Source organism: Tetrao urogallus, assembly GCF_951394365.1.
Source record: "Tetrao urogallus genome assembly, chromosome: 3".
Lineage (NCBI taxonomy): Eukaryota > Metazoa > Chordata > Aves > Galliformes > Phasianidae > Tetrao > Tetrao urogallus.
The window spans coordinates 4,067,037-4,597,076 of NC_136815.1; the positions used below are offsets into that span (position 1 = coordinate 4,067,037).

Consider the following 530,040-nt stretch of genomic DNA (forward strand, 5'->3'; position numbering starts at 1 on the left):
CTTGTCCTACCACTATCTGCCCGAGTAAACAGTTGATTCCCTTCCTGTTTGTAATCCCCTTTTAAATATTGGAAGGCTGCAATGAGGTCATCCCACAGGCTTCTCTTCTCCAGGCTGAACAAGTTTAGTTCCCTCTGCCTATCTCTGTAGGAGAGCCCAGCCCTCTGATCATCTTTGATGCCCTCCTCTGGACCTTCTCCAACAGCTCCACATGTTTCCTGTACTGGGAGCCCCAGACCTGGACACAGTACTCCAGATGGGGCTTCACGAGAACAGAGCAGAGAGGACAATCACCTCCCTGTCCCTGCTGGCCACCTCTCTTCTGATGGAGCCCAGGATACGATTGGTCTTCTAAGCTGCAAGATCACACTGCTGGCTCATATTCAGTTTTTCATCCACCAGGACCCCCAAGTCCTTCTCTGCAAGGATGACTGTAGGCTGGATTGATCAGGTGAGGCCAGCGATGTGAGCTTTAACAAGAGTAAGTGCCTGGTCCTGCACATTGGTCACAACTACCCCATGCAATGCTTCTCCCAGATAGCTAGTGATAGGATGAACAATAATGGCTTTAAGTCGTGCTGGATAGGTTCAAGTTAGATATTAGGAGGAATTTCTTCTCTGATATCAGTCAAGCAATGGAACAGACTGCCCAGGAAAGTGGTGAAGTCATTGTCCATGAGGGTGCTCAAGAAACATGGAGACGTGGCACTGAGGGCTGTGGGCAGTGATGTTACACACGAGGAAGTCTTTCACACAGAGGGTGGAGACACATTGTAACAGGTTGACCAAGGAGGTTGTGGATGCTTCATCCCTGGAAGCATTCAAGGCCAGGCTGGATGTGGCTCTGGGCAGCCTGGTCTGGTGGCTGGTGACCCTGCATATGACAAAGGGGTTGAAACTGGATGATCACTGGGGTCCTTTTCAACCCAGGGCATTCTATGAATCTATGATTCTATGACTTGATCTTAGTGGTCCTTTCTGACCTTAATGATTCTATGAGTCTATGATTTGATTCCAGAACCATTAGAGCCAGGAAGTGGTGTGTGCCTGTCTGCTAAGAGCTGCTGTACTCCCACCAGGAGTTGTTTAACACTCACTAATGGCTTTAATCAGGACTTTGCTGTGTGCTTTACAAACAGTATGTTTTTCATTTGTATTGGAGAAATCTACCAATACTGCTAATTTGATAACTATTTAGCATTAGAGGGGAGAATGGAAGCTTTTGCAATAATGTGCAATAATAATCAGTCGGAATTCAGGGCAGAACGGGATGTTCCTGGAACAGAAAATACAAGGAATTTGTTAACATGATATTACAAGCTGATGCAGAATTTGCAAGTATATATGGATAAGGCTTTAACACAGATGATATTGATTTTTAAGGGAAGCTGGCACCTTCAACAGTTGTCAGCACCTTAGTACAGGGATAGTACAGCAATATATGTTCATTGGCTTTGGGTCCAGCATTACCGTTTTTGAAGACAACTTTTATAGTTAAATAACAACAATCAAAACATCTTGGACTGCTTAATTCATTCGAGATTACAGCACTGGTGAAATCACTCTGTAGATTATATCCAAACTGAAGTGTTATGTACGATGATGCTGTATACATATCTATCAGGCTCGGTTTGTTTGATCCTTGTCGTCTTGTGACACCTTGTGGAAACAGTTGACATTACTCCGACAGTGAGATACACACATGTAAGCAACTTCTCCTCAGTTTCTCCACCACTTGGAATTAACTCATCCTGGAGGATCTCAGGAGACCGAGTAGCTTAATGGTAATGTCAAAACTCTACACTGTTATGTTTACAGAGCCACAATCCAATTATCTCCCAGAGACAATAAAATATTAACTACTCCAATTTACATTTAGCAATAACTATCTTATTTAATTGATACAAGCTGTCATCACTTTGTGTGTGTGTGTGTGTGTGTCTCATAAGGAAGAAGTGAAACAACAAAACACTGCTGAGCTGAACTAGAACAATAGAATATTTTGAGTTGGAAGGGACCCAGAAGGATATTGAATCCAACAATGTCAAAAAGTGTTTCCAAAACCCCCTCTGGCCAGTGCTACAGGGAAGAGTCGTAACTGTATTAATGAGTCGTGGCTGTATTAATGAGACCAAATCTTTAGTGTGCTTTTGTACCATTGATATCATAACCAAATGCAATATAGGTATTTTCCACCCAATTCGTATTCACATCAGTATGGGAGAAATGAATGTAACTATCATTTCTCTGTGAGAAATGCTTCTAGTGACATTCTTGTCAAAACTCTGTGAATGAAAAGTGATTTTCTTTATTTGAAAATGCCCCTTGTACATCCCTCATACCTAAATTTGGCCAGTTTGAATGCACCTGTCTTGCCTCCCCAAAGATATGTGCAGCTTCCTAGCTTCACATTTTGCCTGAAATCCAGAAAATCTGTACTATCTCTAAATTCACGTTGAATTTACTTATACCAGTTATAGGAAGACATCTAAATGAACCTGCTTGTCCACAACCTTCAAATAACTGCTAATCCTATTGAAATTACTGTGTTGAGAGTGCCAATGTCTTTAAGTTATATGTCTCTTTCTATTCCAATAAGCATCTGCACTGGAAGATCACAGACAGAGGCTGAAAACCCTCCCATGTCCAAGGATTTGGAAACTGAGGCTGAGGGCTTCTTTCACGTGCTCTGTTTTGGCTGAGTAACAGAGGTGGTAGGGGAGTCCTGCAAGAACAGACCACAGAATTTTCCTTTCTGAGGAATCCAGATAAAGAAATACAGAACAAATAAATAAATAAATATGTATTGTTTGATGATCTGTCTTGATAAATAGATAAATACTTGGGACAAACTGCTCCATGGGGAATGGAGTGGCAGCAGGTTTGTCTTTTATGGGGAAAAATAGTAGCGTGTTGAACAAGCTGGTGGCAGCTACAACAAACTACTGAAGTGAGGAAAAGATTATAGGAGATGTTTATTCCCAGTGCACAGTAAGACATATATCTATATATTTATATCTATATACACTAGGTGAAACTTACAGAAGCAGATGTGGTTGCTGAGTGTTGACTTCTGTCTCTCCTTATAGCCAGTAGATCACTGGTGTGCAAATAAGTTTGTAGTATGTCCCTTGTGTTTTCATCTGCAGTGCATCTGTCATCTGTAAAGCTAATAAATACCGTGCATCATACATAGAGACATCTAGCTGACAGCTCCATTCCTCCTTCACTGACACTTGTGTCCCATCAGGGAGAAATATATCTGTATCAAGATGATAAAATAATTGATCTCCTAAAAGGGGTTAAGAACATTCATTTATCTACATTTGTACTTAATGTTTGGGTGTTGGAGGTAAGTCTGTGATCCAAGTGACCCTTCTCAGATTCTGTATCTTTCCCCAGCAACGCACTTACAACAAAGTAAGTATCCTTATGGAATCATAGAACTGCTCAGGTTGAAAAAGACCTTAAAGATCAACAAGTGCAACCACAGCCTCACCACACTACCCTAACTCTAACAACCCTCTGCTAAATCATGCCCCTGAGCACCACATCCAAATGGTTTTTAAACACATCCAGGGTTGGTGACTCAACCACCTCCCTGGGGAGCCTATTCCAGTGCTTAACAACCCTTTCTGTGAATAAGTTTTTCCTGATATTGAACCTAAACTTACCCTTTATCTTCTTTACTATGAGAGTGGTGAGGTGCTGGAACAGGCTGCCCAGAGAGGCTGTGGATGCCCCGTCCCTGGAGGTGTTCAAGGCCAGGTTGGATGGGGCCCTGGGCAGCCTGGTCTGGTATTAAATGGGGAGGTTGGTGGCCCTGCATGTAGCAGAGGGGTTGGAGATTCATGATCCTTGAGGATCCTTCCAACCCAGGCCATTCTGTGATTCTGTGGCACAACTTGAGGCCATTTCCCCTCGTCCTGTCACCTGTCACCAGTGAGAACAGACCAGCCCCGCTCTTGCTGTAAGCACCTTTCAGATATTGGCAGAGAGCAACAAGGTCTCCCCTCAGCCTCCTTTCCCCCAGACTGAACAGCCCCAGTTCCTTCAGTCTCTCCTCATAGGCCATATTCTCCAAGCCCCTCACAAGCCTTGCTGCCCTCCTTTGGACCTGCTCCAGCACCTCCATGTCCTTTCTGTGCTGAGGTGCCCAAAACTAATTGTGAACTTCGAGGAATCTCACTATTAATTATCATGTCAAAGCCCTTAATTTTTATATCCCTGAAATGTTCGTGCAGAAACTAATTTTAAAATTGTACGTTATAGGAAATTTGAAGACTTATACTTTCTAAACGAACAGGTAATGCAAGTCATTTTCTCCAGTCTTCTTCTTGCGGAGTCTGCCCTACTCCTACTAATTGTCTGTCAATAAATAAGACTGCAATCTTCTGCATAATAGTACATTCAGAAACTTAGACCCTCTCGTAATTGAGAACCATCACAGGAGGCGCAAAGTGCGGCCACCCCAGCGCTCCCACTCCGCGCATGCGCCGCCCCGCGGGCGCCCATTGCCGTCAGTTCCGCCGCCGCCCGTCCCTCGCGTCCGGCGGCAGCAGGAGGGGGCGGCTCCTGTCCCGGCTGTGAGTGCGCCCCTCCGCTCCCCTCAGCGCGGGACCCTGAGGCGGCTGCGCCTCTCTCCTCTCCCCCCTCTCCAACCCCTTGGACGCCCCCCTTCACCTCACTCTGCCCCTCAGCTCCCTTTCCTTACGGGGATGCGGGGTGGGAAGCGGCGGATCGCCCAGCAAAACGCCTTCTTTCTGATGTTAGAAAGGGTTCGAGCCTCTTTCCTTGTTCGTGTGGTGTCAGCTGACAGCTGTGCTGCTTGTTCCTGGTGGTGGGTGCAGCTCTGTAGCCGGCAGATCCCCGTGACTGGGACGCACGGAGCAATACAGGGCTCGGGCGCAGCCACAGAAATGCGGTTTGTGATAACTCGGGGGGGAAGGAATCCCAGATATTGAAATCCAAACTATTCTTATGGCCCTTCTGCTGAACTTTGAGGAAATAACCCCTTTATTCTCAGTAATGAATACTTCGGACCTAATTTTCCTGATCCTTACGAAAGCACGGATGTGTGAGGTTTGGCTGTTCTCGTTGTTTGGTAGTCGACATCCTACCGCACGCAGGGCTGCGTACCTCCTCACGGTGCCTCCTGGAGGCTGACTGCAGAGCGTGAGGCTCAGGGAAGTAAGTCTATGCTGAGGAGTTCGGCATTTCCTCCATGGCCCCGCGGGCAGAGTGTTGTCCCGTGTGCTGCTTTGGCTTTTGTCTTGCACTTGTGCGGAATGATCTGGCTAAAAAAAAAACACAAAAAAACAAAACAAAAAAACAAAAGCACAGGTGTTTTTTGGCGGCGGTTTAAAGCAGCGCATAATATACAGTGCTTGGGATTGGGCTGGATGGAGCTCTGAGCACCCTGATATAGCTGTAGATGTCCTTGTTCACTGCAGGGGAGTTGGACGAGGTGACCTTTAAGGATCCCCTTCCAGTTCTCAAACAATTATATGATCTTTGTGACAAAGCCCCGCCTTTATTCGGCGGCTGTGTATGCTTCTGAGTGTTAAATAATACTCATTTATCTCTTGCTAGCCTGCAGTTGGTGTAAAATGAGTGTTCCTGACTACATGCAGTGCGCTGAGGATCATCAGACTCTCCTGGTTGTGGTCCAGCCCATCGGCATTGTACCAGAAGAGAGCTTTTTTAGGATCTACAAGCGGATTTCAGCCGTGAGCCAAGTCAATGTGCGCGACTCCCAGCGCGTGCTGTACATCCGCTACAGGCACCATTATCCCCCCGAGAACAACGAATGGGGGGATTTTCAGACGCACCGCAAAGTTGTGGGGCTGATAACTATCACAGACTGTTCTTCTGCCAAGGACTGGCCTCAGACGTTTGAAAAGTTCCATCTTCAGAAGGAAATGTATGGCTCTACGCTCTATGATTCCCGGCTGTTTGTCTTCGGACTTCAAGGAGAGATTGCAGAGCAGCCCCGCACAGATGTGGCATTTTACCCCAGTTACGATGAATGTGAAACCGTGGAGAAGAGAATAGAAGATTTCATCGAATCCCTCTTCATTGTGTTGGAGTCTAAGCGGCTTGACAGAGCCACTGATAAGTCTGGAGACAAGATCCCGCTGCTCTGCGTTCCTTTTGAGAAGAAGGATTTTGTAGGGCTGGACACAGACAGTAGGTAAGCAGCTAGAACAAGCCTGCTAGAAAAGACAAAGTGGTGCAGTAAATGTTGTGCTCGTATCTTCTTGTATGAAAGAATAGATACTGCTGCTGTTTAATATAATTTAATTTTCGTGGTCTGACTTCATTTGATGTTTTCAGTATGTATATGCATTTAAATAATTTATGAGGCTAAGTAGGAGGAAGATGTCACAGGAGATGTTTGACAGATTCTTTTACAGTGAGAGGTTTTGAGGAAGGATTCAAAGGGTTTGCAGATATGCAGTGTAATTAGCAACACTCAATTTACATCAATTAAAGTAATTGTATATCTTTTTATCTTGGTTTCTTAAGTTCAACATTTTTCCTTGTCTTTCATTTTTACTTTATTATTTGATAGTTTTGACCCGCCATATTTTGCTATTGTTCTTTTCACAGCTGTGAGAAGAACTTCGGTTTTCCCTGTTACAGTTTTTTTTCCTCCTCCCATCACGTCTTCCCTTAATCATGTGCTCACTCAACTTTCAGATCTGTGTGTTACATAGTTGTGGTGTTAGGAATTAATATTTGTGGCATTCTGCATGTAGGTAGGTGCAAAGTTTGTTTGGCTCCATTACTTGAAGTAAAATCCAAAGGGTGGACTCAACCATCTTTGTTCCTTTGATATCAGAGAAGAGAGAGGAGTGCACATCCTATCAGGATACATAATGTGCATGAAAATAATACCTTTCACGTGTTGAAGGGCCAGCAGCACCCTTCTCCTCTGCTCCAGGGCTTCTGGATTCATTAGCCCACGTTGTTCCCTACATTAGCTGCTCTGTGGGTATTCTGATTAGTTAGAATCATAGAATGGTTTGGGTTGGAAGGGACCTTTAGGATCACCTAATTCCAACCCCCCTGCTAAAGGCAGGGACACCTCCTTCTAGACCAGGTTGCTCAGAGCCCCATCCAGCCTGGCCTTCAATGCTTCCAGGGAGGTGACATGCACTACTTCTCTGGGCAGCCCATTCCAGTGTCTCACCTTCACAGTAAAGAATTTCCTCCTAATTATGCTATACCCAACATTCATTGGTAGTGTTAGTTGTTGTTACTGTTTTTTGTACTCTGTATGGGCAGCAACATTTTGTAGACTAGGTGACCCCTTTCAGAATCTTGGCTTTCATTAGGATGTGTTCTGAGTGAACATGATAACTTAATCACCAAGATTTTGTGTTCCAGTTTGCCAAGTCTTTGCTAGAGTCTCAGAATTTGTTGTGTCGTTTGATTATATCTTTGAAATAGTTTTTCATTAAGTCTCGATCAGTGGATATACTTTAATAAGTGCTTGATGTACTTCACTGTTTAGCAAAAATAAGTATTCTAAACTTCTTCTTTGGTTTGAAAGGGTATTTTTTAGCTTTTGTTTTAGTGTGGAGTTGCTACGTCTGTTCTAAGCTGAAAAAGAGTTGTCCTTCACTGACAGAGAAATAAATGTGCGTAGCAAACGTGAGCTTCTCTGTGCAGGCACCTTTCAGCAGCACAATGTATTCTGGCTTCTGTGTTCTACCTAGTGGAAATTCAGGCCTGTGAAAGCAGGTTGAACTATGGTCGGGTTTACTAAACCAAATTAAACCTTCCAGCTGAAGTCTTTAGATGGAAAATGCTAGGATATTTATTACTTTATTTCTTGGCTTGAAATGAAGTATTGCATCACATCACAGGTTCCCTAATTAAGGGGGATGTACTGCAGTAAGTGGAAATACGGAGACGCAGGGTTAAAGAGGACCTTCTTCAGTCCAGGTTGTGTCTTTGCAAGATGCTACATTGTGTAAGTGTGTCCAGTGAGGAATGAAGGTTGTCTAAATGCGTGGGCTGCATATGAAAATAATAGACAAGCAAATGAAACGGCTTCTTTTGGGAAGGCAGTTATGTATACTGAGAGAAAACGTGTTAAGAAGTTACATATGTATGATCACATGAAGACTAATTAAAACTACCCAATCTCTTAAAATAGGCTTTTCTTCTGCAATTTACTGTGAACTATTAAGGTTAATATTTATGGTCCAAACTCAATAGATAGGATCAATGTTCAGATGGTGAGACTAACATCAATACCAAGCGTTAATATTTGCCACTGAATTTCATAATCAATGTAACATGATCAGTGTCTTTTAGATGCAGTTCATACATCAGGAACATGTTTTTTACATCAGTATCTGTTCTTGGATCTTTCTTTTTTAATGCTGATAAGGGATTCCTTTAATACTACTGAGTGGTGAGAAGGGAGGGCTCTGTTACTGGATGTCTGCTTGTGTATACTGTGTAGATGGGATTTGTTTACTGACTTCTCAGACTTTGTGATATCTCAGGATGTGTATGTGGCTGTTTATTTTATTTCTGTTCTGTCTTTCTAATTTTTGTTTTGTTCCTTTCTTTTCCTCCTTCTCTCATACTGCCCTGTGAGTTTGTTGTTGGGTCTGAAAAGGTAGGCTGTGACTGCGTACGTTGCAAAGTAGTTAGCTTTCTTCCATACACTGCCTCTCCACTCTGCCTTCATTGCATAGTTTAGTGTCGCTTTTTCTCGTTGTTTTTCAGTACACACACAAACAATTGCTGCCTGGAGCCTGACGGCTGTCCTCGACCCTTTTTTGGCGCATTTGGCAATTATATTTGGTAGCAGTGCTGATTTTGTTTTGTAGGGCACACACAGTGCGCTTAGGCGGCTGCTAGCCTCTGGAATTTGCTTTGTCTTTTAAACTCCAAAACCATGAAGCTGTTGCTGCCTGTGTTTGGTTTCCAAATTCAGACCTTCTGGCAGTTGATGAAACGCTGCTGTGTTTGAAGTCAGATTAATGTTATGATTGGTGATGTCTGTAGTTCTGCATGCTAATTGGAATTGGTGGGATTGGATGGAAGTTTTCGTTGAAGCATTCTGCATGAATTTTGCAAATTCATTTTGCATGTTTCTTGTTTTTAAATTTAGCCATTCTGAAATATTCAGGATTCAGAAAATCCTTCAAACTCATTACTGGATGGTTTGTAGTGAAAATAAATTCTGTCTTGAAATGTAATACTCTTAAATAAAAATTATCCTGGCATTCTAGAATGGGAATGAAGGGGGAAAACATACATCCTATATAGCAAATGCAGTAGATTTGGAAATGAGTAGTGCTGTCTGGTTCTCAGGCCAGGTTAATTGTCCTCTGCTTTCAGGCAGTAATTGTGGGCACTGCTAGTGATGGTCAGTTATTTTGAAGAATGAAATGTATGTTGACTACCAGATGAACACAAGCAAACTACTTCAGGGAATAAAACTGAAAATTCCTTTTGTAGTCAGCTGCATTTACAGGTGCTGGAGGCGGGTTTGGATTGCTGCACTTGGGTCAGGGCAATCCCAGGTATTTATACAAACTGGGGGAAGGTTTCCTTGAGAGCAGCCCTGTAGAGAAGGACTTGGGGGTCCTGGTAGATGAGAAGCTGGACATGAGCCATCAGTGTGCGCTTACAGCCCGGAAGGCCAACTGTGTTCTGGGCTGCATTAAAAAGGAGTGGCCAGCAGGGAGAGGGAGGTGATTGTCCCCCTCTGCTCAGCTCTTGTGAGGCCCCATCTGCAGCACTGTGTCCAGGCCTGGGGCATCCAGTACAGGAAGGATGTGGAGATGTGCAGCTCTTGGAGCGGGTCCAGAGGAAGGCACTGAGATGATCAGAGGGCTGGAGCACCTCTCCTATGAGGTGTTTTCCTCCTATGAGGAAAGGTTGAGGCAACTGGGCTTGTTTAGCTTGGAGAGGAGAAGGCATGGGGGAGACCTCATTGTGGCCTTCCAGTACTTGAAGGGAGCATATCAACAGGAGGGGGAACGGCTGTTTAATAGGGTGGATAGTGAGGACAAGGGAAAATGGTCATGCACTGACATGGGGGAGGTTTAGGTCAGATATTAGGAGGGAGTTTTTCACTCAGAAGGTGGTGACACACTGCCCAAGGAGTTGCCCAAGGAGGCTGTGGATGCCCCATCCCTGGAGGCATTCAAGGCCAGGCTGGATGTGGCTCTGGGCAGCCTGGTCTGGTGGTTGGTGAGCCTGCACATAGCAGGGGGGTTGAAATCAGATGATCATTGTGGTCCTTTTCAACCCAAGGCCATTCTATGATTCTGTGATTCTATGATTTTTCCATGTGGGTCCTATATCATAGGGCATGACTTTCTTAGAGGATAGTTCAGGAAAGGCTTTTTATGGTGTTGTTGTGTGAGACACGGGAGTGGCTTTGCTAAGACTTTGTCTTAGCAGGACAAAAGAGAAACAGCTCTGATCAGTGGGGTATGGGAAGGACCTAATGGACAGAAAGTAGCCATTACTGTGTGTGAACTTCCTGTCATCAAACAGAACTAAGCTGTAAAGAACCAAAATAATTAATCAATGTTTTAATCAAAATGAAACTAGAGAAAGAAGATATCTACATGCTGCTTGCTTTCAGCTTTGTGGCCTGATCCTTCATGTAAAGCTGTGAAGCAGAGCCAGCTGAATGTTACCATTTTGGAATTTCATGCTGAGATAAATATGCCTGCTTATTTTTTCCCATTAAACTTGCAACCCATATGGATTGAAGAAACTCCATTGCTTCGTCGTGCCTTTAATCATAGAATCACAGAATGGCCTGGGTTGAAAAGGACCACAGTGATCATCTAGTTTCAACCCCCTGCTATGTGCAGGGTCGCCAACCAGCAGACCAGGCTGCCCAGAGCCACATCCAGCCTGGCCTTGAATGCCTCCAGGGATGGGGCATCCACAGCCTCCTTGGGCAACTCCTTGGGCAGTGTGTCACCACCTTCTGAGTGAAAAACTTCCTCCTAATATATCTGACCTAAACCTCCCCTGTATCAGTTTAAAACCATTCCCCCTTGTCCTATCACTGTCCACCCTCATAGACAGCCGTTCCCCCTCCTGTTGATATGCGCCCTTCAAACATTGGAAGTCCACAGTGAGGTCTCCCCGGAGCCTTCTCTCCTCCAAGCTAAACAAGCCCAGTTCCCTCAACCTTTCCTCATAGGAGAGATGCTGCAGCACTCTGGTCATCTTAATCCTGATCACCTGATGTTGTAGACATGAGATTTTTTCTGAAACAAGCATCACAAATACCAAATGAATTGAGTTTTTCTGTCCATGAAAAGTGGGTTTACCTTTATTGAAATCTTCCCCTTTTATATTTTTTGGACACACTTGCACTAACTGATAAATAGTGTCCTTGTGTGACATCGTGAGAGCTACATTAAGACACAGTTTCTGCATCTCTACAATGCAGACTTCCTCTATAATTCACAAGAAGTTGTTTTCCAGGAGCATAATGAAGGGATTGTAAGAAGTAAATCCTTTCTTGGCATAATATTTATGTTGAGTGAATTTGGTCTTTGAATAACTAGAGGTAAATTTCTTCATCATCGGGAATAAATTGATCTTTTTGTTTATAAACAGGGATAATTCCTAGACGAGAAATAGTTTGAATGAGCAGTGTTTGTTGATGTCCAAGTTATACTGTAATGCATGGATAAAGTTTTGGTAAAATGAGGTATTGGTTCGGGAGAGCTGCTGGTGGGGCAGTGTTGTAGAAATGGTTTGGGTGTTAAATTCTGGCTCAGCTGCCTGGCACTGTCCCTTTTGCTTTCGTTGAATGACTCATATTTATAAGCTTAACATATAATCTGGAAAATCTGGAGGAAAAAGCTTTAAAATCGCAGTTTTGAGGGAATAAGAAATAATTTGTCCATAAATCTACAGATTACTTGAAAATGTCGGGTGAAAAGCATTGAGGTTTTCACATATTTAAAAGGAATTAGGACGGAACTATTTCCTTCTCAGTTCTGGAAGGGAAATTAAGAAAAGCACCACCTCAGGTCCCTTTTAATTACATAATCATGACAGTTCCCCATATACTCAAGTCTTATTTTGGGGTATAAAAGTGCAGTGTCTCATAAAATGCACATTACCTGTTTTTTGAATTGCTGAACTGGGTAATGATAAAAGTATAGCCAGAGCTGATGCAAACTACAAGCATAAAACCATGACAGTCAGTCTGATGTGGTCCTCTGTGTTTTTGGAAGCCCATGTTATCCAGGTTGTTTGCAGAGACTCCTGTCATATAACAAAGAGCAACATCTGCAGCAATTCCTTCAATTAAAGCTTCATTCTCACGTGGCTTCCTTGTGTTTCAGTCTACTGTCTAAACATAAAAAGACTTCTTTTCCTTGATGTGCATTTTGGAACGTGAAATTGTATGTTGTATGTGTACGTGTATTTTTATATTCATAGACTTGGAAGACATTATTAGATCGTGAAGATACACTATTGGAGAGATGTAAATCAACAAGTACAGTAACTGGGCTGAAGTTTAATTCTAAGCCATGTAAGTTATCACAGAATCACAGAATGGCCAGGGCTGGAAGGGACCAACCCTCTGCCACATGCAGGGCCACCAACCTCCCCATTTAATACCAGACCAGGCTGCCCAGGGCCCCATCCAGTCTGGCCTTGAACACCTCCCAGGATGGGGCATCCACAGTATCTCTAGAGCAGGTAGAGCAAGGATATTCTTGCTAGGGAATATGTCTGCTGAAGGGGAGATTTGAAGGATTGATAGACTCAAGAAAGAGTAGCGTTTCTCTGAATGTACTGCTCCCAGTACAAGAAAGACAGGGAGCTGTTGTAGAGGGTCCAGAGGAGAACTGCAAAGGTGATCGGTGGACTGGAGCACCTCCCCTACAAAGATAGGCTGAGGGAGCTGGGCTTGTTCAGCCTGGAGAAAAGAAGGCTGCGGGGTGACCTCATGGCAGCCTTTCAGTACCTAAAGGGAGCCTACAAACAGGAGGGGAATCAACTCTTTGAAAGGGTTGATAACTGCAGGACAGGGGGAAATGGTTTTAAGTTGAGGGAGGGGAGATTTAAGTTGGATGTGGGGGGGAAGTTCTTTACAGATTGAGAGTGGTGAGGTGCTGGAACAGGCTGCCCAGAGAGGTTGCAGATGCCCCGTCCCTGAGGTGTTCAAGGCCAGGTTGGATGGGGCCCTGGGCAGCCTGGTCTGGTATTAAATGGGGAGGTTGGTGGCCCTGCGTGTGGCAGGGGGTTGGAGCTTCATGATCCTTGAGGTCCCTTCCAACCCTGGCCATTCTGTGATTCTGTGAATGATTACTGATCTCTCCTGTCCTAAATCATGAGATACTTTGGAAGCACAGTATGTTCCACATCACGTCTGTTTACATTTGTTTGGCTGCAATGTATTAAATAATAAAGTAGCGAGCTTTGTGCCTTTGTTGCATTGATTTGTGTCCCAATTGCCTCTCTAGTTCTACAAAGCCTAAAACTCTTTTCAATAAGGGTGCATTGGTGTTGTGTGGCAATTTTGTTTGGAAAAGGAAGGAAATGGTATTGCTGATGCTGGGTCAGATTTTGTTTGAGCAAATGAAAAAGGAGTGGCAGGTGAAACCCTGACAGTCCTTGCCTGAAGTGGCAGTGGTTATACTGAGCCTGTTAAATGTGGAATAGGATGAAAATGGAAGGGAACTTTCCAGGAGATCATTTTGCTTTAACGCGTACTTTGTTCATGAAGCATAGCAGTTCTAAAAAGATGGTGTTTCTTTAATGGAGGTGAGGCTGTTCAAGTGCTCTGAAGAGCAGTCATTTATATCCAACTACACGTGTATAAATGCTATATAGCTAGAACATGCAACGCATTTTTCTTTTTAGCATCTCCTCCAAATGCTGGTCATTTACTTTTGCATATTGTGTTGCTTAGAATTCACACTGGTTGCTTGCTCAGAGAAGCAGAATACAGTAATGTCAATCTATTGTGAAAGAGGAAAGAAAATTGACTTTAAGTGTTCATTACCTCATGTGATTGTTCTTGGAAATAACTTCATAATTGCATCCTTTGCTTTGCAGACACTATAAGAAACGCTGTCAGGGCCGGATGCGGAAGCACGTTGGTGACCTGTGTTTGCAGGCTGGGATGTTACAGGATTCCCTGGTGCATTATCACATGGCTGTGGAACTTCTGCGCTCCGTGAACGACTTCCTGTGGCTCGGAGGTGTGTTTCATTGATTAAATAACTTTTTAGGAAAATGTTTCTTTTTTTCAGTGAAGTATACAGATGATTTCAGAATCTTTCCTGTAGGTATCGACGTTCAACTGTTAGATTTTTTTTTTTTTGCTTTTACATCTACAAAAGCCGTGTGTGTTTAACTTAACATTTTCCTTCTATTCTTAGCTTTACGGTTGCCACCTTTCAGTACCTAAAGGGAGCCTGTAAACAGGAGGGGAGTCAGCACTTTGGAAGAGTAGATAACAGCAGGACAAGGGGAAATGATTTTAAGTTAAAGGAGGGAAGATTTAGGTTGGATGTCAGGGGGAAGTTCTTTACTATGAGAGTGGTGAGGTGCTGGAACAGGTTGCCCAAAGAGGCTGTGGATGCCCCATCCCTGGAGGTGTTCAAGGCCAGACTGGATGGGGCCCTGGGCAGTCAGGTCTGGTATTAAATTGGTGGCCCTGCCTGCGGCAGGAGGTTGGAGATTCATGATCCCTGAGGTCTCTTCTAACACAGGCTATTCTTTGAATTCTGTGAAAGTCCATTTGGCTTCTTAAGTGCTTTTGTTACAGAATATTGTCCCCAGTACTGATTCCAGAAGGAGGACACCATTAGTAACTGGCAACTATTTGGACTTTGCACTGCTGGTCAGTCCTGTGAACCTAGCATTTTCTACCTGCTTTATAGTCCACCTATCCAAATCAGTCTTACTGTTTTGGCTATGAAGATTGCTTTGTCTCATGACATTGTAAACCTGAGGATATACAACATCTACTTCCTTTCCTGTGCCCACAGAGCTAATCATCACATCATAGGAGGCAGAGAGGTTGCTGAAATCTTACTTATCCTTGATAAATTGATGTTTGCTGTTCGAAGTCACCTTCTTGTTCTTCATATGCTTGGAAATGGCTTCCAGAAGGATTTTTTTACAGCCTTGCTGGACAGCTGAGTCCATTGGGCTTCCTAATTGCTTTGTAGACCCCTGGTACCTTCTTCCTGGTGTTGGGTGTGATGTTTCCCTTTGTCCAGTTATTCTAAAGCTCAAGGTGTAAGAAAGTGGTCTCACAATGACATTGGCCAGCTGCCTGCATCCTCAGGAGCATCCTCACTGGTTTTGTGGATTTGTTTCTAATTGGTGAAGTACTTTGGATGCTTTTACTCCTCTGCTGTGGATAGCACTTGTTCCTACAGATGATGCTAATAGTTGTGGGGACTTGAGGAGCCTGAGGGTAAATGTTATCAGCGAGAACAGAGATAAAAAGGGCATTGACTATCTCAGCCTTTTCCACTGCCTACTCTCCAACTGAAGTGTACCTCATATTCATGTAAATAGATGCTTCTACATGATACTTCACTTCTTGAAAGTGTCTTCACTAATCTGCTGGTTTTTGTTTTTGTTTTAGCTGCTCTTGAGGGTTTATGTTCAGCATCAGTCATCTATCATTACCCTGGTGGGACTGGAGGTAAAGTTGGATCTCGTAGAGCACAAGGAGGCTCTCTTTCTGCTGAAGCAGGCAACAGGCACAGACCAGGTAAGCAAGGAATTTGACTTCTATTCCAAGCACTGGGACTGAGAGCCCCATTCCAGTTGTTTGTACTCTGACCTCCACGCACGGATACACACTCCCCTTACCTATTCATCTTTTCCATATTTGTTCCTCCCTAATCTGCCTTCATTCCTCCTTTTCCCTGCTGTTGGTTAATCTCCTGTGTATCCCGTAAGAAAGTCTTGCACAATCCCAGAGTGCTCTTTCCCTGCATCCTAGAATCCATAAGATGGTAGACAGTAACATCCCTCAGTCTGTTAAGGTGATTTGGAGAGCAGCCTGTGAAACCCTTCGAGAGAGAGTTAACACTCCTGGACTGCTCTGTCTACTCTGATTAAACTGCTGGGCTCAACTCTCATTGTTTCTCAGTGCTCTATTGTGATTGTGCAGATGAGCTTCTAATTGCATAACCTAACACTTGCTACATGGTATTGAGGCTTCTGAAAGCTTCTGTGGCTTCCTGGAGAGGATGGCTAGGATAATAAAAGAGAAAAAATGTATTAATTATTGTGAAATCTGTGCATTTGGAATGTCTGAACTACAAGTTACTGAAGGCAAGGTGAAACGTGATAATAAATAGCTTTGTTTTTACATGCTTAGTGGGAGAGAGGATGGTGAGACAGGCTTTGGTCTCACCCAGCAGAGCTGTTTGTATATTTTTTATATCTTTGTATGTATTTACAGTCTTCCACAATACTGAAACAAACAGACTCTGGGTTTAAGTGCCTGTCTAAGTATCCGTGAGAGTGTGCAGTCAGAATGAATTCCTTTTAAACAGCAGCTCCACCCATCTTCATTCATCTGTTATCTGTAGTACCTACTGTATGTACTGACACCAGATGATGAGCTAGGTAATAAAAATTACTGCATTTAGGGAGAAAATGCCACTGAAGAGATAATGTCTAGGGGTTAAAATCTGTCCATTTGGTCCCATAGTGCATTTTATATTGCCCATCAGGATAAAACTTCAACAGTTCTTAATCTTTCTCCATCTTTCAACAAGTCTTTAACAGTATTCTAACTATCTGTCGTTTCTAACCGGTCCTCCTTGTTAACTCAAGAAAGAAACAAATCAGATGTGAAATCCTGAACTCTGCCTGGTCATACAGCATTTGTTCTTTGGTCTTTTCCCTTTACAGTTTTCTATAAGTTTCTTTTCAATACTTTAAAATCTCTGAACTGCACCCTTGTTTATAGTTTACATTGTTAGAGGGACCAGGCTGGATACAAAAGGCATTTCCAAATTTTAGGCAAATCAAAAAATGACCTATGTGGAATAAGCATTCAACTTATGCCTACTTGTAAGGAATATAGATGTGTTAATTACCTTTATTGCTTACTGATGTGCCTGGAATTGCAACTCTTCTTGTGCCTGTACTTCAGCCTTGCCAGCACAGGGTTTCTTGGCACTATCTTGTGCCCAGACTTGGTCAAGAGAAGTGTTTTGTTGTGAATCTCTTCAACAGTTTGGCACTTTTCCATGAAAAAAAAAAAAAACAACTTTGGGCCTGGCTGCTCAAACAAATCGTTGTGTTTATCTGCTTTAAAACGTGTCAAAAACATCTCTGGAGAGAGAAGCATTATATAATGCTTCTATAATACAGACTAAACCCTCAGGAGGAGGTGTTAGTGTTTTTTTTTCCCTACTAAGGAGAATTGAAATACTTTTAATACATACCTGGGAAGTGTTGTAGCCATCAGAATGTTGTCTAGTTGGGGTTGATTGACCCTTCAGCTTTTTTGAAGCTCTTTTGATAGGATTAGTTGATTCAAAAGAGAATGAATAGCATAGAGTTTGAAGTACTTGCCTGAGAGAGGGAGGGAACCATGCAGTGTTGGCCATTAAGTTTCCTTGGTCATTATTTGAACCTGTGCACTGCAGTACCCTGCTGGCCATGGAAAAGGAGTTTTGGCATTTTAAGGAAGTGTGACTTTACGTAAAGCATTGCTTTAGACTGCTTAACCCTCAATCTTAACTTTATTGGTGAATCAGAGCTTAAGTTAGCAAGGAGTTACACGTCTGTTAATCCAGGTTTTGTGCACATCTTGTCAACTTTGAGAATAGCGTGGCTTGTTGGCTTTACTCCAGTAAATTTGATGGTGTGAAATTAATGACAGTCATAGAATCATAGAATGGGCTGAAAAGGACCACAATGATCATCTGGTTTCAACCCCCTGCTATGTGCAGGATCGCCAACCAGCAGACCAGGCTGCCCAGAGCCACATCCAGCCTGGTCTTGAATGCCTGAATTGAATTGCCTTGAACAGCAACCTGTTCCAGTGTGTCACCACCCTCTGCGGTAGTAATCAGAGGGGGATGTATTGGATACAGCTCTTCAAAAATGTTCTTCTAGAGTACAGTGTGGATTTAATGCAGGTTTAAGCACTGTAGGACCTGAATCACAGAATCACAGAATCACAAGGTTGGAAACGACCTGCAAGATCATCCAGTCCAACCACCCTCCCATTCCTATCAGTACCACAAGCACTAAACCATCTCTCGTAGCTCCTCATCCAGGCGCCTCTTGAACACTGCCAGGGACGGCGACTCCACCACCTCCCTGGGCAGCCATTCCAGTGCCTGACCACCCTTTGAGAGAAAAAGTTTCTCCTAATATCCAACCTACACCTCCTCTGGTATAACTTCTGGCCATAAGTTCTGGCCACCTGAAATCAGAATAGAAGTGCACTGCGACAAAAAATTGCCATCTAAAGCAAGACGTGAGAAAAGGAAGTTGGCTTTAAAGTGTGCAGTGAAAATGATTCAGTTTTTCTTGACCTGTTTTGGAGTTTATTGCAAGTTGATGGTATTTCTACATTTGTTTTTTTCTTAAAAAAAAAAAAAAAAAAAGAGAATTACCATGTGGTGACTACTTGATATGTAATCGGTAGTCCTTCAAAATAGCAGTGATGATTCTAATAGGCTTTATGATTTCATTCAAGCCTGCTGATTGTTATGAAACAGTGTAAGAGCTTATTTTGTTGGCTATATTTAAGGCTGAAAAAGAATCATTTTTGTTCCTCCTTTTAGGGGCACAAGAAGTTCTCATTGATCCAGGTACATTATTTTCATGCATGTTTCCAAATTATTTTCTTGTTATTATTTGCATTTGTTTTGCATTTATGTACTTAATGCCACTTGCCAAAACCAGTACAGATTCCTGATGCTTCAGGTTTTAGCTATAAATCTTAAATCATCATGAAGAAAGATTTTGCTGTTAGCTCCTGGAAAACACCTGAAAGTGTTCAATCTACAGATGCCTGTGGTGTAATTCTTCTAATGTTGACAGGCACAGGAGAAAGTTCTGTAGTGTTTGAGCACAAGTAACATGTATCTGAATTTACAGAGTGAGTGGAAGGTCTCCTCGTGGTGCTTTTCTCTGCAGTTATCCACCTGGAGAAATCAATTCCTGTATAAATTGAGGCATGTGATCCTGCAGATTAAGTCCTGTGTAAAGAGATACAGAGCGTTTCTAAACCTTCTAAACCTTTGATGTATGTTTTCAATGTTATTAACTCTGCAGTAAAATTGAGTTATAGAAATAAAATTTTCATACGCTTCATAATACCCAGATTTCCTTGGCCTCTATTTCAGATTCTGATCCCCTGTAAATATGAAGACTCTCTCTGTCTCCTTTCTTTCCTATATAAGAAGAGCAAATCCTTTCTATTTTGCTTGAGCCCCAAGAAATTGTTGTTATTAATGTGGAAGGCTCAGACCTGGAGGCCTTCACCTATGCTGTAACGCTGCATAGGTTGTCTGAGATTGGACATGGGGTTGGATTTGTTTTAAATGATTGGAGGAGGTCATCTTCAGATAATTACGTTAGAAAAAAGCTTGCACTTTTTTTTTTTTTTTGGGTGTGCTTTAGAAGTAGTTTGTAATTAAAGCAAAGAAAAGCTCAGTGGTTAAAATTTGCATGAACAGATGTGGCCATAATGTAATTCTCGCAATCCAATATTTTACTCGTAGTCTGAATACTCAAGTAACTATAAAAGATGGTGGGTTTTTTTCCTTGTTTTGTTTTTGTTATGTCCTGTTTACTGATGTATGATTGATTTTTTTTTTTTATTTTTATTTTTATTTTTTTTGCACTGTAACGTGGTGTGGGAAGACAGTGAAACAGAGCCAGTATTTGCTAGGTAGGGCAGATGCTTTGTGTATGCTCTGCTTAAACCTGCAGCACGGCCCAGGTTTTCTTCTTCTTTTTCTGAGATATTTAATACTTACACAAAGTCCTTCTGCTCATTTCTTATCCTGTTCTGTTCTAGGTGCACTGACTTCAAATGGGATAAATGCAGATACCAGTGCTGAGATAGGACGTGCCAAGAATTGCCTTAGTCCTGAAGACATCATCGATAAATATAAGGAAGCCATTTCTTACTATGGCAAGGTATTCCTGCTCAGCTTTGAAATGTCACTGCAATTCTTGTAAATAACAAAGTGCTGTGCTTATGGTTTCAGAGGATCTTCTAAAGCGCGTGCATTATAATTTTTAAAACACAATAATGGAACAAACAGGAATAATTTATGCTGCTGCACTGAGTGCAGTTGGGACATCTGTGGCCCTTCGTCCTTTGTTTGGACCTGAAACAGCAACATGACGAGGGTGGCATTTACAATGCCTGCTTATACCTGGAGCTTTTGGATTAATTGTCTTAAATTTTTAAAGCAAGTACTTAACAACAAGTATTACACACTTAGAAGGTTTGTTAGTTACTACTTGCAGCCTTTATTACACACAGCAGCAAACTGATGCTTTCATGCACTGTGTGAGCTGGATGCTTGTTTGCTGTGCCTGCTGGAGAGATCTCTGGGGAATTCAGAGATTTCTGAAGGGGGTGCTGAGGCTGGATATGGTTTTATAAGAGGGTTCAGGGAGGGTGGCTTTTAGTGCAGGTGGAGAGGAGGGGTCATGGAGGAAATGCAAAAGACGAACAGAAATGAAGATTTACAAGGATTAAATTGTTTTCATCTTTACAGGATTTTTTTTGTAGATTTTTATGCAGATGTTCAGAGCGTAAGATAGTAAGGTAGCTTTGTGTTTGCTTTGATAATGTGGAGGAAAAATAATCTCTTGCTGTGACAAGAGTGGCTTAATATCCTTGTCAAAAGTAAAGCTAAATTTTATTGTGTTACCATGCAGTTATTTATCCTTTAATCCCTTTTTTTCCTTCCAATTATTCTTTGATATCTGAAAGTATCTCTAAATGAAGCCACGTGAATGTGAGATGTCATTTCCACGCTTGTACTGAAGGGAAATTATCTAAATGAAAGAATGTGATTTGTGTCTGTGAGTTAATTTGAGCATAGAAGCTCTGGAGTGTGCCAGTTTTTGGGGGTAGTTTCAGGTAAATTTGAATCTGTCAGTATAACAATTCTCAAGCATACGTTAGGCTTTTCGTGTTGTCATAAGGGTAAGTTGCTCATATAGAGAGGATGTGGTTTCTTCAGAAGGATAACTTGATCAGGGTGTAGGTATTTTGATTATAATAATATCTGTTATGCACTTAGCAAGTAATAACTTTGCCTCTCTACAACTTCACTTGCAAATAACAAATAATTTGGTCCTGTGGCTGTTCAACACAAGTGTATTTAGCTTTTGTCTGTCTGAGAGCTACGCATAGAATAACTCACTGTAGTGCTGAGGGAGCAGCACTTTCTGCACATTTTTCACATTATCACTGAGCATAAGAAGCCTTCACAGCATCTTCTGAAATGGATTCACTCTCCAATGCTTTGTTTTTGCTGATATCTCAAATACACGAGGAAGTAATGTATAACTGTGCTTTGGTGGTGACTCTTGCATTTCATTTTGAGCTGTATTTCCCCCACTGAATTCCAAACATGATAAACATGTAAGAAAACCCAGAATGGTTTGTGACTGATGGTACTGTTATAACTAAAGATAAAATTGGAGCAGTAAAACTACAGTTCTGTTGGTACAGTTTCCTGTGCCATGTAATATATTTTGTGTTTAGTGGAGAAGGCAAAATAAATTTCCATTTACCTTGATAGAAGAATTTTAGGTGGTGAAGAAGAACTTAAAACTGAGCTGTCAAACAGCAGCTTTCAGCTTACATGGGTATTGTATCGTGCAGGTAAAAATCATCACTTTGTTACAAACCTGCACGTGAATTCCCCACATATCCGAGGTTATCCAAAATGATACCAATATTCCCAATTTTTCTGCTCATCTGAACTCTAAGATGTGAAACTGTGCAGTGTCTCAAAATAAATGTGAGTGAAGAGGCTGAAAATGGTTGTATTGCACAGTAACGTTTAGATGACACCTTAATTTTCACTTGGCCATATGTTGATAATGTAACGGTGTAGTCGCTAGCATTAGGGGATGGCAGGCTTTGGTAAGATGTGACAGCTGATCTGTGTGTTGAGGAATACTTATCAAATCTAGTAGGTACCATACTTTCAGCCTTTCTCTCTTCAAGTACAAGAATGCAGGTGTCATCGAACTGGAAGCCTGCGTGAAGGCAGTGAGAGTCCTTGCAATACAGAAAAGGAGCATGGAAGCCTCTGAGTTCCTTCAGAATGCAGTTTATATCAATCTTCGCCAGGTAAGTGCAGAAAGTCCAGTTAATTTTCTGTTCCTGCTTGAGATTACCCTCAAATGTGAAACTCACTCACTTTTAGAAGACTCCAGTTTCTTTTCTGTATCACAGAAGTGAGAACTGTCTACTACTTGCTTCTCATTCCCTTGCTTCTCACCAGGGCTTGACTTCCTATGGTTTTCACATCTGTGAGTCTGGTTAAAGTAGGTGTTCAGAACTCATTAACAAACATGAGGACTTTGAGATTAGAGATTCTACTGATTCTCTCTCATGAAGACAGAATGTTCCACTGCTATTCCATTGAGTTGGGCTAGGGAAAAACAGCTGCTTAGGACAGCTCTCCTGTGATGGGTTTTTATTGCTTGATTGTATCTTGTTCAGTGAAACAGAAAATCAGGAATGGTCTGTTGCAGTCAGTTCAGAGTATAATAGTATCACTATTCAACTGCATTTTTGTTATGCAGTGTCAGAGTGCCAAATTAGAAAGGAATTTAGAGGCAAAAAAATATTTGGAACTGTGAGACCAGGAGGCAGCATGTGAAGGAGCAATGTGCATGTAGACCTTTCTGTTTCAGGGAAGAGTTGAACATTGCCATGTGTAATCAAAAGCAGTGTTTGGGTAGTTTCTGTACTTTGTAAGTACTTGCTTTAGAGGACTGGTTCAGCTTTTTAACACTTGATAATATTCAAATAATAGATTTTCATAATGAAAAATGAATAGTGTGTTCTTGCAGCTACGAGTTTGGCTCTGTGTGCAGTTCCTGCAGGGATTATCACAGAATCACTGAATCACCAAGGTTGGAAAAGACCTTCAAGATCAGCAGTCCAACCGTATTATCTTGAGCCTCTCTAGTTAGAGCTGAGTTCTGGTGATCTCGTTCATATCCAGCTAAGCAGATGTCTGTACCACCACAAAACAAGCTGGTATCAATGTCTTGTGCCAGTGTCACTGCTTACCAAAAATGGCTGTGCTTGAAACAACTTGTTATAAGCTGTTAGGTGTCTCACTGTTTTTCCTTTTTTGCTCATTCTGGCTTGGTGAAACTAGCATTTAAAGTCCTCAGCATTGAGCTAAAGCCCAGATCAGGATGGCAAATTAATGAGAGAAGCAGAATAATTGATGTAATTTGAAGATGATCCTTTTGGTGGAATACGGACTGCATCTTTCAGAAACTCACCAGGAGATAATTTCCTTTGATCATTAAACCTAAAAATGCTCTCATTTTTTTCTAACCCAAAGAGAGGAGAATTTCATTAGTTAATAAACTCATATAAATCATGGGTTTTGTTACAGAGTGCCTAAACTGCTAAATTTTTTCAGTGCTAAGGACCTTCTTAATTATGCAGTCTCTTTCCCTGGCAGCTCTTTAGCCAGTAGCCTTTAGCAAAGGCCAGTATTTTTGTGAAGCCACTGTGCCTGTATTTTTCCCTGGTTGCTCTTGCATTGTCATTCTCTTGGCCTGCAAGCTTAGGTGTTGCTGTAATTGTGTTTATTGTTTAATTGTGTTTATTGTTGTGTTTATTATGGAAGTAATTACCATCATTGGGAGGATCCCTTGTTCTCCTCCCCCATCCCATTATGTTGTAAATTTCAGAGCAAAAAAAAAAAAAAAAAAAAAAAAAAAGCAGAATTTAGTAAATGACAAAGTATGTAATGCATTCAAATAGCTGCTGAGTTATACAGAAGCACAAAGTTTGGCAGCCAGTCAGAATGCAGCACCTGTCCTGATCAAAGCGTGCTCCAGTGTCACAAATAGGAACAACTGTGAGTTGAAGTAGGTCCTTGGGAAAAGCATGTAGAGAAGAAACGTGATGAGAAGGCATCCTTGTTTCTGCCATGTGCTGCATAGGAGACAACAAATAAATCTGGGCAGTCTGGAAGCCCCACTGCTTCTCTTACCGGCCAGCTGCTCTGTTTCCTTCTTCTTTATTTCTTCCATAAAGTTACTTTGATGTATGGCATCAGCTGTTCACCCTGCAGATGCATCTTTGTATATGTAAAGCAGAAAAACAAATAGGGAACTGTTTTCCTCTTGCAGGTAGGTAGAACATCAGCACAACCGATATCAGATAGCAGAAAAACACAGAATAAAGTGTGTGTCTCTGATGGAGAGGAAAACTGATTTCTTTCCACATGTATTTGATCTCCTCAGTCTTGTAAAATTATGCAATGAGTCTTCTGATTTTAAGAGGGCTCCAGGGTAATGAGACTTATCTTTGCATCCAATTACAAAGAATGAATTGTAACTGCCAGTTACAAAGGAAGTGAGATTATAAAAGTTTACTTTAATGTAGTTAGGAATAATCAAAAATCATGTAACAAGCTTCTCTTGTGAAAGCTTACAGAATCACACAGAATCACAGAAAGGCCCGGGTTGGAAGGGATCTCAAGGATCATGAAGCTCCAACCCCCTGCAACACGCAGGGCAGCCAACCTCCCCATTTAATACCAGACCAGGCTGCCCAGGGCCCCATCCAACCTGGCCTTGAACACCTCCAGGGACGGGGCATCCACAACCTCTTTGGGCAGCCTGTTCCAGCACCTCACCACTCTCAATCTGTAAAGAACTTCCCCCTGAATCCAACCTAAATCTTCCCTCTTTCAACTTAGAACCATTTCCCCTTGTCCTGCAGTTATAGAATCATAGAATCATAGAATCACTAAGGTTGGAAAAGACCTAAAAGATCACCCAGTCCAACCGTTCACCTATTCCCAATAGCTCCTACTAAACCATGTCCCTCAACGCAACATCCAGTCTTTCCTTGAACACCCCCAGGGTCGGTGATTCCACCACCTCCCTGGGCAGTCCATTCCAGTGCCTGACCACCCTTTCTGAAAAGTAATACTTCCTCATGTCCAGCCTGAATTTCCCCTGGCGTAGCTTGAAACCATTCCCCCTGGTCCTATCACTAATGACACGAGAGAAGAGGCCGACCCCCAGCTCACTACAACCTCCCTTCAGGAAGTTATAGAGAGCAATCAGGTCTCCCCTGAGCCTCCTCTTCTCCAGGCTGAACATTCCCAGCTCCTTCAGCCTCTCCTCATATGGCCTGTGCTCCAGACCCCTCACCAGCTTCGTTGCCCTTCTTTGAACACGCTCCAGGGCCTCAATATCTTTCTTGCAGTGAGGGGCCCAAAACTGGACACAGTACTCGAGGTGCGGCCTGACGAGTGCTGAATATAGGGGAACAATCACCTCTCTGCTCCTGCTTGCAACACTGTTTCTGATGCAAGCCAGGATGCCATTGGCCTTCTTGGCCACCTGGGCACACTGTCGGCTCATGTTCAGCCGAGCATCAATCAATACTCCCAGGTCCATTTCCTCTACGCAGTCCTCCAGCCACACCGCCCCAAGCCTGTAGCGTCGCCTGGGGTTGTTGTGGCCGAAGTGCAGGACCCGGCATTTGGCCTTGTTGAAACTCATCCCATTGGCTCCAGCCCAGCTCTCCAGCCTGTCCAGATCCCTCTGTAGGGCGTCGCTACCCCCAGGCAGATCCACGCTTCCAGCCAATTTGGTGTCATCTGCGAATTTACTGAGGGTGCACTCGATGCCCTCATCGAGGTCATCTATAAAGATATTGAAGAGGACAGGCCCCAGCACCGACCCCTGCGGAACACCACTCACGACCGGTCGCCAGCTGGATTTGACTCCATTCACCACCACTCTCTGCGCCCGGCCCTCCAGCCAGCTCCTTACCCAGCCAAGAGTGTACCCATCCAAGCCTCTGACTGCCAGCTTCTGCAGGAGAATGCTGTGGGAGACAGTGTCAAAGGCTTTGCTGAAGTCTAGGTAGACCACATCAACAGCCTTTCCTTCATCCACCAGATGGGTCACTAGATCATAGAAGGAGATCAGGTTGGTCAAACAGGACCTGCCCTTCATGAACCCATGCTGGCTAGGCCTGATCCCCCGGTCACCCTGCACATGCCGCATGATCTCCCTCAAGACGATCTGCTCCATAACCTTCCCTGGCACCGAGGTCAGGCTGACAGGCCTGTAGTTCCCCGGATCCTCCTTACGACCTTTCTTATAAATGGGAGTCACATTGGCAAGCCTCCAGTCATCTGGGACCTCACCAGTCAACAAGGAGCGCTGACAGATGATGGAAAGCGGCTCGGCTATCACCTCCGCCAGTTCCCTCAGCACTCTTGGGTGGATCTCATCTGGCCCCATCGACTTGTGACAGTCCAGCTGGAGCAGTAGGTCTCTGACTGTTTCTTTCAGAATCACAGGGGGGTTAGTGTGCTCCCCGGCCGAGATTACCAGGTCAGAGAGAGGGGTATCCTGAGGATAACTGGTCTGACTTTTAAAGACAGACGTAAAGAAGGCATTCAGAACCTCCGCCTTTTCCTTATCCTCAGTGGTCACATTCCCAGCCTCATCCAGCAAAGAGTGGATATTCTCCTTTGTCCTCCTCTTACTTACCCATAGGGATTCAACATTATCATCCCCAGTCATAATCTCAGTAGCGTAAAAGCATTCCCTAACATAGAGAGCTACACCTCCACCCCGCCTTCCTTGCCTATCTTTCCTGAAGAGTTTATAGCCATCCATTGCAGCACTCCAATCGTGGGAGCAATCCCACCACGTTTCCGTTATGGCTACTAGGTCATAGTTTGCCTGCTGCACAACCCTTATCAACCCTTTCAAAGAGTTAAGAGCTTACCTTAGAACAAGCCTGATAAAAAGCTTTCTCGTTTGTTTGGATAGTAAATTACGGCCTTTACGGTTGTGGTTGCTGACTTGGTTTGTTGTAACAATCAAATGAAAATTAATTAGCTAGAAAAGATGCTCTGCTTTAGGTGTTGGCCATTTTGCATCTGTGTGTTAAACTTGTACAAAATTACGAAGCTAGGAAAGGTATTTGTGATGCTGCACTGATAGTGTGCTGAATGCACACAGCCCTCCCTGAAATAATTAGTTGGTGTATCAGTGTGCGATTGTTTTCTTGTTTCTTTTAAGCTCTTGAGTGGTGACACTGACCTATTTGTGCAGAGGGAAAACACAGTTTTGGTGTCTCTGTTGACAGTGAGGCACAGCTTTCTGCAACTGCAAAAAATAACGTGAGTAGCTTTGAGTGACGAGTGGTGCCAGTGTTGAAAACTTACTCAAATAAGGTAAAAATAAAAACTTTTAAGATAATCTGTTGCCTCTCAGCTATTTCCAATTAGTGTGTGCTCACATCTGTAACGCTGTCATGGCCTTCTGTCAGGGAGTGTACAGACATGACAAGGAACAATGGCTTTTAAGCTAGAAACCAGTAGGTTTAGCTTTGATATCAGTAATTCTTCACTGTGAGGGTGGTGAGGTGCTGCCCAGCTGTGCATGCCCCAACCCTGCAAATGCTCAGGGCACTGGATAGGGCTTTTGGATACCTGATCTAGTGGAAGATGTCCATGCCCATAGCATGGGGCTGGAGCTGGGTGGTCTTTAAGGTCATTTCTAGCCTGAGCTATTCTACGATTCTGTGATTCTCTTCCCATCTTAGCAATTTAGTTTTCCAGACGTGTGTGAATACTGACAGTACTTTGTATTTGAGAAATAGATTTGATAACTTATTTAAGCTTTTCTGACTCTAATACTTGATCAAAATGGCCTTTTCAATTCTGCTGTCATTTGTTGTATTTCACTAGGTTTTTAAAAATGACATAAATAGGGGGGAAAAGAAGTTGGAGCAGCTTCTCTGCCTGAATGGGTGAAATAATGTAACACCTCATGTTCTTCCTGAATGCTGGCTTTTCAAGATTCTGATAAACTGTTCTTAAACTGATCTGTATTTCATTTTTGTGCCTTCTTTTCTTTCCAGCTGCATTTTCAGCTCAGTACAATTGCCTTTTTACAGCTCCTGTTACAGGATTGGTCTGTTGTATGGTTGTGCTGTGGTTTTGCATTGTGCAGTCTTATGTTGTAGGGAAGTAGCAAATTCAGCTTCAGAAGCTGTCTGAAGCTTGCCAGAATGATTTGCTAGTCGGTCTGTGTCTCTGGATCTTTTGAACTACTAGGATTTGAGCTGTCAGATAGGGTCATGGTGCTCTCTGAAAACTCCCAAGCTCCCAAGACACAGCCCGAAATTAGTAGTGACTTACAGAAACAGTTTTCTCACGATTTTGTAATGATGTCAGCATTTATGTGATTTAAAAAATGTTTTGAAGCTTTATGAGTATTTCTGTAAAAGTCATTAGTGTACCTATAATCTTCTGACATTCAGAGTCTGAAAATGCCTGCAATTATTGGAACAGGCTGCCCAGGAAGGTGGTGGAGTCACTGTCTGTGGAGGTTTTATAGAAGCATGTGGCAGTGATGGGCATGGCTGAGTGAGCATGGTGATGATTGATTGACTGATGGCTGGACTGGGTGAACCTTGTGGTCTTTTGCAACCTGTATGATTCTATGTTATTAAACAAAAAATTGAGATTGATGCTTTCCGTTTTGAAGAATTATGTGCAGAAATTCCGATTTGTGTCCATCAGTGTTATTTTTCTATGAACTTTGTCATCATAAATGCCTGTAAAGCTGTTAACATACAGAGTAACTGTTAGTAATATTTGATATTGCTTTTGTTTGTGCATGTTCAGTATCGTGCACTAGGTGTCATCATTGATCCATTTTGAGAACTCTACTTGTTACTGGATCACAGAATCACAGAATGGCCTGGGTTGAAAAGGACCACAATGATCATCTGGTTTCAACCCCCTGCTATGTGCAGGGTCGCCACCCACCAGACCAGGCTGCCCAGAGCCACATCCAGCCTGGCCTTGAATGCCTCCAGGAATGGGGCATCCACAACCTCCCTGGGCAACCTAACTCTTATTCACTATGAGAAAGGAGCAATTGCACGGGCCCTGTGCATATATATTGGCAAGCTACAGTAGCATATATTGGTGGCTTACCAAGTTTGTTTGTACTTGAAACCTAATGGGGCTTGACCTTTCACTGAATTCTACCCCATTTGTTGACAGTTTGCACAGATATGATATCATGGTAGCAATATTTTGTGATTTACGAGATCAGAGACTCATAAAAACTGAGAGTTTAGGTTTGCTGTTGAAGTGGTTCAAACATTTAACCTGATAAATCAGTAGTTTTTGGAAGCAGTGTATTTTTATGTTCTTATCGTGCACCTGAATATCATGCTAAGTATCACCCATAAGATATGAAACTCTAGCTATTTTTAGCTGTTTTGACTAACTTACACTTCATAGTACTGATAACTAACTAAGTTGTTCAGAAAATGCATCCTTGCTGTTCTTGTTAGCAGATGAACTTCTGAAGCAAGCTGAAGATTTCCTGGCAGTAGGGGTTGGCATGACTGGCTGTGTGCAAACATGCTGGCCTTCTGTGGTGGAGATGCCTATTACATTTTTTCTTCTTTTTTATTGTGTTACTCAGTAACATCCTTGAAAACTGTGTTGAATTAAAAACAGTTCCATTTTCTCTTCAATTTCAGCTCTCAGAAGAAGAAAAAATCCAGCGTTACAGCATTCTTTCGGAGCTGTACGAACGAATTGGTTTTCACCGCAAGTCTGCTTTTTTCAAGCGTATCGCAGCAATGCAGTGTGCTGCACCCAGCATCCCAGAGCCTGGATGGAGGGCCTGCTACAAATTGCTTTTGGAAACTCTCCCTGGCTATAGTTTATCATTGGATCCTAAAGATTTCAGCAAAGGTAAATGTCTCTGGGGGAGCATGCGTTTGCTTACGATGTCACTCAGGTGGCTTTATATTACTGATTTCCTTGAGAAACATCAAATAAAACCCAAATCCTTTACCTATCCAAAAAGAATTGTGGCAAACAGAGTAGCTCTTCAAAACAGCACCTTTGCTTTTTGCTGGTGTTGCTTTTGATAGTTTGGAATTTCTGAGAGCTGCTGCTGAGTGTATTGCTGCGTTCCTCTGTTTGTAGCAAATGTGTTTTATTAATGAGAGCTTCTCTTTACTGTTTCAAAATGTCTTTGTGATTTTATGCTTGTCAGTACAAGAAAGGTCATTTTATTTCAGTGTATTTTTTAATTATGTGCTTTCAGCTTTGTGTTTGAGAAATTGTATTAATTTCAGTATGGCTTATAATCAAAGAATGAAAGATTCTTTCATACTTGTATACAGAGACACACTCAAACAAATACAGATGTAATTACGTGCGTGTGTGTAAGCTTGCATTTGTATCTGTAAGGTCAAATATGTCATGTTTCTCCACAGATTAAATCTATGTGATATTATCTATAAGACTAGCTTTTAAATATTTAAACAATTTTAAACAATTTTATCTTTTGAATTGCTATTTTTTTGCATCTATTAAAAATAAAGAAAAACCACAATAACAATCCAACAAAGCAAAACCAGCTCATAATAACAAGTGGCTATTCCTATAGTTGCTAAGTACTGTCTTTGCTTTCTGCAAGTTTTTTCATGCTGTCTGCCACCATTCTTCAGGTAAGCTATATTTGAACATGCGTTAGCTGCTCCAAAAGTAGTGCCTCCTATTTATTTCCATGGAAACTGGAGGAAGTTTTTCACACAGAAGGTGGTGAGGCACTGGAACAGGTTGCCCAAGGAGGTTGTGGATGCTCCATTCCTGGAGGCATTCAAGGCCAGGCTGGATGTGGCTCTGGCAGCCGGGTCTGGTGGTTGGCGACCCTGCACATGGCAGGGGGTTGAAACCAGATGATCATTGTGGTCCTTTTCAACCCAGGCGATTCTGTGATTCTATGATTATTTGATAGAGTAAATTCTCATGGACAAAATACTGTTTTTCAGCTTAGTCACTACCATTTGCTGATTTGTGTGGATGAGTTGGTTGACACTCTTCATTTTACAGTGTGACAGCTTCATCTGGTGGCTATCAGGAACGTGGCTTGTCTTTCAGGTCACTTCCTGAAGCCACTGCTGAAATGTACCACCCACCATTCAGCACTGAATGCATTGGGTGCCATTTTTTTCACAAGGAGGAATTCAGTTCCACACCTTTGTTTCATATGCACTTCTGTGTCAGATGGCATTTTGTCAGACTTCCCCTCTGCCGCCATCAGCTGCATGGTAACAGAATGTAAAAAAATACAGGCATGGCTTGGTCTTTAGACTTGGGATTAGTCCTTCCTTAGATTTAGGAAGTGCTAAGTTTGGATGAAAAGGAAGTTTGTTGCATGAAATCTCATGAATTTTTGGTTCTGAAAGTTCAGAAATTGTGCACTGTGTTTTTTCTTTACGGGAAGCATTAACTTTCTGAATTCCAATGATAAATATAGACAGTAGACAAGAATATATAAAAAAAATTGCTTTACATTTAAAAACAGAAGTAAATCCAAATACCTTGTTTTTCCTATCATTTTGAGTTCAAGCTTTGGGTTTTGTAATTATTGGTTCTGTTGGGTGATTTTTATGTATCGTTAAGTTACTGCTTAATACATACAGGAAACCAAATAAAATTGTTTATTTTATGACTTCTGCCTTAAGAATAAATAAATTAAATGACTGTTCACTTTGTAGGAACTCACAGAGGATGGGCTGCAGTGCAGATGCGTTTGCTTCATGAGCTAGTATATGCTTCAAGAAGAATGGGCAATCCTGCCCTATCCGTCAGGCATCTGTCTTTCCTTCTCCAGACCATGCTGGATTTTCTTTCTGATCAAGGTATGATTTTTAAAAAAGTTATCTGTGCTTTATTCTGTAGTGTTTTTGAAGTGTACTTCATTTGAGAAGTAATGGAAAGGACAGAAATTAGAGGATTGCTTGCATTGTGTAGCTGTTTGCTGGCAATCAAGTATCCAGTGTTAATAATTTCAAATATTGCAATATTCTGGCCTTAATATATAGCATCTAACTAAAACTTTCTTGAATGTTTTCCATCTGCAAATTGACTGCTTCAGTGCTTGATTTCCTCTGTAAATATTAGGTGTGTGATTGGAGAGCATAATTTGTGTTGTGGATTAAAAAAATAAAAAGCATTAGAAAATGCTAGCAGCAGTGAAGAGATTGAGAATAATTGGGAAAGGAAAGAAGAGTCTGCTGTAGTTCTGCTGTAGGTTTTCTGAATAAACTGATGGAGTGGATGAGCAGCTGTAAGAGACTCTGGAACACAGGTGATCTTCTCTTTATCAGTCAAAGGAAAATGCTTTAAAAGTACCACTTGGACCTGGTGGATCAATGCATTGTTGCAGGACTGGGGTCATAGCCAGTGATACTGGGCTTCGTAGAGAAACCTGTCTGCTGGGAACTGATTGGATCTATCTGTAAGAGGACCTTCACTGTTTGACGGGAGGAGAATCTTAGTTCACCCAACTCTTAAGAAGAGCAGGAAGGAAGATCCGGAGAACTTTAAGACTGTCAGTCTGACCTTGGTACCTGGGAAGTTTATAGGGCAGATGTCACATTTGGAAGAATCAAGTGAATATGCACAGCCAGCATGGGTTTGTGAAAGGTAGATCCTACCTAACTTGATCTCCGTTACAAGATTACTCACTCAGTAGATGGGGAAGAGCTGTGGGTATTATTTACCTCAAGTTTGGTAAAGTACTTGACGCAGTTTTCCACAGTATATCCTGGAAAAAGTGTCTGCTCATGGCTTGGACAGGTGTACGGTTTGCTGGGTAAAAAATCTGCCTGGCTGGCATTGCTCAGGAAGTCCTGGTGAGCAGAAATAATTAATTTGTTGGCTGCTCACTAGTGGTGTCCTGGGGGTGCTGTTTGACAGCTGGCTGAGCGTGAGCCAGCAGTGTGCCCAGGTGGCCAAGAAGGCATGGCACTGTTCAGTACTGTTCAGTTTTTGGTCCCTTACTACAAGAAAGATTCTGAGTAGCTTGAGCATATGCAGAGCAGTGATGCTGCTCAAGTGACTGGACAGCAAGACTTGTGAGGAGAGACTGAGGGAACTGGGTTTGTTTAGTTTAGAGGAGGCTAAAGGGAGACCTCGTGGCTCTCCACAACTACCTGCAGAGTTTCTAAAGAAGAAGGTGTTGGTCTCCTCAGATCTAAAGCTGAAGGTCTGAAGTTGTGTCAGGGGAGGTTCAGGCTGGACATTAGGAAGAATTTCTTCTTGGAGAGTGTGGTCATGCATTTGACAGGGACTGTTCAGGGGAACAGTGCTGTCCCCGTGTTTGGAGGCATTTAAGAGATGTGTGTCTGTGGTGTCTGTAGTGATGGGACTTGGTATCATTAGATGGATGGTTAGACTTCAAGGAAAGGTCTCTTCCAATCTAGATGATTCTGTTGGAAAGCATGCTGGAAAGATGTTTCTGATGGAAATTGAATTCAGCATGTTTTTCTCTCTTTATTGCTTTCAATAATGAGCAAATGTCACTCCTTGGTGACTTCTGCAGCAAGCATTTTGCTGGGAGCCTACTAATAAATTCCCTTGTCTGTTTAGTGGATCAAATCAGTAACGGAGGAAGGAGAACTGATAAACTGAAATAAATTATCTGTCTGTAAATGTTACTTGCTGTTAAAAGGTCCTTTGATTTTTCTAGGCTCATAAGGGAAGTTTCACTGTTGTTTTTTTCTTAAGGATGGAAAATTCCATTGCAGACAAGACTTTGAGCTGTTCCATATATTTCCACCTATAATATTGCTAGTCCCAAATCTTAAAAAGTCCAAAGAACTTTTTTTGTATTTGCCACTGAGTTTTGAATCTCCTGAATGTTGGCTGGATGTCAGGCTGCCTCTCTTTAAAATGATGTGTTTTTTTCTTAAATAGAACACACTTCCTATTTTATAGCTTGTAATTGGTGATGTATGTTAAATACTACACTTAAATTTCAGGTAGTTAGCAGCTCATCTTTAAAAATGAAACTAATGGAAGTGAAAACTCCAAATGAAAGGAAGTTGCCAGCTAAACATTTAGCACTGGAACATAATCCAGCCCTTTTCTGTCTTGGGATTTGCTTTGTATGGGAAGAAAAGGAATATTCCCTTACTCTAGCTTGTTAATCTGATTCTATTCATTTGTTAGATCAGCTGAAATTGAGAAAGTGGGACTTCAGGAGACAGAAAAACTTGATTTCATCTTTACTACAAGGAGAATTTAAAGGATGAGGATGAAATTTAGTGGTTACAATGAAAGATCTAATAATTAGAAGGTCTTGCTTCTACTCACAGAACACAAATACATTGTCAAAACTGGTTTGTGTTTAAAACACAATTTTCCTGTATTTGAATTAATTGAATGACACTGATAATTATTTTAAAAACAGAACTTTTGTATATAATCACTGGGATTAGAATTTCCAGCCATGGAGCCTGGCAAATCTGAATAAAAGTATCATCAAGTAAATGGGAGATGTCAGTCATTATTTTAACAGCATGGAATTTGAGAGTCTGATTTAAAACTAAGCTATTTCAGTACGTAAATCTGTAAAATGCAGTCTTGTGGTTAGCAAAAAGAGAAATCAAATTGTGCATTAAAGCTCTGTGATCTCAAGCCATTATGTTTTAGCAAGCCCTTAAGAATCACTCTTTCTTTAAATAAGAATTAAAATAGGCAATTGCAAAATTGCTCAGAGTTCATTCTGTCTCTTTGTTATAATACTTTTTGAAGCATAATACTGTACAGTTCACATTGAATTTAATTTGGATAAGGTCAGATGCTTGAAAAACTAGGGTTTTTTTTGTTTGTTTGTTTTGTTTTTAGTTATGGATAGTATCAATAGTACTTAAGGATTGTAATTCTATTGCCAACAAATGATTCTGAGGTGACCTATCGAATGATGGCTTGCCTAAACACAAGGTTACTTTGCAACAGCTGTTATTGCTGTGTGAGCTACCCATGCAGAATCCACTTACAGATAACATGTCTCTCTCATGCAGGTTTGGATTCTTTCAGGTTTTCATGGTTTTTCAACTCCATTACACCTGCTTCTTTGCTAACTTTTCTGGTGGCAAGGATGTAAGTGCACAGAAGTGATCTCTTCTCTCTGTTCATGGTGTGGGATGAAATGCTTCATTCCTTTCTTGGTGGATTTCCCTTCTTTAAACGTCATCAAAGTTACTTATTTGGGAAATAATGTACACCTCTTGGTACCTCTTGTTACACCTCTGCCATTAAAATCTACCGATTCTCTAATTATTTTTGTGCTTTTTAGACTTCTAATGAGATGACAGACTTCACATTTGAGATCTCTGCTGATCTATCTCTTGTGTACTTCCTTTATCAAGTGCAGTAGTTCGGTTATTCTGCCTTTTGAACCTGACCTCAGCCCTCTTCATACCCTTTCAGTATTCTTCCAGCCAACTGCATTGTCAGCACAGATAGTACTGCAGTATTAGCATGGCCTTCAGCGTCTCAACGTTTCTATTCTTCCCGTTTTATCCTTCTCTGGATTAGGATGATAACTTTTTTTAGTAACAGAAGCACATTGGCTAACTACTTAAGGAACGACAGCATGGCCTCTCACGTATGTATGTTGACTTTTCAACACCAGAAGCAGAACAGTGGGCATCACGTAGTGCAGAGTTCTCAGCTGTGGGCATCAGAGTCTTTCTGTGATGACCTTTGTTTTTAGTCTTCTCAGATGCAACAGTGACCAAAAATTAAAAGGCTGAGTTCCACAGCTATGACTACAGAATGTCTTTTGGTCTGGAAGATAAGGCACACTGGTTGGTTCAGTTTTGTTGATCTAGTTAGCAAAACTTTCTTTGCTCCCTGAGTGTAAGATTTAGAACAATTTTAGCTTATTTATCTTTCCACACATACCGTGATGAAACTTGTTTTAGCCCTATCAAACTGCAAAAGATGTCATTGCAAAAACCATTTAGATACAGACACTCTGCAGAGCTGTTACTCTAGCCACTGTCATGGATTCACTGAAGTGTAGGAAATCTTTAGTGAAAATCTTAAGACGCTTCTCTTCAACCCAAGGACAGATAAGTCCTGCATGTGATGAAGTGCTGAGGGGATCACTTTGCCTTGACTGAATATTTTCTCTTCAGAAGCAAACCTTATTAACAGAGTTCATCAGTGTCCATTAAGAAGAGTTTGTGTGTGGATTTTCAGTTACAGTGTGTATGACTTCTGTCTTCATAGAAGCACTGCAGAAGAAATACCATGGATTGGTGTTTTATTTCTTGATTAGGGACTGTTTTTATGGTTTATGTCAGATAGTGCCTGCATGCCGTGAGTGCCCATAGTCTGTAGAGTGATAGGAACGTAGTTCTATCTAAGAAAAAAAGGCCTTGTTACTTCGAGAGGTCTTGTATTGATTTTTCAAAAATATCACTAGTTGTCTAGATTTCATAGACATGATTCTGAGTCCCATGGTGCCAAGATTCTTTCCCTGTTGCAGTACTGGCTGTTGCTTGGCAATTCAGAAGCACATGACGTGTTAATCTATGACATGCAAACCTTCAGGGTTTGTAAGTTTGGCTGTTTTCTCCTGAAAATAATTTCTCACTGTCCAGAAAATGCTTATTGTCACACTGTGCTAAGATAATCTTCTGTGATAAGAATTTCTGCCAAAGCTTAAGCTGAATTCTCTTTCAGTTCCTTGAGTTGTGATGGACTTATTAGTGTTGGCTGGGCACCATCTAACTTTGATGGGCACCAGCACTTCATGCTTTGACAGCTTTGGGGTTGTTGTAGTTGGAAGACCATGGACTGCATGATATCATCTACCTGGACTTGTGCAAAACATTTCACACTGTCTTGTATGATATCCTTGTTGCCAAGTTGGAGAAAAATCAATTTGATGAGTGGACCACTCTCTGGATAAGAATGGGCTGAATGGTTGCACCCAGAGAGTTGCAGTCAGTGATGTCCAAGTGGAGACTGGTGATGAGTGGTGTTCCTCAGCGATTGGTGTTGGGACTGGTGTTATTTAACATCTTTGCAGGCAACATGGACAGTGGGATCGAGTGCACTCTCATCAAGGTTGCAGACAATACCAAGCTCAGTGGTGCAGTTGACACACTAGAGTAGATCCACTAGATGCCATCCAGAGGGACAGGCTTGAGAGTTGGGCCCATGCCAACCTCATGGAGTTCAACAAGGTCCTGCACCTGAGCTGGGACAATCCCAAGCAGAGATGCAGGCTGGGCAGAGAATGGCTTGAGAACAGCCCTGAGAGGAGAAGGATTTGGGGATGCTGGTTGATGAAAGATTCAACGTGAGCCAGCAATATGCAGTTGCAGCCCAGAAGGCCAACAGTATCCAAAGTTGCAGTGCTGTTCCCTTTCTTACCTGCTTAGAGACTGCAGTAGCAGGAGTTCTGGAGAGCTAAAGTTCAAATTTTCTTTCTTTTTCAGTTTGAACTACTCACTTGCCTTTGCTCCCCTGCTTGCTATTTTGCTTGTCTATTCCTGTAGTTCTCTCCCTTCCTCTCCACTTTTCCTCCTGTCCTTCATATATAGGACACAAGCAGCAAGATAAGTGTTAGAAATAAAAATTTAGATAAACAAATAAGAATGCTTGGTTTTAACATATGCAACTCTTTCAAGTTTAATTCTGCTATCAAAGAGCAAGTTCCATGGAAGTGAAGAAGCTAAATGGAAGAAATTTTACAGTGGCATATTTGCTGGTAGCACAGAGACCACTTCAGAAAGTCGTAGATTCTCAGTAATGGCATTCTCCTACTTCTCCATTTAAGTAATTCCAAAATGATGAAAAATGTGTGGCTGGTTAGACAAAATAAACAGCACAGTTGAGGAAAATGGGATTTACTCTTTAAAAGTGGAAGTTATGTTCAAACGTATACAAAGAAGAACACCAACCCTGACAAGATATGGACAGAAGGGGAGCCTTAAGTACAAGAACCATTTTGAAGAGCAACTTGCTGTTGTTCTGCTGAAACATAGTAATTTTATTTTAATTTGCAAGTAATGGATTTTTAATTAAAACTACGCTTATTCTCTATTTAAAACTGCAAATGGCAAATGAATCTCTGCTTTTTTTTTTTTTTTTTTTTTTTTTTTTTTTTTTTTTTTAAGACTTTTATGTAGGATGGAAGTTCTGACTAAATGAGGTGGCTGTCTTCAGTGTAGGTAACTGCATCCAGGTCATCCAAGCCATCCCACTGGCTTCTGTGACAAGATGCATCATTCCCTTTAGACAGTTAGCTAGCTCAGCACTGACTGCCTGTCTGCCTCTCACCCCATCACTGAGGCTTCTTTGAAGCAATTCTGGAAACAGAATTTCAATCTTTGAACTCATCTGGAATTCAGTAAGGTTATAAGAACCTGTAGTAAATAATAGTAGGCATATGTAATAGGATGGAGGTGGAACATCTTTGAAGTGTGACTTCTTTCTTTTCAAGTGGTGGAACATTTACATGACTATGATTCAGCTAATATGGCATTCCTGAATGCCAACAAGAACCCCTTTATGGGCATTGATGGTTTAGTGGTTGTAAAAGAGAGGAAAGAAACAAGTGATTGAGGTTATGGTGTGGAGGAAAGAATGGAATCAAGAGGTGTAGGCTTCTGCTTTTTGACACAGTTGTAAGCTGTTAGGAAACTGGCAGAAATGGTAATAGTGGTTTTCTGCTGAGCCAGTGTTATTTAGAAGAGTTTCTAGGGTAGTTCTGATTGGGATATTGTGTTTCTTGAGAGTGGAAAATAAGAGGCACTGTATTGGAAACCTCTGAGAAGGTCTGCTTATGCTGTGAATAGTTTCAAGAAATCAATTCCCTGAAGTGTGTGTAATGTAGGCACCAACTGTTTTGCTCTACAGCTTCTCTCTTGTGCTGCAGCAGTCATTCATATAGACATAGCCTGTCAGCAATTCACAATCTTTTATAGTTGTAAAGAATGTTGTTCCTTAATACTATATTTAATTTAGGACAGCACTTCCCCTAGGATCCTTTACAGTACATAAATTAATTTTTAGAAGGATAAAAGTTATTGATTTCAAGGGCTGAAAAGCATGAAACCTTAATCAGACTAAACAGAAATTATGATGGAAATGAAATTGATGCATGCTTCTGAGTTGAGGTGAGGTTTACTTAACTGACATTACTGAACTGGTTTTAATGTGCTGCATTGTATTTTCGTTGACAAAGTGCCTGCAAGATGTAATTGTGTAACCAGTAAATCTTTTAAATGCTTGGTCTTAGAAAGTTAAAATTAACTGATTTCAGAATGGAGACTGAAATGTGCAGTATAATTTCCGAGGGATTATTAACCGCAGCATGGTAGATTCTTAGCCAGTAGATGGAAATATTTTTACAGTTTCAGTGTAATTCCATGCCTTATCTGTACGTATTTGTGTGTATATATAAATGTAACTGAACAGACCTAGCACCTCGTGTTTGATAGCCGTGACACCCGGTAACAAGCAGCGTCCCCCAGGGGTCTGCCTTGAGACCGGTGCTCTTTGACATCTTTATCAACGACATCGATGACAGAATCGAGTGCACCCACAGCAAGTTTGCTGATGACACAAAGCTGAGTGGTGCGGTTGACGCAGTGGAAGGAAAGGATGCCATTCAGAGGGACCTCAACAGGCTTGAAAGGTGGGCCTGGGTGAACCTGATGGGGTTCAACAGAGCAAAGTGCAAGGTTTGCACTTGAGCCGGAGGAATCCTAGGGATCCATACAGACTGGAAGGAGGGGTCCTAAAGAGCAGCCCTATGGAGAAGGACCTGGGGGTCCTGATGGATAAAAAGCTCAACATGAGCCAGCAGGGTGCTCTTGCAGCTCAGAAGGCAAATGGTGTCCATCCAAAAAGGGCTCCATCAGAAGAGGGGTGACCAGCAGGAACAGGGAGGTGATTGTCCCCCTCTACTCTGCTCTTGTGAGGCCCCATCTGCAGTACTGTGTCCAGGTCTGGAGCCTCCAGTACAAGAAAGACAGGGAGCTGTTGGAGAGGGTCCATAGAAGAGCCACAAAGATGATCAGGGGACTGGAGCATCTCCCCTACAAAGACAGGCGAAGGGAGCTGGGCTTGTTCAGCATGGAGAAAAGAAGGCTGCAGGGTGACCTCATTGCAGCCTTTCAGTACCTAAAGGGAGCCTACAAACAGGAGGGGAATCAACTCTTTGAAAGGGTTGATAACTGCAGGACAGGGGGAAATGGTTTTAAGTTGAGGGAGGGAGATTTAGGTTGGATGTCAGGGGGAAGTTCTTTACAGAGAGAGTGGTGAGGTGCTGGAACAGGCTGCCCAGAGAGGTTGTGGATGCCCCGTCCCTGGAGGTGTTCAAGGCCAGGTTGGATGAGGGCCTGGGCAGCCTGGTCTGGTATTAAATGGGGAGGTTGGTGGCCCTGCCTGTGGCAGGGTGTTGGAGATTCATGATCCCTGAGGTCCCTTCCAACCCTGGCCTTTCTGTGATTCTGTGACACAATATGTTTGAATGAAGATGTATGTTTATAAAAAAAGAAAAGCTTGAATGTAAATGCTTTCTGACTTATTATAATAGGAGTTCTGTGAAGTAGGAGGAAACTTCCTAGAAGCCACTTATCTTACAAATCAGGGTTCTTTGCATAATCAGATAAATAGGACATGGATATGCACCATACATAAGCCAGGTGGCCATGTTGTTTTTTTTTTCCTTGTGACTCTTCCATCTCTCTTGCAATACTGCAAAGAGTAATAATGCATGCTGCTGTTTAAGTTTTCCTGCCTGTACGAGGTAAGCATAAAAGTGAATTAGGTGAATGATATTCAGCATTTGTTTGAATTTTGTTGGTTTTGGTCTAGTTCTCTTTTTTTCAGTTCTGTGCTGTAAATCTTCAGCACTATTACATGCTCCTGGTGCTGGGAGTTTATCTGGAACACTGCATATTTTAAAATCTCTTTTTTATTCAATACAGAATAGAAACAGGAGGCTAAAACTCTCTGGGCTTATTTTACTCATTTAAAAGCTCACTCTGTAATTGATGTTTTGTAAAGGAGCTGGCTTATTAAATAACTAAACTCTAGAACAGCTTTTTCAAAAAGGTGTAATTTTCATGACACCATAGTCTTTTGGGCTATTCTGAAACTTGAGATTGCTGTGAGGAAAAGCAAAATGCCAATAGAACGTAATTTCAAATAATAATCTGCATGTCCTTTTGTGATTGAATACGCTGATTCAGGTGGCAATTCAGTGAATTTATCAATTACGAAGTGGAACAAATACATGAGATTAAGTAAACTAGTAACAAAGTCACCAAGAGGAATAAAATTATTTTCCGTAGCACAAAATATGAAGACTGACACTTGAAGTCAATGTTATATGAAGGCCTATTATAAGGTAGATAAGATTAACAGTGGTTCAAAATGTGTAGTATTACAAAAAAAAGACAAAACAAAACAAAACACAAAAATCTTTTGTAGTTTACTCACTTTAGTCTTCAGTTCAGAGCTGTGTGTTACACTTTTTGATAAAGCACAGAAAAAATCTCTAGGCTTTACCTTATCAAAAGTCTTAAGAGAAACAGGAAATCGGTCATTAAAACTTGCAAACTTGTTTAAAGTCATTAATAAATATAACGAAGTTTTCAAGGTGTACCACAGAATTCACATCTTTGTGGGCAGTTTACTTGGCCTGATGGCTGCACGTCTGTCTCATGTGTCTCAAAGCGGGAAGTGAATCCTAACCCAGGAGCTGGCAGGTCTCAGTAAGGGGGCTTTAAACCAAATCTGAAGGGATGAGGGGTTAAAACATGGCTTGCTAGAGATGAGCCTGAGGGAACCTCCTGTGGAAGAAAGGTTTGGCAACCTGTGGAGAATACAAAGAAGCTGTTAAGACATGCAGGGAGAAAATTGGAAATGCAAAAGCTCAGTTTGAACTCAACTTGGCCACTGTAGTAAAAGAGAACAAAAAGCTTTTTAATAAATATTTTAACGGTAAGAAGAGAGCTAAAGAGAATCTTCATCCTTTAGTGGATGTAGTGGAGAACGTGACCACTGAGGATAAGGAAAAGGCTGAGGTTCTGAAAGCCTTCTGTACATTTGTCTTTAAAAGTCAGACTAGTTATCCTCAGGGTAGTCTACCTCCTGATCTGGAAGTCTGAGATGGGGAGCAGAGTAAATTCATGATTCAGGTGGAGACAGTTTGAGAATTAACAGATCACCTGGACTGTCACAAGTCTGTGGGGCTGGATGGGATCCATGTGGAGATGCTGAGGGAGCTAGAAGAGGTGATTGCCGAGGTGCTTTCCACCATCTATCAGTGCTCCTGGTTAACCAGAGAGGTCCCAAAGGATTGGAGGCTTGCCAGCGTGTTCCCCAACTACAAGAAAGGTCATAAGGAGGATTCAGGAAACCACAGGCTTATGATTTGCCTGGTGGATGAGAGAAAGGCTGTTGATGTAGTCTACCTAGACTTCAGCAAAGCATTTGATGCTGTCTCCCACAGTATTCTCATTGAGAAGCTGGCAGCCCGTGACTTGGATGGATGCAGTCTTTGCTGGGTAAAGAACTGGCTGGGCGGCTGGGCCTAGAGAGTGATGGTGAATAGAGTTAAATCCAGCTGGAGACTGCTGAGGAGTAGTGTTCCCCAGGGGTCGGTAGTGAGACCTGTCCTGATTAATATCTTTACTGATGATCTGGAAGAGGGGATTGGGTGCACCCTCAGAAAGTTTGCAGATGAGACTAAGTTGAGACAAAATGTTGATCTGCCTGTTGGTAGATAGGCCCTTCAGAGGGATCCTGGATCAAGGGGCTGAAGCCATTGGGATGAAGTTCAACAAGACTGAGTGCTGCGTCCTGCACTTTGGCCACAATAACCTTAGGCAGCGCTACAGGCTTGGGGCAGAGTGGCTGGAAGACTGTGTAGAGGAAAAGAACCCGGGGGTGTTGGTCAGTGTTTGGTAGAACGTGAGCCAGCAGTATGCCCAGGTGGCAAAGAATACCAATGGCATTCTGGATGGTATCAGAAATAGTGTTGCCAGCTGGAGCAGGGAGGTGATCATCCCACCGTACTCAGCACTGGTGAGGTATTATGTTCAGTTTTGGGCCCCTCAGTACAAGGAAGACATTGAGGCCCTGGAGCATGTTCAGAGAAGGGTAACAAAGCCATGAGGGGTCTGGGGCACAATTCTTATGAGGAGCAGCTGAGGGAACTGGGATTGTTCAGTCTGGAGGATTCCCAGGGAAGACCTTATTGCTTCCTACAGTTCTCTGAAAGGAAGTTGTGGCAAGGTGGGGGTTTGTCTCTTCTCCCAGGTAACTAGCAAAAGGATGAGAGAGAATGGCCACAAGTTGCACCAGGGGAGGTTCAGCTTTGATATTAGAAAAAAACTCTGAAAGAGTGGTCAGGTGCTGGAATGGGCTGCCCAGGGAGGTGGTTCAGTCACCATCCCTGGAGGTGCTCATGAAACTTGGAGATCTGGTACTAAGGAACACTGTTTAGTGGGTACCACTGGCAGCAGGTAGGTGGTTGGACTAGATGGTCTTACAGGTCTTTTCCAAACTTAATGATTCTGTGATTCTTTAAACAATTAAAGTGTTCTTTTCTCAGGAAAGATAGGAAAGAAAGTGATATCTCTTGATATCACTAATGGAGATATTGAAACTTGGAGTTGTGTTGACTCTGTCTTTGCAGGACAGTATAGTAGGGAAAAAAGGACCTACAGAAATTGGTGTGTTGTTACCTTCTGTCTTTCTATGTTTCTTCTACCTAAAACACAAATTGAGAAGTAAGAGTGTATAAGAATTACGTCGTTGTATCTGTTAATATTTACAAAACCTGCTTTGTACAGAGGCAGCTTGGTAGCAATTGTCCTTAATTTTTACATTGCTATGCAAGTTACCTTTTCTTAATTTGCTACACTTCATGTTAAGGTGGATCTTCTGGTATTTCTTAACATAGAATATAATCAATATTTCTCAGTGAACGACACACTGGTTTTGTACGTGCAAAGTATATTTTGATATGTTGTTCAAACTGCAGACATCTGAAGTTACCTCAGTGACAGCAGAGAACTAAATACTGAAATTTTAATGTCATTTGTGAACTCTGACTTCAGTTGTGTCAATTTTTCATGAGATTTTATCTAAAGGCATTTTTATGCTAGGTGTGAATTTCAAGCTCACTGTGGCATAATATTATACATTTTATATAAATGTTAGGGATCCTGTAATTAAAGACCATTGTATGTTTAGACTATTTCCATTCTTTTTTCCTGGTGCTGTTCAAAAGCAGGCAATGTTATTCTTACACAGACAACTTCTATATTTTGTCTGTATTGAACATGTTTTCCTCGTTTCCTCCACTCCTCCAAACTTAGGAGTAAAGGCAATCATTTCTCTTTCACAGGTGAACTCTTACACAGCACATAACTGAATCCCTTTGCACTCACTGTTGTATAGATGGAGCCACTTTGCTGCTGCCTGTGATAATCTATTCATGAAAGCGGGTCTTAGTCACCAAGATCTCTGACTGGCATAGATTAATTTTATTTTCCTGCTGTATTTGCTCTTTTTCATGTCAGACTGTGAAGTTTACTAGTTTCTACTGTATTTAGAGATTTATTTTGCTTGATTTCTCAAAGAAATAGAATTCGTATTATATGCTGTCTACCAGCGCCTTTCTGTTTTTTTTCTTTAAGAGTAGCCATTCAGTGTGTGGACAAAACATAGTGTGGACAACAGGTCAGAGATGTCAAGTTTGTTCCAGTTTCATAACTCTTGTTTGTACACATAAAAGCTAAATGCTAACAATGCCTCAAGAGACAAAGGCAAAAAGGCCATTAGATCTAACTTTCGTTTGGTACGTTGACATCCAGTTGGCCAGTTAACTTGCATGTGATTCCTGTATATCTCATGTCCTATTGAATGGAGGTAGGAGACTGAAGTGTAGCTGTTCAGGGCAGTGTGAAACCATAGGTGTGTGCTGAAACACATTGCAGTAGAGAATATTGGAATGAAAGCATAGGATTCATTGGATTGCTCGGAAGGCAGTTTGCATTGCACTTGGAACATTACCTTTTTGGGATAGCACGGTGGTGTGCTGAATATGCAGCTAAGTGATTACTGTCCACCTGCCTCTATCCTAACTAGAATTTGAGGGAGTGCTTGAAAGATCATGAAGACCTTTGCATATGACCTCGTGATTAACTTCAAGGTAAAAGCAGTTTGTAGTGGCTACACTCTGAGTATTCACTTTCTTCTCCACGTTTGTGAGACTCTTGAAGTATTTTGTGCACTTTCAGAAGTTCTTTTTTTCTTTGAAGGATCAGCAGTGCCTTGGCAGCAGGGTGGTGCAGAATATCTCCCCAGCAGCAGACACTCACTTTGTCTTCTCTAGTTGGAAGATGGCTCATCAAGCAATTTTCAGTTTTGTGAAGGGAAAAATCTATCTTCATGGGTGCAGAAATTACCATTTCTCTTTCATTTTCTACTGTCAGACTGTCTGTCTTCTGCCTTGTTACTAGCAATTTGTCAGGGAGATGTCTGACACTTCGTTCCTAAGAGAACTGGGTAGCAGCTGGCTGCCACCTTGTGGGGCTGACTGCTGCATGAGGTCTCCTCTGACTTCTCCTTCCTGAAATGCCATGTGCTGTTTTCAGTGGGAAAGGGAAAGCTCAGCCAGCACAAAGAATCCTGGGTATGAGTTTTTTTGTTAAACCTTCCATTCGGAGTTTACCACCAGGGGTTATTTTGGAGTCAGAAGGTTTTTAGCTATTTGTTTCTCTACTTTCTTCTGTAATATTTTAGTGAGTTGCATAAGGAACCAGAAAATCATTTGTCTTCCAGTTGGCAGATCATACATAAACTGTTCTCTTTCTTTGTTCTGCCTTGCTGTAGGTTATTTTGCAGGGGACAGATTAACTTCATCAATACAAGATCAGCCAAGGATCCAACATTACGTTTTTAATATTTGATTCAATTTTAGAGGGTAATGACTGTGACTAAGTACAGATGTTCTACATTTCTTCAAGTGTAACAGCATTAAGGCATACAATAAAAACAATTATATTCTACAGTTTTTCTGTTATCTGCCAAGGCATGAAATGCTGTTTGTATGATATGGTTAAATTGTGATTACCAAAGTGCTTAAAAATGTTCATATATAACTGACCTCCTTTCCTGCCCTGTTGAGATTTTTTTTTTTTGTGACATACTGTGAAATGTTGCTTCACATTACTGTGACACAAGCAGAAAGACTTCCTTCACATTCAGTGGCTTTCAGTCACAAATGGTATCTAACTGTGCAACTGAAGCTTCCAGTTTTTTGTGTTCTCATATTAGAAGAAGACTCAGAGCAGGTTTGGGACAAAGCCAATGTTGCTTTTGTTGACATTAAATGATTAAATAAAAAATTACCAAGAATGTTGGTGGACTTACAAAATCTTTAGTTATCAGAAACAACAAGAAAACGGTAATGGAAATAATTGTGCAGGAGACAGGGCGATTGTAGTGTGAGGTTACAATAAGCAAACTCAAAGTATGTGCTCAGTAGTGACTGTGGCATTCACAGACTCAGAGAATGGCTTGGGCTGGAAGGGACTTCTAGGATCATCAGGTTCCAGCCCCCCTGCCACGTGCAGGTTTGCCAACTGCTAGACTAAGTACTAGTTCAGGTGGCCCAAGGCCCCCTCCAGCCTGGCCTTAAACGTCTGCAGTGGCAGGACATCCACAACCTCTCTGGGCAACCTGTTCCAGCATCTCGCCATTCTCTCAGTGAAAAACTTTCCCCTCACATCCAATCTAAATCCTCTCTCCTTTAGTTTAAGACCACTCCCACTTGTCCTATCACTGTCTCCTTGTGTAAAAAGTTGATTTTCCTCCTCTTTAGATTTTCTCTTTAAATATTAGGAGGTCCTAATGAGATCTATCTGGAACATTTTCTTCTTCAAGCTAAACAAGCTTGACTCCTCCAGCCTTTGTTCATAGAAGAGATGTTCCAGCATAATCTTTGTGGCCCTCCTCTGGACCTTCTCCAAAAGATCCACATCTTTCCTTTGTCCCAGACCTGGATGCAGTACTCTGCGTGGGGCCTCATGAGGTTAGAGTGGAGGGACAGTCACCTCCGTTGCCCTGCTGGCCACCCCTCTTTTGATGCAGCCCAGAATACTGTTGGTTTTCCAGCCTGCAAGCACACGCTGATGTCTCAGTTCTTCATCAACCATCATCCCATCATCTTTGTCACTGATGAAGATCTTAAAGAGTACCAATCTTAAGGCAGACCTCTGTGGGACACCACTTGCCACCAGCCTCCACCTGGATATAGAGCCATTGACTACAGCCCTCTGGCTATGACCTTCCAACCAACTCTCTGAAAAGTCCACCCTTCAAATCCATTCAGTGAAGTCTCAAATTCAATGAAGTCTCCAATTCAATGATAAGGGTGTGGTGGGGGACCATGACTTCTGCAAGGCCTCTGACCAGGTAGATGACATCAGTTTCCTTCCCTTTGTTCTCAGACGCTGTCACTCCACCACAGAAGGCTACTAGATTGGTCAGGCACAATCTTCCCTTGGTGAAGCTGTGCTGTGCAGCTTTATTTCAATGCAGCTATTTTATGATACTGATCATAAATGAATCTGGAGAGAAAATGGAGAAAAAAATTAATGACAAATGAGAAAAGTCCAGATGAGAAAATAAAGGTGTTCAGAGGATAATTCACAGGTGAATGGGCCAAATGTCATTTGCTTTCCTGCTGGCAAGGATGAAAATATTAGATGGCAAAAAATTCCGAAGAGTAACCATTTTCCATCCCTTCCTTCCAAAGAGAAAGGTAGCTACCAATGATATCTGTCTCTTTAAGCCACAGATAGTCATCTAAAATATGGATCAGGAGACAGTAGTTGAAAAAAAGTCTTTCCAAAAAGTTGGTGTAGTTTCTGGTTGTGTCAAAATACAGTGACAGTGAGGCAGATGCTTGAAAAAAAAATCAGAGCTGTTTCAAAAATAGCAGTCTGTGGTGGGTTATGACAACTACAAGGCTTTGATGCAAATTGGGTTAAAAGAGAAGTTTTTATCATTCATTCAAACCTCTGAGGTCAGGTGGCAGAAGCATCAAACGGGGGAGAGAGGCTCCAACATCTGCTTTCAGAAGTGGCTGTCAGGAAAGACTGTGTAGCTCTTGTTCCTTTACATCGTGGATGCGTCTTGGTATGTCCTGTTGATGTAGGTTGTTTTTGCATCTCCGCTGAGATGCAGTGCAAAGTGAAAAGTAATAATACTGTTGGCTTGTCAACAGCTTGTTATAAACTGTACTTCCTACAGCATCAGCTTAGGAAAATGTCTTGTTTTAGCCTTGCCTGTGCAGAAAGCATGCTGAGTTTCTACGGTGAAATAAAAAACGTGACTCTGAAATCTATAAACAAATTCCTTTTGCAAGTGTTGCTTTGAATGCAACAATTGACAGTGTTTCATACTAGGAAATAAAAGCCAGTTCTTCAGAGTGGCAGACCTCTGGTCTCATGAAGAATTAAGTGCATGCTGTAGCGATGTCTTTGGTTGCTGTGATGCTTTCCATCCCCGTAGGCTCTACAGGCGTTATGTGCTCTTCCTCTTATAAAAATCATAGAATCATCATAGAATCATAGAATGGCCTGGGTTGAAAAGGACCACAATGATTATCCAGTTCCAACCCCCTGCTATGTGCAGGGTCACCAACCACCAGACCAGGCTGCCCAGAGCCACAGCCAGCCTGGCCTTGAATGCCTCCAGGGATGGGGCATCCACAGCCTCCTTGGGCAACCTGTTCCAGTGCGTCACCACCCTCTGAGTGAAAAACTGCCTCCTAATATCTAACCTAAACCTCTCCTGTCTCAGTTTAAGACAAAAGGCAAATAACATCCTGACCATCAGAGCCTGAAATTTTTATGCAAGTACTCTCTCTTGAACTGCTGCAAATCTTGGCTCTGCGATGCTGGTTGGAGTCTAGATATGCCTGAGATGTATTTTCTGGAATATTTCCTATACCTGCTTAAAATATGCTGAGTGGCTCAAGACAGTTCAGTGGAAGCAGTGCAATTTATCCGTTGTGTGGCATTAGTTTCATAATAAAGGCAATTGCAATCAATATTTATGTGCTTAGAAAGTGTGTATTCCTGGCCTTAGAAGCCTATGAATGCCAGATTGATTTGGCAGCACAGGCTTCAGTGAAAGACTTATGTTGTGTACCAGAAAATACCTGTAGCCATCAGTGTGCTACAATGATAGATTGGTGTTTCATCGGAGGAATCATTCAAGATGCATCCTGAAGAACTGAGTTTATGAAAAAGAAAACACATGTATGTGGTGTTAGCGGTAGCATTTCAAATGCAGCATTGCATTACCTGGTTTGACAGACATTAAAATAAAATTAAGTAGTACAGGAAATAGAAAAATAAATGCCTTGAAGGTGTGAAAGGGGATGCTACTGCTTACTTCTCACCAAGCTTTATGAGTCTGCATTAAAAATCCTTGGATGAAGTAATATCCTGAATCTTTAAATTGCTGGCTGTGTGCTAGAGATCAACTCTTTCACAGTAGCGCCTATTCTACAAACAGATAAACCTACCTGGACCAGGAGTAGTTTACATGAAAGAAGAAAATAACGTGTTTCTCCCATTCATATTTTCACAGGTGGTAAAAATGGTCTGTTGTCCCATCAGCTTGTGTTGTTTCATTTTTGAAGGTGCTGTTTCTAGTTATGGCAATCTGTTGTGATTATAGGTCATGAGAAATAGCAGGCAGGCAAAACAAAGCAAGTTAAGTGTTTTTCTTCCCAGCTGTATACTGCTAAGGAACTGTCCCCAGGTTTATATTGTGAAAGATGGTAATTTTGTAGCTTCTGACAATTCATGTTGGATAGAAACAGCCTAGTAGTCATATTCGGCTCTGACTTAAATCAGCACACTGTTTTTATTCCAGTGTTATAACTGGATTTTCATCCTTATACAGGAACAAATGAATAGCTTATAGATGTTGCATTATTATTAAATGTTTGTAAATTGGTCAGCTCGCATGTGGAAATGAATAGTTAGGTCTTGCCGCGGTATGTAGACTCAGGATGTCAGTTGTTGTCTGAAATGTTCATGCTCTTTAAATGCAGTCCTCTTTTATCTTTTAGAGGAAAATAATAAGAATCCTTCCTACGATGCCAGTGGTTTATCTGGCTCCTCCTGGAAGAAGTTGCTCTGATTTTTGCTATAAACAAGGAGAGAAGTGTTAATAACTTGGGAGGAAAATGAGGCCAGGAGGCAGCAACAACTGTCTGAAATAACGGACTAGTGAAAATACTCCTTTTACAGTGCTTCTGATGGTCATGTAGACCATCTTAAGTCAAAGCTTTTACTAGCTGTGCTTTTATTCCACTGTGTTTTGAAAACTTTCAGAGACAGATTCCACAGGCCTCTTCTGGACAGCCCCTCTGGTGATTAGATTCCTCCAGATCCTTCTTTTCATCAGACAACTCTACCTGTCCACATAGGCTGTGCCTCAGAGCCCTAACTGCGCTGACCTTTCTGTGCTGCTCCATCAGTTTTTCCACAGTTGCCTTGAACTGGGAAGCACAAAACTAGACTCCATATTGTAGGCGTGGCCTGATCTGTCCTGCAGAGAAGGCTGTAATAGCTTGCTTGGCTTTCCTGACTAACCCCTTGCTCGTGTAGCCCAGTGTATTTTTATAAAGCAGAAAAAAAAAACCAAAGAGAAGAGCAGAAGAGAAGGCAAAGTGACTCTGAGGAGATAGCTGCACTGACCTCTGATCTGAAAGTCCAGGGATTCATGGAATTATCCATTATCCAGTCACTCATTCCTCCCTACTGATACTCCATATTTTCCTTTGAAAGGATTGTAGAGTGGAGAGCACACAGTAACCCAGTTGAACCTTTTATGTAGTAAGTATTACTGGTGATAACATTCAAACTATGCTTAATTGCCTCTAAATGTGCTTCTGCATCTTGGAATCTTCAGGAAGTCTTTCAGTTTGTTCATATGGGCACAATGTACTTGTAGTGTTACAGAGAAAATGATGTTCTGTTTGAAAGAAGCTTGCTGATAATTTCACACTATCCATTTTTAATTTGTATTGAGCTCATCAATTGAAATTTTAAACTTTAAAGCAGATTCTTACTAGATCAAATGTAGTTTCTGAATGAATCTGTTTTGGGTCATTCCATGAAGACTGCTACAGCTGGCAAACAGCTAATCACCTGGAAACGATTAAGAGACAATGTTTTAATGGAGCTAATTATAATAATTTGATAATAGCACAGGAGAAAACAGCAGGTAGTTCTAGAGAAATCATGTTACTTTATCACTGAAATTTAATATCTAAATTATCTAATTATACGTAAGCCTTGCAAACCTTTTTTTTTCCCACAGTTTTATATGAAATTCATTGCTGGTTTTTCACATCAGTGTAAACAAACAGTATCTTTTTTTTTTATAGCCTTTCTAAGGAATTTTTTTGGAAAACAGCATTTGCTATCACTCTTTTGTGTTTTGATTATCTTTGTGTATTTAGATCTCGGAAACAATTTCTTGAAGCTATTTAGTTACTGTATAGTTATTTTTATTGATAGCACATGTACAGAAGAATGTTCATTGTACTTTAAACCCTTACAGGTGTAAGAGTATTCACATACCCTCCCATCTAAACATAAGCTTTGAGGTTTATTTCTGTTTGGTGAGACTCATCAGAGAACAACAATTTGGTATTCAGGCCATAAATAACCCATTTTTTTTTCTGGAGATACAATTGTGTGAATTGTTGGAACTGACAATTGGAGAAAATTCAGAGCCATGAAGATGAAATTAATAATGTATGTTTGCTTGAATGTTCTTGTATTTTAAGCAAAACCGAAGAAAAAAATTCATACTGGCAGTTAACATTTAGCAGCATAGCATAATAATTTTAAGAAGTAGGTAGTTTCAATGCATGATAACCTCAAAATTCATTGGTTTCTTTTTTGGCATTGACACCGTTCTATGTGTTGTTTAGGACAAGGCTTGTTCACATAACGGTGATGTTGTAAATAACCTTCATGTGCCTGATGCAGTTTGCTCTGGATATTTAGATTTGCAAGTTCAGTTTTAGAAATTGTTATCTTGCCAATGGAAGAAAAAACTAATCAAAAATAGGTATACAATGACAGTTCTAAAAATTATAAAAAAGTACATGAAACTGTCTTGGCTACTGAAGAGCACTTAATTAGTTTTGTTTCATGCACTTAAGGATTTTGGTGTGTCATGTTAAGTATTCTCATGCAGTAGTTGGTTTTCCATTACAGTGACCATGTTAAAGTCCACAAAGGCAAGTAAAGCTTCAGATCATAATTTCATCTTAAACTTTAGTTGCATAAATGTTGCAAGTATTTCTTACTCTTATTTTCAACTAACTTATTTCTAGAAAAGAAAGATGTAACACAGAGCTTGGAAAACTACACAGCAAAATGCCCTGGCACAATGGAATTCATCACTCTTCCAGATGGTTTGAAGTTACCTCCTGTTCCATTCACCAAATTGCCTATTGTGAGGTAGGACTCTGAATGCAATCTTTAACTTTTCCACAGTACCTGTCAAATTTTAAAGGATACTGGAAGGATGTAGCCTTCTCAGTTTATGTAAGCTGTTCACAATAACATGAAAAAATGTCAAAATGTCAAATTGTTTTGAGAAGTTCTTGGGCAAAAATAGAGCCCTTGAGCAGAAAATACTTTTTGTGGTCTTCAGAGTCAGAAAGAGAGGATTTTTTAAAATAAAACTGTCATTCAGGAGTTTCTGATACAATCTAAGAAAAGTGTTTTATAATTGCAGTTGAGATTTAAGTTAGATTATCAGGTCACTCCAATGACTAATATATTTTTTAGATTAAAACCTAGTATAAAGTCTTTGAGAGAGACACAGAGATGGAATAACTGCAGTTTGGCATGAAATTAAAAGGCTAAAAGAAAATCTGTGTCATGAGTGGTGTTTGGTAATTGCCATTCAGAAAAAAAATGCACTGGAAGTTATTGAAAAGAGTACTCACAGATGTTTCATTTCTCTTTGGGATGTCATCAGACATAAATAAAATAAAATGAAATGTTCTGGTATCACAAGAAGATAATAATACAAGTGTAACAAAAAGCAAAAATGATATTTACTTTCAGATTACCTTCAGTCTCTAAAATGACATAAATGTTTTATTCTATGAGCATTTTTTGATTCTGTGGCTACTTCTACTGTTCTAACTTCTCTGATTTTTCACTGAAGACAAAGACCTTGTTTAACTATATGTAGTACATTAAATACAATGGTTTTGTTCTCACGAGCAATTTGTTGTGCAGAACGCCCCCTCTTAAGGTACAGATTAGACTGGAGCATAGACCTGAGATTGAACATACGTAGCAGACAAACCAGCAGTGTCCTGAACTGTGTTTTGTCCCATGCTGGGGCCAAGTGCACTGGTTAGCCACCTGGGTCGCCCCACATCTCGTGTATTCCTGCGGGAAAGATGCAGATCTTGGAGATCTTCCAGCATTGTTTTATTTACAATTGGCATTTCATTGTCTGCTAGTTATTGATCCATTTCATGTGTCATACTAATTTTGGATACAGATGTCTTAATTACAATACTGTTGAACATTGAACTACCTTAATGAGGCCAGAATGCAATGGCATTATTACGTTTTTCTCCCCTGTACCCGTGAAGCAATTGAGGAGATTTGGCTTGGCAAAGTTGTAGTTGATTATTCATGGTATGTGGTATTTAATGCCTGTAGCTGCCCTTTAAGTGTTTACTCCTGATACTTCATATGATGTGTTTCATTTTTTTTTTTCCTGCTATATTTTTAAACTTGGTCTATTATTGACAATTATTAAGTATTGTTTTTATGTGTTTTCTAGCCTTTGGAACTTTTGGCATGTCAAATACTTTAGTGTAATCTGAAAGGCTCTTTGAGCTTTTAATTGTTTGTCTGAAGCTCTAGAAATTGAAAGCACATGAGATTGGAAAGTATACTATGAAAAGCCCTAGTATTTTATCAAATACAAAATGGAAGATTAATTGTCTTCCTATTCTAATAGAAGCAGCGTTTATTAGACTTAAGCAGAATTTAGAAGTATTTTGGTTTCCCTTCTAAGCAAGTTTGTTTTTAATCAATACAGCTTTTTTATTTCCCTAATAAAAGATTTTATTCTTCCACATTGGGAATTACAGAACAACTGCAATACCATAATTGCCACTCTGGTGAACTCAGTAGTGCTGGGACCAGGCCTAGTAAATATTCTTAATCAAGCTTTTCACACAAAGGAATTTTAAAAGATAATGTTTCCTAGCAAGTAGTTGAAGATCTTTCCTTTCACTGCTATGCATTAAGATTTAGAAAAAAAAAAAAAAAAAAAGTGTATCCAGCTCTGTTTATTAAATAGTGATGGCTGAGCCAAAGTACTTGCTATTGAGGACATAAAATCCCTTTTATTAGCACTTCCTCAATTTTTAGTGTTAATTTCCTCAAATACGTATCACTCACATGTGTTGCTTAAATTTGCATTCTAATTTGTACTCAGATCCAATCAGAAGAGGTATTGTACTTCGTTCAGAGTATTCTGGAGTCTGTCATAGACTCTCTTTTTGCATTTGACTGATGCTGTCACATTTATCAACAGATAATGAATGGATGTGAGATATTTCTTGTTCCAAAACACTTTTCATAGTCTCTTGTAACTTCTTATCAAATGTTCTGTATCACAGAGGTAACTTGTCTTTATAATATTCCTGTTACAGCATCGTTATTTTTCAGTAATAGCACATTATCTTGAATGGTTTGGGTGATTCTTAAAACAAATGGCTTTCTTGTATGTACGCACTTTTTGTTAGTGGGAATATTGGTTTCTTTGGTTGATAAAACTGTTCTTCATTGTGCTGAGCTTCTAAATATGGAGGACTTGATTTTCATGTTCTCTGTGATAGTTTCTTATTTTGAAATTTAGTATAATTCTGTAACTGTGGTGAGTGAGTGACTCAATTTCTTTCATATAAACGTTGCAAAACTGTTCTATCATTTAAGGGAACACCTTTTTGAGGTGAAGATGCTTGATTTTAAGTTAAAGAAGGCAGGCTTCTTACTTCTCCAGTCATGATATTTGATGAACTATATAAAAACATGAGAATTTAATCATGTACTGTAACATCCACAGCCTCTTTGTAGAATTCCTAAAGAATTTCAGTGAAATAAGTTTTATAAACCAGTAACAGGGAAAGAGGAGAAGTCGTTATTCATCTTTGAACAGGTTGGGTTTTCTGGTATTCTTGCACTTGGCTCCTCAGCTGCCTTTTGAAGTCTTTGAGGGTTTTGGTTGGGTCATCATCATCATCATATCTAGGTGCATACATAATCGATCTTATAGAAATGTATTTTTTAAAGTTTAGTACTGGCAAGGCTTTTGAACATTTTAATTCATGGTTGTCCACGTCACTGTGGTGGAATGCATGTGGCAATTAGCAAAAAATGAAGGTTTTTTTCTCCATCAGCAGTGGAAGACCAATGGTTTCCCTGCTTTGTATCACAGGAATTTTGGTCAGCAAGATGGTTTAATGAATCAGTCCTTTCCTGTCTGTTAGTAATCGCTTTACGATCTTTAAACGAGACCTCCCCAATTCCTGTGACATTTCCTTCCTTCCAGATGCAGTTTTATGTACTTAAACTGTCTTATTCACTTTGAAGAAGTTCTTTATTTGTATTACATTGTCCAGTGAAATTTTGCCTGGCTTTGACTTAGCTTTGTTAAATTTTTGCTTGCTTTCTGTAATTTCTGTGTTCTTATAATTCAGTTCTCACTTGGAAACTAACAGCTGGATTTTAAATCCCTTGCTAGTTTTTCATTTGATGCTTTCTCTAGAAGATGTTTTTCCTTTGCTGTTTGTTTTTAACATGACCTTCTATAAAAGTTATTTTTGCTTAACAGATCTGTGAAACTCTTGAACCTTCCCACCAGCCTCCGACCTCACAAAATTAAAAGTCTACTTGGTCAGAACGTGTCAACCAAAAGCCCCTTCATATACTCTCCAATTATTGCTCATAGTCGTGGGGAAGAGCGAACTAAGAAAATAGGTAAGAATATTTTCCAGTATTTCATATTATTTTGTTAAATTGGAAATTCTATCTTCATCAGGGATAGCAAGCCTGAATTTCTTTTGAATTAATCAGTTTTTTAGCCTGAGATTCCAAAGAGTAAAAGTTTGTTCTCCCCAATGACTTTTGAACCTGTGGGACAGTTCAGTCAGGTGAGAAGTGGGAAGAAAGTCACACAGCCGATCAGATTCATTTTCAGAGGAGCAGGTGCTCCTCAGTACCCAAACTTTGTATCATCTCAAGTTTGGATGGACGTGGTAGCAAAGTGTGACCCTGCTGCAGTAGTAATTTGATTTCAAAAGATGGTTAAGAAAGGTTAAGGAATTAAAAAGATGTAGAGCTGATGGTATCTCCTAGAATATTTGTTTGCAAAATATTTCTTTACATCTTATAACATTTCTTTGTGTCTCTTAATTTGATGATGTTTGTTATATTTTTTTCATTGAAATAAAATCTTACTGCCGGTCTTAACGTGCGATTGTTTTATGCAGTATTCTTGTTCCTTGAGGGATTCAAAGGGGAACCTCCATTTTTTGGTGGCAGTGCAAGTTGGTACCACAGGAGTTTTAAATTATACAGTTTCTCCTTTTAGCTATTTAGTTTGTTTAGTATAAGAAGATGTCTGAGCTACTTGTGATGCTCTTTAAGGCTTTTATCTTTTGAAGCACATAGCCAGCACATTTACTTTTAAAACCTCTAATGTTTGGTTGAAAAATTTTGCAAAGAAAAGAATGCATAAAACAAAACCATAGCTCCATTATAACAAGGAAGAATCTTTGAAGATAACATGGTTATTTTTTTTAACATGTATTTGATTTACTTTAATTAGAAATAACAATAATAAATGGTCTGTGTTTTTATTATGGAAACCAAAGGGGAAACAGAGCTCTTCAGAAAAGTCTTACATTTTCAGCTTTTAAGCTTTCAACTTGATAAGCTTTTCTAATTGAAAACAATAAATTGGATTATTTTATTCTGTTTAAATTGATTTAATGTGTGCAAGTCATGAGGAATAAACCTCATGGTTTATGACATAAAGGGATTTTTGTTATAAAGTCCTGATAGTGTAAGCAGTGCTGCTGGTAGCGTAATACAGCTCTATTAGAAAGTCTTGCAAGTAATCTCTCATATCTACATGCAGATGATGTAAGTATAGATCTTAACCTTGCACCATTTATCTGGATTTTACCTTTCCTTTCAAAAGCTTTTCCTCCAGGGCAGCAATTCTATAGCACTGTCCTGCTCTGTTTTATGTAGATCTTGTGGGAAGCAAACTGTAGGTAGCTAGTGAGGACTCTTGGTGCTGCTGGCTATGGTTTCTGAGTGAATAAGTTGACACAACATGTATTATTTGTTTTCCTGAAAATAAATATCAATAGTTTTGTTGGGGAGGTAGCTTAGGGAGTATTTGACAGTGAGAAATTGGTCAAAGCTGCAAAAATATAAGAAATGAGCTTAGGATCTTGTTCTCTTTGGGAGAAAATAGATTAAAGCATAAGAGTTCTAACAATTTTGTTTGTTTTGAGTAAAACTTAGCAGCAAGTAATTACTTTCAATGTGTTGGTTTTTTTCCCCAGTGATTTACATTTTCGGAATTCCTTTATGTGGTTGCATTGCATGCATTTTTCAAAAAAGGAATTATGATCCTCTGGTAGTTCTTCTAATCTGGAAATTACTGTAATTTGCAAGGGCTAAAATGCCCACTTCAGTTCACTGGTACCCATAATGGGGGCTCAGTGCTTAAATAGCTTTGAAACTGTGTGACAGCTCTCAAGAGAAGCTACCAGTTCTTTTGGGGACTGCAAAGTGCAGAAGACTTTGGACACTAATGAATTAATTAAAAACAAAACAGCACAAACAACTACAAAACATCCCATGCAAATGTGCATTTGAACATGTAGTTTTAATCTACTGTTTTACTTCCCTGGTTCCACAGTAATATAAGCTGTTAATATCTCAGAATGTATGCTGTTAATTTCTAGTAGTGTTAATTGGACTTAAAGATTTGCATTAAGCACATCTCCCTTGAGCTCTCTAACACTGCTTGCAAAATGTAATCAGATAGTGATTGTGAATGTGCTGTTAGAGTGCAGATGGTTTTAATTGTGAGTTACAGCATTAATAATCTTAGGGTTTTTTTTACAAAACATTTTCTAATATCCCAGAGAAAAGAGCATGAACAATGTGTTAAAATCATTGTGTAAACTAGTTAAAAGTTAATCTGCGTTCGTTATAGATTAGATTATGGTCATGATTTATTTAATCTATTTAATGACTATTTTAAAACCACCTTTTGTTTATTTGGACTGTTGGACCTCACCTTGTATGGCAAACGTCACATTCAGTATAAAATCTGAATGTAGAGTGCACGTGGTTATGAGGAGAAATGCAGGAGGCAGAAAGGAGCACCACATGGCTGAAAAGATTATGGAGCTGTGGTGCCAAATAACCTTTGTGCATGGAGCAGCCCACCAGAAACGGTTTATGTGCCACAGGCCTCCTTTTCTTAAATTCCTTACCTTCTTAAATGCAACCAAAAATCTTATACTTAGTGTGGTGCATTGTCCTTAAAGCATGAACTCTGTCACTTGTGGCAGGGTAGGTCAAGAAATAAGCTGCCCTTGCAGTTTCTATTTAGAGGTCATGGGTCTTTCCTAAATATATCCAGAAATTACTATCTTCTGTTATTGCTTAAGTCTACCTTTTGTAACCATTAATCAATAATCAGCATCAATATTTTTTTCATGTCATCTTCCCCTCCCACAGCATTTCCCAAACTTCTTATTGTGTTCTGTGGGAAATAGTAGGAGGAGAATGGAGGTGGCATCTTGCTGGTGAGCAGATGCTTTCTTCTTAATTTAGAACAATTTTTATTTCACTCTATATTGTCATATGTGTGTAGATGAAGATTTTTTTTTTCCCCATGATTTTTCATATCCTTTTTTCCTTTGGTGTTTATTCCCTATCTGGCTGCTTTTTGACTGAGCCTTGATACGAGGTAATGCGTACTTTGGGCCCACCACCCAGTATGGAAGTCCTGAAGCTTTCAAATGGTTACCATTAAGGAAGTGTTTAAGTACTCTTTTGAAATGGTGCCGGAGTTAATTTTGCCAAAGTAATGTTGGCACAATGTGATGTTGGGCTCTGGAGCACTACTAGCATTAATATAATAAACCTATTAACGAACGCTTCCAGTCCTTTAACACATTGCTTTGCCTCTGATTTGAAGCTTCTGTCCATTGGTGCTTGAACAGGACTTGGGCTGTGCAGATCATAGAGAAGTGTTAATTTCAAAAATAAAGCTAATGTAACACTCTGACAGCTCAGCTGCTGCTCATTTTTATAACACTACCATTAGGCAATTCCTGCATTAATTCTGTACTTGTTTTGTGTAGACTTCCAGTGGGTCCAGGGAGATGTGTGTGAAGTTCAGTTGATGGTGTACAACCCTATGCCTTTTGAGCTCCGAGTAGAAAACATGGTATGTATCTTCAAAAACATTTTCTAACTTCTTCACTAGGTTAGAATTTTAATACCATTTTATACAAATCAAATAGTTTAAAATCTGTTTAAGTCAGTACAGCGTCGGTGTAACAGTGCAGCAGTGTAAGTTCTCTCACATTTTTGCAGTGGTGATGAGGTACTGAATTGAAATGTCTGCTCTTCGGAGAGTTAAAATGCTTTACTGCTGCTGACCTGTGAATCAATTCTGTATCTTTCTGCATTGATTCAAACTCATGCTAAATAATTTATTTATGCTGGTTTTCAAGTAATAATCATATCCTGAAGCCTAATAATTACTGTATTCTTCCTCCTGTTACTTGTTTTTATCCTAGCTTTACAAATTCCCATGTTGACCACATTTTTTCAAAAAATGAGGAATGAAAATAACTAGTTTTGAGAAGCTTTGATTTATAATAGATGCTTCAGCGTATGATATGCTATTCCCAAGCATATGTGTTATTTGCAACCACTGGATGCTAAATTGATGAGATGGAATTGGGGAGAAAAAGGCTAAAACACCAGAGAAGCGTCTCAGGTTAGAAGGTTCAAGCCCAAGCTCTCTACTGAAACACAGTGGATTTTTTTTTCCTCATTGCAATTAACAGGACTTTTTAAGGTTATTATATCTCTTAAAAGGTTGAACATCCTTTAATTGCAAAACCACCTTAGTCTCCAGTCACTCCTAATCCAGTGTTATCGTTAGTTGAATACTTTCACCTTTTCCCCAGTATTTAATATTGCTTTACAAAAGGAGTCCCAACTCACACAACCCACAAAGTAAATAAAACTACGCCAGTAAATTAGGGTGTATTTATGTGCTCAGGATTTTTTTTTTTTTAAATTGATAGTTGTACTGCAGTGGCTAATCAAACAATTAGACCTAAATTACAGGTAATATGCCACATATGATATTTTTTCCACAGGAAATGAACACGCTCAAGAAAACAGTTTTAAACTGGAAGGGGGTAGATTGGACTAGGTAACAAGAGGAAAGGTTGTTGTTAGAGTACTGTGAAATTCTTTCTAGGAAGCTAACATACTCAGTTCCTTCAGCAACATTTTGTCTTATGCTTACAGAGGTATACCGAAATGTTAGGAATGAATAGAAAAAGTAATGGTAAATGTGTGCATCAGAAAGGACTCCACGTAAAACTTAAGAACGCTTTGATTTATTGTTTAATCTGTCTTGTGTAAGTAATGATGAAATTATATATTCAAAATGTTTTTGGATAAATTCTTAATGAGGAAATTTCTTGTAAGTGGCTGCATATGCTACGGAGTTTGGAATACAGTTATTTATACGAGTGTGCACTCCATCCATTCACTGTGAAAATTAATTGTAATAGCATGAATACTACAAGCTAGATAGTTATCTTCTGAATTAATACTGCATTTCAGTTTCATTGGTAAGCGCCGGAGGATGTAGAAAGGCAGACTAGATACAAATAATTGAAGTGATTAACATAGTTCTTTAGTGTTCTAAAAATAGAGTGCTTTGAGAAAATCTGCTGTGCACTAATGTTGTCTAATTGGTAGAAATGAGTTGATTTTGCTTCATTTGTGTGGAATCAGGAATGTAGGCAGCAAATGGGGACAGCAATTACTCCTCTCAACTCAGTGTTTGAGAGACAATGTCTTCAGCACCAAATGTTGAGCACCCTGCTTAGCAGCAATACATACGGACTGGTGTCAGTGCAGCAGCATAGGACAGGTAAGGAGAACTGCATCTGTTCAGTCAGAAGAAGAGAGGACTAGTGGGTAATTCCTCTTGCTGTCATTCCCAGTTGGGAAGCTGCGATGAAAACAGAGCGGGACTCTTCCCAGAGGTGCACAGCAAAAATTTCCCACGTTGCAGCAATGGGAAACTTTCCTAATAGAAAAATTCTATTTTGCCAATGTCTCAGTGGCCATACAGTAGGAAGAGGTTTCTGAGAGGGAATAAGGGATCACCATCTTCTGAAATCTTCAAAATCTGAGTGGATAGGACAGTGAAAAAACCTGTACTGATGCGAAAGCCGTTCCTGTTTGGAGCCATGGATTGGGCAAGAGGACCTCTAACATTTCCATCCAGCCTGACTTGTTTTGATTCTTTGGTGTTGTTTGTGGGTTTACTAGTGTGTGGAAATAGGTATTATTTGATCACAAGAACAAAATCCTTGTGGTTTTATTTTAATAATTCAGAACGTTTAGTATTTTAAAAAGTTTTATTTTATTATTGAAGTGTACTCATGTCTGCAGTCCCTGTGCCTTCCTGTTGTCTGATTTCTTGTAATTTTTATGTTCTTCAACATTATTTAGCCTCAGAATCATTTGTACAGTGAGCATATCCCTTTCATTTAATGGCAGTTTTAGATTGTCTGGCCCACAATCTTTTCCTTCTTTCTGACTCAGCACCTTACCTATGCAGTATGACTACTCATTCAACCTTGTTTCCAATGACTGACAGTCCTTCGAATTCTCCATTGCATGATGTCCCTTGTTCCCCTTTGTCATGGTTCATTCTTCATCACTGTGCAACTGTCTTAAAATTTATAGTCACTCTATTTTTTTTTCCTTATTTTCCCTTCCTATTAACTTTAAGTTTCTTTTGTTGTTGTTTGAGCTTACTTTTTGCATGTTAAACTCTAGAAGTGTTGGTCCAAACTTTTATAAGTGCTCTTGTCTTTACATGTCATCCTGCTTGTTATGGCTGAACGTTTGGAAGGTAGTCAACATAGCACTGACATAAAGCACTGAGATAAAGCACAAGTTATTTAGGAGAATTGTTTCCCACTGAAAGGCTTCTCTGTTGTTTTTTTTCTTTTTATTATTTGAAATAGTATTCATAGAATCACAGAAGTGACCTTTAAGATCATCTGGTTCCAACCCCCTGCTATGGGCAGGAGCACCTCCCACTAGACCAGGTTGCTCACAGCCCCATCCAGCCTGGCCTTCAACGCTTCCAGGGAGGGAGGATCCACAACCTTTCTGGGCAATGTGTTCCAGTGTATCACCACCCTCACAGTAAAGAATTTCCTCCTAATATCTTGACTACATCTACCCTCTTAGCGTTTAAAGCCATTTTCCCTTGTCATGTTGCTAGATGCCCTTATAAAAAGTCCCTCCTGTAGGCCCCCTTCAGGTGCTGGAAGGCCGCTAAAAGTTCCCCCCAGAGCTTTCTCTTCTCCAAGCTGAAAAGCCCCAGCTGTCTCAGCCTGTCCTTGTAGGGGAGGTGCTCCAGCCCTCTGATCATCTTCATGGCCCTCCTCTGGGGGCCCCAAAACGGGATGCAGTACTCCAGATGGAGTCTCACAAGAGCAGAGCAGAGAGGCAGAATCAGCTCCCTCAACCTGCTGGTTGTGCTTCTTTTGATGCCACCCAGGATTACTGCTAAGTATGTTCAGTTTATATAGGAGTGGAGAGGCATGACTGATCAATATTATTCAGGTGAAGAAGCCCTGTGAAGTCAAAATGTTGACTTTTTGTTGTGTTTTTTTTTTTTTTTTCCTTTTAGTTTCCTCATCTTTTGTCCCATAGTCCCACGTATTCCTGAGTTGGAAATCTCTTTAGATACCTGTTCTTCGTATGTGTCTCATTTCTTTGTAACTTACCTCTTTTCTGTATCCTGATTTTCTTTCATCCATATAGTGGGAAGACTCATCCGATGACAGTGATATAATGCTTATAAAATGGCAAATAAGAGCATTTAATCATGGAATACAGTGGCAATTAGGTCCAAAAACTGCATATTTTGGTCAGTAAGGTAAAATAGGGGTGGTCAGAGGCAGCGCTTTCATAAACTTTAGCAGATGGCTTGAATAAACATAGAGGTAAATATGATCCTAACTTGCTTTATCTGCAGTGCATTAGATTGAATATTTTTTTGCTGTGCTGGTGGTGGGATCCAAGTCAAGAGTAGATGTGATGTTCAGCTGTAAATAAGTATACATACAGCTTTACATATTTCCAGGAATGTTGATACCTGTTTAGAATTGTTCAGACACGTGAATGAATGTTGGCCTCTGTCATATGGAACCTTTTTTCTATCTGGGAAAAAATGACCTTTGGATTTGAAACCGTCAGAAAATAAAAAAATCCTGTGAAATCTCTGACAGATTTATTTCATGTCTTGGAAATAATGTCGAGGCTTTAAATCCTGGCTAAATCTGGTGACATCTGCTATTAAAATAGAGCACATATGAAGATACAGCACAAAGTCTGTTAAGTCTGCAAGATTTTAACTACTTTTTTTCTGTTTCTCAAGCTTCGTATTAAAGGCAAATATGCTGTCTTGAAAACCTCTATGAGAAATTTTGAGGGAATGTTATTTATTGAACTAAATCATTTATTTTCTGCACTTACTGTAGAAAAGGTGGCTTTCTTAGAATCACCGTGATGGTTGCTACAGAGCACTATAAGTGGTATTCAATAAATTAATATTGGGGAACTGAAAAATACTGCCACAACACACAACGTTTCTGGAGTTCGTAGTTTTAAAATCTCATAACTCAAAAAGAAAATTTTTCTTCTATGATTCTCATTGTGCTTGGAGCCGTGATTGTTTCAAGACAATTGAAGTGTAATGTTTTGATTAATGATGATGTAAAAATAGAAGCTGTTTTTTGTTTTTTTTTTGTAAACTGCAAAACTATGTTATAAGCCATGAGCCCTTTCTGTGTTTAAAAATGACACCTAAAATATTGAAAAATCTTTATGTATAAGCACTCCCATAATTTCGCTTATGCTCATTCAAATTTATGGAGTTCACATCTTCTGTTTCTGCCCTCTAGGAGAATATTTACTTACTGACAGGGTGCGTGTCGCTGAAGCTATATTGGGCAAGAAAATACACAAAAAATGTGGAAGGAAGAAGGTGAAAATGGTCATGTTTGATATATTCTAGGTCTGCTTAAAATAATAGTGCTGGAAATAGTGGGAGAAACGCTCTTTTAAAAACCTATTTGACAACGTGTAAAGTATACTTAATGAGGAAACTAACTTGGGCAGTGCTACTTGGGAAGAAAAGTGTGAGTAAAAAAGAACGTAAAGCTTAAAAAGGCAGCTAAATGCCCATGTTATTTTAACTGCATCCCCAAAAGCTACCATTTACAGGCAAGTTGTTTTGTTTCTGTGCAACTAAATGGAGATTTGAAGTTATTGAAAGGTGGGCTGTAGCAATAGCTTGAATATACCCACTCTCAGGCAATTTAGGTTGTTATACGAATATAAGGAAATAAAAATCTTTTTTCTCCTGATTTATACATTACGTGGAGGGAAACTTGCATACAGATGATAGTATTTTTCTACTTGGCCAGAAAGCAGTTATTAAATATTATTGCTGAAATATGGTGTAGTATTCTAGGGGAAAGAAAGACACTTTTGCTTTTATTTTCTTTCCCTCCTTTTTCCATTTTTCTCCTCTCTCCCCTTTTCCCTTTTTCTGCATCAGGTATGTTTAGTTAAAGGGAATAGCAGCAGTTCAGTTTTTCATTTCATTTATCTAAGCAGTTTTAGGCACCAGAGGGCAATGTTTGGCAAAGAATTGCTGTATTCTGCTTTCTGGGTGATAGCAATATTGGAAGTGTCTTTCAGACACTCTAGATTACATCACTGTCTTTTCAAACTTACTTGTGTGGTTCAAGTTTGAAGAGTAAGTACATTGATTTCACTTTATGTCTGTTAAACCAAGGCTTTGTTGAGGTTTACATTGTTTTGTTTGCTTGCTTGTTTTTCATTTTGATGACCTTTTATGCTTCCTTGATACCTTACATAAATATTGTAAGTTTTACTGGATGGTAAAACTCTCATAATGAGGGAAATAAATGCTGCATTCCACTTCATGTGGTAAAGCACTTGGGGCTGTTTAATTTTTTAGACCAGGAATAATCTGTCCTTACAGAAGATACTTGACATTTCCATTGCATTCTCTTAAAACATTTTTTGGAGGTTTTTTTTTTTTTGGTTGTTGTTGCTAAAGAATAGACTGAGGATGCATTTGTAATACACTGCAAGCAAAATACACTCTGGTGAGGACTTACTTTGCTTCATCAGTTATCTTGAGGTCAGCATGCTGTGTTTGTGATCATGATGATCCAGGGGTGTCATTTTGATGCAGTTTCAGGGAGTAGACAACAATGTACCTATATGAGATCTTCTTTTGCTCCTCTGTTGTTAAAACATTTTATTACTAGTAATTGCTGGAGTGTAGAAACTCATCCTTCTTGTCCATAAGCACGTTCATGTTTTGGTTGAGGCATTTTTGTTTCCTTAGGTGTGTACTCTATGAATAGTGATTAAGGTATTTTCCAGTTGAGAATTAGAAACGGAAAGTTGCTAGTCTGCCTTTTACAGCAGATGAGAGCTTTAGAGGTGCACCATTTGGAATCCTACTGAATTAGAATTGAAGTAATCATAGGTGTTTTTGAAGGTAAGCAATACCAGTGTGGCTAGCATTGCTGCTGCTTAAACTCTGTTCAATCGTCAAGTCTCTGTGTGTTTTTTTCTGCCTCAAACCATAAGTTTTTTTTTCATGTCATTACAAAAATGGCATCTTTATGTACTCTTGAATTCCTGTGAAGCGTCTTGACACACTTAGGTTTTAATCTAATTGTGCTTCCTGCATTAATTGCTAGAGAGACTAATATTGGATATCAATATTCTCCCTCTCTCTCTCTGTATATAAGCAGCTAGTAACTTAGGCTCTTGTATTTTACATTTCTTACTTTTAACAGCATGCACTGTGTTCAAGCATCTTAAATTCATTAACTGAACTTAAAAAAAGTGATTAATTTACTGAGGAAATAATGCCATGTTCTGTAGACCATGAAATAAATGTATTTATGGTTGCATTTCTTATTTTGTGTCCTGTTTTTATGTCAGGGTGCTAAGAGATTTCTTTGTCATACAGTAAGAGAATAAATGCCAATCGTATCCTGGGCTCCATCAGAAGAGGGGTGGCCAGCAGGGACAGGGAGGTGATTGTCCTCTCTGCTCTGTTCTCGTGAGGCCCCATCTGGAGTACTGTGTCCAGGTCTGGTGCTCCCAATACAGGAAAGATGTGGAGCTGTTGGAGAGGGTCCAGAGGAGGGCATCAAGGATGATCAGAGGGCTGGAGCACCTCTCCTATGAAGATAGGCTGAGGGAACTAAACTTGTTCATCCTGGAGAAGAGAAGCCCATGACTTTTAGCTTAGTTAGAAAAACTAGGCGTACTTTATTATCTGTAAACATTCAGTTTGTTCCTTCCCCATAAATAAATCTTTTCTGGCCTGGAACCTTAATTAAAGCTAAGGAGGAATTGCTATTGATGTTTGATTTTCATTGTCCAAAATTTAAGCAAATATATGTTGTGTCACAAGTCCAATTAAATGTGGTTATAAAAAAACGCCTTGCAGATTATATCATTTGCGTTTTTTTGCTGTGTTTTGGGTATAAATTATTTGTATTTCATATATCATTCTCAGCTCAGACACATCCTGAAGCACACACTTCTCTACTGAATACAAATCTTGCAGTAATTCTAGAAGGCTGCTTAAGTCACTGGAACTTTAAACCAAAGCAACTGCTATGTGCAAATTCGAATAAACCATAAAAGTTTGGATGATATATTGCAAGGGATTAAATCTTAAGTGTATATCATAAATGGATTTATCCATATTGTACAACTTTTTTTCAGGGTCTCTTGACAACAGGAGTGGAATTCGAATCTCTTCCTGCAGCCCTTTCTCTACCTGCAGAATCTGGTTTGTATCCAGTAACTCTTGTTGGTGTTCCTCAAACCACTGGACAGATCACTATCAATGGTAAGGGATCTTTTTCATCATTCTGTCCTGTATTTTGTGTGCCTGTGAGTGATGTTGTAGCACAATTCAAATGGATGTGCTTTACACATTTGCCACTCCAAATTCTCCTCAATATGTGAAACAAAACAAAAAATCAAGCAGAACCACAAATATCACTATTTGATATGCTAGACTTCATTAAAACCATAGTATGATGCTGAAAAATCATTTGTTTGTAATGGTAACAACATATATTTACAATATCTTCAGTATGAAAGGAAAAGGATAATGAGCTCCATCTTAGCAATGTTTTAATTTGGACAGCTTTCGAGAAAAATGGCTTAAACTTTTTCATGAGAAGGCAGAAGATCTTTCAGCTCCTTTTTCTTAATTAACCATTTTCATGTAACGTTACAGACATTTTTGCCAGTTGCTTGTGTAGAAACAATTTAGCTGGTGTGTGTAGAGTAATGAAGTCAGGGTGTCACTGCATTCATAAGGCTATGTGGAATTGTCTTCCTAGTAAGTGAAGAGAATTAAAGAACTTTTTTTAGAAACCTGGCAGATGAGACTCCTTGAAAATGCAGTGTATGTGAACATGGTAGATGCAGCATGTAGTAGTACTGAGCCATATTAACAACGTGAAATTTTAGGTACATACTCTCATAATTTATAACAGGAAAAGAACTGTTTTAATACAATTCAACACCAAAAGAAGATGGATTTGAACTCGAAGATTTGTTCTCATTGTGTTTTTCCTAAATGCTTTTTTGCCTGCTAAAAAAATGATTTTGCTTTCTTTTTAGGTGTTTTTTTTTTGTTTGTTTTGTTTTTTTTTTTTTTTTCCTTCAGAAACTATTTCAGTAAATACAGAATAGCATCAAAGCATTCAGGAACATTTGTTCTGTAGTTGTCCGCTTTTAGTTTCATATACTAAAAATGTATTGCAAGCAGAGGAGTTGATTTCTGTATTTGGTTGTTACTTGTATGTCAATGGATTATATTTTCCTTCAGATACAGGTTGGTATATATTGCTTGGCAAGGAATTGGTGTTGAGATATTTGACTGCTAAACCGAGCTTTTAGAGTATAAGCTGTGATATCTCATGGCAAGTGTACGCATATATCCATATTCAATTTTCTAAAAAGAATCATTTGCCTTGGGGATGCATTATCTTCAAGACACTCTAGAGACTGCTGTCAGGTTTTTTTGGAAAAGTAGGGGAGTCTCAACATTAATTGAAAGGTAACAAGTTATGTGCACTGGTGGATAATGTGATAAGGTATTGTGAAATGTTGGTCTGTATGACATAATTTATTATGTTGAACTTGTAACGGTTTACAGAATTTGCCATAATGCATGGTAAAAATTATGGACTATATATATATATTTTATTAGTTATAGATACAGAGACAGAAATGTGTGTTTTTTGTATATTATTTATTTTAAAATATTATCTTGGCCACTCGGAAACTTTTTTTGTTTTAAATATTTTATGTCCTGAGAAGATTCTCTTGTAGAGAAGGTAGTGTTCTAGGTAGCAGAAACACTGACAAGTTCTGGCAGGTAACATTAGTGTATTAGATCTTTTAGAAAACAAAAGCAATGTGCAACTTTTTTTTTTTTTTTTTTTTTTTTAAACAAAAAATCAGGTTACCATACCTCAGTGTTTGGAGTATTCAGTGATTGCCTTCTGGACAACCTACCAGGAGTCAAGACCAATGGCTGTACTGTTGAAGTCATTCCAGCCTTGCCGAGGCTACAGATCAGTACCTCCCTTCCAAGGTGAGAAGCTGAATAAAATGAGGATTTTATTTGGTAATATTGAAGTGTTAACATTCATAAATGTTCGTAAAATCTGTAGTAAAGGAATAACCTATGAAATACTGTGGGTTAGAAGGGGATCTTCTAGATATCATCTGGTGTAGGACGTTGCTCAAAGCGGGATGAGCTCTGACTGGCAATGTGCTTTTGATGTTAGATGTGTTTGCTCAGGACATTGTCTCATTGTCTCTGACCACACTTGGAGAAGTCTGCCTCTAGCCTCCTGTTTTTCAGAGTGAAACAAACAGCTCTTTGAATCTGTCCTTGTATGTGATGTGCTCTGTCATCCTGTTTGTCCTGATGCTCCTGTTCTGGATTTTCTTCAGCATATCTATGTTTCTGTTTGATGGGTATATGGGAACTGCTGAATCACGGCCTGAACCTCTGATTGACCACCTGAGGCGAGCAATGAGTCAGCTCTGGGAGTACAGGTGAAGGCAGTTCTCCTGTGCTACTGGAACGGGTGGAGCCTGGCTCCCCCTCTCCTAGACCCCATTTAAGAGCTGGCTACTAGGGGGAAGGATCTCTTTTGGAGATCACTCCTCTTGGAGTCTTCTCAGAGAGCCCAGGATAAGGGTAAGCTTTCCATCTATTCTTCTTTAGTGTGATAACCTGTTTAGCCTAACTTTCCTGTATATTTCTTATTTATAACATCCATATATTTGGTGATTATGCAATAGGGAAGCTCCAAGTTAGACAGTGTACTGCAGAAACAGTGTGTGTAAGAGTTACAAGAAGAATTAGCTAAGACAATCTCTTCATATACTCACCAGGCGTGTCAATCACATCACAATTGTCTGTAAGCTAAAAGTGGTTGATTTTTTTCTTTTTCTTTTTCTTTTTTTTTTTTTTTCTTTTTTCTTAAGCTTTATTTTCAGGTAAAGAATGTGACTAACTCCACAACTTTAGAGAGAACTGGTAGGACATGGATTTGATTCAGTTTTTGATGAGAGCGCTCACGTACTAAGTAGCACGTTGATCAATGTACAAGTCTTGCCATCCATCTACCATTTTACAAATTGTGAAGGATTTTTTTTTTAATTTTAAGGTCTCTTTAAGTTGTAGATCAGCAAACAACATTTTGTTGCTTATTGATTTCTATTCTTGTTCTGTTCTTCAGTGTAGTTTACTTAATAACTCAAAGTATTCAATTTGGCTCTGATTTTTCCATAAATAATTTTACTTATGTGGAATGAGTTGCATTGGTAACATTTTATTGCAAAGACATGAAAGTAATACTCTGAAGACAGCAAAGTAGTAAAACAGTGTAGTTGCATTGCATGCTGGTGAGCTGGTTATATAATATTTGCTAGGTATGCAGTCTATATGGTTTAGCTGTTGTAGGGAACTGGTAGCTCATGGCTTGAAAGGATAATTGAGCACATGGTGAAGGGATGTGGCTGGCCTAGGGAGCACAGGCAAATTGTTTGCACCTGTGTCCCTTATGCAACCAGAAGGGGTGGCCCTGGGCTCATGTAAGGGCCAGCCACTGAAGGGAGAGCATCTTCTGGACCTAGGCTGCTTCCTGTGGAGGAATGTTGTGTAGCCACTGAGCTCTTTTATTAAAGAATGTGGTTTGAAATACAGGGGGAATTGCAAATATTCTTAAAGGAGCACAATATCTACTCTTTTTGGATATGTGCTCTACTGAGAATATGGAACATTAATAAGACTTTCTTTGTATGTTGGAGTATATTTCCCTTTTCACTGGTGCTAAGATTGCTCTTAGCTTCTTCAGATGCTTTGGTTTCTGTGTTCAGTCTCAGCTCTTGTGACATCCTAGATATTCAGATGTGCTCCTGGTTATCTTGCATTATGCCAGAGGTCTTTCTCTGCCACCACTTTGTCCTTCTCTCAGACTTTGTGACAGTAAATTGTGTTATGTAGCTCTTGTAAGCTCTACTTTATCCTCTGGAGAAAGACACTGTAAAGAAATAACAGAATTTACAGTCAGCTGTAGAAGATCTGAGTAATTTTTCTTCTCCTGTATTGCTGGTGTGTTTTATGTTTACATTTGCTTTGAGACCCAGCCTACCAACATCTGAGCTGTATTCCGGAAAGGAAGTCTTTTTCTGACTGATCACATCAGCCTTTGTTGAAGGTAACTTTTCTGAGTTTATGCCCAGTTCATTTATTTTTGAAGTGTTTGAGATAACCTTGATAGTGAACTTTGTGAATGACTTCAAGGTTTGTTTGAAGGGTCAGTTAAAGACGTGAGCTCTCTTTCTATCTATTCCAGTGTTGGTTGAACTAAGAGAGATTTTGAGTTGATAATCATATTGGCAACAATAATTCCAGGCCTTTCTATGTGTACCTAACAGTTGTTTTGGAACAGTTGTCTTGAAAGATCAGTTTATTAAGCTCAGCTTAGCAGGAGCTTTAATGAATCTTCCTGTGCTTGAGAATGACTTAATAGCTATTTTTTTATTATAGGTATATAAACACACATTTATGAATAAATTTATATGATATATGATACTACACTACTGAGTGAAACATTAATGATGGCAAAGGTTTTAAAAAGAGAACTGATGGGGAGGAAGACAAATTCGTAAATAAAATAATCCAAGATCTATTGTGTGGATGAACTTAAGTAAGTGACAGTCAGTTCCACAAGAACTAGAAACTTTGGAAGCTTCAGGCCAGTGTGCCGGGCATCATGACTACTTCCTAATGTACTGAAACACTAACATGGTGTTCTTATGCTCAAAATTTTGTTCGTGGGCAAAAAAGCCAAGAACTTAACAGTTCACATCTTAGCAGACTACTAAAGGAATCATTGTTAGTATGTATTATTGACGAAGGAAGAAAAAAACCACTGTGTACAGAATCATGCATTTAAAATTGTTATATATGTTCTTCCTACCTGTTTTCCTGTTGTTATTCTCACCCACCCACTGCTTCTATGGGTACTAAGAATGGCACTTTCAGCCTGCAGCTGCTGTTACAGTGAGTTGTCTGCATCTGAAAACCTTCACCATGAGGAACACATGCTGAGTCATTTTTACTCTTCATTTTTTTCCACTTGGAGATGCATGAGACTATTTTTGTGGTTGCTAATACACTTTTTCCACCATGCTCTGCCTTCACATGCTGGTCTGGTCATTGAAGATATATCTACCTTATGTAGGACATTGACAGTGTGTTGGTGGAGTTTGGGAATGCTTAACAATGTAAAGTAATTTATCCTCTTCTGTAAGTATAAAGGTTTCATCTCACCTGAGGCTTCTTCTGCTGATTGAATTTATTCTAATTTTTTCAATGTCGATGGGCTGATCAGAAAGCAGTACAGACTTCAGGATCCTGCAGGTGGCTCTCGCTGGTATCAGCCATGGCGTTCAATAGCTTCCCTTGATTTCCTTTTCTCTTTAGTACTCAGACCTGGTGTTCAAATACTTCGTAGATGAGATGTCACTTCTTTCAAGTTTGGTCATTCTGATAACCTGCAATTGTTTTTTTTGTTCTCTTTCCTTTACTTAATTTTTTTCAAGTGTTTTTTAACAGGCTTTCAGTCAGGAAAACATTTTTATGTTGTTTTGCACAGCACTAACATTTGTCTTGGTATAAAAAAAAGAAAATGACATCATTTTCCATTCTAATTTTAGCCACATTCAAGTATCTTCAAGATTTCAGAGCCATAGTTTTTGAATCTTTGAAGAATGGCTAAGAGAACGTAGTCAGTTGGACGCACTTTTAATGCGCTTATTGTAATACTCTTTGCATGTTTGTCATATCTTTGTAGGTCCGCTCATACACTTCAGCCTTCTTCAGGAGATGAAGTCTCCACTAGTGTATCTGTCCAGCTTTACAATGGAGAGACTCAACAGCTGATCATTAAGTTGGAAAACATTGGAACAGAACCATTGGAGACGTTAGAGGTCACGGCGAAAACAGTCAATACAAAGGGTGTGTATGCTGTTTCAAAATTAGGAAGAATAATCCTTTTCATAAATACAAGCAGGACTAGTTATGTTTGTAGGATGTTTTTTTTAGGTCAGATTAATGCAAATATAATACCTGTTAAAAACTTTAATTTTTTTTTTTTGTATAAACTTGAAAATGAATGTAAGAATATGCAGGAAGAAAATGAAGGAAAATGTGGAACCATCTGTATGTAAAGGGGTCATATGATTTTTTTCATATACTTCCTAAAATGAAGTCCAAACTTCATTTTAATGTTGCTTGGAAAGCAAAAGGAAAAAACAAAAACAAAAAAAACAACCAACAAACAGCTACCTACAACTTCCTGAAGGGGGGAAAAAAAAGTGGTGAAAAGTAAGATCTAGTCTAAATTCCTTCTTATATTTACATACTGTGATTAGCTAATTAAATGAATTACCATTAGAACTAATGTTCTCCTGTTGAAGAAAAGGAAATAAGCCTACTTGTAGCTTGCTCAGTAATAGGAAAATGTGGGATGGAACACTTAAAAAAAAAAAAAAAAAAAAAAAAAAAAAAAAAAGACACAGCACAGATAAAACAAGATAAAACGCTTTGAATTAAAAGATTGAAGATGCAGAAGAAATATGCAGTACATTTCCTGCTTTCTCTTCTCCCAAAGTACATACTTACATTTATCAAATAGTCTGAGAGGCAAATATCACCTCCTTGTGATGGTCTGTCAGCTCTATTGTCCTGTGAGGCATCATTAAGAAAATGATATTAACAGAAGAATTGCAGATGACGAGCAATAGAATCTATACATACAGTAGAAAGATCTCATTTGATTGTAGATTTTATTCTGTCAGTGCCAGATGATTTAAATGCGATGTGATACCTGGTGTTTTTTGCTCTTTTCAGCATTCAGGCTTGTCTTTTTTTCAAGAACATATCCTCTTCTCTGCAGCCTGAGAGACAAGGAGTTGCCAATCATCCAAGAATAGATAATCTGTCAGGGAGTTGTTACCAAGAATAACTTCAGAAGTTGAAGTAAAATAGTTTACTGTTCTCTGTTTCAGTAATTTTAAGGTGTTCATACTGTGCAAAGTTCTTGCTATATGTTTGTAAAGGAAAGACTAAATACTGTGAGTGAAGGTTTGTCAGCAGCATAATCTAGTCAGTGATGCTGTATGAATGGAAATAAGTGAGTAGTACATGAAACTGCATTTAATAGAAACGCAAACTCCTAAATTATTATACATTAAGATATTATGTAGATTGTTAAGAACACTAGGAATTATCTGTAGTTAAGAGAAGTTAGGAACTATCTATAGTATGTATTAATAAGTGGTCTCTTTGGATGTTCTTTACTATTTCTTACTTGAAATATGGCTGTAATGCAAGCTGCTCAGGGTTTCCTTGAGAGCTGGTTGGCATCTTCATCTGCCATTATGGCTGTTTGCCTGTCATCTTGGGAGCCTGTAAGAAGTGGTTGCCTAACTTTGGCCAGAGACACAGAGCCTCTAATCTTTCTTGATTTCACCTGATTTTTCTTTTGTTCTTTCACTTATGACACTTCTTATAAATCTTGCACAGCTGCTGCATGTGTGCCTGTCTAGCCTGTTCACAGATTTATAAGAATCATTTAGCTTGGCAGAGACCCTTAGGATCATCAACTCAAGCTATCAATATAAGACCAGAAAGTCCCATCAGTAAGCCATGTCCCTAAGTAACAAGGCCACAAATCTCTTGAACGCCTCCCGAGTTGGGGTTACCTGTCTCTCTGGGCAGCCTGTCCCAGTGACTAGCCACCCCTTCTGTGGAAAAACTCTTCCTCATATCCAGTCTTAACCTTCCCTGGCACAACTTGGGGCTACTTCCTTGTGTCTTGTCACCTGGAAAATAAGACTGATGCCCAGCTGGTAGTTTTTGAGAGTGATGAGGTTTCTCCTCAGCCTTCTCCAGACTGCAAGACCCCAGTTCCCACAACTGCTCCTTTTAAGTCTTGTTTTCCTGTTCGTTCAACAGTTTTGTCGCTCTTTTCTGCATGCTTGAGCAGCTCAGTGTACCTCATGCATTGAGGGGCCCAAAACTGAACACAGTATTTGGAGTGCTGTCTCACCAGTGCCATCTACAAAGGGACAGTCACAGCCCTGTGTTCTGAAACAGATCCTGAAGCAAATCAGAAAAAGGGAGTTGTCATATTGTCACAATAAATTCCATCAATATCTTTTAATGTCTCGTTATACCAGTCTTGTCTAGCAGGCTGTGGTATCTGTAAGTCAGACATCACATGTATGCTGTGAAGGCCAGCTGTGTCACTTCATGTTGTCACTTGCTGTGTCAGATGCTCTTACGCTTTTTTAGAATGATGATGTGCAAAGGATGACTTTCTATCCTCTGTCTCCAGTCAGCTCTTGCCAGAGGATTGTTATGTCAAAGTTAAGGGGTTCACACTAAAGGCTTTTGTAACTCAGCTGTTCAGTCCATTCTGGAGAAAAGGTGACCCTGATGTGTTTTTGAATCTTGAAGCATTGAGAGAAGAATGCCAGGCATTCTTACCAGACTTGCAGGCTGTAGTGAGCACCAGCTGCACATGCTGAATGAGCTTAAATGATAGAAGCAACCAGTCCTCATTGATCTTTCCTAAAGTGATTGCTCTCTGGAACTTAAACATATGGAAATAAATTCACCTGTCTAACTCTGTTCTTTTCATGGCCTTTGAAAGCATCTGCTTGTGGTCTCAGCTGTTTAACCATGCTTCATCTCAAGTGAGAAAAATCTACTCTGAGGACCAGGTAGCTATTTTTAAGAGTTGCAGATATGTATCTGCTTATCTTTTTTTCCAACCAAAACTACGAGCATTGGTAGTCCTGCTGTGGTTTTCGCTGTAGGATTTCTCAGCTCAGGTCTTTTCCTTTCTACCCGCGCTGGCTGACGCAGTTATTCAGGACATTTTAAGATATTTACTCTTTTTTTTTTTTTCTACTCCTGGGATGAATGTTAAATGGTTCATGGTATTAGAGCAAGTTCTTGTCATCTTATAAGGGTGTTTGTTAGCTGTGTGGAAGCAGCTCTTCAAGATACATTTACATTGTAAAGAGTATAGCAAGGTCTGCGAGTCTATTTCTGTCTTGCTAGGTTTGAGTCCAAAATACTCTGTAATTATCTCCTTGGTTTGAAAGATGCTGTTTTCCTTCAATCTGGAAGAAGATATAATAGTAATATTGGTTAGTTGCCGATGAGCACACAAGCTATTAATGTTTTTAACCTTGTAATTCTAACATGCGCAGTCTGCAGCTCCAGATTTTCACAAAACCTTGTGGTTACTCTACATTGGTAAATTTACAACTTCTGTTTTCACTAGAATTACGTGCACTTGACATTAATGTGAATGAATGTCTATGCGCTCAGAGCTGATTGTTGCTTTGGGGTCCTGTGTATTCTGCTGGGGATATATAGATCAGCTGGTGTGGCAGCAAGAAGCAGAGATGCAGATTACTGTGGAAGTCTGTAGAGTTCTGTTGCCTTGAAACATATCGCATTTTTATTTTCAGTTGTTTATCCTCCATGTATGCAGTGTGCTTTTGTTTCTTGAATTCAGAGATATGGACCATTCTGGTGTCATCTGTTTGTGCTCTTGCATTACTATTTCCTCTCAGAAGCTCAGCTTGAGAAGCAGCAGTTGTTTTGGCTGTGATCTTCCTAGAACTTAACTGTCAGTCATAGTCTGCTATTTTTTTCTTTGTATTTTGTTTCTTTTTGTCCTTACCTTTAAACCTTTTCCTTCTCTGTTCCAAGTGTTTTAATTAAATTGTTTGCAATGTTGTTAGAGACTCAGTGGTCCTCCAGGCTGAACTGCAGCTTTTTATCCTGCTGTGCCTATTTCTATTTGTCAGGAATTTACAACTCAGAGCACTATTCCACATACATGCATTTTCTGTGATGCTTTAAGTTACGTTTGCAATCTCAAGGCTGATTACAGTTACAGTTAGTGTAGGGTTCTGTGCCCAGAACCCCCACCTTCCCAGTTCTGCAGCAGAAAGTGAGACAGGTGTAAGATTCTCTATTATGGCTGATGGTTCAAGAATTCATAGAACCTTAGGAGAATGTACTTTGGGAGATCTCTCAAGACTGGCCATGGTTGTGTTTGTAGTGTACTTAGTATCCTTAGTTGATGCATATCCCCGCGCAGTCCTCTTTAGGTAGCTCATTAATTAAATTTGCTTAATCCCATTTTGAAGCTGCCTGCCTCTGTGTGTTGGCATTTTATGGTTTTTGTGAAGTGGTTACAGGCAAATGATTTTGATAGGCATGGTAGCGATCACAGTGTGTGTTGTTCTATACAACAGTATGGCCTTGTGATGGTGAGAAAGTAAAAACTCTCCTAATGGTTACTTGTAATTGGTATGCAGAGTGCCAATATGGAATTGTTTTTATGGATCTTAAAACCTGAAGATGTTGGAGTTGAACCTGAAATTATGTTATGAGTAAGATACCCTATGATATTTGTTGTGATTTAAGTGATTTAGTCTCTATAAAAAGGATATAATAAGTTTCTCATTTACACTCCTGACTGGAAGTGGCTTGAAACTTCAACTGTTGAATGCAGATTTTAGACTCTGGAACCAACTGAATGCAAAATAAGAATATTTTCCATACAACTGATAGGTTTGAATCCCAGTGTGGTGATATCATTCAGTGTAATACTGACTGCTAAACCAGGTAAAGAAAATAATAATGAACTATAAACCAATAATACTTAATATTGAACTTGATTTTTCAACTTGAGCATTCAGACTTTGTCTTGTAATTACAAGTGTTAAATTAGAGTGTATTTCTTGGGTACCTTAATACCTGCAGGGGTTGTTTTCACTCTAAAGGTCTTTTCACCCTTAATATCTTCAAATGCATTTTTTGCTTAGTGGAAATACAGTTTGGAAACAACTTGTTCTTTAAGCTGGAAATACAGTCAAGTACTTGGGATATGTTATTTTGATTTGAGGAAAAATATCCCTGTAGCATACTATGTTTTTACTTATCAGAAACAGAAAACAGAGATTGCTCTGCTTTTAAAATGTATTTCCTTGAAAATGAATGGAAATTGGAACAATGAATTTGTTAGAGCTCAATCATTGGATGAGATGGAAGTGACTTTATGGAAACAACTATTAGTGGGATTTCTTATTTTTACCATATTTTTGGTCTTATAGAGAAGTCTGTAATACTGATTTGATGAGGGAAGAATGAAGACAATTATTCTAGAAAAAGCATTTATCATTTAGGTAGAAGCAAGGGAAAAATATTCACTTGTTTTTCTGGATGCAGCTGTTTCTGGGTAAATTAATGAACTTTTGACTAGAATTCTAATTATTCTTGTTAGATCATTAATTCTAGATTGTAGCTGAAACAGTCTTCCCACTGTTTTCTTAAAGATGATGACTGGAAAGGCCCTGAAGTGCCAATACACACACTTGCTTGTAAACGTAGGCTGGTACAGAGCAGAAATGAGCTCTGTGACTTTCTCTGCTCCTTATGCAAAACATTGCTTGAATTGTTTTTCAGTGAGCCTTTAGAATAATTTGTCAGTATTTTTTGCTGATGTTTGTGATGTGTTGCTGTGAATCAGTAAATATCTCTGAAATGCTCCCAGTCTAACTATCAAGTTTATGTTACATACGTAGACATTCGTGCCAGTGCTCACCTTTTTATGATCTTGCAAATATTAGTGGATATTAATATTTATATAAATACTTATGGATGTGGTGGTTTCACTCCCACTGAGTTGCACACCTGCTCTTCCCTGCTGCCATGGATGTGGGAGAGAACTGCAGGGGCAAAGGTGAGAAAAATCACGGATTGTAATAAGAAGAAAAGAGAAACAGGTGAACAAGTGATGCAAAGACAGTCACCACCTGCTACATCTAGAGCAGCTGTTTTAGACTGTTCCAGTACTCAGAAACCTTGTCTAATTAAAAAAAAAAAAAAAAAAAAAATCCCTTATGTAAACTTCATAAACTTCATAGAATACCAAAGCTTTTTTTGCTTTTATTGAAAGCACTTAATCAGAAAATCATAGAATGGCTTGGGTTGGAAGGGACCTCAAGGATCATCAAACTGCAACCCCCTGTTGCAGGCAGGGCCACCAACCTCCACGTTTAATAGTTCACCAGGCTGCCCAAGGCCCCATCCAACCTGACCTTGAACACCTCTGGGGAAGGGGCACTGAGTTCAGTTTTTGGCACATCTTGGAACTTGAAATAATGCAACTCACCCTTCTTCCTGAAGTGGCATTGACCTCTGCTGCTCTTTACTTCATAGTGGATTATTTGTTGTTCTTGGAATGCTAAGGAGGCTGCATAAATGGTAAAAGGATCTCAATCTATTGCAGATGAGCGATAAGTGATGTTCTTTGTTTTTGTTCTTTTCCTCCTATTACTTTCTGGTGTTTCAGGCGTAGGAAAGAAGAACCAATAATGACTTGTTGCATGTCATGAGAATCGATGATAAGTCATTTATTAACCCATATCTTTTAAGTAAACTACTCCTACCTGGTGCAATTCTTAATGTTTGAATGTTGCGTACTTTGTGCTTCCCAGTTTAGAGAAAGGACTTTGTTTTCTTTACAAATAATTGAATGCTGATGGCCTTCATTGTCTTCTCTGTTGCTTGTTAACTAACTGTGTAGTGATGCCACAAGTGTTTCAGAATTGTAGCTTACTTATTTTGGTGTAATATCTTAATGCTTTTTTTTTTTTTTTTTTTTTTTTTTTTTTTTTTTTTTTTGCACTAATGTGCCATTTCTTAAGTGGGAGCCTAGAAGATTCAGAGCTACGTGAACTTTTCAGGCTATGTTTCTGAGTATTCAGAAATTATATTTAATGCTACCTATGGCATAATATATGTTGGTTTTTTTTTTCTGTTTTTATTCACCTAAATTTATATTTTCAATTTTGTGATCCTTTCAGTCGCTGTAATATCTCTGCCTTCTAGTGTTACGATCATTTCTGATGCCTTATGTCTAAATATCTTAGAATTTAAACAGAAAATGAGAAATCAGTTAATGCTCTGCACAACAGTTACAAAATTAAATGTTCTTAATGATGGTGATCATAGTCTTAAAATATTTGCTTATTTTAATACAGAGAAGCTGTATGGAGACTTCCTGAGTTGGAAGCTAGAAGATACACTCTCCCAGTTTCCTCTGAGACCTGGGAAGATCGCAACATTTGTTGTAAACATTAAAGTGAAGCTGGACTTCTCGTGCCAAGAAAATCTTCTGCAAGATCTCAGTGATGGTGAGTTCTTCATTTCCTCTTCCTCAGCAGCGTTTTGTGAACCGCTGAGAAGCAGTTGTCCAGTCCTTGTGCCCTTCTTCTTTGAAATACGGCGTGTGATGTTTTAATATTTATAACTTGTAATGCAGAAGCAGCTCTTCAGTGAAGATTATGGATTGAAGACTGAATTTTTGTGACAGCTTGACCAAACTTTGACATGAGATACCATCTTGCTCTTTTAAAATTTTTCTTGATAGAGATTGTCTCTGATGTGTATTCGTATCCTTAAGAAGATGGAGAAAAATAGTTTGTAAATATCTTTTAGATGTTTAGATGTAGCAATTAATATCAAGTTGGTTATTTCATTGTACAGGATTGTAGAATTGTTAATAGTGGCTGATAGTTTTGACAGAAGAGTCATACTGGTTTGTAGGGTGTAATCCCTCAAATATTTCTGTTTTCTTATGCTTAAACTCATAGCTTTTTGAAGAGGAAAGAACAATGTTTGCGTGTATTAGAATGATGCCATATTACAAGCACCAGATACTTGTAGTGAGGATTTCCTCTTTATCATGAACACGGTCTTACTGGAGTAATTGCTATACTCTGTATTTCTTCAATTGTCTGATAAATTTACAGTAATTGAATTACTTGATAAAACATAATATTTGTGTATCTTAAAGAGAACCATGTAATAATTACCTCAACTTTTCCCTGAATTCACTTCTAGGTGTACAGTTTGTGTAATCAATAATTACAATACAAATATTTTTCAATATAGAAAAACTGCAGTGAAATGGCATGCATAGCCTAATCAAAGCCAAAAGGACTGAGTTCTGTGAGTCACCTTGCATATGTTTTTAAACAAAAGTTTAAATTATTTCGTTATTTTTTAAACATTCTGAGTGTAAAATAGATTAAAAAAAAAAAAAAGCACAGAAAAGCCCCCACAAAATGTAATGTTTCTATGCTAAGACTTACTTTGCAGGACTCCATTTCTTAATTATTACTGTGCAAAGGCTTGAAAAAAATTTTTGATGGAAGGAAGAAGGAAAGCACCCTGAAATTCTGACGAAAATGCAGATACGTAGGAACTGAGGTTTAGAGAAATGTCCTTTATAGGAAATGTAATTCTATGCAGCACAAATTTTATGAAACAAATTTACAGAAGTAGAGTATAGGGGAACTATTGAATTATTTTACTGTTTTAGGAGCATAAAATACTGCGCTTCTTGCAGATCCCTGAACTGCTGGTCTTCATGTTCCCTTGCAGATGATATTGCCATGGAAATTTCGATAACTTATTGCTCAGTGATTTTTAAGGGCTTTTATGAGCTCATAATTCAATTCCTTGTCCATTACATTGTATAGAAATTGTGTAGGCTGGTTGATACAAAATGTAAGTTTAGCTTCAGTTTTGTTTGGAATTATCTTTCTAGTTGGCGTTAATGGAAAAGAAATCTGAATCATGGGTGTGAGAAGAAATTTGATCGATGTCATCAACGTGACTTAAAAAGTAATTATGAAAGTCAGTACTGTAAAGGTAGACATCATGGTTTTTAGTTCCAGTTCTCTTGGTTTATTTTTGTAACTTTTTTTTTTAAAACAAAAACAAAAACAAACTTCTTTCTGCTATTTGCCCTGTCTCATAAATCTCCAGATGTAATTGAAAGCTAGATATGCTGGGCAGTTTTTTAGATGAAATAAGGTACAAACAAAATACATTGCAGAAGAAGTTAACTCGCTTTATGACTGTTTACAAGGGTGGATACTGATACGACAAGGGGGAATGGTTTTAAACTGAGACAGGGGAGGTTTAGGGTTGATATTAAGAGGAAGCTTTTCACTCAGGGGGTGGTGATGCACTGGAACAGGTTGCCCAAGGAGGCTGTGGATGCCCCATCCCTGGAGGCATTCAAGGCCAGGCTGGATGTGGCTCTGGGCAGCCTGGTCTTCTGGTTGGCGACCCTGCACATAGCAGGGGGTTGAAACTGGATGATCATTGTGGTCCTTTTCAACCCAGGCCATTCTGTAATTACTTTCTCCTTGTTACTGATTTGAAATAGCTGTGGAACAGTTTTTGTTTTGTTTTGTTTTTTGTTTTTTTTTTTAAATAACATGTATGTAACTTCTATGCGGCCACCTATGGAAAAAAAATTTTGTTCAGTGTTTTTCCCTTACTATTTTTGTCTGGAGCTTCTCTGAGATTTTGTCCAACTGCAGGCTGGAGGTAGTCAACCTTTTTCAGTAATGATAAAGAAATAAGGTCTGTTAGGGTCTAGGTGACAGGTACCACCTGTACTTCAAAAGTATTACTAGAAATGCTATGTACATTAATATTTTCACTCACTACTGTAATTTTTATGTATTTCTCTGAAGTCTTACAAATACAGCACATTTTGAAAGAGCAGGTATCGTCCTGTTATGAAGTACAACAGAAAACTAAGAAGGTCAATGGCAATTACAACATGTCTTTTAATCTTCTGGTAGCTACGTTATCTTTTGCTTTTGAAGACCAGATTAGGACCAGATTAGACCAGATTTGCAGTGATGATCAAAATACTTGTGTCTTTTAAAAGTAATGCCCTTAGCGGGGCATCTGTTACTTTGATCTGTTTTCACTTGCTGCTGAAATTGCTTCCTTTTGTTTATAATCAGAACGCAGCACAGAAGGGACAAATTACAGATGTTTCTGATGATACACTTATCCAATTGGAAAATAAACTAAGTTATCAATCAGAATTGCTGATCTAATTCTTGTGTGTTGATGGTATACTGTCTGGTAAAGAAAAATGTTAGATGCTCTTCTAGATTAAAGGAAACAAAAACACATGAGTGGCTGTACAGGATCAGATCAATGACAGTCTGGTCCAATATCCTGGCTGTGATAATGGTTAAGAGCAGATGCCTGGGGTACAAAATAGGGAAAATTATGAACATGTATGTGATTTTCCTCTGTGTTTGAGTTCCAGCTTCCAGAATCTGGTACAATTTCTCTGTTTTTTAGGCATTGTTTGCGTTCTCAGTGTGTTTCTCCTTCATAAAATTCTTTGCACTCTGCCAGACCTATTCATGGTGTGCAGAGAAGCTGCACAGCTAAATTATTTTTGTCAGCTTTCAGCCTACTGGTGTCCTTCCAATAGTATATATTTCCTTGTATTTTGAGAAGCAGGTAACAGTCCATCTTCTAAACATTTTATCAGTGCTCATGATGCTACACACTTTTCCAGTGTTATTTTTACGGTGGTCTCTTTCTCAATGTAAAGATTTGTTTGGCTTTGCTGACCTTGTTGTGGGAAGAGTTCCATACATTTGTCAGCATTATTGTCTCTTTGCAATGCTCTTGGTTCTATATCCTTTCAGAGGTCTGTATATGCTATTTGGAAGGCAGTCTGTACTTCAGTAGTGACCAAACAATGCTCCTTGTTGTTTTCTGTTTCTTGCCTTAGAATAATGCACAGCTTATTTACTGTTTTCTGACTTGCTCAACATTCATTGGTAGGTTCATGAATCTGTGAGTCACAGCTCTACAATCTTGCTTCAGAGCAGTAATGATATGCTGAGAGTCTCTTATTTCACATATAAGGCTATGATTTTTTTCCCTTTTATTTCTGCTGAATTTCACTTGACATCTTAGTCACTGAGTGACTGAGTCTTAGTGACTGAGCCCAGCCACTGAGTTTCATAAGACCCTAGCTGTTATGCCAGCAACTGGCCGTTCTCTATGTTGTATAGGCTTCAACTCTGGGACTGGGGTTTGTATGAGTATAGCCTTGTAACACACCAATAACACAGAAGTATGTGTGCCCATTAAAACCTGCCATTGAGTGCTTCTGTCACAATCTGTTATGCTTTTACAAAATCACAGAATAGGCTGGGTTGGAAGGGACCTCAAGGATCATGAAGCTCCAACCCCTGCCACGTGCAGGGCCACCAACTTCCCCATTTAATACCAGACCAGGCTGCCCAGGGCCCCATCCAACCTGGCCTTGAGCACCTCCAAGGATGGGGCATCCACAGCCTCTCTGGGCAGCCTGTTCCAGCACCTCACCACTCTCATAGTGAAGAACTTCCCCCTGACATCCAACCTAAATCTTCTCTCTTTCCCTTGTCCTGCTGTTGTCTACCCTCTGGCTCCCCTCCTGTTTGTAGGCTCCCTTTAGGTACTGAAAGGCTGCAATGAGGTCACCCCATGGCATTTCCTTCCTATCTTTAGAAATAATTTGCAAGCAGTTGGAACAGCTGGGCAGATGTTCTTAGGACTCTTTATTGCTTAAAATTAGGAAAACAAGGCTTATATTTGAAGGTAGTTGCCAAAGATCTGTAGAAGGTTTTCTGAACACCTCAAATCTTCCCTGTGCTGAGTTCAGAGTTCCTTCTATTTGTGCTCTTGATTCTGTGGTCGGGAAATTCTGTGTATGTATTTAATGCAATTCCAAGGCAGTTGTACTCAGTAAGACTTGAGGAAGCACTGTATTGCTTGGTACAGCCTGGCTTAAGGAGCTTCAGCAGTAAGGTGTCTCCCTGCTGCTAGATGAAGGATTTCTACAGAATGTTCACGTCGTGAATATAATTAGTTCTTCTTCCAAGTCTTTATAGTTTAATTTCTGATATCTCCTTTTTCCCTGATGTTAAGCAGGACAAGAACAATAGCTGCTCTTTTGGATTGTTTTATAATTGGTAACTTGTTAGTGGGAAGGAGTCTTTGAAAAAAGCTTCTATTAAATGAGGATAATGTTTTGTGAAGTAAATTAAACTGCAACAAATACTTCATTATGCGGAAGTGTTAGTGTTTGTTCATTCTGTGCATAGGGGACCTAAAGACAGATGTGAGACTATTTAAATACATAAACTCATCAAAGGAACTAATTACATGCTAAGAGAAGCAAAACTGTGCCTTAAGTCACTTTTCTCTGGGGAGGAAAAGGTTGCAGAGAAATAATAGTGTGTTTCTAGAAGCAGTGATCTTGAATGTGTTCTTAATATCAGTATATGAGACTATTTTGCATCTATTTTGGTATTGCTTTGTTGCTTCTATTTCATAGCTAGATTTTATTCACTTAACGTTCTTACAAAGCTTATAGATATTTCTTTGTTAGAAAGATACTTGGTTTCAAGTCTTGTCTGGTCTGAAAAATCAAGTAGCCCATGTAATTCTATTAGGATAATCATTTTATTGATGATGTCAGAAGTCCTAAGAGATATTTCAGTACTATCACGTGTGTTATTACTTTTAGTTGTTTTTATTGCATTTAATCATTCAGAATATTTTCTTGGTTAATTCTATTTTTTGGTCTCAACTTTGATGTTAATTTTCATTTTTAGTTGCGCTTCTAATCGGAGTAAATGAGTCTTTAACGATGAATGCATCTGTCCTTTGAATTCATCAGCAACCTATTTTAAAAACTGTTAATTTTTTGAAAGTTTCTTACAGATTTTCTTAAATTCTAGCTTTAGTATCTACAGAAGGCAAGCTGCCTTTTTCTCTTCCAACGGCCTTTGAATCCATCTATCTCATGATTTGATTGTTACAGAGGTTATTTTTTTAACAGTATGTAAATGCTGAAGGCCTTCAGCTTGTGTCAGTTGTACCAGCTGCTACACAAACATACAGTAAGAGGTATTTTAGACACCAAATCTTTGCAAAGAAAATAGCTAAGACAGATATGAGACAAGCAGTAATACATTTCTTATTAGAACATGCAGGCTAATTGATCATCCTGCTAAGTTTCCTCTTGTGCCATTTCTTCGCGGAGGTTATTTACTTCAGCATCTTATGTAGTGTGCGAAAATACACTCTAGTCTTTGATTGTGCATTTCTTTACATTTCACTTACACTCTTACTGAGTTCAGCATTCCAGTGCTAATTCAGATAATTCAACAATCTCAGGAGTTGTAACCTTGTTCTGCATTTCCTATTGTTAATTACTGCTTTTATCCTTATCAACTGTAATGGAGTTTTGGTGGAATGCTCGCTCTGCTGTGTGCTGTCTGTGCTCTGGCCCTTGGAGCCAGTGAGTTAAAGCATTCCTTGTAGCATCACCTGGAATACTGCTATCTGTGGTGCCTGGTGCTTAGTGTGTTAAAAAGAGGGAAGGGACTGCATCTTATCACCCATCTGTACTGTGAAGAGTGAAGCAGATAATACTGCACAGTTCTCTGGTCTCTGACACAATCTGTTCTTGTATCATTTTCCTACTTGTCTGTTGTGGTTTATCACCCCGTAGGCAACCACGTAGGCCGTTATCCCCATCAGTTGTTATCGCTGAGCACGATGCCCTGTGGTATGAGAGATCCCTTTGGACAGTTTCAAGTGTCCTGTTTGTATCCTCTCTCAGCTCCTTGTGCACCTCCAGCTCCTTGCAGGCATGGTGGTGTAAGAAATCTCAAAGTCCTTGTCATAATATAAGCACTGCTGTGCAACAGCTGAAACATTGGGGTAATACCAACACTTATTTTCATAATAAATCCAAAACATAACACAGTTGGAGCTACAGTGAAGAAAATTGACTATTCCAGCCAAAAGCAAAATATTTTTCTCTGTCTGGGGACTGCAAGTTCCTAGAATTCTGTGGAATTTTCACTTGCAACAGAATGCAAGATCACTTGTTCTTTTTTGGAAGAAAAAGAAAGCGTATTTGTGCTTGGCAAGTATTCTCTATCTCCTGTCATGAACTAGGTTAGTATTTTCTCTTTGTGGTGGAAGTATTTTGAAACTTTTACAATATTCTTAAGAGCAATTGCCTATCGAGAAGCTTTTTACTCCAAATTTGTCACTCACATGTTTGTCGGAAGAATGAAAAAAAATAAATATCTTGGCTGAGAAGACAGTTTTCATGTTCTATATTCAAATTCCATTTGGATTAATCTCTTCGGTTATAATTTCATTCTGCATAAGTACTCACAGATAAAGATGTTACTACAGTCCTTTTCTTGGTTTTAATCTCTAGTTGGATGACTTCAGATGAGGGCCAAGCATCCACCCAGCTGCTTGCCCACTCTCCCTCAACAGGATGGGGGCAACAGCAAGATGAAAAAGTGTATGGATTGAGATAAAGGTTGGGAGATCACTTAACAATTGCTGTCATGGGCAAAACAGTGTCAACCTTAAGAAAATCAATTTCTTAATTAAAACATAATAGGAAAGGTTGATGAGAACTGGGCTTGTTTAGCTTGGAAATGGGAAGGCTCTGGCCTTCCAATTCCTGAAGGGAGCATAGAGACAGGAGGAGGAACAGCTATTTACAAGGGTGGATAGTGATAGGACAAGGGGGAATGGTTTTAAATTAAGACAGGGGAGGTTTAGGTTAGATATTAGGAGGAAGTTTTTCACTCAGAGGGTGGTGACGCACTGGAACAGGTTGCCCACGGAGGCTGTGGATGCCCCATCCCTGGAGGCATTCAAGGCCAGGCTGGATGTGGCTCTGGGCAGCCTGGTCTTCTGGTTGGCGACCCTGCAGATAGCAGGGGATTGGAACTGGATGATCATTGTGGTCCTTATCAACCCAGGCTGTTCTATGATATGGTTCTATGAAGACAGATTTGGTTGCTGAGAACAAAAAATCAAAACAGGATCTTTCTCTCCAATTCCCAGGCCCAATCTTGCCTCCTGTCCAACCCCCCAGATGGTGCGGAGGATGGGATGGGTGTTGGGCTCAACCTATCGCATCCCCTCTCGGTCACTCCTTTGTCCTCATGATGCCCTGCTCCAGCAGGACCCGTCCTGGGCTATAGCCCTTCAGAAACATCCTGCTTCTACAGGGCTCCTGAGGGCTGCAGAAATCACAGCATCAGAATCATTGAGGTTGGAAGGGACTTCTGGAGATAACTATTCCGACTTCCTGCTAAAGCTGGTTTCCTGGAGTAGGTTCCACAGGAAACTATCCAGGTGGATTTAGAATATCTCCAGGGAAGGAGACTCCATAACCTCTCTGGGCAACGTGTTCTGTTCACACTCAAATGTCACACTCAAACAATCTTTTCCTCATGTTCAGATGGAATTTCGAGTTTGTGGCCCTTGTCCTGTTGCTGGATACCACTGAAAAGAGCCTGGCTTCATTCACAGAATCACAGAATTGTAGGGGTTGGAAGGGACCTCCAGAAATCATCGAGTCCAACTCCCCATTCAGTTGTCTCTCATCCATTAGATATTTATAAGCATTGATAAGATCCCTTCTCAGTCTTTTCCGAGCTGAGTATCTCTTCCCTCAGCCTGCTGGCTGCACTCTTTTTAATGAAGGATACTGTTGGCCGTCTTGGCTATAAGAGCACACTGCTGTCTCATGGCCAACCTGTTGTCCTTCAGGATCCTTCTCCTCACAGCTCCTCTCCAGCAAGTCAGTTCCTAACGTGCACTGATGTATGTGTATTTTCCTCCTCAGGTGTAGAGATTCTAAACTTGTCCTTGCTGAATCTCATCAGGTTCCTCCCTGCCCAGCTCTCCGCTCTGTCCAAGCCTCCTAGAATGGCAGCACAGCGTTCTGGTGTGATGTGCCAGCCATTCCTCTCCGCCTTGTATCATCAGCTAAATTGTTGGGGGGGGGACTCTGTTTGTCTAGGTGACTGATGAAGATGTTGAACAATTCTGGATGCAGTACAGACCCCTGGGGAACATCACTTAACTACAGGTCTTCAAATCAGCTGTGAGCTGCTGATCACTAATCTCTGAGCTCTGCGAGAGCTCGATCCACCTCACGTGTCTCCCTGCTGTAGTGTGGGCTCTCCCATGTTGCAGGGTAGAGATATGCGGCAGGGTGAAATTATGCTCCAGGTGGACTCTGTGGGGCTACAAGGGAATCCTTCCTGTGGGCCTGGTGCCCCTTCTGCCTGCACCTCCTCAGTTCTGGAGTCCCTCTGCTGCTCCTCTCTCAGCTTGTGCCCGCTGTTTCTTGCAATAGAGTTTGCAGTTACTGTAATTATGGTGTATTTATTCAGAAGCTTATCTACTTTGGTCATCTGCACAAAGCCAGTGATTGTTGCACAGCAGTGCACTGCAGCAGGGCTGTGGATTTGAACTGAAGAGAAGCTGCCCTGTGGCAGCTCCTTCTGTGACACTTCGGTCACTGGCTTGTAAATCTTTATGATGAACTGCCTTAGCAAACTCTACCTTGATCAGTTATGTGACTCTGCAGGATTCATCTGTGCAGAGTAGTGCAAAAGTGGCTAATGAAGTTAAACTGACAATTTACTTAAAATTTGAGAGGAGATAGGAAATGCTGGGAAGAGATTTCACTCTGTTATGACAGCAATGACTGTGATGTTGGAAAAGCAAGCTGCTTTTTTTACAGTTGCCATGGAAAAAGTGTTGGTCATGTGCTGTTACCATGGAGATGTTCAATATGAATTCCACAAATCAGAAAGATTTCTGGACCAAGTAGCAAGACAATTGTTCTTTTTATAGTGAAAGGCTTCTCAAGCTGATTGGCATTATGGAGGATTGGAGGACGTAGCATCTTCAAATCTCTAAACTTAATGAAAGAAAATGAAGTGTATTTGCAGATTGACAACTCAAAAAATATAAATGTGAAGTAAATGAAAACTTCTGGTAAACTTATTTAAATTTATCTATTACCTTCTTTCACCTGCAGTCACCAAGTTCAGCAGCATAGCAGTGCTTTTGATAGAATGTGTTTCCCTGTTCTCTGGTGACTGTTGAATGCATTGCAAAGGATCAGGTTGTAAAATACCAAACAAATTTTGCAGCCTGGTCACATGCCTGAAAAAGCAAAATAAATTTAAAAACATTACTCGAATGTTGTTTATGTTTGTCCTCTGGCAGCACAGTCACCTGGCATAGTCAGGCTGGCGTAGAGTTGCGAAGGGGTGAGTCATTTGGAGTATGACACAGGGCCTGGCACTGGGCCCTGTTGTATATCATGTCATAGTGCCATGATTCCAAATTAAAGTTTGAATACTCCTGTGATAACCTGAGACTTTTCCTCTTAAGACTTGCCTGAAGCAGTGTTCTCTATGTTATCCTACCTACTTTTGCTCTGAGTTTAGAGATGAAAAAATTCTTCCCTTTCCATTGAAACGATGTAAGCAAAAGTTTGTCTCAGTTGTTTTGAAGAAAAATGAGAATAAAATGGGGTTTTGAAAGACTAATTAACGGGAATATTGCTTGTTTGTCCAATCCGTTGTTTTAGGTATTGTGTTTCCTTACTTCAAATATGGAAACCTTGGGCCTGGTGTGAAAATTGAGGATGTTTCACATTTGGTTCTTTTCCTTTTGTTTTGTGCAGTTATATACAAAAATAACTTTTGGTCTAATTACAGAACAAATGAAATTAATCAGTTTTAAAATACCATTTTTCTTCAGGATAAATCTTTAAATTTTCTTGAAAAATAATGGATTTCTAAGCTCTCAAGTGTACTTACCATCAGCGCTGTTGGAAAGCTTGCTTGGATGTCCTAGTGTATGACTGTCTCAAACTTTGGTCTAGTATGTGAATTTGTTCTGATCTCAGTTGACTTTTAAGAGATGCCAAGAGTTGGTCTGGAAGTGTTTGGTGTTTAACTATCTCTTATGCACATTAAAAGTAGAATAACAGTTATCCCGTGCAAAGTTCGTGCTCTTATATCCCTTCCTTTTCCCTGATATTCATGGGGCAGAAATGGCATGATTTAATGTAGCTATCAGAGCAGAGGCTTTCTTCACTGTTGCTGAATGTTTTTAAGGAATACTATTTAGCTGATTTTTGTTTTCAGTTTTCCAGGGTAGTCACAGGATTGTCTATTCCATTTGTAGCTTTGCTAATCTCACTCGCGTCGGGCTTTTTTGTCAGTTAGATGCTGATGATTGATCTTCTGGAGCGAGCTCATGTGGAACAAGTATTTCTTCTAATACGAGCGTTTATAAGAATTAATAGAAAAATTCAGTCTGTGAGAAGAACAAGGCTTCTGGGGCATAAATTTCAGAGTAGTACAGCATGTTTTCCTTGTGCTCTTTTGGTTTGCCCACATTGATGTATAATGAATACAGCTTTTGCTGGAATCCATAAAGGTTGTTGACCTTTTAAAGACATCTTGAATGCTGTGGTTTGATTGAGCAGATGATGTTTCTGGCAGCTGCTGGTGGAAGTATCTGAGAAAAAAGTCATTGTTTTCACTTAAGGTTTTTACTTTGATCCAATTTCATTATCTGTGGAATACTTGTAAGTTCTTTGACAGTTAAGTAACTCTACCAAATCAATGTCTTCAAATCCTATGTTAGTCAGAATGTTCTATATTTAAGGCTGAATTAAGGTGTATTTTTAAACAATTCAGTTAATGAATTTGGAAGGAGAGAAATATGGAAATTGACCATTGTTTTCTTGTCGAAATGCCTGTGAAATAGGATTTTAATGAAGCAAAAACAAACAAACAAAAAAATGTTTGATCTTGCTCTTCTGATTTGAGCCTTGGAGAAAGGTATGTGCAACAAGTCCAGATTTGAAGTTATCCATGGATTTGGTATATGATTGAGCAAGTATACTTTGATAAGGGCAGTTTCCAAAGGAGAAGTCTGTTTGGTTTTTGTGTTTGTTTTTATAATAAAGGTGATGAAGCATTGGCACAGGTTGCCCAGAGAGGGATGGCAGCTCCAACCCTGGAGACATTCGGGGTCAGGCTGGATGGGGATCTCATCATCCTGAAGTACCTGTAGGTGTCTCTGTTCGTTGCAGGGGAGTTGAACTAGTTAAGCTTGAAAGGTCCCTTCTAGCTCTAAGGATTCAGTGATTCCATAGTAATTTGGTGTTTCCCCTATGTGTAGTTATGTGTTCTTTGAGGTGTGAGATTTTGTCTGTATTTAATTGGTATTTCTGGGTTGCACTTGTTTTGCACAGTGTAGAAGCAAAGTCCTACTCTTTGGACTTCGGATGTAAGTTTATATAATAACAAATTATAAGTAGTAACTGTAAGTATAGTTATTAATTTATTAATTTATATTAAAATTCTTTTTTTTTTTTTTAGATTTTCTCATTGTTCCTTTTTTTTTTATTAAATGGTAGTTTCTTTTATTTTAATGGATTTGTGTTTAGCATATGGCTTCAGTAGACAGACAAAACCAAATATGATAGTGTCTTTTCTTTAACCTTCAAGTTATGCAGGCTTATGAGCAACATAAAATGCTATTTCTGTTAAGCTTTACGTTGACTGTTAGAATGTAAAGCCTAGTTTCCATTCTTTGTTCTATGTAAGAAATATAAAATATATACATATTTTATATTTTATATATTTCTTGTCAGTATTTAGTACAAAACATAATTATTAATGTAAAACATGTACTTGTAATATAGGGTTTGTTAAATTGTTAAACATTTACTAGAACCATTATGATAATGCAGCACAAAAATTATATATTTGTACTTTTTAATACTGCAAATATTAAAACTAAATATATATTGTGAACTCTGACACTGCTGTTATGCTTTTTCAAATTTGATTTCCTTATTTTTCTGTGAGTTTCACAGAGGCTTAGTAGTTTTCCTGTTTACTTTTTGGCTTCTGTAGAAGGGTACAGTGAAATAATCTTTAAAACATTTTTTGCTATATTGTATAAAATATTGCGTGTTTTTTTAGTTTCTCCCTTTTTAATAAGGGAAATATAGATTTATTGGGATACAATGCAATGTAAAGCAGGAAAAAAAAAGTTTCTTCTTTTTCTAGATGGAATCAGTGTTAGTGGACTTCCACTCTCCAGTCCTTTTCGGCAAGTTGTCAAACCAAGAGTGGAGGCTAAACCCATTAACCCTCAAGAAAGCAGCAAAGGTGGGGACTTCAGTCATGTGAAGGTAAGTGACATAAAAATAAGTGAAATTTGCTTTTATTGTTCCGCATTACGCTGCATTCTGTGATTGAAAAACAAAAGTTTGTTTCACAAATATTTCTTTATGCTCCTTATTTGGACTTGTAGAACAAAGAAAAGTGAAGCAAGATCAAGGGAAGAGCTGATCTTGTAAAGAACTGGTTACCAGTGGAGTATGTTCAGGGAACTGCCAGTTCTTCACCATATTGCTTTCTTATACTGTATTCTCTATAGCAAAGTGATCCTTTGGGAATCCACTGCTTTGTTTTTTTTTCCTATTGAAATGTACTGAAGGATTTGTACCTTCTAAACATTTTAGGTTCAAAGTCTTACTTTCACACTTGCAGTACTGAGCCTTTTAGATGGATTCGTGCAGGTAGTAAAAGAGAATAATTTAGAGGGCCAAATGAAAAGTAAATGCAGCAGGATGAAAGAACAACTACGTGGGTGGAACCTGCACTATGCTTACTTTGAGAGGAGTTCCCCTGGAGTAAATACTGTTTGTTCTTCTGTTGAAGATCTTAATCTTCTGAAGATGGAAACTTCTTATTTTGAGCAGGGAAATAAGAAGAGTTTCATAGTGGACAGTTTTTTTTTTGTTTGTTTTTGTTTTTTTTTTTTAGAGAGAGAGAACATCTAAGATTAAAATTACAGAGATTTTAAGGAATATACTATTGGACTTGATTGGTCTCTTTTGTGCATGCTTTGTGTGCTACGTAACATTACATGCTCCTCCTTCCCAAGTCTGTGTTCTGCATTAGCTCATTCCATCAGAATTTAGCTCTGTGCTTAGCAATATTTGGCCTATCATGACTTTGACCTGGAAGCAAACGTAGGCTTTGCAGTTTTTAGTTGCTCACCTGAAATCTGAATTTTCTTTCTTCCCGGTGAGGTTCCTTAGAGTTGCATTTGATTGATAAACAGATGATTCTGTTAATTTGTAAATGTTGCTTCCTTTGGGCCATTGGTACTACTAACTTCCTATTTAGTTTTTCACTACAAAAAGGATGTTGACAGTATATGACGTGATTAAAAAAAGCCCTGCTAGTAAAGACTTTCCTTGTATTTCATCACATAGAAGGTACTTCCCAGTTGCTCATAAAAATAAATCAGAGTGACTGAGAAAACAGTTTGGAGTTCAAGCTTAATAAAATGTTCACCTTTAGTTTTCAAATTCAGAAGTTTGTGTAAGTATTTCTATTTTGCAGAACACTTGAGATGGAGGCAAGCAAGGGGAGTATTATTGTGTAAAGGGAATAAAAATCCAGAAAGTCACAATTTCAGCATACCAGATGAATTGAAAAAGCTTTTTGTTGCACTTCATGTCTGTTCGACAGCAGTCCTGGCAATCCATGCGATGTTGTTGCAAGGGTGCTGGAGACCTGTAAAGCAAGAACGTGTTCTTTAAGCATTACATGGCAAAAGAGTCTGTTGGGAATGCATGTGCTTGATTCAATTGTTAGGTTTACGAAATACATTTTGAATTACTTATTTTGCATTTTGTAATTAAAGGGCCTTGCAGGTAGCCAAAACTGCGTTCAACAGAGAACACGCATTCTGATAACCTTAAAGGTTCCTTGCTGGTTAGCGTTACTTATGTATTAGCCTGGTTTATGACTGTTGTACAGCTCGTGTTTTATGCCTGAATTGAACAATTTATAGTGTCACCATCCCTTCTAGAACTGTTTTAATCGCTAAGGCTGCATTTTTTGTGAATTATGCTTAGAAGAGAATCAACAGGCAAAATAAAACTCAGGGTGTTTAAGAAGGCCGCAGAGCAAAACTCTGAAGGAAGTCTATGCCATTACGTATCTAATTACTTGAATTATAGCATTCTGGTAACTTACTTGCAAGCAGGTCTTCATGAGAGGAAAGATGTAACTTACATTTTTCCAAAATTTAAAAAACAGGATTAATGTGGATGGGGAGAGAGAATGCCACAATAGAGTAGCACCATCTATATGTCTGTAGAGTGATTTACTGTTATGGTTAGTTCCGTTTTAACAGATCTCTATTTCTGTAACTTGCATTTATGTTTATCATGTTGTTAGAAATAAAAATGTTATCTTGGGTTGTCCCTGTCAGGTCACCAGAAATCAGTCATTTGATGTACCTGGATTAAAAATGTCTGTGTAGCTCAGAATCTCTCAGAAATATTTTTAGTTTCAACAAACTACCCACATAATTACATCTCTGTGTTTGTTGGCCAAGTGGCCAGAAGAAATTCTAACTGAGTAGGTTTGTCTATTTGCATGATTGCATTACCTTTGACTACTAGTCATTGTGGGATAAGATGTTGTATCCAGCTGCCAACTATTTCTGTTTATTACTATTTACTTCTCTTCACATCTTTTATTTGGCAGAGTTGTTCAGGTGAAAAGCCAAAATAAAACAAAAACCAGTGGCTTAAAATTACAGTCAGATGAATTCTGAATTAAAATACCAGTTAGTTATTGTAGACAATGAATCTGCCATTTAGAAATGCAGTGAGGATGTGTCCAGGCTGGGTTCTGAGGCCTTTGCTGTGTTTTTGTTTTCATCTTGGTTGACTTCAGGCTGGATACCTTTCAGAATACGTTAATATATGTTTGTTGCCAAATGTAAAGGCTTTTCCTCAGTAGGTACATAGTTGTCTAAAATGTAGCAAGCTGGGATACATAAAAGAGAGATGGTCCAAGATTCCCTTTGAATCTGAATCTCAAAATATTGCATATTTATGAATCTGTCTGAATACCCTGAACCTTCCTCAGAAGGTACTTCAGCTTCTCTTTGTTGCTGCAGAACAATTCAGTGTGTGACCTGTTGCTTTTGTCCTGCATAGTGCCATTTGGGACAAGGACTGGATTTTAAGGTGTGTCTTATAATAGCCAGTTAATGTGGTTTGACAAGGTAATAAGCAAGTGGGGAACGTCTGAGTTACGAAACAAGAACTTAGAGAAATTGGATATGCTGTGAATATGATCTGATATCATTAATTCATGATTTAGCAATAGGTGATTGTTGTGAATATTCAGGAATAGTAGTCGTTTTTCAGCCACGTGTGCTGTGTGTTAGCCAGTCTTCAGGTAAATTTTTGCAAAGGAATAAGGATATAAAATCAGTATTTCTCATGTTGCTGTTTCTGAAATGTCCTTGTTGTAAGTCCTGATGCTTAAATCTTCCTCCTTTTTGCTTCAATACAGAATGTTGCCAGTATGCACTTGAACTTCTTAGCAATCTTCGTTTTCAATTTTGCTGCAGGCTGTCTTCTAATACACCAGTCACAAGCTGCTGGAAATGAGCGTTATAACGATCTCATAAATTTAGTATAAAAATTCCTTTATGGTCTCATCATAAAGCTTGCTTACACCCTCAAGCTGCGAAGAATATCACAGTATAATATTATGTTCAGATGTACTCTCTTTTTACTGTTAACTGCTGAGTAATTTGGTAAGCACTGTCCTAAAATCCTTGGTCATTCCAGTGTGTGTCTGTACTGCAGGATGAGTGCTTAGCTCTGCATGGCTGTGGTTACACTGCTAGGTGAAATAGTCTGTTTTAAAGAACTGCTGTGTTCCTTTACTATCAGTGAATGGTGTGAAATGTTAAAGTATTATATGTAGAACTAATCTAATTTAATACACTGTCTGTAGTGTCTCTTATCAGGTTTAGTCAGCATGTATTAAAATAAGGTACAGGACTTGATTGGATTTTTCCATGCAGTTCTCAGGTGATGCTCTTGAAACTATGAAAGTATCAAAGTGTGCTATTAATTGAGATGCAAATTATGTTGCTGATGCTTTAAGCTCCAAATCATTTCACATATGTACCTTGAATCTATTTTAAGTTTAACCCATAAATAGAACATGTAAGTCTTAGATTTTTGTAGCAGTTCTAGACTGTGAAGTTAGTGGGGATGTTGAATCTGCAGAATGCTCTTGATATTTAGATTCCTTCTTTTTAGTTACCTAAGGGTTGTTAAGCACTGGAATGAGCTCCCCATGGAGGTGCTTGAGTCACCAACCCTGGATGTGTTTAAAAACCATTTGGATGTGGTGCTCAGGGACATGATTTAGCGGAGGGTTGTTAGAGTTAGGGTAGTGTGGTTAGGTTGTAGTTGGACTCAATGATCTTTAAGGTCTTTTTCAACCTGAGCAATTCTTTAATTCCAAATGTGAATTTACCAATGGGATCTTAGAAACAAAAGTATGATACCAGTTAGGCATTCTACTTCAGTGTTGTCCCACTTTGGAATTCAGTACTGTGTGTGTAAATCTTGTGGTTTTGAGTCCTCCATTGATATTACAACATCAGGTCTTAGAAACTCACAACTGCAATATTTTTCTTTTCAATAAATTTAAAACTAGTGAGAGAGACAATAACAATGTGAAACAAGGCTCTTTCACTTCCCAAATTGATTTCTATTAGCTTTTTTTTTATTTTATTGGTTAATTGAAATTTGTGAGCTAGGTGTGAGAAAACAAGTCACATTTCTTGAAATCTACTCAGTAAAGACCCATGAGCCAAATCAACATTTCCCAGCTCAGCAATGTAGTTTTTGTTGCCTTTTTGGCTGAGGGTAGATTTGTTCTGCAAAAATGACAGGAATTTGATCTCTTGATCATTGGAACGTGGCTTGCAAAAGCTTATTATGATCTGAAATTGGAATAAAACCTGCAGTTTTTGAATAGACTGCTTCTAATGGCTTTTAACTTTCTTTCCCTCCCCAGTTTGGCAACATTCCTTTAAGTGCTTTTAGGATTCTATAAACAGTTGAGTATTCAGCACTATTTCTGCTTACCAGCTATATTCTTCTGTGCATTGTTGCATCTAAAGATGCACACTCTGAAGCCCTAGAGAGGACTATACTTCAGAACATGAAGTGTTCTACAAACAATATTCTCTGGGGCCATGGGAAAAAAAAAAAAAAGCTACTTCCCCTGGATTTGAGTAAACTCAATTCATTCATATCACCTGGTATTTTACATTCAGTTCTACTGCAGTAGCAGAAATTTCAATTTGAATGTTTTACAACATTGAGTACTTCCTTTTCTTCCATCTTGTTTGACATGAAAGAAGCATCATTTAAATTTTGTGTTGTAATGATATGAAAGTTTTGGATAGATTCACTGTGTGCCTGTCAAAAGCACCACTTTCTCCAGACTTTGATTAATTGTCTTAATTGTCACTCAGTAGCAAGGGGTGCTAGCCTACTTAAATCCAAACAAGTTTCTCATCAAGGATAGTTGCAGCAGATACAGCCTACTGCATAAACCATACTTTCTGTCGTTCCCTCTTGTCTGAAGATCAACAGTGAAAAATTAAAGTTGACATCAACAGAATGAATAAAGCTTACGTGAACAGTAACAGACCCTACAGTCATGAAAACTTTGCCCATGGGGTGAAGTTGCCATAGTTTGCCTTGGTGCTCAACCACAAAAATATTATGCTGCTATAGTTAGTGTCTGTTAGCATCTCTTGAAATTAATGATTTGTGGTGGTTTTATCCTCTCTTGCCAGTCATTAATATATGGTCAGTGTCCAGCAGCAGCAGACATCATTTGTGTATATCTGTTACTTTTTTTTGTGAGATGTTCTAGTGCTGTTACATTGGAAATTATCAAGAGGTGTGGCAGTTGTCCTCTACATAAGTTCAGTCAGACAAGGCTCTAGACAGAGTGAGCTCTAGTATGTTTAGAGAAAAAAATGGCAGGCAATATTTAAAAGATCTGTTTTCACCCAAGTACAGAAAATCTTGTTCTGTAATACAAGAGTTTTTCCAGAACGAGTCATCTGAGAATGTAGAAGAGACTTGTAGTCTGTTTGAAGTGGTGATGCTTTCAAGCATTTGAAACCTAGGCTTCAATTATAAGTGTTTTTTGGAAGTTCTGAATAGTATATCAAATTTATGGCCAAAGGTATTTGCATGCCTTATCCTCACAAGAATTTATACAATATTTTTCTGCATTAAATTTTAGGTATTGACAAAGCTGTGCTCATTTTCACAAGACTTGTCATTATAGTTTCTAGAATTTTGACTGAAGCAGAAGTGTGGAATTGGCTGGGAGGAAGACAGCTGCTATGGTGGGAAATGTGGTGACAGAAGATGAAATGGGGAAAAAAAAAAAAAAAAATAGAGCTGGGGAGACCAAAGAAGAGGGCAGCTCTGATCAGAACTGTGAAGGTTCTCCAGTGCCTAAATAAATTAGCCTGATACCCAGTGAAGTTGTTGATACGCTTTTAAAAGTATAGTGAAAATTTTAATTCAGCCTGTTAAAAGTGTGAAATTAAATGTGCTGCGTGCCATATCCTGTCTTGTTACAGTTACTTGTAAGCTACTTCAACAGTATTGCTGATCTTGACAATGATGGTAAGGTAATGCCATTCACAGGGCTTTATCAGAGGGGATTTGAGTAAATTTTTCAGATCATAGAAGAAAACATTATACAATATGAGGATAGTGTTTCAATGGAATGTGCTTTTTTTTGTTTGTTTTTTGTTTGTTTTTTTTACCTCAGACAGCTGGAGAAAGGCTGGAAATCTATGGCTCCTTATGAAATGTGTCCTGGAGCCCTGAGGGAATTGGTTGATATAGTAGCCAAGCTACTCTGGATGATATTTGAAAAGTCACGCTGATCAGACAAAGTCCTGGGTGACTGGAAAAAAGGCAAAATAGCAGCCATTTTAAGAAAGGTCGAAAGAATGACCAAGGAAACTACTGTCCTTGTCAGCCTCATCTCTGTGCTGGGAAAGCTCATGGAGCAGATCCTCCTGCAAGCTGTCTTAAGGCAGGTGGAAGAGAGGGAGATCATAAAGGAGAACCAACATGGCTTCACTAAGGGTCCTGTCTGCCCAACCTTGTTGCTTTTTATGATGGCATAATTGCATCAGTGGAAAAGGGAATGGCTACTAATGTCATCTGTCCGGACTTCAGTAAGGCCTTTGACATGGTACCCCATAACATCCTTCTCTCCAAATTGGAAAGATACGGATATGGTGCGTAGACTGTTTGATGGACAAGGAACTGGCTCTGAGATCGTACCCAGAGAATGATGGTCAGTGGCTCACTGTCTGGGTGGAGATCAGGGACAGGTGTCCTTCAGGGGTCAGTACTGGGACCAGTGCTCTGTAATACCTTCATCAGTGACATTGACTGTGGGACTGAGTGCACTCTCAGTAAGTTGGAAGATGACACCAAGCTGTGTGATGTGATCAATATGCCCAAGGGATGGGATGGTGGGCTGGGACCAGGAAAACCTCACAACGTTCAACAAATCCAAGTGTAAGTACTTTTGCCGGGATCCTTCCTATGAGGACAGCTGAGTGAGCTGTGGCTTTTCAGCACAGAGAAAAAAAACCTCTAGGGAGGTCTGGGGGCTGCCTTTCAGCATCTGAAGGGTGGCAGCATGAAAGAAGGGGACAGGCTCTTTAGCAGGGTCTATGGTGATAAGGGTAATGATTTCAAACTGAAGGAGGGGAGATTGGATATAAGGAAAAGTGTTTTTTACAGTAAAAGTGGTGAAGCATTGACACAGGTTGCCCGGAGAGGTGGTGGATGCCCCATTCCTGGAGACACTGAAGGTTGCTCTGGACATGGCTCTGAGAGCCCTGATCCTAGCTGTAGGTGTTCATTGTAGGGGAGTTGGTCTAGATGATCTTCAGCAGTCCCTTTCAACTCAGAAGATTCTGTCATTCTCTGAAGTAGAAAGTATTTTATGGAATTGGGTTATTCTTTTATGTAAAGCAAAATTTGGAATATAAGGAAAAGATGGAATGATGCTTTTTATTTCATTTTGAAACTGCTTCTACTTCATCTGTTTTAAAATCCTATCGCTACTTAGTATAACACCAATGTGCCTGCATATCCCTGTGCTCTGTTTAGTAGCTTTGTGTTCAGCTGTCAGTTGTTCTATGTAAGTTCAGTAAAATTCATGACAGCTTTTTCATTTTTAGGAAGTTATTCAAATCAATCCTTTTAAATGTACTGCAATACAGTTAGTATTCTAAGGACTAACGAACAATTTTTGTTAGTCCATAATTAAACTTATGCAGTTCTGTAGGTGCCTTAATAGCACTGAGGACCTTCTCTATAATTCGCTAGCTTGCTGTTCACCTACAGTTTAATTCACTCTTTTCTTCCATTATGTTCCATAAGAACATTTCTGTTCTTAACACCTTATAGCTTTGGTTTATAATTCTGTGATCAAATCTCTTCACCCTTGTCCTCATTGCTGTTACTTTATAGCTTTAGAGCCTAGTAAATAACATAGTAGTGAAATCACTTACGTACCAAATAAATACTATCCTTATCTTGTTTACTTCTTTCAATCTGTCGTCTTGTTTTGCCCTTAAAATAGGGTCAACTTCAGTTCTACCTAAAGAAAACGATTTTTCCAAGTGATTTAGTCAGAAATGTAAGTTTATATGCGGCATCATGAGCACGTGTTGTGTTTTCTGTCACTTAGATCCTAATAACGATGTTCTATTACTGTTATAAATCTTCCCTTGGAACAACAACAAGCAGTGTACCTAAAAGTCATTCTAATCTGTTAGACTTGACAAAATGAGCTTGTTTAGCATAAACATGGTGTGTTCTTTGCAAAATTAGTTTGTGAGAGAGAAGGCGTGCTCTCCAAATTTCAGCAACTGAAACAATTGCTCTGGAAATGTAATGCATTCAGCAAGGTTAAGTTCTGGTTTTGTTTGCTCAGCGCTGCCCCTCTGCTCCCTGTGAGGAACTGCAGCTGCCATCAGGCCTCCCCTCAGCCTGCTTCGCTCCAGGCTGAGCAAATCAAGGGCCCTCAGCTGTTCTCATACATCTTGCTCTGTTGACCCTTCTCCATCTTCGTTGGAAGCTCCCTAATAGTTTTATGTCCTCTTTATATTACGGCTCCCAAAGCTGTGCCCAGTACTTGACATGAGGCTGCACCAATGCAGGACAGGGTAGGACAGTCCTGTCCCTTGCCCATTTAGCTGTATGATGTGGTGATGCTGCCTTACAGCTGGCTGAGTGTGTGCCAATAGTGTGGGCAGGTGTTCAAGAAGACCAATGGTATCCTGGCCTGGATCAGAAATAGCATTGCAGCTGGATTAAGAAAGGGATTGTGCCCTTGTACGTGGCGATTGTGAGACTGCACCCAAATACTGCCTTTGGGTTTGGGCTCTTCGTTACCAGAAGGACATTGACTTGCTTGGGTATGTGCAGAGGATTGCAACAATGCTGCTGGAGGGACTGGAAAACAGGACTTAGGAGGAGCAACTGAGGGAATTGGGATTAAGGGAATCTGGAGCAGAGGAGAGGTTGAGAGGAGACCTCATTGCCCTCATCAGCTACTTGAATGAAGGGTGTAGCCAGCTGGGTGTCATTCTCTTTTGTGGAACACAAAGAAAGGCCTGAAATTGCACCAGGGAATGTTTAGTTTGTGTGTTTGGAAGAATTTCTTCATGGAAAGGGTGGTGTTAGACATTGGAAGAGCCTGCCCAGGGAAGTGGTGGAGACTCCTTCCCTAGAGGTGTTCAGGCGATGTGTGGATGTGATTCTTGTGGGTGTGGTTTATGACAGGACTTGGTAGGCAAGGTTTGCTAGATGATCTTGAAGCTCTTTTCCAGCCAGATGATTCTGTGACACTCTTAGTGCTGTGCAGAATTTGTGATCTCATCATCTTGCTTTATGTGGAAGAGTGCCTGTTTAGACTTCCATTAATCACTAGTGGTGTGGCAAGCAGCATCTGCATCCTAACTATTAGTTTTGTAGCTGCTGCTGCTGTTGCCTTTTATTCATGCTTCTCGTGCGTAGCTTATTGCCATATACACTCAGCCTGTTTGATTTTAAGGAAGAACAAGTGGAGAATAATGCATGATTTTAGGTTCTTTTTTCTCTCTTTGGGTTTTCTGTTATGATCACTAAAACTCATGAAATGGTCAAATTGAAAATGTAGTTATCCAGAAATTTGCTGCTTGAGTTTGTTTAAACCTTGTTAGATTGTTATTCAAATATTGCTCATCTAGCAGATGATATTTTTTGTGAAATATTTGGATCTTTTTTGAGGTTCCATAACTGTCATCAATTTAATTTTTGATATATGAGCCACAGTAACACAGTACATTGACAAATAATGAATAATGTCTTTTCTGAAGGCTGAGTTAAAGATTGTGCAGGTTTTTTTTAGCGACCTAACTCGTTTTTTTTTTTTTTTAAATAGATCAGTTCTTTTTTTTTCTCTATTTGTGAATAAATAAACGTGCAGGCAGTTTCAGTTCCTTCAGTTTTGAAATAGCATTCTTCCTGAAATTGTCTTAACTTCTCCATCACGTGTACTGATCATATTTATCCATGTGAGTCTGTTCTGTTTCTTGAGCAGATAACCAAAGCAGTTAAAGTTGCGCCTTAAGGGAAAAGTAGCAACAACTTTTCTGTTTTGTTTTATTTTATTTTATTTTATTTTTGTTTAGCTGATAGTGGCTGTTGAAATAGCTGTCTCACCCAGGAGTATAAGGAAGGGAATGAAATTTAGTAATTTATCATTGTAGGAACTTAAAAAGAGTAGGTCAAGCGCTGTAGTTTTCTGCAGAAGAAATTGGAAACACAATGTGATAGCTGTAATTGATGCTAAGTCATTTGTTAAAGGGCACATCTGAATTTCCTTTACCAATTCTGTTTCACCTAGGGAAATGACTGTATAATCATCACAGCAAGATCTGCGTTTGCTGCTTATGGGGCAAAAAAGGATTTAAATGTCATACTTTGCAATTTTTCAGTAAGGTAGTTAGGATTAATGTTCTTATTGTGGGCTTACGTAAGTGAATTCCAATTTGTTTTATTTGTTTATTTTAGGCTTTCCTCTGGTATCAGTGGAAACAGTCATAAAACCAATAAACCCCAAGTTTTAATGCAGTTGTATCTTAGTGTGCTATAAAAAATAGAGCAGGCTTATAACTCGTACTGTTAGCTGTTTAATGACATTGATTTCCATACACTGTCATTAAACTATTGTTCATGTATATTGGAATGATTGATGGTGTAAGAGGAGAGAGAGTGAATGAAAAAAATACACAAAGAGGTGAAAATGCAGGGATTTTGTGATGCTGTTGTTTTTTCTAGGATCTAGCTGTGTTATTTTTTTTTTTCTGTTCACCACTATTGGAACTCATTTTCTGTAAGTAGGTGTGAACCAATGGTTTTATGAATTTCTGATTTACTCAGATTGAATAGAATAAAAATCTTGTTCTCTGTCGGTAGAACATAGCAGAGAGGAATAGCATGACTACTGTTGTGGAAAAATTACTCCTTTGCACTGGTGAATGTTCCTTGTGCCTGAAATAGTTTTATGCCAGTTGACTTAGTAGTCAAGTAGTAGTTTGATGTACTTGTATGTATGTTACTGTTAGCTGATCTGGATGTGCATTGATTGTCTGTAGCCCTTAAGCCATGCGTGATACATCGTTCTCTGCAGTTATGTTTTTAGAAGTGCAGGAATCACAACGACTAGCTCATTTCAAACTTGGGGCTCTTCGTGCTTGCATGTAATATAACTGTATGTTAAAACCTTCTGGTTTAGCTGAAATGGGACTCAACAACAGGAAAATGCAAATGACAAGAAGGAATTAAAATGCACGCTTTTTAATGAAGTGATGCTCAAGAATGAAGAGGTCTCTAAATAACTTGATGATGGTAGCTGTTTTACGTGTTATTGTTTACAGTCAGTAATGTGATATCTTTATAAAATGACAAGCAAGCTGAGCAGCACATTTCGAGTACTCTGTGAGTAACTTATTAGGGTTAGAGCATTATCTACAACTCCAATCAGTTAGTCATTTATGCAAATGAAAGTACTGGACAAGTTTAAATTACTGTTGCTGAAGGCTGACTGTCCAGAACAAGAAGTGATTTGGCTGAGATTGCACGAGGTCTGCATTTAGGACTATTTCCATTGTAACCATAAAGTGTTCCTCAGCATGGCTTTGGTCAGAAACAGCTGATGTAAGCCTCTTTCTTAAGAGCTAAAAAGAAAGTCTAAAATCCCACATTCTTCACTGGTGAAGAAATTTAACATAGTATTTTCTCTGCTCAGCATCTTTTTTTTTTTTTTGTTTCCTCCAAAAGCTGTTTCTAGATTTTGCCCCTGCCCAATTCTTAGTTCCTATGAGTAATTATCCATCTGCTTATTTTTGCTCCTTCCTTGTTAATTTCCATTGCATTTTAATGTATTCTTCTGCCTCTTGGTTGGATGCTTCATGCAGTCCTGTGGTCAAGTCAAACTTTCTCCCTCAGTTTGTTTGGACACATGGCAACCACCTATGGACTGTATTGCTATTTCCTGTCCCAATCTGGAAAAAGGATGCAGTAGCTGTAACCAAATTGAAACATAAGGTGAACTGTTATAAGGATGGATTAGAGCACCTAGATAGCCTTGGCTGGAAACTTCCTACTGATGATCCATCTAATATGATCATGGTAAATTTGTCTCCAAGATGCCAACATAAAGCCAAGAATTTTGAGCTGGAACATGCATTTTTGGAAGTAATCCAATTTTGGTAAAATATTTCGGTGTCAGAATACTTTATGGATAGTTACAGCAGTTTTTTTCAATTATTATATAACTCTGTAATTCATCTTACCACCAGGTTTGATTTGTCCACATTCAGTTTCCAGCACTATGCTTGGAAGCAAGGAAAGGGCTTCCTGTCCTTGGCGTCCTTTCTCTACTTGCTCTCAGTGAGCTCACGTGAGACCAATTATTTCTTAGAGTTCTTTTCAACTTTTTCATACAACACAGATGTTGTATTCAGAAAGAGGGAGAACTTCACTATTTCAGCACTGTTACACAACTTGGTCGTAATTTTCCAAAAAGGACTATTTTTGCTATTTGAATTCCATCTCTGTAAAGTGATGAAAACAGTTTTATAAAGTGTAATTGGTTTTTCACTGTTACAATTTTGAAACTATAACCTTTTGAGTTCCTCTTGTGTTGACACTGTCGCACCATTATATGGCGTAATTTCATTCTGATGATTTTTCTACTACAGAAGGAGTAGAATGATTTGGTTATTGCAACTGTTCTTCATACTTAATATTCAGGTGTGAGCTGTTATCCCTGTGTAGAGGGAATGAAATTGGATCTGTTAGCTGATAGTTAGATTTTTAACTGGAATGATAATAAATACACAATTGTATTATCACGTCTTGTTCCACTTAATTCAGTGAGCGTTGCTCGGAGTGTTTGTGCAGCTAGAAAAAGAAAAAAACTGTCCCCATATCTGAGCAGTCAGAGCCCCACATTTAAGTGAATAATAAATTTGACTGTGATTTCTATGGAGGAAAAAAAAAGGCAACCAATGGCCTCCAAACCAAAACCTATCTCTCAGAAGTTGGTGAAGTGGCAGCTCTGCTTACCTTATCTTATCTCCCTTGGGAAATCAGTTGCTTTGAAAAGCCCCTGCTGTGAAAGCCAGCTCCGGTGGGCATGTGAGTCACAGTGAACTAAGAAGCCATATAACCAGTGGGGGCTGTTTCTCACAGTTACCTGGGAGCATTTTTTCAGTGTGTATTTTTCAAGGCATTTGAATTTAAAAGCATGACAAAGAGAATATGAACATGCTGGTTTTATATACTATGTCTAGCCCAGGGGGGGCCTTTTTTTTCTCTGAAAACTAAAGGATGGTGACATAACTGTGTGCAAAACAGCATCAGCCTGCACTGTGTGGTGCCAGGCTGAGTCCTCCTGGGTTTCATGTATGTCACACTTGGCTCTCCTGGCATGGCAGTGGTTGTGTGTGCTGAGTCTCCCCTGGAACAGTAAGAGAGATTGGATATTTATATTCTGTGAATAAACTTCTAGGAGGTACTGACTGAAAGAGGAGAACTCCAGACACCGGCTTGTTTTTCTCACAAGGTAAAAATATCACCTTTTGCATTCTGGGCAAAATGTGCACATCCTTCTCTAACCTCTGTTATTGTGATATCCAGTTCCATCCAGTGAAAATATACAGGAATTGATATCAGAAGGATCTGATAGCAGTTACCTGAAATAGTTTGTTCATCACAACAGGGAAGATCTCTCCTAATTGCTGCTGTCTAATGATGGAAGTTGAAGCCCTTGTTAATTCCTGTACTGGTGGATGCTTCCCCTGCTCACGTGGAAGAGCCATGGCCTTGTCAGTGATATTGGAGCATCCACTTTTGTATCTACACGTTCCTTTTATTTCAGACATGCATGCAACTGCCTTGTACTTTCTGTGGATGTTTTCCTTCTCTGCAGCACTATGGTGCATCAAGCCATTTCTGGAATTGCATGTGCTGGATAGGTTAATATTTTCGTAATTGAACTTAGAAGCCTTTTTTGCCTTATATTTTCTGCTCATTGAAGTACTTTGCCATGAACAAAATCCTGGCTTTCTTTTTTCAGGAATCTTGCCATCTGTTGAGTACCTTGTACTACCCTAATGTGTGAAAGTTAGATTCAACTCCTGTTCTCATTTCCTTGCTTGTTCAGCTTATAGGCTTTTCATCTTATTCAGAAAGAAAATCAAACTGTATGAACATTAGGATTTTTAAGGATATAAGACAATATCAAATGAGAATAGATGTTGGTCAATAATTGAGATTGTAGTACATTTTCATTATATATCTTAATTGTTGGTTTTCTTTCTGGGTTCAACAAAATATCCCTGTTTCCTTCTGCCTCCCCCCTCCTCCCCCCAAAAAAAAAAAAAGTTGACAGTGTGTACATGCCTACACTACAACATAATGAAGTTTGGGGTTCAAAATTCAATTTTTCTCATGTGTTTGAATATACTCACTGATAGCTGACAGTCACCCAATTAGTGGGTGTGCATAAAATTACTGCTAGGTGAACCAGCTTCTTTTAAGTCTTCAGATGGACAAGTGTTGCCTTTAATGCTGAACATTTTTTTTCCTGGTTGATGGAACACAGGTATAAAATATCTGATTTGGTGAACATAATGCATTCCCTAGCACAAATATAAGCTGGGTGGAGAATGGCATGAGAGCAGCCCTGAGAAGAAGGATTTGGGGGTGTCAGTAGATGAAAGTCTCAGCATGAGCAGACGATGTGTGCTTGTGGCCCAGAAGGCCAGCTGTATCATGGGTAGCATCATGAGAACCATGACCAGCAGGTTGAGGGAGGTGATTCTGCCCCTCTGCTCTGCTCTTGTGAGACCTCACCTGGAGTACTGTGTCCAGTTCTGGGACCCCCAACAGAAGAAGTACATGGAGCTGTTGGAATGGATCCTGAGGAGAGCTATGAAGATGATCAGAGGGCTGGAGCACCTCCCCTACAAGAATGGACTTGAGAGTGCTGGGGCTCTTCAGCCTGGAGAAGAGAAGGCTCTAGGGAGACCTTATAGCAGCCTTCCAGTATCTGAAGCAGGCCTGCAGGAAAGCTGGGGAGGGACTTTTTAGAAGGGCAGGTAGGAACAGAACGAGGAGAATTGGTTTTAAACTGGAGGATGATAGATTTAGACTAGATATTAAGAAGAAATTCTTTACTGAGGGTAGTGAGACACTGGAACAGGTTACCCAGAGAGGTTTTAAATGTTCCCTCCCTGGAAGCATTGAAGGCCAGGCTGGATGGGGCTTTGAGCAACCTGGTTTAGGGGGAGGTGCCTCTGCTTATAGCAGGGGGTTGGAACCAGATGATCTTAAAGGTCCCTTCCAACCCAAAGCATTTGGTGATTCTATGGTTCTTACCAGGCTCAAGGTCCTGCAAAAAGGATCAAAAAGTAAAAGCTTAGTGGAATTCACACACACTCACAGTTACTTTTGGAAGCAGAAACCTTCATTAGGAAAATGCAGTTTGTAAACTTGCTCTCTGAGTCAAACTAAGTGTTTTTTTGTTTTGTTTTGTTTTTCAAGAGTTTGAAAGTGAAAACTCCTTACGGAGTGTGGATATGTTAGTGATTTGTGCTCAAATGGTTCAAGTCTGCAGCGTAGTGAAACACCTCATTAAAATTTTGTCAGCCGGTCAGAAGTGTTAGTCTTGGGCTAACCTAAACAAATGTGATGGATTGGCTTAAGAATATTGTGCAACGCTACATCTCAGCACGATTTCACAGTTTCTATAACCTCTTTTCTTCTTTTCTTTTCTCCTTCTTTTTTTTTTCCTGCTCTATTCCCACTTAAAAAGAAGGAGTATTTTGAACATGTAACTTCTGCTTTTTTCATTTTTTTTTTTTTTTTTTTTTTTAAACTCATAGAATCATAGAATCCTTGATGCTGGAAGGGACCTTTAAACGTCATCTTGTCCAGCACCTGTGCAATGAACAGGGACATGTACAGCTAGATAGGATGCCCAGGGCCTGATCCAGCCTCACATTGAAAGCCTCCAGGAGTGAGGAATGAACCACATCTCTGGGCAGCCTCTTCCAGTGCCTCACCACCTTCACTGTAAAAGACTTTTTCTTATATCCAATTCAAATCCACCTTCTTTAAGCTTGAAACCATTTCCTCTTGTTCTGTCATCACAGACCCAGCTAAAGTCTGTCCTTGTAGCTCCTTTAGATACTGAAAGGTCACCTCAGAGCCTTCTCTTCTCCAGGCTGAACAGCTCCAACTGTTTCAGCTTGTCCTCAGAGGAGAGGTGTTCCATTCCGTGAATGATTTTTGTGGCCCTTCTCTAGACACACTCCAACAGGTCTATGCCTCTCCTGTACTGAGGACTCCATGTCTGGATGCAATACTCCGGGTGAGGTGTCACCAGCACAGAGTAGAGGGACAGGATCACCTGTCCAGCTTCCCATCCACCAGCACCTCCAGATCTTTTTTGGCAGGCATGCACTCAATCCTTTCATTCCCCGGTTTGTATTGGTAGTGAGGGCTGCCTTGATCCAGATGCAAGACCTTGCAGTTGGCTTTGCTAAACCTCACGAAGTTCTCCAGGGCCCGCTGCTCAAGGCCATGTCCCTCTGGATGTCATCCTGTCCCTCTGGTGTTGTGTGCACCCCGCAGCTTGGTGCTTCCTTGTCTGTATAAGTAGTTTGCTTGGTTTAGTTCTTATTGTTCACGAGTTACTAAAATCTTGAAGAATGGTAGCAGATTCTGAAAAAGAGATTTACATATTATCCTCTGTGTAACAAATTGCGTTTCCAGTGTCATTTCCTTGCACTTTTTTTTTCTGTGCATTTTGTTCAAGACTACATTTAATTGGAAAGCAATGAATTGGAAGATATTCATTACAATTTTAAGAGTTAATCTGTGGGTTTCTCTGCTGTGTTGATGCTGCTGGAGCATATTCAGTTCTGGAGTGGTTGGCTGCACCAACATAAAATGTGGGTTTTTAATATATAGCATAGAAAGCTGTGAAGTTTTGGGAGCTGAAGTTGTCTGGGGAAATCTGAGCTGTAAGCAAGAAGGATTGAGTGAAGTCTACCATTAAATGATTTTTAAAGTGAAGAATGATCCATGATCTATACGTCTTCAACAAATGCCATCTTTCTGTAACATACCCGGCTTCTAGAACATTTTACTTTTCTTCAGTAACAGAAACCGGGTCAAAAATTGACAAGAAGAGAGGATTTTCTTGTTACTGTAGTGTTATATTTTGTTATACTTTCAGTTTTTCTCCATGTATCATTTTAGTGCATGCACAGCTGCTCATTCGAGTAACTTTTGTGTATCATGAGAAGAGAGTGGACTTTTCTCATTGGGCTGGCAGTGTGACAGTGATGTTTCTCAGGTTCTCATTTTATTCTGTTAAGATAATTCTTGCAGTGTGATTTTCCTCAGTAGCTTATGCCTTACAGTGTGAAAACCTATCACTGCAAAGCAAATACGAAAAGCATTGAAATTTGAATATTATTTGCCTTAGTGGTTGTATCACGTGGCAATATCTAAGTTGTTCTTCAAGAATTCCCGTACTTCACTGTCACTAACAGTTATTCAGATCTTCCTACTGGTTTATGATCATAGAGTCCATATCAAATTACTACCCTACGTCTTTAGGAAATATTCCAGTCAAAAAGGGAAATCTGTGATTTCCTAGAAATAATGAAGATTATTTTGCAGGTAAGGGTAGAGTTTTTTATCTGTAATTTAAGTAAAATCACCTGCAAACAAATCTATCTGAATTGTCAACATTTCTCATCCTTCTTCCCTGTGTAGTATTGTGTTTTCTTTCTTTCGGCTAAATTTTCATGTTCCCTTTACTTTTTCATTTAGGAACATAGAAGAAGAGGCTATGGTTCTGGAACTTCCATACTTCTGAATCATTGTTGTGATAACAATGTCATGTTAGAAATACCAGCAGTGTCAATCCACACATACATAACTATTTCTGTCAGTGGCCTTTTGAAAGCAATCTACTTAGAATTGATGTGCATGTCAGTGTTCATTCTTGAAAATGTGGTGGTGCACCTGTTCTGAAATTAATTAAAGAGGACATTTGAGTCTTATGGCAGTTCTGGCAAGTGTTAAATACAGTAATCCTTATGTCCTACCAAAACTTGCATGCTATTTGGATAAAATTCAGCTTAAATTATCACGGCATCCCAGCAACTTCTGGTGTGTTTTCTGACTAGAATCAGAGCCTCTTGTAAAGAAATCTTTTTGAAAATCAAAACCTTTCGTGTGTCCCCCAGATTAAATTTTCTGTTAGTTACTCATGAATATTTTAATTGTTGATTGGTTTGCATTAATATATCATTTAAAATAAAGTTGAATTAATCAGTGGGGTAGCAAAGATGTGTAAAAGCACGTGTTTCTTGTGTTAGATGTTGTGCTGAGCTTTACGTGGTTTAGTGGGAAATATTGGCGACAGGTGGATGGTTGGACTGGATGACCTTGGATGTCTTTTCCAACCTTGTGGATTCTGTGATTGTATTCTATAAATCGTTCCATAATCATCATGATAGCCAGACAGTCCATAGCATTAAAAAAGAAATAAAAAATATTGAGGTGTACCCAGATTTCCTTTGAAAACTGGAGGAATAGTTTGCCTGTCTTATCACTATTTATATAAATCACAGATTTATAGAAGATGTCTTCTGAAAAATGGTTGCTAAGAATTTAAATGATTTGTTAGCTGCGTGGAATTACACCTTAGTTAAGAAATTCAAGCATAATCCAAGCAGGAATTCTTGACATTATTTTAATATCATGGGGTTAGTTTGAAAAGTGAATGATAATCTTGTGTCATAAATACATACAAATATATTTTGTGTGGATGACCTGCACATAATTAATTGAACGTAGTTAATTTTGGTATACTGCATGCAAGGGTACTTATTTAAATAAAAATGCATGAGCATATGCACGCACTCAGAAGGTCTGAACCATACGAGTACTCCAGCAATAACAGAGATCTTCAGGAAGCACTTTCACTTTCATAATGAGCATAAGTGATCTATCAGGTGTTAAAAAAATTGCAGTGGAAAGCACTGAAATCCCCATATGTAAAACCTTCACAAGCCTGTATGTTCTACACTTATACTTTGCAGGAAAACAGCCCATGGAAAGAAAAATTTTATAAAACTTAAGTATGCGTAGATGAGTAATTAAGATGCTTAGGCGTGCAGCAGAGATATTTGGACCTCCTGATTTTTGGAAGCACTTTAATGAAGGCTACCTGGTTAGTAAACAGAGATTGTTGCTTGATGTCGTCTTCATATTCTGTACTTTCATTGTTGTCTCACGCTTAGATTTTGGATTCCCTGAAAAAATCATACTACTTTCACTGAATATACTTATCTGTGCCTTAAGTTCTAGTCTATGGCTGAGGCTTTGAGCCACACGAGCTACAAATAATATAGGAATTGCCAGATAAAATGAATGAATTCAGCGTCACGAAACTTACTTTAGAACTGATTTATGTCAGTTAAAATTGTTTGCAAGTTGTTAGATTTAAAATCAGAAAAATATCGCTTGCTGTTGTAAATCAAACTGGAGATATTTCAGTCTTGTTTTATATTTAGAAGAAAAACGCTGTGACTTCTACTACTTTCAGCTGTCACTTTTGTCAGTTCTTAATTTACTTCTTTCTAAGCAAGTTTACAAATTTGTTCATTTAAAACTGAAAGTTGGCTACTGCTGTTACTGTTTAACACGTGCGTAAAAATGTGCTACTTTTGAAGATGCTTATTTAGGTGAAAGCTTAAGTCAAGCATTTTAATACATTTGTTTTCAGAAGGCTGTTTCAACTCTCTGCCTAACTGGGTCTGCCAGTGTTCCCATTTTCTAGTTTTAATTTAGACGAGGAATTAAAAACAACACCATTATTTGTTTAATGTGATTTTGGAGACGTGTTTGTTTCTACACAGTATGATTGTGTGAAGTTTTCCAGCTGTGGTTCTGTATGGTTATGTACAGTTTCTACTTCACTGTACTGGGTCAAATGAGGTATTGAGAAACTGTACAAATTCTATATATTGCATTTCGACACTATGGTTTTGTGTTGAATGTTTGAATTCTGGAAGTTTACCTGCTACATATTAGTTGGGATGTGGCAGTTCAAATGGTAAATTTCTCTTCTCAAGAGGGAATTTTTTGTTATAAGAGGATGCCAGTACCTTGACACAGATTGAATTGAGAAGGAGAGGGATTTTGAACAGGCTTCCCCTTAGTTCAGGTGAGCTTCTTTGGGGTTGACTTGGCCAGTGTCTTCTGTTAACTGTGTTTCTGTACATGAATATTTCTGTGTACAATATTGGAGTTAGTGGCTTAACACAGTCATCACAACAGGATCATTAGTCTCGCTTTGAAGACCTGACCCAGGGCAATATACTGTTAAGAGGCCATTTTCATTTTTGGTATCATAGAATCACCAGGGTTGGAAAAGACCTCCAAGCCCTGTTCAACTGTCCACTTATTACCAATATTTCCCTACTAAATTTTGTCCCTCAGTACAGCATCTATATGTTTCTTGAACACCTCCAGAGACAGTGACTCTACCACCTCCATGGTCAGCCAGTTCCAGTGCCTGGCTGCTCTTGTGGAGAAGCATTTATTACAACCAACCTGAATTTCCCTGGTGCAACATGATGCCATTTGCTTTAGTCCTATTATTGGTTGCACAGGAGAAGAGGCTGACACCCACTTCACCACAACCCTTCAGGTAGTTGTACAGAGTGATGAGGGGTTTGTCTGCAGCTCATATTACATCCAAAATTGCCATATACAGTGCCTTTTAAATACGTCAGATACTAATTATTCCTTCTCTCCGCTACTCCTAAATACTGTTTTTGTCCATCTCTGTCTGCGTTTCTTTACCTGATTTCAGTGAGTTAATTCCAGCCTTTGGAGTCTCTGATACCAAACATCCTATCTTAAAAGAAGTGCCATCAGTAGACCCCCCTATGCTTCATCCACCTCGTGAAGCATCTGCCATCATGCAGGGATTGTATTTCTTTATAACTGCAACAATGATGTTGCATAAATAACTCATCCTGTGTAGAATAATTAGTTCTTGCAGCTATTTGTGATGTAACTATGACTGCACCAATGCAATAGTCTTCTATTAGAGAATTCTATTTCTATATTATTTCTATATTCTATATTATTCTATTAATAGGCTTCTGATCAATTGCAGAAATGGTTATGGCAGCTAAACCAAGCAGAGCAAACTTGTAATCAGGTTGAGAAAAGATCTGAGCAAACTAGACATGGAAGGAACAACATCAAAATTACTAATAATATGATTTGTGGAAAGAATGTTTCCTCATAAATTATTGACCTGCCAGTCCTCTATGTGGAGGCAGAACAGCTTCTTGCATGGAAACCCTCAGAAGTAGTGGATTTGTTTTTTGGGACCATCGTGTCCTATTTTAACAGTGATAGCATATCTGCTGAAATGTATTGTGTAAGGCAGAATGTAAGGAAGTCTTCCATCAGAAGATAGGGAGAAGATTTTTTCTTTGAGAGCTTCTCAGTGTTTATTTAAGAGGTAGGTTAAACATTTGTCAATACGTTGAAGGAAGTGGTAGCAACTGAAGTATTGTTTAGTATATTTGTGGTTCCTTGTGAGTGTATTTAATAATAGAAGTGATAATGCACTGTATGTTGGAGTAGGATTAATGATTGGAAGCACCAAGAAAAGCAATTGATTTTCTAAGTCATGAAGCATGCAGTTTTTTTCATATGAACTTGAGATCTGGCAATTACTGTTGAAAAGTTTGCATTATGTAGTACTATTTTATTCAAGAAGGAAGGAGAGTCAGAAGTCTACTTGCATTTTTTGTTCAGTAGCTATTTTCATTATCTAACAGTTTACACTTGAAAACATTTGGAGAAAAATGTTATCAATAAAACAGTTTTTCCTTCTAGTGGTCCTCTGGTATAGACAAGTATAAATGGGCAAATGCAGTATATTATAGTCTTGTCGTTTATTCTGTCATGGAAGGATTAAGTTGTGAATAACATTGGGAATTTGTTGTGAGCTTGGGGAAGGCTGAAAGCAGAGGTCAGTACTAACATGGGAAATCTTTCTCCCATGTTGTTATCTCTTCGCCGAAGTGTCAGAACTTCATTCATCAGTTCTGGAAATTGTTCTAAAAGGGATTAAATACATAATGAGCCTGGGGAGTCTATTTCAGTTTAGTGTGTGTGAACACAGCAAACTGTATCGATAGCATCAGAACTTGAAAATGAAGTTGAGCAACATTTGCCCTTGAATAGCCAACTTTTAAAGGACAAATTCCAGGGAAAAGCAAACATAAAGCATACTTTTACATTTATATTATTCTTAACATCACGATGTTCATTTTCTTCATTGTTTCATAGCAGTATTTATATGACTTAATGGCTGAAGTGCATTTTAACCACATACACACTGTTTTCCTACGGCATTCTTAAGTTTGCCAGAAGAACATCCATATTGGAAATTTTGTAGTGTTTGGATTCATAGACAATTGTTTCTCTCCTCTCCTTCAGAGAAAACCTAAGACAGGAGGAGTGTAGGTGCTAATGTAGGTAATGGATGACAAGAGCTAGTTGGATGAACCCAAAACGTACCATCTATTTAAAATGTAAGAGAGTATAAATAGTCACCAGATGGCACTGTGTCTGAAATTTAAATCAGGCAACTGTAAATATAGTCAGCTAGATCTTGGAATAAATGTTAGTTGTTTCTGAAGTTGTTCTGTCACATGGTGTTATTTTTTTTTTTTTCCTGTGTTGAAATTTAGCTGCACTTTTTCTTAGCTTCAGCTAGTGCTTAGGAGCTGCTGATTTATCCAAGCAGAACCATTTATGTAAACTGAGCTATCCAATTGATACACACTGAGAATTAATTTTAGACTAGCTGATTAAATTATAACAGATTCAGACAGCTTTTTATTTTCTTCTTTAATTCCAAAGGGTACAAGAAACAAATAATTCGAGGAGAACATGGTTATTCTGATCATTGTCAAATGAAACTCTATCAAAGATTTATACCAACATGCAGTCATACAATAATAAAGTAATACTTGATTTAAATTTTTGGCATTATTTTAACTGGAAGATTCTTAATGTCCCTTGGAATAAAAGCATTGTTTTTGTAGACATTGAAATTGCATGACACAGAAAGTGCTTTTCTTCACACACGTTTCATCTGTTTTTCATTTTACATGTTGGTCTGGTACCCAGATGTATTTTAAACAAAGGGTAGAAATCAAGTTATTGCTTATTCTAATGGCTTATTCTGTCATGAAAATTTGTTTGAAAAAAATATTTGACCAGATAAGAGATCACTTTCCTTTAGTCCTAAGCATCACACTTTGATGGGTTCAGTGAAAATCTTCGTGGCAGTAACATCACTTGGCAGATACACAGGTATCCTAGAGAGAGATGGAGTAGCACTGTCAGCACTTGTGTAAATTGTTAGCAGTTCAGAGCTGTAGTACCTGCTGCATGTTGTAATTTCTGTGTGCTGGGTGCAGAAAAATGGCTGGAAATCTTTCTCCTTTAAAGAGAGGAGCGATGTGCGGTTGATAATGGACTGATCTGAGCAGAAGTGTTAATGCTGTTTGCCTTGCACACTGCCCTGATCAAGTTGATCAGTATGCTTTACATAAACAGTAATCCTGATTATTCCAAGAGCTGAATTTGTTTGCCTGAGTGTTAAAGTCTCTTAACATAGTATAGGTTACTTCTTTAGTATTTAAATTTTATGTGACAAGCACAAAAAAAAAGGCTTTAGGAGGACACAACTCACAGAAGTCATTCTATGCTAACTGTAATTCAGCCTTCAACCATCTTCAAGAAAGATTAAATGGTTTGAAGGTTTTGCTTTACTGGTGAGGAAGACAAATTCAGTGCCATTTAAACTTGTTTTAAATTTAATTTCTTACTTTGAATGTAGATAATATACACTAAAACCCTATCATTGAAGCATTATACTCACATATATGCTAAAATTAATTACGTGGTACTACTCTAGGCAAAATGTAAGTTGGATGCTGACTGATTAGAGTTGAGAGCCTCCAGGGGCAAACTTCTGTAGTGCATGAAGCATTGAAGTCCATGGTGTGTGTGGATAAAGGTGGCTTTCTTCAGTCTTACGTGAAGATTGGAAAGAGGGAGTCTAGAGATGAGGGAACCAGATTCCTCTCAAGTGCAAGGTAAAAAGTAAGAGCGTATATCAAGAAACTTGAACATAAGAGAGTGCAGTTGAATATTGGGTAGAACCTTACTCAGAGGGAGGATGTTCAGACACAAAATGGTTGCTCAGATGCTGCAGAATCTCCATCTTCAGAGATGAGTTCAGAATTGGGCTGGCTGAGGCCCTGAAGAGCCTGCTGTGGCTTAGTTCAGTTTATCTGCATCAGGTAACCTCCAGAGATTCTGTCTCAGCTAAAGTAGACTACAATATATTGCATTATTTACTTTGTAAGCTCTCAACTTCTGCTGAGAAGATCTCTCTTTTTTTTTCTTTCCACATTGTTCAGTATATGGTATTTTGTGAAGAATTTAAGTCTGTATTTTCATTTGATAATTTAAGAAATTGTGAACATTTTCCTGGATACTAAAGGAAACTGGCCTAACTTTCTGTCAGCTCATCTGTGTGGCCCCTTTTATCAGTTGAGTTCACAGAGATTTTGACACAATGGTATTTAAAATACTAAGAACAGCAAGTGTAATATATGTGTTTTTAAGAATGGGTCTGGCTTTGTGACTACTGAGTTCAGAAATCTGTTTTCAGTTTTCTTGGATTAATATTGAATACTAGCTCGTGTAGCTATCGGTATCAACTGTGCAACCACCATTTCCTCGATTCAGTTATATAGAAGTGCATTAGACTGGAGCTGTACTCCAGCAGCTCAGACACGTGATTTGTGCTCTTGATTGCCACGTTTGTTTTTTTAATTCTTGTAAGAGAATTTTTGCTTCTGCCCTTGCTTCACGTACTTTGAATTCTAGGCATTACTTCATGTTTTATAGCAGCCTTTTCAAGATTTTTGCTGTTGTGCTTTTATTTGTAGTGTTACAGGGAGGAGGGAGGTCAGGAAATGTCATCCTGTCTGCCTCCTGTGTGCCACAGATGTTCATTTTCAGCTTTGTGCAGAAAAAAATTGAAATTCGCCATGTGTGTGTGACAAAGTGTTTCTGAGGACAAGTGTTCAAATGCAATACTGTCAAGCTATTTTTAGCCAAGTGCTGTCCCTATAGTGCTGTTTAAAGATTCAGCTCAGGCTGCTAATAGATATATTTATAACCATTCTGTCAACTGCCACAGCATGAGTGCTGTTACAGATGATAATTCTATTCTTGGAAGCAGTACCATGGTTACCATTCCCTTAGCTGCTCAAATAGAAGCTATACATCTGTATACACTTAGTAACATTTTAATATACTAACACGTTTTTACGTTGCAAGGAATAAGAAAGCCAGACACAATATTAAAAAGAAAGACTGCATGCCAAAAAGCATAAGGAAAAATGAAAGTCAGCTTATTTACTTTTTTAGGAAAACATTAACTTCTCAGTTAATGTATATTTGGAAGCCTGAGTGTAAGAGAAACTGTATGAGGCTATGTTTTGCCTGCATTTATTTTTAACGTAGGCAGTTTGGCTTTACTGATTTGTTTGTTTGCTTCATGTCAGATTGCTAATGTATAGACCTTGATGTCAATGGTGAATGTGCAGATAGACGCTCTTGGTACTGTAAGAAGTCATACCAATGAGGATGGTGCTGTGCCTTCTAAGAAATTCAGAATTTTATTAAATTTGAGGCTTTAAGGTGAAATTTGATACGGAAAGCATCAATATGGCTTTGCACTTGCATGCTGTACTCCAAGCATGGATCTGTGAGTGAAGCCTTTCACAGTGGCTTCAGCTGGCTGCCTGGCTTCACAGCAAGCACCTCCGTCTCTTCTGGGTTATTCTTTGGTTTGGTTTGGTTTTGCTCTTAATTGGACTGCAGGGAGATGAGTAGCAAAGTGATACACCATCTGTTATTTGGGATGGTGCGATAGCACCCACCATTCTTGAAGAGAGAGGACTTGGTCTAGTTTCATTCTGTTAATTCTGTGGGTCTTGGGAAGGTGCTTCTGTAAATCATGTAAATCAGCAATTCCAATCATGAGAAGATCAATGTTTTTTAGTACATCTTCACTTTTACTGAATGTGTCCATTTTCTGCTAGACATTGCAGCAATTGCCATGATAGTGCCTGCCTCAAAAATTGAATATGAAGTGAACTTTGTAGGAAAATACAGAATCATAGAACGGCCTGAGTTGAAAAGGGCCATAATGATCATCTGGTTTCAATCTCCCTTGTAAAGTTTAATATTTTAAAGACGACAGCATCAATCATTACTGATCTCTTAAGGTGTGGGAGTTACCGGGTGAACTTCTGAAACAATCAAAAAGGGACTTTGTTTTCAATGTACAGAATTTAAATTTTGAAGTTAATTGCTACCAAATGTTAGGGAAGCCAGAAGAATAGACACGTTCAACATGGAACAGGTGAAATGGAAAACTGGATTTGATATCTAGCTGTTGTCAGAATGACCGAAATGCCATGTCTGTGCTAAAACAATTGCTGAATACTTAGAATGAATGAGTAGTTATCGTTTTTTGCCTTGCTTGCCACAATCCTTCTTAAACAGTTACTGCTGTCCTTTGTAAAGTACAGAGCTGCTTGAACTCTGGCAAAGGTAAGCCTTGTGTTAAGAAAAAGAGGAACAGGACCCAATTGTAACAAATGGATGTTCTCACCAAATAAGAAAATTTTGCTTGATAACCAGTAGATAAGAGAGCTTTTTATTGATGTAACTTAATTACAGAAGCAAAGTTTGTTTGTTCACAGGAAGGTTTCTTGTTTTAATATTTTTTTTAAAGTTTTTTACTGGTCTGAGTGTTTTTTGTCAAATCCAGTGAACTTACTGAACAGTTTACAAAAAAGAAATAGAAATAAAATCACATGCTATTGTTACTTGACATTATTCCTTTTTGGCACAAATTCAGTAATAACAGCTCCTCAGCAAAATGTTCAAAACGTTTGGAAGTAACACGAATGCTTTAATAGGTTGTAGAGGAGCTGTTTTTGCTCTTGAGGAAAACTTTTGTAGTAATCAGTGCAGGCGAGTAGTCTGTGTCTTCTAATTGTGAAGCTGACGAGGAATGAACAGATATAAATCAACAATACAAACAACAATAGAAACAAATAGAACAAATAGGATTTTTTTCATTGCTCAAATTTTACACCAGAAAAGTCAATCGCACAGAATTCTGTCTCTTTAGTTTGTTACTGCAATTGCAGTGTGCCTCATTGTGCGCACAAACAGTTATCCACCTGATACTGTGAATGTAAATTAGTGCAGGGAAAATTGTGTTTTAAGAGGAGACTAAAATCCAATTTGCAATGGACTGAATGTTGCTCAGAAAGTTTGCTTTCTAGAATTTTGTCTGAGATTCTAGAATGTGCCTTATGTACCAGTTAAGGTATATTTTAAGTCAAGACAGCACTTGAGAACTTCAGAGCCTCTTTTTGCACTTGCCTTGAGATGGAAAAGAAGAGGACTAATGCCACACCAGTGCTTAATTGTGATTCTGCTTCTATGAAGAAAAACTGATTGTCAGGAGAAGAGTTTTAGTGTTCAATGTATTCAAACGTATTACATCTGTGAGATTTACTGCTTTTAATCATATAATACTGTCAACCTGTGTTATTACAGTGACAGTCACTGCGATTAAAGTTTCCTGTGTTCCAAAAGCGCTTGGAAATGAAAGTGCAAGAGTAAATACTGCAAAGTGAAGGGTCTGTAGAGCAGTAACATCTGAACTGTATTGCAGAAGTGCTGAGTTTTTTTTAAAAAATGAGATGGGAAGATTATATTTAATTAGTAGGACAGCACAAAATCATGCACGAAGGAATGGTCAAAATGAAATTCATATCCAGAAGTATCTTGGGAAGCTTCCTCCTATTCCTTTCTCATAGCATGTGGAAATTACACTAGTTTTATTGCTTAATGATACTGTGTTGATAGTGGAAAATGTCAAGCATGAATGCTGTGTCAAGTTTTACTGACCATAAGAGATGGTTGCTAGAGCTCCAAGTTAGTGTTTGTTAGAGGCCTGCTTTAATTATTCTTTTTTATAATCTTTCAGAAAACTGAGTTGTTTGAAACATTTGCTTCCTCTATTCCAGAAGTTTTCCTATGGAATTTTTTAGATTCCTGCCAATCTTTCCTTTTATGTGTGACTGCAAAGGAGACTGGGACAGATTGGTTTGCCATTTTATCAATGTGTTGCTAATACTCATTTTTACATCTCCTTTTCTTGAAACACAGATGGTCAGGTTTTTAGATGATCACTGTCTGACTGAAATTGAGTTCTGGCTAAGAGCTCGCTGGCTGGAACTCTTCTTTAGTGAAGCAGATGAAACTAGTTGACTAGGGAGGAGATGAGAAGGTAGGAATTTATGTCTTCAAGAAGGCAGAACTGCCTTTTAGTTGTTGAGACATACAGTGTTTGGCTTATATTGTTGCTTTTTCTTCCTGGATGTCAAGAAAGAGTAGCCATCACTCGTATTTCCTGTTATTCGTTTAAAATGCAGTTTTCTACTGTAATGTTCTGTTTGATTTGGAGTCCTAGAAACCCCTTTGTTTGTGTCTGTGTACGTGTACCTCACTTTACTCTTCACTTGTCTGAGAACAGACAGAATTCTTAAGCTATGATTTGTAGATCAAGATGTTGTCATTCATATTCTACTTGGCATATTAGTTTCTTTCCAGGTAAGAAATGATAATTTCCATAGCATATTTAACAGTAAATGTGGCTGGCAGGCAGCAGTGTTCTTCCCCATTTTGTACTGAGAGCTCTCAATAGGTGTAGTTTTTTGTTTCTTGCAATGCTTAATTAAATGCCTACAGGTCTCAGATACATTGGAGAAGCCCTGGATGTGAACTAAAATTTAAAAGAGAAGTTAAGTTCTATAAAAAGATTTCTGTAAGGCTAAAACATTGTTTCCTTCATGAAAACATTGGTAACTTATTAAAAGGCTGTCTATTCTGAATATTGAAGCAATGCATCAATATAATTTCAATTCTATGTATATGCATAGAAATCATACATTTTTATGCAATCCCCCCTTAAATTTGTTTTATATTTAGTTAGATGAAGTATTAATTAAAGTAAGTATTAAGTATTAAAGTATTAAGAGCAGATGAGCAGATAGGTTGCAGGGAATGGACATGGACAGCCATCATTTGTAAGCAGGCATGGTCTGCCTACCTCAGCCACGGATTCAAGAGCTTCACTTTAATGTTTCCATCGACCATTAAAGAAATAGAGTAGATGTCCTTTGAATTGCATGAAGATACATACTGCAAAGGGCTGAAAGGTCTCATCTGTCCTTTTCTCTGTTCTTTTTGTTGCAGTAGGTAGGGGCTTATGGTTCTTCATAGTGTTGCATAAGATTATTTTGACAGTTGGGTTGTTATTTTAATAATAATTTGTATTGATATCTGTTAGCAAATATGTAGCAATATACAAATTTCAAAACTATGTGAAAAATGCAGTTCTGGTAGTCTGAATTGCTGAATTTTTTTTCTGATAGTCTGACCTTTTAATTTTCATTTTATAGAAAATGTCAGTGTTGAGAGACGGTGATTCTTTTTGTCTCTCTTTCAGAAAGTCTCTTTAAAGATTATTTTTTTAATTTCTGTTCTTATTCCATAATCTTGCAAATAACACAGTAGTATTTATTTCTATCATGGTGTTTCCTTTAAATCGAATCCATAAGTCTTCTTCCAGAGGACCACCAGATCTTGTAATTACCAAATGCTGTGGCATGAGTTTAAAACCTTTAATACCCGGCCTTTGAGAAGAGCAGGGCAGGTCAAGACTCACACTGTGCTTATGGGCTCTTGGTTATTGTTACAATGGCCCTTCCCTTTGTCTTGTTCTGATTCCTTTAAGGTCACCAATTAATGGATTTTGTAAAACTTTTAACCACACGTCTGACTGACGCACAATTTTGACATAGATATCCTCTCTTCCAGAAACCTTGAATTCTTCACCACAAGTGTTTTCTAGTAGAACTTGGGAATATTGCATTGCAAGAGAAATTCTACAAATGATTGGCTATCTCACTATCCCATGCCTGACAGTTTTAAGAATCCATCACTAGAAAGTTCTTGACTGTCTGAAGATTTGTGGCTACCTCAGCATCTATCTACTGCATCAATATTTAAGAGAAGATAATTGCTACTAGGCTCCTTGTGAGAACTCATCATGTTTTTTAGACTGTCAGTTTTAGGATCATTAGTGATAGCACTGCTGATGAAAGCAGAATGTTCCGTTATGGAAAAAAAAAAAAAGTAAGCTTCTTTGGAAAGCTGTGAGTCATAAGTATAAGGAACTAATTTTTATAGCCTTAACATAAGGACAGCCATCTCTTTTCTTGATAAAAGAGCAGCCAAGAATACTCTTATCTATTCTCAAGTGCTGTGTAAGCAGATCAGTGCACAAAGTATTTGCTTTACTATCGTTAAAGTAATTCATTTGACGTACAACAGGTTTTTTTTGTTTTGTTTTTTTTTTTTTTAAAGCAGAAAAGATTCCTACAAGCTTAGAGGAAGTAGGCCTGTCCAATACCTGTGTCAGGATCCAGAAACCTCCTGGATTACCTGTGTGCTGCCATGTTTACTTCCCAGTAGATGGTGAAAGCCTTTGGTCCTCCATTAGAAGAGGAGAAAGCAATTGGGAGAGAGCTTCAATTTGTTTAAGGAAAGCTATGTCCACTTCTTGGTCAGGCACTCTGTTTTAAAACATTGAAATGTCACTTACATTCTCTTGCTCATCTCCCCTTTGCTAACTGGTCATCCACTCTGTCTCATCCCGTTGTTCTCTGAGAATTAGTTCTCATTCCTCAAAGATGTCCTTTGGTCATAGAAACCAAAGTTAGCTGTTAAAACCAGGTGGTGATCTGCTGGATCCACATCTGAGTGGCAGGATCCACTGGAACCAAAGTCCTGTAGTTGCCAGTGATCTGTGCTTTGAGTGTCCCGTCACGACATTGTTTGTGCTCACAGGAGAGGGATTTGCTGGCAGGGATTTAGCTCTGCATGATGCTTAGCAGACTTCTTGGCATCCCCATTCAGGACCTTATGCAAACAGAAGGTTTCCCGGAGGATGAGTGCTTATGTCCCTCACAGCTGAATGTTTTGCTGCCATATAAGCAGTTAAGATTCAACTGAACTGTTTTGTTGTGTTCACTTACTAGATATCTAAAGCAGAAAGATGTGGGAGTTAACATCTTATGGACTGTCAGGCATGCCCCTAAGTAATTTTTCCATACTCATGCTATGTATTTATAGAAGTGGTAACAGATGATTAGACGTGCAACAGTTATAAAAGAAGTTCATATGCAACAACAGGAGAAGCTGGGGAGGCTCCACGCAGCAATCAGAGATTTCCAGTTTAAATACTGTAATCTACCTTGTTTCCTACAAATTATTTTCCATACATGGCACAGTAACTTTTCAACTACCTTATCTCACTTCTTAGTTTTCTAGATTGGCAAGGAGCATACAAACATATACGCACACTCACAGTTTGAACACTTGTTCTGGGTCTTGGTTAATCCCATCTCTGAGGATGTTAGGTACATCCCATTGAAGCATTTACTACCTCATTTTGTGGGGGAAAAAAAAAAAGCCATGCTATAGGTAAAACAAGAAATGGTAAGATAGAGGAAAGTGACAAACCATTTTCCCAGTTAATGAAGGCAATAATGGTAGAAACCTCCTGTACTTCTGCGTTATTTTCAGGCCAGTTTCTTCCAGGGCTCTTTTTTATGCCAAGCATTCTTTAAAATTGAAGGCTGCTATTAGTATGGTTCTGAATAAAGTGTAACATCAGCTGTAACTACGAAACTTCATCTATCTAGGTATTACATTCCTAATCCTGGCTGCTAGCACTGTCAGTCATTCAACAAAAGTGTATGGAAAAAATGGTATAGAAAAGGTCTACTTCAGTTTTTCAGAGTTCAGCATTCAATGGGTTGCTGGCTTCCTTAAGTATAGGATGTAGCTTACCAGGCTTGTTCAAAACCTAACATTTGGGCCGCTTTTCTGTGTGATTTTACAGGTCCTGTAGTATGCAGCTGAAATTGTTGGATGTGTATGAAATCTGTTGTCTTCCAAAAAATTATATCAATTAGCTTCTTTCCCTCTGCTATCTAAGTGGTAGCTTAGTCATTCTGTATTCATTTTCTGCACATTGTTATTTGATAGACTGCTTTCATATTGTGTTTCGATATGTTCTGTCTACCTGAAGAGACTCAGTCTGTTTAATCTCTTCTTTGGAGTTTGCTAACAGCCTAGCAGGTGTTTTCGGAGGGCTGCCCACACTGATCAAGCTGTAACTTATAACCAGTCATTGTGTTTAAATACGTGGTGTATACTGCTCTTTTCCACAATAAGTTGCTTTGCATTTGTCATCACAGAATTTCCTCATTTGATTTGTCACTCTTGCTGTCAGTGCAATTACTCTCACATCTAAATGTCTCCTTTCAGTTTATTTGTTGGAATAATAAACAACTCCAACATATTATTAGTGAAACTTATTCTTCTTCAACATCATGTGATGACGTGGCTGTTTGCACAGCATCTGATGCCACGAAACTATCCTGATCTCTATCATAGTATTTCCCCGCACTATTCAAAGAGGGCTTTTTTCACCTATGTAGTATTTACTGTCTACTGAAACTATTTTCTTTAAGGAAGGTCTTTTCTTTTATCACATATACCTTGATTCCTTAAGTGCTTATTAGGAAGCCTGTGGAAAAATAGAACATTCATGTCCTTAAGAATTCACGTTGACAGCGACTTCTTTGTTCTTTGAAGAACAGATTTGGCAGATGTTGTTTTAGACCTCAAAGGTAATTTTGAGCATTCCCAGTCTATCACTTCAGGCTGTTGGATTCTTTGAAGATCCCTTCCAACTGTTCCATTCTGTTCCATTCCGTTCCATTCTCTATATTCTGTATTCTATATTCTTTCCACTAATTTTTTGTTATGTTTCCTGCCCATTTTGTCCAGTATTGAAGTTATTCACAGGCCTTTAATTTCCTTCATCATTTGTTCGAAATATCCTTCATTTAAAAAGAAAGAAAAAACTGTGATGCTGTGGGTCTATAGAGGTAGGTCACTGGTTTGACAGGGGAGTTCATGTAGCACTCCAAAGGGCACACAGTGGCAATTTGTAACTGTTCTCCTCAGTTATTCCAAAATTATCAGTTCAGTTTGGAATTCATAAGATTCATGCATATGTAAAGAAAGATATATTTACCAAATAAACAAAGAAAAATACTGCCCATCCTCTGAGTGGTATATCAGAGTTTTTAAACATCTATGCTGACAATCTTTCTTCCTCTTTACCTCTCTGGAATGACTAAAAGAAAGCCATTGAGTAGTGTTTAAAATGCTGTCTGTTAGAAATGATAAAACCTCCTTGATTTGAAACTTGCTCAAAACCTGACCTTAGAAATTGCAGACTTTCTGGTCTTCTGGTGTTCTAGTTAGGTGGTGAAAAAATGAACAGGGGAACATTTTAGAACTTTAAAGAAGTTCCTTACAGATTCTTTGTGCTTAGAATTATCTGTAAGGGTTATTTTCTGACCAAATTAAGAATAAGGGAAATCACTGGGAGCTACTGAAAATTACTTTCTGCTTGACTGTTCTTACATTTGTGTGTATTGCTCTACCTTGTGAGGGTATTTGTTTGTGTACATCATTAGTAACAGTTATAATAGTAGTACTTTTTTCAACAAAGGCTGGAGGGAGAAATGCCAGGCTTGTCAGTGAATGATAAATGTATTGAATAAAGGTTAATTACTCTGTGATTCAGAAAATAACTGAAAGCACAGATGCATGCACCATGGAGACAAATCTTAAAGCAGTATCAGAGCTGGTCTTAAATGCTGGAAGAGATGGTGAAAATGCAGTTTCCTAGGCTAAGAACTAATAAGATAACAGTGTTGTTTCAGTGTTTATGTACATGAAGAAATATTTTTTTTGTTCTGTATTTAGGAACCTCTTGTTTAAGACAACTAGCAGTTACATCGCTATGTTTGTTAACAGTATAACTATAATGCACTGTCGTGAAAATTATGTAGTTTTTGTTAATATTAATTAAAGAATGCTCCAGTCCTAAATAAGTAACTAACTGGTATAACTGCATCAATGGGCATGGGAAGAGCCACTGATGTCATCTGTCTGGACTTCAGTAAGGCCTTTGACATGGCACCCCACAGCATCCTGCTCTCCTAATGGGGTAGATATGGATTTGATAAGTGGACAGTTCGATGGATGAGGAGCTTGGCTGCAGGGATGAATCCAGACAGTGGTGGTCCATGGCTCCATGTCTGAATGGTGATCAGTGACAAGTGGTGTCCCCTGGGGTTAGCGCTCTTTATCATCTTCATTAATGACATCAACAGTAAGACTGAGTGCACCCTCAGTACGTTTGAAGATGACACCAAGCTGTGAGGGGCAGTGGACATGCCTGGGGGACAGGAGATGCCATCCAGAGGGACCTAGACAGGCTTGAGCAATAGGCCCAGGAGAACCTCATGAGGTTCAACAAAATGAAGTGCAAGGCAACCCTCACTACCAACACAAGCTGGGGAATGAAAGGATTGAATACAGCCCTACCAAAGAAGACCTGTGGATTCTGGTGGATGGGAAGCAGGACATGAGTCAGCAGTGTGCCCTCACAGCCCAGAAAGCCAGCCAGATCCTGGGCTGCATCAAAAGAATCGTGGCCAGCTGGGTAAGGAAGGGGATCCTGCCCCTCTATTCTGAGGCCTCATCTGGAGTACGGCATCCACATGAGGAGTCCTCTGTACTCAGGAGAGATGTGGACCTGTTGGAGCACATCCAGAGGGGTGTGCTGGCCTCATGCACTTGCCACTCACCTCCATTCCCTTTATATATTTATAAACATAATCAGATCCACCCGTCAGCCTTCTTTTCCCCTGGCCGTACAGACCCAGGTTATTCAGCCTTTCCTCATAAGGAAGATGCTCCAGGCACTTTATCATCTTTGTGTCTCTCCTTCTGCGAGATCCTTGTCTTTTTTGAACTGGGAAGCCCAGAACTGGACACAGTATTCCAAATGTGGCCTTACCACATACACTCATTCTGTATATTTGATGAGAAACTAGTGCCTGGTGGTTAGGGTGGTTATATTAGCCATTTGCTGACTGAAAGTTATAGAGTTGGTGTGCAACGTTATCAGTAACAGTAGATTTTTCTGTTAAAGTTTAGATGCGTTAGATGTTTCCTGGCAGTTGATGTTACTTTGATTTAAGAATGTTCAAGAATAGTAATATGTTCAAAGGTTAGAACATGGAAAATTGCAGATTTCTTCAAAAACAGTGGATTATTGATGTGTAGACAGCATTACTACAAAATGTTTCTCATTATACTTTATTCTGGCTGTCTTCGTTGTTCAAGAGGCAAGGTTATCTGCTCTGCTGCTGCTGAACACATTGATGTTCTTTTGGTGGCTGACATCTGAAAGTCAGTAAAACTTAAATTATTTTAAAATTCCTAGTTAACAAAAAGTGAATGTACTGTTCATTTATCTGTATGCCATTAAAATGAGATAGCTTCAGTTATTAATGCTGCTTTAATGATAAAGGTTTTTCATAATCAGAACCTTTAAAAAATTTCTTATGCTGCCTGAGCAGAAAGTAAATTTCTAGAATGTGGGATTTCAGTTGGCTTGTTCTCAATTTATTACTGAGTTTTTAAATAAAAATTCCAGTTGCAGATGATAAATGTTCCTGCCCATGTTTGTACAAGAAATGCTAAATGAACCACAGAAAGGAGAGCTAGAAGGGACCCAAAGAGAACATCTACTCTCTGCTTGTTGCCTCAAAGGTCGAGTTACAGAGAAATGATGGGGTAGGCCATTCTGGAAGAAGTGCTGGAGAAGTAAAATCCACAAACTATATTTAATCATCTCTGGAGTTTTGCTATTGTAGAAAGCTGTAGAAAAGTCTTCCTTATTTCTGTGCTAACTCTTTCTGTAGCTTTCTTGTTCTCTGTGTACGCTACTCCTATCCTCTTTGCATCAAACTCTTAATTACTTAAAAGCTGTTATTTGGTCTTTTCTATCGCAGAATCACAGAATGGTTTGGGTTGGAAGGGACCTTTAAGATCATCTGGTTCCAGATCCCATGCTATAGGCAGGGACACAACCCTCTAGGCCAGGTTGCTCAAAGCCCCATCCAGCCTGGCTGTGAATGGCTCCAGGTTAGGGGCATTCACAACCTCACTGGGCAACCTGTTCCAGTGTATGGAACATAATGCCTTTTAGAGTCTTACTAGTTAGGAGAAAAGAACTGTAAACAGGGAAGAGCTATAGTTTGAATTAAAAACTGAATAACTGGTAAATTTGATGACTTTTGGAGAGAATGTTTAACTGTCATTTTGGGGAAAATTGAAAATTGGTTTCTGGATGAAGGTTGTCTGCTCCGTCTGGTTGAGCATAATGAGATTAATTTACTGGAGTGCAGAGTGCTTCAGTTGCAGCCACCAAGGCATTTTGGATGGAAAAGAGAACTGAGTTTTAAGAAACAACACTATAAATAAAAACTGTGGCTCGTGTGAGGAGCAGGTTTGGACTACTTCAATGGACTGAAAGGCATTAACTCAGCTTCTGGCATTCTGTAAATGGATGGTTGATTTGGCAAGTTGTTTGTGTCAGAATGACTTTGATTTTATGTTGAATCATATAATCTAATTGTATGCTTCTTTGGTATTTCAGTCAGCTCTGTGGAACTAGTTGAGGAAGCTATGACGAAGTTATTATATCTACTTAGGAATATTTGCAGTTCTCACAGTTGTGAGAACACTTGAACAAACTCAGATCGAGCACTAGTTAGAATTTATTAATACTTTTACTGTAAATCAGTGATTGTAAATCATTGATATTTAATGGTACTTTACTCATCAGCCAATACTGTAATCCAATGGAGTTTGTTACAGTCAAAACAGGATCTCAAAAATTAGAGGATGGCAGAGTACTCAGAAGAGTTACTGGAAATTCTGTAGACTGGACTGACATATCTTGTGTCACAAGCATCACAAATCAATAATAGAACTAAGAAATAAATTGCTCTTAAACTAACTGAAACTTAAAAACCAAAGCAAAGCATAGTATCGTAGAATCACCAATCTGTCCACCTATCACCAATAGTTCTCACTGAACCGTGTCCCTCAACACAACGTCCAAATATTCCTTGATCACCTCCAGGGTCAGTGACTCCACCACGTCCCTGGGCAGCCCATTCCTGTGCCTGACCACTCTTTCATAGAAGTAGAGAAGCAGAGAGGTCCTAATTTTATTTCTTTGTTTTAAAATCCATTTCACCAAACTGCTGCAAGGACAGAAAGCTGTGGAATAATACTCTACAGAAAAAAAAATGTGATAGATTGTGTGAATGACCTGGCAAAACAGCATGTAATGCTGACACATGCAAGACTTGACAGGGATTGCACTGTATATGTTTGAACACTTAGGAAGTATATAGCATACAGTAAGAACACTTAGAATGCTATTGATTAGGGAAACTTAATTCATCATGTAGTCCTTTAAATAGTTTGGCCTTTAATATATGAATTAATTATTCATCAGTTGCATCTCACTGCATGGATTTTCATACTTGAATGGTCAGTTTTGACAGCATGGATTGCAACTTGTAAAACTTCACAGCTAAATAAGGGTCTGAAGTTGAGCAATATTTTGTCCGGTGTACTTCTCTCTCCTTTTTTTCTGACGGTGCAAGAGAATATTTAAATGAAGTGCTGATTTTTTGATTTTTACATACAATGGTTTTTTGGTTAAGATGCAGAGATATCTAATATGAGCCTATTAGTTGCCTATAGGCTTGTTTTCAATTACCAGTACTTTGAGCAAGGCCATTTTAAAAGTGCTACGTACACTGAGAATACGTGAATGTGCAGGGTCTATTTTATTTGTGCATGGTATATATGTTCATAAAATCGATTTTTGCTATGTGTGAAAGATTGAATGCACAGTGAGCAGTGGTTCAATTCAATTTTTGATAAAAATTGGCATATTGATGGAGACATTTTAATGCAAAAATGACTGATTTTTTGGAATTTGAAATAGGCATGATATGCATGGAGCTGGTTGTTCAGTTTGCCTGATCAGTTATCTTATTAAGCTGTCACATTTGATGGAATATATTTAAAGACTTACTGCAAATGAAAACATTATTTCATAATCACTATTACAGGTATAAATATTTTAGAAGACATTATATGTTTGTTTTCTCTGTGGACCCATGTATTCTGAATCAAAAAGTGCCTTTGTAAGTGCCTTTTTAAATGGTAAAAGGTTTTGAATCAGTAGAGGATTTTGGGGGGGATGGAGATAGAAAATGGGATAACACATGCCTAAGCTTGAAACCTTATATTTGGTAATGAAGAAAGGAAGGTCTCCTGCTTTTTGTGATGGCTTTGCCTTCTGCATAATTTCTTGTGGGAAAGAAAGAATTTATGTAATGCCTTTTTAATGATATTAAACTTCTCGAAGTATAGATGAAACAAGCGTATCTGCAGAACTTTGAGGTTGTGCAGATGTATAGGTACCAATCCATTTATGTGTTGTTAATCGTCATTTAGTCTGGATTATGTTATAATTCTAGGTTATAGGAGGCACCTTCTGTAAGGTTTCTAGGGTTGTTAGAAGTAGCCAGCCCAAACTTTAGTTGCCACCTGAGTTGCTTATCAGTTCCTGATATTCTTGTATGTAATTACACAAGATAACCAAGAAAAATGAGGCTTCCTCCTATATAGCTGCATGTTTATATTATGTGCACTTTAATATTAATGTAACCTTCATTTGATATTGAGATGTAAGATTATGATAGCTTGGTGGCTTCCAGGAACATATTTAGTTAGAATTAGCAGACTCAGCTATACTACTGTAGTCATAATAGACATTGCTAATTAGATTTTTGATCTCATTGCTGACACAGTTAGGTACATAGTTATTACCACTGAGAAGCAAGAAGTTTTGAGAATTACTTTCACCTGGAGCAAATTGAAGCTCTCGTGAGATTCTGTCTATGCTATAAGAAAAATAAAACTTTGATGAAGCAGGCTTTGAATAAAAAAGTGTAAATGCACATTGTCAGTGTTAGCTGCCAAGTGCCATGAAGTGCTCAAGGCTCGAGTCTTTCTTAGACTAAGCAAAATATATAGAGTATACATTCTGTGTTCCATGTGCTTGCAGATGTAGTACGTGTGCAATGGCATGTTTTTTCTTGGGACTTCATACCTCTCCAATTCTGTTGACTTGGGATGGAGCATTTGGTTGATCTTCTGCAAAAAGCCTGTTTGGGCTATCTGAATATGGCTTTTCACAGAATTTTTCATTGAGTTCTTACACTGTTACTATTACTTTTTGTGTTGTCCATTTGTTCTACCATGGTAGCTTTAATGTGGTCCACCATGTCATCTTTAATGTGGTGGTGGCTGTCTCCAGGCCATATCTTTTGAAGAAACTCTTTCTCTGTGGCTGTTCTTAATGCCTTTTACTTCATTTTTTTCTTCCAGTTTTGATGTCCTGTTGACAGTAGAGGGTTTTTAGAGGATTAATTGGGAGCTATGCTGTTACAAAATCACAAAGCAGTGACTGCAGTTTTTGGAAACAATGCCTGTTGGCTGTCAACTTGCTTAACAAAAGCCTGAGGAAGAATTTGCAGATCCTGGTTTTGTCTCAGTATTGTATTAGTTCTCTTAATCTTTTACGATGCACATTGACTTTGTTGTACCTAATAATACAGTATATCTCTAGATCATGGGAGATGGTTGTAATACTTGAAATATTCATCAAACCTTCTTTCTTTTTGAGCCTTCTATCTTTTTCTGAATAGAAATAACACCTTTTATAATCTCTTGGTTATCGCTCTAATCTCTTAGTTATCATCTACGCATCTCAGCAGCCTCTTCCATCCCACCTAGCATTTTTTATGCCCTCTGGAGTTGTCCCAGCTCTTCCACTTCAACGCAAAAGAGTTAGAGGTTATGCATAAAATAGCTACATCTGTAACGTAACTTGACTGCAGAAACATCTCTGGAGGCACACAGAATATACAGAGCGTTGGATTGGATTAGTCAGATGAATTATTCTGGTGGGTTTTTTAGTGTTGTACATACGTGCAAGCTTTGATTGCTGCCTGATACGTTTTTAACCTCCTTCATCTGAGATTGCAATGGCATCAAAATGTTTTTTCCTTCGAGACAGCACAGTAATGTACTGCTTCTAGTGCAGGTTTGCAGAGTAGTCCCAGAGTTCTTCCTGTGCAATACTGTTTTAGGCTATGACTTCTGCAGTATAGCACTATATGTCAAAATTGGACTTGGTTTACACCAAGTTTTCAGGTTTTTGTAGTTGTGGAAGGTCGAGCAAACATGTAAGGTGCAGGACTGACAGTGAAAAAGCTAACTGTGCCTGCTTTGAAAGAGTGAAATAGTGAAGTCATCATTGTTCATGTACGACAGCAAGGGAATAAGACAATAAAACAGTAAGAATCACAGAATCCTTGTAGTTGGAAGGGTTCTTTAGGGGCCATCTAGTCCAGCTCCCCTGCAATGAACAGGGACATGCAGAACTAAATCAGGTTGATCAGAGTGCCATCCAGCCTGACCTGGAATGTCTCCAGACATCCATCAACTCTCTGGGCAGCCTGTACCAGTGCCTCACTGGAAAAGACTTCTTCACAGAATCACAGAATGGCCAGGGTTGGAAGGGACCTCAAGGATCATGAAGCTCCAACCCTCTGCCACAGGCAGGGCCACCAACCTCCCCATTTAATACCAGACCAGGCTGCCCAGGGCCCCATCCAACCTGGCCTTGAACACCTCCAGGGACCGGGCATCCACAGCCTCTCTGGGCAGCCTCTTCCAGCACCTCACCACTCTCTCTGTAAAGAACTTCCCCCCCACATCCAACCTCAGTCTCCCCTCCCTCAACTTAAAACCATTTTCCCCCTGTCCTGCAGTTATCAACCCTTTCAAAGAGTTGATTTCCCTCCTGTTTGTAGGCTCCCTTTAGGTACTGGAAGGCTGCAATGAGGTCCCCCTACAGCCTTTTCTCCATGCTGAACAAGCCCAGCTGTCTCAGCCTGTCTTCACAGGGGAGGTGCTCCAGTCCCCTGATCATCTTCTTCCTTATATCTGACACAAGTGTCCCCTCTTTTAGTTTGAAACCATTTCCCCTTCTGTCATTACAGACCCCACTAAAGATTGTTGTGTTCTTTCTTGTAGCTCCCCTTTAGATAATGAAAGGCCGCTCTCAGGAAACCAGTCAGAAAGGCCTTATGAAAGTCAGTATGTGTAGAAGGGAATGGAGTTCTTGAAGTCTCTTCTGTATTTCTAAGCTCAGTGACAAACACAAAGCTGTTGTACAAAGTTGTCTGAATCTGGTCCAATTTTGAATTGTACTTCTGTTACCAAAGTGAGCATCTCAAACAAAATCATTTTATGTTCATGCAAATTTCCTGATGGAATGGAAGAATTCCTTTCAGGAATTCAGCAAAACCTTATAAAACTCATTTTTTCTCTGTGTAATGCATAGGTACTTTTTATGAGTCTCAGATGATTGAGTTGCATTTACTGCAAATAAAACATTGGAATGTTTTTTTTAAATGGGATATAATAAAGATGTAAAATGCTTGTAATGTAAGATATCATCTTACAGAGCAATCAGTTTCACCATCATGTTTAATATAACTTGTTAGAAGTCTTTAGAGGCAGCTAAAAATATACAGTCAGATTTTCTTTATAGTCTTTCTCTGTAACTCATTATTTTATAAGTCAATTCTGTTTGCTGGCAATAAAATGTCTTGTTATTTATTCATTTATTATTGAAATGTTGGGCAGGATAAGGTGTTACTTATGGAAAATATAGGTAAGTTGTCCAAGGAAAAAAGGTGATTTTGCTTTTGATAGAGAGAAAGCTTCCTAGCAAAGGTAAAGCAATGTTAGTGAAGCCCTTGCCAGGGTGGCTTTGTGTATGTAATATCAATCGGAAAAGCAAGAATGTAAATTTGAGCTGCTACACTGCTATAGTGTTGATTCAAAGTTAGCAGTTTCCTGATATGAAAAATACCTGTGAAATGAGAACATAACTTCCTGCTTTGTCTCAAGCTTTTCTAATTTGTCATTTCACATTTGATATCATCATTTCAGATTTTTTGTGAAATTACAGATATTATCATTTTCATTTTTCACTTATAATTTTGAAATTATGCAGATCTGTTGCTTTTGAATTCTTTTGCCCAGTAGGTTCTGAGCCATTGTGTTGCTTTTATTCACCCACCAGCACGGATTTTTTAGGTAGTTTGTGCAAACTACAGAGGGCAAGTACACTTGGAAGACAGCTTTTGTGTCATGCACTATTATTAGTAAATAAATCCCGTCTAAAGTAAACCTCAGGTTTTGTGGGTTAATGAATGCAGTTGGCAGCATATGACTGCTAGCAGACATCTCATGTACTTTTAATCAACATCTTAAGCAATTTTGTCTTAGCTGTCCATTGCATTTTATATCTTACGCAGAAACGCTTTGCTGACATTTAAAATTGTCTACCAATCTATTGTTGTTTATCTCAGTGACCTTTTATTTCCTTATATTCTGGTCTAAGAACAAAGGTGTAGTGTAGTTTGTTTTAGTGACTCCTCGCCATTTCAAATTGCTGTAGTGGTTAGTTGGAATATAATTATCCAAATGGAATTTGCCCAAAACATGAAAGTTAACACTTTTCTGTTTGTGAGAAATACCAGGTTTTAGGAATGAGGGCCAGAGTTCCAGTTTTATATCTCGTCAGTGCTTTCAGCAATCTATTTCTAACACTGCATTAAAATATAAAATTATAGAATACAAAATCAGTGCCTCATCCAAAAGGAAGTGTGCTACCCTCTGAAAGATGAAAGGTTTCATTACTTTTAACTGTTATACCTTTTAATCTATTTTCCGATTTTTCCACATCTCAAGAGCAGTTCTAAAATCTTCATTTTTGCCTCTTTTCTGCTTTTATTTTCTGCTTGCCACAAATACCTGCTGCTAACAGTGTATAAAGCTTCCTTCCCCAGCAAAAATATAGTAAGTGAATAGTTGCTTTAAATTTTGGAACTCAAAAGGGTGAGCAGTGTGGCACATTTATTATTGTTCACCACATATATTTAACCAGGAGTTGATGTTTTTGACAAGCTGCTTGCACTTAGACTGAGTCAGCAGTTCTCCATGGTGACATATGGGCCGGGACAGGAGAAAAATCATCCAAAAAGGACAGAAAATAGAGGACCCAATGGCAAGGCATTAGGAAAGGCAGCCTAATCCAATTCAGCAGCCTTTCAATATCTAAAGGGGGCTATAAGAAAGGACAGGACAGATCTTTTAGCAGGGTCCATCCTGGTAGGACAAGGGGAAATTTTTTCCAACTAAAACAGGGAGCAGACTGGATGTAAGGAAATTTTTTACAGAAGGGGTGGTGAGGCTCTGGAAGAGGATGCACAGAGTGGTGGCGTATGCCCCATCATTGGAGACATTCAGGGTGCTCTGAGCAACCTGATTAGGCTGTAGATGTCCCTGTTCATGGTGGGGGAGATGGCCTTCAATGATCCCTTCCAAATCGAGCAATTCTTTAATTCTCTGGAGGTATTGAAGGCTGGGTTGGGTGCTATCCTTGGCAGCCTGATATAGTGATTGCCAGCCCTGCCCATTGCTGAGGGTTTGGAACTAAGTGATCTTGGTTGTCCCCTCTAATCCAAATCATTCTGTGATTCTGTGGATGTATTTTATTGTTGAGGAAATACTTGAGAATGGTAAGAATTGTTTGCAGTTGTGACGTTGAATTAACTTAATCATAAATACAAACAAATTAAGGGAGATGGAAGTTGACATTAGTGTGCTGTTGACTCTCTGAATACAATTTTTTCAATGACCATTGTAAGAGAAAAGCGCAGTAACTGCAAGTGAATCCCTACTGTGGGCCTGGGGCCCTTTGTGCCCTCCTGCTCGATGGGTCTGAGGCCCTTCTGCTGCCCCTTCCTCATTCAAGGTCTCTTCCTCAGCCTGTGTCCGCTGTGCCCATGCTGAAATCTGCTTTCTACAAGGTGCTGCTAGCTTAGTGCTGGGCTCAGCTGTGCCCTGCAGTGGGGCTTTTGGAACTGACTGTGCTGGGTGTGGGGCAGCCCTGGCCTCTGTCCATGGAGGCTCTGCAGGTGCCAGCACCTGGGTATGGACACACAGTACATCAGAAAAAGAAACATAAATAAAACCCACAAACCTTCTGTCAAGAGAGAACTTCTGCACCAGTATAAGATTTTCCTTTCCCCCTTACTGTTTGCTGTTTTCTCATCAGATATGGCTGGTACCGTTCCTCAGAGTGTCAGATTGAACTGCTGGAAACATGGATCCTTTGTGGGTGAAAAACATCGGAGAGCTCCACTAAATATGAATGCAATTGAAACATGAAAATGTTACTATGCGAAGTGCTTACAACACCACCTATCAAGATCATTCAAATGCTGCTTTAACGGAACACAATTTTATTTTGTCTGGCTGTGAACTTAATAATTTGCTATTGAAATATTAGGGAAATTTAAAGGAAGGTTCTTTGCAGATCCGGTGTTGACGATTGAGATTTTTACATGAAAGAGGCTTTTTCTTTTAATTACGAGATTTGTGAGTAAAACAGGAGATCCTTTCTCTTGTTTCTGGTGCTCTCCTCCATGTGGTGCTGTTTGTCTGCAGCAGAAGCAAGCCGGAGTTTTCAGAGTAGCTTTTCTGTACGTTAAAACATTTGATTCCAACCTCTGAGGTTAACTGAAGCAGAAGAAAACATTCTACATCTATAGATAAACCAGCGACCTGGAACTTTGCGTACATCAATTGTCTGTCACATCCTTTATGCTTTGACTGATACGATAGGTCATAAAAGTGCAGGTATATTAGTGGATTCCATTAGTAACAACTTAAAACATATTAAGTTAGTGCTGTGTTTGTGACCCTTCACACTGTTGCAGGCTTGCAGATGAATACAGTACAGATGTTCCGCAAGTGAGGAACAATCACTGCGTTGTGATATAGTGAAGTCTTTTAGCCAGAAACACTTGAGCTTTGCTACTACCATCCTGCACCTGATCATTCTCTGTAGCATAACTGTAAGCTGCAGAACATCACTGCACATATTTTGTTGCTATAATTTAAATTTTCTGTGTATTTCCTATGCATAACAGTGCTGAACATCTTAGTGAATGTGCAGTGTTTTGTTCTGGGTTTTTTTTTGATGATACTACAGCACTGTGAATTAAGGAATATTTTAAGCAAATTGGATCAATGAATCAAATTTACTGCTGAGTAGGACAGAATTTCTTTGTCAGTAGCTGCAATGAATAACATAGAATTCCAAGCTTGAATTTTCTGTCCTAGGTAGGAAGAAGTTGTATTGAATGAATGCTGTGGACTGGCCAGCATGATACTGGATAGCAAGATGTTAGGGGTAAATAGAGAGGCTTAGACTCTGTAGAGTCTTGGATACAGCAGTAAGAGAAAACTCCAACTGTTCTCATGTAAACTGGAGCAGTGCTACACTGGGGCATGACACAGACTAAATTTGCAGACCCTTTGGTTTTATGGAGCAGCTGATTAGAAACGCAATGAGAGAAAGCCAGTATTGATGTTTTATTGGGGAGTTTGTCAGACTTGGTTCCCAAAGTTAAGCTGAAGTGCTGCCTGGTAGTAATGATCTTGGTATGCTTTTATACATCAGCAACAGCTGATGAAATAAAGCATCTTAAAGCTACTCAAAGCAAATATTAAAATAAATGAGAAAAGTTGTTGAAAAGCAGTGAAACAGCAGCTGAATGTAACTGCTTGAGAGCATTCTCTTGGAAGCACCAAAAAAAAAAAAAAAAAGTTTCTGTTAGAAGAGCCTTTTACTAACTGAGATAGACTGGAGAAGGTTTGAGAGAAAATGGGCATGTCTAACCGGTAAGGCAAAGGAGCACATCAAAAGCAAGATGACGTCTTTCTGAAGTGCCCTACACACATTTTTGTTAGTTTGGTTTTTTTTTTTGTTTTGTTTGTTTGTTTTTTTTTTTTTGAGAAAATAATGTGATAGCAATAAGCAAAGTTAATATTACTGCCAACCAGAGCACCTCTGAAGTAAAGGGTTGCAATGGTTGGTCACTGCCTGTTTTAAACCTTCTTTGTTCTTAAGGACTGAGAGATGGCAGGTGCTGATATCTGAGAGCTACAGATCTGAGACTCTGTGTACTGCTAAGCCTGCCTATTGGCCACTTGACTAGAATTTGTACTGCAAAATTAGTGGACGTGTGAATGTATCTGATACGCTGGGACAAGGCTTTTTATTTTTCTTTTGACTTCAGTGCGTCACAGTCCGTATGCTTCATGTGTTAGAGTTCTTTGAAGAAGGGAAGAAACACTTGAATGAAAAGTTCTTCTGGATTCATAGAAACACTGAATAAGATCAGAGGAGAGAGGTTCGGTGGGGTTACTGAATACAGAACGATCATCATCATTTCAAGGAATCTCATGCTACTTGTGACTGGGAGGGTAGGTTGGGAAGTTCTTTGGGTGCTTGTTCTGTTCTGTAGACATCTTGTTTTAGTTACTGTGTGTATATGGCCACTCTTACTGGTGCAAAGTCATAACAGCCTTTGCAGTGTACAATCGATAAAATTGTATCTTGGTTATGATATAAGATTCTTTGTGTTTAGATCAATTCAGTGAATCTCAGTAAATTTAGGTGAGCAGGTTTCTGCTTAGGAAAAGCACTGTGTCTGTTGTCTAATGGTCCTGTTCAGCAGAAAGAAAAGTAAATAAGCGTTAAAAATGTGCCGTCTCAGATATTTTTGAAGATGCCTCCCAACAAATACTGAGAGACAGCCGTGAGCTGGCTCTTCTGATGTAGAGCACCTGAAATGGAAAGTATCTGTTTATAGATGTTGCAGTAATTATTAGTTTTTTAAAATGCTTTGAGTTCTAACCTCTAGTGCAAATCAAATTTTGCTTTTGTATTTTCTTTTTATGATCATGCATTGATTCTTGCATTAAGCATTTCAAAAAAGCACTTTGAAATGAGGGAAAGCATATAACATCACACTGTAGTTTTGAGAGAACCATTGAAAGCCTAATGCCACTTCTAAACCATTTAGTTACAATGTGGTCTCCATTACGTGGAAAACGAATAGAAAGCTAATTATTCTCTCCAGTTATCAAGCTTAAGCTGTGTGTTGCACTGGCTTTTTTTTAATCTTTTGAGCTAGCAAATGAGAAAGTAAAAGAATTAAATCTGTATGACATGGCAAACAGGGAGTGCAAGGCCTGAAGCATCTGAGTAATATTGATAGAGTGTGAGTAGCATGTGATAACTCTCCATATATTTGCTGTGTAGAACAACATTCTTCATTGACGTCATTCATAAAGCTGTCATGCCAACACCACAATAGAAAGATACTTCCCTCTACAAATTTATACAGTATCTTGCAAGCTTGTTTGACAGGGCGCATGACAAGTCTATCAAAACTGGGAGGCTCCTGTGACAAAACGCAAGACAAGTGGCAATCCTGTAAACGGAGAAGATGGAATTCTTGTATGTCAAAAGCAACTCCAGTTTTATGTACATTTCTAAGATTCTTCTTACCATTTTTCTTTCTCATTTTTTCCATCCATGGGATTTGAAATATTAAAATATGAAACAGTAAAGTGCTGCCTAGCTGTACAGTGCTTTTATAATCTTACCTGAACACTTTCTTCTCTTATCCTTCCATCTTTTCCATCATCTCATTCTTAGATAGAATATGTGTTTGGTTACAGAGAAATGGAACTAGAAGAGAGCAAGATGAAGAAATAAAGAATCCTTTCATAACTTTTTCACAAAATATTGAGGCTTAGAGTCAGTGAAGCACGTGGCTCAATCTTTACCTTCAGGCTGCTGCATACTGACCAAATCTTTTAGGTCCAACCTGAATAGGTGTTCTGATGAACTTGGCTGAAAGGGAGCAGGGAAGCAAAAGGCAGTGTTGGATGTGGAGTCCATAAAACAAAAAATCAAGCTAAAATTCTGTACTTTAATGCCTGAGGACATGGCTGTTTTATTTTTATGAATTGTGGATATATTTAGAATGGTGCTGACTTTTTTCCGTGGTGTTTTCTTAGTGTAAAGTGTTGAGGTAGTAGCACATGCCAATTATAATACTTAAACATGTACAGTCGTTTGCCTATATTACAAAACTCAGCACAAATATATTCAGGTAGGAGTTGCTGTAAGTTGTGTTGCTTTAGAAGAGTATGGATGGTAGAAGAGGGTCAGAAAGTCCTTGCTTGCTGTGTTGAGTCGTCCTAAACCTTCTGGAGATGGAGAGGTTTGTCCATCTGGGCAAATGGGACAGAAGGCTCAAAGAAAGTGTTTTTTGCAAGAGGTGAGAAATGGGAAGGAGGACTGGATGAGAAGATGGGAATTCTGCCACCAGGAAGCCAAAACTTCAGCAGACAGAGAGATTTCTGGGAATACCAAGGATCATATCATCAGGTCTCTTTGGTGATGGAGTAGATTGTATCTACACTTGTAAGTAATGAGTCCCCAAAAACGCAGATACTTGATGTGAGGTTTGTGCTGTCAGTGCTTTTGGGAAGGAACGGGAGGTTTTATTTCAGATTGTCTTGAATCTGGTACTGAGGACTTTAAATGCCTAATAGTGGATGGAATACATCTTTCTGTTTAGTGTCATGGGGTCACTGATGTTGGAAGGGATCTCTGGAGATCATCTAGTCCAGCCCTCCTGGTGAAAGCAGCATCAGCTAGAGGAGGTTGCTCAGGGCCAAGCCCGGTCAGATTTTTGAGTCTGTCCAGGAATGGAGACCTTGCAGGCTTTCTGGGTAACGCATTATAGCACTTGACTATGCTCACAATAGTAAATCTCTTCCTTATGTTTAAATGTAATTTTTCTGTATTGTGTTTTGTGCATGTGGCTTTTTGTCCTTTCATTGGATTCCTCTGAGAAGTAACTTGCTCCATCCCACTGGGTATTTATAGGCATGAACGAGATCCCCCGAGCCTTCTCTTTTTCAGTCTGAACTCTCTCAGCGTCTGCTTCATCCTCTCTGTATGACAGATGCTCAAACCTCTGAATTATCTTTATGGCCCTGAGCAGGATTTGCTCCAGTATGTCCCTGTCTCTCTGCACTGGAGAGCCTAACTCTGGTCACAGAACTCTGCTTCATCAAGTCATCTCATTTCTAATACAGCCCTTCATAATTCATTAGTGAAGCAGTCAAATTTGCTGTGGTACAGGACTACTCCAGAATGCAAGCAAGAGGTTGGACTGGATGATCTTGTAGGTCTTTTCCTACAGAGAAAAGATTCTATGATTCTGTAATTGGCTTGGTGAGAATAAGCATATTGACACAGAAGGATCTTCCTGATCCAAACAATAGTAATACTGAAAATGCCTCTGTGAAAGAGTGGACTGCAAAGTTCAGACAGAGTCATCAAGAGGAACCAATAGAAAATGTGAAAGAAAAGAATTTTAAACCTCGTTATTTTCTTTTTAAAATTTTGTACATATTGTGGTGACTGTGGCACATTTCATAGTACTATCTTAATTATTACATGTATCTTTAACTCACATTGTAGAGTATCTAGTTTGAACTTCTCATCTGCTTAGGAAAAGTTAATTTCCTTTTTTTAAATCCATTATAGCCTCATTTTTTTCTGATGAGGATTGAATGCAGATAGGTCACCTTAGGCAAACAACTACAGACTAGCCCTCCAGCTACGAGGCTCTACCTCAGGAATACTTGACACTTTTCCCATATTAAAGCTGTCAGGCTTTTTATATTTAAACAGAGTTCTGATGTGTCTTTATTTCAATGGGAAAAACTTCCCCTCATGTTACCTGGTAAAAATAAATTACTAAACAGATTGTTTACCATTTGGCATGGTAAAATTAAAATGTTAGAGATGGACAAGAAGATCTTGATTATTTATTTAAAGCAGGGTGTGACACTTGTCATCTAGATTCTAGAATATGTAGTCCACTACTTGTGCTTCATTTTGATTGACTTAAAAATCCAGTCTTGACGATTAATCTTCAAAAGAGAGAATAATACAAATTTATTGATAAACAGATTCTGACTTGAAATGTTACGGATCTTAACTATCTTTGGTAAAAAAAAACAAACACTGTATAATAGACAGTGGATACATAACATTTAACACTCAAAATTTCTCTCTGTAGGCAATTAAGCAAAGCGTCTCTGAATTGGAAGGTAACATAGTTCATATTTGCTTTAAAAATATCATTTTAGTAATTTAGCCTAAAAAAGGGAATGGAGGCATAAGAGCAGTTCTGACTGGCTGTGGCTGCATCCCTACTCTGCGCTGGTGAGACCTCTCCTGGGGTTCAGCATCCACATGTGGAGTCCTCAGTACAGGAGAATCATGGAACACTTACTCCAAGGAACACGCTTCTGTGAGGAGAGGTAGCCAGCTAGATGTGTAGTTCCTAGTTAGAAAATGCACTGACAGGGCCTAGATAAAACCTTTCAATAGTAACTCATGGATAGAGTTCTTTGAAGAATCATTGAATCACAGAATGGTTTGGGATGGAAGGGACCTTTAGGATCGTCCCAACCCCCCTGCCACAGGCAGGGTTACATCCGACTGGACCAGGTTGCTCAAAGCCCCATCCAGCCTGGCCTGTTCTCAAATCATGTTTCATTTTTCTTTTCCCTAGAAAAAAAGTTGGTAAAATTCCAGACCAGTCATCCATTTTTAAATACACTGAACGTAAAATCCATATGTGCATCAGTTATAAAGGAAATAACTGTTTTTTTTTTTTTTTTTTAATGTATGTTTATGTTATGAAACAGTCTTTCCTCATAAATTGTTAAGAATTAGCACTCATTTTCCAGCTATTTGATTTTTGTTGTTTTTCCCATGATGCTTTTATTTCAGTAGAATTTAGTGGATGGTCAAGTGGAATTCACAGAAGCAGGATGGTTTTGGCTTTGGATTTCATTAAATGTGACTAACAATTGAAAAATTAATGATTATTTGACTGTTTTAAATGGCTGAAGTTATGAGTCACTGCTGGGGAGTTTCCTGCTGCATATTTATGAAGTTCTCTGAGCAAGCTGACTCAGTGTGTTGTGATGTTTTTTTTTTTTTTCTTTTTTTTTTAAATTTAAATAAGCATTTGTAATCCTTTTAAATGTGTGTGAACCTCTTAGATTAGAAATCAAGTTAGCATGCCTAATAGAATTGAAATAGCGATTTAAACATCAGGCACCAGTTGCTTAAATATACACGCATTATTATCATGTATTTGTAGTCTATAGAATGTGTGTATAGAGAGAGATTTATTGTGGATGTATTTATTCAGGAAAACTTAAGAGCTTCTTTAGCTTAGTTGAGCACTGGGGATCCCCAGAGAGAGAAGTGCTCAGATGACAAAGTTTTCTGCTGAAATTTTCTGTATTTGTGAGTAAATGTTGGAAGGTGGGGAAACTTGTTTCTATGAGTCTTTCATAATGGGAAAGAATCAGAGTTGGACCTTTTCCTTTTCACACAGAAAGGAGATTTTCTGTTCTTTCTGGAGTGGAGTCTTTCTTCTGATTTATTGGTGTACAACAGCTTTAGATGGTTTTACAGCGTAGGTTCTAGAATTAGATTTGTCATGGTTGCTTCAGGAAAAAAGTTCTGAGTCGGCTGATTAATTCTCTTGATAACAGTGAACCTCCGAGTGACTTTTGATGAAATATTTTGTTGAACAGGCGAAAAATGAAAACCTGCCACTTATATTGAAGCCTGTTTGTTTATTTGTTTTTCTTAAAAATGTTGTTTTCATCGGATATTCTTCAATTCTTTTAAATTCTTATTTTGAGCATAATTGAGTTATGTGAAGAAGAAGAATACATAGATATCAGTCGTGGTAGAGTGGTGGTTCAAGCATCAACTGAATTATAAGATCATTCTCAGAAATCAGTAGGAAAGACATAACTGCAGACCAGTCTGACATACAGCATTCAAATTGTCCGTGATTCTGTATTTTTGAGAGAGCATTTATGATGCCTCCCATCTGCTTTAAGACTTGTGCCTTTGTGGAACCCGTGTTCTTTTGTTGTTGTAACATAATTTGAAGTTTATGCTCAGCCTACAGGAGTGCAGGTGAGAACTGCAGCAGGAAATGATACAGGAACTTTTCTGCCCAGACCAATTTTACCTTTCTGAATTACTGCAAAATGGGATCAATGAAGAGAGGAAATGAATTTTAGTGTCATCTCTACTTCTGATTCATATCTGCAATTATCTTCTAGTGTTTACCGAAGAGCTAAATCCCAATTCCCCATATTGAGAAAAAAATATGTGAGGTGATCCCATACACTGCATTTGTTAAGAGGACTGTATGTTTTAATAATGTGAGTGAATACTTGGTTGCTTTGCATATTAGTCTTACAATAATGTGCCCAGTGAAAGAAACACATGTATTAGAATGGAACCTGTTGCTTGTTCTACAAGTCTGGGACCTGATTTCTAGCTAAACTGTGGCACATTTAATTTCTGGTTCCTTCATGCCTGGCAAAAAATCTCATTATCTTTTCATTTTGTTAGTTTTTACCACCATACTAGAGCAGGCATTTGCAATACTCATTCCTGATAAAACTCATTAAATCAGTGGTAAATTTAGCTCAGTAAGTTTACTGATTGTGAAAATGATTTTGCTACTAGAGCCTCTATTTCCAACTCAAATAGCAGCTGAAAAATCTGAAGTACCAGTCTTCCATATTTTTATGATAATGAGTTATGCTGAATAAACAAATTTGTTGATTAAGTTATTCAAGGATTCCAGTTTTAAAACCTCTTTTTTTACTTGCTCCTACTTTTGAACAATCATTTAATTCGGTTCATCCTTCCTAATCACAGGAATTCCTGAAAAAGTTGAGGATTGTTTAGTGCAAACATGCAGAAGAATTCTTGTAAAGATGTTCCAGTGTCTCACTATCCTCAGTAAAGAATTTCTTCTTATATCTAGTCTAAATCTACCATCTTCCAGTTTAAAACCAATTCCCTTCATCCTGTCACTACCTACCCTTATAAAAAGTTCCTCCCCAGCTTTCCTGTAGGCCTGCTACAGGTACTGGAAGGCCATTGTAAGGTCTCCTTGAGCCTTCTCTTCTTCAGACCCAGCTCTCTCAGCCTGTCCTTGTATGGGAGGTGTTCCAGCCCTCTGATCATCTTCATGGCTCTCCTCTGACCTGCTGCAACAGCTCCATGTCCTGCCTGTGTTGGGGGCCCCAGAACTGGATGCAGTACTGGGGCAGAATCACTTCCCTCCACCTGCTGGTCACACTTGATGCAACCCAGCATACAGTAGGCCTTCTGGGCTGCCAGCACACATTACTGGCTCAGGTCTTTCATCAGCTAACAACCCCAATCCTTCTCTTCAGGGCTGCTCTCGAGCCTTTCTCCACCCAACCTGTGTCTGTGCTTGAGACTGCTCCGACCCAGGTGTAGGACTTTGCACTTGACCTTGTTGAACTTCATGAAGTTGGCATGAGCCCACCTCTCAAGCCTGTCCAGGTCCCTCTGGATGGCATCCCTTCCCTCTAGAATGTCAGCTGCACTGCCTAGCTTAGTGCTGTCTGCAAACTGCTGAGGGTGCACTCAGTGCCACTATCCATTTTGCCTGCAAAGATGTTAACTAGCACTGGTCGTAGCACTGATCCCTGAGCAGTGCCACCTGTCTCTCCAGTCTCCACTTGGACATTGAGCTGTTGACTGGTACTCTCTGAGTGCGGCCATCCAGCCAGTTTCTCCAGTTCCTTAACCAGCGAATGGTCCATCCATCAAATCAGTTTTTCTTCAATTTGGCCATCAGGATGTCGTGCAGGACAGCATCAAAAGCTTTGCTTAAGTCCATGAGGTCATTTGCTCTTCTTTTATCCACTGATGCTGTAACTCCAACATAAAGGGCCAGGTGTGTCAGGAATGATTTGCCATTGCTAAAGCCATGTTCGTTGCCACCAGTCAGCTCGTCTTTATTTTCCATGTGCCTTAATGTGTTATCATCAGTATGTATAGTATGACAAAAATGTAGCAACAGATTCAACAATATTAAGGTATGCATTTTGGAATATTGTTAAAACAGTTTTTCTGAAAGCTTATGAAGGGCAGTCTCTGTTAGCAGATCTGTCAGAATTTTGAAGCAGAGCCCATGAACAAAGGGAAAATTGTTGATACTGGTAAGGTTGATTTTTAAAGTCTAATAAAAAGGTTCTTCGAGAGAAACAAATATAAAAGTAAAGGTCCCCTCACAAGTCAAGAGCTTGTTAAGGTTAGGATAAACAGTCTGTTTAGTCTAGGGATCATTATTTTCCCTCTGTCATTCAGTGTGGTCATAAAGAATATCTGGGTGTTAGGGTGTTCAGGAGTGCATCACAGATGATGATATCTGGGGTAGCATGTATGAAGACCATTTTGTAAAGTTGATATAATTATCATAGAATCATAGAATCACCAAGGTTGGAAAAGACCTAAAAGATCATCCAGTCCAACCGTTCAGCTATTCCCAATAGCTCCCACTAAACCATGTCCCTCAACACAACATCCAGCCTTTCCTTGAACACCCCCAGGCTCGGTGACTCCACCACATCCCTGGGCAGTCCATTCCAGTGCCTGACCACCCTTTCTGAAAAGTAATACTTCCTAATGTCCAGCCTGAATCTCCCCTGCCGTAGCTTGAAATTATTCTGTGATAGAGATGGATTGTTAAAATTTGAAGGAAAGATCTGTATCATGTGGACATTATACAGGAATTCACGTGGAGAAAATGCAAGTCTTAATTCCAAATACACAGTGATGGGCCCTGAATTAGCCATTACCATTCAGGACAGAGATCTTGGAAGTATCAGATTGTCTGTGAAATTGTGAACTTAATGTGTAAAAGCAGTGGAAAAAGGCAAATAGAAAGTAAGGAGTAACCTAAAGGAATGGAGAATAAAAAATGTATTTTGAATTTACCCCACTCCTAAAAAAAGCAGTCTAATTCTCTTTTCTGGTCAAGGGCATGGTGAAAATAGAAAGATCAGAGAAGAGATGGATTAGTGTTGAGGAGGCGTGGAAGAATAGATGTATTCAGCTTAAAAAAATTTAACTTGAGTAACTACCTGGTGTTACCCAAAGGCCTGAGGTTGATGCAGCCTCTTCCAGGCTTGCTGTTGTATTGGCCCTTTGCTGGAGCAAGAAACCTGCACCCACACTTGCAAACTCTCACAGTTTGTACAAACTTCTACAATTCTCATTTGCTTAGCCCAAAATGCACACTGAAAGTTAACACTTCATTGCTGGGTCTGCACTAATAAAATGTGGATGGCAGTTAAAAATGCAGTGCCACTCTCTCTTAGTAAAGTGAAAGAGAACTTGTTGTGGGTGAGTAGCAACTTTGCTCAAATGTGTCATTCTTAACTAGGGACCAGCTGTGCAGGCCCCTGTTTTTGTTCTTTTGCTGATGCTCACTCTGGGGCTCTGCCTGTTTTTAAGCTATCTTGGATTTCCTTTATATTTTTATGATGCATGTGGTATTTCTGTTGGATACGCGTTCTTTGCTGTCTTTGTTGTACCCTGGAGTTGATTATATCCACCTCTTATGGGTATGTTCTTTCAGTAGAGTACTGCTTACTTTTGGGGACCCTGCTGCAGGATGTAATGGCCAGGCTTCAATGAAGAAATGCTTTTGGTGGTGCACTGTAGATTCTTTACGGAAACTGATGTTACGCAAACGTTCCTGTAAGAAACAAGCTGAGTTGTCGGTCTTCACATAGAAAATATTTCCCTTTCAAAGGGTGTATGTGTGGAGAAGTTGTTCATCAGCATCCATCCCCACATGTGCTCTCCTTTGTACCTTCCTACCTCAGAATCGGGGCAGGATTTGGTGTCAGAGTGGTCACTGCAGGACGTGTGTGATGACTCACCTCTCCGTTCCATTAAGGCCTTCATGAATAGCAAGCAGGTTTCCTAGCATATGCTTTTCTGAGAGCTTCTCTGGTTTAGCATCAGCAGGCTCATAGCTCTTGATGGGAATGTTCCACATGAAAGTTACTGCAATTCAAATTATTTCTAGTTTCTTATCTGTATCATAACCAAGGAGGTGCTGTGATAGCTGTGGCCAGTCTTGCTTGCATATAGGTTGACAGAGGTAAAACCTTTGAGGCAGTTATAAATATACATCAGTCACTTTAGTGTTTGGCTGAAATATTACTGCCCTGGAGGATTGGATGCAATTTGCCTATAATCAGAAAGAACAGATTTATCTGATTAATATTACAAGAAAAAGTATATATTTCCTGAATGTTCCCAGAGGGGAACTAAACTCTAGAAATAATGCCATAAACTCTTATCTTTCCTTCTCTGATCTTTTGAAGTAAAAACTGGTGTAGTAGCTAAAAAATGCACGCAAAATAACTTGTGAATGTATAGCAGGAACAACAGATTAGAAAGAGCACAGTTAAATGTGAGATGAATGCTTGTCAATAAAAGATGATTAAATATCGTGTTTGATTTGTCATTCTACATATCTGTTTCTTAGAATGACCTTTGATTCACCCTGCTAGTTAATGCAGAATGACTGTAGTATGCCTGCCTTGAAACTTAACATTATTCTGTTCACATCTCCATTCTCATTATAAACATGGCTATTTTTAGCTAGCACAGATTCAGAATATGCCTTGTAAGCTTAATGGGGGATTTATTGAGCTCCTGTGTGTATTCACTAGAGATTCCTTGCTGAAGCTTACTGGCTTAGGATTGGGGAGGGGAAGAATGTACTATTTTAATTCCCGGCATATGCCTGCAGGAGCTATATTTAGCTTCAGCTGCTTGCCATTGTGCCATTTCTACAAAGGGATGCAGCAGTTTCATTGTTCACGGGCTTAACTAGACATAGATGTAGATGGATGAGCTCCATGAGCGTGGCTGCACTGCAGAAATTGCTGCTGAAAGTCAGTGTGTATGCAGTAGGTGTACTTGAGTAAAACGATGCTAGAGCATGAACATAAGTTCATTGTATAAATTTGCCTGATTAACACATGCAAAATGAAAGTATACTTATTTTCCTTCAGACTTACGTAGTAGTGTAACATTAATAGCAATTTGGGCTTAGTTTGCATTTATACATGCAAAGACCTGATTTACTTCAGTGGCATAATTTATTTTATTGCTTATCAGTTATTAAGAATTTTATCTTAACTTTTCTGATTGCCCTGCATATGTGTAATGGAATGCATGGAAAAAAATGAATATGGAGAATGCTTCCTGCTGTTCTGTCATACAGGATGATTACGTATGCAGTACAGCATGATTACATGTGCACATCCTTTTTATAAGGTAGTGAGGATCTGGCTATCAATTATACTCTTTGATGTTTTAAAGAGCATCATTTGTTGGGAGGGCCATTTTTTCCTTTCTGGGGAACGTTAGGAATTCTAACCTGACCATTTAAGTATTCCAGTAGATTCAGACTTGCTTTCATGGTTTACATTCAGAAAAATTAATAAGAAGTAATTTCTATTTTTTCATGACTCTCTGATTTCTCCAAAAAAGATGAAGAATTTTTGTTCTTTAGCTAAAAAAAAAAAAAAAAAAAAAAAAAAAGATTTTCTATCATCTAGAAAAAACTGAAAAACATCCAGAAAGAAAGACAGAATTATTTCTTCAGAGCTCCATGACATCACTGTTCAATCATTGCATTGGTTATTTTAATTTGGCCATTCAATTTGTGATAGAATGTAGTTTTTATAGTATATTCTACAGGTAGAAAAATATTGTGTGTTTGCTAATATATTCCACTAATGATCTTCAGTTTGCGTCCTTGACCTTTCGCGTAGCCTCAGAATTGCACATGATGCTGGCCTTATTTCCTAAAGGCACTGAGAACAACAAATTATGTTTGATTTTGGAATAGTACTCGGCTTGAGATAAAGGTTATGAGAAAAAGACTTCGTGCTCTCCACGCACTGCACTTCTCCTACCTTTCCTTTCAATGCAGGTATTTCAAGTAGAGGGAGATCTGAGTGGTTGAGGGAACAGTGTATATTTCTTCATGGAAATACCATGCAAGGTCAACTGTTATTTCTCCCAATACCTCTGTTAAGCCTGACTTTTATATCTTCTTTACCCTTTGTCAGCTTATCATGTGAAACAACGGACCAAGGACACATTCTAACGAACAGATACATGGAATGGCAGTTCAAATACAATATTCAACCATCTTTTATTGAAGACAGATATTTGTCTTTTCTTAGATTGTTGCAAATTAAAACTCAAAGTGCTAATTTAAATTAATTTCACTAACCAAATCAATACACAGACAGAAGTATATACTTCCTGGAGGTGATCTTACTTGAGGGTTCCGGGACTGAATTTTTTTCATCAGACCAGGTCTAACCTTGCACACAACTCTTCATGCCTGGAGTCGGGGACATGGAATGCCTCTAATCACACTGGCCAGGTCTTTGCTTGTTTATTTACCACTTATTTATTGCAGGTTTATCTGCTTCTATTGAAAAGATCATCATTAATTGGAGAAACTTGCTTTCTTTTTGCTACTGCCAGTAAATCTAATTATACACAAAAATTTCTTAAGCAGCTGAAATTTTTGTTTTCAGGAATTAATAGTCTGCCTAAGAAAAAATAAGCAATAACTAGCAAAAAGAAAACAAAAGGCATCCAAAAAGCTGAGAGAAGGGGATGGACGTGACAAAGAGTGGTGAAGCACTCATGCACGCATGCTCTCCTTCTGGAGCAGGTCCTACTAATGCATGTGTTACTTTGGATGAGAAGCAGCAGACCAGGGGCAGGATGGGAGTTGGGATGAAAACGTGTTTACCGTCAAGCATGTATTTTGATTTAAAAAAGAAGCTATATTTGAAGATTACACACCTAGAAGAAGTTACTTTTCAAATGTCAAGCCCTAATCCCGTGAGAAATTATGCTTGTTACTAAGAGTTGTTTTCTATAATCAGTTCAGGAACTAAAATGGAAAGAACATTGCATTCTGAGTTTAAATATTTTTAGTCTTCTCATGCTGCCTTTTAAAAGTCTTAATGGGGAGCCTATGATGTTACATTCTGATATTTCTTCACGATTACTGCAGGCAGTATCTGCAGAGTCTCAGGAGCAAACTGTCTGTAGCTAAGTACTGACATTTCATCTTCTATTAAATGCTAAGATCTGCATCATGTCATTTTTTCTATTCCAGGGGAATTTAGAAAATGCAGCGTATGTGAGCCTTTGTTTGAAAGGATGACTTTATAATGTAATTATGTAAAACACTGAAACAGGTCTTGAAGGTATACTATATAAGTTTGTGGATGACACTACATTGGGAGGAGCTGTTGACTCATTTCAGAGTAGAGAGGCCACAAAGAAAGGTCTTGACAAACTGGAGTGCTGGGCAGTCACCAACTGCGTGAAGTTTCACAAGAACAAGTGTATGAACCAGTACCTGGGATGGGACAAGCCTGGCTGTATGTACAAACTAGGATGAGAGGCTGGAGGATGGAGGCTTTTTCCTGTGGAAAGGCATCTGGGGATTTTGCTTGATGGCAAGTTGAATCTTAGTCAGCAGTGTGCCCTGGCACTGTCTGCTGTCTGTGTGGGTTCTGCAAGACATCTGGACTAAGCAGAGAAGGATATTTAAGTCTGGGATTGTAGCATTTGGCTCGTTCTTCTCAGGAGGGGCTGTGGGAGAGAAAGGTAAATTGTTTTAAGATGGAACTATGTAAGCTTATGAAAGCGTAGGATTTTTGTTCTGTCATGGTGATAGAAAATCAATCTTAGATATTGGGTGTGGAGTCCTTCCCAAGCTGTGTTTTGAAGGAGATTTGAATTTCCTTTTTCCCATGTCTTGTTCGTATTGTATAAATTGTAAGCAATAAAACTTTCTCTGATTGCCTTAAGACACTGGAAAAAATGTTTTCCTCAGTCATGCCCTTCCTCTGCACATACATATACACTCCCAATATATATTCTGTCTGGAGCTGTACCTTTGTGTATATGTATATTCATAGGAACCCTGCTCCATTATCACAGCTGGTGAGAGTGCAGGGTTTGGTGCTCTGAAGTTCTTGCATTTAAAATCTGTTTGCCACCAATTAGGTTTTTATATTTGGACTGGGAAGAAGACCATTAAGTCTTTTGCTGTTCTCTCATATGGGACGTGAGGCATATTTAGGGTTATCAGCCAGTTTATTTGACAATTTTTTCTCTTCGGGAGAGACCAAGACTTTGATGATGCCTTTGCTTGTTCTTGTTTATCAATGGTGGTATACTGTAGCCTTTTTTTGAGTGTTTTCATTTAGTGTTGGATGTTAGGATGGATTTTGCATGGGCAGTGACAGTGCTCCATGACCTTTCAAACATTTTACCGATATTTACTTGTAGTTCTTTGGGACTGGGCTTTATTGAGCAGTCTTGCACCATGATTTTATGAAGAACGGAATCATGGAATAACACCTCAGTAGCTTTACAGTGCAAGGAGCTTTGAATATTACAGCACTTGTATGGAGCTTACATACTTGGAGATTTCACAGAAAATCCAATGAGAATTGAATTGCATTCTTCAGCACATCCCTGTACAACAGATACCTGTACTTGCAGAGTCTAAGTTTTATTAAGTAATCCAGATGGTTAATTAGAATGAAGCATGTTCTGAATGGGTTTGGGCATTTTTACTTTTGTTTTTAATATCAATTAGCTCTCCTGACATAAATTAAACTTGAGTTAATTAACTACAAATTAGGAATTGACATAAACAGAGTAGACAGCTTTGTCTAAAGTAGCCAGTGGATAGTTTTGTTTGTATTTTAGGGTGACTCTTATGAATCTTAATGAAAGCAAATTAAAAAATGGAGTTACTTCCCCTTGCTGAAAAGCAATCTGGAAACGTGCACTATGTGTAAGTGTGCACTTGCCACCAAACTGTTGGTTTTGTATCTTTGACATTCTTTAAATCACTGGATTGCGGTTATTTTAAGGAATGGATTTTCAGTGTTTTTGTTCTTTCAACAACATTTAGAGACAAAATGGCATACATTTTTTCCAAGTCATTAAATTCCTAAATTGTTCCTTAGAGCTTATGAAAAAACAATATGTATTTTTTTGAGAATAAGGTGTTGCCTTGGAGATTGTGGATTTTCTTTCCTTTTTTCTTTTTCTTTTTCTTTCTTTCTTTTTTTTTTTTTTTTGTACATTTGTTTTTTGAGGGAAAGTGTTTTAATTCTTTATAGAATAAACTAAAAGCTACTGAGTGAGTAAAAAGACAGCATTTCTAAATGATTTTTAGAAACTGTTGTAATTGTGGGCATAGACTTCAGCTTAACCTGGTAATTAATGTCCATGCCAGAGTAGTGTCTGTATCATTGCTCTGAGACTGGCAATAGCAGATGCCTGCGGACTATAATAAGAGCAGGGAAAGAATCCAATGAGACTTCCCAAATTTTTGCCATGCTTCATGCAAATTGTACTTCAGGAGTGTAATAGAAGAAGAGGTGGCATATAGTTGCTCTGGGTGAACCAAAGGTTTGTTCTGAGCTTGAGCTTTGAAGATGACAAGGAGACTTATGCTGAGAAGCTTCACACAGTCCGAAAGTTCCAACAAAGAAATAAAGTCTCAGAACTAATGGGAGTAAAGAGTGTGTAAGGCTAATGATAATGATCATTATTCTTAATATTTGCTAACCAGTCACGTTCTGTGAAGTGAATATCAAGATAAAGCAAAGTTAATATACTGTATTTGGTCCATATTGTTGTTGTCTGCTAGTTAAAGGAGATGAGTATACGCTTACAATATGGAGACCAGATATTTCTACTTTTGTTGTTGTTCAGTGTCAGCCTGAAGTCAAAAATTCTTTCTCATTTAATTACAAAGGTAATGTAGTGATGAATATTTTTAAAAGAGTGGAAGAGCTTATCATTTAAACATCTATAAACTCTTCTAAGCAAAAATAAGCTCTTCATTTTCTCTGTGTTAAATGTCGAATGAGGAGTTATGTCCATCTGACTTTGTTCTCTACTAAGTTTTTTTTTAAAGGGTTAAGGAAGAAAAGTAACTTAGGGATGCAGTCATTTGATTCCCTTTTTTTTCTAAAGGTAACAGAATAGGTGTGTTAGGAAGGCAAATTCAAGTTCTTGATGGCATAAAAACGTTGCTATCATTTCTGTGATTTTAATTGTACTGTTGAAATGCACAGTAATGACACATACTAATTACTACTAAGTAATTTACTTCTATTTCTCCAGACACTGGAAGCCATCCTGAATTTTAAATACTCTGGTGGACCAGGACACATTGAAGGATATTACCGGAACCTTTCACTGGGTCTTCACGTAGAAGTAGAGCCTTCTGTTTTCTTTACACGTGTCAGCACCCTTCCAGCAACCAGGTGAACCTTATTTTGATACCTTTACTTGTGACTCATTGTTAATATTGACTGTAAACTAAAAAGCATTCTCAAAACTTTCAGTAGTCACCAGCAAAGAATTCTATGAGCTAGTTTTCAAAATACTTCCACTTTAGGAATTTAACCTTATTTAATTGCAGACTATGATCAAAGCAATCCATGTTCACTGCAAAATTTCTGAGTTTCAAATGTTATTTCAGTAAGGTTTATTATTAGTTTATTCTAATCATAGAATCATAGAATGGCCTGGGTTGAAAAGGACTACAGTGATCATTGAGTTTCAACTCCCCTGCTATGTGCAGGGTCACCAACCAGCAGACCGGGCTGCCCAGAGCCACATCCAGCCTGGCCTTGAATGCCTCCAGGGATGGGGCATCCACAACCTCCTTCCACATCCACATCCACAGCAGGCAACCTGTTCCAGTGTGTCACCACCCTCTGAGTGAAAAACTTTCTCCTAATATCTAACCTAGACCTCCCCTGTCTCAGTTTAAAACCATTCCCCCTTATCCTGTCACTGTCCATCCTCATGAACAGCCGTTCCCCTGAGTATGTCCTGCTTATTATAATACTTCTTTCTGTATCTCTTCACTTTTGTGACATATTATTCATTACATTGTTTTGTGTTTACCTAGCATCGTCTTACAAAAAATGTATGTGTTGATGATTGTCTTTGAATATAAGGAATAAATTGTAAACATTCTCTCCTTCAGTGCTGTCATTAGTGACAGAATGGTTTCCCGTGTGCCAGTTTTAAAAATCAGAGCAGCACCTGATGGTTGTCAAATGCCATAATTATTAAAATTTGACTTATCAACAGCTGAGTGCAATCAGTTGTAATAAGTAGTTATTTGCTGTAAATTGTCTTTATTTGCTACTAAATGTACAGTTCACACTCTGTATATTTTTTACTAATTACTGCTTTTTATTCTGCTTAAGGAAAGCAGTTTTTACAAGAACATATTCTGTAATGTAATGATTTTACTGATTCTTAATCAATTAATTACATGTTCACGTGTAAATTCACCTATACCAGTCATTAAATACTCTAACATGTTTAAATCTTTGGGATACATTAAATTTCTGGAAGTTCCAGAGGTGGCCGTTGAATATCTCTCACCAAAAAGTGAGCAACCATGCTTGGCTTTGTTGGAAAGAGAGACTGAAGGTGGCTTTGCTTTCAGTGCATAATTACTTCTGAGGTACAAATACAAAGAAGTAGGAAATGTTTTTTATACAGTTGTTACAAAGTGGATAGAAATGGAATGAAGCAATGGGCAGTGGTCATGGCAGCCCATGGCAGTGGTCATGGCCCTAAGCTGCTGGAGTTCAAGGAGTGTTTGGGCAGTGCTCAGAGATGTGTCTTGGATTTGGGGTGGTCCTGTTTGTAGCCAGGAGTTGGCCTACATGATCCCTGTTCAGCCCTTACAACCTAGGATATTCTGAGGTTCTGCTTATTTTGGAAATCCTCTTCTATTCCTCCAAAGTAGCAGGAGTATTGGAAAGTGTGCCAGCATGCATTGTGGGAGCAAGCTTTTCTTTTAAGTTTGAAATTATTTTAGTGCATTTGTATAACACTGCTCAGAGAGTTGAAAGTGAACTTAATTGATCAAGAGATTCATATTGTTCCTAAGACTTTTTTCAGCAACAAATGTAATAAAGAAAACCCAGAAGTAGAGTGGAAAGGCCTACTAGTCTATGTGATGTTGGTGCCATACTTCATTTTTCAAAGGGAAGAAATGAGTCACCACTATGATACTATTGCAGAAATGTCCAAGGATGGATGAACCCCACCACAGCTTGCAAAGCACAAAATGTTTCTTTTGATCCTGTGAACAAAAGCAATGAAACCTTAAGAAAAGTAACTGAGCTGAGTTTTCTGCAGCTCGTATTGTATGCATTTGCTTCGTTCTTCGCCTGTTCCTCACACAGATCAGTGTTTAGGTCAATGGAAAGTGGCTTGCTGATTGGAGGGGAGGTTAAATATATTACTGATTTTATTTTGAAATCCTAAGTGTTAAACTGCTCTGGGGACAAACGTTAAGATTTCTTTCAGAACTGTTGTGTTGCAGGACTTGTTCAATGGCTGTGCAAATCTGTTATGTTACATGGGTGTACATTGCTCAGTCATGAAGCATTTTAAGTGCTTATTACCTGGCTCTCCTTGTTCCAAGTTTTAGTTTTAGTGAGTAGTAACACTTTTCGTTTACTCTTGTGCTTCCCAATGGTAATCCCTCATCAAAAGTCATGCATAATTCAGTGTTGTTTTAATAAAAGTAAAAGTAACGTCATCTTCCAAACTACTGAGGATAAATATCTGTCATTAAATGAAAGAACGTTTGTCTTGATTGTTGATCATCTCTGCCAATATCTGAGGCCCAGTGAAAATCAAATTTTGTATTTTTGCTTGCTCTTTTAAAAACTTGACTCAGGTTTCCCATCGAGTTTGCAGCTGAGATTTCATTGCTTAAATTCTATTCTGGGCACTGGACTTCTTTTTGTTTAGTCATTATGTGAGGCAGTGTTTTGTAACTTACCTTCTCAGCTGTCATTTCAGAATGAAAGCTAACATTGTTTTCATTTTCTGGGTGCTTTTTTTTTATTAAAAAAAACCAAAACGTTTTACCTCAATAAAAGTAAGAAACAGTAGCTTAATAGCTGCTGGGCTTAAAATCAGAGTGAAATATAAAACTCTAAACATTGATTTTTCCCTTAGGTCTTTACTGGAAAATAAAACAAAAACAAACAAAACCTGGGAAATTGTTAATGAAATCACTTCCCCCCCCCCCAGTGTAACATAAAGATTATGGTTTATGTAAAAACCTTCCAGACATAGGTGGTATTTCTTCTATTTGATCAGGCATACATGAGAGATAACAATGAAATTGCTGTTGTTTTTTTTTTTTTTTTTTTCCTCCTTCTGTGAGAGTGTGTGTTGATTTTGCTTTGTTTTTGTTTGTCTACATATCTAGCCATAATTATGCACTCATGCACAGGCTTGTGATTTATGGATAGAAGTTTCATTAGCTGCGATTTCACTGTGTGTTAAGATGCATTCCATCCTGACAAGAGATCCTTTTAACCTTTTATCTGTGTTGGTCAGTAGGGGCACGTTGGCTTGATGCAGCCCTCGCTGTGCTACAGTGTGCGATCTGTTGCCTAATTTTGATTCAGATACCAGCCCTCCTGTCAGAAGAGGTGATGTTCTGTCAGTTAGCAGCCGTACTCTGCTCCAAGGAGTTTCACTGGGTATCATCGTACGCTCACTGAGCTGCCAAGAGTACTGATGGAAAAGACTCATGCTTGGAAGTTGTTTGCCTCTGGTCGTGTCACTGTAATCCTTGATTTGCTTATTTGTCTTTGAAAGGAAATCATTATCCTGTGATTACTAATCAAAATTGTAATAAGATAGGCTCTGGTGCAATGTAGGGTACTTTTTTTCTTTTCATCCCTTGCCATTATGCCATCTACACAAAAGTAAATGAGAACCATCTCCAAAGGCTAGAAAGTGTGGATTTGTAGATCAAGTCCATCCATAGTGAAACCAGGATACTGCATTTCTTTTTGGGTAAGGCTTGGTCTTTCCCTTCCATTCTACAAATTCAAGATGATGAGCAAAGTAAATTTTTTAATTTTCTTAAGGCAGCCAAGTTTTCTTCTGATCTTAACACTGCCTTACAGCTTCAGCTGCACGTCTTTCTTGGCAAGAGTAGAGGCTGAGACTCTGTCCTTGTAGTTGAGTCAGATTGAAACAGAAAAAAGGCGACACTGCAGGTCTGACACTGTGAAGTTCAAGAAGTGCCATTTCATGTAACTGTAGATTCATTTCCCTTTGTAGCATTAATGTATTTCATTTAATGCAGTGATGTAGTACTGCTAACAAGGCATCAATCCGTAATAATGCCTGCAGTGTACTCCTAGTCTAAGACCTATCAGTGTTTGGATTGTCAGTATACAGTTTTTCCAACTTGGGCTTCACGTACTACAGAAGAAGAATGATCTTGTTTGTGTGGAGAGTTCTCAGGAGATCCTCTGTTGGATGGGCAGAAGTTTGGACCTCAACAAAACCAGATATGATTTTCAAAATTTCAGTTCTTGTTTCCATGATTGCCCACGTTTTTGGTACAATAAATTGCAGTTTGCACCCTGCAGGAGCCAGGTTTGGGTTAGAGATTCTGCTCATCACTCACCAATGACAGAAGAGTAAATAGCGTGTTTCTTCCCATGTTCTAACAAATGTTTTGGTTACACAGTAGAAAAGTTAATCAGTATTTTTTGAAACAATTCTTGCCCTTTTGGAACTGAATTTTTAAGTAAGTGTTCTTACTTAATACATTAATACATTTAGAATGAGAGTCAACTTCCTGCTGATGGGCTGCAATTTCTGACCTTACGATTTTCAACATTTCGCTCCTCAAATGCCATAGATTTTTGAAGGGAAGGCCAGCATCTTTCAGTTGGCCATCAGTCATTATAGTTTGTTGTGAAGAAGGCCAAGCTATAGCCTGTTTAAAATGACTTGGTATCTCCACAATGTTCAATTCACTCTTATATTAAAAACCAAGACAGCTGAAAAAGAAACCATGCTAATTCAATTGGTTAGACTGATTATCCATTTATAAAACCTGTCAAGGAGTGGGTTTAGTAAATTTTTCTTTTGTATTCTCAAGACTGGATGTCTTTCTAGACTACATTCTTTTTTTAAATTCACACAATTGAGCTGATGATATATTTTAATGAGTAAGAACCCATGACACATAGATGTTTAGGTCCAGTGGTTATATCATCTTGCTAACCCTAAACTCTGCTAATTATACATGTTGCAATGAGTTCATGGAAGTGCAGCAGATAGTAGCTTACAGATTGGGAGCATTGATTTTTGAGATCAAAATGTTAAATATGTAGAGTTTGGCAAATGAAGGTGTGAGAACATAAATCTACAAGTATTTATAGATGTGCTGGGAATATTTAGCATAAATGAGAAGGTTTACAACTAGGAAAAGTCGGATGAGGACAATTCATAGAATCATAGAATTGCTCAGGTTGGAAAAGACCTTGAAGATCATCGAGTCCAACCACAACCTAACCATCCTACCTTAACTAACATCCCTCTGCTAAACCAGGTCCCTGAGCACCACATCCAAGTGATTTTTAAACACGTCCAGGGATGGTGACTCAACCACCTCCCTGGGGAGCCAAAATCCCTTTTAATAGTAAGATATGTGAATTTCTGAATTAATAATCTAAGGTGGAAAGATTTATTTATAGGAAATTCAGTAAAAATTAAATGGAACTAAGGAAACTATTCAAAACAAAATAGCAACAGCAAAGATGCTTAGGATCTAGAATTTATATTCTAAATCATTGTTTTGCTGTGTTATATGAAGAGACTGTGCTTGTTGGTGGATCTGAGGGAGCTGGGTTGAATTCCAGCCTGTGTTTGCCTGTTGTCATTTCCAAAAGCTTCTCTTCTCTCTCTGACATTGTTTTGATCAGGGATATTGGGTATGACCATTTAAAAAGAAGGCATGAAAGAAACAAAAATTCTGGGTGTGAAAACACTCCTTCATTTCAGTTGATGGCAAACTAAGCTGAGTCAGGATGCTGATAACTTGCCAAAACCCCTCTGAGTGTTTCTTGTTTGAACTGACTTTAGAACAAAGCTAGAAACAGAATGGCAATAAGATTGTTCACTGCAGTGAGCTGTCATTAGAGCATGATAGCTGCATCTGGTTTGTAATATTGTGTTAAATGTTACTGAAGTATATCCTCTGATGTCATTTCAGAGTAGGTCGGAATAGTAATTGCAATACCCCTGAAAGAAATTTCTAGATCACAGTGTAATTGCCTCTTGTCTGAGTTCCCATGGCCCCACTTTTGTGACTATTTCTGTAATCCTAACATTGTAAGGCTTTTAATACATGGTTTGATTCATCATGTCACCAGCTTCTCTTTGTCTTACGTCCCGGCTTCTAGAAAGGAAGATAACATAAATTAATTTATGCAATAAATCTCCAAGACACAGTAGAATTAAAAATAAATAAATCTTATCTTTTAGAGTTTGAAGTAAGTACTGACTTAATTGTGCACGTTATTCTGAGACCTTTCGAGTATAATTCATCCAACTGAGAACATCTTTCTAATTCTAGCTTTTGCCTGCACTGCCTCCTGACATACAGCCTTCCATGGTACTTGTAAAATACAACCTTGCACGTGAAATGCACAGTAGATTCTTTTAAAGGAAACACGGGAGACAAACAAGGAAGATAACTGAAAGGGAAGTTGTTTGCAGAATGTGATTTTTAGCATTTTTCCACTTAGGCTTTGAAACTGCTTGATTCAGAACAGCAAGATGGGAATCAAAGTAAAATCCTTTCTAGAACTTAACCCAGAGTTTGTATACATTCATCTCTGTTTAAACTGATCTCTTAATACTGTGCAATATGTGTACATCATTCTGTTCAGAAAAGATATCTATTTCCAATTTCTGATGTGTTTTGCTGGATAGTTTTAAGTACAGTTTCCCAGGAAAATGAAGTTTATATGATCACTCTAGGTAAAATTTGACTAATTTCTCCCGGTGGCTTACCCTGTACAGCCCTTCCTAATCCACTAAATATTTAGTGTAAAATATTACCTGGTGGTACATAGTTTGTTAAAAGGTGAAGAAATTGGGGTAATTCAGTAAAATAAGATGATATTGAGCAAACGTTGGATAGTCCTTCCCAGTTCCTAGAAACACAGGCTTATGACTGCTTTTCTTCAGCCAAAAATTTTGGTAGATTGCTATGGTTTGTAGTAAAATCATCTTTGGATCTATTTATTAGAATGAGTGTTCAATTTTTTTTTTAAATAAGCTTACAGACTTCTCAAAGAAAACTCATTTACCTCATGTGGAGGCAATGGCTGATGGTCTCAGATTTTTCTCAATTGCCTTGAAATCCTTAAAACAATATGACATTTGAAATTTTTCTGGTACAGAGCTTAGTTTAAACAACAGATTACTGGATTAAACTGTGTGCTGTGTTCCGCAAATTCATGCTGGAGTTCCTTTATCACCCTTGTGTGAATATGATTTACTTCTAAAATATCATTGACTGACACCGAAGTAGGTCATTTCCTTCCTGTCTTTCAAAGAAAAGTCTTCTGTAAGTTTATCTGTAGTGAAAATTGATGTGAAGAGGGGATTAGGCTTTCTTACTAATTCTTTGTTTTCCTGGAACTTTCATTTTTGACCTGCTTGTAGCTCAGTTTCATCAGTTCTACACAGTCCTCCTGCTTGTGACATGGCAGAAAATAAAGAGAAAAAAGAAAGTTTTTTCTACTTTCCAGATCTTAAGTAAATTGCTCTTTAACAACTTGCAGGCTTTCTTTTCTTCCCCTTTTATTGTAGTATTACATATAATTTACCAGAGTTTATATTTTGTCTTATTTCCAGTATTCAAACCTTGTTTCAGTCCATATATTTTTGTAACCTGAAATTGTTTGTTTTTTATTGCTCTAATAGTTGGTTTGATGCTGATACGTAATTACCCTGAATTGTGGTGTAGTATTTTCCTACTGCCTTCATGTTGCCTGCAATCATTTTATATCTGTATCTTACTATTTTTCAAGTACTGTAATGATTCTCTAGCTCTTTTATTTTTTACTGAAGATTTCCTTATTTTGCTCAAAAGTGACAAGGAAAAAATATTTTCCCTGTAGGCCTATTTTTTTGTGGTGCTTGTAAAGGGTGAGCAAAGTGTCGTCACAAATAATTTTCACTGTATAATCCAAGAGTTTTTATTCAGGAATTGTTAGAATTAGTGACGGTGTTCAGTTCTGAAGGTCCGCTGGTTGTAAAGATCCCTTATATTTATAACATCAGTTGTTTTATTTACAAAACTTTGATTCTGCCGTCAAATACTATTGTACAAAGCTTGTATGAATGTTATTTCAAACGACTGTTTGTTTCTTTCTGTGGGATAAGTAAAAAATTGCTTCCTTGTCGAATTTTATAAGCAAAGAAATCTCTCTTGCAAATCATGTCTTAGCATCTGCTGGAGAGACAGAAGCTTTCTGTGGCTTTGCAGGGCTCGTCCCACTGCCAGCAGTGAGATGGAAGCCTGGCTTGCTTTCTCATTCCTTGCTGATACCAGGTTAGCTACTGCCTCTCGCAGTCGTTCCTTTTATGTGAGCTGTATAGGCAGGGAGTTTCTGCTAGAATCTGTGACTCCTTATTTGTTCAAAATTCATGAGTTTTGACATGTTTGCTTCAGGCACTCAGGTACCTTTGTGCATTATCTATATTCAGTATTCACTGGAATTTTACCTGAAAAGAGCAAAAACCCTGAAAAATACCAAAAAGTACCTCTGCTCTCCCACCCCCCGTTTCCTTTCTGCTTTTCCTTAGAGGCATGGTGCTGTCCGCAGGCAGTGCTCACTTGTAGCTCAGTGCCTGGTTGCATGTGGTGTTGCTGTCACTTGGGGCTGAATCCCATACTTGTAAGAATGTCCCATCTCAGGGTTCTGCATGGCATCAATGCGGTTCCTTCTGTATGCGCCCTGGAAATACTTTCTCTTGATACTCAGCAAAGAATGGCATTGCACACCAGCGGAGCTTTTTCATAAGTGGAAGAGCAGCTCTTATACTCTTGCATTGTCAGAGCTTAATTCTCTCTGGAATGACTGGAGTTGAATTGAAATTCTTACGCAGTAGGAGAAGTGTACTTGGTTACCTGAGGCTCTCAACTGTATCTTACAGAGTTTGAATGTGTGTTACTTGAAAGACTGCTCTGACAACCCTTATCTTACCACTTGTTTCTCTTTCTTCCCTTCTGGGGAACTTCTGATTTCATGTGAGCTCCCTCTCAAGTTTCTCAGAGTAGCTGTGGATGCCCCATCCCTGGAGGCGTTCAGGGCCAGGTTGCATGGTGCCCTGGGCAGCCTGACCTGCTGGCTGACAACCCTGCCCATGGCATGGAGTTGGAGCTAGGTGATTGTTGAGGTCCCTTCCAACCCAAGCCATTCTGTGTTTCTCTGGTTCTATGATAAGTTAAAGCTGCTAATGAGTTTTATTTCTGACATCCAACACAAGTTGCTTTTCCCTAGTTAGTGTCTGTGCCAGCAATTACATGGGTTGTAATGATCTGTAATCTCTGTACAATAGCTACACTACTTTATTCTGTAATTCCCAATGACAAGTCATCTAATGTTGTTATAAATACATTTAAACGTTGAAGTCATTTATAGTTAAAGATAAATTATAGTGATGCTTATGGCTGGGATATTTTCCTTGATTAAGTAGCTTCTGAGGAAGTTTTGAATTTCAGACTGGACTGATAAAGCATTATCATAGCTATCTGATTGCATTTGGCATTTTCTATCCGATTCTTTCTGATTTTTTGCTTCATTTGTATTACATTATAATCTTCATTCAATGTTCCTGTTTGTACATTATTTCACAAAGAAGAGAAGTTTAGAAATTAGACTAAAAATCTACAGTAGAGTTTCTTTTCTGTAGCTCTGTCAATATTATTTCCAAATATAACCGAAAACACTGTGTATTTCCAATGAATGCATCTAGGGAAGTTTGGATTTGAAAGACAGTAGCTGGTTAATATAAGACCTTCTGTTAGTCCTGTCTGTGTGATCCTTTCTGTAAGACAGGACAAAGTTGTCTCTCCTGGAGTAGTTGGCATAATGCAGAAAGCCAACATTCTCCAGCCTGTGAGCAGAGTGAGGCCAGAGGAGGCCATGAAGGTGATCTGAGGGTTGGAGCACCTTCACTACAAGAACAGGATGAGAAAATTGAGGCTTTTCAGCCTGAAGAAGAGAAGACTCCAGGGAGAACCTATAGTGGCCTTCCAGTACCTGAAGGGGGGCAATAGGAAAGCTGGGGAGGCACTTTTTATAAGGGCAGGTAGTGACACAACAAGGGAAAATGCGTTTAAACTGGAGGAAGATTTAGACTAGATAGCAGAAAGAAATTCCGTAGTGTGAAGGTGGTGAGACACTGGAACAGGTTACCCAGAGAGGTTTTAAATGTTCCCTCCCTGGAAGCATTGAAGGCCAGGCTGGATGGAGCTTTGAGCAACCTGGTCTAGGGGGAGGTGTCCCTGCCTATAGCAGGGGGTTGGAAGTAGGTGATCTTTAAATGTCCCTTCCAACCCAAACCATTTCATGATTCTATTATGCGTGGAACTGCTCCCTTACAAACTGAGCAAAGATTTAAAGTTTTGCTGCTTAAAAAGATAAATGTCAAGGTAGAATGAAGTAAGAAAACCTGTCTTGTGTGAATGCTGAAAGAACTGAATAAAACGTGTGGCTTTTTCCCACAGAATTGAATCTTAAAACAACAGAGTAAGAATATATGCAGATGATCAAATGCTATAGGACTTAATATTATTGGGGTCATAGTTGTCATGGAACTCGAATATATGCTTCTGTCAGGTTTTAGTTTTTTAAAAAAGGTATTTGTTCTAAAAGAGTAAGATATTGATATAAATATAAGGCATCTACTATCTCTTGAATGTATGTGTTTTTCTATGCAAGCATAAATATTTATGTGTAAATGTTTTTTCAGATGTATATACATACATGATTGTTCTGTGGTGTTTTACTGACATTGTGATATCCTTTTTTCCCCTGCCCGAACAGCACCCGGCAATGTCATCTACTTCTTGATGTCTTCAATTCCACAGAGCACGAGTTGACCATCAGTGCTAGGAACAACGAAGATTTAATTCTGCATGCTGGAGAATGTCAGCGGTAAGTCCTTTCCTATTTTGAGGGCCCTGCTTTAAAGCATATTATTTATTTCTACCCTGTTGTTGATATTTGGGGCCTTTTTTTTTAAGGTGTTTCATTGAGTTCTAGTACTTTCTCAAGTTAATTTCTTCGGCTTTGAATCTAGTAAAGGATAATATATGAAAGGGTAGGTTGTGAAGTAGGTTTATGGATGTAACACTGACCCAACTAGTTCAGTTGTGTTCTTAGTTAATGTTTTAATATGATTTTTATGTGGTCTGAACATAGTTCTTCCACTGTTAAAATCAGAACCCAATAGATCTTATCCTTTCCCAGTTTGAAATGCTCTTTTCTCCATGTAGTTCCCCAGACTCTTTGTCTGTTTTTATAGAAATAGAAATGGAATAAAGAAAAATAAAATTGCTGAATAAGCAGTGACGATTTCTGTAGTGAAAATATTCTAGAATTAAGTAGACTCTTCTATGTGTTGTTTCTTCCAACCCTACTGGGATGATGTAAATTCTATTTTGTACATAACTACATCCTGAAACACCATGTTGTGTCTGAATGGAATTTCTACAACTGACTCTACTCTAGGAATCTTGTTGGGTTTTTCTCCTTCAGATGATCATTTTGCCTAGATAACATCATTTTCACCTTGAAAAGATGAACCACGAGAAAAGATATGTTTCAGTTTGGTCATAGACATCACAGTTCTGTTCTTTGGGAGAGTTCTCTTAAGTCGTGCAATTGATAAGCATTTAAAAGGAAATACTTCAAAGTATTTAAATTTCAGCCTGAATATTATTTTGAAGTAGAAATACATCAATTGCAAGACAAGCAATTGTGAAAAACAAGTACAAAGTATCTAGGAATATCAGTAATATCATGACAAAAGGTGTCTCAAGGTTAAATTCTGTCAACTGTTCTTCCTGAAGAAGTGGACAAAAATAGTGGTAACAAGCAGTGCTTTCTTCCTTTTCTAATTTTTTTCAGAAAGAATTCACTCTTTTCAGAAAATCAGACTAAGTACTTACCAAAATGTGCATATTCATATCTGTGTTCTCTGTATATTTGTGTATGAATTTTCTATTCACAGTTTTTGGGACAATATGTAATATAATTACTTTGCATCTCCTTGTTTGAATTGCTTTTCTTTTCCTATGGATTTAACAATTGAAGTTTACATATCCTGAAATCATTACATTTTAATGGATAAAAACTCTTTCAATAAGACTTTTGAAGCAGTCATTTAGCGAAGTGGATTTTGTGGCTCTTGGAAGAATTTAAGCCTTTTAAGGACATTGATTTTAATCTTAATGCAAAATATTTTATTGTTTTATTTGTGTTTAGGAATTGCAGAGAGTTTTCTACCACTTCTAAACACATTTGTTATTTCTTGAATGATAAACAGTATAACTTTCAACTATATTTTTATAACTAGGTATATACACAACTAATATCTGTATGCATTTGTGACTGTATATATAGCTCCTGCGTTACTTGGAGGTTTATTTTCTATTCTAGTGAATCCTCTGCAGAAACTTAGATGGAACATAACTGAGCCTTAAAATCAGCCAACTCCTTCTACTGTGGAGCTTTGGATAATTTTACAAAAAACAAGAAATCTTCCCCTTTTTTGAAGCACTGGTCCTAGGTCTGTGTTTGGTAATGTAGAACTGTCATTCACAGGGGGTTACTTTTGAACCAAATGTTTCTGGCCCAGATGTACAATGTTTTTCACTAAGACCTACTATTAGGATATCTTTTTTCATATCCAGGCATCGACTGCTTTTCAATTTGAGTGATATTTGAGGTGAGGCTGTTCAATGAAGGTCTTTTTTCCCTCCTTCCCGGTACCTTCCTGGTTCTTTCTTCATTCTTTATATTTTCCTCATTCCACTTTTATTTGAAGTGTAACTTTTCCTCCAGTTCTTACTTTGGTTCCTAGTGATTTCTTTTGTAATTTACTCTCCCTCCATTCATCACCATCATTTTGAAATCTCCTGTTCTGATGAAGAGTAGGTTCTGGGAAATTGTTTTCCTCATCCCTGTTCTCATTGCTTGAGATTGTGTTTATCATATTTTCTGCCAGCAAACCTAAGAAGAAGAATAATGGTGCTTCCTGCTTACTGTTTGCCTCTTTACTTCCCCTGGATATTCAGAAACTAAAATAACTTGGAAGTTTCTGATGCGTTGTTTCTGCTTTCTATATTATGGAGCAGGAATTCTCTCAGAAAAGCTATTGGAAATTTCAGCCTTCAGATAGTTTTCTAGACTAGTGGAGCTTTCCATCTGTAAAACTGTTTCTTGCATTGTCTGCTGTATATGATTGAAGGAGGTTTGCTGTAAATTAGAAATACTTTCAATATAATCAGCAGTGAAACTGAAATTGTTTATCACAGTGATGTGGGATTTAATAGATTGTTCAGAATTAGAGGAATGCAGCAGGCAGCTCCAGGAGGGGATTTTATTATGTAAATTAACAAAGAAGTGTTGCTAGTGGCAGTGATTTTGGTTTACTGAAAAACAGGTATTGTAATTATTGTGTTTCTTACTTGATTATCAAACCATTAAAATTAAGTCTCATGACAACCCTAATTTATCTGTAAATCTCTTCATAATTTATGGTAATAGTTGTTACCACATTTTGTGCCCCAGGATATCTCATTTTGTTCAACATACCATACTTCACCTTTACATCTCCGTTCTGTGTGCAGTGTGTCTGTCAGCGAGGAGTGGCAAACATCATAATCTGTGGAAGATTTACAAGGCAGTGGTCTTGTAGCTGAATCCTCTCCTCTGTCTCTATGGTGCAACACAGCTGAGTTTTCTGAGTCCTTGTCATGTTTACACTACTTCACAGTTAGTAACTGTAAATGTAACGCTGTTAGATTAAGGCCTGTTTTGGCCTTGGTGTGAGGATCATGAGATTCAGTGCTTTCGACTCTATGGGAACAGAGCTGGCCGAAAACTTGAATTGTGAAGAACAAACAGGACCTTGATAACAGCAGTCTGGAGAAAAGGGTCAAACATTGCCAGCCATGGAGGAGCTGCCAAGAATCTGGCAACTTCTTCACCAAGTACATGAAATGAGATCTGTAATTTTTTAGAATTGTATTTCCCTACGTATAGAAAAGACCCCTGAAGTTTTTGAACAGGTGTATGACTGGTATATTACATCATAAATGAGGATATCCTCTTATGGCCATTCAAATGACAGAGGCTTCGGGGCAGCGTTTACAAGTTCTGACAAGTACTGGTCATAGAATAGAATCATTTGGCTTGGAAAAGACCTTTAAGATCAAGTGCAATCTCCAGCCATACCTACCGTGTCCCATCACTAAGTGTCTTAGTGTTACGTCCACACATCTCTTTCATCCAGGGATGGTGACTCCACAACCTCCTGGAGCAGCGTGTTCCAATGCCTAACCATGCTCTCCATGAAGAAATTCTTCCTAACGTCCAGTCTAAAGCACTGCTTTCACAGTTGCCTGAGCACACTGCTGGCTCATGCTCAGCCAGCTGTTGACCAGCACCATGTTCTTTACTGCAGGGAAACTAACTGTCCAACCACTCTTCCCTGTGTCTATAGAGCTGCATGTGGCTGTTGTGGCCCAAGTGCAAGATGACTCACGTGAATGCTGATGGGAAGCAATACGATTTCCTTCCCTTTTTTTTTTTTTTTTTTTTTTTTTTTTAAAATCTCTTTCTTACACACACACACACACACACACACACACACACATATATATATATTGTACATAAGTTTGGGAATTGAATAATTAAGTAATTGATTAATACATACCACAGCAGCAAAGTCAATGATCAGAAATTAAGAACTGCAAGCCAAGAATTCTTTCTGAGTGAGCTAATTCATGCCCTTTAGCAGGACTATAGGGCTAAATGAGTGAGCTTTCTTAAACAGTCCACTGCGGTAAGTTATTATTGTCAAAGTCAAGCATTCCTTGGTTTTGATAAGTGAACTTATATTGACCTCAGACTTTTTAAAGTACTTTTTTGTTAAATTCTAATGGCAGTCAAGAACAATGAAATAATGAAATTATTATTTTTATTTTTATACCTCTCATAATAGGGTTTTTTTTTAACCATGAAAAATAGGGTTATTTTAAAAATTCTATGAAGGCCAGTGACTACTGCTTATTTAAATACGTTGCTTAATTGGGCTGTGAAGTCTGTGAATATCTGATTAGACCTAATTGGCTAAATGTCGAATTTGCAGAAGTGACATTACTCTAGAAACTGGTTGTCAGGTTTGTGTTAAATACTTACTATCTTCTTTTTATAACTGCTTAATAATAAAAGAATACTAAGCTAAATGGATGTGTTGTATACTGAAATCTGGAGTACTAGTTAGCAACACACAGGTTTATTGAAAACATTTTAAAACTTGTCCCCTTCCAGAGGGTAGGAGAACCTAAAGATTCTTTGCCCTTTCAACAATAAGTTCCCTCAGTAAATTTGTTGTCCTGTGCTTATAAATCATGATAGTTATGACACGTAACTGCCATGTAAGTTTTAATTAGTGCTTTTGTTTATGACGGGACATGTTGTTTGTATCAGAGATTATTTCTTCCTTCCATTGTTGTTATGGTTTGTTTTTTTTAAAGACAAAGTCATGGTGATGAAAGTTCTCTGTTGTCATTGAGAGAAACTGAAATTGCACAGCAGTTTCTCTGACTCTTCATGTTAAATACATGGCAAGCTGAAAGGTTTTTGGGGAGCAGCAAGCCGATTAAAAATAAATAAATCAAAGGTTGTATTAACAAAAATAGTTTTCAGGGTAATAGATTATGTTTTCTTGACAGTTGTTAAGTGCATAGTTCTGTTGTGTAAGGCTTTTTGTTTTTATTTATTTTTATTAACAACCAAATCAATGTCTTAATATGCTGCATAATTTTGGACTAATAATTGGCTATCCTTAATAGAGAAATTGGAAAGGAAATGTACGTATGTTTAGGGAGGGTTTGTGTATTCAGCACTGGTCAGATCCACTTTTTATGTTTATTTCAAAGGACTTGAAAGTTGGCGACGTTATGGATAAGATCTACGAAAATGGCAAATAATAAACAGAACTATGAAGAAGTAAAGAGAAATAAAGGGAATAATAAGGAGAAACTTAATTTGGGTTGCTTTGCAGTTGAAGCACTCGTGGACTCTCTTCCTCTGAAGGGACCTGCTTGTTTGGTACAGCGCAGGAGTACGGTGGTTGAGCAACCAATGATTTTGGATGGTTTTGGATCCCCAGTGTGGGTGCTGCAAAATAAACAAATGCTATAGGAGAGTTGAACAGGCAAATAGAAATATGGAATAGTAAGTGAGAATTAAATCATTCAGTTCTGGTCGCACGTGTTTAAGAAGAACAGGATCTTGTGATGGAAGATGCAGACAGATAACTGATGAAAATGATGTAGACCTTGAGTTTGGTTTGACATGTACAGTAGAAATTAAAAGAAACAAAGCTGGGGACAGAGAAGGGCTCTCTTTTAATTATTAAGGGAGGTGAAAACAGTTGGTAAAAGCCAAAGTGGAGGCAAAGGTCCTGGCTTCTTCTGACGTGTCCTTTGGCAAATGGCTCAAGACCAGTCCATAATTGCAGGACTTTTTAGCAGGAAGAACTTTTCAAGTGCTATGGTCCTGTGTTTGATGATAAGAAAACAAATGCCCCTTGCGGGTTTGAACAGTAGTACGTGTGGCTAGCTGCTTGTTCGTCTCTCTGTTCCCTCCCCAGTGGGTTTTGTTCTGGATATAGAGTATTTCTGTGGGCAGTGAGCAAGAGAATTGTGAGATTGCACAACTCCTCGTAAGGTTTTTTTCCTCTTCCTCAAAAGTAGGTGTAAGCAATTTAACGGCTCTTCTAAATCAGGGGTGACTAACCAGCTGGATGTAGCCTGCATGGCAATTTTTCACTGAGTATTGACTTGACCTTAGGAGACCCAATTTGCAATGTTTCTAATATTTTGTGTACTGGGGGACAAATATGAGTGCAAGCCAAGTTTGTCTCTGACAGAATTTATTAAATGTAATAGAATATAGCATAAACAAAGCTAAATGAGTTGGCCCCTATACAAAATATTTCATAGATGTTAGTACACATTTGCTATCCTAGTGTTGGATCTGGAAATCACTCCAAATCTGATGTGATGTAAGAGACAAATAAAGATGGATACGTGGAGTGCTGATCATAGACAATTCAGGGTGCAAAAGCTGTCTTGAAAAGAACTCAAAATAATTGATTTCAGAATTCAAATTTTTTGTAAGGGGCATTTTCATAGGAGGAATCAAGCTTGTTTCTTCCTTCATTTCTTTAATACTCAGGGGAAAAATTATTTGTATATTGAATTGTGGATACTAGACACTTAGAGGAATATATTTTGTTCCTTAGTAACTAGCAGTCTTAAGTGGAAGCATTACACAAAGTGCAGACCTATTAAAAATTGACTGAAATGATAGTACTTTTTCATTTGTTTCTCACTTTTGTACAAGATAGGTGGTAAGAGAAAGGAGGAATGCAAGAAAAATTTGTAAGTGCTTCTTTTGTTAGATAACAATGGATCAACAAGTGAAACAGGAAAAAATACTGCTTCCTGAAAGAAATCATAGTGTAAATCAAATTTTGCTTGCACTTAATTCGCACATATTGATGCCTTTGGGTATTTATTGTCGTTTTAGAAGGATAATATTTCAACATTGAAGAAAAAAACTGGACGCTGAAAGTCGACTGTTAGCAGCCTTTCCCTGGATATTATTTCCTTCATTAAATGAAAAGCGGGAAGCAACATGTAGGTGGAAAATTAGAGGATTGGTAAAATTGGCTCATTGGTAAACTCACTCAGTATTCCCAAAGCTACCAGCGTTACATTGTTCTTGCTAGGCACACGCTCATATGAATTGGCCCCTCTCTCACCTTCCCTCATCCTGTAAGACTTTGTCCTACCAACATTTTTGTTCATACTGCCAATGGAAGAGTAAACATTTGGGTGCAGATACAGCTGGTTTCTGCAGTGTATATATAAGTCAACTAACTCGGCTGACAGCGTGCTCTGTGCTTAGGAGCGCTGCTGTGTTTTGCTGCTGTGGTGGCTGCATTAATGAGGTGAAAGGAGATTATCTTGAATAGCTACCAGTTAGTCTGGTCTAATGGCCAAAGGATTTATTAAGGATACACTCCAGTATTGCACTGATTTGGCTTTCTGCCTGCTCTCTGATCTTCTGTTAAGAGATCATGATGGTGCAGTGCAGGCTTCCCGAGGTTGGAAATGAATACGTGCAATTCCTATTAATTTGTTTTAGATGATCAAAAGTGTAATTAGGATAGTTGTTTTAAAGTTCCTTTAAAGAGGAAAGTCATTTAAAATTAGCACTTCAGTAGTTTGAATTAATTTGTGAGTCTTGACATCCATTTCCATCTTCCTTCATTAGAAAAAAAAAACAAAACTAAGACACCAGTGATCTCAGAAAGTCTGAAAGATGCTATGTAAATGCTGTGGTACATAAAGCTGCTTTTTTTTAATGATGCTTTCATTCTACAGTGATAGGGATTTTTTCATAAGTTTGAAATAGTCTTTTTTTTTTTTTTCCTTCTGATGCAATTATATCAGGGTCATAGACAAAAAGCTGAAGCCTTCTTTGGAATAGTGTAAGGATTTATCTGTTCCAAATTTCTTTTAAAAAACTACTGTATTTGGGTAAATTTATATGCCATGTGCTACCCTACCTTTACACACAGAGTTACTCTATGTAGCGCTCCTTTCTCACTCCACTGAAGAGTACCTACTGCTTTAAGAAAGAAGGGTAATTTGAGACAAATAGCTGTCATGTTTGTGTCATAGCATTGCCTTACCCTGATAGCTCCATTAGTTAATTTAAGTAACGTAACAAAACTTGATTATTTGGTTACCAGGTTCAAATGCGTTAATTTTATATATTGTCAGCTTCATTTTTAATCTCTGTGTAGGACAAAACCATCCCTGGCAGTCTTTGGAGAAGCAGGGAGATGTATGGTGTGGAGACCATAATCGTTCCTGGCTTGGACCACTTTGTCTCTCCCCCGCAGCCCAGTCTTTCACTGGCTGGGTCTTCCCAAGGAAGTGTTTCACCATGCTGCCTTGGTATGCTCTTGGACAACACCACATCATTCTGAGCACATTTGCTCCTTTTTGGAAAACGCACGTTGCTTGTCATTTCCTTACAGTGGACAAGTACAGTAAAAACAAAGGATTTTGCTTTAGCGTAGGGATTTTAAATGGTAATAGTTTTCAAATTAAATCATAGAAGCAATTTAATTTTCTGGCCCTCAAAAGCAGCTTTACTAGAGGTAGAGGATTTCAAAATCAGAATACCATAGTGTTCTGATTTCCTTCTAGTGATGTAGGTGTGTTTATAGCCTTCCCATCTCCAGTTTTAAAATCACTCCTTGTCTTACATAGTGCTTTCAAGCTATGAACGATGCTAACTTGTTGGAAACCTTCCAGATTAAGCATGTTGAGCTGTGAGGACATGGCCCTAGGGATGAGGGTAACATGTAGTGAAGAAGGCTAAATACAGATTTCCTTCAATTTTTTATTTTTATTTTTTTAATCGTCTGCATTGAATTAGTGTGCAGAATTGAGAACGATTAAGCATGCTTTTATACAGGGAAGTTGTAGCTCATAAATCTATTGATGTTCTGTTAAATCATTTAGTTGTGGGTAAGGAAGATTTAATGTAATTATTGACATATGGCAGTGGTCCTCATGATAGAGGATCTGATTCACTGTGGAATTAAAAGGGAGAGTTAATTGGTTAAGAGAAAGGGGACAGAAGAGTGTTCTGTGTCAGGGTGGAGGCTGGTCACAAGTGGTGTCCCTCAGCGGTTGGTGTTGGGACCGGTGATCTTCAACATCTTCATCAGTGACATCAAGAGCACCCTCAGCAAGTTTGCGGCTGACACCAAGCTGAGCAGTGCAGTCGATGCATTGGAAGGAAGGGAAGCCATCCAGAGGGAGCTGGACGGGCTGGAAAAGTGGGCTCATGAAAACCTAATGAGGTTCAATAAGGCCAAGCGCAGCATGCTGCAATTGGGTCAGGGCAATCCCAGGTATTTATATAAACTGGGGAAAGATCTCCTTGAGAGCAGCTCTGCAGAGAAGGACTTGGGGGTCCTGGTGCATGAAAAGCTGGACATCAGCCATAAATGTACGCTTGGAGCCCGGAAGGTCAGCTGTGTTCTGGGCTGCATTAAAAAAGGGGTGGCCAGCAGGTAGAGGAGGTGACTGTCCCCCTCTACTGGGCTCTTGTGAGGCCCCATCTGCAGCACTGCATCCAGGCCTGCGGCACCAAGCACAGGAAGGACGTGGAGCTCTTGGAGCGGGTCCAGAGGAGGGCAACTGAGATGATCAGAGGTCTGGAGCACCTCTCCTATGAAGAAAGGTTGAGGGAACTGGGATTGTTTAGCTTGGAGAGGAGAAGGCTTGGGGGTAGACCTCATTGTGGCCTTCCAGTACTTGAAGGGAGTGAATAAACAGGAGGGGAATGGCTGTTTACAAGGGTGGGTAGTGATAGGACAAGGGGGAATGGTTTTAAACTGAGACAGGGGAGGTTTAGGTTAGATATTAGGAGGAAGTTTTTCACACAGAGGGTGGTGAGGCACTGGAACAGGTTGCCCAAGGAGGCTGTGGATGCCCCATCCCTGGAGGCATTCAAGGCCGGGCTGGATGTGGCTCTGGGCAGCCTGGTCTGGTGGTTGGTGACCCTGCACATAGCAGGGGGGTTGAAACCAGATGGTCAACGTGGTCCTTTTCAACCCAGACCATTCTGTGATTCTATGATGAGTGAGTAATCACTTTTTTACAGTAGAAATAAAGTCATCAGTGGAGTCGTTCTGGAGTCCATGCTGCTTAGCCCCTTCAGAAAATATTTGGAAAAAGGAGTAAAAAGTAGGCAGACGCCTGATAATAAATTGTGGGCTGTAATTTGGGAAGTCAGCTATGTGGAGTTTCAGAAGAATGGGATAGTAAAATAGGAGATGCAGTATTAATAAGCCCAAAGTGATGAATAAGGTGGAAAAGTGATCAAAACTTGATATAGTGTATAGCATTAAATAGCCAAGATGAGCACTGGACTGTCTTTTAACTCTTAGAAACTGGATGTGGTCTACAAGACATACATAAATATCTGTGCAGTGTTCAGTAGAAGTTGAATAAAAAACAGCCATCTCATTAGGAAGATGGAGTGGTGAGGCACTGGCATGGGCTGCCATGGGAAGCTGTGGACGCCCCATCCCCGGAGGTGTTTAAGGTCACATTGGATGGGAGCCAGTGGGCTTTAAGGTCCCTTCCAACCCAATCCATTCTATGATACTTTTCAATAGACACTGTACCAATGCACGGAAGGACATTTTCAGACCTCTATTACAATTTTGCTACATGAAAAGGTGGGACTTCAGAACTGTTTAAGATGAAAGGAAACCCTATGTTAAGATAAGTATGTATGAATAAAATTGACAGTTAAAACTGTAATTCAAGGTAGATACTGTCTTCATTTTTTCCTAATATAGTGTGTGCATGGTGTTATCTTGTATCCTCAGCACTCCCCCTGTCATGAGCACAAATGCTTCTAATTCCCTATAATATTTTGAATTTTCAAGTATCACAGTTATAGCAAGGCCTTCATTTCATAGTTGTCATTTTCTTCTTTGATTCATCTTCTGAAATTATGTTTTTCAATCCAGAGTGCCTTCGTGTTGCACATGAATGTTTCATCACCATTTTTAATTATGTTTTTGTGGGGGCTGACAAACAGTGAACTTTACTGTATTTTTGGTTTTTCTTTAGACTTAATAAATTTTCCAGCGCTTATTATTAATATATAAAAATAGTTCTTCAGCTTATTGCATATTTAGGAATGATAAAACTTTCTGAAGTTTGTATTTCTTTTGAAAATGGAATTTTCGTCTTGGATGGTTGTTCCTAACTTGAAATATGTCTCAAAGCATTCACAGTATCCATCGTTTGACCATGTTTTCTACACGTTTTGCAATATTGTGCCTTATTCTGAGATTATATGGTAATGATTGCATTTCTGAAATTCTGTTTCCTTTTATGAGCACACTAATCCTCTAAGATGTGTTGAGATTTACAGATAAAAACCTTTAATTCACAAGAATGTTGGGTTTATGAAGCAGAATTGTGTAGAGCATAAATTTATTCATGCTTTTGTTTATCAGTATCTGTTTCTATACTTTCCACGATTCTCATATTTACTACTTCTTTCTGTTCTGTGATGTGATGCTTCTGCTATCAGTGTCTTTATAGTTGTTGTGTTGTGTTTATAGCAAATGAAGGGGTGGAAATTCTGCACAGTCTAACGCTTATTTCAGGTTGCTGAGTATGTGTACATGGATCAGCCTGCTGGTTCAGTGGTTTGTGATGTCTGTCATGGTCAGGATTAGATCCCAATTATGGATGGGATCAAGGGATGGGACTGTCTGCTGTAACCGTTGGTGAGGAAATTGGTTTCCTGATTTTTGTTTTCACAAACTGAATTATTTCATGGAATTGTAGAACTGCTTGAATTGGAAGGGACCCCTAAAGATCGTCTGGTCCAACTGCCCTACAATGAACAGGGACACCTACAGCTGAAGTTGCTTAGGGCCCTGTCCAGCTTCACTTCTTCTTGAGAGTCTTGCCATGTCCACACTGAAGGTTTCTTGAAACTACGTAACTTGTAGAATTTGACCAGTGCTTTAATGTGTCTGTGCACACCTTTAATGCAGTTAAAATAATTGTTCCTCTGGGCATGTCTTCAGAAACTAATTTGATTTTGGAAAGAATCTGTTGAGTCATTGTTTACAAGAGAATTTTTTTCTCTCTCGATTATTACAACTTCACAGTTTACCAGGTCACCTATATTTTTTCCTGGAGTGTTTGTCTTTTTTTTTTAATGTTCAAATTGCAATGTATGTCAGCTCCTCAGAGCACATGGCAGCATATTAATTCTAATAATAGAAGCATGTGTAGCAAAATCCTGACCATAGCTGCATCTCAGCTAAAACCTTTCCCTTTGACTAATGAGGACCCAACCTCTCAGCTGTACCTACTGATCACCCAAGATTCCTTCCAGAGTCTTTGTTCTCAGCCTTTTCTTTTATATCAAAAAGGTGTTAATGAGTTGTACAACTCCCAGTGAGTTGGCAGAGCTTAAGCAGCTTCAAGGAGATCTAACACCTGCTAATACCGGTGTGAAAGCTTGGCTGCTAGGTTGCCAGGACTGCATTTAACCTATTTGAATCATAAACTGCCTTTGATCTGTTTTTTTTTTTGTACGGCGTTCTCCAGTGCCTTACTTTTAGGAGATGCGTTACCTGGAGAAAGAATGTTGTATTTAATTCAAGAATTTAAAATTAGAGAAGCTGCCTGTTTGTGACTGATAATCAAGTACAGTGAGAGTGGTTAGGCCCTGGAACAGGCTGCCCAGGGAGGTTGTGGATGCCCCGTCCTTGGACGTGTTCAAGGCCAGGTTGGACGGGGTCCTGGGCAACCTGGTCTAAATGTGTGTGTTTGGTGGCTCTGCTAGGCAGGGGGGTTGGAACTACATGATCCTTGAGGTCCCTTCCAACCCGGGTGATTCTGTGATTCTGTGATACAGTGTAATCGTAGAATCATAGAATCACAGAATGGCCTGGGTTGAAAAGGACCACATTGATAATCTGGTTTCAACCCCCCTGCTATGTGCAGGGTCGCCAACCACCAGACCAGGCTGCCCAGAGCCACATCCAGCCTGGCCTTGAATGCCTCCAGGGATGGGGCATCCACAACCACCTTAATAATTCATTCATAATAAGAATTCATTCATAGGAATTTTTTTAACTTTTACTAAAGTCCTTCTAATGGGATTCTTCTGTTTCATAAAGGTTCGATTCAGAACTGAAGCAGACTGAGTCAGGAAGAAACTTCATGTTGCACAGGGAAGAAAATTGTAGGGAACATAGCTACATAAAGAGTGAGGGTAAGAATAATGAATGGCAGTGAATGAAACCAGCTGCATCCCACTGATCTTAGTGTAAATGAAATACCACATTCAGCTGGCCCAGGTTTTTTAGAATGGCACTGTTTTTTAACAAGCTTTTCCATCCTCTCCCACAGTTAGCAGTGCAGTATAGAGGAGCTGGGGCTCAACATGCTTCAGTATTTTTTCACAGTCCTGAAAAATACATCATTGAGCACCCTGATGTGAACTGTGTTATTCTGTGGGAATAGCTAGAAATTGGTAGAGGCTTGTCTTTGCCTACGAAGCACGTGGTGGCAGTGACAGCCCGGGCTTGTGATAGTTTTTCATAGATACTAGAAGTGCAAGTGGACTTTGTGAACAAAAAAAGAGAAACATCTGTTATTCAGCCTATTCACAGACTCACACTGTTTGTATTTGGGAACGAATACCAAAGGGAAATCTGAGATATTTTCTAACTGGTAAACTATATTTTGCAAAAATAGTAGATGAGAACTGGGTTGTCAAAGAAGGCAGTTCTTGAAGTTTGATAGTGTCAGCTTCTTGCACACACAGAGATAATATTTTTCTTATTGTGAGTACTGTGGTTGTATCTTTTCAGGTACCTGAATGATGTGTTTCATGGCCTTACTACATTGTATAAGTTGAGAGCTAATTTTATATTCCAAAAATAGGCAAAATGTGGATATGGCTGTAAGTGTAATCTGTTCAATTTGAGTAAAGCTTACACTGAGGTCTTCACAGTTTAGTGATTGAAGAAGTGCTAAGAGCATACAAAATTAAAGACACTGGTATTAAAGCTACTTGGGCAGCATTTTATTTTCCTACTGCTCTTTGTGAAAAGGGGGCTGGGAAGCAAACAGCTTCTGTAAATAGCCTGCCAGGCTACTGCTGCATCCAGTTCCTTGTGTGACAGATACTGCATTTCTCATTAATGTTACCTTGCAAGTGCCTCTGGTTGCCATAGTAACTATCTCTGAGCCCTATACCTTAAATTTATCCTGACAAAGGTTATTGTGGCAATTCTTACTAATTGAGTTTTTTTTGTTGTGCTTTTTTTTTTTTTTTTTTTTGCTGCTATTTTTAACACATCCTCTCCCCCTGTATTTAAGTTACAGATCCTAAGTGGAACAAATGGGCAGAATGACTGCTGAGAAAATTCTTTCAGGGCAGGGCAAATGGGCAGCTGAGCTCCACAGTTTGTTCTTCTGTGCTTGGTCAGAAAACTCTCACTGGTCACTCAAATGTTTTCTGTTTTGTCCATCAAATATTTTTATATAAAATGATATAGGTGCTTTTAAACAAGGTTTTGGTTGGTGTGTGCAGATACTACCAAAAATTAGTCATGTTATTTATTATCAGATATTGCTACCAGCAGAGATATGAAGAAATAAACCATATCCTGAAGAGGTGAAAAGCTGATTTAAAGCAAGACTCCAATAAATAGAAGATTTCACAATAAGGAGAGTTAGCCTTGTGTTCAGTTTGCACATGGGACAAGGTAGTGTATTAGCATGAATGCAGTTACCTGGTACAGAAGGTTGAATTAAGAAGATACACATGGGCTGATGATACCATTATTTAATTTCCTGTAGGTGTTTTAGAGGACTACTGCTATAACATTTCCAATGGCAAAGTACTCTCAAATGTAATTGCATGATTAACTTCAGGTACATTTTCCAGGCAAAGCAGTGACCTGACCAGAAGTCCCAGCATATCCATTTAATAGGGGCAGAGCGGCAGAGAAGAAAAGTTGTGGGTTAAAATGAGGGGAACTGTCAAGCACTGTAACTTCTGATAACATGGAAGGAATAGTTCAGTTCTGCTGAACAGCAAGAAATGGGATTAGTACTGTGATAAGATACAAAAATGTAGCCATAGAGAAGGCAACATGATAAGAGTTAACCCTAACCCTAATCAAACCATGCTCTGAGAGGACAGGGAGGGTAGAGAATTCCAAACCCTTCAGGAAGGTGAAGGATACGGATACACATTCAGACAATTTGTGCATGGTAGAGTTCACCCTGAGGTGCAGCCAGCAGTCATTTTGACTCCTTTCTTTTGGGATGTAGGAAAAAGGCTCTGCAACCTTACGGATTTTTCTCTTTAACATTGAACTTTCCAGTGTTAGTATTTTCATTTCAGTATTGACATGGGACAGCAGTTAAGTCTAGGGCACAACAAACTTACAACAAGTTAGAAATGCTTATAGTTGATTTCTTCTGAGGCATTAAGGGGATGAATTAAGTTGCGTTGAAACCCAGAAATATCTCCTCCAGAAGTTCTTAGAACAATTCAATATATATATTTTCCAAGCTTTATCAGAATGAAATCAGAAGAACTGTAAATTCATGGTTGGGGATGGGAATTTACTACAAGAGCTACTGGAGTCTCTATGGAAATCTGAAAAAAAAAAAACATCAGAACATTTGGGAGTTCCATACCTGACTCAGAGGTTTTGCAGGTGTATGTTCCATTCAGCATTGCTTTTTATGATCTATAAGCAGGACCAGACTCTCAATATAAAAGCAACGCAGTAAGCTCAGGAAGACTGGCATTGGCTTTCAGTTTTTTTAGTTCTCCTTCTTTAGCTTGAAGGATAAGCTTGAGGACAAGTCTATGCTAATTGGATAGAAAGGATTTATATTTTGTTTGTGGCAAGTCTGGCTTTCGCATAATTTAAAATCAAGGTAACTGAGCTTTTTGAGGTATGAAATGGATATTTTGTCACTATGAAGCCAGTTCAGTGAGCTCCTGGGGAAACCTCATTTTCCTTTGTATGCATTAGATGCTTCAATTTCTGACACTCTTGAACTTCCTAGATTTTCCAGTGTTATTTATTGATATGTCTGAACAGACTTCAGAACTGGTATTTGCTCATTTTTTGAAATTTCACTCACTGAATGTAACAGGTAGTGAACTTGAATTGCAAAGTCCGTCTCGTGTGTTTTTGATCCATATGCTAACACATATTATAAAAGAGGTGTGTGTTGTGATTTGGGGCCTAAGAGACAGACTGGTAAGAGATTTTCTGGCTGTCACTCAACAGGAAAGTGCCAAGAGCAGAAACACAATCTGCCTTCCTGGGTTTGCCATGGCTGTTGCCTTTGAGTGCGGAATTGGCTGCCCTGGCAGCAGCTGAATGTCTAATGTGTACCTGAAGGATGATATATGCAGTGATACCAGGAGCTGGGATGCATGAAGAGCTGCTTGAGGATTCACGGAAGTTTTTACTTTTCTGGTCTGAACTGTAATTGATCATTACACTCACTTAAAAAAAAATTACAGCTTTCCGTAAGACTTTCTTTTTTCCTGTGGTCAGTCCTGAAAATGCCAGAGCCCTACTGGAAATCTAAAATTAAATGCAGTGTGAGGAAAACAGCACTTGCATGTTGTCATAATGCCTGAAGATTTTCAGCCATTTAAACCTAAATTTTATGTAGCAAATTAGACTCATTTGCTGTATAATTGAATTTCTAGCCTAACACCTACCGAAGAGTTTTTCTTCCTGTGTTGATCTCTCCGTTATGTTGACCATTAACTGTAATTTTTGTTCCATTTCTTCTCAGTTCTACCAAGCAATTTAGTATCTGTTTTGTTTGTAAACTCATTGACAGCAGTCTTCTTCCTGTGTGCATGTGTGTGTGTGTGTGTGCTCTGTGACACAAAGTGATTTTGATCAGTAATAAGGATTTACATTTGCTGCTTCAGCAATTACAAAAGATTAAGGAATGATACAGAATTATTCAAAAATAAGAAAAATATTCATTTAAGTTTCAGCCCAGTATATGTTCTCAGATCTTTCATTTTGGCATATAGAATGTATCTAATACATCATAGTATGTTTTTTTTTTATTATTACAGGGGGAAATATAAAAAATATTTTTGATACTGAGAATATAACACATTCTACTGAATTATGAACTCCATGTTTTATTCTTCATAAAATACTTCATCATAAAATCACTGTTCGTGGAATGCCCTAGAAAGGAGGAAATGTCAAACAGAAGTTGTCTGTAATATTAGTCTAGAATCTTGACTGATTCCAAATGTGTGACCTGGTTTGGGAAATACTGCTCTTCTGTTGACAAAGTGCTGGAGAGCCTTAATCAGTGTTGTTAGAAAACAATCTTGCAGTTGTTATGTAGGGAAAAAGATGTTTATGAGGAAATTCTTCTGATACAGCAGAATACTGAGTTAAAGTGAAAACCTACTGAGAAACTGCCCTTTAGACCAAACTTCGACAAGCCGAAGTGGTGAAGGAAAGGTTAAGCTAACAGTGAGTTTCAATGGAAATTGGTAATACCCAAGTTTTAAAAGAATGTAAGTTACTGTACAGCAAGTAAGGATTTAATCTGATTTTTCAAAATCTGTTTTGCAGACTGTATTAAGTCCTATTTCCATATAACTAAGTAAACTTACAGACTGAGTGGATTACTCACACATTCAATACGTTTCTCTGCCTTCTTGCCATATGAATCCAATTTATGAATGATTCACCGTAAGAAGTTTGTGACAGCTCATGGATGGTAATGATGTAATAAAATCTGCCACAAAAATTAATTTGTTTGGAGTGACATGAAATTTTATCTTCATGCATGAAAATATAAATCAGGATCTGATGTCAACTGAGCTCTTCAAATTTCTCTCTTTGTATTATTGATGACACTAGATATGGTTTAAATACCCATGCTCCAATCCCTGCATCATTTCAGTAGCTCCATGCTGAACTCACTCCTGGAAGTCCATATCTTGTACTGGGAAGCACAGCAGTGAACCCAGTACTCCAGATGCTTCTCAGCAGTGTTGAGTAGAGGGAAGGATCACCTCCCTCAACCTACTGGAAAGCTTCCAGATGCTTCCCACGATTCTGGCAGCACAATCCTCTGGTATACTGTCTTCTCCTTTCACTTTTGTGTTATTTGCAAATTTGCTAAGGACACACTCTGCCCCATCATCCAGGTCATTAAGTTGTTAAACAGTATCTAGTATTGCCCCCTAGGGTACATCACTAGCAACTGACCTTCAAATGAGTTTTGTATCACCAATAGCCATCCTGTTGACCTGGTCGTTATTAATTTTTATTAATTATTAATTTTTATTCCATTTCACTGTACACGTATTTGACCTGTAGTTTGTCATCTCATTTGTGAAGATTTTACAGGAGATGTGTCAAAGGCTTTAGTAAATTTGAGGTGTATACAACATTCTCTGCTCTTCCCTTGTCCCCCAGTGCGGTTGCTCAAGTGTGATTTCCCCTTCTCAAATCAGGGCTGACTACTCACAATGGCCTTGTCCTTCCTGTGTTTGGAAATGCTTTCCACAAGGACTTTCCCCATCGCCTTTAGATTTAGGCAAGCTGACTCACCTCAGCTGTAGTTCCCTGCCATCCTCCTCGTTGCCCTTCTCGAAGACAGGTTTGATATTTGCTTCCTTTCAGTTCTTGGGAACCCCTCCCCATCACCATGACCATTCAGAAATAACCAAGAATGACCTTGCAGTGACATCAAGCAGCTCCCCACCACTTTGGAGAGCAACCCATCAGGTTCCATGGTCTTGTGTAGATCCATCTAGTTGAAGTGCTTTGTGAGCTGGTCCTTTGGTATTGGTACAATTATCTGGGACAAAACAAAACAAAATGAAAATGTGAACAGAAACTGTATTTCTATTGAAAATAAAACAGAATGAGAATGGAAGTAAAGGAGAATAATTGTAGAAGGAGGATCGTAGAATTCCTTTCAATTTTAAAGTCTTTGTTACCGAGTGGATGAATTTTCTTTAAATGCAGAACTCTTGAAAAGAGGCTGCAGTATAATATGATAGCAATGACATATCACTGTGCTGAAAGTTACAGTTTTAACCCATAATGAAACAAATGTTTTGAATTGGAACTTACTGTGGAGAATTAGAACTTCCCAGAGTGCTTCTGGTTATGCCTTGATTTATATACATTGATTTGAACTGAAGATAGGGCGTTTCTGCTTGGAAAATACTAAGTATTTAGGGGAAAAAATCCAATCTAGAAATCTTTTGATAGATTTACCTCTCACTTAAAGATTGGTTTCATCTTTCATGTTTATTACTTTAAATAGCTGATTTAGAAATTCAGATGCAGAGTGTCTAGGGAAGTTTGAAGTAAATAGTGTAATTAATGGAGAAATGTGGTGGATTTTTGATGGCAGCAGTTGATTGTTGCAGCTTACATTTTGGATTTAGGAGTTGAAAATGCTGTTAGTATGTATGATGCTTTTTTCAAGCTAGTGTCTTAATCAGAATTTGAGTCACATTTAACATATAATGTCTTATGGTATGTTGTGAAGTTACTTTGCAGTGAAAGATGAAAAGCTGTGGATGAAGATAGAACATCCACTTGATGGATTGTAGTTTCTTCTTTCTCAATGAGTTTGCAAATATTTTCTAGGGAAAACACAGTTTGTGTGCTGTTAGTCATAAAATTTCTATACTTAGCAAGGAATAAATTGCCTGGAATTCCTCATGCCTGTATATCCCGATTATATTTGTCTTATCAGTCATTTTTGAAGGGCTCCATTTTTTCTTTTTTTTTCCAAACCTGTAATTTATTGTCAATGTTTCCATTTCAAACCAGGAAGGCTCCAAATTTTGGATTCTTGTTATTCAGACCTTGGTTAATTGTCAGCTATTACAGTGATAAGTAGAAAGACAGAGTATTTGCTTTGGTGCCATTTGGCACACAGCTACTCTTCAAGTCCTCTTCGTTTTGTGCAGGTTTGGTTTTTATCTATTTATTTATTTATTTTTGGAATTGAGTGCATCTGATTGTGCTTTTCCTTATGTTAGTCTGTCTCCAAGTTGTGGGTCACTGCTCAGGTGTTGTGAAACGCTGATAAATGCACATCTGTTCATATCAGTGAATGATTTGGATTCAGGCTGTGAAGGACTATGAAAGACTTACTGAGGTCACTTTGTCCATTCCCTTGGGGCACTGCAGGCATGCCTCATTTACTGTTCCTTTGTTCAGTCTGTGGCTTCAATGGTGTTCTTTTTTTTTCTATTTTTCTTTCTTCTGAAACCAGAAACACAGTAAAAACACATCGTTCATATCCTCCTAAAGCATAAAGCATTGACTAACAAAATACAGCTAAAGCATCAGAACATGCTATTTGATACTGGTGAATTGTGTTGTAGCAAGCTGAACGTTGAGTCTGATCTTGCTTTTTTCCTTCCAAGTTTCTGTTCAGTATTTTCTACATCTGTTACAAATCCCATAATATTTGTGCCTCGTTGTTTTGTATGTGTGTGTATATGTATGTATGTATGTATGCACGTTATTTATATTACATAGATATAGACAGCAGTATTTTTCACATTTTCCTAGCCTTTATTTAAGAAGTGTTGGAGATATGCTAGAAAACCAAGTTACTTACTCAGTTCAGAGGATTTTTTTCAAACGGTATATGGTATTTAGAAACTAATCAGAGATCGATATCTAGAAGCTTAATTTATTAAGTGAATTCATTTGCAATTTTTAGATAATGGCTGTTCTTGCAATTGATCTCTGAGACCAAGTGTTATTAGGGTTTAAACTCTTTAAATACTAAGACATATCTTCCCTTTGTCAGTATTGTTAAGAAAAAATTTGTTTTTGATTCAAATAGTTTTACTTTCTTCTTAGGAAAACTATTTTGCTTGTTGAAGAAAAATTGCAAATAGGTTATGTCCATCTGTTTGTGCTTAAAAAGTGCTGATCTAGAGTTGAATACCTGGGTCTAAAAGATGTTGACTGGTTTTCTAAATTACTTTATTTATTAGAAAATTCTCATGTTGCTTCCAAATTACAGCTGAGCTTTTACGGTCAGGAGACTGGAGGAAATGCAAGCATTGGAGGTATGTTTCCTTTCAATGATGGTAAAATACAACAGGGAGTATCAGTGATCAGTTCTGCATATTCATTTCTGAGGTAAAGGCATCTGTGCAGCTAATTTGCTCTACTGTCATCCTACAGAGAGCGTAAAGATGACTGTATTCTTGGTCTTTGGCCACTGCAACAGGTTATGTCATAGTTCTACGCAGCTGATAGATGTGATCGATATGGAATGGTTGACTGGCTGCTTTTCTGACAAAATGCATCCCTATTTTTCTTCCACATCTGCTGAGACAAAGAATCCTGATAAGAAGTGTTTTCCAAGTGTTTTGATTTCCTGACTACCTCAGCACATTGCAGCCATGTGTGATGCATGCCCTTGTTTGAGGGCATCTGAGTAGATTATACGTTTGATTTTCTTGGAATTAGATTATTGAATTATATGCAGCACACAAATGCATATGAGTAATGGTTTTGTAGGTGCTTGTTATTATTGCCTGAGTAGTTAGGGCAGTGTTATTAGTGTATTATTAAACCTGCTTAATTAAATTCCTTGAATTTGCTTAAACCTGCTCAGTTTGTTCCAGGTAACAGTGATGACACTGATGCTTTGCCCAGTTTCTGTGACAGAATACAGATTTTGCTTCCATGACATGCACTAAATATGTAAAATACATATCTGGGGGAACAAGAAGAAAGTTTTAATATTTCAAAATTGTATAAGAATATATATTTAGATATAAAAAGACATAAAGAAAAAATAGATTTTTAGTTCAGATATAAGGAAAAAATCTTTCAGATGTGGTTCATTCTCCCTCCCTGGAGATTTTCAAGGTGAGGCTGGATCAGGCTCTGGGCAACCTAATCTAGCTGTTGTGTCCATGTTCATTGCAAGAGCCTTTAAAGGTCCCTTCCAACTCTAAGCATTCTGTGATTCTTTGAAAACCTCTTGGTTATTTTAAAACCATTCAGATATATACATAAAAACTGCATGACAGATATAGAATCATTTAAATTATTTTCAGATATTAAGTAATTATAGCTGAAATAAATATTTAGGTCACACTTTATCCTTATTTGGACACGGTGTACTATAGAATAGTTCAAAACTAAAATGGTAAAAATTGTAGGAACTATTCCAGGGATGTGGGATTCTCTTCCCGGCATGAGAAAACTGAGCCCAACCAGGCATTCTTGCTGTACTCAAGTTAAAATGATTGCATATATAATGAAAAGTAAAATGGGAGAAGGTAGAAAATAATTTTCTGTCATCTCTTAGCAGAATAAGTGACCAGTTACCCCAGTAAGTTCCCCCAGTTAGCTTAGACACCTTTAGGAATTCAGCATTTGCTCGGTTCCAATCCCTGTGCTATCTTCTGGTGAAAGATCCAGCTTTGGAATCCCTACTGCGTGTCTCACAGAAATGATTCTGTCAGGTCCAATTAAATACTGGTTTAGCCAGTATCTTTGGCAAAGGGGTTGGACTTAATGGTCTCTGGAGGTTCCGTCCAACCCCTACATTTCTGTGATTCAGGAGTAAAATACTTCAGTAGAACTTACAGGAATAGGGTGAGGAAAACTTGCAATTTTCTGTTATCAGATGTTTCTCTGTAATAGTGAATCAAATATGTTTTTCTGAATCTACTGAAAAACATGCTGAGAGCTAATCACTTCTAAATTCATCTTTTTTCACATCAAAGAAACCTATTCACATTAAAGTTTCATGTCTAATATATTTACACAGATGGTGTGATGTTGCACAAAATTAATGTTAGAGGGTTTTGAAATCATTGGAAGTAACTATTATATGTTATAACAGTATTGTCTTGCTGGTTTCAGAATTTTTTAAAGCATCATTTTGCACATACTTTATTGCCTTTTCTATTTTCTTTTGCTCACTTCAAATCAGAAGTGTCTAGCAAGTTTCTGAATCCAGTCCTGTTCTGTTAGTGTTTGTAGCAAAACTAATTATTGCTAAAGTTTTGAATAATGTGCAGAACACGATGAAGAAACTGATTATATAAACTAGGAGAAACAATACTTCTCAGTAACACTTGTAGAGAAGAAGAACAAGATGCATGAGATATGAAAGCCATAATGTGCTCAGCCAAAGTTCCCCGACAAGCAACATTGAAACCTCAGCTGCCAGTGAACTGCTTTGTGTCACCCAGGTAGACAGAGGTGGCACAGCACTGCCTTTGGCTAGCAAGTGAGTAATGTCCTATTTTAAGAAATTCTAAGCAGGCAATGTGATCTCTGGGGTATTGCATTTGAGTAATGGATTGAAGCTGGATTAAAACCAATTTTTCAGTCAGGTAAAACCTTAGCTGAATCAAGTGCCTTATCCAGGAGTGCGTTCAGGACTGCTGGGCCTGACGTGGAGAATCAGAGAATCTAAATGGTCTGCAAGGTTTGGAATGAGGTGTGAGCATGGAGCTGAAGGTAAGAGTCCAGTTCATGTGAGAAGCTGTGACATGAGCATGGGCAGAGTTCAGCCAGGCTGGATGATCATCAGATCAGAAGTGGAAATTGAAACTGGTGCCAAAGAAGTCAGGAAAAAGCATCACAAAAAACCCAAAGTTGCTGCAAATTAGGTATTTGCTAACAGGAGTTATGCCTCATTCTCTTCATTGCAATGTAAATAAAAAGCAGTGAGGGTCACTTGAAATACAGCACAGGTCTGATAGACAATAATGATGTGGACATTCTGAATTTATCTTGATGAGATTTTTGTAATCCTTGTTAAAACTGTGAAATGGAAGAGACGAGGATTAAGTTGGAGAGCATTGAAAATTGATTGCGGGAATGAATTTGAAATAGCAAGTTTGGATAACATTCAGTGATTTCAGACCTAGGCATGGAAATTGTATTTAGGAACAAAGAAGTTCAGGGGTAGGGACTTCTTAGACTGGAAAGAAACTGTTGCATTGTAAGTCAAGAACTGAATAAACTCAAAGTGGAGAAAGAATTCAAAGAAAGAGTTGAGAACGTTGGAAAAGGAGGCAATGAAATGGGAAGGGTAGTGCTGCTGGAACAGGTGGAAGGAGAGGGGAGTAGGAATAGAGTTAATCTTAGTGAGTTCATTAGAAAACAGAGCTCCTATTGTGTGTGACGAAGTGAACCAAGGGGAGAGTTACTCTCATAGCCTCTCCAGTTCTCCATAGGAAAAATATTCTCTCTGGGCTGCAGGTTCCCCTCTACATAAACTAGAAGAGCAAATTTGCTTTGTGCGGTTTTGTTTGTCTGCTTTCTTACACTGTATGTTCCTCAAGGTAATTCTGAGTCATCTTGAAGACCTTGGTCTGCTCAAGCAATAAAACAGCTTTCTTGTTTATAAAATAAAGGTTCAATTTTGCGTGGTGGGCCAGAAGAGAGATTATATTTGACAGTTTCAATATTTTGATTTCACACCGTGCCTCATTCTGAATTGCATCTGTCAAGGTAAAGGAAAGGCTTGCTCCTACAGAGAGTATTATCTATAAGGCTTGATAGTCTTATTATGCTACTCAGTAAATTTGTGTGTCTTCTGCTTTGTCTTCAGAGGACAAACAGTCAGTTTTATTTTGGGTATGATTAAAAAAAGGAAGAATCAATAACGAGTAAAATGGTTGTAAGTCACATAAATCCTGATTTTGATGGAGAGTTGTATTACAATTCTGCCTTTTATTGGTTACCTACTGGAATGAAAGTGAAAGAGCTGGAAGTTACTATGTGTGAACAAAAAGAAAAACCCTGATTAGGTGTATTATAGTGATTTGATAGATTTAATGTTAGGGGGTACAAGGCCTGCCATTTCCTACTTGCAGTAATTAGTTTAAAAATAACTTGTTTTGAGAATATTGGCATAACCTCAGAAAATTGTTTGACTTGTGCTGATTTGCTCCGTATTTCTGTTGCTTTGTACTTTTACATTTGAGAACATTTTATTAATACTTAAGGTAGTGGTTTGAGATAAAGTAACAATGAGACAAGTCAGGGACATGACAGCTGTTGTAAAGGCAGGATGCAAATTAATTACTAAGACATTATTTAAGTTCCTCAAACCTCCTCAAATCAATAAGGATTCTTTCAAGCTTCCTATTGTGGAGTCTTGTAAAGGTCCTTGGAACTGGATGATCTTTAAGGTCCACTCCAATCTAGGCCACTTTAAGATTCTGTGAAATTCACATCATTTACGTAATAGAAGAATATTAGATGATTACTCATATGTTGGAGCATTACCAGGATTAGGGCTTGAGACTTTGGATTTCGCTGAAAATCTTCTGCAAAAACAATAATTGAAGGCAAATGCAGTGATACCGAAGTGATTGTTGTTGAGAATGAGAAGCTTTACAGTTCTGGTGGTAGACAGCTGTCTGTTAATGTAGTGGCTATTGTGCTCGCTGGATTGTTTCCAGTTCACTTAAGTGTCCTGTAAGCACTGGCATGGTGATCTGTTGCATGATAACCAGAACTTTGAGGGAATAAGCAGGGAATTTTTTTTGTCTAGATCAAGCAGAAGGTCATCTGTGCCCCCCGTTTAGGAAGGCCTATATTGAGTGCCAAGTCTTAGTGATTTGAGATGCTACCTGAAGATAAACAACACTGAGCTTCAGTGCACTAACTTCTATGACCTCTTCAGATAAAAAGAGAATAGAAATTTGGCTGTTACAGCAAATTCTTCATCTGTCTGAAGTTTAATGATGCGTGTTTCATCTGAGCTGTTTGCTGTATTATGGTTATTTTTACTCATGTCTCCAAACAACCCCTTATTCCTTGTGTGATATTAGCACTTCAGGAGATTCCCATGAGAGCGCAGTTTCCTATTCTACGTGCTCTGTAAAGAATGTTTGTTGCTGCTACAGAATGTTGTTGAGTAAATTGCCAACCTCAAACAAAACTTGCTGTCGTGTTACCTGTTTATTTGTCCCTGGTTGCTCAAGTGCTAAATTCTGCAGCTTATGTTTGTCAGATGTACTCAGGACACTGTTCTCAGGTGCTCACTTGGTAAATGTGCTGTATCTTCCTCTGTCACTTAGGGGTGCATGTACAAAAGCCATGTACTAAAGTCAGCATTATAAAATCCCTTAGTGCTCCCCTTTTCTGTCTCATTTCCCTTCTCTCACTTCTTCCCCAGCTTAACATGTTTCCCTTCTCCCCCTCCTTCTTTAACAACTCCCCATCTCAAATGAACAGATTTCTGAAGCAAAACAAGATTTTGCTTTTACCCCTCCTTCCCTACAGGTGATATTTTCCTTGGAAGTTGAGAATAACCAAAGGTTGGAGATTTCCTTACAGTGAATTCATTTTTGTGAAATTAATTGAAACAACAGCATGAAAAGCCTGTACAAGAAAACTTTCAGTTTTTCTGAGGGCAGAGATAATGAGCAGATGATCCCCAGGTTCTTGTGTACAGCTCTCTTCCAACGTGCTAAGGTTTTCTGAGCTAACTAGGCCTTATGCAAGCAATCTCTCAAGTACTTGAATGTAAAAAAACAAACAAACAAAAAAAAACAACAACAAACTAATCCAACTCTGTATAACTTCACCCGAATAATAGAAATGCTCTTCTTTCACAGGAATCATAATATTTATTTCTGTAAAGCAGTGTCTTGGTCTATGTTATTCAGACCTATTAATCTTCAGAAATATTTATTATCGACTGAAGATTTTTTTTCCCCTTTGCTTTATAATTATTTCTCAATAAGCCTAACCTGGAACCAGGAGCTAAGAGGACTGGCCTTCTAGGATAGGATTTTGTCCTTTGGTCTTCATAAATACTTTGAAGACAGCAGAGGTACTTCTTTTCAATAAGGCTGCAGAATCACGCACATAATCGCACACAGCACCGACTACACAGTGGCTCTGAGCAACCTATTTCTAACCACAAGTAAAAAGGCTTCTACTGTGGTTAGAGGGATTTTTCTTTATCTGGGTTTGTGCCTCCTACTTCTCATCCTGGCACTGGATGCCACTGAGAAGAGCTTGACTCTGTCTGCTCCGTCTTCTTCAATCCCTACACGGTTCAGGTATTTATTCCCAGGGATGAATTTCCCTGAGCCTTCCTTTCTCCAGGCTGCACAGTTCCGGCCCTCTCATCCTGTCCTGGTATGAAACCACCCCTTAATCATTCTCACCACCTTGAGCTGGGCCCTTTCCCAAATTCCCAGGCATCTCAGCACCCTCAACGTGCTGCTTTGGTTCTGAGCTGAGGGAAAGGCTCACGCTTCTCCCCATTGACACGCACTGTCATTACTTCACCAAATGCAACCCAGGATGCTCTTGCCCTCCTCTACAGGGACACACTAGTGGGCCATCTGCTGCTTGTCCTCCAGGACCCTTGTGGCCTTTTCTGCAAGGAGCCCTTCAGTCAGCCACAGCCAGCCTGTGCTGTGGGACTATTCCTCACACAGGAAGGACCTTGCACTGCCTGATGCTGCTTTTTGCAGCTGGACTCTGGACTCCAGGACACTGGAGAATTTTTCCAGTTATAAGTTTTCCTTAGACTGAAAAAATAATTATCCTACAGCCTCTTAATTTTTTTTTTCTTCTAGGGTTTCAAACTGAACCCGTGGCTCAAGGATTTTGTCTGTTAATCTGTAGGTCTTTATTTCAAAATACCACCAATATTTACTTTAAAAAAGGAATACAAAATGATGCACTTTTTTGCAATGTAGGTTCTTCTTGCTTGCTGCTTAAGTCTTGTTATTGAAGTGAAAGCAGTTGTTGATTTGGGATACCAACTGCAAACATTTTGGTTGGCCTCATTCTTCACCAAAAGAATGGTTCATTCTTTTCAGTGGTATTCCTTAATATTTGTGTTAAAATTGATATAGACCTTATTTTTTTTATAGATATATGTTACAGGTCCAAGTATCATTTCTTTAAGAGCTTATCATTAGAATATGAACAAGCGACTCCTTATCATTAATGTAAACATAGGCAACTTCAAGACTACTCTCAGTGCTTATCAATATTTCAGTTAAAGTTTTCAGTTTAGAAAAATATCTTTCCTTGCAGCAAGCGCTATGGAATTCTGACCAGGTTTTCATTACAGGTAATTCAGCTGTAGCTGGGCAGTACTTTAAAGCTTGCCTACAGGTTGCTCCAACTTAAATATTCAGAGACAATATTTGATTTTTTTTTTTCCCCTCGTTTCTGGCAGCATTGCTTTAATCTCATCTGGTGTTTGATCAGTGTTCTACCAGTGAATTAAAAAAAAAGAAAATTTGAGGTCTTGTGGAAGATGTTTTCTGAGTTTCAGTTAGCTGAAACTAAATCAATTCAGCTTTCCTGCTGCTGTCCATAATTAGATAAGTATTCTACAAAGCAGGAGTAATTTATCTTCTGTTGCATCAGGAAGACAGATTTATTTGAAAACATATTTGCCTTTTTCAATATTTTGTTACAATTTCCTGCATAAATGTATGAAAATTATTTTTTTTTAAATAAACATTCATTTTTACTTGAAATAATATCCTAATCAGTTAATCAGTAAGGAAGAAGTACACATTTTGATCAGGTCTTATTAAGGAGGTGCTGCAGATGCTTTCTGTCCTGAAATGCTCTGGAAGAATTTTGCTGTTATGCAGTAAACAATCTGATTTGTTTGACATGCAACGACGTTTGACTGTATTGCCTTTCTTCACGGATGGAATGGCCAAATTGCCTTCATTTAACTTAATACATAATTGTTAAGTCATTTTGTAATTTCTACAAGGAAGCTCTTCATTCTCAAAACAGAGAAAAAATAGCTGTTACAGTATTCATAAATGGTTTCAGGTTGTATTACCCAAACTTAACAAACCTTACCAGTAACAACGAAACTGAAAATCAAATATAATTATTGGGGAAAGAAATCTGTCTCTACGTAGTTTTAGCTAAAAATGGGAAAGAACCTCAGGACATCACAGTGGTGAATCTATTTTTAAAAGAGAGCATTGCTATTTAATGAAATGCTGACTCCAGGGAACACAGTAAAGAATAATCAGAGGCACTTATCACCTTTGACAGGCTGCAGTATTACGGCTTTGTTGCAGCCCATGCCTTCGTATTTCAGTAATCAAATACTTTCTGTACCCATTTTTAGGGTTTATGAAAGGCGCACTAAGGAGAAGTATAACTGGATAGATTGAAAGAATGCCTAACACATCAGATTAGAAATATTTAGACTTTTGAAACCAGAGGTTCAAATCCCGAGAAGGCTGACGTAATTCTTCATCTTTTGTTTGTCAACTCAATGCGTTGATGTCCCTAAATTGTCATATCAGCTTACTTGTGTTCAGAGCCCACTTACTCATTTTCTCAGACTGTTCTTCCAGGGCTACAATTAGGAGCTTTCAGTAATGTGATATGCTATTCCACCAAGTGTTTACCTGCAGCAGACAAGAAAAGAAAATTCTGAAGGAAATCTGAGCCTCAGTGTTACTGTTTTCTTTGTACTTTTCAACTCCATGAAATAACATGAAGGATATAAGAGTACAGGTTGTGCAGTGATAAGGTGAATTTGCTTTTCACCAATATCTTTGCATTTAATAGTACTATATTAAATAATTAAAACTTAATGAAGAGAAAGTGTGATGTGTAAGGTACCGGAACATTAACAGCTTCACCCTGCAGTTACTTACATTTTGTCTTCTATGTTTTTGCCTCGAATGGGATGAGAGAATCTTGTCTTGGAATCTTGTAAAATAGCTTGCTTCTTCTGCACGCTTCATTTGATCAGTCTAAGATCCTTTAGTGTTTTTTAGCAATAAAATGTGGCTGTGGAAACAATGTCTTGTGGCAGCTGTGTCTGTTCTCCTTGTATGCCATTTGCTTTTGATGTACTTTTTGTTTGTTTGTTTGTTTTGTCTTTGTCTTTGAGTGTTTGCCCCTTACACACTTTCCAAGAAGGATCAGTGCATTTCCAATAGCTTGTCACCAAATACCTTCACTTCTCCTTTCTCATTTCTGTGTTTCAGAAATGAGCTAATGCACTTGTAACTTGTGAGCACCTCCTGAAAGTCTTCATCCTTCATCACTTTAACATTTCAGTTGCATTTCTAAAGTTTCCTTTTAGACTTCTGCTTTATTTGTGTTCAGTTCAAAATAATAATAGCCAGCCTGCAATTTTGGATGAGGACTTTGAAGCTATTGGTCTTTTGATTGTCTCCTTTCTTTCAGTCTGTTTTTACTACTTGAGTAAATCTCTCTTTTTTATGTCTGATCCTGTAGCACCTGGATTTTCTTTTCTAATGAAAAAGAGGAGAGAACTTCAGCATCATTGTCTTGGAGAAGTTCCGTCACCTTGTCGCCTGGAGTCACATACAGCATGGTTTGGTGCTGAGCTCAGTGGAGCAGCCTTTATAAGCCACACTCTGCTCTGCTGGTGCTTGGGGCAGTGAGTAGAGCCATGAGCATTTCTGCCCTGATGCTTTACTCCAGTCCGTTGTCAAACCACAGTGGTGCTCACTTGCACAGTTGCAGGGAAATCTGTCTTTCCCTGGAGCCTCTGCAGCATTAAAACTTCCAGAGCTTCCCAGCAACATCTTGACAGCTTTTTGCTGGTAATGCAGTTCCCTTAATAAAAAGGCCCCTTGAGATATCTGGCATTATTCCCGTCCCTAACAAGTTCCATATCACATACCTACTGGTAAAGTCAGCATGCTGAATTAAGGCAAACATTGGTCATTACTTGTCACAGTTTGAGGCAGGGGCTGTATCTTGCAGCTTAGATACTATTTTTTTCCAGAAGCTTGTGTGACAAAGTACTCTGATGACAAGAAACCCTGCAGTGGAAGAGCTGGAGAACAGGGAGATGCAGTTCCCCAGTTCCCTGCTCTCAGTGAGGCTTGAACAAGCTGTGTAAAAGCTGTCATTTGTTCTGCAGCTCCTTAATCAAGCTCCAGCAAGGAGCTTTCTCATGACAAGGTAGGGACTTAACTTTCCTTAGCTTCTTTGGTTGCAGTTGTTGATACACTCTGATAGTTGTCATTCACTCTTAGCTCTTTAGACTGCTTTGCCTATGCACTGTATTTTCCAGACATTATTCCTCATGAAAGCCTGCTTAGAAACCCTTCTGAATGTGTTCTTAACTAGATTTCCTCTCATTTTAGAAGAATGGAGTTTTACTACCACTGTTTTCTGAAAATAAAGGAAGTACAGAAATGTATTCTGATTTTGGAAATTGGAGAGCAGTTAGGTGTGGTAACTACAGTTGAAATATAATTCTGCCACTTTGTGAGGAAAACTGATTTGCTTCTATGCACCATCTGGGGGTGAGCTTTTTGTATTTTGTGTATTTTTATGTAAATATCCATTTATTATAGGTCAAGATCACTGCCAGTAAAAGGACATACAGTTTGGATGTGCAGTAGCTGTAAGGCTTTTCACGGGGGCCTGTGTACTAGTAGGTACAAACATTTTGAGTAAATTAGAGTGATTTTTTACCATTACCTAAAACAAGTACAAAGATTCCTAGAAATGACTGTGCTGCTATTTCACGTACTTGAGTTAATTCGAGCCATGCTTTTTGTTTGGTGAGACACAGCCAGCATCTACAGAGAGGAGCCTTTCAATTTCAGCCCCTACATCATTAGGTTTTGTCCTGGCTGGGGCACAAAGTCTCTGATGCATTTTAGTGTGTGACCAGGTCAGATAATATATGTTCCTAATTCACTGATTGTAATGAACAATGGATGCCTTTCCCAGTTTCAACTATTACTGAAAATATCTCAGGAAGAAGGCATTGAAACTGCTATAATAATAGTATTCGTATTATCATGACTACGTTTCCAGGAACTGCTGGGTCTTTTGAGTTATGAAGTTGTCCCAAAGCTCAGATCAAAAATCCATGGTCTGGAGAACATCACTGTGCTTTACTGAGTGGCTGGCCGAGGAACGATGAATTCACTGCAACCCAACTGGACAGATTTCCATTGACAGCAGGAAAAGATACCATTTGTCTGTTCTTGAGGGTGGTGGAGATGCCAGATCCTAGTGAGATGATTGCAACCTTCCATTGGGGATCATCTTCAAGCAGTGTGTATATGGGTTAGGGCAGCAGTGAGGTGTTAACTGATCTGGTAATGCTCAGGCTAAAAGCTATCTTATATTACGAACACAACCAATACATAAACACTGAAGTGGATCAAGGCATCTTAGAAGAGCTTGACATTTTTGGTGAACACCATCCTTTTCCATATCTATTGATATTTAACACTATTTGGCCACTGGAGTGGAAGAATATGATAATCGGGTTCATTGTCATCTGGATCATGTATTATCTACAGAAATGTTAACTGAATTCTAGGTACTTGGCCAAATGCTGACTTGCCTTTGCACTTCCTTCTCTTCTGGGCATAGCAGAGTCTTTGAAAACGCTTATTATTGATAGTGATGAATGGGATGAAGATTATAAACATTAATAATCTTCATGTTGTAGATTAGAAAACCAAAAGGGAGAAAGTAAATGATGATGAACTGAAGAAATCTGATTCGGAGTTACTGACCTCCAAAAAAAGAATATAAGTGCACATTAAACAAAGGATCATTATCCCCCGGATTAACTTAGTTTAGATAATGAGGATTTATAGACATGGCTAAAGTTTTGTCTGAAGATTTGTCTCTATATTTGAGAAATCTTACATGTTACAAAGAGTCAGTTATTAATAGAAGCAAGATGGAGAGTGGATTGTTTCTTCACTGAAGTGAAAAGGATTAAAACTCAATGTTTTTGCATCTTGAGATCTCTAAGCCTACATCTCCTAAAGCTGTGACACAACAGAATAATTTCTTTTTTAGAAAGAAACAAAAACACTGTAAAAAATTTTAGCCACTGAAAAGAACCTGAATTATTCAGTACACTGAACTTTGGAAGATGTGGGAGTGAAAGAATGCAGCAACATATGTAGATTTAGTAAATATTTTATAAATATTACTCCCTCCTGCAGCAAAGAACATATAATTAAAAACTCCCATGCACATACAGATCTGTAGGATTTTTTCCTCATATATTTCATATCATAAGAGTTAATGTTGAAAGTGTTGTCCTGTTTACTTCATTTAAAGATAGGTGTCCATATGCAGTAATCTTGAAGTCAGGAGCTGAAGTCCGACTGTTTTTCATTGGATTTTATACTTTAAAGTACTGAAGTAAACTTAGAGAATTAAGTTTGAAGTCTTTGAGATGTTTTTGAGAATATCCGTAGGCTTAAACAATGAGCTGTGCTATGTTCTACAAATAATGCTCCACTAGAATCATGTGTGTTGGAAGGGACTTCAGAAGGCCATCTTGTCCAACCCCTCTGCAGTGAGCAGGAATGCAGTTAGATCTGGTTGCTCAGAGTCTTGTCCAGATTGACCTTCAGTGTCTCCAAGAGGCATCCACTGCTTCTCTGAGCAGCCGCTTCCAGTGCTTCACTACCCTTGTTGTGAAAGCCTTTTTCCTTTTATCTGATCTAAACCTCCTTTCTTTAACTTTGAAGCCATTTACTAATTAGTCATGAGTAGCCTTTACCCCATCTCACCCTACAGCAACTCTGCCATGCCCAAGCAACAGCATCAGGCACAACAGGTACCTTGTATTTTAGCTGTATTTCCTTTTCCCCCTCAGTCTGTTGCTGGAAAGCATATCTTAAGATGATCATCACTAGCTGGTTATTTCAGCTGTTGCCTGTATTCCTTCAGAATGCACAGAAGGAGGATTGAATGTAGTAAAGAACGTATATTTGTGCCCACTTTGGTATGAAATGGAGAACTGCATGAAAGAACGTTAGTGAATGACTTGCAAGCCCTGATAAAATCACTACAAGTGGGTTCTAATAGACAGTGATTGTATGTACATGGGCTTAATTGTGGAATTTATATCTAGATGAGGAGCATGCTCCTTAGTGTTGTTTCTCAGGCTATTCTACGTGTTTTCAAGTCACTTTCTTGTATTCTCTCATGTGTTTTTATGGAAGGTCTTTTCACTAAAGTGTTGGTCATCTGTAATTTTGAAGACGAGTTTCTTGTCCTTCATCTAATGTTATCTGAGAGTCTGTGCAGGCTGAACTCCTGTACAAGGATATTTTCAGACACACAGTGACATTAGGCAGTTGGTTACGTCTGTACTGCTTGTCCTGAATACATGAATCCAGACTCACCAAAACAGGCCCTGGTTTTTGTCTTTTGCATTGCATCTTGCTGTTCTCAAGGCTGCCATCAACTGCACAAACTCATTTTATTTTGATCCCTTGGACATAAGAACTGATTCATACAGACAATAAACATTTAAAAATATTAGCATTTTTAAGAAGCTGTTTTTTGTTCCTGTGATACCAAGTGGTTGCTTTTTCTAGGGCAATTTAAATCATGTGCCTCTGTCATTTTCTGCACGTCCATACTATTCAACTGAGAAAGAGAATCGCAGTATTTCCTTTAAAGTCGTTCATTTTAGTTTGTGTACATTTAAGAACTAAACAGTGTGACATGTCCAATAATGAAATGATGATAATGATTTCACCGGGGTTTCTAAGCCAGCTTGGCAAATTAATTTCAATGGGACAGGAACATTCTCAGACAGAAGTCAAAGATTAACTATTAAAATGGTATTGACTAAAGAGATATAATACACAAAGAAATACAAAGTTTGTTATTAGGAACTACTTGAAGGTAAATGTTGGTTTGGCTTAGCTTATAGTGGCTGTCACAAGTTTCTGAAGGCATTTGCCCATTCATTTGCAGCAGGATTGCAGAATTAATTCTGTTCCAAAAAAAGCAATTGTGCTTAAAGTTGTTAATCCATAGCTGATATTCAGATTGTCAGTTTTATAAACTGATTTTATAGTTTATAGTTTATAAGTTTTATAAGATTCTATTGGATTATTTAAATGAACCAAATCCTATTGCACTGTTCTCAAAATAGAGTGATGATGCTTTTGTTTTTGGCTGGTTTAGACACTGCAGGGAGGAGTGAGTGTTACCCCTCTGGCTTCTGTAGCTCTGGAGCATCGCATGTATGTCCCTTTTGGAGTACATTGTGACCCTAATTTGGCTTCCAACTCTTGAAATAGCTGCCAAGGGCTGGGGCAGAGCACCTGTGCAGTATCACAAGTCAGGGAAGCGGGCACTGATGAGCCAGAGCCTTCAATGAGCAATAGTTTGCTCAGTGCTGAGAATGGTTTGAGAGAAAGAACCCGAAGCCTCGTAGAGAAGCATTGATTGCCCTGCTGTTTTTTCCCCGTTATGTTACTCTTTTTGATGATGTCCATGATTACAAACCAAAGCTATCATCCCTATTTATTGTCAGTCGTACTGCAGTCTGCAATTAAGGTGCTGACTTGGCTTAGCGATTTCCTACGTTCTGTGCTGACCTGGGAACTTCTGTTAGGGTTGAACTGAACAGTCCAGTTGGAAAAAACGTGTGGATACATATTTAAAGGATATAACAGCTAGAGAAAAAAGTCCACAAGAATAACAAAAAAAACCATCCAACCTACACTTATATGACTTTGTACTCAATTCTGCATTATTAGTGTGCTATATGGGAATGAAGGCTGCTATTTACCCTATTTCTTAACATCTGGAAGTAACTTCATTTTTTTATTTTTTATTTTCTAATATCAAAACTCTTCATGTGCTGTTTTAGTGACATATCATACAATGTGTTGTGCTGACTGAAGTGAAATTTTGTCCTTTTTGGGAAATTATACTAATGTAGTCTAGTCAAAGAATTTCATTTAATTACACGTGTAATACAACTTTCTGCCTTTTACTTAATTGGTCTCGCCTACATTGTTTCTGCCTATTAGATGATAATTTAGCAATTTCTGACTTGTATATCCCTGAGGGAGGCTCAATGGGAATCAATGGGAATAAAAAGTCTCTGTGGCTTTCTTCCTCAATTTACTGCTGGATGGCGTCTCCTTTCTAGTAGAATGGGAGAAGTGAAATGGAGAATAGTAAGCAGTAAAAAAGGAAATCTGTTCTATAAAAAGCTTACTTTCAGAACAAAAGCAGATCATGTAATGTTTTCCATACTTCTCATTTATCCATGTTATTCACATTTACTGTTTTCCAAGAGGGTGGATGAAGTAATTTTTACATGATGCAACTAAAAGGGCAGGCTTGGACAGAATTTTGTTTGGTTTGTGTATAAGGGGGCAGATCTCCCATGTTGTTACTCAGTGATAAGCAAACACCAAATCTAAAAGCTGCTAATTGTGGCTACCTTTACAGCTGGAATTGTTTTGTCCTTGCATACTGCATTATATACTTATTATATATAAACCCAATTTTAATTATATATTGATTGTGTAATCATACAACAGTGGGAATTAGTACAGCAGGAGCATGGGGGCTTCTTAGCTGTGGATGAAAAGGTTTGAAAAACTGCTACAAAATTCTTGGGTGCAATTCATCTGCTATTACTAGCCTCTCCATTTGGGACAGTCGATTTGCTGCATTCAGTTCTTGGTTGTGATGGGAAAATACCTTTGTTCCTTCCAAACTATCAGATTGGCCTAACATCATCTGTGTATTTTCACATCATTCTGCATATTTGTTGTTTTTTTTTTTTTTTTTTCTTGGCTTCTTTGCAGGAGGTGGAAACATGACAGATTAGAAACTAAAAATGAAAAGAATTATAGAATCACAGAATCATGAAATTGCAAGGCTGGAAAGGACCAACAAAGTCATCTAGTCCAACTGCCCTCCTGTCGCCATTACTACCCACTAAGCTGCTAAACCATATCTTGTAGCTCCTCATCCAGATGCTTCTTGAACACTGCCAGGGACGGCTTCCTTGAGCCTCCTCTTCTCCAGACTGAACAATCCCAGCTCCCTCAGCCTCTCCTCATGAGATTTGTGCTCCAGACCCCTCACCAGTTTCGCTGCCCTTCTCTGGACACACTCCAGGGCCTCAATGTCTTTCTTGTAGCCAGTGCTCCAAAACTGAACACAGTAAATTGTGTTGTAGATTGTATACATACAAGTGAATTTCAGCCCTCCAGCAAGTGAGAATTGAAAATTATTCTTATTTTTTCCTTGAATGTGGAAAGTACGACGCTGATTCCTAAAATCGAGATTCAGTTGTCTAAATTTAGATATGCCTATGTATGTTTGCATTATAGTCATCAAAATCTAATTAACTAGATGAAAGTATATGCAGTCGTCATAAAAGAGATCTTGAGTAGTTTCCTGTTTCAGAATCTTTGAATCTTACCTTGCAGTTTGCCTTTATATTTTTTAAAGGAAAATTCTCTTGCAGAAATTTAGATAGCATCTGTTTTAATTATTTGTGAAAGAATACTGCAGAGAACTGGAGATTTGTGTAATTTTGATGTAATTGTTTGTTTTAGCTCATAAAATATGGATTTAGAGTAGTGAAAAGGCTTTGTAAATTTCTAGGTGAAAAAGTAATGCTGAAAAAAATCATTACTTCAGTGTTTACGTATCTTAGCACATTACTAATGTATCTCAATAATACTAACATTATTTTATTTGAAATAATTGTTCTTTAGTTAATTAAAATACATATTTCAAGCTGGACATTTTTGAACCCAACCCAGAACATTCTATGATTCTGTGAAGCATTATTTCAAGCAAGCATGAGCAAAGTAGATGAAAAATAGCACCACTTTTTAACCGTGATATAGTATTCCACATTTTAGGAAAAATACTTTCTCTTAAAAAATTGTGGAAATTGTGAAAAAGCTTAATGACATACTTAGAACGATGCCTTTCAATGAACACTTGAACATATGAGCATAAGAAGCTGCCATTTCGTAATGTGAGCTCATAGCAGTTGAGTTCTAGCCAGAATAGGGGAGTATTTTAGAGCTGTGCTCGTTTTCTAATGTACAAGTAAGGCAAATGAGACGACTTGTGCAACATGTGTAGGGTAAAACATTCAGAGGTAGGCAAATGTAAGCAGGGTGAGATTCAAGCAAAGGTAATTCCAGTGCTGTGTGTTGCTGGAGCAGGATCCAGAGCTACTTAAAGGCTGAGGGATGCTAGCAATAGAAGCAGTGCCTTGTTTATAAACGTTATCCCCTGGGCAGAGGGGAAATGCATTCAAGCTAGGACATAAACATTCATTAAGGGTCTAACTGTTGAGGAGAATTGATAAGAGCAGTATAGTCTTGCAGGCTGCTGCTTAGCTCAGTGGTTGATTTGTTCTCTAAAAATAGCTTTCTTTCTAAGTTTGCTTCTAAATGAACACATAGGTGTTACTAGTGAAGGAAATGTACATATGCATTCGGTTTTTCTGGGAAAAGATGTTGTTAATAATATAATAAGTTTGTGTGTTTGTGAGAGTAAGATATGCTTAATTGTTATTGAGAGTGCTGAGCAGTTGGCCACCGTGGCCTGCACAGACCTGCACAACTGGAACCTACTCATGGAAAAGTAAGATTTAGGGATTTAATGAGCACAGCTCTGTGGGTCGGAACTCATAGGCCTGTGAGCTGTTGTGTCCCCTTTGCTATTGTACTGATGCTTTGTTTTCCTGAAGTATGAAGTCTTGATTTGCTCCCAAACTTTGATTTTGGCAGGCTGGTATAAGCATGGTGAGAGTCAAAAAGTTGGTTTTGAAACTTCAGTATCTCTGATAAGATATGTGTTTACATACCAAAGAAATCACTGAGGCTGTGGCAAAGTAAAGATTTTGATATCTGTTATCTGCACTAACTTCCATACAAGAACCTTCGAAGGACTGTCAGAGGAGCCTTTTGAACAGCTGATGTTGATTTTGTAGAAAATCCTGAAAATATGAAGGTCACACTTGTGATCAACATACATCTAGATCTAGAAAGGGAAACTGTTTGGTAAAGCAGTGACTTGGAAAAGAATTTGATTGTCATAGCAGTTCATCCCAAGATGAGCTTTTACTGCAGAGCTTTGGGGAAAAGGGCAAATGTTAGGTTTGCGTATTAAAAAAAAGGAAATGGAATGTAAATGAATAATTCACTGTATATGTAAGGTCTACTTGTATCTTGAAGTGATAGTCCATGTTGGAAGGTGTAGTCTGGCACACTGAGCATTCACACATTGTATCATTTTGCTCCACAAATGTTGGAATTACTTCTATATGAAAATCTTGTCTGCAGAGCCATGTGTAATTTCAGGTTCTCTTGTGTATCACAGAGATGAACTGCTTCGTATGCGTGATCAGGGAACATTCAAAAAAGAGCAAATGGATGAGGAATGGCTAGGATCCATTGGTTTGTTGGAGTTAGGGAGCATTTGGACACTGCTCTCAGACATAGGGTTTGGATTTGGACTGGTCCTGCATGGAGCCAGGAGTTAGACTTAGTGATCCTAGTGGATCTCTTCCAGTTGGGATATTCCGTGATGCCTTGATTTCTTGGATGTGTAAGCTGTCATGATATTTGTCTCTGAATTTGATTTGATTGGGATCTCATTATGTTCCTTGAAGATGACCTTTAAGATGTGTGCAACATGGTCATGCTCCCATAGAAGAGGGACGATGCCAAATATACTTTGATATTTTGGAAATTTTTAGGCAAAGAGAAAATAAGTTGATTTTTAGGTGTATCAAACTCAGGAAGCCAGTATTCTATATCCCCTGAGGAGGCAGAGCTGAAATGGCAAGTTTTCAGGGCTTAGGATAACTGGTTTTGTTTTGTTTATCTTTCACACAGTTCCATCTTTTTTAATTCATACGCATTTTCTTTTGAGCCTTCTGCTATGTAACTGCAGTACTGAATTATGCAAATGAGTAACTGAATAATAATTTATTTTTCTGATTCTGTGGTTATTAATATTCCGCTGTGAGGTAGAAGGTACAGTATGGAATTATTTTGAATAACGTTAGGGTGAAAATTCATGCGTAGTTCAGATTTGATAAATAAGGGAGAATATTCAACTCAGTCTTTAAGTAATATCATAGTTAACGTTTCCTCTTTTCCAAACTGATCCAATGACAGTTGATCATCAAACTTTCGAAGCTGATATATTTATGAAGTATGCTGTTGCCATCTTTATTGTTCTAAATTTCTTACTTCATTACGTAGCCAGCGATTCTGCCATAGGATCCTAGTCTTTGAATGGGAAAGCGAACGAGAGATTCCAGTTGAAGCTAATTTTTATTCCTCTTCATTATCAGGTTATGTTTTTCAAATTCAGAGTTAGGAATTAAGAAGTGAGATTCGCAGCATGCACAGTATAATCTCATTTAAATAGGAGGCTTATGGAGCTAACCTTCTCTTAACACGGTTCCATTTTCAAACATTACGTTATACACAGAGGAACCGTTCTTTCCTCGTTCAACTTTTTATCATCTGAAATGGCATGGATAAGTGTAAGCTGTTGAATTTTACAGACTTCAGCACTATAGTTTCAGCTTTTATCTTCTCTTCAGTTATTTGAAATAAATAATTAAGCTCTAAATGCAAATTTTTTAATTTAATTGACCTTTCAAAGATTAATGGAAAAATTTATCTTTTGCTCTGCTAAGTTCAGATATTAAAGCAATCCTTTTTCTTTATGAAGTCAGCATTTGGCCAGGAGGAGATATCATTACTTAAGGGTCACTTGAGCCATTTATTTGTACAGATGTATTTTGTTGTAACACACATCTAGATTGCATTTCTCAAGTATTGAAGTATTTAGAAGCACAATATATGTTTATTTGGATGACTTCATCATGTTTGTCTGTTGATACAAACAGAGTAATCTCACAAGGGATTTGATAATTGAAGTCCTTCCTAGCCCCTAAATTATTGCATACTGAAGTGTCACTACTCTGCCTTTTTTTTTTTTTAATCAGCTGCAGTATTTGTATTTGTATGCAACTATATATACCTGAGACATGATACTGTAAGTATCAAGTGAGGATATTTTTGTTTGTTTTTCTTGGCTCGTATTTATGTTTATTTTTATATATATATTTTATATATTATATATTATATATAATAATTTTTATAATTATTTATAATTATTATTATTTCCTCCCTGAAGTGAGAAAAAATGGTATCATCATCACTTGTAACACTTTCTGAAATTTAAGCTCACTGACAATACAAGGACATATTTGACAGATAGATTTATGTATATGCATAAATATATATAACATATACATTCAAATATGTCAGTGACGTGCATTGTCAGTGACCTTATATGTGCGTGTGTGTGTGTATGTATTTTATGTATATATATGTATAGACACACGCACATTTATATGTGAATATATAAGTGCTTTTCCTAAGTAATACTAATCTAGTCTGGCTCTGTGTCCGTGTCCCTGCTGTCTCCCATATGTCAGGAGAATGGGCAGGAAGCGTAAAGCATAATATTGAATAACATTTCCAACTGCCTCATTTCAGCTTCATTATGGAAACAGCTTGCACACTCATCTGTGGGTGATAGTATTTAAATAGGTAGTTAGCCATGAGGAAGAGTTTTTGGGTTCTTGTTACATCCTTTCTTCCTAAAGATAATTGAATAAGGGCTAACTCTAGATTTTTATTTTTTCAACCAAAGCATCAATATTTTTCTTCCTTAATGAAAGCTGAAATCTAGTTACGTTAACCAGATTGCTGCTTTTCTTTTAATTCCATGTCTGCTTTCAACCCTGTTTATTTGGTGAGCATGATGTGTAACTTCATTACATGTACTCACCCTTTCATGAGAACTGAGGGCAGGAGCTGTGGGCAGCGCAGTGGGGGCAGGGGGTGGGCAGGGTCTGCCCATGCCGGTGAGGCATTGGTACAGGCTGCCCGGGAGGTAGTGTTGCAACTGTCTCTGGCGGTGTAGATGTGATACTGAGGGACATGGTTCAGTGGGCACGGTGGTGAGGGGTTGATGGTAGGACTTGATGATCTTAGTGGTCTTTTCCAACTTTAATGAACCTATGATTCATTCCTTGGCCAGCAGCACGTGCCTGGGGCAGAGGCCGCAGCCTGAGTGTGGCAGACAACACTCCCTTACTGACTTCTCCACCGATTAATTCTATCTGCTGCTTTCCACTTCCGCAGAAATGTTGGGATGGCTTCGTTTGAACCAGTCCTGCTGTTGTGAACAGGGATGTGTGCAGCGCTGGCTCGGGATTAGTCATGACGGCATTTGCAGGAAGTTTCCTTGTGTGCATAAAGTCCTGTCTGTTGTGCAGTTTGTCACCAGGTCAGGGCAGTATTTCCAGTAAAGCTGTAACTCATGTTATGAGAAGTGATGAAATGAACTGTCCGATATCTTTAATAGTTCTGTGCTGTTACTTTAACAAGACTTGAGAAAACTGTCATTGAAATGGCTGCTGCACCGGTGGAAGGTTTGTCATATTTTTCCCTGTAAGTCATCCTGACAGGTGACGTGGGATGAGACCATGCAAACGTATCGGCATTGCCAACAAGCTGACCTTTTCCTCTTCATTCCCTTAATTTGTATTTGACTAATTTGCATCCCTGTTCCTATGCTTCCTTGTCTGAGGAGCTGTCACAACGGCTGGAGCTGATTTCATGACAAAACCCAGGAGTTTCAAACCACGATTGTTTCATTATTCATGAAAACTTGTGTTACTTTGTTCCTCCTCCCACACAAGCAAGGTTAGCCGGAGAGAAACAAAACCTATTTTGCACTTGCGGGATTGGCTATTAAATATTTTTACACAATGCAGTGTTTTTATACAAATAACTCATGATTTATTTAAAACACTCCTTGTAGAAGATTTGGAGAGCTCCCCGTCAGGCAGAGTGGCTTAAAAAGGATCTCTGGTCCCTTTTGCTGAAGCAAGTATGTGGTTAAGCTTTGGGGTTTTAACATCTTGTAAGTTTTTCCTCATGCCTAATTACTGTGAAGGGCAAAGAACTGGGTATGCAATTACCCTTGCACAGTGTGAGCCGTCGTTGTCAGAGCTGCTCACAGTAAATCGAATGCCTGTTTCAATCTCAATTGCCTTTCATTTTACTTTTCTCTATATAGAATTTCCAGATTCCTTTTGCAACAAGCAAGGACAAATAAGGGGAGAAAAGAGGTGCAGAGAGCTCTTCACAAGAATCATAGGTCATTGAGTAACTGTAGATGGAAGTGGAGAAAGACTTTAACGGCTCTAATATGTTTCATTTTTATCATTTTAATGCAGAGCACAGTGACAAAGTTGGGCGATGTTCAAGATGTTGTCGTTCACTGCCTTCTGCTTTCTGCTGCTTTTGGGATAAAACCAAAACCATTAAGTGGATCTGTGCAGATCACATAATTTTTTTTTTTTTTTTTTTTTTTTTTAAATTCTTCTTTATTTGGTTATTGCAACCCAATGCCCAGCGTGTCTGCTTGCTCCTTCAGTTAACTTGCTTTGGCTGTTGGTCATTTATCCATTCAGATCTTGCTGGTGAGTGCTTTGTTTGAGGTAGGAACAATCATAGGATCATGGAATGGCCTGGGTTGAAAAGAACCACAATCATCATCTGGTTGCTATGTGCAGGGTCGCCAACCACCAGACCAGGCTGCTCAGAGCCACATCCAGCCTGGCCTTGAATGCCTCCAGGGATGGGGCATCTGCTGACTCCGTATTAGAAGTGAAGAAGCTGTGTTTTTGTAGGGGGACAGCTTTAGGAATGAGTGACTGATTTAGGTTGAGGCATTTATATTTTTATTTGGTTTTTAGGTAAGTCACTCCAATTTACTACACATTGCATAGGCTGGAGAGTAAATACTGAAGTAATGCCATGGACATAGAATGCAGAGAAAAAAAATCTATATTAATATTTTTAGATCAAAAGGAAGCAGAATACTGATGGTGAAAAATGGTTATGTTTAAGTAGGAGTTAGGATTTATTTTTGTCATGCTACTGCTTGAGTGCAACTAACGTCTTGAAAAATACTATTTATTTCTGTTTATTGTTTTCATATATTCTGCCTACAGCTCTATCCATAATATTGCTTCCTCTGGTATTTTCTCTGTAGTTCTCTTTTTCTCAGACCTCTCACTTTCTAGCAGATGAGTGCTCTGGAAGTTTTCTCTTTCTTTTCAAGAGACTTGAGGTGTCACTATACTAAATACACCTGTACACAGTATAAATGAGAGCATCAGTAAAAACAGAAAAGTTAGTTGTGGTCTGAGTACCAGAAGCCCTGTAAAACCATGTTGCCATGCCTTTGAGTTTAGTACAGGTTATTTCAGAGCTGTACAAGTAAATGTTGTTTAGCAAAATCTCGCCTGTATTCCTGAAGCTGAGGTGGATTTGTTGTGGAGTGTCTGGGGAAAAAAATGCATACATGCATATTTAATTTCCAGAGAAAAAATTACCATATTGCCAGTAATGATCCATTAACAAAAGAATGCAATCTTAATGCCGTCAATTAAATATTAAATATTGTTGGGCAGGAATATTTTTCTAATATATCACTCACTTAGAAAAGTGTGGCATGGTAAATAATGAGCTGTTCTCCAGATCCAATGGGAGATGGATTCTGAATATGGTTCACTGCTCAGAAACTAAGATAATTTGTTGTTGAAATATGAATATAGGTAACTATGTATGAATAATTATATAAGAATTTAAGCGATGCTCTATATACAATAGTAATTAATTACTGGCTTTTCATCTGACCACGTGGCACCGAGCACAAAGCATCTTGGAAGCAAAGCTCCCATTGCACCTCGTCTTCCACACGTGCAAAACCCAGGGAACTGCACCACCATTTGCATCAGTGGTTAAAAATCAATAAGAATTCAAGTTATTGTTTTCAGACCTGAGTATTGTTTTGTGTTTTTTTGTTTTAAATCCACACTACAAAATGTGTCCAGGTGTTTTTCTTTACATTCTTTGTTCTTGGCTTGATTCCTGCACTTTCTATGATCTACTTTCAGCAGCTCATTTTAATTTTTTTTTGTATGCCCAGCACTTGATGGTCTTTGCATGCAAATGAAGGAATCATAATGATTTCTTGCTGAACAAAAAATAGCCAAGACAAAAAACATCCCTTAGAGAGGAATAGATTGATTTCTTGGACTTCTATGATTCTTAAACATGAAATTGAGGAAAGACATGACCAGCAGAGGGGGTGGCTTCTAGAAGCAGTATTTGTGCCACCTTTGTCTCAGTGCCATATTTGTGTATATTAATAAGGAAGGAAGTCATGGAACATTAATGACTTCTCCTAAGATTTTTCTGGGGGTGATGCATGATGATATAATTCACCTTTCCACAGTAAACTTGTTAAGCTTCGGATGATTCCTTGTTTTTATGAATCTTTCCTCGCTTTTTTTCAAGCTCAACGTTTTCTGTAATTGAGCATCTTCTATAAGCTGGACAGCCTGGCCTAGTATTAGATATGGAGGCTGGTGGCCCTGCCTGTGGTAGGGGGTAGGAGCTTGGTGATCCTTGAAGTCCCTTACAATCCAATCCATTCTGTGATAATTAATGCTAATTATAGAAAATATCTTCTGGTCTGGTGGGATTTCAAAGCCTTTTCTTGTTGATTTCTGTTATTTTTCTTCCGGCAACGTTTGGAATATGTTTCTATCATTGATAGATGCAGAAATAGAGAAAGAGTAAAAGTAATCCTGTGTAATTTGTGAAATGCCCTTCTCACACCTCTGTTCCACTGTAGGTGCATTTCATCATCAGTGGTTCTAAAAAGCCGTAGCTTGGTCCTGTGTTTTCCTTAAGTGCAAAGTCATCTCAAGAGCAATATATTTTAATTCTTCCCTAATTATTTTTCTATTTTGGACGATTCAGGAAATGAAAGCTGTTTTGGCAGCACAGTATATTAGATCTGCTATAACCACATTTCATGTGATGTGAGCTGCTCTAAATTGCCTTCTAAATTAGATTAGTGATTTTAGTTTAACATATAAGTATTTAGTATGCATTACAACATAATATATTTAATTTAATTTGCTTTTATGTCTCACCATACATTTAATAAAACAATTATTTAACCATTTGGTACTGATGAATTATACTATGGTATTGAAATTAATATGGCCTGTAGTTCATTAACATACATTAAGCAGAAGCAGATATGTTCTCAAAGTTGAAGAGAAAGGTCATATTTGACACTTAGTACTGACATCATTTTATCATTCTTTCCCGAGTTTTGTAAGGAAAAATTCTGTGGAAAAGGTAGGAAGTGGGCTTGTAAAAGCAGAGAAGTGCACATGGCTTTCGAAGTGAATGTTTGGGTCAAGACACACTTTTGTACATAATATTTTGTAAAGTTGTTATAAATAAAATCCTTTTTATTTTTCTCTTTTTTCCCCCTTTGCTACAGTATGGCTATTCAAGTTGACAAGTTCAATTTTGAGAGCTTCCCAGAACCTCCTGCAGATGGGACACAGTATGCGAATGCAAAGCAGCTGGAGGAAGAAAGACAACAGGCAAAAGGTCTGGAAATTAACAGCAAGCTGGATATTTGCTGGAAAATTATATCCTTTCATAACTACTTGCTTTAAAAATACATAAATAGGTGCCCTATGACATTTTATTTAATAATTGAACTCACTTTGTAAGTGTTACTGAAAAGAAAAATAATTATAACTATGAACCTTATAATAATTATAGACTGTTTAAGGCTAATTGTACTGTATGTTGTTTAGATGATGTCTGGATCTTACTATAATAGGTTTTTTTTCTGAATCATTGAGCCATATTGAAACCCGGTATGCTTTACCCAACATTTAGGGAACTGAGGAAGCATAGAATTGGTGAGAAGTAGTTTTATGCAGCCAAAATTTTCAGTTCTCTCCCAACACTGTGTGACTCATAAAGAAATACATGAAGCTGGGTTTAGAAAGTTTTCATATATTTAATTAAATTTCAGCAAATCAGAACATATTAGAATAATTTCTTTCTAAGTCTTCTTAACAGGTGTAATAATATATCTAATATTGGATAGCTGTCTTAAGGCTTAGAAAGGACTTCAGTGATGACTTAGTCATCCTAAACATAAAATCCTCATAATAATTCTAAATGCAGTAATATATTCTTTTATTAACACTAAGAGTTTACATTAAGCAGCTTTCACATGCATTCAGTTTAGAGTTAGAATAAGCCAATGGTGTTTTTGTAAATTTTATGATTTCCATTAAACTGTTACACTTTGCTTTCAGAAATACACTTTTTCCCTGCCATCAGGGAAACATTCCCTGCAGCCAGTATTCCCCCAAATTGTGTGTTGATACTCAGCATCCTTCAGGAGACTGATGTTTTTTGTTCAGATTATCCTCACATCTGCTTGATGCCAGGAATTGAGAGAAGAGTGGCAATCAAATCATGGTTTGTCCTTAGAGATGTGTTTTTGTGCTTATAATTGTATTTTATCTAGTGATCTGAAATGATTATTATATTTTTTTTTAATTCCTAATTATTAAAGCTGCACAAATCTGCACAGGATTAGTCAAAGGGAAGACGTGTGATATAAATGAGATTCCTAGTGCCTATTTCCATCCAGACTCCCTAGGCAACATTTCAGAAAGAATTCCATTTGTGCAAAAATGTCAATATTTAACTGGAACTTGCTCAGAAAATTTTTCTGTTATGGAGAGATATAAATATTCTTTGATAGCATAGCTAAATTCTCATGTCAGAATTGAATGTGCAGTTGTATTAATTTTGTCAGGGTGTAAAACTACATCCTCATTCATTTCTGTTGCTGAGCAACACTGTTTACATATCTTTGGTGTTCTGTATTTAAACCCAGTTTTAATATTCAGGCTATCATGGCTGACACATAAGTCAACGCCTTAGAAAATTAAGAAAATAATACAGAAATTCTGTTTGTCAAATTAAGTGCAAGAATTAGTTTCAGTGCTTTTAAGATTTGTTGTGAATATTTTCTTTATTCCTAGAATGAAAGGTGCTCTAACATATAAGGCACTGAATTACATCTCTGTGCTTAAAAATTCTTGAAGAAACATGTGTTGTTCGGTATGTTTCATGTCTCAATTAGAGTAAATCTTCCATGGAATCGTAGAATCCTTAGAGTTAGAAAGGACCTTTAAAGGTCATCTTGTCCAACTCCCCTGCAATGAACAGGGACGTGCACAGCTAGATCAGGTTGTTTTCAGGGCTTGATCCAGGCTCACTTTGAAAGTCTCCAGGGATGGAGCATCCACCACATCTCTGGGCAACCTGTGCCTCACCACTCTCAGTGTAAAAGGCTTTTTCCTTATATCTAACCTAAATCTACCTTTAAGCTTGAAGCCATTTCCCTTGTTCTGTCACCACAGATCCTGCTAAGGAGTCTGTCCTCTTCTGTAGCTCCTCTTTAAGTCGTGAAAGGTCACTATCACGTCACCTCTGAGCCTTCTCTTCTGGGCTGAACAGCCCCAGCTCTCTCAGCTGGCCCTCCCAGGAGAGGTGTCCCATCCCTTGGATCACTTTTGTGGCCCTCCTCTGGATGCGCTCCAATGGATTCATCTCTCTCCTGTATTGAGGACTCCACATCTGGTTGCAGTCTTCCAGGACAGGCCTCACCAGCACAGAGTAGAGGGGCAGGATCACCTCCCTCACCCTGCTGGCCATGCTTCCTTCAATGTAGCCCAGGATATGGTTGGCATTCTGGGCTGCGAGGGCACATTGCTGGCTCATGTTCAGCTTGCCATCCACCAGTACTCCCTGGTACCTTCCAGGGAGGCAAGGCTACACTCAATCCTTTTATCCCCAGTTTGTATTGGTAATGAGGGTTGCTGAGACCCAGGTGCAAGATCTTGCATTTGGATTTGTTGAACCTCATGAGGTTCACCTGGGCCCACTGCTGAAGCCTGTCTAGGTCCTTCTGAATGGCATCTATCCTTCTGGTGTGTTGACCACACCTCGCTGCTTGATGTCATCAGCAGACTTGCTGAGGGTGCACTCAACCCTACTGTCAGTGTCACTGATGAAGATATTAAAGAGTATCAGTCTCAGCATTGCCCACTGTGGGACGCCACTCGTCACTGATCTCCGTCCAGATATGGAGCCACCACTCTCTGGACTTGATCCTGCAGCCACTTCTTCATCCATTGAATAGTCCACCCAATAAGTCCATTTCTGATCTTTTTATTTCTTAGAGCAACATTTAGGTGTCAACTATGGAAAAAAACAAAACAGCACAGCTCTCACTTGGGCTAAGTCTAAGAAAATTAATTTCTGAGAAAGCTGTCCTTCCACTAGAATAATTTGATACTGGCCAGCAGTTATTATTTCAGACATAAAGATAGATAGCTTACCTTTATAAGCTTTGTTTCCCTTCAGTAGTTTAGAATTTAAGAGATTCAGTGTTCTTAAGTAAGCAAAGAGAAGCTGATGAGTATCTCCTGCACCAGGTGTTTTTAATCTTAAAATAGAATTGGATGTATGGTAGAAACAGTAAGAAAAACATCAGCTCAGTTTTTTTACCTTTTATGTAAATCAACTTGGTGAGCTTGGTAAGAAGCTTACAGTTCCTTAGATCATTACAGTATTTCCTTGATAGTATATGAAATCATCACCTGAACAAATGCTTCAAATTATGTGTGTGGATGACACTGAATGGAAAAGAATACTTCAGTTGAAAGGGACCAGCAAAGATCATCTAGTCCAACTGGTTGCATACTTGAGAGCTAACCAAAAGTTAAAGCATATTATTGAGGGCCTTGACCAAGTGCCTTTTGGAACACTAATAGGCAAACTGCATGAGTTTCAATAGGGCCAAGCGTCCAGTCCTGCATTTTGGTCACAACAACCCCAGGCAACCCTACAGGCTTGGGGAGGAGTAGCTGGAAAGCTGCCTGATGGAAAGGGACCTTGGTGTATTGACGGACACTGGGCTGAATATGAGCCAGCAGTGTGCCCAGGTGGCTAAGAAGGCCAATGGCATCCTGGCTTGTATCAGGAATGGTGTGGTGAGCAGGGAGGTAATCCTGCTCCTGTAGTCGGCATTGGTGAGGCCTCACCTCGAGCACTGTGTTCAGTTTTGGGCACCTCAATACAGAAAGGACATGGAGGTGCTGGAGCAGGTCCAAAGGAGGGCAACAAGGCTTGTAGAGGGCTTGGAGAATATGGCCTATGAGGAGAGACTGAAGGAACTGGGGCTGTTTTGTCCGGGGAAAAGGAGGCTGAGGGGAGACCTTGTTGCTCTCTGCCAATATCTGAAAGGTGCTTACAGCAAGAGCGGGGCTGGTCTGTTCTCACTGGTGACAGGTGACAGTTTGAGGGGAAATGGCCTCAAGTCGCACCAGGATAAGTTTAGGTTGGATATCAGGAAACACTTCTTTACAGTAAGGGTTGTTAAGCACTGGAATAGGCTCCCCAGGGAGGTGGTTGAGTCACCATCCCTGGATGTGTTTAAAAACCATTTGGATGTGGTGCTCAGGGATGTGATTTAGCAGAGGGTTGTTAGAGTTAGGATAGTGTGGTTAGGCTGTGGTTGGACTTGCTGATCTTTAAGGTCTTTTCCAACCTGAGCGATTCTATGATTCTAGGCATCAACTACCTTGCTAGAATCCTGGTCCAGTCTTTCATCACCATCATTGATAAGGAAATTTTTCCTAATGTCCAGTGTGAACCTACCCTGGTACAGTGTCATGCCACTCCTGCATGTCCTGTCATCTGTTACCAGGATGAATAGGGATCACCTCCCTCTGTTCTTCCCCTCTCCAAGAAGTTGCAGAGAGCAATGAGGTTATATCTCAGCCTCCTTTTCTCCAAATTGGACAACCCAAGTGTTCTCAGCCTCTCCTCATAGGATATGCTTTTCAGCCTTTTTACCATCTTCATTGCCCTCCTCTGGATACTTATCATTATATATTATATATACTTATGTTAAGTATCTTAACATCCTTTTAACATTCTCTGCAGTGAAAAGTTTATATAGAATCCCTGTGAGGGCCAAAGCCAGTTACAAATAATGAGGATTTCAAGTTGTATCTATATGTATTTAGGAGCATCAAAAATATCTTCCAGTATGAAAAGTACATTTCCATTGCTTTATTCATTCAGATATTCAGGGCTTCAAGTGATGAGATTTCTGAGTGCTTCATTTATGAGAGTAATGTAATACTTGATCAATTTTCATATACTTTCGGAGGGCTGAAGGCAGGAGGTAAAGACAACACAGCATATTATTCATTCTAACCTCTGTACATTTTTGATAGAACGAAAATTAGTAGGAAAATAGACCTTCAGTGAGAGCTTACTGCCATGCTGTTTCAATTAAGAAAAAATTCTGAAGTAATTTAACTTAGAGTGTCATTGAGATTATAGGTGTATTGAGATAATTTAAATTAAGAACATGCTGTCTTGTTTTTTAGCATCTGGTAGATGGCATCTGGTTTCAGCTTAACAACCAAGGTTTATTATTTTAAAACAGGATTTGAACAGATGGAGCACACGTAGTATTAAGGTGGCTAATATTTTCAACTTGTGCTCCTATTCATGTTTTATAAATATTTTTAAACAAAATTTATATTTTTTTCAAGGAGCTTCTATGCATTCTGTCTCTTGGATCAAGGCATCTCTAACAAGTGTTCTTTAAAGTCTACGGAGTGCTGTCTTTGGTTCTGAGTGCTCTGCCTCTTCTTAGAATCACAGAGTGGCCAGGGTTGGAAGGGACCTCAAGGATCATGAAGCTCCAACCCCCTGCCACATGCAGGGCCACTAATCTCCCCATTTAATACCAGACCAGGCTGCCCAGGGCCCCATCCAACCTGGCCTTGAACACCTCCAGGGACGGGGCATCCGCAACCTCTCTGGGCAGCCTGTTCCAGCACCTCACCACTCTCATAGTGAAGAACTTCCCCCTGACATCCAACCTAAATCTTCCCCCTTCAACTTAAAACCATTTCCCCCTGTCCTGCAGTTATCAACCCTTTCAAAGAGTTGATTCCCCTCATGTTTGTAGGCTCCCTTTAGGTATTGGAAGGCTGCAATGAGGTCACCCCGCAGCCTTCTTTTCTCCATGCTGAACAAGCCCAGCTCCCTCACCCTGTCTTTGTAGAGGAGGTGCTCCAGTCCCCTGATCATCTTTGAGGCTCTCCTCTGGACCCTCTCCAACAGCTCCCTGTCTTTCTTGTACTGGGGGCTTCAAACTTGGACACAGTACTCCAGATGGGACCTCACAAGAGCAGAGTAGAAGGGGGCAATCACCTCCCTGTCCCTGCTGGCCACCCCTCTTCATGTTTATATTGATACTCCTTCTCCTGGTTTCTTCAAAATCTGGAGTTAAAAAACACTGCATTTTCCATGTGGTATTTGAAGGGCAGGTTATGCCTTTCTTTATGCTCTTTACACACTATGCTCTTTGTTAGACTCACTATTCCTTCTTATTCAGAATATTCCATGGATCTGTGCATTCTACATTTTAACTGAAGAAACTCAGATATATTCACACTCATTTCAGAGAAGCTTGGTCACACACAAGTGATCCCCAGCTGAACACTGATAAATCCTTGCATTTTTTATCAAAGGAAATGCAAATATGCAAGGTTTTATCAATGTTCAGCTGGCTGGCGGGATTTTTTGTGGGAAGCACAGAAAGGTTTAGTTAGAGATAGCATCACAAAGTTATTCCTGCTCTACTTTTGTGTCTATTTTTGTTTGACTAACTCTTGGGGACCAGTCCATCCCCATCCTGTAACTCTGGGTGCCTCTTCTCAACCCTCCTGATGAAGTGAAATAAGAACATCTTTGCTGGCAGACTGGCAAGTCTTGTGTGTCTGGCTTTAAATTTAATACCTCAAAGGATGGACACCAAAGCCTGTAGAGTAGTGGGAGAACAACTGAAAAGAGATAAATGTGTGGGAGCATATGGATGCCTGAATTGCAGAGACTTAGAAACTTGGAGGGAATGGATGCCATTCAGAGCAAGATAGAGAATTGGAATAACCTTATTAATTTCAACAACAAAAGAGGAAACTCTTGCACCTGCAGTGGAGCTGTTCTGTGCATTAATATAGACTAGGAACTAGATGGCTAGAAAAAAAGGACATTGGTTCCTGTCATCTGTGAGTTGGTGACGTATCCTTGTATGGATGAAGGCTCACTGTGTCTTGCCCTGCACGAATGAGAATATAGCAACAAGCCAATAGAAAAGACTGTTACAGAATCATGGAATGGCTCTGCTTGGAAGGTACTTCAAAGATCATCTAGTTCAAACCCCCACCATGGGCAAGGTTGCTACCCACTAACTCAGGCACTTGATCAGGTAGCCAAGGACCCTGTCCAGCCTGGCCTTGACCACTCCAGGGATGGAGCACCCACAGCTTGTGTCGGTGACCTGTTGCAGTGCCTCAACACAGTCCCGTTGACACTTCCGTGTGTGCATGTGGAATATTATGTCTTTGATCTCTCAGTGTGACAGAGATATTGAAACTATGATGTCGGAGGCTACCAATATGATTAGGCTGCCCTTGTGACCTCCATTCTTAGGGATCAGGTTTTTTTCTTTAAGTTCCTAAGGGGTGGTTGTGTTGAAGACTGAAGTAGACTGTGAGAGATGCTCAGTGAAAGGATGAGTGTAGCGTGTTGCTGCCAGACAAATTCCAGTAAGGCACTGGGAAAAAAACTTTTGCACAGTGCCATTCCAGTAGTAGAACAGGTTGTCAATAGGTGCTATAATATTGCTGTTTTTGAAGGTATTGAAAACATCTGAACAAGGCCTTGATGACGTACTGTTTTCACTGCTTTGAACATAGGGTTGTGCAGTGACATCTGCAGTTGGCTTCCACTGCAGGTTGTTCTGTGATTTGTACAGCCATGCAGTGAACTGGATAAGAAAATGGCTGCTGAAAAATAAAGTCCTTTTCCTCTCCCTGTCTCTTACTCTCTCCAGGTTTTGTTTTCAGACTGAGAAATTTTCAGATTTTGTGAATGTACTTCAATTTCAGTGAAGTGAGACGATAAAGTTTTGGAATCATACTCATGAAAATATTCTGAGTCTAGCCCTAAAAGGCCTTAAAAATGAGATTTTCCATGCTACCTTAAGTATCATGCTCAATCTTTAACATTTTTTTTAACCTCAGCATTAATCTCTGTGATTTCTGTGAAGTCTGTCGTATTTGAAATATTTTATTACAGTTTTAAAAACTGTGTTCCATGTTCCTTCCACTTTTTTTTTCTTTTCTATATTTAAACTTAATTGCTATCTTTTTCTTTTTTAATTGCATTTTCATTCAGTCATGTTGCTGGTATTGTTCTGCAGCGTAGCTATTCTTTTCTTGGTACGTGGAATCCAAAGTTGGAAGCAATACTTAAGGTGAGGCTTCTCGTGGAATAAAGGCTGCATAATTCATGTTTCAGATACGATGCTTGCTCTGAGGCCAGTATCTTTTTTCCAAGTATCCTGTGTTTGACTGCTTTTGAGCATAGAATCACAGAATTATAGAATGGCTTAGGTTGGAAGGGACCTTAAAGATCATCTAGTTCGAACCCCCGCTCTGTCGTGGTCAGGGCTGCCAACCACACATAACCAACTCATTACTCCAGCTTTCATTTAATTTCATCTGATTTCTGTAAGTTCCCCTCATTTATTAAGTTTCTGAACACCGACATATCTTTTCCAAATATGTAAATTTCATAAATGTTTTTGTATTTCACTGTCCAAGTAGCCAATCAGAATTTTTAAGCGTTGGACGGAAGCTTGAGTCATCTCCTTTGATATTCTCTCTGGATTTGACAGCAAACCACTGGTAACTGTTACTGAAATGCACTTCTATATCTGTCTGTTCAGTTTTTAATGACTTCATATTGATCATAATTATGAATCTCCCATTAGGAAAACGCTACGTGTTTTGACTCTTAAAAATCTGTAAAGGTTTCCTAAGAGGTACTTTCATTAGATGGAGCTTTATATTCCCATACATCATCTTACCATCAGCAGTAGTTTGCAGTAGTTAGGAAACTCACTAACTGCATGTAATTAGTTTTAATAATGAAGTACCACGATAATAATAAAGTAGAAAGTTTAAAATATGACTAAGACTACTGCTATAAGTAAACTCTGATCATTAATCATCTAGATTTGTTTTTCATTAGTTTAATCTTATTTATGAACATTTGCTAATTTGTTTACGGTTATGTGCATGCTTCCACCTGTATTTTTTTGCAAAAGAACTCAGAAACAGATTACTGAAAATAAATTGTTTTGGAAAGATGCTAGATGTGGAATTCTGCGTGACAGAGAGAAAAAAATCACTAATCACAGAATCATGGAATCAGTGAAGTTGAAAGAGACCACTAAGATCATCCAGTCCAACCATCAGCCCATCACCACCATGCCCACTCAACCTTGGCCGTCTGTGCCACATCTACACATTTATTGAATGCATCCAGGGATGGTGACTCCACCGCCTCCCTGGGCAGCCTGTGCCAATGCCTCACTATTCTTTCTGAGATGTTTTTTTTCCTAGTATGCAACTGGAAAATTGTTATATAGAAATCTTTTCAGAAACTGGCCTGTCTTTTTAGGCTGAAGATTTTGGGTAACGTGCTGCGTTACAGTTGTAGGCACCCAGCCACACACCAGACAACCAAGATAGTATAAAAGACTAAATTTTTTGTAGGGGAAATAACTAGTTCATGTGACTGTCATTCAGGTTTTCACTATGAGACAGTTTACGTTGGATACTGTCTGTTGCTAAAAAACTTGAAATAAAGGTGTCTACATGATGAAATTGGATTACTTTTTTCTAATGCTGTCTGGTGTGTTCATTGGCTCTGAGGCCCTAATTGAAATTAGTCTTATTGTTCAAATGAAAATATCTTGAATTTCCAAGCCTAAAGAGTTGCACTTGAAACTGGAAGTCATCTATTTCTTTCCAGACAGGTGCATGTGCTGTTAATAACAAAGAGTTGGCTATTGGAAGTGAGACCCAGGAGATGAGAGGCATTTAAAAATGGGACTGCAGTGGAATAGCAGGTTTTGCTGACAATTCAGCAAAATGTGTGTAGGTTTATGAGTAGATGGATGTACAATGTTGGACTTCAACAGCCTGTAATTCATTGTATCTGTGCAGGGTTTTGGTTTTGGTGGTTTTTTGGTTTTTTGTTTTGTTTTGTTTTTGTTTGTTTTTTGGATGAATTTTGAATTCTGGATCTTAGTCTTCTGTCACTTATCACATTGCACTGTGAGCAAACAATGGAAGGCTATAATAGCACTCCCTGCTTCAGCTGTTTTGCTTTTATTGATATCTAAAGGCTTAGCTTAGAAGTAAGCAAACTTGAATTAAGTTGTCCTCTCTTTTTCCTGTCATTTTATCTCTGAATGTTTTGGTTAATTTTCACTTACAAGGTGATGTGTTTGCTGCACTGTTCAGTTTGCTCAGTATTGGCACGGTCAAGAGACAAAGATCTCAGTACTACTGAAATTAGTGCTATTTGTAACCATCAGGCATGCTCAGACCATCAAACCATATCAGGTTTCTCTGTTTCGCTGATTTTTGCCTTTGAGTCTGCTTGGCAGCAGAGCTTGACCTGGACTTAAGATACAGGATGCTTTGCGGGCAAGATTTTAGGTATTACTGTTGAGGATTTGCTGTTTTTTGAATTAGTTTGTGCAACTCAGTGTTCCAGAGAATATTTTGTTGTCTTGTACCAGGGAGCAGAACCTGGACAAAGGGCTTAAAAAGTGTGAGCAAGTCATTGGTTTTATTAATTGAAGTATAGCTGTGTATTATCTTTTAAAATCCCTGTAAACACTTGCCATACATTGGGAGTAATGGCCAAAAAATAGACTTTCTTCTGATTATTCCACTCACCTGAAGGGACATTTCATATTTTTATGTCTGTTACGCAAATATCACATGCACAGGTAAACATTTTGCATCAAGTTCAAGAGGTGGTTGGCTGTAGAAATAACCTGCAGATGTGTTGAATTTGAAACTGCAAAAAAAAAAATACGTTTTCCTTAGGAATGCGTGGACCTGGTTTGATATCATTTACCAATAGTAAACTTTGGAGAATCAGCTGTTTAATAGTCATGTTGTGTTGATATCTGAGACATTAGGCTTTCCATGGACGTTTAAGCAGTAAAAAATTGGAATATTCCAGGCACCACTGTGAGCCATTTTAAGTAAATTACAGTTAAGTTAGTTTAACGTTAGAGTTACTGGCTGCTGCTCTGTTTTAAAACTTCTTTAAAATCCTGCTTTTTTATTGGTGTTTTCTCTCATTACATTCCTAGATTGGAGATGAGACAACAGAATTATTTATCTGCCATATCTTTGAAGTACTTCCTGTTACTTATTCGCTATCCTATAATTTGCTTTATGGAAATTATTCTGCTGTGCTGGTGTCCTGGGTCTTATTTTGCAGCAGCAGTGTTTTTGTGAGGTGGCAGGCAACTGCGTTGGATTTTCCAAATACTTGGTTTTGTGTAGTGTTGTTTATGGCTTTCAGACTTTTTTCTTAGGGTTTGTGAATTCTTCATTTGTAGACCTTATAGGGAAATTAAAGCTATTTAATACATTTTTCTCAGATCATAAGAAGGGCTATTACAAAAAAATGTTGCAAGAATGGTATGAACTGTATTGATTCCCTTCTTCTGTCATCTCATTGAGCTCTTGAGTCTCAGCCACTAGCTGTTAGATCTTATTTTAATGTGAGATTTCAAGAATTTTTTAAAGCCTCCTGGAGAGCCTGTAAAATTATGTCCCGTGTTAAAGATCAGTTGTCTTCAGTACTTGTTCATCTTCTTTTCAGTGATGCAGATGAGAACATAGTTCATGGTTCAGATGATGTACCTCTCCTTGTAGAGTTTTGAGCTCATAGATTCCTCTACCTTTGCTTGCTTATTTTTGAGAAAGGTACTTCCAGTTTTTTGGAGTAGTAGGATGAAGCCTTGAGGCATCTTCCTAGGAGTTCACCCTGTTGTTACATTTGGACATCACTTCACCTGTTCTTTCAGTAGAAGACTCCTAAGTTGGAAAAGGGGTGTTTTCATGAAGCTTAACTGTTGTATGTGTGGCCATAGAGGAGCTGTGATCGCTCCACGTCCACTTTATCCTGCAGTTAAATATCTGAAGGGAGGGCACAGATTGGTCAGAGCCAGGCTCATGGGTGCCTCTTGACAGGACAAGAAGCCATGAGCACAGACTGGAACCCAGGAGGTTCTCTCTGAGCATCAGGGTGCATTTCAGTGCTGTGCTGGTGACAGAGCACTGACACAGGTTGCCCAGAGATGTTGTGGAGTCTCCTCCTTGGAGATCTTCCAGAGCTGCCTGAGCACGGTCCTGGGGACCCTGCTCTGAGTGCTCCTGCTTCAGCAGAGGTTGCACCAGATGGACCCAGAGACCCTTCCAACCCCAGCTATTACTCTGCCTACCTGAGACAGGGGCTTCTTGTGGTACAAAGCTATGCCAAAGTCAGTGAATGCAAAACTTCAGCTAAATATGAAATCATTCTGATTTCTGTACGGAGCCCTTTGTATCCCATGTCCTTCTGACGTCAGGGAATTTGAAAAAAGAAGTCCGATGCTCTTCCTGTTACAAATGCACGTTGGCTGATACATCCCACATTATTATCTTTATATTAATATTATAATTTCTATGTATTATTTATAGTTACTCTTCTTAATTTGTTTAATTGGAAAATGTAATCTTTGTGTTCCGGTAGATGCCACCTAACCTTTTATATCAGAACTTGTGTAACTTATTTTGAAGATGGATACAAATAGAGATTCTGTTACTCCCAACAGTTGATTTCAGTTCTTCACTGTCTGTAGAGTAAGATCTCCTAATTTTTTCTTACTTCAGTCTGAGCTTGCTGCTGAGTTCATGCAGGACTGTGTAGGAGGGAAGCTTGCAGGTTACATGCCTGTGCAATTCTGTTGTGAAGCTCGCCCTGCATGGACAAACTCTCTCTGCCTTGCATAACACTCCTTGTATATCCATAGATCTCACACCAAGCCATCATTCAAAACTAAGCTACCCCACGTTTGTTCTGTTCTGTATTTCATCATTCAGGTTTTCAGGTTGTTCTAAATTGGTCATTTTGAATTGGAATCCTGCACTGCACACTTCCAGATTCTGCGTTTTCAGAGCTTCCAGACATTTTTTCCCTCGCTCTTTAGTACACTTCAGAGACTTTTATCTTTGCAACTTTGTATTTATTGCTCCTCAGTGGAATAAAATTTTTATATTCTGAAGATACGAACAGCTTTAATTTCTATTGTTAGTCAATTCATTGAGTAATAAGCCCAAATATAGAACTGTAACCATTAATGAATGTTGATGTTGCAGTTTTAATTTGCAGTCATAAAATTTGTGCATATTGCATGCTCTTTTTCTCTCCAAATCAAAGTTTTCCTTAATTCTAATTTACCCTTCCTTGAAGCGTGAAGGGGAAGCAAGCGTGGAAGGCGTTCTTAATCAACTGGTCCTGGAGCATCTACAGTTGGCTCCTCTCCAGTGGGGTGAGTAATGTCAAAATCTGTTGATGATTTCTTCCGAGGATGTACTGGGTTGTAATTTCGGGCAGCATGAGAAAGATAATATTTTCATTCACTGATGATCTGCAACACAGAAGAATTTGCTAGGATTTTTTTTCCATTAGATGTTTTGCTTATGATTTAGCTGAAGAGAAATGTAAGGTGTATATCTTTTAAGTATCACTGCTCAAGTGATAGTAAATGTGCAAATTGAATTCCTTCAATATTGAAGGGTCTTGATAATGTGACTTCTATCTGAGCTTCTCAACATGGCCAGAATAGTTGTTTTGGAACACGTGGTGCTTTATCCCCAGACCGTCTATTGCCGTGGAAAGGTGCAGGAAAAATGTTGCTGCATCCGTAAGAAAATTGTTTTCAAAGTCTTTGTTTTCAAATTCACTGCTCTTTGTTTTAATTAATTTGATGACCTATAGAGGATTGGTTTTGAGGAACAGCAGTCCATCACCATTGTCTGAGTTAACTATTAAAACTGATAAGGTCCCCCAGAATCCCTTTCTTGTAAATGCTATTCTTTTTCCAAGTATCTGGACCATCTATAACACATAAGTAAAAACTTGTACACACACCTGACTTATGGATGGGAAGGTTAAAACTGGTAATGTTTTAAATTTGTTGTGTTCTAAACATGTCAAACTTTCACCATAAACATCTTCATCTGGAATCATGCTTATCTGTCATCTGCTCCTCAGAGGATTCAAAGATTTGGTACTATGTGTTTTTATGATGTCTTTGGTGATGATTGCCCTGGTCATCATCGGTGAAACAAACAGCGTGTATTTCATGTGCCTTGACAGCTCAGGTCCCTTGGGAGTCATCTTTGTTCTGCTGAGTCCCACTGACCTTGTTTGTAGCTTGGGCTCTGTGCTTGGAAATCTTCCCTTGGTACTCTTGCACTGTTGAAAAATTTTCTTAGTTGTTTTTGTTTAATCTTCTTTTTGCTGCCAAACACCACATTCAGACCTTCTATAAAATAGGCTTTTGTAGTCATGGGGACTGTATTTGCAAATCCAACCTAAGTGGTGATTTTCACTGGTATTTTGATGCATGTAAGTACTCTTTTTGCAGGTCTCATTTGTTTTCACGCCTAATACTTACTCAAATTGAAATTGCTATTGAATATATTATCCTATTTGTATAACACAAGAGATGTCTTAATGTAGAAGCTGTAGCTCACTGGAAAAAAAATATTGAAAGAGTAGTATTGATTAAGTGCCTGATTTAACTTAAATAAAAAGCAGGATTTTTACGTAGGATTTTCTTTCAGTGAGCTACAATTTCAAATATTGAGTGGCATAATATTTGCTCCCCAATCTCACCACTCTGCAGCCAGGTAAACCTATATGCACTCATCATGTGGTAAGGTAATGAGCTCCCTCAGGAAGTATGTATTGTATGTACAGGCTAACGTTGATTTATTAGTGCATGGGTTGGATGAAGATTTAAACGACTGTCTTTTCAACTCAGTAGTTCCCACCCAGAAGGTGGCAGTGATGAAGATGTCTGGTTAATGAAGAGGTTTTGTGTGTACACATTTAGACAAGGAGATGCATTGTCTTTCAGAACGTAAATTTTAGCCGGAATGTTTCCCATTCAACAGTTATAGGCATTGTAAAATGCTGTGTGTTTCCAGTCTTCCAGGATGTAATGCACACTCTGTTTCTCTCTTCTTTTTCCTCTTATTTTCAACCAGTTGAAGTAATCTTTGTGTTTTCATATGATGTATTATAGACCTTAACTGTCTTGCACAAATCAGCTTTTTTAGTGATAGTAGTCTGTGGCGAGTACCAATAATGAGACAATCTTATGCAAGGTATCTTAAATATTCTTTGACCATTAACAATGAAAACTGTCATCTTAATGTACATAATGAATAGGGCAATATTTTACGAACGTTCTTTTCTCATCCTGCCTTTCTGAATTTTTTTAAGTTATTGCTAAGTTACTTGAATGTAATACGGTACAATCGGCTACTTGAGTTTTTTTTATCTTCACACTCTTTGTTGTCACAGCCTTGCTTTGCTTTGAGTTTTTCTTTTCTGTAGAAAGAATAACTGGCGTTTTAGTGTGAATGCTCCTTACGTGAGCTATCATTGTAATGCAGCCTTTCAGTGTATTAGCTAAGAAATGTTGTCCCAGCATTGCGCAACAAAATTGATTTTATGATTATTCAAAGCTTTTCCTATATTGATGGCTACGTTGAAGGGTTTACTTTATTAAAAGTGCTCACACTGAACCATGAATGAATATTTTAAATGGTTTTGATTCAAAAATGACTGGCTCTTGTTCAGAATTAGAAAATCTGCACTTCAAGATTACTTTTAAATTTGACATGCTTAATTCATACTACGTTCCTAAAATTATAAAAGTATATTGAAATAGTTTTTCATCTGAATGTGACAATCCTGTCTTTGCCTCATCAAATGCAAGGCAAAGAGTATTATTAAAAGTTGATAGCACTGAAATTTTGTTGTAAAGGTTAGAAGTCCAGGCCTGGGGCCCCCAGCGCAAGAAAGATGGGGAACTCTTGGAGCTGGTCTAGAGGAGGGCCACTAATTGATCAGGGGGCAGGAGCACCTCTCCTATAAGTTGAGGGAACTGGGCTTGTTTAGCTTGTAGAAGAGAAGGCTCTGGGGAGACCTCATTGTGGCCTTCCAGGACTTGAAGGGAGTGTATAAACAGGAGGGGGAGTGGTTGTTCATGAGGGTGAATAGTGATAGGACAAGGGGGAATGGTTTTAAACTGAGACAGGGAGGTTTAGCTTGATATTAGAAGGAAATTCTTCGTTCTTCACACAGAGGGTGGTGACACACTGGAACAGGTTGCCCAAGGAGGCTGTGGATGCCCCATCCCTGGAGGCATTCAAGGCCAGGCTGGATGTGGCTTTGGGCAGCCTGGTCTGGTGGTTGGTGAGCCTGCACATAGCAGGGGGTTGAAACCGGATGATCATTGTGGTCCTTTTCAACCCAGGCCATTCTATGATTCAGTGAAGTCAGCCTGGAAGGTTGTCAGGTGGAGGAAAAACGTGGCTCTTAGTGGACAGTGAGGGTTGTGATTTCATCTGATAAAGTGACTAGAGAAGGAAAAAAGTATTTAAAACATGAAGAATCATAAAAAAGGAAGTATGTCGGAGGGGGGAGAGAGAGTTCTTAATGTGTAGTTAAAATTGATTTTAAGATTTAAGACATCTGTGGAAAATGAAGTTGTCTATTAGTGAGGTTAGTAAATCACACGTAATTGGAAAACATAATCTTGCTCAACACCAGCAAGTTCAATGTTCTCTGAAATTTATGACATATTTTCTTTTTACTGCCGGGCAACAAACCAAATGTAGAAATAGATGTGGTTTTAAGTTGCATATATTAATATCACCACGTCAAGGAAACACAGCCTACAAAGTTTAATGAGGAGAACCAGGACTCTTCCAAGGAATATGTCTTACAAATCCTGTGGTTAGATTTGAAAATGATCAGATGGAAGCAAATGTAATTACTTACAGTGCAGTATTTTTTCAATCTTTATTTGATTTATGTTACAATGTTTTGCAAGCAAGCAAAATTTGGAGACCAACCAGTCAGCAGTTTGATGGTACTCTCCTGCATTTTGTAGCAAAATTATCAAACGTAGAAATGCCATGCAGAAAATGTTGTTACTGAACTTGAAGTAGAATGAATTTGAAATAGGCTTTTGATTAAACCTGGAATAGGCTGGGCCTGGGATATTCCTGCATTAAAATTTGAGAAATACCTCTTAAACCAGAGATTGCCAGCATTTTGCTTGTTGTACACAAATCTTCCAGCAGCATTTCTGAAATTCCCCTCCTACGTGAAACAAAAGCTGGCTGCAAAAACAAAGTAGAGACCTTGTATTTTCCTAATGGTCTTCCTATGTGAAAGATGTATTAGAGAAGTGTGATTTACAATTATAGACAGATCTTGAAGGGCTACATGTCCTAACATATAGGGCAAACATTTAGCTTTTCTTTCCCTGTAGAAACTGGCTGAATAACAAAACCAATGATTATACGTAAACTCTGAGGACAGTACTTACAGACATTTTCTAGGAACCAAATGTCAAGCATCACCACAGGCAAAGTCCAGAAATAGCTTTAAGTTTTCATTCATTCTTTTATTTCATTCAGTCATTTCATTCATTCTTCACTCTTCCATTCTAACGTTACTTTTATTGGAGGTGACAGCATTAAACTTAATCGCAGTGTTAAATGCAGTTCATAATGCAGGATATTTCATTTTCCAGCATGTAATTGAGGGAAAACTAACAATACTGGTGAATGCTCTATAGATCAGAATTAGGGAAAATGGTGATTAATATTCAAAATCTTAGTTTTTTACATATAGACAGAAAATACTTCACATTTTGTTGTTGGCTCCTAAGAAATTGTTGGTCTGCTTGCATGGTGCAGGCATATTATAGTTAGAGAAAGCTCAGAAAGTCTGAACTGAAGAATGGTTTTAAATTCTCCCAGGTAGTTGGCAAAGAGACAGTAGAGAGGTAGATTTATAACTATTTTGGAGTGCTTAATGAAGATGGAGCCCATGACAGCTTGTTTGGAATTTCTGTCTGGTTAAGTTTAACAAAACATCTTATGGAGCTATTATTTTTAAAGAAATTATTTAAATGATATTGTTTCTTTTAAACAGCATCAAACCACAATATTTTTTCACAGCTTATATATTTCATGGAACTTAATTACTAAAACTACTCACCCATTTTATTTTGCATTTTCCAGTCTGATCTTAGACCATGATTAAATCTTTCTTTCCACAGTTTGTATTATTAACTGCTAAGGATTGCAGCAGTGTCAAATCAACCTGTCCTGAATATAGAGGAAAATGTTTTAAAGTGTCTGTCATTGAGAAGATGATGGAGCCATACTTCCCTAAGCTCGTGCTTTGGATGCTATCTTGACACCCTGACAGCTTCTTGTCCCCAAGGGCCCATGTAAAAGAGCTGGATCTCTGCCGACATGATTATTGTTAACAGTTTTATTTCAGTCAGAGCAGTCCTGTAATGTTGCTCATTCTCCATGTTAGAAATGCCAGTGCCGTCCTGGTGTTGTTAAAAGAACAGGTTTAAGGGAAAACAGCATGGAAGCAGTTTTGCTTTTTCTTTCAATAAACAAATCACTCGTAGACCCTCCACAAGGTCACATGGATAAACTATATAGGGATAAGATTGGGAGTATGAAGCAATCAGGAGCATATATCAATATTGGTTCTTCAGAAATACTACAAATATTCATTTACCAAACTAAAATATTCTTAAATTATACTTCAGATTTACAGTAGAATGGCTATTACCATCAACAGAAAGTTGAAATCAGAAAAATGGAAGAGAATGCTGTCTGTAAGGTAGAGAATTACAGTTTGATTCATAGCACGATGGAAATTGAGAAACAATCTGGAAACGAATGGGTTTTACTAGGAAATCAACCTTTCTCATCCATTTAGAAAAAACTTCAGGTTTCTCATTTTTATTTTTAAGATATAAGAGAGGTGGGAACACTTTCGTATCTTAACAGCTTGTGTGCAGGCTGTTTTGGAGGATATTTTGGCAATGTCAAACAAGCAACATGCTTTAGTTACTGGGAAGTGTTAAGGGACTGGGGTAGTACACTGAAAAAAGGACTAACTTGATAAAAACTAGGGCATCTGGCACAAAATTAATGTTCTCACATGTCAAAACATGCTATTGTGTGATATGCTTTGAATCAGCTGTTGTTGCTAATTCTTACCAAAGCCTTGGTTACCCAAAACTGAGAGGAACTTGAAGAGAAAGGGTTTCAAACCTAAATGGATCAGGAATGATTTCAAATAAAAGGTACTGAGGAAAAGTACAACACCATGAAGTGAAAATTAATGAACAAAACTACATGTAAAGTGCCAGTGGTTACCTCCATCTCAGATTCCTGAGATTCTGGGCATCTGCAGGGACGGGGGCATCTACAGCTTCTCTGGGCAGCCTGCTCCACTGCATCATCGCTCTAGATGAAATTAACAACTTAAATCTTGAAGAGCAATTTAAAGCTGCAGATTGCGTCCATTTCTGCATGTGGTGTCTTGATCTTGGCTGAATGCAGGATGTCCATCCAGCTGCTCTCTCCTTTCACTTCTTCAAAAGGAGGAGGCAAGAAAACAAGATGAAAAAGCTGGCAAGAATGAGGTGAACACATACCAGTTGTGGTCACAGGCGTAACAGACCTAACGTAGGGAAAATTAATTTACATTCTTGACCACTAATATAGATTCAAATAATAGGAAACAAAATGTAACAATGCTAATGGAGTGTAAGTATTGGTCTAGAACCATTATTTTGCAATTTTTCCAATGTGAACTGCTAGTGATTTTTTGCTTAAAAAGGGGGAACAGTAACCTGATAAAATATTCTGATGGCTCACAGATGAACACCACCATCTCTTCAAAAAAGGATCGGGCTACCGCACACGAATCGATAGATAATCACAAAAATCAAAGTACCATAACTGAAATGGATGACATGTAGTCCAGAAAGGAAGGTTATCTGTTCTGAGACTAATAACACAGAGATCTGCTAGAAGTTCAGCTGTCTGAAGTGACTGGAGAGAAATTGATTAAGTGTTGCTCTGAGCTACCAATGTGATTCAGCTGTGAAGAAAGGTGTTTGATGTTTGCACAGGTCTCTAATGGAACTTCCCGTGGGAAGCTTCTTGCAGAAGAGCTCAAATCAAACCAGAGTAGGAAAAAATATGTTTTGTAGGTGATCAGGGAGTGAAGACTTACTGTTGGATTTGCGTTTATGTTTGTGGGGTTATCTTACTATGCTGAATAAAATCAGCTCAGATATCAAAAACTGAGTAATTCTGGGAGGTGGGTTCTGTGTTCACTGCTTAGGCATCTAATGCAGTCTTTCTTGCTTCAAAACATACTTTATCTGGTATAAATTTTTTCAATTTAATAAAATCAAGGCATAGGGAAGAGAGCTGACTTAGTTCCAGACATCTGTGCAGAGGACCAGGTTGCAAGGAGGGGAAGAAGTTGGTGAAATAGGGTGATTTCTGTCCTAAGAGGTGTACTGAATAGTAACTGTTAATTAAATACAATTTATTTTGAAGGATGCTTAAGAATATGAATGCAGTCTTAGAGCAGGAATACAAGTGGAGAGGAAATTACCAAATGATGGTATTGAATTTAATATGAAAGGGAAATAAAAACGCAGTATCTTGTGGTAGCAGAATGGTTAACTCAAGTTTGAGTCATGCACATATACCTAGTACATTGTGTTGTAATGAGCGAGTGACCTTGCTTTCAGTATTGTGTTTTCGAAAACATTATTGCCTTTTTAAAACAAAGCTACTACGAAAGATGTGTGCAGGGGTTACTTTGTAGGAATATTGCTTACAAGGTTGCTGTTAAGCCATAACAGGTATTAAGGAGCGTAAGGATGTTCCTTATGCTGTTGCATAGTTTTGGAGCAAGATGCTTAGTTTTATAGACTAATGTCTATATAATGTCTTATAAGCAAATTGAATAATAGATTACTTGAATATCCCAATTAAAAATGAAAAGCCATCAAAATAATCAAGAAAATGGGTTTCATTTTCAAGAAGAGCTGTAAAGACAATTGTAAGGAAGAGGAGATGGAGAAGACTAAGAAGCTCTCTTGTTAAGCAGCAAGTGGAAAGTATCAGAGAATCTGCAGCAAAATAGATTTCTATTACTTTGATGGACACAGAAGATGGTATTTGAATAACATGTAGAGAAATATAATTCAGCTTGTGGACAATTATAAAAGAATAAAGCAAAAAAGATCAGAAGATGTATGCGTTAACAAGATAGGCAAGAAAGATGCTTTGATCAGGCAGGATTTTAATTACCCGGCAATTAAATGAATTGTACAGTAAAGTGTGTAGAGAATGAGAAATGGAAAATATGCTAATTGTAGTGTAGGAACATTCTGAATAGCCTATGTAGGACAGGTTCAGTGTGTAATTGGTTTCGGGCAGTAAGCAAGAAAGGAGGCCTTATTCCAGAGGGCATACACTGAGCCTCGTTATCTTGCTTTCTACAGTTCTTAGATTTTATTTCGCTTTCAGAAAATCAGGCATATGCTTGGAACTGAATGACGTGACTGTTGGAAATGAAAGCAGTTTTACTCTGTATACAGTGGACTTTGAATGAGGCTCTCTTACTAATAAAGTGTGCCATCGGGTTGGATTATAACATTTTCTGTGGAAAAAACACAAATGCGCGTAGTTGAAGTGTAGAAATTCATAGTTCAACAACTTCACGGGAAACTTTTATTTTTGTATTGTGCTAAAAACAATGAAACCAACAAAAACGTGTTTGGGTGTGGGCGCACACACCCACACCCGTAATGGGTTCTGACCTTGCAGTTGGGAGGGGGCCTTTTCTGTGATCAGCAGAAGTTCTCTGGTGAACAGACATTCCGAAGGGGGGTTAATTTGTAGTGTTCATTATGAAGTAGTCTCTTATTTCACCAAGGAAGCAGACGTGAATTAATGAGTAGAAGGAACATAAATCCACCTCAATAAGCCTTGTAATGCTGAAATTAATAGCTTCCAACTGTCAAAACCTCAGCAGTACGAGCATAGACGACAACATGAAGATTTGTACGAGGAAATAGAAGCTTTGACTGAAGTCCTCTTATTTTTTTTCTCATTTTTAGTGTTGGTGGTTGTTGTTGTTCTGTCTCTTTTTCTCTCCAAATATAAGCTATTAGTTATCTGTTTTTAGCTGAAGATATTTATTTTTCCGTCTCCTTTTTACTCCATGTTGTGATTTTTCTTATCCCATTCATTCCCACCATTGTCTCTTAGGTAAAATGATGTTTGAACTTTCTGATGTTACTTTTGTTTCAATTTTGCGTACCAGACTTTTGTATTCAGGGATCGTAATATATAAAAATACATTCAGAAGAGAGATTTTACAGTTTTAGTAGAGGAAGAGGTTAATTTGATTTGATTGGTCCGAGTCTTTAATTGATTTGATTTTTGCAAAGAAAGGCAGTCAAAAAGAAAATCCATCCCAACCTATGATTGTGTGTTCACTGATGCTTCAAACTCAGTTACGAACTTATTTTACCATGCATTTTCTTATCAAGGAGAAATTCAGACTCACTTCAGTAACATTTCTGATTACCTCTGGATATATTAGAAATTATTGAAAGAGAAGGGCTTATTTATTTATGTGTTTATTTATATGTTATCTCAGGGTATAAAAGAACTGAGTCAATGTACTCTGTTGGTTGGCTTTGTATGGAAGGGCTTTCATCAGTAGATGCCATAGTTGTTTTCTGTTGTTACATTTTGAGTACTGGCTGAATGGTATTAGACATGTACTGAGCTATTACACAACTTACATCAAGGCCAGGGACTGGTGATGAAATAAGAATCTTAATTAAAAAATGTTAGTAGCATATAGAAAAGGTAAAATGTCTCGACAATGTCTGGAATTACACAGAGAGAAATAATTGGCTTCCTCGCGTAGAAACTTTAGGGAAAAAAAGGCAGCAACATCAGCAATCCTAAATAATTAAAAGAAGTGTCAAGGGATAATTACATTTCTGTGCTTTGATAAACAGTCAAGTGTCAGTTATCTGAATGAATGGTGGGTCTGGTAGTTCAAGCTAAAGGAAGAAGCCAGGTATTGAAAACAATGGGGACCATAAATGAGAAACTTCAGAGCAGAAACAGAGGCCACCAGCCCAGAGTGTTTCTGATTATAAGCCTTAGAGTAGTGCTTCCAGCTGGGGGAGTAAATTTGTAGTGGGACATGAAGGCATAGAGCTGTCTTTGTGCTGCAGCCAAGGTCCAAACTTCAGTCAAGCACCGTTGAATTGGGAACATCGGTAGCTCAGGGCTTCTCAGCTGTGTCCTTGCCTTCCTCACAGCTCAGATGTTACACCTATATATCAAACCATTTAGAATCTGAGCCCTTATTTTAAATGCAGTATATTACTGCAGAAGTTTAGCGTGCATAACTCCCACAAAACAGGAGCTGACCCCACTGGGGTGGTGTGCTATTGGGCTCTTTTGTGACATGGAATTCCCACTTACCACTTTGCTTCTTGCTTTACTATCCCTTTTTTACTTCAGCTTTACTACAGTTCCAGAAAGAAAACATGTTGTTTTCCCTCACCTACTGAATTGAAAAATAATAGTTGTGAAGCAAAATAAAAAGATGAGGGATAAGCGTAGTCAAAGCTTTGAGATTGGGTAAAAATAAGACCAGTAAATAGCTGTCAATTGGAGTTCATCCTGAACTTCTACTGCTGAAGAGGCAAAATGACCTCTTCTGGTTTCCTAGCGACTGTGATTCTATCTACCTTGTTGGAGCCACCTGTGAGTTTGTGAACATCTGTTCCTAGCAAAGGTTTTAAAGAACAGCGTTCTCACTATTCTCTGCTTGCGAACTATTTTTGCTAACAGAAAATATTTGATGGAAATTATTTCTGTTTAGGGCTGCTTAATAGATGGGATTTGTATTGTATTCATGTTCTTTAGAATCAACATCATAACATTATATATATATATATATCTTTATGTTTTTAACTTCAAAGCAGATTGCAGAAGGTGTCTCAATATGATTTTGTTTGGAGAACCTTTTATAAACTTACTGAGCTGCGTCTCAGAAGCTTACTGTGAGTAGTAATTTCAAGATTAAATTTATAAGTGACTCATTTCCAGCCCTTTTGTTCTCATGTCAATATTGTTCCTTTGTTTAAATAGCTTTTCTTAGTCTCTGAAGTTTGCTCTTTTTCACTCCAGCTCTTCATTTGGTATATTTCAAAACAAGTGAAGACTAACCCTCCTTCTCTACTTGATAGCATAATTTTGTTATTACTTGTCCTTCTGTCATCTCAATAGCCTTTCATGTCTCTTGAAAATTATTTTTATTGAGATCTGCATGATGAAACTAGGAGATCCTTCAGCAAGATCATTCCTGACATAGATCCTTAATGATTTCTACCTTAATGAAGTAATTCTGTGCTTTCATTTTAAGGCAAATTGATGATTATCTGTTGCTGTCTCCCGTTAATCACTGAAATCATAGAGAATATTTAGTATTTCAGAGGGTGTGATGCCCTGTGGCTATCGTGATTAACATTGCTTCCCTCACAAACGTTAGGCTGAAACTGGGGATGATGTAGTATATCCAGCCTGTTAAACCTTCTGGCTCTTTTTCAAAGTTGATGTACTAAAACCAGTGTGAATTTTGTTGGATCCAGCTACAACAAAGTGCTCAGCAGGTGGCTGCAGACTCCTCTAGCATGACAGGATCTTGAATTTTTAAGATTTTTAAGAGGGATAGTAATGTAATCACAATGAGTAAATGCAAAATAATTAAACCATTAAAACTTTCGGATAAAAAAAATTAATTACATTTGGCTACTGAACTTCCTACTACTGTAGTAAAGCAGCCATATTTCTGTCAGAGATCAATATAATGCTAAGAAAATGTCTGTGTTTCAGGTAGAGTAAGGCTTGTCAGTTGATCTGATGCTCTCATTTCTCCAGGATTTTCCATTGCTTAATCTTAGCAAACACTGAACAAGATGATCTGAGCAAGGTCAGGCTGGACTCCAAGTAAGCTGATCTCGCTGTAGGTGTCTGTGTTCATTGCAGAGGAGTTAGACTGGGCAGTGCTTAAAGGCTCCTTCCAACTGCAACCATTCTGTGATTCTGCGCGCCGTGGGACTTGGAGAGTCATTTCTCTGAACTGCTGGAAGGATGCAGTGTCTGCCCAGTCTGTGGTATTGCCCTGGCTAGGCCAGTAATATTACTGTAGGAGATCTGTTTTTGAAGAAAAGGCCCCTTTCTGCTGTTATTTGACCTAATGCTGAGAAAACCATCTATGTAAGGCCTGCATCTGAGTAGCTCTCTAATGAGAGCTGGATTGATACCTGCAGCTCCAGTGCTAAATGGTCAGATCTGTAATGACATTTATCCTATTATCTTGGTTTGTATTCTGAGTGACAAGGGGATATTTGTCTATCCAGGTGATTTGTGGTCTCCTTCCAAGCACAGAATCAAATATGTTTTGTGTAGAATTGCTTCCCAGGTCCATCGGTACTGCTGACTGGAAATTCAAGAGTTGTTAGGAAACCCAGATATGCAAATAGTTTCATTAGGATACATTTCATTATACAGTAATTACGCTTTTCAGCACATCCAGATGCAACACAGTAAAAGCGTGTACCCAGGAGCTGCCTGCGAGCTGCGGGCTGAGGCTGGGGCTGCCCTGTGCTAAACACAGCCGATCCATGGCCTCTTTGCAGGGCACAGGGCAAGTAAAAAATGGTTTTCAGCACAGGCACAGCAGCCACAAGGCAAGGAGGTGGCCCCAGTTGAGAGAGAAATAACAGAAGGGCCTCAGGCCCGAGGAAGAGGAAGGCAGGAAGGTCTGCAGGCTGCAGCAGGAGCTGTGATGCCTCTACATGTATCTCAGCCTAGAGGTTTTTTCTCCTATTTCCTCTGCCTGTCCTGGTGAGGAGAGGCAGTGAGACTGACTCAGCTAGCTGGCCAGGATGCAAACCCACCACAGCATGTTATTTCAGTTTCTGGGTATTCTCCTTCAGTTTTTGCCCTTCAGAGAGAATGTACCACAGTCCTTGTGTTTCTTTGGAGCTGGTTATACTCAGCTGTGTCTGCAGAAGCATCAGACACCAGACAAAGGTGGAAAGTATGCCAGTGTGATGCATGATAAGGAATGAAAATGAGGCAGTTCAGGACTGTTTACTTGTGAGAAATTGTTTTGGCTTCCTAGCTGTCACAGCACATATTTTTGGTGCAGGAAGTCCATTCAGAAAGCTGTGCATAATTCAGTCCAGTACAAATGCAAAGAGGCAGACCAGGCCTGTGGCATGTAGCGATACGTGTCTGACAGGGGAGGCAGCTTGTAAAAGAGATTAGAGATGGTAATCTGGAAGCTGTTCTTCAAAAGGCACAGAGTGAAGTTCTGTTATTTTCCGGGAGAGAAAAAGTCAAGAATGTGACTTCATCATTCAAGACAAAACTTTGCACTTTTCTTTCTATTATTGTCATAAATTGTTTCTAAAGCCATGTTTTGTGTGAGATTGCAAACAGCTCTGCAGTACGATGTAGCATCATTCTTAACCTTTCACGTCTGGAGTATCTTTTGCACTGCACTGGTGCAGGCAATTTGGTAATAATCCACGTGACGTAATTTATGCAGAGACCACTGATGGCATTTACTTCTGTCTTTTACCTGGAGTTTCAGTCTATGGAGTTCTTCATTTGCCATATACCATGCCATAATAATCAACGAGCCTTTAAGCAAATTAAGTTGGATAGCCCTACGATATTAACTCGCTAAACAGTCGCTGCATGTCTACATTTAAAGACAAAGGGATCAAAGCAGTACAGAAATTCAGATATTTCATGTAGCTGAAGAGCTGAGATAATATTAAGGAAATAGGAGATGTAAGTGCACGTACAAATATTTTCAGTGCTGAAGTGGAATCACTCTGAGCATTTCTCTAGAAATTAAATCTGAGTACATAGTATCTGGCAATTAATAGCAAATCAAACCTGTTTGTGTATGTGGTGATTAGACAGTCTTTAATTGTCATTACTTCATATTCTGATGGCAAACTGAGTTTATTAAAGTTTGTAAGCTCTGAAATAAATAGGAGTAAATATTTTGTTTAGTAAAATTTTACTTATATGTAATAACATCTAGGTGAAAAGTCATCTGAGATTCTTTGTATTTTGAAATAGGGATTAAAGTGAATCTGAGTCACCTTGCTGTTCATTAAGCAGTTCTCTCCTGCTCTGTCATAAATAATAAATAGTATGATGGGAAGACTCATCACTTGTTAGTGAAATTTGACTATCAGCAAGCAAGTTAATAGGTACAAATAAAAAGCAAGCTATCACGCAGTATCTCTAAAACTTTCTGAAGGTGTATCGCAAATACCAGGATTGGATACCATCTTCTGCCTAGGAAAGTTAGAATGATCAAGATCTAGCTCTAGAGTGGTTTCCTGATTTTACTATTCTTCATGCAAATTAACTGTAATTGACAAGAATATAGAATATTTCATATTATGGTCTTACACATAAAACCAGGTGGTCTTCACGTGTTCAGAAACGCTCATTCTCTATCATCCCTGTGATGTCAGAAATAGCTGCATAGTTCTTTCTTTCAGTGCCTGTTACTTGGGAATTCTGTGAATTCTGTGATTCTGTGAATCTTCCCTTCAACCCCTGATGGCAGAGTTGGAAGGTTGAGGCTTTATAAACAGGTAAACCTTGTTACCACCACCATCCCACAACAACCCAAGTCCCACCCCATCCCAATAAAACACCTCCTGCAATATCTGCCCCATTTCTGCAGTTAGAACTTAGGTCTTAGAACTTTTATGGGAGATAATGGGATTTTTAAAAGACAATGGTCAACATAAAAATGCATCTTTTGTTCTCCTTTCTCCCCATCCTTTCTTTTTCAGTGTTCTGCTTGCAGAGGTCTCTTACTGAAGACAAATCATGTTTGTTGCTTTATGTATTTCCAGTACATGTAGATTAAAATATTGTAGGTTCTGTTGGATGCCTGAAAACACCTACTACACTTGAAATTTATATTTTACCCACTAATTGTTGGAAAATATGAGCCCTTGATTGGTATGCAATTAGAAGTGTAACATTCTGTTAAACATATCACACAGCATATGGCATGTTAGTAGCAAATCCTCTAATTTAAAATGAAAAAAGTGTGTAGCTCTGCATATTACAAATTTTTGCTGAGGATAAAAATTTGCCATTTGTCTAAATACCATGGGGAAAATACATCCTTAGTTATTTTTGTGATCTGAATTCAGTTTGCTGTATAAAATTTATGTTTTCTAGCGATAAATAGAGGAAAATGTGAAATGTATTTAAATATGAAGTTAGTTACAAGTAACCCATACTATGCCTTTTATTAAATATATATATATATTTATTATATATATACATAAATATATATATATTACTTTGTGTGCTTTAGTGCAAACAGGTTAAAAATGCTGAAGCAAAAACGTATTTACACAGTCACAGAAATAAAAAATCAAAGGGCAAGGAGTAAAATTGAAATTGATGATGGAATTCAGTGGTGCTCTGTTGTGTCAGTCAAAGCCACAGAATAGATCCACAGAAATCATCACAAAATCACAGGTAAATCTCACTGTACTGAAGGCCTGGTAAGTATACTGATTTTTCAGGTGTTTCTGTGTTGTATTTTGGGGCTTTTTGCAGTAATATTTTCACAGATCCAAAAAGTGTTGCAAGAATTAACCTTCTGTTATTGACTGAAGTATTTCTTGCATGGTTCCAGAATATATGAACACTTACAAGATGTGCTAACCCATTTATAAGGCTGATAGTAAACAATGCTAAACATAGGCATGGTTCACTGAAAGATAGCTTGGTAGCCCAGTTTAATACAGAATCAAGTAAGCAGCATCCACTTTTACTTCCTCAGTGATTGTCCAGGATTACTGTGATTTCAGGTACAGTTAATCTTGTAGGGATTATATTTCTTTGATTAACTGCTTATACACCCTGATTTTTAGAACAAATCTTTGAAGTTGAAAAGATCTTTGGATCCTTCAAAAATTGTAGAATGGGTTAAGTTGTAAGGGACCTTGAAGATCGTCTAATTCCAGCACAGACCCCTGAGGAACACCGCTGGTTACAGGTCTCCAGCCAGACTCTGCACCACCACCGACGACCCCCTGCGCTCTGCCAGTCAGCCAGTTCTCAACCCACCTCACTGTCCAGTCATCTATCCCACACTTCCTCAGCTTTGTTATAAAGATGTCATGGGAGACAGTATCAAATGCCTTTCTAAAATCAAAGTAGATTATATCTACTGCTCTTCCCCCATCCACCCAGCATGTGACAACATCATAGAAGGCCACTAGATTGGTCGAGCACGACCTCCCCTTGGTGAACCCGTGCTGACTACTCCTGATAATCTCCTTTTCTCCCAGTTGTCTGGAGATGGCATCCAGCACAAGCTGTTCCATCACCTTTCCAGGGACAGAGGTGAGGCTGACAGGTCTATAATTGCCTGGGTCTTCCTTCTTGCCCTTTTTGAAGACTGGAGTGACATTGGCTATCCTCCACTCTTCAGGGACCTCCTCTGTTATCCAAGACCTCTCAAAAATGATGGAGAGCGTTTTGGCAGTGATATCCGCCAGCTCCCTCAGCTCCCGTGGATGCACCCCATCAGGTCCCATGGACTTGTGGACCTTAGTACTGCCTAGGCGCTCACGCACCTCCTCTTTACTGACTAAAAGGAAATTTCCCATTCCCCAGACCCTCTCATTAACCTCCAGGGTGTGGAAAACCTGAGGGAGAGCCTTTTCACTGAGACAGAAGTAAAGAAGGCATTCAGTATCTCTGCCTTCTCAGCATCCCCCGTTACCAGAACCCCCCCTCACTTAGTAAGGGGCCCACATTCTCTCTAGTTTTCCTTTTGCTGTTCACATACTTAAAAAAGCCTATTTTATTATCCTTTATCACTTTCAGAGCCCATCTCTTTCAGTTTTCTGAAAGACTCTCCAGCCGTCTGATCATCTTTGTGGCCTTCCTCTGGACGTGCTCCAACAGCTCCTCATCTGTGGCAACAGACTTGGACACAGTACTGCAGGTAGGGCCTCATAAGGGTAGAATAGAGGGGATAGTCCCGCCTTTTGCACTGCTGCCACCTCTCTGCTAATGCAGCCCACAATACTGTTGGCCTTTCAGACTGTTTCAGACCATTGGCTCATGTCTTGCTTTACATCCACTAGAATCCCCAAGTCCTTCTTCACAGGGCTGCTCTCAATGAATTCTTTTCCCAATTTGTACGTATATATGGGATTAACCCAACCCAAGTGTAGCAGTTTGCACTTGGTCTTGTTGGACCTCATTAGGTTCACATAGACCCTCTTTTAAAGCTTGTCCATGTTGTTCTGGATATTATCCCTTCCTTTTGTTGTATCAATTCAGCATGGTGTTGTCTGCAATCTTCCTTACAATATACTCAATCCCAGTGTATGTCATCGATAAAGATGTTAAAAAGCACCAGATCTGCCCTTGGTGAAGACATCGTGGCTGTCACAGATGACCTCTTTGTCTCACATGTGCCTTAATGTCTCTTCCAGGAGGATCTGCTTCATGATCTTCCCAGACAGAGACATGAGGCTCGTTGGCCTGTATTTCCCTGTCTTCCTTCCTTTGTTGAATATGAGAGTAATGTTTCCCTTTATCCAGTCATCAGTGACTTCACTTGACAGCCATAACTTTTCAAATGTGATAGAGAGTAGCTTGGCAACCACATCAGCCAGTTCTTTCAGGACCCAGGGATGCATGTCATCTGTCCCATAGACTTGTACACATTCAGTCTCATGAGGTGATCTCAAACTTGCACTTTGCCTACAGTGGGAGGGATTTGGCTCCTCCAACCCTTGGTGTAGCAGTGCAGGGACATGAGAGATGTGGGACTGATAGTGAGGAATGAAGTATAGAACATCTTGAGAACCTCAGCATTCTCTATGCCTGTTAAAGTCAGTTCTCCTTTTTCATTTGTCAGAGGCAGTGCAATCTCATTGCCCTTTTTCTTCTCACCAATGTACCTGTAGTACCCTGTCTAGTTATTTTTCACATCTCTCTCCAAGTTCAGTTCTGTCTGTGCCTTGACTTTCCTGATCCCATCTCTGCATGTTTGAGCAGCATCCCCGGTTCTTCCTAGGCTACATATCTGTGCTTCCATTCCCTGTGCTTTTCCTTCTTTTCCCTCAGTTTGACCAACAGCTTCTTGCTCAGCCATGTTGGTTTCCTGCATTGCTGTTTTAGTTAACAGGATATTTGACAGGCATATTATGTCCAAGAAATCCAAGAAGTAAATTTGTTTAATGTAGCAAGCAATGTTTACCTTCTACCTCAAAACTTCTGTCTTCCTAGTCACTCTTTCACTGTTACAGTGGGATAACTCATCATTTAACAAATGGGCCGTATTTCTCCTTTAACTTACATTCTTACCTAAGGCATACCATTTTTGAGATACCGGTCTGATGGCACACATGCCGCTATGCCTCAGAGTAACTTTCACATGCTGTCTTTATGAAGTGTTTATCCTGATATGGTAAATAGGATTCACATGCTGCTTGTCCCTTCACTGCTCTCCTACTTCAGCCCCTGGGAGTGACTTACTGCAGTGCAACTGAATGCTGCCGAGCCACAGCCTTGTGAGAATTTGTGTCCACATCTTAAACTGGGCAGGAAAGAAAATCTTTCTGCTCCAGCTGATCATTTGTTATGCTCAAATACGTTTTGTTACGACTTTGTACTTCATTTTGACATTGCGTTATACAGTCAATTTGGCATTGAACTGTAGAAAATGAGAATACTAGGAAGCAGATTCCTCAAAATATCAGTTTTATATCACAGACAGCTCTCCAAGAAGAGAAAGCTCTTTTTCTTTCAGCTTTGCTGAGCAAATTACACAGTTCCTGTGGAAATCTTAAATCTAGTATATTTAAAATCAGTTTGTGCTACAAAGCCTGAGGTTTGGTATCAGTTGTTCCTGTTGTGTGTTGTAGTTACTAATCCTTTTAATGAAGAGCTTTTAGCATTGGAGAGATTCTATTTATAGTAAAACCATTAGAGCATAAAGCTCCTCATTGCTATTCTGCAGCATGTAGCTGTGATGTGTCAGTGGAGGGAAGATATTTTTAGCTGCAGCATTCAAAACCGGGGCTGAAAGGTCAAGAATCCTCACGGGGATATGTTCTGCTACATCAGTGCTATCACACAGCTGCTGTTTACTCTCTTATCGTTCTTCAGTAATGAGAAGATTTCTTCATTGTGACACTAAAGGTATAAAGCATCCAAAGCATTTTGTGCATGGAGTGAATACGCAGGAAAGATGACGTATCCAATCATATTAAATGTTCTACTTCTCCTTAAGTGAACGATTTTATTTTCCCATAGACTATCTCAATACCTACTCATCAAGAGATACATTCTATGAATTTTTTTTTTATGAAAGGGGATAAGACCAAGCAGAAGGCAATCTGCTGAAATAGAGAAGAATTCTGAGTATATGGTATTCGGCCTGACGTGTGCACCATTAATTTTTATGGCAACATGATGCATGTGCAGAAGACGTATCAGTGTGTAATTTGACAAAGAAAAGGAGTCTGGAGGTTCCTATTGATAATATAAGGAACAGAATTGTGTATGGGGGTGATTATATCTGCTACAGGACAGCTCGTAGCTCACCAGGTAGGTACTCAGCAAGCACAAAAAGATTGTGCAGTCCTACTGAAAGAGGGTGTGACAGATGATCCATGAAAGGAAGAAGGGAGAAAAAAGGAAGGGAGAGAAGGGATAATTACAGGAATACAAGGCTGCATATATTAGCAGAGTGTACAATGTGGAAGCTTCAGAGGGTTTTCTAATGTCTTCATATAAAAATCAGGGGGGAAAGATTAATTGCCACATTGAGAAAATTAGGGCTGGATGATCAAAGGAAAGGCAGAGCAGAAATGGCCTGTTGGCAGATGGTTTATAGAAATTGAGAGGTTTTTCAGAGGAGATGAGTGGAGTTCTTTGCTGCTTGAGACGCAGGCAGTGTCATATTTTAATAGTAATAAGCTGCTAAGTAACCCCTTTTATTCAGAAAACATTATGTATGAGAAAAGTGTGAGTAAAATAATACATCCACAGGTACACTTCCTTCTCAGGGTATAATAAAATTAATTATGCTTTTCCTCTAGGAATTTCTTCTAGGTCTTGCTGCTGGAAGTTATCTTGTGACACATAGAGTCTGTAATATCACACCTTTTAAAACAGGTTCTTTCGTATCAGGAGATTGGTTTAATTCCACTCTTTCTGTGTGCCCCAAGGAGTTTTTAATACCATTTTTCTGGGCTTTCTGTATGGGTAGAGTTGAGTTAGTCCATGTGGTTATAGCTGTTCCAGCACAGACTGAGCACATGTTAATAGGCAGCTCCCGTTCCCAGGATCTCATGACATAAATAAACCAAAAATTGAAGGATTGTCAGAAGAACAGGAGAAATGGAAAATGTCTCAGTTCTACGCTTGTTTTTTTCTTTTTCCTCTTGTAATTGAATGAGATTAAGGTAAAGGTGTATTGGCTGCAGGGAGTGACGGATGAAGGAGCTTTATGAGAAGACTTGCGCAGCATTAATGACTCACTCCTATCCAAACACAGGGGTGTTCCTTGGTCCTGTTATCTCCTTCTCTCTCACTCTTATGTAAAAGAAGCTCATATGTTTCTGCCTCAGTTGCCCACTTGATGTCAAAGTGGTTCCATTCAACTCACTAAAAGGGACAGAAAACAAAGCCAGGAGAATTTATTTTTTATGATGAGATCAGCCAGTTGAGTCAGTGTACCTTCGAGCAGGGCTGGTGAGGAGCCAGAGGGCCAAGAAGTGAAAATGAGGGCATTACCTGGGAGGTGGTTGGGTATGGGGGTAGGGGAATGGCAGGTATGGGTTATGGCTGCACGAGAAAGGGCCATCCGTGCACTGAGCACCTGGACTCCCTGTACTGGAGTATTTATTGGGCCTATTTCTGAGGCATGATTATCTGAGCACAGAATTGAAGCTTTATCTTGCAGCTCTCAGAGGAAAAGTAACACCGCAAAGAAGAGTATTTAGAATGGAATGTATTCGGGATGGAAGAATTTATCCTTAGTTCCTGACTTTGTTAGGTATGTATATATATACATACACTTTCTTAATAGAAGAGTAACGTTATACACATCAGTGACAGACTGAAGATTCCCGGAGAACAGGAAATTTACGGCATTTTGATGGTAGCACAGAGGAGAGAATTCAGGATGTTCTCTTTAACTGCAGAAAGAATCAGCAGAAAAATTACATAAAATCATAATTTGTGCTCGTAAGTGCAAATCAAGAAGTTGTTTGATGATAGCTTTCATAGCCTAGGGAGGTAGCCATGGGGTACACATAAAAAAAAAAAGAACAAGATCACAGTCTGATGACAGTAATCTTTAAATTGAGTCTTCATATTTTGTGTGAAAATGTATTTGATTTTAACCATAAAGTTGTGGAAATTCTGATGTATATTGTAGTTTTCCTCAACTTCCCCACTGAACTTCGTACTTGAATGAAATTCTGCGTAGGTTTGCTGTTTGTGCCATATTCTGCCTTGCATTTTCAGACTGCTTAATTCTTCTTTGGGCACAGACCAGCTGTGGTTACTTTAATGGTAGTGTCTTTGTTGCAATTTTGTCTCTCCTTTGCAGTTGCTTTTTTTACAGTTAGCTGTTCACTTACCACCTAACGTGCTTTATTAGGTAAGCGTTCATGGTGGGGAAGGGTGCATTTGCTTTTAAATGATGGAGAGTTTTGTTAGGAAAGGCAAAGTCAGCTCTTTGGGAACCTAATGGGCTACATCTGTCCCTGAGAATTATGAAGTTTCTCTTTCATGTAGAGGGTATATATGACAGTTGATGGTTGAATTAGATGATTCTTAGAGGTCTTTTCCAGCCTTGATGATTCTGTGATACATGTATACACATAATGAAGTCAAGAGCTAAGCTGAAGGTCAGTTGTGCATTGGCATGAAATTGCAGACCACTACATTTTGCTGTATTGACATTCAACTTGGCTGTAAATTGGTAAAATTCAGAGCTAATCAGTTCCTAAAATGCTCTATTTCTGTTAAATTTTCCCCTAAATCACTTCAGTGGGCAGAGGTGGTTTAAAAATAATTGCAAAGTGGACATGCAGACATTTGCTGTCATCCCTTCAATGAACACAAAGTAATTGACAGTTGCTTTTTACTAGTTTCATATTTTCACTTTAAATATATAGTTTCTGTGAGAGAGTGCAAATGTCAAAGCTGTGTCTGTAGAAAAGACAAAAATACCTGCCTGCAGTTACTGTTTGCTGGAGATGTACATTGTGAGAGAGGTTTTGCTTGCTCTCCTTCCTGCAGTTTCTGAGTTACATACCCTTTCCTTCATTTTTTTCCTAAGCAAGGGGAGTTTAGCTTGGGGAAGGCTCTGGGGAGACCTCATTGTGGCCTTTCAGTATTTGAAGGGAGCATATAAACAGGAAGGGGAACGGCTGTTTATGAGAGTGGATAGTGATAGGACAAGGGGGAATGGTTTTAAACTGAGACAGGGGAGGTTTAGGTCAGATATTAGGAGGAAGTTTTTCACTCAGGGGGTGGTGATGCACTGGAACAGGTTGCCCAAGGAGGTTGTGGATGCCCCATCCCTGGAGGCATTCAAGGCCAGGCTGGATGTGGCTCTGGGCAGCCTGGTCTGCTGGTTGGCAACCCTGCACATAGCAGGGGGTTGAAACTGGATGATCATTGTGGTCCTTTTCAACCCAGGCCATTGTATGAGTTTCTGATTCATACTCTCCCATGTTTTGAGATATACCGTGTGTTTGCCTCTAATTTGAAACATGGCAAATTTTGTAAAATATGGAAATGTGACAGGTATATGAGTGCTGACCTCATACGCCTGTGCTGCGTTTTGTAGAGATGCACATTTGGCAGCCCTGCAAATCCTTTCACTCGTCTGCCTTAAAATCTATTTGGCTCTCGGTTACTGTATAAAAGGATTCTTGAAGTTTCAGTTTAGGAATCTCAGTTTAAATCTCTTTGCAACAACTTAAATTTCAAGGGTTGTTATTAGAGAAAGACTGAGTTCCTTTGAGAGATGTGAGACTTGTGAGATTTGAGACTTGTGCAGAGCTGTGTGGACATCAGAGCATCTCTGGAGATTTCAGTTTATCTACTGGAGCTAATCCGTGCCTTCAGTTTATTGCACACACAGAGCCTATGCTGGGGATCCCATTCAGCTTAAACAAGTACTGGGTCTTAGCGTTTCACGTGAAGCAGTATCTGTTGTACTGTAGGTACCACTTGTGCAAATAAAGGCAGTGGCTAACACTGTAATTGCCCTGTCCTTTGAATTTTCTTAATGTGAGAACATTCTTGTCAGTGCTAAGGCCATCTCTGTAATACAGAGTTAGCAGTAAAGGTTGAACCTTCCTGCCAATGTTCTGTTACATTTATTGCTATGCGACAGATGGCAGCAGAGGGGCAGCATGATAAAATGATGTCTGACATGGAAGCGCATCTGAAGCAAAGAGGTGGAATTGAATTCCTCCATGTGAAAAAAATTGCAGCCATTGACATTCATCAACACTTGCTGAATGTTACTGGAGACCAAGCAGTGGATGTGAGCGCAGTGAGGCGATGGGTGGTGTGTCTCAGCAGTGGCAGTGATGACAGTGGGTCATCTCCACTGATTTTTTTGTGTGTGCCATGCAGGCTCTTTTGTAGCTGAGAATTTGCTCTATCAAATAGTGCTATTGTGTCCTTTGTGTCTGTTGTAGTTTCCATGGGTATAAGTAGGAGACATTAATTTCAAACTGATTGGTGTATGGCTTGTTTCCTACATGTGTGTATATATATATATATGTATATATATATATATATATATACATACACTTACAGGCTTTTTCCATATGGAGATAAGTAACCACATACAAACATATACTTTGCTATGATACGTTCAACACAAACATAGATAAGTCAAGGTTTCATCAAGAAAAAACTCATTTCTGCCAAACTGCATTACATTAGGCCAAAAAATTCTTCCTTAAACATTAATCAACTCTTCTGAAGGGAATACCTGAAACAGTGCAAGTGATTTCTAAAATCATCAGTCTGTTCAGAGGGAGCAAAAGCTGAAGGTAAAAGGATAATTTTGCTTTTTTACCTAATAACCTCTGAACTGGGAACTGTGAAACACTTAATTGGAACTGGATTTTGTAGCATGGAAAGTGAATAACATGGGAGAGCCAAAGCTATGAAGATGTCTAATTTGGAACATGATGCATTGCTTCTAAGAACAGAATGAAATAAGAGCTGGAAATGTGACTATGTAAGCAGATAGCTGCTTTGATAGCTCAAGTTTCTAACTGGTTCCCAGAAGAAAATGTTACAAAATTCTCATGCAGAGCAGCAAGAGCTCTTCTTTCAAACAGTACAGATCTGAAGAAACACATCGTTATCAGTCTCAGAAACTGCCGACCAAAGCTGCAGCAGAACATTAATAAAATAAAAGAGCAGGTCTGTTGAACTGAAGAGGCAGATCCTACCTTCACCATTTTATCTAATTCTTTCCATGACCTCCTCCTCCCACATCAGCTTTCCAGCTCAGCTTGTCTTGACGCACTCCCCAGCATCTCCTTCATTTTTCTTGGCTCGCGTTGTCCTCCTGAGCTGACGGAGCTTGAGTCTTGCTGATCCCTTTCTGTCTGAGGGTTCATGGGATGACGTAGAAGATCTCATTCCTTCTGACAGTAGATCAGAAATAACTGAAAAAATCAAATGACTCCTTTCTCTGAGGGCAGAATGAACTTCTGACTTTTCTTTTCTGGCCAACGTTATGTTTATAAGGCTGGAGGCTGACTTGGGAAGCTGATTTTTTCTATGTTTTTTTTTTTTTTTTTTTTTTAAAGAGGGCTCAATACCCGAGGATGATATATCTCTAGATAAAAAGTTTGTTGTAACTAGTGAGTTGTCCAGCAGTGCTGGCACGAGAAGACAGTCGATTTCACTGTGTTGCTTACTTCTTACTTACTTACTGAATTTATGATGCTGTTTTTCTGAGAAATCTGAAATGTTTCTTATCATCAGTGAATGAATCGTATCCCTGTGAGATGCACAATGTGCGTATTACATATAGACAGGCTGAGAAAAGATCACTGTTTTGCCTCAGGCTCCAGAATAAGACAGTAACATAATGGGAAGTTCAGTGTTGCAGCCTCGTGGTTTAACCAGTGAATGATTCATTTATGATACTGAGTTAAACACACTGAGAATGGATAAGGGTGAATACAGCTTAGAAAATAAGTGGTCAGAATGATCTCCCCTATTCAGGGCTTAATAACTTGTGACTTTCACACCAGTTTGGAAATTAAGCTAAAAATAAGAGACTACGTTTTGCTTCTGGTAATAGCATTGATTAGCAAACAAAGCAAATGTTTTTCCATACTGAATTATTTCCAGTATCTTTATTTACACATCAGTGAGTCAGAATAATTTGTAATTTGGCTGTTTCAAAAAGCTTGTTTTGTTATTCCCTTTAGCTGCCACTGGCTTGGTGTTGAGGTGGCATGAGGCTTATATTCTTCTGAACGTGAAGACCTCTATACATCCTCCCCAGCTTCTGTCCAAAGACCTTCCTTGCTCTAGAACACCTGTAAGGAGAGGTTTTATTTGTAATCGCAGGAATGACATCCACAAATCTGCACTCAGTCTGTTCCAAGCTCATTTTGAAGGTTCAAAGGTACTTCAGGTGGGATTTCAAGTCAGGACCTCATGGTCCCACAGCTCAGGGCTTTCCATCTCCTTGAAGTGCCGTTTGAAGAAGGCTGTTAACTGACCTCCACTGCCCTTACCCACCCCTTGTTTTTGTGATCCTCATTATAAAATTGTATCTTACCACCAGAGCCCTTCTGTCTAGGCTCAAGCTTGACAACCTTATGACCTTGCTCTTCTGGGGTAATTTGTAATCCTAGGCTGGTTCTGTGCGTATGAAACCCCATTGCAGTATATCCTTTGATCCATGTACCTATTCAGTTTGATATTTTAAAATGCTCTCTTTAAGTACTGACTGCTCATTTCTAGCCAGAATTTGCCAATGATATGATGAACTTTCAGTTTTCTCCAGAGTTGAATAAGTGAACACGAGAAAGCAGATTAGTCACCAGTAAAATGAATCGCTTAATAATCACTAATCTGAAAGAAAAGACGATATTAATTACTTGTCAAGAGAGATTTCTCTTAAAATCACTGTTCGAATCACAGCTGAAATAAAAGCAGATGTTTCTGCTTTGTCCCAGGCCTCTGGAAATCATTGAATCATAGAATCATAATGGAGAACTGGAGTCAGATTGGATATCCACATCATGGTCTGTGAGGGTGTGGGGGTCGGCGTAGCTGTTATTTGTTTTGAATGACAGATGGAAAGACTAGTAGTTGTACTGTTTCTCATTTCTTCTATATACAGTGTAGAGATGACATACAGATCTTTATTTAACATTCTTGCTGCATTTTTTGGGATAAATATTTACAGGAACAAAAAATGAAAAATGCCACACATTAGATTTTAATAGACATTCAAAAATTACGAAATGACTTCTTGTAGTTATATTTCATTTTTGAAGTGTTCTGCAAACATGCATGAGGACCAGAAACACATAGTTTCAAAATGCAACATTTGGATTGAAGGTGAAGTCAATAACATAGAGTTCGGAGGAGATACATTTATGAGAAAAGCTTGAAGTTCCACACCTCAGAAGAGTCGATTCTATCTTCCAGTTCTATTGTAAATTTACTGTGATACCTTGGCTAAGTTGATTTTATTTACTTGAGGTGAAAGGGAATTGTGATGGATTGGTGGTTGGACTATATGTGGAAAGATGATTGGACTAAATGATTTACTGGTCTTTTCCAACCTTAATGATTCTATGATTCTGTTCTATGATTCTGTGTGTGAGCTAAGAAAAGTTCAAAGCAGCTGAAAAGCATGAAACACAACAATATGGAATCAATTAAATCCAGCTGGACCAGACCTATGGCACTTCCTGGTCCAGTCCTCACCCAGAGCAGGACCAATCTTAATATTAAATGGTGTGTGGAGTCAGACCAGGTGAGGGCTATCAGCATTCTTTTGCAACTCCCCAACTTGCAGACTGTGAATTAGTGGCAGATTTGCTCTGCGTTTCCACCCCAGCTCTCCTGCCTAACTTGCTTATAAATAGCTCCAAAGACTTCTTATTTGCACTGTAATTTTTCTTCAGTAATTATCTTAATTTTATTTAGAATATAAGGTGAAATGAAAGACACAGGGATATGATGAGGAAATGAAAAAACAAGTTGTGAAGGCCAAAAAACTTTGCTAGAAGGGGAGTACCAAATCTGTTGTCTCAGTTGAGATGTCAACAATGTGAGAGATTATTGATAAATATTTTCTCTTCATGTCATCTTTTCTTTAAAAAAAAAAAAAAAAAAAAAAAAAAAGCATTTAAAAGAGTACAACCACGGATTTAGTTTCTCAGCATTTCTGTTCATCTAGTTGAATTATGCAAAAATTGTCTGTAAAATGTTTTAACAATGTCTTTTTTTTCTACAAAAACAAAAAAGCTAACCAAGTCAGCATGTATAACCGTTTGGTGCTCATCCCACTGATTAGTATGATAGTGAAAATAATTCCGATCTTCTTGAGCGTGTTGGGAAGAGTTGCAGTATCTACTAGTTACCTGGTTATATTTTTCTCCCTGTCCCTGAATTTTCCTATGAGCACTGTTACAAGCAGAATTTATTGCTGTGTAAAAATAAATCCCCAGTGCAACTGACGAAGGCAGCCAGCAGCGGCCTCCCAGCTCTCCTCTCTGAAGTTCTCTTGAATTGCTGCATTCAGTGTAGAGAACTACAGCAGGCGCAGCTCTGCAGAGGACTGATGCTGTTTGCCTCTGTCCACACGTATGGCTTTTGCATACTCAGATTTAAAGTATGTTTTGGATTCTTTAGTGTGTTCTTTTGGTCTCACTGAACACTGACACTGCGATGCCATAGCTGTTTCTTGTATGGAAATGCTTAAAAACACAGCAATCAGCATTAGAAAACAGAAAGATGCACCTATTTAGCTCTTGTGTTCTACCAAGAATTTGATCCTGTTGGAGTTAAATCATCTGAAATCATAGAATCACAGAATCGTGGAATATCCTGAGTTGGAAGGAACCCATAAGGATTGTCAAGTCCAACTCAATTACTTGTGTCACTGTTAAATAAATTTCCCCTGCTATTAAGCAGCGCTCAGGTTTGGTAGTACTAACTCTGAGCATTCCTCGATTTTATCTGAACTGGCAAAACATGACACTTTTTCCTGCATTTTAATTCATATCTTTCCTGGACACACTGAGAATGTTTCCCATGTCCATCTTGGGGATTTTAATGTCTTTTCTCAAACATCTCTCTTGAGAGAGAAAGCTCTTGAGAGAGAATGTTTGTTGCCAACCTAACTTCATTATGCTATTGGTATTTAGTGCTTTTTTCCCCCCTAAAATAACACCAGAACTTCAAATAACTTAATTTCTCGATACCTTCAGTGGTATAGAAAACTCCCACATTTTCTTTGGGAAGGTGGCCGCAGTATATAGGTGATTACATTGTATTTTTAGGATATTAGTCTGGAAAGAGACTGCCTGAAGAGAACTTACTCAAACTACATTTCTGTACTGATGCCTAAAATAAAATTGGTAATAATTTCACGGCTTAATAATAGAACATATGATATAACATCCTACCAACTGAAGACTTTAGATATCATTTCAAGAGATAACAGCCATGGATTTCAACAGCCTCGGGCCTTGTCAAAACAGGTGACTTAAAAAATCTTTATTTTCTGTCAAAGACATAGCTCATTTGCTTCAGAATTAGCAATATTTGGGTCATTGACCTAAACTGCTGACTACTCAAGTCATATTCAGTCAATAGTTCTTATTCTGAAACAACATGCACTCACCCATTTAGCTGTTATCTGGAGTTGAGTTCACCTGAAGAGGGCTTATGGCTCCCAAAGACTTACATTTCTGCATACTTTTCTGCAGAAAACAATTTTGGAATCATTTGTACCTATCTTGTCCAGGAACATTTTTCTTTTTGTGTCTGTGAAGTGAAAATATAGCATGGAGGCTGATGGCTATTTGATCTCCTTGCAAATCTGTGTAGGATTTTCCTACATAATGTATTCTGGGTGAGCAATTTACTGCTGCTAGGATTGTCTGTGATTGTCTCATGGTAGTGCAGGTTTCTATTTCTGCACGCTAAGTCAAAGTGACCAAGGGAAAAGGAGTTAAATTGGGTATTTGCAAGATTTAGTGGTCTTTGCTCCTTTATACAAACCATCTTGATATTTATTAGTAGAGGTTCATATTTTAAGTCTCAGCTTTCACATTTTCCTGTAAGCTGTGTTTGTTGCCGTTCCTTTTCTAGGTGGACTTTTATGTCTTTATAAATACTGTATTTCTACTGCACGTGCATTCATGGGCAAAAAAAATGTACTGAAGCTGTGTGCAGGTTACTTTAGTTTACGTGTGTGAGCAAAAATACAAAATTTAGAGCAGAAAAAAATGGTTTGTGGACAAGATCACGGAATTCAGCATACAGAAACTTGCTAATTTGATCTTTGAAGGCACGAGTGATATTTTCATTCTGGATCCATTTGCTACGTTTTCCACAAATAGACTTTATTCATATCACTGTAGGAGACACGTGGCTGCAATTTATGGAAACCTCATCGTGTTCATGGAAAAGCGCAGTGCCGCAGCTCCAACCAGAGCACACCGCTTCATAAATCTTGCAGTGCTATGAACAATATGAAAGTATACTTTTTTTTTTTCTTTCTTTCTGGCAGATGATAACATTTTATTGCTTGAAATTGATTCCTACAGAGTTCAAAGAGGAAATAAATGATCTCACTAAGTTGGTGAAAGAATTTTATGCTGGCTAGCAAACAAGGTTTGCAAAGTAACCCGACGGCCTCACTGGCAAGGTGTGGTTTCCATGGACCGTGTGCTTCTGGTGTTTCTGCTCTGGATTGTGTGCAGTGTCAAGTTGTCCTCTGTTCTTGCTTTACTTACCAAGAACTTGAGAAACCCATGCTGGAGCCCAGCTCTGGATAGCTGCAAACCCTAGAGCTTTCTGACGTTAGTGGTGGTATAAAAATGATCAATAGAGAAGAGCCTTGCTGTGCGGTGATGCTATTTTTCCTGAAGATGAAAGCTGTTAGTCACAACAAATGATATTCTTTCGTTCTACCAACAAGTGCATGCATGCTGAGTAGAAATACTACCACGGTGAAACTGGTGCTTTTATTGTCCCTGCAGTGTCCTTGGCAAAGTGCTTGATGGATTATCAAGAGAGTGCTTCTGTTATACAGATTAGGGGCCTCATTCTTCACAATAAGAACTGATTATAGTGCACTGTTATTTACCATTCCCTGTGTTCGGAATTGAAGTTTTAATGTAGCCATATTAAAGCAATATATTAAAAAGAAAAAAAGGAAAAAAAAAAAAAGAAAAAAGAAAAAAAGGAGAGATGGATTCACGGTCATTTAAATTTGCAGATTTTGAGCTCTCTGGATGGAACTGCAGTTGTAAGGGCTTGGGAGACATGAGGGGATGCTGAGTTTTCTGTGTCTTCTTCAATGGAGCAGCAAATCTTTACCTCAGATCTTGTGCATTTAGGTGTAAATGCCCCTATGTGAAGTGGGTTTATAAGTTGAGGTGGAAAAGAGAATGGAGTTCTAAAAAGGGCTATACCCTAAATGGGGTACAGCCTGCAACTGTTTCCCTTGTTCTTATGACCCAACCCACTCTTCTGTTCCTTTCCAAGCTGAAAGTAGCGTATCTACTTAACTGCAAAGAAAGCATAATTGTGTTGCAGGTTGGCTTTTCTCTAAACAGAACAATCAAGAGTATCAGGAAGATGGTAGAAAGCCCTAAAGAAATATTGAAATGAACAAAATCTTCAAAGGAAGGACCGTTTTTAATAATTACAAATCGTGAATATTTTGGTTACTCTGCAATAAGCAAATCCTTTAGGGATGAAAATGTGCTCTGACTGCTTGGCAAATGCATAAAATTCACAGTGTGTTTGATTAGAACTTCTGTATTGCTTACTTAAGCTTTAGAACTGAATTGTACAAGCATTTCATAAGGAGTGGTTCGTAAATCCTGGAAGGCAGACTTACAATCTGTCAAAGTCTGATGTAAGCACTGTTAAGAAGTAAAAAAAAGAGTGTTCAGAGCTCAACAGGAAGTTTGAAATACAGCGGGAAAAGATTACTTTATCACTCTAGACTTCAGGCAATTCGAGGACTTGATATTTTTGCTTAGAATTCCCTTGTAAATTTGGTATTCCCATTCTTCTCAAGCTGGAGATATGGGACAAAGGATGAATGGGAAAGCAGTGCAGAAAATTGGACAGAATTATGGAACTTCAGTCCTCAACTAGCAAACAAGTGACTGTTGAAGAGATTTTTCCTTGTTTTCTTTTACTATTTTTAAAAGGACAGATTTAGGATAATATTTTTTTTCCTGAAAACCTTTAAAGGGTTCACCTTAAAATGTTTTTTTTTTCCTAGTTGCGAGTCTGTGGGTAAAAAACTAATATCTTCTCATTACAAACACAAAGTCAGCAAATTAGCTTATAAATTCTTATGCTGAAAGCATGAATTAGATAATAACTGGAGTTTTCAATCAAAGCTTAAATAAAATGAATTTATCTAAATAGCACAGGTGCTGCAAATGCTTTTTCTATAATGTTTTTCAGTAAGCTTCTGTTCCTGGAATGATCATGTGTGTCACCTGCAGTACCATTCTTGTCTCCTTCCTACTTGAATTCTATTGAATTCCCCAGTGAGTTTCCAACTCAGAGATATGGAGGGGCCATAATGACGTTATTGCTGTGGGTTTTGTCACTGAAATTTTCTCACAGCCCTTTAGCAAAGTGAAACTGAACTCAAATTGCTGGTATTCATCAGCACACAGTGAACAAACAGGGTCGCTCTTCATGTCAGAATGAATTTTAATGTTTCATTACAATTCACAATTAAGCATCCACTCTATTGTTTTCTCTCTCCTCAGCCTGTTTACTTGGACATCTGTAATACTGACATTTATGCTGACCTGTGTTCTTTGAAATTATTTTCCAAGTCTTGAATTCCATTTTCCAGAGTACCCTGAGGTGAGAGTTTTTGTGGTTGCCTTCAATGACAAATGTTGTTAGAAACCCCTTTGTATGGCCTTCATCTCAGAATTCAGTTCAGAGAGTTTCAAGGAGAAGAAATACTGAACAGAAGAAAAAGAAGTCTAATGAAAAGCGATCTATAATGTTTCAGTGCAAGGGAAAGAAAAATCAATCAGATGTTTTCATACTGAGCAGAAAAAAAGGAGAGTCACGTGCAGAACAATCTATAATGTTTCAGTGCAAGAAAAGGAAAATTTGATTGAATGTGTTCATGTGTTGTGATATCTGGAACCTGAGGTGATGCACAAAGAAATCACAAGTTCTGCTTTAAGAGGATTGCTGCTCTTGTAAAATCTCAGGGAGAGTGAAGGATGATTTATACAGTCATAAGATCCCTGACAAAGTTGCAAATAAAATAAAAATTGATCTGTTTGCATTTCAGATTAAATTAAAAAGAGTCAAAAAGATGGATTTGAACCAAATCTAACTTCTACAAGTTTTCGAAAATCTTTGCAGTTCATTCTGATTACTGAGCTTACTAAATCTATACTTTGAATACAATACAATCATCATATTTGATGAAATAATGTACGAGAGAAACAAAGCCATGTGTTTTTCAGTTCCCAAATGATGGTGTGCTCACAGCCTGCAAACTACTCCAAAGTGGCCCAGAATAAAAAGGAAAGAAATTCTTTTCTTTCACTGTTCAAAATGAATCACACCTCTCCCTTCATGCTGCTGAGTGCAGCACTTAGGGCAGCTGCTGCTGATTTTCACTTTGGTGAATCAGAGCAAATTACATTTGGAAACACCAAACCTTAACTTAATGTAATTTAATGCATGGTTCTCCCCTTGAGCCAAAGTGTGACAGACAACAGAGCCGTGCAGGCTTGCAAATTCAGGAACGTTATGATGCATATTTGTAAGGTACTTCTTTCACTCCAAGAGGACCACTTTGTGAAACTTACAGACCTGCATTAGCTGATAATCTTTGCCCAGCCATTTGATCTCAAGTACAGTTAGGCAAAGAAATATGCAAGATATTCCAGACTTACAAGGAGATATTTAAACTATGCCCATCAACCCAAATAAAGCCCTCTCATGAGAACAATTGCCAATTTCAAATTACAGGGTTAATATTTTGTTTTAAGGTAAGCAGAGTAAAGCCTTAACTCCCAACTTTATTTTCAGTTTTACAGTGATGCGCAGAAACTGAAGAAATTTTGACCAGTAAAGACATATATGCTTTCTTGATTGTAACCTTGCAAGTGGATATTCAAGTGAAGAAAAGCTGAGGGAACGGGGTTTTTTTAGCTTGGAGAAGGCTCTGGGGAGACCTCACTGTGGCCTTCCAGTATTTGAAGGAAGCGTATAAACTGGAAGGGGAATGGCTGTTTACAAGGGTGGGTAGTGACAGGACAAGGGGGAATGGTTTTAAACTAAGACAGGGGAGGTTTAGGTTAGATATTAGGAGGAAGTTTTTCACTCAGAGGGTGGTGACGCACTGGAACAGGTTGCCCAAGGAGGCTGTGGATGCCCCATCCCTGGAGACATTCAAGGCCGGGCTGGATGTGGCTCTGGGCAGCCTGGTCTGCTGGTTGGCGACCCTGCAGGTAGCAGGGGGTTGGAACTGGATGATCATTGTGGTCCTTTTCAACCCAGGCCATTCTATGACTCTATGATATGGTTGTATGATATAGTGTATAGTATAAAGCCTGCAGAATACCTTGCATAGCACATCTCCTCTGGTCAGGACATTAATGACCACTTTGGGATATGGGATCAGCCCTCAGAGGGTAGGTAGGGAAATCAGAGAAGTCAGGGCATCTACAAAACAAACACTGATCTCATTTTAGCTCAAAAATGACAGGTGTTCCTCATTTTAGTAACAGTGGTATTTGCCTGCCAATATGATGGAAAATTTGTTTTCATGTGTTGAAACTTTCCTCCTATGGGCACATTTCATCTGTGCACAACAGTTTCATGAGGTAAAAATGTTTGTAATAGACGAATGTGGAAAGATATTAGGATAGTGTGCACATTTTGAAATGTTATAAATAGCAATATGTATTGGGATCATTCATTTTCTTTGTGTTAATTGCAAGAATCCATTGGAAAGTAAGTGACTTTTTTCCAGTTTCACAATGCATCTGTATACAATGGCTGACATAAATGTTTTTGAAAATACAAATCACATTGATTATCATCATTTAATCCAAGGGATAGAGTGTTCTAAACACTTTTCTTCTGGTAATAGCTGTCAGTGTTTTAAAAACTATTCTCTTTAAGTGAAATACGCATAGTTTTGTTCTTAGGAGACGTCCAAAAAAAATTTGATAGTGCCTGCTTTACAGAATCAAAACATATAGGGTTGCATTAAGAACAGAAACTAAAAGTATCCCTTAAGGTGTATGTGGAAGAGGGGAGTTTGAATAGATCATCAATCGTTACCATAAAATATTTAAAATATGTACTTTCTTCTTAATGTATTAATGTTTCTTATAAGGCAAAGCTTCTCTAAAGACATGTCTTGAAGGAAGGCTTACTGCTGTGTGTAGTTAGGACAGTGTTTTGGTTACTCCGGGTTACTAACCCATTTTATTTTGACAACTTTTGGTAATGTATTCCAATTTAGTATCATTGAGCCTCGTTTTAACAGAGGAGGTGAACTGCAATTTTCCCTGCTCTCTATGTACTTTATATTTAACTTTCAACTAATTCTGGTTGAGTGAGTGGGCACTGCAGTTTGTTACAGTAGGTTGTGTGGGTTCAGGAAAGCAAGAAATGTGAACTAAATGCAGCAAAGTAGCTGTCAAGGAATACAATTTTTAAAAAATAACTAAAAACAGAGTGTAAAGTGATATGTATACTGAGTCAAAGTTTCCTGCTTTTTTAGTTGCACCCCTCCTCCTCCAATGTTTTGTTCCTTTCCACTATTACTGTCCTTCTGTGAAGGCCAGAAAAAGCCAATTCACCTCTACTTTCCCAGGATAGACATGTTGCTGGGCACCCTGCTCTGGGTGTCTCTTCTTGAGTGGGGACAGGACCAGATGGACACAGAAGTCACTGCCAACCTCAGCCATTCTGTAATCCTGTGAATAAGTTGCTAAATTCTTGGGTTTGTTTTTGTGCCTCTGTAAAATTCCACTTTGTCACATATCTTTGCATGTGCCTTCCTCCTGGTTATTCAGGCTTTTTCCTTCAACTTTGCATTGCTCTGTTGACTTCTGATTGCCTATTAAGTAGTAAAACTGGCTTTTGTCTCTGGTTTGGGAGAAATGCAGTGAAGGTTTCTTCAACAAAGGCGAATGCTCTTTGACAGGGAGTCTCAATAATGCAGCAATTATCATGGTAAGAATTATTTAATAATTATATAGCGTCGGTCCAGTATCGTCACAGTGTTCAGTCACACAGTTTATTGATAGTCAATTTAGATGGAACAGGATTATGCAGACCCACACTCCTTCTGGGGTTCTGCTGATATTTGTGGAAAGTTCCAATGCTGTGTGTCAGAAACTTCCCAAGAAATAAGGAGCACAGCAACAAAATCTTATTTGCCAGCTTCTGTGCTACAAAACCAAGATTTGATTAGAAAAAAAAGCTTCTACCTTTATATTTCTTGCGGGACAGCTGACCTTTATGAAGTCTCTCACTGGCTGCCCAATTTATATATCACTATTTGACAGTGAAGTTCTTTCTGCTGTGTGCATGAATGGAAAAGAAATGAAAAGGGATCCTGAAGAGAGCCTGTGGTAAAGTCAGAACTAAAGCCAAAAGAGTTCTCACGCTTAAACTGATTCTTCTGTCTTAGAGATGTTTATTTGGGCATCTTGTCCTGGTGCTTGCTGAGCCATACTATGATTTGTGTCATCCTCAGCATTATTGTAGGCTGGATGCAGTTGGTAACTCTGCAGCAACACTACCACAGAATGTATTGCTATAAGCAGTTTCATAAAATCATAGACTGTCCTGAGTTGGATAAGAATCACTGAGTCCAACTCTTGCCTCCAGACAAGACCACCCAAAAAACAGACCATGGTTTATTTTTCCACAGTTATTTTACTCTGCTGTACCGTATTTTTTCCTGACATACTAGATCTTATTTTCTACGTACTGTTTCTCTGTGTGTCAACAGTGAAAATAAGAAAATAGATGTCTATATTTTTGCCTTCTTTTCCTCATATAGAACTTCAACATAAGCACCTGCCTAACTTGGAAAATTGAGGACTGTAAAACCATATAAATAATTCACTGGCACTAGAGTACTGTTTTGTCACTTTAACATTCTTTTTTTCCTCCAAATTTCAAGTGAAAGCAGCAAATTCCCAGATCTTGCTGCATAATAAAATAGTTGGGAAACCTCCTTCAGATCCTGGAGGGAAGACCTCTGCTTTCTCCCAATGTTGCCTGCCTTGTAGCCAAGTGTGATGCTCTGAACCCAAAGCCCTTCAATCACCACATGTTCATGATGCTCATGAGGGTATAAAAAAACATGGGTATAGATTTTAACATAAACCAACTCGAATGATTTATAATTCTATGATAAGTGAAGGGAAAGTCAGGGGAATTTTTTGTTCAGTGTTCGTAAGATATTTCTAAATGAAAAAAGTATATTGCAATAAAATGAACTATCTTGCAAATTGCTGTCTATGTTCAAATTGCAAACTGATATCTGTATTTCTCAGAGAGGAACTGCAAACTTCAGATTTCATAATGTAGTTGGCAGTTTCAAAAATAGGAGGGCTGCAAGCAAAGATGGCAGTTCCACCGGGAATTAACCAGTAAGTGATTGAGGAGAGATTCAGTCTTTCTTAAAGCGATGCTGGTCTGCAGTTCTAATATTAATGTATTTCTTCTACAGAATTGTTTGTAGGGCCATTTGTAGAAGAGATTTGGATGGACAGTAGTGGCTTACTCAGAGAGAGGTCATCTTTCTCCTCCACACTGTTGTCCAGCCAAATCCCTTCTACAAATGGCCAGATGCATTTGCTGTTATGTTCATCCTTATTTTTCCTGCCAGCTCTTACAGCAAATTACACTTTTATGACTACAACATATTCTTGCAAGTTTACAATTTTCTGTAGTAATATTTCATCCATGACAAGGAATTTAAACTGAAGAGGCTTTTAGATAAAGAAACAGATTGTTCTTTCTCCTGTACCCTCATGGGTCAGTGTTCAGTCTATCCCTGTGTACAGAGAAAACCTTAGTGAAGAATTCAAGTGATATCTCTTAGCTTAGCTTAATTGTCATGGCACATTTTTCTACAGAAGCATCCATCCGTCGTTCTTGAGTTACATTTTACCTTCAAACATGTCTTTGGTAGTAGCTAAATTTGTTGGTTTTTGTCAAAATATTTGGTGCATAATGCTGAACTTTGCAGGGTGTCATTATGCCCTGCTTCTTACAGTACATTGCAGTGCAACACGTGGAGAACTGCAGAGGTGGTTTTATTTTGATGTCATTGCATTCTGGTTTATTAGTGGTGATTGTGTAACTAGAAAAATGTGCTAAGACATTGGAAGCCATTTGAAAAGACAGTAGTTCAATGCATGTGTGTTTGGGGAGCTGCATAATAAAGTACTGACAAACAGCATGGTTATTTCAGCAGCTTTTCTCTTCAAAACTGACACAAGGGCATGGACGTGTGCTTTGAAATTAGCTGTGCCAGGGGTGTGTTTAATGGGTTATAGTGAGTGTTTCCCATCAGAGTGACTCTCAGCTGTGAGACGGAGTTCTGATCATTCCCATATATTTGCATTTTGCTCATGGTCTTTATTCACAATTATTGGCTTTTCTTGGGCAGACACTGTAAAAAAAAACACGGGGATTTTTCTAAACAACAACAGCAGTGTATTTAATTTAAAAAGCCTGACTATCAATGTATGAAACACTTCGATATTCTTTGTCAGTGTCTTCAAAAGTAGTTCGATGATTTTTTTTTAATTTAGAAATTTCCCAAATATTTGGGAAATTAGGTCAGTACTACGACCAGCTTTCTTATTCCTAGGTTCATATACAAGATTTTTGACATCGGTGACAGGTTCTCTGCTCTTAATTATATCCTGACACCATTGTTTTCATATAGATTTACCCTCATTGCTATCAGACAGTGGGATACTTAGAGAATTGGGGTTTTTATGGTCCATGCTAAGCTATGCAACTGCAGGACTGCCAACAATGAGGAAAAGAAAAAGAAAAAGACAGTGAAGTAAAAACGTCTACTTTTTCACGTGTTTTGTTGTACTGAAGCCATAGTTGTGTGTTCTTTGGAATGCAAATTCCAAAAATTGCTATTAAAGGTTGGGACCTCTGAGTAAAACTTCCCTTCAGGATTGTGAACAGAAGCTGAGACACCTGTCCATCTGAATTCCAAGAAATTATCAGGATTAAAGGAAATTTGAACTAGACTTGAAAGTGCATGGATTGTTAACAGTGTGTACGTGGTACTGAAAGAAGCTGTCCAGTGAGGTTGTGGAGTCTCCTTCTCTGGAGGTACTCTAGACCAGTGTGTGCTTTCCTGTGCAACCCACTGTAACCTGTGTTAGCAGGGTGATGGACTGGATGGTCTTCAGAGGGTGTTTCCAACACCCTACAATTCTGTGATTCTGTGATATTTTATTTTAGAAAAGGCAATCTTTACCTGGCGTGTCAATAGCAGTAATAACAAAGGTCCTACAAAGTCAAGGAATGAGCTTGGCTCATTCTGTTTGATGCATGCATTGTGCTGGTTCTAAGAGGCATCAAGCAAAGGTTTCCTAAAGCAAATACCAAAGTATACCTGTTCATAAAATATAAATAGATTGTAAATATGTTTTTGTACTCATCCCCATGAATGTTCCATTCCATTATAAAAGTTTATCCATTCTTTATTATTTACACCTTAAATTTGACAGTGTATTCGTTCCTAGGAAATATATAATCATGGAAGATGAAAAAGAAGAAAAAAACTTTTATTCCGAAGTTCAGTTGTTGATGACAAATAGAAATGGATGTTGTATGCATTAATAATGGAGCTGGTTTTTGTTCACCTGTTTCAGACCATGCTTCTCACTATCAATATATGTCCCCAGGATTTTGGAAGCAAAACAAGATTTTGGAAGCAAAACAGAATGAGTAGTTTGAAAGCTGATGTAAGCTGACTGATCTGGAGAAACAGTGTAGGTGGTTCTAGTGTACATTAATTCAGTCTTTCATGAGCTACATGTCATGTCATGAGCTACATGTACAGCTTCTCCAGCTCAACGCTTTTTAACTATCCAGGACTACCTCTGACTCTTATAGATGGACAGCTGTGACTATGGGTGCCCCTGGCTTTGAGGTAAATAAATAACCAATTCAATTGTACAAACTGACCTGATAGAAACCCACTACTATGGTAAAAATAATAATTGCAGGAAAAAAAATAATCACATCAGCTTATCAGAATTGAATGTTAAAGAAAAAACGGAATCTGCATCTGCTTTCTCATTTAAAAATGAGTTTCCAGAAGACCTGGAACAAGAGACAATAATTTCAACTCATTTCCCTTAGTATGAATTTGTATCAGTATTCTTAGTTTGAGGGAATGTTAAAGTGACAATCTGACAGCACTGGTGAATGCTTCCTGTGGTTATAAATTCTTCTGGGAAAGAGAAATTCTGCAAACTTTTCAGATCATTTGGTAATCTCCACTCTCGGAAATCATTAGTTAGGTCGGGTCAGCTTATGTAGGCAAAGGAAAGGCTAAATATAACATCTAGGATGTGTATTGTATGATGTCTAATAGCTTGTAACATACCCTCATAGTCTCAGTTGGAACAATCCCTCAGCAACTTGCGGGATGCTGAACCACTGACTTGAAGCTGTCATTTATTGGTAGGAGCACTTCATCTACCATTTTTACTTTGAAAGTTATCATTAGCATCCTAAATTCCCCTTGGGGGAAAAAAAAAAAAAAAAAAAAAAAAAGGAGGAAAATGGAAAATGTTGTACTGAGAATTTCGTCAGTTGGAAAAAGAGCTTGGAACTTAGCAATGTGAAATAGAACAGGGTACGGTGGATGGATACTTTGTGTTTAGTGCACATGAAAATATTACTAGTAACCTATTATTAGATGTTGAAGGGAGGCATCTCTGGTCTGCAGATGGTATTTGATACAGAAAGGTCAGCATCAATCACAATGGAGGGGAAATGATCAACAGAAAGTGCTGTAAGTTTTCTTTCCAGATTCAGACAGAGTAGTGGCAAATGAGATTTTACTCTGAAGTTCTACTTTCAGAAGAATATTCCCGCTTCTTATAGGCTGCCAGTATAATGAGCAGTTGTAGCATTTTCCTTAAGGCTGCTTTAAAAATGTCCTGCTCACATTCACTTAGCAAAATAGCTCAGGAAAGTGAATTTATTTTGAATTCTTTATCACAGTTCATAGCAATATCGGTCTAAATAAAGGATTTTTATCATGATGAAGTGACAAATGAAATGCAAATTGAATCTTCTCAAAAATCAAAGTAGAAAAGAGATAATTACAATAAAGTACATTGATAATAAATACTTTAAAGAAAAGAACCCCCAAATGAGTATACAAGATGTGCCATTGATAACTAACAGAAGGTGTCTAGTTAGTGCTAATTTCTGCGCAGGAGGAGATGGCTGGCAGAAAGCCAGCAGAGGAAAAGTTTTAAGTCTAGGTTTTCTGTTGGTTATAAAGAGGGAGCTTCCACAGAGATGTGCACAACTGGTTACTGTGATGTCACAGAATCACAGAACAACTGAGTTTGGAAGGGGCCACTTGGAATCATCTAGTTCAACTGGTCCAAGCAGGGCCACATTGCCCAGAATCACATCCAGGTTTGATTATCTTCAGAAATGGGACTCCACAACCTCTGTGGGCATCTGTTATTTTTTTTCAAATTACATAAGGAAAAATTTTATTTTCCTTTTACTTTTTCAAAATATTCCTTTTCTGTTTCAATCAAGTCCAAAGTAAAAGAGTAAAAAAGTAATTTTTTGAATGCAAAACTTACTTAGCAGGGCTTTCAGAGAGTATTTCAGATCTGAACCAGCTCTGATATCTCCCATTTCTGTCTCATGCACATTAGAAAACAAAGCCAAAACTCCCAGCAGCTTCCATTCACAGTTGTGTGAAGTTACATTTGTTTTACCCTAGAGTATGAGGCCCGATTGTTTGGCACAAATAATACTGAGATGTATTCTCTGGCTCGTGTCTTACCATCACATGGGAGCAAAATGCTGATTTGCATGATTTAGGGAAGAATTGCAGATGTTTAGCTGCAGTAAACCTGCTGGTCCATGCAGGAAGAGATCCAGCACTCTTGGGTACCCTGATGAGCAAACCTGTGGTAATACTGTGAACCAAGCTAAAAGTTGTATTTAAAGTATGGTTCTGAAAGTGTTTTTTGTTTGTTTGTTTGTTTGTTTTTTCTGTTTGTTTTTTTGTTTTTTAATTGAAAACTTCTTAACTTGCCAAGAATACAGCACATACATTATTGAACTTCTGTAGATGTGCATACACAAAATTTGCTGGCCAGTTTTCCCCTCTCAGGTTCATCACTCACTATTACTCACATACATCGACTGTTCTAGTATTGATCTGAGAGATACTTTCTCCTTGCTTGGGCATGAAGGCAAGGGGAGAAGAATAGAAAAGACAAGGGGATGCATTTTCCCTCGTTTTTCCTCTTGTTATTACTGTCAGCATAAGGAATGTTGGTTTAGTAGCCAGACTTTTTTTCTTCTAGCCTTTAGCTTAGTGGGAGAATTGCTGCAGTCCTTCTGCTGTTTGCTATTCATTTTTAAAGAATCCTTTCATAGAATCATAGAATGACTTAGTTTGGAGAGGACCTTAAAGCCCACCTAGTTCCAATACCACCTCCCATAGGCAGGGTTGCTGCTCATCCAGTCAGGCTGCCCAGGGTCCCATCCAACCTGGCCTTGAATGTCTCCAGGGATGGAGCATCCAGAGCCTCCCTGGGCAGCCTGTTCTAGCATCTCGCCACTCTCTGAGCAAAACATTTCTTCCTAGCATCTAACCTAAATCTCCTCTCTTTTACTTCAAAGCCATTCCTCCTCCTCCTATCACTTCAGACTGTGTAAGAAGTCAGTCCCCCTCCTGCTTATGTTTCCTTCAGTACTGGAAGGCCGCATTGAGGTCTTCCTGGAGCCTTCTCTTGGCCATCCAGCCAATTCCTTATCCAGTGAGTGGTCCATCCATCAAGTCCATTTTTCTGCAGTCATAGAAGGCCACTCGATTAGTAAGGCATGATGTGCCTTTGTGAAACCATGCTGGCTGTTTTGAATTGCCTACTCAGCTGAAGCAAGAAGGCCTCATCTACAGGGTTCCCATTATCAGGAGGCCTAGAGTAGATCCCAACCACCGGATGTCCTTTATTGATGCAGTCCCACAAGCTCTCAGCCTATTCATGGCTATTTCTCAGAAGTAGAGAACATTTCACTTTCACAACATTGCACTTTAAGATCAGTACTCACTTTGTGAAATTTGCTTGGAATAAGAACAAGTATTAAACAAACTAGAAAGGGGCAAATGAAAAATATGTTGAATCAGCCTTTTTTTATTAATAAGGCTGGTACACGTGAGCAGGTCTGAGCCTGATACATGGGGATTTTTACCCTTTTTCTTTACAAGCATTGACATGAAACTCAAAGTTAGGTGGATCGCCTCCATGTTTTCCCTCAGCCAGTCAATTAACAGGAACATTAGTTTTTTTTATAAATGTCACACTGCTTATAAAATTAACTTGGTGTCAGTTGTTTTTCCCCTGGAACTAATTTTTATAGCAGGGGGAGAAGTACTAAAGTGTATAATTTTTTGGATCTGAACAAGATTTGTTCTGATAGGGTAATAACCGTATGCTTATAAACAGATGGGATATCATTTATTTTCTTTGGACCTGCTTTCTTTCATCACAAACATTTTATGTGAAATACAACTGCTTATGAGTAAAGTTTTTCTGGTCACTCACCCCAGTGAGATCTAACAGTCATGTATGGGAATCACATCACTGCCACAGGTTGTCCTGAGCAAATATTGAGTGATAAAATTCTTTGCATTCTTGTAAATCCAAGGGAATATTATTGTTAGGGTTCTGATGGTCTTGCAGTGTGTAAAACTAATGTTCCTTTTACTTTGCTGCAATTTTAGGTTTGAGTAAAGGGAATTACTGGGAGTAGAAAGATATCTAAAGATATGTCATTATGGTTGACCTCAGAAGATCTTTGGATGATGGAGTTTTAACCTATGAGATTCCAGCCAATGTGTTTGGTGTTTTCTCATGACTACATTGAAATGTTCTGATCTTCTGGCATTGTATCTGAATTGTTGTGGAATTTGACAGTTGCAGGAAGAAGGTGTTAAGAAAATTACTACTTTGCTGTTGAGCACTCTGGTGTAAATATGGGAAAAAGAAACAACAAAACTGGGGATGAATATGCCTGTGCAGGGGAAGTGTGGTACATTTCAAGAATGCCTACCTGCTATCCTGGTGCATATTTCTATTCAGTTAAGGTTGCTGTATTTTCTTGTTATTGTTTGTTTAGAAAGCAAATCTTCATCCTTTTGTATTGTACTTTGTTCAGATACGTGTATTGTGTTCTTTCTTTATGACGGTTATGTCAACCTTGGCTTTTGTGAGGGTACATAACTGGAAAAGTAGGCTGTTAATTGTACACTCAGCAGGTTTGATCTACAGGCATTGGCAGACTGAAAACATTGAGTCACAAGAATACCTATGTTCCTACAGAGTCATTTATTACCATCTTTTAAAAAGAGATTCATCTTACAGAACCATAATACACTCACGAAGACAGATGTAAACCTAAAGTCCAACTGCCCAAACTTCAAAGTAAAGTTCCAACCCCTCTGCCACAGGCAGGGACACCAACTTCCAAATCTGGTACTAGACCAGGTGCTCAGGGCCCCATCCAGTCTGGTCTTGAACACTTCCTAGGGCATCCACAGCCTCTCTGAGCAGCCTGTTCCAGTATCTCACCACTCTCTCTGTGGAGAACTTTCCCCCGACATCTTCCCTCCTTGAGCTTAAAACCATTGCTCCGTGTCCTATCACTGTCTACCCTTGCAAAAAGTTGATTCCCCTATGATGTGTACCATTTGTCTGCTCTTTAGAACAGCTGATTTTCTGAGTGGAATTGCTGTTTGGCACTTCTAGTGATTGCATGCTGCACATCAGACTGATAGCAGACTGATAGCAATGCAAGCGCTGATATATTGGTGTATCCTCCTCATGTCTTGGAACGGTTATATGGTAATCCTGTAGAATTAAAGAACAACAACAACAAAAACAAAAAAAGATATCACTGCTCTAAAATGAAGGTATAAAGACTAATGAACAGGAAACGTGCAGAAAGAAAAAGTATCAAACCAGTCTGATTTTTCATGAGAAAGTGACAAGCCTTACAGGGAGAGAATAATTAGTAGGTGACATATTTTGGAGTGTTTCATAAGGTACTGGACTTTCCTTCTAATGATACTTTAGATTGAATAAATGTTTAAATCATTCTTCTGTACGGTGAATGTGTAAGTCAATGGAAAAATGTTTTCAGAGAATACTTATGAGTGGTTTGTTGTCAGACCAGGAGAACGGCGCTCAGCAAAGACTTTTCCTCATTAGTCTTTATTACCAACCCAGATGGTGGACTAGAATGCATTCTTATTAAATTTGCAGATGCAAAGAAGCTGGGGGAGATGGCAACTGTATCAGAATGCGGAATTAAAGTTCAGAATTACTTAACTGAACTAAAAAAGTAAGAACATGCAGTACTTTGCTAATTCTCTGGTATGCCTTTCCAGTAGGATATAGACTTACTGTAGAGAATTTGAAGTGCAGTCGTGGTTATGAAATCTACACAGCATGATATGAGGGAATAATGAGAGAGTTGGGGTTGCCATCAGGGAAGACAAGTAAGTACATAACGAGAGATCTCTTATGTCTGCTATAAAAGAGATGGAAAGGAATAAGATTATTTGTGTTTCTGGTTAAAACAAATGTTGAAGTAAAGTTTCAGTAAAAGGGATTTCTACAGAATATTTGAAATAGTAGTAAGTTTTTTACAAAACTGGGGAAGAGACTATCTTGGGAGGCTGTAGTGGTTCTGCCGTGGAAGCCTTGGAGACCCAGTTAGACAGAAATGTCTCAGGAATGATTAGGTGGAACAAGAGCCCCTTGAGGGAAGAGGAGATGGAGCAGATGTCTTCTTCAGGATCAAGATCTTGTAATTTTCGTGACAGTCTTGCAAGGTTGCCATATGCAGTACACCAGAAATTTATGTGATCATCCATCCTCACCATTTTAATTGGTGGGTGTGTGTTCAGGCATATAAACTTGTCAAGCTGTGTCCTCCATTTTTGATGAGTGAATAAATTAGATCTTTTATTTTTACATTTATTAGACTATAAAGGCTTTCCTTGCCTATCAAAACAGAGACTTAAGCATTTGCTAATGGCTTGTGAGAAGCCAATGAAGCTTGAATTCAGTTCTTTTCATTTTGACAACTGTTATTGATATGAAGTGTAATGAAAACAGCCTGTCTGTTGTTAGGCTTTTAGTTACTTGGTATGCTGTTTCCAGCCTTTAATTTACAGGGATGAAATAATTGACCTTGTATCTTTACAGGACTGACTGGGAATTAAGGACTGAAGTTATGTTTTGTTTAACAAGTAGCTCTGAGAATATATAGACTTGTGTCTTTAGTAAACAGAGTATGGCCTGATTCAACATTCTCCTGGAAAATGTTCGTTCTTGACAGATTTCTGATTCCACAAATACAGACTGAAAAAACCTTGTGGATGATTAGTAGTGATAAATTCAAAGCAAATGAAAATATACATTAATATCACTTTTTCTGTTTAAGTTTTCATGGCAAATGTAGAATATTTGGCTTTGCTCACCTTCAGCTGTGAGTACCTGTGAAATAGCATGCTATCTAGTGTAACAATTAGAATTATTTTATTAGTTTAGTGTAATTATTGTTTTCTGAATTTGTATCTAATTACTATAAAAGTTCTTGGTTACCTCATAGATGTAATTATCCTTTTAAAAGAGTCTGAGGATAACTGCTGAAAGCATGTAAGCATTGCAAAGCTCCTTGAAAGATCTGTGCCATCACAGCAAGTCACTGTTTTTCTGTTGTTGCAGTTAATGATGGATTTCTGTCAGTGGAAGGAAACGTGGTTGCATATGAGTTGAAACACAGCTAAGATTTGCAGTAGCGAAGGATGTGACATGGAGAATTTGAGAAATCAAAAGCTATTTCTTGCTAGCAAAAACTTGACACCTCCCCTTCCTCTGTACATTTTGAGCTGTGCCCCATCCTACTGCTCAGATGCATGTAGTATATTTGGGTATGTCTAATCACAATTTATATGTAATTATTTTAAATTATTAGTCTAGAGAGTTTTGCAAAAGGCATGTTTTCTTGGATGAGAAAGGTTTTTGACAACTATCAGCAAAGAGTATGGCTAAATTTGCTACCAAGAAAGCCTAGCTTAGTCATTTGGCAAGGGATAATCTTACATAGCTTAAAAGCCTAAAGATTTAGACTTGAAGCGCTTTTTGCTGTTTCATTACACAAGCATTGTCGTACAGCTCTCTTTTGTTTTGACTCGACATGGACTATGCCAAATTATTTTCCTTAGAAGAGTTTATTTTCCTGTTTGAAAAGGCAAAGTTGTACTGAGAGACATGCTGGTAGTCATCTACTGAAGTTTCTTTTCCCATCTACTTCCCATGCATCCATTCTTCTTGCTTCAAGTCTGCCTGGTCCCTTAAATCCTTGCATAGTTTTGCACACAGATTTATTGTTGAAAGTATATTATTAGTACAGTGCCTAACACAGAGCCTCTGGGTGGCACCACGACATGAATAATGATAATTATAATGAGTCGAGTCAGCCATTAAATCACTTCACCTTCAAATCTTGGCTACGTGTGGAAGCTTTTTTTATTTCTAGAGCTGACTTCTTCCAAATCTAAAATTCATTACTCTGTGCATTTTTCATCTCCACAGACACAGTGCTGCTCAGTGAAAATTGGGCCACAAAAAGAAACTGAAAAAGCTTTAATTAAAAAGCAAATAGCATTTTTCAGCAGGGAAAAGAAGTGGTGAGATCTCCCCCAGGCTTTTCGTGCTAAAAAAAGATTCTTCTATTTTTGTTTCTCTTCCCTTTTAAAATCCACCACCTACCTTATTTATTCATCCCTACTTGGAGTTTACTGATCCAGTTGTAAGAGAGGTATTCAAAATTAGCAGCTGTGCTGTGGCAGCCTTGAGGGGTATATGGCTTTCTTCTGTAAAAAAGAAATTGCAGGCACTGCACATTACTTGAGCAGCAGCTCAGCCAAGAGAATAAAGCTCTGATAGTGGCAGTACCTTTTATTTCCAATATTTAATTGCCCCGTGTTTAAATACAGAGTATGTCTGGCAGCAAGCAAAACAGGTGTGACAAGGTGTTTTGTTTTATGTTTCAGAACAGAACAGTTTGGTTGGTGAAGACAAAGTGAAAAGCAGTGGTTACTGTCTAATTTCTCATTTCCACAACAGCACCATACATGTTAATGACTGTGCTATTGAGGTTTTGGGAGACAATTAATAAATTCTGTATACACTTCTTTTACCGTATTACTTCTTCTTTGAATAAATAACTTTACCACATGTCCAGATTTTGCTGTTTAGCTGAGTGGTGGTAGAACTGCCCTGAAAGCTTCTCCCTGCAGTTTATTCTTCAGTATTCAAAATCAAAATGATGAAAGCCCTTTGCAATATATTAGCAGTATGATGACCACTTTGAAATCAACCGTGCTCTTACTTTGTACTTCATAAGAGCATATCTTGTTCTATTAGATTTTGCTGTAATTGGCATATTTATTGGCAGAGTTAAGAAAATGAGTTGGTTAGGTGGGCCCTAGGAGCTGATTACCTCTTAACTACTGAATAGTTGAACTAGTGGAAAATTCCAGCAGCAACTGTGGTGAAGAGGAACTTCATTCACCTTTCTTCATATCAGTAAAATACGAGATCTATTTTATTAAAATGAAACCATTCTGACTTCTTCTCTAAAGCTGGATGGTGTATTTCTAAGTGCTCCACGTGCCACTGGATAATTCCATGCACGGGAATATATGTGTCATCCTACAGCATGATTTGATCTTCCCAGAGATGAAATCTTAGTTTTATTGTAGTAGGTGAGATGTGGATTTTTGGTTGAATGTTAACAAGGATTTCACCTTTGATGTCACATTGAGATGATAATGACATCAACTTGTGCCTCTTGGATTTAGGGAATGTCTTGACTATATTTTGTTAATGGACATCTAAAATTATTGAGAATTATTATACAGAAAATGTCTGAAAGTTGCTTATTCTTAAAATGTTGAATGTGATCTACACTGAGAATATCACATACTTCTCTGAAATTGCAGTTTGTGGAATTCTGAGGTGACATGTAAACACTGACTCTAAAATGGCTACAAACTACGGCTTGATTGTTCTGGAAACTAAAGCGCTTTTCAATTCGCGTTTGCAGTTTTGGAGATTTTTTTCATTAATAGACGTAACCTGGAGGCTGTGGCCTGTAGGTGACCTCTGCTGTCTGTGTGAATGTTTAAAGTTGCTCTGTGTAAGTCTCTTGAGATAGGATTCACCTGGTGAAATGCACCTCTTTATGGCATATCAAAATGGAGAATTTTCATTTCCATATTTTCATACTCACGGGGACACTCACAAAAACTTTTTTTGTATAACAAAAACTCCAATCAGTCAACCACTCAATATTTTCTCCTACCTCAGGGCTCTTGTTCATCCTCCTAACTAAGAACTGATTCAACCCTAACTCAGCAGATGCAGTATGATAAAAACGCAGCTGGAGGTGATTTGACAGCCTATTTATTTTACTTTTAATACTTTTAAACTTGATTAGTTATGACAGTCATATGAAAGAGACCTCCTCCTTTTTGTCAGGGTGTTAATATTAGATAGTAATCCTTCAGAGCAATCTTAACATAGTGGGCTAGCTTTGCATTTGAGAACATGTAAAACCATTCCTGCTTGTAATTGTTTATAACCTTCTGCTATTGAAGTATGCATAAAACTTTAAGATTTGTGGTTTAAAGTCTTTCACTAGTATAAAACCTGTTGAAGTTATCAATCTTATTATAGACTACTAGATACCTCTTAACTCTTCGGAATGCTTCTTGTCAGGAGCTCCAAAGTGCCTCCTTGCTTAGCACTTCAGTACAAAGTTACTAGTGATTGCAATGAAATTTGCATTGTGATTGATCTTATTAAACACTGCTGATAAAATAAAAAAGTCTGACACTGTGGAGTGAACAGTAGTGACTAAGTAATAGTTCAGGTTGGAAGCTGTATGCAGAATTACTGTAGTATGGGAAAATATAAACTTCAAAAAAAAAACATTTTTCTTAACCATGCTGTAAGTTGATTGACCTTATTATACCATATAAGTATGCTGGTACATCCTCAGCCTCTCTGGGCAACCTGTTCCGTTGTCTCACCACCATCACAGTCAAGAATTTCGTCCTACTATCTTGATTACATCTATTCTCTTACAGTTTAAAGCCATTTCCCCTCATCCTATTGCTACCTGCCCTTATAAAAAGTCCCTCCTATGGGCCTCCTTCAGGTACTGGAAGGCCGCTATAAGATTCCCCTGCAGCCTTCTCTTCTCCAGGCTGAAGAGCCCCAGCTCTCTCACCTGTCCTAGTAGGGGAGGCGCTCCAGCCCTCTGATCATCTTCATGGCTCTCCTCTGGTCTTGCTCCAACATCTCCATGTCCTTCTTGTGTAGGGCACCCCAGAACTGGATGCAGTACTCCAGGTGGGGTCTCATGAATGCAGAGTAGAGGGCAGAATCATCTCCCTTGACTTTCTGGTCACACTTCTCTTAATGGAATCCAGGATAATCCAGGATATGGTTGGCTTTCTAGGCTGCAAGCACACATTTTTCTGCTCATGTTAAGTCTTTTATCTACCGACACCCCAAATCCTTCTCCTCAGAGCAGCTTGCAGGCCAGTTCTCCACCCTGCCTTTACATGTGCTTGGGACTGCCCCGATCCAGGTGTAGGACCTTGCACTTGGCCTTGCTGAACTTCATGAGGTTGGCATAGGTCAACCTGAAACCCGTTCAGGTCCCTCTGGATGTCACCTCTTCCCTCTAGCGTGTCAGCTGTACCACTCAGCTTGGTGTCAGCTGCAAACTCGCTCCTCCTCACCTCCCTTGACCTGCTGGCCATGGTCTTTTCAGTGCACCCCAGGATACCTTTGTCCTTCTTGGCCACAAGGGCACACTACTGGCTTATGGCCAACCTGTTTTCCACAGGATGCCAAGGTCCTGTTCTGCAGAGCTTCTTTCCAGCAGGTTAGCCTCTAAGCTGTACTCTTGTGAGGCTATTCCTCCCTTGGTGTAGAAGTCTACACTTAACCTTATTGAACCTTGTAAGGTTCCTTTCTGCCCAACTGAGGAAAGTGTATTCAGGTTCACATGTGCTTCAGATTTTCCTGCTTTTCCTTATTTCTACTGTATAATTTATATTCTCTGGCTCTATTTTTTTTTTTAGGAACAGATTGTTGTATATAGACTGATTTTTTGAGAATCCCTGTGTTTATGCCCTTGTAGGCAATATCTTTCACCTTTATCATACCAGACTTCTCATCCTTTTCTCTTAGGATCCCCTCAGAATATACATCTCCATTAAGATGCCAAAAAACTTATAGATAAATGATAACTGTGTGTTTTAAAGGCTTCTAACACAAAGGGAGCATAACCACATTACCTTCTCATTTATGCATCATTCCATTTTCCCTTCTTTTTTTTTTTTTTAACTTCTAAATTGGCACATTGATGACACGCACAAAAAAAAAAAAAACTGAATTTCAAGCAGTATCCTGGTAACTGTCATTTAATTGTCATTTTTCTGAAATTGTTACCTACAAATTGTTTCAGCATCTGTGCTTAACTTCCACATTGAAAACAAATCCTAAAATCATCTTTAAGAGATTGTTTGCAGACCAACTGGGCATTAGCAACGCTCTAAGATGTGAAAAATGATACTTTCAAGTAAGTCTCTCTAATTAAAATACTGTTAAAGGAAGAGAGGGGGGGAAATGGCTTCAATAGAAGTTAATGATGTATGAATGTGTCCGTGTTATCAGATGCATCTCGCCGTTTTTACATTTTGTAAATGTGGTTTCTGAAGTGGTCACAATGGAAGTGCAAAGCACCAGAATTTTATAGCAATACTTTATAAAGTATTTCTGACTCACTGGGAACAGTGATGGTCTCTCCTAAGCTTCAGCTGTTAGGGCTACTATCAGCATTTCTTCTCCATGATAGATGACCGCTCAGATTTTCCTTTCAGTTGAAATTACTTTGGTGTAAAATGCTGTAGATTTTAAAATGGGAGAGCAGACCATTTATCCAGTCCTTGCTATTTGTAATATTTCTCCTTTAATACTGCATGGAAAAATGTTCCCTCTACGCAGAAACAGATTGTAGGCATTAGACAATTTGGTATCATAAACTATATTTCTGCTCTTAAATACACTGTTGGGAAAGAAGAAGTGACCATCCAGAGTTCTCCAGGAGTGGAAAGATCTATCTGTGATATCTGAAGTTCAGTAAATTGAATAGGAAAGTAAAATGATTGTGCTACTCTGGAGTATTAAACTAGAAGGAACTCTGCGATAACTGCAGAATAAATCAAAAGTCAGGTTCTCCCTTGCAGAAGAGCAGAGCAGGAGGGAGGGTGGCAGCTTGTGTAATGCATATTTTCCGTTTTCTAGTGAATTGTGTTCCTCTTGGGATGCTCTTATCTGCCTTCGGTGTGGCTGGGACCTACTGCAGGTATTTGCTCACCTGACTGGGTGAGCAATAGGAGCAGCCATGCAGGGCACAGACTTCTCCAGCCCACAGGTTGTCTTCTAACCACAGCTGGCGGTTGAGAAAGGAGTGGAGGGCGCAGAACATTGCAAAGTTGTCTTTCCCGGATACAAGCATCCTAGATTTACATCCTCAGCTTCTGGGAACCAGCAGGACTTTTCTCAGCTGCAACTACAGTGAGCTATTAATAGCTGTTAATGGTGTAATCCTACACAAATCAGCCTAACCTCCTTTTTAGCCTCTGTGCTCACAGTCCCTGTAGTATCCCGTGGTAGTGATTCCTGCAGTTGTGCTGTAGGAAATGCTTTTTCTGTTATTTGCTTTACATTCCTTGCTAAGTTTCTTAATTTGTACCCCCAGTTGTGTTACGTGGAACTGTGAAAGAATTGGTTTCTCTTCATCATTATCTTATAATTCATGATTCTACATGTATCAGATGCTTTTGTTGCCTGTTTTACCAGCTGCAATATCAAAAATACTGATGTTTTGTCTCCTGTTAGATGTGCCATTTTTCATCTTTTTATGTCACCCAGTTTTTACTGTTCAGCTCTATTTGAGATGGTGTTGTCTGCAGAGCCTGAGTTATGGGTACACCACAAATTTCAGCATAGTGGTACACCAGTGTTTTCTCTCCTGCTCTCGATCTTGCTCATTATTAATGTTGCACATGGTGTTTTCTTTTGGTATTTCTTTCAGTTTTCATGGAACTGTCTACGAGTTCTCTTCCCTGGGTGATGCAGACCAACTAAGAACCTTTCAGCTGCCATTTTATCACCTCATCATCAGAGCATACAATGCTATAATTTTTCACAGAAAGCTTTTGTTTTTGATTATACTGAAAATATTTCTGTTGTCAGCCAAACTCACCCCTATGTGAGTCAATCCTTTCCTAGATCTTATGTTTACTTTTTTAGGCTGCACAGCTCCCCTGTGTATTCCACTGCTGGTGAAACCTGGTGAGCTATGCTTTCAGCAATCTTACAAAGCTTTTTTTCCCTACAGTATCCAAAAGTAATTCTCTTTTAGAAGCTTTTCAGTGATCTGTAAGTAAAGGATTTGTTCATCTTCTGTCATCACCCATGAAAAAGCAATGGAAAAGCATCTTGAAGATTAAGAACCCCATCCCCCCCTTCTCCTGATCCTTTGTCTCTGTTAGGACGGAGGCTCACTATGACCACGTGTTGTGAAAGGTTTGAATGGCCATTGCTTGTACTGTCGCTCTTTTGTGGATTATGAGGACTTAGTGATGGATGGTCATTAATCTTGAGATATTGCTCCTAAATGCAAATAGCCATTTTTTAAGGAAAGTTTACAAAACTCTGCAATGATTTTTTTGCTGCAACTGATACAGTTTTATGAGTCTTTAGAGAGAAAAATAGCAAACAAGTAACCATTGTTCATATAATAATCCAGATATTTAGATGCACATAAGTGCTGTTTCCCTTTGCTGGCTTGCTCTATGGCTCTGGTCTGGCCATCAGAATGGAGTAATGCTGACATGTTTCAGTTTTATGACCCTTTTCTTCAGTGCTAAAACTTTGCCTGATCAATGCTGCTATATTTAATGTCCTTTGGTATATTTCCATAAGTTCTTAGTCCTTGTTGCTGTTGCAGAATAATACTCTAGAAAGCATAATGTGTCAGAAATTAATATTAAAGTATTTTTTATTATTATTAAATTAGTGAGTTCTAATGGCTGCGGTGCAAAGTGTTTACCAGATCCGTCAAGGTATTTAAATTTCTGGTTTTTTTTCAAGAGGAAGCCAAATTGTATCACTGTGAGGAAGATGTGTTTAGCAGTGCTGGTGGGCAGGATGTCCTCTCTTGAAATACTGCTGCTTTGCAAGTGTGCCGAGGTTCTCGTACTAAAAAAGTCATAAAGCTATTCAACCCTTCCCACAGCAGGGGCATTGGAACCACACAACCTTTAAGGTCCCTTCTCACTTCACCATTCTGTGATTGTGTTAGAGAGCAACCAGAGAAATGCTGTGAAGATGGGGGAAAGGTCTGGAGGGCAAAGTGTGTGAGGAGCAGCTGAGGTCCCCTGGTTTGCTCAGCCCAGAGCAGAGGAGTTGAGGGGAGGCCTGATGGCGGCTGCAGCTCCTCACAGGGAGCGGAGGGCAGCGCTGAGCTCTGCTCTGTGTGACAGCGACAGGGCTGAGGGAATGGCATGGAGCTGCGTCAGGGGAGGGGAAGCTGGGGGTTAGGGAAAGGGTCTGCACCAGAGGGCAGTGGGCATGGAATGGGCTGCACAGGGCAGTGGGCATGGCCCCGAGCTGCTGGAGTTCAAGGAGTGTTTGGGCAGTGCTCTCAGACATAGGGTTTGGATGTGGGGTGGTTCTGTGTGGAGCCAGGAGTTGGACTCACTTGTTCTTTCCAACCTAAGGTACACTTCTGGAAAATCATAACTGTTTGTAATGAGGATGTATTGCTCTTAGCTTCTAGTAAGCATTTGTTACTTTTACTATAACTTAGTTCAGGTTTGCTGATGTATCTGGACGGTCTTACCAGCACTGAAGGTTAGAACTATAACCTTTAAAACTTCTGAAAGAAGGGTCCAAGCTGTATTTGCAGGGGAAAACTTCAGTAATAAAACTCACCACTGAACTGATGCTCCATTAAGAACAACATAAACCTGTACACAAAGTCATGAAGACTCCTTTTAAAGGTTAAACAGAGAGTGCAATCATTTTTTAGACATAAATTAAAATCAAAATATAAATGTCTTATTAAGATATGCAGAGACAATTCAGAGGTGACACCTTTCTGGCTCAGCAGTGGTTGTCACTTCGTAATGGACAGTTGAAAGATTTGTCACTTTTAGAGCTTTCATTACTGTACAGACCAGATTGTGAACTACTCGTTGGGCTACAGGTCAGGCAGACGTGTTGCTGTGGCTGTGATTCCTGTTACAGATGCAGTTGGCACTTTTCTTCCCGGTCCTATTAGCAGTTATTTTCCAGCACTTTCACTCTTCTGTTTACTCAGTTACCGGTAGCAGAGTTGGCAGCTCTCATTTCCCAGGACCCAGTGCAGCATTACGTGACTGCAGGATTTATTTCGGACTGACTTTCAGACACTTTTTTCTTTCCTCACCACTCTTATTACAGAGCCATGGTTAACAAACCTCACTGCAGATATGCCTGGCAAAAAGTCTCATATTGAGAACAGCAGCAATGAAGATGACTCTAGTTATACCTATTAATTACTTCTTTTTCCTCAAATGGAAGATGGTTTGGAGTGCTTTCCACACTTCTAGAGGAGGTTGCCCATTTCTTGATGCTGCAGTATCATTCCTGCAGTGAACAGGATTGCAGGAAAGCATGCACTTTTCTAGCAGACAGCTTTCTAAAAATTGTTTGGCATGCTCCAGACTACTACACAACATGGAAGGGGAAGAGGATTAGAGGAGATCATACTGTAGTTTCTGCTGTAGCGGTTCCTACTGTAGGGGTCAGCTGCTTCTCTCAGGTGGCAGCGATAGGATGAGAGGTAATGGCCTTAAGTTGTGCCAGAAGAGGTTCAGGTTGGATATTAAGAAAAATTTCTTATCAGAAAGTCTGGTGAGGTATTGGAAGAGGCTGCCCACGGAGGTGGTAGAGTCGCTGTTCCTGGAGGAGTTCAAGAAGACGGTAGGTGTGGCCCTGAGGGACATGATCAGTGGACACGGTGGTGATGGATTGATGGTTGGACTAGATGATCTTAGTCTTTTCCAACCTTACTGATTCTATGATTCTGTTATTCTTCACCATCCTTCAAATCAGAAAAACTGAAAACTGACTTGTGCAGTAATATGTTGCAAATATTTCCAATAGACTGTATCTTGTATGTATTTGTTTGCAGAGCAGGTCCATTACTCCATAGCACTTCCATTGTGCAAGATGTTGGGCTTCTGAGTATGTGATGCTGACTAATTGAAGGGGAGGTGATGCAAGATTCCCTTATCTGAAATCCTAGTGAAAACATCACTGTTGTGACATCGAGCCACTGCATAGCTGTAATGAACAACTTGCTGTATAGAAGATAATTAAGGCCAATACTTTGTTTTCTTAGTGCCTGGATAGAGCAAACAGTTGTCAGTGATGCTAAAATCCAGTGGTTTCCATTGACACAGTTGTAGTTTTTGCTGAATTAAGCTGCATGTAGAGAGCTCCATGTCATTGCAGGTGACTTGGAGTCCTTAATTCATTAAATACCAAACTTCAGAGATCATTTGGCTCTTAATAATATATTTGCAGGGCTGGATGAAATTAGTTTGCACTTGCATGTTACCTTTTTTTTTCTTAATAATTCAGAAATTATTAAGTATGACTTACCCAAAGACCCTCTGGAGAAAGTATCCTAAGGAATAGAGCTTTGTAGCGCATCACGTGCTTATTTAATCTCTGGTTTACCGTGTATTCAGTGGCGGTTCTCTCAGATCTCTGTAGGACTTCACAGCCAGAACTCAGGTACCAGAGAAGATAGTTTTATTATTATTATTATTATTATTATTATTATTAAAAATTATTTTTTTATTAAGAGAAGACTGCAAAGAGTGGAAGGAATTTTCATGAATGCTATTGGGATGAATATGCATTTAGATGTAGATATTAGAGTTAGTGCTTACAGAAACCTACATTTGCCAAGAAGCATTACCAATTAACATAGTTAATTTACAAGAAGCCATGTTAAAATTAGTTTGGGTTTGGAAGAGGGGACAGGGACTGAATTGTAATTAGAAAAAGAAATCACAGCTGCTACTTAGGGAACTGGTGGGGAAGTTTTCAGGTCTGTCTGTTGGAAGAAGCACTGCATTGCAGCTATGTCTTGTTCATTCATTCATTGCATTCTGTTTCATAGGAAAGAGTTACTTTGATATTATGTATCACGATTTCCAAGCAATATTGATTACCCTAATCAAATTCAACTTTCTGCAGGCTAGCATAATAATAAAAAAGGTCTCATTTTTCACAGTTTCTCGGAAAGGTGAGACTCTCAATGTTTCTTGAGCATCTAATGTTTGAGAAATTATGCTGATTTTCTCCAGTTAAGGGTTTGGCTCCTGCTGAGTAGAATTTGCACAAAGAAAAATGTCGACTTTCCCAGTTTGTATTATACCCTGCATGTTACTAAGCAAAGAGAAAAAATCAAGGCATTTATCTTCACATATTGAAAAAACTTTCACACTAGGAATATATGAATGTTATCCATGAAGTAGTGAACGTCTCCCATATGTCTCTTTATTTTCTCAATGAAAAGTAAACTGCAGCTTATTTAGTAGATTCCTGAATAGGCCTGATGTTAACTCAGTGAATCTGCAGGTCCTTTTTGAATACGTTTCTTGATTTTATATATTATATTGAGCATATGGATTAGGAGAATATGTGTACCAATACTGAATGTTAGCTTAACTGCAGTACAGTGAGGCCCGTTGGCAAGGGCTGTTCAACACTACAAAGCTTTCAACAAGACAACTGCTCCCAGTATAGAGGAAATTTATGCTATCAAAATTTTTCCTTTCTTGAATAGCATAGTTAAACACTTCATAAGAGGTACCAAGCTCATACAGTGAAGATCTTTTACCAATGTATTTTTGCACATAGGGGAAAGGATTTGCTGTGCTGCCATCTGAATGGAGTTCTGATTCTTTTAGCTTCATGAGTGAGCAAATTCCATCCTTGTTGTTAAGGGAAAACTTGATCAGTTCAAATACATGATATGTGGACAGAAAGCATTCTGATTGATCCAGTCATTGGCATTTTGACCATCTTGAGGGGAGGTGGTGAGGCAGTCAGGGCTCTTAGGGTTCCTTTCTCAGGTGCCAGTCATTATTACAGTCATAGAATCATAGAATCACAAGGTTGGAAATGACCTATAAAATCATCCAGTCCAACTGTCTTCTCATTACCACTGCTGCCACAAGCTACTAAACCATATCTTGCAGCTCCTCATCCAGTCCTTTTTGTGGATGTGCACTCTGATCTCAGCCTGGAGAAGTCCCTGTACCTAAAGGGAGCCTATAAACAGGAGGGGAGTCAACTCTTTGAAAGGGTTGATAACAGCAGGACAAGGGAAAATGGTTTTGAGTTGAGGAAGGGAAGATTTAGGTTGGATGTCAGGGGGAAGTTCTTTACTATGAGAGTGGTGAGGTGTTGGAACAGGCTGCCCAGAGAGGTTGTGGATGCCCTGGAGGTGTTGAAGGCCAGGTTGGATGGGAACCTGGGCAGCCTGGTCTGGTATTAAATGGGGAGGTTGGTGACCCTGCATGTGGCAGGGGGTTGAAGCTTCGTGATCCTTGAGGTCCGTTCCAACCCTGGCCATTCTGTGATTCTGTGATCTCTATTGCCTCACATTTTATAAAGATATACTGGCAAAAGTTCTGTAGAGTCATTTAGGTCACACATTTTGATTTTATTTAAATAAATGTAACCTCATTACCAAAGGACTGGGACCTTATTGCCAGACAATTTACAAATAACAACTGTGAAGAACTCTGTTGTAGATCTCTGCAAGTGTAGTATTTGCAAAGAGCTCTGATTACATTTGTTATATTTTAAGCACTTCTGAGGAGCTGTCTAATGCCTCTGTGGCTTTTGTAAAGTGCATACAGGGGTTACAGAACTAGTTTGGTGTCTTCTGAACACGTTAAATACTTACTTCTCTGTTTGTGTTCATAAACAGTCAGAAGAAAAAAGCGTTTTTATTCTTTTTTTACAAGATTTGCTTTTAATTTCAGCATAACATTTCATTGACTTTTTAATGCATTTGCCACATACTGAGAGGGTCTGGATGTAAAGCAGTTCTATTTAAGGATTATTAGGAAAGGCAGGAATAGCAAACCTAGTAGCCTCTGCTTCCCATTCTCCATTAGAAAACGTGATCCATTGTTTTTGCTGACAAAATTATCTCCATATGAGCCAGTTCTAACAAGGCAAAAATTAAGAGCTTGCATTATAAATGAGCAGCAGGACCAGATGGACAGAGAAAATAGTCAGGTTGTCAATGAAGGTGATTAGCAAAACACTAAAAATACTTGGTGTTTATGTACTTTCATACTAATAAAGAGGACCTAACTGGAAAGGTTTTGAAGTCAGTTGGAGGTCTGTAGACTCAGGTGCTCTGCTTCTGTACAAAATCAACTCTTGGTTAGTGAGATATATATACATGATTCTGCCATGAGTGTTGTTATACCACCAGGTCCAAAATTCAAATCCATCATTTTCACAGATTTCTATAGCTTGAGGGATGAATGCATTATATTTCATTGAGGTAAACAGATACTGAAGGTAGGAGAGAACTGGAATATGTATCAGATAGATGTATAGCACATGCCTACCCAAGATTTTTCAGAGATAATTGTGTCTTTACATTATGTAGCGTTTGCTTGTTGACTCAGATGTGCTCTGCATTCATCAGAGCATCAACAAAGACATTTGGGAATTGCTGCCCACATAGTTGATACGCACATGCACTGTGAGTCGAGTTCTAGACAGCCAAATGGAGTCAGTAGCTCAGCCTTGCCTGTCAGTTCATCTGGAAAAGATGTCAGAAGCCTTCAGAACTCACCTCTGAACATTGCTTCCTAACAGATCTATCTGGGGAAACGCAGGCAGCCCTTACCTGCATCAGGTAAAAATCATTACCTCCCTCTTTTCCTCACACGCTCTGACCTGCCTAGGGTCATGTCAATGTAGACATCTATCTTATGTCAGGCATAGCCTGTATGTGAGTAAAAGCTTTCGTCTGAGAACAGAAGTATTTTTCCCCCATCCAGTAAGGCGCACTCTATGAAAATACATTTGGTACTTGAAGATACAGCAGTTGTTTTGATCTTGTTTAGGAATGAATGAACACTTAGAAGAAAATAATTCTTCACTTAAAATCCAGTTAGGTCATGTCTTCCAGTTGTAAATGCAGGAAATGCTCATTGCTCCCAGCAGGTCTTCAGGGAGGTTCGTACACTCAGAACTTTGATGACTGTAGGCTTTTCAACTAGATTTACTGAGGTTCAGCTTCCTGGAAGTAAATCTCTCAGGACTGTCCTGAACCTTGTATAGATGTTTCTGTCTCTTAATTTGTCCCTTTGGAAAAGAATACTGCAGAGTATGTACATGTGGTACATCTCTTGTTAGCTGTGAACTGTTTTGAAATATTGTACATTTAATTAATTTTTCTTAGACTTAGTATGAGTTTTTCATCCTTGATATTAATTGATACGAAACCTTGGTGGTAACCTTGGTTTTCTTAGTTTTGCTGTAACCATTAATACTTCTAGCCTGAGCCCACTCTCATTTTTCTGAAGTCTGCTCTGGGAGACCGAGCTCTCTGGACAGGAGAGCTTTCTCAGCTAGAACCAAAACTTCATGCATTTCACTTAGCTTGTGATCGATTTTGTTGCTGTTCACTGTAGGTACTGTATTGAAATTGTATTTTTATTGTTGTAAGCTCCTATGTGCAGTGGTGGTTGGCAATCTAGAAATGCGTTAAATAATATTGATCTGTTTTTTTTTTTTCCCCGCTTGCCAAGCATTTTATTTTACTCTATCTCTAATACTATTTTAAGTATCATTGACTGGTTTTATTTTCTTAGTTATTCATGACTTGGCATCTCATAGACCATCTCATAGACCATCTCATAGACCTTTGCAGTGCTTGCAGAGAAGTCCTGAGACAGAGGATGCTCATGGAAATATACTTTCCAATTTTGATGCTGTCTGTCCTTAAATAACAAGAAGAGTTTGCATATTACATTCTGATGGCATGGCTGAGCCCATATCAGAATTTGATAGCAATAATTCTAGACTTCACAAATAGCCAGTGGCACCATGAATCTTAGATATGCAGGTGGATTCCATCTGCTCCATAACTATACCTACTTCTGGGCAGCCTGGTCTAGTGGTTGGAGACCTTGCCCACAACAGAGGGGTTGAAAATAGATGATCGTTATGGCCCTTTTAAACCCAGGCCATTCTATGGTTCTTTAAAATTCTATAAAAATATCTTCACTCCTTTTCTTAAAGTCTGCTTTATTTCATGACATAGAAATATTCTGGGTTTTTGTTTGTTTGTTTGTTTGTTTGTTTGTTTTAATAGATTATCATTAGTTGATGTGTTACAAATTCATCTCAATCATCTGAATAATAAAACAATCATTTCCTGACAACTATCCCTTACATATGGATACTGTGCTATGTATTATGGAGCCCCTACATTATTTTGACTGACTATGATGCCAAGTCACCACAAGGAGAAGTATTCTGTATAACATGTTGATGCCATAATATACATCTCACTCTTTTTCAGTGACGTAAATGAAGCTTTCTTCTCAGATCTATTACATAGGTCATTTATGATGTTAATGAAGGTGTGTTGTGGAAGCTAAACCTTGGAGTTAACAGTAAAATGTATTGCTTCTGAACATTACGATTGTATGCATGACAACTTGCAGATAATAGAAGTGAATCCTGATTCCTTTATAATCCAGGCTGGATACACGATGAGGTGCAACACTCGAGTAGTAAGCAAAGGCTGATGGCAAAGTAGATAATCAGAGTAGATTATGAATTTGCAATAGCAGAATACTGAGACAAAGGCGTATTTTCTGTGCCTTTTTCAGTTCTACTGACCTGTGTTTCTAAAGCAGGTCAGGCCCTTGAAAATGTCAGTAAGTCCCAATGTCTGGAAAAGTCTTTATGTTAGAATCCATTTGACAACGTGCTCCTCACTCAATTGATTTCTGACTTGACTTTCATTCTTGATTCAAATAATTTTCTTCAAAGCTTTGCTAACAACAGTTACCATAACTGATCCACATTAACCATTTATTAACCATTTTTTAAATGTATCTTGGCATTTTTGCCACCCATCTGCTTTTAAACTGCCCATTTGTATGGATTCTTTGCATAAATATTTTGTGGCTCATTTGATTCTCTGCATAATTAATTAATTGCTTCTCATTTAGTTTTCTGCATAACTAATCTGTTGCCACGTAATTAACAAACTCTTTAATTCCTTATTAATTATTTACTGTTCTTTTGAATATGTGAATTAATTGACTGTTTAAATTCGCTGCTGTGCTGATTTGACATCTACTTAATTGTTTTGATTAATCAATTAATTAGCTGCTTAATCTCCACTTAAAAGTATAACCCCATGACTGCTTTGCACATGTTTTAGCACCCTTCCCTGTTCTTTTTTTTTGCTCACTTTCAACCACATCTGGATGCCCAGCTAATTGTCCAGGCAGACATGGGCCTCTTGGGTTTACATACATTCCCCTGGTGAAGCCATCTTTACAGCTCCTTATATCTGATTATATATGATTCAGTGATCTATGGTCTTCCTTCAGATGAGTTTTTTTTCCATGTGGCATGCTGCTCATGCACTTTAACCTCAAAACGATCTCATCTTTGTTTTCTTCTGTCAAAGTGAGAAGGGCAGAATTGGGAAGAAAGGCATGAAAATACTTCTGAAAGGAAATCCAGCAGGTGAATGGTTTATGAGACCAGATCCAGAGAATTATGCATTTTTATGGCATACAGGGTGAGGATCTTTGGGATGCAGCTACTGCTGATTCTTGTGGTAAATTGGTGTAGTTGATAAAATTCCTGAAGTTTTTCAGGAAGCTTTGTAGTTATGTGCAGCTCTTCCACTAGACTTGCTAAGGCTGTTTTTCTCTGGTTCTGCACTACAAGACTGCTTTGTTCTTCACACTTTGCTTTATTTATGTCTCATACTTAAGTTTTCACAACTGGTTGCTGCAGGTAACTGCTGTTCTCTTTGGGGAGGAGGCCTGTGACAGAGGTGGTGCCTTAAAATCTGATTTGGTGCTATGGATCACAAAGAAACCAACAGAAAACATGCCCACTGTTATGAAAACTCCTTCAAAATGGCATGTTTTTTTAAAGTTTTCCTCAAGGTGTCAGCTGCTCTTCCAAAGTATTAAACTTTGACTTCTTACACAAGTGGAAATTTGAGAAGTGAAATGGATTTATCGAGCAAGCAGCATGAAACACACGAGAACACATTTACGTCTTTAAAGGAAGGTGCTAAGTTGAATATTGCATTTAATAGCAAGAGAAGAGCCTAGTCAGGATCAAAGTTGGTTGGATTGGCTCTCAGTTTTGATGGGTGCTTTGCTAAGTTTTTTTGTGATGCTGATCAATCCATCGACTTGATAGAGTAAAAGCCATGGACTAATAGGTCATACATATTAAAGAAGTTGCAATATGGATAATATGCATGTTATGATTTGTCTAAGAAGGATCACTTAGCATGATCTGTAAACACTGTGTGCCTGTGGACATACATACATACATACATACATACAGCTGTCTCAATTCAGATGTTTTGAGCTGAATCTCTGGAGATATTCAAGATCCGCCTGAACACCTACTTGTGCGACCTGGTGCTTTGGCAGGGGGTGGATGATCTTTAAAGGTCCCTTCCAACCCCTACGATTCTGTGATTCTATGAATCCTGCTCCCAAGTGCTATTCATGAAACACTTTGGTAGGAGGGCACCAGCTGGTCCACTTGCAGCAGTGGACTGATGCCCAAATTTTGGGATTAGTTTCTCTTGAGGATATCCAAAAATTTTTAATATTTCAGGAGAGTGGATGCAAGACACTGCTGATCTTTTTTGCATCTCTGATTTCTGTGAAACTGATTATCATGAAAAATTGCAGTGGAAAAGTGCTAGGCAGCAAGCACAACCTATCTGCTTGCCTTTTTACCGAGTGAAGTGATGAAGCATTTAAAGTAGTTTCCTTTTCTTTGTTTACCTTGGGCAAATTAACTAGAGGCTTTTTCAGGGCTCTTTTACAATATTGAATCTAAATACAGAATCTGAAAGAATTGGAGTCCCTAAGCATGTAGTGAGTAATAATGAGACAATGCATGATAGCTGTTGTTGATTTTCCTCTGATGCTACTTCAGTTTGTGATAAAGATGCTGCAAGGTATGGATCATCTCTTAGTCTACATGCATCTCTAAGCAATGAAATTTAAGGTTTCTAAGCACTGCTTGATACAAAAGCTATTAATAAGTATGACTAACATTAAGCAGATAAGTATTACGTTTCAGGGACACTATATACATGGTTAAAATTAAGCATTAAAGTTAGCTAACTCAGTGAACCAAAGCCCTAATAATGTTCACATTGGAGACGTGCCATCTCCATGTGCAGCATTTATTTTTTTTAAAAAAGATACAATCTGAATGAAAAATGAGCAGTTCTGAAATGAAAAAGATGTGTTGGAGATGTACAGTAAGGTGATATGGGAGAAATATGTAAGGAGGTGAAAGAGGTGGGAGAAATTCAAACTTTTATCACCTGGAAATATATATTTATTGTCAGTATTTCTTAATAATGAGAAAAATATATGTCAACAAGCCAATGGCTTATAGGAATTATTACTAGTGGTGAAATAGCTGAACCTGCAGGAATATAGTTCCCATTCAGCTCTGTCTTGCTGCATTTTTATGTCAGCGTAAATCCACTGACTCAGTGAAATTCAGCCCACACCTTGTGATTTCAGCATCTAACTGAATCTGAGCAAGCAGCAATCCGTATATTTCAGAGTTCCTGTTTTATTTCCTGCTGGCACAGCAGTATTCCGGTATGGTACACAAGAAAACATAGTTAAACATCTTTTTAGCATTTGATTTTTCTACTTTTTTTTTTTTTTTTTTTTTTTAACCAAAGTGACTTCTCTGCCTTTCTGTATGTTTGACAGCTCTCTCAAATATTAAGTAAACTTAAAAAATAAATTTATTCAAAACAAATCTAGCACTGCATTTCTTTAGTGTTGTTTCTTAGATGTAGAGGAATCACATGCAGAAGCAAGATTGCTCACCTGTTTAAAAATCTGTCATCCCCATACACAACATTGCTGATGGTTTCATCAGTAGACTTGGGAGACAAGGTTTCGAATACAACACTAACTTCACCTGTAAGCAGAAATGTTGAATACTGAATGATCTCTCTTTTGGAGGTGTTCACCCATCTTTTTATTGGAAGCAAAAGAATATGAAACAAGGCAAAAGAATCATAGAATCACAGAATGGTAGAATCATAGAATGGCCCATGTTGAAAAGGACCACAGTGATCATCCAGTTTCAACCCCTCTGCTATGTGCAGGGTCATCAACCATCAGACCAGGCTGCCCAGAGCCACGTCCATCCTGGCCTTGAATGCCAGATTAGGCACATTACTTTGTGCTTGAATATTTGTTGTTGAGAAAAAGGATGAAGGCAGAATGCCAGGAACCATTGATTTGTCATGGGTTTGTACTGAATCTCAACGTCACTATTTCTGTTTTTTAATGATCATCTGTACTTGCTAACCTTTGAAACCTGTAGGAGAGAATGCAGTGCTTATACTGAAAATATATCATCCTAAGAATTACATGAACACTGTTCTAGTGAAATGATAAAAATAACAGTAAGTGTTAAGTAAAGCTGGCTTCTTTTGCTGCTTTCTTTTCAATTCAGAAAAGCTGTGCATTGTTTGAAAATAAGGTTTTGGGAGAAGTTTAATGTTCAAGAATTTAATGCTTTAATTATCTAGTATTAAGTTTTGCTTAATTAGAAAACTGCACATATAACTTGTCATATCAGCAAAACATTACTAGCAGCTTTCTTTGGAAATCTAAAAATACGCAGGAAAATTAGGTGCTGAGCCACACAAAAAGCCAGTGAAAGACAATGGAGTGTTTTAATGGATTAATTAGAAATCATTTGAACATACATTTTCTTGAACTATTATTTGACTTATCTAAGAAGCTGCAGAGCAGATTATTTTTATGTCTGTGTACTGTCAATAAAATAAACTTACTGTCTTTTTTTGCATTTGCCTTGAGGTAGCACAGTGGTTTCTTACAGCTTTTCAGAAGGAATATCACCTGTACCACCAACCCAACAACATTCATTTTGTTCTGTGGTATTTGAATTCATTTGAATTAGCTAAATCAACCAAATATCCTATATTTAGACATTAAGCCTGCTGTTTTGAGGCTTTCTTTTGCCCAGCTGTTGTGTAGTGGATTAATTCCTAACACAAATACCTGTCTTTTGATAAAATCATAGAAAGGTTTGAGTTGGAAAGGACCTTCAGATCATCTAGTTACAGCCCACTGCCATGGGCAGGGAAATGTCCAAGCAGACCAGGTTGCTCAGAGCCCCATCCAACCTGGTCTTGATCACATCCAGGGATGGGGCATCCATGGCTTCTCTTGGCAGCCTGTTCCAGTGCCTCACCACCCTCTGAGTAAACAATTTCTTCTTTATATCTAATCTAAACCTACTCTCTTTCCGTTTAAAACTTCTACCCTTTGTCCTGTAAAGATGAAGGACGTGAGCATTTTAGAGTTGTTTTCAGTACTTGAATGCATTATGTATTGTCCTTCAGAAATGGAGTTTCTTCTTAAACCATTCTGCTATCCAAAGCTTGCTACAAAAGCTTAAATTTCTTTTGATGCCCATCTTGAGCTCTGATCATTGTCCTGTTTCTAACAAATTGAAAGCTGAAAAATAAGCACATGGATGCAGCCAAGGTTTAGTAGCAACAGCTTGTTCCCTTGTCAGAGGCGGCCTTCTCTAGCAGAATCCTGGGCTGCCAGATGTTGACTTTCATTTGAAACCTTAGCAAAACTTTGAGTATGGCACCATCTCCTCAGGTTCCAGTTTGTTGGCAAGGGACGCATTGTGGGACTTCAGTGAATTTAGGAGGATCAGAAACATAATTTGTCCTTCTTCTGTGTTAAAAAGAGATTAGATCCACTTGATTTTGGTCAAGATAGTCATCTAGGTTGTGGATGCCCCATCTGTAGAGGTGTTCAAGGCCAGGTTGGATGGGGCCCTGGGCAGCCTGGTCTAGTATTAGATATGGAAGTTGGTGAGGTTTCTTGTAGGTCCTTTCCAACCTTGTGATTCTATGACAGTGTGATTCTATGATTTTGTAAAATCTGCCGATATTAAAATAAGACCACTATGCCTCTGTATCTAAGTGTGTTCAGTTCAATTAAATGTACTGTTAAGTATCTACAGAGGAATTTTTATTCAAATAATTCTTGTTTGGAACAGTATTCTATGCCACAAATTTCTTCTGCTAAAACAGTGCATCTGGGGGTGGAGGAAGAAGGCAGCTGATGGGAGACCCTAAATACCTGCACGCTTATCACCTCTCCCGAAGGACAGCGTCGTAAAGAAGAGGGTGAAAGCAGAGATTTATTAGAAAAGCCCTGAAAAGCAAAGATGCAGAAAGGTCTGAAAGCAGCACATGAGGCTGTAATTTCTTTCAATATTGCTGGCAAATGAAAATTCAAGCTATAAAAACAGGGAGAATGGAGAACGTATTCTTGAGGAAAGTGTCACACAGTCAAACACATGGAATTTGTAACTCCACAGAGAGGAATTCCTTCCTTGCTTATAAAACAAGTGTTTGTCTTTACTTTCAACACAAATAACCTTTCCAAAATTAGGAGTTACCATAACCTTGTCAATTGTACATTATAGAGCCACCAAACCATACAGCATATGATATGATAGTGCTAGAAATACTGTCCTAATTTTTCACATTTACATCTTGGTCAGCTGCAGCTCAAGAAAGTTCAGCTGCTTTTTGGTTTCAATTCTCCTCATGATCGGGATGTCAGTTCCTGCTCTCTTGGGATTTCAAACAATTGCTGCTAAATACACTCCACAACAATGAATTTGTTTAATGGCTTTCTGGATGATGATAGAATCAAAGTGGGATCTGTTTAACTTCCCATGCCTATATTCCTCACTGATATTTTATATGATGCAAAATATGTCAAAGTACGCATTGTTGAATCAGTGAAGCGTAAAGTCATAAATCAAAGTGCACCAAATGCCTTCTGTTCAACAAACAAGAAGTATTACTTCTCATTTTTGTTGCCTAATTATGAAAATTCTCATTACTGTCTTAACAAGAGAATACCATGTTATTAGGAGATAGCTGAAGTTTTTAGCCTCTTCAAATAATCTAATAATCAGGCAGATATTTTCAGCATGTCTGCTGCATAAAGAAAGAGATGAGATTTGTGCTTTTGTTCAGATAAATAATGCTTGGCAGAGATATCATCCAGAAAAATGTTGGTTTTGACGTTGCCTATTAGAATGATCAAATGGAGTTTTTTTTTCCAAGATTCTGTGTTTTCTCAAAATTCATCTTCCATCCATGAGTCAATTTTTGAACCACAGTGATCTTAAATGGAAGGGGCACAGCAAAGCTGCTGCTGATCCTGATCACTGATACTCAAAATCTGCCTCTTTGAGCTTCTGTGCATGATTGGAATAAACTGAAGCAGAGGAGTTTAATGCTTTTAAGAGATGTTCCTTTGCTTTGACCCATTTTACTACCAATTTCTAATTATTTTTTGTTCTTCTTCCAGTAGATGCCCTCACACTGACTCTTTGCCAAAGTATCTCATAGTATTCTGTTGCCCGGTGGTTATTTTCTTCATAGACAAGTTAACCTGAGTCATGGGAGCAGCTGGTAGCTTTCCTGTGTGCTTATGCTGGTATTGACAGTGTGTAATGGCAAGTCGTAGCTCATCACCTTTGGATTTCCTACTTCATCATGTGCCTGCAGAGCTGCAGAACATGGATGTCTTTGAACTGTTAACAGTAGGAGTAGTATCAGTACTAAACTGTACTGATTTAACATTTCATTTTAAGGTGATGAAGTTCTGTTTCAGTTTCTGAAAGTTTGGAGAAGGAGCAATAGAGTTTTTATTTTTACCCTTTTACCAGAAACCAGACGCTGAGGTTACAGGAAAGTATGTAAGGATCAGTGAGAGAGAACAGGAAAACAAATGCTAAGCCTTATGTTGTTGGAATTTGGCAATCCAAGGACTTCACAGAATTTCAGATTTTAGAAGTTCTTCTCAATAACGATTTTCAAGACTTGCTGGGAGCAAAACTCTACATCTCTGGAAGTATGCATTTGAGTAACAGATTCAGTAGGTTGCTAAGCATTTACTGATCTTTGTTGTATTCCCATGTTAACGCTTGTTTATATTTTTGGTTAAAGTAAGCTAACAACTGTTATTTAACCTATAAAAGTGAGATAAGAGAAGTCCAGAGACAGTGGGGAATCGAGAAGATGTTTGTGGTGCCAATGTGGATGAACAGTCTGTGGTTCCCTGGAGAGCTCAGGGTCTTCTGGATTGGTGCTCTACACAGGAGCTTGGGACCTAGGTGCCCAAGGTGGTCAGAAGACAGCTTTCCTTTTCAGACAATGGAGGTTAGTCTCCATCTGCTATAAATATTTCTTTCATAGCTGACAATCTTGACTTGGAGCTGTAATTGCATTCAAGCACCTAAATGCAACATCAGTTTAATTCATTGCGTGCATGCACCAGCAAACTGGCTTTTTAAATCAGATAGTAGAGCTTATTACAGATTCTCTGAAAACATTAGGGCTAGGAGCTGAAGCGTGGTCTCTTTTTTCACTTTTAAAGTACTTGTAAGGTTAATGCTTCAGGTATTCTAAGAGTTTGTTCTGTTCTTTTGAGCTAAAGAAGGGCAAGTTATTTTATACCAACGTCAACCTGTTTCACTGCGTTAATGTGTGTGTGGGGGTGGCTGTATTTGTACAGCAAATAAAACACAGCTTCATTCACTGTCGCTTTCCCTTTCTCTTCTTGTCCATCCGAAGATTTGCAATCGCTACTATTTCAGAATCTCACTTTATTTAAAAAATAAAGGAAGAAAAAAACAAAGAGAGGAGCTTGTAAGCTTGCAAAGAGCTCTGGCTCTGTCATTTGCAAAATCCTGCTCCATATTTGAAAACTGAATTTTACAAAAAGCCAGAGAGCTGTTGTAGCAGTGAGGGGTGATGCCGGCCATGATGCCGAACCCCTCTGCTATCCCTTAATTGTCTATTTCAGGTTATGCAATATTTTTAGATGACTGTTCTGCTATTATTACTATTATTATTTCTTAATTACTATTATTGTTATTTTTTAACTTATATTTTTGCATTTGTGGGAATAAATGTTCTACTGTCATACATTTATGTATTCCTTCTTTCCTACATGTGCTTTTGCACCAAGTATTCCAGAAATATGCCCATCTTGCATCCTTTTAATGTCATTAGATAAAGTAAAACAGGCCAGTGTCCCCTCTCTGTTCTTTATCCAGAGATAAAAATCCCTCCATGTGCTGGGGTGTATTTACAAGAGATTAGGTTCTGGGCTTGAGATGCTCAAGGTACAAAGTTAACAGTGAAGGATCCCAGAGATATCTGCCCATGGTTCAGCCCTTCTGGTTACAAGCTTAAAGCTAGCTCTGGTGTGTGTATCTATACATTGCATTTCAGGGGAAAATTCTTTGCCAAGAGAGTGGTGAGATGCTGGAACAGGCTGCCCAGAGAGGCTGTAGGTAACCCATCCCTGGAGGTGTTCAAGGCCAAGTTGGATGGGGCCCTGGGCAGCCTGGTTTAGTATTAAAAGCGTAGGTTGGCAGCCCTGCATGCAGCAGGAGGGTTGGAGTTTGATGATCCTTGGGGGTCCTTTCCAACCCAAGACATTCTGTGGTTCTGGGTTGTGGGGCTGACCTTAAGGTACAACAAGATAAGGTAGTGGTAGCCAGCTGGATGGTAAATGTGGTTTCATAGGAATTCAGGTATATGTTGGCTTGAGTAGCAGGTGTTTTTCCATGGGAGTTGAGTGTTTTGCCTCTGCAGGAACTATTGTAGTTTGTACAGCTATAAATACATTCTGAACAGACAGTTTAATGACCTGAATGTGCATCTCTTATCCTACCTAGGAAAAATGAGATTGGAAGATTTGAAATCCTATATTTTTGATGTTTCACTCTTGAATAGCATTTTTGTTTCCAAAATAACACTGAGGCTTTGTAGAGCTGATGTTCTCAATATCTGGGATGCAGCTGCTTCATAGAGCACTGCTGGGAAAAGAAGCACATTAGCCCAAAACTGAAGAATATATGGAGTTGGCACCAAGTTTAGGATTCAAGAACTGTCCATTTCTTTATCTATTCTCCATAAGGAAAAGAGAGAAAAATATCTAGTTTCATGTGACAGGCTGGATATTTTTGGTCTGAATGAAATGTGGTTACTTCCAGAGAGATGTGATTACCAGAACGATAAAGAAAGATGGAAGTTTTGTTTAACTCACAGCAGGTGGATGTACAGTGCCCCAAAAAAGTAAATCACCTTGAAATCACAGTTAGGCAAGCTCAGTCAGCACTCTGCTGTCACGGACTGTACTCTCAGAAATGGGAAGTGAGATGATAGCTCTCCTTGGTTCAAAGCTGAGGCTCAAACTCCAAATGTTTCAAGGACTCCATGTGAATTTGTGAATCTTTTATGTGCAAGGTAGTTAAAGATGCTTGACACTTCATAACGGCACACTGCAGTGCCTTAAGTATTCAGCCCCTAAGCTAGAAAGAAGTTATAATAGAAATACCACAAAACTCAGCTTCTTGTCCGAAAAATTAAAGTGGACAACATGAGGAAAGAAGGTGGAACATGAGGAAATAAGGTGGAACAGATTAGTGCATTGCTAATGTTTGCTTGATCCTAATGCAGGCTGCTGATTTGAATATCAGAGGCTTGCTACAGTGTTTTAGATGCCTGTTTCTTCCAGTCTGGAGTAACAAGAACACCTGGTGCTGCTGTCAGGCTTGATGTGGACATGAATTAAGTGATAAGGTTTCTTCTTCAGATTTTGGAATCACATAAGAGTTCCCCCATTGGTCATTTACATGTCAGTAATTCACCGTCTAAACTTGCGTCACACTGAAAGACCAAATAAGACACTGCTGAGGAGGCCAGCAAATATTCTACAGTGAACTCTTTTATCATTAAAACACTTCAGAATCTGGAGAATTTTTGCTCTGTCTGTGTGTGTAGAGTGTGTATCAAGGGTTCTCCTTGTAGCTACTGCATGGCATACACATGTCAACTTCCTGTAGTGAAGAAAAGAGCCTTGTTTGTACACTGCTCCCTGATAATGATAAAAAAATAATAAAAAAAAAAATATCAAAGAAAGATCAAAGAATCCAACAAGAAAAAAAGGATTAAGTGATTAAGTTCTGCGTCTATTCCATAAGAACCATTCCATATAGAAAGGCTGGCACAATGAGCTTTGATATCTCTGCTGTGTGTTAAATATTGAACATAGGTATCAGTCATATCTGAGGGGAGTTGGTTGATGCTCTGCTGAACAGGAGCCAGCAGTGTGCCCAGGTGGCCAAGAGGGCCAACGGCATCCTGGTCTGCATTAGAAATGGTGTGGCCAGCAGGAGCAGGGAGGTGATCATCCCCCTCTACTCAGCTCTGAAGGCCGCACCTCGAATATTGTGTTCAGTTTTGGGCCCCTCACTACAGGAAAGATGTTGAGGCCCTGGAGCATGTCCAGAGTAGGGCAATGAAACTGGCGAGGGGTCTGAAGCACACAACTTATGAGGAGTGGCTGAGGGAGCTGGGATTGTTTAGTCTGGACAAGAAGATGCTCAGAGGAGACCTCACTGCACTCTACAACTTCCTGAAGGGAGGCTGTGGTGAGGAGGTGTTTGGCCTCTTCTCCCAGGCAATAAACAGAACCCGAGAAAATGGCGGCAACTTGCACCAGTAGAGGTTTAGGTTAGACATAAGGAAGAACTTTTTCTCTCAAAGGGTGGTCAGGCACAGGAATGGCTGCCTAGGGAGGTGGTGGAGTCACTGTCCCTGTCAGTGTTCAAGAGGCGTCTGGATGAGAAGCTACAAGATACGGTTTAGTGCTTGTGGTAGCAATGGTAATGGGAGGACGGTTGGACTAGATCATCTTGTAGGTCCTTTTCAACCTTGTGATTCTATGATACTATGAGAATATTAGATTTCATCATAAATTGTATTTCTAACCTCTTGCATCCATTTATACCATATATACTATACCATTTATACCATACTATATGTATCACAGTGAGGTGAAGAGACAACAGGAGTACGTCTCCATGGTCTCAGAGCTCAATGCCATGTACATATATAAAATATCCTTGCTGATTTTGTGATAACTCCAAATTAGTTCTGCATCATACCTGAAATGATTAATTTAAATCACTGTTGCTTTCTTTGTTAATTCTCTCAAGTCTGTCTTTGCTTTTCAAATGTTATCTATTCTCAGGAAGATCCTTGAGTCTTCCCGTTGGAGGTGATGGAAGAAAAATTCCTCCTCCTTGTGTTTCAGGTCTTGTCCACAAGTCACACTCTGGAGAGCCTGATCTTCTCCTTTGGCGTGCTGGGACATTCATACAGGTCCTCCTCTGCGTCATCTGCCCCTGAGGTGTTCAAGCAATGTGTAGATGTGGCAGTCAGGGACATGGTTTAGTGGACATGGTAATGATGAGTTGATGGTTGGATTCGATGATCTGAGCAGTCTTTTCCAACCTCAGATCTTTCACGTATAATGTTTTTACTTGTTAATATCTGTATTGGTATTTAACTGAAATGGATTTCATTCAGTCATTAAAACCTAAAGGAGCAATAAGTCTCAAAAGCCAAACAGCCACCAGCTGAGATATTATGTGCTTGTTTTACAGAAAGGGGCAAGTTCCTGAGGGTTGTAAGTGGCCTGCCTAAGGTCAAAGTGAATTGACAGGAGATCCCAAACCAGGACCCAGAAACATAGTTTCAAGGCTCTAATTATGAGCTGGAGAGGGAATAGTTGTCTTAAGCTGTTTTACTGCTTTGCATCTTTGACCTGAACATAGTCAAGAAAAATCAATATTTTCCATAGACTTCTGGAGATGGCTTTGTGAGTGGATGAGGATGGTCTGATTTATTTAATGAAGCTGGAGGCAGGAAGTAAATATTGTCACCAAGTTGTCACCACAGATCAGAGGGAGAGCAATGATTTCTAAAGAAGCTGCTATTTGCACATTTATTGATCTTTTGGTGGATCCGTAGTTACTGATACTTCCGTGATGCTGGGTTATTTTATCAGCGACACGTTACATGTTCTCCCCTTAATTCATTTCTATTCCCTTCAGCCACTGGCACAGCATGGCAAAGCAATCTCAGTTTTCTGGCAGAAAGTGTAATTTTCCTTCTGTGTTGGAGCAGTCACCGTCCATGACTGCTGTGCTAAAAATGACTAATAATTAAGAACTAGTGTAATTCTGGTTATAAAGAACCAGTGTGCTCCGACTGCAGGATTAAGGTTGTTGCTTTATGTGCTGTATCTCTGTGGCAGAAAAATGGGTGAGCCTCAGTCTTCTGTTCAAGGAAGCAAACTCTCTCCCTCTGAAACACTCTGAGGGTCCCAATAAGTCACAAAAGGGTAATGAAGAGAATCTATATTGTTGGTCTTGACAGCAATAAAAGAGAACTTATGATGTGTTTTGGCTCATGAATTTAAACACCAGTGGAGTTATGAAAACCTCTTACTGTGTTACCAGGATGATGATTGCGGACTGCAAATTACAGAGATATTTAGATCTGCCTACTGTGTGCCTAGAAGTCTCTTACAGAAGACTTAGTGCTGTTTTTTAATATTTTTAAGCTGCTGCAAGTACTAAGGAATGTGTCCCTAACTTTGTTTGATAGAAGTGAATCGAGCAAACTTGTTAATAGTCGTTCAGGTCCCATAATTTGCTGCATTTAAAAATGATTTTGAAAACAGAGTCTAATTGAGGCACACATTGCTGTTTCTATTGCTTCATGCTCCACAAAGCCAATTAATTCTCTCTGCAGACCTGAAAATGTGACAAGGAGGAAAGGAGCACAGCCCAAGGTAATCCTACCTTTGAAGATTTATTTCTGGATTGGAAGAAACTTTTGAGCCCATGAGATGGCAGAAGCATGTAGGTTGTCACGAGGGCACCAAATACCAAACATTTCTGAAATTGGGGAAAAGTGTGAGATGGGAACATGGGGATCTGAGAGGTTGGGCTGCACCTGGAGCTGGTGGGTGTCATTGGGTGAGCACGACTGCAGATGTTAGTGTTTGTCAGATCGTATATTCTAGCAAAATCAGCTTTTAATTTTGAGTAAGCAAGTGCAGTGTTTTTTGTGCCTTTTTAAGGGGTTTGGGGAGACACAACCCACATTGTTGTTTTCTTAGAGAGTTTCTCAGAGGGATGTCAGACCAGCAAGAATTTGCTGCCATTAGCGATTCATTTTAGTTTGTTTTTAATATTGTAATATTCATAACATCCAGATAGCTTAGACCAGGCCTCCTAACTCAGAGAAGAAGTCAAATGAAATTTTTCCACAGTCTACCATTAATGGCTTATGGCTTCTCCTTCCGTTTTTTCCTCCTCTACGTTTTCATTTTTAAAATACAGAAGTCCCATAAACCATCTGGCTTGCACTCCATTAATTAGCTGAAGTTAACAATGGTGTTTCAATAACTATTTGCTTTCAATTCCTCTGTGTCTGTTCCTTGTAGATGTTTGCATCTAAAACAGGAAGCTTGGCTTTTTACGGCTCACAGGATTGCTTTCCTGCCTTGCAAAAAATAAGAGCCTTTGTAAGTAGAAAACAAGGAAAAAAAAAAAAAAAAGTTACTTTTCTACCCTCTGGTGCCCTTTAATCAGTTTACTGTCCTGTTTTCCAGCCACAATTTTCTTCGTCTGGTACTCCCAAGATGGATTTTTTTTTTTTTTTGCTAGCGTGTCTGTAAAGAGCCTTGAGCATAAAGTCATTATCCAAGAGCTACAAACTAGAATTGATCTGTTTTGGACTTAGCATAATTTCCATGTCTGGGCTGACCCAGCTGTTATTGTCCAGCATGTTTCTGTAAATGTCAAGAGCCAGAGGGGAGGTCCCAATGAAATTGAAGTTCTTCCTTCCCTAGGTGTAACTGAATTGTCAAGTCCCCAAGCCCTGTAAATAAAAGGGGAAAATTGGTAATGAGAAGGTGAATTAATAGGATAGTCTCTCACATGATTTATATAGCTTTCAAAAGCTGTTGCATTATTTTGTTTAGAAGTGCTGGTCTGCAGCACTTTCACACTAGGAAGATAAGATTAAAAACTGGAGGGGGCAGCTCTGGGAATTTGAAGCTAAAAGAGCTGATGGATTTGAAATGAAATAAAAGATGCTGTTGGGAAAAATTTATTTTGAAGCTAAAATAGCGTGGCGGCCAACGAAGTATTCAGAGGACTCTCATGTTTACCTTGATATAGATGTCACATTTCAATTTACTAGGCAAGTACTTTTTCAGCTACTGTTGTCATTATGAAAATCAGTTGAATGAGTCTCTGCCATGTAAGGCATGATACAGTAAATTGGAATCTTAGGCAGAATTACCACTGTGCAGATAGGATGCTCAGTTCAGATACAGGTGCTGAGTTGTGTCACTGCAGCCTGCTGCGATGGGCTGCACTGGGCAGGAACATTTTCAGCCAGAAGTTAGGATGGTCATTTAATTAGAAGGGAGAAAAATGAACAGGTGCTGATGCATGTGCAGAGCATCTGTCTGAAAGATTTCTTGTTTGTCGGAGCTCTTTGTTTTAAACTTGTAGTGTTGATAATGAACTACAACTCCATGATCCTTATGGGTCCCTTCCAACTTGGATATTCTATGATCTTATTATTTTAACTTCTAGTGAAACAAGGATTTAGGGTGTATTGTCAGAAAGTGATGTGAGTACCTAATGCTTTCAATTACAGTATATTTCAGTGCTTTTATATACTCTGCTATCTGTCTTTCTCTTAAATGCATACATGTAATTATGTATTCTTGCTGTGAAAATGGCTAAAATTTGTAGGTATATACATAGAACTATTGCTTTATTCATAGTGGTTCTGTGTAGCTGGTCAGGAAGAGATTAAATTGGTTGCTCCTGAAGTAAGCTACGATCCATGTTCCTACAACTTCTCATTATTTTTTTTTTTACCAGAAAGTCTCTCTGAATATACTTCTTGCAAAACAAACGAACAAAACCTTTGGTATTTTTAAAGATTAGCTATATCTCTTTCTTCTAAACCTTTAGGTTTTTCTCTACTGAACTGAGAAGAGTTTGTACACCAGAGTTTGATTTCTTGGCATAAAGTACTCTGTAGGTATTCATTTAAGAGATGTTTAAATGGTGATCTTTCGGTACTTTCACAGAATCATAGAATCACAGAATGGCCTGGGTTGAAAAGGACCACAATGATCATCGAGTTTCAACCCCCTGCTATGTGCAGGGTCGCCAACCAGCAGACCAGGCTGCCCAGAGCCACATCCAGCCTGGCCTTGAATGCCTCCAGGGATGGGGCATCCACAACCTCCTTGGGCAACCTGTTCCAGTGCGTCACCACCCTCTGAGTGAAAAACTTCCTCCTAATATCTGACCTAAACCTCCCCTGTCTTAGTTTAAAACCATTTCTGCTTGAATTTTCAATAATTTGGTAATTTCCTGGCAGAAAATTCATGCACAAGGGATTAATGTTGCTGAAATGATGGGGAAGCTAATAACTGTTTTTAATTGAATATGTTGTCTTTTCATTGATATTTTTTTCCCCTCCTGTTTGCTATAGGGAGATTTCGATACGAATTTCCAGCGCTTGATATTGTTGAGTTGTATATTTTACTTTTTTTCTTCCCCTAAAAGAGCTTTAGAAGTTTCCTAGGCAAAAAAAATTGATTGTTACACCTCAGTGTAGGAGGATTTAGTGTTGCATTTGTTTGAAAATGTTACTGCTCCTGGAGCTTCGTTGTTATACTGACAAATTCTGTAGTCTTTGCTCTGTTTTCTGTTCAATTTGCACTTTTATTTTTTTCACTTTCTAACTGCATGGAAATAATCTACGGTAGTGTTAAAAGGAAGTTAATGAACAGAAAATAAGAGTGCTTATTAACAACTGAATTAACAACTGAATAGGAATTGCATGTTCTTAGAAGAATTTTTGTGTCAGCAGCAGCCAGGATCACAGGATGAATAACTGCTTTTTTCTTTGCTCTCTCTGCTCGCTATCTACAGTATTTAGTACAAAAAGAAACAAAATAAAGTTTCTATGAGTATTTCCAGGAAAAAAAAGTTTTGGTTTTGCCCATTTATAACGAAAGTGAAGCAAAAGCAGATAGCAACTGAATATTTTTAAAGACTAACCTATTTTTTCTTTACAGCATGTTAGTATGTAAGTGCTATACAAGTATTTATATATATATATATATATATATTTACAAGTAATAAGCCATTAAATCAGTACAACTTACTTAAATGTTAGAGAGAAGTGTCTAGCTATGCTAGACATCTAACAATTCCATAGATTATGTGGATGACACAAAATAAATGCTTTGCAAAACCCCCCATCCCCAAAGATGGGGTCCCCTGGGGAACTCAGCTGCATTTTTAAAAATTAAGGACTCCCTCAATGCATGCAGAAATACAGCATGTTGCATCTGGTGATTGCATGTGACCCTATGCAGGAATATATATTGAAAGCACTGAATAATTGCAGAATGTGCCGAAAGGCAGAATTTCACTGTCTCCTCACCATTGATAGATGTATTACCAAACAGGTCTTGGTGTATGTGCTAAAAATGAAACTCACGGTGGAACTTGCTGATACTTCTCAGCAGTGCTCATCAGTCCTATCCGCAGAATCACGAAAATCATCTTTCATGTGTGCATCTTTACTGTGCATTTCCTTGTGATGAGCTGATAGTGTCCTATCCATTTATAAAAAGCACAAGTTGTTCCTTTAGCCATGCAACTAATAAGACTTAGGATGGAGTTTCTCTGACTAAACCAGCATGGTGCATGGGCATGTGAGCAGATCCCCCAGCTCTTAACCCATGCTGAAGATATCTGGAGATTAGGAAAATCAATTTTATTGCTGTTTTGTTACAGATTTTAATCTCCACTCATCCTCACATAACAAAAAAACCCTCTGATTTTCTTCTCCCATTTGCCTTGAGTGTCAGATTCCAGTGATTCACCTAGTTATTCAAGTGGCACTTTTAACATAACCTCAAAATATATCTACGTTGCTGTATCTTCTTTCAAGTGACACATCTGCTTTTGGTGGTCAAGTGGACAGATGAGTAATGCACCTCCTTAAGGCTGTAGAAAGCATAAACTGAAGGGATATTTTTTCCTTTCAAGATTTTGGTGGCATTTTTTTTTTTGCTTGCTTTATTTTCTCAAGGTAAGATGAACCAGGCTGTAGTGACCCAGGGTGCCAGGAAAGAAGAGGTTTTACATACTTCCAAAACTTCTGCCCATAAGGAATCAGCATCCTCCTTCTCACTGTCTGGGTTTGTTATCTTTGCTAATATGAAAACAGCATAGAGCTGGTGTCAGAGTTGCAGTTCTGTCCTTGCAGATTTGGGCAGCATTCCATAGGCTGTGGTGCTGTCCTCGTCCACTAACCTTGGCAGTAAAGGAGGAGCACCATAGTTCATAGAATCATGGAGTCCTTAGAGTTGGAAGGGACATTTAAAGCTTATCTAATCCAACTCCCCTGCAATGAACAGGGACATGCACAACTAGATCACGTTGCCCAGGGCCTGATCCAGGCTCACCTTGAAAATCTCCAGGGATGGGGCATCAACCACATTTCAGGGCCATTTGTTCCAGTGCCTCACCACCCTCACTGTAAAAGACTTTTTCCTTATACCCAACCTAAATCTCCCTCTTTAAGCTTGAAGCCATTTCCCCTTGTTCTGTCACCACAGGTCCTGCTAAAGTCTGTCCTCTTCTTTCCTGTAGCTCCCTCTTAGATATTGAAAGGCTGCTATCAAATGCTGCTTGTTTCCCAGTACCAGTTCTATACTGCTCATTCAGACAAGCTGGTAGTTTTGAAAAGCCAATGTTTGCTTGAATAGTTAAGTCCATTTGAAATACACTTATTTGAGAGTATGCTTAGCATTGCTCATGTATATTGCCTAATTTTAAATAAAGAAATTTGTACATGGCAATATCCCCTAAAGCTTGCATTTGCACGCAGACAGCTTAATGTTTTTTGACAGCTGATAACATTTTATTGCTGAGATTATTATTATTTTTTTTAAGTTAGAATATTGATCTTATTGTGTTACTTTGGTTTTTGCCTGAATGATTTTCAAATTTGGAATGCAGCCCCAATCCAACTTTACATTTCAGAAAGGTGACAAATTGTATGTTGATCACAGGGAAACAAGTTTTGTTAAATCACAAAACAAAACAGAAACCCTAACCCTCCTGAAATTCTTTGTGAATTCATGCTGAAATGATGACTGATACGGTGCCAAACTGTACTTTTTGGGATTTGCTCAATTCCTCAGACTATCAGGACATTTATTTGGATCCTTAAATATGTATTTTTTCTTTTGAATTTTATTTTAAAAGCTTGAAATTTTCCTGCACAGGAAGCCAAAGTGAGAGTTAAAAGTTTCTCAAATATATTGGACTTTCAGAGCACTGGAACAGGCTGCCTGGACAGGTCATGGAGTTGTCTTCTATGGAGATGTTCAAGCTCCATCTGGATATGTTCCTATACAATGTATTCTGGGGAACCTGTTTTAGCAGGAAGTTGGACCTGGTGATCCCCAGAGGTTCTTTCCAACCCCTATGATTCGGTGCTTTGCTTCCAAATCCACCCAGAAACCCCCTGCTTTCTTCCAAAATCACCACTTAATACTAGCCACTGAAACAAGGAAGCAGGCTGCTTTAACTCACTTTTGGACACCTGGAAACTCTCAAGTATGACTGTGTCAGGTAGGATATTAGGAAAAATTGATTCTCAGAAAGAGTGGTGAGGCTCTGGAGCAGGTTGCCCAGGAAGTGGTGGAATCAGTGGCCCTGGAGGCGTTCTAGAAACCTGGAGATGTGGCACTGAGGGACATGGTTTAGAACGGTCACAGACATTGGTTGGTGGTTGGATTAGATGATCTTAGTGCTCTTTCCAGCCTTAATGATTCCATTATTTCTGTACAGAAAGGTAGGCATAGTCTGCATGTTGAACCCAAGCTGTGAAATTCAGTGCATCATAAGCATGGCTTATGCAGCAGAATAGCCTTGGCTTTTCTTATAAGGGTGGTTCTAAGAATGAAGGGAAAGGTAGTTTGCCTTACAGTCTTTACAGTGTTTAAAGAGTGTCAGAAACTGTTTCAGTAAAAGTCCCTATAAATTGTAGGTATGTTGGCATTAATTGTTTAGTCAATAGCCTGAGAAACTCTCAAAGAAAGGAAAGAAGAGTACTTACCTGCTGGCATTTATACCTGAATTGTGTAGAGACCTTTTTTTCTGTTGGGGGAAAAAAAAAAGAAAGAAACATTTTGAAATGCTTGTTTGAAGCCTCTCTTGCAGAACCAAAGATGTACAAGACCTGGAAGTCAACAAAACCTGATTTGAGAATTAACAGGTGTAATAAGACTGAAGAGGCTGGAAGTATTGCACGTATAGACTCAATATAATGTTCCTGCCAAGCCTGGCTGAGCATCAGGGTGAGGCTGATTTATTTGCAACACTGAGATGTGAACCTCAGAATCCTAGCTTGTATGGGAAATATGGCATCTGATAGCAGTCAGCAAGACCAGGGAAGTGATTGTCCCTTTGTGCTCAGCTCTGGTGAGTCCACACCTTGAGTGCTGTGTTCAGTTTTTGGGCCCCTCACTACAGACATTGAGGCCCTGGAGCATGTCCTGAGAAGGGCAGTGAAGCTGTGAAGGGTCTGGAGTACAGGTCTCCTGGGGAGTGGCTGAGGGAACTGGGATTGTTTAGTCTGGAGAAGAGGAGGCTTGGGGTGACTTTCTGGCTCTCTACAATTCCCTGAATGGCGGTTGTGGCGAGGTGAGGATCAGCTTCTTTGATCTAGTAAAAGTGATAGGAATAGAGGTAATGGCCTCTAAGTTGCACCAGGGGAGGTTCAGGTTGGATGTTAGGAAAAATTTGGGTTAACTGAATTCTTTGAAAGAGTGGTTAGGTGCTAGAATGGGAAGCCTGGGGAGGTGATTGAGTCACCGTCCCTGGAGGTGGTCAAGAAATTTGATGGTACTGCACTAAGGGATGTGGTTTAGTGGGGAAATATTAGTCACAGAATTGTAGAATCCTGTGAATTGGAAGGGACCCCTGAAGGCCATCTGGTCCAAGTCCCCTGCAATGAACAGGGACACTACAGCTAGATCAGGTTGCTCAGGGCCTGATCCAGCCTCACCTTGAAAGTCTTCAGGGATGGGGCATCAACCACAACACTAGGTAACCTGTTCCAGTGCCTCACCACTTTCACTGTGATTTTTTCCTTATATTGGTGGTAGGTGGATGATTGGACTAAGTAATCTTAGTAGTCTTTTCCAACTTTAATGATTCTGTGATTCTAAAGACAACCTTAATTATCTCTTCTAGTGGCATCAAGGTGGTTGTGCAAGAGAGGAACCAAAAGCACTAAATGTATTCTCACAGTTAAAAACAGGGATTAATGACTGATGTTTTTCATCCTACATGTGGTTCTGAACTACTGCCGTGAGATAAGGGAAGTATTTATTGTCTAAATACAGATGAAGTGTTCACCTGAGCACGTAAGTACTGCTGTCATCTGTTTGCAGAACTTTACGTGCATCTCAGCACTTCTCCCAACAGCAATTAGTGCCTTCAAAACGATGTCACTGATGACATGGAGGCTCCTTTAGCGCAGGGATCACTAAAAAGCTGATAGCAGTTACCCAGGAAAAAAACTGATCTCGTGGAAAATCTTGCTTTGTAGGAGCTGAGACAGAAGAGCTGACCACGTCTTAGGTATTTAACACTTTCCAAAATGAGGTAGACATCCATGTCATCTTGATGCTGTGACACACATAGGCAGTGCATGCACACAAGACAAGTGGTGCATGCAGTACTTGTGCTCTTACCTTGCAGTGTTTTATTCTTAGTACTCAGTTTTATAGTGGAAGAGCAGAAAACATTTGCATTCAGTCTCAGTCAACTCACTTTCTAAAACAATGTTTTTCTATGCAGCAACATTCTGAGTAGCAAAAAAAAAAAATCTATATAGCAAATCTCTGCATTCTGAATTGTAAATACAAACATTTGAGCTACAGAAAAAAAGAAGTTGTGCCAAAGGCTTTCAAGCACATTCTGCCCTTCAGCCTTTCCTCCTGTGAACATACTCTGTCTTTGAAGCCACAGGCATCAGTCTGACTCCCCAGAATGTGTTCTCATGTCCTTAAATTCTGTCCTTGCTGCCTAAAGGAGCTGGCATTCAAGAACAGCAAATGACTACTGTGCCTACATTGTTTAGCTTTCAATCTTACATATTTTCTGTTGTTCAGTAGCAGGAATAATCAGTTTGTTTCACAAGTGCTGCTACAACTGCTTGTTTTTGCAGCAGTATACCCTTAGCAGAGTATTTCTTTGCTCTATGTACCATTTTTCTCCTATCAAAGATTTGCTGCTCCTCACCCTGTTTGCACTGTTGATTTCTTCCAAGTGAAATTCAGATATTTCACCCCTGAAGCCTTCACTTCTTTCTTTACTACATTGTATAGAAATTGCCAACACAGTGAGAGGGGGCAGACTGAGATGGAAAACTTTCATTGAGCGTTGGTCCCACAAACACTGTCAGTTTGGAAAGCCAACAGGGTGATATTTCACTTCAGAAGTGTTATTGTCTTTTACCATTGTCCTGGAGACATTCAAAGTCAGGCTGGACGGGGCTCTGAGCAATTTGATCTAGCTGTAGATGTTCATGTACATTGCAGGGAAATTGGAGTAGGTGACCTTTATGGGTCCCTTCCAACTCAAACAATTCTATGATTCTATGAGTTACAGAATTCCTTGCAGCTGTGTCATGTGCTTAGTTTGATGAGGCAAACCTGCTAACTAACACCCGAAATGACCTCCTTGGTTTACACAGTATAATTTCTGCTACATAGCCTTGTAATAGTAGCAAAATATGAGCAAATTTTGGAAATCCGTCCTTGAGAAGCAGTTCTGGACCAGCACCTTTGCAGTGATAAGAACTGTTCTGCCTATGCCTTTGGTGGAGACCAGCTCCAGAAATGAGCTTGTGTGCACTGTGTGTCCTGTAGTGGAAAAATGTTTGATCTGGATGTTGTAGGTTTTAAAGAAAGGAATGTATGATAATTGCTATTGTTGTGGGTTTTTTTTGTTTGTTTTTTTGTTTGTTTGTTTGTTTGTTTGTTTGTTTTAAATCTAATTAGCTTTAGAGGAAACCAAAGACTATAGTATATGCATTCTGAAAATGCATGAGGGAAATAAAATGCCTGTCATAAAGAGAAACAAGAGAACTATTTTCCCTTAGTTAATACAATAAAAATTCACAAATGTCTATGTATGGGTAATTTTTTTTTTTTTTTAAACTACCCTTACTAATTCCAGTTTTGAACAACTGCATGAACTGTGTATCTAGCTAATGGTGGTGTTAATGCCCTAAATCAATATAGAAAATACTGTAGAAGTGTCTCCAGTAGGACTTTTCAGAAAGACAATGAAATTAACCATTTCCTTTTGAGCATATTTTGCAAAGAACATTTTCCTGATGAAGGTGATTTATGAGAGAAGTGATTCCACGTAATGTCAAGCCTTCAGGCATTTATCGGAGCTGAGAGCAAAATCCAGATTTTGCAAGTCAGTTCTATGAATTCAGTTGCTATTCACTGCATTTGTTTGTATTTTTAGACTGTTTTCTGTGGAATGAAGCTTTCTGTTCTTGTGCTCACCTCTTGTCACCCCTACCAATTTTTTAACTTTCTGGACAACCTAGATAAAATTTAGAAGAGTGGGAGGGTGCCCAAATAAAATCTGAAGTTCTAGCTGTTATTTAAGAAACTGGAGAGACCCCACATGTTAGTGAAGTCATGAAGAGGCTGTAGAATTTTCTTGGTAGGTTCTTTACAGAGAGAGAGGTGAGGTGCTAGAACAGGCTGCCCAGAGAGGCTGTGGATGCCCCGTCCTGGAGGTGTTCAAGGCCAGGTTGGATGGGGCCCTGGGCAGCCTGGTCTAGTATTAAACGGGGAGGTTGGTGGCCCTGCATTCAGCAGGTGGGTTGGAGATCGTTGAGGTCCCTTGCAACCTAAGCCATTCTATGATTCTCTTATTCTATGAATTTGCTTATTTTGTGTTGCTTTTGGCAGCAGGTAGTTTAACAATAGAAATTAACCCCAGGACTTGTTCATTTTTCTTCTGTGAAGGTGACCCTGTGATGGAGAGGAGTACAGCAGCAGGGGCACATGGTGGCCTCAGGGAGCCAGGCTTCAGCACTTCTGTTTGCTCCAATGGCTTTTGGCATTGCTTTTGGAAATGCCTTTGTAGATTCAAACATTGATCAAACCAGCATGGGAAATGGAGCTGGTCTGGGGTGTGCACTGAAAACGCTGTACCTCTGTTCCCTGCCCAGTGCAAAGTGGTGGCCAAGCTCCACTTCCTTTTCAAACTCTCATTTTTAAAACCAGTTCACCACGCTGTTGTTTTCCTTAATGATCTTTTTGCTTATGTTGTTCAACATAAAGACAAGTTATAGTTGTGGATTATTGCTGTAAAAAAATACTCCCTGATGCTTGACTATTAGTATCAAATGGTTACATCTCTCTCTGGAGTGTGTCTTTAAGTACTTTCTATACCCTACCTAAACACTGGGTAAAACGCCCTGCAGTGTACTTTCAATGCTTTGTGGTCACAAGCCAAGAAACAGCTTTTTCAGTACTACCCCTCAGCGCAGACTCAGTCAGTAGTTTTCTCGTGTTCCTTTGCGGTAGGAGAAGGATGATGCTTGCTCCCTGCACTCCACCTCATGGGGGAAATTTTCCTTTCCAAGCCAGTGCAGCATGATTGACCATGCATCGAAGGGCTCAGCATCACAAAGATAATTTTAGCTGGAAGTGAGATGAACAAATGGGTTCTTGTGGTGGACATCAAGTACACAGTAATAAAAGGTATCTGCAGTTCCTAGCCAAAACTGTTAAATCTTATTGTTTGCTAAGTACAAAACAAACTCCCAAGCCTTTTTCAGTCATTTTGAATTTTGGTAATGGAATTCAGGCTTTTACCGAGACTGCAGTAAGCTGTGCTGGTGATTTACATTAATTTCTTGGCTGATGTAATGAGGCATATAGTTCTCATGTGGGGTCACTCTGGGTATAGGAAATTGTGCCAGTCGGAAGTGATAACGTGCATTCTGTTGTGCCCAGGTGGAATTGCAAGGATTTGGCTGCACCAACCCAGGCTGTAGCCAAGAGCTCATCATGCATGCAGAAACTTGAAAGATCAGATGGTTCCTGATGCGAATGGCAGGGGAACAGAGATTAGTAGGGAACAGATATAGTTCTTATGTCAGCGTATTTTATGTTTCCATTTATTCTTGACTTCGTAATTCAAATCCACTGATATCTATTGTGCCATCTTCTGCTTATTTCTTTAGCTTATTTGGCTGCTTTTTAAACTTCATTGGTATTGCAGTCCTTTCTCTGCTGTGCTCTTGACACAAGCTGAGGACGCATCATTTAGCATGATCCTGTGTTTTGCTTTGTTTGATGAAATGACGACAGTGGGATGATGTATGCTCTGCTAAATATATCCTCAGGGTTTAAAAATGGCAGTTGGGTGGACATATGGGGCAATGCTGAACAACATCTGAAGTCATACTTTAAAAGTCTGTGGTTTTTTTTATTAAACAAGTGCATTTTTGACAGTTCTCAAGGTGTGTGGTAGACCCAATTACTCTTGTTACTGATGTGTTCTTCACAACATATTTCTTTGGGGTCTGACCTGCACTGTCACATATGATAAAAAGATGTTCCTGCCCATATGTCTAATATTGTAAAGATGTGCCTAAAATCAACAAGAGCTCTTTATAAACTAAAAATAGCTTCAATAACAATTTCAGCAATGGTTTCAAAAGGAGATTTTTATTTTATTTTATTTTATTTTTTTTCCTAATACATTTTTAAAAACTTGGTCAATAAGTAACTGAAGAACCAGAAATCCCAACTCTGATTTTTTGGGATACTGTATTTTTCTTGCCTTCACTTTGAGCTGTCATTGAAGGGCTTCTTTGCTGGAATCAGTGATGTAGTTACATATAGTGCCATATTTGTAACTCAATATAATAACGTAAAGAAATGTTCACTTTTTGTAGTGGAATTAAAGGAATTTTTGTATCAAAGACATCTTGCATTATTGATGGCCAATGAGAAGTAGCTGTTTGGAATTAAAAAAAGAAAGAAAGAGATAAGAATAAAACTGTGAAGTCAACTTCCTTAGAATCCAGACTTAAGCTTTTTAGAAGATCAGATCAGGGAAACGTGATCTGATCAGTGACAGGGCAAGAGGGGATGGTTGTAAACTAAAACAGGGGAGATTTAGATTAGATATAAGGAAGAAATTCTTTACTGAGCATGTGGTGAGGCACTGACATGCTGTCCAGGGAAGTTGTGGATGCCCCATCCCTGGAGGTGTTCAAGGCTGGATGAGGCCTTGGGCAGCCTGATCTGGTGGGTTGAAACTCATGGCAGGGAGTTGGAACTGGATGTTCTTTAAGTTCCCTTCCAACCTAAGCCATCCTGTGAATCTATGATTCTGTGACCGCCAGGAGAGTGAGATGTAGCATATAATGTGGTGGTTTATCTTCCCCAGCAGGCCTGTCCTTGAAAAAGATCCCTGTACCCAGCCTATTGCCCCAAATAACAGGCTGAAGTTTCTCTCTCCTTCCCCTTCCTCTGCAGTAGCACTCTGCAGTATTTGACATACTCCTATAAGGATTTTTCCATTTTAAATTTATGCCTTTTGAAGCAAGACGAATGTTTTTACTATCTTATATGATAGACTTTTAAATCATTTGCAAACAGAAGGTCAGCATTTTATTTGAGTTACTTTATCTTTTATTCACATGGAACAGGGAAAGTGCAAATGCAAACAAGTTTATCCATTTCTAACAATAGAGAGAATCTATGGTTCTGTGATGAACTGAGAAATCATCAGTCAAACTTTCATCTGATGGATTTTCCCATGATTTGTTATGCTTAAGGCCTTTAGCACATGAACTAAACTGAATTTGTATGTTCTTAAAAATGGAAAAAAAGTTCTCTGTCAGCCTTTTTGTGGAAAGTTAGAGAAGCCCTGGCATGTTAAGCAAGCTGTTGAGATTTTGTAGAAATGAATAATACATGTGTACCAGTGGAAAGATCTCACTGCTGATTATTTAAGTGGATTTCTTTTGTGGCCAAACTACTTGAAAAATACGCAGACAATTTCTTATTTTTTAGCAGAATAGATAAAATGAAGATTGACAAAGCTGTCAAATGACTTCAGGAGTTGTGATTTGTTACAGGAAGTGTTAACCAAGTTAGTTGTGTATTTGAAAGATGAACCATATGCAAAATTGTGATCATGACCCATAGTGTAGATCTGTCCACCTACCTGGCTCTGAGGAACTCATCTGGAAGGTCACGCCAAGTTCTCCTGAGCCTAAGATGTGGCTTGCAGTTGCGTTCCCCATTAGCCCATGCCTAGTGGTTTTTGTTAGTCAATGAAATGCAGTTCCAGGCGACTCATGCAGGAGGAAAGAGAGTTAAATGTCCTTGCAGCACAGACTGCAAAGATCCACGCTTCTTCCTGGCTGAGCCTGAAGTCTCCTACAAAGCTTGCTTGGGTCTGCAGATCCCTCTGACAGCAACTCATCTTCTCAGTGTCCTTCACACTGCTGAAATCAGGTCCATGGCTTCAGCTAAGCTGAAATCAAGTGATGAGTTCAAGGGAAGTAACATTAACTTGTTTCACATGTGCATTTTGCTTTTGGCCTTTGTGATTTTGTGAAGTTACTGTTGTGTGTTATTTAACCAGAGGCTGTTAAAGATCTTTCATTCCTCATTCGGAATGTGCTGTGGCTCCACTACAACAAGCTACCAAACGTCTTGCCTGATCTCAAGATATTTACTCAGATATAAAAATGTATCTCAGATATTTTTGTTCAGTGTTGGCTAATCGGAATGAGCTGAATTCAGTGTATTTCCCAGGCACTGTGGACAAGACAGAAGGGAGGACAACAAACACATTAGCAAATTAATTTACATTATTGCAGAGATTCACGGTAGGATCCCTCAGGTGCTCATAAGTACTATTCAGCAACCCCCTTGAGGACTTTGGGCCCTCTCTGAAATCATATGAATATTAATCCAAGTGCAAGATCTTGCACCTGGGTCTAAGCAACCCCCACTATCAGTACAAACGTAAGGATGAAGCATAGCCCTTCTGAAAAGGACCTGGAGGTGCTGGTGGGTGGGAAGCTAGACATGAGACAGAAATGTGCCCTCAGCCCAGAAGGCCAAAAGTATCCTAGGCTGCATCAAAAAATATGTGGTCAGCAGAGTAAAGGAAGTGACCCTGCCCCTCTGTTCTGGTGAGGCCTTACCTGGAGTACTGCATCCAGATGTGGAGTCCTCAGTACAGGAGAGACATGGACCTGATAGAGTGTGTTCAGAGGAGGGGCACAAAAATGATCCAAGGGATGGAACCCCTCTTCTCTGAGGACAGACTGGGAGAGTTGGGGCTCTAGCCTGGATAAAAGAAAGCACCGAGGAGACCTGATAGTGGTATCTTTCAGTATCTAAAGGGTGGCTATAAGAAAGAATCATAGAATTCTTAGAGTTGGAGGGGACCTTCAAAGTTCATCTAGTCCAACTCCCCTGCATTGAATGGGGACGTGCACAGCTAAATCAGATTGCCCAGGCAGCAACCTGATCCAGCCTCACATCGAAAGTCTCCAGAGGCTGTGCTGGTAGGGCAAGGGGAAATGGTTTCAAACTACAAGAGGGGATATTTAGACTGATTATAAGGAAAAAGTGTTTTACAGTAAGGGCAGTGAAGCACTGAAACAGGTTGTGCGGAGATGTGGTGGACACCCTGCGCTTGGAGATATTCAGGGTCGGGCTGGAGGGAGCTCTGAGCAACCTGATTGAGCTGTAGGGATCCATGTTCACTGCAGGGAAGTTGGACTAGATGACCTTTAAGGGTCCCTTCTAACTCAAGCAAAATCTGTGGTTCTACTGAGGTGACATTCTTTCATCATTTACTTGGTTATATCATCCACATCATCCATAGTTGCTAGTTCATCACCTTATCAGATATCAGGGCCTTTGGCTTCATCTTTAAAGCTCTGTTCAGCTCTTGCCTGTTGAAGTCAAGGTTTACATCCTCTGCTTTGCTAACATCTAACATCTTTGCTAACATTTCAGCTCTCTAGCTAATCACTTCCTTTCTTTGTTTATGTGGCCATCAACATGCATTATAGCTCTGTTTTGTTCGCAGTTCAGTGCATGTAGATTCCTCACCAGGACCATTTCTTAATACCAGGAGGAAAACAGTTCTTTACCTTTTTCAAGTCTCTGCAGACCTGTCTGTGACTCCATGCAAATACAACAACAAACTTTACCTGTTTGCATCTCATTTCACTTCTTGTTGCACATCCCTCAGCTTTTGCATCTCTCTTTTGCTTTTGGTTCTACACAGCTTTAGAGGTTTTGAAGCTCATTTATAAAATGTGTTTCATCCTCAAAGTGTTTGCATCAAACATCAGCTTGCTCCAGCAGCTGGAGACTTATTCTGGTCAATAGTGATCCTGTTGCTAAGAATTCAGTCTCAAATACATCACGTGAGTTTTCAAACACTTTTCTTTCTTCAAACAGCATTTCTTGGAGAGATGCACTATTTTGGTGCTTGCTGCTTCTATTTACCATCGTATGTTATTCATAGAGAGATAGATACCACCTTGGTTTGCCATAGCTCCTACTGCTTCTGTGGGTTTTTGGTTTGCTTGTTTATTGTTGTTTTTTTTGTTTGTTTGTTTATTCTTTGATACATCAGAGGCAATGCACAGGTAAAAGCTGTTTGTAAGTAGAATGAAGTTGAGATAATTAGTGAGACTGGAGGAAGAGTTTTCAGTATTCCTGTTGCACAGTTTGTCGATGACTACCAGATTTTAGCACAAGAAAAATAATTTAAACAAGAATCTTTGCAATCTCTGCCCATTGCTGCTTGCCTCAGGAAATACATTTGTACTTCAGAGCTTTCATGTGCTCATCTGTGTCTTACTTTTGGGGGACTTAACGGAATTTATTCTGAAATTTCATTGAGGAGATACATTGCTTTTCTGTCTTATTCATGTTACATGAAAGAAACAAGGAGATACATTGCTTTTCTGTCTTATTTATGTTGCATGAAAGAAACGAGGAAGAAAAAAAGCTGTGCAACCTTCTTGGGAACAGCAATTGTTTAAAGCCCAAATGTTCCTAGAGTTGTAACAGTAGTTTATTTAAAATGACTTGTCAATTATATTGGAATGAGAATATTATATATCAATTTTAGTTTTATGTACTTACACAGTATTTAGAGTAGCAAGTCTGTGGGTTGCTTTTCTTTTCCTTTTGGAGTATGCTAACGTTTTCAAAATATTCTATACAGTGATTTTTGAGTTATTGCAATTAGCTCATCCTGTAACAGGTTCTAAATGTGGCTGGCGCAAAGGATGAATTGAAATTAAGCCTTCAGATGAGACCGAGGCATGAAAAAAGAAGAGAAGTGGTTTCATGAACAGCAGTGAAAGAGCCAGAAGACCTGTCGGATTGATCTCTGAGTTTTTTCCACTTGTGTTGTTCTCCTGACTTTCCAAGTTATACCTATTCATTTTCAGTAGCCTTTTGTGGAATGCCGGAGGAATGATTTTCTGTGGACATTGTTCTTTTATGTTGGTTGCAGATATTCATGAAAATTTAAACATCCATAGTCGTAGACATTCTGCTTGATCTGTGGTTGTCATCTGTTCCCATCTCCTCTTCAGAGAGGAGCTGCTGCAAGCAGATCGGGTCAGATAGCATTGGTCCTTGAGGGTGATACATGTCTATGAGAATGGAGATAGTGCAGATTCTGTGGGTGACCTGTTCCAGACAAATGTTATCTGAATACTCAGTCTAAAACCTTGTTCTCCAAGTCATGCAAATGACCAATCTCCAATCCTTTGAAAAACTGCCAGATTATCTTCTCTCTAATTGCTAATCACTGATTGATGAGTTTAATTGCAGCCTGGATAAGGCCAGCTCTGACATCTGAATTTTGAGCATTTTAGTTTTTGGGAAGGCAGAGAGTACATAACAGGCAAAAGTACTGAGCATCAAGCGTCACTGCTGCTGAGATTGGAGCACTAGCAGGAAATTGACACAGCTAAGAAAGAACTAGATCATTCAAATAGATAAATTTAATCCCATACTACAAAAAATAGGAGAAAGGAATCCAAACATTAAAGCTCTCCCATGCTAAAAGTTCTTTGGTTCTCACTGATCAGAAAGTCTGATGCGTGATGCTGTGTATGTTGTAATCAATGGGTAGTATGCTTCCATGCAACAAATTCATTTTTTTTCTGCCCCAAACTGTACTTTCTGTTGATTTGATCGTACTCTGCATTATTCCAGCCTTTCACTCTGTGTGTAACCATTGGGATTGCAACTGTCATGCATCTTCAAAGAGAAAGTTGTTCATCCCTGCCTTAAGACCAGGACGATGGCAGACAGTTGCCAGTTTTAGAATTTGCCAGATTGAATGAGGTATATGGGTCCATATACAGTGCAAGAGCCATCAGCTGTCATGAGAAGGACAGAGTCAACTTGACCCTTGGAAGCAGAGCACTATGGCTTGTAGAGTAGACACAACAAAGCTGTGTGTGGACTGCAGTGAAAGTATTATTGATGCAGTTACTCAAGGACCAGTAGTTTCAACAACTCTGTGGCTATCTGATACAATACAGCTGGGCTGTATTGACAAGAAAGCAACTGTTTTTTGTCAAAGAAATGTTCTCCAGGATTACTGGAAAACATATGTTGTCTGAGGTGGACTTTCCTTGGCTGCTGGTGGAACGTGCTTACACATACCCTGAAAGGAATGCTTGTCACTTCTAGCTATAGCACATTGTTAGCACTATGATGACTTGGAAGAGGTAGACTTTGAAATTCAAATCCAGTTTTCCAGTGTTTCTTGCTCCCCTTCACCACAGTAAAGCCAGGGCTGGCCATGCCACGTACTGAGATGCTTGTAGGTCATAGCTGTGGTCTTGTTAAAGACTGCCATAGGTCATGGTTAGAGCAATTAGTTTTCCTCTAACAGTAGACAACAGAGTGAAACACACCTTGCAAAAGCCCTGTGGGATCTGTAAGCATTCTGCTCGTATGTGCTGTTAGTTTTGCTGTGTTACATGTGGAGTCAGCATTTGAGATTTTAGTTTTGTTCTATCGGATGAGTGCAGTCTCAACTATTTCAGCAATGCTAAAAAATTATGATGAACTTAAAACTACCAGAATGACAGTGAGAAGAAGCAACCATTAACATTTACAAGTAATTTTAAGTTTAGAATCTGAAGAAACTAATTCCAGGATGAAGGATTACAGCAAGCCTTTCAGATGGAATGGTGCAAAAGCCATTTTTGAAGTGATAAAGTAACCTTATTTCTGATAAAGTTGCATGAGGAACCCCTGAATACGAATGCTATTGCAAATGAAAACTCTGTTTATAAGGAAAGAGAAAAGAGTAATGTAAGAAACACTCCTTATGTCATGAATCTTAGGGAGCAAAACATTTTCACAGCCATTCATAGCTTTCAAAGCACTACATGTGGTATTTGTAAATTGTCTTGCAGCTGGAAAAGATCAATCTGTGCCCGACTCATTGGACAGACGTCATAGTTTTCCACTGACTTCATTCCTCCCTGTCTGTACTTTTGATATGTTCATTTCCTTTAAGGCACACTGCAAGACTGTGTTTCCTGGCTTTCTATATTTGGCATCTATTTAGTTTATCATTACAGCTAACTACTGTAGTTAACAAAGTGTGCCTTCAGGCTTCCCTTTCTCTTAGATATTATTTACAAGCATATAGCGTACTGCATTGCATCCTCATGGTACTATGAAGTTCAACTGTTAGCAAACACTATAAGCTTTTATTTGTAAACATGTCGCTGAAATGACAACACAAAGAGTGAAAATTTTGAGTACCACTTGAACTTTCACTGTAATTTAGTGAAAAAAATGGATGAGACTGGGGAAAATAATAGATATAAAGAAATACCTCTTTGTCAGATTTTCTCCAGAAAATCTCCTTGCTTTGCATGCTTTTCAAGGGAAGAATAAGAATTTCTTTTCTTGTCCTCAGTCCGTATCATTTAATCATTGCTTGTTGTGTACTGGCTCTTACAGTATCAGTTATAGTTCAGTAGCTTTTGTCTACAGCTCATTATCTATAATTGAATGTATGCACCAAGCTGAATATGTTTATTTGTAACTTGATAATTAAGCTGCTGCAGACACTTCTTCTGGGAGAGTGGAAGAAAGCAGACAAGCATCCTCTTATCCAGCAGACACTGTGCTTGCCTGAGATGGAAGAAACCGTGATGTGCTTGGAGGTGACCAAAGTTCACATCTCCGTGCTCACGGAACAGCATTTAAATTTCACGGGGGTTACTTTGGTTTGTTGGTCCATTTTGTTAGCTCCAAATTAAGAGTGGCTAAATAGTTTTTTCTTCTTAAATCATATGTGTTGCCCCAGTTGTTGCTTCAGAGTACTGTCTTGATGTTGTTTGAGACTGGTGCTGCCCCTCCTTCCTACCACTACTCCTGATTTTAATGTCCTGATAGGGTTAAGAAGTGGAAATTCTACTTCCTAAATCTGTTGGGTGGGTAAGAGCACCTTTCTGTTGCTATAGCTGATGTCAAAGGACATGAAGGTTGTCTTTTTGAAATACTAAGTTTGATGGAAGCATATTACTTTTTGGTATTTCTTGGTGATGAAAATAAGTCTGCAGATGTCTGATAGCCATGGTTGCTGACGTTTCAGAAAGCTGAGAAGCAGGGGTGAACATAAAAGACTGTCTTTTTAAGATCCTAGTTCCATTCCTATGAGGTTTTGAACACATCAGATGTATACTACCACCTTATTTTTTTCTAAATATATCTTAGTTTGCTAATGCTGCCTTAGAGTAGACCTGAGATGACACTGCAGAATAGAACTGCCTTGTTTTTGCTCTAGTTATACTTATGCATTTTTTAACATAGAGCATGTTTGGTTGAATTTTTATTCTCCGTCGTCTAAGAGCCAGTTCTCCAGTATGTCCATTAATCATGTTTTAAAAATAAGCCCAGATCCTGAGAAGAAAATCACTCTACTCACTCATTGATTAGGTAAAAAAATTGCATTCTTGCAAGGTACTGAGAGCATATTTAATGTCTGCGCCTATGTTGTCCTTCTGAGGCCATTGGGATTGGAGTATTTATGAACCCGAACGAAAAAAGAGATAAGCAATTCTTTGGAGGAGTGTGGTGCATGATCTGGGACTTGATGCTGCTGAGTTTGATGCCATCGTCTTCCTCAGATGTGCAGCCTGCAAGAGAGATTAAACAGTGGAATACATTTCTGTCTCTGTGTTAAAACATTGCAATCACACAATCATTAAGGTTGGAAAAGGCCTCTAAGGTCATCCGGTCCAGTCACCAACCCATCACCACCATACCCACTAACCACGTCCCTCAGTACCACATTGACAAGTATCTTAAACACCTCCAGGGACAGTGAACACCTCCAAGGACAGTGACTCCACCATTTATCTTGATAAACTTTTCCTTGAGGTTTGTTTGTTGCATCGGGTTTCCTCTGCCAAGCACTCAACTTCAGTATCCTCGTACATTGGTGAAGCATACCAGTGATTACAATTTAAAATGGAGGCCTGGTGACTGAATACTCACTGCCTGGTTGCCAGTATTTTTAATTTCTCAGGCAAAAATTGTTTTAGCATCAGTACTGTCATTTTTTTTCATTTTTATTTTTCACAGGAGTAGAAAAAGGCAACAAGCAATGAAGAACTGGAAGCTCTGAAAATTTTATAGTGATTTCAGCAGCTTGATCTAGTGGATTGTTACCCTGCACATAGCAGGGGGGTTGAAATTAGATGATCAGTATGGTCCTTTTCAACCCAGGCCATTCTATGATTCTGTGATTCTATAATTTTCTATGATTCTGTGATTTTGAAGGATCTTTTTTTGCCTATAATTAATGGCGTATGTGTATAAATATACATATACACAGGCACCCAACTTTTTTTTACCTCAAGGGAGGATTTATTGCATGCGTTGGGTTTATGTGCTGTTTTGGTTGAGGTGCTGGGTACAGCCTCAGCTGTGTGAACCTTACACCCAGCTCTGTCATCTCTTAGGTCCTGCAGCTATCTATAGTGATGGCTTCAGTCCACTGAATTGAATGACATGATTGCTTTCTGCCTGTTTCTTTCAGTAACTGTTGTTTGGGGATGGTATCTCTGTTATCCTGGTGGAAGATCACAGTTTAGGGAAGATTATTTTGTATCTTGCCAATTTGTCCTGTTATTTATTTCAGATTTTGAGGGAAAATGTAGCCAGAAGTCACTGAATTAACATATCCTTACAGACATAAATGCAAAGAGTAATTGCATGCGGCTTGGTTTTGTAGTTTAATTCTTTCATCTTTTTCTAACACTATTATTAGGTAGAAGGAATAGATGTTAGTGTTAATTTTTTGAACTTACAGTCCTTTTGAATTAATGTTATATTCTGGAATAAAATGGAGCATAAGGAGAAAATTGCTGCCAGTAAATTCAGTTTCTTTGCTTGAAGCTATGTAAGTTGAGTCTCTTCCTGGAGCTGTGTTTGAAAGACCATTAGAATTGCCCATTTGAAATGATCTTGTGAAAGGCCTTTTAAAACTGAAACATTGCCTTTGTACATAAAAAGAAGATCTTAAGGTATAAAACGTGGAAAATTCTGAATGCATAGAATCTTTGAGCATGACAGAGATTCTCTTAGAGTGACTTGCATCATGCTGCTATAAATTATTCAAGGATATAGGAAGATGTTTTTGCAGTAGGGATTTAGCATCTTTGCTTCAACCTATAATTTACTAATTTCTTTTCCATAGAATAATTTCAGCTGGAAAGGAGAGGATCTCTGGAGGTCACGTTGTACACCCTCTACCAATAAAAGATGACCAATCTTCCTATCTATTAATATATAATAAAAATATCTCATCATTTAAAACAACAACAACAACAACAACAACAAAAAAAAAAAAAAAAAAGGTGAAAAATCTATTTTCTTGCATCTAGATTTCCTCTATTTTGTTTTTGCTCATCTGGAGAACTCCTCGATAAAATATCTTAGTGGCTTTCTTCTGTCCTTCTAACATTCTCTTTGTGTAAAATTCAAGGTAACCTGAATGACCGTGGCTTTGCTTTTTAGTATTCTTTTGTGTTGGACATGGGCAACAGTTAGGATTTATTTAGGGATGGAAGGATCTTAGTAGTTAGCTGTGGCGGATTTATTTTGTTTCTTTGAATGCAATGAACAATAATTCTCTGAGGAATTGCAGGATGGTCAGAGAAAAAAAAAATAGTTAAACCCTTGGTGTATTTTATTTCTTTTCACAGAGATCCTGTTTTAGAGGCAAAGGGATAAAATAATGCAAACATTCTCTAAAAGCACCCACCAAGCATTGCAGCATCTAAAACTGGAAACCAGCTGTGCTGTATGGTTCATATGCTCTCTATATATGTATATACATACATGGGTGCCTGCATTTAGAATTCCATAATTTGCATGTCCAATTTTCTAGAGTGAGTTCAAGTTGGACATTAGGAAAAAAATAGGAAAATTTTCTTCCATCAAAGAGTGGTCAGGCACTGGAATGGGCTGCCTAGGAAGGAGGTTGAGTCACCATCCCTGGAGGTGTTTGAGAAACATTTAGGTGTTGTACTGAGGGACATGGTTTAGAGGGGAAATACTGGTAATAGGTTGGACTGCATGATCTTAGAGGTCTTTTCCAACCTTGGTGATCGTATGATTCCATTCTATGATTCTGTGATTATTTTATGCCTTATATTTATTATTTATAGCACACTGTTATTTCAAGTGCCAACATATGTCATGGTTTATATGGTTATCTTACGTGGTGGCAAGACAGTGGTTAGAATCATCTATGATCTTAGATTGTAAAAATCCAGGAGTGTGCCTGTGCAGTTTTGTTCACTGTGTTTTCTTTTATTGCTAGCTTGATAAGGCAAGGTGGTGAAGCTGCCTTGGAGGTAGCTTTTATGATGTGGGAGGCTTACCCTGTGGTGCTTTCCATTTGGGAAGGAGGCAGAGCACCCTGCAGCTAATACCCTTCAGACTTGGGTATTCTTTGGCAAATGTCCACATTCCACCAGGAGAAATCAGTTGAGACAGTTTCTAAATAAGATAAATTTTGAGACCATGAGAGAGCAAACTTAACCAGACAGAGTGCTTGAGCATGACTTCATAGGCAACTCATAGCTGAAGGCCCGTACAAAAACTGTGGTTTGGGTACTTTTTTCCTTCTGTCCCATATGTGTGCATATTCCTTTTTGATTAAGTCTCAGATAGGTATTAATTATTTGCAAGCTTAAACACCGATTGTATTTCAGCTAGTTTTTGGTTCACATAATTACACTGAATAATAATGAAAAGTTGGACCTCTTTAATAATGCCTGCAGGGGGTGGGCATTCTTGGCCTGAATACTTTGCCTGCAATTTCCACAGTGACTGCTGGTGATTGAAAGAAAGAAAGAAAAGAAAAGAAGCAGTGTTTCCAAATGGAAGAGAAGAGCAATTCCAAACTCTCTTAAGCAAAATTAAGGTTCCTCCTGAGCTTCTGACAAACTACTAATACGTCCCCTGTCTGGCTAAGTTTGGGCATCTTTGATAGGTTTGTACATATCATACAGTTTACAACACATTTTCCAGTCCTTTTGGAGCAACTGTTTGAATTTGTCTTCTTGCTTGAAATGCAAATGTTAAGATGTATTTGTTGCCAACTGACAGAAAGCAAGAAAAATTATTTTAGGAGAAAGAAAATAAGCAAGCAAGCACAGCCATTCATTATTTAAATGATGGTGTTTCATGGCAGTTTTGTCTTGAAATAACCTTCTGGTCTTGTAAATTGTGCAGCACTGTTTATCAGTAGCCAAAAATCTTTGTCACTTTCTCAAAACCTTTGTGATACATGCATTACTATCTCAGTAATGGAAAGGTGGGAGCAGACAATTGGCAAATTGTAATAGCCAGCAGCTTGTTCCAGTGAAGAGCAATGAATCAGTATTTTGATTTGGTAAATGCACATTGGTATCCAAGCAATTTGGCAAGTCTTTCAATTTAACTTGAGAAAGTAACTAAAAGAGGTGTTTTGTTTTTTTATTTTTCAGTCCAACTTTAGTATGCCAGAGCTGTTGTTCCAATCCCACTCTTCCATCTAGAAATGTGGAATCAAGAGGTTGCACTTCCCCACTGCAAAGGAGCTTTTGTTGTCTCTGTCTCTTTCATTAAGGTGACCATATAATGTGGCATTCTTGGGGAGTATTGGTCCCTAAAGTCATAGAGTGTGCCAGTTTTTGAGGCTGCCAAGGTATTTCAGGAGAGAAGTTAGAAAGTGGCCATGTTGTACATTACTTATTTTTTCTTTGCCATCTGCTGAAAGAAGTATGTTTAAGTAGATTCAATTCAGGGAAGTAACTGCTGTCATTGTTTCCAAATGCCCCACTTTGTGCAAATTGTTTGGCTTAGCGATTTGATCTCTTACAACTCATCTATTAGAAATCCTTGTCTTTATCTTTTCTTCTTTTTAGTAGTCCAGCAATATTTCATGAGTATCCTTAACATAAAAACAGCAGAGTACTTAAGAGTTGGTCTAATCATGACTGGATTTGTCTGCTTTAATTTGTTAAATGATGACCAGAAATCACTGCCATGGGAACCTCTGTAAGTGTAACCTCTAATCTGCATTTATTAAGAAAGTGTTAGTGTCTGAAAACAATATCAACACACCTACATGCTGCCATCTAAACATCTGTGTTTACCCAAGGATTGAGCCTGTGTTAATCCTAAAGCCACTTCTCAATGACAAAATAATTACCCTCTGACTCTAGTTCTGTTCTCAGATGATGTTCTCATACTCCAGGGGAAGTATAAGAAGAAACTCTTATGCAGGGGATCTTTAATTTTGTATCCAGGGGAAACTTTTATTTTGTCCTCAACTCTTTTGTGGGCTGAGTGAGTTTTCTCTGCGGTCTTTTGGCTTGCAGCAAGTTGCCATGCATGTTACTAATAAGTTCTTTCCAACAGTTATTTCTGTACCTGTTCATGATATGGATGAGCCCTACAAAAACTCTAATAAAATCTCTCATAAACACCATTTGAGCATACAAGGCTGTGGGCTAGGGCTTGGTTTGAAGATACCACAACCATGTTTGCATTTCTCTTGTGCTAGTTTTCAGACTCTGACTTCAGGAATTAAGTGTGTTGTATAGCGTAATGAACAAAAATTGGTCACTGGCTATTAATTTATTTCTTTAAGTAGGCTTTCATTTGCATACTTGGAGTTTGAAGGGGATGAAAAACACAATAGAGCAGTATGAGAGCCCCTGGTTATCTATGATAACTTTAATGCTGGTGTCTGTTGACAGTGTCATTTCTCATCACTGTTCCTTATAAAATCACCCTCATTTTAATGGATTATAATAGATATTGAGTGGAAGATCATGCCTTGACCCAGCTGTTGATGAGGTTCAAGGTATGGGAGCTGCCACCACTTGGTGCGCAGCACTAAAGCATTTACCCACATGGAATGGTAAATAAATAGGGTTTGTACTAAACATTCACTGTTGAAGCAAAACAACTCTTTATATTGGCTTTAAGCAATAACAGAATTTAGCTACTGTGATAGAGCTAAGCATGAGTATATATGAAACAGCACCTTGAAGACAGGGAAAGAGATGACCTTCAGGCAGAGGCTGTGTTAATTCTGTTGGGAATCAGCACCTCAAATCACAGTGATGTCACTGGTAGGACCTCCAGGTACGGTCAGCGCTCAAAAAATTGAATAATTTTCAGTGGTTGATATCTCAGTCTTATTGAATCATAGAATCATTAAGGTTGGAAAATACCACGAAGATCATCTAGTCCAACCATCAGCCCTTCACCACCATGCCCCCCAAACCTCGGCCCTCAGTGCCACAACTCACAAATCAACGTTTCATGCAACAAAACCTACTGGTGTCTGATAGTAAGCAAGGGAAATTAAATTCATGGATTAGTGACAATATCCAGTTTTATGTTTTTTCTTTTTTTTTCTTTTTTTGCCTGATGCCGAGATGTCGTTATCAGCGTTGAACACAGATGCATCAGAAAAAACCCAGTGCTGCAGTTTAACAGTGCATTTTTAGTGTTCCACAGCAACATGTGACTAAGGCAGGCAGTGAAAAAAGATCAGTCCATTATTGGCAAAGATTATGCAGTAAAAATGCATTTCCTTCATGCAACGGGAAGGAAAAATGCCAACAATGATGATGAAGACTTTCTTAATAAGATTTCTGTTTTCAAATATTCTGCTTCAGACCTCTTAATAAAATGAATGCGTTAGATGCACAGGGCTAAGATCACAGCAGAATGAGATTATGCTCTTGTCCATTTAATAATGCAGTTGTAGGTTTTCTTTCTATTTCTCTTGTAAGTTTAATTGTTCAGCGCTGAGCACATTTTTGCTCAGATTTAAGTGGGATTGTTTCTATATTTTTTTCTACATAACCTTTTGTTTATTTAATCTGGGTAGTACCTGATCTCATAAAAGGCTGAGCATATTTTTTTCCTAATCATCTTGTGATTTCAGTGTGTCTGTCTGCTGCAGAAGCCACATGGACAGGAGCCTTTTTAGAACAGCATTTGAAAATTGAATTTAAAGGGAGCATTTTGCTTTAATTTGCTGGGTCGATTTGTTTAAACAGGCAATAATCTTGCATTTGTCCCCGTGAGACCTTGGACAGAGAGTACATTTGGGCTTCAGCTTTGATGCTCTACAATACAGCACTTTTGCTAATAATTGATGGTAAACTGATACATTTATGTAGTTTTGCTTGGAATTACTGATTTTTGGCTTTTGTATTACTTGTGATTGATCACAGGTCGCCTATTTGTTTTCTTTCTGTGCTATGGAAAGAGGAATTACTCTTTCTCTCTCCTTCCTTACTCCCTTCTGTTCTCAGCCACCTCCCCAGGAGATCAGCTCCAATCTCAGTTCTGTGTGACAGTTAGCAGTTGTGACAGGCTAGCCTATTTTTGGAAGTCTTGTCCCCACTCTTTCCCCGCTGGAAAAGAAAAGCAAGTTATCTTTAAAGATTAATCCATCTGGAAGAGGAGGAGAAAGCTCTGCGAGGTGCTCACCACTCAGCACTCGGACTGTGGGTTTGCTAATTATTTGTTCAGCTTGTGTCACGGGACCGGCGAGGTTTGCACTTTGCCTGGCATCGATCACCTGCCCCTGAGCTCTGCGAGAGGCCTTCTGTTCTGTATGGGAAAAGAGAGAGATGAAAATACAGCATGGAGCTGCATGGATGTTGTCCAGTCATGTCTAGTATTTCACACGTTTCTGAGCTGCTTCTGCAAAACCAGAAATACTACTGCTTCTCTCCAAGGAACAGAAACAGAAGTTCAGAATTTAGCAGTTGAGCGTGGAAAGAGAGTTTTTTTTTTCCTCCCCTCATTTATTTTGCCCCTTCTTTAGACTCTGCGGGCTCTCCAAGTAGTAAAATAAATGCATAAAATCCAACTGAGAATAGGGGTAACATCCAGAATGCTGTGAGAAGAAATCTGTGAGAAGAAATAACTGCTGTATGCAATTGCATCTCTTATTTTGATATGTCTTCTTGTAGCCCAACTGCTGCATTTCATGCATTGCAAACCCAGCCCAAATGAGACATAGTCAGTCCTGAGCCTGTCTTAGGATAATGAGTTGTAAAACATAAAGCAAATGGAGAAAGCACCAGTCAGTACTTTCAGAACTGCAGCAGAATTATGTTGTCAATGGATAGTTCATTAAGAAAGCTATAATTTCCAGTATATATATAACAGTGATCAAAATGTCTTTTAAATTATCATTCTATTCTGTCAGTGTCCCTTAAGCTCAGGAGCACACTGGACAGCTGGTTGGAGTTTTCATCTCCTGAAGCACTATTATTTTGTTTTCTCATAGGTGGTTATTATTGGAACTTTAAAAATAGAATCTGCTGTCTGTCTAATCTGGTCATTTAATCTTGTTCTAGATGCTTCACTTTATTTCTTTATATATGATGTGAATACCTCCGTGCCCACTCTTTATATACCTGTCATCACTGGAATGTCAGAACATCTTTCCCCAGCAAGCCGGTGCTGAGTCATCTTCAGAAAGTGCTTGTCCTCGCTGCATCAGCTTAGTGTACAAGAAATTAAGTATTCCGCATGTCTGTGATGTAAGGAGCACAAAAGCTGTGTGGTGATCACTTGGCCATGAATGGCTGTGTCTTTTCAAGGTCTTTGGGAGCCATGCCATAGAATGGCTTGGGTTAGAAGGGGTCTCCAAGAGCGTCTGGTTCCAGCCCCAGATGTCCTTTCAGGCTTCTGAGCTGTAAGGCTCAGATTTATATCGTTAGTAAGCTGATGGGGCAGGTGCCATAAAATCTTCTGAATAAAGTACTTGGAAGGCATAACAGAGATACTAATCACGGTGCTCTGTTTACACCGTAACATTTTCTGAATATGGCTTTTCCTTCTCACTTTTCAGAAGATCTCAATATTCTGTGTCTATTTCTGTCACCTCTACCAACAGAAGCTCAAAATGAATGTAGGCCCATCTGGTTAGAATGGGTTGAAATGAAGGCGAGGCAATAAATTAATCTGCAGCTCCAATAAAGCTTGTATCGATTTGTTCAACAATACCACTCTTCTCCTTTTTGCATTCCCAAAGAGATAACTGCCTGCTACATATTTTAATCTTTCCAGGGGAATATAACTCAGCTGATTATATTCTCATTTAGATATTTTTTGGTTATTACTGTGTTGTATTAAATTCATGGGGCCTCCAGGACATGAGAAACGCGGAGCTTTTGGAGCAGGTCCGGAGGAGGACCATGAAGATGATCAGAAAGCTGAGCACCTCCCCTAGGAAGCCAGGCTGAAGGAGTTAGGCTTGTTCAGCCTCAAGAAGAGAAGGCTGCAGGGAGCCTCCTTGCAGCCTTCTAGTACTTAAACGGAATTATATCAACTTTTTACCCAGGTAGATAATGATAGAACAAGGGGAATAGTTTCAGACTAAAAGAGAGGAGATTTAGATTAGATGTCAGTGGGAATTTTTTACTTAGTGCTTGGTGAGGTCCTGGCATAAGCTGCCTGAAGAGGATGTGGACACCCCATCCCTGGAGGTGTTCAAGATCAGTTGCATGGGGCCCTGGGCATCTTGGTCTGGTGGGTGGCAACCCTGCCCACAGCAGGGATATTGAAACTGGATGAGCTTTGAGGTCGCTACCAACCCAAGCCATTCTGTGACTCTATGGTTCTATCTGAAGTATTATCTACATAGGTGTAATTCTGTGATTTTTTGGGACATGTTAACATACTAGTTTGATGTTATTACAGAACTGTATAATTTAATTGAGAAAGACAGAGGCAGCAGAGAAAAACATTTTAGGATTATTTTTGATAAGTGTGTGTATGTGTGTATGTACATGTGTTGTCTCTCAAGTTGGATGAGCAAGGGGAAACTTGCCTTGGCTGTTGCTTTCCTTCTGCACCATTTTCTAAAAAAAGGGAAAATGTTTCCTTGATTTTACCCTTCATCTCATCTCATTCTAGATATGAGCATTTATGCTGGGTGAGCATAATGAGGCCCATAAACTGATGATTACTCTTTCATTTCTATCGCCATTAGGATGCAGGAATTATTTTAATTATTTGTTTAAAGTACATATGAACTGGCGAAGTAATGAAAGGGCTGCACTTCTGGACTTTGGCCTTTCATATGCTAAGCAGTAATAGTTAATCAGCACCGGTGTGTGTGACAACATCAAATAATCAGAACAAAAATATCCATCTGCTTCTCTTGAAGTGAGTCACCACGAGATTCCTTACTCGATATCTTCTGCAGAAGAAAAAGGAGACAAACTTTTTTTTAGCATAAAAAGTGTTTACTGGCTTATTCCAAATAGATGTCTAAGTGGAGGGGAGAAAGAACTGGAGTGGTACATGTATGTATTTTTATAAGAGTGGCTGATCTGTAACATTTTCTCTGCATCCTTTCTATCAGTGCACAAGAAACGAATGTTCTCTGCACAGTGCCTTGCCTGGGTATGGGAGCAGGCGTCTGTCCATTGAAGTTTTACACCACTCTTCATTTGTATCACGAGTGATAGACTCCAACTATCCAGGCTAGTTTGTCTACTTCGTTGTTATTGTTTATTTTTTTCCTGAAATGTGAATTATTTTAATGCGGTTCTGTATTTTCCTATGGACTGTGAGCAGCAAATCACTTCTTGCTTTTTTGCGGTATGTGCAGGTTTTACTTTTTATCAGCTTTCCTCCAGTGTACAGTGCTGGTCTTAGTTTCTGAAATCAATTCTGTGGCCATAAAATATCATGACAAGCTACACGTACATCTATATTTTGACACAGACAGCAAGTTCCATGAGGTGGCTCTGAACTACTCACATACTCAGACCATCGTCCTCTGCTTAAAAAAGTCATTCTTCCAGAAAGAGGTGATGGGTTTTACCTTCACAGCTTTGCAGATGCTTTGACTATAAATGCTACTTGTAGTGTGTGTTTTCTGTGATCAGTGTTCCTTTCTATTTTTTAGATAATTATTCAACACAGACGATTGAAATTGTTCTGTATTACTAAATGCCCAAATAAACCTATCCAGGCATTTGTTAACAGTCAACAGGAACTTTCCTGCAGTTATGCAGAGCAGGTTTTTGTACTAGGTTGAGATATTTAAGAGATATATTGTATCTAGTCAAGGTATATCAATAGTGATAAGATTTATGCATGTGCTGGGGAATTCCATAAGTCCACGATTAGCTGGATTAAATTGCTAAGCAAAACAGTGATTGGAAGACTCTCTTGACTAGCTTGCATAACCTCCTGGGGTAAATTTTGGAAATAATGGAGAAAGGAAGAGTCAACGTGCTTAAGTAAGGATGTAGGTTTGCCTTTGGTCACTGAAATCAGTGTAAAGGGATCTTTGAAGTTCCTCTGTAGTCAACTGAGAATGTGCAGCTACCATCTGGAGCTAGTAAAGTCTATCCAAAAGCATCTGCAAGTTTCCTCTTTTCCCTCCCAGTTCCATTGGTTTTCTGCAGTGTCTTCTGTCTGGACTCCTTACCACAAGTAATGCAACTCCTCTCAGCGTCAGTCCTGCCACTGAATCAAAAAATTTCACACCACATTAGAAACTGATGGGAAATCTTGCTTTTCCCAGTCTAGTGTTAATTCTTTCTGGCCAGAACATTTTGTTTTTGTTCATTAACGTGGTTGTGTGGTTTGAGTATTAATAATAATTCTTTGATTTGTTGTAGTGTTATTTAGATGCATGACAATATCTGCTTTTTCTCACCCCTGAATTCATTTACTGAAGTGGCTTTTCAAGGACTAGTTCTACGTATGATCATAATTCTGAAAATCGTGTGTCATTGAAATTCCAAAGCATGTAAATTGAAGTGCTTCTATTTAGTCACCTTGGCTTGGTTAATAGTGAAGGAAAGGGTTTAGCAGGATTTTGTGTGTGTGTGTATGAATATCCATCTGTTTTATGATAGCCTTCATCTCCATGTCTTTGGCATTCTCAGTCTTCTCTCTGGCAGTTATCTGATTGTGAAAAACACTTCCTTATAGATTTGGTTGTTAAAGCTGCTTCTCTTTGATTACCAGTTTACAAGCTGGTCAGTGTCAAAAAGCTTTCATAATATTCATTACATGGGGTAAATCAATATCCATGTAATGGAATGAGAATACATCCATTAAGAATGTGAATTATGATGGTGTCTCAGAAGTGGTTTAGTGTCTCTCAGCTCAGGCCTTTCACATGTCTTCAAGATTATATGAACTGGCAAAAAATATAAGAGAAGTAGAAAATCTTGTTCATGTAACGCTGACAAACTCCTCTTTACCTGGATACCCAAACGAAGATACCAGTTTCCTGCTCGTGTTGCTTTTAACAGTGTAAATCAGGGTACTTCCTACTCATATCTAAAGGACCCTGTGTAAATAGTTAATTTTTATTTATCTTAGACCTTGGGGGAAAGACTATTTTCCTCTCAAGACAAACTCAATGATTTCTAATAGCCAGATGTCAAAATGCTAATGGGCTTTGTTCTGCTGCCCAACAGGCAATTGGAAATGAAAGCTAAAATTACCTTGCTACACTTGTAGAAGTGTGGAAAGAGCTGACTACTATTTCAAGTAGCTGGTGTTAGGATAATGGAGTTAAGAACTTTATTCTGCTCTTAAAATCCTATTCCTGGCTCTGCTTTTCTCATAGCTGTTATTGAAATATGTGTTCTTTCCACAGAATCATACAATTGTCAAGGTTGGAGAAGACCATTAAGATCGTCCAGTCCAACCATCAGCCATCCCCCCCATGCTCACTAACCACGTCCCCCAGTGCCACATCTCTGAGTGTCTTGAACACTCCCAGGGATGGTGACTCCACCACCTCCCTGTGCAGCCTGTGCCGCTGCCACACCACTTTTTCTCAGAAGAAACTTTTCCTGATATCCAACCTGAACCTCCCATGGCACAACATAGGACCATTGCCTCTCATATGGGCCTTTTGCCCTCCTCAATGAAGTGTATGGTACTCCATCCATTGCAACATTTCTGCGTTTAAATACCAGCATTGATCTTGCTATGTTCTCGAGAGAAAACTGGGACAAGGGTATAGAGGAATTAATTAACTGAGTAATATATTAACATCATACACTGTTGTTAACAAAGGCAAAGTTGTAGAAATTCACCTGACTTTGGAATGGCAGAACATGGCTTGTGGCACCTAGTATTATTTTCAGCATTGGACTAATGCTCTGATAGGGCAATTTTCTCCTGGTTCTGTTCTATCTGACAAGAGACTTTTCTACCCCAAACTGATTGTCTTGAATGATATCCTGAGTGTCTTGACTGTTACTTAGAGGCATTCAGAACTGTAGGGCTGTGTGATGTAACTGGTACTGAGTTGAGTTTCTGAGATCTTTGTTACTGGTGGTGGCATATGAGAAGGTTGTAACAGAGTAATTGACTTAGACCCTGGGTAGTTTGCAAGTACAAGCTTTTAGCAGAAAACAGAATTAATGCTTGAAAAGCAAATGCATTAAGTATGACTTAGCATGGAAAGCTACCATCCTGCTTTTCTAGGATCATTTTTTCAGAGCAGCCTTTTTCTCATCTCCAGCATTGTTCATATGTTCGTGTTTTACAATACTCAAATAAGAAGGGGAAGGAGATCCCTACCCTACTAATTTGTCTCCAATCTTACAAATGTTTCCTTACATCCTTGTGTTTATTCATGTGAGTTGCTCATTTGCTTAGTCTGGTTGCAGGCTATGAGATGCATAAACAGTGCATTTTGGGTTTATTACAGAAAGTTCAGGAAGATAGCAGAAGTATATATGTCATTGCAAGCTCATTTATTTCAGTGTACTGTACAGAACACAGCATGTTCTAAGATGAAATTTATCCTTGTGCTGCTGGTGGTACAGAGGAGTGAATAAAATACATTTGTTATAACACAATAAATCATATTAATACCAAATAAAATAGCATAGGGATCTTGTTATGGATGCTATGGCTGCAGTGTAAGTCAGGGCAACATGTGGATAAGTAACATTCATTATTAAGTGTAATTTTTTATGCTTCTTTGAAAGTGACAAATATCTGACATGTTCAGTTAATAGGTTTAATTAAAATCCAAGATTAATTATGAAGATGAGTAACTCTCCTTCGTTACCTTGTAGGAACAAAAGATACTTACATTTCAAGAAAGAAAAGATGATTAACCCAGTAACACTTATCAGAAGAATTGCAAATACTTCCTTGCAGGAAGAGCTATCATAAATATTAAATTATACCTCCCCCAGCAAATAGAAAATGAGATTCAAAGCAAACAGGGTTTGGAGAATTGTTGGGTTTCCAAACAGTGATTTCAAAATGTGCACTTGTCAAAGAGGTAAACTGTTCCTTCTTACAGATCAGAGATGATGAGAACAAGGGAAGTAGTTGAAATCCTGCTCTGAATTTCAGAGTGCTGTAGAAGCACCACTCAGATGTGAAACTCTGGATGTGGGATTGCTTTCCTGGGTTTAAGTTCTGAATCCCATGGTCATGTAAAACACTTGGCAGTGGGTATTAGACAACCATCCTAATTTCTTCCTTGGATTCCAAGAAAGTGGCGGCACCAGCTGATGCATTGTAATGGGTTATATTTATAGGTCAATTTAACAGCTTTTTCTATTAAATCTTGTCAGGCTCTGCGATTTATATGATATTTGTTCAGCATGCTTGTAGCAGAGACGACTGGTAATACGAAATATGAAATATGTTAACCTCTGAGTTAAGCTAATGATAAAATTGAGTTATGCTAATCACAGTTTTAAGAAGCCATATGTTTCCTTTCAACTTTATGGACTTTTGGTCTTAGATATGTTTTTGCTCTTACGAAAATACAAACTGTTACTTCTTTGTAAGTACACCACATTGTCCTCAAGGGTCACCTCCAGGTTTTCAAAGTAAGAAAAAAAGGACTTTGTTTTTAATACGTTCTGAAACTCAGGTTTTTTGGAAGATGCCCGTTTCTGCTATTTACTGTGACAATCTATTCATACTTCAGCTCCAGCTTCCAACCAGTTGTGAAGTCTCACCACTGACTTAAAACCAGTACAGTTCTTTCATCTCCGCAACCTTTTTTGCTGGTTTCTGTGTGTTAGCGCAAAATAAACTATGAGCACTGCAACCCTTCTGCCATTTTGTGGATTTGATGTAAAAGTGGAGCATTTCTGTATCTGTTATACAAACAAGCTGTTGGACCTTGGCAGATAAGAGAGTGTTCAGCTTTCCAAAGCTTCCTTCCTTTCAGTGACATATTGGGTAGTTGATGTGTCCACCCTGCTAGTATGTGCTATAGTTGAACTGTGTTGAATGTAAGGTATTGCTGAGTGCCTTTTCCAAAAGGTGCTGCTGTTTGTGACTTTTTTGCTCAGAAGTTACAGAATTCAATTTCTAGGAGTAATATTTGTGTCAGTGTTGGGCCTCAAAGGTCACAGCTTGTTTAATGAAGTCTCATTGTTCTTTTATCCTAGTTTTCCCACCTGTGTCTCCCACCTGCTCCAGTTTATGTTTGTAGGGAGATGTGGATTAAGAGTTTACTTAGACCCTTCTTCATCTTCGGACAGAGAAAGTTGATATCTGGCAATGTGGAGGTAACAGGCAGGGAGAGGGCAAGGTTCAGACCTGAAAAAGGGTATTTTATTTTCTTACAGGTTGATAAATTCTCATTTGAATTAGAGTTGTCCCTAGGGGCAACTCCTCGAGCTGTTGCACAAGTATCCAGATGCTAGAAATCAAGCAGTATTGATTAGAAGATACGGAAAACATAGAAAAATCCACTCCAATTTTCTTTCCAATCATGAATATATTTGCAAAATTAGCCTCCTTTTTATCATCTAATTTAACAGCCAAATCACATCTTTATGCCCAGGAGCTTTGCAAGCAAGTTTTTGTATGTAGATCTGAATGCACTCACTGTGTTCAGTGCTGCTACCACTACTGTGAATCTGAAGCATGTGAACCTAAAGACTGGCTGTGATGTCTGGTATGGAGGCCGTGAAACATAATTCAGTTCCTGCAAAAAAAAATCACCTCTGTTAACTGACTCATCTGTGCCCAGAGGTAGCCCTTAAAAGGACACCTATTTTTGCTCTCTTTTGCCATAGGCAGAACAATAAGCTTTCAGATCCCAACTGTCACAGCAGAGGTACCCATCTAGGGTGAAAGAGATGGCTTCTCAACACGTGGCTGTGAGATCAGATTGGAAGAGTCCAGGAAAATCTTTAGAGTGGGCATCACTCATGCATCCAAAAGGACCTGTATCCCACATGAAAACTCCTTGTAATGTTAAGCAGTGGCTATTGTGTAGTGCTTGTATAAAGCTGTTGTCTGGTGGCATGTGGTAGATTTGAGAGTAAGAGTTATCTGCAGCACAAATAAAAACAAAATGGAAATCCAGTGATTGGACACAGCTGTACTGCAGGTTGTTTAGATACCTTGTGTGTTGTTGTGCCCACTTTTTCTGATGCATGCCACGGAATGGTCCCTCGGTGCCTGTCTGTTTAGCCTATCACAAATATATAGGCAGTGATTTGGAAATTTGCTTTGTGATTGTGACTGCAACAGGATCCTTTGGCTAAAATGAAAAATCTGATGGGTGTAGCTTTTTTTTTTTTTTTTTCCCAAAAAAAATTCCATTGCTTTCTTGAAAAACATAGATCCTAGTCTGACATCATGGCAAGGCACTGGTATAAGAACATGTCAATTTGCCAACCAAGATGACCAATGGGTCATCTTGTTAGCCTCCTGAAGACCTTCCCAATGAGAACCTTCTCAGAAGAGATTCTGTACTCTGGAAACTCAGTAGAAGCTGCATCCTCAGTGTCTTTCAATGAGGTCAGACTTGTTGCTCATGGCATCCAAGGAACAGCTGTAGGTGGTCCAACAAAAGTGGTTACCTCTTCTGGAAAATGTGCCCAAATCAAAAATATATTTACAGGATTAAAAGAGGCTCAGCTGCTGTGGGAAGCTGTTATTCTAAGCTGGAAGTTAAGTAGTAGAAAAAAAAGAAAAGAAAAAATAAGTTAAAATCTGGAGTTCTTCATTTCCAGATATGTTTATTGTAATTTACTGATTTTGGGGGAAGAAACAGGAAACTCATGTCTTTCCAATGTAGACAATTCTGAGCTGATTAGGAGAGATTGCAAGGCCATGACAAATGTTTGTGGCGGATGACAAATAATTGTGCTTATACATCATTCTTCTGTAGATGTCTATTTGGTGGTAGGTAACAAACACATTTAAACCTCAAGCACATTTGGATCTTTTTCGGAGTCCCTTAAAAAACAGTGCTAGGCTGCATTTCAGTCTTAGCAATGCGTAGTCCAGAAAGCTGGCTACTATGACAGATGGTGCTGAGATATGCTTTTAGAGCTGAGGGTTTCTTAGAATGCATCACAAAGGAGGTTTTCAGAGATGGAAGGAGCTGATCACTTTTGCATTTGAGAAGTTCACAGTCTACCAGCAAACTAAAAAAAAAAAAAAAAAAAAAAAAACCACCACAAAAGAAAAAAACTCTTCATCTGAATATTTCAGTCCCTCAGAAGGGTTTCTGTGGAGAAGTGTCCCATGTTTTTCAGTTTCCCTTGTAAAACAGCGCAAAAAGGGTTGATGGTTGGACTAGATTATCTTAGTGCTCTTTCCAACCTTAATGATGCTACGAGCCTACAAAAAGAACAAAATTTATCCTATTTAGATTATTGTAGATTTCTTAGTAAGATTTTTTATACTTTCTTGGGAAGATTTGGCCCAGGAGAGTCGAGTCATACCTCCCTTACACCTGTTGGTTCCTAGGGAGGTATGAGAAGATCACAATTGCTTGTAGTTGAACGAAGATCTGAAGGAACCTTGAAAAGTAAGTGGGTTTAAATTTGTTTTCTCATCAGAGTGGTCTGAATTTTTCAGAACAGAGATGCCCCTCTACCTATACAGATGAACCTCTACCTACACAAGCAATTTTCTCTGCTTTCCCACTAGAATTCTGTTTTCCACTGTGTTTGAGCTGGTGGGGTGTCACATCTTAGTCTCACCTGAACCCTCCCATATTCTCCACTCCAGGAGTTCTCAGCCCTTCACACAAATCAGAAATAGATGCCTAAAAGTTACAATGAGCACAAAATTTTCCTACAGACTGCTTTGGTATCTCCCTTCTCTTCAGTTACTGGCTTTTGGTGGAGGGAGGTCAAGAAAAGAGAAGAGGGTAAACTATAACAAGAGCTGTTTTAGGGAAGACCAGAGGTCCTTTTCTAAGCTAGCATTCTCTTTCTTACAGAGGCCAGTAGGAGGAATCAGTTTAAGGGAACAAAACATCAAGTATAAAAACCAATAAAAACCACTTTCCCGAATATGTCTGTCTGGTTTTGGAAAACAGCATCCCAGGCACTTCTGAGTCACAGTTTGTATCCACAGTGTTGTGTCCGTTAGGTCACACTGAACTTTCTTTAATGGATTTATCTAATTAGACTTTGAAATCATTTCTACTTTTCAGTGTCTATATCACAGCGAGTAGTTTTTTATGCACATTTTATGGCATCTTAAAGAACCTCCTGTGATTACCTGCAGCTTGTTTACCCACCATAAATCCTTTTCGGGGGGCATAAATCCAATTAGTATACGTTCTATCTTTCAACATTTAGTTAAACGTCTTCGCATAACATTTTTATCAGCAGGTTTATGTCGTAGGCCATTACTCCAGTCTCTAAGTGTTACAACTATGCTCTCTTAGTTGTAGGAGAAATGAATAGTTTAACTTTGCCAAATGTTATCCAGTTGTTATCAGTGAATGAAGATATTAAACTCATTTAGGGCATGTGAAATTCACCTGTGAACTCATAGAGAAGGGGATTATCCAGCCTTATCCTCTCCCTTTTTACTGAAGCTCGTGACAGTTCACACGATGGTTGGTTGTCTGCTGTGTTAAGGAAGTGTGTCTGTTCCACATAATCCCTTACAAAGTACATCCAAAAACTTTTACTGTTTATTCCGAACAAGTTATCAGATTTTTCATAATCAATGATCTGGCCTCAATGGTTTAAGCTTAGCATCCTACATTGCCTTTTGCTGTTCCAGAGGTGTGGTCTTTCTCTTGCTTCAGTGTTTCCTTGGAAAAGTCTTAGATCTACTTGTGCTTTAATTCCAAGGCTAATGAGGTTTTCTCAGGTAGTTTTCAACCTGTGTTTTTTAAGATGGAAAACTTTATCAATTAAAGATGGTTTTCATCACAGTCACACTCGTATCCAATTGTGTTCTTTATGTGTTTCTTGTTTATCTTTTTCTCTTAGTTCTGAAGAAAACTTTTCATATTTTCTAAGGGGCACCAAATGAAGATGTTTTCAACCTCAGAGAATATTAGTTGCTTTTATTTGCAACCTGTTCACCTGAAACTGGTGGGTGATCTCATATCGCCAGTGGTCAGAGTAGGAATAAAGGGTTTGTTTTAATGTTCGACATGATCTCTCCTCTGGAAGCTGTATTACTGAATTATTCTTTTGTGCTTTTCTTATCATCCGTGTTCTCTGCAGGGCACCTTTATTTTTTTTTCGTTCACAATGATCTTTATTTTACTGTCTTATTTTAGTTGTAGTTTTAAAAATGTATTTATCACTAGCTCAGAGATTATACCTCCAGTTCCTGCCATTGGCTGTATCAGTTTTGGCAATGTGATTTCTGACCTCAGCCCATTGGTGACCTCTCTTTTCAGGGACTGTTTTATATCTCCTCTTTTCTATCTTGGGTATTTGGTATCCCACTTGAGCAGGCCACATTATATACACTAAATTCCACATGGCATCTGGAGCTATGATACTCTCCAGGAATTTCTTTTGGGAAACAGCTTTTTAATTGTTCCCTTCCTCAGAGTATTTATTTCGTAGGCAGGGGAGCAAGGAGTAGTGGGAAGTTAACAGGCCAGGTTGGAGTTGTATTTTTGGAACGTTCTGATCTGCTCCCCATTAAACTCCAGCATTATGTGGTGACACAGTAGGTTCCTCATCTCTTTGTGTTTCTTTCCCTTTTTATAATCTTTGCAAGTTGAATTCACAGGTTTTAGGTGAATTCACAGATTTTAAAACTATTTGGGTGCTGTCAACAGTTATTGTTATTATGAAGATGTGAGAGACAAATAGTGGAGAGTGTGCATTGCAGAACTACCTGAATGTGCTTTCAAATTACCAGGCCATGTTGCTAGTGTTCCTTAATACCAACCCCAAACCAAGTCATATAAACAAAGAAAACCCCAGTCCAAACAAATAGAGGAAACACTAAATGTAGAACAGTTCATGAATTCAGCTAAGGAGAAAAGTTGGAAGATTTTTTAGAAGCCGAAATTTGTTCTCGTTGTAAAGCTGTGGTTTTAAGTTTATAACATGATAATGTGTTCCCACTTTTTTAATATAAAGTACTTTGCCTGCAAATTCGTGTGTTTTGATGTAATGAAAATTCATACAATAGAATTATTAAGGTTGGAGAAGACACTAAGAATATCTAGTACATACGTCAGCCATCCCCACCATGCCCATTAACCATGTCCCTTAGTGCCACATCTCCTCATTTCTTGAACACCTGAAGAGATGGTGACTCCACGACTCCCTGTGCAGCCTGTTCCAGTGCCTCATATTCTTACTGAGAAGAAATTTTTTGTAATATCCAATCTGAACCTCCTGTGGCACAACTTGTGGCCATTCCCTCTTGTCCTGTAAAGCCTTTTAAAGAAAACCGTGGGGCAAGGGATACCAGAGGAGTGATGGGAACAAAACCAAGGTGCAAATAAAGGCTCAGTGACTTAAAGAGGAGCAAGGGGCCACATCAAGAAATAAAATCCAAGGTGTAAGAGAAGGATTTCTGCAGAGCTCAGAATGTGCACATGCTGTTGTTAGATGTGATGTGTTGGGTAGGAGGGGAGGGCTCGGTACAGTAAAAGCTTATGTCTATCCTGGGAGGAAGGAAAGGATGCTTCCAGGCCATCAGACTAGGAAGATAATTTTAGCAGCTGTGATTTCAACAGGCTGGGAAGTTAAGAAGCATGTGGGAATTGACCAGCAGGTAGGAAGGAGATGCCGTAATTGAGGCATGAGATGAGCAGGGTAAGGATGAATGATTTAGCTGGGCTGAGAGAAGTCTTTGATATCCAGTAAATCACAGAGCAGGGAAGCAATGAGCCCTGCTGAGCATCCAGCTGCCATGGAGGGCAGAGCAGGCAGGCAAGTGGATGGGGATATTGCAGGGCTGCTCGAGCACCAGCCGTAGATATTGGAGGGAAATAATGCCCTGCTGGTGTGCAGTGTGCCCTCCTGGCTCTGGGGGCTGCTCTGGGAGGCAACACAGTGACGTTTGCATTGAATTTGCAAGTGAGCTGCATAGCTGTTGCTGCTAGCCCATCAATGAGCAAGCCTATAGGCAAGGGAAGACACGTGGAGATGAGTGTTCTGCACTGTGGCATTTTGTGGGTAGGAGAGAGCAATGAGAAGAACACTGAACGAGTGCTTGGAGCTGAGGTTACTGTTTACCAAAACTTACAATTACACCATTACCCTATGCTGCAGCCAAGAGATAAGCTTTTTAGTGACATCTAGTAATTTTTTTCTCCATCAGGTTTTGCTTTTGTAACAAACTATCCGTGTGCTGTGTTTTTAGCTGGAGGGAAGTGACATATGGTGTTGTTTAATAATTGAATTTATTTTAGAGCATCATGTAACATAATCGCCCTGGAAGTACTGTACATACTGCTTAGCTGCCTCTGAGGTGAAAAGCAGTGCTCACTTTGTGCCTGTAACTATGCCACTGCACTGCTAGATGGCTGTGAGCATCAACAAGTCAAGTAAATGGTGTTATGCTGTGGAGCTGATTGCAGGACCGCTTGTATTTGGGAAGTGAGAGGTTATTCCTGGCCTTATCTCTGTTTTCCTCTCAACTGGTTGTGGCCATTTGACAATTGCGATGACACCGAGTTGAAGCACCCAGTTACATATGCAGTAGGTGCATGCTTCAGCACCTTCTATTCTTAACTCCTTTTGGTCCGTCACTACTTTATTTCTGAAAATAAGCAGGGGAAAAAATGCCATTTGCTCCATTTTTCTTTCCTGTACCTACAAATTTTTGGAGAGATTTTTTGCTTTGGCATCGTCCTTTTATTAAAGTTGGGTTCGGAAATGAAGGGAGCATAGAATCATAGAATCACAGAATGGCCTGGGTTGAAAAGGACCACAATGATCATCCAGTTTCAAACCCCCTGCTATGTGCAGGGTCACCAACCTTCAGACCAGGCTGCCCAAAGCCACATCCAGCCTGGCCTTGAATGCCTCCAGGGATGGGGCATCCACAACCATGCATGTGGGAAGGCATGAGCTGTCAAGGGCAGCATTTCTGGTGCCAGAAATGCTTTCACATCAAGGCCCACCTTATTGATCTGACATTAAAAGATCTTATGGAGTGCGGATAATCTTCCACTTTATTCCCAAAGGGAATAAATTGTCTGAGAACACTGGGACTCTCTTCATGTCAGATGATGTTTTTGCTCCTGGGAAAAAGAAAAAACAAACTTCTGTTCAAACTGGACTGTACTAGTGTGTTACTTATGCACAAGTATTTAAAAATCTTCATTCTACCTCTTGTTGATATTGAATGTGAGTCAGAAACAGCAGGCTTGCTATTCTGTGTTAGTTAGATGTGTTTTTATCATATTAGCGAGTTTCTTGTCATACTGCTTTTCACTTCCATTAGAACAAGTGTTCTGATTTTTATTTTTCTTTGAGTTACCTGAAATAAATCTTAAGAAATGCAAATACTTGTGTAAAAACAGCATTCGAACTGAAGGGGAAGAAAAATAAAGCATAATTAATATAGAGGTGAAGACTGTGGTTCCTCTCCTTCTCTTGCTCTAACTCAGTTCAAAAATAGACATTCCCATTGCAAACTGTGCTTCACTTTTCTGCCATGCAGGACATCTCCCTGTAGAAACGACTGCCACACAGACCTTCTTTTCACTGCTCTGAACTGAATAGAGACATTTTACCATTGGTTATATAAGTTTGCCATCTTCTTGTCCTGGTGCTAGATTAGATATTATTAATGCTATTAACTGCACGAAATGACTTCATTCTTAGCATTCTACAGTGTGCTCATGTGCACAGGTCTGTAGAAATGTAATTCACATTTTTGGAGGACTGTGGTGGAGCAGGCCGTGTTGCTTCTGCAGTTCAAATTTGGGTCTTTACAGCCTTCTCATTAGTTCCCCTGGCTGCTAATTTTGGAGGGAAGATCCTAACTATATTTGAAACTGCTAAATAATTATTTCTCATAGACCATTTGGCTGCATACAGTGTTTCTCCAGTTCTGAATTGCATCTGCAATTGGACTTACTTTGAGGGAAGGGAGTGTTTTTGCCGAGCTCTCTCAGAAAAGTGTTTTTATCAGCAGATGCTTTAGGAAGGAAAGCCAGAAAATCAAAGGCATCATTCTCTGTCTATTAGGAGTCCATCTCCCCCATGTTAGAGTGGGTTACAATTTTAGCTTTTTGGCTGATAAAAGCTGCAAAGAAGAGAATTGGAGCAGCTGGTTCCTGCTAAGGAATCTCTCCTTCCGTCCTTCCCTTCAATTTTCTTTAACCAAAAATGAGAAGGGCAATATGAAAGTTGGTATCTGTATCTGTAGAGGTTTCAGCCGCAGTTCCTACAGATGTGCCTGTCTGTAACACACTTTACATACTGCCAGTTCTGGAGAGTGATAAGACTAGAAACTGCAAATGGCACTATGGATGAGGCTATGCACTTTTGGTGAGGAAGAGAGTTTAATCATTGTGTATGTGAGACTTGTGGCTCTTACCTGCTTGGTCAGTTTATTAAAGGCAAAAGATTTAGTCTTTGAGGCCTACAGGGCTCCTTTACCAAAAGGATCTTCAGCACCTTCCAGGAGAGACTCATACATGGCCTCTCAGTAAGGAAAAACAGTAAACCTCATTTCTAGACTCCATTTCAGGGAGATTCATGAACAAACACAAATGACTGCAGTGTCAGTAGGAAGAATGAATGTTACTGTACGCTGTGGGAATTACAGGAGGTCAGAGAAGAAGATAAAATTTAACCTCTTTGTTGTGATGTCTATGAATCAGGGACAAACTCCCAAAGGACACATTAATAAATCTGAACTAATTCCCTGATCACAGTATTTTAAGCCAAACTGACTAGTTTGTGGTGCTTCTTTGCATTGTAAACAGCAGCAAAGTCCCTTCTCTCCACTTGATGCACAGGAGCTTAAAATATCAGTTATCTTTGCAAAAAATGGTAAATATTTCTGCCTGGTATTTTCCAACCAATATGCAAGATTACATTAAAGCCATAGAAAGAGAGAGACCCAACTAGAACTTTCAAGGCAGGCTGACGTGATGTTGTACTACTTGATTCTACATCGTAATACACCGCTCTTTTCCTGTCTCCTCTTATACCCAAGAATGAGAAAACCCAAAAAATCCCTTTGAATTGATCCACTATTTGTCATCAGAGTCCTACAAGAGAGTTATTGGATGAAAGGCACATCGTTACTGCAGGCTTGAGGCAGAATGCAAAGATAAAAGTTCTATTCAATTGAAAGTGAAGTCTGTGATTTGAGTAGATAAGAAGAAAGTAAATTATATCACAGTCATTTGAGAAATCTCATTTGTGTTTATAAGCATCCAAAGAAAATGATTTGGTTTTTAAATTATCTCAGGTAATATTCCATGAAAGAAAGATGTATTCAAACAGAAACAAAGGTCTGGATTTGTGTTACTTGATGTTAATGTCTCTGCCTGGTCCTGCTGTACTAGGTAGGCTTCCTTTGTACTGAAAGGACAGTAACAGGCACTTGAAAGTTTGGGGTTGTTTGGTCTGAATAGTTGTCTGGTCAGGTTCAAACAAAGTCTGTTTCTCCCTTTGAACACAGAGGAAGCATAGGGAGGTGAAGAAAACAGCTCCATTTGCTGAGCTGAATTCTGCATTAATTATTTCCTGTATTAAGGAAGTAAGGTTTTTTTTCTGTCTGTGTGAGTTATAGAATACAACCTTGGAACAGCTCCAACCATACAGCATGCTTTAGTTTGATGTAATGATAAAATCTTTATAGATACTAAGAAGTTAGATAAAGTTACCAATCCAAACATCACTTTATGTGCTGCTAACACTCCTTGGCATGTAAGCAGTGCCTGAGCAGTACTGGTGTATAAATATTCAAATGTTTTTTAAATGTTAAATTTCCTTTAGAAAACATGGAGGAACTGTGCATATGAGCTATAAATGGGATAAGACTGATGACAGGAAAAGTCAGTGTTATTTGATGGAATCTTTTAAAATAGTTGCTTTTTAAATTAAACTCGTTGGGAATTGTTTATTGTCACAGATAAATTTCACAAGGGAACCTGGAACACAGTGTAATATCCCATAGTACTTCTGAAGGCAGGATGGAAGTGACACGCAGACTACTAAACACTGTGAAATGTGAACATGATCTTGAATCATAATTCTGTAAATATAAAGGGCAAAACACAACCTTATGAGGTTCAGCAAGGACAAGTGTAGAGTCTTACACCTGGGGAGGAATAACTGCACGCATCAGTACAGGTTGGGCTTGAGCTGCTGGAGAGGAGCTCTGTAGAGAAGGACCCGGGTGTTCTGGTGGACAGCAGGTTGGCCTTGAATCAGAGAACCACAGAGTCACCAAGGTTGGAAAAGACTTACAAGATCATCCATTCCAACCATCCACCAATCACCAATAGTTCTTACTAAACCATGTCCCTCAACACAACATCTATCAGCACTGAGCCTTTGTGGCTGATGATGTCCTGGGATGCATTGAGATCATGATCAGCAGGTCAGGGGAGGTGATCCTTCTCCTCTGTTCTGCTCTGATGAGGCTCGAATAGTATGTCCATTTATGAGTTCCCCAGTTCAAAAAAGACAGATGTCCTGGAAGGAGTCCAGCAGAGGACAGCAAAAAGGATAAAGGGCCTGGGGCATCTCCTGTTTGAGGAAAGGCTGAGAGACCTGGGTCTGTTCAATCTGAAGAAGAAAAGGCTGAGAGGGGAAACTTAATCACAGTTTATGAATATCTAAAGGTCAAGAGTAAAATGAATGTGACAGAACAAGAGAGAATGATCACAAAATGGAACACAGAAAGTTTCATCTAAACATGACGAAAAACTTCTCTAATTCATGTGTAACACAGCACTGGAACAGGCTGCCTGGAAGGTTCTGCAGCGTCACTTCTCTGAAGGTATTCAAAACCCTCCAGGATGATCTCATGCAACTCAATCTAGGGAAAAATGCTTCTGCAGGTGGTTAGACTGAATGATCTCCAGAGGTTCCTTCAAACCCACGTGATTTTGTGATTCTGTGAAGCTGCATTTAAAAGGATGTTTGAAGGATGCAGGTTAATTTAATTGGATCAGGCCCAAACCAGAAGGGTTGCTTATTACACAAGATTGAGAGAATAGCAGGATTCCTTGTGTGTCTTGAAATCTGGCAGCAAAACTGCTGTAGTCTATCAAGGGAATATTAAAAAACTAATTTATTTGATTAAAATGTAGATTGAATGAGAATGGCAGGTAAGCTGTTTAAATTTGTTTGCATTACTTGGTCCCCTTGAGGTTTGATTTTTCAGTGTGTTGGTGATATTTCAGGATTTAAGTTGAGTAATTTTCTTTTATTTTACACTCAAAGCTCAAAAATTAGACTCTACTGAAAGACAGAAAGATACTTTTCAAAGCAGATAAGGTATCCTTCATTGAACCCTGCTTGTTACAGCTCTGTAGGACTCTTTCCAGAGCATTGACTAAAGTAATGGTAATGTACGATATTGAGTTTCTATAAATACAGTAAGTAAAAACTTCTGCTTTTAGTTTGTCTGTAATACCGACTTTTCATTGTTGCTGCTTTGCTTTTCTGCATTGTGTATCATACATTTTTATGTCATACCAAGGTAAGTAAGTAAGAGCAAAAGGACAAAGAAAATGCCTCCTATTGGGAAACATCCTTGGATGTGGTAGCTCTTCTCCCAGCAGGAGTGGTGGTTGTCCCATCACTGCAGGGCCTTTGTGGCTACTTAAGGAAAAGACAGAGGAAAATATGGACTCGCTCTTTTCTGCTTCATATGCTTGAACTTCTCAGCCTACTTCCTGAAATGAAATATTCAGCTAAAACTGTCCTATTCTCACACAAAATCCTATTTTTTTTCCAGTTGCTCACTATGGTATTCTTTCATATCTCACTAGACAGATGATGTGATTTAATAATGTTTTTCTCCTTAGTTCCTAAGATTCTTCTTTTTCTTCATGAGTTAGAACATGTCTGTGTTTTACTGAGCTTAAAATTACTCTTTTAAAGGTTCATTTGCTCAACAGCCCTTGCAACATATACCAATTGTAAAGAAAGTGTTCATTGTGAATAAAGGACTATCTCTAGTGTATAGAAACAATTTCAGTTATAATACTAATAATTTCATATTTTTACTTTAAAAGAAAATAGAGAAATGAGGAGAAACCCAAAATAGAGTATGTAATTTCTGAAAGAATAGAGTTAATAAGTGCTAGTGTGAGAAAGTAAATTAGAAGACATGATCCGTGAAAAATGGCAGAATGGATTACTTATTTTTCCAAAGACCCAATAATTTAATTACTATTGATTATTTCTGGTAGCACTGAACCTATCAGTCCTGCTAATGCTGCTGACTAACTGGTGCATTGCAAGCAAGGAGACAAAAAGAAACCTTGCCCAGAAAAAGAAATCTACATAGGTGAAATAAAATGGCTGAATGAGCTGAGGAGGTTTTGAGGAAAAGATGTGGTGGTTCAGCACAATAGGCAGTGATTGGTAACGTGTCAACAACAGCATTACCCTTGTGAAGCTTTTGTAGGCATCACACCAAGGAAATGTTTTAAAAAGTGAAAAAAGCCACATAACTCTTCCAAGAGCCAGTGGGCAGCCTAAGCAATGGCTCAAAAAAAAGCCTTATTTAAAATGAAACAGATGGACAATGGCTGTCCCCACATGCCTGTTAGAGATGAGCTCAGCCATCCAGTGCAGAGAGAGGAAAATGCAGCAGAGGATAGGTTGCAAGCAACAAAATGAAGCTGCCGATTTCTATACTCTGATTACACTTCTTATGTGATGATATGAAGTCAGAATTCATTAAAGCCTTTTTATAGGCACAGTAGCAACACCATATGGAATAATGCTGTCATGGCCATGGCCACATGATAGTCTCTTAAGAATACCATTTGTATTTGGTATATAGTTTGTGACACAGTAGATGTGTGTGGAAGAGAAGAGAGTGCTACAGGACAAAAGGAAATGGTTTTAAGTGGAGGGAGGGGATATTTAGGTTGGATGTCAGGGAGAAATTCTTTACAGAGAGAGTGGTGAGGTGCTGGAACAGGCTGCCCAGAGAGGCTGTGGATGCTTCGTCCCTGGAGGTGTTCAAGGCCAAACTGGATGGGGCCCTGGGCAGCCTGGTCTGGTATTAAATGGGGAGGTTGGTGGCCCTGCATGTGGCAGGGGGTTGGAGCTTCATGATCCTTGAGGTCCCTTCCAACCCTGGCCATTCTGTGTTTCTGTGAGATTTGTGCACAGAATTAAATTTATCTACTACTCAACTAATGCCAAGTAAATTTTATTCTTACTATTCAGAGAAATACAGAGAAATGACGTAAAATACAGGATTGTCTACCTCTAAATTTGCACTTACTTGCGAGAGCATGGAGAACTGCGCAGCAGGATATCACTATTGTGATCTCATGTGTATTTTTACTTATGGAGGTATAAATATAAGACTGTCTAATGGCTTTAATTTCAGAAGAGGCTACTGAACAGCATACTGTTAAGCTACAGAATGGGTTTTCTTTCTAGTTGTCCTAAATATTTATTTTTGGTAAATGGTACCAGTCTCCTTCAGTAAAGTTCAATAAGAGAAGAAACAGACCATGTTGGCATGGTATTATTAACAGTACAACCTCCAACGAAATATATTTTGCTTGTAATTTTCCCTTCCGAAAAGGAACAAATAAGCTTTTCTGTATTGTGGTTACCGTTTGAGTCACAGAATCACAGAATGGCCAGGGTTGGGAGGGACCTCGAGGATCATGAACCTCCAACCCCCTGCCACATGCAGGGCCACCAACCTCCCCATTTAATACCAGACCAGGCTGCCCAGGGCCCCATCCAACCTGGCCTTGAACACCTCCAGGGACGGGGCATCCACAGCCTCTCTGGGCAGCCTGTTCCAGCACCTCATTGCTCTCATAGTAAAGAACTTCCCCCTGACATCCAGCCTAAATCTTCCCTCCCTCAACTTAAAACCATTTCCCCTTGTCAAGTCAAGTCAGGTGCATTAAATCCCATTGGTGGATTAACCTCTTCAATCTAAACCTGATATAACAGGGTGGAGGAGCAAACCCAGTGCTAAAACTCCTGTTCTGAATTTCATCTCTCTAAATAGACAAAAGAATCATCTGCCTAAACATTGATAAGCATAGGAATGCAAATAAGTCAACTAGTCAGTGGTGGTTTTATTACCCCTTGTTAATAAATGTTGAAATACTTAAATTCTACCAAACTAAGGAGTGTTTGCAGTTCTTCATCATGTGAGGCCCATTCAGGAGTGTAAGATAAAATAAGCATGCTGATGCTAATCTCAGTGCAGATTGCAGATCTGGGGCTGAAACCATTTCAATTTTCAGTTTAGCTAATTGGTTTCCAATTGCTTCTTTCATTTCACTGCACCCAAATGCTCATTTTCAAATCTGGAAGAAACTGCACTACTAGCTCTATAAAACAAAAATATTTTTGCTCGGCTTGTTGATTATCTTAAGCATTTTTTTCTGATATCAACAAATTTCATGCTACTAATGATCCTGATAGCTAAAGTTACTTGACTTACATTACTTCCACAGAACAGGCTGAGGAAGGTTGGAACTGATTTCTACTCTCCTGTTGTATCCATGGCATGGATGGCTCATCACTTGTCACTACCATTAAGACAAGACAAATGTTTTTATGTCAGAAATTTTTCAGATTTAAAAGAAAATTGCATCAAGGAAGGAGGTAGTAGCTCCCAAATGGTTTGGCATATGCACAAAACTGTGTGCTTTTGGAGTGTACCTGTTAATCAACTATCCCTTCCCAGCCCCAAATAAGAACAATTTATAGATTGATTACTGTAGACTGAAGACATTTTTCTTTCTTTCTTAAATGTTTACGTGCTGAGGAAGACTTTGTAATTTGGACCAGAGGTTCACTCCGCTGTGTCTGTGCTCAGCTTGACAGGCAGGTCTGTCTGTTGGCAGTACCTCATGATGTGCACATGAACGTGAGCTTCAGGTGTTCATACATCTTGTACCCACGAGTTGCCGACTCCATTTTCAGTAACATCAGGAGAGATAAAATGCATCACTTAAGCTTGATATACTTCATGTAGAAGCAAACTGTAGCACTAGTAACATCCAAGGTAGCATTAATTGCAAAATTGAGAACAGCGCTAATACCGTTTGTGTGAGTTAAGATTGCTAATGTTTCCCTGAAGAAGTTTTTAGTTTTTAATTTGCCTGTTTTGTGACGCTCTCCTCTCTCATTTTAATATTGCAGTTTTCTTTCTTCCTTGTCCACTTGGAGAATGTCTGAGAAAACTTTTATGTTTATTTGAGTACTTAGAATTAATGTTTATTAATTCTTCCTCTCTGGTTTATTCCTCTCAAAGATAATTACAGTTTACAATTAACTAGATTTTATTTTAGTTTGTCTGCCTAATTGTTTAGATGGCAGCAATAATAGTCACAGTCTTTCACATGTCCTCTGAGTTTGCCCACATTCATTACAAAGAAGCCTTTGTGAAAGTGTAAACTACCAAAATTTCACTGTCTGAAGGTAGAGCACATCATCTACAGTGCATTAAATTCCATCATCTTCCAGTTTTTATATAATAGTAGTATGGAAATCTTGATAAAATCTGAGTACAGTAATGTAAATACTTGCATATACTCCATATATTCATTCATAAATTATGTTCATTTTCCTTTTCTGTAAGGTAATATTTTTATTATGAAGATTTTAAAGTAGTGTGTAAGCAGGTTCCAAACAGATGGGTAAACTTTGGTGTACTTCCATCTTTAAGCCATCACGGTTACACAGTCTGTTGTTATAATGAATATAATTATGAAAAATTGGATGACTAGATAAATGTATTGAAAGGATTGGGAGTTCAGCATATTTAATTTTAAGACAGGGTTATGACATGCTGATCACAATCTGTGCATTTTTTAGGAATATAAAGCTGATAATGGAAAGCAGAAGGTATAAAGAATGGCCTAGAAGCTGGGGTCTGAAGCTGGATACAGTCAGACTTGAATCAGGAAGCTTTTCTGTACAGGGAGAATAATTCACTCAGCACAGGAGCACTGATGAGAAGGGTGTTGGATGCAGCATCACTCAGTGCCTGATGTTTTTCTAGAAGCTGTTCTGAGGTGAACACACCTGAGTTGAGGCCATCTGGGGGTGTGTGTTGTGTGGGTCCCATTGTCAGGTCTGTTTTTCTGAGTTACAGCTAAGGTGGGTGCACACGTTAGAGATGGGGCAACTCATAGAAGTCGCAGTGTGATCTGAGGGAGGCTTTGACTGATCTGATGTCAGGGCTGCCATCGCTATCCGTGAGCTTAAATGTTTTGCTAATACTCCTCATGCCTGTAATCCCTTAATGGAGAGACTGCCTATGGGAAGATAATGAAGTTCAGTTAGAGGGAAAAAGTGTGTGTTCTCGTTCTACTTATTATTAAGTAATATTCTTGATATGGCATGATTGCAGCCAACATACATGGGTACTCATTTTCTTAAGTGAGAAGCTTTTATGCTTCACTTTTGGGCACATAATTCATCCCTTTGCATGATGTAGTCTGAAAATAAGCATACTACATTTTGCATTTTTCTCAATGCAAGCTAAATGTCATATGCTGTTTTCCAGAAGAGATTAAGAAAACCCAGGCTTACTGATTATAAATTTTCTTTATTACTAGTGGGCAACCAGTCAGAAGGATAAATGTTCCTTTTCGATACCAAAACCTTGGAGATTCTTCTAGGTAGACATCTGTGTACAAGATAGTTTTTAATGTGAATAAAAATTACTGTTCACATATAGGGATCTCTGCTTTGCCAATAGAAGCCTGTAGCAGTGACACACACATATAATAAATCCAAATTTGTGTATGTGAATGTGGTTTAAACGTTCTGCTGTATGCATTTAATACTGTTATTTAAAATTATATTAAATGTGAAAGAAATACTGGCCAAGTGAATATTAGTAAAATATGAATTTACTGGTATTTACTGGTCATTGGTGAGATACTGCTTCTTCCGTACATTGTGTTTTGTCTTCTAAGAATTTCTCAGATTCTGCTGTGTTACAGAGTTCAATATTGACCTTAATAAAACGTGCACTTAAAAAAAAATATAGCATTATTTCTACCTTCACATCCCACACCTGGGATAACTGTGATCATCTTGCTATCACAGAACATTAAATAAGAAATCCCAACTGCACTCCAGGGACTAGCAGTTGGCAATTGGTAACTGGCTCCCAGGCTCACTGGAGAAGGGAAAATCATCTCTTTGTAGAGTTCCAGGAAGAAAAGTTCAATATGTATTTTAACAGGTCTTTCTCTTTTTTCAAGTCCTTGTTAATGTTAGCACTGATTATCCTCTTTTGTATCTGTTATACACGTATATATTTGCCTTACAGTCCAGCTGGAATGGTGAACCAAACAGTGGCATCTGATATTTGTGTGCATTAGAAAAAATGCTGAAGTTGAAATTGATTTTTTTTTTTTGAGAAAGAATACTCTGTATTCTTATGGTTTTACTTCTGTGTGCTGAGATCAGCACATAGAAGGGTTTGTTGGATTATTTTAATGGTGGAGTTAGTTAAATGAGTGGTTACTAAAAGAGGACATTTATTTCACATTCAATTATTTTATGATGTAAACTGTCAATGTGTTCTATTCCAAGATTCTGAAAGCTGAATTTAGAAGCCAATCGAGTGAAGCTTTTGGAACTGAATTTTTCATTAGCTATAGTGACTTTTTTTCAGTGGTTATTGTATGGCCAGGGTTGGAAGGGACCTGAAGAATCAAGAAGCTCCAACCCCCTGCCACATGCAGGGCCACCAACCTCCCCATTTAATACCAGACCAGGCTGCCCAGGCCCCCATCCAATCTGGGCTTGAACACCTCCAGGGACGGGGCCTCCACAACCTCTCTGGGCAGCCTGTTCCAGCACCTCATTGCTCTCATAGTAAAGAACTTCCCCCTGGCATCCAACCTAAATCTCCCCTCCCTCAACTTAAAACCATTTCCCATTGTCCTGCCATTATCTACCCTTGTAAAAAGTTGACTCCTCTCCTGCTTGTAGGCTCCCTTTAGGTAGTGAAAGGCTGCAATGAGGTGATCTCATTGAGAGCTTTCATCCTCCTTTATTTTTCAGTCTTACCTTTAAAGGGTGTAAATATCATGATACAAAGTTCCTTACCTCAAGGAAATTCATATCCTTTGATTTTACAGTCTTCAGTGGCTAAAGTTAATTGAGAACACACAGCATAGCTTTTCATTTTGACCCAATTTATTGTATTTGCTGTCCTCAGTTTTTGGGGCAGTCCATTGGATTAGGTGCATGACTAAATGTCAGGAGACCTTGTTTTCCAGATTTGTCTCTGATCTACTCAGTGAAATCTATTTTCTGTGTCTGTAAAAGAAAGGAACATCTTCCCCTTAAAGGTGCTTTGAGTCCAGAAATGAAAAAGGACACTTTTAATAATATTTTGATTTGGTCTTTTCTGAGAAACAATGTGCCTACTATTCTTTTATCTACACCTTTAATTTGATTTTGATGTCTGCATTCACTTTGAGTTGGAACTGTCACTTGATTGTGTGTCTGTTGGTTTATGTTTGTAGATCAGGGGAGGTGATCCTGAACTGCTGTGTGTCGTGCATTTCTTGACTTAAATTACTAAGGATTTTACGTAGGGATGGCTGTAATTAGTGCATATTAAATGCCTTTCAACATATTGTTGTTAAATGCCTTTCAACGTAGTGTCAAGCTGCACATCAGATGATTAAAATTGAGGACAAATTGTCTGTACTAGAATAACTCTTAATGTTTTGGGGTGTATGGGAACTGCTGAGTCACGGCCTGAACCTCTGATTAATCACCTGAGGCGAGCCATGAGTCAGCCAGAGGAGCACAGGTGAAGGCAATTCACCTGTGCTGCCGGAAGCCTGGCTCCACCCCTCCTGGACCTATTTAAGAGCTGGCTACCAGAGGGGAAGGATCTTTTCTGGAGATCACCTCCATTGGTGTTTTCTGGTGAGCTCAGCTGAAGGGTAAGCTCTTCCACTTATTCTCTTTTGTGATCGTTGTCTACTTTACCTAATTCTCTTGATTATATTGTGATTATAACATCTTGATATCTATTGATTATACAATTATATTGTGATTATAACATCTTGATTATACATGGGGCAAAATGTCCATTTCAGTATTGAGTACAGTGACAGAAAAAAAGAGGAAAACAGAGACTGTTTTTGATTTTATGGCCTTCTTGCCTGCAATTTTGCAGGGGAGACCTGTCAGGGAATTTTCAGTTAGGGTACTAAGGTAACCAGATCGCCATATGCAAACATATTCCCAAACCTGTGAATATGTCTGATGTTTCCTTTCAAGGGTTAACCACAAAATGCAAAGGCATATAATGAGCTCTATGAATAGAATAGGAAAGGCTAAATGCAGCTGTCATCTTTTTCTGTTTGTTCTTTCTAACATCTTGAAAAACAGATGAGATGCATGTTGTTCGTTTCATTAGCGTGCACAGGTTATAAATGCCTTAGCTTTGGGGCAGCTCCTCAGGAAATATAGTTTTTGTTTTTTTTTTCTCTGCATTTTGAATCATCTATTAAAGTCACAGGTCCTTGTTTACAAGTGAAGGTCCCATATGTGAAACAGAATTGTAATTTCTTGGGTATTGTTCTTATTGTTGTTCACATTTTAATGAAGCACTCAGGGCTCAGTGAAGAGGATTATTAATATTGTAGAGTTTGTTGCTGGGTTCTTTTTGTACTGTGAGGCTTCCAGAATAAATGCAAACTTTTTTTCTAAGAAGCATGTTTTGAGTTTATAGGAAAGCAGGATTTAAAGTATTGCAGATGTTCCTGTTTTGGAAGCAAACTAGAGTAGGACAGCCAACTTGGTTTTATGTACCTTATAAGGGTAAAGAGATTGGAGAGTTTTTACAAAGGATACTTTATTCACTGATGATACATGATTGAGCTTCACTTCAAAGGAAGTGGCCAGTTAAAAAAAACTCCTGCCCCGCTTATCTATATGTTTTGCTTCTAAAGGGCCAAAGTTATAGGCTCTAGTTGTGTTCCTGTGAAGTTGAGGGGATCTGCCCTACATCCACAAGTGACACTGTGGCTTGGAGTGTTCCATTCTGCCTGTGTGTCACCAAGCTCCCAGGAGCTCAGCACTGACAGTCTGATTCAAAGCCTACCTCAGGCAAAAGAGGCAGTCTTGCTAGAGGAATGACTGATTCATATGGAAATCCCTAAGATATAAAGTGATTGGTAGTAAATGAAAGGCATTTGAGTCCTCATGAACTGCTGACATGCAATTCCTGTTGGCTCACCCAGGGAGAAATTATTCCTTCTTGTCTGATCTTGTAAATGTAATGTTTGCAGACCCCTGAAAATCCAGGTCTGTGCCACCAGAGAGCTGTGGAGTGACTGGGACGGAGTGGAACATTCATTAAAACATTTGATGGAAAGCTGAGTGGTATTCTTCAGAAAAATGAGGAATTTTAAGAAAATGGGTAGAAAGATGAAAAATGGCTGTTTTCCTCCTATTTCATAGATGTTTTGTGAAGGCTCTTTCAGAAGTCACGCTATCATTTTCAAGCCCTCTACTAGAAAATTCAAGTTTTGTTAAGCATAAGTTTTCCTGGGACCAAGGCAGAATTAAAAGACTCATTGCTTACTTTTTTCTTCACTTGTCCTTTCACAGTACCAGAAGCTGAAGTTCTTTCCTTCTTTCTTACAGTAGCTGATGTATAGGCATCATTGAACTAAGCAAGATTGTGTACTGTGTCCTTCAGCACAGCGATTTCAGCAAAGATAGAGCTCTGTAAAATTGCATCACTGATGTATATGAACAGGCTCTGCCACAGCATCCCATCTTTGATGTTGAAAAAGAGTGTAATGCCCTTAACATGTGTTGTTTGAACTTGCCTGCTCTGTAAACAGCAAAGAGGAGGAAGAAACAATCACAATTTCTCCTGCTTTATGACACTGAAATGTTGTGGGTCTGGGTCTGAGCTATTAGCAACTGACGCCTGCAAGCCTTGATAAAAAATCCAAGAAAGAATGAAAATATGGATGAGTATCACAATATCAACACTGCTTATCAAACCTGCCTGATATTTGGAGCCTTCTAGCTTCCCCCAGTGATTAATGCACGTGCCGTAGAGAGTTTTGACAACAGCTGCCTTCATTCATGTGCTGAAATAATAGATTTTTTCAGACAGAGGATGTAGAGATGAGTGGAATTTTGGGTTTCCGAGTCATACCAGGAGAAAACTGTTAGATTTTCCTTTCTGGACCTGGCAGAGCAAATTCTGAAGAACTAACTGAATTCTACAGTTGAAATGTTTCTGCCTGGATAGTGGCAGTTTCAAATCTACCTTGCAGCTTGCAGCCCCTTTGAATTTTTTTTTTTTAATTGAGTTACTTTCAGGAGGAAAGAGAGCCAAAGTAGCCTTGTGTCTGATGTCCCCAGTGCTGACTGCCTTGAGCAATCAGCTTTCATCTAAGCTGTGAGCTTAATCAGCCTGAGAGAGAACCAAGCAGTTCCCAAGGCACAGCTCAAGCAAAAAAGGGCTAGAAATGTGTTTTAGGGTGCTTGCCCCACTCCTCTCCATGAAATCACTGGCATATGTGCTCAAAAGGATGAATAGCAACAGAGTTTTGTGAAAACCTGCTGGAGGCTATTTTTGGAGGAAAAAAACCCTCTCCCTGAATCTCTTCTGTTCCTGTGCCCATAGTTGAAAGAAGGGTTACTTGGCTGCCAGAGTCTCAGATCCAGAAGTTTGAGGTCTAATTGGAACCTCAGGTCTTTGGGATGTTTTTCTCCTGTTTAAGTACAAACTGACAAAAGTCAGAGTTTGAAGTCTTCAACATCAGAAAACTGCTTTCACTTTGTATTTGGAACTGGCTTTGAGCATAGGTAACGTTTGTGTTCCCTTTTAAAGGTGTAGATTTAGATATGCAGTTGCTTAATTTACGAGGTAAATTTGTTCTGCAGTTATGTTCACTTTAAATCTATCTTCTGAATTATTTTACTTGCTTTCAGACTGTTCTTAGAGATATGATTTTGGGTTTTTTTTTTTTTGAGAGAGAGAATGATGATCGAATTTATGAGTATGTTCTCTATGGCAACATCAATTATTCCAATAAAGGCCAAATAAAAGGAGCTATTTACTTGTTTTCTCAGACAAAGACTTGCTGAGACTTTCAAGTAGCTCAGATGTCTGTATCACAGCACGCCTCTGTAACACAGTGAATTCTCATGCTGCCTTTACATGTGTATGCACTATTCAGCAGAGAGGTCCATAAAAAGGCACTTGTCGATACCCCAGAGACTTTGTTGTTACCATGCTTTTTTTTAGACCACTTCCCCAAATAATGCAGATCAATGCAGTGGAACTTGGAATAGGAGTCAACAACATTAAAAGTGGTTTTGGTGTTGCACTGAGTGAATGTCACTTTAGCAGGAGGTTGCTTTTGGTCTGCTGGACAAAAATAAATTTGTTCTGTTAAATGTGTAAAAACTAGGAAGCTCCCTGCTGTTTATTTTACAACAACAACAAAAAAGATTGCTGTCTTGCTGTTGGAGTTGGTTGTATTCCTGTACAGGATAGAGATACATGAACTGAAGTGTTTTTAGAGGATGGAGAAATCTGTTTCTGTTGCTATGAGGCAAGCATATTCCATTCAGAAAAAGAGAGGAGAGGGCTTATCCTGTGCATGTGCCAAGTGGTTATTCAAGGCAAAAGCACAAAACAAGAACACTTAACTGATTCACTTTGGGTCTGCTAAGTTATCATTTTTTATTTGCTTAGTGTATAGTTGATTGCTTGGTAAATGGAATTTCTCATACATTCATCTTTAAAAATACGAGAATAAACAAATCCCATGGTAATTTTCAGATTTGTTGTTGTTGTTTCCAAGAAACTTCACTTTCATTAAATTTTTCTCCCTTGCACTCTGGCCATGATTTCCCTCAGCCTAAAGCAAGGGAAATAATCTCCCCACTTTAATATTTTCCTTTGATTAAAACTGTATAACTCATGCTGAGGGAAGTAACATGTTGTTTTTATATTTCCTTCTTTGTCTGCACCACTCCAAGGGCTCCATAAAGAGACAGGTGGTATTTACATCATTTTGTAGTTAAGAAACTGAAACAGAGAGTAGGAAATGTCTTTGCTAAGATTTCATTCCACTGACCAGCACGACGCCCTCTGTGACAATGTAATGCCAGTATCTTTAAGTCAGCTCTTAAATCATATTATTTTCATGCTTCAGCTCCGTCATTGGTGATTTAGCCTTGTGCTAGAATAGTCTTGCTTAGCAAGATGCTAATGCTGAGTCTGGTAAGGGAAATACATAGATATTCAATTTTGAGCTCTTCCTTCACCTCTCAGTGTAACAGAAAGCCACATCTTTCTAGAAAAATCTCACTACACTGACCTGTGTAGCAGACCAAGGAGATGAGCTGCTAAAGTGTCTTGAAGTTCAACTTTGGTGCTTGTGCATTGAAGGTGAACACAAAAGGCAACCAGACATTGAGAGGGAAAGCTGTCATCCTGAGAAACTCCCAAGGAAATGGCACCAGGGAACGTGGATGTCCAGCAGGATCCCTGCAGCGCTGCAGGATTCTGTATCACCTTGCCACTGGTTTCCTCATTGCACTGGAAACTGAGATATTATAGTTGTGCCAGTGGCTTTAGTTCTGGTCTGAAGCCTGCTGTTGAGTGATGCTAATGAGGCTTCAACTTGGTTTCCAGTCATGCATTACTTAACACTGGGGTATATACTGGTATTCTTCCACAGTATCTTTCAAAACACTAAGACAAAACTTCAGAAAGCAAATGGTATCCTGGGCTCCATCAGAAGAGGAGTGACCAGCAGAGAAAGGAAGGAGATTGTTCCCCTCTACTCTGCTCTTGTGAGGCCCCATCTGCAGTACTGTGTCCAAGTCTGGGGCCCCCAGTACAAGAAAGACAGGGAGCTGTTGGAGAGGGTCCAGAGGAGAGCCTCAAAGATGATCAGGGGACTGGAGCACCTCCCCTACAAAGACAGGCTGAGGGAGCTGGGCTTGTTCAGCATGGAGAAAAGAAGGCTGCGGGGTGACCTCATTGCAGCCTTTCAGTACCTAAAGGGAGCCTACAAACAGGAGGGGAATCAACTCTTTGAAAGGGTTGATAACTGCAGGACAAGTGGGAGTAGTTTTAAGTTGAGGGAAGGGAGATTTAGGTTGGATGTCAGGGGGAAGTTCTTTACAGAGAGAGTGGTGAGGTGCTGGAACAGGCTGCCTAGAGTGCCTGTGGATGCCCGGTCCCTGGAGGTGTTCAAGGCCATATTGGATGGGGCCCTGGGCAGCCTGGTCTGGTATTAAATGGGGAGGTTGGTGGCCCTGCATGTGGCAGGGGATTGGAGCTTCATGATCCTTGAGGTCCCTTCCAACCCTGGCCATTCTGTGATTCTGTGAGAACTTAAGTTTTTTCTAGCTTCGTTATTTTCTGGAAATAGAGAGTGAAAGCATGGAGCACGCAGTACAACAACAGCATGTAATGACTGGCTCGGCTGCTTTCAACTTTGAGTTTCTGTTCATGGACAGCTGCATGAAGAGTATTCAGTTGTACAAGATTGTTTGCAAAAGAGGACCTCTGTAACACTGTACAGGTTTTTAAAGGTAACCCCTGTTGTTGACACACAAATTCCATAGCCACGTTTGATTAAAAAAAATAATGATCTCCTATTTGTCTGCAGGTACTCACATGAAAAAAAAGTTCATTGTAACTTGGTTGTGCCTTGATAAAATAAGGATATAAATGACCTAAAGTTTGTAAGAAGAGGTCGTCGTGTCATCTTTTCTATTGCTCTTCTCCAGAAACCCTTCATTCTCACTAATATCCTATTCCTTCCACTATAGAAAACATAATCACGCACGAAAATGATTGTTCCCTTTGAGCTTTGTCACCCCGGGCTTTACAGCCTTATTTCGTTTCAGTTCTCATTTAAGAAATTACTCAAGTACTGTTTCTAAAAGAGGTTTGGAATGTTAATTAGGTCTAGTAGGCCTATACCAAGGCCATCAAATTAATTTTACTTCTGTCCTACGTAGATATGAATCTCAACTTCCTCAATTGAAAAGGCTATTACATTATATACAACCCGCTGTGTCCTGAAACTTCTCTGTAATGCATTTATAGTACTTATCTGCCCCAAAGAAATACTTCTGTTCATTCAGGATAAGTTTAAAACACCAACTTTGCAGAAGAATGCGGTCTCCTCTACCCCTTTTTACTTCTCATTTGTGGCAGAGTTCTAACTGAAGTTAAACTGGAATAATAAGTGCTTCCTTATTTAAGCAATAGAAAGCTTCAGAATTTCTGAAGATTTAACATAAAATGAATAAGCAATTCTGCAACTTTACTTCTACTAGCAGTACTTATTCTCTGTAGAGTCCTGCATACAAACTGCATCTAAAATACTTCATGACGTTGAATTGTAACAGATGGAAAGTATATTTGTGTTCTTTGTTTAAAGGACTCAGAACTTTGCACCATCAGTTTCATTGGTCTGTTCTGATCCTGCCAGAAGGGTGAACATGATGATAATCATGATGGACTGCATAAGAAAAGCCTTACTTATGCTGGCCAGAAAACACACATTAAAAATGTAACTCCTTGCGTAAATGATTGCAAGTACAAGTTGCGCTGTTGCAGCTTTCCTTGTAAAAGAAATCTGGAACACTGGGCTGTTGTGCATTTTATGCTATCGAGAGGTTTAGACTGTGACTCAGGATCCCTTTGGTTCACTTCTGCAGAGAGCCTTTGAGCCCATGTACCCCGATTTATGTGAGTGCATCATTCATGTGAGCCAGGTCATGCTTCATACCTCCATCCGCTTCGCATGGAACTCTCGAGTACCTCAAATGCCTGTTCTGGAAAACTAATTTATTTATAAAAATAACATCAGTTGGGAAGGACTCAAAATCTTCCTTTTAAACATAAAATTTGCCTGTCTGTGGCCTCAACTTGGGATAAGCAGTAATTGTTTGATGTCACTGGGGATTTGTACAGATTAATTAATGAATGACTGTAGATGCACTGAGAACAACTGATAAAAGATTCTCAAGATGTGTTTAGCATACTTGTTTTAATGTCTGTCTCATTGGAAGGACCTTTGCTACAAACAAATATCCCAGAGATGATACAATTGGCGTGACAGTCAATTAAAAGTCCATGTGGTTCCTTTCTAATTCTTTTTTCTCTTTTAATTGTTACCTTTAGGAAGAAATTCTTCCAGTTCAATTCAGAGGGAGCTGATAAAGGAATGCAGTAAGAGGATGCATGATGTCAGGAAATATAAATAGTATTAGAATTTTTGTCTCAGAGAGAGGAAAAATAAAAATTCTGCCCTGATGCACAAAAAAGGAAAAAAAATCAATTTCTGACACTTTAAGCAAGAAAAGAAGTTTTGAAAAATAGAAGCCTTTACCTGAGCTCTATACTATGGACCTGTGCTGTCCACTGATAGGAGATGCAAATCAGAGCTTGTCACTGATGTTATGGCCATTAGCAAGCCATTGAACTGTGCTTTCTTTTCTTAATCAGCAAAGTGGAACTAGGGATTGACATCATGATTCAGAATGTTGTGATGAATGCAGGTGAATAAACTTGAATAGTTTTCCAAACGCACGTGTTAGTAAGCTGAAATTAACCATCCAGATATTTGCAGCTGATACAAATAGTGCATTAAATCACTTTTATTTCATACATTTTCCTTTGAGCAGTCAAAACTAAAACAATCTACAATTTTATTTAATGCCCCTGAGATTCTTTCTGGGGACACAATATTTTGAGCCCCTTATGTGTCTACATACTCTGCAGAAGAAATCAAGGCATTTTCTCCCAGAAAGTTTACAAAGTAAACACCATGGTCAAGTCAGTGACATGTACGTATTTCTTCTCATATCTGTCTTTTTCCCACAGCCTTTGATGATAATTCTGAAAACAATTCTTTAGAGTTTCTTTAGGGGATTCGGGGATGCGAGGCTTGATTTTTTCCCAACAGCAGATGGATTTTTATTTCTTTGTTCCATTTAATTCATCGTCCTTATTAACCTGATCCCTGAAGGTGTATACAGCAGTTAAGAATGCACCGTGCCTTATTGCATTTCTTTCCCAGTGGTGAAGTAACCAAATACACCTTCACTGCAGGTTGTTTTTAAAGAATACGAGTCAAAGAAAAATTAACCATTACTGAAGAAAAATGGACTGGACACAGCTAGGAGTGCGTAGTAGGTGAGTGACTGAAGATGGATAGGTTTCTTTAACTTTGTAAACCTAAGACATTAGAAGTCTCAATGAAATACCGCTGTGTCATAAGCTCAGTCAGCATTCAGCAGATGAATGCATCTGTCACTGGTACTGTGATTAAAAAGCATAAAGTGGCATAAATCCAATAAATAATTCCAGAAGTTTGAGAGAATTTTTGCATCTTTTAAATATGAAAACTTATGGTGACAGGAGTTAAGAAATATCTCAGCGAACTACAGAGTAATAGATTCTCTACTTTAAAATTATGATCCATATCATAATGAATATATGGCATAAAACAACCACAGCAGCAAAGGAAGATGGCCAAGTCTATGGCAAAAAAAAAAAAAAAAAACCTGAAAACATGCCCATTAATATATCCAAAGCAGTATGCGAATTATCGGAACTAGAGCATAAAGACTGAACTGGCACTAATGAAAGTAAATTGGGTGTTTGAGGTAGGAGCAAGAAATTAGATGAATGAATGCTTCAAGATAAAGCTATGCTACTCTGGCACATCCATCTGTGTTGACACTGCCACCAGTGAGGTGTATTTTGACTTTTTGCTGATGACACAAAGACTACAGTCTCCCTAGCAGAAAGAAGTATTGCATATTCTTCAAAAGTTAAAACTTGGAATATTCAGGAAATATTTGGACTTCTGTGGTCTGCCTCTGGTATTACTCCAAATATCTAATTCAGTTAGAAGGGCTTTGCTATAGTTACTCCAACAAACATTTCCTACATGTTTTGATTTGAAGTAAAAATAAAATGAATTAAAGTCAATCTGATAAACTAACAGCCTGTAGATTCTGGCTGTAGATATTAACATAATAGGAGCATACAGATACCTTTGGAATTGGGACTGGAATGAAGCAATGAGATGAAGATAGGATGTCCCAAATATTTAGAAGGGGTGTCCAGGGTGGAAATGAGAACAAGAGCAGTGTGACATTAGTTACTTGGGTGGCTTGGACTCCAAGCAAATTGTTATTTGGCAAACAGCACATTTTGAATGTACACTTGACAGTCAAAATTAAGGCATTTGAGCCTTTTAAAATAATGTTATTGCTATAACAAAGGTTCAAGAGAGCCCTGTTAAGAATCACACAGTCTGAGCAGTGATACTATGTTCTGTATGTCTTACAAGGTCTTGTGACTGAAAAACATGGGGAATTATGCGAAACATCTCTGTCTAGTCAGTGTGTGAGCTTTAAAGAAGTATAGTATGGCACTTGCAGGGATTTATATATCCAAGGCGTTGCTAAGCCATTAAGGGATCCTCACGACATGTTTGTGAGTGAAGACTGATTGCTGAGAAACACACATTGTGACACACTTAGAAATGCATGCTTTGATCTTTGAGAAACTGCCTGCCTCTCTGTCCTTAAAGTCAGTGGCTGACCACGATTTTAACTTGAGTTCATCTGCAGAATGTACTTACTTGAGCTATGTATTTTGAAGAGTTGCAAGAACCTAACTGACATCAAGGAAAAAGAAAAAATGATTAATAAGTAAATAAGGGAAGAAATAAGGAAATAAATAAGTCCCAGGGCAGCAACTCAGCATGTTCAATGCCACAAAAGTGTGTTTAGCAATAATCCTCTTTTTTTCTGCTCTCATCTTGGATGCTGTAAGATCTTTCTGTGTTGAATTAATGACTTCAAGGATTGAATCTGCTGCAGTCTCTTGTTAAAGATGTGAGAAGGAATTACACTGAAAGCAAACTTTGTCCAGTGCAATTCCAACGTCTTTCATTCAGAAGTCTGGAAAAATATCCCAGGAAGATCAGACCATAGCAGAATGACCTGAGTTTTTGTTTTTTGCTTTTCCTTTGGCAAATAAAAGTAGTTATTGGTACCTCCAGTAATTTTTCTACAGTACTTTCCTATGTTAGTGACAAAGGGATGTATATTGAAATGGGTTTGCTGTCTTGAAAACTCTGCATGATTTTATTATTTAAGTTTGTTGTCATTGGTCCAAAGTCAATGCCACTTCTGCTCCACGTAGCTCTCAGGTCTTGAAATTCATTATTTCTAAGCTGTTGATCACAGGCAACATCTCTATAAATGTATTTATTTGATTTTTTTCAACTGACCCTATCACTTTGGGGCTTACTCTGTCAGTCAAGAGGATTGTTTGTTTTATTTGCTTAATGTTTTCTTGAATGACTTCTTTCTCTTGAATTCTCCCAGAAACACTTTTCAAATGGCAGTGAGTCCCACAGAAAGCATGTGGCTTCTTATGGATTCAGATACAAATTCTGTTGCTAGGAAGCTTGTAAAGAAATATGTAGTATCAATAACATCAATACATGCAGTTGTCCTCAAATAGCACTTATATCCATCTGTCACATGTCAGCATTTCTTTTGGGAAGAATCCTTTCCCAAATCTCAGTCTGCTCCATTCAAAACTTGGTGAGTTTGCACTAAGATCACCATCTTCAGCTATCCAGAGAAGTCCAAATATCTCTACAGCAAATAATAAGCTTTGATCTCAAGCAAAGAACTTCTATTTTTGAGTTGCTACATTTCTCCTTCAGCTTTCACTCCCTTCCCTCAGATACATGTGTAATTTATTCTTTTTTTAAGCTTAATCATGTTACAGATTTCATAATTGTGATTTAAGAATGATACTGAGATGGGGCAAAGATTAATTTGATTTTAATTCAATTTTTAATTACAGTTTTCTCCAAAGCTTGAGTTACATTTCTTAGTACACCTAGAGTGGCTGCGTTTGTCTGACATTAATATTAACCCACTTAAAACTGCATATTACTTTTAATCTTAGAAAAATCCTCTCGTTAGCTTAGCAAGGCATTTCAGCTCTGTTCAGCATGAAATTGCCACAAATGAGTAAGAATAAAGCTCTGCTATTAATTCTGTATGCATGGCATTGGGTCATTATTCTTTAAGGCATTTATGAATTATCTTTTGAACAAAGAATCTAGTTTTGAAATAAATTTATGGATTTACAGTTACCTCTGAGATATGTCTCAATTTTTTATGTTCTTTATCTGGACTAATGTTTATCTGGTCAAGGGCTGCGTGCTGCTACTGGGGTCACAGGAAAACATTTAACATTTGTGCTAGAAAGAAAAATAGACCCCAGCAGCAGGAATCCCACTCATCATCGACTTGTCCCACTGCCCAGGTGCACTTTGCAACTCAGAATTGTGGAATGCATATTTATAACAGATCTACATTTTAGTCACCATCTACCTCATGTAAAAGGAAAAGCTCTCGTGTTATCTGGATTAATCTTGTTACTGACACACTGATAGGCTGATCAAATATGCCTGTGTTGTTGCTGACTCTTCAAAAGCTTCTAGTTTTACATTTCCCCCATAACCTTATTGTACATTGCTTTCTTGCCTGGAAAGCTATGTCAGGCTGGGTGGGTAACACTGCCAGTAGCCCCCCTAAAAAAAGTCCTAACAGATCACTTAGTTACAAATTTGTCTGACAGATTCAGTCTGTTACAATAAGAAGAATGCTTTGAAGTTATCCCATGTCAGAGTTTTGTGGCTGCAGGCTCTTTGGGAAATGGTGCTGCTCACCTTGTGCACAATTCAGAGGACCACCCTTTTCATCCTTATATCGACAACTGTTCTGCTCTAAAGAATAGAAATTTCAGTAAATATGCTTTGTTCCGTTCCCAGGCAGTGTTCAGCGTTACCTCCTGAGCTTTACAGTCTCTTTCAAATAAGATTGCTTTGAAGGAAAGGGCCACACATCCATCAGCTCTTTATCATGTAAGACGGTACTGCTGTGTCACAGCACTGGCCTGATGTGTTCCTTAGGCTAGTTTTGTTTTCAGAAGCATTTTTTTAACTAGAATTATGAGCATTACAAGAATTTAACTGGGAACTTAACTGAACTTGTTTCGTCTAGAGAAGAGGAGGCTCAGGGCATGCCTTATCACTCCATACAACTCTCTGGAAGGAGGTGGTAGTGAGGTGGATGAGAGGTAATAGCATTAAGCTGTGCAAGGAGAGGTTCAGGTTGGATAGCCAGAAGAATTTATTCTCAAAAAGAGTGGTGAGGTATTGGAAAGGGCTGCCCAGGGCGGTGATGGAGTCACAGTGCCTGGGGGGGTTCAGGAACGTGCAGCCTCACCTCAAGCACTGGGTGCAGTCCCTGGTGCCACAATATAATAAGAAAATAAAACTGTTAAAGAGCAACTGGAGGAGGGCTGTGAAGATGGAGAAGGGTCTGGAGGGCAAGGTGTATGAGGAGCAGATGGGGTTTGTTCAGCCCAGAGCAGAGGAGCTGAGGGGAGGCCTGATGGCGGCTGCAGCTCCTCACAGGGAGCGGAGGGCAGAGCTGAGCTCTGCTCTGTGTGACAGCGACAGGGCTGAGGGAACGGCATGGAGCTGCGTCAGGAGGAGGAACGGGTGGTGGTCAGGGACAGGGTCTGCACCAGAGGATGCTAAGCTTGGAATGGGCTGCACAGGGCAGTGGGCATGGCCCCAAGCTGGGTTTGGATGGTCCTGTGTGGAGCCAGGAGTTGGAGTCAGTGATCCTTGTGGGCTCCAACTTGGGATAGTCTGTGATTCAAAGGTAGGATTGAGTCCAAAGACACCATTCTGTGCCCCGGGATCCCTTAGCCATGAGGACAGGCCCAGGGCAAAGCCAGTAAACCCAGCAGTGGGTCTGGGTCTTGGATGGAGGTAGCAGGAGAGAGGAAGCAGAGATAACTGCTGTGCAGCTGCAGCTTTAAATCAGTTCTAATTTTTTTTAATTGATTTTCTCCATTTTGCCACCTTTTTTTTTTTCTGCAGAGAGCATTTCAGCATCCTGGCAGTGCCATTCCCCTGTCTCATCATAGCAGTAAACAACTCCAAAACTGGGCTTACTTCATACGCATCATTTTAATGGATTCATCACATTATTTAGCAGTTGTGAAGAATCTTAGAAATGCATCTCTTCCCCAATAAGTTAAGAGCTATTTATGAAGATATCACTCCAATGGATTACTCTTGCTTGTTAAATGTCACCTAAGCACTGGCCCTGCATATGAAGTTTCCTAATTGGCCATAATGATGAAGCTTTTGGGAATGTTTTTGGAATTAGAGTGGCTATTAATGCCTTTATATAAGTGTCACTGTAATTTTTTTCTCTGAATTTTATGCATCGTTTTGGGTACTGGCAGCTCAAGTGATGTTATGGCTAGTTTGTGCTTTCACTATGATGTTGAAGCATTTGGAAAGATTTTTGGTGAATCTCTGCCCAGTACTAAATTCTCTTTTTACAGAAAAGGTTTTCTTGATCTAGGTGAAGAATTAATGTACAATCTCTGTATTTATTTGAAATACAAATATATTTGTTTGTTGAGCAGGCAGTCAGAAGAGATACAAAGAGATTGTATAAACAAACTTTCCCTTTTGAGGTAAGGTGGCCTTCTATCACATGATAACACGCAGCATTGCAGAGCTGCCCCTCCAGTAAATTTTTCTTCAATGTTGCCGGTGTTCAGATGAGGTAACCAGCAGCTACTGGGTTTTTATAGTGCATTTGGTACTGTTTACATGTATGTTTCAAATGGCAGGTGAAATAAGTAAGGACCTAAGCTGGCACAGGTTGCCCACAGGTCATGGAGCCTCCTCCTTGGAGATCTTCAGAAGCCACCTGGACATGGTCCTGATAACCCTACTCTGAATGTCTCTGCTTGAGCAGAGGTTGGACCAGGTGGACCCAGATGTTCCTGCCCACTTCTGCCAGTCTGTGATTCTGTGAGCTGTAAGCCAGAAACTGGTACAGGATGTGCTGGTAGTGTGGCCAGCTATTGGTGTTACAGACACCTGCCAGCCTAGGCCATTTTGAATTTGCTCATGTTCATATTGTTTAGTACTGAACTAGTGTTTCTTTTCCCACATTAACAATAAACTGGAGCTTTGTCCGGAGTTGCTGTGAATGACTCAGCAGTTTGTACTTTTGGTAGTCAGACAAAGAGATCCAAACCAGAGAGATGAAAGAAAAGGATTTGGGGAATGTGGTTTGGGTCTGCTCGTTTCACTTCTTGTGCTTGCGCAGTGCATGCTGATGTGATTTTTTACATTTCTTTCCAATGCTTTGATTCCGTGCTGCTGGTCATATATTTTCTTTCAACTAGGTGTTGAGGGCCTGATATATGAAGGGATGCCTTCTCTGAAATCCTTACAGTCCATATTATTTGCTTTACTCCTTGAACCTCCTGTATGCTCATGCGTACTCGTTCAGGAAGATGACAAAGATTTCTAGTAAGAATTTGATGATAAATCAGAACTGTTTCTAAGATTCTTCACAACTGTAATTGCAGTCCTGAATTTGCTCAAGTACTTTAACTTTTCATTCTAAACTTAGAGGTGATTTGAATGTTGGTTTTTCAGTGGAAATTCTTATGTAGGTGGCTGGCTATGGGTTTTTATCACATCTCTGAAATAGAAACAATATTCCTTTTCATTTGTTTGGAGACTTTTGCCTGAGGATGTTAATGCAGTTTTATAACATTCTCAGGAAGGAAAAGAACATTGTTAAATCTAGTCTGCCAGTAGAGTAAATTTAGTCACACACCAGCAGAGAGAATACCCCAGTGGGGAGCAAAACCATATTTCCCCCATCTCATGAGTTTAGGGCATATATTGGCCTAAGTCACGTGCTCTCGGGGGCAGATACATATTCATTTGTAGATAAAGAAGTCTTTTGCAGCATTCATTCTTTCTGATCAGTGTGGTCCATCAAATCATAGCAAATGACTTGCAGATGGTTGGGAACAAACTGGGGTTGATTTGCACAAGTCTGTGCCATCAGAACACAGTAACTCTGAACATTTTATGCAGCAGAGATATCTGACTCGCGTCAAGGGATGTCTTTTGAAATGTATGAATTAAAATAAAACAGCACAGCGCTTCCACAGCTTCCATTTGAAACTCTGAGAAACCAGTAGTAATCTCAGTTGTGAACAAAAGCTCAAGGCAGTCCATTCATTACCAAAGAGGAAGTTGAGAGAAAGCTCAGGGGAGCCCTTATTGCTCTACAACTCCAGGAAAGGAGGTTGTGGCAAGGTGAGAGTTGGCCTCTTCCCAGGTTATAATGTTAGGAGGAGAGGTAATGGCTTTAAGTTGCACTAGGCAAGGTTCAGATTGGATACTGGGAAAGAAATTCTTCTCAGAAAGAGTGGTGAGGTATTGGAAAAGGCTGCCCAGATAGGTGGAGAACTCACCATCTCTGGAGGTTTTCAGGAAACATGTGGATGTGTTACTGAGGGCCATGGTTAGTGGACGTGGTGGGGATGGGTTGATGTTTGGGCTACATGATCTTCGTGATCTTTTCTAACCTTAACGATTCTGTGATTCTGAAGGAAAATACAGGCTCTGCTATGAAGTTTCAAGAGCCACAATACTGTTTATCTTTAGTAATCATGAAATTGAAATTTCAGTTCATTACTGATGTCAGTTGACCAATACTGTGGCTAATTCCCTTAAAAATAGATTTATTTCGTTTTCTTTGGAATACTTCTTTTTTTTCTTCTTTGTTCTTCCTCTGCTTATATCTCCTATTTGGCACGTAAAGAGTGCTGGAAGTTTGTTGATCAGGCACTCAGATGCTGCTTCTGCTTTGGTAAATTAGCCATGATAGCTCTGTGAAACACTCCTTTCCCCAGAGCTCTCATGCTTTTCCTTCCTGTGGAGATACATATCCGGTCAGTTTTGATGGAAGAAAAGGTCTTAGTTTTGTCCCCATCAGCCTTCTCTGTCGTCTAGTAACTGTGATAGCAAGTATGATCTGGTAAAACATATAATGAAGCCAGAGGAAAACAAGCTATTTACAGCATTTACCAAAGATATTAAGGAAAGAGTATGTCGAAACTTATTCTCCCACATTGTTGCCTGCGCTTTTTCAGGAGTAATACCTGAAAAATAAAATGACTGCATGGAAAGCTGCGAAAGGAGATGAAGGAGAGCATGGTGGGCAGGGTGGCAGGTTCATGGCACTGGGAGTAAGCACTGCGCTTCACATGCTTGGCTGCACGTTCACTCCACAAGGACAGCCAATATTGCCTCCTTCATCTTCTTCACTGTCTCTGCTTTCTGGAAACTTCACACTGAGTACCTGCCTTAGGAATGCCTTGTTGTTTGCAGGCAGTATTTATAAATAGATGTGGTTTTGTGCAGTTGATTAAAAAAAAAAATCCAAATAACAGACTCACTGTGTGATGAATTCTACATGCTCGCCTAAGGAATCAATATCCTCTTTGATTCTCACAGTATGGATTCAATTTTTATGTGCTGAGGGAAGCCGGAATGCACTTTTCTAAAGGAAACAAAATGATTCTCTAAGTTGTTTATATAGAGTATTTTATTGCAGATGAAGAATATAATGTGCAAGTGTAATAGATCTGTCATTTGCAAATGATTTCTGTGTATATAAAAAGAGATCAAAGATACAACCTTCCTAAAATAAACCCCTTTATGTAATCATTATGAAGTACTACCACGAGCAAGATAAATAGAGGCTCATCATGGTCATAATGTATTTAGAAAGTTGAGTTCAAGCCTAATAAGGAAATTATTTTGCTATTATTGCTTTTCATATATTTCAGTTATTTATAAGCATATGTATTATATATTCGTGTTACATGTAGAATGAGGGAGATTTTATAGAAAAAAAAATGTTAGAAAGTCTCTGTCTTTCTCCTTTTTACTTAAAGATATTGACCAATACAATTTGGTGCAAAAAATGTTTTTTCTGGACTTTCTGTGTCAGTTCAAGATGAAAACAAGAATAATGTAACAGAGGTTTAAGTATTTGTCTCAAGTGAAGGGACCAAACAAATTATTTTAAGGCATAAAACATCATTTCAACTGCTTTTTGCTAGGGAAATAAGCTATGTGCTCTCCAATTGTGCTTTATGAGCAGCTTTATAAATCTATTCTATATTTTCAGCAGAGATGGAGAGATCAGAGTCAGGATCCTGACAGCATTTTTATAGAAACCTTTACTGGGATGTGTCTAAGCAGAGATTTGGTGCTGTTGTGAACATTTCCAGGGCTAGGAGCTGAAACGAGCAAAGAACCAGTGGAGATTTTAGTTCTCCCTGTTGCCAATACAGAAATGTGCGGCAGAAGAGGGGAACCAGCACCTAGCAGTGCAGCTGCCAGAGCCCCCCAAACAAAGCAGTGGTCCTGTGCAGTCTTTTTGCCTTGTCTTCACTTTCCAGTAGTCATTTAATTATTATTTGGCCAAGCTGCGCTTACTGCAATGTCTTTCATACTAATTTAGGCACTCTGGCTTCTGAATGATTAATGTTGACTGCGCTCAGAAATCTCATCGAACCTTTCCATTGCTGAGCAGGGTTGAAGGATATGGACTGGTTTTGATGTGAACTGTACTATGCCATGCAGGAATAACCAGCTTGTTTTTGCAGTAGGCTAATGGCACATATATATGAGACTCTCATTCTAAGCGAAGCCAGGTCCAGCATTTTTCTGACAGCCCTCTGTTTTATTAAACAACCCACTGCCACCCACCATCACCACTTCTTATCTGCCCTTCGACAGTTTTTGTTTACGAATTAAAAATGGAATACATGTTTCATTCCAAGTAACCTGCAATGGGGAGAGCTTTCCCGGAGTTTGGTCAATTGGTTGGATGCAGGGCGTGTGAAGTGTCTTAGTGAATGTATCCCATCTACTAATTTGTGTAGGTTGATCAAAAATTGCTTTCTGCCTGAAATTAAATATCCTGGGGGAGAAGATGTTTTGAAAGCTGTGTGGCAAGAAATGCTTATGTGGAAATTAATATTCAGTGCAGAAGAGAAGTTGGCTGTTAATTTTCACAAGTGTTTTATGATGGCAGTAGTACTTTAATACGGAAAGCACTTCATAGCTAGAGAAAATAGATAACTCTATTATCTGTAAACAACAATAGAAACTATACATCAAGTTGTTTATGTAGCCATCCCATTTTTAAGATTTAGTGAGGCTTACTTTTAATTTTAGTTTCTACCAAGCCTTTCTTATTTATCACTTCAATGTCTCTCAGTTTATTGTAGAGCTGAACTGAGTGCTGTCTCCCCTCCATAAATAAACACACCCCATTATTGTACTGTCTGTTAGTACAAAACTCAAAAGTAATATTGAGGCAATAAACCTGCATAAAATTTGGTTGTTGTCTCCTCTAGTTTGTTCTGTCTTCTCATTAGCAGATCTGCTTGACAGTAGATGGCTAATAAAACAGGAGCATAAAATCTGTCTTAGCAGCTCAGACTCACAGTCCTTGCCACCCACTGTCCCAGGTATTTTGTGCAGAGATGGGTATACCTGAGAGCAGGCATCTCAGGAAACACTTGCTGAGAAACAAGATGCATTCCCCACAGAAATGACCCTCCCATCCGTCCTTCAAAATATGAAAATATACATCTCTGCCATGTCTTATTTATCCACTTCAGTAAAAGCCATTGCGCTGGTGGGGAAGGAAATCTTTTATAAAATCATGCTGAGCCACTGGCCTTACTCATGCCCCGGAGAAATGAATTTAACATATTTATACAAAGTTGTCTTTTGATTTCACTCCATCTAAAATGCTAGCTAGCTGTCAGTATCCACTGTTTTCATGTGTGTTGAATTTGCATATGGGATTTTCAGTAAAAACTGGGGGATGAAAGGATAGAGCACAGACTTGCCAAAAAGGACTTGGGAGTACTGGTGGATTGCAAGCTGGACATGAGCCAACAACGTGCCCTTGCACCTAAGAAAACCAACCATATCCTGGGCAGCATTAAAAGAAGTGTGGCCAGCAAGGCCAGGGATGTGGTCCTGCCCCTCTGCTCCCTGTTGGTGAGGCTCACCTGGAGTATTGCATCCAGATGTAGAGTCCTGAGTAGAGGAGAGACATGGATCTGTTAGAGCATGTCCAGACGAGGGCTACAAAATTGATCCAAGGGATCCCATTATGGTTATGGTTTCTTTTAATCTCTGGAGAACTAGTGGGGTCAAACCCAGAGGAATTGTCCTGTGCATGGTGGGAACACATAAGTGGCATGGGAGAGATGAACTGTGGATGATGGGTTGTATGTCTCATACTGCTGGTATTAGAACAATGGAAAGAGCCTGGCAGTGCAAATGAAAGTAAATTTATTGCATGAAGCAATGAATTTGTGGTTAGAATTGTTTCTAATAATAATTGTCTTAAAAATAAGGGAAAGTGTTGATTCAGTTTGTATGTTCCTCAAAAAGAACAATTAAAAAAAAAAAAAAAGAAAAAGATATGACTTCTAAAATGCTACGGAGGTAAAACAACTCAGTGGCACGTGGGATTAAATACAGACTTGTTCACCCTGAGTGAGTGCGCTAGCTCTTCATGCTGGTCCTATTCCTGCATATACAGAGTGCTCTGTATGCTGTGTGGCTGATGTAAGCAAAGCCTCTTGTCAGGTCACATCCTAGCCAAGTGGCTGGCAGTCTCATGGAGCTTGGAACACTAATGGGAGGGAAACCCCACGTTTGTGTGGGTGGAGTTGATATTAATGTAGATAATTATTGGAGGTACGTTAATTGTTCACAACTGAACTTTTGAGACTCTGGAACAAAGATTGGCCTTTTACATCTCCCCCACAGAGAGCTGACTTCTTTCTTAGTGTTTATTTTTAAAGTATTTCTGAGGTCCTGTAATGGATTTTCTACCACTTCCTCAGCTGGTAGTTTGGAGGATGCTCTGTTACTTCAAGATATTTTTGCTGGCATCTGAAACAGTACCCGTTGCCTTCCTATTTTTCCACGTCTTTAATTTAAATTATAGGTAAGAGTTTCAGTGTTAATTGTAGGGGGTATGAAAAACAAAAAACAAAAACTTTTTAAAGTAACTGGGCTAGAAAATTCCTCTGAAAGGGAAGAGTTAGGAAATTATCAGTATCAGTATTTCATTTGAAATAATGGAGAATGCCTGAATTTACACCTAGTTAATAACTATTCATTTTAGAATTCATAAAACATGAAAATATTTAGATTTCTCTCGTAATTTTTGTAAACTTTGGACTGAACAGCATTTGACAATGGCCCTTCAGTTACTGTGAATGCTTTTTTGGTCCTCCCTTGAGAAAAATAAAAGCACATTAGGAAAAGCTGCAGGCACTCATGGTTCTTCCTAACCAAGCACTGAAGCATTCGGCCTTGTACCTACAGAGATGGACTGAGCTATGAAGAAGTGTGGTTACAAAGCTGTGCTGTGAAGCTCTTTATGTCCTACTGGCACAAAAAAAAAAAGTTGCAAAGCAGTTTATGGCACTATTCAAGCCTGGCCAGAAGAAGCGCTTTAGCGCCTTGCAGGTGAGAACCATCTTTTAAAACATCTCAGAAGGGACATTTTTGAATCCTACTATAATGAGAGCCTTCCATATATACCTGAAAAATGCTCTACATTTCTCAGTGGGGTGAGTCTTGTAGTTTAGGGAGGTGGTATTTAGTGAAATTGCATCTGTACTTCTTCATGTTTATATACATTTATATCCAGAGATATTGCCTTCTGTGCATAATACAATCTCTGTTATCTCTAGTACATATACAGTCTCCTTCAGGCTTCTTTTGAAAATGAGGCATTTTTGATTACCCTGGAAAATTAAATTTTACCTAAATACATCCACACTGATTACAAAAACTTTTGCCAAACGTTCACATTTAACCTTGCATGAATGTTTCTTGTCATAATTCTTTGCCTGCTGTATTAAACCTTTCTGAATTTTTCCTCCAAGGATTATTTTTTTTTTTCCATCTGATTTCTGCCTGAAGACTAATATATGTTTTTTTGAACTTTGGGTGAAGTTATTCATCTACTGAACAGAATGGTAGACAAAATTTTTTTTCTTAATATTTATCAAAAACAAATGAATCTTGCAGCTCAGGCTCTATCCTTGGTTATACAGTACACCAACACCTACAGTTTGAATACCTTCAAAGTCTTTGAAGGATAATTTTGCTCCATACAATTTACCTCTAGTATTGTGGCTCCTCCTTCTTTCAGCATTTGCACTTCCCCTAAAGAAAGAATCAATCATACAATCTTAGAATCATTAATGTTGAAAACGATCATTAAGATCATCTAAACTAACCACCAGCCCATGCCTGCGACAGCTCTAGACCCCGCGTCCTTCAGTGCCACATCTACCATTTCCTTGAAAACCTTCAGGGATGGTTAGTCCACCACCTCCCTGGGCAGCTTGTTCCGATATCTCACCACTCCTTCAGAGAAGAAATTTTTTCCCAGTATCCAATCTGAACCTTGCCTGGTGCATCTTGAGGCCATTACCTCTCGTCCTGTCGCTGTTACCTGAGAGAAGAGACCGACCCCCACCTCACTACAAGCTCCTTTCAGGTAGATGTAGAGAGCAATAAGGTCTCCCCTGAGCCCTCACTTGACTAAACAATCCCAGTTCCCTCAGCTGCTCCTCGTAAGACTTGTGCTCTAGACCCTTCACAGCTTTGTTGCACTTCTTGGACACTCTCTAGGATCTCAGAACAGTTTGCAGATGGCAAAAGAGAAAGCATATTTAACTGTGTATTGTCTAACAGGTTTTTTAGGCAAACTATCAGCAATTTGGTGGTGACAATAGAAAATAATGTCACTGTTAGTCCTGTAGGCCACAACATGAGAAACTGTAGGAAGCAACTCGACCTGTCCTTCCTGCTACAGCAAGGGTACATCCATCTCTCCTGACCGGTGCTCTCTCAGTGCAGGGGCAAGGGCTCTAAAAGAAAATGATTTGTGGTATAAAATTTCTTCTATGAAAACACTTGTCTTTTGGAACTTATTCATCCGTATAATGTTCCTATATGGTGGGTATCTATCAGTGCATTAGAGAGCACCAAGAGAAAGGAATGCTTCCCCGTGGATAATACTAGCAGTTTTTTCTGCCTTGTTGTTCAAACTCAAGCTTTCTTTGTCATGAGAGTTTTCTGTTTGTATTGAATTCTTTGCGAAATCTGGCTAGAAAAGCTTTCTGATATGTACTACTGAGCTGAGACTAGTCAGTCTGTTTTACCTATATTAAAATGCTAGCATAGGGAAGCACAATCAGGAGCTTGTTTTAGGATTTTGCTTTGCTAAATGTCATAAAAATAAACATAGAGTGACAGTGCAGAAAAGAACTGAGGTAGGTACTTAGGAAACCATTTGGTTTTGATCACTGACAGGGTGCTCAAAATTGACAAAATGCTAGGAAGTTACAGGATTCATCTGGATTTGTAGTGCTTTGCTCTGTAGAAAAGGGGCCAGCAAAGAGATATCTCTTTATTTCCTCATAGGGAGGAAAAAGCATGTTTGGCCAGCTGAGATGACTGGCAATTGCTGCTGAAAGGAAGCACCATGCCAATGTCCCATTCCTCATGTTTCTTAAAATGCAAGTGAACAAATTATTACTTCACTTCTTCTAAATCAGCAGTAGCACATGAAGTCATAACTGGGATGTATTTTGAGTTTTGGCAGATACAGATGGAGAAGGAGATTGTCTGCCAAATTTATATTATCTGCCATGGTTCAGCCTTTCAGATTTTTCTTATTTAGCTCTTGTGAAGAAAAGCAGACTTTAAGAATTAAGTGTGGTAATGATAAATACAAGGATGGAAGGGAAACGAGAAATCAGTGTAAAGGAAGACTGGGCAATCTCAGAGAAACATCCTTGAGCAAAACTATAGAAATTGTATGTAAAATAGATCAGTAAGTTTAAAAATGTTTGTAACAGAGTATACAGCCCAAGCAACTGAAAGTTAATTTTAGTGATTTCCTTTCTGAAATTTACTGAGCAGACTTGTGGAAAGCCTTTCATTATCAAAAGCACTACTACATCTACTTCATCCTTAGGATGCGTTTGAATCCTTCTCAATGCCTGCTAAGAGAGCTGCAGCCGGGCTCCTTGTTGCTGCGATACATCTACTGTTCTCGTTACATGAGAATGTATTTGAGGCTCTTGAGTAATTTCTAACAATTAAAGCAAATCAGCACCTTCTGATTTCATATGTGAAAATCTTCAAATCAGCAGAGGGAGAAAGAAGTACTGGAGATGTGTGTTTGTAAAGCAGAGGTATGGTATATCAGCTTTTGCAAAATTCAGTGGATTTGCATGTCCCGAACAATTGTAAAGAAACAAATCAAGGGAAATGATAGAATTTTTTGAATTGGAAAGAACTTTTGAAGACCACCTAATCCATCTCCCCTGCAATGAACAGGGGCATCTGCAGCTGGATCAAGTTGCTCATAGTCTGTTCAGCCTGAACTCCAATGTCTCCAGGGATGGGGCATCCACCACATCTCTGGGCAACATATTCCTGTGTCTCACTAAATTTCTAGCTAAGTTATGAAAAGTAAGTAGCACCCTACATATTTATAATAGCAAGGATGCTACTATAGCATGGGGTGGGAGAAGGGAGCAGTGCCCAGTGGGTTTTAAAGGCAGAATTCAATTGTGATTGTGATATTGAGGAGATCAGAGAAAACACTCACTAACACTCAGCACTTTATTGTGCCCAGAAAATGAGAAGTTGTCTTTAGAAATGCATCAGTAACTCTCAATGAGAGCAAACCTATCACAGGAGGAGTATCTGAAGCATGCAACTGAGTGGAAGAAATAGGCCTTTAATCAGTGCTTGCTTTTCTACATTGTATAGTCTGCAGCAAGCATGGAAAGACAAATCCAACTGCAGATTTCTGAACAAGTCTGAAGAAAAAGTAACATGCTGAAGCTGTCATGGCTGCATTACAGAGCACAGTTTCAAGTATGTGCTTTGTTTGCAATAGGTGAGCTTCTTTTCACCCAGCAGAAGTTGGCTTTTTGTGCTTTTTCCACTTAGGATTATAGAATCATTAAGTTTGGAAAAGACCACTAAGATAATCAAGTTCAGCCATCAGTTCATCACCACCATGCCCTCTAACCATGTCCCTCAGTGCCATGTCTGCCCTTTTCTTGAAAGCCTCTACGGATGGGGACTCCACCACTTCCCTGGGCAGTCTGTACCAGTGCCTACTTCCTTCATGCTAACAGATATTAAATATTGAGAACCTTTCATGCCTCCCCATATTATGGGAAAATTCATTCTATCAATGTCAGTTTAATGAGAATCTCATATGTGGGGTGGCTTTTAAGTCCCAGGAATGGTGAGGATTCATCTGGGAGCAGCCTTCAGCTCTCTCCTGTGGTAAATCTGTCAGATATTTGGTCCAGATCAAAACAACTGTTAATAACCTTGAGCTTCAAATTGTGATCAGAATGGCATTTTAATCCTGTCACTTAAAAACTGTATCAGTACACTTTTACTCTCAGATCATGTATTGGAGGGATCTTCAACAGACTTCAAGTTTAAAACAATGTCTATGACACTGTAGTTTGGGTTTGCTGTTGTGTGTTTTTGGTAAGTGATACAAAGAGGAGCTTGCAACATCCTCAGGTGGTCCAAGAAGCCCCTGTGCTATCTTTTCCATTGACTGGAGGAACCCCTATGCTTGTAGATACCTACTTACTCCTTCATAAGGCGCAAAATATTCTTGAGGTGCAAAAATATTTCCCTAAGGAGAATCAAGCTAAAACTTACCATGGACAATGTCTTGTTTCATACCACTGAAAAAACTAACTAAATTGGAGTGGGCTGATAGTTGGCATACCTCTTTCATCAAATGAAATTTGCTTTTTCACATTGATTTTTTTGTCTACTGAAATGAGCACAGCACAGAGGTAATCAACCAGCAGTGTCAGAAAGAAAAGAACTGAGACTGCAGTATGGTGTATTTTTTTCCTTCAACGCTTGTCATCAGTGTGCCTGGGCAGAGATTTATACTGTAGGCACTTGTCACTTTGGAAGTAGGCAAAGGCCACTGTGTTACACTGAGAAGCAGGCCAGAAGGCTGTGGATTTTACTCTTTAGATTAGTGGACTTACTGCAGAGCAAAGAAAAAAATGCCTGAAGCGTGTAATTGAAGCCTTTGCACTTCTGAAGTACACCAGCTTGTGTTACTTTTGAAACTTGTCCCATTATTGTTAATGGAACCTGTTCATAAAATCTGTTTCCCCAAATGCTTACGAGAATGAGAGCATCACAACAAAATTCGGTCTTATGGAGAGATGTCTCTGCTTTTTGTACTTCTTATTTTATATGTACTTCACTATATAGAAACATATGGAGGAGAATAAATAGAATAAACATGTGCTAGGAGGAAGGTAGAGAAGTTGGGAGACATAGCCAAAGGAGAACAAATGTGTTGCCATGTATGACATTTCTATCACTACAATATATCAAGTTAATTTATAATCTGCCTCCATGTTTATCACAGACTTGGCCAGAAGATGACAGCCTGAAGCAGGGACACTCAAACTGGTAGCTTGAGCATGTGCCTCACACCAGTGAGCTCCCTGCCAGGGCTGAGATACTCCAGCTGGCTTCTTGGGTCATGTCCCAAATGGAGCAGTCCATGGTTTTAACAACAAGGTGGTTGTTTTAACAAAATACAGGAGGTTTTATCCTTTTTCCAGTGAGATATTCCGGAATCTCTGAGGCTTCCAATCTGACCATCAGCCCAAGTTTGCTTTCTGAAGACTTTGCAGATTGAGAATGGGAGCTGAAAGAAATGTGAGAAGAAAAATGAGGTATTTTTGTAGCAAAGAATGAAAGCACCTTCCCAGTACTGAGTTTTCCTGGCAAACCAGGCCTGGTCAGTCCAAGACTCTGGGAAATTAAAATACCTCCTCCTGACTGACATGGATTTATAGCTCTCCTTCAGTTCTGTTTTAGCTTATAAATATCCTGTAAAAGAACCTTGCTAAGATGCCTACTTTGCACAAAAATGGGAAGTAATAAAATATGGCAAATACGTAAATAAATCAGACCTTTTTCATTTAATTGCTGTATGTTATCGGACAGTGAGAACCGAGAGAATACAAATAGGTTGAACAGTAATGCAGAATCAAATGAAAGGTTTTTAAATCTCCCTTGTCAAATACAGAAACTCGTATAACATTGATCCCTTGCTATGTATTAGTTTAAGTGGTAGAAATGCCCCTTATGAAAATTTATGAAAGCCCTTTGGAAATATCTCATTGGTTTTCAGGACTTAGCTGCAGGGTTATTGTTATCATTGATTATAGTTTAAAATCAGTCATCTGCAGTCGTGTATGTTAAGGCATGAGCTCTCTTCATGTTGTACGTGGATCCACTTCTCAGCTTGCAGTTGATGAAAAATGTACCCTTTGCCTTACGAATAAGAAGACCACACAAAATACAGAGGATTAGCTGCAAAAAAAAAAAAAAAAAGCAGAAAAGCTTCTGTGCTGTTATACTTAGGATTGGCTTTGTAGAAAATTGTTTCTTTTGCCTGCAGTTTTGCTGTGTTACAAAGAGAAAAGATCGTGGCCCATCCAGCCATAGCAGGGCAGTTTCTTAAAATTCTGCCTTTGATCAGCGTAAATGCATATCTGATTGCTCCTTCTCTCTGCCCAATTGACAGAGACACTTCAGGTTCCAATGGTATGTGTCCTTTTGAGTCGTGGTATGACCTGATGGAGATCTTTTCAGTTCTAACGAGTGAGTGAATCTTACCAATTAGCAACCTGTAAAATGGCAGTGATAATTGTTACCTAGCCAGGAGGAGTGCTATGAGGTCTAATTAGTGAATGTTTTAGTGGTCATGGGGAAAAAAATGATGTACAAATTCTGCTTTGATTTTTCTCTTTTAAGACAGTATCTGTTAAATCTGCTACTGTAGAATTGTTCTCAGTAGTTTCAAGTAAGGAACTGGTAACCCAGTAGAGCTCTACCATTCTGAAACATCATGATTCTTGACCAGCCTTAGCTACAAGGGGTATAGTTTTTTTTTTAAACAAATGTAAGGAAAGTAATGGTTCCTCTCCGTAGGATGTTTTAAATAGAAATGCAAAGCAAATCACAGTACTTCAGTAACAGTTTCATCTTGCTGCTGTTTAAGGCTATGAGCAGCTGAATGTATTTCCCTCTATGTCTGAAAGGATTCTTGAGTAGAAGTGTTTCCAAGAGAGGAAATGTTTTCTGTGTTTCTGACAAGCTGAGATGATTCTGCCTGATCTGTCTTTAGCGTGTTTTGGTTTCTTTGTTTTTATAAATTATTTATTTATTTATTTATTCAAGTTTATCTCTTTGACAGCATTTCAGCAGTCCCTGAGTAAATTAGACTTATCACAGCAAGTCTCCCAGTATACTTCCCAGATCTAACAGACTTCTTCTTCTTAATGGATTTATCCTTGCATATATGCTCCTTAAAGTACTGAAGTTTGGAGATTCTTCCTCACATACTACAGTTTTTCTTCCTTATTAGGTAAGCATCTCTCAATCTGGTTTTCCTGGGGAAGCTAGATGGGAGTTCTGTGGACCCAGCTATTCTGTGCTGTATGCTCAGCTTCCTTCCTAAGGAGGATTCTTCCTCCCTGCCTCCTCCTCACTGCCCTTCCTCTTTCTCTGCTGCAGTTTAGAAAAGCCGCATGGATCTTAGTTTGACTGCAGAAGCCTGATAGCCTATGTGTGGCAATGAGGCATGACTCTGAGCCACTGTCTGAGAAAATCCCAGTTAAACTATGGGTGTCCTTGTTTTGGAGTTAATGAAGTGCGTGTTTTAGCAAGCAGAGGGTAAGACCAGCTCTGTGCTCTATCTTCACGCGCTGCCCCATTCCACCTTGTGTGTTTAAAATAATAGATGGGCTATTTTTTATTTGCTGCAATAGCAATAGCAGAATACCTTCCTACAGCACCTTGACTTTGGGATTTTATTCACAAGAAACATATGCCCACGCATTTCTGGTTTTTCTGTAACTTCTCTTAACTGAAATGAAAAACTTGCAAGGACATCGTGAAGTTCAGTGAGGTGATTATGGTTCTAATTTAATTGCTAGACAGGCCATAATATTGTTACTATTTAATTATATAATTAACTTTCATTAATTTTCAAAACTATTAAGGAAAGAGAAGTGTGGTTAAATATTTGACCATTATTTTGACAGACTAATCCTTGCCTGGAGCAAGGGCTTCTCTGAGCTGCTCTGACATTCTAAGATTATGCAAGCTCCTCCTTATTTTTAATTTTACACTTGATTAATTCTACTTTGTTTATGAATTTGTTATTTGCGGCTGACTCCCCAGGATGCTAATTGCTACTGTAAACTACAGATACTGCTGAGCTAATGTATTCTGAAAATATCAGGAAAGGAAAGAATGTCATGAAGGCACAGTTCAAAAATGAGCCACTGAAGTGTAATTTTGAGTTATTTTCAAAGTTAAAAAATCCCTTATCCTTTGCTTTTTTTGGAGAAAATGAATGGAGAAATGGAGAAATGAAATGCATCCCCTCTGCATTTATGTCTCTGAGTGGTGAGGATGGCTCTGGTTAAAAAGAGAAGGTTTTCTGTGCTTTGTTTTGTATTCGATGTTTCATTCCAGTTGCAAAGAAGACCAAATGTGACCTTAAATATTTCAGTGGAAGATTGTTTCAAGTGTATTGTTTGGAAATTGCATCCCGAACAAAGTGTTAATCTAAGTGGGTGTGATGAAAAATAACAGTGGTTTCAGGAGTTCGGGTAGTTTAGTAAGGCTGAAGTTGGACTTGATGATCTTGAAGGTTTTTTCCAAACCAGAGCAATTCTATGACTCAGTGATCAGAATTTTAAACTCCTTGCATTGTCCTTTTGTTGCTGCCTTTTTCCTAAAGGAAAGAAAGCAAGATGATCTGTGGAATGAAAAGTAGATATAAAAACCATAAAGACTTCTGACCAGCCTGAGGCAAATTAATTTAATGAGCTGGATTTGAATTTCTCATTGTAACAAATGTGGGTATTCGGGTTTATTCGGGTTACAGGATTTCCCATGGCTCTCCCCTTCCCAGTTAAAGGTTGGAAAGTTTTTCAAAGTAACACCAGTGTTCGCTGTTTCTCTTTGATTTTAAATTGACTCCTTTTTTCAGTTCAGGATGGGTTTTGTCTCTGCCTTCTCCACCTTTCCACAAAATACAACTCATCCTTTATCCCACCTTCAGCCAGCCCTAGCTTCTTCCACTGGTCAACACTGGGATTTTATCTCCACTTTCTTGTGGCTGGGCAGTGTTCTATGAGCTGGCAGTGAGAGACTGGGTATAGCATTTTTCCTTCTTCAGTCTTCCTTAAGTACTTTAATTAGCATGTCTCTGGCTTCAGGCTGCTTTCTTTTATTTGAAGCCTACTGAAGAAACACTGGTAATACTTTGTATGTCAGATTACCTGAAATGGTTAGACACTCTCATCTTCAGTGTATGACTGTTTTCTCTCCATGAACACTGATTATAGGGAAAAAAAAGAATGGGTGCTTAGACCAAATGCAAAATCTTCTTACCTAGCACTCCTCTAATACTGTATGAGCTGTACTCTGACTCTCCAGAATTACTCTTACACCCACCTTTTGAGAGCATTTTGAGATCAACAAGCAAACAGTTGCAACTCAAAGCACAGTGATTCTGCTGACACCTAAGCAGAATCCTATTTATGCTGTTTTTTGAGCAGCTGGGGCTGTGCTCTGTATTTTCATGCTGTGTTTGGGCTGAGACTTCACATTTTCGTTGGAAAACATTAACATACTGTAGCATCCTGAGAATGAAGCAATTACCTTAATAGATGCTTCTGTCTTATTGTGATGTCTGGAGTGCTTGCCTTGCCATCCTTTTGTAACTGTTGCCTTCTATAAAATGAAATATTTACTACCAGACTCCCGCAGAGTCTTCAAAATAGTGTAAAAATACTGCATTGCATATTAACATAGCATAATAGCAGTAGTCAGAGAGCAGAATACAATCAGAGAAACTGACTTTGCTTGTACAGGGAAGAAGTTATTTCATTACCTTTTTATTTAAGCTTGCATAAGGTAAATGGTCTCTGCGCCTGGGTTTTCTGTTTAACTTGGGTCCAAATGAGCTCATTTCTATGCCCTTGCTATCAGATCCTTCATTTTCATGATACTGGGCTCTTGTGGCCTCTGTCCTCCTCTCTTTTGACACCACACTGTACTTTGAACTTCAGCTCTAATAACCCAGCGTAGGGTTTGTAGGTATTGAAGTCAAAGCAAATATTAAATCAGGATGTGCACAGTAACTGCTAAACTCAATTAGCATTTTGACTGCATAGGGAACCTGAAAAGTTCTTGATAGATGTAATATGTCTGTGCAGTGGAAGCAAAAGATATTACTTGTTTAATGTCAGCACTAAATAATGTTATGTTGATACTGTTGTCAAATGTCAGTTTTCGTTGCTATTTTCACTACAGCTTGATTGCTGAAAAATTAATATACCAATGTTTTAGAATTTTTAACAGTTTTTCCATGAAAAAGCAATCTTCAGAGCCAGTATTCCAAAGAAAAAAGATGACTGCACTCCAGATACCAAATTTTAAAATTAATACTTAGGTTTTATTCATTGAGGTCAACAGGGAAAGAAGAAACCTCAGACTTTCCAATTTCAAGCTATAATTTTTAAAATCTTATGTTCTGAGACTGCTTCGTAGGAAAGAAAAGCAGCTTTCTGCTTTGCATGATAAATGAGGTATCAGACTTCTCACATGAATAATATCCTGGCTTAATATTTAATTGAAAAGTATATTTCCAAATATTTAAATCAAATCAAATGTAGGAAAAACAACGTACTAATTTAATTAGAAACATTCAAGAAAGATTTAAGTCTGAGAAGTGAAACAAGTATTAGAAGGTTCGGACTCCTATCTTAGAACTGTCAGAATATTCTGAGTGTCTGTGACAAAATACAAATGTCTGCTTTGCTTTGTGGTCAGCAGACAGCTTCTGTTCTCACCACCACCAAAAGCTTTTGCACATCAAGCTCAAATTCTAGATGTTGTTTTAAAAGAAATGCAAATTCTATTCCTCTGGTTGAACTCTTGCTTTAACGCGTTGTGTATGTGCGAGTACATTATAAATACTTCAACGTCTTCTACTCTGAAATCTTGTAATTCTGACATAATTCAGTTGCTTTCTTTCAAGTTACAAGTGAGTGTTAGTCTGCTAAAATGCACTGCTGCTCAGGTGCTCTCTTCGGTAGGTTTTCTTGGTCACTGAATATATTAAATATATACCATAGCTGTCATTCTCAGTCATTAAATATACCTGAGCAGTATTTCACTTATACACAGCTAGGGAGTTCTTATTCTGTGTAGTGGACACAGAGTCCTTTGCTAAATGTGATCACATTCCTTCCTGCAGACAAAAGGAAGGTTTCAGTTTCTTATATTCCACGCTCTTTTGAGGTAAGGCCAGACTTCTATATATATAAATTTCAACAGCAAGTTTCTTGGTCAGCTTTTCTCTCATACATTGTTAAAGCATATTGGTGGTAGGACAGCCAAAGAAAGAAAGATGCAGTGTGTGGCTCTCTCATTTCTGAAAATGACACAGAAAGAATCTAAGTCAGAAAAATTAAAATTGAATGCAGAGTCAAATTCTCAAGGAAATGGGAAATGTAAAAATTAAGGCTGCTTCAGTGAGTTTGAATCTAGATGGACACTCAAGCTTTTCAAGAACCCAATTTCTCAATGATTGGACTCAGAGTATAGAGGTGGGTCATGACATGGCTTTGTGCTAATTCTTAATGTTTCTCTACATCAAACTCCTTTGCAAGCAGGTTTGGAGATCATCTGTAGGAAGACTCAGAAAAACCATGCTTTGCATGTAGCAGTTTTTCTCAACTTTCTAATAAGTTCTGCATATCACAGTAGGTTGTGTATGGGATTTCCTTAGTTCTCTTTCAGTTTTTCAGGTGTAAACTCTATATTGAAAACCACTTGTTGTCAAGATGACAAGGGCTCCTGGGCTTCCTTACTTGTGACTAATTGTGTGTATTTCTGTGGGGAAGCACAGAAAGGAGGACTTCCTGTGCTTGACAATCACCCTGCTTTCTTTCCACTTCTGTGACATTGCTGAAACCTTGTCTCCAGGCATTCTTTTCCCTTCTGGAATAGACACACTGCAGCTTTGGTGCTTAAGAGAGGCTTGGATGTTAAATCTTTTTACTTCCCTGTGCAATGCACAAGGTAGTTTTATTTGATAGAATCACAGAATCACCAAGGTTAGAAAAGACCTACAAGATCATCCAGTCCAACCACCCACCTATCATCAATATTTCCCACTAAACCATCTCCCTCAGTACAACACCTAAACGTTTCATGAACGCCTCCTGGGACTGTGACTTTATTTGTATTGGGGACAACATTGTGGCTATTTAATCATTTTTTTATTCTTCCAAATGTTATTCTGAAAAAAAAAGAAAAAAAAAAAAAAAGAGAAAAAAAACATCAAAAAAGCAGCATATTTCTCTTCTGCATGTTCTTGTGAAAAAGAGAGGAGAGCAAAATCAAGGTTCTTGCTCACACACATGGTAACAGCAATGACCTAGCAGTTGGAATTAATCAGTTGTGGAGCTAAGCAGATCGATTTATCTGCCGCATGTGGCTGACTTAATATTAAGGAAGTGAAAATGAGTGCTAAGTAATCACTTTGAGCAGATGACTGGAAGGGTTAACTGCAGGCTTGGTTGTCATAGAAATAAAATTGTGAGGGAGCGAAGTCTTTCTGACATGACGGAGTTCTGCGTGGAATGCACTAATCAGATGACTGGCCATGCTACAGAGCCAGTCATAGTCAGTTTCATGTTATTTTTCTTCAGCTTTGAAGAATGTTGTGACTCTAAGGGAATTCCAAGGGGATATGTTGATTTACATCACTGAGCGTTTTAGTGTTACATAGTGTTATATTCGCATTTGAAGCAAAACATGCAAATCCAAGAATTGTCAGGGCCAAAAAGGGAAACAGAGGTTGTAAATGACCATTACATGAGTACAAGTCATTGTTTCTCTGCATGACCTTTTGAGATATTGTTCAGTGAAGCAAAACCGTTCATTGCTGTTTGTGAGGAACACCTGTTCTTATGCAGACAGTGTGATTTGGTGGTGTTTGCCTTGATGCTGAGTACCGTGGTGAGAAGTGCCTTAGCAGTGCTCTAGAAAAAGCCATATGTATTCATGTATTATGAATGAGCGGGCCATGACATTCCGTTCTTTTTTCATTTTGGTTTTGCTCAGTGCATGTACAAGCATAGCACTTTTCCCTCCAAGTTTTCTTTCATTTTTTGGTTGATCTAGGAGGAAAATAACTTCTCACCTGGCACCTGGAGTAGTTACAGTCTCCATCTGTGTCTGAAAGTAAGGTGAATGTAGCAAAGAAAAGTGATGTAGGAACTATAGAGATGTGAATGAGAACTGAAGGAAGGCTAGTGAGTCTGTACATTCACATGGGAAGATGTTTTATAGATGCCATTACCAGGACATTTTCATTCTTGATTCAGGGGTATAATTCTTTTCAGAATTATATTAGAATTCCCCACTTATCCTAAGATAGTATATTAAAACTTGTTTCATAATTATCATTATTATCTCTCAGATAAACTCTTAGAGAAGCAGCATTTGCAGTTTAGGAATAGAAACTGGATGGATCGTTACAAAAGCTCTTGCAAGATTGCTGACTCTTCAAGACTATTCCATTGGATGATTCAGACCTTTTGTTAATAATGAGACAATCTGTTGCCTTCAGTGATGAGAGTGACACGGAAGAGGAAAATAAGCCTTGTAGAACATATAGAAAGCAATCAACATGATTTTATGCAATGTACGTACACTACATCCAACAGCTTATCGTGCCTCCTTTAAAATATAATAATAATTGTAACCAAGTGTCTGTGACATTAATGGTACAGAGGAATTTTTCATGCATGTCAGTAATTCACCAGAGCTGACAGGAAACCTATTAAGTTGTATCAATCACAGTAAGTCTAATATTGTCAAAGACTGGGTAATGAAAACCAAGAGGAGCTGGAAGAGAAATTGAAGACAACAAAAAGTCATTACTACTTCTCAGCTAAGAACATTTTATTGAGAAGGGGTGGTATTACAGAAGGTTTGGCCTTTTTTTTTTTTCCTGTTCTTATGCAGCTAACCAAGGAAGGGTTTTATTGAAATAAAAAACACAGTGTTGTGCCATATTCTGACAATAAAGGAGCTTGTTGAACAGGTGTCATCCTTGTAGCATCCCAGACGGAGAGGTGAGACTCCTCTCTGATTTCAGCAGCGCTTTCAACAGAAAACCTCACTGAGATTGTTCAATAACGTGACATCCTGCACTTGAACTGTTGTATTACAAACAGTGTTAAATGTTATGTGGCTCTGGTGGTAGATGCTGAGTGTAGGATATTGGGTAATGCTTACTGTAGTGATAGTAAGTAAAAACCTGTGAGCCCTTCTCACAGCCTAACAGTGTGGTTAAGGTTTCTTTGCTTGCTTATCATTGATGAAAGTGTATGCATTTCTCCCCATTTTGTGTGTGTATGATGCTGCAGAGAGCTTTAGGAAATGGCACTGTTAGCCAGAAGCAAAGTGTAGCATTGAAAATGGATGAAACAACTGGTAGGATACCAAGGCTATCAGACAAATACCTTGGCAGTGGATGTTTGCTGATATGTAGGAATCAGCCGAAAGGGAGAAAAAAAAGCCTCAAAATGTTGCTAAGATAAAATCAATGTTTGTTTTTGACTACAAGAGGTTAAAAGTCCAACAGGCAAGTGATTAAAAAGTGATGGACACAAAGCTCTCTAATGCCTTCACGGCTGGCATGTAGTGTATGAGATTAAATTTCAGCAGTGAAGAGCAGGTATAAAAAAAATGTAACTGTCCCTGTTTCGATCTCTGGTTGCTGAGGCTATCCTTCAACATCTGAAAAAAACCCAGATTGGTTATGATATATTGATAGTTTAGAGAATGTAATTTGTCTGAGATCTTTTTTTTCCTGCTTCATCCAACTGAGTCACAGTAGAGCTTACACTCAGTTTGCTTTAGTTACAAAATGCTGAGGAACTTTGTGGTACTCTGCTGTGGTAAATTGGCTTACAGTTTAGAGAACAATATGAATATTGGTACCAAAATTCTGTGAAGTCATCATGGCTGTTTTTACCATCTCTGAAGTTCCTGTTTCTTTTGCACTCATTCAGACTAGTTTGGGAGTTCAACTCATAATTCCTGGACATTTTTTCTTTGGTAATTGCATATCTTCCAGAATTAATGAACATTCTTTGGCTGTATTCAAGAAGTTTATCTCTGTGTTGGACAGTTAATGAGAATATGCAGAAATCGAATTACTCCTATATTTTTATTAGCTCCTAGTGATTTAAATCAAGTCTCTAAGTTTAGCATATGTTTAAGCACTGTTTTAAATACATGTGCATTGTTCAATTTATTAATTTCAGATTTGACTTTTCAGAGTATGGTCATGTCTGAACACCCCTGAATTTTTGGCTGACAGTGCTCTCCTAAATTAAGGAGGAACTTTTATCTCTGCTGTGCAGCTGAGAAGCAAGGGAAGAGGATTCATGGTGTGCCTCAAGGTGTGCAGGAGTACTGTGGCAGAGTAGGGAATGAAGCCTTGCTCTCCCACATCCTTGACTACAGCTAAGTCATTAAATCTTGAAACTGAGAGCTGCCTTCGTGATACATTTCTTTTCATGCAGCTGCTCAGTCCCCCCTGGACCAAGGAGTGAACACTTATTTTAGGTGTGAGCATTTACACCTCTGCTCTGTGTGATTAAGGGCAAACTGGAAGTCTATGGCAAGTGAACAATTGCAGCCAGCACTTGAAACCGCCTCTAGTGTCTGTGCTGGAAGGAACTGAGTTATGGCTGGCTAGCACTGCTTTTTCCTAAGCTTTATAATGCGCATTGAACTCGATGTCTGAGTTCCCTGGGCTAACATCTGTTAGCCCAACACAAGGCTGAACTGTCCTTTTTCTCCAATTATAGGACTTGGCTTTGGTGGCTTTTGTATTATAAATCATCATCTTCAACAAATTCTTTTCCCCATGGATGAGGTTGAGATACTGAATGTCTACCTTTCTGTAATGTAATCTAATAACGCAATGATTTTCAGACTTAGGTACAAAATGAGAGAAAACCCTCTTTAGACTTCCTGCTTAGTAAGATTTACAGTGTTTTCTATTAACCACAGACATAATTTCATTCCTTGCTCAGAATGCACTCACTTCGCTGTCAAGCTTCCTGTATGAACAGCTGATTCTTTCTGCAGTTCATCTCTTTTAATTGGCGCCAGTTTGTTTTGTTTAGGTGAAAATACCTTAAAAAAGGCATGCAAGGTCTCTCAGTCTCTTGTTTTAGATGAACATTTGACCTTTTTTGCACCTTTTAGGATAGAATATTGGAGCTACAGCCTTGAAGGCAACCTAATATTTAATATTCAACTTCTGTGTCCTACAGATCAGATTTTCCTACAAGAAAAAATGATAGATTTATAACCTTAATTTTCAATGATATAAAAATGGCATGAATTTCTGATACACATTTTAACACTATTTTATTGAACAAAATATGTATGTGTATATATATGTTATATGTATATTTAACAAAATTTAATAACTTTGACATATAAAAAGCATTTATTTTAGACCAGATTCTAATTGTTAATACTACTAATCAGCACACACGTACTCTACTTTTCATCGTCTAGGTGATAATGCTCTTCAGCATAAAGCCTGTGATTTGTTTACTTTCATTTTATGTGTTACCTTCATTTTATATGAAGGCTTTATATTTTGCTTCAGTTTATCTTGCATTCCACTGCCTTAACTACATTGACTTCAACAAAGTTAACCATAATCTTCATTTACGTAGGAGGTAAATTGTGCACATTTAGCTAATTCTCTAGGTGTTTGGGCTGGAAATGAAGTGTAATAGATCTTAGTCACTGTTATGTTTTCGTGCAAACTGTTAAAACAACACTTTGTTTGCAGATTTTCCCAAACCAGTGGAAAATAAAGAAGCTCTAAAACATGCTTTTAGCTTGAGAGATGCAAAAGATCCTACTTGAGTAGGATCGGGGAGAACCCTGAAATATCAATGGCCAACAAACATTTTCAGCTGTGTCACCTTACTAGATATTTTCTTAATGCAGCCTTTTCTACTTTTACTTTTGTTTTCCGTTTGAAGCTTATGCCAGGTAAGCATGGTGCCTGCAAGGGTAGTGAGGAAGCAGCAGAGTAAACAGAAAAGATAAGCCAGAACACTTTGTCATTCTCCTATTTTGATAGCAAACATAAACCAACACATAAGTAGTGCAGAAGGTTTAGACAGAAGAATGTAAACACAAACTGATGGTGGACCAGCTGGGAGCTGATGCTTAAAGCACAGACCAGCACAGGGCAAATTGTGCTGAGTTTCCCTCTCTGAGCTTCCTGTTAAGAAGGAGGCAAACAAGACCACCTTCAGAAAAACAGAAGAATCCTTATACATACTGTTGAGAATCCTCATGGGGGACTGTAACCATCCCAATAACTGCTGGAGGGACAACAGAGTAAGGCATAAGAAATTCAGGAGGCTTCTGGGGGGCTTTAATATCAGCTTCCAGACACAAGGAGCATGATCAAGGAGCTGATGGGAGTGCATGATCTCCTTGGATCTGACCCTTTAAACAAAGAAGTATTAGTCAAATGTGTTAAAGTTGGGGGTGAGCTTGGCTGCAGAGACCATGAGATGATGGAGTTCAGGATCCTGAGGAGGTGGGAAGAATAACAGGAATGCTGCACTGAACTTTAGGACAATTTCAAATAATACTTTCGTAGACAAACTGATAAAGTACAGGTTGGAAAAATGGAAAGTGGGATAGAATGAAAACTGGCAGAAATGCTAAGCGTAGATTGTGATCAATGGCACAAAGTCTATGTGGAGATCAGCCATTTGGGGCTTGCTCCAGTGCTTGAACTTATGGCTGGTACTGGTTTACCTCCTCATTAATGAGCTGGACAATGAGATGATAGGGTTGAACTGAGATCTCTGCCAACCTCAGTGATTCTCTAAATCCAGAATCTAGCAGCGTCTAAGTGACACAACAAAGTTTCAGCAAATGTAATGGTCTGGGGGAACGACTTGTATGCTATACAGTTCACTCCTGCTCACTGCTGAGTTGTTGATAGTTCTTCAGAGTTGCATGGGAAACTAACTCCACACGGTATGACTACACTGAAAAAAAGAAAATGAAGAAAATAGCTTTCAGGGAAGTCTCTCGGTTTGCAGACCAGCCTGCTGGGAGATCCACTGGATGTAGTTATTCAAAATGATAAAAAACAATATCAGAAGCACAGCATAGTCATGGTGTGAGAGGATGTAATTTAGGTTTCACTCAGCTGTGGCAGCAGCAGCGCTTTAAGGCCCGTGTTCTGCTCACAAGAGGCACAAACTGTTTTCCTCTTTTGCCTCCTGTGTGAACTAGGGATGAACGTGCAGCTTTTTCCTTCTGAAAGAAGGCATCTCTGTTCTGTGCTGCAACTTCAGAGTGGATACATCCATCTCTGCTTCCATGTCAGCTCTATCTTCAGACTGCCCTCCTTGGCTTTCTTCAACTCCCATTTGCTTTTCGATGCTGCCTTCTTCCTTTGTAGGTAATGAATATTTTTATATTCTCCTATTTGTTCTGAAGAAGCCTGCATGAGGTGTTTGCCATTCCTTTCTCATACTGTCTTATATTAGCACACATCCATCGTTCCCTGTTTACCAGCTTTTGTCTCTGCTGTACAGGCATTGTTGAATTGAAATAGCCTTTTGGGGAAACTAGTCTGCCAAATGAGTAAATATGTGAGATAGTGAGCAGTGAATCAGTTTTATGAAAACCTCTAAGTCTGAGAAAATGGAAAAACTCTTAGTTCTTACAGACATCTGGTTGGATATCTCCCGTCTTTTATATTAAATACAAGCAAACGTGTATATATTTAATGTCTCCTTACAAAGCCATACGTTTAAGCAAAATCTTTGGGAAATAATCTCCTTTTCTGTAGACAACTCTTTGTTAACGGCTATTTTGACCCAATAAAATTAGATCCCTGCCAGAGACTTCTTGCTTTTCCAAAACAACTCAGCTGTCATCTATTTTATGTCTATGATATCTAGAAAAGCCATAATTTCTGTTCTTGTTTTATGCTTAATGTTTTGTCTTTGTCTTCTCTGTCTCTCATGGACATCTTTATGAGTACACGTTACCCAAACTCCTGTCCTCCTCTGCTGTTTATCTTTGGAAGGGGCTGAGGCGAAAGGAAGTACTGAAGGCTGGGAAGGGTTGAATCCACTCCTGTCACTGAATCCACTCCAGTCATGGACAGCTTGCGTCACTTTGCTGTTGTTGGAGTTATGTATGCATTCAGCTTTTCCAGCCTTCATTTGTCATTCTCCCGGGTTCCCAGCTTCGCCCTTCACATCTGCTGGGTGCTCCTTTTTGTCACCCTCCCTAATTGTGGCAACAGACTTTTCTTTTATCCCTTGCTAAGCCCCAGCTCACCACACAGAATCACAGAATCACAGAATTGTAGGGGTTGGAAGACCTCCAGAGATCCAACCCCCCTGCCAAAGCAGGTGCCCTACACCACTCTTTCCCTTTTCTCCCAGTAATCACTGGGAGTAATGCAAGTAGTATCTTTGAGTCCATAGAATTTATAAACGTCTTCAGTGAAAAGATGCCAGTCAGTCTGATTTCCCAAGTGCTCTGGAAACTTATCTGTCAATCCTTGCTAATATATTGTGCCCAACAACTTGTTTTCAATTACAGCAAGGCACCAGTTACATGGAGAGGTCAAACAGAAGCAGTCCTCTTTCCTGCCCCTTCTATGGCAGTGCTTTATCCACCCTCTTAATTTGAACTTCTCCTGCTCCAACTTAAAGTCATTACTTTTAGTAATGTGTTTCTCCACTAAATTAAAGAGTCCTTTATTATTCTTCATCTTCTGGTGTCCCCCAGGGGTTTGTGCTGGGTCTGGTCTTGTTCAACATCTTCATCAATGACCTTGATGAGGGGACAGTGGCCACCTCAGCAAGTTCGCTGATGATATGAAGTTGGGAGGATTGGCTGACACGCCTGAAGGCTGTGCTGCCATCCAGCGAGACCTGGACAGGCTGGAGAGCTGGGCAGTAAGAAACCGGATGAGGTTCAACAAAAGCAAGTGTAGAGTCTTACACCTGGGGAGGAATAATTGCATGCACCAATAAAGGCTGGGGGATGACCTGCTGGAGGGGAGCTCTGCGGAGAGGGACCTGGGTGTCCTGGTGGACGACAGGTTGGCCATGAGCCAGCAGTGTGCCCTTGTGGCCAAGAGGGCCAATGGCATCCTGGGGTGCATTAAAAAGAGCGTGGCCAGCAGGTCGAGGGAGGTGATCCTCCCCCTCTACTCTGCCCTGGTGAGGCCTCATCTGGAGTACTGCATCCAGTTCTGGGCTCCCCAGTACAAAAAAGACAGGGATCTCTTGGAAAGAGTCCAGCTTAGGGTCACAAAAATGGTGAAGGGCCTGGAGCATCTCCCCTATGAAGAAAGATAGAGTGAAATGGGCCTTGAGAAAAGACGACTGAGAGGGGGTCTAATCCAGGTTTCTGGATTAGAGGTGTGTGTGCCATCGTGGTAAGGCCAGTTTCTTTCCAGTGGTGAGTGGAGACAGGACAAGGGGAAACAGACATAAGCTGCAGCATAGGAAGTTCTGCACAAATGTGCGCAAGAACTTCTTTACAGTGAGGTGACGGAGCACTGGAACAGGCTGCCCAGGGAGGTGGTGGAGTCTCCTTCTCTGGAGATGTTCAAGTCTCGCCTGGACGCCTACCTGTGCAACCTGCTGTAGGAAACCTGCTTTGGCAGGGGGTTGGTCTCAATGATCTCTAGAGGTCCCTTCCAACCCCTACGATTCTGTGGTTCTGTGATTCTGTGATTCTCTCCATATTGATACTTACACACCAGTCAAGTCATTTTCCAAACTTTTGATAAGCTAAACAGATTAAGCTTTTTAAGTCTGTCACTGAAAAATATTTTCTCTATCCGTTCATTTATTTTTTTCTTGACATCCGTGCCATTCTGTGTTACCTCTTAAAAATGGACTCCATTGCTGTATACAGGTTGTAGGGTTAATCTTTCCAATAGCACATACGAAAGTAAATTTATTGTTTCTTCTCTTTGCCTAAGGATGTGGCAGCAATTTTTCTAATACGACGTCGCATTAAACTTAAAAATTACTCGTTTCTTGTGACTGTTATCATGTATGAACATGTAAAGGCCCTTTCAGGGTTGAGCTAAAGCTTCATGTGGTCCAAGGTCTCTCAAAGAGACCATATGGTCTTTGAGAATGCTCTGGGGCAGATCCTGGAGAAAGGTGAGCACAGCACTCACAGTAATTTTTAGAGCAGTCTATGGCTCAGCCAAGAAGTTGCAATGCCGTATTTTTTAGATCTCTCTGAATCTCTCTTCCAGTCCTTTTGTCCAGTCACTTTTCTGAACACAAGGAAACCTTTTACTTTGATAAGTTATCTTGGCTTAACTGTGGATGTGGATACGTGGCAAGGCATACCCTTTGTTTTCACTGTGCCATCTGCTACTTCTGTTTGACTTCCTCTGCAGCATCTGATAGAGGATCACCTCACCTCCCCCACATCATTCCTGAGATCATAGATCTCTTTCTTAGCCCTCCCATGTAAGCTTCTAAAATACTGATTTTCATGGCAGCACTTCCACATTCTAAGAGTAGCCCTTGGTACTTGAAAAATACAAATGCATTCATTTGTGTTTGTATCAAAGCAAGTGCTTTTTGAAAGAACCCAGCCCTCTGAGTGATCTGTATTGTCCTTCAGAGTTCCCCTGACCCTCTTTATTTAGAGCTATGTCAGTGTTTGCTAAGAAGAAAAAGGACTGTAGTGTTATTTCTTCAATATTCTCTTTCTGTAATACTCTCTTTGTGAATCTCTTTTTAAATTGCTGACATTTGATCTTTTTTATATTGTTTCTGCCAGATAGGTTAACAGTAACCACAGCTTAGTAGAAGTAATGTCAGCTAATGAATCCCAGCTTGCCGTCTTAGGTACTTGCACAGAGCTAGCCAAACAACAGTGATTAATGTATGATCTTTTAGCAATGAGTTTGCTTACAGATCTCTTGCTGTCAAGGTTTATTATGTGTAATACTTGTTTTAAAACTATTAATTCTCTTTTGTAGTGGCTGATTAAGAAGTCTTTAGTGCAACTCTGGATTTGAGTCAATTAAACCCACTGATATGCTGTGTGTTTTTCTTTCGTATTCTTAAAATACAATCTTATCTACATGGAGTATCAAGGATTTGCTTTTACATAGTGAGAGCAGCTAGTTTGGTGGCACGAATTGTTGCAAATACTGACTTGTACAGAGAGGATCAGATACCAATTTATTGTTGGAAAGAGAAGGGTAAAGCCAGTTTTGTCTCTTCTTGCCTGCATCATGCACTGGCACAAAGACAACCTCCTGAATGAGTAGCCTGTTCCATATGCTTACTCTTCTAAGCCAACAGCATTGCATAAATGGTTGGGTGTTTGGTGGTGGGGTTTTTTTTTCCCAACATTATGCTGATGATAATTTGAAAGAAAGCAACCCTAAAAAGAATCTTATAGTGAAAATCAGGTTACTTCAGTTCTATATTCTGCTACAACAACAACAAAAAACAATACATTAGGAACATAAGGAAATAATGAGTAACTGCTTCATACTGGTCTCTTAGAAAACGTTCAGTCTGTAACATAAAATGCAGCTTCCCAAGAAATTAGATAGAAATATTACAGAAAAGATTTGAAGAGAAGCAGGTTTTTGCAGTCTTGAAGAGGCCATTTCCTGAATCGGTAACAACAGCAATTTCTGTCAAAAATAATAACAAAAGTTATTAAAAATAGTTGAGATACCTTTTCACATGCTCACAGAAGCTGGCCACACCTAATGGTATCATCTTTTCCTGTTTCATTCTCAAAATTACAATCTTACCTGTGATTCTGGGCATTTAAAATTTTAAAACAGTCCAATTAATAACCATATAAGGTGTATATCTCTTCTCAGTCAGTTAGCCTATTCAGAAGACATTTAGTTCACTTGATGCTCTTGGGTCAGCTTCAGGATTTAGGTTATCCAGAAGCAGTGAAAATGCGCTTGAACAGACTGTTGACTTCAACACGTCTGAGTAGTAGAAGAGGGATATTACCAGAGCATAATGAAGGGTCAATGCTGTGTTCATCTCTTGCTATGATCTTGATATAAATATTATTACGTGCCTCTAATGGAAACCTGTACGAAAATCTGAAAGAAACATATGTAGAAATCTCAGAGTGCTCAGAATGCGTCTAGAACCTGACCACAGGTTAGGAGAGAAAAAGGTCTGGCAGTACTGGTGAGGATGGAAAAATGTAAGCTTGACCTGTAGAGCTTGTTGAAGTGTAGAGCCACAAAATTTGGTGTTTCAGCAATCATGATCAGATCTGTATTACTTAAAAACCTCACAAAACATGTATCTAAAGACTGCCTACTTCGTAAAACATCATTTAACCATGTGCTACATCAGCATAATCTTATGTATCTGCCCTGCCTGTTGTCTTTTTCAATAGTGTGACTTACTATAAGAAAGGTTCAGATGGATCATGAGACTCAATACCACCACTCTGTCAAATTCTGACTTTTGCTATGATTTTGACATTGTAATTTCATTTCTTTGCACTACAGAAAAACACCTTTTAAAAACTATTTGAATTGTTGGAAACAACAATCGGTCTGTTGATCCAAAATCATACACCAGATTGAGAATGAGAATTGACTTGTGTGAGTGATACTCCACAGCAAAAATAGAAGATGTGAGAATTAAATTCATAGTTAACTATTCACTGTATAAAATGTTTTCTGCATAGAGCCACAGCTCTATGTCACTTCAAAGAGTATTTGAAGTTCCTTGGTGCAACTAGATGCGTGTTGGTGTAGTAACAGAGGCTCAGACGTGTTCTCCCACCTTTCTCTTAGGTCCCAAACTTCTGTTTTACTGGGGAAAGAGAAGAAGTAGAATGCTTGGTGTCTAAGCTGTATCTAAATTTCTATAATTTAGGACTGAAAATAAATGATGAATTATTCTTTCTCCATCCTTTCCTCTCCTTTCACATACATATACATTCATACTTTCAGAAATAGCTTACTCCTTATGTGAAGACTCCCTGCTTTTGAAATAACAGCAGGATATATTTTAAAATATTCCATATGCATTTCATAAGCCACAGAGAATTTGATTACCTCATGCTCCTAAATTCAGCTTTTAGTTATTTATTTGGACATGTTGGGTGGGCTACTACAATTAGTTTTGACATATTAAATAAATTGTTTTTTATGGTAATTGGTAGTTCATGCCTTGCTGCTTGCAATAGGTTTCAATATTTTGTTGCTGTCTTGGAGCTAGCTGTAATTTTGAATTTTGTAAAGCACTTTAGGACACTGTAAGAAAAAATAATCACATTACAAGTGAGAAGTGTTGAGTGAATTTCTTTTCAGAAAAAAAATGCATCCGTTATAAATTTAGCCCTTAATTGGTAGCGTTACGTAGTGCTGAGATGGAAAACAAACCAGAGGAAACCTAATAATCCATCACGTCAGGAGCCTGCACCTGCAGCTCGGTCGTGGTCTGCTTGCCAGTTTGGGTACAGGCTGTTGAAGAAGTGGAGGCTTTTAGTAGTGAGACAAAATAATCTTCAGATACCGTGTGCCTGTGGTGGAAAGGTGTCCAGCTGAGGAAACAACAGGTAGGCAATGACCTTTCTATTCTTATTTGCTTTTATAGTCTCAGCCAACGGGTTTCCCTATGCTGTCGCTTCCAAGGCAGCAGGGCAAGTCATTGGTTCTCCAGGATTATCAGTGCCAGGCTGCCCAGTCTGCATGGACAAATGGCCTCTGCATGTTAGCCAGCCTGTCATTTGCTTTCAGCTCTAGGTGAGCAATTCGGGCTTCTCACATTAACTGGATGTGAGAAGCCCCAGATCTGTGTGGGGATAGAATTGGGCTGTGCAGGTATATAGACCTGGCTCTGTAATCTTTTCCGAGTGACTGGAAGATATCCGGGCAAAAAGATTCCTCATTTCAAGGTTTCTGAAAGAAGAATGGAGTAGTAGGATTTGGTTTAGCATAACAAGTCTGCCCATCCTGGATCTCATTTGGCATTTCTTCTTCTGCCTCTCTTTTGTCATTTTTATCTAGATAGCTTCTACCTTGAAAAATTTACAAGCAGGATAAAAAGGCACTTGGAGATCTTTGCTTGATTGCAGGCTTTCATAACCTTCAAAGCGGTAAGATACTGTTGGTGTGTCATAGTTGACATGTTTCTCGGGGACCTTCAGCATTCTGATTCTTTCTGTTCTCCCAGGATGCATCATCTTCAGAGACTTCTTTCTGTTTAGGCATGAGGTCACAGTCATATCTTGTTGTCTGTTGTGTTGAACCCTTCCAGTAGCAAGTTCCTTCCTGTCCTTTCATTCCACATTTGGGTCCAAGTTTCAGATATACAATCCTGGCTTAAGTTATCAGTGTGTAGAACAGTTTTGTCTTCTGAAGTTCTCCAGAGGGCTACTGGTTGCCCTCTTGTGGATTGGCTTGGGCAACTGGCTGCAAGCTTCTATAATGAAAAGTGCTGAACAATCATAAATCGCAGAGAACTGATCATATCTCTCCTAATGCAGCAGCTCTTTTCCCTACCAATCAGAATTTTGTTTCATTTTGCAAATGTGTAATAATTTCTTTGTGAAGCTAAAGCCATTGCCCTTGCTCCATTTAAATCTTTAATATAGCATTCTGGGAGGCTGAGATCGGAAGCAGACTTTCCTTCCCTAATATCACTATATTTACTCTGTGATGCCTTCTATTAAATTTCTGTCTTTGTCAGAACCTTCAAGAAGCAACAGTCACAAATATATCTTCTAATGAGCAGACAGATTTTGGGGTGGTGATGTGTGGATGAGTGACTATACGATTGAGAAATGCAATGGAGGAACTATATCAATTTTCCTAAGAGGAGAAGTGAACCTTTTGACTCAGCAGTATGCCTACAGTTTTCTTTTTTCATTGTCCTGTAAGAGGTGAGAAGTTTTGGAGAAAGAGATGTGGTAACGTGAGTGACGTGATGAACCAAGAGAGACTTTGCTTCTTGTTCTGCTCTTCCGTAGGGATAAAGTGTGACCTGGAAAGATGCCTCTTACTGTAAATCCCTTCTGTGCTAATGACTTGTGATGGTATTTCTGTAAACCATTGCTCATTCAGTAGAGGTAACGAGAAGAATCCTGCCTTCTCTTCTCTTCAGATGTTCCCAGTCAATTATTTTGACCTCTTACATTGACTTATTTCTTTTCCACTCTTCCCTTCACATGCTGAACTGCCCTTTTCAAAGGAATGAACCTTTTGTGAGATAAACTTGTGAACTGACTCTGACAGACTGTTGTTGTCTAATACTGGAGAAGATAAGCCTTTTTAGCCTTTATCTTTAGCCCCTGTGGGCATCTGTATGAATTCAGACAGTTGTGCTCAATGTCATGAATAGTTGAATTTTAATAGAAGTTTGAATTGAATCTTAATAAAACTTGAATAGCTGCAAACAAAGGCAATTATATACACAGGTCGGGAAACTGAAGGCAGCTTTTCATTCATACAGGTGGTGAGCTAGCTTCTGCCCAGCCCCCAGTGAGTATGTTTCTTCCATAAATCATAGAGTTACAGAACAGTTTGAGTTGGAAGGGACTTTTAATATCATATGGTTCCAACCCCCCTCCTATAGGCAGGGACACCTCCCTCTAGACCAGGGCCTCTAGACAGCCTAGAATGGAATCAGTTGCATAAATACTTACTTCTCCTTCTGAATACTCTCTTATCTGTGTGATTCAACATTGTTAAAATACATCATGGTAGAGGATCTAACTGATAAACAGCTACCTGGCATAAGAGGACTTTGATAACCCAGCGCCAGTTGTTTTTGTTTATTCAGTCTCCTGTGCTAGCACTAATTTGAACAAATTTATCTAGTGTTATTATTACTGTAGAGCACCCAATCTGACTGCAGTAGGCACAGCTCACATGTGTAGCAGAAGGCTTATCATCTGAATACCAGAAAGAGACTCTGGTTGTTAAAATAAAGAGGGTAGGGGAGGTGACAAAGATGAGCATCATGTGCTCATCTTTCTGTAATGTGCTCATGGCCTGGCATGGGCATTTGGGTGAGAAATCTCTGAGACTACTGCTGTGAATGGGGACAGCTGTCACTGTAAAGGTTTGTGAGACTGTTTAATTTTAATTCAAAGAGGAACTGAAATATGAATGAATTGCTTAAAAAGCTGATATTATCTGTCTCCAGTGTCTCATATCTATTATCTTTCCTCTTTTCAGTAATCACTGGGGAATGGATTTCCCAGTGGGCTAATTAAAACCCTCCTGTGTCATCCCTGTCTCTCAGCAAACTGTTTGCTCTCTGTGTGATGATCTGATGCTGTTACTGGGAGGATAAGTTTGGATTCTGTGAACTATGTAAGATAACCATTAGCTTCTTTAATGTTGGTCTGGTTTTGCCAGAATGTGACTTAGCATGATGTGTATTGGTTGGCTTCAAGATTGTGTCCAAGAGGAAAACAACAGAAAACTGATAGCAGCAAAATATAATTAAGTCAGAAATAAACCCATATATATGTGTCATGCTTATGACTACCCAAGGAGACTCTAACTAAACCCCAGCATATCGTTATTCCAGTTTTCTGCACATAATACCATTCATTTGAGTGTTGAAGCATATCCAAGTAGAAAGAATTGTACATTCTTTTTCTTCATTAAATTATCAGGTTTATGCTTATTTTCTTTTAATAGTTGGTACTGCTTGGGGGTAGAAAAAGCAGAAGTTTCTACAGTAAATCAGAGAATCTTATTTTACACGTTATTTCCTCTGGTGTGTTGCATTTCCCTTAACACACTTAAAGTTAAGTTGGAGGTCACAAATAATAAAAGCAATAAAGAATTTTTCTTCCTTTGCAGGTACCCTGCAATTTTGAGCTATCCTGTTTCTAGTAGAATATGGGTTGTTTTGGGAGAGGAGAGGTCATTAGTATGTCAGTAGGAGGTTTTTAAAAATTCTGGCTTCACTTTTCAGGCCTCATCACCTGGTGAGATGTGTTTGTGCGGCAGTCACGTCTTTATGGTGGCGAGAAATGCCAGAGCAAAAGTGATATTGTGAAAAACAGTGCAGACTCTGTTTGCATTTTTGACATATTTGTGATGAACAGATATTACGTACAACTAGCCATAAAAGAATCATGTGGGGTTGCTCAAGAGCATAACCAATTTTGTTCCTGAATGTCATTACACATTAAAATACATTGTATGGGAAGAAAGCCTGGTTTTCCGTAGGAATGCACTGTTGTTGTTTTATTTGGTTGGGGTTTTTTTTGAGACTTAATCTCATGGATCACTTTTATGGTTTTTTGTTTCTGTCTTTTCTATTTAGTCTAAACTATAAGTCTTATTATCCACCGGCGGTTCTTGTTACTTCCTTGGGGTCCTCATGCTGGGGATTGCTTTTTACTGTCTTTTATCCTGCACTAAAAATGAAGATAAAATAAACTGTTCAGATGGGGATTTAAAGATATGAACTGTGAAGATGTATGACCTAAACAGGCAGTGAATAGTTTCTGATAGTCCTGAGGCACTGCAGGGGAAGTACATCTTCTTTGTGCTTAATATCTACCTCACGAGCAAAGTATGGCTTTTTTAACATCATCATTGTTGCTTTCATTTTAAGCAAATCCAGGACTGGGAAAGAGTGCGGGTAAAGGAAATTTGTCAGTACAGGATTAAACCGTAGACAGGACATGATCTAGGAATGCCTCATCCCTGGAGGCATTCAAGGCCAGGCTGGATGTGGCTCTGGCAGCTCAGTGTAGTAGTTGGCAACCCTGATAACAACCAAAGGTAGCTGGTAGTAGAAAAGGACCTACTTTGAGGTCCTTTTCAACCCAGGCCATTCTATGATTCTATGATCTGAATAGCAAAGGAATTGCTACAAGCCATATTCTGGGTTGTTTAACCTTCACTTCTGCTGAGGCAATACTGAGCTGATGTGTGTGAGGAGTTTCTATGGCTGTTCACATAGAAATGCATGAAAATACGTCAGTATTTTCACACCGGGTCCTGAATTACCTGACAGCGATATTAAGTTGGATATTTGAAGACTGAAGTCTGCGTATTATTGATATGAATCTTCCAAGTTCCCAGTTCCTCTCTGGCAATCTCTTCTATGTATGTTTATGCCTTAAACGCAGGCTTAAAATTTCACCTTTAAAAATACTAATGGAAAGTCAGACCACAATCAAAATGCACATCTGAAAATTAGGACTGTTGGCCATTCAAATTGATGCTGTGGGTGCTGGGTGATATTCCCATCAGAACATAATACAGAAGGAAAATCTGGTGGAACAGCACTTTGGTCACAGGCTGCAAACCTGAGCCACATGTTTTGCTATAAACCTAAACTGTGTAACTCTTCAAAAACTGATTTATATTAGATCATTTCTGAACTCAAGTAAATATCTCTTTGTACTAGTAGCACATTCTCCTAAGTGCTAAAAATCCTGCTTTTGCTTAACAGTGGTTTAAGCTCAGTGTGTGTTTGAAACAAGTAACACAAAAAATGAAAATTTTATTAGATTTTATCAGTTTATTGTGAGATCATAGATTGAAAATCCTGAAGTCTATAGTCTAATTTTGGACTTTTGACAGTTGTTTACAAAAACATATAAATGCAGAGAGCTATAACTTGAAGACTGTAAACGATTTTATTTTTAAAAAGAATTTAGTTTGTGGACGGTGTTAAGATAGAATAGAAATAATACATAGGCATTCAGCTGTTTTTTGGGGGGCTGAATCTTGATTTTATTGAATCTGATGGGTTATTCAAGAAAGACTTCTGTTTTCATTTTCTTTTCTTTCATTATCATAATCTTATAATAACAGGAGCGATATGCCCAAATCTTCTGTCCGACATTTAAAAGAATACAAAATTTCCAAGTTGGGCTTGCTTTTTTTACATAATGAAATTAAATCCTCTACGTGAGAACTAGCATGTGACCTTATGAACAGAAAGATCATTTGTATCTATCTGGAAGATGACTTTATTTTGTGGGCCTAAGTGCCCATTTGCCATACATCATTTAGTTTTATTTCATGTGGATTTAGGTTCTTCTGTATTTCAATGCCATGTTTATGCATTCATATCAAAATTGCATCGTGGTTTACGTTGTAGAATTTTGACAAGAGTAACAGAGTATTGCCTTATTTTGCTGTAATATGCTTAACCAATCAATTCAGCAGACCTCACAACAGAGTAATATAACTCACCCATTCATTCTGAGTGGTTGCAAACCCTAGTGTAACTCTTGTATAGGTAGGGTATGCTTTTCATTGGAATCATTTATGTCACTGATTTTAATGTTTTTCAATAAACAGTTCTCAGCTACATTCCCAAAGAGTTGAATAGTAGATAACAAATGAAATTCACAGCCTGCTGGATGAGGGAAAGGAGAGCATGATATTGTCTCCCTGGGCCTTTGACCCTGTCCCTGTAAGAGTGTGGGCTGGATGAGCAGACAGTGAGGTCAATCAAAACGTCGTGGTCGGTGGTGCAAAGTCTGGCTGGAGGCCAAGAATGAATGGAGTACCTTCAGGGTTCAGAACTGGGCCCAGCCCTGTTTAATATCTATATTAATAATCTAGATGGTGGTGTAGAGTGTGCCTTCAGTAAATGTGCACATGATATGGGACTGGGAGAAGCATCTGACTGACTGGAGTGCCATGCAGCAATCCAGAGGAATCTGGAAAGGGAGACTGGCAGAAACCTCCTGAAGTTCAATAAGAAGAGTAGAGTGCTGCATGTGGGCAGGGCAAACACCGAGCACCAGGACATGCTGGTGGCAAATGCTGGGATGTGATTCAACAAGATGCCTTAGCCAGAAAGAATGCTAACATCATTCTTGGCTTCATTAGGCAAAGTCAGCAAGTCAAGAGCGGTGATCCTGCCCTCTATTCAGCATTGGTGAGGCCACACCTGGAGTACTGTGTCCTCAGCACAACAGAGACCTGCACTCACTCCTGCTTGAGCAGGAGTTGGACCTGATGTGGTTCCTTCTAACCTCAACCATTCTGCGATTCTGTGAGAACAACGTGAATTGAGGAAGTTAGTAAGAGATTTTTTTTTTCTGAGATCGCCACTGTATCGATGCTCAATTGCACGGAGAGCTGTCATGGGCACTTACACTGCATGTGTGAGCACCTCAGGAGAGGAAGACAACCATTTTTTATGCCTCACCTCAGCCATCTCTTTGGCAATTTGATGAGAGATACGAGATTGTAGAGACTATCAGCAGACACAAGCCGGACAGTGCCGGTTGCACTGCATGCTTTGCACTGCCACGTGTCCCTTGCATTGCTAGTGAAGCTATTCTGCAGGGAACTGCAAGGCCTCAGCATTCTTATCTGTTGTTTTCTTCCTGAGCTCACTGCTCATGCACTACAGTGCAACACGAGCAAAGAAATTGGAGAAATTTACTATCCTGCTGTTCTGCTGTTCCTACGAATCCATTTTATGAGAACACAGGGTGGTAAATTCTCCCTGTTTCTTTTCCGGCTTCTCTTCCATGGCTGTCTCGGTGATTTGTGGGAATTAATTATTTTTTAAGTTATCTTTAAAAAAAAAAACTAAAAATCATTTTTAACTTGCTGGTCTAACTGTCTAGCACTCTAGAGCAGAAGGGACCACACAATGTACTTGCTACCAGCCAACAGATCACAAAAATGAAAGGAGGAAGTTAGAAATCTTGTGTGTTAAAGACCTTGGGGTTTCGCATTGTTGTGTTTCCAGGTGATTTATTTTTCATATAAATTTTCTGGCTAAAGCAGTGTTCCAGTGTCAAAGCCTGATTATTTTTTTTTTCCCCCTTAAAATGCTTTAAAAATAGTAAGCTGTGTTCTGCTTGCCTGTTCATCTTTACCATGGTCTTCAAAAGCAAAAATAATTGAGAAATGCAGCCTAATTGAATACCGTTAATTTGGTATCTTTTGCAACAAATACAGCACAAAATCTGTAGATCAATGAGACTTTCAAATTTAGTTTGTTCTGCAGAAGAGGAGGAACAGTAGAAATCATTTTTAAGTGAGAAGAAGCATATCCAAATTCATGCTTTGGGAAAAGTGGAGATAAGAAGGAATACAGTACAATCACTGCTATTTTTTAATTTTTTTTGAAAAAGTTATGTTTCTTTTCATTAGAGGTAGATGGGATCTGCATATTCTTTTATAGAGAGATTGATATTCCCAAATGATCACTGAATTTACTTCTCAGTTGAGGGGCTTCTCCCACTGCATTCTGAAGTTCGTAACTAAACACCAAGTTATATGAAGAATGATTTTTCCTTGACAAAATGTGAGGTAGTCAAGAAATACACGCTCATTTAGTTTTCTTTTACCATGTAAGAACCAGTTTCCTGAAGCATGCATAGAAAGAACTCTATAAATATCTTTGGCCTTTGGAGATAAGAGACCCTTTTCTGCAGATTATATGTCCTCCAAGTATGTAGTGAAGCAGAAGTGTCTACATTTTGGAGTGTTTTGCTCGTTGCACATTTTCCATTTAGCAAGATATTAAAAATATATCCTTGAGGGCAGGCAGTGAAATGTAACAGCTGAAAAGGTCACCCAAAGAGCAAGAATACGGCCATTGTGCAGAGCAAGTTCTACTGAAAATACAGGAGAGAAAAAAATCACTTTTCAGAATCATCAAATCACAGAATAGGCTGGACAGGAAGAGACCTCAAGAATCATCAAGCTCCAAACATCCCTTGCCACATGCAGGGCCACCAACCTCCCCATTTAATACCAGACCAGGCTGCCCAGGCCCCCATCCAACCTGGCCTTGAACACCTCCAGGGACCGGGCATCCACAGCCTCTCTGGGCAGCCTGTTCCAGCACCTCACCACTCTCTCTGTAAAGAACTTCCCCCTGACATCCAACCTAAATCTTCCCCCTTCAACTTAAAACCATTTCCTCTTGTCCTGCAGTTATCAACCCTTTCAAAGAGTTGATTCCCCTCCTGTTTGTAGGCTCCTTTTAGGTACTGAAAAGCTGCAATGAGGTCACCCCGCAGCCTTCTTTTCTCCATGCTGAACAAGCCCAGCTCCCTCACCCTTTGCAGGGGAGGTGCTCCAGTCCCCTGATCATCTTTGAGGCTCTCCTCTGGACCCTCTCCAACATCTCTCTTTCTTTCTTGTACTGGGGGCCCCAAAATTTGTCAGGATTGAGATTTTCGTCTTTTTTGCTGGTTACTTTTCAGATGCACTGTGGGTTACAGTTATGCCTACTGCTTTTAATTTGAAGTTGTGCTTCAGAGATCTGTTTTAGCTCGTGGAAAAATTGATAGACCTCTGTTTTCTTAAAATGTCATTACTTTTTATAGCTTTGAAATAAACTGTCCTGTCTGATTGTGTTAGCAAGAGGATGAGTCCTTCTAACTCAGAAATAAAGGAGTGATAGGGACTGTGTGTTTAACTGGCACTGGCTGGATTTTTAAGGTCCATGGTGGCTGCTTTGACTTCACAAACTCTTTCTTGTTAGTCATGAATGCTTGTTCCTTGGTGCTGTTAATCCTTCAGCTTAGAGAAAATCCACCACACTTCTTTGTGTGTTATTATTGCTATGTCATCAGTGGTTCACACTACATGTCTAATGTTAGTCTGAAAGCTTTAGAGGAGGTCATTGAAAATGCTGATGTTACCTTTCTTTCTAAATTTCCAGCTTCTTTTGCTATTTCTGTGTCCTATTAGGGAGATGGAAATGTCTTTCCACAGATGGGAAATTAAAGAATTACTCTGATCTGAATGAAAGCTCTTCATTCCTGGATTTCTTAAATAAGAGGAGAAGAGCATGGGGAGAAATGCAGTACAATAGTTAATTTGTCATGTATCTAAAAGAAAAGGAAATAAATGATCCAAGAAAATTAGTCAATTGAACGGTAACACTTAAAATCAGTAAAAGACAGTTGCAATTACTAAAGAGTTGTGATAGATTCTTTACACACAATAAAAAACCAAGAACTTTTCATTTAATTTTTATCCTTTCTTTTTCTTTCAATTTTTTGTTATCTACATAGAATTAGCATTCCTTGGAGTAATATTCAGGTGTTACTTTATTTTGAAGAAGTTATATTTGTGTCCTTATTGCTGCTTTCAGACTGCCTCCTCAGGAGTTTTTTACTAGAGATTCCTATGTGGAAGACCTGTGTATGTAATGTTTTATATCTGAAATTCGCTAAAGTTTCCAGGTGCTAAATATGGATCCAGAGATAAACGTATTTAGGCCTACATATTTGCTAAGGGCCTATCTCTCATAAAAATGATGCATGGTCTATGATCCCAGTGTGAAAGAAATGGCCAACTCTTAATTCAGCTGCTTCGTTCTTCACCTCCAGTGTAGAAGATGGATGCTGCAAAGTACTAAAACTGGTGGGTTTTTTTGAATTTTACTTTCCTTTTCTGAATTGGTGTTTCATAGATCTCCTTAATGCCTCAGGAACTTCTTAAAAGCCCAGCATAAGATGAGACATGCTGTTCCAACCATATGTCAGTGACTGTATGATGAAAAGAAAGGAAAGGTCATTTTATTTTTGCCGCTGAAAATTGCTGTTCCAATTAGTAGTGTTAGGAGAAGGGACACAAATACTACCGTAGCTGTGTTTCCTTTATTACTGTGTTTTCCTGATGATCACAGTGCACTAGGCTTCACTACTCAGTGGCTTTCTCCACAACAGTTTTGCTGTTCTCGTAGGTTGTTTTGCTGTTTATTTGTTTCAAGGGAAATAATCTAACTCCAGGTAGTTTAAATTTAGGAAAAGTTTATCATTTTTTGTTGTGTAGCTCCTCTGTTAAGAATTTGTTGAGGTTATGAAGTAAATATTACTGAGACAAAATATTGGCAATATCACAAAACCATTTTTCCTTTTCATACTCTATTTCTTCTAGAACAAATCTTTCTCTTTACAGATTATTGACACAGCACCACTTGTACACATACAGATGCTTATTTAATTAAGTATAAAAGTACAGTGTAGGAAATTTTGTCTCACCTGTAGTGTAGTGAAGCCATTTTTCCCCAGCCTAGTCTGTAGTAAAATTACTAGACTAAAACATCTAAACCAACCTACCATACTGCTCCATGTGTGTGATCCAGTTTGTATCTGTGTTCTTCATGAAGCCTTCTGTCGTTAGCTGTGAGTCCTGGAATCTGTCACCATTACCTAGAAAAAAGTTCTTTGATCTCTGTTTCTTCAGCTTGAGAAGTGGGAGTGATTTTCCAGAATTGTTTGGCTACTGATGTGATACTGCTACACAGTGAGCTTACAGTGTGCTGCAGGATGCATGGCAGGGGTGCTGGTTTTCAAACGGTCCAAGCGTGACACAGTAAAATGGAGGCACAGTTGCTGTTGGGAAGAAAAGTAGGTCTATAGTTCTCAGCGTGCCTACTCAAGAATATTGCCCTCTGTATTTTCTTTCTCAGCTCCTCTGAAGGGAAGGCTGGGAACAGAGCCACAAATCAGCTGATTTGGTCATACTGAGGTTCCCTGCATGGAAGCTGAAGGCACACTTTCTTCTAAATCCAGGAGAAACAGGGAAGCCGCCTCATCTCCCTCTAATGATCAGTAGGTTTGGAGTTGCCTCTCAGTTTTCTGATTTTGGAGTTCTAAAAGGTGTGGATAATTAGTGCCTGCTGTTAGATATACCCCTATTTCCCCCTTCAGAATTGGTTATGGAAACCGGAGTCCTTTACCTGTCTCTTCGTGTAACAGCCATCACACACACACAAAAAAGGACCTAGATGGAATCACAGAAAATGTCTGGTTGGAAAGGACTTCTCCAGGATAGTTTTATGTCATTTTTATATTCTGGTGCCACAAACTGCACCCAAGTGCAGGCTTTTAAGTCAGGTAACTCAGAGCTGCCTCCAGCAAGCTTTGAAAGGATGGATAGGATTTGAAGTCCACAGTCTCGCCTTCTGTGAATATTTTTCCCCTTGTTTCTGAACAGCATCTCCCTCACAACAACTTGTAGCCATTGCTTCTTGTCCTTCTGCTGTGCATCTCAAAAAATCTGTCCGTGTCTTCTCTGTAAGCTCCGTTTCTGTGGGGGTATTGTTAATGATTAGGTCCCTGAACCTATTCTCAGTTTCTTTGTTCTTTCCAGTTGCATTATGTGCTCCAGCCCACAACCATGTTGTGTTTGTGGTTGCAATGGTGATGAGGAGACGGTTGGACTAGATGATCTTATAGGTCGTTTCCAACCTTGTGATTCTATGATTCTATGATTCTGTGTAAGAATTCAGTCTGTCATCCTCTCTCTTGTACTGGGCAGGCCCCTATGTGTAGGGAGGAATGATCAGGTTGCATATGGCCCTGGGCAACCTGATTTAGTGTCTGATCTAGTGGTTGGCAACCATGCCCAGGGCACAAGGTTGGGACTAGGTTATCTTTGAGGTCTCTTCCAACCCAAGCCATTCTATAACCCCGTGAAAGCAATACAGTCAACATTTCATCTGTCCTTACTGCCAGGGATCTCAGTGGTTATTGCTTCTTAGCAAGATTAGGACTTTGCCTGTGTTTTCCAGCAGTCCATTCCTCCAGCTTCTGAATGTCCCTATGAACAGCAAAACCACATCTTGAGGGATGCAAAAAAGCATCTTTACAACTCTCTTTCCCTAGTCTGAGGCCATCTGCAAGTCTACTGAGAGCACATTGCATCCCATCAACCTGGTCAAGATGGGACGTAATATCAGCTCCAGTACTGACCCCTGAGAAACATCCCCTCATAAACATTTGCGAAGCATTCAAGCTCACTACTGGTACTCTTTGGCTATGGTGAAATCATTTTCTTTACCTATGGGAAAGGAAATTATGCATAAAATCAGCAGCTGTTTTTCTCTTGAAATGAAGTTCATTTATTAATGTCAGTTTTTTCTTTGAATGGAAGCATTTTCCACTGGTTTCTACAGAAGTGTAGTAGAGTAGAATTAGTACATGAACAGAACTAGAAAATAATTTTTATATTATTTTTATATGCAGTGTAACATTTGATTTTGTCCTAATAGGCTTACTATTGCCCCTCGTCGGTTTCAGTTCAGCTGCAAAAAGTCAGAAGTACTACTGCAGATGCTGTAGCCAAAAAATGCCCTTTTGAAAGCCAGCTTAAAAGTCCACATAACCAGTGGTACGGAACTGCCAGTACTGGCCCTGCTCTGCATAATATTGATGTGTCAGATGAGTGTGCTGAGTCTCAGACAAGTTTGACTGCTGAAAGGTTATGTGCACTGAGTTGAAGATTTTGGGGCAAAATAAGGGGGATGCCTTCAGCATACGATTAAGGTCTGGAGAACTGCCCTCTCACCATCACAGCCTCAGTGTGATTCTTCTCACTTGCATCAGTGTAATAAACTGTCAGATACAACTTTTCATTGCTGTCAGCACAGCATAGCCAATATCAGAGTGGAAGATGAAGCCGTATGCCTGCGCTGCTTCCCATATCAGCCAGGCAGCTGCCAGCTCTGTCGTGTTCCTGGACTCCTCAGTGCTACTACATGAAATATCTTGTCTTGATTTGTAAACTGAGCAAGCCAAACAGCAGACACATTGGGGGAGTAGCTATGAAACCATGTAATGCCATGGCCATGTGTGGTTTTAATATGCAAAGTCAGTGCTTCTGCCTTGCCTTTATAAATATATTTCCAAGATATTTATATTTTTCTCTGAACAGCTGACTTTTGCTGGGAGCATTTCTGTCTGGTGAGGATTACAGCCAGAGGAAATCCTCCTCCCCTTGCCCACCCCCACAGTTGATACCATTTTCTGTGGGGTAAGCATGAGTTTCTGTCCAGCTCCCCACCTGAAGGCACATCAAGGGTGCCTTGGCTGCCTGTATCTCGTAGATGCTTCTGGACAGTTGTGCTCCAGCATCTAGCCCAACGTTTGGCTATTTTTTTTTAATGCACACGAAGGTGCTAAATAACAGTGCTGTGCTTCTGAGGAGTGCGGGATGATTGTTAGTTTTAGCCTTGGATGGTTAATCATTGATGGAGAACCAATAGCTCCTAGCCTGTCTCCTGCTTTCTTCTCTTGCTTTCATTCCCTCTTTTCCCAATATGAAAGTCAATTAATATGCTACATTATTTCAGGATAGTACCTGATCTTAAATATGCAAAATAAAGTTTTCAATTTTATGTCTTCAGTCACCTTGGCAGGGGGGTATTTTTAGCCTGATTTCCACATGAATATTATATCATAAAAGGGCTGATTAAAATGAGGTAACACGACACATTGGCTCATAGTGAATGGAGATGTTATTTGTCCTGTTGAAAGGACATTGCTGTAACCTTGCCTGCAACCCTGCAGAGTGGTTCCCAGTAAGTTATGTGTCACCTAATCTTCCCTGAAATTTATTCCTAACAATTGACATGTAGATCATCAACGCAGCAGATGTCTTTTATATTCTCTTTAGAACTGGGGGTGGCAAATAACCAACCTTTCACACAAAAAGCCAAAGCTCCCATTGATAAAACTGGGGATACATAATTTAGATATTTTTTTTTAAATTCCGGATTTCATCAAAGGAGTAAAAAGCATTGAAAGAATTTGGCAGTCAGAAAAGTGAGCTTTTTGTTCTGATTTCAAAGGATTTTGCCTTCACTTGAGTAAGATATTTCATTTTTAAAACAGATACCTGCAATAATGTGAACCTATAATTTTAGAAAAATCGTGGTGTTATCTTTTGTATTGAATTAGCTAATGAAAAAGTTTCCTGAGTTAATAATAACATCACTTCAACAGAGCATTTTTCAGCAGTAGACTTTAAAGTACTGAACCTAAGATGTCAGGGTCATCCTTTGCTCTTTATGGATGGGGAAATGAAGGCACAGAGAGAGCCACCAGTTTTCCGAGCGTACCAATGGCCCGTCTTTGAATCAATTGAAGGTTTCCTGAATCCCGCTAAATACCATCACTACTTTGGAATGCTGAGAGACAAGGAAGTCTGCAATTGGTCATCTACTGTTTTGAAGAAGCATCAAGGAAACAATAAAAATACAAGGTGCATGTGAAATCTCTTTGCACAAATTGGTGCCAGTCTTTCAGAAGAATAAGACATCCTTTTTCATTTCCCACCTTTCTTTTCACAGTCCTAATAACTGAAAGGCCCGAAGAAGAATTGCTGTGGACATCCCATCCGTAAATATTGCGCATGCTAGGATTTCACTTTGTTATTCGTTCACTGATCCCAGTAAATTCCAGTTGAATAATTGGAGGATTTTCAGAAAGATACAAGATACTGCTGGATTTTTTCACACGCTTTAAAAATCAACTAGCTCTATGATTCATTTTTTTATTTCCCGTTCTAATTTCTTTAGGTTTAACCTTCGCCACTGGATGTCATTCTGCCTTTGCTTGAGTAGGGCACCATCCAATATCAAATAAATTAGAGTAGCCTCCAATATTGGTTCTCTGAGCTGATCTGGTGACCCAGGTGATGCTGCTTTTCTTTTTTTTTTTTCCCAGTCTGCTTTTCAGTTCACGTTCAACATTCAGGTCCAGCTGAGAAAAGGACACAAACTTCTTATGTTTTCAGTGGTAAAAGGCTTTGAAAAAGTCACTTCCTTGCATCAATGTAGTGAACTTTGCCGAAAAACTGTGTCTTTTTTTTCCCAAGCTGATTGTGAATTAAGAGAAGTCCAAAAGATATTTACAGTCCTAATGGCAAGTAGATAAGTGGGTGTTATGCACTTCTGCTGTCAGCCCCTGTTGCAGTTAAGAGTGATGTAATGGAGCCTTTGACTTGTTTCTTTAGTTTGCCCATAAATTAGGGTTGTTGTCGATTGAAGTGGGGAGCTGAGATGAAATACTTGTGCTCATGAGAGGTATGGAGTTAGGGAGGGGGACTTCTCTGTGGCGATTTGGGCAGGAAGATGTTTAGTTTTAAGAAAACTGGGATTCTGCTATGTTCTGCCCATCTGCCTGTCCCTAGTACAGGATGGTGGGCAGTGGTAACACTGAAATAAGACAGAACTCAGAAAAATAAGCACAGTCACTCATAGAATCATAAAATCATAGAATGGCTTGGGTTGGAAGGGACCTCAAGAATCATCAAGCTCCAAATCCTCTGCCACAGGCAGGGTCACCAACCTCCCCATTTAATACCGGACCAGGCTGCCCAGGCCCCCATCCAACCTGGCCTTGAACACCTCCAGGGACCGGGCATCCACAGCCTCTCTGGGCAGCCTGTTCCAGCACCTCACCACTCTCTCTGTAAAGAACTTCCCCCTGACATCCAACCTAAACCTTCTCCCTTTGACTTAAAACCATTTCCCCTGTCCTGCAGTTATCAACCCTTTCAAAGAGTTGATTCCCCTCCTGTTTGTAGGCTCCCTTTAGGTACTGAAAGGCTGCAATGAGGTCACCCCGCACCCTTCTTTTCTCCAGGCTGAACAAGCCCAGCTCCCTCAGCCTGCCTTTGCAGGGGAGGTGCTCCAGTCCCCTGATCATCTTTGAGGCTCTCCTCTGGACCCTTTCCAACATCTCTCTTTCTTTCTTGTACTGCAGACCCCATACCTGAACGCAGTACTCCAGATAAGGCCTTACAAGGGCAGAGTAGAGAGGGACAATCTCCTCTTTGTCCCTGCTGGCCACATCTCTTCTGATGAAGAAGACAGTTCTACAAGTCAGCTCAGGTGAACATCTCAGTAGGCTGAAGATGGCTTCTTCAAGGCCAGGTTGGATGGGCTTTGGGCAACCTGATGTAGCCAGTGGTTTAGTGGTTGGCAGCCCTGCCCACAGCATGAACTAGGTTTGAGATCCCGTCCAACCCAAACTATTCTATGATTCTTCCCCTTCAGATGGTCAGAAGAGACAAAACAGGATCTGGGTGATTCGTGGGAGTGATGGTGTGGGACGCAGGGCAGTGAATATGGCCTTTGCAGGAAACTGGCTGCTTTTTCTCCTGTTGCTACACAAAAAAACCTACTTTCCAACATATGCATGGGAGAGCACTGTGCATGGGAAAGATTTCTGCTGTATATCGCATCAAGGTCACTTCAGGGGGGCAAGAGGGATGAATTCTCTGTCCTTGTGCTGTGGTTTTGAAGAGAGTGACTACTGTGTTGGCAGTGGGGGCAGATTTGAGCCCCTCAGCCTGTGTAGCTGTAGGACACCATCAGAAATTTTGTTCCACTTTTATTTTGCTGTTTTTATCCTTTCATTCAGTCTCTGAAAGTAAACGTGTTTGTAAGGTTTGTAGCTGATGGATCCAGATCATCCTTGGGCTCAGTAAGGCTGAGGCCACTGATTGGGCACTAATGGGATGTTACTTTTGGAACAGTTATTTTTGCTTATTTAGTTCCACATGCAGGGAATGGAAGTAAGTGCCAAAGAGATGGTTAGGGCAAGCTGTTTGTATCTGCCCTTAAATAGGAAAGTTTCTCCATCCTTGATTTCTTTCTTACTTTATTTGAGCTATATTAAGTGAATGTTACGCACAGACTATTTTCAGAAAGTGGTAATTATTTTAAATTATCTTCTTCCAATATTCTTTCATTTTTTAATGTATTCAAATGCTGGTAAGATACTGTCCAGACAAGATGATGATAAAATCTGATCATGTGCTGCTGTTTAGTAATGAAAGCAAAATTGGAAGATTGTGTAGCAACTTTAAAAACGTCCTTTGACAGTTTTTATTTTATTGGAGTTGTTCTAGTCTATTATTTAACAAACCATCTCCTTATTACTTAAAGAAGTGATTGCAGTATTTCACACAGAACTCATTTTTCTTCAATTTCTATTCACTTGTACAGCGTTCTTCAGATAGCTTTGTGCTCTGCTTCTCATGCTAATTCTTTTTATGGGAGCTGCTAGAGCATCTTAATGAAACTTGGCATTTCAGCCACCTTCACTGCCTGCCATGTACAGTGCAGCAGCACAACCTGGTTGAGCATATGTATAACCTCTTCAGGACAAGCTGGTGGTAAATCTGGCTGCTCAGCTCCTGAGCCTGCAAAACTTTGCTCAAATGTCCTTTATTTATAAGCTGCATAACCCTTTTTAAGTCTTAGCATATAGTGCAGATATTACAACATCTTTTCAAGACCAAACTGGTGTTGGTCTAGCGATGGCCAAAGCTCCTTCTTCATGGCAGGGCAAAAGCATCATGCAACTAGAGTTTAATGGTGGTAGAACATTGTTCCAGCCATTAGACTAAAGAGAAAAGTCAGTTTGCTCTTTGATGCTATGGGCTGCTCTGTTGTTTTAAATCTAGTGAGTGATCTGGTGAAAACTATATTTATTCTCATGAAAATCTGCCCTGTTTTGAAAATTCTCAAGCTAACTGAATAGAGTCTGTGTGTGCAGCTTTATCCTATCATTCAATATATTTTAGTTTTATCAATAGATCTTTTACTTGCATAGTCACAAGTAAGGGAACATGAGAGTCCATCTTTCTCATTCTTTTCAATTGTCAGTGTTTTTTTATTTCTCCCCTATATAAAGAATCAGACATTTTCTATGTTCCTAAAAAGACAAGCAGGCAAATTGCATTTAGGCTGCAAAGGGTTGTTAGGTTTAACTTCAAACATGTATCTGTATATCTGAGTTAAAATAAAATAGACTTCATTATGTACATGGATTTATTTTCATATATATGCATATGAATATATATGTATATATGAATCTTTGAAATTTTATACTTACTAATTGAAGGTGTATATTGGATTATGTTTGTTCTCACGGACAGAAACACTGATATTGCTTTTCACCGTAGCTCTATATTAGATTTCCCATTGCTATTAATATTATTACTTTTAATGTTGGTGCTGATGCTGAACTTGCCAGGTGATCTTAGTTCCTCATCACCACACAGTTGGATCCAAATGTTACTCTTGCACACACAAGGATAGTATTCATAGGCTGTTACAGAGCGAAGTGCAAGTCTGGTGCTTTATTTTAGGTGGACAGGGATGTATTTAAGATGAAGTGTGTTCAAAACTGTGACGTATGCTGTGTTTTGATGTTTCTGTGATGCTCAGTAGCATTTTCTGTTGGTGTTAAAAGGGACTTCTAAAAAAATATATATATATATATGCATCTCTTTTTTGAGGAGCTGAATCGCTACTGGCGTAATCACTGAAATGGAACTGGAAAGGGATCGTGCTGCAGTTATTTTCATATTTATGTGCTGCCCTCTTGGCTATTATTTTACTTTTCTTGGTCCACTATTGTATTTTCCAATTGAAGCTAAACACTCTGGAGCCCTGGGGATTTTTGCAATTATTGCCACTGATAGAGCAAACAGGAGCGAGGAATCTAAGCCGTTGCTATAGAGGCTGTATATGACACAGTAGCCCTGGAGCACCGGGCATAATAACCGTAACATGAAAAATGAGCTATTGATTCTCTGCCCACTCCAAGGGAATGAAAAATTTCCTTCTGATCTGTAAGCCAGTGTGCTGACAGCATCCTACTCTAAGTGCCTGTCCGCTGAGGTCTGACTCTGTCCTCTGGCCACTATTTAGTTTAGGCTAATGACAGTGCGTGTGTATTTGAGACAAAAACCTGTCGCATGTTTAGTTTGCGGTTGTGTAGCATGCATAAGTTGCACGGCTCTTAGCAAGCTGCATGGTGCTGCCTCAGCCTGGTGGGTTCCAGTCCTGCTTTTACATCCTGGGGAGGCGTAAGGGCCAAATCACAGAAAGAGTCAAGAGGCAATTCTAGCATCCTTAATCATTTGGAGTGTTGCTTAAACTTCTGCATAGTCCCACTGTGCATAAATGTAGTGCTTGATGTGAACAAAGATGTCTTGGTTTTAGTGATTTTTGCCCCTAATCACACAGAAAATGCTGGGGAAAGGTTAGATCCTATGTCATAAGGAGAGACAATAGCAGAAGTGATTTCTCCCATCCTCATACGCTAAAATTCAGCTATTTCCTTTGAAGTGATAAACTATTTACTCAGGCTTGAAATTTTCCTTTTGCTTTTCATACTAAAAGAGGGGAGATTTAGATGAGGTGTCAGAGGGAAATTTTTCTGACAGGATCATGAGGCATGGACTGTCCAGAGAAGCTATGAAGATGTACAAGGCCAGGTTGGATGGGGCGCTGGGCAGCCCAGTCTTGTGGGTGGCAGCCCTGCCCAAGGTAGGGGTGCTGGAACTCAATGATCTTTGAGGTTCTAAGTTGTAAGGTTCTGATCTATGAGTCTAAGCCATTCTGCGATTCTATGATTCTACCATTATGGGGATTATCAGCAGTGCCCTGTGCGGTGGCCTGGAGGTGGTGGCCCATGGACACACCAGCACTGACATCCATTTTCCTTTCCTTTGCAGCCCTTCTCACTGGTTTAGGTACGCATTAGAAGGCAAAGAGCCTGCACAAGGCAAATTAGCTCTTTGTGGGCAGCTGAAAGAGAAGTGCTGTGTGGATATCAGTAAATCTTGGCTGCTTTCTCTGCTGGCATCGATGCCAGCATTTTCTTTGGTTTGCTCCATGCAGATTTGAAACCTTGTGTTTCATTTGGAATTTTGCTTGGGATTGAACCCAAACTTGGGAAATGACACTGCCAAGTATTGTGTCAAGAGCAAATTTGGATTAAAACTGGAACTGAACGAGGCGCGTGAACTAACTCTCATGCTGTCTCATACATTAAGAAAAGCTTGCTTTGTCTCGCCAAAATGGAGTCAGACAAAGGTGTTATATTCCTGGTATAAAATCAGAGTAACTGCTGTGGCTGTTTTTACCCATCCTTTAATGTTGATCAGCAAGCATCTCAGAAAAGAAAATCTGTAGAACAAACCTTGAACGTGAAAGTAATGGATGTTTTTTATCTTTCTTTTGCTCCATTTCTGATATTACAACATGGAAAGATGACTCTCCCCTTTTTGTGTGTGTGGTTGAAGAAAATAGATCTGAGATCAGTGAATGAAGCTCAGAGGTTGAATGGCAGGCATTTGGAGTTGCCACAGCCCTGGAGTTTTGGGGACCAGTCCACAAAAGCAGCTTTGGATCCCCTCTTTGGAAAATTTGAAGTGTTCTGCTGGGTGCTGTGCTGAAGACTGTCACTTGAGGGTAATATATGGGAAGTCAGTGAAATTGTTTGGTATGTCAGCATTTCTGTTAGTACAAATAATTAACAAGAAGACTGATTTTTGGACTGAATTCCTTTTTCCCTCTCAGAAAAAAGAGATGATCTCGCTGAAGGTATCTTGTTCTTTATTTAGATATTTCAGTGCTATTTGTCACATACCAAAAGAGCCAATGCTAAACAGGATTGGTATGGCATCTTTAAACCTGTTGTCAACAAAATATGTAGCATGGGACTGACTCATGAAATGTGAGCAACATGTTTATGTAACCCCACAAACACACAGGAAGTAGAAGCACATGACCATTCTGTATTTACAAACACTATATGCCCCACTTTTACTCAAAGGGCAGTGAGACACTGGCATACACTGCCCAGAGAAGCTGTGGATGCCCCATCCATGATGCATTCAAGGCTAGGGTGTAGAGGGCCCTGGGCAGCCTGATCTGGTGCGTGGCAACAAGAGGCTTGGAATTGGGTGGGCTTTAATATTCCTTCCAACCCAAGCCATTCTGTGATTCCATAGTTCTCTTACCTCCCCAAATCATTTAGTGAGTATCAACTCATGCCAAGGCATCCGTATGCCTCTGCACTGCGTGTTTCTGCCTGGAAACTGCCTCCCAAACGTGGAGAGCCCCTTCCACGGCCTTCTACTGAACACTGCACAGAACAGAGACCTTGTGCATCGCCCATTAGGTTTTATGATCCCAGCTCTTGTGCCTCTTATACCCACTCATGTAAAATATCTGTGCTGTTGGCAGGAATTAATTTGCTGAAATTGGGAAGACAAAGCAAATGTATATGTGTTTTTTTGTTTTGGATGTAGATCTGACTCCCACATATTTATAATCAGCAAGTTTTCTTTTTAGTGTTTGGATACAGAGTGATAAAGAGATAAGAAAAAAACAACCACGACGACTTCCAATTTCAGATATATAGAGATACCACCGTTTTTCATGGAGTTTCTACTATCTCTTGTATCTACGCATGCTTCTGAGCTCTGTACTGGATCAATACATTTGCTTTCCCTCTTGGGCTGCCTTTCAAACCACACCTGAGTGACGCTAATCTACTGGGAGAGATGTGTAATGTGATCTGCCCGCTTGGCTTAAGAGAAAGCCAGACTTGGTACTGTCCTCAGGCTGGGTTTAGAAGTCTGATTTCTGTGATAGGATCCTGAAATTTTGTGCTTGCTTCATCTGGTGTACAACAAAAATCTTTTGATTAATTTCAGAGGCAAAGCTCCTTGGAATAAAATTTGGATTAATAATGGAAATGCATTAAAAATTTATATGAGGAAAGGGAATTTATGTCTCTCTGGGAACTTAAATTTAAATACAGTCTACCTGAAGCAGGCAGGCAAGCAGGCAGGATGTAGAAAACACAAGATTCACACTGAATGCTTGAGCCCTGTTGAGGTCTCATCCTATTTAAAAAAGTAGGAGCTGATTGCCATGCTTCTCACTCACAACCATTTTCTATTTTCTAGCCTAAATAAATCCATTCACTGCAAGTCTTTAATTGGCAAGGTGGAAACCCCTTACCTTTCTTGTTACCATCTTCTGACCATCTTGAAGTTTGGACTGAGACCACAAGTACTCAGCCAGTCTACTAGCAGAGAGCCTGCCCTCAGCTTCTCTTCCCTAATCCAGATTTTTGGGTGTTTCAGCTGCTAGATGTCATAGAATCATAGAATCATTTGATTTGGAAGGGACTCTTAAAGATCTTCTAGTCTGACTCCCCTGCAGTGAACAAGGACATATACAACTAGATCAGATTGTTCAGAGCCCACTCCAGCCTGATCTTGAATGTCTCCAGGGATGGGGCATCCACCACCTCTCTGGGCAGCCTGTTTCAGTGCTTCACCACCATTATTGTAAAAAATGCTCCCTTTATATCCAATCTAAATCTCCCCTCTTTTACTTTGAAACTATTTCCCATTGTCGTGTCACAACAGACCCTTCTGGAGAGTCTTTCCCCTTCTTTCTTACAAACCCCCTTTAGATGTTGAAATTCTATGATTCTCTTCTTGTGGTGAAGATTAGCACTTTGTCCTCATGCTAAGTGAATTATATTTTGCTGTTTTGGAACTGACTTATCAAAATCCCATGAAATTTTAGAATAGGTTTGGGTTGGAAGGGATCTTTAAGATATAGTTCCAACTCCCTGCTATAGGCAGAGCTATATCTCCCACTAGACCAGATTGGTCAAAGCCCCATCCAGCCTGGCCTTGAATGCTTCCAGGGAGGGGACATCCACAACCTCACTGGACAATCTGTTCCAGTGTCTCACCACCCTCACAGTAAAAAATTTCTTCCTAATATCTAGTCTAACTCCACCTTCTTCCAGCTTAAAACCACTTCCCTTTGTCTTGTCACTGCATACCCTTATAAAAGTCCCTCCCCAGCTTTCCTGTAGGCCCCCTGCAGGTACTGGAAGGCCACTACAAGGTTGCTCCGATGCCTTCTGCAGGCTGAAGAGGCCCAGCTCTCAGCCTGTCCTCTTAAGGAGGTGCTCCAGCCCTCTGATTGTCTTCATGGCCCTCCTCTGGATCTGCTGCAGCAGCTCCAAACAGCTCCATTTTAAGTCATGTCCAAATTTCGAGTAGTACCTTCCAGCTTGAGTTAGTTTTCTTCCATTTTTTGGTTTTGTTGTTTTTTGTTTGTTTGTTTATTTGTGTCACCAAAGTACTGTATCAGTGATAACACTGGCTAGACATACAGGCTCACCCTCAGAGAGATCTTTGATACTCTGAAATATTTTGGCCAAGAGACGTCAGATTATCAGAGATCTCTATGAATACAGATTTTCAATTATCTTCAAATCAAGTACGTTACATACAGTTTTAGTCCACAGTTTAAAAAGTAGATGATGAAGTGCTATGGAAAAGGTAGTCATTGCTGTTCTTCTATACCAGCTGAAAGCAGGAAACTCTGGGATTATCAGTATCAATCTTCTGGCTCTTCCCTATTTTGTAGCCCTGCTCAGGATGAAAATGTAAGAGAATACAGCCCAGAAAAATTCCGTATCTATGACAGTATGAAACAGGGCACCCTTTTAAAAGCTGAGCATAATAAAATGAAAAAAGGTGATGATGTGAGTAAATTCTGGGGTCTACAAACAGCTGAATCAAGAGCCTAAAAGCTCAGTGACTGCATTGCAAAGAAGAAATTGTGTTCTGGATCACTTAGTCTTTTTTTTTTTTAAAAAAAAAAGGAGCATGTATCAGGCAAACGGACTGATTTACTGGTAGTAACACATAACATTTTTTTAATTTACTTGAGCCAGTGTAAGTTGAATTGGAAACTGTTATTATAAAGTTGAACATCACCTTTTCTGCTGCACTGCAAGATGCAGATCATACATGCTTGTCCTATAAGTGTTAGACTTATACCAGATTTGAATCTTACATATCAGTCTTTTTTATTCTTCCAACAGTCTTTCATTCCAGTTTGCCTCTTGCCTTTGACATGTCTCCTAAAACCTATTTAGTTTTTGCGCTCTGCATAATATACTTTCCCAGTATTTAATTTGTTAGAGGTTAAAAGCATTCTGATTGAAACTTCCATCAGCTCAGAAATGGTATCAAAGGAGAATATGATAGGTAAGGGAAATCTAGGGTATTTTTAAATCTAAAAGGCTAATTTAGATTAAATACTAAATGGAAGTGAGCAACTGCCCTAGTATTTTCGCAACAGCCAACCAGACAGCATCTGAAGAAAAAAGCACTAATACCTTCATTTATTTTTATCTTATAAAGTTGGCAGGTACTGATATAGGTGGCAAACTAACTCATTTGAACTAAATTGAGTAGTTCAAACAGAACCAAAGGCATTCAGCTGCATTGCATAGTATGTGGTACATAAATTCCGGAATCCTGAACAGCAGCGTGGAAATTGCCTCAGAATGGCATGTGACATACCAGCCACTTGTGAGTTTGTTTTCACTGAGATTTTCTGTCTGAGCTTCCTCTTACTTCCAGCCTGCAGACTGTAGTAATTGCATCCAAAATTTGGCAGTATGGGACTGGGAATAAGGAGCATGCTGTGCACTGACCAGCTACTGGAAACAGCTCATTTCACAGGCAGAATAAAAGTCTCAGCAAAAGGCTTTGAATATGTGCCCAGCGATAAATTCATGGGTTTGCCATTGACATAATGTTAAGAAATTTGATCTCAGCTGATCACTGCCTTGAAAACTCTGAAGATTAAATTCCTCTCTAGATGTGATTGTCCTCAAACTCCACAGAAAGCTTTTCTATAAAAGTGAGTGAGAAACCTATGAGGTATTGAGTGCTTTTTTTCTGACATATTTTTAGCATTGATCAATATCTCTTAAGAGTAAAAGTGAAACTTTGGTAGGATCTACCAACATGTTTTGTTTTTTTTCTTTAAACAAGGTACTAACTTGTACTTTTCAATTTCTTGGATAAATTCTGCATGGAGCAGAAAGCTCACTGTGGTTTCTATGCCTCACATATTGTGTAACTAAAGCTTTTTTAAAATTCTTCTCCAAGGACTAGTCCTTCTTATACCATTGACTACGCTGCAATCATATGTCACTTTTTTCCCCTATAATATATCCACCACCAGCACCATATCCTCTTGGAAACACTCATCCCCTTGCTAAGAGCACAGCCTCTAATCAAATTTGATTAGTGATTGGTCTTTTGATTGCCAGGCATTGAGACTGACTGGCTTGATTCGAAAGTCTACCTAGAGTTATTAGGGCCTTTGACACTGTATCCTTGTATTCTCCTGGAATGTGGATTGGACAGATCCACTTTTTGCTGGGTAAAAACTGGCTGCATGGCCAGGCCAAGAGTGAATGATAGTGAATGGAGTTAAATCCAGCTGGTGACCAAAGGGTCACTTTTGGGGCCGGGCCTACGTAAGATCTTTAATAATGATCTAGATGAGGGGGTTGAATGCACCTTCAGTAAGCTTGCAGATGGCACCAAGTTGGGAGGAAGTGTGGATCCGTCTGAGGGTAGGAAGACCCGATAGAGGGACCTGAACAGGTTGGATCACTGGGCTGAGGCCAATTGGATAAAGTTCAACAAGTCCTGCACTTTGGTCACATTAACCCCTAGAAGACTGGGTGGAGGAAAAGGTCTGGGGATGTTAGTTGACAACCAGCTAAACATGAGCCAGCAGTGTGCCCACTTGACCCAGAAGACCAATGGCATCCTGGTTTCTATCAGGAATAGTGTACTCAGCAGGACCAGGGAGGTAATATTCCCTTTGTACTTAGCTCTGGTGAGGCTGCACAAATACAGTGTTCAGTTTTGGACCCCTTACTAAAAGAAAGACATTGATGGCCTGGAATGTGTCCACAGAAGGGCAGCGAAGCTGGTGACATGTCTGGACCACATGTCTTATGAGGAGCAGCTGAGGAAACTGTGTTTGCTTAGTCTAGAGAAGAGAAGGCTCAAGGGAAACCTCATCACTCTCTGCAACTACCTGAAAGAAGGCTGTGGCAAGGTGAGAGTTGGCCTCTTCTCCTTTGTAACTAGGAATAGGATGAGAGGGGATGGCCTCAAATTGTGCCAGGGGAGGTTCAGGTTGCATGTTAGGAAAAAATTTCTTCTCAGATGGAGTGATGAAGCTTTAAAACAGGCTGCCCATAGGGGTGGTGGTGTCTCCATTCCTGGAGGTGTTTGAGAAAGGTATAGATGTGACACTGAGGGACAAGGTTTAGTGGGCATGGTGGTGATGGATTGACATTTGGACTAGATAATCTTAGTGGTCTTTTTCAACCTTGATGATTCTAATTTGAAGATTCCATCAACAGATATCTGAGGTCTGAGACTTAGCCTCAGGAAAATTCACTACATGCGAACTTTATGAAATTCATTAACTTTCTGATCTCAGGGTTTGATCCAAGCCCTTTTCTTAAAGTTATTTTAATTTAATTGATTAGGACAAGTCACGCTATGGATGTGGGGAATTAATTGTCTTTTGTCTATGAGCTTTTTTGATCTGCAAAATGCCTTTGCATGAAGCATCACAGAAAAGTAAAAAAAAAAAAAAAAAGACACTAAGAAATCAAAAGATTAAGGAAAAAAAGGAGCCCACTACGTGGTCTTTGATATTGTCTTTTGTGACGTGATTTATTGCTCCCTCAGTTTTGTTTCATGCCTCAGCTCAAAGGACAGTAGCTTGCAGAACAACCAAGTAGGCTGGTTTGACAGAGATGCATGTTGGACTCTGAAAATCTGAAGAGGAAAATCTGAAAGAAGAGGTAGCTGAGAGTTCAGAAAAATAAGGCAGCTGTTTTTTCTTTCTCTCTTCTCCTCTTTAATTAATTAATTATTTTTTTATTTTGTGCATAACGTCATGTATTTGTTAAATTACTCATTTTCCTTAGGCCTTTTAGCAGTCCTCATTATTTTTTTTCCTTAATTACTACTCAGATGGAAGTTTAACTTTATGTCACTGATTTATTTTAATGACTAATAGACCACAAATCAGCAGCATGATAAACAACGTCCAGTAGGATCACTATGCATTGATATTTATCTTTACAGTGAATATGAAACAAGATGAATTTCAGAAACCCTACCTACACTTGTAACATCTACATGTTCCTCAACTGGTTTTATGCTCATGCTATTCGAAAGTGAATTCGGCATTACAAATGTACCTTCAAAATATTGATAACAATAGAAAGGCATCCCACTGAATTACTATGAAGTTGTGACTGTAGGAGTTTGTGCATAATTATCTCTTGTATTCAGTAGGTGGTATTTATCTCTCTTAATGCAAGTTGCCAGAAAGTCCCAGCTCTGTCCAGCATCGGTGAAAGATGAGCAGTCCTAGAGCAATTCTTCGCATTCTATATGAATTGCCTATGACAGAAGGAATGGGGACACCTTTGGAAGTTTTCACTTGGCTGCAGTCTGAGGAGACCATGGAATCTTAGAATCATTTGAATTGGAAGGGACCCTTAAAGATCTTCTAGTCTGACTCCCCTGCAGTGAACAAGGACATATACAACTAGATCAGATTGTTCAGAGCCCTCTCCAGTCTGATCTTGAATGTCTGCAGGGATGGGGCATCCACCACCTCTCTGGGCAGCCTGTTTCAGTGCCTCACCATCCTTATTGTAAAAAATGCTCCCTTCATATCCAATCTAAATCTCCCCTCTTTTACTTTGAAACTATTTCCCATTGTCTTGTCACAACAGACCCTTCTGGAGAGTCTTTCCCCTTCTTTCTTATTGCCCCCCTTTAGATACTGGAAGTCTGCTCAGGTCTCCCTGCAGCCTTCTCTTCTCCAGGCTGAACAGTCAGAGCTGTTCAGAGATGAATGTTATAGATGAGAATTACTGTGTTAGTGGTGTACAGTGCCTTATGTGTAGGTGACACTGTAATGAAACTTGATTTATGGGACAGGCATGAGGAGGAAGTATATTGTTCCTGATTAAAGAACTCTTCTATGTGGAAATGTGTGTACAGATTCATTAGAAATTAAGAACAGAACATTGATTCTTTTTGTCACAGGCCATTAAGAGTCAGAAATTCATATGCGGCTTCCAGACAGAAAAAGTAGCAAAAAAAAATCCTACTGCCCTTGTTAAATTCCCGTGTACATGTACCTCCCTCGGGTATGGCATGTCTTCGTAGAATCACAGAATCATAAAATGGCTTGGGTTTGAAGGGACCACAGGAATCATCAAGCTCCAACCCTCCTGCTGCAGGTAGGGCCTCCAACCTCCACAGTTAATACTAGTGTATTATACTAAATACTAATACTACTACAAAGTTCTCTTCCAAAGAGGGCTGAAAAGTCCCAGTGGATAGATGCAGCGGATGGGTAGTTCAATCACTGCTCCAGCATTGTTATTTTTTTGAAACAACAGTAGCAGTCCAATATGATGACTACTTTTTGTTAAAATGTGGTATTTGTGCTCAGGGTGATGATGTCCCTTTCAGGGGAACCTGTAGTTGTTCTGGGAGGTCCCATCCTCCTCCATGATATTCCCAGCAGGCCTTTCTATGGAATGAATGCACTGGGGAGGCAATTCAAACAGGAGTTTTTGAAGCTACAAATAATTATGATTTTTCACAGTGAATCTAAGTCTTGGCATTGTCAGACAATAGCTCACCCCAAGTTCTTCTGATAAATTGGCTGATAATCATGGCTGGTGAGCACTCTATGGCCACATTGACTGTGGCAGCAAATCCTTCAGAATCACTGCAAATGGGTTCATTTCTGAATAAAGCCAGAGAGGCATTTTTTCAGTGAAACCTTTTGTGACTGATGCCACAGACTGGTTTGGCATGACTGAAAATTTGCTCTGTCCATTTTCATTCAATATCTTCTATTCAGCCTCACAATGTCCCTTTAATGAAACCATTTAGGAAAATGATTCTATTTTGTGGTAATACTGGCAGGCTGGAGAAGTTCATGCTTGTTAAGCAAACTGGCTCATGCACTGACCAAATCACTTCTGCCGTACTCGTTTTGAGAAGGCAGTTACCACTAAGTGTTTGTTAGCACAGAGAGAATCCAACCTGTTTCTAAACCTTTGCAAATCTAATACAGAGGAGACTTAGCCTGGAATATTTTTTTAGCAGGTGAACTCAGGAGCTATTAGGAGGCCAGGGCATTGTTAGCAGAGAGAAGAAAATAAAATACATGCTGAAAAGCGAACATAAGATTAAACATAATAGTTCTGCTGTAGGGATCCCTTTAGGCAATCAGGAGAAATAGAATAAGGTTTGTAATATTCTTCTCTTTCCCTCATAGCCTAGAGAAGTCTTCATGTGCAAAATATTTTTAATCTTGTTTTCTATTCCAAGATGCTGTTTCACAAAGTCATTTTTATACATCTCAGCATAAACACTGCAGCAGATTTAAGAGGGATTTTGTGTCTGTCAAAATTAAGTGCATCAGTTTATGTGCGAGGCTGGGAAATGTTAGGAGGTAATCACACTGAAAAACAAACATACAAAAAAAGGCAAACATCGAGTATGGAATAGTTTTATGTTTCAGATAAGTGACTTTATTCCCAGAGCTGACTAATGATGGAGGAAGAAGAGGTTACTCAGTGGTTATCACAGACGATGGATGATTGGGGCTTTTGGGTTCTTTTTCTTTGCTGACTCATTTTCTGGCCTTTAATGAGTCAAACTCTGTGTCATATTCTAGCTTGTAAAAAAGGGTATACTAAGGATGTGTATCCCAGAAGCATTCTGAGTCTTAATTGACGTTGGTAAAATATTCTGATGTTTTTGTTAGAAGGTGCTAAAATGAAAATAGTATTGCCAACAGCAGCACCAGCTCTTTCCGTGAGAACATTGCTGCATGGAACCATACTCATGTGGACTTAAATCTTTCTTTCTTTCCCGTAGTTCTCATGCTTTCTGAATCACAGAAAGCTTAATGTTTCTACCGGTGCATTCAGTAGTTCCACATTAATCTGACATTTGGGTCTTTCAATCTTTCTCTTCTTTCTCCAACATGAATGCTTTTGTATTGAACTATAAGCTTTATTCACATTGACCTTTTTCTTGACGGTTGCTGTAGTTTGGCTCTTGAACATGCTGCCAGGTCTTTGCAATTGTAAATGTGCTTTGTCCCTCTACCATGAAAGTCTGGAACAAAATTCCATTGATTTTCAGTAGGGCAGCATCAGATTCAATACCAAGAAGTCCATTTCCTGCTAATAATCTATTTTGGTCTGCAGACAATTTGCACAGTTGCCTTTAAAACAGATGTCTAAATCTGATGGTCTGCTTGTTTTGTTCCCTCTAAATAACCTGAAAAAGAATCACATTTATTAAATTCAGCCCTGCAGATGCTTATCAACGCTGTTGCCGCTCATTCAAAGGTGACCCTTTTTATGAATAAGGATTACTTCTAAGAATAGAGGTTGGCAGGATCAAGCCCTAAAATTCTCACAGCCATTTGTATTTCAGATCAAATTCCATGGGAGTCAGCTGACTACATTTTGCTTTGACTGCCGTGCAGTCTGCTAAACTGAAAGCAGACGAATTAATAGTGAACTCAATTAAAACAGGTAAGGTTGAAGAGATGCTAAAAGACAAAAAAAGTCTTAGGCAAGTAGAAACATGATCTGAATGAGAGAATGTAGATGTCATGTTGGAGGGCACTTGGATTGCATGGTCAGTAATACAGCAACATCAACTCTGTTCTAAGCAGTACTCTGTGGATTGTATTAACATAAACAAGATCTACATGTGATTTCCTAACAGGGATTACATAATGCATATTAAGAGAAGCACTAATAAGGAGAGAAAGACATTGTGTAGCAGAGATGTGATGATGGTACGGATTCCAGGAACAGAGTCTTTGCAAATTCTTTCCTTGCAGCATCCTTAGGTAAGATTTTAAGAGATTTGGAGCTGGGCAAATACTCAAAACATGGCAGAGATGCAGGGCCACATTCAGACTGTTTTTCTACAGAAACCTATCTTTAGCATTTGAGAAAGTGATCAGTGATTCAGGCCACCTACAAGCGAGTGCTGCCAGACCCGGCTGTCTGTACCATCAGTGGAGAAAAGCAGTCGTGATACCTAAATTAGCTACTGGGAGCAGATTATTCTGAATACAGCCCTGAATTTAGGCATGGAAATGAGTTTTTGTACTGTTTAGCTAAGGACAGCTGCTGAAGCAACTGGGGACCCAATTGGGTGAAAATGTGTATATCACTTGGGTTTGATTTCCTAATTTTATCATGATGGAAAAATGCAGAAATTTTGGTTTACTTTAAGGCAAAATTTAGGGGTGAAAATATGGAAAAATAAAAAATAATGGTGGTTTCCCCAGTGCCCTTCCAGTGCAATGAATGGGGCAGTACTGCAGCCTTTAGCAAAAGAGGCCATGTAATTGCAAGTGGGGCTGTGCATAGCTGACAGTGGTTCCAGCAAACACATTTATCAGGAGTCACGTATTCCCTGTTGCTGTTTATCTTTTTAATATAGTTGCTGGTTATCAAGGTGCTTTTGCACTGCTTTGCTTTTTGTTGCTGTGTTTTGGTTTTAATTCATTGCCATGCTGTGAAACGGTAACACTAATAATAATTAGAGACAAATTTTAGGTGTCCCATGTGCGTCCGTTACACTTATTTTTCCTTGTCTTTCTGTTTCCTGCTTTATCTCGTATGTTGTGTTTGGAGTTGAGTACAATGATGCCCGATGAATTTCACTGCTTAAAAAAACTTATGAAAATGAGAGGAGGAAATAGATGATAGAGAAAAGGGGGGAAATGAGGATAACTTCAGCTCAGGAGTCTAGGAAAATATAAGAAAATTGTAAAAGAAAGCTTGTATTACACAATCCTCATACATATCTCTGACAAAGATAGTATTAGCCTCCTCATTTAAAAAAAATTAAAAAATTGGAAGTCAGTGGGTGGCTTTTCTAATGGCTCAGTGGGTTTTGGCTGATTAATGCTCTGAGTCTTCAGGTTTGTGAGCACAGTGCTGGGGTTATCTGTCAGGGAGCTGTGCCCAGGAATTAGGCGAGTTTTGGGTGCAGTGTGGATGCTGTAACATACAGGTGTTGGATGGTTACGTCTCAGCTGGGCCCTTTATCTGCTCGACTTTCGATGGTGTCTCATAATCCTGATTCTCTCTGCTATAAGTGGAATGCGAATCAGAAAGGCTGAGAGTGAGGATTTGTGATGATGGGAGAACCTCTGGAACAAACCTGCAGGTGGAGGATGTGTATTCCAGCCTTGGCCATCACTAAGAATCATAAAATCATAGAATCATTTAAGTTGAAAGGGATCCTTAAAGGCCATCTACTCCAACCCCCCTGCAATGAATAGGGACATCCAGAACTAGACAGGTTGATCAGAGCCCAACCAGCCTGATATTGAATGTCTGCAGGGATGGGGCATCCTCCTCTCTGGGCAGCCTGTTCCAGTGTTCACTACCCTTATTTTAAAAACCTTGTTCCTTAAATCTGATCTAAATGTCCCCTTCTTTCATTTGAAACCATTTCTCTTTGTCCTATCGCAATAGACCCTCCTGAGAAATCTTTCCACTTCATTCTTATTGTCCCCTTTTAGATACTGGAAGGCTGCTACAGGTCTCCCTGGAGCCTTTTCCTCTCCAGGCTGAACAGCCTCAGTTCTTTCAACATATCCTCCTTTGAGAGGTGTTCCATTCCTTGGGTCATTTCTGTAGCTCTTTTCAAGATGTGCTCCAACAGGTCCATGTCTCTCCTGTGCTGAGGACTCCCCATCTGGGCACAGTACTCCAGGTGAGGCCTCACAAGGGCAGAGTAGAAGGGCAGGATCACCTCCCCCAACCTGATGGCCACGCTTCTTTTGATGCAGCCCAGGATATTGTTGGCAAGAAGAAATAGTGCTGAGCTTCTTGTGAAAACAGGAATGTATGAAAAGCACTCACAGTGCTCTGCTCTCTTTCCAGGCAGAAAAGAGAACCAACAGTTTTGTCATATAGCAAAGCCAGGAAAGATCGAAACAGTAAATGGAGAAAAGCTCAGATTACAAGTTCTTTCTCATTTTGAGTTGTTACTGACAATGAGTTTGCTGTCATGAAACCCTAAGGATTTTGTGTATTGATTTTACAGGAAAGGTTTGGGGCGATTTTTGTGAAGAGTGGTGGTAAATGAAATGCATTTTATGATAGGTAGCAAGAGCTCAAAACTCACCAGAGTCCTGTTTGCCTTCCTTTCCTTGCCCATGAAGCCAGCATGTCTGGCTGGGAGAGTGAAATGGACAGCTGATCTCTTGCAGGCAAGCCAAAATGATCTTTCATTAGCCACTGGATGTAATGGTGCACACTTTGTTTGTTGGAAAGTGTGGAAAAGAGCAATTAGGTATGTGAAGTATTAAGTGTTAAGTATTAACTTTCATATTTTCTCCTCATTAACTTCCCAGCATGGGCAGTTAACGTTTCCCACTGAACTCACTGCCTGAAGATGCTGCTATTTGTGATGCACGTAACATCTTTCCCTCGGCAGTTTTATTTGCTAACTCTGATTTCTGCTTTGACATCTTGGAGAGCCCAACATCGTAACTCGGCCTTCTCCACTCAGTCAATGCATTAGGAGAAATATCACTCAGAGGTCGTAACACACTGTTCCATCCGCTCTGTCCTGGCCTATATCCCCATCTGGATTTACAAATCAGGTCATGGACATAAACGTAACTTGGGAGCCAGAGCACAGGAATTACAATACCAGGTCAGAGCAGTTGTCTGCTCTGTCTGGGATGTGTCTGCCAGGGCTGGCCCCGTGTGCCTCTGGAAAAGGAGTGTGCTGGAAAATCATACTGTCAGTGTGTGATTTTGTTCTTTTGTATTTCTACTTTAAAGGACGTGCTGGAAAGGACAGTAATTCCCACTTGGCTGTGGTGATTTTTCCCTCGGGCGTAACTTTGTGGGAGCAAAACCAAAAATAGTTTTTATTCTTTTTTTCTCTGTTTTCCCATTTTGAAAAAAAGTGCATGAACACTTCTCTGTGGAACACGAGTATGTGTTTGCTTCTCCTTCTTTCTGTTTGTCTTTTCTCCCTGCATTTCTCCCCAGATCTTCTGAATTTACTCATCCTTTTTCAATATGATTTGATGACGAGGTAGAGAGCTTTGTGACAAAGAAATTCCTGCTAATCTGCTCAAATATGGCAGAGTGGAGGGAGACATTAAATGGGGGTAAGGCACTAAGAAGTAAGCTGCAGTCTGGGCATAGACCTTTTGGGGCACTACCAAAGTTATATAATTGAGTGACTTTTTTCATGGGCAGGTGTGGACAGGACAGGAGTGAATGGTTTTAAACTAAAAGAGGGAAGATTTTAGATTAGATATGAGGAAGAAATTCTTCAATTAGACAGTGATGGGGCACTGGCACAGACTGTCCAGAGAATCTGTGGATGCCCTGTCCCTGGAGTTGTTCAAGGCCGGGGTGGTTAGGGCCATGGGCAGAGCCTGATCAAATGGTTGGCAACCCTGGCCACAGCAGGAGACTGGAACTCAATGATCTTTTACGGTCCTTTCCAGCCCAGCCCATTCTGTGATTTTATGATAAGATGGAAATGTCCCTAGGAGGGGGCTGGATGCCTTTACTTCCTGCTGAACAGACCAAAATAGATCAGGTCAGCTTTTCCTGGGCTGAGTCTCAAATACCTGTAAGGATGGAGATCCAACAACCGCCCTGGATGACCATATCCAGTGCTGTACTACTTTCCAAATGAAGAGTTTTCCAAGTGTCCAGTCCAAACCCCCAGCTTGGGTCCACCCACTCTTTTTTTAAGAGTGAGAAGCATTTGGTTCCATCATCTTGACAACTCCCCTTCAGGTAGTGGTAAGCTGAGACTGAATTCACCCATATCCTCTTCTTTGCAAAACCAAACAAGCTGACACTGAATCAATTAACCACAAGAAAAAGAAGCTGTAGGCAACTGGTAGCCTTCAGTTACTTTTCCTTTTATAAATGAGAAGACAGGGGATTAAAATCAGACGCTTCCACATTTCTGACAGAAATGTATAAATGCAGCCCTGAATGTATTGATCTCCATTTTTCCTATAATCTCTGAAGAATATCTTCTCTTACTACAAGAACATCTACAAGTACTTTTTCTCTAAACAAATGATAAGATATGTTACCTTACACCAGCATTAAAGAACAGAAATCAATTGCCTATCTGCCAGCACTATGTATTTCTTATTAAGTGCAGATTCTCTTCTATGTAGCACAGTTTTAGTAGTTTAGTTACAGAGTTTATGTAATGCCTTGCTGATCTATCGTAGTTTTTCTAGTTTGCATTTCATAGCTGGTTTTTAAATAATTTCAAATTGGCAAATATTGTTTTGCTATTTCTCCCATTGCCCTTCAAAAAAATCAATAACATATTTCCATTTTATTTTTCCATAAAGAATTGTAATGGTAATTGCTGATTAAACAGGAAAATCAAGGCATCAAGAAAACTGGAAAATGTATAAGAAATTCAGAAATTTGCAACTTTTTCCATTAAATGTCAATGTACATCATTTGTGCTACTGAGAGTCCAGGATTTAGCATCTCACTGTATTGAGGATTTAGTGTCTCTTGACAACCTAAGAAGTTCCACTTGATAGCCTGTGTATGTTGTATCTCTAAAGCTGTGCTTTTCTCTGTACTTGCACAAAAAAGAAGATGGTCTGAACATGAGCTGCCATGGTTTGCAGCGTTCACTAGGACTGCAGTAAGTTGGTTAAGTGGAGCACTTAACAGATACAATCACTGGACTAGCAGTTCCTGTGCTTTGCTTTGAAGTCTTGGAACTACTGGGGCTGTTGGAGGGCTCCTAGGAAGGAAACAAGGCCTTCTTCACGGGAGAAGGAAGAAATTCTAATCTGAGAAGAGCTGCCTCATGTTTATGCCATGTTTATCAGTATCTCATGTAAAATTAGAGCCAGACACTTCTCTGTAATATCCAGCAAAAGAGCAAGAGACAATGGGCACAAATTGAAATACAGGAAATGAAATTTAAATATAAGAAATCCTTTGTATTGTAAGGATGTCTGAACTGGAACAGGTTGCCCAGAGACTGCAGCATCTCCATCTTCGTAGATGTTCAAGACAAGCTGGACACAGTCCTGAACAGCTTGCATTATTCACCTTCCCTAGAGATCCTGGCAAACCTCAGCAATTCTGCAGCACTGTAAGAAATCACATTCATCCTTTCCCTTTATGTCAGTGATGTCAAGTATGTCAAAAAGTATTTAATGATAAAAGTAGTGAGGCACTGGCACAGGCTGCCCAGAGAAGTGGTGGATGTCCCATCCCTGGAGACATTCAGAGTCAGGCTGGACAGGGTTCTGAGCACCCTGGTGTAGCTGTAGGTGTCCCTGTTCATTGCAGAGGAGTTGGACAGGATGGCCTTTAAGGGTCCCTTCCAACTCAAATGATTCTATTATTCTAAGTAGCACAAGTGATGAATGAGGTACCTGATTTCTGGTGATATGCTTGGAGTTTGCTTAAAGCGACAAGAGGGAATGCTTTGCAGCACAGCTTTCCCAGAGCATATTTGCTTAGAGCAATGTAAATTTTTGTGAGTGAGATAATTCACCTTGAATTGCTTAATTATTGGCAATAAAAGAAACCACAAGGCTGACCTGCAAATTACAGGGATAAAAAAAAACTAAGTGCAGGTTTAGACTTCACTGAAGCTTTGTTGGAACTCTGTAGGTATTCCAAGTATATGTTTAAGAGTGTCAAATGAATAAATAACAGCTACTTGAGCCATCTACTCTCTTTAACTGCAATTAGTGGTACACTGCAATCTGCTTTCTGAAAGCATTGGAAATTTTCCAAAGAGAAAATAGACCACAGGAGTTTGTTACAGTTGGTAGAGATGAAGTGATGTGATGTATTCGCAGTGTGGAGGAAGGAAAGCCAGGCAGATGCTGAATGGTAAATGTCTGGATTTCAGCTCAGGCTGGACAAACAAAAAGATTTCATACTCAGAGTTTGGTGTCTTATATTGATATCTTTCAATAGCAAATGATATTCGATATGTCACTTGCTAAGTGTTCAAGTCCAGTAATTGATTCATTACGTGCAATTAAGTATTGCTTACAACAAGTAGGTTTCGCACAGAGATGGCTCAAAAAAAGCAGGAAAAGGAGCTCTTTAGCTAAATGGTAACAAAGGGAAAGTCAACATTTAATGTGGTAAACTTGGTTAACTTGGTCTTCACCTGAAGACAGCCCTGGAAACAGAGTCTCTTTAGGCACAGAGATTCATCCAATCTACCTGCAGTCAGCCTGAAGCGTGTTGGGTGGTAGATCAGAAGACTGTAGACTTGGCTAGAGCAGCTGTAATAGAAAAAGAGGCTGCCTCACAGATGGAGAGGGTCAGTTCTCTGCTGCAGTGCCAAAGGAGAAGGTCCGTCTCCAGAGCTGCCTTGGGAGCTCAGGGCCACTTGCAGTGAAGAAGGGCTATGAAATGGTGTGCTGCAGTTTGGGCAGGTCTGTTAGCATTCTGCAGCAAAGCTGTAGCTATTCACCAACCAGCATGCCTGGCTGTGCCCTCTTCCTCCAGTGCACGCAGAGCAAGTGTCTTTCATGCAAATAGTCACCCATCCCTACAGCCTTTTCCCTACTTCTTGTTTCTCCAGCATTCAAGATTTACGTAGCATTGAAGCAAACAGTCTCCTTTCTTGCTTATTTTTCATTCTTCCCCTATCTGTGTCGCTGACAGCCTCACCGCTTTCTTTTTTTGCTCCAGTCTTTGCTCCTGCCTCTTTGGCCTACATCTGCAAGGTAAACTCAAGGTCTTCTCTCTTACACGTTCTTTGTTCCTTCTCTTTACGTCGATGTCAAGATTTCATCTCTGTTTCTTTTTGTCAGCTTCATTTCATGAAGTCTCCTTTGTGCAAAGATATATTTCCTTCCCTTTCTTTGTTGGTTCCTAGAAAATCCATTCTTATTCATAATTGTGTTGCTTTGAAAGTTAGTATAAAAATAGACAGGCGATGATACTGCAGCTATTTGCAGGCACATAGCAAATAATATCCTTAAGCTATGCCAAACAGCCCTGCTACAATTCACCCTTCCCTACTGAAGGGGAAAGGAGAATTTTCTGTGTACCTAATACCCAGTGTGGAAGAAAGCAAAAAAAACTTCAATGGAGCAATGAGTTTGTTGGCTGCTTTGCTGAAAGAGAATAAGCTGTGAACAGAATGAAAGCAAGCCTGGAAAGGTGATGTTTACCCACAGAAAGTTTTTCTCTGCTTCAAGTAAAATGATTCTTTTGCTTTTGTGAAGTCTAGGAACAGTAGTTTTGTATGGATCCTGGAAATGAATTTATTTCTACAGGCTGCATCGCAGTGAATAGGGATGAGGAGTTCAAGTCCTATTCCCACCTGTATCTTCAGAACAAAGTATAATTGTAAGCAGAACGTTTCACCCCTCTCTGTCTGCTTCTCACTATTAAATAGGGCTGATGGTACTCACTTTTGTTGTAAAGCTTTTATCAGTCTGACTGTGGAGAACTAAGCTATGAAGGGTATGCATCCTCACTGTTATTACATGGGAAAATACCTTGAAGGCTTCTTTTGAATTTTACGGGAGGACACGTTTGTAAATCCAAAGTCAGCACGAAGCATTATGCCTGTTATATTAAGATGAGGAATCTGACTAAACTAGGGTTTGATGCCCAGTGTGTATTTTTGTGCTTTATGTTGCTGGTTGCTCATGTGCATAAGAGGATATTTCTTCTATTACCTAGCATCCTTCTTTTTCTGGTTTGAGCTTTTTAAATTGCCAGGAATAGAAATGAGTACATAAATGGATGTATTTCTAAACCACCTTCCTCTTTGTACAGAATTCCAAATGAGGAGGATATTTCTATGCTGTAAAACACATGGAGTTGCACTGGCTTTGAGAGGATTCAGCTACATCAGCTTTTTCAGTTAGTTTTAAGGAATGTGGTTCTGTTATTGGGATGCCATAGCATCAAACAAAACCAATAAAAATAGTCTTTTTATTTCTCCTAGGTATTGTATTTGTATGACAACACAGAGTGATGTGATCTGATTACTTCGTAGACAACCTAGCTGCAAGCTCCCCATGTCTATAACCATTTCGTCATCATGCCTTGGTCTCTCTGAAGGTCTTGTAGTGATGTTGCCATTAGAGCTTTTCTCCAAAGGTTAAGTGTTTTAGGGAATTCATTCTGAGCATCTCTGCTGCAGAGACTGCATTGACTATTTTATTTCTGTTTCCTTTCTGAGATAACTGTATATGGAGAGGAATTCTGTTACACTTCTGAACAGAAGGCTTGGTCACAGTAAATGTATGCAGGAAGAACAAGGTCTGCAAACAAGGAAGACTTTGCAATGTGACCTCTTTATTTTGAACAGATCTGTGGGGAGATTAAACGTGGGTAGATGAAAAATGCTATGTAAGTTGGCGTTCTAGAAGGGCTGTATGTCTACCTGTCTAAACCTGAAATGTGTTAAAAAAGATTACTTAAGAATGTTTCAATATTTCAGATGTTTTTGCTGAGAGAACCCCTATGCCTCTCAGCTCTTTTGTTAGTTGCAGCTTAAGCTATCCGTTCATACTCAGTGCAGACATGCTAGGTGTTGTCTTCTGAATGCTGGTGTGTTTGGTCTAGGTTATCCACCTGATGTCTACACCTTTGTCATTTAAAAAGAGATAATGTGACTTCAGTGTACTCAAATAGACCATTCTGAAAGTTAATATTAGCTTCAGATCCAAATTCACGTTCATGCGAGGAGTGCTAGTGATCACATTTCTCCTCAAGATGCAGAGAATTGTTAAAGGATGCAAAACAAAGCCTCATGGATGCCTTGGAATGTGTTTCCATCTTCAAATTAGATCTTTCAAAACAGAGAAGTCCTATACCGTATTATCCATGACTTGTAGGTCCGGGACAGAAGACTGCTGTACAACAATGGGATGATTCTTTGCCAGGACATACAGTAATGTTGGTCTATTTTTTTTTTTAAATTTTTTTAATTAATCTTTTATGTTTAAGCAATGAAGTACATATGAAAAATAAATCATTTCAAAATTAAATTGCAAAGAAGTGATGCTTGATGCTTCCAACATAGCACTCCCTGATCAAAACATAAATTTAAAATTTGTAGCTTGAACTATGTGATAGACCATTATTATCATTCAGATGGGGGACAGTTTGGGAAAGACAGAGGGTTAGGAGATTTGTAGTTTAGTCATGCTAATTGCTATCAGTTGTACTACAAATTTGTCTGAAAGCAAGGAAGTTGCAGAATTGCTTCTTACATTGATTTCCATCTGTCAGAGACGAGATAAAGTAGCTGGAAAGTGTACAGATGTCCTTCATCAAGCATCGAAGTGCTGGTGTCTGTTGTTCTTCTTGTGGGTTGGACAGCCCTTGTGAGTTTGTTTCTGGAGTTCTTCTGACAAATGTAATTTTCCCACCTTAAGTAGACAGAATCAACAAAAAAGCTTGAACACTGAGGCTTCCAAATTAGGAAAAACGGGATTGAAAATGTATGTGTATGTTTGGTGGCCCTGCTAGGCAGGGGGGTTGGAACTACATGATCCTTGAGGTCCCTTCCAACCCGGGTGATTCTGTGATTCTGTGATTCTGTGATTCTGTGAAAAATGTGTATTTTACTTTGCTCATGAAAATGACAGCCTTGAATGTAGTGGGCACGGTGCTGATGGGTTGACAGTTCGACTAGATGATCTTAGTGAACTTTTCCAACCTTAGTGATTCTGTGTTTCTATGATTTTGGGTATTACTGAAACGGTGATGTGTTAGGGCAGAAGAGTTTTGACATGCATGCAGTCGTCAGGCAAGAGGTCTGAGACAAGAAAATGCACTAACTGTTACTCAGGATCTCTCATGGCTCTTATCCCTCCCTACCCTCCTCAAATTGACATTAAGAGATCTCCCACGCTCTCCATAACTGCACCGTTCTGCAGACTTGAACTGTTTTACTTCGAGGTTTCTCATATAGCTTTGCTGTAGTGGAGTCCCGAAGAAACAGATTCTCTTGACCAACAGCTATAGGCTGCATAGAGTATTTAGGGGAAAAATACTCCATATCTAGTAATGCTGGAAATGAGACAAGGGAACACAGAGACAAGCAAAGGGAACATAGATGGAATGTGCATAAAAAGTCTTAGCTACAAATATGCAGCTAATAATTTGCATGAATTTTCATAGAATGGCTTGGGTTGGAAGAGACCTCAAGGATTATCAAGCTCCAACCCCCTGCCATAGGCACGTCCACCAACCTCCCCATTTAATACCAGACCAGGCTGCCCAGGGCCCCGTCCAATCTGGCCTTGAACACCTCCAGGGACGGAGCATCCACAGCCTCTCTGGGCAGCCTGTTCCAGCACCTCACCACTCTCACAGTAAAGAACTTCTCCCTGACATCCAACCTAAACCTTCCCCCTTCAACTTAAAACCATTTCCCTTTGTCCTGCTATTATGTACCCTTTCAAAGAGCTGACTCCACTCCTGTTTATAGGCTCCCTTTAGGAGAGCCTATATTTTGGTTGGGCAGCAAAAGTAGCACATTTAACTTGTAGACAAATGAACCTCCCCAGCTGAATTTCAGACCCTAGAGCTGCTCAGGAAAAAGCTGTGCAAATTCTAAGCTGATACTAGAAAGTTTTGAGTCATACTAGAAGCCATGCTAAAAAAAGCCCTGCTGTAATTGTGTGTGAACTAATTCATCTCAATGGTGAAAGACAGAACTGGCATCTTTGGTCAATATTTATCCAGGAATATTGAAAAGAGAAGTCTCTGCTGTCACTCAGACCATTGCATTATCAGAAGGAATCAGCAGCAGCATTCAGAAAGCAAAAATTAACCAAAATATCATTCTCCTTTTGGAGGAAAGCAATTTAACATTTAATAAAAAAAGTAACTTGACTCAAGGGGGGTGAACACACAGCCCATCAAGTCTGCCATATCATTTTTAAATTTATCACTCTCATGATTAGAAAATGTCAAGATAATCAAAATACAGGGGAAATTACAGATGCGATGGTAAATGGATGCTCTGAAATCACTCGGATCGTGTGATGCTGTAATATCCCCCATAACAATCCTAACTTTTAAAAGACTTTTATCATGCAGTTTTTTTGCTTCTGCATCTCTTGGAGATAGCAAAAGTTTGGGTATAATTTCATCGTTGATCTTAAGAGTGAGTTATTAAATCCCTTGCATTTGATACACTGCACAGATAATGAACATGTGCTGCAGAGAAAGTGTCAAAAAGTTTAATTTCTTTTGTGCTCCAACTCCCCGTCTACAACTGCGTGGGTAATAAAATTATAATCACACATTCACACCTCTTTGCAAAATAAATGTAATGATACTCTGTATTCCCCCGACGCCGGCTCTCTGAAGTTCTCCAGGCACTTTATAAATATTAATTAAGACTCGCACCTCTGCGTTGTGTAAGTGCCGTGCTGATCTCCTTCGTTGTTTGGTGAAGCTGCTGTGTTCTGATTGCTTGGGAGCCCAACGCCGTACACATCAGCAAACTGAGGCAGGGAGGGGAAGCAGTGTGATTAATGCTGGCGGCAAATCCGTGATTAAAGCTGGGGCTGCAATTAAGTGAATTTGGCTCTCCAGTTCCCTGGTGTCACCACCAGGCTCACTCCTTTGGGGACTTCAAAGTATTTTCAGTGCTTTAAATTGGTTTCCGTGTTGAAAGAAATTTAATCCATGGCATTAATAGGTGTAAGATTGTTAATGTCTTGTCACTTGGTATCTCTTGAGGGGAAATGTGTGACAGGAGGGCAGCCACCAACTGTCTCGGGGCACCCGTTAAAGGCTCTTTTTCTATAATAAACCATAATAGGCAGCTGTTTGCAAGCATAATGGTGCTTTATTATGGTGGGCTATGACAGGATGAATAAACCATTCTTTCTCTGTTGGCCCTTTTCTCGCAATGTGCTACTTTTTCCTCATTTTCCAGGAGGGAGAACTGTACCTTCTCCTGGAAGCAACACTTTTCTCCTCTCTTGCCAAAGGGTGTTTTATTAACTCCCAGCTCACTTCTGTTTCCTGTCATTTTCTTCTGAGTTTCCATCTGAAGGAAGACAGTGGTCACGTCATAATTATGTTCTGTAGTAATTGCCACAAAGATGCTGAGTGGTTCCTAATTAGATCAGGCAGCATTCACGGTAAAACCTCGGCGATGCTGTCCGAGGATGTGAGTTTCCTTCATATCTCAGTAATTGAGTTGTACAGCTCGGGCTGGTGCAACCCTAGTTCTCCCCACAGCTCTTGAAGCACACCAGAGGGTTGGAAACAGGGATACTTAAAGAGAAAAAAAAAAAAAAAAATTGCAAAATGTTCTGCCTTGGTTGTTGTTAATGGGCTGTAAAGCTGTAGATCATTGCACAGTAGATGAGATGTTAATTTGGAGGAATTTATACACAGTACAGAAACACTGGATATATTCATTGTGCTACTTTCTCTTATACTTATTAGTCAAAATGACCAACAAGGTGGTTATTGTTTGGGGAACCAACAGTAGGGATATCTTATTCACATTCAATGCCAGAAGGAGAGAGAGCAATGGCAAAATGCCATTTATTCAACATAGTAGTGGATGACCTCATTGCCTTTGCCCTCCTATTTGTGTTGAGGCCTTTTTGCGTAATGCAGTGGAACAGGGGCAGATATTGATCCAGAGATGGAAACAGGATATTTATACAGAGATAAACCCACATAGGGTTGGGAGTCTGGAGTTTGGTCTCCCTTTGATCACTGCAACTTGGGAAGGGACTTTTTATGAGGGTGTTTAGTGATGGGACGAGGGGAAATGGTTTTGAACTGGACCAGGATAGATCAGGATAGATTTAGACTAGATATTAGGAAGGAATCCCTTACTGTGAGAGTGGTGAGAAGGTCCCTTCCAACCAAAACCATTCTAGGAAAGCAGCGGGAGGGAGGCTGAAATGCTTTGTCCATGATTAGGTTGATGTAGGCAGGAGATCTGCCATCCCTTGTCTCCAAGTTTCCATTGAAAACTAGTAAATAAACCCCTCATTTGCTCATCTACTTACTTGAAATGCTTGTGTGTTACATCAAGAAATCATAGAATCATAGCATCATTTGTATTGAAAGGGACTCTTAAAGGCCATCTAGTCCAACCCCCCTGCAGTGAACAGGAACACCTACAGCTACATCAGGGTACCCAAAGCCACATCCAGCCTGACCTTGGATGTGTCACGGTTGGGGCATCCACCATCCCTCTGGGCAGTCTGTTCCAGTGCTTCACTACCCTTATCATAAAAAGCTTTTTCCTTATATCCAATCTAAGTTACTGCCAGCCATCCAGACAGAGCAGGGCTGGTTATTCTAATGAGAAGGAAGAAGAGGAGGCAACTATCTCCTGAAAACAGGCAGAAAGATGGGAGAAAAGTATGAACTATCTCCTATCATTACCTGTGGTATAATGTTTAATGATAGAAAATGCTACAGAGGAAGACAGAAGCAAAGCAACCTTTTCTTTATCCTGCAGGTAATGGAAAGTCTTGCTGTTATTTCCAGGGCTTAGTGGTTTAATTACATTTTCAGGAATTTCATCCTGATTTAGTGTATTCAGTATAATAACAGGGGAAAAATGCTGCGTGCTGTACAAAGAGCCATGTGTCAGCATACTTTGATCTGTTGGCAATGGGGCTCAGTCATCTTTCTCTCTTAAAAAAGATTAGGAATGAATTCAAGAAACACACTACTTCTCACAGACACTGTGAGATATTGGGTGGCAGTGATTCTGTGTATCAGGAGGGCTTTTTTCTCTTTCTCCAAATAGAATTCACATAAATAATTCAACAATACAAAATCTGGTTCAACCTGGCTGTCCAGAGAAAAAGAAGATAAATATTTACAAGATTCTAAGATATATTGTTATAAAACAAACTTGTGGCTGAATTCTTCCCAACATTTTTTGGTCTCTTTGCCATTCCCAGTTGCTTTTGCTAATTAGATTCTCCCCAGTGTCTGTAATATCATTCACATATTTAAAGCTTTTAAGATCACAAATTGATATGAAGGCAGCAATCACCTAATGCATTGTGACAAAATATAATAATATTTAGGATATATTCCATCAGTGTGTGGCAACAGCGAATGCTGCTTCTTAAAACACAGCCTGTGACTCATGATGCTGTTTGCAAAATCAGAATCAAACGAGTCAAAATTGCTACCAAAATTATTCCAGTCAGACCTTGTTTGATGGTTTATTGCAAAAATAATTGTCCTGCATTAAAATGCAGAAAGAGAGATGATCTTTTTGTGTTTCCAAAGATTGGTGATCATCTGAACCCACGTTTGGAGCCTGTGCTTCCAGCTATGGTCTGTTAGATGTATCTTGAAATAAAGAGCATTTGAAAAAATAGATATTTTGGACACAGAAGTCTTTCTTTTATCATCATGAATGAAAGGATTTTTCTTTATTCAGAATCTGTTAGATCTCTTTCTCTGCAGTCTCCAAGCGGAGGCTGTCATAATTGTTGCAGGAGACACTAATTTTTCATTAAGAGCAGAATACTGTTATTCAAGGGATTGTTGCTGAGAGCATCCTAAAACCAAAATGCCAAAGAAATGACCTTCTTGGGCCATGTGCTGGAGAAACACAAAGCATAATGGCTAGATAGTCTTGTTCAGTGCAATCTTTCATCCAGTTCTTTTAGGGTAAAATTAGGGGTCTTCCAACCTGAGCTTTTCTGCAATTCTGTATTTTCCCTGCATTGTTGATCTTGTATTGAGGCTCAGATGTGGGACGTTTTCTAATCTTTAAGAACAGGTTAAGCCACTACTTTATATATTTTGAGTGTTCAGAAAATGAAACAGGAGTTTCTTTCTCTGTGTTGCTTATCCAAAAGGGATGATGTAAGGTCCAACTCAGAACTGGAAGTCAATGGAAGCAAATGGGATCCTCACCTCAGCTCCGCTTCTTTCCTTGTGAGCAAAGTGAAAGCGTCCTCACTGAAATAATTTACAACATGTAGCAGGCCTGAATAGGTTACTAATAAGATAAAGCAAAGTAATTTAGGAAAGAGACAAGGCACATTGGTTTTCCCCTAGTGCAAACTGCAGTTTTTCTTGCTTTGCTTAAGTCCCTTATTTACTCTTGGGTCTATTTTTGATTGACCTAACAAGGAAGAGTTTTGTTGTAAGAAAATGCCTTCTTGAATTCGGCTGTGTAAATCAAGATGGTTCAGCAAAATAGAATTAATTCTAGATGGAGATGCCCAATATTTTCAGAGCAGCTCTTCAGTCGTTAAGGCAAATCTTTAGAAGTAAATGCTAACTGTAACAGATTGAAGCTTGTTGGATAGTTTGGAGGTTAACTGGAGGTTATTGTTTAAAAAGTTTGGGAACAACTCCTTTCCAGTGGGTCTTCTGTTCACATAGTGAAACGACTTGAAATAATTCAGGACTAACCACAGAGAAAATGAAAAGAAAACCTAACTGGAGTAGGGCCACCAGTGATCACCTGTTCTGATTTTCTGACTCTTGCAATGTGTTTTTAACTCTGTATTCCCTTTAAAATAACTTTCCTGAGACTACAGTTTTGAGATACTGATATATTTCTGTTTCATTTAGATCATCTATCTTTTGTTATCCTGAAATGGTGGTTCTTGTAACGCAGTTCCTGTCAGTAGTCACATTATTAAAAATCAAATTTCTTTCTTTTTTTTTTGCCAGGCAAAGCTGCTTGGCATCAACGCTGTTGGTAAACAAACACAATCAAATATTCTTCCAGTACTGTATTCCTGTGTGTGTTTGTTGGAACTGCAGCTCATGTGAGGTTGGATCCAGCAGTTGTACCCGCCTGCAGACTGGCACAGCAATATTCCCCTTTGTGCTGAGTTTGAAGATTGTATGGACTTGACCGACAACTTGAGTTCAAATATGACCAAAATTTTTCACACTGGGGATAGGTATAAGGAAGATCATCATCTTTTTCATCAAAAGAAATGAATTTGATTTTTGAAAAAGAAAACAAGAATAACTTGAGGTTCTACTATATTTGCATTTTGAGTTACATTGTATAAAGGCCAAGAAATTCTAAATTAAAGAAGATATGCAAGATTCTTCATGACCTTTTGGCTTAGATCGCATTTAATATCAGATTAATTTCAGACATCCTGCATTCAGGGACTCATTCAGTAATCTAATAGGCCTTCTCCACTTTTAACTGCTCTAATTGAATTTATTTTTAAATTATCTGACATTTGTTGGTTTTTTTTCTGACAATTTTAATTTATTCTAGTATATATATATTTTTTAATGTGTTTGTATGCCAGAGGGTAATGGAAGCTAGAAATACTAGCAGGATACCAACCACATGTGGGAGTGGAATTATTTCAAGGCTAGAATAAAAGCTATAACTAAGAGTAATGGGATAAAATGAAGATGGGAACATTTAGACTGTGACTTAAGGAGCCTTGACAGTAAGTTCTGCTGAACTGTGGAGTTATTTTCTAAAGGATATGGTTAAAGCCTCATCATTTTGAAAAATTGCAACTGGACTGGATAAATTAGAAGATTTACTACACATGGAGCAATCTGAGACTTAGGTTGGTTAGTAACCATGTTTTCAGGCTAAATTTTGGGCTGTTTCTCTTCCTTTGCTTTATCCTACTTCTTTAGTGGGTCTGGTAAGAATTTAAGTATAAGCAGGGATGCTGTATTTGAATATAGGATTATCTGAGAAATGTGTACAGTACAAGACAGCTGTAGAGGAAACAGTATTTTCCAGTAGGGCCAAGAAGCCACCAGAGCTTATCCAATAGGGAAGACTTACCTCTTCTGGTCACCTCACAAGCAATTGTCTCCTCTTAGTGTCCCCAAAAGAATTGTGCTAGAAGTGCCATAGGAAATAAGATTGTGCTGTCTGTGGTCTTGTTTGGAGAGGCAAAATTGGAATTTTAGGAAAAGCCTGGAGATGAAAGAACCATTTGGTGGCTGGAAGAGCAAGGCAGTGGCCATGGATGGAGAAGGGGGCATAGCTCTAAGGACCATCAGAGGACATTTTTTGTAGTGGAGAGTATGCAAGCTGGGAGGTCCAAAGAAGGGTTAGAGTGATTGCCCAAGAAATGATGCCAGATGAATTCGCTGCTGTTAAGTACTTCAGAATCTTTTTCTTTGACTGTCTAACATGTTTAGTGATTGCTGGCTTGTGGTATGTTAGATAAGCTTAAAGTAGGGAAACCATTTCTGAGGCATTAGAGTGCTGCAGATTTAAAAGGACTGTGGCAGAGATGAAGATAAAGGAGATAAATACAAGGGAAATCAGCCAGACAAGTAAACGCATTTTCAGTGTTTGGAAGTTTTGGAAAGGAGTTTTTGTCTCCTCCCAACTCAAGTGAACTTTGTGACTAATAACTGTTTCATAAGTAATAGGACACATTTAATATTATCATCATTATCTTCTCTACTACAAGTCTCTTTCTGCAAGGTGGATGCGATAACTTGAAAAGCAGCAATCAAAATGCCGGCTCTGCACATTAGTATAAACAACTTGCAGATAAACTCGAGCTATTTTATTAATTAACAGCTGTATTGTTCTCCCTTGAAAATCTGAACAGAGACTGTAACTGCCCAGCAGAAATTGCTCAGCTGCCGGAGCCAAAGATGGCAGGTGGTTTATTGGGGCTCTCAATAAAGTGTCATATTTTTATTCCACCCAGGGCGAATGTGTAGTCAGGGAAATGGCATTTGTTGGCTTTGATGGCAATTCATGCTATGGCCAAGCAATAAAGAGCCTTGCTTGCAAATTATCCAAGAGAAGATTCCAGTCCCTAGTCTCAGACAATACATATTCTCATACAGTATTCATGTATTTAGAACTGTGTTGATGGGCTGATAAGTCTAGGTAAGGTGCATTGTTTCTCAGTGTTACCATTAGCCCGCAACTCAGCTCACAACAAAGATTTGTGTAAATACTCCAGTGGATTGCAAGGAGGTGAACCTTGTACTGATCACAGATGGATTCTCAAAGTGGTTTTGCCATGATATCTTTCAAATACTTAGATTTATTGTTGAGCTTATCATGGCTCTGTGGATTCACAATGCAGAAGAAAATCTGTGCATGAAATCCTCATGCATTTGCTGGGAAAAGGCTGACTGAGCAAACATAATCTTTTTTCCATCTCTCTGTCAAATAGAACTATTCCAGATATTACTACCCTTGTACTTTTAGGCATAGAAAAGCTGTTACTGACAGAGTGTCTTTCTGGACAGACATAATTTAGGAGAAAATTCTGTACTAGCTGACAATGATGGACAAAAGATATCTGAAGGTGAGCAAGATTTGAGATGCTGCAGTGACTCTTAAACGAGCAAAGAAAGCTGACATAAGAAGTTTACGATGTGGCTGTATGTATAGAGAGCTACCAGCAAATAATAGTTTTCTCAGCCCTTCCTGTGGTGCTCAGAGTGAGTAATCTTCTATAAACCCAGAGGATGTAAGCATGGGTAAGGATACATATCATTAGTTTAGCAAAGTCCTAAATCCAAACTTCAATAAATGCAGGAGATCTGAATGCCAAAGCAATACAGAAAGAGTGCATAAGTCATGTATATTAATTGCAGTACGTTATGTCTCATAAAGCTGGAAGATTCTTAATTTCTAGACCATCAGACTGAAGGCAGGACAGAAACTCATTAGAAATTATCCCCATGGATCCCCATCAGAAAGAATCCCCATGAATTTTTGACCAAGTTAATTACTGTTTGCTCACAGAAGACATAACTACAGCTTATATTTTATTAACCAAACTACAGCTTGCATTTTATGAACCACTGGCATGTTCCTAGGTTGGAAACAAGTTGGCTGCTCTGTTAAAATGTTTCCTCATTCTTACTTCTCTGAACTTTTTAATCATGTTTTCTCATTAGCTGCATATACTTGATTAACTCACTGGCTTAATGAGGTGCTTTGGGATGGTGAAGACAGCAGTCCATTCTGCAGAATGACTCTGAGAAGTTAGAAAATAAATAAAACTGTGCCGATAGATCTCCATTTAGCCTGATAGTTCTGCTTTGATTGAAGAGAGTATCCAACTCCAGCAAGGACCCCTTGTCTATAGGTTGACTTTCTAATTGTCTTTTCTAACAAGTATTGGCACACTGTGGCTGATAGTGGCTTCTTTAGTTACACAAATACATTATTTAAATTAAGGCTAGGTCAATCTTTCCTGATTTTCAAGTGATTAACAATTTAATTAGTTTTTATTGTACTTCTTGGAGAACTCACTTTAACTTGTTATTAATTTACACCATATATCATAGAAAAATGGACGTTTCATCTTATGGAGGAGTTTCCCATGAGGTTGCCATGCTCCAGAGTGATAAATAAGAAAAGAGCCTAGGTATAAATAAAATTGGGAAATGAGGGAATGGATACTACTGTTGTTTTGTATGATTTAGGTTATTAAGGACAGCTGGAATTGATCTTGACTATTGAAGACAATACTATTTTTCTATGATTTTTCTTGTGTTCTCTGTGTTTGCAGCTTCTGTACTTATATAAGTAACCTACGAATACTGTTAATTCTACTGGAGTTTATGGTGACATACATGGGTGTTTTAAGACAGATTGCTCTGAATTTCCTTTTTCCTGTATGGAGTTTGGTATGCTCCACATCCACATCTCACTTCAGCAGTTGGCAAACTCCTGGAACATCTGTTTTGTATTACAGCTTCTTTAATTGAGGCAAATTGAGTCTGGCAGCTGAAAGGACTCTTTGGAAACAGGGAGATTTCACTGGTCATTACATGACAAAGTGATTACTTAAGGACAGAGGTGTTGCCTGTTTTGGTGTTCATTCAGTGCCTGGTACACTGCTGTCAGGAGTCAACGTGAATGTGAGATTAAAAAACAGACAGGAGCTCTGTGGGGACAGAGGGCAGCAGTGGAGAAAAGAGGAGTTCTGCTACAGTCATAGATATTAGTGACTGATTTTCTAAATGTGAATGAACTTCAGCTGTGTGGATTTTGGGGTTTTTTTACAGTTTTGAATGAGGTGTTTCATTTTAAGTAATCCTACCTTGATAGGTGTTTAAGATTGAGGCTATTTTTAGAGACCTTTCAATGGCAAACCTCGTAGAACAATGCGCAATGTTTCGCCTCTGACTTTTGTTTTCTTGTTCTTCAGGGATATTTTGACCAATTTAGTGTCCAAATCTCACGACATCTCATGCTTTTACAACACTGGAGTGTTACTGTGTGCTCTTATTGCTAGATATGGCTCAGGTGATTATACACATACGAACAAGAGGCTGAAGACACCTGCACTGATATTGAGTTATATTGATAACATCTGACAGTGTGGATCAGGACATTTGGTGGATTCATACTAAGATATGGAAGTTCTTCTCTATCTTAGAATCCATCTCTTCTCTTAATTGCTGGTGCCAGCTAACACGGGCTGTCCTCTAATTCTACCCACAAATGTAGTTGCAATGGCTGTCTCTTCGTGTCCCATTCTCATTTAGGTAGAATGTATTTTGTTCTCAGATCATCCTGGAGTAAGATCTCCATTTGAGGGATGAAATAAGAGTCCCCTCTCGCATGGGCTCATGTCACAAAAGCCCAACAGTGAATATTGCTGGAACTAAAATCATAGAATCCTAAGAGTCATTTGAGTTGAAATAGACCTTTAAAGGCCATCTAGTCCTACTCCCCTGCAGTGAGCAGTGACACCTACATCTGTATCAGGTTGCTCAGAGCCCCCTCCAGCCTGACTCTGAATGCCTCCAGGAACACAAGGCATCCACAAACCCTGTGGGCAGCCTGCTGCAGTGCTTCCCTGCCCTTACTGTAAAACATTTTTTCTTCTATCCAATCACAATGTCCTTTCTTTTAGTTTGAAACCATTTCCCCTTGTTCTGCCACAACAGACTCTGCTGAAGAGTCTGTCCCTTTTTTCTTATAGCCCTCCTTTTGATACTGAAAGGCCCCTATCAGGTCACCTCGGAGCCTTCTCAAGGCTGAACAGTCCCAGCTCTCCCATAGAAGAGGTGTTTCATCCCTTGGATTATTTTTACGGCCCTCTTCTGGATGTGCTCTAACAAGTCCATGTCTCCTGGTACTGAGAACTCCCCATCTGGACACAGTACTCCAGGTGAGTTCTCACCAGAGCAGAGGGGCAGAATCATCTCCCTTATTTTGATTATTTTGATGCAGCCCTTGATATGGTTGGCTTACTGAGCTATGAGGGCACATTACTGGCTCACGTCCAGCTTCCCATCCACCAGCACCCCCAGGTCCTTTTTGGCAGGACTGTATTCTTCAGGATGTGCAGCTGAAGTTCCTTATATCTCAGGTTTGGTCCCTATGAACCTGATGATCTTCTAGAAAATGACTGCAATTTGTTTTCTTCTAACTTCCATCCTGACATTTGATGTCCATTCTGAAAATTCAAGTTGGAATGACAGTCTGTATTTTCTGGATGAGCTGAATTGTATGTTCCATTTTATAATGGGGGCTATAGAATGTGTTCAGTTCCATTCCATTGTCACTTCTTACTGCTTCCTCAGAGCTGTTCATCCAGTTGTCATGTTCTCCTGTGATCTCACCATTAATACCATTGATGGAAATGGATGAAAGAGAATTTTGTTTGTTTTAGGGAGTTTTCCAGGAGAGGGCAGCCATAGTTAATTCTGAGTCAGTCTGTGTAATACAATGTGAATACAGATTACCAGCAGCGTTTTGCTGTGATGGTCCATTGCCCAACGTAGTTAGTGTGCTTAGTTCTTTTAATTTGTTCTTTTGTTTGGATTTCGAGTGCATAAAAGGTAGACATTTTCACAAATTAATGATAGAAAAGACAAAGTCCTTAATAGGGTGGTTAAATCTCAATGCCCCGTATTTGCTGAAATTGCAAATGCTCTTGGGAGCAGTTTCCATTATATGCCACTATTTGCCTTATATACTTTCCAACCACCTCCATTCTCTTTCCTCAAAAACATTTATGGACAAGCATGGCCCAAATTCTTGCTAAAGGCCTGATTTTATATTTTATTTTTTTAAAATAGTCCACTGCACTGAAAGCTCCTTTTATTTCTTTAGGAACTTAGAAAGGATCCTCTCCTGTTTTACATGATGAGGTGGTACATAAAACCTCTCTGTGTCCAGATGTAAGGATGGTAAATCAGCTCTAAGGGACGTACTCTGTATATATAACTTAGAGGACGTACTCATCCAGGCAGCAGGAATGATCTAGATGGCGTGAGGTGATGCACTCAAGACAGCAGAAGCTGTTTTCTTCTTTGAGTTGTTTTGTGGGTGTTTTTTTGTTTTGTTTTGTTTTTTTTTTTTTTTTTAAGACAGACAACTGATTATGTTTCCTAGACCACTACATGAAAAACAAAGGAGGGCTTTAAGAACGGTGGAGACAGATTCTTCAGGGGAGTCTGTTGTGATAGGACAAGGTAAAATGGTTTCAAACTGAAAGAGGGGGCATTTAGATTGGATATAAGGAAAACATTTCTCACAATAAGGGTGGTGAGGCACTGGAACAGGTTGCCCAGAGAGGTGGTGTATGTCCCATCCTTGGAGACATTCAAGATCATGTTGGGAGGGGCTCAGATTAACCTGATATAACTATCTAGATCAACTCTGATTATGTGATTCTATGAAGAACCTTAGTAACATCCCTGTTGTCAGATCTTTAGATAATGTAAAACGAGGGATTTTTATGAAGTTAAAAATATGGTTTGAGAGGTGGTGGCATTCGGGGGGGGGGATTTTTGTCTGTATATTGTAGGAGTAAACAGGATGCTGTCAGCATCACTAGGCACGTAAATCCACAAAATAATAGATGACTTCAGAAGTACTACTATGGAAGCCATGCAGATGTTCCATACACTGGGTTTTCATAGAATCATACTACCATTAATGTTGGAAAAGAGCACTAAGATCATGTAGTCCTACCATCAACCAATGACTACCTAGACCAAATACCTCAGTGCCACATGTACCTTCTTCTTGAACACATCCATAGACTGTGAGTCCACCACCTCCCTGGGCAGCCTGTTCCAGTGTCTCACCACTCTTTCTGAGAAGAATTATTCCTGATATCCAACATGAATCTTTGGAGTTTTGAAGGCTTTTACCTTCTATTTTATTTCAGCTTTCATAGCTTATCAGACCACTCCGTGCTGCTTTGTGTGCTGTGGAGGATGAGGAGTTAATAATATCTATTCTCTGCTTATGCATCTGTGAGTCTCTAGAAGGAAGAGCAGACAGAATACTGCTTCTGTAGATCAGCTGATAGCCCTGGTCCGTCTGCTCGCAGAGCCTTGTGCAAATAATTCTTAGAAAAGAGACCTAATCAGCCACCACACTATGCTGATTTGCACGTAATTGTATCTGTCTTTTAAAAGCTGTAGATAAAAGGACTGAATTTGACACCTGCTCATTGCTCATTTTTCCAATGGCTCTGCAAGCTGGAGCAGGTTGCAGGTTTGGAGGAAGGGATGTTTTGCCACCCAAATGGCCAATTAAAAGGGGGAGGATTTGCAGGAATGCTTTGCAGCACTTGACAGGTGAAGCATAAGGCACAGCTCTCATCCTCAGGTGTGGAGAGGATTTAATTTAAAAAACTAGCTGAGTGCAGTATTCCTTTTCTTCTCTCTCTCTCTCTTTTTCTTTTTCTTTTTCTTTTTCTTTTTCTTTTTCTTTTTCTTTTTCTTTTTCTTTTCTTTTTTTTTTTTTTTCCCAAGACTTCATTTATGGTTTTATTTAAACCTGAAGTTTTCATCCTATCTGCATTTCACTCTGGTGATATGTGATGACTCTACTCCTGCCAAATGCAGCGATGGTGAAGAAAGGGTTTTTAGGCTTTTACTTTAAATCTGATTTGAGAGTTCTCCTTTAAGTAGCATTACTTTTATTTCATTTTCTTTTTCCATTAGACCAGGTTACCTCTAGCCACTTCCTTTGTGTCCTAGAAATCCTCAGGTTTTAGCTTCAGTTTAGTGTTAAGACTCGTTTCTGTAAAATGTTAGTGGATCGAAACACACCCTGATGAGCCAGCATAGGGATTTTGTAACTTTACAAATCAGAATTTTTCTCTGTTCTTTGGAAGTCACTATCCCCTCTTGCTCTTGTTGGGTAGCTCGTGCATTTGTCTCTGCTCAGCAGAAACTCCTTGCTGTTTGTTACTCACAGGTTAACTCATCCCTAAAATGTCCCAATGTCCCATTTGGAAAACTGGCGCAGTGCTCACATCCTTGCCTCACCATAGAGCCTTGAGATTTGCTAAGTAGGCATTGATTTTGTTTAAGATGTCTGCCTTTGTTTCCAGTTCTCTTACTAGTACTGTCTGGACATCTCAGGAAAACAGGTCTGCAAAATTCTAGGTGCCACACAAATTGTGCCTCTGGGCAATTAGGAACACAAATGCTGCTGTCCATAAGAGCTTACAGTCTCTCTCTCTCTCTGTATGCTTAAGTATATATGATGTCTTTTCAAGGTGCTATGCAGGCATAACCAGGTTCAATCTTTGAAGCAAGGTTTTCAGTAGATAAGAAGGCACTAGTTGAGAGGTGTCAAAATCAGCGGAGATGAGATTTTAATTGTTCACGCTCACAATTTAATTAGATCTTCGGCAGAGGTTTGGCAATGTAGACAGAACGAAAAGGTCAGATTTGGAGAGGTTTTGTAAGAAGTGGCATCAGAATTTAATCACACTGGAGGAGTGAGTCATGAGAGGAAGTCTAGTCAATTAGGAAGGTGAGATTGGCAGGACAGATTTCACTTTGAAGTTGGGTAGGTAGAGAAAGGAAAAGACTTTAGGAAAAGATCAGGAGCTCAGTTTTGAGCATGATCTGCGTTAGCAAATAGTAGATTACTAACAGAGAGATGACAGAGAGAGGCCAAAAGTTTGGGTGGTTGATGACTTTAGGCTTAAAGATACCTTGTTTTCTGTATGATTGTTAGTACACTCTGTCTAACCAAGAAGAATATGGATTTATGTCACAGAGGATGACTCAAAACTTTCTCATAAATATATGTTAGCATGATTCTTACTAAGTGGATTTAAACTGAATTTTGAGAGGTCATGATGCAGAAGAAGAAGGATGTGACCAGAATTAAAACGTAGTAGCACCATAGAAGGACTTGATAGTTTCCAAGTCACATCTACTTGGATTACTGTGCCATGCCTTAATACACATGTGGCAGACTAAACTAACCATACATAAGGGAATTAGTGAGAGTTTAACTCAATCCACTAGCAATTAAAGCAATGTAGAGCCATCAGAATGAAATACACTATGACTGAAGTTTCAAGAATCTTCATTAAGAGTATGTCCATTTTAATGTGCACCTCTGCTTTTGAGCAACTGTGGTCTGTAGACATGAGCCGCATGTAGCCCCATGTACACCACACCTCTGTACATAAAGTGCCGTACTAATACAGCATTGGTACCTGGAGTTGTTTAAGATCTCTTCTTCAGCTTAGCTAATTGCATTTCAGCTGTGGTTGGGCTGAAGGCAGCCCATGAGGCACAGTGTCCTAGTGCTCGTATTTGAACAGTTGCTGAAATGTGGTAAATCATCTACCTGCCTGTTAATAGGAGGTTATATATTATCTTGTACAAGGCTTTGGCTACTCTACAGGGATACGCAACTCATATGGCCTGGACATCGCCTGTAATATTTCATGGTTCCTTTTCAAGACAAGCATGGAAAAGGGGTCGTGTACCCATCATTTTTCTTTAAATAATGAGTATCACTTTTTTTTTCCACTTTCGTTAAGCATTCTGCAAGTCTATACATCTGGGCATGGGGATACATGCTGTCTTGCCTCTCTTCTCATCTGTGTTTCAATTCTTTCTTGCTTCAGACAGCACATAGCATATTTCATCCTACAGGAGCCCCAAACACTCTCAAATATGACAGTTATGCTTCACATAGGAGTGATTTAAATAGAAATTGGGAAAAAAATAGCAAAGTCTATGGAAAAAAACAGTTAGGGATGATCCCTTATTTATGAGATATATGTGTAAGTATGATTTCCCTACAGAAGAGTCCAGAGCACCATTATATGCTTATTGACTGGAAAATAATGCTTCCTCTTCATATTGCCATGTAGATGGCATGTTAGAGCAAGCAGATTTTGTGGTGAAATCTATGTATTGGACTTTGCATGCACAGAGTTTAGTTTAGGAGCCAGTTTTGTGCTTCCACCATTAAACAGCACTTCATATGCAACCATGCATTACCTCCCTATTGTCTCCATAGGGAATGGGCTATGGTCAGCACACTTATCACTTTCTGGAGCTCTCCAGCCAAAGTAGTATCTGCACCACACTGACTGTGAGATCAGACAGGCTCCACATAAGCACATAAGGGCTGCAGACTCTTTTCCTTTATTCACCATTAACTTTTCAGCCACAAGTCAGAAACCATCACAAAGATTGCTGGAGACCTTTAAAAATCCTCTCTGCAGAGAGAGGGGTTTGTCTCACATCCATCATTGCAGGGTGGCAGAAAGGAGAGGAAATTTTAAGTCTCATTATCCAACCAATGAGGAATAAGGTGATTTTCTTTCAGTAAGCTGTAGGTTAATGCACATGTTATTCATCACCTGCAGCATTTTTGCACAAAGCCACCAGTGTACAAAAAAAACAGCGTTTTACAGACTCATGGATGTTGGTTTAGTGGGAGCAGAGGTGATGGGTTGACAGTTGGACTAGATGATCTTAGTGCTCTTTTCCAACCTCAATGATTCTGTGGTTCTATGAGAAATACCATGCAAATCCTGGGATATTTGTGAAATTTCCTAGGGATTCCTGGGATGTGAATTTTCCAACTACAGGCACACACTGTATGCAGCCTGGCCTTCTGGCAGTATAGCAAATAATCAAAGGAGTCTTCTGCAAACCTGCTTGTGATTAATAGATAAAAAGAGGTTGGCCCACATTCAAAAACTGAGACTATTTAAGTAAACTGGGGCTACGTCATGGAATATTTTCAAACAAGTCCAAAGGAGCTCAGGCACACGGGGAAGCACAAAGCTCCGAGAATTTTAAAATTTCAAAGGTTCTGCCCCTAAGCATTTAGCTTAGGACTGGACACAAGCAATACAAACACTGAAGCGGTTATCACTTTGATAGCAAACTGGGCAAATCACCAGATGATGATTTATCTTGGCTGCCAGAGGAGGGATGAGACAAGCAGGTGCAATCCATGTGCCAGCAATTCCACAGGGCAGGATAGAGTCTGTTGTAAAAGGCAAGTGCAAAATAAAATAACTCCCAGCAAAACCAGAGAGGTTGAAGTGAATAACTCGCTTCTTCACTGCTCTGTGGTTCACGTGTGTTCAGATTTACTGTTTGAAGACCCCACGTAAAAGTTGGAGGCAGTCAAACCCCAGAGCACCAGGAGTGCTAGTGCTTCTCTTCTCAGTGAGCATGACCCTGGTAGTTAGAGTTAATTGAGGAAGACTGTGCTACTTCTGAATGTTTACAGCCTAGATCAACTAGCGCTGAAACTGAATGCTGATCACCTACCTGCTGAGGAGAGATTTGGGGATTAAAACTGGACTAAACACTGGACTGATTTGGAGGAAGAAAGTTTACTCAGTCCAAATGAATGAGATTGAAAAGTCCTTTTGTAAGGTGGAGAAATCCTTGTGCAAGGTGGAAATATCCTTCCTGCAGCATCCTCTGTCAGCACAGAGTTAAGAACAGACACAAACTCAAAGCAATTTGGCAAGAACGATAATCGGAGCAGTCGGGACTTGTCATCAGCATACTGGCCACTGCAAAAGAGTGATTACATAGGAAGACACAGGCAATTATCAAAGACTAATTGCTTATTGTTGCTAGAACTATATTTTAAATGTGTTTTTCTTTTTAATTGCTTTCAGAACAAATAAAGTGTCCTTAATTCATTCGTAAAATGTTTGGGAATGGGAAGCCTGCCAGGAATCGAGCAGCTCAAAGGTCTTGTGAAAGGAACTGCCTCTTTCAGTTGCCCACATTTGTGCTCAACCATCCTATCCTCTGCCAACCTCCCTGTTTTCAGGACTGTTTTCCTGAGTTGGGTGTGTGTGTCTGTGTCTTGATGGTGGTTGCAGTAGTTCATGAATATGTTTTCCTGTGTTTTTATTTGTTCCTATCCAAGGGTCATGACCCAAAGAGGAGCTGAACTTCTCATGTTCAATGAGGGATTTGAATGAGCAGACTCTAAACTCACTGGGCACTTTCCAGAATGGGGCTGGGAATGTCTGACAAGGTGAAATACTCATGCAATTTGAACCTGTTACAATACCAACATCTGTATACCTCTGTGCTCTATTGCTGCTGAATGCTATGAAATTATGGAGGGGTCAGATTTGGCTCCACATTGTATGAAAATAACAATGAATGAACAAGTGAACAGGAAGATGCTATTCCAAGTAAAGATGCTGAGGGCTACTGTGAGGAGCAGATCCAAACTGCATTCAGAAGATTTTATGTAAATAGCTAAAAGACTCTCATGTTATTAAATAACTATTCAGCTTTTTCATGATGAGAGTCACAGGGAACACTGTTTATTTATTCATACAAATATCTTTTGTATGGATGTATTCAACTCTGAAAATACTGCAGGACTTCATAATGGACAAGCAAATGTAACCAATGTTATATCTCTATGTGCAAATAATTTGCATGAATGGTTCAGAAAATGAAAGGCAACTGGTCCACGTGAGGGACTGCAAGTATGAGCAGGGGAAACAGAATCAGTGTTTAGGTTCACTTACCAGAGGAATCATAGATTAGAGGCATAGAATCGCTAAGGTTGGAAAATACCACCAAGGTTACCTGGTCTAACCATCACCATACCCACTAAATATGTCCCTCAGTGCCACATACCCTTTTCCAGTGCTCTTTTAGGACAGTTAGAAGCAAAGCTGGCCTGGGCAGACATTTTAGTCAGCACGTTGAGTTTGGTGAATACAGAATAACCGAATCACTCTGAGAGACTTTCACTGCAGCAGCTCCGCCTTGGGCTTGTGGTCTTTGGCTCTCCTCTATTGAAGTGCCTGATAGACTTTATCTGGAGACATTGGTGCTGATGCTGCTGCTTTCCCTCCTCCTCAGATCTTCCTGATCAGGATGAGTAAAAATAGTATTTCAGAACAGTTTGAACAGCATAGAAAAATCTTGATTGAAATTCCTCAAACCATCACATCACAGCTAAGCAACGCTTACTTTGCTGGTCTTGAAGATCTCTTCTACCACCTGTGTGAGATTTATTTGGCATCCCTTGCCTGGAGTTTTGTTCATGGGCTTGTTTGTGCAAGGCCATGCCGCTGTGAGGAGTTTGCTGGAAGCCCTGAGCCAGGTTTCCCTCTGTAGAGAATGGCAGAGGTTAGCATATCTGCATCAGCTGGGATTCAGCATCCAGTGTAAAAGCGAATATCTAGCGGGAATTTCTTTGCGTAAAGATGAAACACAGCGTTGCCTTCCTCTGCAGCCTGTTTTTATTTTTAAATTAACCCAAACCTGAGGAAGGAACATAAGCCGTGCTGAAATATACATTTCCATTGAGACTGTGTGTTTGTCTGCAGCTTTCCAAAATTAAGCTTGCACAGTGTCAAATGGGGAGTTGGGTGTGGAAATGCAATTAGCTGTGACTTGGAGCTCTTATCCAAATGGGCCAACGAGTGCAAGTGCTCACTTGGAAACTTGACCAAGTGGCAAGGACTCCTTAAAGTGCATCAAAATGAGCAGAGTAAATAAAGCAAAATGTTAATAATATTTCATATTCATTTCCAAACTACTCCTTTGGGTGATGTAAACTGAAGTGTGCTTGGCAGGTGATGTTAAATGATGCTTTTCCTGTGGAATGGAAGCTGTCTTCCCTCTAGGAGCATTTGTGCTTTTCTGGAGAGTTTTGAGATCCTGAAGGGAAGACATTATATATAATCTGATGTTATTTTCACATTGTTGTCTCCCAGTCTTCTTCTGATGTAAGTAACAGGCAGTCTGACCTGTTGCCTGGTAGCCCTGCCTAGAGCAGGGGGGTTGCAGCTGCATGATCTTTAAGGTCCCTTTCAAAGTAAGCCATTCTGTGACTCTATGAAGTCAGCATTGCCTATCAGGTGGGCCATAGAATATTTTTTCCAATGGGTAAGCGAGTTCGTAGAAATCCTGAAAGGCTTGGTTAAGGCTCTCAGTGAAAGAAAACAAGGCTTTCTGTTCTTCACTACCTTTCAGTCATTGCAGGGTAATGCTGGCACCCAAGGATGCTTTCCGTGGAGAATGTATGTAGGTAAACAAGCAGGAGGGAAAAAAAGAAAAGGGGGGAAAATAGATAGAAAAAGGAGAAAGAAAAAAGGGGAAGCAGAATTGTGTTGGCTTGTTAAAATATCTGAAAGGATTTTGCTTTTAATTAGATTGCTTGGCCTTTTTCCACAGCAAGAGGTTGGAACTAGACAATGTTTGAGATCCAACCCAAGCCATTCTATGATTCTGTGATTCTCTGATTCTATTTATGATTATTTATTTTTCATGTGATGGCCTGAGTTTCAACTCCCGCCTTTCTTATGTAGCTTATTTATGTTGTTTACACTCAACTCTTTCCTTTAATTTTCTGAAGTAGTATTTGTCTTGTGCCTGAATCTTGGGTTGGCTGGATATATGGCCACCACTGTCTTCTGTGTGAGCGACTGTTTCTTCTGATTCAGAGCTCCTGTATGCTGAAACCAGTAATGATTCACTCTCACAGCAGTGGTGTGAGCAGTCTCAGCTTTTACATGCCATCTGTGTTACTGAGCTGAATCTGCAGAAACGGGACCCTGTGCACATGGCTTTTCCTCTGTTCACAGATGAAAATATTAAAGCAAATCCGTATGGTCCATGAGATGTTTTCTGTGTCAGGAAGGGAGTGAAGCTGCCTGTCAAACCAAGCTGTTCTCTCCGATGAAAGGAGACTGTTTTTAAACACTCCTTTCCATAGTATTTTGCACGCCAGCCATGTGTGTTTTCTCTTCTGACATCTCATTGAGCTCCTTGGCTGCGGTACTGTGAGAAGGAAGGGTGTGCTGGGAGGGAAGGAAATAATCTCCCAGTATGTACACAAACTCACGTGCGCACATACTCTTAAATCAATCTTAAATGAATTGATTTTTTTTTTTTAATGAATATGGAAGAAAATTAATCTGGTTGAGTCAGGCTTAATTGCTTCCCTTTTGTTTAGATTTTCTATTTTTGCACAAGCAGTGCTATGAGCTATTATTAGCTACAAAGGTGGAGACAGAGGGCAAAGGCTCATTTATAATTCCTACAGCAGAGCACTGAATTTTAAAGCTAAAAGGCAAGTTGATGAGCAGCTTGAAAACACAGATTCATACACTTAGCTTGCTGAGTGTTTCTGAAGGCTCATGCTGGTCCAGGGAGCTCTCACAGCTGTGGGACCTGCTGGCTGAAGGAATGAGTCAAAAAGAGATGTATTTGCAAATGAAAGCACTCACCTTGAGGGAGAAGCTTGAAAACAAGCTGATTTAGGCTCATGAACAGGTATTAATGAGTCACTTTTGAAAGAAGCAACTGGACTTTGCTTCCCAGGCCAGAAGCTGAGAAGCACTAAGATTGTATGCACACATACAAACTCAATTTTGTGATTAAAAAAAATCAGTCAGTTAAGTTTGGAGTGTATCCCAGGTAATGGGATACCATTACAACCACCATCTGCTTCCAGGATCTCAGGGCAATCCCACAAGAAGCAGTTTAATCACGTTAGGCAGGAGATCCTGCAGCGTTAGGGTGTGCTATTGCAACGGGGGAGCTGGTTTAGTTGTCACTTTTAGTGATGGATGGACGATCACACTAGATGATCTTAGTGGTCTTTGATTCTGTGATTCGATGAAGACAAGCCCAACCTCAATCAGTTTTTCTCACCCTTTCCTAAAATGCAGTGGCTATTGCAAACTCCTTTTCCTTCTCATCATCGTGAGCTGGGCATCTGCTTTGGGAAGGGGAGGGTTTTGGCATAGGGACCATTCCAACTGGGACACCAGGATGGAATTTGGATGGCTACAGCTTGAGCACTGCAGGGTTTCCTCTTCTGAGCCACTTGGATCTGGGATGTGCTGCTGCATGGGGAAGCTTTGGTCAATGAGGAGTTTTCAGTTTTGCTAATCTCACCTCTGGAATTAATGTCCCTTTCTGACTACTTTCTTTGGCACTAGTTCTTTTTCTTTAGTTGCTATACTGAAGCTTGTTCAGTTTGCCATGCTAAAGGGCATCACGAGAATATGCATCATTTTGTAGTTTTTCTTCTAAGGCAACAAAACAAAAATAAGCTTAAAAATAAAAATAAAAATGAATCACCTCAGTATAAAATGTTTTTCTCCCTGAAAGTTCCTGAAGCATAAAAAGAGTTTCTTTTCTTGAAGAGGAGATATTACTAATGTAAATGTGGTGCTGTTGGCAGAGGAATAATATGCTGTCTATCATAAGGCAGGTGACTGAGGAGGAGCTGGAGTGATGGAAATGCCTCTTGGGCATGTGAGATTGTGGGGATAGGTATTCACAGAGAGGACGCTTTCTTACATGTGTCCAGGGCTTTCTCTTATCTATGAACATGAACCCACAGTGAAATAGAAATGTTCCCATATTAATAGTGCTTCGGAGATAGCCCTCATCTGAAAAACACAGTAATACTGCACAACTGGGAGCCCTTTCGGAGCAGGGAATTGGACTAGCAATTTCGTAGTGTGTTAGTAAGGAAACATTTTGGTTCTGTATAAGCAAATGGCAAGGTTAGTGGACACATCACTCCGGCTGTCATTGCCCCAGCAGTAACCAATTTAGAGGCCCTATATTTTTCTGCTATTCCAGTAAGAGAAATAGAAGTAGAAAGTTAAAAATAGAAATCCCAATATGAATTAAAGCACAAAGAGTGAACAAGCTTGTAGTATCGCTGTATAATTTTAAAATCCTCTTTTTTTCCTTATTATCTGGATGATAATATAGGTGTTACACTGCAAATTCTGGCAGTGTCTGTCCTGCTCCAAAAGGTCACCTTGATACAGGAAGATGTATTTTTGGCTGTAACATGTGAGCATGGACACACAGCCCAGGATCTATCCAGCCTCAATTTGTATTGATGACTCCTCTTTAGATTTCCCTTCACCTAATGCTGCTTATGGGTAAGAGAAGCATGAGAAGTGTCCATGGCTTTGGCTTTTAGAAGGAGGTTAAATGGAGCTGGTTAAAAGAATTTTTCTGGTGCCTTTGAATGGAGCATAGTTATTTCTTTTTCATTGCTCTCTCAGCATCGACGGATATCAAACCTTCATGAGCTGGTTGTTGCAAATCAGTTCCTGCAGTACCATTGTATACAACACTGCGGCACTAACTTTCCTAAGGTTAACTGTCATAGGATCTCATAATCATGGAATATCATGAGTCAGAAGGGACCCAAAAGGATCATCGAGTCCAACTCCACACTGGACCACCCAACTGTTACACACTCTTGGTTTCATTTAGGTTATTTTTTGTTGCTAAGTTTCCTAATGATTAAAAATTAATACTGTTTCCAAAGCAGGAGCCAAACCGAATGTGGAATTATCTTCTTGCTTTACAGATATCCTCGTCAATGGCAAGCTCTGTGACTGTGACGTGGTGGTGGACTGCAAAGTGGGTGACCCGGTCCCACTGCAAGTGAAGCTGACCAACTGGAGCAAGCACAGCGTGGGACCCTTCGCGCTCACCATGACGCCCTACCAGGATTACCAGAATGGGGTGCACAACTATGAGCTGCAGGATGCTATCACTTTTGTGGGATCCAACACCTTCTACATCGATTCTGTAAGTTTTTCTGTCGAAGGTATCACTGTTCTGGATGACGTGTATTTGCATTAAAAAGTTTCATTGCTTAATTGTGCTTTATAATGCAGATTCATTTTTCAAAAATGCCTGTTGCTGAAAGTACTGTGGGCTTAGGGAGGTAGAACCATCTCTCTGAGATGGTTTAAGACTGTAATTGCCTATACTGTAAGCCACCAGCAAACTATTGGAGTCAGTAACTTTTGGTCACTCCAGATTTGGCAAGATGTGAATGAGTAACTTAGAAAAAATGTGTAATATCATACTGCCTGTCCATGAGCCATCCAGTGCAGCCTACAGTAATAGGTTTTAAGTAACTTCTTCTCTTCAGTGCATGAGAATTAGTCCCCTAGGCTAAGCCAAGGAAATCATCAGATCAGTTTTAGTTAGATCCCAAGGAAGGAAAAAATAAAAATGCTAAATATTAATGACCAGAAAGATGAGCAGGTTCATTTTCTGGTCTCTTAGCTTTATTTTTACTATGAAAATAAAGAGAAATAGAAATGCAAAACTGCACTTGAAATGGTACAAAATTTTCTTATTTAAAAATAATTGAATTTTTAAATTTTCTCTCAAATTGTTATTTTGAAATTTTTTGCTTGTGAAGCAAAACACTGAAAATAGCTCTTGAATATAACTACTCTCTCTTGCATCCTTTCCCAAAAACCAGCAATGACAAAAAATCAAAGGGATGAAAAACATGAACTATATGACAGAGTGGAGTAAGCAGTATCTCTAACTTATAAGCAAGAGGGGAAGGATGACTGTTTAGGATTGTGCTTAGGACCTTTGCTTAGGTCAGCTCTTCACACTGCTAATAAAATGTACATGTCAAAACTGAATACTTAGGTGAACCTTAGTAAGAAAGGAATTAAAGGTTAACCACAGGGACAGTCACTGTGCGTAATTTTCAATTACATACCATGGGAAGAAAATATTTCTAGAAGATAATGAGCGTGGAATAAACCATCAGCTTGAATGTTAATGGATTAGCATCCATATATTCATAGCTGAATAATTGAGATATGTCAACAGAAATAATCAAGAGGCAGCTTCCTTTGACTCCCATTCTGACAATGTGGGTTTTTTAATGTGAGTGGCACTGTGTGGATATCCAGCTGCCTAAGGGCTGACCCTCAGGGCTAATGAGGGAAAAGGGAGGCGTCAGCATATATTCCTGCCTTCTGATTGAATCTCCTATGGGCAAGAAGTCACGGGGTCACATCTCTTGAGCTGCCCAGGCAGTCTCCTCATACGTTACACTCCCTGTATTCAATATTTAGACATTTTCACCGTAAACACAGTACCCAGAAAGTAAAAAATGGAGTTGTTTTCTGATGTTTGTCCTCCTTTTCATCCAAAAGGGTGAAATGAAGAGACTGTTTACTCTCCGACAACAAGTGCTGTACTTCACATTGTACAGTGTTGATACATGTCCTGCACAGGCTGCTAATGAAAGTGCTTAGTCACATTTCTTTGAGGCATAGAGCCCTGATCACGGAAGAAACTTCTTCAAACAGTGGATCTAATGCTGTCAGAGGCCCTTTCATCCCCTGTAATAACTAATTCAGTAATGGAAAAAATATTTCAGAAAGCAGCACCTGTTTGGGGGACAAGAATAAAGTCCTGGTTTGTGCATTTGATGCTTCAGGGAAGAACGAACATATTCACAATTGTGTTCATGCTCCGTGTTTGACAGAAGTTCAGACACTGGTAAAGAAGCTGAAGAAGCTCATAGTTGGATGACATGAAAGAGATTCTCTGTGTCTTTTTTATAAACTAAGCTGAGACTTTGGATGAGATACCCAGCTGGTGTAGCTCCATGTTACCCTCTCAAAGCTATTAAACACGTGCTCATTATTTTTATATACTGAGGTTGCTGGCACGTGATTATTATGTTGTTTAATGGAGGTGCCTTCAAATGCTGCCATCTCCCAGTTTTGCCCCTCTGCAGAAAGACGCTCCCCTCTTCTGCAGGAGTGATGCTGTGAGTATGTGTGGCTGTGCAAAGTTGGCCAGTTTATCTCAAACTACATTCGTCAGCAGTTTGAGCTAATTGGGCTGACATTACATTGACACTAGCAAGGAGGTGGTGACATGATTTATTGCATTGCCGAGCCGGGTGGGAGGGAGAATGAAGAACTAGTGTGTGCTTTGGTGTAACAGTAGTGTGTGGTCAAAAACAAATGGAAACATCAGGTATTACAGCAAGATACTTCTAATACCCTAGAAATTTGGTCTTTTGTCATGATGATGGAGAAATAGCAACTGTATTGGTGCTCAGTTGAATGTGACCTCTCAGGAAAAACAAAATAAAACATCCCTCTGCTTTCCTAAGTATTAACTTATTGTAAGGCCTAATGCCTTAACACTGAACAAATCACAATTTTTTTTGTGGCTATTTTTAGACTAAAAAGTTTCAAACCATTTTCTGCATCTATTTAGAAGACAAAGAATGCATGCAGGAATGTTTAGCGCACATACACTGCTCCGCATGTAGGAATGAACAGAGTTTTTTTTTAAGGGTAAATGTCACACAATTTTGTTTTTCACTTTCTTGTCACGTAAAGGTAGATGATTTCTCTTGAAGGTAGTGCTTATTCATCTCTCTGTGATCCCACTTCCATTCAGAGCAGCAGTCTGCACTTGTGCCCCAAAGGCTCTGCTAGGATACACTACCTCAAAAAGCAAAGTCCTCTGCTCAAAATTTTAAAGAATATTTAGATATTTACATACATTTTAAATCACATAAAGCCTTTATTTTTAAAATCAACTTTTAATTTGATTAGCCTTACCTTTCTATGTCTAGCAGAAAAGGTGACTTCATTGGTTATCATTTAGATAGTGTACATTTTTTTAGAGTGAGGTTTTGAAACATGAGGTAACATTGATGGATGCCCACCCATTCAAATTCTTCTGCATTTATTTATTATCTTGCTTTGCAATCTGAAGTTTAACTTTAGCCTTATTATTAAAAATTCTTTTTTCTTACCAGTATTTTGACTAGTTGATTGATCAGACAGAGCTACTTCTTGCCAAATTAAAAAAATGATACGCTACGGAGATTCCTGTAACTACCAATAATTCGTCTTCCTTTGTTGTTCCTGCTTTTGCCATTACTGTTCTCAGGCAGTTTTTTTTTTTAGGTGTGTTATCTCTCAGTAGCTCAGATGAGTGGTAGTGGAAGATGAGGAAGAACTCATTAGGAGATGGTCATTTTGAATCAGCTCAGAAGCTATGACGAACATTTGCTCACTTCTGGCAGGTCCTCTGTGGCCCATCTGGCCAAATTAGTTTTCTTGGCACTTCTGCTCGCACTGTAAACTCTCTGGGGGCATTTACAGTAGCTGGCATGAGCTCTAATCTCCAACTGAGTTGCTTCAGTACTACAGCAGTATAAATAATTAGTAGTTAGTTCTCAGGGATCAGTCCCACATGGCAGCCTGAATCGGGGAAGGATTAGGATGGAGCTAGAAACTTAATTTTTCTTCTGTCTCGGAGGAACTTTTCTTTCTTGAATCTTCAGTCATGTTTTCCGGGAGCGTAAGCAAGGTCTACATGCAGAGGATTTAGTGGAATTATAGTAAAATCTCTTTGGACTCTGTGGCTTGATTGAGCAAGCATGTGTGTGTACCATCATTCCAGACTGGGGCAACATACAAGATAGTGCCTGGGTGGTGAGACTGCCCGGCCTGCATGCTGCTAGATCAATCAACAGTACAAATTCAGCTTGGATCAGGCATGAGTGTGCAGTCCTTATGTTTCTCTCAAACTAGCTGAGTCACTTGGATGGTGAATGTCAGCTCCAGTGGGTTACATCCAACTTGTGTACACATCTGTGCAAGGCCTGCGGCATCCCTTCGTGGCCACTGAGTCACCAAGGCCAGTGGAGTTCAGGGAATATTTTGCTTCATTCTGTGTCTGACACCTACATTTTCTCAGATGAATCCTTTTGTTGAACAGATGGCTCAGATGTATTTATCCATTTTATGGATTTTTAGGTGGTTTAGGTTCCAGACTGAGACATCTGAACAAGGAGGTGTCTCCATGGATGCTGGCTGAGCTCTCATTAGGCAAAAGAGTCTGCTGTCCATGGAGCCTGTCTCAGCCTAACACAGATCCCAGCACAGATCCTAGGGATGTGATTCAGTTGCCTAAAACTAGGTATCCTCCATCATGGGTGTCCAACCTTTTGATTTGCCTGAGCTGCACTGAGCAGAGAGGAATTGTCTTGGTCTTCTTATAAAATATATAATATAGTTAAAGTATATAAATAACAAAAGTTTTTAAATTCTCAAATATTTACCTTAAAACATAGAAGAGCAACAAAACCATAAAACCAGTGGGATGTTTGACCTTGTTTTTTGTGAAACTAAAGCATCAATCTTGTTCGATGGCAGTGATTGCAATTCTCAGTGAGTTGTCAAGGTGTTCATCAGAAGTTTTTGATGAAATTTTGTTCTTCCTGTACTTCTCCTTGAAAACAGTTTTTCTCAAATGTGTGTACTGCCAAAAAGCGATGACATTCTCTTGAAGGCCGACTCAAAACAAACTGAGCTACCATTGTATTAGATACTAGAAGAATAAATACTTTGTTTCCTTAACCAGCGACTTACCACAGCCAGTAGGCCTTGAAGGGAAAATTAATCTGGATGCTTTGGAGGTATTGCCAGCATGGCAATAAAACCAAAGGTCTGTGAACCCTTATAATTGTATGAAAATTACTAACCAATCACCATGAGGAAAATGGACTGAAAAATTACTAATTTGTAACTTCTGTGTATAAATGTTGTGCACATACATAGTTCAGAGTGTGCACCTGATCTGCAGGAAACCATTGAGCACCAAGGTTTGTGCAACCCTGAAATAAATAAGCAATGTCTCTTCTGATTATGTGATGATTGACTTATTACACATGGGGCAACATATCTGCTTTTCGGACAGTTGTGACTGTGAAGCAAGGGATGTCTTTCTGTGGTAAGAGAGGTCTTAGAAAAACCTAGTAAAGAGACATGATCAAATTTTTGAGTTGACTATCTCATTGCACTTTATCCATTCCATTTGAAAACCTGCAGGTTCTGTTTGTTGGCTGAAAACAGAGTTGCAAATATACTGAAGAATTTATGATTATTTCAGCAGCCATGAAACCTATTTTCAAGTTCCTTTGTCAGAATGGAAAGCAAGGCTGCACCCTCTTCACTGTTCACAGTGCCTTAGCTCATCCCAAAATGTTATGAGGTATCTATGTTTTGACAACTGTAGGCTGGCCAAGTAGATCGTTCTGTGATCTACTTACCAGTTAGCTCTGCTGGCTGTGCTGAATGTATGCCTACTGTAGAAGGATCTTGGATACGTAGAGTGCATGGAGACACCAAAATTTGTGTTTACTCTCAAAATGAGTCCTGTGTGCAGTATAGCAATCAGTTTCGATCTGGCCCCCAACAGGCAGATCTGGTCACATACCACTACCTGCCTCGCTGATTCTTCCCACTTACAGTGAAAAAAAAAAGGATGAATGCTGCAGGGACTGCTACCACATAGGCAGAACTTGAAAGAGATGAAGAGATTGTGTTGATGTTGATGTGCCTGAAGACACAACATTTCCACCTGTCAAGAGCTATGATCAATGCTTTAACAGATATTTTTCCATGGGGCAGCCGGATGAGATAAAAAAAAAGAGGTCTGGGGGCTTCATTTGCTGCTCACCTCCACCCATTACTTGCATTAATGCTTGCTTCTGTCCTTCTCTGCATGCATCAGTTCCACAAAAATAAGGCAGGCAGCCCTAGCAGGAGGAAAAGGGAGCAGGAGGGGAGACTGTTTGATGTTCTGCATGTCCAGACGCAATGCCAGAGGGCACACACTTGTATCCAGTGAGGAGGTGAGATGCCAAGGACGTGGGTCAGTACAGCAGCTGTGACTGCTCTCATTACTCACTAGGATGATACGATGCTGACACAAGTTTGCTGTAGGTCAGCAAAAGTGATCGGCACCAAAGCCAAAGGGAGTCTGGGCTCTGCCAGCTCTGATGATGCCAGTGCTGGTGAAAAGACAGGTTCTGGTGTAGGAGCAGGATTTTAGGCAGCAAAGCTACCTAATATCCCAGGTGGCTGTAAGGGGTACATGTCTGCTGGCTAAAAGACTCAGCAACAAAGGTCCAAAAAAGCCTGGAACAGAAGCAAACAGAAGCAAACAGCACATTTCCCGGTGATGTCTTGCTAACGTTTTTTCCCCTGATTCCAATCAAGTCATGCACACCTGGGCAGCACAGTGCTTCTGGATGTAATGCCAGAGTTTCCTTGGTGGTTGGGTTTGGGTCTCAGCTTGGCTGACCAGGTGTTGTGTCACTGTCAATTGGAATCAGCTGTGGACTCTGTATTGTAATGGATGCTGAAGTGTTTGGGGAGGACCAAAGAAAGCCCGTTACCAATAAATATTAATTAAAGTAAAAAGAAAATACATGCACACAAGCCTGCCTGGGAGAGTAGGGATGGCCCCAAATGATATCTTGAGAAATTATCACCAGAGAGCAGAATGGAACTGGTCGGATGGTCTTGATAGAGTGAAGAGCATTACTGAAGAGCACCAGTTGCCATTTATGGAGTCTGTTCTGCTGAACTGACACAGTCTCCTCAGAATCTCTCAAACTAATTCCATCCAATGGTATGACTTTGTGCCAATTCAGCGTTTCGTATCTGCAGTGACTTTAATCTGGAAATGGATTTAACATCTTGTAGAAGCAGATGTTTATTCAAACAGTAGCACATGCTGAATAGTGATAAGTTTGATAAAGTTAAAAATTACTTGAGTGCCTTGCTGAAATGGTGGAGCAAGATATTGGCAATAAAGATATGGATCATAAATGGTTTGGTGATGAGGGAAGATGTATAAATGTAAACACAGTGCAGTGTTTAATTTGGACAGGTAAATCCCACTGTTTTGGGGATATGTCTTGCTACATTTATTTTGGTGAGGGTGAACATTAAAGATTCCTAATTAAAGTTTGCAGTCAGATTGTGTCTGAATAATAAGCAGGGGTGAATTTAGTTATTGCTAAGTTGTTAAATGGTGTTTAACCATGCGTTTAGCAAGAGTTCACAGCTATGATTTAGAACCTTTAATGTCGATTCTGATGAATGCAGTCTAAGGGAAGATGCTCCTGATTATTCAGGACATTATGAGTGGCTTTTGCCTTAAACCAAATGGACTCTGAAATCAGTGACTACTGGAGGTCTTCTGGTTTCAGCTGTTCCACAGCACTGCTGCATGACTGAATAACACAGCATTTTAATTTCTCATTTTACCATTGCTAAAATAGGAACAAGAAATTTACTTCTTTTTGTGGAACAGTAATATTGAGATGTTTAATTTATGAATGTTTCTAGAGTGCTTTGAGATAATTTTAAGGAGCTACTGGCTTGCAAAGAGCAATTATTTTGTTTTGTTGCTTGTTTAATTTTACTGATTTTCACATTTGCTGTTGCAGGTAAAGCCAACCAAAGACTCTGTGTACTTTGGAGCACTTCTTTTCCTCCACACGGGTGATTTCTATCTGAATATCAAATTCCATGAAGACAACTGCAGCAAGGAGCTGCCTCTCTCCTGGTTCTGCCTTCCTAGTGTCCACATCCGTGCAATGGAGCCCGTGGCCGAAGCTAAGCTGTAAATGTGCTGTGTGCTATTTGATTAACAACAGTGTGCAGAAACGCTTGGCACATCCTCTGCTTGACCCCAGCTTGTTTCTGTCCAACCCCAGGCCACAGTCCCTATTTTGGAGGAACAGCTGAATGCTTTCTGAATTCTGATAGTCGTTTGGGCAGCTGCTATTGCTAATTTAAGAGAGAGAGACGTATTATAACCATGCTAGAGTTTTCCTCTGATTCCAAAAAATCTTTGAAACTGCTAATATATGCATCATACTTTCATACAACCTATTGAGATCAGTGGATTTGGGAGAGCCTTAAGTGCTAAATTTAAGAGGGTTGAACTTAACCATGTGTTTGAAGGTCTCTGCTCCAACTTAAATAATCCCTTTTTAGCATTTCAACAAGAGTTGAAATTTCTGTATGAATTTCCTCCTGGCTTACACTGGATTTACATTACCCTGGGAGTGAGGTTCTCTGTCAGAATAGTTCTCAGACTTGTTGTAGTTCACTTTTCTGCTGAGTATTGGGTGTCTTTCGTGGTAAATAGGAGTAAAGATGCCTTTTCCTGTGCTACTGAAAATAAAAAAAATAGTAAATATGCCTTCAGTTATTCTGTTCACCCCCTGAGCTTAGTGCCACTTGCTTCTGGTAGAGTCACTGCCTTTGCTTCGGTAGATCTATTAAGAAATGAGAAAAGGCAATGGGAAGCTAAAGAGTTTGTCCTTGAGAAAGGAAATAAGTCAACTTCTGGGTTGCCTGGGGCTTGCCTGTGAATTCGGGCTTTCATTGTTCTGTTTTATACAATGACAACAGATTGAAATGTTTTCAGACGCTTAAAGAACCACCAGAATTAATCAGCTGGCCATTCTTATCACTTTGAATCAGTTTTTGCAAACTCATCGGATCTGTTTTTTCATGCCAGTAGACTGGCTTTGATTGTGTGGTTGGGTTGTTGTTGGGTTTTTTTCCCTTCTTTTGTTTATTTTGTTGTAGTTAGTAAGACTAATTAGTAGGTAATTAAGGGCATGGAATTCCTGATTCATGGAACTCCATGATGAGTCTACTGAAGATTCAACCTGTTGTCTTTCAGAAAAACATTCTTGTAGAAAGAAACCCAAACTTTCCCTGTGTAATGCAGGGAGGTGTCTGATCTGTATGAATGAGTTTCGAACCTCTCTGAATCTTTCCTTAAATTTACAGCCTGCAGCTCTTCGTGGTAGATTAATTTCAGGGATGAATACACCAAGATGCAGCAGCAGTGCTCAAATTAGCTCTATAAGTGCAACCCCTTAGCAATTTTTTTTTAGTAGATTTCATCCTAAGGTGGACCCACCTGGCCTGGCCCATCCTGGTCATGCTTGGATAGCTGCTCATTCTGGCTCTGCACTGTGCTCAGTTGTACTCTTCGATGTGACTGGTGCTTTCCTTAGGAACACAACAGTGCTCAAAACTCAATTCATTGCATGTTTGCAAATGACTGTAATGTATCCATCCTCACTGTTTTATTATAAATTGAGGAAAGTATATAGCTCTAGCATGACAGCTGTGTTTCCAGTGTATACAGGGTATTATCTCCACAACTGTATTGTGATAATGTTGTCAGTGTTTGCTCCTGAGCTGTGGCTCTGTACACAGAGGGGAAGTCTTCAGACTTAACATGTTGGAAATCAGAGACCAACTGAAGATTTACTAGCAGTGATGTACTGCTCTGTCAGCTGCCAGCACACAGTGTCCACTAACAGAACTCTTCCTTTGATTGCACAGTGGCTCTGGGCCAGAGTCACCCTTGGAAAGAGGGTCAAAGGCAGCCAAGCTGGGCATGTGTTTTTGTTGGTGGAGGTTGGTTGACTAGTTCTGTGCCATAAGGCTGAATTCTCTGTCACTGCATAGGCGTATACACAGAAAAATAGCATCCCAGGAGATCAGGAATTAAACCAGTTAATCTTTTCCATAAAAGCTTACTTTTGACATGTGTCTCTCTGCTATGTTACACAACATTGTTGCAGCAAAATCCAAATTGGGTTTCATTCAGTATTCCCAGCAGGTAATCTGCAGATGCTAGGAATACAGCTATGACTATGTAGGGACCACATTGCATTTGAAACAAAAATATTGCGAAGCAGATGCTGTGCAGTCAGGGTGCTTCAGCTTACCCAGCAAGGGATCATTTCCCAGCATGTTTTTGAGAGTGTTCTCTAAGAACAGTGGGCACTGCTCTTGTGAAGCCTGTACTGAGCTGCAACACTCCTCTGCCCTTTATACAAAGGGGTGATCCCCAGCCCACTGAAGCTGCTGGAATGGGAACAGATTTTATTATAGCAAAAGATAGCTGCATATTTCCTAGGTTTCCAACATGCCATTATAAATCTGCCATTTGTGCTCATAAATATGTGTTTTATGAGTGAGCTGATTCTTAATGGTCTATCTGCTCATTATATAGCACACCAGTCTGTCCCTTGTCAACTTTGAGACTTAGTTGCTTTTGGCATTTATGATACCTTTCCCAATTTCCTTACACTTCCACTTGTCTTGGTGAGAGAGATGAAACACAAGAAATTCTTCCTTCTGGGGATCATTTGTGACTTGACCAGAAGTTACAGTCCGTGTAATTTGGAGAAGTGGTAAGAGAAGGCACTTGAAATGAGAATACTGCTTTTGGTTTTCTTTTTAATGTAAGCTTTCATTGGAATTGCTGTCAAGATCAGTCTTTGCAGTGGCTTGAGTAAAGGATGATACTTCCCTGATGTGCTCTCCTTTTCTGTAATGGAAAATTTGTTTTTCTTTCTCCAAACCACCCAGATATTACTTTGAACACGATGAGCCAAACTGCATTGATACACAAGCTGGTATGATCCCACTTGGTTGAATTAAATCATTCCTAATATAATCACCATTGCTGAGAGCAGGAGTTGCTTCAGTTTATGTATGCATTGGAGAAACTTAAGTTATGTAAATCTAATTATCTGAATAAATACTTGTGTTATTTCCATCTCTGCCTGTCTCTTCTTGATAGTGTTATGTTTCTTTTACTTGTAATAATAATGTATCCCTCAAAGCTGCCTTCTGTCTCTGAAAGGAGAATGTATTTGATTCCATTAATTGTCAGCTGAGGGGAAAGAGGTGCATCACATCAAGGGTGTCTTAGGCCTCAGTATCCTTTCCGTCCTCCACAGAAATAGCTCAAAGGTAGGAAGGAGAACCAGCTTTGGAGGTATGTTTGGGAGGACTGGTTGAAAAATCCTTCCAAGGCAGTATGTTCTCAGTGTACACCTACACCAGACACAACAAGAAACCTTTAAAGCATAGATCATAGAAACACAGAATATTAAGGTTGGAAAAGACCACTGAGATCATGTAATCCAACCATCAACCCATTCCCACCATGCCCACTAAGCATGTCCCTCAGTGCTACATCTGCATGTTTCTTGAATACCTCCAGGGATGATGACTTCACCACACACCCTGGGCCGCCTGTTCCAATGCATCACCACTCTTTCTGATAGGAAACTTTTCCAAATATCCAATCTGAGTCTCCCCTGGTGCAACTTGAATCCATTACGTCTCACCCTATTGCTAGATACCTGCAAAAAGAGAATTGTAGAGGCCAGTAAGGTCCCCTGAGCCTCCTCCAGACTAAACGATCCCGGTTCCCTGGGATTTGCATGGACAGATGCCTTGGGAGATCACTTTATACCCAAAGACTGTGTCCAGTAGCTGTATATTAGAGGAGAGACAGTGCTCCTCCTCCTGTGTGCAATTGTGCTCCCAGGTGTTCCTTTTCCTAAGCTTTTGCCAACGTGGGCTGCGTCCGTGTCCTCCTCTGGCTTCCATCTTTGCAACTGCAACAAACCTTCCTAAAGAACTGTTCAGCAGTTATTTGGTATAGGGGCAGGCATGCAAGAACAAGGAGGAAACACAGCTAAAAGGGAGTCCTGGATCCTCTGAAGAGAATTCATTGTACATCTCCATGTTCTCTGATACCTTGACTGGCTGATCTGAGCCCCTTTTCAGCATGCCGTCAGTTTGAACAAAATAACATAGACACTGCCAGAAAGAAACCAGGCCAGCTATTGAAATAGTTCAACAACAAGCATCTTGTTAATGGTATGAGGATGTCATCACTGATCTGTGTCAGAAGCAAGGCTCTTCTGCTATCCAGTCTGCCTGTGTCCTTACAGTGCAGTCCAGGCCTGTGACTGAAGCCCTGCCATGCTAACAATGGTTTGTGTATGCATCTGCCTACCATCTCCTTCCCCAACAGCTTGAATCCAAAGTACGAATGCCATGACACCACCCTTCAGGAGAAACATCTCCTGTAAGGACTTAGGCTGGGGCTGTTGGATCTTGAGGCTGTGAAGAGTCAAGTTGAGTTCTGTGTCACCCTCCACAGGAGGCTAGTTCAGACACATTTCTAATCCAGGATGCCATTCATGCAGCTTTTTTATCAGGTGCATGGTCATAGACCCTAGTCAAAGGTTTTCCACTCCTCCCCATACCATTGCCACATTCATCTCTGCCTGGCTGTGCCATACTGAAACCACGAAATTATTTGGGTTGAAAAGTGGTATTGCAGTACATGTTTACACATGTGGGGGCTATCGATGTGCAACTACAGCACCAAATAGACTGTTGAAGACTCCAAGGGCACAGCATCCCTCACAGACACAGTGAGTGCTCTGTGGGGCATCAAAGAGGTAAAGAAGCAGTGGGAGGATAGAAATTTCAGGGAGAACTGGTGGAGGGCTGCAGGCACGGGCAGCTCTGCGAGGTGCCCAGAGTTTGCTGAGACAAATCAAGGCCAAATGGATTATATAACTGACACAACGTTAAAAATAGCTTAGGCTGTATATTAAGATTTCATTTATAAATTGTTTATAAAGCGTTCATGAATGTTAGATGTGGTAAGCACATTATCACACAAATACTTCATGTTCTGGCGTTATCGATGGCTGTACATAGGGCAGCATAGGTATTGTAGATGGTTATGTCACTGCTCTAGAGACCAGCAGTTCAATAGCAATATACAATAAATGATTCATCAATCACTTAAACATGTATTAGGCATTTATGTGTTCTTTATAAATTGAACCTTAATACGAAGTGTGACCTTAAGAAGTGTCAAACAGGGAACTTTTCCCCTTTCATCATCTTTTTTTCATCCTAAAAAAAAATTAAAATTTCCCGGATCACCCTTTTAATAATGGTCATGCTTTCTCCAACCTCTGCCTTAAAATAGGTCAGCAGCTCCTAAGAATTACAGAAGGGTTCAGTGGAAGGAGTGTAGCGTTTGTATGTGCTCCCCTCTGCCTGCAGTCATGCTTGGTGTAGTCTTGGGGGGTCAGGCACCAAGGATGTCACTGGTACCACCTCTGATCTTGCTCAGTCGGGTGTCTGCAGATCCCTGGAGTAAGCATAAGAGCAAAGGTAATGTGAGTCTAAGAGCAGAGCAGAGCAGAAGAGCTGTGAAATGAGAATTGGGCAAGATAATTAAGTTCATGAAAAGAAACCCTGCAGGCAGCTCTGTGAATATTTGCTTGTGTGGAAGATGTCACCATTGCAGACCCCACGGACAAAGAAAGCAGTTTTGGCAAGAGGTTTCTCTTTCCCTCACATGGCATCTGTAATGTAAATAGCATCCTGGAGGAAGCTGTAAAGGTATAAAAGTCCTATCACAGCTCCTCCTCACTTGGACTGCTGAGCGCTGGAAGACTTTTCCTATTATTGGAGGAGAGGGCAGCGGCTCCTGCCTTTCCACACCAGGTTGCAGTCTGGGCCAGGGCTGTATTATTAAAAGTCTCCTCAGGTGGGCATTGCAGGGACCTGACCTGGGGCTGTAGTATTTGCATTGCATGTAGATACTGGCATCTTCCATGTGCTGTCAGAATGAAGTCCTGGGATAACGAGCTTCTAAATGTAACACAAAAATTCTGACAAAATATGAGCAAATCACAGAATCATTGAATCACTAAGGTTGGAAAAGACCACTAAGATCATCTAGTCCAACCATCAATCCATCACCACCAAGCCCATTAAATCATGCCCCTCAGTGTGACGCCTACACGTTTCTTCAATACCTCCAGGGTCAGTGAGTGACTTCACCACCCCCCTGGGCAGTCTGTTCCAATACCTCACCACTCTTTCTGAGAAGAAATTTTAATATTTATTTGTTATTATTTTATATTTATTAAATATTGATAATTAATATTATTCCAACCTCAACCTCTCCTGAGCTTTGGGGTAATTTTTTTCTATACAAATATTGAGTAAATCTACCAGATTTTTCCTTTCATATAGCTCTGTAAATGCTCGTGCTGTTGGTTACAATATAAAATTGTGTTTTCTAGAGCTTGTAGCCTGTTCATAGTGATGGCTTAGATTCACACAAGCTCTACTGGAAGAAACAGTAAGCATGATCAGTGATGCTACGAATTTGTATTAAGTTACTTAATTTCTAGTGTTATTAATTTCTATTTAGTCTCATTTAAAATCACTGGGTATAAACAGGAGGCACACAATGGGCACTCACCTGTGCTTCACAGGACATCCACCAAGAAAAGATCGCAAGGAAGAAATCCAGCCATGGTTACAAAGAGAGGTCAGGATAAGCAGCTGGGATGGAGACATCACTACCTGTAAGTAAGATGTGAGAGATAGCCCTGCCCTTCAGCACCACTGTGCTACAAATAAGTACTTAAGCCCAGTATTTTTCCTTCTGGCTGTGTCCATCATCAGCCTGGTGTGCAATGACCTTCCAGGCATCATGCGGCATGTCAGTGAGAAGCCACATGATGAGGAAATACAGCTCTCCTGGGACCAAATGGTGTGAAATGTCTAGAGGAAGGGGACATTTCACGTGCTGCAGCTTTACGTTGCTTTGTACATATCTGCACCAATGAGCCACCTCAGCTGAGAGGTGTTGAGCTGTGACCGATTGGCCGTGGTCATATTTTCCCTCTCTCTTTCCTCACATGCTGTAGAAAAGGTGGCCGTGTTTTGGCAGCTGGGAGGCAATGCTCTATCTGTTTGCACATATAGAACACTAATGGAAATGTGCCACCCATCAGCCTGGCTGGGTTTGACTTGCATCTGCTCCCTGTGCAACATCAGCTGGTTCCTGAGATAGCAGTGCGCAGAGCAGCTGTTTGCAACAACCCCAGCTACGGACTGAGGATGGGACAGATGTGTGTGCTCAGAACTCCAAAAGCCCTGGTGTTAGTTCTGCTTAACACGATGCTCTATTGTGAAGATTTTAGATTTTAGTCTCAGTGACTTTTTTTTTCATTTTTTTCTGATGTTAGACTTATTTATTTTATTACCCATGACTCTGTGTGGCTTTTCTGCAGCTTAACCATACCATACCATTTTGACCTGGCCATCAGTTTCTGGGTTTGGAGCAGGCAGAAAGAATCCCAGACTCTATGCTGTGGATGAATTCTTCATTCCTCATTTCAGCTCACCCATCCTTGCTCTGCCACCACAATGCTCAGGCACTGGCATAGGCTGCCCAGGGAGTTGGTGGTGTCACTGTCCCTGGAGGTGCTCATGAAAGGTGGAGATCCAGCACAGAGGGACGTGCTTTAATGGGCATGTGGTGATGGGTTGATGGTTGATGACCATAGTTGTCTTTTCCAACTTTAATGATTCCATGAATGGCAAAAGGAGCCCTGTTTGGCTGGGCTCTCCCTTCATACCCAGCACATCTGGTTTGAATTAGCCCATAATACTGCTGTCTTCTTTTCCCTAATTTTGCCAGCTCCTGGCCAACATTCAGGCAAGGCTTTATCTTCTAAATCTCCTTTTCTTCTGCTGCCTTTCCAAGGTTTGTGCGCTCCAAGGTGCACTGGGGAGCAGAGTGGAAGCAAGGAGATTCAGTGTCACCTTACTGTCTCCTGCAAAATCCATGTTCTGTTGCTTAATGACAACGTCTCTCTAAGCTGTCCCAGCACTGCATGTGAAGTTCTGAATGTGAAGCACAGCTATGCAGTAAGAAGTGTCACTGAATGCCACATCTCCTCCCTCCTCTCCGAGATGCAGGAGGGTGCAGCAGGTACCTGCACCCCAAAATGACTGGGGCTCTGCTGCTGCTCCTCGCACTCTCAGCCACACAGTGGCTGTGGTCACAGTTTCTCTGCTGTATATGAGACATTCCAAATGCCCCCATATTGCTGGTATAAAGTGGGAGGGCTCTTGAGGCAGATTCAGACAGCTCAGGAAGAAGTGCCTGCCATTAGAACCTGGCCACAAAGAGGGCATGATGACCTTTGCCCAGGTGCAGACAGACACGGTTAGCTCAACCCAAAGTTTATTCATACTGCACAGTATTTCCCAGGAGGGAACAATTCAGCAACTCTTTCTCACTTGCAGCTAAAGATACAAATGTTTTGAAACCTCCATCTTGGTGATAATAGACATCAAGAGAGGAAGCTCTGTAGTCTGGAATGGTTCAACCTTATGGTAACAGGTATAGTCTGTACCAACACCAACCCACCCAGCACTGCATCCTTCCCTTCCCTTGTGTACTTTGTGCCTATGCTCAGGAGTGGGTCCAACAGAAACAAATCACTACCCCAAACCAGTCCATGCAAATTGACAATAACAGATGAATTGAGATCAGACTGACTCTTTGCAAGCAGTAAGTGGAGAGGGGTTTCCCCACTTTTCCAGCATCTTACCTCTGAGAGGAGCAATTAGTGACTCATTTGCCAGTAAAACAAAGCAAAGCTGGATGACATGGATCTGTCCTCTGTCTTGCGACCCACCTTGATGCCAGTGGCTGGTAAACACACCTAAACCACAACAGTGGCAAAACCCTTTGCTGCATCAGAGAGAACTGCTCAAGAATGAATGCCTGATTCAATCAAAGTGAAGTGGCTGCTGTAATGAAAATACATATTTTGTGGGCTGTTTTTGACTGAAAATGCACCAAATACATTTTGGATTGTCTGCCTTGCAAGTAGATTGCCGAATCGACTCTGAAGAGTGAAGTGGTTGCAGCAACCTTGGCTACACCAACACAATATTCCATTTTTGTCATGTTTGATAGAGTTTTGTACAAGGCAGCACATTCTCAGCCGAAAGCTGCATTGCTATTCTTGGAACAAAATAAAGACCTCCTCTTGCTTTAGGTGCAGTCTCCATTTGCATTAAGAATGCCCAAGGGACATGGAGACACGGCCATGCTTTATCCAAGGGATGTGTTGAGCAGGGTTTCTTGTAAGTCCCAGTTCATCTCTCTTAGAAAAAATATCCATGCCAGAGCTGTAGCAACACAGTCTTTTTTTTTTTCTTTTTTTTTTCTGCCACATTGGGCAGCAAACCCGCACTTGCGATGGTGCACAGGAGGGCTGTAACAGCAAGAACATGCCTTCAGAATGGGCTTAGAGATAATAAGAAATCATCTTAATGCGACTGTTGAATGTACAAGGGATCCAGTAATAGTTATCACAGGTACACTTTCATTAACTCCCTTTAATTTAAAAGCTCAGTGTTTGCAACAATCTTTTACAGGGAGAAAGGATTCAAATCAAATCATAAAAATATAAACCTTGCTGAAGCACGCGTGCAGCTCAGCCTGAGGCCTTGTGATGACCGTTCCTATGGCACTGCTCCCTTCAATAGGGAGAGGGACCTGGGGAAAGGGAATGAAGAGGAACAGGGCAGGGACTGGCACATATTGGCCAAGCAGAGCCTGCGTAGCCCATTAGATGAGCCACCAGCTGTCAACTTCTGGCACTTCTTCCTGTGCAAAATGGATGCTGTGAGCAGCCCTTTGTGCACTCAGAATGGCCCCATTTGGCTAATGGTTGAGATGTGATAAAATATCCCATGTCATCCATTACCCCTTTATCTCTTTACAGCAGAGATCCACACTCACTGCCTGCAGCAAAGCCCCTACCATGTCATCAGGGCTGTGGCCTGGTCTCATGTTTGCTGTAATAACATCCTCTACTCAGGAATAACCCGCATTTCTATCTAGTCAGGAAAAAAATAAAGAAAATAGAGGGCTTAGTACCAACCCTGATATGGTCCCTTGACAAAAAACTAAATTATATTGTTAGGATGTAATGTGACTGTCCCGAAAGACAACAAACCAGTTGACTTACCCCATACATTGCCTGCACAAATCACAGAATTATACAATCATAGAATGATCTAGGTTGGAAAAGGCCACTAATATCATCCAGTCCAGCTGTCCATTTACCTCCAATATTGCACACTAAACCATGTCCCAGAGTACTACATCTACCCTTTCCTTAAACACCTCCAGGGAAAGTGAATCCTTCACCTCCCTGGGCAGCCTGTTCCAATGTCTCACTACTCTTTCTGAGAATAAATTCTTAATAATATCCAACCTGTTGAATACGACAAGCACATAACAAAAATCAGGGATTTCAAACAAAAGTCAATAGCTTATGAAACCTGTTATTGCTGAGCTGAGGGAGACAAACCAGGGCTTCAAAATGACCATTTTTCCTCCACCTCCCAGCCTGGGCTGTGCTAAGGTTGTCTCAGATGCTTGCAACAAGAAGAGCAGCACACCCAAATACATGCTGGTTGGCTTTACAACAGCTTGCTAAACTGTGCTAGTTTTCCTATGAGTTGTTCAGCTTTAAGATAGCCTGTGAATGAGTGCAGGCAGTTTCAGAGGACAAATGCCAGGAAGGCTGTAGGAAATTTCAGTGTGGTGATGGAGAGTTCCTGTAGCTGCAGTAGGAAATGCCCCTATTTGCGGAAGCAGGATGAGGGGTGGGGACACAAAAGGAAAAATAGTTCCGTTCAGGTAAGGTTTATTAAGGGAAAATCACTGGGCCATTAGATGCTATCAGTGCTGTGAATCACAGCACAGCTTTAGAGGAGCATCCATAGTGCTGGTCTCTGTAACACACTGCTCTGCAGGGACAGTTGGAAGTTTTAGGGCTTGAAGTACCATAGCTGCATTGCTTAACATCCCCTCAGCTGGTGGCTGAAACTGTACATATGGCTGCATATATAAGAGTCTTCTGGATGCTTTCTTTGTGGGGGTATTCTGAGCGTCTTCTTGCCATTAGCTGGTCTTCACATCATCGCAACTCAAGAAAAAGCTCATACAACCTGTGGCATGGGAAATAATGGGATGAGAAACTTCTCTGAACAAGGGAGAGCTGAGATCTCTTCTTGCTGAAGATGAAAATTTGAGATGAAATGAAGAAGTGTATTGTTTTTCAGGCAGATAAGGGTAAGGGCTCAACATCAGTGAAGCTGATTGATAGATGAAGAAAATATTTAATGCTAAAAACAGTGTCTGGAGAGAAGACTTGGCAAGGAAAACTGGGTCACAAGCTGAATCCCTTCATGCTGCATAAAGTAAAGATTCACATAGCCATTTCAGGCTTTACTTTAGCCCCAAAGGAAAAGCTGAAGGCCGCATGCTGGAGCCTTCCCAGGGCTACTGCAGGCATGTTAGGACACTGCAATCTCCTCTCCAACTCTTGCAGTATTTATTCACCTATACTTTCTGGCTTGTTCACAGTGTTTTTTAGCTCCACCCTCCATCTGGAGTGACAACATCCCCTTTCCTGTTGGGCACCAGGACCTCTAGGACCGCTGGGGCAACGGTGCAACGAATCTTTGTGGCCCTTCACTGCACTCCTTCTAGGAGATCTGTGCCCTTTTTGGACTGCGGTGCCCAGAACTGGACACAGTATTGCAGATATGGCCTCATTAGGGCAGAGTAGAGAAGGAGGATGCTCTTTTTAATCATGGACAATGAAAGGAACTTGCAGGACTTCAGCTCACTGAATAATGATTTTGTAGCACCAGAGCTAGCAGAAACTCTTGTTAATTGATCTAAGTGAAGGTTCACAAGCTTGCAAACACCAGTAGGTCCCTGCATGAGAATTAAGAGATGCTCATCCCTGTGCAAGGGGCAGCTGGCAAAGGGATTTTTGCCTCAGGAAGCTGTATGTGATCACTTTGCCATGCATTGCAGAGCTGAGGCATGCACCTCTCAGCTGGGTGAGTCACACCTGTATTCTGCTTTCCAACACAAGCCACTACATACATACAAATGTTCTTGGGCGTTTTTGGCAAGCAGCTTCATCCCAGTACCCCCCTGCACCTCCCCTTAGCTACAGCACTTTGTGTAACTGAGAAATATGGCATATTTATCCCGTACCTCAGGCCGTCTCTATGCTCTTTCACTGTACCCTGGAAACCAAACTTCTATTCTTGCCAACAAATCACTTTCAGACTAACGGAGGAGTGTGTGGTAGCTTGGATTTCTTCTTCTTCTTCTTCTCCTTTTTTTTTTTTTTTTTTAATTTTTGAAAGATTTTTTTTGAAATCTAAGAAAAGAATTGAAGATCTATTTTTAAAGATTATTCCCCCCCCCCCCTCCACCCACTGTGCTTCAACGACTGAACATTTTGGCTTGCATGAGGATATTAGTAAAGCAGTCACAATCTGTAGGGTGCATTTAAAACTACGTTGCATAATGGGGCAAGAGCTGAGCATAACACAACAGAATGCAATGGAGGCTAGGATATTCTGCAGTATGTGAAATAAGAAGTGCTATCTCTGGCCATTCACCCAAGGGTGCTGAGGGATCTGGAGTATGTGATTGTCAAGCCACTTTTCACCATCTATCAGCAGTCCTGGTCAAGTGGAGAGGTGAGAGGTCCCATATGACTGGAGACTTGCTAAGGAGACTCGTGATTCCCATTGATAAGGAGGGTTATATGGAGGAACCAGGGAACTAAAGTCCTCAGTGCCAGGGAAGATTATGGAACAGATCATTTTTGAGTGAGATCACAAAGCATGTGCACGACTAGACTAGCAAGGGACCAGGCCCAGCCAGCACGGGTTCCATGAAAGACAGGTCCTGCCTGACCAATCTCATCTCCTTCTATGGCCAAGTGACTCACTTGGTGAATGAAGGAAAGGCTGTTGATGTAGTCTACCTAGACTTCAGCAAAGCTTTTGACGCTGTCACCCACAATATTCTCCTGGGGAAGCTGGCAGCCCGTGGTTTGGACATGTGTACTCCTTTCTGGGTAAAGAACTGGCTGAAGGACCAGTCCCAGAGAGTGATGGTGAATGGAGTTAAATCCAGCTGGCTACTGGTCACTGGTGGTGTTTCCCAGCTGGAGCTGGCCCTGTTTAATATCTTTATTGATGATTTGGATGAGGGAATTGAGTGTGCACTTGGTGAGTCTGCAAATTACAGCAAGTTGGGAGGAAATGTTGATCTACCTGAGAGTAGATAGGCCCATCAGAGAGACCTAGTCAGTTTGGATCAACTGGCTGAGGCCATTGCGATGAAGTTCAACAAGACCAAATGTCAAGTCCTGCACATTGGTCATAACACCCCCAGGAAATGCTACAGGCTTGGGGCAGAGTGGCTGAAAGCTGTATAGAAGAAAAGGACCTCAGGGTGTCGGTCAACACTTGGCTAAACATAAGCCAGCAGTATGCCTAGGTGGCCAAGAAGGCCAGTGGCATCCTGGCTTGTATCAGAAATAGTGCTGCCAGCAGGAGCAGGGAGGTGATCATCGCCCAAACTCAGCTCTAGTGAAGCTGCACCTTCAGTACTCTGTTCTGTTTTTGCCCTCGCTACAGGAATGACATTGAGGCCCTGGAGAGTGTCCAGGGAAGGGCAATGAAGCTAGTGAAGTGTCTGGAGCAAAAGTCTTCTGAGAAGCATCAGCGGGAACTGAGACTGCTTAGCATGGAGAAGAGGAGGCTCAGGGCAGACCTTATCGCTCTCTACAACTACCTGAAAGGAGTCGAACTGGGGGTCAGCTTCTTCTCCCAGGTAATACTGATGGAATGAGAGAGAATGGCCTCAAGTTGCACTGGGGAGATTCAGGTTGGATATTAGGAACAATTTCTTGTTCCTGTTACGAAACCCTGTTACGAAAGGGTAGTGAGGCATTGGAAGAGGTTGCCCAGTGAGGTGGTGGTGTCACTATCCCTGGAGATGTTTAAGGAAAGGGTAGATATGGCACGGAGTTACATGGCTTAGTGGACATGTTGGTGATGGATTGATGGTTGGACTCGATGATCTTAGTGGTTTTTTCCAACCTTGATGATTCTATGATTCTATGATTAATGATCAGTAAATAGTCTGAAATAACCCAATCCCTTACTTTCCCCCTTTTATCTTCCCAAATTTAAATCCATCAATCTCATGGGTCCGTTAGAGCATAGTTAATTCAATATTTCACTGGAAATGTAACTGCTTAAACAGCCTCTCTCTTTCTCCTCCTTGATACATTTTGATATTCAAAGAAATCAATAAATGCAGTAATGACAATGACATGCCTGTAAGATAATTTGAAAAGTGCATTTTTTGTCATTAGAGCTGGAGGGATTGCACTTGCACTAGTAAAATCCTACTGTACTTTGGTAAGGATAACAACTTGAAAATGTTGTTATTAGTAGCATTGTAAACTCTATTTGAAATCTGCAGTTATCAAATCAGATGTAAGAAAAAAAATCCATTTGATGCTGTTGAAGGCTACTGCACTGAAGTGAAAATATAACATTTTCCTGATTCTATCAAATGTCCTTGGGAATCAGCCACCCACCTGAGGTGTACTGAGTGATTAATGCTGGTCGTGTGCTATTTATCCCTTAAAATGTAATCACAAGCTGATTATTTTGTTGAACATGTTTTTGGTAATTTGATTAAGGAGCTGCATGGACTTTAACAGATTCAAAGAAAAACACTAAAAAGGTGTTGGAAGACAAAGGTTGCCACTAGGTAAGGATGTTCTTGGAGCCTTCGTATAACCAAATATCTCTGATTAAGATCCAGCTTTTGCAGTGCTTTAGGATCCTGTGTGTTTACATCCATCTTACAAAATGTGGGCTAAGGTGATGAAGGTAGATGAGGGGATATGGTTTTATTCTGCAGAATATTCTGTTGTGTGGCTGGAAGAAATAGCATTGCACTTCAAGTCTACAGAATATAGGGGAGAAAAAAAGTGAAGATTGCTTAAAATTTGGAAAAGAAAGTTGTTTATATTCAACTTAGCTCCCCTCTTTGAACAACTAGTCCTTACCTCTGGCTCTCATCACACATACCAAACAGGAACTCTTGGGTAATAATAACAGTAATAAAATAAAGATTACCTAGCTCTTTGCATTAGTACATGATGAAGTGCATTGTAAGATAAGTATGTGAGACTCTCTGCTACTGAAGTGGGGGAGGAAGGCACAGAGAAAGCTTTTTCTTTTTGATGTGCATGCAGCATTTTTGGTGGTTTTTTTTTTGTTTGTTCGTTTTTTGTTTTTTGAAAGAGATGAGATGTGGCAAAGATAAATGAGAGGACCTCTCTGGCAAGTGTTAAATATCAAAGTCTAGAAAGATAGCCTTGTATGAATCAGGAGGTAGATCACAGTCAGCCACAGAAAAGTCCTGAGGCTTCTGTCTGAAAATCTGCTGGCCTTTTGCTGGCTATTGCAGGAAGCAGAGGAGGAGATTGTGCCTGCTTGTGAATTCAAAACAGTTGATGTGAGAATGGAAGCTTATCCTAATTAACTCAATGAAAGCAAATTCAATTTGTCTGACAACATGTGCACGTTGGATTCGGTTTGGCTAATAATGGTTTGAGTTTAACCCTGTTACGAAAAGAACTGGAATCCAGAACTTAATGCCTGGAAGCTGATGGGACGCTTCATCCTTGAGGTGTTTGTCCCTGTCTGAGGAAAAAGCTCAGAAGTAAAAAGAGAATAAAAGAGGAGGCAAAGAGTTCATGACTTGTCTCTACGATGCAGCTACTAGTTTTAAAATGAATGTGTCAGGCTTAAAAGATGGTTAAAAGAGGTCCTTAGACAGTAAATGGTCTTAGGCACTTTTTGTCTCTGCGTGGGCTAAGATGACATTCAAATGCATTGTGTCCAGCCTTCTAGCTGGGAGACAGGTGAGAAGGTTTGACAGGCCAAGGAAGTACCTGGTGTTCCAGCCAGAGAGCTTAAAACACAGAGAACTTATTCATACAAGACTCAACCTTTTGTTGATTCCTGTCATTCACAGTCTTTTGGAAAGCTGATTTGGAGGAGTTGTTTCCTGGACCATGTGTTCTCCTGAAGGCGAATTTCCTCTTTGTGTAAGTACTGTCTGAAATTTTCTCAGTGAACAAATGTCTTGCATGTGCTTTCTGTGCTGAATCACATCCACATCACTGTTCCCTTGCCTTCTTCCAGAGTCCTGTTTCCACCTTCCACTCTTACCATCACTTGAATGCTTTTCCCCACTATGGCAGTAGCAGTATCATGAAATCATAGAATGGCTTAGGTTGGAAGGGACCTTAAAGATCATCCAGTTCCAACCTCCATGGTATGAACAGTGTTGCTACCCACTGGATCAGGCTGCCCACAGCCCCATCCAGCCTAGCCCTGAACACCTCCAAGAATGGTGCAAGTATCAAGAAAGGACCTTTGAAATGCATTGTCCCTCTCCAATCAGCTTTTTTAATGTATTTCATACTCCTTGTCCACAGATCTTCTCCAATTCACCGTTCTCCCTTTCCTCTCCTGCCTTTCCTGGCCATCCCACCAGAATATGTTGCCTGACTGTTCACTTTCCATTTTTCACTGGACTGATACAGAAGTTTATCCTAGTCTCTAAGCTCAGTCAGTGACTCCACTGGATTTTATGTTAATAGTGAAACAATTTTTAATATCATTCCAGCAACGAGTCATAGAATAGAATCATAGAATGGCCTGGATTGAAAAAGAAATGATAATCTGGTTTCAACTCCCCTGCTGTGTGCAGGGTCGACAGCCACCAGACCAGGCTCCCCAGAGCCACATCCAGCCTGGCCTTGAATGCCTCCAGGGATTGGGCATCCACAACCTCCTTGGTTGAGTCCCAATGGCCGTGGCTCAAGCTGCTTGTCAGACGCATGAACATATTTATATTGCTGATTCTTTTATTTTATTTTTTTTTTAAGAGAAGGCCAAATTTTGTCAATCTAAGGAAGATTTGTATAACAGTGCCGGCAGGCAGGGTGTCCTCTTTGCAAATGTACCCGCTGTATGGTTCTCAAACTTTAAAACGTTAGAAAACTATTCAACCTCACCCACAAGCAGGGTGTTTGGATCTAGATGGCCTTTAAGATTTCTTCTGACCTAAACCATTCTATGATTCTGTTAGCAGCATCCGAAGGATGAAGATGGTGATGGATCCAGAGGGCAAGATGGATGAGAAGTGGCTGAGGTGTCTCTGTTAGAGCAAACCTCTCAAGGAGCAGAAGGACAGTGCTGAGCTCTGCTATCCGTGGTAGCAGCAGGGCCTGGAGCTGTGTCAGGGGAAGGGTGGCTGGGAGTTTGGGAAAGGATCTGCACAGGGGGGCACGGCCCCGAGCTGCTGGAGTTCAAGGAATGTTTGGACAACACTTTCAGACACAGGGTTTGGGCTTTGGGTGGTCCTGTGTGGAGCCAGGAATGGTCCACAAAGACGATCAAAGGGCTGAAGCATCTCTCCCAGGAAGAAAAGCTGAGGGAATTGTGCTTGTTTAGCTTGAAAGTAGGATTGTTTAGTCTGAAGAAGTGGAGGCTCAGGGGAGACCTTATGTCTCTCTACAACTACCTGAAGAGAGGCTGTGGGGAGGTGGGTGTCAGCCTCTTCTCCCATGTAAGTAGCAATTAGACGAGAGGCCTCAAATTGTGCCAGGGAGATTCAGGTTGGACATTAGGAAAAATTTATTCTCTGAAAGAATTGTCAGGTGCCAGAATGGGCTGCCCAGAGATATGGTTGAGTTGCCATTCCTGGAGGTGTTCATGAGCCATTCAGATGTTGTACTGAGGGACATGGTTTAGTGTGGAAATATTTGTGAGAGGTGGACAGTTGGACTAGATGATCTTGGAGGTCTTTTCCAACCTTGGTGATGGATGATTGTATGGAGAGAAGGCTCCAGAGAGACCTCACTCACTGCAGCCTGCCAGTACTTGAAGGGAGCTGATAAGCAAAAGGGGGACTGATTTTTTTGCATGGTCTAATAGTGATAGAATAGGAAAGTATGACTTTAAACTAAAAAAGGGGAAATTTAGGTTAATTGTTATGAATTTTTTATTAAAGGGTGGCGAGGCACTGGCACAGGCTGCCCAGAGAAGCTGTGGATGCCCCATCCCTGGAGATGTTCAAGGCCAGGTTGGATGTGGCCCTGGGCAGCCTGAACTGGTGGTTAGCAACCCTACCTACAGCAAGGGGTTGAAGCTCTATGATTTTTAAGTTTCCTTCCAACCTAAGCCATTCTGTGATTCTATGATTGTTGTGGGCCCTTTGCCCACACAAAGCAAGGAGACAAAAACAACACTATTATTGTTGTTGTGTAGACAAAAACACAAAGGAGACAAAAGCAACACTATTATTTATACACCTTAACTTCAGAATGCAGATGCCAGGTTTGAGTCTGCCCATTCCTCACCCTCAGATCCCTGCCTTGCCCAAATAACCAGGCCACCACACTGATGCACTCTTGCAGACAGCTGTATCTGACAGATTTCTTTTCTGCCTGTCCAAGGCTTTTCAGGTATGTGAGAGTCTGGCTCTTTTCATTTGCAGTGGGAGATACTCAGAACAGTTTGAATGCCATCAAAATAATAGAGAACAGAGGTTATTTCTCCCTGTAGAACAAAATAAGGGACATTTTGCAAGAAAAGATTCCTCTCAAGAGATAGCAAGCCCATCTAGAGAAGAAAAATGTTAAATACCAAGAGCTGAGGCACACTTGGTGCAACATGGCACGGGTCAATTTAAATCATACAAAGAGTGCAAATCCATACCAGCTGAGTCTCTGGCACCCAAGAGACTTTGGAGGAGCTTCAGCTGAGACTGGTTTTACACTGAACAAATCAGCAGCTCACAGTCAGAGTCTCACTGTGTTTGTTTTGTTTTGTTTTTAAGAGCAGCATAAAATTGGAAAAAAGCTGCTACCAGTGACACAGAAAACTCTTCAGTAACACTGACTTGTAGCAGGGAAGGGTCCCAGCACAGGCTCAGGGGGATTTCAAGCAATTATTGCATCTTGTGTGAGATCAAAGGCTTCTGGAGCACTGCCTGGCCCTGAGCAGGACCTATGGAAGGTTCTATAGGGAACAGGACGTGCTGCTCCGCGCTGACTTCAGCTCAGTGGAAACTTGATAGCAGCAGGATTTCAGCTGCTCCTTTCTTTGAGACTACCCTGTATCACAGGGTGCTGATGAGACATGTAAGGTAGCTGCTGTCAGTGATCCAGAACTGTGCTGGATCAGTAGAATAAATCCAAAGCTTTAACTGAGAACCAGAGACAGTCTTGCTAGTACTGACACCTAAATATTAATGTGGGAGAGTGAGAGATAAGAAACCAGAGAGTCTCATTTATTGCTTCTTGGGAGAGAAAGGCAAGTTCGACACTGACAAGTTTGCTTTTTTTCATTATTCTTTTTTTCCTAGAGCCAAAGAAGCTGTTTCAAAACTACTTCCTGTAGATTGTGAGAGGCCAAGAAATGGAGTTGAACAGGGATGGCTGTAATTTCCAGCAAACCTAAGTAAGCATTTGTTATCGACAAGACTTCTGCCAGACTGCGAAAAAAGCCAGCAGCCATTTTTTCATGCCTGATGCTGTCTGAGATAAGAGAGTCAGTGGTGGTTCGGACATTCGGACTCCTGCCTCATTACTGTGACACAGTGCTCAATGGGTTCAAACAAAATGGGGCCGGAGTGTGCATGGACTGATGGTTGCCCAGAGATGCTGTGGATGTCCCTCCCTTGGAGGCACTAAAGGCCAGGCTGGATGGGGCCGTAGGCAATCTGATCTGCAGTGGCAACTCTGCTCGTAGCAGGGAGTTGGATGGGCTTTAAGGCCCTCTCCAAGCTAAACCAGTCTACGATTCTGTGATCGATACTCAGGGGTCACCTGGAACCTTCTGCCTGCAGATCTGTGGGGCAGTCATGGAGGTGGGAGGGTTCAGCCATGAGATAAAAGTGCATCTGGCTCTCTCAGTACTAGCATGACGGAGCTGTTTCCTTCCTACTTTGAGAAAAGATTTTTCCAAACCATGAAACAGCCCTATTTCCTGTAACTGATGGTTCAAACTCTTCGCAGCTTTTCTAGTTAGTGAACTGCATTCTGTGAATTTTCATATGATACCTCAAATTCTCTTTAAAACCCAATTTGTTTAAGAAAATCAGGGTCTTTTTGTTAATTTCTTAGAAGTAAATTTTAATAGGATTCTTTGATGGGATTGGAACTAGATGATCTTTAAGATCCCCTCCAACCTAAGCCATTCTAAGATTTTATGATATGTCTGCATGAGGACAAGGTTTCAGAGCAAAGACAGGAGGAGAAATGCATCAACTGTCATCTGTGACCCTATCCCACCTCTGACCATGCAGATTTGTTACTGCAGCAATTGAACTTATGGAAAATTCCCATCCCTTTCAGTTGAGTTAAATTAAAATCCCAAGGAGAGTGGTTTGGGAGGAGAAGCGTGGCTCATGTGGTCCATTCTCTTTGATGTCTCATTAGGATTCCTTCACACATGAGCATCTCATTTTTAAACCATGATCTTGGAGACAGTTCAGATCAATAGTGGCTGGATCACTGGCCCCCTCCTGTGTGATCAGAGGGATTTAAGACATGGACAGATCATCTCGAAGCCTCACACTGCTTAGATGTCCACATCCTCCTAATCAGAGCCTTTGTTCTAAACTCAAGGGTGCAATGAAGATGTGGCTGGACCTGCATGCTAAATTATCCTCTCATCCTGTAGGTGATCCAATTAAGCCAAATTTGAAGACAACCAGAGAAGTTCAAGGTCTACCTTGCTGCGCATGAAGTCAGCAAGTTAATAATGGACATTGATCTTGAGGGCTGTCAGTCTGTCTAGGGCTGGGTGGGAGAGATTTGAGCTCTTTTTTCAATACCTCATTAGATTTCATACTGCAAACATTACACTCTGTGACCTGCAGCTGTGAAAACACTAATTTGAAAGCTATTATTTTTGATATTTTTGAGAACTGGCTGTCACATTTTATACATATATATATATGGGGGGGAGGGGGGGAAGGAGGGGTTGTTTGTTTGTTTTTAACTCCGGCAGTTCTTCAGTTTTCATTTCCTCCCCACCTCTCTCTCTTTTTTCCCCTTTAGTTTCTAAAGCAACTAAAACCTTCAGAGCAGAGGGGATTTACCCGATACCACAGACTCTAAGTATGCAAGTACAACAAAGTTTTGCCTGTTAGGAATATAACACAAGATCTTTCCATAAATACACTCTATCTGGATGTCTTAATTTCATGCCTTCTTCTCCTTTTTCAGGACTACAGTTTCACTGCTCTGGTGGCCTCTTCATAGAATCATAGAATGGCTTGGGTTGGAAGGGACCCCAAAGATCATCAACTTCCAACTGTCCTGACACACTCAGGCTAACGTCCAGAAAGCCACCAGCCTCCAGAAAACCACCAGCACTACCTTCAACCACATGAGATTAAAAGAACAGTCCTTGCCTAAGACTGAGTGACACTATCTACAAAAGGAATTGCCGTCTTTCAGTGCCACGTTCAAGCTTTTCTGTCTCCTGTTCCATTTGTGCCTTCAAACTTGTTTGCTCCCTGGATATCTCTCTGCTTTATCTTTCCTCCCAGATCCAGAGTCCTGTGGTAGACAGTAAAGACAACATTTAAGGATAATTATCCACCTGACACATCAGAGGGACATCAGTCAAAAGCTGGCCCGGGGAGCACATGTTAAAAAGATGCACACAAAGAAGTTAGACCTTGAGAAAACTAAGTCAGTGCTGTGTCTCTTGCACTGATGAAAGGAGATGTACTATCTGCCCTTCTGCTTTTGTAGGATGGCTGTTTGAATATGCTGGTTTGTACCGCAATGTGATAAAAAGCCACCTTTCTGTCTGACTTAAATACAGGTTTGGAAAATAATAACGAGAGTTAAAGTGTGACTAAGCACTTCCAGGGGCTCTCATGCTTGACACAGAAGGCAGCTGGTCATGCCCTTAAAGTCCTTCTTAACAAGATTAATGTGTTGCTCATTATTCAGAGGTCTAGAAAATGTATTAAATTGTTATGTTATTATGAAGGTAACTAACTGTTTGGGGATGTTCTTATTCCTCCTACATCAGGACTCCTGAAGAACCCTCACTATGGTGGCCATGATGTTTAGCTCACAGTGCAAACTCCCTTTTCAAAATTGCTTATTTTGTCACGAGCCTTTAGTTCACCCTTAGGTAAGTCCTTAGGTTTGTGCCTAAATACTTCTGGAGTAGATAAAATATGTTTGTGTGACAAAAGACACCCCATTGCTGCTGGAACCACAAACTCCAATCCTGAACCATGCTGTGCAGATTGCCATCCAAGCAGGCATACATAGGAAGGGAAAAACTGTTTTGTTGGCCCTGGTTATTATTGAATGAAACAAAACCTCTCCCCCAGCTGAGCCTATGCTGGGCTGGAGATGAGCCATATAGGAAACTTGAATTTAATTTCCTTTTCAATCCCCACGTTTGGTTTTTTTAATCTCCATGACTGTGATTCACTACTCAGAAATGACTCTCTTCTACCTTTGTATGTTGTAACCAGATTAATATAGCCCTGTTTCACGTATATCGGCGATGATGGCCAGCAGTTAACGCACCTGAGATTGAATTAAAAGGCTCTTGAGCTAAGATCATGAGTCATCCATCCAGCCTGAGCTCAGGAGTAATCCTTTGAGGCTGGGGTAAGACACATCCATGGATGAAGGAGATGTGACGCCACTGTGCAGAGCTGGGTGGTCATCCTGTCCTCACCCCTTTCCTGCCTCTGGATTCTTTTCATCCTCTATTAGGATCACTAGAAAGGATGAGCACATTTCAAATAAGATGCATAAAAAAGCTTTGAAGGTGTATCTTCAGATGCAAATGCTCATTCACAAGGTTTCTACAATGCCCTGCTGAGGCCACGCTCTGAGTAATGTGTCTAGTTTTGAGCATCTCTCTAACAAGAAAGACGCTGAGGCCCTGGAGAGTGTCCAGAGAAGGGCAATGAAACTGAGAAAGGAGTGGTGCACAAGTCTTTTGGGAAGCATCAGCGGGAACTGAGACTGCTTAGTGTGGAGAAGTGGACGCTCAGAGCAGACCTTATCGCTCTCTACAGCTACCTGAAAGGAAATTGTGTCAAGGTGGGGGTCGGCTTCTCCCAGGTAACAGCGGCAGGACAAGAGTGAATGTCCTGAAGCACCAGGGAGATTCAGGTTGGATATTAGGAAAACACTCTTCTCAGAAAGGGTAGTGAGGTATTGGAAGAGATTGCCCAGGGATGTGGTGGAGTCACGGCCCTGGAGGTGTTCAAGAAGTGGGCAGACATGGCACTGAGGGACATGGTTTATTGGGTTAATTTTGGTGTAGGTGGATGGTTGGACTAGATGACCTTGGAGGTCTTTTCCAACCTTGGTGATTCTGTGATTCCAAAGGTTAGCTTCCACCTGAGTACTTAGATTCACCTTACAATGCAAATGCTGCCAGTACTACCAAGGAGGCTGACAGAACCATATCTGGATGAAAATGCTGCAATTAAGAGAGCTTTATTGTGTTTGTCCTGGACAAAGACATCCTACGGAGATTCTGTACTAGACAATATTTGCTGTTGGAAAACTTTGCCAAATGATCTACTGGTGTTACCTCTATAAATCATTTGGATCCAGGGCATGTCCTCTGTGATGGCATTAGGAAGAAATGTACATACTGGGGAAGGCTGGTAGATGCCAGCATTTGGCAGAGTGCTCTTACTGACTGGCTAGGAGCAACTTCAGCACCTGCACCCTGGTCCATGTAGACAAGCTTTACCGCACAGAAATCTGGTCACTGATCCCGATCTGGCCCAGGTCAGTCATGCTGGAAACCCTTTGCACCAGCAGCTGGATCCAGCAGCAAATATTCAACTCATTTCAGTCTTTGAGGTAAGATGTGCACACTACTGAAACTAGAACTGAAAACACAGCAGATGGTACCCTGGCAGCTGCTGGTGTGGACTGGTTGGACAACAGAGGCTTAACACCCTGCTTTGGACCCACAGTACTCTCCCAGACTGAGACTGACGGGAATTTAACTGCTGTTTGTGTTTGTGTTTTCTCAGTTCCATGGCACTCATCCAAGGTTATTCACATTATTCACAAACCACAAGCACCAGAAATAATTCTAATTTTTTGAATGAATTCTCTCTCTCTCTCTACCCTGTCTCTTCATTTACTTATTTATTTACCTCCTAATGGATTAGGCTGCTTTTGGCTACAGTGAATTCAGGTTCATTTTCAGATTGAGGAATGTGAGCTTAAGCTGTTTTTGACATTGAATCTGTTGAAGTAAGAATAAAATGTGACCCTTCATTTCCTGAATGGCTCAAACTGAATTGAAAGAGATGATTACTTAAGGTACAGAACAGGTTAGATATCTTCTCCATTGTACTGACAACTCATAAGTCTCTTCGCATCTCTTTTTTAGTTTTCCTTCACTTGTGCTCTGAGTAAGTCTGGAAAAAAAAAAAAAGGAAATACCAAAACAAAAACAAAAGCTTGGATTATACCCATTCTTACCCAAAAGCATGCAGGAGCACTGAAATCCAATAAGAAAATACGTTCTCAGAGACCAAGTGATCCAGGTAAGTTTACAAAACTTCAGAATTATTTTGTGTATCTTTGATATTTACTCTCCTAATTTGTCTTGTTTATCTAGTTTGTTTGTTTTAAGTGTGTAAAGTTTGGGACAGCATGGAATGAACATATTTTTGTTAATTTTTTGTTTGTTTGTTTGGTTGGTTGGTTTGTTTTTAATAATTGCTCTGGTATGGCTCTGTCCATCTACAATGATCTGAATCCACAACTGATTTTAGGGTTCCAACTGAATTGACTGGCTTTCTAGCCATTTTTGTTGTCAGTGGGAGCCCTGGGTAGTTGATAAGAATCTGTAACAATTTCTAAAATCTGTTCTTTGCATACCAGTCGCTTCTATTGGTTCTTCCTTCAGTGCAAAGCTGGCACTGGAAGGGTTTCAGCACAGGTCTCATCCATCACAGAGCAAGACACAGCCCCTTTTGAAATAAAAGACTAGAGCACTTTCTACTGTTACATTTAACTAGAAGTCACTCTCCCTGTATTTTTTGTGTCAGAAAATCAATGCCATAATAGCTATTTCTTTTTGGCAAGAGACTGAGAGTATTGGCCAGGACCCAAAATAATGCAAGGTGGAGATATAGAGTTCTGCCAATGTACCTTACACCTCCTGACCTTCAGCATCTCAGGATTTCCATCCCTGAGAAGAGAGCTTTTGGGAGAAGAGATTGATAGCTCTGTCTGGCTGCAAGACAGTGTCCAGGGAAGAGCCCCAATGGGAAACAGAAAACCTCCTCTGCCTTGCTTCTGGCTTCACAGTAAAATAAATAATGGCTGATGTTGCTGAAGCCAAGGAAGCAGACTATCAAAAGTAGAGTTAAAGGCAACAAAATCATTCCTCCTAGGCTCATTCTGACTCTGTGCTGATTTTGATCACAAATGTTGGATTAAAACAAGGCATGAGCTTGGTGTGATGGCTTTGCCCTGCAGATCAGGCCGTATTTTGGATTGTTGTGTGACTACAGTTACAGTTAAGCATCTCTTGGCCTTTTGGAGCGCAACTAGAACTGATTTTACTCTGATGAATTTCTTAGATGTCTGATGTACCGAGGTAAACTCTTCTCATTCTTGAGACACGAACATTCCCTTCTTGCTGAATGGGAGGGCTTGGTTCATCGGTCTAAGCAGAGTTCTGGGATCTGAAAGCACTGACATCTCACTCTGCCTTGGGCAATGACATTCTACATGACCTTACTCAGCCTTTATTTTCCTATCTGTAAAAATGGGTTTGTGAATCCTCAGCAATCCACCTTTCCAAGACTGTTTACCAACATGCAGAACAGTACTTTTTCCAGTTTACTGCTTACTTGTCTTGCTTTGTGAACTGCAGCGGGCTGTGATGCTAAGGAAACAATGCCCCGAGCTGAATCCCATAACATAATTCCACCATGAAATATGACTTCTGAAAAGATAATGAGCAGAGGGATACTTATGCATTGCTGCATCTTCTCACTCCTTTTGGCTTGAAGCTTGCAGCCTGTTGTCTGTGGCACAGCTGCTGGTCTAATCCTTCACGTAGTACATTCACTTAATCTGAGAAAACTCTTTCCAGGGGATATTGTGTTATGCATCTGTATCTGTTTTTCTTTACAGTGAGTGAAAACAACCTGCCCACATACAAACAGACTTCTGAATGGCAAGAGGACACTTTTTTTTTTCAGAGCTCTCGGATCAAATGCATCCATCACCATTGTTGAACCTGATCTTCTGCATAACCAGACTATTGAATTTTACCAAGAGAATTCTGCATCACTGTACAGTTTGTTTTGTTTTGCTTTCTGAAAATCGGCAGCAACAGAAAGCATCAGTTCCGATACAAATGTTAGGATAAAAAGGAGAAGCAAGAGTTAAGCTAAGCTGGGAAGTGACAATGTGCCAGACGCATTGACACTAATGTGCCTCTTTAGAGTTCAGGCCAAAAGGCTTTGTGTGCAATGATAAATATATTTGTTTTGGTTGCTGGAGGTGCCCTTAAATTATTAAAATACAAAACAGAAAAATAGCTTTTCCACTAACTAGTTTCTCTGGCCATGAGAGACTCCAAAAAAAGGATTTAGAATTGAAAAATCAAGACTCAGCCCCAAATGTTACAATTTTCAACATTTGTTGTGCTTCACATTCCTATTTGTTAGGTCCAGTTTGTAAAGTCACCTGTGCATAGAATCCACAACCTCTGGTTGCCTTGAAAGTCTTTTTATAACAGAAGAGGGAAAATGGAGCTTTTTCAGTATTTCATTCTATTGATTTTGTGCATGTGCCTGTAAGAGAGAGAGCAGGAGAGAGAGGGAAAGGGAAAAAAATGCAATTGTGAAAGAAATAATAACACAGTAGCAGTATAATTTTAGCTAAAAGAAAAATGTTAAAGGTAAAAAATACTTCTGGCTCTGTGAGGCCCTGAAAATGTCTTTGACACTGTCAAAGACAAACACAAAGACAGACTTCAGGCTAAACTTTTTAATGTGGAGATGATACACCTCCATCATCTCTTACCTTTTATCTATTCAGGCTGTATTTTCCTTGCTGTTGCCCATTCATTTAACCCTCTGTTATGGAATAAATAATTTCATGTCATCTGCAATTTTTTTGTTCCCTCTATAGCTTTCCAGATCACAGAGCTCTTTGAAAAGGCAAGGACCTCATCCAGATCTTGTGCGCTCCATAATTACTTCTTTTTTTATTCCACATTGAAAATGAACAGTTTGGTTGCCTACTGCAGATTCTCTTGGCATTCCTTCAGAGAACACCAAATTCGAGGTTCAGCCTTGTGATGCTCATCTTCATGCTGTGTTGTATCTGTATGTTCTTATACACCTCTATCTGCTTGCTCTACAATCTACCTACATTCAGGTACAGACTGAATGTAGGTAGGTAGATATCAAGATTTGAGTCTCTCTCTTCTGAAAATACTTGTTTTCTCAAAAAAAAAAAAAAAAAAAAAAAAAAAAAAAAAAGTTGTATTTACTGATTACTCTGGAACACTTTTCTAGGTACAACTTTTTAAGACAAATGGTGTCTTTCCAAGCAATACTGTCTTAGGAGTCCTGGGCCATTTTTGATGGCAACCTCCTGAATGATCTCGCCAAAAGAATACTCCAGTAAAAGAATTACCTTAAAAAATGTAATTTTAGAGGAAAGCAAGTGAATCAGGCATATCAGTCTTCATGTGTAATGAAGAGGGTTGAATCTGTGCAATAAATGCCATGCAGAGCATCAGGGAAGGATCAGAAACCCTGATGTCTAATGAATTTTGATACCAGCAATGCCTTCAGCAAATTGATCTATACAAGACACCAGCTAGGATTGCTTGTCTTGTGGCACAGGAATGCTTACCAGCATTTTCTGAATCAAGGTCAGTGAGGCTGTGAATGGAAGCTGAAATGGAAGATGAAATTCATGGTCAATGAAGCATTGATTCAAAGACAAGGAAGGAGCTGACCCCTTCTATTCCTCTGACAGGGAAGGCTGACCATCATCTTCATCCACATAACTGGATACATTTTCTATCCCCCCCCCCACTGCTTCCACATATATACATCAAAGGGCTGTATGCAGGATTGGTCCCATAGATACCAGCTGATGTGTACGTAATGCGTATGGACACGTTCTCTGATCAGAGTAGAAGTGAGAACTGTGAAAGTCCTGAGCAAAGACATTTCAGGGAACAGCTGATTCCAGAAAGAAGTTTAGGCAGGGGCTAAAAAAGCAAATTCCACAGAGGTGGTCAGATGCCTGAATCTGAGAAACAGCCCTTACCTACCTGTCCTGAAATGAAAAGCTGAAAAGCAGGGCCAAATGACACTACAGACAGTTGTTCCCTAAGTGGGTTCAATTTTAAATAAAGTCTCCCACATATTTTTAAAAGACGGCTTTACTACTTTTTTTTTTTTTTTTTTTTTTTTTTTTTTTTTTTTAAATTATGTTTTTTTTCTTTCAGGTTAAGAAAACTCTTCAACCCTGATAACTTATGATGAGCTTCATCCCATTAAACATAAAGCAGTATTACATCCCCCTTGTTAGCAGCATACTCAGTAAATTGCATTTTAAAATATCAAATCCCATTCTTTTCATAGCTCCCTTCACCATAGGTAGTGGAACAACATTTTGGTAGGTGCTTCAGAAGCAGCCCTGGGCACTAGAATATGGGTGTACTTGAAGGCTATTACAGGAGCAAGTGATTATGTACCAGTGAATCTTGGTTTAATCTAAACTATGCAATCACCTTCTGTATGCTTTTCAGTATCTTATTATTAACTTCTTGTCTACGAAAAGGCCACTCTTAAAATGAAGCAATAAATGAAAGTAGCTTTAATGGGAGGCTTTAAGTCTTTGCTTGGGTCTTTATTTTCAAATAAGCACAGTCAGAGCTGACTGTGCACACTCTGTAGTTGCATAGCACTTCTATTTGACCCTCTTTTCAAAAGATCTACTAGACTTTAGGAATAACTAACTAACTTCACCAAAGTAGTCTGACTGCCTACTTTGCTCCTACTTTGTTCTGATTTTATGTTCGTTTGGTTTGGTTTGCTTGTATTTTATATATATATATTCCTCCCCCTCCCTCCTCTACCCCCCCTTCTGTCCCCCCACATAAATGCCTTAATTTTAGAAAAAATAGTTTGGCTGAAAGATGTAACAAGGAAATGGGAAAATGACTTATTTTGCTTGGGTCGCAAGATTTGTTGGGAGATAAAGCATCCACACATTCCACAGCAGACATGACATCTTCCTTATGCCAGGGATGTGTCTTCTGCTGCTCCTATTAAAATTCATGTCCATTAATCTTAGTTATGAGCTGCTGAAATATCTGTTCACTTCTACTTGGTAGGATATGTCAGTCTGTATGCTGCCATTTGCTAAGATTCCACCCACTCTGAGTGTTCTCTACTCTTTCACAATAGCTTTTTTTTGGCTAGACTAAGAGCTAGCTAAAATACATACGGCTAAATGCATTCATCTACAATGCACCATGTCCAACTGAGAAAACCAGTGATCAGTGGAGCTCAAGACTTCATTTCACTCTACCTTTGGTCAGATCTACCCTGAACTTTGAGCTTCCTGCACTTCCTACACTGCAGATAGGTAAAGTCGGCTGAGTTGAATTTCACCTGGAGCAACTGATTGAGCAGTGGGGGTTGGACTTGATGATCTCTAGAGGTATCTTCCAACCCCTGCAATTCTGCAATTCTGTGACATGTCCTGGGGATTCTGCCATAATGAGATACTTAGAAGGAGATATTGCAGTTGCCTTCAACTCCAGTTCAGCATTATTTCTGCGTTGAAATTTTGATACTGTTGCTTCCCAAATTAACTCAGACTACTAGGGATTTCAGACCAATACCAACTTCTCTGATAGAATGAGAAGAAGGAAAAAAATACAAACTTGAGAAACTATCAAGTTAACCAACAGCAGTGAGATGATAGTGGAAATTTTTATTGTGCAAGGACTGAGAGCAAAATGAACAATACTACATAAACTGGTATTTTTCATAAAGACTAATGTGCAGAAAAATGTCTTTCACACAAATGAATGTAGGTGGGACCACCTACTGCTAAAACACGTCTAACAGGTGGCAGAATACTCATGCAACAACCGAATTCAAGAATTAGTTTTGATTGTGACTTTGGACTTCCTAGGCTCAAATTCTGCTGATGCTCTTGTCTAGCAGACTAGCTAAAATAGCTTGGATATATCTGATCAACAGCAGAAAAGCCTGTGTGTTCTCACTCTTTGCAGATATACTATGCATCCCTCCCCAGTTAGCTTTCATGATGGACATTATCTAAAACTCAAGTAGCCACAATGGCACACCAGAAGAAACTGGTGAAACACAGTGCCTCAAAGCCTTACATTCTCTCTTTTCCCAAACCTGCAAAATTAATTTAGCATCTGCCCCTGTGTGAGTTCCAGAAGGAGTCAAGCATGGGGTTAATCTTCAGCCGGCAAGAAAAGAAAAACTGAAGAGACTGCAGAATAATTTGCTTTTAATGCAGAAGCATGACTGAGACATTTTTGCAGCAACCCCATTAGAGGTGACCACAAGAAATAGCTGTTGTTGGACATTTGTCTCCATAACCACATAAATAGGACAGGACAGTCCCTCCACAGAGATACATATTGAAGACCAGAAGAGATATTGGGCAGGATGATCCACTACAAGAATTGGAGCCCCTCATTACAGGATGGACATTGAGGCCCTGGAGCATGTACAGTGAAGCTGTGAAGGCTCTAGAGCACAGATCTTATTGGAATCTGCTAAGGAACTGGGAGGAGGCTCAGGGGAGACCTTTTCATTCTCTGCAACTCCCTGAAAGGAGGTAGTAGTGAGTTGGGGGTTTGCCTCTTCTCCCAAATAACTAGTGGTAGGATGAGAGGTAATGGCCTCAAATTGTGCCAGGAGAGGCTCAGATTGGATACTGGAAAAATTTTTTCTCTTTTTCCTTTTCCTTTTCCTTTTCCTTTTCCTTTTCCTTTTCCTTTTCCTTTTCCTTTTCCTTTTCTTTTTCCTTCCCCTTTTCCTTTTCCTTTTCCTTCCCATTTTCCTTTCCCTTTTCCATTTTTCCTTTTCCTTTTCCTTTTCCTTTTTTCCTTTTCCTTTTTTCCTTTTCCTTTTCCTTCCTTCCCTTCCCTATTCATCTCCCCTCCCCTCCCCTCCCCTCCCCTCCCCTCCCCTCCCCTCCCCTCCCCGCCTTCTCCTTCTCCTTTTCTTTGAAACCAAGGTTGCAGATACATGACCAGCAAATTTGCTGGTTTCCTGCTTGTGCTCTTCTGGTCTCTTGGTGGTCACCTCTCTGCATTTTTGGTGCCATAGGAAATGGATTCTCAACAAGCAGCATTGACAAGATAGCAAGAGCCTCGGAGAAGCAATCCCTGGTGACAAAGAGTGCGAAGCCTGATCATGCTGGTAGCCTCTGTTGCAGCCTCTGGAACTGCTCATCCAGAAACTCCTCAGCTGTTTGTTAGCTACTGCACTTGAGATCATGACAGTTCCTGGTGTTGCTGAAGAGCCTGTTTACCACTACAGCCCTTAATGGGATACAGCATGTCTCTGCTGTGAGTGCTTTCAGCCCTAACTGCGAAGGGGAGGAGGCAAAGAAAGGGGAAATGCTTTACTCCTGCTTCTTTTTTCCATTAGGAGCATTGAAAGGCAGGCTGTGAATGTGATGCTGTGCAGGGATGTGGGGTTCTGCCAGTCTCTTCAGTATCCCCACACCTCAACTTAGAAATATGTATGGAAGAAGTTATAAAATGCTTTTAATAGGTTTGGTGACTAAGTTCTGTCCATTTCTAGGCATTGCATCTCCAGAAACCTAAACAGGTTCATCAGAAACTTAAAATAATGTTCTTCATTCTAATATTGCTACTAATAATGATGCTACTGTCATGGCTTTGATGAGTTTTTTCAGTGTGTCAAGGAAGGAGTGGAAAGTATATGCTGAAGCATCTTGCTTGGAGGTGCCCTTCACCAGCAGCACCATATGCTTGGAAACTTGAGGTCAGAATCAATTGCTGTGCATGGTGGAAGATCTCACTGCAAGTGACAGACGTGCCTCCAACATCTACAGCTCCCTGCTGCAGTTTTTGCTGCTCTTGGGCTTCACAGGTACAGATGAAGATTATTTACCTTTTTTTAAAAATGTGTAAAATTGCAAAAATGTGCTGAAGTGTTCTGGGAAAGAAGATTACTGTGATATGAGTTCTACCAAGGAAGGCCTTACAGCCTGCTTTAAATATGATAGAGTGAGCAGAGAAAAGGAGGACTAAGGCTGAGGACCACAGTGGGTCACAATCTGTGGTGAGTTACTCTGATATGTGCATGTGTGTGTGTTGCTTTTTCTTTTCTCTCCATTAAAAGACATTCAAAAATAATGAATTCGGCCAAGTAAGACATTCTATATGCTTCTTGTCTTTTGCAACAGGAGGGTGTACGTCCTCTCCCTAAAAAACACTAACTCTTTTTATCTGTTCACAAGGAAGTTCAGTTGCCTTGAAATGTACCCTCTTCTCTGCCTGCTGAAAGAGTACTTTACTTCCTCTCCCTTACCTGCCATAGAAGCATAGAATCATGAAGGCTAGAAAAGATTTAGTCCAACCACCTATCCATCACCACCATCTCCACTAAACCATGTCCCTAAGATTTTTTCTGTAGCTATTGCTACTGTTTTCCTCACTCTCAGGCTTCTTTGTGAGCCCAAACTTCTCTTCATTCCTCCAGTGTCAATCTGATTTCTCTGATTTCCCTACAATTCCTTTATCCCTTTAATCTTTTTATCTTTTTTTATTCCTACTAGTAACCTGCTTCCCTTACTCTTATTCTGTGTCTTTCACATGGTTCTCAGGACTTTCTATTGACCTTGCACCAATGCATCCTCTCTGGTCTTTTCTAACAGGGATTTTACTTGTCAGTTTGAAAGCCTGCTGCAGGTGGCAAGCACCTTACAGGTATAAGAAGATAAGAAATCAGCTCCAGATTGCTAGTACTGCAATAAAATAATGAGCACATGACCTGAGGACCTGACATCCACACACTGAAAGTGTGGAGCATAGCCTGATCTCACGGCTCAAGCGCTCATTAGTGGTTCTAAGGTGCATTCCCAGAGAATATCTGTCAGTTCTGTTTAATACAGAATAATTAAATCAGTTCCATGTGCAATTCCATGTTATGAAAGGAAGTGCAGCAAGTATAACTGAGAAATTCACTACCAAAACAAGCTCTGATCTAAACTAAGACCATAATGTGGACCAATGTACTATGTCCCTCTCAACTACTCTAATAGGAAGATAATAGTTCTCACTTCTAGGAAATGCTAAAAATTCTACTATACAAGGCACTGGAAAAATATACTACAGATCAGTCCTGATGTTGTAGTAAGCTGGAACTGGCTGCAGTATGTGTTTCAAGACTGTAAATTGGGTTCTCTTGAAAAGACACCTGCAAGGCGTATCTCCTGTGTTGAACAAAGTGCCTTATGGCCCAGTGGAGTTTCTTACCATCCAGAAAATAATCTTTCTCACTTAGAGGAGTTTCCAGTGATTATTCACACCTTTGTGAAACTAGATACCAGTCTTCAGGTCAAGGAGAAGCTCCAGCATTCTCATCAACTATAACCTGTAGAAAGAAGCAACTAGAGCTACAAAGGAAATGAACTGAGATCTCAACATTCCCATTGCTAGCTACCTTTCTTTACTCTGATGGGAAGGAAGAAAGTAAAGCAAGAGAAGACATGATCTACTGGTCTCCCTCTGTCATCTACCTTGGTAAGCATTGCCTTTGAGTGAACTTTTATTTATGACACATGAATAACTTAGAGACCAGGATCCATAAGTGAACAGGGGGCTCGGTTCTTCTGATGTAAGTGTTCAGATTGTCACATCTACCTACTGAAACACATGTTAAAAGATTTTTTTTGGAGTGTGAAATTAAGAATGAACTGTGAATTAAGAATGAATTAAGGATTTTTCCTTATTGAATAGGACAGGGGAATATGGGAAAGCTAAGAAGTAAAGGTGCTTTAAAGGCAGGTGTTTCTATTTGATTGGCTTTTCTGGTAATTTATTGCTATTTGTCCAGGTCTGTGCTAGTTTCTTCATACTCTTAAATACCAGGGCAGAGATTCTGCACTGAACTGGTGATGGTGAGTAGCTAAATACAGTCCACTTAAAGTAGTACAAATCAGTGATAGTGATTAGGTTTTTGTAAAAGCTTAAATATCTTTCTGGCTCTTGGTGCAGTTAAAAAACATCTCTGAGAAGCTTTACACAGAGATGTTACTCTGAGAACAAGCTAAATGTCACATTGAATGACATGATTTTGAGGGCATGGTGATGATGAGTTGATAGGTGGACTAAATTATGTTAGTGGTCTTTCTAACCTTAATGATTCTATGATTCTATGAAGAGCTTGACCTGACTAGCATATCTTTATCCCAGAATATTCTATATGAGTGAGCAGAAGGAGGTCCTCTCCAGCTATGTAGGAAATTGCAGTTCTGAAGAAGCTCACCACATGCTCTGTTCTCTGCCAGTAGTGTAGGCAGAAATCTCACAGCCATCAACGTACTTACCAGATTATTTTGTAACCTAGGGAGGCCAGTCAGGTGAAAAATATTCCTTTCATTACTGGCTTTGAGGTAGTCATCTCGTAAATTAATGTTTGTGTCGGCAGCATCCATATGTGCTTTTTGCATCTGAGGGCTGCAGGTAGCAGGGAGTGACAGGAAGGCCACAGAGTGAGATGTGTAAGACACGCAAAACTGGTGTTTATTTTCCATGTCTCAACTGAGAAGACATTTCACTGTGAGCGTTATACCATGGTTCTTTAAATGCTTCATTACTTATAGGCATGACTTCGATAGTATTGAAAGCAAGATTTCTAGGTGACAGCAAATGGTGAGGAAAAGTAAATAATTAAGAACAATGCAGCTAGACAGGAAAGGTCTTAGATCATTTAAGTAATTGGGCAAAAAGATGACAATTGAGTTTGGTGCAGATAACTGTAGAATAATGAGTCTTGGAACAAAGAATATAAAGAGGTAACGTACCAAAAAGGAAGGTGCTGCAGCATACTGACTAGCAAAGACATTGGGGGACCTTATGGAGAATAATCTCCTTAACGCTCAGGATATAACAGCACCTGAATGGGTGGAGTTGCAGAGGAATAGGAAAAGGAATTGAAAGAATTGAATTTTTCACAGACATAAAACCCTCTTAGGTTATCGTGCCCATCCCCTCACATCAGTCGAGAGACAATTCTTTCTGCAAAGAACCCTATTATGTTGAATTATGAGAAGTGTCAAGGTGATTTATAAGATTTAGTTAGGGTGTGAACATTTTTGCTATCCAACGCCAAAAGCTGAATTTTTTGGATGAAATTCTGACCTCATTGACGCAGATGTAAATAAAATCACTTGTTCAGATTTGAGCAGAATCTGTTGTGCTATACAGAAGTATATATGCACTTTATTGATTCTCAGAAATATAATAGAATAAAATAGGCTTTGCAGTACTGGGATTGTAGCTACAGCAATAGCTGAGACAATGCAGCTGAAGAAGCTGGATTTTCTACCAGGGAAATTCATAGGACCCGTGAAGCCCAAGCTGATTTAACATGGATGGCTGTGCTCATGTCATCTGGAAGATGGATCTATGTTGTTTCTTTGGGGAAGGTGGAATGGCTCCAAGACTTTCAGCTCTGAGAAGATGGAAGAACCTTCATGCTACCCTGTGCAGACTAAAGGAAGGATGAGAACAGGATGCAGCAGCACAAAATCTCCCTAGGCTTTGAGTGGTGTGTCCTGGAGCCCAGGTGCCTGGCATCCCTCATACAAGGCAAGCATTATAGTGCCTACATGTTCCCATGGAAGAAGCTTAGGACCACAACTGAGCTCAGTGCAAAACTAATAGTGTAATCTAATCAGAGCACTGTCATTTTGTTAATTCAAACTTGGAAAAACTTATATTGGGTAAACAATGGGTGCAATATCCTTTTCCATACAGAGGCGTATATTCTACGACCTCATTCACCTCTGTCAGCTCTGATTTCCAAACCTTGCTGGGGGACCAGAAAATTCTTACACTATTAAACATAGGCAATTTAGGAAACTAACAATTGGAATTTGAAATGTTAATTAAAAGGTTGCTTTCATGATCTCCTGGCTCCTTTTCCTTTATTTCTTGTTCTATTTTTATTTGATTTCTTTGCATCAGGATGGGCAGTAATTTCTGAGGATGGGTGAGGTAGAAATAAGTAGTAGAAGGGTGGGACGGAAATGGGACTGCTGTGTTGCTGAAGTAAGCTAAGCATATTGCACACTGGTGTGTATCCAATGGCTCTTTTTGTACAAACAGTCAGTTGGTGCTTCTTTTGTGGGCAGGTGTTTGTGGGGAGCCATTAGTCTCAGCTGAAAATGACTTGCAGCTTCTACGTTTTTAAAAAATTATTTTTCTTTGTGATGAGTTAGTGAGTTTTTGAAGCAGTACTGAAATAATGCTACTGTATTTATTATTCTTAGTTTCTTTCAAAGCTGTGGTTACTGTGTATATCTAATACAGCTGCTAACAAGCATCTGTGGCAATTTGTTTCTGTTCTGATGCAGTGTTCACAAAGCCCTTGAAGAGTATGACATCACATTGGCTTTTCAAGATACTACAGAAATATTTTTGCTGCTCTTTGATCTGCTATGGGTTCCAAATACCTTTACTTGGGTATCAAATGGATGCCAGTATTCAGTTACATGGTTATTAGGTATTTATGTAAACTTTTTGACACACAAAAGTGTCAAATGTTTCCAAGATGCCACCCTATTTTCAATACAAAGCTACAAAGCCCTCATTTAAATTTTGATCCGTCTTTACAACCCTAGGATGCTGTTGTCTTAAATGTTATATATAGCTGTGAAATAAAACAGCATCCTATGTAGTACTAATGATGTTAAGTAGGTCCTAAAGCCCACCAGCTACATAAACTAACATAACCTCAATACTCTCTGATCAATACAGTCAGAATTCTCTGACTTTAGTCAAGCACAGAGAGAACAAACTGCTGAAGAAGCTCTCTGGTAAGCAGCTAGCATCCCAGCTTGAAAATTTACCCTCTTATGAATCTTAAGGAGCAGCTCCTGGCCTGGATGTGAACAGATTATGGACCTTGGGTTTCCATGGACATGGGAGATAATTTGACCCGATTAAAAAATGTAGCAATTCTGCACGAAGGTACTGTTAACTATCTACTATTTTCTGTGTTAATGAACCTCCTCTGCTGCACAGGGCATTTCTCTTTTTCATAAGAGTGGTCCTGACACATACATCGTCTCAAGTGCATGATGATAGTCATTTATCCCACCAGCCCAGATTTTGAATAACCTTAAGAAAAAAAATTCACATGTGAAAGGTACAGTAAGATTAATCCTGAAATGTTCTAAGCCTTGGTGGGATGATTTACATTTCTGAGACAGCAGAGGCAGAAGAGACTTAAACACACAGGGATGTGCAAGATAGTAATTTCTGTGGGATCAGTATTCATATGTGGCATATCTTAGTGGAAATAAAAAGCATATCTATTAACTTAGAGATATACCTTGTTAGGTATGTGCATCTCTGTATTATATACTAAATCAAAATTTTAGATACCATTTATGTGGTATTTTGTATCAGGATGAGAATTTCCCAGGGAAGTGATGGAGTCACTGTCTCTGGAGGTGTTCAAGAAAAGGGTGAATGTATCACTGTGGGATATGGTTTAGTGGGCATGGTGGTACTGGGTTGGTGGTCAGACTAGATGATCTTCGAGGTCTTTTCCAACCTTAATGGTTCCATGATTCTAAAAGGCAAGTACAACTAGTGTTTTGAAGACTGGAGGAGTATGAGACGTGGTACTGTCACAGAGGAGAGGCAATGTAGGTTGATGTTTTAAAGACTGAGCTGAGATCACCTACATAGCTGTTTGCACTGCTGGAGGAAGAGTTCTCAGTGAGGGACTGTAGTAGGGCAGATTACCAAGCACTGACATATTTATAGTGATGGAACTATGGATGGTCTTAGTGGTTTTTCTGACCTTAATGATTCTATGGGTCGATGAAATGACTAGCTAGGCTAGAAAAGAAGTGTATAAAATACGTTGTCAATATAGCATGTGTGTGTATGTATATATATAATTGCTTTCACATAATATGGTGTTTTAAACATGAGATTTGTACAGGGAACATTTGGGCCACTGACAGTTGTTTTGTATGAAAGTATATTGTGCTGTGATCCGGAGAAAAGGGAACAGCATTTAGATGCCAGACAGCATCTAAATTCAAGGACACACTATACTCTCAAAGAGAATTAGATCCTTCTTGTGGCCTTTATGGCTTCAGCAGGACATTGTTATTGGTGAAGCCTCTGATTAAGAAGCAGTACTTGAAAGATAACAAATTTTGATTACCATGGGAACCACAAATGATCTCATAAGGGTGGAGAAATTATAAAAAGTTCTAATTGAGAGAGGATGAGGCTTAACACAGTTTCTATGGAAACCAGAGGTAGCATCCAAAAAAGTGCGTGTACTAATCTGATAGTCTGACTGGCAGGTAATTGATTCAGCGTTAGAGGGGTAAAAGCCTTAGGATGTGAGATGAAGTGTCCATCACATGAATATATAAAATACGTAGTCTTCTGGAGAGGAGCTGGATCCTCAAACTCTTTCCCTCCTAGCACAGTACATGCATCACTCAATCGGTGATTCATTTTCATTCTTGTCTCTTTGCTGAATGAAACTTGTTTCTTTTCTTTTTTTTTTTTTTGCTTGGATATTTGCTCGGATTTCAATTTCTTCTGACTGGATAATACCCAGCTAATCTCAGTTCACAGAATTCAGAATTTCTTTTACTAGTACTTTTACTTGTAAGAACACAGTGAAAATCCCAAGGACACATTGTTATGTATGATCTGAGAATGACCTAAAGGTATAAAATAACCCCCCCAGTATATATCTATCAGAATTATTTTATTTTAAAGCAAGTGGAAGACTTCTGTCAATAATTTTGGAGAAGACATGAGATGAGCAAATAAAATCTTTGCTTTGCTTTCATGAGGCCACAACCCAAGTACATTACAATATCCTTCAGCCTGTTGCCTGAACAAGGAAAATAACAAAACAGTATTGTCACCACAGTAGATAAATAACAGGCCTTCGGCCAGATGTAAGCAGATGAAGTCCTCAGCAAAATCTTCGCCAGCTCAGTGGTTTGGCAGACAGTACCCTCTGTGCTCACCAAGTTTATTTCTTCCTTCAGCAGATGTAGACAGAAATGCCTCACATTTTGAAAAAAAATGCATGGATCTGAGACGTTTTGACAGAAGATAAGCCTTTCTGGTGGAAGGACTAGTTTGTAGCTTCCGTGACACTGCTTCATGTTCCTCCCATTGATATGGATAAACATAATCAAAGAAAGCACTATAAAAACATCAGGAGTAAAAGCATCCCTTAACCTAGCAAATGTGCATTTGGAGAATTTGTTCACCTGTTTCAGATTCAGAACTACCAGTGCCAGCACAAATCAGCTTATATGCAGCCATCAGCAGAATAGCCACACTTGCCATGGTCAGTATCCAACATTTTATGCAAATTTGTATCTGTGGTGGCTAATATATCATGACCTCTGTATGCTCCGCCATAAATTGGCTTCGAAGAACAGATCATCAGGGTATTCATAGAGTTGTAGAATGGAGCCATACAATGGCTTGGATTGGAAGGGACCCCAAGGATCATCAAGTTCCAATTGCCCTGCCACAGGGGCAACCAACCACCAGATCTGGTTAGACCAGAGGAGATTCAAGGAGATTGGAAAGATTTCTCACTTCCCTTTTGATCTGACCATTATAGATTAATGTTGGGCCAAACTTTGCTCTATTTTATGTATGAGACTGAATCAGATTAATCTTATATACAGCACACCTTTGCAAACCATTGAGATGTCTGCCTGGATAATAAGGCAGACTGAAACCTTTCAAGGATTCTTTCCTTACAATATAAGAAAAACATTCTTTGCTGTATACATTGCAGTCAGAGAAGCTGTGAGTAAGGTGGCGGCATTTGTTTAAAGAATGCTGTTAGGTTAGTGCCACATTAACAAGCATCATGCAATTGAAGAGCCTCTCAGGTGGTCACCATCCTTTGTGGTTCAGTGAATCTGCCACTGCTTATATGCTTATACCACAAATTCTTTTAACACCATTTCACAAAAACGGGACAGTGAACTGAACAGAGCAGCTGAAGAAAAAGGCATGAGATGTAGCTCGGTGCAAGAACACTCCATCCTGCTCATTCAGTCTGGATGATCCTATGTTTGGGTCAAGAACACATTCTTCTCTCAAAAACTACATTTTAGAATGTTTGTGTATGTTCTTATTCCCACTGCCACAAAGTGACACCATCAGAGAAGCAAAGCTCACACAGCCATGCTTCTGGTTTGGTGCTTAACTTGCTCATCTGTTGTTTTTCTCATAAATTCACTGATGGTGTTGACCTCTGCTCTGTCTATTACAAACCACACAAAATCTTCCCAGAGGCTGAATCATTAATCCACATTTCATTTCAAATCTTGCAACTGCACTTCTCAGAAGTGCATGTGTCTGTGTGGGAAGGTGTTTAATAACCTTATTTATATACACATTCAATAGAAAGCAATTGTGAAGGTTTCTGGTTTGCACAGTTGAATATTTCTGAGTGGGTTTTGCAGGTGGCACTTCATTCTTTCCAGTATAGTCATGCCAGCAGGATTAAGCCCCTCCAGAGACTTTCAGATTTTCTCTATGCAAATAAAATTTTCCATTAGCTACAAAACTGTCAAATAAAATGCAAAAAAGGCAGCAATATTCTACCACAGTGGACAGAAGACAGTATTTACTAGCTTTCATAGGATCATCATGCAGGAACAACGACTGAGTTAAGATTAGTTGATCTAAATTAAGGAGGTTTCAATTCCTGAACCTTTCTGGGGCTTAGGCAGGAGTTCATTAGCTTGTGAAGACCGAGGTGTTTGAGTGTGTGCACAACAGCTATTTATCGTCACACAGAAGCAAGGTTTTGAGGCTAGAAAAATGCTTCACATTGAAGCACCACTACAGTGCTCAGTAGAAGTCAAAAACACAAATCAGATTTTGGAAAAAGACTCCCTAGTACTTGCATAATTCCACACTGTGCTCACTTCTTGGTGACTCAATGACTTGCATCCTGTCTGTGTCAAAAAGGTATAGCATACTGGAAAAAGACTCAAAAACTGGTGATACAACAGGGGATAAGCATGTGAAAGATAATTAAGAGATTGAGATACTTCTCAAAAAGGATAGCAGAAGAGGAATTTTAAAGAGGTCAGAAAGTAACATATGCCAAGTTGCAGGTCCAGAGTAAATAAGAGCTGCAGTCCCTTCTGTAATGTATAACTAAGCTGTGAAATTTCTTCCCATGGGATGCTGTAGATGCTAAAAGTTTACAAGAGTTCAGGCATATCTATAGAAGAAAATAGTTGCTAAGTGCTATTAAATAAAAAGACACAACATCTGGGTCAGAAATTCCTTGATGACAATTTGTAGACACTGGGGAAATACCAGCACATATTGACCTATTTCTCTTTTCTAGGAATCCACTCGTCAGGGTTGGCACAGTGAGTGATAGGAAGTTTGGATTCCATCTGGAAAAGCTGTTGCCATACGAAAAGAAGTGGACATGTGCAGGAATCTAGCTGCGAGAAAGAGAAGTTCAGTGTGGGACAGGAAAAGCTAACAGATGACAGTGATGATCCACTGATGAGAAATGCACTTCAGGAGGACAAGGTATGATCTCAGAGTATTATTTATTTCTGTTTGAAATTCTGTTCCAAATCATAACCTCAACTGCTCTCAAAGACTTTGTGAATTCTTTTTAAAACTGTGAGTACACAGTTCAACAGATTAATACTTTACCACCATTTCTGGAGCTCAAGATATCTTCAAGTACACTGATGTTAGATGGTGAATAGTCCCATCACTATTCAGTAATGTCTTCAAGTTCAGAAATAATCAGGATCCTCTAAGTAAATTCAACTGTAAGGAATTCACAAGTACATAAAAGACTACCCGAGTCTTTTATTCAGTGACAAAATTTTCTTTCTTGAGTTTCATTTTTTGTTTTCACCTCCTAGATCACAACGAATCCTGTGAATCCAAGACTAAAACTTCATGCTTTTTGGCAATATAAAACACGTTTTGGAGGGGACCAACTATGAGTATTCATAGGACCTAGAGTCCTCATGAGCTCATACAGCTGCCACATCTGAAATATAAACTTGTTCATAGTTTTGATCTGAACTTACTTATTCTATAGGCCTTGGTGGTCAAACAATACCATCAACAATACTTATTCAGATTTAATTTAATTAAACTCATGTTGCTTATTTTTAAAAATGAGGAATATGTGCCCACACTGACCAAAGTGACATAAAATCAAACTTTAAATTAAATAATGCCTGTACTATTTGTAGACACACCAAGAGTTACATGAGAGTAAAACTAATGCGCATGTTCCTGAGGACTGCTTGCAATGATTAGCATGCAGAGTTTGCAAATACAGTGATTTGCTCATTTGTTGAATGACATTTAATGTCGTTGCCTGGCTAATATATTAGCCTTCCTTCCAAGCGCTGAAGTAAGGTAACATTAATGGAGTGTAGGGAATAGGCAGTCAGAACGGGGAGAGTAACTTGCCATCAATAATTTCTGTGGTAAATATTACTTTTTCTTTTTTCCTTCTATTCATAAACTGTCCATGTATAGTCTATGATTGGAATTACCTGGTGAACAATTTCTGCCACTGTGTCTCCAACCATCATGAACTTTTTTCTCTGAATGTATGATTGACAAAGGTCAAACAGCCATGACTATATATGTTATGTGGACTTTCTTTTCCATCACTGAATGGCAACATATTTCAGACTAAAGCCTTCTGGGAAAACAGCTGTAAAAATATATATTGAGTCTGCTTGCTGATTGATTCTGCTGTATTTTGTAACTGTTTTAAGCTTTTTGAAGTGCATTACATGTTCCCTTCCAAAGACTGTCAAAGCATCTGACAGCTCAATGCAAAATCCAAAGAAACTTGTGAGCTCAGCTATAGAAATCTCCAGGTTCCATGGAGAGTATTGTTCTTTGCCTCAACATCCTGGACGGTAAAATTTTCCTACAAATCATTTGAGAATCAAATGTTACTATAGATAGAAAAGGCACTCTGGAGGTCTCTAGTTCCATCTTCTGCTCAAAGGACTAATTTCTAAGTTACATCAGATTGCTTAAGGTCTTGTCCAGATGAGTTGAAGATCTCTAAGGATCTAGATTCTACAGCCTCACCGGGTATAACCTGTTCCAGTGATTAGTCATTCTCATTGTGAAAAATGTTTCTCTGCAAAAAGCTAAAATTTGCTTCTCTACACCACAACTCCATCACTTCCAGTCCTTTCACTGTGCACCTTCAAAAAGAATCTGTCTCCATCATTTCTAAAAGCACTCATTAGGCAGTTAATGCAGTCTTCAACTTCAGTAAAGGCAACTATGAAACACTGGATGCAGTACTTGTCTGCAGAAAGCTCTATCCAAAGTAAGCTGCTTATAAAATAAATAATTGCAGTATTACTCTCACTTCTAATGGCAAAATTCATCAGCACAGATGTCACCGAGATAGAACACATGAAAACATAGAAGGGAAGAAATTAAACAGAGACATTTTTGATGAACAGAGTAGATTTCTGTAATGTTTCTCACTCCAGCAAGGCTGGAGCACCTGACTATTGCACTTGCCTACTTGCTGATGCTGGAGCCCTGTGGGACAAGGTTTGCTGATGTGGTTGAAAGATGGGCATAAGGCACATGGATAGTGGTTTTTCATCCCCCTGAAAGTAGAATGAAGACAGTATTTGGTTATCAGGGGAGTTTCTCAGCTCTCTCTCCCAACAGCCCTTCCAAAAAGTGAGAATAATGAAACCCCAGTATGGTCATCAATAGTCAAATTTGTCTGTATACAATTAACTTTACAATATGGGGCACACTTAAGTATAAAAGGATATCAAATTCCTCAGAAAGCAAGCTTCGTTCAGTTATTCATATCTGTATTGATTGGTTCGTTTCTGAAAAGGCAAAGAATAAAACAATGATTAAATAGCAAAACCTTTATTCTCCTGTGTGTGCCAACCTAGCCAGTAAAGGAAACTTTCAGCATGTGTCTCACTAGCCAGACCTATTCTCATTATCATACAGCTGTTTTTAGCTCATGTCTGTACCCCTCATGTATCACTCTGAGTCAGTACACTGATTTTGTAGGAATTGCTCTCTCCAGCTGTCATACTAGGGGGCCAGTGACACGTCTCATGGAGAAGTGGAAGGTCATGGGCAGAGTAGTGCTGCTTTCTAGCTCTTTACTCCCAGTGGGATGTCTACTGACATGAGTCTGTAGAATCCTGAAAAATCCTGAAAAATGAATCCTGAGTCTGGGCCAACACTAACTAGGACCAACACCATATGAAGGTAGGTTAAAGCAGTCTCGATTCATACCAGGTTAATGTTGTGCTGAATGCAGACATCCGGAAGAGAAAATATGACAAGTTATATGATATTGTTGAATAGAGGCACTGAAATACTTGGTTCTTAGATTACAGTATATGGTGTAAAATATCTTTTCACAACTCAGTAGTATTAAATGATTTCAGTTAGGTTCAGAGTTGACTGGCATCTTTTCCAAATGATCCTGGCATATGTTAAATGCTGGACACTTTATTGCATTGTATGCTGATGTTAAATTGTACTAAAAGGTGGTTTCTGTTAGTAGTTTGCCCATTGATTTTAATGAAATAGCTAAATTGATCATTTTAATTATGAGTTGAGGCAAAGAAAGAGCATAAATGTTAAAATATCATTTCATGCAAGTAGAGAGAATATTTGACATTTACCTAAACTAAGGACTAGATTGCTGAGAATGAAGGAGAGAGATAATGAGCAAGCGAATAACAAAATAGGAATGAAAAGGTGAGACAATTTGAAAGCTGACAAGACACTAGAAAGATATGACCTGCAGCCAGAGATGGCTGGAGAAGCCTTCAGGCAGGGACAAGATGAGAAGTTTTGTGAAAAGCTTTCATTGGTTCTCTAGTTGAGGAGGTAGAGTCACGGTGATGGAAAATGGAACTTCTGTTTCCTGCAGTTCTGAACCAAAGATTTGGATATTGCACATACACCCAATAATATCTCTGGATTCTCTTCTGAGTGGAATTATTTCTGCATTTGTAAAGCTAAATTTGATCAAATTTCCACAGGAAGAAAAACAGGCACACAGACTTTCTCCCCCTCTCTCTTAAAAAATAAATAAAGCCTTACTTCTATTGTGAGATATGAACAACTACAACAGGCTAACAACAAGGTTAACAGAAAACAGGCTGCTGAGAGAGAAAGAAAAATGGGATTACAAAATTACTTCAATTCCAGAAACAGAACAGAGTTACCAAAGCACTGCAATTTGCAAACCATTCCAGCACCAAAGCACTTCCTGCTACACAGGTTGACTTCTGCTTTTGCTTTAGCTATTGACTAGGTGTGTGGATCTACTTCAGTATGTATCATCTAAATTCTTGAAGTGAACTCATCGCTTTGCTGAAGTTGATAAGTGTCTTATTATTGGTGTCACTGGAGGCCAAAATCATAGAATCATAGAATCCTTAGAGTTGGAACGGACCTTTAAAGGTCATCTGTCCAACCCTCCCTGCAATGAACAGGGACACCTACAGCTAGATCAGGCTGCTCAGAGCCCCGTCCAGCCTGATCTTGAATGCCTCCAGGGATGGAACATCCACCACATCTCTGGGCAACCTATTCCAGTACCTCAACAAGCTTACTGTAAAAAACTTCCGTATATTCAATCTAAATCTCCCCTTTTTTAGTTTGAAACCATTTCTCTTTGTCCTGTCACAACTCACCCTGCTAAAGAGTCTGTCCCCTTCTTTCTTATAGCCCCCCTTTAGATACTGAAAGGTCACTCTCAGGTCTCCTCATAGCCTTCTCTTCTCCAGGCTGAAAATGCTGGCATATGGTTTTGAAAAGGGAGTGTAAAAATATTTACTGACTTTGCAGGGATGTTGGTCACTTACCAATTGGTGTTCGTTTCACACTTGAATGGATATGGTCTTATAGGAAGGCTGGCTATGTTTGAAGGTTGACCAACTCCTGCTTTATGAACCTTATGCTAGAGCCAAGATCTCCGGGCTTTTTTTGGAAATTCTTTTTGTCTTTATTAAGAAGAGAATCTATGATCTGAATAATTGCAGTGTGCTGTGTCAACATCTTTGCTCAAAAGCTGGGAGGTCAAAATCACCTTTGGAGCAGGGATCCAAAGGTGAATCACACCCTAGACAGACTTTATGTGGGTCTGGGAGAGTTGCTCTTAAGTAATATCTTCAACAGGGAAGCCAGAATGATATCTGGTGGGAATATAGAGCCATTGAGAAGTGTCTCCATCCGTAACTTGTCATGAGAACACATTTCTTCACAAAGGAAATTTCTCTTTTCTGGTAAATTTAGTAGAAATGTTGTAAAAGCAGATTATTTGCCTCCCATATTTTTCTTACCAATTCAGTAGAAAGAAATTCCTTAATATCTCGTAGTCTAAAAGACTGCTTTGATCTTATATTAAATACATATATTATTTGACAATTCCAGTGATTTATTGTCTCTGTAATTGGATACAGTGAATGGAGTAAGCCAAATTCTCAGCAGGTGTAAATTGGCATAATTGGCAGCTTTGCAACTGTGCATTTCCTCCAGTTTCCGTCAGCTAAATTCCGTCAGATTTCAGCCAGCATGGCTTTGAGATTATCATGAGTTGGTTTGAAATCTCATTCACGTGGGCCTAGTGTTGCAGAAGTCTCAGGGAAATCTGGTCCCCAGAGGTAGATGGGAAGAGAGATTTGACTCCTGTTTGTAGCCTTTCTGTCTGCATTACTTTGGATTGAGGTTTTTCATCTGCAGATTTCCTCTATGTTCCTGGACAATGCTGTAATTTCTCTAAGATGCAGTTCTCTGTAAGATGAGGATAGTAATACAACATTGAATTTCTCCTCACTCTAATCATGCAAGGAGAAATCTATTAATGCAAGTCATTTAGGTAATGGAGTAATGGTGGCTATGAGCACCTGGTCTAGTACTGCAGGTGCACTTACATGGAGATAAGAGCCATGTTTTTCTATCTATCTACTAACAAACAATTTGATGTTCTGTGTTGAAAAAACACAAGACAGTGAAATGAATATTCCAATTACAGTTACAAAGAAATATTGTGTGAAAATGAAGAACAGAAAATTGGAATGTGCTGTTTTAACTTCTGTTGTCATTTGCTCTGCTGTTCTGTGGCTGCCACTCTCCCTCTGTAATCATCCCCTCTCCTTTGCTTTAAAGCATCATGACAGTGTGGCAATTAATAGTGACCTTGCATAAGACTAAGTTGTCCCTCAGATTCAAGCCTCTCAGAAACATATCCCATTCCTCAACAACACAAGCTGTTTTAGGACTGATTTAATGATATCTTCATAATAAATGCTCGGCGCTGAATTTTAAATGCCTTTTCATTCGCTATCAGTCTTCACTCATACAAATTTGCATGAAACCAGACATTTCTACCAAACCAACTCTTTTATCATAGAGTCGTTTGAGTTGGACCTCAAAAGGCCATCTAGTCCAACCCGCCCGTAATGAACAGGGAAACCTACATCTAGATCAAGTTGCTCAGAGCCTCAACCAGTCTGACCCTGAAAGTCTCCAGGAACATGGAGCATCCACAATCTCTGGACAGCCTGCTCCAGCACTTCACTCCCCTTATTGTAAGAAACTCTTTTTTCATAGCTAGTCTAAATATGCCCTCTTTTAGTCTGAAACCATTTCCCTTTGCTAAAGAGTCTGTCTCATTCTTTCTTACAGTTCCCCTTTAGATATTGAAAGGCCATTCCCAGGTCTCCCCAGAACCTTCTCCAGGCTGAACAGCCCCAGCTCTCTCAGCCTGTCCTCAGAGGGACAGTGTTCCATCACTTGGATCATTTTTGTGGCCCTCCTCTGGATGCACACCAACAGGTCCATGTCTCTCCTATAGTAAGGACTCAACATTTGGACACAGTACTCCAGATGAGATCTCACCAATGCAGAGCAGAGGGGCAGGATCACCTCCCTCACCATGCTGGCCAGCTTCTTTTGATGCAGCTCAGGATATGGTTGGCTTTCTGGGCTGCAAGGGCACACAGCTCATGTCCAGTTTGACACAATCAGTACCCCCAAAATCCTTTTTGACCAGGCCATGCTTATATCCCTCAGGTTGTACTTATAGCGGGAGTTGCTGAGACCCAGGTGCAACACCTTGCAATTAGGTTTACTGAACCTCATGATGTTCACCTGGGCTCACTGCTCAATCCTGTCTAAGTCTCCCTGAATTTTCTAGATCTCAAAACATACAGAAAATCAAGCCTGCCACATGTAAGTTTTGAGTATGGCATCAGCTTATAGGTTCTTCTTTGCCACCTTGTGCAGAGCTAGGACTACAGATCTATGGTGGCATCTCATAAAGGATGTTGGAAGCTTTGGGCTTGTGTCATGACAGAAGTGATTTATAAGGAAGCTGTTGGCATGGAGGGTCAACTGGCAAAATGAACTGAGGAAAGAGAGGTGGGGAAGTAGGTACAGAGTCAGGAGAGGAAGAACGAGATAAACAGAGCACGAGGGCGAGAGTAACTGTGAGGTGGGAGTAGAAGTTGGATGATGGCGGAGGATGTGATAACAGATGAGGCTGCTATATGAAGCTTCAACTATTAGCAGTACATCAGTCTTCTGTTTTACTTAGCAGAGTGCTGGGAAGTGCAATAATTCAATCTTGGGTAGCTTGTGGAAATGCAGCTCTATGTACATTTGAAATGCAGGAGATGCCACAATCTGGAGTGGATCTCAGTCCGTTTTATCTCATACACCTGACATTTACAGTTGAAGGAAGCCTGCAGCAGGAAATGGAGTGCAGTTTATTTCACATTTATATGAAAAACATTCAATCATATTCCCTGCTGTTCATACAGTTACTAAGAGGATGAGATTGATAGTAAGTGGTCTTATGAAGCTTCAGCCAGCTTCATATTCAGAGCTTAGGTTTTACTTTTTCAGTCTGCCCCAAATAGACCTTTCCAGAACTGTGTAGTCTCTCCAGTGGAACTTTGCAGTCTGTCGGCAATGATTATCTTTGCCCAGACAAAATCTTCAGGGAAAACCAAAAAAGACCCAGTCTCCTTTTCCATATCTCTTGCTGATTCAGGCCAAAAATACAGTTTGCTATTGTCTCATAGTTTTTTTTTCCTGTAACCTGTGCTTCATATTTAACGTGGCTTTAGTGTAGGTTCAGCAAGCAACAGCTCAGCAGCCCCCTGAGCAGCTCCAGCCTCAACACCCAGTCAACTAAGCACAAACTTAGGCCTAGAGACATTGCTTGGGGACATAAGGAGGTGTGAACTTTGACTGTCTAGCTATGCTGGCACAAAGTCCTAAAGCAGCACAGTTGTATGGCTGAAACTGAGTGCTCTAATCAGACATCTTGCTTTGCTAATAGGGAAAAAACTACTCAGATTGTGCAAAGCTCTGCTTTGTAGGCAACAGACTGCATATCCTCCATTCAAAGATGAACTAGACGCTCTAGTTTAGGAGTAGGGAAATGCATCTTCTGTAGATATAAGTTTAATCATGAAGAAAGTCTGATTAATCTTCAAATTTCCCTCCAGGACAATATGTGCTGAGATGTGCTTTCAGAATAATGGGGGGAAAGAATTGCCTGGGAGGTACATTAGGGCTAGTAGCCCTCAGCTATCTCAGCACACACCAGGATTTTCCAGCTGTGTTCATTAAGACTGGGATTAGAAAGCTGAGAAGTTGCTGGAGCCCTGGCTCTTTTTTGACTCTAACCATCAGCTTGGCATGCAAGCACAAGCAAAGTCTCTGCAGTGTGATATTCATGCAAGAAAAAAGCAATAGATGTGCTCAGAAATCTTCAAGTCATGATGCCTACTGGAAAGATAATTCACATCTGAGAGCCCACTTTATCCTTTCAGTACAGTGCTAACTTCACTGAACATAATGTGCCTTTCACTAGAATCCCCTAGATTTCAAACACTACTTGACTATCTGACCCTCTGGGAAAACTAAAATTTGGGTGCTTGCTGTTTTCTCCTCTTTGTTGCCTTCAAGAAAAAAAAAAAAATGCCAAGAGGAATCAGCCAGAGTCTCCAGACAGCTGGAAAAGCTGCAGACACAGCTGAAGTGGACATTAACAAATCTTTTCACTCAGTTCTGAGTGCAATTTTTTTTGTCTGCCAGTGCCAAATGGCTGATGGCACCAACCATCTCCCTTCCTGTCCCCTTCCTTCAGCTTCAGTATGTAGCTGTTGCATTTCTCTATCTTCTTCCTTCCTTCTCTCCCACAGCTTCTTTCCCTTCTGTTCTTTGTTGTTGTTGTTGTTGTTTTCCCATTTAAGTTAGATACTTTCCTAGATATGACCTACATGGCCAACACTATCATACTCTGTGCAGTCTGTCCCTACTACTAGTTTTGCCTGTCTTGCACACATAGATTGTGAGCCATCAGCCTTGGTTGGTCCTTTAAAAGGTCCTTACTCAATCTGATGTCACTCAAGCATTTCCAAGCCTCCTATATATGTTTTTTTAAGTTCCAGCTCAAGAAGTAGATTGTTAAGCATTCCCATTGGTCTCAGAGTGACACACCATTCAGGTATGACAGCAGGAGAACCATGAGAATGCTGAGTTGTTATTTTTGGTAGCCAAAAGAGGTGAAACTGCAGAAATGATTACTGTCTTTAGTTGTTATTGCAGCTTTATTCAGCCAGTCAGGCTTGTATTAAGAGATGCTGTCACAAGGCACAGCTGTACGTTAGGGTATGCTAACATGAACTTGGTTCATACTCTACCACTAATTCATTTATTGGATTTGTAACCATATAAACACGCCGTGCTTCAGAACAACTGTCTGCACACTGACTGTAGCACTTACTCAATCACAGGGATGTTGTGGGGCTTCATCAATCAATTGTGGTTTTAAAAGAATTCTCAACTCCTGGCCCCAGTGTAAATCCTCATAATTTATATTCTTGATAGATTTCCTTTTATATAAGCATTCAGCCCTTTTTTTTTTTTTTTCTCATAACAAATGCACACCAGGTCAATTCTCAGTGGGTTACTCCTGATTTAAATAAGGGTTGAGAATCCAATCCTTTGTCTTCAGTCAGAGGAAGGCTCTTAATAATGTTGCAACTTTACACATTCTTGAAAATTGAAGGTATTTAAAAGCCTTATTTGACTTCAACAGCAGGGAAACGTGCCCCTCACTTTCCTCAGCATCAGTCCTATTTGAAAACACATTGTGTGTTTACAGGCTGTCATGAGAACTGAAATTGATTTTAGAGTTGAGCAGTTATTAAAGGTTCATTTTCCTTCCCTCCTCCATTTTCAAAATAAGTGATAATATAAGGTGGTGGGAAATCCTCTCCATGAGGTAATGCTGCCTTTGCCCTGGCTCTCTGAATTTCTCTGGAAAGGTTTTCACTAGGCTATATATCCCACCTGATCTCTGCAAGCAAAACTATAATCTTCCTTTCAAAGAAACTGTTTAGATTTTTGTGTATAGGTTGGAATTTATTTTGGAAAATAGTTGTAAAGAGACTCTGGCACAGCTAAATGTAACTGAATTAGTGGAGGTTTAGGCTATTGCTACGCTCTTACTTCCATTTCAGTGTAGACAATAACAATGTTTAGCACCAAATTCTTAATTACTAGTTAGTCCAGACTGTGTCTGAATTTGGTGAGATAAAGCTGACACTTCCAACATGTGAATGGAGAAGAGGAAAGATGATGTTCTTCCACTTGTACTCTTGTAGATTTTCTTGTTTGGTCGTGGTCTGTCCTTGGTGGATTCAAAAGGTGAACCCGCAGTTGGCGTATTTGGAAATAACACTAAGTACTCAAGCCTTGGACCCTGAGACAGGTTTGTGAGAGATGCAGCAGTGGAGGCAGTGGGGACACCCCACAGGATGTCCATCTTCTTTTGTGAAAGATCTAGGCTAAGGCTAAAGCTGCAGCTGGATACCTCACCTTGCACAAGCTTTCTCTTTTAGTAAATCTCTCCGTTCCCTACCTTAAAAAAAAAAAAAAAAAAAAAAAAAAAAAAAGGATATGCAGGAGGAAAATGTTGGCTGGAAAAGCTTTTCTGGGATGTGGTCAGGTCACAAATGATAGAAATAGAGGTGAGAAAAAATATTAGAACAAAATGCACTCTGAAAATACGGAGTATCAGAAGGATGAGTATATTCATGTATTCTCAAAATAGGAAAAAAAAAAACAACAGAAGGAAGTGTGGAAGAGCCCACTCAATCTCTTCTAAATAAAAAAGATGTGTTTACATTCACTATTTATTCAAAGTTAGATCCTGCAGCTCAAGCAGTTAACACAGAGAAGTCAGTAAGGTAAATCAGCATTTGATTCAGACTTAATTAAATATCCTACGCAATCTTGGGTATTTTATTCTGGATAAGTCTATTCTACGCCAAATACTTCTGATAATGAATTTCTATTTTCACTTTACAGTGGTATAGTAATAGCTGTAGCTTGTTTCACTCATCAGGAAGCCAACCAGCCCCCACCCCAAGCAATTTATTTGCTCCATCAGCTGTGATGTTAATACAGCACACACTTCTTCAACTTCATTCAGAGGTTGCTGCATCAAATTGTAGTACCCACTACAGGAAGACTACTCTCTTTCCTAGCACTCCAGCTCTTAGGAGCTCAGGTGTTGATGGTGGTGATGGACAAGCCCATACCACTATAGCAATCTTTTTTTCTAGTTTTTCAGTGGTGTCCTCGAAGATTTGTTCTTAGTCAGTGGCAGTCTCAGTATGCAAGGCAGTCATCTAAAGTATGCATCAAAGACTATATTGAGGCATCAGCTGCGGTAAATACAAAAGTGCCAGTCACACTGTGAGCATTTGGGAAGCTACAAATAGTTCTGGAAGTCACATTGGCTCAGGAAACAGTCAATTCTGTAACAAATGATCAATAATCAACACCTTGCTGTATTAATTTCTCCACAAGGCAGCCTGTTCCTCTATAGTATGCCTACAAGACTGGCATACATTACCATCAGTCAGTGATGCTGTCCCTCGAGCTGTTCATGTTTAATGAAAGCTTTGTGCCTATATATAAGTTCTATGTTTCAGTGAAACATCTTCCAAATCCCTCACAGTAGTTCTGGAAGAGACCTTTGGCTTGTATACTGAGAAGTGAACTCACCCTTTCCGCCATGCACAAGCTCTGCAGAAAAAAAAATGATACATGAATATAAAAATAGAACAGAAGAAACTATTTAGGTTGGAGCAGATGCTCACAGTCCTGCCACCTAGGATGATTTAATATTAGTGAATTCACTGTAAAAAGTAAAATTTTTTCCTGAAAAAAATATGAAGTGTAGGCCTGATCCTGTTCCTTCTTCTCCCACATGTGAACATGCCTCACGCTAGCACCCTCTCCCTAAGTTAATGAATCTTTTTGCTCATGTTTTCTGACACTACAGATTATTTTCCAGGGGACTGTCCTGTCCAGGCACGGGGTGGTGGAAGCAAGAATTAAACCATCAGACCCCTGTTCTACCTTCTGCTGGGTAAACATTGCTGAAGAAAGGAAACTACTGAACGATCCGAGTCCCGCCTTAATGTATCCAATAGAGGCTGCACTGCTTTGAACATCAATGGGAAACGGTACAAAGAATAAAATGAGAGCTGCGTAGGGAAGGTTCCCTCCTCCATCATTTTCCCCAGTTACTGCTCTAAGGACACCTAGTAACCCGAGCTTGGCTTCCTCTCACAGTCAGCTAAATAAATCCGTGGTCCGTGAACACTTCAGTGACTGTGCAAATGCACACAGCTGGCGGAAGCGAGGAGAGAGCTTGTGAAGCTAAAGGGAAGTGTGGCTTGTACAGTTCAGTCTCTACTACATGCCGTGATAATCTTTACATTATCGATAACCACCTGCTCCAAAGGCCAGCAGATAGAAAGATTCTGACTATGGTAGATTTTGAGTTAATCACTGCATTTTTAAACTGAGCCACTTCGCAGTTCTTAAAATTGCAATGTTTACCTCAGTGCTGCAGCTGCACTGTGAAGGACAGTCCTTACTTGCAGTTGGATCATTTCCTGAACTAGTTTTTCAAACTTACAGGGAGAAATTTTTATGGGGGACCTCGGGTGATCTATTCTTGATCATTGAAATTGCAGTGTTTTTCTTTTGCATCGCTGACCTCACTAGGTGTTGGAATCCCTACAGATCTGAAGCCCTCTGCTCATGTAAACGATGTGACAACAACTAACCCCTCCTTGTGTGTGGCCACTTTCCACGAATAATTACTTATTGCTACTCAAAAGAACATTCACAGCAAATTTCAACACCCATCAGGTTGCTGATAAGCATCTCCTGTCTGATTATCTAAGCTTCCTTAGGGCATGCAGAGCTGTAGAGGACAATGCCTCCTATAGTACTTACATTGCAGAAATTCAGAGGAATCCCCAAAAGGGCCAGAGGCACTTTATAGGGTGAAACAGGATTAGACTTCTGTCTGGCTTGCCTTTTCGTAGATAATTAGGCACAGAGCCTCTTACTCCCATCACGGACAGATGGAGAAGCCACAGAGGGAGGTTGTAGTGAAGCAGAGATCACCCTTTTCTCCCAGGTAACTAGTGATACGAACAGAAGCAATGGCTTAAAGTTGCACTAGGGGAGATTCAGTTCGGATATTAGGAAAAATTTATTCTACGAAAAAGTGGTGAGTTAGAGGAGCAGGCTGACCAGGGAAGTGGTGGAATTACCATCCATGGAAGTTTTCAAGAAATCTGTAAATGTAGGGATGTGGTTTAGTGGGCATGGTGGTGATGGGTTGATGTTTGGACTAGATCTTAGTGTTTTTTCCAACCTTAATGATTCTTTGCTTTTATGATTACAGCCTTGCATGAACATAGTGGCTGAAATTGGGATTACCTTGCTTGAATTGCAAAATCTCATAATTGGCATAGAGAAAATGTAGAGTTCACTTTCTTGCAGAACAAGGTCTGGAGACCACTGAAGGAAGACCAGTTTGAACAGATAAATGCAAATGCTAATTCTGCTCAGAAAAGCAGATCTGTCAAACTCCTTCACAGGGGATGCTGAGGATGAAGAAATTTTAGTTGGATTCAGGTAAAGAAGGGACAAGTGCTTGGAAGTAAGATCCATTATGGATTACTAAATAGACCAAATAACTGAAAAATCTTCTGAATCAGAATAGTCTGAGGTTGGGAGTATTTGAGGAGGTGAAAAGAATCCCATATACTTGTTCTCTTCCATTTCTCCCTGCTCTGCCTTTGCTGCAGAGAAAACTCAAGGTAAAACAGGAGTGGCTGTAACACTACTATCTGGAATAGGGGAGACTTCTAACTCTCATTAGGTTCTTCTCGAAGGAGAAGATGAACCTACTTACCTTTTGATAAAGCACTGGAACAGACTGCTCAGGGAGGAGGTAGAGTCACTGTTCCTGGAGATGTTCAAGAAAAGGGTAGATGTGGCACCGAGGGACATGGTTTAGTGGGCATGCTGGGGATGGATTGACAGTTGGACTAGATGATCTTAGTGGCCTTTTCAAACTTTAATGAGTCTATGATTCTACAGCTCTCAGCAGCCAGCACAAGCACTGTGCAACTCAAAGCTATCTTCCAACCTGCTCACTCTTCCTCAAGTAGGACTAATGTGAGAGAAGATGAATGTCGACACTTGGAGTTAGCCTTCCTTTTGGTGAATAACCAGGCTTACTACTTCAGTCTACTACTTCCCAGGTCTCTAGTTCTTCACAAAGATCATTTTTCCTTACTGAGAAAAAAAATGGCTAGGATCTTTTTAGCCATTTCCATTTACATTAAGGAGAGAAATCTCTAATCTCTCCAACATTTCCCACACCAGCTTTGAAAATAGACAATTTCTACATTCTTCATCTCTGTGGTTTCTTTCTCTTTCAATCACACTGTACAACCCTGAGTCCCAGTCCTGCACTCAGACTGACACTAAACTTTCAGTTGGAACCACAAAAGCCTATGGGCTGAGCCACTGATCATCCTGTCCAACATCACTCCTTCTCCCTGAAGTTTCCCTGACTGCTCTGCTGTAGATAGAGTGCTTGAGGAACATATCCAATGCTGCTTGCACTGTGGTTCAGAGAGTTATGCTGATGAGTCTGAATGAGGAAAGACTGAGTGCTAGTCCTCAGGTAGGTGCATATTTTCTCTGCAAGAAGGTCAGAAAACAAGAAGAAAATCATAAATTTCTGTAGATGTAAATGGATGTAACTCCTCTCTAAGCAACACTGAAACATGTGCAAACTACAGATATTTCCTACTTTGCAGTGCCAACAAAATGCTAATACTTGGATATTTCTCCACTAAGCACTACACAAATTTGCAGCCCGACCCCAATTGGAGGAGGGTTGCAGACCCACGGCTGTGCTTGTACTCTCCACGACTGTCATGCTATTCTGTGACCCAAAGCCCCTCGGAGACCTCAGCCCTCAGCTGCCCTCAGGCTCTCCTTTGACCTCACGCTTGCCATCATTTTCCAGCTAAAGGTTAATTACTTCAGGGGACGTTTCCATCCAAGCTGTTGCCCGCAGGTTGCAGTCCTTGCTTAAGCACTATTTTTAGACCAGCTCCTTCGTTGCTATTGATCCTAGTCACCCTCTGTTAATTAGATACACACAACACACACAGCATTTGCAACTCATTTATCAATTCCATTCAGCACTTCCCTCCCCTGAGATGTAATTTGGAGCCCTCCTTGAATCATGCTATTGATCTTTCCCAGTGACTTTGCTATAGGATTCTCTGTGTTGCACACTATTTATAGATCCTTCTCCTTTTCCTGCTCTCCTTTGGGGAATCAGAAACGGGCAACGATAATCAGACTTCTATTTTTAAGAAGGAGTTGATCAAAACCACATATTTCCTCTTTCTCCTTCTTTTCCTTCTTTCTTTCTGTTGCTGCTATGCACAAGCTTTCTATCAGTAGGCGAAACTTTCTTGTTCCGCATGGCATTCATAATGATTTCAGTAATGCTCAGGTGACATGATCCAGACTTTGCCCTGGGTGAAATTCTGTTTGCTGAATTAATGAAACAAATCCCTACTCCTCGCTGTGTCCAAGAGGTTCATGGAGGGCTCTGTGACCTGTTTTGGCTGCTCAGCCCGAGGTGCTCCTTTCAGAGGGCTTCAGTCTCTCAAACAGAGTAGATTTGATCCATTTTGAAGAGATCACGTTCCCACTGCATGCTAAAGGAAGTGTGTCCAAAGACCTTAAGCAACACGTAGTCAGAAGTGAAGTGTGCTTTAAGGATGGAGGACAACAGTTACAAGCCCTGGTGTGCTCACATTTGAGGAAAATCTAAAATGAGGCTCAAGAGAAGCCAGGAACAAGTCAGCCTTCATTGTGTAAGACTGCAGAGCACAGCTCTGATACAGGAGAGGCCTACAGTTACCATTTTAAGGTGATACAAGGAAGGACAGCCTTGCCTTGAAGCATAAACATGGACCTAGGCTTCCTGTGGTGGCACCAAGTGCTCATGGTGAAGTGGGGGACCGAGAAGAGATG

The 530,040-nt window shown here is 39.5% G+C and overlaps 1 protein-coding gene across 3 annotated transcripts; it reads left to right on the forward strand.

Moving 5' to 3' along the window:
* Positions 1-5,609: 5,609 nt before the first annotated feature.
* On the forward strand, positions 5,610-472,196 carry TRAPPC9 (trafficking protein particle complex subunit 9; the record flags this gene model as incomplete). Of its 3 annotated transcripts, XM_079533233.1 has the most annotated exons (23): positions 5,610-6,193; positions 8,618-8,638; positions 14,080-14,225; positions 15,626-15,754; positions 18,801-18,827; positions 20,042-20,163; positions 22,220-22,345; positions 29,789-30,005; positions 31,823-31,966; positions 52,531-52,657; positions 56,070-56,215; positions 59,632-59,717; positions 67,394-67,520; positions 69,152-69,284; positions 73,066-73,229; positions 80,348-80,500; positions 93,128-93,252; positions 156,047-156,189; positions 166,846-166,956; positions 212,960-213,113; positions 225,964-226,054; positions 464,289-464,512; positions 472,017-472,196. In XM_079533233.1, 23 exons carry the CDS (start codon positions 5,610-5,612, stop codon positions 472,194-472,196), a joined length of 3,480 nt encoding a protein of 1,159 aa, XP_079389359.1. The 3 variants fall into 3 exon arrangements, with proteins under 3 accessions (XP_079389359.1, XP_079389360.1, XP_079389361.1); XM_079533234.1 differs by lacking the exon at positions 8,618-8,638; XM_079533235.1 differs by lacking the exons at positions 8,618-8,638; positions 18,801-18,827.
* Between the last annotated feature and the right edge of the window lie 57,844 nt (positions 472,197-530,040).